This window comes from Eubalaena glacialis, chromosome 1 (genome assembly GCF_028564815.1).
Source record: "Eubalaena glacialis isolate mEubGla1 chromosome 1, mEubGla1.1.hap2.+ XY, whole genome shotgun sequence".
NCBI lineage: Eukaryota > Metazoa > Chordata > Mammalia > Artiodactyla > Balaenidae > Eubalaena > Eubalaena glacialis.
Genome location: NC_083716.1, coordinates 212,853,569 through 213,341,155, shown reverse-complemented (window position 1 = coordinate 213,341,155; position 487,587 = coordinate 212,853,569). Strand labels below are relative to the sequence as shown.

The 487,587-nt window shown below is 36.2% G+C and overlaps 3 protein-coding genes across 8 annotated transcripts; 1 reads left to right on the top strand and 2 right to left on the bottom strand.

Annotated features, from left to right (window-relative positions):
* Nucleotides 1-1,323: 1,323 nt before the first annotated feature.
* On the bottom strand, nucleotides 1,324-279,216 carry MAP2 (microtubule associated protein 2). Of its 6 annotated transcripts, XM_061186957.1 has the most exons (17): nucleotides 278,986-279,216; nucleotides 142,652-142,719; nucleotides 102,941-103,018; nucleotides 74,129-74,413; nucleotides 50,521-50,634; nucleotides 47,766-47,843; nucleotides 37,660-37,905; nucleotides 32,172-35,933; nucleotides 31,770-31,976; nucleotides 31,463-31,597; nucleotides 28,524-28,585; nucleotides 23,815-23,962; nucleotides 19,000-19,340; nucleotides 8,693-8,785; nucleotides 6,652-6,733; nucleotides 2,970-3,082; nucleotides 1,324-2,751 (listed from the first exon to the last, which is right to left on the bottom strand). In XM_061186957.1, the coding sequence occupies exons 4-17, from the start codon at nucleotides 74,388-74,390 to the stop codon at nucleotides 2,536-2,538; spliced, it is 5,859 nt and encodes a 1,952-aa protein (XP_061042940.1). In that variant the 5' UTR covers nucleotides 74,391-74,413; nucleotides 102,941-103,018; nucleotides 142,652-142,719; nucleotides 278,986-279,216; the 3' UTR covers nucleotides 1,324-2,535. The 6 variants fall into 6 exon arrangements, with proteins under 6 accessions (XP_061042940.1, XP_061042948.1, XP_061042957.1 ...); XM_061186965.1 differs by lacking the exons at nucleotides 8,693-8,785; nucleotides 31,463-31,597; nucleotides 31,770-31,976; nucleotides 32,172-35,933; nucleotides 37,660-37,905 and adding an exon at nucleotides 24,906-25,076; XM_061186974.1 differs by lacking the exons at nucleotides 8,693-8,785; nucleotides 31,463-31,597; nucleotides 31,770-31,976; nucleotides 32,172-35,933; nucleotides 37,660-37,905.
* On the top strand, nucleotides 238,881-240,275 carry LOC133100457 (glycoprotein-N-acetylgalactosamine 3-beta-galactosyltransferase 1). Its single transcript, XM_061204543.1, has one exon. The coding sequence runs from the start codon at nucleotides 239,011-239,013 to the stop codon at nucleotides 240,139-240,141; it is 1,131 nt and encodes a 376-aa protein (XP_061060526.1). The 5' UTR covers nucleotides 238,881-239,010; the 3' UTR covers nucleotides 240,142-240,275.
* Nucleotides 279,217-453,739: 174,523 nt separating the features above from the next.
* LOC133100450 (gamma-crystallin F-like) lies at nucleotides 453,740-456,132 on the bottom strand. The gene is made up of 3 exons (XM_061204529.1): nucleotides 456,124-456,132; nucleotides 455,801-456,043; nucleotides 453,740-454,012 (listed from the first exon to the last, which is right to left on the bottom strand). The coding sequence occupies exons 1-3, from the start codon at nucleotides 456,130-456,132 to the stop codon at nucleotides 453,740-453,742; spliced, it is 525 nt and encodes a 174-aa protein (XP_061060512.1).
* Between the last annotated feature and the right edge of the window lie 31,455 nt (nucleotides 456,133-487,587).

Genomic DNA, 487,587 nt, shown 5'->3' with positions numbered 1-487,587 from the left:
AGCCTGTGTTTCTTTCTTTTACTTGTACAAATTATCAGTTTCGTTTTGTTAACTTTTTATAAAGAATTGTATTTCCATATGAAGCAAGGGCATTTATTCATTATAATTTTGCTGTGATTTGAAGTAAACATTTGTTTTAATGCCAAATCTAATAACTTGGTACTTTATATAATCTTTATTTTAGACATGTATATGTAAGAAACAATTTTAATATGTAGATCGTGTTTACTTATTCTTAATGCTTATAAAAAATTTAAACCAGGTTGAAAAAAAATACTTGTTTCACAGGTTAAAACTGTTCTAACCAGCTGTTAACTTCAGCTTTAATCACTATCTAACACTACCAAACACATAAGAAAATACTGTTAAGTCTCTACGCTCCTATTCTTTCTTTTCCTATTTTCTGGTGCATTTCAAGGGAAGCTGATGAATAAAATGCCCAGATGGGACAAATCAAACCTCACAGCAATAATTAGGCAGAAAACAGACACATCCACAGTCCTATCAGTCATTTCTAAATCTTTGTCCTATAAAATAACTGATCTATAAATATTTTCAGAAATGTTTGCCTACGTAAAACCTCTTAGTTGAGAATGAATGGTGCACTTTTGCTCCTAGAGTTTCTTTTACGGAAGTCGCATTGGTTGTAATTTCCAACGGGTCACAAAACGGCACCCGCATCTCTGTCTTTGCATCCCTTGGCTTCTTTCTTAGATGCTACTATACTAGCTTGTTGCCTCAGTCCATGTTCATCATTTCCTCCTTTATATTCGAGAACTGATTTGGCTCAAAGGAATCAAACGCCTACTGGACCATTTGCCTTTAACTGTTCAGATCCAGCCTACCATCCCTGAGCAAGAAAAAGAACAGATAAAATACTAAAAAGCATCCATCTAGCCTGGTAACCCACTGCCTTATTCAGGCTATTGACTATTTCATTGCTTATTCATAAATCTAAGATGAATGATTTGTAAAGTGAATTAATTAATAGATTTGTGATTTCTAGACCGTATCTAAAGTCAGAATGGTATTATCTACTGATAAATAATAGTGTTCCTTTACAGAGTACAATGTTGGAGTTATGAAAAACCTGACTTAGATATCTGCATCTCCAATGTTTTATAGCTATAGCTTCTCAAAATACCGTATTTTCCCCTTCTGATCAAGGGATCTTTGGGTATGGAGGTCAAACATTTTCTATCAGAGAATTTAATAAACAGGTACTATTTGGAAGAATGGGATAACATGCCCCCAAATCCCACTGTTAGTTTCAACTTTAGCAAATGGAAAAAAAAAAAGAAAAAGAAATCTTAAGAAGTCTGTTTCATGAATGATTACAGGAATAAAACCCAAACTATCCTGTGATTCAAAATAAGATAAATCCATAATCTTACACCAACAATCTGTAAACCCTTTTATGTATAACTGGACCCACCCCCACAAACTCCTTGTTGGTGAAAGCAAAGAAAAACAAATTTTTTCTAGCATCACGGGAGAGACTTGGGAGAGACTTGTATCTGGCACTAAAACAGGGTTACAGCTTTGAGTTGTTACAGAAAGCAACTTCATGCTAAAACTTTTTGTCTTTTTAAACTTTTTTTTAATAGGGAAAGAACCCTGCTAACACCTACTTTCACATACCTAAAACTGCAACACCAAAGGGTGCAGGAGACACAGATGCTGTGAATAAGGAAGTATAATATTCAAGTATATGAGGAAGTATCACAAATGGCCACAGAGAAATATATATATATTTATATCTATAATACTGTATCAAACAGATGGAAAGGGGGTGTGAAACTGGTAGTGTGTACACAAATCTAGCTGATCAACCAACGTTCTAATCAGACACGAGTCCACCCTAATGAAAGTGCTTCATTCCTAAGAGATGCATTTTATACCACTTCCTCAACCACGGCTCAAATGCTTTGTAACTATTTTTTAATTAGTTAAATAATTTATTGGATTGACTTATACTCTGATATAATTATCCAGGTCCCAAATGTTAATAACTTAATTGAATCTTTCTTCCCATTTATACAAAATAACGCTTTAAAAAAAACTTATTTCTTACATGCTCTTCCCTTCCTGCAATCAGACTCCTTGATTTAATTTAACCTGTAATAAGTTACAATGGGCAGCTTTTTATCTTTTCACCCAGCAACAAAATAGTGAAATGAGCAGCTTGGATTTTAACAAGGGCTTTCAGGATGTAGTGGATAGCCTTCAGGCACATGAAAGGTAGAAATGCAATTTTTAAAATAATAATACTCCATGCAAAACAGAGCAGAGCAAAAATAATTGTCCAATTGTACTCATGTAAAGCCAGTATCTTCCTGTTACAAATGGAAATCAAGTCAATTTCTGCATATACTATTCTTTTTTTTAATATAAAATTGTAACAATTACTACAGTTTGGGAATGAGATTATTTCTTTTATGGTTTGTAAAGAATGAATATAACACCTGCTCAGAGCCCACTCCTGCCAAGAGCTCATGCCTAAATAGTATTACTTCAATGCTAAACGAGAAATATTCACAAGCCCTGCTTAGCGAGTGCGGCAGTGACATCCTCGGCCAGGGTGGCAAGCTGGGGGGATTCAAGCAGGTTGATGCTTCCAGAAGAGGAGACATTGCTGAGTCGTCGGGGGGATGCCACGCTGGATCTGCCTGGGGACTGCGTAATGATCTCAGCCCCGTGGTCCACACGGGCCTTAGCATGCTCTCTGAAGTTCAACTTTTGGCTGTCAATCTGTTTAAGACAAGCATCAGTCCTCGTTAACTCAAGCATCTTAACTGTCGCTTAGCTCTTTCTCTATATCCCAGAGCTGATGTTCATGTCACTTCTATTCAGCTCTACCATCCCTACTTCTAGATGTCCGGGCCTTCAATTTGGGACCCATTTTGATGAAGAGTATTTCAGAAGGATTTTTAAAAAAGGCAAGATCGGCTCACGATCTTGTTTCTTACCTTGACATTACCACCTCCAGGTACGTGGTGAGCATTGTCAAGTGAACCAACTTTAGCCTGGGCCTTTTCTTTGAAATCCAGTTTCACACTCTCAATTTTCACACGCCCACCACCTACGTAGGAGAGGAGAAAGGCTTTTAAATGCCTTGCTAAAATTAAATCTTATATTTGTGGTGACTAGTTCCCCAAAATGATTATAGTAGCTAGACCATGGCAAACGACAAACTTAATGAACTCTACTATCCCTCCGACCATGGATGTGAAAGGAATCTTTTAGAATTTCTAGTCTATACCATTTTCCCCACACCATCTACGGTAGTGACATCCTTTTTGTACCATTACGTGGATTGCTCTACATGTTAATTCCTTTCTCCTCTACTCATGTCTAACCTAAAATATCAGAGGGGTTTTTCTTATCTGTGTGATAAAAACTCTAAAAATGACACAATGAAAATATCATATGTATCCTTTCTCAAACTTGGCACATTTAGTCTCTTATTTCTAAGGGAGCAAACTAAATTGCAATGAAGCTCTTCTTTATTTTTCTTAATGGGAATAGGTCACATGTTCAAATAACTATTAGGCTAGCAATGGAGTGCATGTGGGTAGTATTACCATTTGTCAATTTTCAGCATTGATAGCTTGACTGATGAAACTGGAGTCAGGGGCTAAGTTGCTTAAGAGCTTCCATTTTAATTAGCAGATGGAGTGATAGGAAGAGACTCTTAGGAGATCCCATTCTTTTCCAGATGCCATAGGACGAATGTGACTCTGACTTTGATCTGATAATACTGAGACTGAGTTTTGACCATGCCATTTCCTTAAATGCTAATTAGTCTGAACCTCGAGGATCTGCTGATAGATGAGAGTGCCATGAGCCACCCTTCTGTGGCACTCCCCATTTCTGCACACCTTTCTCAGGCTTATGAATGCAAGGAGTTCTACATTGAGTAGGTATCTGTTGTCCTTTAGCCTGTTCTTGAGCCTGTCTGCGGATGTCTTTGACCTGGAAGGAAGCTGGATTAGACACCTTTACCTGTCTCCACCTAAGAGAATAGCTTTGACTTGCATTATTAACTTGGTTTTGGCTCTATGCATTTTTTTGGAAGGCCAGTGGTAAGCCATGTGACCCTCTACTATCATTGCATCTCTCTTGGGGATTTTGATTTGGGAAAAATACCTGAGGGACTCTATGGAAACATGGAAAAGATTTTTCAGTTTTGGACTCTTGATGCTTATTTATCTCTGTAGATGAGAGAAAGGTCTGTTAAAACTTTACAGGTCTCTTAGGCCTGTGGTGTTTTTCTCATGTGATACCTGGACATTTATATTAACACCCAATTACCTGGCCAGGGGCCTCTTGAAATTGTATGGTGTTACTGGATTAAATTTTGAAGATTCATTCATTCTCCTCCTGAAGGCTTAGGATGTGCATGATATTATTTAACTCATGCTTACAGAAGACATGTAGTTGTCCTTCCCTCAAAAGATGAATAACTGCAGGAGTGTTATCCTTCCAACATTTTACTTGGCCCCATGGGTCTCACTTGTTGGTTGTTACAGGATTAGTGTGATTCATAAAACATAATTATATTGGTTAGAGTCTAGAAGATGTTGAGCTTTCAGCTACATGAGATCAACTTTCTTAGGATCTTACTTTTCTATTTTTTGGTGGCCTCTGATAGAAATTGTCTTTTCAAGTTTTCTTTTATGGTTATATATTGTGTCTATATAACCTTGTTAAAACTTTTTTGAACTGTATTTTGAGAGAGAGAGAGAAAAAAAATAACAATGTAACATTGACCCAAAATATATTCAGAAAAGGAAGATTGAGAAGTCTATTTCTGTTGAAGTCCTACTAGGTATTTTTACATAACTCTTAGAGAAGACCATTTGAATTCAGACATCTCTGCCTTTGGTTCTGAAAAATTCTGGCCCCATCAGAAGCAGTAACTGCAGAAGACTATAATCCCCATCAAGCTTCATATGTCCTGAAGTGAAGTTGATAAGACCAGATATTTCAATTTGTGGCTCCAGGTATCAAATTGTTTCCTTTATTTTCTCCTTAGATATTCCACAATCCAAAGTAACTTTGTGAAAAGCTTGCTGTTGTCAAGGATCACTGTGCTAATACATCTTTATGAACTTAGTCATCTGGTTCATTTATTACGAAGTAAGAGCTAGATTTAGAAAAAGGTGGGAGTCCATGACAATAGCCTTTTATGACCAGTAAAACATACACAGAATATTTTCTTATCTATATAAGATTTTTCTGTGCATCAAGACCCCAGGTGAATTTAACTAAATGTATACTTACTGTCTGGAATGAAAGAATCCAATATTGTCTTTTGTATTCTGGAAGAAAGTAGGCAGTGTTGCCAAATACTTCCATCATACTGTTGACACAGTACAAAGTCAACTAAATGTCTGTAGACTTAAGTAATAGATGGGGGGTTGTGAAGATACCCACATGGGAACATATCCCTGCTGTTTCCTAAATGACAGAGAGCTAATTCCAGGGTAGCAATTCTGAAACCAGGAATGGAGATTCCTTACTCATAGTTTCTAACTCCTTGACTTGCCTTATGAACACCCTTTGCCAAAGCGAAGCCCGATTTCTAGATATGCTTCCAATTCATTTATCTATTTTGAAACATATCTTATCTACCTTTGTTTTTCAACTAATAAATTCTTCTTAATAATCTCCTGGTCAGAAATCTCACTGGGCTCAATTGTTCTTATACCTTGTTTTGATAACATTTGAGACAATGATTAATGGGAATAACCTATTACCTGGTTTAATTAAGATGCCAAGCATAGATGGTTAAAACCAATTGCTTCCTCTTGTCCGTCAATGGTATATATAAATTGTGTCAAAATATTCTCAAGAAAATTTACAAATTTGACAGTTGTCCATTATTTACATATGCATGGAGGTGGAATTTAGCAAAAACATAATACATGATACTCAGAAAAAATGACTCATAATACATTAGAGGGAATTAAAGAGGGAAAAACCCCCAGCAAGATGAGTAGAAATTCTACCTTAGAGCATCAGTCTTACGAGATGTTCTAGAAAAACAAGAAGTCCATGGTCAAGTAAGTTGGGGGAAACATTGCATTCTGGGGATTCACAATACTTATTGACGTGGATCTGAGAAATTCAGCAGAAAAGTTAATTTTTTCAGCTTTGCTTAAGCATAATCCTTTTTTCACATAATGTAGAAAAACAATTTCTTGAAAAATCTTTGGAAATGCTTCTTTCAGTGCATGTATTATGTATAAATACATGGCCCAATGTATTTTATAGACTGTATATTTCCAACGAGCTCCAACATGCATGTTGAGTACATAGAGATAAACGTATCTCATGTACCTTTTAATTTTTATTTATTTATTTATTTATTTAATTTTATTTTTTGACTTTTTCTCTTTTTTTTGTACCTTTTAATTTTTAACATGTCCTATGATACGTGGCCTGTTTGTGGTAACTAAGTTTACTTGTCCAAGTGAAGATGCCTTGAAATTTCTAATTTAAATTTCTATTAATAAAAGCATGAAGTATCAGGATTTGGAAAAGTCCTTCCAATTAGATATTTCATTCACAGCAACACAAATTTTGCTTGTCAATTTCTTGAATCCAATCTAATATCTCTCAGACTACTAAAAAGTACTGATTTACCTGGCCTGTGGCGGATGTTTTTCAGAGAGCCGCATTTGGATGTCACGTGGCTTAGGTCTATCTTCTTGGTGACAATCTGTACCTGTGTGAACCACATAAAATGTGCTTAAAATAGTTCAGACATAAACAACCCCAAGATCATACATCAAATCTAGAAACATATCCAAACTCACAACATACAACAACATATACACACAAATGGGAAAACACAATCTTCCATAGATCCTCCCATATGTTTGGCTGGAAAGAAAAACCAAAGTGAAGGAAAATCCTAGAATAGAAGATTTTACTAGCAGAAAACAGATCATGCCACAAGGGGATAGAAACACCTGGATTCATAAAGCAAGCTTCCACCCAGAGAACGAAGCCACATCGTGTCAAACCTTTCCATAAGCAAAGAGCCAAGTGAAGAGAGAAATCATTCTTTAAAAAGTGATTTTTACATAAAAGTGACCAACTTTGCTCATAGAAACAAGAAGCCCAACACTGCTTTAAGATAACAAGAAGAAAGCTCTAAACATGCTTTTCTAAAATACGATTGTCATGCCTTGGCTAAATGGAATTTTTATTGCACACCAAATTATCAATATAAAATGACAGCATTTTTTCTTCTTTGTGTCTTATTGAAATTATTTCATCTCCCAATATTTGAAACAGTGCTTTCCAAGTGTGGTTCCTGGTCCATTTGCATCAGAAATACATGGGAATTACTTAATTGAACACTGGAAATGGCGTCAGGGAATCTGCACATTTGAACAAGTGATTCTTCTCCAGGGGAAAGTTTCAGACTACTGTTTTGGAGGTTGGAAGCTCCCCTACTTACTTTAGAGATCATTAGTTATCTCAATTTATCCTTTTCCATGTAGGTGTTTTGACCGGCAGCACCCGTAGTAGAGGGCAGCTGGGTCTACCCTCTGATACCCTCAAATTATTTACTAGGACCAAGATTGCTTCTGTGAGAGTACCACGTGGTGTGCGCTTACAGTCAGGGCAACAGGAAGGAGGGCAACCTTGTCAGTGTAAATGCTGAGCCTGAGGCTTAGCCCTGCACCCTGGAAAGAGCCCAGAAAACCTTGCTGTGGTCCTCCCACATGGCATATTTTCACGCCCAGTGCAGCTACTTCGAACATCAGGTGACAGCTCCTGCTAGAAGGCACTTGCTTGTCTCTCCTTTCACTGCCTGACTCCATCTCTGCCCAGCTGAGGAGCAAGGAACCAAGAGTTATTAGACAGGTGAGAATTCCGGATTTGATAATCTATAAATTACTTGGGTCACAGATGGCCAGAATCTGAAGTTTAGATGACAGGATCTGTAGTATAGAGAGTCACCCAGTTCGCCTTTTTTGTTATTCTAATTTTACAAAGAACCATGCTTTCTTTAGCTTGAGTTTGCCTGTTTCAACTCTTCCTCAACTACATTTGAGAAACATGGATTCATCTTTCCCTGCCTCTCATAGGATATTATTTTCACTCAATTTAAGAGACAGGAAAAAATCCCATCAAGACAGAGTATACTGGGACTTGAATCTTTTCACTGAATTACAGATGAGCCATGCTTCACCAGTTTTGTATTATTCCAAATGATATCCCAACTCTTATGAATAATGAAGCACAAAATATTGACATTATACAGTTTGGGTACTTTCAAGTACATCAGTCTTTGCCTCAAGAGTAACTTAAATGGAGCTAGAAAAGTGTGTGCACAGCTGACTTTTGCAGGGGAGTAGAGACAGCATGAGAAAATACCTTGAAGCCAAAGGCCAGCAAACAAATTGGCAAGTGAAGTGGGTTTTCCATCTGCCCGAAAACCATGGTGTACCCCATTAAAAAAGCAAGAAATTCACCAGTGATCTTAGAGGGAAGGATGGGAAGCCCATCACCAAAACTGCAAGGCTGACAAGCTCCCAAACCAGGGGGACGTGTGGAGCAGCAACAAGAAGGGGGGAGTGTGTTGGGAGGGAGGCAGGAAAGGAGACGCAGTGCCTGCTGTGCAGATGGCTCCACACAATCAGGGCGGCTCCTAACAGAAGCTTCTACTTACATTTCCGCCCCCAGCAGAATGTTTGATGTTATCCTTGGAACCACATCTGGACTGAACCTTGCTAAAATCAATCTTCTTGTTTAAAATCCTAACCTAAAAGGAATTGGAAGTAACTTCCCTGTGCATTTTTCTTTCATTATGCTGGGTATAGGGAACCAGAAATGGGTAGCACCAAAGAGGCTCCAAACTCCCTTCCAGCTACGTAATCATTGAAGAGAAAACACTAACACTGAAACTGAAGAGCAGATCTATCATATGAATATGAGCCCCTTTTCTCCTGCACCCCGAAGGGCCAAATGTTTGAGAGCCTTAGATATCCCAGCTGTAGGCTGCTATAATCTGGAAACAATATAGGAAAAGAAAAATAAAACTTGAATTTTCTGTGAGGAGGAGGCTTCTGATATTGTGGGCGATGCTGGGACTCAGGTCCACTCTGTGGAAGGTCCAATAGTGTAGTTCAGCCCAGGATCCTGAAGGATACACCAGTGCCCCCTTCCCCCCCCCCTTAATCCCTACGGTGTTACCCATCACAATTGTGAATCACCTGGTACACTTGACTTGACTACGATTGGTCCACGTAGAACAGGTGAGGTTCACATTGGTCTGGCTGAATGCTACAGGTGAGGGTTCTCATTCATCCAGGGGAAGAAGCCCTGGTTTCCCAAGACGGTCAACAAGGAGGCTCTGGGCCTTCTCTGCTGAAAGGATTTATGATTCCCTTGCTGGTTTGGCTTGGTAGCCTTTTGAAAGGCCTCTCTCTGACAACTGCTCATAAATAGCCATTATTCTTGGATTTGGTGTGAAAGCATTATTTCCGTTTTTAGAGGGGAGAAAACCAAGGACCATTAGTTAGCTGACTTGTACTGAGTCGTGAACAGGTAGTCCAGGCTTTGGTTGGGCCCAACAGATTTGAGGTTAAGTGTTCTATTTCTATTTTCAGGAAGTCCAGTACTCACCTTGAAGGCAATAGCAAATCCAGATAATAGCAACTCCGGATCTGGAAAGATATTACTCTGGTGTAATGTAATGTGCAAAGTAATAACTCTTGTAGCTTCTTTCATGTGTTTTTGAATTGTGCATGTTTTGGAGGGCCAACAAGCAATGTAAGAATGGAAGGAAAGGTTTATTTTTGTTTGTCTTATTTTACTTTGGCTACAACTACCCCCCAATAGCTAAAGAGAAATCACGTATTTAGTGCTTTAGGGGACAATTTATCCTCATATATGAAAAAAAAAAGCTTAATAAAATTACCCTAGATATACAGCTGTCTCTAAGAATGGTATCACATCTCTTGGTATTCGCAAAAAAGAGTAAAAAATTCAAGAGCACGTTGAATCCTGACTATTTTTAACTAGACAAAGCTTAAACTGCAGCATCTGCCTAACATTGACAAGACAGCTTGTTCCTTACAGGGAAGTAGCATCGACAGCTCTCATCGGCAGCCCAAGGGAAGGGCCTCTCATCAAAATCTGAATTCAGAAGACATGATGATTGGGTCACTCTTTAGGGCATAATAAAAATTCCTTTTAAAAAAAGGGGGGCTATCACAGAGTCTATATCTAACCATGTGTGTAGTTGCACTGTAAGAGTTTCACATAAATTGTAGATGCAGATAATGAAGTCAGTAAGGGCCACTACATTTCAAACCTCACAGGTAAGTTATTTTTAGAAAGCAAATAATTTTGGTTTGTTATTTCTAATAATAATACTTTAAATTGTTCTCCATAAGGATCTATTTATTTTGGCAATGAAATAGAATTCATCTAAGCCATTTTTTCTAATCCTTGGGGATATACAGAGTCTCATATTTCATTTACAAATTTTAATTTAGAGATCATAAGAGTACCAATCAAGTGACTCATTACCAAGTGATCAAAAGCCAAATGTTAAATCTGACTCATTTGTTGCAAAAATGGAAATTCCAAATTCAGTTACATAAATTTGTTTGACTCTAGCTTTTAATTAATTGTTTGACAATTTTTATGATTTCCAAAACAAATGATTCAAACCCAAAGGGGACACATTGCCTGCATTATTTAGAGATGACTCAAATCTTAAATTCTAAAACTTCAAGGCCAACTTCAAAGTTGATTTTCCCGAGAATCATAGATTTTCTAGTGAAAAAACTAGCTGGCCTTTTTTGATGGTAGACTATTAACCCATGTTTGCTCAATTTGACATGCATTAATAGAATTCAAAATTCTACCAAACTCCCTATTTCCTATTAAATGCAACAAAACTTTTAGCCAGGCAACCAGGGTTTGTAGCAATTCTGACTTTTGAGTCCTCTCCTAATACTTTACATTTCATCCAGACTGTATTCTAGTCCATATTAAGGGCCTTGTTACATTTTCAGGTTCACCCCCATGCTTTCTTCATGTTATTATCTCTTGACAGAATGCCCTCTTTCCAAGTTTAGTCTGGAACAGATCATCCTTCAAGGCTCAGCCAAATGAGTCCCTCCAAGTGGGAGGCTGGCAAAAAAGGATTTTATTCTCATGGGCATACATTGATTACTTGTATGCACACACTACTGATTTTTCATTCATATAAGGATCTTATAAGCATGAAGAGTTATAAAGAATAGGTTAATGTAATTGAATAATTAATCAGAGTTATTTAATTTTAATTTAAATTAATTCTATGTATTCCTCCACAATGCTAGGAAAGAACAGAATAGTTACTTTCTGGATATTCTTGATGTGACTCTAGTTGAATCTTACCATAATGGTTCAATTGAAGCGATCTGCCACTGTACTCTCTCTGCATATAAGTTTAATTGCTCCTTTAGAGAAATGAGCTTTTTATTCCCCCCCGCCCCCAATATGGGGTTACTCTAAGAAAGGGCAGGAATACAAAATGCAGGCTATGCCTGTAGACAGGAAAAGATCTCTCTTACTAGAGATCAGTTGGAAATATGAAACATGAAAAATGAAAGAAAATACAATCCTAACATAGTTTTTAGTAAAACAGTTTATAAACCAGAGGCATTAATCACAGTGTCAACTTGGATTTCTTGAGCAACAGAAACTTGATTTTTTTGACACTCTCTGCTGCTGCTTATTTAAGTAAAAATATCCTCATGTCAGCTCAAGATAGCAAGATATGGAAAGTAATTGGGGGTCCAAAAGTTTGGATTCTGTTCTCAGCTCCTTTACAATCTGGTACTAGGTCCTTCAGGTATCTTCTCGGTATGAACCTCAATTACAAGAAATTTCTTTCTTTCTCCATCCAAGGTTGTCTTAGAAAGAAATTCTTTTTGAAAGGTAGTGGACAGTGACACTCAATTGACTTCCCTTCAACTTTATAGGGGATTAAGCTTTTCCTTTGGGTTTGCATCATTTCTCAGGAATGCTTAGGAAGCTTTTCTTTATACTTGCATTATAAAAACACTTTTCTGTCTTTCTCAAAAGTATTTCCTATTCCATAACATTCAATTTTAATGAAAACTATTTATCTAGCCTCTATAGAGTCCAGAGGTATCATATATTAAAACAAAAATATTATTATATCATATATTCCTGAAGATTGAAAGTTCTCTGGAACAGATGATGTTCTTCAAATATTCATCTGTTAACAACCCTGTGCTCTGGTCAAAATGCATACAGGTATACAAACATTATAGTCCATTCTGAATTTTAATTAACTCTACCAACACTGATCAATAACTTTTTCAAAACTAAGTATATAAATATAAACAATAAGTATATTTCAATACACATTTAAATAGAAATAATAGTTTGTCAAAACATACAATTCCACAGATCTCTAAGGAAAAGAATATCGAAGAGGGCCTATTCAGGCATCAGCTCAATTTTCCTGTGCAGACTGTCAAAAAGCACAGAAGGTAAAACCTTGTTGAGAAACCTTGGGGTGAATGCATAATGCTGAAAAATTTGGAAAGAACTTTTTGGTGAAACAGACATTGAGTTTAGTCATTAGAACCACTGTTAAATATTTTAAGTGGTCTGTCCATGGGCACTGGAAGGAAAGTTATGAATATAGCAGTCATTGTGACTCATGAAAATTAACAGATAATGAGCTTTATCAAGCTCATATGCCAAAATCTTGACATTACATTTTTTTCTTTAGTTTAAAATTTTAAGATATTTTAAGGAATACTGGACCAAGTTGGTAAGAAAGTAACTTTTTGAGAGTCTGTTCAGTTGTTTGAAAACAACCTGAGATTCAATGCTGTTCCCATGTCTTTCCTTGGTTTGTAAATGAACAGAAAACAAAAAGAGACTCTACAGGCTGCAACTTTGTAAACCCAAAGTAATAATTTTTCCATAGTTTTAATAATTAATATTTATGAAGCTTAGCTCAATAACTTTTCATTACTTTAGAAAAGACACTTGAATTACAGTTATAAAATTCTATTGCATAAAGACAGGGTCCCTGATCTCAAGGAGCTTTCATTTTGAGATAATGATGAATTTGATAGCAAAAAAATGCCTTGTAATGTATTTTGGTGAACAGTTTTTCTTCATGCTGGGTTGTATTTTTCAGTTAATGGGGTATTTTATTACACTTCTTATTTAGCATTTATTTGGAGGCCTAAGGAGATGGAAAGAATGGCTTGGAAAAAACTTAAAATTAAATAAAGGCAGGGCACTAGGGGAGGACAAGAAAAAACAAACAAACAAACACTTTTTTTCTGCCTAGATTGTAGAGGCCAGTGGATGTTATTGTCATGCATTCCCCTTTTATCGTATAGTGCCCAGCATAGTCTTTGTAAATGATGAAAGAATAAATATACAAATGAGAAAAAAGATCTAAATAAGCTTCAGTCTTTCTCTTTTTTATAAAATTTATAATTTGTAAATTTGCCTATATATTAATAGCACTCAGTAGACCTTCACAGTGGTGACTATCATAATTTTATATAATGAGAAAAAAATCCTGTTTTACTATAACTTATCAGTTGCCTCCAGAATTAATTCCATTTTTTCATTTGAATATAAAATTGAAAGCAACTCATTCAAGTTAGCATGTGAAAGGCGAAAAAAGTCTCAGGATAATGCCTAAAACTTTATAAGAAAATATATAAAAGATTCCACTCTACATTTCACACATTTCATTCTCTCCTTCCTCTTTCCCATTGCTCCCCCTTCCTCAATTACACTCCTATTTCAGAAACACTGCTTTTCCACTCAACTTCAGCTTGCCCTTTGTGGCACAAATATTTATGGAGTCTATTAGGGTACCTAAATGAATGTTTTTTGATGAGCTGCAATGCAAAAACACTGTAGAACCATGGATCTGAGAGCTTAAAGTATCCACATAGTCCATTTAAATGAGGTGGTGCTATATACAAAAACAAGTATGATTTTGTTGCTTCTATCCTACAAATAAGAAAGTCGAGGGCTTCCCTGGTGGCGCAGTGGTTAAGAATCCACCTGCCAATGCAGGGGACACGGGTTCGAGCCTTGGTCCGGGAAGATCCCACATGCCGCGGTGCAACTAAGCCCGTGCACCACAACTACTGAGCCTGCGTGTGCTCTAGAGTCCGCGAGCCACAACTACTGAAGCCCGCGCGCCTAGAGCCCGTGCTCCACGACAAGAGAAGCCACCACAATGAGAAGCCTGTGCACTGCAACTAGAGAAAGCCCTTGCACAGCAACGAAGACCCAATGCAGCCAAAAATAAATAAATAAATAATTTTAAAAAATAATAAACTATTAAAAAAAAAGTCGAGGACTAGAGAGGTCAGTATCTAAGGTCACACAATAATTTAGCAAAAAAGCTGGACCAAGAGCTCAGCTCTTACATTCTGATCCAATATTCTCTCAGCCAAAATTCACTGTGGTCCCAGCGTGGGGTGTTTCTTTGGGTAATAACTGTAACAGCTTTAGGCAGTCACACTCATTCAACAAGTCACTAGAAAGAATGCATCTCTCGATTCATATAGTATACTACATTCATTCAACTTTCACTCAACAAATATGCCAAATACCTACCATATACTGAACCTTGAGGACAAAATAGACCTCATCCCTGATTTTATGGAGCTTATGGTCTAGTAGGTGAGACAAGATAGACATTAAATAATCAATTATACAATGGAATGTATAAATATGGTGAGAAGCCCTGGCTACAGTATCGAGAGTATATCAGAGAAAAGAACAGAAATATTCTACTCAATATTCTGTAATAACCTATATGGGAAAAGAATCTGAAAAAAATGGATATATGTATATGTATAACTGAATCACTTTGCTGTACACCTGCTACTAAGACAACATTGTAAATCAACTATACTCCAATATAAAATAAAAATTTAAAAAAAAAAGAGAAAAGAACAGATGAAGGGAGACTAGTTAACAACTATTGCAGTGATATCAACAAGAGATAACGTATCCTGTGCTAGGGTGGTGGAGAGTGGACTGAAAGAAATGGGTAGAATAAGTGCTGTTTGGGGCACAAAATCATTAGCACTTAAAGATGGCCAGGATATGGAATGAAGGAACGGGAGATGAAAAGAAAACTCTTAGTTCTGATTTGTGAAACCATCTCATTAGTAACTTTCAACTATCACAAGGTGCTTTGTACACTGATGTTCATAAAGCTGACGGAGAAAAAACAAGAAACCTGTCAAAACATGTAGGAGTATTCCATATAAATCAAAGTGCGTATAAAAAAAATCTGATCCACAGATAGAAAAAGTACCATTCATTGAGTTGTTGCTTAAATTTTTTATGCCACACATTTAGAGAAATTGTTTATTTTCTTATCTTTGTTTAAATCAAGCAGCCAAGTCCTTAAAAAGCTAACACTATTTATTCTAAAATCTAGCTTTAGATTTAATGTAGATTAGGGAGCTAGGTATATTGAGATAGTTTTAAATTAATACACTTAATAAGATAGCTTTACCTATGCCTTGAGTTAAATCAACCAAGCTTACTATCTATAGTGAATCCGAGATTGCATATGTTTTTTACAGTAGAATGAATTTATATTTTAGCTGAAAAGATTAACTTTATTGCTTTCTGTAAAGCTCCTCATATCTTCAGCTAGCTTATCTATTCCATTAGGCATTGATTTTGCCTCACTGAACTGAGCCCTGAGCTGAGCATCTTTGCCAATAGAAAATTGGACTTCAACAGAAGAGATAATAGCCATAAGCACAAAACTTATACATATGGAAGAGCAATAAATGTTCAAACTGGGGCAAATAATAAAGCTTCCCAACTTGGAAAGTTGTTGAATTCCTACGACACTATATCTTTCATTATACATTTCCTCTCCCTAATATTAGTGATTGCACAAACTTTAGAACAACAATAATAAAGCTTTTAAAATTAAATTATTTACATACAATTAAACCACTCTGAATTTTATGACAATAGAGTCTGTGCAGATGGTTTGAATTAATTAAATTAAGGTTACATCTACCAATTTACTCCCATCTTCACCAATAAGAGTTGTGTGACTTTTTTTCTCAATAACTATAGATGACATATGTCTATTACAAAACTGGGCTCCTACAGAAGGTATCAATATTGTCTTGGTCCTCTTCAGTGATTCTGGGTTGGTCACTGTCCATTCAAATATCCTTGTATATACAATTACTACTGGGGACAACATGCCACTGGCTTCAATTTCCCCAACAGGGTGCATTTATGGATTCTCTGTCAGATAACGAGGGTCTTTAGCATATCATCTTGACAATTTCTAAGAAGCTTTAACATAAAAATTTCTCTTGGTCATTTTATAAAGTTTAACCTTTAAAATCCAATCAAAATCCCCAGTTTAACATGTACAGAAAAAGACCCTTTTCTCACTCCCTGTATTTGAGAAGATCATATACTATAAGGAGGCTTTTAGGGGGATAGTGTTAAAGTGTTGAGTGAAATACTTTTCCTACAAAAACAGGTCAACTGTAGTGCATCTCAATTTCCCAATTCATTTTCCTGTCCAATTTAAATGCTTTGATGCCATCTATCACAAAATAGAAGGCAAATATGTTCCCTCCATCTATTTCTTATCTTGGTGAGGAAATACCTCCTGCTTCTCCAACAAAAGTCACTTTATAACTCCACTGTTGTAGATTTTTTCCAAGTCATCTGAAGATGCAATAGGATAATTTTGCATCAGGTTACTACTTGCCTCATGGAACAAGAGATTTTCTTCAAATGACATGATGATTTGAGGCTATTTTTGTTCCTTCTGTAATTTTTTTGTGTCGTATATCTTTACTAACCCTTAATTACCATAATCTCTAGGGCAGCATTAGTTCAGCTCAAACGAGTGAGACATCTTTATATCAATTTTATCAATTAACAAATATAGTAGAAGTCAATTAAAATTAGACATAGAAATATTCACAGCCAGATATCATAATGAAGTAGAAAGAAAAAATAAATAAGTCTTCATATTTTGGGCTTCGTTTAACTTAATGATTCTAGCAAAGCTGAGGCCAAAACAACTTTTTGTCTGTCTTGAAAAGTCCTTTGAATAAAATCATTTATTGTCAAATTATATCAATAATTATTCCCTTTCTATTAGATTTTCTTTTTAGTTTCAATAAAATATCTTTGAGGTACTTAATATTCCCTTGTGATTCTAAGAAGAAACAGGTTCTTTTAAGTATCAATATTTTCCAGAAGATAAGCAAGTAAACCTCGCATTTAGTTAAGGAGAATACCAGGACACTGGGATATTTATAAAAAGAGAATTGATTTTAAATACACATGATAATTACTCTATTTTAGGGGGTAGCTCAAAAGAGCTAAAATAATAAACTTGCAAATTGGTACTAAATTTATTTTATTCAACTTACTCTTTTCAATTATTTATGTATAAATATAAAAATAATATGACATTTGGATATTTCCAAAAGGCTCAAAATATTTCCTTCTCTTGGATGTGCAAAACTATGATAAAGGCAAGAGTATGAGATTTTTCGAATTACAGGCTTAAACTTGGTAGAACTATTTTTGTTTTATGCTTAAAAAGGGTTTCTTGTAGCTCATATTTTAATAACATTTTTCTATGAAAAAGCATCTTTCTGTGACTATATTATTATAGAATGTTATAGTTGTTCTTAAAATGGCATACTGAGTCCTTCGTCCCTTCTTTGGTTGATTTTTGCTTAACTCTTTGGACCTTCTTGAACAGAATCACAATGAGAAAGCAAAGAAGTCTGTTGCTAAAGGAAGAAGCAATATTAAATTTTTGTTTCAACACTGAGTAGGAGTCTTCGACAGCCTCACGTTTTGGCAAGACATTTCTTCTAAACCTGCTGAAAATACATTTTCTTTGGCATGAGAGAGGGATACCAGAAATCAGTGGCAGGAAATATAAGAGATAAGAAAAAGAGTGGAAGAAAATAAAATTGAGGTTAAAAAGAAAAGCTTTTTTTGTATATTGAAAGGGCATTACAAGTTTGCTAATGTATAAAGGAAATTATTGCTTTCCCTCTTCTTTCACTAACGGATGGGTGTTTTATCTCTTCATTGACAATAAAAGTCAAACTATGGGTATATCAATATCACAAGGGAAATATTAAATGATATTTGTATTATCTCCTTCCAGGCTAATTGCTTTGTCCAAACACATAGTGTAAAAGCAAGGTTCAGGTTAAGGTAGAACTCAAAGCCCTCTGGTTGGAAAAAAATGTGAAATTTTGCTCTGAAGCTGAAGTTAAGAGTTAGTAGGTAGAATTTGACTAAGAACCCTATTCAGTACAATTAATCTGAAATAGATTTTCCAATAGAACCATATAGAACTGTCTATTAATTATCAACATGAATATTTGCCCTTTGCAATGTTTAGGCAATAGCAGCCAGAGGAGAAACTTGGGGAACCATGCTCTGATTTGGAAAGAACATGGGAAAATGGTAGAAGATGTCATAGGAAATCCCTGGGGAGAAGGAAGGAGATAAAAGTGGAATTGCTAAAAGATGGTCAAAGGAACTCACAGTCAGGATCTAAAATAGATCACTCAAATTCATATCAGAAATGTAACTTTAATCTCTTAAGTTAAAATCCACAAGGCAATAGAGATACATTTAGAAAAGATCTGTTAGGTAGTCAACTAAAAGATTCTCTTATATGGTTAAATCAATTTTTATCTAGTAATAACCACAAGGAATGGACATGCCATATGATTTCCATCATATTTCATAAGCTACCTTTCTCAGATAAGATCCATACTCTCAGCAATAAATCATAACCTGTAATGCTTTAAAACCTCCATCTCCCTTTTGTTTTAAGAACCATTAGCCTATAATATGAGGATGGCAACATAATAAGTAACGGGATTTTACTTTGGCAGCAAATACGTGTGTTCATGTGATTCTTACCTGCCCCCCTTTAGGCTGGTATTTGATGTTGTCTGTTGATCCAATTTTGGATTTGACATTCTTCAGGTCTGGCAGTGGTTGGTTGATAAGCCGAAGTTGCTTGGGAGTAGCAGGAGATTTTGGAGGCGTACGTATAATGGCAACTTTCTTCTCACTGGGCACCAAGATGGCAGACTTGGGGGTTCCTGGTGTGTGAGGGGTCCTGGGGTAGCTAGGGGTTCCAGGAGTGCCTGGTGTGCGTGAAGAATAGCTTGGTGGGGTGCCAGGAGTGATGGCGGTTGATCCGGGGGTAGTGGGTGTTGAAGTGCCACTTTTTCCTGCTCTGCGAATTGGCTCTGACCCTATATTAACAAACAAAACAGAACCCAAACCACAGTGTCAGAAAGTTCTCCTGCAGACACCCCTCTTCCCATCCATTGTTAGAACTCATAATTCATTAAATTTCTAAAGGGTTTAGAATATTTATGAATTACAACAATGCTCGAAAAGGTGAGAACCTCCTATTTTTAGGCCCATAAACTGGTGACATTCTTTTGATTCTATCAATGTGAAGATAATACTTGGGTTTTCCTGATTTATTCTTAATTCTCATTATGAATGTGTCAAAAGTATTTTCTTCTTGTGTGATCATTTAGGCATATGGATCTGCCTTTAGTTGGAAAAAGAGTCTGCACTTAACGTTCTTTGTGGGTTCATATTTACTGAAGAGTCCTTGAATGACACGCAGACCACTCGTTCTTTTGTGTAGTAAGTTTATTCCGAGATCCAGGTGGATACACAACATAAAATTGTATATTTAGATCACATGCTTTTGGCCTGCATAGAAAATTATTTAACTCTAAATAAAAAAAAAATCTAGTTCTCTCCTTAGAAAAGTGGGATGTTATAAAAATTTATTCACAGTGAATCTTGTACCTGATTGTGTTTGCAAATATTTCCTTTATAAGGAAATATATCTTAGCTCTTATTAGAAAAAACAAAACAAAACAATTCCTTTCCTTAGAAAAGTAGGGTGTTGTAGCAATATGTTCACAGTGAATCTTGTACCAGATTGTGTTTTCTCCCATACTTTCATTACTAGTTTGCAGTTTGGAGTCAAATCAGTAATCCTTCACTGTCTATTAATAATAAAGATATTGTGAGGTGTATTTCTTTGCCTCAACTTGATGTTAACCTCATTTTATCATTTAACTCATTTCCCCTCATTTTCCTATGCTATGTTTCTCACATTATTTTTTTAATGTGGGGTTAAATGCCATTTCAAATGCTTTTTTGAAAGAATAATGATATAAATGAGTATACACCTTAACAGATTTCAAAGCACTTTTGTGAATACCGAACACTTGATAACCAAACATACACACATGCAGTAGAGGCAGCTCTTATTATGTTTAATTTAACAGTAAGGACATTGAGGTTCATTTACCCAGATGATACTAAATGCTAAGCCAGATATGATATTTAGCTTCTTAATATTTGTTGAACTTTCTCTTAACTCTAAAAATCTTTTGTCTAAAATAATACATTGATTCCAATAATAGAACACTGATTTACATTGCTTACATTTATTATACAAATTCTTTCACTTTTTAAAATATTTTATAGAAGGGCATGATTTTTATTTTTTACTACTGAGTATGTAACTTTGTAAAATCAATGAATCTTCTGGAAATTTTGTAGAGGATAAAGATATAACTCATTAATTTTAAAATCAATGAAGTAAAAGGGATCGTAGAGTCATCTGATGTAATTCATCATCAGTGCAGAAAGTTCCTCCTGCGAAAGGAGACAATTAATCTTTGCTTAAATATTTACAAGGAGTGAGCTCAAGAGCGCTTCTGAGATAATTGCAGTCTGCAGACAAAGTAAATCTACCCATTGGTCTAGACTCTGTCTCCTGGATAACCAGAATAATTTTACTTCCTCTCTCAGTGAACAGTTTTCACGTATCAAGGCAAAGTTGCCCTGTGTCCTTTTGGTCTTTTAGTAGAAGGGCAAGACATGGGTAGACTATTCAACTGGCAATATGAAATGGGATCTGAGAAGAGTGAAGTGATAAATTAGTGATTTTTATTGCTTTCCATAAATATGACATTTCAAGACCAGGATAATACAACCACATTCAACTTGTCTTTTTGTAGATTCCTGGCTATAACATTTGTTTATGGCAAGGTTTTGATGTTGGTTTGAGTCAGTCACTATGTCCTGAAAAATCTCTTCAGAAACTTATTTCTTCCTCAAATGTATTCTCCATCACGTCATCACTTTTAAATAGCTCAGGTCTTTTGGGGAGAGGGATCATCTCTGTATTATTTGCCGCTCTACCTAACACTGGTGTCTTTTATGGGGCCTGAACACAGCAGGAGCTCAACATATATTTTTTTTAATGGTATGAATTTGATTCAGGATATATCCAAGCGTGCTGAGGTATTTTTCACTTCATGGAGGCTGAGTTAAAGCAATAATCTGGATGTGCATAACAATATTTACTAAAAGAAACATTTGTGTAAACGTAAGAGTTATTTCTATACCCCTAGAAAATGGCTTTAAGTTTTGAAAAAGTAAAGGAGGAAGGTTCTGTGTTATATCTGGAGAATGAGAAAAAAACACAAGTATTGAGAAGCTCTTAATGTTGCTGTTCAATAGATACGATCAATTTTTATTGTAATAAATTATGTTCTAGTCATCAAAAATGACAAATTTGAGTGTTTCTTATTAGTTCTGAAATAGAAAAGATTAAATCTAAATTACTAAAACGATTTAAAAAATATTTATGAGTTACTCTATGACACTATGTTCTTATTTATCTTGTCATCTCTTCAATGACAATGTCTTTCCCTCCTCTTGGGCTGAATGAACTTCCTGCATAGCACTTTCTTTCAAATCTTTTCAATAGCTGTACAAAATGCTAGAATATTCCTGTGTGCAGTTAAGGAGATGACAGGCAAATGGGAGGAGGCAAACTGCTTGTTCTGCTAATTGCTATGCCTTTTAGCTATTGCTATGTAGAGCTAAAATAGGCCCTATGTCCTAGATTATCAGAGTATCCGTTATGTTCATTACCAAATAATACAATGCTGTATGCTTATGAGCATAAGTAAAGGTAAAAAGTCAAAATAGAATTGGCTCAGAACATAAAAAGCAATTTGTATACAGATACATTTTAAAAGGCAGAGTACAGTGGCTCAGAGATGTGGATTTATGTAAGAAAATGTCATTTTGCTTCCATAGCAACACATACAAGCATAATTCAAGGTGTGCCTTTGGGAAGTACTCTGTGCCTTTGTGTTGGGTCAACATCCCTGGGGTAATTGCTGATGCCCAATTCCAACTCCAGGTATTTGGAGTTAAATTCTCTTCTCTGGAGATTACTCTTAAACGTCTTCTTTGCTAGTTCATTTGCATACTTTGCATGTGTTAAGGTGAAAAAGAGTTTTAGTGATTTCAAAGTGTGCCTAGCATGTATTTCAAAGGATGTTAATCCTTCATGAATCCAAACGGTGTGGGACACAACGGCTTTAATTATAATAAACACTTTCACTGTAGGCAAAAAAACACTGTTTAAGTGTCATACAAAATAGTCACATTTGAAGTGGGGCAATTATTATTAAATACTTAGAAAATAAGTGGTGAAATCAACTATAATGTGTTAGTAGTAGCAATTTCCAACACCTTTGTAATGGATTTTAAATGACAGAGATGCTATTCTCCAAATGTTTCCACCATTTTGTAATAGTTTTTAAATGACAGGGATACTATTCTCCAAGTGATTCTACAGAACAGTTCCCTAATATTATTTCTTCTAAATAAATACAGAGAAGACATTTAGAGGACAGGTTGTGAACTTATCAGTGGGCTGAAAACCAAATTCAACCATTTACTAGCTGTGTAGTATTGAACAAGTTACTGTCTTTAAAAGGTCAGTTTTCTCATCAGTAGATTTAATGAGGTTATTAATACCTAACCATCAGCATTGTTAATTAAACTGACTGAAAAATGTGTCTTAAGATTTTAGCACATATATGTGATTAATAAATGGTAGTATTTTTGTGGTAATAGAAACATGTTTATGAAAATAATTTAAATTACTAGATAGTCTTGGTAGCAACACAGCACATAAGTGGGTAATGATTGGAACTTTTTATATTCTTTACATAAACTGTGATAATTGCTGACCATTACATTATGAAATCAAAAGAAATTGAAGCTATTGAACAGAACATGCTATGTTTACAGCCTCATTGGAATGCAAATTCTTACCAAATTGAGCAGGATCCTTAATTTTGATTGTTGATTTTCTAGTTAGATTTTAGGACTTGGAATTCTAATAAAGGTTAAGCTTTTATATTTAAAAAGTCCCTGGACTTCCCTGGTGGTCCAGTGGTTAAGACTCCGAGCTTCCACTGCAGAGGGCGCGGGTTCCATCCCTGGTCGGGGAAGTTCGGTACGCCGTGCGGTGTGGCCAAAAAAAAAAAAAATCTCTGACTACTGGTTTTCTCTACTAATTAGTTCTTTCGAATTTTCTTTTTTACTTTAAACTTGAAGAGAGAAAATATATTCTGAAAATGACTTTATTTCAATCCTATTTAATGGATAATGAGGTAGTATGTACTCATTTCCTCCATCAGTTGTTTTGACTCAAATAATTGTTTTGGACCCATTGATAGTCTGGATCTCTGAGTCTCAGGACAAATATAATCTGATTTTAATGTATATTTTATTTGCAAATGTAAAATATAAGTACATTATAAGCTACTCCACTTAAGGGATTTTTAAAAAATGAATGAAAACGAAGCCAAAGCAAAATAAACCTACTAGTGGTCCGCCGTGCAGAAGAGGAGATAGAACTGTTGAGAGAGAAGGAGTTCTCATCTCTGTCTCCTGATACGCCTCGGCGAGGAGGGAGAATGGAGGACGGTCTCGGCAGAGAAGAGCGCTTTTCTGGGCTCTTGGTTACTCCATCCTGATTGGGGAAAATAAAACGACGTTGGGTTCCTGTGAATCTTCGTTTTAATTATACAAAGTAATTACATTGCTCTGGCTAATTTTCCTCCTGTGCTGATAGATGAATTTCTTTTAATCCACACTACTGACTTTTATATACTTATAAGCATTTCTACTTCAAAACTTAGAAAGAATTCAGATTTGCCTAGAGGTTTTATAAAAATATATTATTTTGGAGTTAGTGCTAAAAATCGATTGTGAAATTCAAATTCTAAATGATAACATGGATAAAAATAATGTGCTCAAGTAGTCTCCAGGTAATTAATAATTTTAACTGAGAAGTCTTCATCAGCATGATAATGTATTAATCAGAAAGGACCGGCAGAAGGGCACTGCATGCGCAGTATTTAGCAATGATCACCACCATATACTGTGCACTTACGTGACAGGAGTGCTAAGCACTTTACATCCATTTATGATTTAATTTTTACAAAAAATGTTATATGCATTTTAGAGCTGAGGAAACAGCTTTCATCAGTTTATGTAAGTTTTTCAAAAATCACTGAGTTGAGAGGTAGCAGAGTTAGTATTAAATCTTGATGTGTCTGATACTGAGCCCAAACTGTCTATTATATTATATATAATATAATTTGGTACAATGTTATATATAATATGCCATATGTAACATCATATATATATTTTGTATTTGAAATTTTATTAAATATCAAATAAATAATAAATAAATTATGCATTGCGTATCTTACAAAAAGACATCTATTTTTTAATGATTAGACTAGTTATAACTATTGAAACACTTAATTTGTACTTGTTTTTAATAAGGTCTATTGTTTATATGTCAAACACTTCAGAACTGAAAGTCTTTGCTTTCATACATTTACTGAATTGTGTCCTTCTCCCAAATTATGTTCCTTTCTGCACCTTTGATTGGCTTGCTGCCTTACCTTGTTCCCTGAGTCTGAGTATGGTAAACGGTCTGTGGAGCCCGCTGAGGTGGGCTGTATGAATAAACTGTCAGAAAATGTAGCCCTTTTAGTCGTACTAGGGCAGGCTGAGCTGCATCGTGGGGACTTTGTGCTACCCTGTAAGGCAGGAATCTTTGACAAGGTAGAATTCTAGCCATGAAAGAAAACAAACAAAAGCACAAAATAAACCAAACTATGAAGTAAAAGGAAAATTAAAAAAAAACATGTAAACATATAAGAAATTAAACGTCTGCTTTTAATAAGAACACATGATAAATGGTTACAATCAATGATAGAGATGTATATTATGTGAGAACAAGAGATTTTCATTGAACACATCTTTTTAACTGGAACTAACTTAAGAATACATATATAATGAGAATATAGATTAAAATATTATTTATAAATTCTATGTATAAGGTCTCTGATTAAGCCATAAACCTTATAATGATACCATATTTGGAAAATATCTTGAGAGTCTGTTGGAATTGTTCCTTTAATAAACACAGCCCTTAAATGGTATATATAATCAACATTTTGATCACATTTCAAGAACTTTAGAACAAAGTATATTTAAGGCCTAATAATGGAAAATAGTTCTTTTTTAAGTTGAGAAAATTCATTTTCAGATTATCTACACTGATTTCATCAGAAAATTGCAGATTTTATATATAATGAGTTCATTTTATGAGTCAAATGCATACCAGGGACCAAGTTATACCATAGAATTAATAACATTTTTATGCAGAGACCACAGTTTGTATGATGTGTTATAAATTCTAAAAATGAAAGTCAACACTGACTAGATTGCCCATAAAAATCACAAGACTTATGTCACAGGTGCTGATAATCCCTGGGAAGATTGTCGGCAAGAGCAAGTGTAAGTGGGTTGGACATATATATACAGCTTTTGGAGAAAGTTATGCTGGCATGCCACATGTCTCAGGGGAGACTGTTAAAAATACAGACAAGTATGACAAAGCCGAGGAGATTTTTATCTTTAAATAATTAATATGATTTAGCCGATACAAAAATAGCAGTTGAAACTAAGATTTTTATCTCAAGTTGTAACCTCCGTAGACACTTCAAAGAAGCATAAGTATTCACATATTGCACGAATCACTTCTTGTTTTACAGACCCAGCACCCTGAGTGGGAAGTATAACTGGGTCAGCACAAGTCATTCTTTTTTGACTGATGCTACCCACAAATTAGTGAATTTCAAAAGTGTGGAATAGGAAAGAAAAATGGAGTAATTGGATTGCCTCAAATTATGAAAGACATCTACTAATCTCCTGCTAAAAACAAAAACAAAATAAAATGAACAAACAAACAAACTCAAATGAAATGAAAGATTACAGGTTAGGTTCACAATAAAGATCAATTGAAAAATCGGAGAGAACTGTTCTGATGGATGTACTGAGTTAATCCTGAGGTTTTAGGGAACATAGGAAGAGGATGAGGTTACAAGGAAAAAGGAGGATTTTAAATGAGAAAATTAGAAAGAATGGTGGCCTAATCTCTCTTCTTCAGAAGGATGAGATGGGCATTTACAAGGAAAAAAAGTTAGTTTTTGTGTCAGATGTATATGGTCTCTGTCCAAGTGTAAGCATTGAATGCTAATTCTTGTTGAGTTACTTGAAGACCAACGGACTTGAAAATTTCTGAAACATTTTGCAAACAATGTAATCTTAAAAATTATTTTCCTACCAAGAGAAAGCTCAGACTTACTCTCTGTATCTGCTCAGAGAGAAAGCTCAGACTTACATTCTGTATCTGCTCCTAAAGACTTCCACTTTTAAAATAATAATAATAATAATAATAACTATTGCTGTTTATTGAATAAATACTATGTTCTAAGCACTATAGAATGTACTATTTCATAAAATTACTGTACTTAGTGTTTACAACTCACTTATGATATAGGAATTTTTACTCCTCCCCTTATTTTTGGAAAATTAAGACACAGGAAGAAAAAGACCATATAGTTAATAAACGTTCAAAACTTGGATCTGGCCTGTTTCATGGCCCTGCTCTTAACCAACACAACCCACTAGTTCCCCATCAGAAACAGAAGGTAAAGAGATACAAATCTTGAAATAGCAGTGTGGTCAAAATAAGGACTAAAATTACCAAAGCAATAAATGGATTCTATTGCTTGCCATAAGTTCAGGAATATGTCTGAAAACATTTATATAATAATCAAATATACATATATTTTTTAATCAACATAAAGTCCCTTGGCTTCAATATGATATAAAAGGTTTGGCTGTCATTGAAAATGAATTCCTATTTTTCACAATAAATAAAGAGAAGTCTAAAATTTTATTAGTTTTTAGAAAGCTAAACAAAGAATTGTGATTTACATATCATACATGATGGCTAAGACCCAGAACACTGTGATACATTACTAATTATCATCACTCAAATTATTTGTTGTAATTTTAGGATTCCATGAGAAGTCTTTTAACTTTTTTCTTTCAATGAGAAAGAAGTAAAATACTTTGTGTTGGTTTTGGTCTTTTTAAAGTTTAAAAAACATGATTAATAATATAAAAATAAAATTTGCAAAATAAGAAATATAAAAGATTTATAAACATAGAAGAAGCTAAACATCATTATTAATACAACCAAATTAAAACAACAAAATATTTCATCTCCATAGCTTGGTAAATATAGAAAAAGTATAGAGATATCTAGTAATAACGAATATAAGCATGTTCATATACAGCTGGAGGACATATAAGCTGTAGAACCTTTCTGGAGGACAATTTGACAATATGCAGCAAAAAGTTTAAATGCGGACTTTCTTTTTGAAACAATGATTTTGCTACTAGAAAATTATCCTAAGGAAATGCATATGGATACATTCATAGATGTAGCCAAAAAGATTTCTACAGTAATACTGCTAAAATAACAGAAAACTAGTTTGAATGTTAAGTAATGGGAAATTGATTAAGTACATCACTGTAAAAATATAAAATGCAATATTATGTAGTCATTAAAATGATGTACAAGCATGTTTAATGACATGGAAATTTGTTTATTGTTTAATTAAAAAACCGATATGTGGTGTTTCCATCTTTGTTATTAAACCTATAAATGTGTAAAAAAAATTAAGATTTTATGTCAAAATGGTAACTGCAGTTATCTTTAGATAAGGAGATAATATATTTTTACTTATTTTTCTCATCTACATTAATTTTCTCATATTCTGATTTTGCAAAACAACAATGAAAATGTGTTGTAAAATACAGTTTAGTGTTGATTATAATGGTTTATCTTGATTCTATGAAAAGTAAATAAATTGGGCTCCCCCTCTTTTGCCAGATCATTATGGTGTTTCACGTGTTTTTGTCTTACTAACAAAGAGGCAGCCTAAATCCCAGCTCTGCCCTCACCAGCTACCATCACATTCCAGAAGACATTCGGACATGCTTGAATGCCATCGAGAATCAATCTGGGTGAGTGAATGATCTAAAATGTTTTAAAAGAGTAAACATCTAAAGTCTAAATTTTATCTAAAATTACTAAAACATTGCCACTAATACCAAAGGGAATGTTGAATGAAGAACAAGGAAAAAGTTATTTTACTCACAGACACTTTGTCCTTTGCCTGTTTAAATACACTGGGAGCCTGAGCTGATTCAGCACCTGCTGCTGTTGAAAGAGGAGACAAAAACAACCCCACACTTAGTGGCTAAAGACCACATAAATGCATTTTTAATGCCTTTTGGATATTCAGTTGTGTCAACAGACTAATGCAAAGTGAATTTTGTTTATATTGAGACTCAAATTCACTAACTGAAGAAACCCGAATAATAAGAACATTATAGCATGTGGCTCCCACTATAGAGTGTGCTAATTACTATAACCCAGTGTTTACCAAAGCACAGGTAAGCACACCAAGTAATTTTCTGTTACCAATGTACCCTTAAATTACTATTGATCCTTCAGAATGGAAATCATAGGACAGTAATCCGAATGCTGCAGAATTTAAGGAAAAGGGGAGTGACTGGTTTCTAGGGTGGGCATCACATAAGAATATTCACGGAGATTCCCAAACCTTCTTTATGTAGCCACTGTTATATCTACAGATATTTCTGCATTTTATATTTTAAACTGTCATGGTCTGCCAACCCCTTTCCCTCTGCACCCCTTCATTTCACAATATGAATGACACACTTGTTTGACGTGAAACGGACCACATGAGAAGGGAAGGGAAGAAAAATGGCTTGTCAAGAAGAGAAAACACGAGAGGAATTTTAAGTTCAGTAAAATAGACCATGTTCTACACATGCACTTCCTGTATGAAATTATTACCACATCTGTTACTGTTGTTTCTCTTGCTGCTGTTTTATACTTCTGGTTTCAATTTTAAACTCCATCATCTCTAGCATAATTTCTGCTGCTGACTTACCTGACTTGACTTAAATATCTTTCATGATTGAACACAACCCTTTGTGTTTGGGGAAACTGTCCCTATTTAACAATTGGGCTAAGAAAATAAAAGGCATAAACTTGTGTGTTTACTTCCACCTTAATTTTCTTTCCAGGAGAGAAATCCTCTGGAAAAAAAATACTTATCCTTATAAGCGCTCCAAATGAGTTTCAAAAAGGTTTCTTATGCCATGTGCAGTTCTAACACAAAAAATAGTAATGGTCTACAATATGTTCTATGCTATTTAGGACTGGCTAGTAAGATTATTCGCAGACTCTGAAACTAATTTTTTTTTTAAAAGAAGCAGTGCAAATTATGCCTCTTTACTATTTCTACAATATAGCTCATTTTTCTGCGACATATATACTTTGTTTTAAGTCAATGAAACTCATGTCTGGTATATGCTTTCTGTTTGAGTATCTTAATATTTGAATAAAAAAGAAAGATCCTAATTAGTCCAAAGATCTTAAATTTCCTTTAATGAATGAAATAAAAAGGCAAGTTATTCTCAGTGTGGCATATTGAATACTACTGACATGCAGGTACTTCACCAAACCATTTGACATTTCCTCTGAAACTGTACAATCCTAATATATTTTTCATCTTTTTAGGTGGCATATAGGACTTTTATGCCCCAACCAAGAGATTCTGCCTGTGCAAGCATTTTTCTAACTAGAAGAAAAATTCCAAGTTTAATGAAAATGTACTAAGTAAGATGCACTATAAGATTTAGAGATGTCATGTTAATTCCTAACTCTTAACTTAGAGGAACCCCTCATTCTAAACTTTCATCGTCAAGGTGTGTGTATAATTGTCTTCTACTTTCAAATCCTGCCTTACGTACTAGCTCTTGAAGGATGCTCATGAGATATTTCCTATATGAAGAACACAAATTAAAAATACTTGAAATTTTTAGTGGCTATCATGAAACCATCAACCTTGATTTTTTTTCTTACAAGGGTTAATGCTGCTCCTAACCCTTTAAACCCATCCAAAGATTCATATAAAGGCACTTTTAATGTATAATGGATTGGGAAATATTCCTTTCTGACTTAAGAACTCTGATGCCTTCTTTTGTAGACTGCAAGTGTGCCATTTAATCAATGCTAAAATAAAACATATTCTAAATGAAGAGTATGCTAATATAATTATACATTTAAAATAAATACTTTGCACTGAAATTTAGGAATAGAATTTACATTATAGATATTATGTATGGTCTTTTATGATGATTTGTAACATGTTTCACTCCTTCATTCTACTACTTTTTAAACAGTAAAAAACACGTATATCTGAAGAAGACAGAACAATAAGAAGGTAGGAAAATAGAAATAAACCTAAATTCTAAGATATTGGGAGGGAAGGGGTTTATTAAATTTTAAATTTATTAAATTTTTGAATGCTACATTATGTAGGGGAATTTAGCAGTTTGGATCCAACACATTTAAGAAAACCCCAAGGACAAAATGTCAGCTAAGAGATGTAGTATCATCAGAAAGCCTGGCTAATTTTGGATATGAAAAATAAAATCTGATGGGATTACCAGACAATTTCCTTTTCCTTTTTTTCCTTTCATCCAAAAGCAAAGTAATTTTTCAACCACAATTTTACCCCAGATTTGCTTTTCATTTTCCATCTCAAAATCACTATGCATTCTTGGTGGTTCTCAGTAAATTCATCAACATCAGTAACAGATTTGGCAATAACAATATAGAAAATAGGACAAATACACATAGGTTTTTAAGCATGAGGGAGATAAATAAGCAAAATAATGAGAATGCATACCACGGTTATATTCATCGCCATCGTCTAACCAAACACACAGAATGAAAATAGGAATCCCCAGAACGTGACACTAGAGCACAATGCCAAGATACAATCACTGTTAAGTCTGAGCATGACAAAGAAACAGATGGTCATGACCTCTTCTGCAGGGAGGGAAAAAAAAAGAATAATGATACAAGACACTTAATAGCGAAATTGTTCATGATTGCTGAGATTCTTGGAAGAAAAGCAAAACGAAGCTGCTACGGTAATGACATAAAAAAAAATACATGTCTATGTTTGCCAGCCACATTGCAGAATTGAACAGTCACCTGTCGTTTTCCGCTTAACACAGGAGAGATGAGTTGGTCTAGTATATTTGATAGCAGGTTTTAAAATGAATTTCCTGGAGGGAGAGTGGGCCTGAACTTCTGTTTTTTTAGCAAGTTCAGCCTTCTTATAAACTGCTATGAATAAGAAAACACAAAAAGCATACCATCAGGAAAAAATAAACACTTGGAGCAAAACCGAATGAAATTTCATCAATAATTAGTTACCATGGTTAGGCAGTTTCTTCTACAAAAGAGTAATAATGAATTACTTCAAAAACATTTTTAAAGAAGTGATTGTTAAATGAACCTTTTTTCCTTCTCACTTCATCTCTGGAGACTGTGCTAGGTTCCTTTTTAGCTATTTTTCTTTCAGGAGTGGAAATTCTGCCTCTCCCGGTTTTAAAAGGCTTTTCTTTTCTATGTTTCTCAAGAGATGGTCTCCGAGCTTCCTTTTCAGCTTTCTCCTCTTTAGGAATAGTTTCTAACTGTTCTGTCATGATGCTCCTATCATCATCTGCGGATCAAAGCAAACCATGACAACAACAACAACGAAAACATTAGTAACAAATGTACAAAATCCTTCATCTATTTAAAAAAATGCAAAATCAAGAGATAAAGGGTCATTTTAAAATGTTTAAAATGAAAAAAAAATTCCACTAGGTTACTGGATTTTATTTGGGAGTAGAAAATTTAAAAAAATAATGCACACCTTGAGTGTCCACCCAGAGGCTGTCAGCATCCATGATGGAGTCATCAATGGTGGTCTCGTCTTTGTAATCGTCATAGGTTTCTGTCTTATATTCTGAGAGTCCAACCTCTTCTCGCTCAGGGGAAGCCGGAGCTTCTGGGGAGCCATCCTTGGGTTCAGCCTGGGCTTCAGCTGCCTCTTCTACTTCAAGCTCTTCTTCAGCACGGGGGGATGGTCTCCTTTCTACCTCAGGCTGCTCTAAGGCTGCAAAGCGCACACTGTGGGAACCCGACTCCCCTTCATCAGTTGTGGTTTGCACGACAGTGATGAAATCATCCTCGATGGTTACAACGGACTCAATCACTCCCTTGTGTTCACCAGGGCAGGTCTCCACAAATTCCTCCCTGACACCTGGGACACCCAGGTCAGTAATCTGAAGGGTGTCTGAGCGGAAGAGCAGCTTATCATATTCTCCCTGGGCTTCTATCTCTTCTTCCTCATTCTCAGCCTCTGCTGGTTCAGCTCCAGTGGCTTCAGGCAATGGTTCTGTAACATCAGAGGGTGTGATAGATATATCTGGGGTCTCCTTATTTTCTTCTTTTGGCAGCTGAATAAATTCCATCTGGACATCAGCTCTCTCATCTGCGGCTAAATCAGCCTCTGAAACAGCAGGTGCACAGGGTATTTCCACAGACAATTTGATGGCAATCTCGTCTTGAATTAGAGAAGATTCTGGGGAAATTTCCTTCTTGCCCTCATCAGCTTTCAAGGACTCCATGGTGAGGCTTTCATGCTCACCGCTGGACTCATAGGACTCCTCTTTGTCTACAGCCTCCTGGTGCACCAGGTCAGGCTTGGCCACCTTCTCCTTGACTTCTGTTTCACTAACTTTTGTGCCTTCTTTCACGTGGCCAGACTCAACACCCATAAATGCATCTGCCTCCTGAGGTGCTGTGGATGAGGGGGCGAGGTCTTGGGTAGCCTTGAGTTTAAGCTCTGTTGCCTTTCCAGCATCTATGTGTAGCCCTGAGGCCATCTGTCCAAAGTCACTGATTTTAACATCTAACTGACCCTGGTCAGCTTTCTTTGTGGCAAAATCCAGTTCTGGTTCAGCTTTTTGGGATGGTTCTACTTCAGCTACCTCTGGCACAGAACTAAGACCTTTCTCTGCTTTCTCAGCCATGAGAGGTGATGCATCTTTTGAGACTGTCAGTTCTTTGGCTGAAGCTTGCTCATGGGTTACTCCTAATCCAAAAGTTTCAACTTTATCACCAGCCTCTTCTGTTTCCTTGGCATGTTCTTTTGAATCGGCATGTTCTTCACTTTTTTCTAGTAAAGTATCCAGCTTATCATTCGCTTTCTTCTCGTGATCAAACTCCCTACTCAGTCCTGATTTGTCACCAGAGATAGGCGGGGATGCTTCTTTCTCAGCACTGAGTTCATCTTTGACTCTTCCAGCAGCTGCCAGTTTGACTTCAATCAATGAAAGATCCGTGACCAAATCTCTTCGTGCTTTATCATCAGTGCCTTCATAGAAGGAACCACTCTCCCCAGATAAATTCTCACTGTCTTGAACAGGTGATGGGAGTGGGACTGTGTATTTATTGAACACACAGTAGCCCAGGTCTTCGAGCTGACTGTCAGTTTTAACAATGACGTGGTTTTCATCAGTGACAGGGGGGAAGCCAGTACTACTCTCCTCCACCACAGTCTCTGATGGGACTGATTTTCTCCTGGCAACCTCAGCATCTGCACTCACGGAAGCTAATCTTGACCTTGTGCCTGCCAGGTCTAGCATCTCAGGCAGGTCAGGTGCCATGACAGTACCATTTTTGTAATAATCTTTGGCTAGGAAAGGTGACTCACACGATGTCTCGACTTGGGTGTTTTCCTCTCCAGTAGCTTTTTCCCCCTTTACCTGTTCTTCTTCTTCTTTGCTTTCTGTTGGGAAGCAAGGGGCTTTGTCCGCTGCAGGTGTTGTGGCTGGAAGGTAATCATCTCCTTCGTCCATACTTCCACTAGTGTTGGTTAGAATATCAGAAGCAAGGGGAGAAAGATCATGCCCCCGACCAAAGTTAAATCCAAGGGCTATGGAATCCAGGCAGGACATGGGCAAATTGATTGACATGCTTCTTTGCTCTATTGCAGACCTACCACCAAGTCCTAAACTCCTGCTTAGTGTCAAGTCATCCTTATTCTTACTGTGGAGATCCCTTTTCTCCCCATACACTTTTGGATCAATAGTGAACATTCTTTCTTGAGGAGAGCTGGGCTCTTCAGGTAAGTCAGATGGATAACTCTGTGTGAGAGTGCTATACCCTGCTTCTCGTGCTGGAGCACTGGGCTGGGAGTCTTCCTCTGCCAGAAGTGCCTTGTCGCCGTTTTTATACATGGAAGATACGGTATCAAAAGACTCTTGGGCACTTTCTCTTGTGTCACTCAGTTCATAGTAATCACTGCCTGGCTGGATACTTTCTGTCACTTCTTCTTTCAAGGCAGATGTTTCAAAGTACTTGGACATTCCTGACTTATCTTCATAAAATGGCATGTCAAGCTCAGCTGACGTGACAGCTCCAACTCCTTCAACCTTATTATCTTTGTCAGCAACTTTTTCTTCAAAAAGCTCCTGGGTGGCACTCTTTTCACTTAGTGCAGCTGGTTCAGTCATGACTTTTTCCGGTGTCTTAGAGGTCACGGCTGAATCGGTAACTGCTTGCTCCAAACTTACAGGGAATGCGTCCTGTTTTAATATATCTGTGGGAAGCTCCTGGCCTTTTGGTTCTTCTTTGGAGTAAGTGTGCTCTGTGGAGGGCTGAATTACACCTGTTTCTTCATCTGTCAATTTTGGGGCTTCGCTCTCTTTTGACACAGCTTCTTCGTCAGAAATGGTTGTTTGTTCTTCAAGCTTTAGGTGAGGTTCCTTTTCAGTAAGCACAGATTCCTGTTCACTAAAGGTGGGAGTCTCTTTTATCTGCACACTCTCTTGCTTTAGGGCCCCTTTCTCTTCTCCTAAACCTTTCTCCAGAACATAATCTTCCACAATCGAAATGTGAGCATCTTTGGGTGATGTAACTGCCTCTGAGGCTGGTGCTTCTGCCATTTTGTCAGGTTGATCCTTATGGGGCTCGTCAACTTTAGAACTATCTTTGGCAGTCGCTGGGCTACCAGTTTCTTCCAAAGATTTTTTGTCATCTGGCTGTAATAGGGCGGGGGCAAAGGGTGATGCTGCTGCAACAATGTCATTCTTTGTGACATCTAAAGGAAGAGTGAAGCTTCCACCCTGAAAGGGACTTGGCATGGGAGAATCAAATTGTTTCCCTTCCCATTTTGGGATGTCCTCAAGTACGTCTTTTTCCTTCATGGGTGTTAGGGGGCCAGGAGATACCGGAGCAACCAAACCCCACTCATCCTTTTTTGCTTCCATTGGCATTTGGATGAACCAGTCCTTTTGCTCTTTTGCAGCTGAGGGCTCTGCGGGAAGGCCAATATCAGGTACCACTAGGCTCGGTTCTGTCTTCTGTTTTGTGTCTTCTAGGCTGGCACCCAGAGTATGCCCAAACAGAGTGGGAGGTACTTTTTCTTCTTCTTCTGTGTCTTGCATGTCCTTTTTATCAGGGGAAGTTTTAGTTGTCTCAGGCTGAGAAACTAAGGCAGCATGTTTAAGGTCTTCACCAGGCTTACTTTCTTTCTCTGACTCCTTTTCCTTCTTGTCTAATGGCTCGGCTGGAGAGGGAGTCAATTCCTGTTGATCGTGAAGCTCCATCTTCGAGGCTGTAAGCAAACCTGAAGTAATTGGGTTGATTTTTAAACAAATAATAGGCAAGTGCTTTCAGGCAGTAAGCTTAAAATTATATTTTGAAATGGCAAATGAATGGCAGGGTATAAAGAAAAACTATGAAACATGCAAGCATGCTACTCATTTAAAAACCAATATGAAAATGTCAGGACTGAGATATATTTGTACGATTGCTAAAATGAACTCCCATTGTGAATTAATGTGTACAGAAATTGTAATAAGAGTATATCTTGAATACTCTTTTTTCCTTTGTTTGGTCTCTCTAAACAGTATGTGATGTGTACTGTAGTAGAAAAAAAATTTCATGCGCCTTCTACAGATAAAATTACAAATTAAAGAATATTGAATAAGTAACTAACATTAAGGTACAAAAGAATCTATATAGTAATCTAAATATGGAAAAGAATTGATTTCTACTGACCTTTTTCTTTTGTTTTCTAATTTGTAAGTGAATTGGCAGGCCATGGGCAGAAGGCCAATTAAGTTATAGTTATATGTGTTAAATAAATTCAGTTAACTGGATTGACAAGTTCTAGGATCAATTTTGGGGGCACTGAAAGGTTACTAGAATAAATTTTTAGAAGTCATCTGAGATTAAATTTTGGTAATACAAATAAATGATTACTACTGACTTTATATGATATGACCTAAATATTGACAAGTCAATTTCTACCACATATCAAAATTCTTAAGTCCTAATCATTACTTACTCTGTATGGTAGATGTAAGAAAATCTGAATTATACTGATAATACTGGGAAGTCATGTGACTAACAAAATTTTAAAGAGTCAACTATTAAAATTCTTTCTCTCCTTGGTCATGACCTCATTCCCTGGAATGTGACCAACTGGTGAAGCACTGACCAGTATTGGCTTTAGAGATGCTTCACAGAGATCAAATGACTCTTTTTAATTTTTATTTGTTCACCAATCCAAAAGGCTTCAGAGTCTCAATTGTATTTTAAGGTCAAAGTTATTTCACTGTGGTCAATAGGGCTAAATGTAATTATCTGGAAAATAAAACTCAGTCATGTCCTGAAGAGCAAGCGTAAGGATCATTATTACCTTATATACTTGTGTGTCTTGTTGTCACAATAGAAAAGAAATACTTTACGAACTTTCTAATAAAGGTTAGATGAATGAAAACTCAAGAGATATGGTGATTATCAAAGGGGTTGGCTGCCATGGAAAGGAAATGATATGAGAAGCATCAGCAGGCGCTTTTAAGGAAACCAAACCAGTATTCACTGAAGCGTAAAAAAATAAAGCACACTGCGGTTGCAAACAAAAACAATTCTACCGTTTAAGCCTGTATGTGCCAAAATCCATCTCTACAGTTTGAAAGAAAAGCACATGAATTGCTGTCCCCCAAAATAAAAATAAAAATATACATGTATTAGCAATGTGACTGGCAAACATTTGAGATGAAGGGGGGGGGGGCGGAAAAAAGCTCACATAGTGTCATCAGCCTGGCTGCAAAGCGTATTGTATCATGGCAAAGTAAAACCAGGAATCAGCTGCAGCAGTGGAAAATCAAGCTGCCACACAGCACCTGCACAAGCCACACTCTCTGCTCATTAAGTCTCAAACAGTGGTTTTGGGATCATGAGAAGACCCAGCGATGGAATAGCATTGGAAAGGCATCAGGTTGGTAAGCTGCTGGAGAGATTTATCTTTTGCAACAAGACACATGCAAATCCTAAGAAAGACACACCTTCCCCGGCAGAGGAAGGGGTTTTTACTTCTGGAGACACCTCCGCGACCTCTTTTATACTTTTCTCCTGTGGGGTCCCTGCTGGGGCGCTCTCTTCAGGAGCTATTTGGGCCTCCGCACTAGACTCCACTTGGACCTCACTGAGGCCCTTGGGCTGGTCTGAGGCCTTGGCAGCCTCACACTCTTTCCCAGGAAGAGTGGCAGGTTTCTCTTCCTCAGCCATTGGACTCGCTAGCGTTTCTTCTTCTTAGGGAGGAAAAAGATGTTGACATCATGACCACAGAAACATACATGAAACAACAGAAATATTATTCAAGGAACACTTTCAGCTCGCTTATATTGACCTCACAAGAACCTCTTTTACCATTTGGATGAGCAAATTAATATCCTAATGCAATGGACATTATGTATTGCTTGGAAAATTATTATGCATAATCTGCAAATCATGATGCCTTTTACAGTCTCATGAAAAGGCTCTTTATTTTAAAACTTGAGAGCTGAAAGGGTTTTATTGCTCTATTACCCTCAGTGGAAACGGCAGTAAGTTGCACACAATGTGGAAAGCTGGCTGGAAATAAGAGATGGTACTGCCAGATAACAGATGGTTGTGAAAAGATAGAAGCATTGATGTGCTGAAACAAACCTTTAAACTTGTTAGACATGTGCTGTTTTCTCCAATGCAGGAAGCCCCTACATACGAATTTCTGATTACTTAATTTAAAACATGCAAACTTCGCTAAAGAAATCTTTGGGAATAAAAAGCCTGGTCTCAAAATAATATCCAATCAACTACCTTATTATCAGCTTTATCATGAAATCCATCAAAACTCTTTAAAATATAATTTATTTAGTATTTTTAAGGCCAAAGACGACCAAAGTTAATTTTACCTTCATTGCATTATATGATTGGAGAATGTAAAAATTTTCAAGAAGTAAGTAAAATATTTTGAAAAACAAGGTCCAGGTAAGAGTTAATTTCACTACTTTTAGAAAAGTCTACCTCTGGGACACGACTGTTATCAGATTGTTCAAACCACTGAAATATCAGTAATATAGTTCTTGTACAGTTCTCTTTGACACTGAAGAAAGAAAATGTGCATATTATAAAGCCTCATTTCTGCAATTCAAAACAAAACCACCAAGGAAAGATAATTGAGTGGCAACAAAACTGCCAAAATATCCTCCCCAAAGATGTATATCACACAGAAAAATGTTAACAATTAAAACGTAAAAAACAAATTTATGAAGGCCATGAATTATCGTGTTCATTTGTTTCTCATTTACACTTCAAATGTCAGTAAAATAAATCCCATTTTATTGCTTAAGAAATTAGAGGGAGGGACTTCCCTTGTGGCGCAGTGGTTACGAATCCGCCTGCCAATGCAGGGGACACGGGTTCGAGCCCTGGTCCGGGAAGACCCCACATGCCGCAGAGCAACTAAGCCCATGCGCCATAACTACTGAGCCTGCTCTCTAGAACCCGCGAGCTACAACTACCAAGCCAAGGGGCTCTCTAGAGCCCGTGGGCCACAACTACTGAGCCCGTTTGCCACAACTACTGAAGGCTGCACGCCTAGAGCCCGTGCTTCACAACAAGAGAAGCCACCACAATGAGAAGCCCGTGCACCGCACAGAAGAGTAGCCCCCGCTCGCCACAACAAGAAAAAGCCTACACGCAGCAACGGAGACCCAATGCAGCCAAAAATAATAAATAAATAAATTTATATATACAAAAAAAAGAAATTAGAGGGAAATATATAAGCTGTTTTCTAGTTCTGCAAATGAATGACTCTTCTGAAATTCCTATGAAACAATCATACATTGTTTAAATGGACCTGTGAGAAAGACTATAGATGGAAAGGAAAGAAATTTTTTGAGAAATATTAAAATCCTTAAAGGGGGAAAAAAAGAGGACTACTTCTATTGTCTCACATTTACCACTCAGAAACTTTCATTGTTGTAATTTAATTATGTCAGTAACATTTTAAGCATTCAGATTCTAACTCATTATTAAGGCAATTTTTATAATGCCATAGAATTAGAGATTTTGATTAAAGCTAAGAGACTTTTAATATAGCTGCTTTAATATAACACCTTATTGGATGAAATCTTATCAATTTAATTTACATGTTTTCCAAATCCATGTAATTTTTTAGCTTTCCATTTTCTCATTTTGTCTAAATCATGTTTATTTCCACACCTGTTCTTTATTCAAAAATTCACATAGTTTTCTGAATTGTTTTAAGTTCACTTAGTTGTACTCAATATGGGTTATATTTCTCCATCAGAGTGTCTGAGCCACTGGTGCTCTTGCCTCGGAACTATCTGCCCTTACATTAAATATTGTGCCATACAAAGATAAACTCTTCATTTAAGCAAGCTATTTTTCCTCATTTGAAAATAACTTATTCACCTAAGCAAAAAAAAAAAAAATTGAGCTCTATTTTTTTTCTTATAAAACTACCTTGTTAGAATGAGACAAATTGCAGCCCACTGTCCACTTATTTTATCCTCACCAGAGCCAACGATACATAGGGTCTCCACCTTCATGAGACTGGAATGACAAAAGCTTTGGAGCATTTCCCTCATTTTAGCCCACTTCTACTTATTTGAAGCAAGATTTAGGTCGCCTGGGGAAGCCTCTGTAGTTTCTGTAGATGATTAAGTGATTTGGAGAAATAAATTCATTCCATAACATTTATTCTACCCTAAACAGACCTTTCTCTTTTAAAGAGCTATCACATTAACATAGCACTAAAAAGAAGCCTAACTCTATTTAAGTCTGGTCCTAGTAATATTACGTATCCAAGAGGATAAAATTATATTAAAGTTCATCTTCTTTGGTTTGGGTAAGAGAATATATTCTTCCCCCACTGATTTATTTGCAAGGGGCAGAAAGAAGTCATACTTTATTTGAACTTTTTTTGCTTCCTTCTCAGAAGCCGTGAAAAAAAAAAGGAAGTACTCACATGTCTCAAATAAGGCTTCTTAGACATAAATTGTTGAGGCATTTGGATGGACATGAGCTATATAGGGACTTTGCTTTCATATGGAAAAAACAGGCTCCTGTCCCTTCCACTCCACACATGAAGGCACACTTAGTATGACGCATGTGGCCAAAGCTGCAGGCAGGGGAGGAGGAGCAAAAGGGGACCATGCTGGGTTCACCTTTCTCCTGGTCTAAGTGGGCCTCAGCACTCTGCGCTGGGACACTGGGGAGCACACTAGAGGTAGTCCACTGTGAACTGAACAAAGGATGCTCATAGTACTCCTCATCGGAATTGGAAGGGTCATCATCAGGCACAGACACCGAGATGGAGGGGGCTACGAGTCTACGCCTCTCCCCACTGGTGGCAGGTTCGTGGCTGGGGAACCTGTGTAGAGGACCCACTTGATCCTCAGCCCCTTCATCTACAAACAGACACACAGGAAGAAACTGCAGGGAGAACTGGACAAGACAGACACAAGATCAGACAGACGAGACAGACACCTGCACGAGGACATGGGGCCATGGAAGCAGCAGAGCAGGATTGGAGAATGAGCAAGACCAAGCTGATGGAGGATGGGAGACAGTGAAGTCTCATGCTTCAGTAGCCACTGCATTTCAACTATCCCTTCAGTAATCTTGCCATTGATCTAAATGAATCAAATGCTCTGACACCCACACTGCATAATAGAAATTATCTTTACATTCCCCTCAAACAAGTTAAAACAACAACAGGACACTGGAATATAAACAAAGCACTCTCAAACAAATACATTTGTTAGAAGAAATTCTTTCAAGTACATAAATTTTTCTCATGCTTTTATCAATATATTTATAAGTTAAAAAAGAGGAAAGCTGTTAGGATCTGATGCCTGCACAATTGTGGGGGAAATCAGTCCTGTTGAAGTACAACCTTAATTATCTAGTATGCTCACATGGTTAGCATTTTGGTTGATTTAATTTTTAGTTAATGACTTCAACCAGAAAGTAATTTTTAATTTCAATCCTGTTAAGAAAAATCTACAATGCATTATCTTTCTTTCCTGTCTTGCTTAGGGGAGCACAGTTGGCACAGTTTTTTTTTGGATGCAAACTCCTAGGCATCTTTTTGAACCCTGGTTCTCATTTGCATGACTGTGAAAATATTAGAAAGTTTTAGAAAGTACCTAGCAATATACAGTTGTTTTCCTGTGTTCTGCTTCTCTTCTGAAAGCTTAATAGAGATTACAGTTAGCTGAGAATTTCTATTGAGTTGGCTTCATATTCATCAGTATTTTATTCTTTGCAGTTTCACTTGCACTACTGGCTTCTGACTGTTTTTATATCTCAAACACCTCATTGCATATTTCTCATTGAAATGCTAAAGGAACTGCTCTCATTTCTCTCCTTTCCTGTGTCTTGGCTTAGAAATCTGCATTATTTAAATATACTTCCTTAGTTACACGAGTGTAGATCAATCAGTTTGCTTAGCATTTGGATTCTTGCATATTTCAATGAGCCTTAAGGATGATGACAAAGAACAATATTTGGCTGCTGATGTAGTGCAGACACTACACCTCAGGCCTACATGGCAGGTTACTAAATTTGCTAATCACTGTTTATTTACTTATATAGATAAATAATTTTAAAATTTTGTACTATCTATATAATTTTTATTTCTATCAAAATTTAAGTTGACAAAATTACAGCAATAATTTGAAAATGCACTGTATTTTTAGGGCAATAACTTATTTTCAGCAAACTGAGTGCTGACAACTGGAAATGAACGTGAAATCATAAGGATGCTAAAACAACATTTTGAAAGGAGAATACTTTTAATCTTTTGAGCACATTATTCACTGATTGTTCCATGGAAGCTGTTTCTGGATGGGTGCTCAGAACTTTCTCAGCCAGGATGCTTATTATAACATGGGATAGAAGAAACCTAAAATTACATTTGATATTCTTAGTTCAACTCAGAATGATTTCTCAGCTGAGCAGACAACTGGCTGAGATGTGGCCTACAATGCTGGCTGAATCCTGAGTCCTGGGCTTGTCACAAGTCCCAGCCATTCATATTTCCTCTAGTGACTCCTGAGGCTGTAGACTCCCTATGGACACAAGTTCCTCCTAAAACTTCTAATACTTTCAACAGATTGCATGGACAATCAATTGGTGAAAATGACATATTTGCCTCTCTGCTTTTCAACATGTTCTGGGAAATAGAGCAGACTACAGTTCAAAACTAAAGAATTTAAAGCTGAGAGCTGATAGTTTAAAGGCAATACACCGTGGATGTTTTAACCTTTTGAAGATTTTGGCTTCCTCTTTCTTGTTGCTTGTTGCTCTTTTTTGCAAGTGCCAAAATGTGAAAACACCCCAGAGTCTTGCTTCTGATCTATAATATTTCAAAGAAACAGTACTTGCTATTCTGAAAACTTTGACTAATCAGAGAACAACAAAAACAACAAAAACTTTAAGTGCTTCAGTGGAAAAGTGGCTTCTCTGTAGTATTTGTCTGGCCCTTAGCCAGGCAATGCCAAAAAGAATGTCTGGCAAAGCCCAGTCCCGTCTGGGTACTGTGAGCTGTATGCACTCCAAGTCTCTGTTTAGGACCTATGAGCCTGCAGTCCATCTACATTACAAGTCCCAGAGATGTGCCAGGCAAGTGACACTTAGAGGATCATGGCTGGCTGGCTAAGTTCAGACAGTGTACCAGTGCATGGGCTTCCAATGATAATGTTAGAAGACAAGAGATCCTCATTTGCTACAGAACTGTGTATGGCAGGTGGTCTCAGTTCATACCCAAATAGAGGTGGGACACATAATAAAAAATTATAAATGAGTGAATTATAAATACATAATAATTATAAATAAATACGTTATAAATGAATGAATTATTTACATGGGAGTAGTTTGGATAAAAAGGAAATCAGTCCAGTGGCTTGTAACCAATAAACTCTCATTAGAAGATCACTTCACTTTCATTGTCCCAAAGTAAAAGCCTAGATAACATACAACTTTAGGGTTGCAGTGAGGCTGTGTTTGTAGGGAGTTAGATTTGGATTTAAATTCTGGATAAGCCACTTACTAGCCATGACATCCTGGACAAGAGCGGAAGTGAGTATCATCTGTGTGGGTTGCTTGGAGGATTAAATGGGAAGGTATTTGAGAAAGCACCAAGTATCATGCTCAATTCCATATACATTAGCATCTCTGTCTTCAGTATATCAGACAAGTTGTCATGTACCTTTGCTCTTTACTTTCATTTGATACATCAAAGCTAGACTTGAGAGATTTATGAAAAATGAATTCATAACAGTTTTGTTCTTTAAGGCCAGGATTGAATGTCTCCTTTTACTATAAGTACACTTGCTTATGGAGTCTCTGCTTCTGCCACAAAATAGTCTGTTTCATTTAATAATGTGATATTTTAAAGGACAGGGTAGCCTTATGAACCTTGGAGTTTTACATACATTTCTTTGCATAATGATAATCTTTAAAAATGAAGTTTACCTGGTTTCAGTGGAAGAATACATTTTCCCTAATTGGCTTTCATACAAACCTTTTTTTTTTTTTTTTTTTTAAAGCATTTGAAAATTTATATTGGGTAAAGTTTGCCACACAAAATTCAGTCTTGGTATGTCAGTCCCCTTTGGTACAAATGAGTAGTCACTTTTATGAGAGACTGAGTCTCTTGGGGTATCAGGGACTCAGTGATTTTGCCTGTCGTGGTATCACAGCCTCTGCCCCATGCCCTGGGGCAGCTGGCTCCACTTATATTGTTTCCTACCATCTCTAAGCCCTTTCCATTCTACAAGCTTTTGATGAGGACTCCTCAGTTGGCCCACTGTGTCTGCTGCCCCAGAATGCTATGCAGGGAAACTGCTTCAGATCAGCAGTTATAATGTGGCCAAATCATTGACACAGGAAATCATCACCCTAGGATGTGGAGCAAACCTAAGAGGGCAGAAGGTTTCCTGGTTCTGTTTTCAGATGTTTCCACTGTTCGTGCACGGGCTTCCAAATTCTAACAGTTCGGTCCAAATGACAACTATTATGGTTAGGCCAAAAAGAAAAAGGAGATTAATTTGAAAATATCATAAATAGTACAGTATTGGTTCACTGTACCTGGGTTTCCTTTCTAAGCGTGCTACTTATTTAATTTTTTCATTAAAATCCCTTTGTTTCCCAGAATAAGCACAAATTCTGGGAATTATGAATATTAAATCAGTTCTAATAAATGGATATTCATAAATGACAGTAATTAACATCTTCAATTATTTTTAGTGAGAGCTTTCATGCTTCCCCTTTGGGAAAGAACAGCTTTTAAAATGTTTGATAATAAAAAGTAAGTATATCCTCAAAATCATTGAATTACTCAATTTAAGAACTCTTTTACGTTTGTACAACAGGATTGAATTGTGACATTCACTGTGCCTTTAGATTAAAGTTGCTTTGAGAGTGTTTTGAGGAGGGTAAAAAATCTCCTAGATGAAAAAATCCACGTGCTTTCTTTCCACCCAGTGTACTATGAGCAGTATATCAATGGAATTTTGGCTTGGTCTTTACAAACCGACTGGTTTGAATAATTGAAAAGCTGAATCCTGTCTTGCGGTTTTTCACTAATTTTTTCTGATAAAACAAAACAAATAAGTTGTTATACGTACTCTAAGAGCGGTTTAAAATAAAAGAGAGGGACTAGTTTGATTGCCTAGATCACATATCTTTCATATATTTAAGGTGAGAATATCTGATCTTTTATATGAATGAGGTAGAGTTTGTAAAATACATACTTTTTTTCTATATAACTCAAAAATATGGTTATCCTTTTAAAAGCAAATCATTAGGCCTTCGTATAGGTTAATGCTTTCGTTTGAAAAAATAATAATAATTCAATAAAAATACAGGTTTGGTTTGAAAAATGTTAAAAATAAAATATCTTCCAATTACTTTCAGTAGGAAGTAAGTTGACATTTTCCCTAAATATACTGAAACGGCTCGAAGAAAACAATCCCGAAATGTGAAGGAACAGTTACTTGGGAAAGTGACACCTAAGTTACCAAAATGTGAAAGTGATTCTATATTTTATTTATATTTTCATTATATCCACTGTACCACCCTCCAGAAACAGACTGGGTGAACCTCAGATGGATGGGAGGACCCTGCTGCCCTTTCGGCTCCAACTCCCATAAAAGAGTAAGAAGAATAAATTACGTGACCTCTAGCTGACTTTGGAGTCAACATCATACCCTTCTCTGGGCTAAGAGGATTCTCTGACACTTGCAAGGTTTTAAGTATGGGTTCAGAAACATTTTCAGTGACCTGAAGGAAGCACAGCTGTCACGGAAGGCTTTCTACTGCATCCAGAGTAAAATCCAGGTCCCTGAACCAAGTCGGCTGCTGCTTACTCCCAAGCTCCTTCAATCCTCTACCGTTTCTCACACGTTAGTCATGGGACTCCTTCAGTTCCTAGAGCACTTCATGCGCTTGCCCACCTGAGAGCCCTTGCACATCCTGGTCCCTCTGCCCAAAATGCCCCTTTCCTCCTTCTTTGCTTGGCCAACACCTCCTCAGGCTTCTGAGATCAGCTCCCAAGTTGTCTTCTCCCCATCCAATAAACTAAGATAACTCTTCTATCTTAAAGCTCCCTGTTCTTTTCCTTCCTAGTGCTAAGCTTATTTATTGGATATCTGTTCTCCACCAGACTGCATGCTTCTTATAAGCAGGGATCACGTCTGTTTTGTTCACTACTGTATACCTAGAATTTGAAGAGTGCAAGGAACCTTGGGCTTCATAGGTATGTGCCGAATGAACAGAAGAACATAAGGCCAAGAAGGATCTTTCAAATCTATGAATTAAAAGATCAAGTCACATTTTCAGGGAGTTAACTAATAATCAGTGGCTATAATGACACTGATTATATGCACTGCTTATAGTCCTCAAATTTTCTTTTATTCCTTAGACTAATTTAGTTTAACATTATATCAGGCAGCAAAATTAGAAAAAGAGGCCTCAATTTAAGAAAAAAAGACCTTGCTAAAAAAAGGTTTAAGTTTATAAATCTGTGACAAAAATAAATTATGTTTATTGATAGTTTATAGTTCAGTAATTTAGAATAATCTCCATTTAGGAATTCAAAGAGTATTTTAAACAAACCTAATTACAGATTATAAAAAGACAGTGAGTCTTTTGTGACATTATTCCATTTTTAGCACAACAAAATGAGCTCTAAAAGGGACAACAAAAGGAAAAATAAGTGAAGAAATAAAGGAATAAAATGGAGAAGTATCAACATTCTGATTTTAGTATACAAAAACTAAATTATATTGAAACAAGTGAGCTTTCAATATATTTTAAAAGCTTTCTTCTGCCTTCTCCTGTAACTCTCAAACAATAGACAAAAGTTACCTGATCTAAGTCAGAGAACCAATAATAGTTTGCTTTTAAATAGTGCCTTTCATCTCAGATTCTAAATGAATATTCCTCAAAGGCTGCTTCATCACTGAGAACTGAAAAGCTGACATGGCATTCCATGTTGAGTAAATGCATTAAAAGATTCATGGACAATAAAAGGTCTCAGCAGGAAAGAAGCCATGATCTCAGTTTCCAGTTCACTACTCTCAATATCAGATTCATTCAGTGACTTCTTCATTTATTCATTAATATTTATTGAGAGTTTGCTACAGCCCATGCCCTGGGGAAGCCCTTGGCAATACAATAGCGAGCACAACAGAGACAGTTCCTGCCAACCCTGCCATAAAAATGTGTTGATTTCATCAATAAATGTATTTTGGTTCAGTCACTTATAAAATTAAATTGTATCTTCTCTGTCAAAACATTCTACATGAAGTAAACTGGTTCTCTGTAGTTATTCCAATTAGCAATTTAAACACAAAGTTATCTTTTCCTTTAGCGAGCAGATTTTTCCTTTTTTATTTTACCCTATTCATCTACTTTTGATTTTGTATAGAGAAATGATTATACATTTAATTAAAGTCTTTGTTTCTTCTTGACTATTTGAAACAGACAGCTCCCAAACTGGGTCACACACTAACCCATACAGAAGTCCAGCGCTTATGGGTTGAGGTTTATTTACCCTTATTAGAAGACAAACCTCAAAGAGTCCAGCAAGCCTTACCTTCCTCCACTGTGACAGTCTGTTCTGAGGCTGGTGATGGGGGTGGAGAAGGAGGCAGATTAGCTGTCTCTTCAGCTGCTGAAGAGCAAACAAACGAAAAAATGAGATACAACAATTAATCCTATTACGCCAGTAGATGTGTAGGCAGTTCTGCTATCTGTAAAAAGGACTCTTTATTAAATTCAGGGAAAGACTCAGTAGCAAGCTGCATTTGACTTATTTTTAGCCTTATTACCTGGTTCACATATTTTTGAAAACCTAAAAAAAAGAAGAGCATTTAATATTAAAAAAAAAAAATCATTTTGTCCTCTCCATAAAAATGGATTAGAGATGGCTGCTAAAATTCTATCATTAATCCCATTAATTTGTGTCTGCTTGTTCAATTAATAAAATATTTCATTCTGGTCCTAATTTACTATATTCAAACCTACCCAGGCAAGCATTTTAGTTTGGATTTGGCTTGACTGATTACAAAAACGTTAGAGCTCTCTATTGTTTATTTTGATCTGGAAACTAATCACAGTTATTTTAGGAGATGTATTTTTTAAACAACATTTTGTCCACTGATGATAATGTTGAAACCCATCCTCTGTATGTATTCTTAGAAAAGAAAAATGAAGCTGTCACAGCTTGAGGCAACCTTAGATAGAAACATGTACTAATGGGAGCTGAGAAATATTCTAGCCTTGGCACTACACATGAAGAAGGACCAAAGACAGAAAGGTTCTAAAAGATGGAATTCATTCACATTTAACTCCAAATTTTCCTCTTCAAGACCCTTACCTTCTTTATGACCATTCATACGAAGGTAAGGGATTTTAAAAGGAAATATTTATCAGTCAAGGCCAGTGGTAAAATTTATTTTAAATAAGCCCTGAGGGCTTCTAAGGCATATTTTAAAGTTTCAATTTAAAAAAAAAAATTATTTTATTTATTTATTTTTGTCTGCATTGGGTCTTCATTGCTGCGCGCAGGCTTTCTCTAGTTGAGGCAAGCAGGGGCTTCTCTTCGTTGCGGTGCGCGGGCTTCTCATTGCCGTGGCTTCTCTTGTTGTGGAGCATGGGCTCTAGGCACGCAGGCTTAGTAGTTGTGGCACGCGGGCTCAGTAGTTGTGGCTCGCGGGCTCTAGAGCACAGGCTCAGTAGTTGTGGCGCACCAGCTTAGTTGCTCCGCGGCATGTGGGATCTTCCCAGACCAGGGCTGGAACCCGTGTCCCCTGCATTGGCAGGTGGATTCTTAACCACTGCGCCACCAGGGAAGCCCTCAATCTTTTTTATAAAAGGGAGATTTTTCTTTTAAAAAAGAATGAAATTTTGTCATTTGTAGCACCATGGGTGGACTTGGAGGGCATTATGCTAAGTGAAAGAAGTCAGAGAAAGACAAATAGTGTATATCACTTACATGTGGGATCTAAAAAATATAGCAAACTAGTGAATGTAACAAAAAAGAAGCGACTCACAGATACAGAGAACAAACTGGTGGTTACCAGTGAGGAGGGGGAAGGGGCAACATAGGGGTGACGGTGTGGGAGCTATAAACTACTGGGTGTAAGATAGGCTCAAGGATGTATTGTACAGTTCGGGGAATATAGTCCATATTTTGTAATAACTGTAAATGGAAAGTAACCTTTAAATTGTATAAAAAATTAAAAATTAAAAAAAATTTTATAAGGGGGGTTTTGTTTTATTTGAAAGAATACAAGTAAACCACAGAAAGAAGGTTAATGTTTTAGATAAGTTTTTCCCTCTCTGTTTTAGAAGAAAATAATCCTTGATAATCAAAGAACATTTTATTGATTATAATGAGATTATTTTAAATTATTATTCTGGGAGAGGAGAAATTTTTATTGTTTAATTTTTAATAGACAGTGGAGTGCTAACCAGAAAATCAAATATTAAGGATACATTAGATTGAAAGACAGAAAAATAGATATGTACTATTTTTAGGCTTTAAAAACCATACCTTTCAATGGGTTAGTTATATGCACCTGTGAAATAAACATATATGTTGAACGTAAGAGAATTTCCTTTTTTATGCATCTCTGCATGTACATACATCTACATTTAGCATCTATCTATCTATCTATCTATCTATCCATCTATCTATCTGTCTATCCAGAGTAGGGACAGGGAGCCTTTGGCTGAGAGTGTTTTCCTTGGTGAGCACCATTATATTACCTGTTTGGCCCTGCAGGGCATTTGACTTGTGATGGAGTGAGAGGGCAAATGTTATCTCATTTTCCTTAAATGAACCAAGTGAAGACCAGTACCATACATGAAATACAATGTCACTGATGATTCTAACAATCTCTGGCTATAGGTTTTGTGTAGCCTGTTCAGGGAGACCAAAAAGAGACTGTAGTATAGACAATAATTAACAAAAACTCATAAAGGGAAAAAATCATCTCTAATTAAAGCATTAGAACATTTTCCTTATGAGTAGGGGCCATGACATCAAAATGCACTGGCTTTATTTTTATAATAACTATCTCCAGTGGTCTGGAAAAGGAAAATTAAGGGCAATTTAGGGGCGAAGTCTAATTATAAGTTGACTGTCCTAAAGACTACTGAAATACCACAATGCGTCTGTTGAGAAAGGTGAAAATAGATCCCAGTGCATCCCAACAGAGATGTTTGATGAATGCCACAGTTAGGGATGAAGTATGAGATATGGCCTATCTTTGAACGCAATGACTTGATCCTGTGCTCAGGGTGCAGCAGACACCGCCCCTGACCTGAGGCTCTTTCTCATTTACCTAAAGGCAGAGCTGCAGGCTGATCTTTATGCTGAGCTTCTTTCTCTTGTTCACCTTTCAGAACTGCTACAGCTTCCGCCGTGACTACTTGAACTATCCTTGCAGACACCTCCTCTGTAATAAATAGTAACAAAAGAAAATAAAATGATGAGCCATCCAAAACAGGTAGCAATGAGGAAAAATAATCAAACAATGTAGTCAATTAGGATTTTATTTTCACTGTCTTTCTCCCAAAGAAGTACAACAGAATTTATTAAATTGCAGATAAATACACACACACACACACACACACACACACACATAAACCAAAAAAAAAAAAAAAAAGTGAGAAAGAGAGAAAGTAAAAGGAGTTGCATTCTGGGAGCTAAGCAAAATGAACACAGAACTAAAGAAAAATAATTAACCTGTATGGCAGCTTAAATTTTAAAAACTGTTTATATAAACAGAAACAATGTAATATTTTATACCTAGTAAAACAAATTCTAAGAGGAGGATTCATTTTAGATTTAACTTAAAATACTGTTTTATAGTTTTCTTAGTTTTATAGAAAAGTATATTAAAATAATCTTCTATGCTAATTTGCAGAAATACCATGATTTAAAATCGAAAGATGCTTCAAAATGTGAATTTGTGATTAAACAGCACTATCTGGGATTAGTTTGAACACGAGAGATTAAGAAAAATCTGGGAAGATAAAATCTAAGTGAAATACATGGAAATGATATATCAGATGGTCTCTTTCTAAAGAGCTACTACTTTTCTAGATAGTGGATGGTTTAAAGATCTTTAAGGCCATATGATATATATTCAACCTAGTCAGTGCAATAGTTTCATTAAAAAAAAGCCAGGGTGGGAGGGAGGTTCATCATTAAAATGATCAGTCTGTGAGATGCCTGATAACTAGTTTTTGGCCTGAAATGGCATCCGCTGAACCATTAACAATGCTAACTTCATATAACCTAGTCAGAAAAAATTCAGGAAATGATGTTCCATATATCATCAACTAAAAAGGAAAGAAGCCTTTTGAGATTAAAAATATTTTCTAAATTAGAAATAAATTCTACAGAATTTAACTTTTCATCATCTTTATATAAAAACATCTACCATACTAGGAAATAAACCCACGTATAGCCTGAATAGAAACAAGTTGTCCTGGATAAGGGGATGGCTAGGGATTTGTTCTCATAATTTTAATCAAGATTTTAGAATAAATATTTCATTGAAATTATGGTTCCTGATTGGAATTTACACATTCACAAGCAGGTTGGGGGAGATCTGCCTGTTTTTACCTGGCTGGTTCATTTAGACACAGCCTCCTCTAGAAAGGCTTCGTCACCCCACCCAGGATGGCAGAGACCATAGTGCTTGAGAAGCAGGCTTTTGGGAAAGCAATCCACTTGGACAACATTTATCTGAATTTTAAAAGCTGGATTACCTGATTGAATACATTTGCCTCTATATGTTTAACTTCCTGCTTTTTTAAATAGCCACTTGACACTGTACCCTATGTATATAGTCTTAAGGGATGCACTGTAAACACCCTTATCTACAGCCAGTAGCAGTAATAGCAGGAGAAGCAGTATTTTAAAAATATTATAGTGCTCACTACGTGCCAAACACTTTGCTAAGGTGGTTGCTCTCATCATTCTAATGCATTATTTACTATTATTACTCCCATCTTTCAGATGAGGAAGCAGAGGACAATAGGATTAGATCATATAATCAGACATTCTTATAAATATCATAGTTAGAATACCAATTTTCAAGTAATTAGTATATTATAAAATGCCTTAAATACTAAAACTAAACTAAGTGTGATTTAATTTTTTTTTTAATTATTTATTTTGTTTATTTTTATTTTTGGCTGTGTTGAGTCTTCGCTGCTGAGCATGGGCTTTCTCTAGTTGCGGCGAGCAGGGGCTACTCTTCGTTGCGGTGTGCGGGCTTCTCATTGCGGTGGCTTCTCTTGTTGCAGAGCACGGGCTCTAGGTGCGCGGGCTTCAGCAGTTGCGGCTCGCGAGCTCAGTAGTTGTGGCTCGCGGGCTCTAGAGCGCAGGCTCAGTAGTTGTGGCACACGGGCTTAGTTGCTACGCAGCATGTGGGATCTTCCTGGACCGGGGCACAAACCCGTGTCCCCTGCATTGGCAGGCAGATTCTTAACCACTGCGCCACCAGGAAAGCCCTGATTTAATATTTTTTTATGTTTGAAGTATAATTTTAAGAAGCTGGAGTCCTAATTTAAATTTCAAGTATCCAAAGAGCAAGTATGGATAGGCTACTTAAAATTATTTCTGAAAAAGCTTTAATTTCTAAGCAAGGTTCCAGCAAATTCATTTCATACATTTATATACCAAGTATTTTTCATAAAGCAATTTTTTAGACAATACACTTTGCACTCAATTTAGTTTCAACAAGGAAGGATCTTTTTTCTTTACTATTGCAAAAATGTACAGAATAATTACAATATCAAATAGTAATGATACAATTCATCCTTATAAGGATGTTTTAAACTATACAATTTAATTCATAGCATCACACAATTTTAGAGCTAAAAGAGCTCTGAGAGAAGATTTTGTCTAAATCCTCTCATTTTGCAGATGAGGAAACAAAGGCTGGGTATACTGATGAGATTTGCTCAAGTTCAGACAGCTGATGGAGGCAAACAGACTAGAACCCAGGTTTCCTACTATGATGTTTTTTCTCTTAAATAGAAGAAGGACTAATGGAAAAACAACCAGAAAATTCTCTAGCAGTCGTGTGAATGGCTAATGGAAATATATGAACTTTAAAGGTATGAACCAAGGAAACATACTCTCAGACCTGCTTGTCTATTCATCTATCTAATGTACACTATTACCATTCCTGATTATATTTTGAGACTATGTAACAAGTGATTGACCATGATTGAGTAATTATCTATCTATCTATCTGTGAGTAATTATCTATTTATCTATCTAATCATCTACCTATCTATCTACCTATATATCTTGTAGACCATGTTAGATACTGTAATAGATAATTTAACTCAAGAAGATGAATATTTTATTTCTGAGACAGTACTATTTTATTAGAATTTTTGTTCTATTTTAGTGTTTGAGCAGAAATTTTCATAGTTGTTCCAGGTAAATAAATGACAATAACAATCATCAAAGCACTGTAAGGAATACTAACTGCTACGCTATTTGGTGGGGAGGGCAGAAGAGGAGGAAGTGCTGCGTGTTTTCATGAAGCCAGGCTGTTGGGGAGGGTTTCTCTGAAAAATCCCTGAAAAGCTAGTCTCCCAAAGCGACATTTTCAATGGGAAAGAACACTGCAAAAAGGGTTACAGAAAGTTAAATCCACTTTGAGACACCTCTTTGTTGTTTATACTGCTTAATAATATTGCAAAAAGAATTATTTTATGTTTTGCGAATTGTCACTTGCATATATTAATTTTCAATGCAATTCAGACCTTTAAAAATCAAGAGCGATTTTTAGCACTTCTAGCATCCAGGTGTTTTATGGAAAACTGGATATAATGGAGAGGTGGAGCAAGAATTGCAGAAAATGGGACATATATAGAACCCATGCGTCTTCTGGATCATTCCTGCATCTCCGTGTTGGCACGTATGAAAATTTAGTATCTCTCTATGGCATTTAGTAAATACATCTTGCATGGAATTGTGTCAGTACACAAGCCTTATCTCCACTACTATGTAAAGTTTCCCAAGTCAAGGACTTTCTCTCTGTCATTGCTGCAATTCTCGAAGCTTCTCTCATTGAACTTTACCCAGATTGGATGCTTAACACAAGTTTTTGAAAGGATGAAAAATTAACATGAAAGGCTTGTTTATGATGCTTACACAAATTCAGAAATAATCTGTGCTTGTTACTATATTTACTAACTTAACCCCCCCAATTTATATCATTTATTGTATTCTTGTTTAAGTTTTTGATGCATTTTAGAATACTACTTCTTAAATGGGGGTTCCAAATTCTTCTGTACCTGCTGAAGAATTTTCCAGGATCTGAGAGTAGCTAACATAAATTAAGTTTGTTTAAATTGGGAAAATAATCCAATAAAAATAAGTATCTACTAGTTTATGTGAACAAATTACAACTGAGCTATACTACATTATTCCAGTCTTTTTGTTTGAGATTGTATTTAGAATAATTTTGACACCGTGGAGAATTAGTTTATATGTTGTTGGCTAATGAGAACAGAGGTGAACTTAATAAAGAATGCATTCACATGAGGTGTAGGCCAAATGACATCATTAGGCACTGTACAGACTTTCAAAATATTCTAAACAGAGATAAGTAAAGGGAAAATTGAATCATTACTTATTTCCAGTCAGTATAGACATGTCCAACCTAAATAAAATGCACTGTATCAGCTGGTACCACATATCTTGTGAGTGATAATTTAGTCTTAGCAAAACAATATTATTTATTTAGATGGGAAGAGGCAGGACATTTGAATTTTACTGGTTTTGTTGTTTCAGAGGACATTAATTTATAAATGTGTTTCAGCTTCATAGTTGAATAAGCTGATTTTATATTTGTATGTATTTAATCAAAACTAGTAAGAAAATAATTTAGCCCATTCTTGGGATAACTGATCATTTTTTTTTCTTTAAAAGAATTTAACAGATTATAAGAAATGTTACTTTAGAATAATCAAACGGGCTGTATGGGAGTCAAGTTCATGACATGTTATCTTCCGTTTGGGGGAAAAATAATACTGTTAAAACTTTAAAAATAGAAAAATAAGTATTTTCTAATATTAATTTCATAGTGTATTTAGGAAAACATAAGTACAGGATTGCTCTGGGGGTTTCAATTGGTCCAGTCAATTCAAAAATCTTCCTCTAAGAAAGGGCTGTCATCAGTGCAGAGATGGTAGCTTCCCCCACGGAGGATGGCCTTTTCACAATGGAGGCCTAATCAGCAGATCTCCTGAGTGAGGCTCACCCTTATAGCCTGGCTCCTGGAACAGGAGCAAATTCACTCAGGGTTCAGGTAAAGTTCAGGGAAGATTAATGGTAAACGTGTCAAACATATACAAAAGATAAAGGAAGGCAGTCACAGAATCAGACCTATAAAAATGATAACATAAGAGTTACAATGTATGTGTGTGATTATATATGTATATATATATATAATTATATGTACTTAATTTTATAATTATGTATATAATTTCTTTATTCATTCTACAAGTATTTATTAAACGCCTCCATCCATCCATCCACCCATCTATCGTATCTTTCTATCTAGGGGATTACTGTCTTTTATTTTTATTTATTTATTTATTTATTATAAATTTATTTTATTTATTTATTTATTTTTGTCTGTGTTGGGTCTTCGTTGCTGTGCGCCGGCTTTCTCTAGTTGCGGCGAGCGGGGGCTACTCTTTGTTGCGGTGCGCGAGCTTCTCATTGCGGTGGCTTCTCTTGTTGCGGAGCACGGGCTCTAGGTGCGCAGGCCTCAGCATTTGTGGCTCACAGGCTCTAGAGCACAGGCTCAGTAGTTGTGGTGCACGGGCTTAGTTGCTCCGCGGCATGTGGGATCTTCCCAGACCAGGGCTCGAACCCATGTCCACTGCATTGGCAGGCGGATTCTTAACCACTGCACCACCAGGGAAGCCCTACTGTCTTTTATAGTGTGCATTAGACAAAGTCACATGGACTTTAATTCAGAGAAATGTGGGTATAAACTCCAGCATTGCTACTTTCTAGTTACTTCATCCTAGGAATTTTACTCAAACTCATTGAGTTTCAACTCTTCAATCAAAAAATGGAAATGATAATAGTACCCATCTCACAGGTTTTTGTGAGGAACTCAATTACAAAAATATATAACAGGCCTGGCACATCAAGGAACTCAAATAAAAAGAAGATCTCCCACTAGTTCTTTACCAAGATGTTTTTATTTTCTCTCAGCCATATATTGTTCTGAGTCTTCTACCTTTATATTTCTACTTTAAAGAAAGAGCAACAGTGATATGCCCTAAGGGTCCAGCCCAACTAGGCTATCATTATGATGAATATCAGATAATATGGTTAGTCTGCAATCATCTATGTTGATGGCTAAGGGCAGTTTTTTTTTTTTTCTAGACAAAGCTAGAGGGATGTTTTTATTTATCCTCTGGCTTTATATTCACTTCTTTGGCTGTGTAGGTTCTGGTCTACCATCTGCTTTAGATTCCAGCCAGTAAGTCCCAATTTAGGACTGTCTTCTAGACAGTGTTCCTAAAGGCATGATAACCCCTATCTACTGCTGAGGACAATTAGCAACATGAAACATTCTTTTTGTAATTAAGACATTAGACATTTTAATTTTTCATTGCTCACTTGTTCTACCTCCTTATTGCCTTTCCTACTTTCTAGTCTAATTCTTTGTTGTTATTTTTTCTTCTAAACATTATACGTATAAAATTTTGAATAGGACATAGCTGTTCAGAAGATTAAAGATGAATACAGATTATGCATAAATTGAAAAAGTACTATTCAATATACTTCATTGAAAGTTAGCATTGATCTTCACAGCTGAAAACATGACACATCTTACTGTAATCTGAAATTTTGAAAGGCTCAGTTATGTTGCTTTTGAACGTCTAAAATTTTCTGGAAGTGGACATTTTTAGTCTGTTAGAAATTGTCTTAGTTAAGGAGCTTGTATAATATGTGTTTTATTCTCTCTTTTGTTAATGTCAAGGATTTCGAATTTCAGTGAAAACCTTACAACCAGTATTTGAGTATTAACTTGGTGTTATTTTATTAGCAGTGTCATTATGGTAATGATACAGTTTTTATAAATAATACAAAAATGGCTCATGATGTGGCTGTAAAGTCCCGTCATGCCTAAGCAAATGAATAACTTGGAATTGATCTGATAAATGATCTCCCTGTAAATCAGCTGGAATAAAAACATTAAAAGCCTCATTTTTTTAAAACAAATTCATCCTGTAACCTCTAAATAATGTTATTGATTATCGGCTGATATAAAACAAGGGATTTAAAGACACAGCCCAGGGAATAGAGCAACAGGTGATATCATATCATCACTATATAGATAAACAGCTACAGGTAAAAAGTGAAGTCTGTCTTGTAAATGTATTTTGGATAACAGATATGGGGTCAGTATTCACAAGAGGATCAAAGCAGTCCTCAGTAGACTGAATTGAATTCTGGAAAGAAGAATGTTTTTTCTTGTTATTGGATAAATATATTGGTGGAAACATATACCACCAATAGGAGTAAATAGGTATAAGAAACTAATTGAGGGACTTCCCTGTTGACTCAGTGGTTAAGAATCCCCTGCATCGGGTTCGAGCCCTGGTCCGGGAAGATCCCACATGCTGCGGAGCAACTAAGCCCGTGCGCCACAATTACTGAGCCTGCGCTCTAGAGTCCGTGAGCCACAACTACTGAGCCTGCGCGCCTAGAGCCTGTGCTCCGCAACAACAGAAGCCACCGCAATGAGAAGCCTGCACACCGCAACGAAGAGTAGCCCCTGCTCGCTGCTACTAGAGAAAGTCCGCGCGCAGCAACGAAGACCCAATGCAGCCAAAAATAAATAAATAAATTTATAAAAAAAAAAAAAGAAGAAACTAATTGAGACATGCTTTCATCCACACAACCCTACTTGATAATACCTCAAAGACATGATGCTAAGATACTTACATTATCATAAATAATGAATAAGCATCATACTGCAATACAAGGTTATTAAACAAGTTGCTACACTAGGCACTTTTATTTCCTGTCAATATTATTTAATCCACACAGTAACACATTTTCCAGGTTGGAAAACTGGCAAAATAATGGATAAAGGCAATTTACTATCTCATTTGAATATCACTTTGATTTACGTCAGTGCAGTACAAATATTTTATATCATAGTAGATTCTGGTGTCAGAAAATCTGGAATAAAATTCTCTCTTTATCTCTTACTATCTGCAAGTAAGTGACAATCTCTCTAACCTTCAGTTTCCCCATCTGTGAAGGAGAATAGAAGTGATATTCATCTTTTGGTATGTTGTGACAATTAAATGAAATTTATATATCAAGTGCTTATTTAAATTACATATTACTGTTTTAATCACTTTTACAGTCTTGTTATCACCAAGTCTACTATCATCATTTGATTGCAAAATGTAGGTAAATACCTGAGAGTTTTTGTTATACATTAGGACAATTCTCTCATTTTTCCCAGTGAGTACCTTCTTGCCTGAATTTTAGGTCACTGTCTAACAGACTCTATCAGGCTCCTGCCACTTATTATTTAAACTAAAATGATAAAGTAAATTTTACTCTACCCTTGTACCATACTATTCAGTATTTACAGTTGGGTTGCAGCCCTCTGTTTTCTTCCATGATGCTGATTCATGCTACACCACTGCTATGCTCTGCTGGTCACATTATTTTATCACGTCAAATTTTGTTGCCGGTCTCTGAACCAGTTTTTAACACCTATTTTTAATTTAGTTATTTTGTTATATTAATCTATCAATATTGTTTCATTGATTTATAACAAAAACAATGGAGTTGAAACTTTCTCAGTGGTCCTGACAATTCCAACTTTGTCCTGAGCAACACAGGACATTGTTGGTATGCACAGAAGTCTGATTTTGAATGTGTACCTTTTGGGTTTTCATCAGAACCAGCTGTGATTACTTGAACATGTAAAGCCTCATCAATTAGACAGTGAACAAAAAATCCAAGCAAGTTGGCATATGCCTGAGAACATATTTTTGTTGATTTCTTTCAGGTTGTTTAAGAGAAAAGTATGAGACATCGACAATAAATTCAACCACATGGAATATAAAAGCCAGTAAGTGTTTCTGCTTTTAAGAATAATGAGCATAATAGCGCTGTGTTAAAAGAAATGACAAGTAAGCCTACCGTACACTTGCGAAAGAAGGAAAACAAAACAATTTTAGAATGCTCCTGTCAAGAAAAGGTTATTCTCAGTAGGGTACAGAATGGTTGCCTAGGAAACCGATGCTAATTGCTGCTGCAGATGGAAACTAGTCAACAAGGAAAGCACTGTGTTCCGAAGTGCTCTGCCAAACAAATACCTTAGATAAATTCATAAAAACAGGGAAAGAAGGAAAGTTCCTTGCTTCTACTCCTTGCTTAATTTGGAGAGTAAATATTCTCTCTGAAGCTATTTCCTGTAATCAACTGGTGATGAAGGAAATTAAAAGAGCAGATTGGATTTTTTTTGTTGTTGTTGTTTTGTTTGTTTCTCTGGCACCTTAGCACTTATTAAAGAGGCCAGTGTTGTCATACCCCTCGCTAGTCAGACTCCCATTGATTTCAAAGGGTCACCCTGGCCAACACTACAGCTGTAGATCTCTGCATACCAGCTTTTTCAAAGATTTCTTCCTAAGATTTACTGACTAAAACCAGGATAAATTTAATCTATGGGGGGAAATGCTTTTGCAGTAAAGTTAGTCTATGGAGATAAATGCATTTAAGATACACAATCATGATTGCATAATGTTCCTTCTGATGGGTACTTAAATTTAAGAGAATTTATATCGCATCCACTATAGATGATGGAACTATGCTTAGTCATTACGGGGGCTACAAACATGAGTAAGACATGGTGTTCCTACATTTAAATTGTGCTTGAAAGCAGGGCAATCTCATTGAAGGGCATGGTTTTGTTTTTTAAGATTTTTCTAGTAATGGCCACAGATTTTAGCTGATCTTACCATAGTCACTCATATGGTCCTCTTCTGAAATGCATTTGGGCTAGGATTAGGAGGACGGTGTATGATCATAGGAGAATTTTCCCTCTTTCACTCTCTCTTTTTCCTTATTTCAACCTGTGTGCTTAAATCCATAATCTTGTTTAGACTGACAATTTAATTTACTCAAATGAAATTTTTAGAACTTGGATAGAATCGGCCTAACATTTAAATTTAGTCAAAGGGAAAGGCTTAGTAAATTAAGATGGTTATCAGTGAAAGGATACTGCAGGTTAAGGATATTATAGTATGGAATCAAAAGTAATTAGAAAAGCAAAGCATGGATCAAAAATAGTACCTACTGGGGGCTTCCCTGGTGGCGCAGTGGTTAGGAATCCGCCTGCCAATGCAGGGGACACGGGTTCGTGCCCCGGTCCGGGAAGATCCCACATGCCGCGGAGCGGCTAGGCCCGTGAGCCACAACTACTGAGCCTGCGCGTCTGGAGCCCGTGCTCTGCAACGGGAGAGGCCGCGACAGTGAGAGGCCCGCGCACCGCGATGAAGAGTGGCCCCCGCTCGCTGCAACTGGAGAAAGCCCTCGCACAGAAACGAAGACCCAACACAGCCAAAAATAAATAAATAAATTTATTAAAAAAAAAAAAAAATGGGTGTAGGTTTCCTTAAAAAAAAAAAAAATAGTACCTACTGGAAAATTTTACTTGTAATTTTAAGGGTACGGCAGAAGAAATATAGTAAGCAAATATGGTCTAGCTTTATACTTACATATTCTAGTTAAAGATTTTTGCTGTTGTTGGTATTGGGGGATCCCAATATAGTAATGTGTGTATATTTATATTGTTGTTTGTACTTCATATATTAAACATTTACTAATTAAATCAGCTTGTAATATTTTATTGATCTTAATTAATTTGAGAAAGAAATGTCTTGGGGAATATGCCCCTCTGAAAATTTCAAATAGCTTAATATTAATAAATTGAATACAATAATTAAGGCACTGAGGGAATTGATAAAATGCGTTTAGAGCTTTGAAGCGCTCAGTTTTGCATTTTGTCAAAACCATTACAAATGTACTACTTCTTGTAGATTTTTTGTTTGTTTGTTTTACTTCTTGTAGACTTTGAGAATTTGGATTATCTTCTGCATTGTCTTGAACACATCACACTATTGAAGGAATGTAGCATGAGACATTATTAATAACATTAATGAAAAGGTGAAATATCAATAAAACTGAGAGCTTGAAAAAATTCATCCTTAGAGTAACCGTGGGATAAACAATACAAAATGTACTGCGCGAGCAGAACAGCACTTGCACACGTGCGTGCTTATGTGTGTGTGAATTTTGCGTATATGTGTGTGTGTGAATTTACGTATGTGCCATCATTCATGCACATAAGGGTCTCTCCATGTCTTCAAAGCTTCATCTGTGTTTGGGTACCTCAAAGGACTTGGGCACCAGGCGCAAGTCTAAGATTTCAAATGGGGAAATCATTGCTTCTACAGTTGCAAAACCTAGGAATGTCTGAGGCAGAGGATACAATGGAAAAATGGAAAAACATTCTAGATTCCAAAAAAAGTCACTGGAGTGAACTTTTAAAGTATAAGTGCTCCATACACCAGGAAGAGTCTTTACTAGTTACCTCTATTAATTTAAATATTTCATCTAGGGAAAAACTGTTACAATAAAATGGTAAAAATCACTGGCTTAGCTACCTTTTGTTTGCTCCTTCTAACTCATCCCCAGCATAATAACTTAAGTAAATCTTTGGAGGCCTTGTGACCTAGAGGCATACGGAATTCAGGAACTATGTGATGAGAAAATCACTTTGTTCACAATACATCATAGGGTGCATTCAATCAGCAAACAGATAAACCAACATGACTTCTGTGTAATTACAGTTTACTTAAGCCTCTAGTCCTAACATCGTTCTGAGAATGAACGTGCAAATAGCAACATAACAGCATCTACCTTATGTGCTTTCTTCTTAGCCAGTCTCTCGTGAACTGTAAATATTTTAAATAAGTGATTCTCCATCTTCTACAACTGCCTATTTTATTTTTGCCATTGGAGCTATATAAAATATTGTCCACAAATATTCTCTTTATATCAGTCCTAAAAGGACTTGGCAGACTTTAAGTCACTAAGTGCACATGGTAATTCTTTATAATTTTCAAATTATAACTGAATATATATAACCTGAGAACAATGTTTCAATTATACTGTGGGTAAAGGGACAATGGAATTAATTACACTGTGAAATTCTGAAAACTAAAATGCTATGGTGAAAAAGAAAACAAAAAAAATGAGAAGAAAGATAATTTTGAGTCATCCTTCTTTTATCCTTTACTAATGTTTGTTAAATTAAGCTCAGTCACAACCTGAGAGAAGGAGGACCGCTTCTCTGGAAAAATTCCAAACAAGCAAAACTGTTGATAGTTAAAGACTTTTTTCCACGGTCTCTGAGTAGCAAAATCAAAAGACTTTGCAAGTGAGAAAATAATTTTTTAAAGTAAGAAAATAAGTGTTAGGTCCAATGTTATATTTGTACTATTATGATAGTATTTAAAAAGCAAAGACTTTAATATAATTTTAAAATTTCTTTATGTCAAAAATTATTCTAGAATAAAATTTTCTTTTGTGTTCTGGATTAATACATCCCATGGAAAATACTATTAAATGAATTTCTCTCCAATCATGGGATACAAAAGTTCAATATGTTAAGACAAACGAGAATAATAATAGTAATTTCAAAGTTATCTTCAGAAATTTTAAAATAACATACAAATCCTACTTTAGAAAATGTCCCTTAGGGATCTGTTGAAATAAAATTTTACATTGATGATTCTGCTTCAATGCTGTTTACTTATTTCAGTCTATACCTCTTCTCAGTGTAGTGGGTCTCATTATTACCAATCACACCTCTAGAAATACTTGCCAATTGTGGGTGCCAAGGGTGATATATCACATTTAAAACTGTCAAAATATTCATTCTTTATTTGAAGACACAGACGCTTTATATCAGAAAGCAAATGATATCTAGGAAGCATAAAATTGTAACTCATTATGGCAATAGCTCTGGTTGTTCTACTGTAGGAATGCAGCAGAAAGAGAAAGGTAGATCAATTTTGATGGAGTGGCAGTGTTGAGAAAAATGCAAGAATGTAATGATAGCTAGGTAGGTAGCCTAACATGGGGCAAGGCAACTGTGCTTTGCAAATGGCATTGAGAGTGGGATCCTGGGCATATGTGGTATCTGCAGGTGACTGCTGACAACCTGAAGAAAATGAAGAAATAGGATTCAGGAAGCAAATGGAAAGGTGTTCAAGGCAAGTTCTATTTCCTTCATAATTTAGCTTCGGATTGGCAGATGCTACTGTAATCATACGCTATGCAAAGTCAAAAAACACAGAGCTTCATTTGGCATAAAAAACACAGTCCTAGGGAAGAGTTATAAGGGGCTTCCTGATGATCTGAAAATTCAAGTTTCCTAAAGAAGTCCTGAATTTTTCTTAGTAAAATATGGCAATGAAAATTCAATTTACTGTGAAAATATCTATTATTTTCTTCCGGACATATAAAAAAAATTTCTAAATCAGGACTTGTATTTTTTCAAAATGAAATTACAATTTCAATATTTCATATACAATAGCCCTGATTATGGAGAGGCTGACCAAGTTTTGGTTCTAAGAATATGACCAAAAATAGCTTGGTTTCTCTGATTCATTTTCATTCCCCTGCTACATTATCAGTCACTCCTTCCCAACTTTTACAGAGGTCCTCCACCCTTCAAAAATGTTTTATTTGAGCTTGTATTTGGGTCTGATTTCCTAAAGAGAAGTTTGTTATATAAGTAAGAACTCTTATGAAACCAGGGAACTTTGTGGTTTCTGCTCTTTTTTTTCTTGGATAATTCTGAAATGCAACATGAAATGCAGAAGCAGGGTTGACTTGGTCTGACAGTAACAAGGTGATCAAAAGCTATGGGAAGAGAAGTGCAGTTTTAATGCAATCATTATATTAATTGAAGCATTATAGTTAAAATTTTATAGAAAAAAATAAAAGAAACACCTTGACATTTTAATCAAATAGATATTAAAAATAATTTCTAACATTTTCCACAGACCTAACGAAGAAAGGCATGTTGTATTTATAGTTTTTTTCACACCCATTTGTATCAGAGAACATAAGGGAGAGTTGAAACACCATTATTTGAGCATAGGCGGCTCAAGCATTTCTAGTTAGAATTGAAGAAATGCTCATTATTTTAAAATTTACTTTAAAAAAGTTAAACATAATTTGGGAGGTTTTTATTCCTTTACTTAAAAAAAATAAATCAACCTTCTCTGGTGATTCCAGTCCTAAGATGCTAAATTATCAGCTAGGGTAGCTTCAATTCACTCATAAACAGTGAAATCCAACTAGAAAGGAAACACGTGTCACCAAAACAGCCAAGTCCTTGAGCAGTGTTTTCAATACAGCATTCAGATCATATGTGCAAGTTCACTGTGGTCCAAAAGCATTTCAAGTACTAAATTTTTCTTAGGTCGGAGAGCAGATATTTTCACGAGGTCAGAAATCACGGTTATCCTGATTGAATGAACTTCCTCTCCTAAAATGTGGCTTTTGAAAGTGGCATCTGTATTTGCTTCAAACCCATTTGTCTGTTTCTTTTTTTCCTATGATCAAGACGTAAGAATTGGGTGAGAACTGGCCTGGAGGAACTATCTTACATGCTGTGTGACTTAGGCCAAATTAGTGCAATTTTTTTTGAGAAAAGGCAATTCTGGTAAAGCTCTCAGGGGAGTAGGTTTATTCCAATCTTTTCAGTGCATTAGTCACAAACCTTGGTTTTTCAAGCTGATGAGAAAAACATCCAATAGATAATTTTTAAAGAAAGAGAAAAATATAATTTGGTTTTAAGATAAAGAATAGTAACATGCAAAATGCAACAAGGAGAAAAAGTATCCAATGAATTGATTCATTTCAAAAATTGCTTATAAAAGTAATAGTAGTTGTTTTTCTTGTCATTTTATTATCTTCCTCCTTGGAGAAAAAGAAAGTCCTTTAAATACTGAAAAAATTAATGATTAGAATTAGAAAATGTAAATGGGAGCATCTTTCATTTTAATATGTCAAAAAGAAAAGAAAATTATCGATTATGAACAGCTTTTATCATTTTTTAAAATAACGAAACTAGAGAAGTATATCTAATTGAAACATTTTCCCTAAAGTTAGTGAATAAATATCCCTGTTATTCAATAGGGAAATGCTGTTTATTAGCTAAGAACTTATCATTTTCAAATAATTTTATAGACTCACAGATGAAGTAGAGTAAAAAAGAACACTGGTGATATTTTATTCAGGTTAACCTTCAAAAGCAGGATACGTAACATCTCTCCAAGACGATACTAGTATATTCCTTTACAGAAGTATAATTAAGTCTATGATTTAGAACATCAATTTGCTTTAAGATTCAGTTTGTCCATTTGTCAGAAATGAAATTTATGTGACCTCCTGATCTATAGCAGTGAGGCAATCCTTACCTTACAGCCAGAGGATAGGATCAACAAAGACGTGCATTTTAGAGTTTTGTTTGCAGGATATTTCAGTATCATTTTCTATCGAGGCCAACTCTATTACATGAGGCTCAATTTTGCAGGAATGAACAAGAAAAACTGTTCAATATCGGTATACTTCTTAGCTGTTATTGATGTCTCTTAGAAAGGTCATTTATCCTGTTTTTTCATATTCTTCCCAGTTCAGCTGTTTTCATCATCAAGACAGTATTTCTAATCAAATGTCTTACTGCTATCTTAAGTCAAAGATATATTTTCTTTCTTTGCTTCAAACCTTCACTCCTATTTTCAGAACATATCAGAACATATCAAGTCTTCTGCTATATCCCTCCATGACATTCCCTTTATAACCATATTTCAGAGTTCCTACTTGATTGTCCTAATCAAGTTCTATAGTCTTTACTTTGAATCTAGCCTCCTCTCGTTGTTTCTCCATCTGCCTCTTTAGTTCCAGTATTCCTTTCTAACATCATCTTTCCCACAAAGGTATTGCTTACACTGTGGTGTAATTTTTGTAGCCCCATTTTGTTGATGTGATTTCCATTCTCAAAACCGAACATGGATACTAACGCTCTCTTTCTTTATCTCACTTCAAAAAATGTTTATTAGCACCTACTATGGAATGTAAGCATTGCATTATATACCAGAAGGAACATGAAGATGACTGAAGCACAGTTTCTACCTCAAAACACTTAGAACCTAGTGATGGGGGTTAAAACAAGTAACAAGTAACCTCAGTAAAATGTTTTGATATGATCAATGCTATTATTAGCAAGATATAAACAAGGTACATGGGGATGTTTGAAAGAAGAAGAGATTCATTTGAGAGAATAAAATGAATCAGCTCTGGATCTTTGATCATGGACTTCTGATAATCTCTTCTGTTGTATGTACCCTTTCAAAATATTTTTCCATCACTTGTTTCACGATGCTGCACACGAATGAAACCATAACAGATTGCTTGGGCAAGTTATCTTGTTTGCAAAAGAGAAGATTGTTAGTTCAATCAAAGGACTGACCATTCATGCTAGAGTCACTTATGCAAGAATCAGAGGTGCTCAGCTCCCAGCACCACTTTGACCTATGTTTCCAAACACAAAATCTGGACTGAAAATATTGAGTCTAATTTTCAGGCTGCTGAGGCTGAATCATCTCTATTATACATGATTTTTCTCTGAACCTTGATTCCTCCCTTGGTAGCCATTTTGCCTAATATCTTCTGAAGTTTGAGTTTTGCTGAAATCAACTGTAAAAGTGGATATTTAACTCTCATTTCTGTGTTCTAATAACCACCTACCATTTGCATATTTGTTAAAAGTTGCCATGAGAGCCTAGGACATATGCTTTCCTCTTTCTCTGCTTATCAGCTTGGCTGGTTTTAGAACTGTATTTTCTCTGAGTGTTGTTGAACGGTGACTCATTCTGTGAGGCGAGTAACACAGTGAGAGGGCAGCAAGCGGTTCAGTGTCCTTTTTCCCCGGGGACTCATGATGCCAAGTCAGATCATGCTTAAACTACCAGGTCTGCAATGCAGCACCAGTTGTTCCGTTCATCTGCTCCTGGTATGAATTTCCAGGCCCCGCAGACAGTCAAAGCAGTGTTTTACGTAACGTGCTAAGGTGCAGTGAAGTGTGAGGGAGCAAGAGGGCTTGATATACTGAAGCAGAAAGTCAGTTCATCTCAAGTAGCTTGGGGGGAAAAGAGGGAGGTGTGATGACTGTTAGGTACTCCCCGGCCTACTAACCTCCCAACAGCAATAAAATCAAACCTGAAGCCAACCCTCAAGGGGGTATTTGGTATACAGAGACAGATATTTTTCTCAGGTATATACAAGCAATATAATCAATTTATATATACATCATACTTTTCAAAAAACGCATTATTGATTGATGATGAATATATTGCCCAGATATTAGGGAAATTTATTTGTTCCAAAGTAGTATTAAAGTTTTTCTCATCTTTTTTTTTTTTTTGTCTTTTCTCTTTTGTGAGGAGAGAATGCTTAGAAATTGAACAAGGGACAGATAAAGGCTGTGCATAATCCTAACCAAAACACGGGCTTAGAGGGTTGAAAAATGAATCAAGGAAAACTTGTTTCCATGACTGATTACTGTCATCTACTCACTACAAATAAAAAAGATTTTATGAACTGCTTAGAGATCTTCTCTTAGTGGAGATTTTAAAAACCTCAAATAATTGGAATATATTAAAAGAAAAATATGATGACCCACCATGACAGCAAATTAGGAGAAAATTTGATAAGGCCTTGAAAAATACAGGATTAGGAGAAAGGCTCAAGTAAAAACTACAATGGTATTAAATTGTATTTACATCTAGAAACAAGCGAGACAATAATTTTTACAAGTAGTTCTGAATTTTTCTTAGCTCAAATCTGTTGCATTGATTAAGATTCAAATTCAACACAATTTTTCAAAGTATCAGTGGACCAAACAAAATGATAAAATAGGTTTTTTTTAAGTGTTTGTGACGTGGTTCTGACATTTAACACAAAACAAGACAATAAAGAAAAGAGAATGATTTCCACAAGTGCATGGGAGGAATTTTCTGGAGGACCACACATGGGAGTAAACGCGTATGCAAATTAATCTTAATTTTAAAATATCATATTATATTGTGTTACATCGAGCCTTGCTTTTCACAACTCGAAGTGTTTGTAGGCAATTAAAATTCCAAGGAATAAAATCATGCTTTATTTGTTGCGTCATTGGGTTTAGTTAAAAGGAGTCAGAGAAACCAAGTTTTCCTTAAATTTTGATTCATAATTACCGGCTTAAGACAATCACATTCTACTCTAAGACTTCGGCTGAAGAGCAAAGAAAGATATAAGGTAATTTTATATGGGAAGAACTACCCTCTAACTGCACATTTAAATAAACAACTCTATCTGGTACCTGTCTTTTCTTCTAATTTGTAAAACATTATAAGCTCTAGTTAGCAATATCTGATATAAAGAAGCTCATACCTTACCAAGATTAAGAGAGGCAGTTCTTTATTACAATGTCCACGCAAGCTAGCCCCCAGTTAGGTGCAGATCCTTCTATTTACCAACAAGACAAGTCATATATGATTGAAGCCAATTCTCCAAACCTGCCTTCAAACAGTATAGAGACCGCATAGGACAAAGCAAACGTGACAAATACAAACCTCATGCCTTTTCTATCAATCCTTGTCTTTCTCACTCTTTCTAGCCCCCGATGCCTAACCTTTCGAAGGAAAACACTGAAAAGATCCCCATTCTCTGTCCTCATCCATCGGCGCCGCCAGGCCCAGACACTTCGCAGCGAGGCCGTGTGCTTTTCTGCAGATCCGCCCTGAATGCTAAATAACTGCTCGGCACACTCCTCTCTGTGGAGCTCAGGGAAATGGCAGCCAGAGCAATGAGTGGTTGGCATGGCAACAAGGAAAGGAAAATCTGCAACCTCTTGTATTGTTAGGCCAGCTTGTTTATTTGCCTTAGGGGTCTTGCGGATGGCTTCAGTCGTTTCACAGGAGAAATGGTCCTGTACTATTTCGCTCTGCCTACATTAATATATGTTATATACCATATGCCACAGTTTGAATGGGATGGTGACTCCTACCAGTAACTCTCAAATCTGGGGATGGAGGAGGGGAGAATGGGGAGGTAAGAAAAGGCAGAATTTTCCAAGATCGAAAAGGGAAAGAGAGAAGTTTAAAGGTATATTCAGATTTTTGCTTGTGAGTGATGACAACATTTTTCTCCACTGTGCATTTTCAAGCTTAAATTTATAATTTCAGCAACAATAAACTTAGATATCCAAGTATGTCCATGACTTGGCTGCTTGAGTCATGCAGATGTGAAAGGGCAGGCCAGGCTTTAGAAGGCACATCTCCACTGGAAAGCTCTAGAAAAACTGACCATGGATAACCCAGAAGAGCCTTTACAGATCTCACTGCTTTGACAGGGAGTAGACCTGGAAAGAATCCCGGGAAATGTTGGGGAAACACAGCAGCCCTGGGAAATCAAGGGCCAGTTACTGAAGGAATGCCCTTTAATCTTTAAATTTACTCAAAGAGATACCTGATGCTGGCTTTTGATGATCACGAAGGCACTTTATACTGTGACTGGTGTTTTTACTAGTATTCAAAGCATTGTACCTTAAAACAGTCAAAAATCACGAAAGCATGATTTTAAATACTTCAAAGTTTTGGTATCTGTAAACTTCTCAGAATTGCCTCCTTTCTTTCTCCATTCACACTGAAAACTGGGAATAAAGGTCTCATTTTCTGTCATGCTTCAAGGTACATAGGTGTGACTGTTCTGCAATGGAAGAAGAATTCCCTTCTTTGGCTATGACTGGTAACAGCCGCAGCTGGGCATGCGGCTCTGTATCAGGCTGCGTGGGGCAGTGGAAAGAGCACTCGCCTATAAAACAGGAGACCTGCATGTTGGCTGTAGCCATGTGATCTTGGATGGGTCGCTAAACCCATAAAGAGGAGTGTGAAAGGTCATCTTACAAGCTAACATCCAGTTATCTTGATGTTATCATGATATAAATTCTCATATGAGTTTGGGCCCCACCCACAAATAAGAAGCTTAAAGATGAGTCTCCTAATTTTCACTCAGATCAAACTCTATAGGGACCAAAATGCATTCTGCTTGCTTTCTTCAATGAAGATAAGGTGGAAAAGAGAGGAAGGGTTTATTACAAGACTTTACTCCTATTATTCATGTAGGGAAAACAATTGAAAAATAACTGCTTTAGTCACATGTTTTATTCACTTATCAATAATAATAACTTTACTACATGGCCTGATTCTCAATGTTTTCTCACTTCTTTTGTTAGGCTTCTGTGGCATGGCTTCTAAAAAGGACACGTCAATAAGCAAATGTAAGAAAAATTCTTAAAGTAATAGGTGAGCATTTAATACTATCTACCTTTCTATGGATTAGCTTTAAATTGGAAGGAAAGAGACAAAAATCTAGAAGGGTAAGCTGTAAAGAAATATAATGTAAAGTATAATTTCCTTCCAGCTTTTCCTGTGCAATTCCTACCCTCCTGCTGCCTCCCCCACCACCTCAGGGCATAAGATCAAAGATAAGCTGACTATATGGCCTTGCACCTTTAAAAATTAAAAGTTATTATGGCCCAGAAGTGAAGGTGCACATTGAAAAGGGTGGATGAGAGACAATGACGTAGACCTTTGGGTGAAGTAAGTCCACTCTGAAAAAGGAAGGAAGAAGGAGGGGGAACTGACGATTACAATTCATTTGTTATGTGATCTTGTTTATAGAGATAAATAAAAATAAACAATGTTGAGGAAAAGATTTATTTCTAAGAATGAAGACAAGGCTACAGCAAAGAAGGAAAGCAGAAGAAAGATCTTCGGCTTCAACCAGGAATGGTCTGGACACTATAGCATATAGCTGAGGATGTCACCGGGAAATGTTTCATGTTCACAATGTCCTGAGAAATATCCATTATAGGGGAAATTGCAATATACCAATACATTATATGGAATGATAAAAGAGTGGGCTAATATATAGCTTGATCCTCTTTCAAATAATCACCTCAAAATATTGATATAATGCCAGCTCGTATCAATGGTCTCCATCATCAAAGGATAGCATTTTTAAAGAACATATCTAAGACTTGAGAACATTTCTTTTTACTGGGGATAATTTTTGTTTGTGATTTGTGAAACAGTTATATATAAACCATCAATAATATAATTTATTCTTTTATTAAGCTAAAGTTTGGAGAGAAATTTAATTGCACATTAACTTATCACTGGGAAATCCTCTGTAGGTATGAGAAGATAATATTTTACACTTTTCCCTCTCCTACTGCTTTCCACATGTGGATAATTGATGGATTCAATACTTGGCCTGTCCTTTCTGGAGGGACATTGATTTAAAATCACATCATAATTTGGATTGAAACATCACTCTGGTAACCTAGAGCAGGCTGTTTACACAACCTTTGTCACTTTGAATATACATATAAAACTTACATAATTAGTCTCCCAAAGGTAATGTAATATTCATTTGATATATATTAAGCTGAATTCAAAATTATCTCTGGATGGTCCTGAACCCACAATTTAAAGAAACATCTGTTAGTCTCTTTTTCATTTATATTATTTTCTCAAAGAAGCTGGCAAGGACACACTGACCTGGCAAATAGATTTTTCTGATGCTCTTAAATACTTAATTAAGACCATTGAAAAAATGAAATAGTGAATGATGTTGGTTCTCTACTGCTTGACCAAGCATGCTACAGTGATTTTTTACTTGAGTACGTAATAAGCCTCCATAATAGTCAGTGAGAGTCAACTAGGGAGAGTTCAAGAGACAAAATAAGACTTTCCAATAGTTTTCACCATTAATTTGAAAAGGACTTTCTTCTTTCTGCATCATTCATTCAACCACTCACTCAACACACATTTATTGAGTCCTCGAGGTATAATGTCAAGTGCTGCAGGGGAAGATGATGAGAAAAATCTTGGTCTCACGTTATCTCCTTCCTTCCCACAACCATTTTGTTCTAACATGTCCTCAACTCTTCATGCCTCAATCCCTTCAAAAGTTTCCCAGTTAGTGCTCCTGACACCCAAGTCCCACCCTCTTCAAGTTGAATTACACTCAGCTGTAGAAAAATATTCCTAGACCCAGAATGCCCTGTTGTCCATATAGATACAACTACCACCACTGATAATCATAATAATAATAATGGTAATTAATAGACTATTTCTTGAGTCATTCATTTTATATACTCTACTATCTCTTCCAATCCTCCTTGTAACCATGAAAAGTAAAAATAATATTTTTATTTAATTCTTAACCACAATTTCTTACTAATGGGACATTTGTGTCTATATAGGGCACTGCACAGCTTTTCAAATCTTTGAATTAGATTGGACACTGCCACCCTCTTTTTCCATTCCACATACATCTCTGCAGGGTATTTGTTTTTTATCACAGCAACTGCCAAAATCCAGCTTCACAAAGACAGGGCATCTTGAAAAGGAATGTGGTGTGATCTAATAGTGAAATGGAACTATCTTGAACTAATAGTTCATGTAGTATTTGAAAGCCATTGAGTATCACAGTGTTTCTTCTGAGTACTAAGAACACTCTGCCATACTCTTGTGCCTTTGCTGTGGCACCTCAAGACGCTTCTGTGCACAATTTGGGAATTTTGTTTGGAAACAATCCCTCTTTAGCTTTGTCTTCCTATACTGCTTATTTGGCACTTAACACACTGTGTTCTGCATCTGAGTTAATTGTACACACATGTCTGATGTCTGCTACTAGATCATCTGCTCTGTGAAGTTCAGAGTCCATTCCTTGCACACGTCCTGGCACAGCTTGTACGTAGAAAATGCCCAATAGTAGTTTGTTGAATGACTGGATTTAAAAAAAAAAATCATACTATATTTGAAATGCCTTTCATACTTGCCCATTAAAAGTTAAATATATTTTTTGAACTGAGTGTACAGTGCACGTGTTGCTAACTAATTGAGTGTAGAAAACTAATCTTTGAATAAGTAAGGGATGATTTTGAAGGGGGTATAGCCTTTCTTACTAGTAGTTTACTTACTCTCTTTGGAGTAGCATGTCAGCAAGTTGCTGTGTTCAAATGCATTAAATTCTGAATTACGGAAAAAAGGGAAATAATGGTGTAGAATATTATAGGGCAGGCTAGTGTTTCTCTAAGCCATTAACGACAATATCATCAATAGTAAAGAGGACTATTGGTAGAAATTACACTTTGAAAGGAAGTACTTAAGATTAAATTATATTATGTTCTCCTTTAAGCATCTGTATATTAGTTCTTAAAAAGCTATCTGAGGAAGTATTAAATGGTTCCTGTGTATGTATGTGTGTGTTTGTTTTCTTTGCTTTTTCTCTTTTATTTTTTAAAGGCTGGGAGATAGACTCTACATTCCTTTCTGCCCTAAAAAGTAAATATGCTTCTTATCAGTTAATCGATTTAAGTCCAGTATCATTCAAGAGCATCAGTAAGAAACTATTTGTGAAGTTTTCTTTCAGTAATTTACAATGCTGACAGTTACTAGCAAAACATGCATACATCAAGCCATTTGTCTACTAAAATTAAAGTGGTAAAAACTAAATAGGGAGATGAGATTGAGCATACAACTAATTTGGGGGAAATGTCAGGCTAGTTCCCATGATTTTTCTCTCCTTTTGGTGTCTATTTCCCCTGACTGACTGGAATTTCAGTCCTAGCACTAGTGAAAGAAGATCAGTGCTGTAAATTAATTTACTTTCAGCCTAAACAGACTTCAAAGCACAAAGCAAGCCCTGGTGACAGAAGAGCCGTTAGTTACCTGCTGTTTCTCTGTCAGCTGAGGTCAGCTCTCCATTGATCCCATTCTCTTTGGTATTTGAGTAGGTGCCCTGTGACCCATGTTCTCCAAAGGCGCCCTCTTCATCCTCCCTGTACGGGAATCCATTGGCGCTTCTGACAAGTCCTTCCCCTGCCCCACCTTGATCCTTGATCTCAGGTGGATGTGGGTGGGCGGATGCCTCTGTTAGTTGAGCTGAGGTCCAGTGAGGCGCCTTTGCTTCATCTTTCCGATCATCTGCCATTCTTCAACGTCCTGTGACTTCTCCTGTGATTGGAAGAGGAAAAATGGCAGCCATGACTTTGGAGAAAGCTTATCTGATATTAGTAGTACTAAGATAGGGAAAATTTATAGCAAACTCACTAGTTAGCTACGGTCAAAAAACATATTCGACAACCCACTTTTAATATCAAGAGGTAGCTATTGTTAACACCTTGGTTTTTACAGATCTTTTCTGGAATATCTATTCTTTTAATATAAGATCACCATCAGTTTACATATACTCTTTTTTTTTTTTTTTTTTTTAAACTAGTGCTTGGCATTTAAGGACATATCTGAGCTAACTTTCATTGACATGTGACATTGTACAGTAAAGGAATTCTTTAGTATAGGGAAAATCTGTAGGGTGACAAAACTGGATAGAAAACAGTGGGGAAAAGAATGGCTGAGGGGAAATGCTGGATTATGGAAAATTATCCCAAATACTCTTTTAAACCACAACTCTCTGTGAAACCTAGCAAAGACAATGGCCAATATATTAGCCCTTTCAGCTTCAAAGATGATCAATTCAAACCAGAGGTAGATATGTTTTTCTGGATACTGTGTATTAAGAGAAAGACAGTTTTGACAATTTTTCAGCAAACTTTTCTAAGCCCTATGTATAGATTAATAGAGAATGAAATTTTCTCAGTATAAATCTTACATAGAGAATAAAAATTATAATATCAGGCCTATGTCATAACTTACAGTTTTATTTCACAATTAAGTCAATTAAGTTAAATCACTAACATATATTAGGTGGCTGTAAATTATAGTAAAGTTTGAATAAGTCGTGGAGTAGGTGTTCTGTACGTGTTAAGCAAACGGCAGATACCGTACGGCCTTCACTTATATGCCGATGCCACTAAATTTAGAGATGTAGTTGATGAGAGGTGATAAATCACTCAGTTTTGAAAAGCTGTTGCCAGCAATGTAGCTTTGTTGATGGTCTATTGTCCCCACACTCATGATGACGTAGAAAATGAGAGTCTCTGATGGAAACTAAGAACACTTTCATTTCTTTCAAAAAGAGTAACTCAAGCAAAACCCTCCAAACAAGGAAACAAAGACTGTATTAAAACAAATCTACTTTTGGCTACCAAGCTCTGTTTAGAGACATCACAAATAAATTAAGCTGTAAAGAAAGTAAGCTTCCTATCAGATTCCTAGTAAGGATCTGTCTGTTTTTTACTGAATTTCAATCTATTCTCAGGTCCCTATTCTAATTTTCTGTTCATACCAGGAAGAACTAGATGAATCAACTCATTTAAACTAATTTGATGATAACACACCCCTAACCCCAGCAATTGCTTCCCATAAGGATTCTGTTTATTGTCTCTATGAGCATATTTAAATAGGAGGTAAGAAGTTTAACTTTTAAAACATTGATTGAAGGGCTTGTGAATAAACCAAAGAGCATCCCCACAGCACTGATGATGTACAAAGAACTGTATGCATGGAAGAGTTTCCTCATATGTCAAATGAGGACAAGGATGCCTAGTTTATTGGTTTGTTGCGAAGTTTGAACAGAATAAAATAAAGGGCTCAGCACAAGTCCCTGGCAAGCTCAATAAATAGTAGTTACTACCTTTGTTATTATTATTATAATTATACTAACAGTCATCATACCACCAGTCATTACATATAAAATATTTTCAGTAGTTTTTCTGGAATTGCTGGCATAGGAAGAAGAGCCTGAAAACTTGGTAAGTCCAATAATAAAGAGTTACTTGCAAATCTGCTCCCAGATATCACAGAGAACTGAATGAACGTTCCAAGACAGACATGGCAAGTGTCTGGGACATGAGTGCCTGATGGGAGGAATGTGTCCCAGAACTAACCACTCCATATGTACATCTGAAAACTTAGCTACATCTTTTATAAAGACAGGTCTGCAGTGTTCTAGACTCCACTCTGCCATGGTCTTCTAGTCAACTATCAAAGGACCTAAATTGGGAGTCTGAAGATTATGTTTCTTCTGAGAAACATAATCTTGTTTCGGCATCTTCATATATCTAATGGGCTGAATAAATTATTTACATTCAAAGCGTGATTTTGATCACAATATTTTATTGCTAGCGAGACTGTTGGCTCAGCATCCTTATCTTTACATGCCTTGATTTCTTTACTTTTCCTTTACCAGAACAGCTTAAATAAAATTTCCACATTCTTATACGGTCCAAAATATTTTTTGTGCAGAGTGAACACCTGTAAATAGAAAAAGTTTCCCACAAAAAAGTATATGCCTGGCTAATACTGTTTTTAAAAAAATTTATATTTTTAGAACAGTTTTAGATTTACAGAAAAATTGAGCAGATAGGACAGAGATTTCCTATGTATCCCCTGCACGCAATTTTCTGTTATTAATATCTTGCATTAGTATGATACATTTGTTATAACTAATGAAACAATACTGATGCATTATTTTTAACTAAAGTCCGTAGTTTATTTAGATTATCTTAGTTTTTTCCTAACGTCCTCTTTTGCTTCTAGAACCGCCATCCAGGATTTTACACTACATTTAGTTTTCCTGTCTCTTCAGGTTCTTCTTGGCTGTGAGAGGTTCTCAGACTTTCCTTGTTTTTGATGGCCTTGAGAAATACTGGTCAGGTAAATTATAGATGCCCCTCTATTGAAATTTGTCTGATATTTTTTCATGAATAGTCTTTGATTATGTGTTTTGGCAAGGAAGATCACCAGCGGTAAAGTGCTCAAATAAGCTTGAGAGATGCTGAGATACATGGGCATGTATAACACAAGCTTTCTGAGAGCTTTTGCTATTCTACTGCACATGGGAATCTCAGGGAAGGCCAGCGGTGTGCAAAGCATCTCAAGCAATTGACTATAGAACCTTCATCTGATGCCATGTTTATTAACATCTCCAAAAGGATTTGGAAAATACTTAGGTTTGCACTTTGGCCCATGTTTAACTCTGGGCGTTCTAGCCATAGATATTCAAAGGAAATAAAATAAAATGAGCACCCATAACTCCCAGCTAAATTTGGCAATTCTTCCCCTAGGGCTATCTGGAAAAGATTTTTCAGTGACTAAAAATCTTCATTTTGAACCTAAAAATCCAACATGGAAATGAGCAGTGTGTTACTTGGCAATCATCCATTTAAAAATGTTATAATTTGTTTTCAAGAGACCAGGCATTCAAAAAGTGAATTCCTTAGTGTTCAATACTTTAGAGTTTTTAATTCTTTCTTTTTAAGTAATCAATAAAAACTAATGTTGGAAGAAGAAAGGGCAGATTGGCTACACTGATTTCACTTACTATCAGAGGCACAAATAAAGTGAATTTATTATCTAAAATGCATCATCTGGTTTCCTGATAAGACTATTCAGATAATACTCCTTAAAATGTATACAGATCAGTCAGATATCACTTTCTAATTTGTTGGGCTTTTGAAATGTACATAGTCTAACTCTCTATTAAGTGACAATCATTTTAGGAGATTTCAAGCTAGAACTGGCATTGCTCTGACAAAACTACTTTGACAGAAAATATGATTTGGAAAGATTTCCTTAGGTTTTACTGAAAAGCAGCTGGAAACAGAGGAGACACTATTTAGCTTCCCTCACTTACAATCACAACATGGTATTATTAAAATACCACCCATTCATGGTAAATTTCACTTAAACTCCCAATCAATGTTTTGGAGTCACAGATTATCTCTACTCTTCAAAATGGTGTTAAAACATAGTTAAAAGTGATCACAGCTTCCTTTAATTTCTTCTTCCTGATGTATAATATTACTTTTACCTGAATCTCTCTGAAAATTGTGCTTGTGGAATTAAAGAAGATAAGAAAACTGAGATAAAGGCAAATTCTCTCCAAATCTATTAAAGAAAACTTGTGAGGTACCAGGAATTGTAACATTCCATTCCTACTGTGTAATGGAAAAGACTCCTCTCTCCATATTGCAAAAGATCACATATCCTCTTGCTCCTAACTGCTCAACAGCTGGGCATTCGCCATACAATCTTCTGGATGGATAAAGCAAGCTGAGAAGCTACCTACACTCTTCTCCTTCTCCTCCTCCCAAAAGCCTAGCTTGATAATGTGAGCAAGGAAATTCCTGAGTTTTAAAAAAAAGGTACTAAGTCCAAGACATTGACCTACAATTCATAATAAGTTGCAATGGAATCTTAGCTGTTAGGGCTAAACACAAATGCCAGTATGAATGAGGATACAGACACCTGTAATATGGATTTTTAAAAAGCAATCCAAGAAGTTCAAATTTCTATTTATTTGATTTGAGAATGAGATATTTCACTTGACTCTATCATATCATGGCTATTATGCTACATAAAACAGGGCCCCAGTCTTCTTCCCAATTAAGATATACAGTTGGAAAGAAAAGCTAAGAGAAGGTCTTGTGCCACCACAAATGTTAGTTATAGACTTGAGTGGTGAGCTTCAATCTTTGCCACCATTTGTTATTAAACAATTTCCTTTTGATATTTGAAAGTTCTCTAAGGACAGACATTTCTTCTTTCATCAAAATCCCAGCTTTTAAAATTCCAGTTCTTCCAGCCAGTTTTTCCCTTAATAAGCCTTAGACCTGGCTCTCTCGATCTAGTGCTCCTTGGCAAGAGCATGCAGGTTTTTCTTCATGCCAGCTGTTGAACCCACTAATCATGGCTATACTCTGATTCATATCACTGATGGATAATTATGAAAAAATATAAGGTTCCTTAGTGTTTGGCAACCTGTCATTATCCTTTGATTACAATGACATGAGCCAGACATTATGACATGGCATTGATCAGATTTCTAACTTGCTGAAGATTCAACCTGTATCCTCTTATATCATGATAATAAAACTGCTATAACCTGAATGAAAACAGTCTTTCTACAGAGTAATTTCTAAGTTGAAACGGTATACAAACTAATTTCTTGTCTATTTAATACATGTAAAATTCATCAGTTTTGTTTTTAGGTAGATTTAATGCATACATGTTTACTGTTGCAGAGTAAAAATAAGTACCTTCCCGCATGTTGATTAGAAGGTTTTTAATTCTATGGATCAGGAGCCTAACAATTAGCCAAGGCCCTTAGATAATTCTAATTAAGAAATACTGAGAGGGAGAGAAAAAGCAAATAAAAGAGTGGAAGGAACAACAACAAAGAGCAAAAGAAAGAACAGAAAAAAAAAAAAGGAAATATCCAGCTCAACATAAAACAAGGCTATGATAGCAAAGCTCAATTCATTGTTTGGGATAGACATATTCTAATTTTCAATTACTTAATAGAAAACGTTTATTTTATATGATAATTAATGTAGTTTCTTGGAGACCCATTTTGTAGCTTATGGGTAGGTCTGTCAGTCAGTACTGCTATTACTTAGATTTCTAGAATATTGACTACAACATCAATAATTAGATTTCTACTATATTGAGAGTCACTTGTATTTAAATGCATCTGCTTTAAAAATTTTCCAGGCCTAAGACTATAATGTTCTATGTTTCAAAACTCTGGGACTTTACTTGAGTACCTGTCCAGATACTTAAATAAATTCATATTTTTGTGTGTGTAAGAAAAAATTTGGATTTGCCCACAAGCAACCTAAAAGTCTGCTTCCAAATCACTCTTGAAAACAGTCTTTTGTGATATGATTGTTCCTTGAATAAGGATACATCCAATAAGTTAATTTATATTAGAATTTAGAAATAAGATGAGATAATGTGTATTTTGCTGATTTCTGATATTTCTTAGTCAGGTAATATATCTGTTCCCACATTTCCCCTTAATTACCAGGAACTCTTTTAATGCTTAACTGCAGTTTTACCTCATTCTAAGTCTTCGGTACTGTGTCGGTTTATAGAAATAAATTATATATAAATATAATTTATATATAATTTAATTGTAAAACTTATCAAATCTTTCTTCAAGTCAGGCAGGATATATATTATAAATAAATAATAACTGTATCTGTTGCCTTCTGACATTTTATTTTAGGGTATCATTCTTTTGAGCAAATTACATAATATTACTTAGCACACAATAGCTCTGATATTATCCTTCATGTATATAAAGTGAATAAAATACAAAACAGACATCGATCTTTTTCATACAACATGTTTTATAAAACTTCACTTAATATTCTAGATCTTTCAGACAGGTTATAAGTTAAATTCTAATAAAAATATAATTTCTTAGAAAAAATAACATTACTTGGCTTTTAAAAAAAGTTTCTCTCCTTTATCCATTTTCCCTAGAATACTCTTTTAATTACCATCCAAGCAAATGTTGCTAATAAGTGAATGATAACTTTAGAATGACAAAGTATTTATTACTTTGAAGGTGGCCAAATAATACAGTTTTGTTGGTTCTCCCTAAAGGTTACAAAACCATATGTGTACATTAAAACTTAATGTGTTTAAAGGCTAGTTTAAAAAGAGAAGAATTTTCATCTGGACCTTGATCTATCATTGAACTGCCTGCATATTGTACATTAAAAAAAATTTGATATGCTTTGATAGTTCCTGTAGTTTCTGTTCTTTAAAGCAAGTGGTGAATGTATTTATTTAAGTGAACCAAACAGTAGTTCCTGAGCATATATGTCCCAAGGGCTTGCAGATACAAAGAAATAAAATAAAATAAGGTACATCTGTCACATTTCCTCCACTATAAAGAGAAGAAATAAGAACTAAACAGAAACACTCAGAAGAAAATGTCCCTGACAGCTCTGCTGTCTGAGCTACCAATGAATTTCATTTCTCAGGGAAAATCCAGGACTAAGAATGCAAATCAGAGATACATTTTTACTAAAAAAGAAACCATTCTCCAATTTTCTGCCTACTTAGTTGGAGCTTTTCATATTTTTCCTTCAAAGTATGAAAAGGGTTATGTAAAAGTAAGATGCACACAAGCAAACCATGACAGTAATAGTCAAACCTACCAAAGGGCCATTTAGTCATAAGCTGGGCTTCAAACATTTGTTGAATATTGAACTAATTAATACATCCAGATAAACACAGGGAAAAAGGTTCTGTCAGCTATAGATATCTGGCCAACATTAGCTCAATCAGTGAGAGAAGAATGGTTTTGAAACCTAATTTTCAGGCATGGTAGAAGAAGTGAGACTCAAGTTCTAACTCCACTGAGAGCATATGAAAAATAATGCTAAGTAGAACAAACTTCTAGACCTGAATATGACCTAGCATACATAGTAGTGACCATGCAACATACAGGTTCAGAAATATCTTTAACATAAACCGTTTCATCCCTCTCAGAAAAAGGCTTTAAAACATGAAACTAAAACGCTCTTTGGGGATCATCCATTCCAATGTAACTTAAAGTGTTTTCAGCCAATCACCTCCAACATCCATCCAATAAATGAGAATTTCTGGGTATAGGGCTTGGAAATTGGTATTTTAACAGCTTTAACAGATGACTCTGAAACACTGAAGTTGAAAGACTGGTGCTTTCAGGCAAGCCTGCTGCACAGGACCTCAGGAAAGAATGGGGAGTGATAGAAATGCACACATGAAATACCCCTGTAGAATAACAGGAGCAAGGGGTTAAGGCAATTATCTTGATAGGTCAGGCAGTCATTCTCAAAAATAGAAGCTGAATCTTTCATTGCCTTAGTCCAGGACATTTATGATGATGGGATGGAGTCCAATCACTGCTTTCAGTCAGCTTCCTGGGAACACGCCAGTTCTTTGTTGTGTCTAATCCTACTTGAGGGAAGCAGAAATGTCTCAGAAGCATGTTTAAAGTTACCCATTTTCTGTGGTAAAAAACCTACTGCACACTGTGAAAACAGTGACTAGTCCTTGGTCAGTTTAACAACATCTTCAAGATGTCTTTAGAATATTTATTTCAGATACTTCTTGGCACTCATTAACGGTTTAGGACAAAAATACACTTAGCCTAAAATACCTCAGATCCAGTTATAATCTTCTTTATCTGTTAGATCACTTTGGAGATGGATGTGGGATAATAGGCATGGTGTGAATATGTGATATTCTGAACTAGCAAAGCCCTCAAAGGAGTTAACTGAAGGATTTAATATCTAGATAGTTGAGATGTGTGCCGAAAATGTCATTTAGTCAAGAAGAACTTTTTTCTCTTGGGATTCCCATAAAACCACAAACCTCACTGTTTTTCTTTAGATTACAACATTAGAAAGATCACAAAGCACAGAAAGAGTCCCTGATTATAGTTATTACCAGGCAACATTAAATACTCTCAAAAACTGGCAAAAGGAGAAACAATGAAAGCTTGGAAAATCTAAAGGAAAAATACACTGTGTGCTAGATAAGCATGTCTCCATTTTTATAATGCACTTGGCATTAGCAATTCTAGAATGTTTTCTGTGATATGTTCTGCCCTGTCATCATGTAATGTGCCAGTTCAATAAAAACACTGGGATTCTAATTTTGTACTGATACATATCCAAGGATGAACAAAAGAATACAACAACAAGTTATATAACACAATTAAGCATATGAATATTGTTTCCCTTTTCCATGTAGGCTCAATTATGCTTTATACTACTAACTATCCATATCAGTACTACAAAACAGAAACTTTTGTTTTGGTCCCTAACAATATAAGAAATTTATGCAGAATCTGTATCTTTCCTAACAAATGCTGAGGAGTTCTAAGCTTAAATAGCTGTTGACTAACAAATTACAACCCTACGTATTTTCTCTTTGTCTCTATACAAAACTGAGGAAAAGTTCTTGATGACATGAAAATTTGAAAATCCAGATATTTGTTTCATGTCTTTTCTGCTCTTTTCAGGTTGACTGTAAAATACCGATAAGGATGATTCATTCTTCACCACACACCATGACTAATAAACAATTCACATCAAGAGAGCTGTTGAGTGCATCATTATTTCTGATGATAATGGACACAGAGGATACAACAAGCCAGTGCTATGTTATTGATAGAATTAGATAAGGTAATACAAATAAAGCATAATTCCAGGCAAGTTGGAAGTGCTCAACAAATGTTACCTATTTGTTATTATTTTGTGGCTTTTATTTGAACATTTTTAGCAACAGGATTCAATGTATGGTTTGCCACATACTGAAAAACTGAGGCCAGAGAGAGTAAATTATTTGACAAAAAGTTAGACACTTCCAGGGAGATCTGGAATGAGAAGCCAAATCTACTAATATCCATTCCATTGCTTGCTCTTTCGCCAAGGAGTGAGTTGGTGGAATGGGGTAGGAACTAGGAGAATCCAGTCCAGATAAGGACACTAACTTCATACACCCATTCCACTGATAACAGTCTGTCACATTAAACTGGGTAAGGAGCTTTATGTGACCATGGCATACAACCTGTACTTCACAGTTGTATATTATTTCTGGCCCTTTTTCATATTATATAAGAGAACTAATAAATACAGTATACATATCAGAAATAAATAATATTTAAATGCTCTAAAGCTTTAGCCTCTACTGATGATATTTCACTAAGGACCTGGAGACATAGTGTAATAAGTAATAGATTTCTAACAAGAAAATTAGGGTTGAATACTCGTTCTCCCATTTACTAGGTGTACAAACTTAGACATGAACAAAACCTGAGTGTCAGTTTCATAAGCAAGGGAACTATTGAATGGATAAATTTTGACCCTTACATCAATACTTTTCTTTTACCATATAAAGAGAAATTCAGTCATAATAATTTTAAACGATTTTCTTTAAGCATAAATAAAAAGGATAAAAAGCATAGGAGGGAAATTGTAATTTGGATTTTGACAATTAATAATTTTGTTTTAAACTTTTTCCAGTTTGAAATCTGATTCCAGATTTGTCAGACTTTGCCCAGTGTCACATAATAAAGCACTGTAAAAATAAATCTCCTTTGGGTACAAAGCTAAGGCCTATTCTATAGAATTACAGGTTTTCCAAAAAAAAAAGTATGTCCTAAGTATTTACTGGCACCACCATCAAATGAAGATCCTTTAGTTCCAGACACCTGAGAACCACCTTATAGGGAACTGGTTGGGTGTTAAAGGGGCTACCACCTAAAAACAGCAATCAGTGCTTGAGGACAAGATGCTTCGGAGATTTCTTTACAGGAGGTGGGAGCAGGGTCATGACCCAGGTAAACTTGGAGGCTGTGCTATATATCACAAAATAAGATGCTAGAATTAAAGACAAACAAAAAAAACCAAAACGTGAAAAGTTGGAGAAGAAAATAAGAGTTATGAAAAGAAAAAAAAAAGGATGGAGAGTTGGAAGTGAAGGATTTATTTAAAAACTAAACATTATATGGTTTTCCATGAATAGGATCTGCTTTTAGCTATTTAAGACAAGAAAGGATGAAGTCCTGGGAAGTTATAAACAAGATGCCATTTGTGCTCTTTTCTGCCACTTTATCTGATCTGCTCAGTCCCTTTATCTTTTGATGAACAATTCCTCTTTCACAAACACAAGCCATGCGACTGAAGCTCTGCCTCTGAACATGTTCAGATTAAAATCTTGTTCTAAATATAGTAAGTGTATATGGACTTCTAGGATAATCAGTTGCCGCATTTGTTTTCTGCACTTCTTTGAACTTAATGCACTCCTTGTCAGTGGATGTGTTCAAGCACAAGTTGAATGCCCATCCTGTCATGAACGTTACAGAATCAAGGGGATGTTGGCCTATGTGACTTCTAAAATGCCTTCCAACTGAGGTTACAAATCTTAATTCATTAACCAATTATTAATTGTTTGAGAAATGTCTCCCAAACATTAATGGAAAGGCTCTATGTATCATAGGGAATGCACTGGGGATACAAGAAAAAATACATAGCACTTATGCTGAAGGAGCTCACAGACAAACCAACAACAAAAAGTCATGTGGTCCATGCTGTGACGCAGATAAGGACAGGAAATTGTGGAGGCACACAGGAAGTTCTTACCACACTGGGAAGTCAATACTTCCCGGAGGAGGTAACATCGAGTTGAGTTTAAAGGACAAGTAGGAGTTAGCCAAAGAAAGGAGGGGGAGCTTTCTAGGAAGAAAGAGTCTGGGTGACCACATCCTATGCTATTTTTGACTTGGGCAAGGCAACACCTTCCAGGAAGATACCATAATGAGCACTATTTTGGCATCCCTAACTCCAGTTTTCACTCTATGTTAGATGTTCCTCCCTATTCTGTCTGTCTTCCTCAAGAAGCTGTGGGCTCTTGGAGGGGGAGGGTTTCATATCTGCATCACCTGCATCTAGTACAGTGTGTCGCACAGAGTAAGCTCAACAACACGTGTTTACTAAACGAATGAATGAGGAACATGTGTAGAGCACAGGATTGTTCACTGTGGTCCAGAAGTGAAGTGGGACATGGGGAAAGGAGGCTGACAGGCAGGCAAGGGTGGAATCATAAAGGGGTATAGTAAGCCATACTTAGACTCTCCTGAAGGCCAGAGGGCACCCACAAAAGATGTGACATAATCAAGTTTATTTTTTAGAATGATTGATCCAGCAATGGTATTAAAAGTGAATTGGAAGGATGCATGATTACATATGGAAGCAACTCTTAGAGAAAGCTACTTTAGAAAAGGAGCACATAGACCTGGATTTGGTGATGAGATCAGGATTGAAAAGAGAGGCTAGATTCCATGTTCAAAAACTTAATTAATTAAAATAAAACCTGTCTTCTTTTACCAGACTGCTTATAAATTAAAGTTTCTCTATTTTACCTATCCATCTATCTACCTATCTATCATCTACGTATTTACAAACCTTACTACCGATCTGTTTGTTGTGAGAAGTATCATGTTTTATACTATTTTGACAGGCATTTACTTTATTATTTTCTTGAGGTCAGTTTGTAACTCAAGTTCAGATTTCTTAAGTTCAGTCACATACCATGTTGTGAAGAGTGCTCTTCCATTAAACTACACAGTGTTAGGGAATATTTTGCTTGATTTTTGATGAACACTGTAAGATGGAATTCTTTTTTTTTGGTTTGTTTTTGTTCAGTGTGAGTCTCATGAGGTTCTTCTAGACACCACTTTTTAAATTTTATTTATTTTGTTGTTATTTGAAATGTGATAGTGGCTTACAGAGACACACGAGCCCGGTCAGATCTGGATTCATCTGATGAGACACCGAGGCAAGAAAATGGAGAACGCTGAGAAAAAAGAGAGCCTGAACAGACTGAAGAACTGGACTTTCCCTTAAGAGGCACTATTTATAAATTGCTTTAACAAAGCATGTATTGAGCCTTCATTTAACTTTCAGATTGTCATCAATTATCGATTTATTTATTGTGCTTTCTAGAATCTCATTCAATAAACATTTATTAAATACCAGCTTCATACCAAGCTATTCGGCACTAGGAATACAATGATGATTAAATTATGGATTCTGGCCACAAACAGCTCACGCTATACTGAAGAGGTCAGATGTGTTTGAAATATATATGTTACAAGATAACACAGTTAATGCAATGATAGAGGCCATCACAGGTGCTACATGAATATAGACCTTCTAAGTCATATATATTTAGAAGGAAAAATGGATAGATGCAAAATATTTGTATAACATCCATTTTTAAATATACTAAACCACTGCATCCAGGGAGAGTCCAAAATCTAGTTAATTATAATAAATACTAATTTTCTTCTAGGGAAAGGTAAAATATGAGTCATATAAAAGTAAAGTATGAGTCATATAAAGCAGATCAACTTTTTTCTATTTTCTTTCTTTTCGGATTTGGGTCAGGCTGTGTGCCATGTTGCACACTGCATCTGCTGGCTGTAATTGTGACTCAGGAGAATTCTGAGTTAAGCTGAAAGTAGCCTTGTTCACTCCATCAGCTGAGTTGGGCCAAAAAAAAAAAAAAAAAAAAACACCTCACAGAAGCCTTATCATCTGGAATTCCCTCACAACTCATGTCTGATCCAAGTGGGTCAGTCAGTCCTCATATACTGTTTGAGATATTTCTTTGAGCTGACATATCTTTATGTACCCTGGAGTGAATTCTAGAAATCAGTTCAACTTTTATGGCTTGCGACTTGTATTCTGCTAACCTTCTGGAGTGATATGATGTGACATAAATTTGCTAAATCCTCCAGGCCTGAAATATATGTAATTAGACTATGTTTATGAGATGATTAAAAACTGAGCTGAAAAAAATATTCAAGTAAAGAAATATTCACTATAATTAATTTTTCTACGAAGACAAATATTCCAATCTTACATGTAGAAGTCTTAATGCATGTATAGGCATTGATGTGGCAAAATTATATGGTGAGCTCACAGACAAAAACATTCTGATATAAAAACAGACCCATCTTAGGCAATTAAGGCAACTGGGACCTGGCCAAGAGCAAATAAAAACATGGTTTGGAATGTAAAAAATGTTAAATTAATTTTTAAATGAAACACATTTCTATGAAAGTCACAAGAATTTTGAGGAAGCACGTTAATTTTTTAAATATATTCTTTGGGCCGTGCTTACTTTTTTTACTAAACCCAATACGTTTTTAACACTTAATTATAACCATTGCATTGTTAAAGGATAGGAACTTTATGCTTTTTTAATGGCAGTAGGAGAAGGGGAGAAAAGGGGACAGATAAGGCTGATGATAAACCTCTGGGCAGGTTAGAGGTGTTGCTGGTGATAACATCTCTGAAAAGGAAAGAGAAAAAGGGCTGCTGTGGACTGTGCCCCGTCTGCCTGGGATTGCAGATGACCTGAGGCAAGAGGAACACAGTAGCAGTAAACCTGCTTCATTCAGGTAGGTTGTGTCTGAGCTTTTGGTTGGCACTCTTTGATTTTTAGATTTCTAATCTATACATCCAAGAATTCACCTTAGTGTTCTTATAGAAGCAATAAATAGGCAAATCTGGAGAATCTTTCTGTCTCTGCCACTGTTAATCTCTAAAACGTTTTTTGAAATTCTTTTCAATTCCATGCTGAAGAACTTGGGTACCACAAGTAAATCTATAGATTAAGAATTGGCTTCTCAGCAAGAAGCAAGCATATGGATTATTTCTACATTGTCTTCTTTTTAAATGCTTAGAACCTATTGTATTAGAACCTATTGTTTCAATACAATAGGTTTTTTTTTCAAAACGAAGAAAAGTTCACAAAAGTTCTACTTAGTAAGGTTTCTCAAAACCCTTAGACATTGATCATTACAATCAGAAAATTTTTTTTATTATTTCTGGAAGCCTATAAAGAAAGTGATGTACTGTTATAAAAGAGAAATATCAGACTGTGGCATCAGATTAGAGGACATGGGTGATGGGACTTTCAGAGCATGGCTCATGGGTCTCCATTTGGTCAAACCAAGTACTAATAGACCACTCATTTCCACTTGGCAGTTCTCTTGACACTAGATGAGTCTATTGAAAAGTGTCGGACAGAAATAGATGGAAAAAGCACTACCCTCACCCACTGAAGTATGGGACCAAAAGAATTTGCTTCTTTTATTTTTTCAAAATCTTTTACTTTAACTAAACTAGGAGGTAAACCAAGGCGAGGAAATACTCCAAATTTAGGTTAGAAAGTCAGCGTTAAGCTATGTAAAAAATGTGAACTCAGGATGGGATCAAGAAATTCAGTGAAATAAGGTAACTGCATTACTCCAAGAAAATGGCCATAAACAATTGTCATTTAGCTTCACATGAGATCCATATTTCCAGTAGGCATTTTGGTGGAGAATTTCTAAGCAGCAAGATTTAATTTTATCTTTGTTACCTTGTTTTATCTTTTAAAAATTAGAATGAATAGTTTAGTTTTTAAAACTAAAACTATATTCCACGTCTGGCATTTTAATTGTAGAGGTCAAGGGAAACAGACATTTCAGTTAAACATAAATATTTTCTTGGTAAGGTCAGGATAATGCAAATTACGATGCACAGATATATCTCCTTTGAGGAACCACAGATCTCAAATGTAAAGGAAACCAAAATTTCTTAGGAAAAAATAAAAGTCTGTTCAGAAATAATTTTTAAATAAGAAAGAGACCGCCTCACTCATTCTTAACTAAATGAAAAAAAAGTGACACAAATGCCTTAATCATGAGCAGTAGAAGAGAGACATATGAGGTTAGAAAATGTTCTCTTCTGGTGAAATTTAACAATATTTATTAAACACCTATTATGTCACAGGCATGGTTCTAGATGCTCAGGACATGTAAGTACTAGCAAGACTCAGTTTTTGGTCTTAAGAAGCTACTGAGAGAAATCAACATGACATCATGCAGTTAAGTGACGATATGATAGTGTTTTAATAGACGTATACAGGGATTCTGTGCAAGTTCCTATGAAATCAAAAAATTTGTGGGAGACTTCATAATGGCAAAATGTGCTTTCAGTCTTCAAGGGCATTCATGGTGGACAAGGGCATAATTCTAACCACAATATCAGCAACACTAAGACATGGGGGTAGAAGAGAACTGGCAACATGCTAGAAAACATCAAGGATGTTTCATAATGCCAGAAATAGGAGAGTGGATGTGCTGCAGAGAAGCAAGTGTCCAGATGATGAAGCATCTTGTCAGCCTGTGTAGGATAAATTTAAGCATTATTAACGGTACATCACTGAGAAACTTTAAGCCAATGATGAATGAGAAAATGAGCCATAGAAAGGGTTATAGAAGGTTACGATCAGAAACAGGAAAAGTAGATAGATGGTCAATAATGTGATAATCAATGAGACTGCGTATAAGACTTTGAATTAAAGTAGTGCTGGTGGGATTGGAGATGGGGGAAGGATATAAGATATTTATTTTGAAACACAGGTAGGTCACTCAATGCCCCACAGGTCATGCAAAATTCCCATCCTCATGAAAGTTACATTTTAATGAGGTAATCATATAGTTACCAAACACCTAATTAAAATATTAAATTTCATATGATTAAATATTAATTTATATTAAATTATTAAATCTTGCATTTCATATATTTAATATAAAATTAAAAATGAGACGATAGCAAGGCAAAAGGAAGCCACTCTTTTCCATAGGGTGGGCAGAGAAACATCTCTGAGGAGGTGAGTTTGGATGAGGGATTCAAATGATATGGAGGATGCTAGCTATGTAAAGAACCAGGTAAGGATGCTCCAGGAAGGAGGTGGTGTTATAAGTACAGAGGTTTTGGGGTGGGAATGAGCTTCGTGTGTTTGAGGCTGACTTGGAGTAAGATGCAGGAAGAGTGCTGTGAGAGCTAAGCAGAGCCAGGTTGTGTAGAATCCTGTAGAACTTGGTCAAGAGTTTGGATTTATTTCTAAGTAATGTACGATGGGAAGGGGAGAAATGGGGAGATGTTGATCAAAGGGTATAAACTTCCAGTGATAAGACCAATAATGTCTGGGGATCCAAAGTATACCGTGGTGACTATAGTTAATAATACTGTATATTATATACTTTAAAGTTGCTAACAGAGTAGATCTTAAATGTTCTCACCACAAAAAAGAAAGGATAGTTATGTGGGGTGACAGAGGTGTTAGTTAATGCTATGATAGTAATCATTTTGCAATATGTAAATGTATCAAATCACATTGAACACCTTAAATTTACATGTTACATGCCAATTATATCTCAGTAAAGCTGGGGGTAAAAAGTATGATGCAAAGTCCTTGCAGGATTTTGAGGAGGGTGGTAATAACTGTTTAAAATGCCTTATGGCTGCTGTGTGGAAGGTAGAGCACAACAAGGCAAAAGGGGAAACAGAGAGGCAAGTAGGAGGCTACTGCTGTTGTCATCTGAGAGACGATGGCAGCTCTGATCACAGTGCACTAAGAGGATAAGAAGTCAGTAGATTCTGGATTCAAGAAACAATAGTTGCAAGATAGGCTTGTCATGATTTAAGCTCTTGAAAAATAAGAGAAGGGTTTTCAATGTATTACTTATGTATAAATATTTCAAATAGAAAGATACACCATGTTCTTGGGTTGCAAGAATCAATATTGTTAAAATGACCATACCACCCAAGGCAATCTACAGATTCAGTGAAATCCCTATCAAAATACCAATGGCATTTTTCACGGAACTAGAACAAATAATTTTAAAATTTGTTTGGAAACACAGAAGACCCCGAATAGCCAAAATAATCTTGAGAAAGAAGAACAGAGCTGGAGGACTCACACTCCCTGACTTCAGACTATACTACAAAGCTACAGTAATCAAAACAGTATAATACTGGCACAAAAACAGACACAGATCAGTGGAACAGAATAGAGAAGCCAGAAATAAACCCACACACTTACAGTCAATCAATCCATGACAAAGGACGCAAGAATATACAATGGAGAAAAGACAGTCTCTTCAATAAGTGGTGCTGGGAAAACTGGACAGCTACATGTAAAAAAATGAAATTAGAACATTCTCTAACACCAGATACAAAAATAAACCCAAAATGGATTAAAGACCAAAATGTAAGACCAGATACTATAAAACTCCTAGAGGAAAACAGGCAGAACACTCTGACATAAATTGCAGCAATATTTTTTTGGATCCATCTCCTAAAGTAAAGAAAACAAAAGCAAAAACAAACAAATGGGATCTATATTACATAATATAGTTACTCAGCTCTGTAATGAGAAAATTATATAAAAATTATACATCAGTATGTTACTTCCCTACAGAGCTTCATTGAAGAACTTCCCTGCCCTCGTGCTGCATTCAAATAACACTTTTGTAGTGTATATTTAAATGGTCCATAGATATATGTCTGTATATTATAGTTGAGTGTGCATGTTATATTATATTATCTTAAATTACTCTATTTTTCAATTCCTCTTCCTTTTAAAACAAAGTTTCCTTTAGAATTCTTAGGTTCCAAAAGCAAGACCTGCTCCAGTTGTAAACATATGCCAAAAAGGAATACACAAGCCTGAAACAAAGAGGCTTACACACTGCTTCCCAGTAGCAAGAACTTTCTAGTATCACAGCAGTCTGTCTTGGAAAAAGGTCTTTTTGATTGTTTTGGTCCTTTGCTCTTTATTCAAGATTGATTACTACCGGATCTTTCCTAGAGCGCTGTTCACAATGGTTTTAAATGACTCAAGCTTTGCCACCCCCTCACTAAAGTATTTGCTTTAGTGAATTCTAAATTTCTCTTACAGAGACTACAACTGTCTCGGAATCAGACTGCCTTCTGTAGTACTTACTGAGCACATGGTACAACGGGAGTCCTTGACATTCATTAAAAAAAGTGCAGGGGGTGGGTGAGGAAAAAAAAGAGTAAGAAAAATTAATCACAAGAAATTAGCATGTTTAAGTAAATCATTATAGTGCTCAGGAAGAAAGATCTGACAGAGACACTCAGAAGGAATCAGCCTCCAGGTTCAGCCAAGTTGGAGTTTTGCTTATCACTTATTCTTCTTACACAGGCTGACGCACTAAACCATTTTTCCTTATATACTTGCAGGAAGGGCCATTTTTATTAGGGTTCCTTCATTTTAAAATGCTCTCTGATGCCATGAGAACTTGATTAAATTGCTACCCATTCTTAAAGGGAAAAGGAGTTTTAATCTTCAAGGAAAAAACAGTGATCATACACTTACTGCAATGCAATATGCTCACAAAAACCCAAGCGTTCCACAGTCACAGGAACCTGAAGCGTTGTGGCAGAATTATTAGCAGGTAGGTTGATTTTGCAGAATGTTTACCTGATTGAATGGCTTTTAAACAACACTGTAACACAATATTCTGGTCACATAAAATTATATGCACAGCTACCCTCCATATAAACAGCAATATTTACTACTCTCCAAATAAATAGTACTGATAAAACAAATAAAAAATATAATACGGGGCCTATATTATTTGTGAGTTCATCCAAAAATCAAAATTCTTTAAAAATTTTTGCAAAAGTACAAACTGTAGGTTTTTTCCTCAATATTTTACCTTTACTTATTTTTCTTTAAAAGGGTACCTCTTTTTTCAGTTCATCCCAACTCATGTCTTTTTATAATGCATTTTAGAAACTCATCAGAGTACAAATATTGATTTTGTTCTACAATAATGCTTTCTACATTTATCAATTAATAATTTGATTCTTTTAGCAAGCAGTTATTGAAGAAAACCAAGAGTAGTACCAGGCACTATGCTTTTTGAGCCATTATCCTTTTGGATACAACATTTATTTCTATAAGGAGCGTTTTAAAAAATATCTTATTTGTGTACTACTGTATGAATTAACTTTGATAAACTGATGTATATATTTACTATTTTAACATGATACTGAGATTATGATTCATAGTTTTATCTCTATGGTATGCATGGCATCTATTCTTGTCAGGGCTTGAACTATTTGATCCATATGTTCAAATATATTAATTCCATAGACAGATTTTCTTTTGGTATGACAGAGACTGCTAGCAGTTTATCAAAATCTCTGTCTTCTTTTTCCTCAGCACACAGCAGGATTACATCTCCTAACCTCCCTTGCAGTTAGATGTGGTCACATGACCCAGCTCTAATGGAACGTGAGCAGACATCATATGTTCACTTCTAGGTTTCACTCATACACATTTCCATGTGCTCCTCCTCGGTCTTTGCCCTTCTACCAGCTGGATGGAGACAATAACAAAGCCACAAATAAAAGGAGTCTGGATACCTAGTTGACTATGAAGAGGGAAGACAGCTTCCCAACCCAAACACTCAGCTAGGACTGTTAAATGAGCAAGAAATAAAGTGATAACACACTTCTGAATCTACTTGTTTTAGCAATTAGCCAATCCTAACTAATATACTTGGAGAAAAGTTTGAAGAACTATATAATGAGATTAGGAAAAAAAAAAAAAAAAAAGCATGAGACTAATAGAAGCAACAGGGTTAAATGAAACAAATTTCAGTAACTATCCTCCATTTGTTGCCAACACAGCAAATCCCGACAGCACTAGGACAGTCCATGGGTGTTGGAGTGGGAGAAGGGAGAGAGTCAACTTGCAGCAAGAGCATTTCCTGCTGCTCTTCCTAAATTACCTTCTTCATGCCCCTCACTTTTTCTGGTATGGATGGTGCAAAGAGCCCAGCCTTCAGGTTGGTGCCTGCCTTGAGGCCAAGGTGGAGAGAGAATTTACAATCATTTTCAGAGAATCTTAGGACAGTTTGATGTTTGCCAAGGACAAAGTGAAAGCACTGCCTTTTCTGAGATGATAGAAGACTTCATACCTGGTCTATTTCCTGTCTCCACAGTCCTTCTTCATCCTCCCTTATTGTCTTCACCTTATCTTAGAACAGGTGGCCCTTGCTCTTGTTAATATTAATATCTCCACTTGTTCTTTAGCAGATCTTTTCCTGCCTCCTCCAAAGCTTTGTTTCCTTAAATATTCCCTTTTGGAATCACAGTGTCAGCTTCCTCCTTCCTTCTGACTATAAACATACTCTTTTTTCTTATCCACAACAAACAAACAACCACACACACAAGAGAAATGACAATTAAAAAACAACTACCACCATAAAACCTATTTTGTAAATCTGCTACCTTGGGCTACAGCTCATTTGTTTTTCACCTCTTTAACCCCTCATTTATATACCACCTAGTCACTCTTTCAATCATTATTTACTCATTATTTATCGTTGTTATTAGCTATTAACAACAATTTATTAAATATTAATTTGTTTCACATCGAATAACACGTTTCTGGAGGCACAAATATGATGAAGACAAAATTTTTGCCTCTGAGGACTTCACAGAGCTGGGGAGAAAGACAGATGAAAATAATTACACAGCAAGATGATTTTTCTGTAGTCTAGATACACTTAAAGGGCTATGAAAGTGCCTCCTCCCTCAAAAGGCACAATTAATACTACTTTTCAGGCTGGAGAAGAAAGCTTCATAGAAGGAATGACATTTGAATTGAAAAGACATAAGCTTTTGTAAGCCAGACAAGAGGAAAATGAGTATTTAGGCAGGACTTGCAGAAATAACAAAGGCAATAAGTAATATGGGAAAAACATGGTGTACAAAGAAATAATTAAGTTGAAGAAACAACAAGTAGTCTGCTGTGGTTAGAATGAAGGAAAGGCAATTGAGTAAGAGACAGGGATTGGAGATTGTCCAGAAGTGGCTACTTAGAGCCCTAGTTTGAAGGGTCTTTAGTGAGTTTGGACCTTTATATTATAGAAAAGTTTTAAATAGGGAAAAGAAGTGATATGATCTATATGAAAAAGTCACATGATGGAGAGTCAGGTTATACAAGAGTCAGGAAGAGGGAAACTCATCAAAGGCCATTGAAAGCTTCAGGGAAATGTACTGGAGGCCCGTACTGAGGGTTGAGTGTCCGGCACTTGCATTATGATGTACCTCAGTGACCATAAAATAATTTTCCCTCTTCTGCTTAAGCGAAAAGTAGACTTATTGACTTTGACTCCTTCCCCAAATTGACTGAGAAAAGGCTACTGCAACAGGTCTACAGAATTTTCTAAAGGCAAACATCCAACAAGATTTGGCTTTTAAGACCTCCCACAGTAAGCTTCCCTTATTAAGTGACTTGTAGTCATGGCCAAATAAAAAAACTAAATGCATAATAACTATTACTTATTCTAAGCATTAGAAAAAGTGCTCATCAGCACCCAATTTTTGTCTTTTCCTATCTCCATGTGGCCAAACTGTTAAAAGGCAAGACTTAATAACAGCACCCTCATGAACGAGAACTAGAGCCTTTTGCAGCAGGTGGTGCCCACCTCTGCCTACAGAATTGCAGCCCAAACAATCTGCTCTGCTCGGATTGCAGATAACTCAGTAGAATGTGCTTATGACTCAGCCTGTTAAGTAGGAGGACTGTTATTGTTATTTTAACTCCTGCCAGAGTATGTGGGCAACTCTCTCTCTTTCTGCCTTGAGTTAACCGAGAGACATCCCTCTTCAAAACCTCACCCCGGAATAGGTTCTTGCTCAGTTAGAGCCAGAACAGTTTGGGGTCTGGGTATGACTGCCAGCTGATAGTGCAGATTAGAAAAGGCTTTCATAAAGGGAACATCTGATATCCTAATTTACCAATAGAATTTTATTTTTAGAATGTTTAATCTGCCTTTAAAATTATTCACACAGAGTGCCATAGACCAGAGGTGAATGCTGATGAGACAGTAATCAGCACAAGTCAAGGTACTTATTTTCGGAAAGGATGGTGGAAATACCAGGGTTTCTTTCTCTTTCCCTTAACTCTGGGGGTATTGTGGTCCTACTGTTTGTCTTTCTCTTGCCAAATGTTCTCAACAGTGTAAACATTCATCAAGTGCTGCTCCTAAGGAATACTGTAAAAATGAAACAAAAATCAGCCTATTTTACAGAACATTGTCTTAAAGGATAAACTTCACCCATCGATGCATGATGAAAAGATGTAAATCTATTCTGAAGATAAAGCAAAATCTAAGCAATGTCAGGTTGTGGCAAGTCTTATTATTATGTAGACAAAAGACGGTGTGGAATAGGAAAATAAATATGTTCTGCATTCAAAATGGTTTTCTCGTTTCCGCTCAGCTAAGTTTTCTCTATGTTTCTGGTGCTATAAATTAAGATTCAAGATTACGTATCAGTAGAATAAAATTTTGTCATAATGCTATAAAATCATGTGTCAAAAAGATGCAGGAAAGCTCCTCAGCATTCCAGAAGCGAGGGACTCTATTAAGACAAACTGAAAGAATCCTGAAAAGGGCAACAACCGTCACTGGTGTGCGTGAAAGATAGCATGTGTATTCCAAAGTAACCTTTGCATGCCTCTCTCGTCCTTCAAAAAGTGAGGGTCCACCAAGATAGAGATACCATTCTAGACACAGCTCAGAACATCACATAGTCTCTGCCCTCAGTGGGGAAAGAGGATGTTGAGATGACATCAGGGAGGTAGAAGATGTCAGCTTACATAGCACCTTCCTGGCCACAGCAGGAGTGTGGGTTTTCTTCTGACATTAAGGGCAGTCATTGGTGGATTCTGAACAAAAGAGTCATATCAATTGATTTATAAAAGATCAGACTATGTGAACAGTACATTATACAAGAGCAATATTGAGCACAGGAGGCTACTGCATTCGCTAAAATGAGAGAGAGTAGATTCCAATGATACAGGTAAAGACAATGAGAAATGATTAGATTCTGGACAGAGGTGAGCTTGTCACTGTTATTATCTGCAATGAGGCTTAAGAAGGTTAAATAATCTGCCTCTAATAGGTAGCGGAGGCCAGAAATAAAGCAATCGTCAGGGTCGTTCACTACGCTTTAAATGTCTACATGGGACTTTTGTGTCAAAAAGATGCTGATATTATATGAAGTAGTCAGACTTAAATGTTAGAGAGATATAACAACCTTTATACTAAGAACTACACGTATTAGGTTTGAAAAATTCAATTCTAAATTTTACAGAATTAGTAATATTAGCACATGATTATAAAGATTTTGTCATTTACAAAGCATTTTCACTCCTGTTATCCCATTCAATGTTAGCATAGCAAAATAGAGATATCTAATAGTCACATTTATGATATCACTGAAGTGTCAACTACAAATTGGCACTTGCCATTGGCACTTGTTATCTACCTCTACAAGGATTAAATCAGGTGCTGCAGCTGATGATTTTCAACACCCCCTGAAAGGAGTTCAGGGTGGACAGCAGAAATGAGGTACTCTGTGCTCCAGGGAGGGGGGGTGGCGTAAACAGGCAGAACAGGTCTTCAGATAGTTAGATATTTTCAGGAGCCTATTTTATGAGCCCAATTCTTATATCTACTCAGATCTAAAAAAGCAGTAAAATCCTTCATGGTGACGTCTGCTTCCCGTGACTAGCATTAACCTGCACAAGACTAGCAGAAACCTTCTGTAAAAAAATATGTGCTTGATTGCATGTATTCCCCCTTCACCAAAATCACATATATACTGACCTTCCCCCCTGCTTCCTTGGAGCGGTTTCTCAGAGCTATCTGAAATGCTGTCTCCCGGGCTGCAGTCCTCATTTTGCCCCAAATAAAACTTAACTTGCAACTCTCATGTTGTGCATTTTTTAAGTCGACAGAAGGAATCTTTGCCATTCTCAATAGCTTGTTTTCTTTTTTTAACATCTTTATTGGAGTATAATTGCTATACAATGGTGTGTTAGTTTCTGGGGTATAACAAAGTGGATCAGTTGTACGTATACATATATCCCCATATCTCCTCCCTCTTGCGTCTCCCTCCCACCCTCCCTATCCCACCCTTCTAGTTGGACACAAAGCACCAAGCTGATCTCCCTGTGCTATGCGGCTGCTTCCCACTAGCTATCTGTCTTACATTTTGTAGTGTCTATATAAGTCCATGCCACTCTCTGACTTTGTCCCAGCTTACCCTTCCCCCTCCCCATGTCCTCAAGTCCATTCTTTATGTCTGCATCTTTATTCCTGTCCTGCCACTAGGTTCTTCAGAAGCTTTTTTTTTTTTTAGATTCCATAAATATGTGTTAGCATACGGTATTTGTTTTTCTCTTTCTGACTTACTTCACTCTGTTTGACAGTCTCTAGGTCCATCCACCTTGCTACAAATAACTCAATTTCATTTCTTTTTATGGATGAGTAATATTCCACTGTGTATATGTGCCACATCTTCTTTATCCATTCGTCTGTCGATGGACACTTAGGTTGCTTCCATGTCCTGGCTATTGTAAATAGAGCTGCAATGAACATTGTGGTACATGACTCTTTTTGAATTATGGTTTTCTCAGGGTATATGCCCAGTAGTGGGACTGCTGGGTCGTATGGTAGTTCTAATTTTAGTATTTTGAGGAACCTCCATACTGTTCTCCATAGTGGCTGTATCAATTTTCACTCCCACCAACAGTGCAAGAGGGTTCCCTTTTCTCCACACCGACTCCAGTATTTATTGTTTGTAGACTTTTTGATGATGGCCATTCCGACTGGTGTAAGGTGATACCTCATTGTAGTTTTGATTTGCATTTCTCTAATGATTAGTGATGTTGAGCATCCTTTTATGTGTTTGTTGGCAATCTGTATACCTTCTTTGGAGAAATGGCTATTTAGGTCTTCTGCCCATATTTGGATTGGGTTGTTTGTTTTTTTGATATTGAGCTGCATGAGCTGCTTGTATATTTTGGAGATTAATCCTTTGTCAGTTGCTTCATTTGCAAATATTTTCTCCCATTCTGAGGGTTGTCTTTTCGTCTTGTTTATGGTTTCCTTTGCTGTGCAAAAGATTTTAAGTTTCATTAGGTCCCATTTGTTTATTTGTGTTTTTGTTTCCATTTCTCTAGGAGGTGGGTCAAAAAGGATCTTGCTGTGATTTACATCATAGAGTGTTCTGCCTATGATTTCCTCTAAGAGTTTTATAAGGTCTGGCCTTACATTTAGGTCTTTAATCCATTTTGAGTTTACTTTTGTGTATGGTGTTAGGGAGTGTTCTAATTTCATTCTTTTACGTGTAGCTGTCCAGTTTTCCCAGCACCACTTATTGAAGATGCTATCTTTTCTCCATTGTATATTCTTGCCTCCTTTATCAAAGATAAGGTGACCATATGTGCGTGGGTTTATCTCTGGGCTTTCTGTCCTGTTCCATTGATCTATATTTCTGTTTTTGTGCCAGTACCATACTGTCTTGATTACTGTAGCTTTGTAGTATAGTCTGAAGTCAGGAAGCTTGATTCCTCCAGCTCCGTTTTTCTTTCTCAAGATTGCTTGGGCTGTTCAGGGTTTTTTGTGTTTCCATACAAATTGTGAATTTTTTTGTTCTAGTTCTGTGAAAAATGCCATTGGTAGTTTGATAGGGATTGCACTGAATCTGTAGATTGCTTTGGGTAGTATAGTCATTTTCACAATGTTGGTTCTTCCAATCCAAGAACATGGTATATCTCTCCATCACTTTGTATCATCTTTAATTTCTTTCATCAGTGTCTTATAGTTTTCTGCATACAGGTCTTTTTTCTCCTTAGGTAGGTTTATTCCTAAGTATTTTATTCTTTTTGTTGCAATAGTAAATGGGAGTGCTTCTTTAATTTCTCTTTCAGATTTTTCATCATTAGTATATAGGCATGCAAGAGATTTCTGTGCATTAATTTTGTATTCTGCTATTTTACCAAATTCATTGATTAGCTCTAGTAGTTTTCTGGTAGCATCTTTAGGATTCTCTATGTATAGTATCATGTCATCTGCAAACAGTGACAGCTTTACTTCTTCTTTTCCGATTTGGATTCCTTTTATTTCTTTTTCTTCTCTGATTGCTGTGGCTAAAAATTCCAAAACTATGTTGAATAATAGTGGTGAGAGTGGACAACCTTGTCTTGTTCCTGATCTTAGTGGAAATGGTTTCAGTTTTTCACCATTGAGAACGATGTTGAATAGCTTGTTTTCTCTCTCTGGGTAGATATTGTGCCTTCCTTACTTTTCTAACACCAGTCCCCTCAACTCTCATAAATGAATCCTAATAATATTGTTGGAATAAATGAAACTGCAATTTAGGTATCAAACAGATTAAGTTTTCCCCATTCTTTTTCTGGTAGGAGTATAGCTTTGAAGTCTGAGAGAGATGAATTTGAATCTGGGCTCTGGAATCACTATATGATCTTAGTAAGTTACCCAACATATGTTGGCCTTGGTTTCCCATCTGCAAAACTGCATTGCACTTGTGACCTGCAAGGCTTGCATCAAATCTTACATGTACTCATATTTGCCCAGCAAGGGTTAGTTAATCTCTTCTTTCTCTCCCAACTCCATCAGAGTAGTAATTTACCCCCTTCAGAAAATAAAATGGTTACGAAATATTCTATGTCTATAAATATTATTATATATTGATATTTCTTTTACCTTAAACGAATTGTAAAATTAAATGTAGTGATAGAGAAAATTAGAAAAAAATCCTTTTTAAAAAGTTTCTCTCATGATTTTTGAAGGGCATATGAACAGCTAACATGGGCCAAACAAGAGTATTTTTCTTTTATGTATCTTTCAAATTTCAAGGGTAGTATTTACATTGTGTTTGGGAATAGTCAGTATTTCACCTATGGGGAAATAAAACAAATTTCAATATTGTGTTATGGCAAAAGCAGTAAAAAGTATGAGTACCATTAATTAGCAAGATCCTTACAGCCAAAAAAACAAAACAACAACAAAAAAACTTTTATAATAGGAAAAAATGAAACAAACAGAATTGGCATGATATCACATATTAAGATATTTGGATCTCTTATATAGAAATCTGGGAGATGCTTTGAAAGCCATACTTAAACCATTTTAGCATTAAACCTTCAAAATGCTGAAAGTTATTTAGAAATAATAGTTAATAATACTGAGCACCAGATGACTGAAACATTACAATGAGTCAACTTTACCACAGAATGAGTCAACCAGATCTTTATGTATCAATATGGATGAATCTCTAAATATAATGTTGGGTGAAGGCAAGGTGCAAAAGAATATCTGCAGTATGATGCCATTTATACAAACTTTCAAAATGTAAATGATTATATGGGATATTGTTTCATATATATGTCATTAAATTTAGGACATCATTAAACATAGGAAGGGTATATCGTCCTCAGGATTACGACACATTTTAGGAAGAAGGGAAAGGTTTATTTCTTTAGAAAAGATTTCAACAAAGCTGAATGTTAGCATTTTTTTCAAATTCATGTGGCTTATACTCAGGTATTTCTTATAATATTTCCCATATTTCACTTTGGAAATTTTGTAAGTTTTCTTGATTAAAAATAAAATAATAAATAATGAAAAGAGAAAAGTACATATTGCTACAGCGGGTTTAAGACTGGATATTCATTACTTCCAGTAATAAGAGATTACATGAAAATGCAGCCTTCATTCCGTAGAATAAGAAATCATTCATCTGTACTCTTTCTGTAATATTATTCTGCTTTTATCAGAGGAATTTTGAGTTCAAAGACATAACATGAAAGAAAATATTCTTTCTGCTTGTAAACTGAGCTAAAGTGTACACACTCCTTTACTTACTCACGCAACAACTGTAAAGCAACAAGTACAAACCTAAAATAAACGTTTCCCTGCCATCTCTTTGGGTAAGTGCATTGTCTTTTTTTCTTCCTTAATCAGAGAGAACCAACTCAACACAAACAAGAATCTGATGACTAGGCATTTCTACCACAACTAGCCTCACAATAATAGCTGGGCTGACGTTCTTTCCAGTGCCTTGATCCCAGACCCCAGGATACAACCTTGGATGAACTTCTATACCTACCTGCCTCCTCTCTCTCGGCCTCATGCCCCTAATCTATAAAAGGAGCACCCTTATATCTACTCACAGGGTTATACAGAATAAATGGTTTAGTTTATGTGAAGTAAGTCATGTAGGACCACAAATGGCACATAGTAAGTGTTGAGAAGACACTATTGGTATTGTTAACCATAGCAGGAGAGACAGGCTTAGTTCAATCCTCATTTCAGAGAAAGATTTTTTTCATTCATTTACTATGAAATCATTCAAAACATTATGAAATGCTATTTTAATAATCCTAAATCTATTAGCTGTAGAATGCATGTATATTTTTCCCTTATCTAAATGAATTGATACTTATTTAATAAAGATTTTTTAAAAAATGTGGTTAACAAAGGTTTAGTTTCCACAATTGTGGGTAAACTCTTTTATTGTAGAGAGGATAGGGTCTTACCTATTCAAAGAAGTGGTAAAATGGTAAAGTTCGTTATATTGTGTTCTCAAAGGGTTGATAATATGTTCTGGTTTCTTTCTGTAAAAAAAAGAAGTTAGGAAATTAATAATTTAATCTCTGATCTATGTATATCAATTACATCATGTAGGTCAATACTAAATTCAACTCACGGCTTTATTCTTATATTGGGTAACTGAGACTATGAGATGAATTTCATGATGATTCCTTATAGTCATACACTGAGCATTTACAAACAGCTAGGTCCTTTTCTGAGTGTTTCACAAATAGAGAAGTGAAAATGCTAACTGTTGCAGACTTTTTCTTACTTTTTAGCTTCACTCCAGTGAAGCTTTTATAAAGAAAAAATAATATTTTAACTTAGTTTTAAAGGACTGGGCCTCTAGCCCAGTCTGCACTGATTCTCTACAGCACGGGATGGAAGGGAATTTTTTTACCAACTAATTACATTTTCTGTCTAGAGTACTAAACTTATTTTGACATTCAGAATCCTAAAAGTCATTCTGGATTAGTAGTTCTGCTTAGAAATTCCACTAGAACAATACAAAGTATTTCTTACTGAAATAAACACAATTACTAGAAGGCACTAGCTTTGTTTTGTACCTTATAAGCCATTCAGGTGTACTCGCCCTCAATACATGAGTGTCCTTAAATGCAAGGGGCAGAGCTGAGGCTCATTTTTAAGTCCTGCTCTCTTACAATAGATGTCTAAATCTACACATCACTATGTGTCTCCACCAAGGCCTGTGTGATTTTCACATCTGGTAAAACAGACCCCATCCTGTTCTCAAGGAAGATGTTGCTCTACAAGTAAGGAGCCCTAAGAGTTAAACTGAGAGCTATTAATTCTTCTTCAAGACCCAGAAGGAAAGGTAAACTTGGAAAGACATAAAGCAGGTGCCTCAGTTCTTCTCTGTGACCCTTCAAAGAAAAATGTGTATATGGATATGAGCAGACAAGGTTTTGATTCAAAAGTGACAAACACTGACTGGGCCAGGACCTGTATTAAGTGCTTTTACATGTATTAGCTCACTTAATTTGTGAGCATTCACATACAATGTACAGTAGCAAACAAATCTATTAACGCATATTAAAGATAGAAAGGCTTAACATTTAAAAAAAATAAAGAAAATTCTGCAGGCAAGAAGAAACACAGTGGAATTTTCCATTCCCTCAAATAACTTGATATTTTAGGAAAAAGAAATTTGACTACCCAGACCTCTGTACACAGCTATTTTTTCCTTTAGTCCAGCTCAGTGGTTCTCAACTTTGGAATATATATGTAACATTATTATACAGAGTGCTATACACAATAACAAGACTCTATAATACAGAGTTCTATGCACAATAACAAGACTAAAGAACTTTTTTTTTTGCAAATGCTCAATAACTTTTATTGAATTGTTAATGATTTCAATAATTGGAAACAACATCAATAAATTAGTTAAATAAATGACAATACATTTGAAGACTAGAATATTTTGCAGCTTTTAAACAGTATCAACTAGTGTTATGAGTACTGGTATGAAAAGATAACCAAAATATAAAACAAATGTTTAAACAGAATGTAAAGTGAAAATAGCAAGTTGAAGAATGCTATACATACAGTAAGACTAAAGAATTTTTAAGCGTAGTTTTGATCAAAAGCAAATTAAACCTCACAGGCTGATTTTAAAACAAAAAGAAAATGGTAAATCAGCTCTGGACCTTGTTCAGAAAGAGTTTTTGGGTAATTAATCAATGAATACTGAATAAAATATCATCCTTTATTTCTTCTTTAAGTTCCTTCTTTTCCTTAAATTCTTTAACGTGCATAGTTTTTTCACTTCAGCTTCATGATTTTCAAATTAACGTGCACACACATATATGTGTGCAAGTACACAATTATATATGTGTGCATGTATATTTTACTCTAGTAAAAATAAGAAAAATAGGAATTCTCTAAGAACAGGGGTCAGCTAACTATGGCCCATGGACCCAGTCCATCCTGAAGCTGCCTGTTTTTCCAAATATAGTGTTCTGGGCACCCAGCCACGTCCATTCATTTCCTTGTTGTCTATGGCTGCATTCATGCTCCACTGCCAGCGCGGAGTAGTTGTGACAGAGACCGTGTGGTCCTTTATGTATTTATGTATCACCTCAAATATTTACTATCTGGCCCTTTACAGAAAATGTTTGTTTACACCTGCTGTCAAGGAACATGTTCGTCATTTGAGTAACAATAAAAACAATATTGAAAAATAATCCCCTGTCTTTTAAAGTTTTTCCAAAAATTAACTCAATAGTTATATATGAATGAGAGAAATTCCAGCCTTAAACACTTAAAAACTAATTTCATTCCAACAGAACTGGAGAATTATTGGCCAAAGTATGAGATGGTTATTTGAAAGTTGACCGTGCCCAGTACCTATTAGCCATAAAAATAATGCCCCATTTACCCATCATCCAGGCTTTTGTGTGTTTTTTTTGTTTGTTATAAAATTAAAATGACTATCTTTTTTCTAGGCTTTATTTTATGAGAAAAAGATAAATGCCATCTGGGAATTATTATTATTATTTTTTTTTAGTTAATTTTTTATTTGTTTTATTTTGGGCTGTTTTGGGTCTTCGTTGCTGCGTGCAGGCTTTCTCTGGTTGTGTCGAGCAGGGGCCACTCCTCGTTGCAGTGTGCGGGCTTCTCATTGTGGTGGCTTCTCTTGTTGCGGAGCATGGGCTCTAGGTGTGCTGGCTTCAGTAGTTGTGGCACACGGGCTCAGTAGTTGTGGCTCACGGGCTCTGGAGCGCAGGCTCAGTAGTTGTGGCACACAGACTTAGTTGTTCCACAGCATGTGGGATCTTCCCGGACCAGGGCTCGAACCCGTGTCCCCTGCATTGGCAGGTGGATTCTTGACCACTGCACCACCAGGGAAGCCCCTGGGAATTATTTTTAAAAAGCAACTTATGGCCTATTCCATAAAGCACATAAAATCGAATAGTCATTTTAAATTAACACAGTGCAGTTAGAGGTGATCATTTTTATTCCATACCAAAAGGTTTAAATTAACACAGTTTTTGTTAAGAATATTATTTGGCACAGTTTTAGTATTTGATATGTTATATAGACTGGCTGCAACACCCCTAAAATAATATTAGCAAACACTTACACAGCACTTATTATGTGCCAGACAATGTTCCAAGCACTTCATATACATTAATTCACTTATTCCTCACAATCACCCTCTAAGGAGGCAACTGTTATTATCCCCATTTTACAGATGAGAAAACTGAGGTCAAGAGACTTTAAATGCCCTTCCCAGCATGACACAGCTAGAAAGTAGTCAAGCCTTTCAGCCTTTATAGACCCTGAGAGTTGGTTTTAGATCTTCAACTCTGGTTAATGACAAGTTCAGACATAAAGGCTTTGTGGCTTCTCTGAGAAGTGGTATTTCACCAATGGAAAATTGCAGTTTACTGGAAATACTTAGCACATCTATTATTCAGTATATTCAGCTTCTTGAACAAACTGAAATTTACTCAGCTGCTCCATTATTTCTATCAGGTTTGCTCATGCCACTTTCCAGAACTTCTTAGAGCTGGGTCTGAACATTGTCGAGAATCATGACTGACACCTGACAAAATCAACTGGTTGACAACGATATTTAAGGGCTGCCTACCCATGATAGAGAACAGGATGTGCACTGGCATCACAAAGTAAGATGTGTGAATCATTTAAGGAGGAACCCAAGACAAACACTTGTTCAGCTATAAACAAAATCAGCTTTTATCAGCTGGTTACTCAGATAAATAGGACGTGCAGTCAATGCACTTAGGCTGCATATAATACATGTTTGGCTGTGGTATATTTATATGCAAGTTATGTGACACCTATAGGGTTGACGTTAGAATGAGAAATTCATGCAGACTTTCAGAATCTCATGAAGAAAATATTGCCAAGGCGTGGTTTTCCCAACTGATATAAGAACCCAAGTTTCATTAAGCAACAAAGTAATGATGAAACCTTTCCTGGATTGCCAGACCAGGATATACTTTTCATTAACCTTTGAAATACATTCTAGCATTAAGTATCATTTGGTTATTTTTCACATTTTGACAGACTTTGTTAGGTAACCTAAACGCTGAGATGCTTGAAGTTGCTGGAATCCTGAATAGCATTTCTGCCGGCTAAGCTTAACCTCGTTGGCTAGCGTTAGCCTACTCGGTTAGCTCTCAAATAAACAATATTAACATCGTTCTCCACCTATATCAATCTGCTTTATGAGGTTTTGAACAGTTCATGTAATTCAGTGCACTTGTCCAGGATAACAAGATTGCAACTAAATTGCCAATACCGCTGGGAAAATATTCACAATCCAAGCAGTCTTTAAATAGGAGGGCAGCTACCAACATAAACCATTTAGTCGAACATACTACTAAACCACTTCTATTCCCTAAAGGTTCAGAAGCAGTTCATTAGCACTGGTTATTTGTGAGTAGCTGAAAGTCACAGTGAACCAAATTCACTGATAGTTGGACAGATCGGAGAAAAGATCTTCCTTTCTTAGCGCTTTTGCCAAAGTTCTTTTAGGAGAACATTATGTTTCTTGCAAAGGAAACATGCTTAAAAATATACACTGGAAAGAACTAAGGACAGTTAACACAAGCCCTATTCAGAACATATGGTCTCCAGTTGACCAGAGAATCTAGGTAAAATAGACAGTAAGAATTTCCCCTTTTAATCCCCAAACCTGCTACTCCAGGCTATTGCCAAGGACTAGCTGACTGCATGAAGGTGACCTAATAGAAATTATCTAGTCTTGTCCAAAGAATCTCAACATAATTCAGAGCAGTAAAAATAGGCTACAAATAGGTGAAGGGTAAAGGATTGGATTAGTCAGAAAAGTCAGTCAAGTTTCTGAGTCTTCACAAAATAAAGGTTTATATATTGTTCATACAAATCCTGATGTGAGTAGGGTAACTCTCCTGGTGAAGACCCAGTAATCTGGCTGCATTCTTCTCATTGCTCAACTAACTCATGGCCTCAAGATTGCTGCAGCAGGAGAGGAAGCCATCTGGAGGGCTGTGCATTGGGGTTCCTCCATGCTTAAACACAGAAGTGACACACCTCACTGGCTCTCACAGCCTCCTGGACTGAACCAACCACACGGCTCTCCCTCAGTGCAAGGGGCTGAGAAACAGGGAAGACACACGGAGGTTTGCGGAGCAGTACGAGTCCCCATTGCACGAGGGAAAAAGGCACGATGAGATGCCCAGTGGCTGTTTTAGGGCTCTGTTTAGATTCCTTCCTTGTTGAGAAGGGTTGAAAAGAAATAATGCTCAGTGATATCAGCTAAAAACTTGTTTTGTTAAATTAACACATGCTGACTCTGACTCTGTGTGTGTGTGTGTGTGTGTGTGTGTGTGTGTGTGTGTATAAATAAATAAATAAATACATAAATATTTTATTTTCTTAACATGAATTGGCACTGCAATATAGAGAACCTTGGGGAGCAAGAGGGCACCTGTGTCAGTGTTTCCACTTGCTGACGTATTGCACTGATGTTGTCTGCTCAGAATCAGATACAGCTGAAGAACTAACACTTCTTTGCTTGACAGAAAGCCATCTGTTCATTTGTTTCTAATTTTTATACACACACTAACCATTTTAAAAATGGTAGAATAAGTTAATGCAGATGCTCAGGTTCATGAGGTGTAAGGGAAGGGACTGGGTGGGGAGGGGCACAAAGGAAACAAGGCTGCCACAAAACGTATAGTGCCAGATGTCACATAATGATTTTACTCTCATGTTCAAAACTTTTCTGTCAAAGTGATAAAAACTAAGTTTCTTGGCCTGGCCTCAAGGGCTTCCATACTGTGACTATACTGTACTTTTTCAAGTCTATCCCCAACTTTCTACCATCACAAGCGCTCACAGCTTCTTAGACTAGTTATTTTGTAGACCTATTAATTGCCCTTTTCATTGCAGCTTCATACTTTTCTTCTTCCCTTCTGCAAAGTCCTCTTCTTTCTCTTTTCCATCTCTTCTTGCCTCCCTGCCTCCCCCTCTTCTCTCCCTTCCTTACGCCCTCTAGGTTTGGCAACACCTTGTGGAACTGAAGCCCTCTTCTCTAAGATCTCTCCCCCCCCCCCACCCCCGTCACCTCCAAGAATGCCCACTGCTGTCTGGTTCTTGTTTTTATCACTTATTTGCATTCATATGAACTACTTTGTGCTGTCACTTAAGCTTATTGAAATGGAAACAAGTTCACATCCCCACCCTTTCTTCTGCTTTACTTCAATTCTAGAAGTCACTGGTTTCTATCAAATATATGAATTCTTTTTTTCATAGTATTTTGAGTTCAAAACAAATACAAATGAAGGACAAAAAATATTAAGCCATATAAGAATATACAATGCACTTCAAGTAAGGCTGCCATATTATTAAATTGTCTCAAGAGGTATTAGCAATTTACACTTCTATTTCCTTACACCATCAGCAGCACTGTGTACTGTTAATTTGTTTAACGTCTGCCCCACCTCACCTCAACTAATCTGTAAGCTCTAGATGGCCAGGGGCCATTTTTTTTTTTGTATGTACTCTCTTTTGTATTACTGTACTCCCTGGCTGGGAGCAAGTACTTAATAACTATTCATCAAATGAATGAAAAATTGAAGTATGTACTCCAAAAATGGAAAAGTATGCTGATACTTTTATTGTGTGTATATGAACTCCTCTGTTTCAAGCAATGAAATCTCCTTATCGACCTGGCTTACTGTTTCCCTGATTTGAAAGTGGGTTCAATGAATGAAAGAATGATAGCAGTTTATTTCCCTAAACATTCTGGTTAGAACTTGGTTAAATTAGATCTTTGAAATAAAAATAACACAAACTTTAGATATGGAAGCTGTTTTGGAACCCTGGCCTATCACCTACTGGCTGTGGAATACTCGGCAGAACTTCTGACTTTTTGGATCCTCAGTTTTATCATCAGTAAAAAAGAGATTATCAATGCTATTTCCCTTACAGAGCTGCTGCAAGAATTAAATAAAATCATCTGTAGAAAAGTGCTCTGACAATTGTGGGAAATTGTGATGTGTCAATATCAGTCTTCAAATAGCATTTCTTCACCACTTGGCACACAACTACATACACTTGCGAAGAGATTATGTATTAACTTGAACATACTTCATGCCAATACAAGATTTCTTAGCTTCAACTCTTCTCTTTACTTTTGCTTAGCTGCCAAATCCCTTTTGTAAGTTCTTAGGACACAGGATGTCTTTGGGAAGGACTGTGTCAGATAAAGAAAGAATCTCATTCACTAACAGCCCCAAGCTCACCTGCTGGGAGCCATCTGTCAACCTGCAGCAGCGTATAGAGATTTCACCAGGAAGGCATTTGGCAGAACCCGGGTGACAGAGCACCAGGCTATTTTTGAGGTCACAGTGAGCACTCAAATTCCAGCTGTGGCCTAAAGAAATAAGAATTCAGCCCACTGATGATGTCCTTTGACTGAGCTTCTACACTCTCTGAGGATGACATTCTTGACTGCTGTTATCATTTTAAAAGGCATGCATTTAGAAAAGAAGACTCCACCAGAGAGAGGAAAATACATGCTGTGCTATAGTCATCTGACCAGAAAAATAAAATTCTGGCAAATCTACTTTTCATCCGAAGAGCTGAAAGCTCTGGAAGCAGAGGGATTTCATCAACTTACTGGAGTGCTGGGGAGGAGTTTACAATTAAGGGTGATCTCCAGCTGATTCAGGTCCTTCATCTTTTGCTGCATGTTGTTCAAGAGGCAACCCATGATAACTTAATTAGCACAGTGGGGACTAAGTTGCCACCCACCCCTCCCCCTTCTGTAATGCTAATTTGAAATATCTTCTTTTCCTCCTCAAGTTATTTTCTTAACAGTGGCAGCCAACATTTTATTACTAAAGAAATTGCCAGTAATGACCTATTTTAAAAAGTGAAGATTTCTTAATGGAGTGAGAATATTACTTGCTTGCTGAGAGAATGTATCAAAATAAAAGCTAGGCTTGAAAGGTATCTGAATCTGCTATATTAGCACTCCAAGGTGTTATGGAAATTCTATAACAATATTTATGCATGCATGATATGTCCCATCAATAATCTTAAAAATATTAAAACACACAAGGATAAATCATGAAGATTTCACCAAACAAAAGGGGAGGACTTGGCATGGAGATGCTATTAAAAAAAAAAAAAAAAAAAGAGTTTCGGGGCTTCCCTGGTGGCGCAGTGGTTAGGAATCCTCCTGCCAATGCAGGGGACATGGGTTCAAGCCCTGGTCCGGGAAGATCCCACATGCCGCGGAGCAACGAAGCCCGTGTGACCCAACTACTGAGCCTGTGCTCTAGAGCCCGCGAGCCACAACTACTGAGCCCGCGAGCCACAACTACCAAAGCCCACGTGCCTAGAGCTCGTGCTCCGCAACAAGAGAAGCCACCTCAATGAGAAGCCCGTGCACCGCAACGAAGAGTAGTCAGTCTCTGCTCGCTGCAGCTAGAGAAAGCCCGCACACAACAACGAAGACCCAATGCAGCCAAAAATAAATATATTAAAAAGAAAAAAAGAGTTTACCTCCCTATAAATAGGAGGCAAAGGAGGAGGCAGATCATCTGCTGGGGAGCTCTTTAGAGCGTTTTCTCCCCCTCTTCTATTATTCTGTCGGTAGCCATGTAATTTCCCTCCTTTCTACTCTTTTCAGGAGGGTGTTCTATTATTATGCTTTATTTAATTGGCTTAGATTTAAGTAAATAATAGACACCACTGAGGTGAAGGGCAGTCGGAATAGAGGGAAGAGGAGAGCAGAAATCAACAGAGGAGGAGGGGCACAGAGAGATAGGGACTGCAGGACTGGAGCCAGATACCAGAGAACCCAAGCACTGCATGTTAGTGAAAGGCTTTTATCTAAAGCTCCTAGTGGCCACTTAATATCTATAATCAAGCCATATGTGTCTGATTTATACAGAAACATATGAAAATAAGATTAAAGTCTAAGCATTAAAAAAAGCAGCAAGTGAGCCAATGAGATTGCAAATATTCCAGCTGCTCTAATTACTGTTGTTCCAAAGGAAATGTGAGGGCTGCTGATGCCTTGCTTAGGTTCCCCTGGGACCACATCAGCCACCTTTGGTATTTGCAGGCACAGAAGTTTGCTTCAGAGGTAAGGTTTTACCCTCACACTCTGAGAGTGGTTTTTAGAGCTACTCTAGGCCAATGAAGAGGCAACAGTCTTTAAACAAAATTATTGCAACTTTAAAGGTGTGTAACTGGATCACTTTGCTGTATACCTGAAACTAACACAACACTGTTAATCAACTATACTCCAATATAAAATAAAAATTTTTTTAAATTTATTATCTTTTTAAAATTGTGGCTTCCCATAAGTACACTAAAAAGTCTTGGAGTCTTAGGGTGGTCTAACTCCACATGACAGTCTACCCTCCCCCCAATCCCACTGACCACCCCCATCTCTCAGGATCTTCCTAACACAGTGAAGTCCAGCAGCCTGTCCTGTGAGTACCCCCTGCACCTAGTGACTGGCATTATGTCATCTTTAGCAGAGGCTTGACTTCAAAGACTTTAGAAGTACCTTCTTAGTGAAGGAGCCCAGATCCTACAGGACAGTGGTTTTGTTTGTTTAATTTATTAATGATTTTACTTTTCCCGTCTCACATCCATCCTATTTTTAATGTAATGCCAAGCTGAAAGTCATTCAGCTAAAAGAAAACTCATGCAGCTAAAGAAAAACAACAAAAACATAAAAACAGATAAAAAAGAGACTGGAAGCCATTTGTGACCTTCTCTTTGCCTCACGTTTTGGATGCTCTATCTGGTTAGCATGAACTTGAAATTTTCACCAGGCACAGCAAGTCTGCTCCAAGTTCTCCACTGGTTCTTTGGAGATCTCCTAGTGACCACAGAGGGGGATTAGGCCCTGATCTAATGGAAGGTAATCTTACCAACAGCCTCCAGAAATTCACTGAAAGCCATTATAGTAGAGCACAGACATGAAGGAGTGAGGACTCATTAGATCCAGATATAACTTTAAAATAATACTAAAATCTGGAATACAGATTTCTACTAAATTGTTTGTAAGAAAATACATATACTTCCACTGCAGGAACAAAAGATACAGAACTTTAAGTGTCAGAAGGAAGTTATAAGCTTCACTGTCCTCAAGATTCCCTTGGAAACTTGTTCCAATATGATTTTATGCCTTAAAGGAGCCCATGCACAATCACAAAAGGCCCTTCATTCCTCACCATGTTCTTGAATCTTATATTGACTGAGTGTAGCATCACCTAACAGTTTCTAAAGTTTCAGTGTAAATATAAATGTGTATTTAATAGTTCTCTCATTCATTTAACTACTTGCTATAGGTGGCTACTGAACAGCAAAGTTTCCAATGGGGACCATAAGGAATAGCATTTATGCCATTATATGGCTGGTGATAAGACCAGTCATAACAGACCCAGGTGAAATTTCTGGTTTCTAGTTTCCCAGAGAATTCGTTTTGAACATTACACAAACCAACAGTCATTTCTCTTAAATAATTAAAATTCTTTTCACCCCAAAGAAATAGTCTGTGAAGGTATCTTCAAATAAATCATTGTCATTGTAAGAAAACTTCCTTAAAAGTCAAATTAAATTTCTTAATCTGATGATTTCATAACTGAAATGCCAACATTTTAAAAATTACAACTGAAATAATAATTAGAAAATTTGTTTTTTGTCACTCTCAAAATTTCAAGAATTGATTAATTTATATTTATTATATTAGCAAAGAGATTTGAACTCTTCTCAAGTAAAAGCCTATAAAATAGATGATTGTGAGGATTTAAAAAATTTGAGTAACTTCATTATTAATGCCCAATGAAGGTGTTGAATGAAATGAAGCATAATTCAGGTGCTATAGCACACACATATCACAGATTGATCAACCTTAGGCAAAAATATGATAAAAGCTCATGTTTTAAAGAAGCCCCACAGACCTCTCTTCCAGCACCTTTATTGGGTTACACAGAGCTTTCTTCCTTTTTTTTTTTTTGTTCGATGGTGATACATGCTGGTAGATTTTAAGGTCACTTTACATGATGTAAGGCTTGGTTTTCCTGTATATTTTCTGCTTGTTAAATTGTTACAACTGGAAGCAATTTTCTTATATTCACACTATTCCTGACTATAAAGTGTTACCTCTGGAAGCTTCTTTTAGACATGTGTCAGCCAGTTGTACTTAGCAAAAGAGGCTCGTGTGTTCAACTTTGTTTATTACAAATCTGTAATTTTGTTGATGACCGTGGACTTCAGTGGATGTGGACTGGGGTTGTGAGACTCATATATAACTCCATTCATTTTCTTTTTTCTGGATACTCCTTGCAGTGGGTCACTAGTATAGCAGTTACAGCAAGAGCCTACTTGACAGAGTGGTACAAAAGGCTTTGGAGCCAGCAAGACCCCTATGTAGCAAGTTATTCAATTTCTTCATCTATATATTGTGGACAATAATATCTACTTTCCTGCAGAATGGTTTTAAGAACTAGGGGTAGGTTAGGGAAAGTTTCTGATACATATTCAGTGTTTGTTACATGGTAGTAGTATTGGGTACTAGTACCATTACTACTATACCTAATGAATTGGGTAAGGCTGGTTTATCAAAACACTGAACAGAGAAAGGGTATTGCTATTTACTATGTTTTTTAGCACTTTACAAACATGGGTAGACATCACAATCACCTGGGATCCTGGTTAAAAATTCAAACTCTTGGCTTCCATTCTAGGGATTCTGACTCCAGAGGTCTGGAGTGGGTCCAGGAATCCATACCCCCTCACAAGTGCTCAATACGATCCCTAAGAGGGTGACCTGGGGGTCACAATTTGAGAATAACTGCTATATAATAGAGAATTAATCCTATTGGTATAATCATGATCATTTTGACTGTCACTATATCAGTTTTAAAAAAATAAGAATATTGTTCTCAAGATATTAGCTTAGTTTAAATGTTGTTGTTATTGTTGTTTTTTAACTGTACAGGCTTTAACTTCTATAAGTGATACAAAATAAGCCCCAATATTTTTTCCTAATAACTTATGGATTGTTTCTCTTGTTAAAAAGCCTGATTTTTAGCTTTTTGTGCATGATAGACTCTAAAATTTAATGAAAGCTTTGGATTCACACCCATGTAGGCATGACCTTTATTTGTATAAAGGCTTCCTGGGTCCCATTCACATACTTCCTGGGAGGCAATGGACGCCAACTTAAAAGTATTTAGGCTAAAGAATTTGGTATTAGCCATTTGCTGTTTAGAGAACTATTTCTGTACTCTTTAGATTTTACAGGTCTAAAACATGGTTATTGTGCAATGGAAAAATAAATGTAACCTTTAAATGTCTATTTATTCCTTCTCAAGTAGCTTTGATTGCTTATCCTGTAGGAGGATTGGAAAGAATAGTTCTTTACAAAATTGAATTGGAAAATTCTAATAGGGAGGCTGTTCATTCTGTGAAAAGAACACAAGTTTCTACTTTGGATAACAAGGAATTCAGTAAAAGCAAACATTAAATGCTACCACATTAAATTCTACCACAAGTTTTGGCAAAGCAGACATGTATTACCCAGCAAGTTTGATATTTTGTAATGCAACTAAGCCCTAGGAAAGAAATGTAGGCAATGCCCAGTTCCTTTTTGCTTGCATTACCTGGGGGATTAAAATACTTCAATGGTCCAGTGCTCTTAGGAAAAAGACCAAAACCATTTCCTTGTCTTGGAATACCTGGCTTTATTTATCGCTCCAGCCTCATTTTATACCATGTTCCCCTTCCGCTCAGTTCTCCTGTTACACTGGCCTCCTGGCATCCCCCCCTTATATGCCATGCTCCTATAGCCACAGGGCCTTTGCATGTGCTTTTGCTCCACTTGGAATGCTCTTTTCTGCCCTCTTTGCCTACTTAATTATCACTTACTCAAAGATCACAGCTAAATTATCCTCCCTGACAAGGTCAATTCATGAATCTCTCTTCTACAGCCCTCATCATAGTTCTAATTTTGCATTTATTTATGACTATTTGATTATAAGCTTATTCCCCACTAGACTGTAAGCTTCATAAGGACAAGGACCATAACTGTTTTTGCTACCCAGACTGTAAGGACTTGGTGCTCTCAGACTATTAACTATATGGAAGAATGAATAAAAGAATGAATGAATGCTTGCATCATATTGTATCAACCCAGCATCTAAAATAATAAGAAACAATAAGTATCTAGATAAAGGTCTAGGAGTACCTCTTTGAGCTTTAGTTTCACGTGCATAAAAGGAGAGCATTTGAGTAAATAATCACTGGGTTCCTTTTCAGTTTTAAAAATCAGTGATTTAACAACCAAATGTTCATCAACTGATGAACTAATTAACAAAATGAGGCAGATTCATTTGGTGGAATATTATTCAGTCAGGAAAAGCAATAAGTACTGATACTTGCTGTATCATGAATGACCCCTGGAAATATTATGCTGAGTAAAAGAAGCCTCTCACAAAAGACTATATTGTATTACTTTATTTATATGAAATGTCCAGAAGAAGAGGTAAATCCACAGAGACAGAAACTAGATTAGCAATTGCCAAGAGTACATGGGAGGTAGAAATGGGGAGTGACTGCTAATAGGTACGGGGTTTCTATGGGGGTGATGAAAATGTTCTAAAATTAGATAGTAGAGATGATTACATAACTCTGAATATACTAAAATCACTGAATTGTGTATTTAAAAGGCTGGATTTTATATGTGAATTATGTCTCAATATAGCTATTATTAAAAAATCAATGACCCAGTGGCTACATTAATTCATAGCTTTAATATTAAAATCTAAAATAATTCAGTAAATATTAATTTTTTAAAACATTCGTTTTCAGAGAGTTAAGCCTATCTTCCCATAATAGAACAAAACATTCAGAATATCCATTCTGAATATTTCTTCATTTGTTACTATATATTAGACACTGAATTATACCCCATCTACTTAGACCTTATCAAAAAATGCATGAAACACCCTCACTGATTTCAAGGAGCTTATATAATCATATCTGGGATATGATTATAACTATAACACAAAACACTGGGTTGAGAGTTTTGTACAGAAGAAAAAGTACAAATCAGGGATTATGCTGAGCCAAAGGAGAGATTATACTGAATTCCAATTATTCAGGAGAGCCTGGTATTTCAGATGAGCTTTATAAAGTTACATATGATTTGGGCAAGCAGAGGATGAGGGATAGAAGAAGAAGAAACTGAGAAAATAGCAGAAGCAAAAGAATAGAAGCAGGAGAGAATGAGGAAAGTAGTTCTCATTAGAACTACAAGTGATTGGTGACACAAGGAATTTGGGGAGATAGAATGGGAAATATAGGCTGGGGCCATATGACAGGGAGCTTGGAATCCTAGTTGGAAGACTGTATATCCATTCTGTAGTAATAGGGTTTTAACTGGAGGTTTTAGGTAAAATATCATAAATTAGTTGTGTTTTAGGAAGATTAATCTTGAATTGAAATGGATGAGTTCATCAACTATGTGTGGAACGAGTGTCTTGGGATGGACCAACAGTCTTGGGATAGACCAATGGTAGGGTGGCAGGGTGAGGAAAGCTAGTAAAGACAATAATGAAGGAACAAGACAAATCAACATTGCAGAATCTACTGAAAAAAAGATTTCAAGGAGAAATGGATGACCATGAATAATATATTTTATGTACATGTACAGTATTTAATCTTTAACAGTCTTCTGATGTATTATAACCTGAGGTCTCACCGTCAGTTGTGGGTGGCACAGTCAAGACTGAAATCAAGTTTTCAGTATTCTTTTCACGGTATCATTGCTGTGACAAAGAGAAGTCATTCAGCATAAAGGCTAAGAGGCAACCGTTCAGTATTTTAATAAGATTCAGGGGATCTCTCAAAAAGTGTTTCACCAAGTAGTAGGGTGAGAAAAAGAACCATTTAGCAAAACGCTAAGAAGAGAATGGGACAGATAAACGAGGCAGTAAGTGGAGTGGCTATGTTACAGGAGTTTGGATAGCAAAGGGAATGAGAAGACGGTAGCTAGAAATATTAGCAGGTTTAAGCAGTACGCTTTTAGTCTGGGACTTTCAGAATAAGGATTCTGGAGGATTCTGGAGTAAAAAGGTACCAGACTGCTCAGGATCCAGCAATGGAGCACACTCACAGGAGTAAGGCAGCCATATGATATTACACTGAAGACCACTGAAAGGGAGGGAATAATTTACCTTATTTACAAAATCTGTTTGATACGGACTACTGGCCCTGATATCAAATTTTATATTTTCTCCTCATTAATTCATCTTAGTAAATGGTACATTTGTTTCTCCTTGTATTTAAGTATATCTCTTAGGACAGTGGAAGGAAAAAAATTAAATATTCAGACATCCCTCAACTTTTGAAAACATTTTAAATGTTAAATTGTATCCAATGTTTATACAGTTCCCAACTCTATTTGAAAGTGGAATGCCACCTACTGGAAATGTATCTTGAATATGTATACTATAACACAAAAAGTGTTGGAGATTAGATGAGTTCTGTTATCATTTCATTATACTAACTGGCAGATGCTATTAGTTTTTCTGATCATTAAAAATAGAACAACTTCAAAATACATTTAAGGTTAACACATATTTCTGCTGGAGTTTAACAGGAACACAACAGCAAACGATACATTTAATGTCATTAATGCTATAAGTTAACTGTGGAGTCCTCTTAAAATAAAAATATCAGTCCTGCTTTACCACATGTCATTTGAGTCTCTTGAGCATTTGACTACCTGCTGTGGTTATTGTTTCTTTAAATGACAATTTAATTATGGGGTTACTCAGCTTCAAAAAGGAGCCTCATAAATGCAAAAATAAATGACTCATAGACATGATCTCAACTATCAAATGTCAATTATTTATTAGATTCAAAATGATGTCATCAAAACAAAAGAATGATTTGTACAGATTTTTCTAAAGCTTCCCTATATGCCCAACTTAATAGAGATGGATGCTAATTAGTTTCTGATTACAGTGGGTCCACAAAGTGAATCTGCTATATTTTTAACACCTTTTCAATTTCCTTATTCTTTCTTCACATGTTACTAAAAGAGGAAACCTGCCCTTTAACTGTGCCTGAAAACAAAATATGTGTAGTCATGGCTGGCAACTCTATTTCTTTCTTTCTCTCTTTTTTTTTTCCTTTTTTGACCCTTGGACATATATTTAGAAACAGTTTTCAAGTAAGTTTTCTGAAAAAGCCAGAAATCAGAAAGACTGAATAACATTACTAATGGCCCTCTGTTGTGGTGTTAAGCAAATGGATACTTTCTCAACGAAAAGCCTTGATATATGATTTTAAGTGAGGAAGACTATTTTCCAAATTTGGAAAATTTCTTTTCAATTTGATTCTTTCATCATAGCATGAACATAGGTCACGGACTAATGAACTGACCATTTATAAAATGAGTATGCACATGAACAGCCATCTGTTCTCCGGTCAACACTAGCTTCCATCCCTTCTCAAAAGGTCAAGGTCTTGCTCTTTGGTTGATTCCCAGATGACTGTCTGAAGTTGTTAATATCTGACAATGCTACCTGAATTTGATACCATCAATTGCAAGCTGAAATTGCAACTCATGCAAAAGATGCAGGATTTCTTGAAGAGCATGAAGGCAACATTGGAGAAATGCTCAAGTAACAGACAAATCATGGAAAAATAAATATCTGGTATAGTTAGATCAGTTCCCCAGGGAAGAACAGAAAATCCATAAGGATGAGGACATAATATTCACTTTAGCAGATAATTATTTGTATGTCACAGTAATTATAAAGAAACTAGGGAATATTGATTAAGCTCTTGAAATTTTTATAAAAACAGCTTTTCTAAGGAGACACAAAAGGTCAAATGAGACATGAAGGATGTTGAACTGTACTATACTAAAATTTGTAGGGAAATGATTCTCAACAAAACCAAACAACACTTGATTCATTCCTTTTTCTTAGAATCAGCATATTGTTGTAATTATAATATAAATATTTCTATGAATAGTGATAACAAACTTATTTCATAACATCTAATTTTACTTTTTCAAATTAAAGGTTGCCTCACACTTTTTTCACTGCTTTTAGTGAAATTTGATCTGTGTTTGAAGAAGAGGTACTTCAAGTGTCCCCTATTCTGATACCAATTATTGTCAGTTAATGAGGGCCTCTTGTACATGTTTAACGCAAAAGATCTAATTTTGAATAAATCTATTTCCATAAGTGCTACCTGGAAGTCGTACAAAACTGTCTAAGATATTGAATTATCACCAAAATAGTTTAGTGGAGAAAACTACTAACGAATAGCAGCTAGAAGAAACCGCATTTAAAAAATTGTTTTCTAGAACAGTCCAGTTACTTCCATTTAAACATTTTTCTTTCAGAGCTTATTTATTCATGTTTGCAGTCTCTCTCTCAGAATATTTCTGCTGCACTAACTAAAATATAGTGGGAAATTCCTGATTATGTTTAAAATCTCCATCTCTTTGGTTGTGCATAATATACCGTTAACTCTATAGTCTTGTCAACAGCCCCTGAAGTTCTCAGCATTTCCGTGGGGAGGCCATTAGATGAGGGAGTTTATTTCAGTAGCAAAAGTATTCTGTTTTGGGATTTGCCGACACTAGCACTTTGTCTTTCCTGCCCCCTTCTACAACATGCCTGGCAAACTATAATTATCAGTATTTTCTTCTATAGCGGATAATTATTTGTTATTTTTGCTTAAGCAATAAAAGAACCTAACAGTGTTCTCCCCACAAACAAGACTCACGTGCAAAGCGTTATAGCCTTGTCTGCCTGCACAATATGGAAAGATCACAACTGCTCTCCATAAAACAGACAGCTGTTGTAAGTCACTCCAGTGAAATATCAGACAATTTTATGGAAATCCTTGACAAAAGGCTTCCAAGAGAAAGCAAGATAGTCACATTTAAGAAGATCTCCCTTTTCTTAGTTCCAATTATCTTTTAACTGCTGATGTTCATACCAGAGAATGTATCAACAAAATGAATGCTGGTAAGATTCTTAAGGCTAGGAGCAAAATTCTTTTTGCTAGAATTTATGATTATGTAGCTAGGGTACTGAACTCCCTGTGTGACAGTCATTTTAGTTAACTCAAGGGTCAAACTACCAAATTAGCTCATCTGGATTAGGGCAGATTAAGACAGGGATTTGTGCAGAATTCTCGTCTCAACGGCGTTGGGCACAGACTTAATGAATACCTCAGTATCTGCTAGGAATACTAAATTGAAGTTATGATTAAACAAATGCAATGATCCTAAGATTACAAGTCTGTTCATCCGTCTTAGTCCCTCCCCTGATCTATAGCCTCTTTTTTGTACCTCTCCTTAAGGCTGGAAAGATCCAGTGAATCTTGAGGTAAAGTAGTACAAACTGGTGCAAACTAGTGAATGCACATGGTATGCAAAACAAAATCCTCCAGCAGACCATGGGACCTGCCAAAGCTCAGCAAGGCAGAGCCCTTAGCTCACCGGAATGTGTAACATGTCCCCCCAGGCGACTGCACATTCCTCTCTCCAGCAAAAGCAGGACATCTGTGGTTTTACTGTGGCGTTATACAAGCTTTTCCAAATCTCTTTTTTTGCCACCTGAGCATACATAGCCCTAAGACTGTTAGATCAATTTTGAAACCAGTAGTAGTAATCGTGGGTTGTTCCACAGATGAAAAGACCGGGATGGTTACTAACAAGAAATGTTCTCTTATAGTATTATATTTACTTCAAAAATTGAGAGATTCTGTCAAAAATGCGCAAAACTGTGGCTTCTCTGTTATGTGGTCAAAAAAGGATGATACAAAGAGATGAGAAACAGCTATAGAGGGATTAAAGAGTGGGTAATTCCTCTCCCCAATTAGCTGTTAACATGGAGCAAAAGGACCTGCCCACCATCAAGCAGAAAAGCTTTGAATATGTGCCCTTAAATTACTCTGTGCCCTGTTTCCCTCTTCTACACATACAACAAGGTCAATCGTCTGTGCTAAGCCCCACTTTCTTTAAGTTTCTACATCAAATGAGACAATAACTATGAAGGCACACTGGAGGTGATAAAGTTCTTTCTGTTGATTATTGATTAGTACTTGGGCATCTGTCATGAGCAACATGCTAGGTAGAAAAGATAATAATAGCCATGCCATACTGTACTTTCTACATTGTACTTTAGCCTTAAATAAATGGAGGGGTTTATTTTTCCCAGAAACTTCTTATTTAGACCAGGTCTAAAGCCAAGGTCTGAACAGGCAATCCTATTCAACTAACTATTATTGTCCCCATGATTGAAGCCAGCTGGACTCCTGGTGGAGTTGAATGAAAGAATGACAGTGCACAGCCAGTAGTCCTCTTTGTTAAGGATGTCTTATCTTTCTTTGATATTTGAGGTTAAGCAGTTTCTTTTGTAAATGGTCTCAGTTCAAGCTACTGATTTTTGAACTTGAGATGTCTGCCTGAATCATTAGCCTCCCTCCTAGGGCTGCCAGTGAGGTGTGGTCGCCAAAGCATCTCTTGACACTTTGCTTCCTATTTCCAGAAAATGGGGCAAGTTGTGAAGCCATTTTAAGATTTGGTAGTAAATTTCCAATGTGTAATATTTACTTCAGCGAAGTGGCCCCAAGCACCATAGGTAGCTCTTCACTTTTATGAAAACCCCAATGGAGTGGAGATGAAAGCAGCTCTTTTGCCCCTTTCTTGTTTACCCATTTCTGTCCCCCTGTAACCTTATAACCCTAATTATAGGAATGAGATCACTAAGCAGTTGAAACTAACTCCTGATTTATGCTTTTCTGAATGCACACCATGCCCTGCCTAACCTGCCGATTCTTTTCCTAGATAAAAAGAAGTAAGAATGAAGAATTAAGTAGTTAAAGAATGATTAGTTATCTACCGGCAACAGCTCCCTAAGGAGTCCTGCAGGCAGATCACTCCAGCAAGATAACATCTGAAGAGAGAGTCAGCCAGTCTGCACGCAATGGAGAATGATGCAGAACCCAACCTCCTGCCTTGATGATTCACTTTCTTCCCCCCATCTTTTCCTTTAAAAACTGTCCTGGCTGAGCAGAATCTTCCAAGTTGGTCTCTGAACACGAGTCCACTTTCTCCCCAGATTGCCCGCTTTTCTGATTAAAGCACCTTTGCTTTCTACTGACACTTGCCTCTCAAATTATTGGCTTTTGAGCAGTGAGCAGCCGAAGCTGAGTTTGGTAACAGAGTTAGTCCAGTTTTGGCGTGCTCAGAATCCACTAAGGTTCTTACAGTAACCTGAGTCTTCCTGGTCTCTTTCAGTTGTCAGGAGAGCTGGTTCCTGTTCTGCGAGCTCATTAAAAGAGATCGCCAGTACAAACATGTACTTTTATCGGTAGTAGGTATTAACTATCAATACTAGTAAAAGAGGTTTAGGATTTATTTCCGTATTCATCTTCCTATTTACAGTAGCTCTTCAAAGTGCTGGGATTCTGATCCAGAGAGCTTACAAAAGGCTCAATCTTCTGACAGCTCAGGGAGGCCAAGGTGACTCCAAGCCAGCTGAAGAGGAGCATGTGAAATCAAATGCGGTGTTTTCATCAGCATTTAGTTTATCACCGAATGGGTAGCCTACTGCCTCTTGGCATATTTGCTAATTCTACCTAAATGAATTTGAAGATAAAAAATTTTAGTAGTGTTGTATTTGTTTTAAAAGCCAACGACATTTTTAACCTCCGTATTAAATGCGATCTGCCAACTTTTTCTTTTTAACTGAGAGTTGATTTGTTTCATTTTGGGGGAGAATATAAAAAGCAAATAAATGGTTGACCTTCATTTGAGCTGAAAACTGAAGCTTAGGCATATCAGGCAATTTCCTTTCAGATTAGATAAAATTTAAAACATGAACAGGTAATTTAGAAAAGCAACAATGACAACATTATATGCTTGAGTCAGATGTATAAATTAGTTTGGGAGATTTTTCACACAAAATGTCTGTGAAAAGAGGAATTTATAAAGATGAAACTTAAAGCTTGGAAGAGTTTATGCATGTCGCATAAGTAAACAAATGGCCTTTCTTTAAATGCCATTAAGTAGAAAGTCTGTTTTACAATTTAATTTTAGTTTGTAGATACAAGGTGTCTTTGAAAATTAAGATTTATCTTTAAAAATATAAGTAGTACTCCTTCAAAGGGGACTAAAATGCTGAATATCCCTTATCCTTTCTTATCTGCAGGTCCTAACAGAAAAATGTATTGCCAGTCAAATGTGACTTAACCTTCCAGAACTGATTCGCAGTAAACTTAAGAACCATTATTGATGGAACCCAGAATCAATCAGTATTTTTCTCATTTACATACTTGGTAAGTCATTAGCAACAAAAGGGGGAAAAGACACTAAAATAATTAAACTCCCAGGAACAGACCTCTATAGCATACTGATTTCCAAGCTCACTGTTATTTTGGCCATAATTCATTAAAGTTCTCTTTATAAATAATGAATAGCTATTTACCTCTTTTTAAAGTGATGTTTTACATGTCAAAGATTATTAAATATCTTATGAAAATCAATAGCATTTTCCCTCTAGATTCAAAAATTTATTTTCCTGAAGTATGAAACATGGTCAGAGTTAAGCCTAAAAAGAATAAGGAATAATTCTTCATGAAAATGTTCCAAAAATAAAATCCTACATTATTTTGACTAAAAAATAAAAGAAAGAAAAAAAGAGGGAGAACTGGAAAAGATTAATTGACGAACTAGAACTAGTGTATGTCACTAAATATAAATAAATACAAATAAAATAATTGGAATACCAGCCTCCATTTATTGACCATCTGTAAGTACATACTGATTTGTAGTAGAAACGTCGTTGCGAGTCTGTTTTATAACCTAATTTTAATTTATAGATACAAAGTCTAAGTCTTTAAAAATTAAAATTTGTAAAGTACTTCACAATCTTGCTAGGTACTTCACAATCAAAGTGACATTTATTCCTCACAACAACTCTGAAGCAAGTATGATTGAAATTTACTGGTGAGAAACCTATCCCCCCAGAGTCACTGGCCAAGAGCACACACCTGTCGATGGGAGACGCTTAAACCTGAACTGACATGAGCTATTAGCCTCTCAACAATATGCTTGCTAGTCATAAAAAACTGAGCATGAATCTTTGCATGCAAATTAAGCATAACCTGAACCTGCAGGAAGGGTTGCATAGTCACAATCCTGGCTTAACTGATGGAGTCCTGCAGAGAAGCAACAGCAGAGCATTTGAAATCAGTCGGCCCCAAGCAGCACTAACGCCTGGGGAAGGCTGCAAATTCTAGACAGTGGCCTCCGAGCTACCCATGGTGTCTCAGCTCCACCAGCCCTACAAAGAGATGTGTCACTTTTGATTCTGCAACAGGGGCTGACGGAGAGCTCCTGCAAAAGATCACATCTATGAGGCCAAAGGCAGAGAGTGGAAAATAATTACTCAATAATTCACCTTTCTTTGAGTCAGGCAATAATGGACCCTTGCAACTCCGGGGATTGGTAGGGATTTTGTTACAAATTCGGAGGGGACAAACATCTATCCAGAATAGGTTCTGGTGGTGGATGACCCAGGAAGCGTGTTGTAGAGAAGATAAATCCTATGACGCCAGCTGGGAGAAGTGAGAGCAGCTGGTCGGTCTAGAGGCTGAAATAGCTAGGAAAGGCTCAGAAAAATCTGCATTGCAGATAAGCCTCAAGGGAGACAGCTGAAACTCTTAACATCTCCCCAAGCCAGCTTCTCTCCAGGGAGCAGGGTGGCCTCAGGTGGTGTAATTTAGAATGTATATAATTTTCAGGCTTCTCTGGTGACCTTGGGTGATTTAACACAATTCTACCTTTTGTCTTGCTGCTTTTCACCTGTCATTGTCTTTTTTGTTTTGGTGGGGTGGGGTGGGCAGAAAGGAGAGGGGCACAGTAAACAGAACTGTGCAGTACCTTCCACACTTCTTTTATAAGTCTTATTTTTTATTTAGTGTTAGGTTTTACCTTTATCAAATTTACATCACTCAGCATCAAAACAACATAAAGAACTGAGCATCCACCTTGTCTGTTAAGAAGGGGGTGGAGAAATATAAACTTGGAAAGTCATAATAATCACTACCAAACATAGAGCTTCTGCTATGTAAATTATCTTCATTAATTCCTGCAATATCCTAATGAGGTTGTTATTATCATTCCTGTTTTATACAACCGAGTCTTGATAAGTTCCCAATTTCTCATAGCTGATGAGGGCCAGATCCTGGATTTGAACCCAAGGGTATCTAACTTCAAAGTCTGTACTTATTTCACTGCATTATAACCCAGCATTTGTTAAATGCCTTTTATGTGCCAGACATTCTGTTTGCAAAAGGCAATAATAGCCATAGCCTCCAGAAGTTTCTGCTCTGTTGGGATGAAGGCAATTATAATAAACAGCTTTTTAAATAGAGGCTGTTATTATGAAAAAATAAACTTTTTTTAAGACTTCATATTTTCTAGAATGTGTTCCCAAATAGTAATTCAAGTCTAGTATACGATCTCAAGAAAAGTAATTATTGGTAGGAGGGAGAGATGAATAGGTGGAGCACAGAGGATTTTTTAGGGCAGTGACAATACTCTGTATGATCCAATGATGCATATATATCATTATATATTTGTCAAACCCACTGAATGTACAACACCAAGAGTGAACCTTAAGGTAAAAACTATGGACTTTGGTGATTATGATGTGTCAATGTTCACCCTTGGTGAAAAATGTACCATTTTTTAATAAGTGATGCTGATAATGGGGGAGCTATGCATGTGTGGTGGCAGGAGGTATATGGGAAATCTCTGTACCTCCCTTTCAATTTTGTTGTAAACCTAAAACTGCCCTAAAAAAAATAAAGTCTTTAAAAAAATGGGTGGGGGCAGAAAAAATAAAATAAATATCTAATTAAAAGGTGAGAGCACATGCATGGTTTGGATGACCCAGAGAATGCATGGGATTTTGATAAGTGGAACTCTGGTTGAGATGTCAGTTAGCTATGCTTTTTAGGGAAAAAGAAGAAAATAAAGGATCAGTCTGTCAGTCAGTCAACATTGTTCTTTGAGCACCTACTCTGTCCCAGTTCTTTCAGCGGGTTCTGGGGTTATGGTCAGGAATGGGACAGACACTCAATGGACATTCTAGTCTTGTGGGACAGACTTGCATTAAATTGATAAATATAAGTGAGAGAAATGCAGAGTGCTATGAGAGCATGTGATACACAGGCCTATATTAGACTAGAGGCTGGGAGATGGCTTAAGGCTTAACCAAGAAATCTGAGACCTAACTAATGAGCAGGACTTAGTAAGTAGAGGGACAGAAGAAACAGGAGTGGAATGGGAGGTGAGGAGAGTAGAGAGAGTGCTCCAGGCAAAGAGAAAAATAAGTGCAATAACCCCAAGGCAGTAAACTCAGGATGGGCTGGAGAGTCAGGCAGAGGCCACATCATGGATGGCCTTGTAGCACAGTTTATAGATTCCTGACTTTATTATGAATACTATGGTTTTCAATACAGACATATCATGATTATATTGTATTTTTAAAAGATACATCCAGCTACTACGTGTATAATGGCTTGTATGGAGCAAGTGTCCATGCAGGAATCTGTCACAGTTGTTAAGATCAGAGATGACGGGAGACAGACTAACACAGTCTTTGGGGATAGAGAAATGGATGGATTTGAAAAATGTTTAGGAAGTGGAACTGATGGGACTTAGTAACTGACTGGACAGGTATATTTTAGGTAGCAATTTTAATATAAACATTATTTATATAGTCAACAATAATACTTGCTAAAATGACATTTCAGAGTTTTTGAAAGTAAATATAAGGTTGCAAAGTTGGTATACAAATGATGACTAGGGTAGGCTGTAAGTAATGGGAAAACTCCAAATAACAGTGGCTTAAATGAAATGGAAATTCATTACAAGATTATTTCATATTCAAAATGGTTGCTGATGCTCTAGCCATTACATATGAATTCCCACCAGCAGAAAGGAGGAAGGAGTGATGAATAGCACACTCCTTCTTTTTAAGCAGTTGAGCAAAGTTTCACACACAACTTTTGTTCATATCTTACTGGTCAGAAATTAGTCATATGGTTACACCTATATACAAGGGAGGCTGGGATTCTGGATCTTATTCTGAATGGCCACGTGATCATGAATCCTCCAAAAAGTTGGGGTCCTATTATTACTGAGGAAGAAAGAGATAATCGATATTGGGGGCAAAAGTCATCTGTACCACCTTAATTATGAGCTAAGGTCTTAGGCATGGATTAGAAAAAAAATAAAACTTATAAATTGTACCAGGCTTTTAAAACAACAGAAAATTAAACCACATCAAAATGAACTCACTTTGAATTAGCACTATGCATTTTGCCTAAGTTGCCAAGTATATTTTTAAACCTCAATTACAATATAGATGGGCTGGGTAAGTTAAACAGAGCTTCCCTATCAATAAATATGGTTTGGTACTGCCACAAAGCAGACTCAGCTATGCCAATATTTGAACATAGTTGTTTATGGTTTCATCTCCTTTACTTTTAATAGTGGCCATAAAAAGCCAAACAAATGCATTTTATTCACATTCCTTTGAATGAGGCCTTGAATTTAAATTATGTCACTGGATCCCCTAACATTTAACTATGGCTGGTGACTTATCCTCTACAGACATTCAACTTTGGAATAATAACTGCATGCAGATAATGAGGATTAATAGCAGTCAGATAGCACATCGTATATGCATCACTCAGCATACATTCACATTGATTTATTTCATGTTTTGTCTGTTTGATGTGTTCTCAGTTTGTTTCTAATAATAAAGGCTATCAATAAGATGCTGGGTTTTAAGAATTTAGGAAAAATAGTCCTTTTATCAATTATCCACAAATGGTTCCCAGTACGTTGACGTCAAAGACTGCTGTGACTCTTAACTTTCTTTCTACATTTATTTTTTTCTTAACATTTTTTCAGCTTTTACAATTAAGCCACTCTACTGTTATTGCCATTAAAAATTTTTTCCTTTTCCTGGGTGCTTCAAGTCCCAACTTCATTGAGAGAGAAGAAACTTTCAATGAACTGAAGCCATATGAAATAATATTTTTGATAGCTAATTAACAGCACGACATTATACTCATTATTACCTAAATATTCACATTCTTAATTTTGTCAAGCAAAAGGATCACACAAAATTAAGTTGTACATTCTATGCTAAACCTAAAATTCACATTTGTTTAATTTAACTGTAGTATTTCAACTACATTCTTGATCTGCTTTTATCTTCGTCTTTCCATTAGGTAAAAAAATACATCCATGAACAACTGCTTATTTTAGTATTGTTACTAATACATAATTTCTGGTTCTTTTGCATCACATATAGCATTTTAGTTCTAATATCAACTTGGCATCACCTTGCAATTTCTACTGGGTAGGGAAGGGGTTTTCCTGTAACTGTGGCTAATCTCCAGGTTTGGATTTACTGGTTACTCTGGATCCTTGACAAAGTCTTATATATAAAGATAGCTTATATTTGTTTTCTACTTTACAGCTTTCAACATGCATTCATAAGTTCCATCTCAACCCTCAAAATCAGATACCATCATTATTTTATAGGAAAAATAAGGCCCAGAAAAGGGAAATAATTTTTCCATTAGCTAGTAAATAGTAAAGGTAGAACAAGGTAACTAGCACAAAAAAGTGCAGTGTAAACATATATGGATGCTATGAAAATGATAAAAATGTTGAAAAATAATGTAACTCTAACAAAAATTTTGAAGATATTCTAGAAGTCAGAATGCAGATAGGCTGAGATACAGAAAAAACACCAGGGAAACTGCTGCTAGGAGTTTCAGCAGGTCCATCCCAAGGAAACCTGGAGAAACTCCAAGCTGAAAGTCTTCAAATACAGAGTCCGAGGGGGCTGTGAGACCAATATCATGGCAATTCACTAAGAAACGTATTCAGAACAATTGAGACCCTTTCTCTTCTTCTCCTTTGCTACTACATTTTTAGCTGAAGGAAGAAGCTTTTGCCCCCAACAGTAAAAATAAAAACTAGTCTTTAATGAAAGCGGGTAATCAGTTTTGGAAACAGTTCTGGTACGGATAAATCCATGCAGAAGTGAAACACATTGTGGAATTGTAGGGACCCTAACCTGCTCACTTGCTAGTTCCACCTCCATGCTCCTTCTGGGATGCCTGCTCCTGACGAAGTCAGCTCGCTTACCCAGAACTTGCGGTCAGCCTCAACGGTGAGGAAACTTACAATAGCTACCTATGATCCTCAGCCTAGTTCTTCATTCATTAAAACAAACAAACAAACAAAAACCCTTCAAATCAAGGCATTTGAGAAAAACCAGAGGCATGAATAGAAAAATACTTTTAAAAATGACTCCTGGAAATATTTTCTCCCATTCCGAGGGTTGTCTTTTCTGGGGCGAAGTGAGGGTAGCATCGACATATGTACACTACAGAATGTAAAATAGATAGCTAGTGGGAAGCAGCAGCATAGCACAGGGAGATCAGCTTGGTGCTTTGCGACGACCTAGAGGGGTGGGATAGGGAGGATGGGAGGGAGACTCAAGAGGGAGGGGATATGGGGACATACGTATGCATATGGCTGATTCACTTTGGTGTACAACAGACACTAACACAGTATTGTGAAGCAATTATACTCCAATAATGATCTATTAAAAAAAAAAAGACTCCTGGAGAAATAGAGATGATTCAGGAAACAAAAGAAAACTTACAGTTATGGGTGTCTTTCTCAGAGGCATGTGAAAGAATATTGCATACTTTAAAAATAAACTTCCTTCCAAAAATGAATTACAGAAAATTATCAGAGAATAAGAAAAAAATTCCTGTAAATTAACATATGATTTAAAATATATAATTAAAAAATAGAATTGGCAGGACTAAAGGCAAATAATAATTCAGCTGATTAGAAGAAGAAAAAAACTCTTTGAATGTAGAAAAAGTGAAAAAGGGATTTTAAAAATATGTGAAAAAGGAGATGAAACAGATCAATCCAGTAAGTCCAGCATTTATAAATAGGAATCCTCTAAATATGGGACAGAGGCAGAGATAACCAGAAAAAGAAGAGAGGAAAGTGTCTGTTAGTTTAAAAGATTTAAATAATTTAAACTAATAACTAATTTTAAATAATCTTATTGCCAAATTAGATAAATATTAAAAGACCTACATATAGACACATCCTTTTGAAATTGCACAAAACTCCTGAAACTTACTATAAAGAAAAAGAAAATCAAGGTTATTCACAGAAGAATGAGAACCTGACTGATATCAGAATTCTTATCAATAACACTAGATGCTAAAATAGAGCAAAACTGCAGATCTAGCCAAATTACCAATCAAGTATGAGTACTATATGAAGACATGGTTTGAGACATGTAAGGACTCAAATTTATCAATAACCTGCCATATATGAATAAATGCCTTTAGAAGAAGCTCCAATAAAACAGAAATGGAATATAATAAAAGATAACATGAGATAGAAAGTACAAGGAGAGAGGAATATAGCCTAGAAGAAGGGTTGGAAAATTATAGTCCATGGGCCAAATACAGCCACCACCTGTTTCTGTAAATTACGTTTTATTGGAACACAGCCATGCCTATTCATTTACTTACTATCCATGTTTCTTTTGGGCTACAATGGCAGAGCACACTGTAGCTGTATGATTAGCTGTAATGGAGACTGTATAGCCCTCATAAACTAAGAGTATTTACTATCTGCCCCTTTATAGAAAAAGTGTGCTGACCTCAGTCTACAAGAAAGAAATTTGGTTGCAAGAGATTAAAGTCACTGAATCAGAATCAGAAGAATTCTTAGAGTATAACAATTATTAAACTGGCTTTCACTGGGATATGAGGTTGAGGATGGGTTTAGGGAAGAAGACTCTAATTTTATTTTGGTCCCTTTGTTTGGCTTGATTGTTTTTTTACCATGTGCAGGTATTTGATTAATTCAAAAGTAATAAATTCAGCACTCATTCAAAAATATACATTGCATGCCTACTCTATGGTAAGTAGTTGTCAATGCACTGGAGAAATAGCAGTGGACAAAGCAAAGTCCCCATACTTTTAGAATTTAAATTCGTTTGTGGGGGGAGATAGAAAACATACAATCTTGGCATTATTATTGACATTTTGAGCCAGATAATTCTTGGTTGTAAGGAGTTCATCCATTGTAGGATACTTAGCAGCATCTCTGGCCTCTACCCTTTAGATATCAATAGCTCTTGTCCAGTTATGACAATCAAAAATGTCTCTGGACATTTCCAAATGAGCCCTGGCAGGGGGACAACTGTCTTTGGTTAAGAACCACTGGTACAGGGTAAAAGGTCTGGCTTTGGGGCCAGCAGACCTGGGTCTTACTTCATCCTCCACTAATTATTAGCTATTTATCCTTGGGAAATATACTGAACTTCATTAAACATCATCTTCCTCTTCTGTGAACTGGGGATAAAGAAACTACTGTGCGGGTGGCTTCTGCTGCTGCTTCTCCTTTTCCTTCTTCTTTTCCTTCTTCCTCCCCTTCCTCCTCTTCCTCTTCCTTTTCTTCTTCTTTTTCTTCTGAAAATGTATGTCCTTGGCACAAAATACACATTAAATAAATAAGGGCTATTATTATTTAATTATAATTGTAGCAATGAGGATGAGGAAGAGGAGGAGAGAAGTGTGTGGAGTGGAGTGTGTGCAAGGGTATTGAGGGATGCAGAGGAGTCACTGTAGGCCTTGGATATTTGGGTGAGGGTCCGGTTATGCTCTCGCCAAATAAGCACTGTGGTGATGGACTTGTACTATGATATGTAATGTTCTATAAAAATAACGTGGCTAGGGAGCACTTGAAATTGTGGTTAGTATGACTAAGGAAGTAAACCTCAATTATTTTTTGTTTTAATTAATTTGAATTTAAGTAGTTGCCTATGGCTAGCTGCTACCACATTGACCAGCACAGCTCAAGAGAGCAAACAAGAACCACTGGAAGGAAAAACACGGGAACACAAAGAAGAGCTTATATTACAGTTTGTCTGTCAGATGAATGGGGTGATGGTGTTCAGGGCAGGGAGAGCAGATAAAAACATTTCGGTACCTCTGGCACTGAGAGCCTGGATGAGGGTGGTGGACAGAAGAATCTGGGCAAGAGGTGGGCCACTGCAATGAGGATGTCCTCAGTGGATTCATTCCTATTGGTGCTGCCTTGAGACACTGACCTCAGCTCTGACCCTACTCAGTGGCCTCTGAGGTTATCGTTTTTCTTTACATGTGCTACCCTGAGGTCAGAACTGAGACCCACAGCTTCCAGCTCAAAATTCTTCATAAGCTCTTATAATTATCCTAATATTAGGCAAAATACAATGCCTGCTTTTTAAAATGTTTTTCCATAGATCTGATTTTCTGAAGCTTTAATCATTTTCTTTGTGATCCTGGGTTCTTGCTGAGCTGTCTACCACTTGACTAAAATTCTGTGAAACTTAGAACTAAATCACGAATTCTTATTAATCTATCCCTCCAGCAAATGCTTTTTAAATCAGTAAGATGACATGTTCTGTGATACATTTAGACTTAGCTCCTTTTCATACTGAAAAGTTTAAAACCATTTCAGTATAACTGATATTTTTTACTAGTATTTACTGAGCTCCACGCCATGCTCATCCAGGATTCTAAAGGGAGAGCAGGGAAATCCATTTAGTGGAGGTCACAGCTACCTTGGAATGGGTTATTTTAGCAGTCAAGTCAGTGCATTATTAAAATAGTCTAGACTTAGGACAATATACTCATTTATCTGTTTTGCCTGCATGGCAGTAGAAAGTAAAGGTTTCAGGGCCAGAACAAGTATACAAGCCCAGGTTAACTATCTTCTAGTGGAGTGACTTGGGTAAGTCACTGCATTCTTTACACTTCAGTTTTCTCATCTGTAATAAATATAACAAGATCTGCCGTTCCCATTCCAGAGATTGTTGTGAGCTTTGTGATGTCATGTATTAGAAAATGCTTTGTATCACTTAAAAAGAGGTACTGATTTTTTTTTTTCCTTAAAATCTAAATGCAACTTCTTAGCCGGTCACATTATTTTAACAATTTTGTATTCCAAAGTCTACATCCTGGGTCTTTTTGTGAGCATAACATACAGAGTAGAACTAAAAATGCATGCACATATTAAGCTATATATTACATTTATTATGTCCCTTTGATTTATTGGACTATCCACTGTCCTGTAGAGGAAAAGTGCAGCAGTGTGACCAGAATTATTTGAATTACTCAGGACCATGAGTGCTTGTATGATTTAAAATTTTTTTTCATTGTTAGATCTCATATTTCCTCAAGTACCAATAAAAATCTTGGAAAGTCAGTCATTTTAGGGATTTCTGTCCTCAACTATTTAAAGTATTGGCAGTGTACGTGTGCTTTTTAAGATTCTAGAATATCACAAATTCACCTGCAGCTATACCCAAAATTGTGCTAACCAGTTGCTCTTAGACACTATGTGAACAGAATCCTAAATGCCTACGTGTTACATCTTATTCTGTATACGTAACAACGAACTCTTAGCATGAGAAAATTCTACAATGAGCAAGAAAATATTTTTACAGAAAACTAAGTACAAATATTGTTCACCTTGGAAATAAAACATAAGATCTTCCCGAAACGAAACATCATTTCCTAAATTCCTACACAATGCAAAGAAATATATGTTCGTTGTAATCTGTTAAATGGAGTAGCTTTCTTTTAACATTTGCCAGATGTGGATCAATGTACTTCCGCTGCTTTAAATGGTCATAATCCAGAGTCATTAACACCAGAGAGAATCTGAAGAAAGGTTAATTCAAACCATCTGAGGCAGACCCAAGTGGAATTCACAAAAGATGACGATTGATTCAGACTTTTTTTTTTTTTTTTTTTGAGAGAGGGAGAGTTTGCGTCAGAAACACCAGAGATTATGCTGTCTACTCTGAGACTCTTAACAATTGAATGAATGATGAAAGGGCACAGACATGGTATTTAAACTCTGGCAGTTTTACCAATCCCAGTTTGACTGTGCAAAGAAGACCAGCACTGTCCATTACAGAAAAACTACAGTTTCACACACACTTATTTTCTTAGCTTCAACTTGGCATATGTATTAAGGGCATTTTCTGTATAGTCAGCAAGGAAGTACTAAGAAGTACTAAGATGCCTTAAGACATGGTCTCTCTCCTCAAGGATTTTCCCCAAGTTTTCTCCTTGAAGAAATGTGTTTTTCTATTTAAGTTGACTTCTGTTCATATGAAAACGAATTTGATATTTCCCTGGAAGTTTCAATTTAAAGTTTCTAATGACACTGCCCCTGCCTACTTGGCTGTTAAACACCAAATTACAAAATGACAGTGGCAAAGTCTAAAGATCAGGTCATGACATAGCTTAGAGATAGAACCAGCCTTTTAAGCAAAGGATAAATGCTGATAAGTGTGAGGATATCACAGGTGTTCAATATGCACTTAAGCTGTTTTTCCTTGATGACGAGTATGCCGTATTTCTTCGATCTGTTATTTTCTTAGATATTGCATAGCTGAAACATGTGCTGTGGAAGGAATCAACCAAGTATAGGCACCCATGTTCCTGCAGCTATAAGGGAAGATTGAGAGTTACAGCCTAGCAGTGAGGCAGAAAGATAACACTCCTCCAGATGGAGTCTGTCAAGGCTTCTTGTGAACACTTAGCCCCTCTGAACACTCTAATCGTCTACAAACACATGCATCCTTCCTTCAGAGGAATGCAGGTTGCTGTCACCAACCGAAACAGTCCTCCAAAGGGAAATGATTTTGTTGGAAAAAAAAAAAATGCATTCTTTAAATCAGAGACTATACTCAATAGCCTCCTGTGACTTTAAGGAGAGTCCTCCAAGGCTTGTACTAGGCTGTGTGTGGCAAGAAGACGGGATGTAAAAATTGGGAAGCTCTGCTACTAAGCACAGATGAACATAAGGGATGTGAAGAGTTAGCAGGCCAGAGAATTTAGCAGGCCAGGACTGTGCTGATCATCCAGGCAGAGAGGAGTCCAACGAAATTATGAAGCAGGGAACAGAACTGGAGTTAAGAAACTGGCCCAGGGTTATATGCACTCACATCCCCAAACCTGAACCACAAGAATTCATTATATGGCTTGATAAAGCATTGAGCGTGGGCGGAACGAATGACATGTCAGTAGCTCATTAGGACTGGTTCAATGGCTTTCATAAAATAACTGATTGGAATTGAAAAAGCTTAGAGCTAAAGAGGGACAAATCTCTCTCTCACCATCAAAGAGGCTTAAAAGTATGTAGTGCTACTGCAGGAAGAGAAGGACTCACATTTGACTTGCTCATAACAACAGCTCCTATCATATCGATTTTTTTTTTTTTTTTTTTTGGTCTGGAAATTTGCCTTCTAACTTCTTGCTAATCAAAGCATGGTCCACGGTCCAAAAGCAACAACCTCACCTGGGAGTTTGTTAAAATATAGACTCTCAGGCCCCTCCTCAGACCCACTGATTCCAAATCTGCATTTTAATAAGATCCCCAGTTGATTCATCTCTGCTGTAAAGTTTGAGATGCTTATCTCCCAGTATCTACCCTTATACCTTATCACCCATTCTCTGCATAGCTGACTCAGTAATCTTTTAATTTTGTTTACCCACTGATTATTTCCCCTCACTAGAAAGAAAGTTCCATTAGGGAAGGAAAAGGGCATGGAACTGGTGTTCAAGAAATATTCACTGAATGAATAAGTGAATTTTCCTCCAGTCTGAGATAAAGTCTGGATGATATGTTAAGGTCCCCGTATCTTTACCACTAGACAATCTCACTCTCTTTTCTTTCACTTTTATCTGTAGGGAAGATGAATTTTGCTTGCCAAGCCCAAATCCCTGCCTGTGCTCTTTATCTCCCTTCCATTAGGACCTTGCTCTTTAAGTGTGTCCTTCTTCTGCTTCCATACATAGCACACCCCCCGACCCCCCCAGCCCGTCTCTATCTGCCCCCTCCCCTTCAGTTTAGGACTCTACTTGTTAGTAAGAGAAGGGGAAGTCACCGCCCTCCCTGCCTTACATATTCTGTCTCTTTCCTGTGAACCCTGGCCTTCTTAAGAATGTTTCCTATTATTTTCATATCCTTATTTACTTATTTACTTCTCGAGGTCTTGCTTCTGTCCCCACAGTTTGATTGGTTTGAGTCAGACCCAGATTCAAAACTGGTCCTAAAACTTGTGCAATTCTCTCAGTCCCTGGTCCTTCATTTTTTAAGTGGAGATATAAGACTCTACATTGGAGTCACTGGGATAATTAAAGTGCCAGAGGCTGGCACATGGCAGGTGCTAAAGTAATTTTAGATTCTCTTTCTTGGAAGAAAGCTGAGGCTAATTTTGAAACCAGTAAATTATATCTGACCAGGAACTTGACAATATAGAATACTGTGATTCTGTTGTTAGGAAATATCTATTGGAAATCACTTGAAATATCATGTAAGAGTGACATAACGAAGTATCTCATTGCACTATTGTGATGACAGTGAAAAATTAGGAACAATGGGGAATAAACATATCCAACGTCTACATGACAGAACATTATGCAGGTGGCAAAATGCTGTAAGAGATGAGTGGGAAAAAAGGCAGAATTCAAATTGTATGGTTCTGATCCTGATTATGTAAATTTAAATGCAATAGAGGAAAAGAAACAAGCTAAAAGGTTTAGAAAATGTTAACCATAATCTCTGGATTGTGTAATTATGGATGGCTACTATTTCCTTCCTTACACTCTTCTAAATTTTATAAACTTTACAAAATGTTGATTTATTGTTTTTATAACAGAAAATATTACTGAAATAAATAATAAATCCAGCGGTCTCTTATTTATTCTCATTCTTCAATTTTTCTGGAGAATTTGCATTTTAGCCTTGTTTTCTGTTACTTCAACTGTCTTTTTTCTTTGCTTTAAAAAAAAAAAAAAAAATCTTCCTTGAACTTTGTCAGCCCTTCCCTCATTCTGCATCCTAAATGTGAATGCTGTCAAGAATTTCCTCTCTGGTCCTCTTCTCATCTTTCTTGATAATGTCATCCACCTCCTATTTCCCTAATTTCTCTTCTCAGCTTTGGATCTACATGTTCTGCAATCTACTAGACCAGTCCACCCACATCCAGCCAACATGGCCTAAACTGGCCTCTTCATTTTATTCACTCTCTCACTCATTCAGTCAGCATGTATTGGCTGTCTACTACGTACTAGGCTGTCTGCTAGAGACTAGGGATACGATAAAGATAAAAGGGGGGGCTCTTTCCTCAAGCAACTTTTACCTACCTTTCTCCCCTGATTTTTCCAGCTGTCAAATTCAAATGTTAGAGTCACCATTGAGTCCTTCTGCTTTTCATCCCTCCTACCAATCAAGAGGTTGCAATTCTCAGGATATAAATTTGAGTTTGGAAACAACTTTCACTTTCATGACCTCTTTTTTAATGCCCGCTGTCAACACCCTCTTTGAGCCTTTATTTTTTCCTGGATTATCCTATGACAGCTTCCAAAGTGATGCTTTCTTCAATATGCTCTCACACACAACACTGTCATATACAGAGCTATAAAATAAGTCCTGTGAAAACACAGTGTAGGTAATTGTGGTCTCCTATCCAGAATACAGTCAATAGCTTTTCAGTGAATACTGAAAAACATCTCCTCAACTTGGCATTTACAGTCCTCTTTCAATGTATTAGGTTGAACTGAATGAAATTTTCATTTTGTAGTTCAAAAAGGGTAGAATATTAGGCATTCCTAATATTAGGAATATTAGGCATGGTACAACCTAACAGTATTCACATATATTTCCATCCTTGTCTTCTAAGAATCCCCTTCTTTTGTCCTGCATTCCAGAATATAAATGGGATCAGTCTATGCTTTTCTTGCATGTTCACTTCCTTTGGATCCTTTGCTAATGTCATTTGTTCTTCCGAGCTCCTCCAGGCATTATCTCTCCCTTGAATATTTCTATTCATCCCTAAGTTCCACCTCAAAAGACTCATCCTCCACTGTTGAGTCTCTTCTCAATTGTTAGTAATCCTGCCCTGCAATGAGCCTGGGTGCTACTTCCAGGTTTTAATCCGCTGCACCCAGCTGAGCTCAGAAGGTGTTCTCTTGTATATACTCCCTTTCAAGTAGACCATCCTAATACATATTTGTGTAATTGTTAGTGCCCTCAGTTGTTTTTCTGGGTTAGTGAGTTGTACTTTAAGGGTGCATGCGCATTTTCACACTGTTTTCTGCTTCTTTATCTATTTTGGCCGTATGAAACTTCGGCCATGATTTCAATTAAAAAAAAAAAAAAAGCCTTTGCAAGATATGGCATCAGTTATACTATTTAGCACTTGAATTTTCTGGTTAATTTTCTTATATAGATGATGCAATTCAGTAATATGACTTCATTGTAATGACATAGGAGATATTTTATGAATCCACTTATTTCAAAACTAATTTATCTCTGACATTCTTCTTTCAAGAATAAAAATCCTCAGGTTAAATATAAAATATATATTTAAAATATAAAACATACCAGAGCTTGAACATTACAGTTAAGTATTTTAAGGTGTATTCGCTCCTACCTTATATACATAAAAACAAGAATCTACAAGCATACTGTTTTAACCTTATTTCAGTAACATATATTTCATGTGCATAATAAAACATTAAAATGATGATTATGAGCCAAAAAATCTACTAGAAAAAAATGTAGTATTCTGTGATTAATATGAAGGACTTTGGGCCAGACTTGCGTTGACTGTCCAATTGGAATCTCAGTTCATTCATAATATGGAGACCATATCCATCTCCCCGGATTGTAGAGAGAGTTAAAATGTAATAACATATGTTAAGGGCTTAGGATATTATCTAGCACATAGTTAATAACAAAAATTATAGTTTTATTAATAAAAATAAATGACAAGAATAGCATTCCCTAAAGCTATTATGATTCTAGAAGTTTCCTTACAGATTATATATATGTATATAAGCATATATATATAAAATGATGTCATACTTAGTAGTCCATAATAAGCAACCAAGCGTTTAAGAAGATTATGACATCATTCCTAGTATTACATTGAGAGAGAAAAGAACGGCCTCCCCGCCCCATCTGCTGCAGCAAAATTTTGGCTGAAGACATGAAGAGCAGTAAACAATGCCAAGCCTGGGAGTAGTATTTAGGAAGCATCCATAAAGCAAAACTCATACTGCAGTTTGGGGTCTTTCCCTTAGCTGGTGAACGTGAAAGGGGACATTTCAAAAATTCTTTCCATCTTAACCTAAGACCAGAAAAACCCTTTTGCATATAGCCTGAAGAAATTTTGGCACATGGTTTGCCTGATTTTCTACCTGATATTAATTATTTAATTAATTTTGATTAATTAGAAACATATAATGAATATTTGGGGTAACTGAAAAAAAATGTACCAAATGTCTGTTTTAGAGTCTGTAATCTCATGAAAAACAAGAACAAAAAAGTAATGGGGGGAAATATCGACAAAGTCATTTATCCTTCAAATAATTAAATAAATATTTATTGAACTCCTGCTGTTGTCCAGGGACTATTCTATATGCTGAAGATTTCAGTGAAAAAATCAGTAAAGGGATTAACTAATGTCAAGACGATATTGATTAGAAAAACCATGATACAGGTCCCTGACTCTCTGAGAGTCCAATAGCCAAATTCTATTTTGATTTGACAATGTAACAGACTATTTGAATAAACCCTGATTTATTACACAAAATCTATTAACATACCACAAGATGAATTTTAAAATGGTCCTAGAAAATTTAGGAATCAAGAAACTTTTGATGAGGTAATATGCCACTTCTCTAATACCCAGATAAATCATAACAGAGCTGATTACTGCCTATTGACAATATACTGAATACATCTTTTAGTGGTTAAATAACAACTTCATCTTTTTCCAATTCACGTAAATACCCCAAAGTTCAAAATTAATTTAGTGAGTTGCTAAATGAGTCTGAAGATCAGGAAACAGTTTCTCACCTGAAATATATCCTGTAGAAATTTAGTTAGATGGTAAAATACCAAATATATATATATATATATTTTTTACCAAATATGAAATGTTTTCACTTACTCTGAGTGAAACCTAAAAAGAGAGAATGGTCCTAAGGGTTTTACAGTATCCAAGAGGAATAGTAAGTCCTGTTTGGAAATTTCATACATGATTCCACTGAGAAATTTCTGAGGAAAAAAACACAATCTATTTCACATATCTCTGAGACTAGCCTATTAGATTTTGTTCAATGTCTGAAATAATGCAGTTTCCTTTTTTAGAACACACAGATTTATTTTAATGAATTCATTCTCCTGTGCAAAAATATTATGTGATGCTGCCTACACTCTGGAAGAGGGGGGGTGACAGTGGCATCTGCCCCTTCCTTCTCTCCCACAATAACTACCCACAGCAGCAAGGCTCTTAATAAGTGCTTGTGGAATGAATAAATTAAGGCTCTCATAATTACACATTGCGGAGAAAATTAAATAAGCACAATGCGTTCATCTCCTTCAACTGCTACAAATATTCACACTCACAGGTGTACACTTGCATACTTCTGGTATTTCAAGATCAGTCGTTAAACATTAGCCATTTTTAAAGTACATTTAAGAAAACAAACCTTACTGCATAAAATATTTTGGACTGATACTCGAGGTGAATGCTAAGGAAAGACTTAAAAGATGTATTGATCTTCTCAGCAAGGTGGAAAATGTCTTCCGGTTTTTAAAAGGTAAATTATAAATATTGGTTTTACTGACATGAGCATATGTTCAAGTCAAAGATCATCATAAAGAATTAACGATCCCATAATTGGCATCTCCGATCAATATATATCCTGATGTTGAATTTGAAGATTAATATTTTTCACATAAGGCATAAGGCCCAGGATCAATGATTCAACTGCTTTCACGGCAAGATGAAAGATTACTTTCTTATGCTGTCAATGCTAAATAAAGCATATGTAAAATCGGTTCTTTCAATAACAAACAACCTCAACCTTTAAATATATACAGTGCTGAAGACTAAAGCATCAGTGAAGAAGTTACAATATTTTATTCGCAAAACCCAACAATACTGAGTCATTCCTGGGCTTTCGTCTCTAGTGCTCATTCTACCTGGGAAGGGCAAGCCATTTTATTTAGCCATTTAAAAAATATCACTTACTAGCAGGATTCCCTCAGATAAAATCATTACTTAGCATATTTCTCTTAAATTCAAATTATTTAATTTTTCATTAAGAGAGAATTTTGGATATTTTTTAAAGCTGTTACAGTGATGAAAATCCCTAAAAAAGCCAGAAATATTGATATTTGCTAACAACTTGCAGCACAGACAAAAAACATAATTCTTTAGACATCTTAGAATCAAAATAGCCTTGGACAATGGCATTCTCGGCATAGCAAATCATACATGCTATAGACAATGATCAATGTAGGCTTAAGGATAAAAGACCAACCATAGAGAGATTAATTTAAATAAAACATTCCAAATCCTCCCTGATTTTCCCTCATTTAAACACCCAAACAAAACATGTGGTACCTTTTACTTTTCTGAATGAGTAGTTTCCAATCAATGTTTCCTCGGTTAGAGACAACAAGCTGAAGAACCTACCGAAACAAAACAAAAGAAAAGAATTCATATATAGATTTATTAGCTAAATATTGAAAACTGTAACTCACCAGCAAGCAAACGCATTCTTATATCCAGATAATAAATCTACGTCTTGAGATCTGTAGCACAAAAAATGCAGTACTTGAATTTTTAGGAAGCCCAGGAAGGAATTTAAAAGCATTTTACTGTGAGATCACATATAGCAGATGCTTTGAAAAATGGATTAAAAAGAAAACAAAATAAAATGTAAAAAAACCCAAACCATTACCAGAGCATATGCAGCGATACCACCCAAGTCTAGCCTTTGAGAATTGCTGCAGAATCCTTCTCCCCTAGCATTATCTCCGCGGGCTGGCTCAGGCTCTCTAGCTCCAGACAGACGCAGTCTGCAAGCCACCAGCTCCTGTCTGTGTGTGTTGGGGAAAGGGAAGCTGCAAATTAGAAAAAGTCCCCGCAGTGGCGAAAAGGAAAATAAGGCGAGTGGGAGAGGGTGAGAGAGCTCACTAGCCTCAGAATTTTCGAGAATGATGACAAGCCACCCAGTTCCGCCATCATTCACTGACAATAAGATGTAGCCCTGGCGTATGATTTAGAGGTTTGCATAGGGGCTTCTGGTATCAAATGCCTGACAGGCATCTTAATTGCCTCCATCCAAGTGTGTCCCCAGGAGTCGAGTCTATAAGCCTATGAATGTCATCATCTGTTCTCCTTTGTGTTAATGCCAGACACATACACACACACACACACACACACACACACACACACACACACACCCCGTGCTTAAATAGAGAAACCGTTTTCCGGCATATAGGATTACAAAGAAGTTGGGCTACATAAACTGGACATGACAAAACAATAGTTTATGGGAATTTTTATTATCTGCATTCATGGCATCAGAGATTTTTGAGGTTTTGTCATTAGCAGAAAATTACAATATTTTTTAAAACTGAGTATCACATATTGCTTATTTATATTCCAAATAAATAACTGTGTTCATTAGAGAAATGTTTATATTTATGTATATTTTTTAATGGAAAATTCAATCCCCTTGTAACTGTGATAATTACGCACTTGGCAATGGTTTCCTTACAAGGGAGAATGCAGCAAAAAACAAAGAGGATTAGGAAACCAGGGTTTATGTGTGATTTCTGGGGGCAATCTATTTTATTCCCTTCACATAAACAAGCAAAAGAGGTAGCAACCAGCTTGAGTATCGAGACTTTACAGTCCCTGAGGACCAAGACAGGGAATTGAATCTCTGACATAATCAGTATCCCCTTTATGTTAGCAACTGAAAGTAACAGTTGAATATCCCAGTTTTACAGTGCCCCTTATGTAGGGAGGTTAAGTATGGAATAATTCCCTGCATTTATTTCCTGGACAAAAGGGATGGGGAAAATGTTAATAAATAAATTAATTTTTACAGCATTCTTAGCTCCCTGCATCAGTGAATGTAGCAAAATTCCATGTGTACCAAAAGGGCCCGCTGTGAAGAAGATTGCTGGGAGGGAGCATCACCATGGTTACCGGAAACAGAAAGCAGGAAAAAAAATAAGGTGATGATAGAGAAGATGGAAGGAGACTACAGTGGAGGAAATTCAGAGACAGAATGATATGCTTCATTTTCTTCTTTCTGGAAAGAACTGTCTATCAGTTTTATATCAGATTTCAAATGCATTAGGATGAATCTGCATTCTCTATCAGCCACCTTTCTTCTCTACTTTTTGATCACTAGGTAATTTTGCTTTCGTAAGTTTGGTTCTTTTGTATGACATGGATCCTGACACTCCTTGCCTCTGACCCTATCCTGGACTCATGGACACCTCTCAGCCTAGTCCACACCCTTTGCCTCACAGTTGTGAAAGCTGAGGCCCAGGGAATCTGACCAAGGTCACAAAACTGACAGGAGATCCAATAGAGACACCATCCCAGTTTCCTGGTTCGGGTCCCCTGTTTTTCTTCTCTCACCAAGTGACTTTATGTGCTCTCTTCCATTCTGTTTGCAAGCATAACAAATTCCAGAAACATCCTTTGTCTTTGATTTTGTAAGCCTTCTTCTATTTGTTAAAGCAGAGATCTTCCTCTTTAAAATTATGCATTGCAATCAATCCGAGGACTAGCTTTGTTTAATAGCTGTGCTGTACTGTACTGGACGTCTGGAGAATCTGGGGTAATTATGTCACTGCTTTTCTTTCATTTCCAGTCTGGCAGTCAGATTGGCATGATCGCCCTTTTGTGAACCTATCTTGTACAGCCTGAACTTAATCAGCATATACTAGGCACTCCATCCTCCCTGGCATCATTCTTTCTGCAAGCATGAAATTGGGCAATCGAATTGAATCAGCCTCCCAAGGTTCTTCCTAGTTATAGACAATGTGAACCTTCCTGGGGTTACCCAAATAATGAAGCTGCAAAATTGGGAGCTCATGTAAAATTAAAAAAAAAAAAAAAAAAATCACTCAAAGCAACCACTGGGGGGCGTATTTCTGTTCTACTCAGTAAAAAATGTGAGTAGGATTTTGACCTTGATGTTTTACTGCTTTTATTTCCTTTATAAAATGTTCTTTCAATATTCGGTTCTTATGACTCATTGCTTTTAGGTTAACTCATTGATAAGTAGAGCCATATTGCCTTTTTTGATGTCTAAAATACAGTTGCTGCCACCACTATTACCCTCTGTCGCCAGTTGTCATCTATAAAATAAATTAGTGACAGTAAAAAAAAAAAAATATGATTACCCTAGGTAATAATTACAAGAGATTTCAGGTTTCAGTGAATCCTACATAGTGGTTAGGATTCTTTTCCCCCCAAAAGTATCCTTTTAAATATGATCTTTCTATTAAACGTCTATTTTTTTCTTCAGTGATTTTGGACATGAAGGTTACTTTTCAAAGCAAATGTTTTGTTTTAATATGCTGTCCTCTATTGTTCACTTCTGAGCATAAAAAATGATGCACAAGACTGTCATTTCTTGAAACATGAATCATATTTTATCAGGACCTCATAAAGCACACATAGTGGTCTTGGTCAGTTTAGAAATTAGCTCAGCTTCCAAACATATTTGATACTCCTCGGGAGTCATTTAATATGTGGGGATACCTGGTTCAATCATTGAGAATGAGTAGGCATATTCTTTTTCTTTCCTTTTGTTAGTAGAACTATTACTTTAACTTATCTGTTGTAGAATAAGCACCATATGTAAAACATAATTCTTGCCTTTAAGTATGTTATATTCTGAGAACTCAAGATAACAGATATTTGAGAGACTTTCATGATTTTTTATATTTATGCTTATGAGCCTCAACTGTAGTCTAGCACCTTTTGTCGGCTCATTTAACCAATTTTAATGGCACACACACATAGATTTCAGACACTTGATAGGTTCTAGGTATGGGAAAAAAGAGAACAACATTCCTCCTCAAGGAACTTCAATTATACTGAGTGGAACACAGAAGTAAACAGAAATCTAAGTTCACAGTTCTTTTTCTCACTTTGATGAGACACGATGTCTCTGCCACTCTGGTATATCTGCTTTATCTCAGGTCCTGATCTTTATGATCCCCTGATCCCAAATTCAGTTAGCTCACCCCTGTGGCTCTTCTGGAAGACTCTTGGTTTTGTTCCTTAAGTATACTAGTCTGTGTATTTCTTAAGCACTTTAGGAGAGGATAATGGAGGTACTTCTTCCTTATGTCCTTGAAGCCTTTGGTCATATCAGTTTCCCAGATAGGGCTTTCATACTTTGCCCATTAGTGCCCACCATAACCACTAGTTTATTTCAGCAATAGTCTACTGTTTTTTCTCCAACCCCAATCTTACGCTTCCTTTTTAGTCCATTTAAAGTTCTGTCCTCTTTTATAATGGCTTCCAGAACTCTCCCAGGACACAGTGCCACAAAGCTCTTTCCTTCCTCTGAATCACCATGATATCAAAAAAAAAAAAAAAAAAATCACTGTGATACTATAATGCCTGATATTATATATGACCTCTGGCTGGTCTTCAGTTGTGTATACTCAGTTATTCTGGTATTGACCAATTAAAAAGGCATAAGATATGCTTCTCATGTAAATTATTAAGTTCCTATAATGTGCCAACCTCTTTGAACACATTATTTTATTCAACAACTCTGAGAGTTAGGAACCTCCCTCTCACAGTTGAGGAAACAGGTCCAATTAGGTTTAGTTAAATGCTAAGGACACACAGCTGGTAAGTGGTGGAGTAGAAATTCAGTCCCTGGACTTCTGAGCTAATAAGGTTGTAATTCAGCTTAACACTTCTAAGGTATCAGAATAGGAGAGATAAATTAAAGATAGAATTAAGACTTTTCCATTTTTCTAGGACAGGTACTTAAGACAGACTACGTATTGCTCTAGGTGTGCATGAAAGAGATAGTAGCAGAAACAAGAATTTTTACTTTCAGGATTATTTCAAATTCCATCAGTTCATATTTAAATGATGTATAGTTTGAACACAAACATTCCTATAGCTGAGGAAGACATGGTAATTTTATTTACTACTATCTGGTCTATTCTTGGCAGAGTATACAGAGTCACATGCATGGGATACATGCTCATGTGTTTTAAAAAAACTTCATTGTTTGACAATTTGAGTTTATGGTGTATGTTTTTAAACATCTTGTTGCAATTAACCTATGTCTAAGAAGCATAGATTATAATAATAAAATACCTGTCTCACCTAGTCAATCACTACCCTCATTTCATTATATCAAGTTAGAAATAATCAAATACCATGGTGAATCTTAAAGGTTACATCAGAGAACATTATATCAACACCATATTATATAATGCCTGTCTTATTTAAATTGAATTTATTTAGTCAGATTTTGGCTGTGGACACTTTTCTTCCAAATAACTCCATTCCCTCCCTCAAGCCTTTCCTCAAACATTATCTTCTCAAGGATGCTTAACCTAACCATCCTATTTAATACTGCAGTCTGCAATTCCCATTCTTTTTATTTTTATAATTTAAAAAAATTTTCAAACATCTTTATTGGAGTATAATTGCTTTACAATGGTGTGTTAGTTTCTGCTGTATAACAAAGTGAATCAGCTATATGTGTACATATATCCCCATATCTCCTCCCTCTTGCATCTCCCTCCCACCCTCCCTATGCAATTCCCATTCTTAATCTCCTTTATCCTATTTTGTATAATACTTATCATTGTCTAATACACTATATAATTTACTTATGTTTATTCTTTATTGTCTTCTCTCCTCATTCACTTGTAAGCTCCATGAAGGCAAACTCTTTGCCTGTTCTGTTCACTAAAGTATCCCAGGTACCTAGAACTGGGCCTGGTACATAACTGGTACACAATAAATATTCATTCAGCTCATGCCTGTATGAATAAATAATTAAAATTATAACACTAAAACTCATATAAAAAGCATGAATTACCTCCTAAAATTTCTGAATTCTGAGCTCATCAGTTGAGTACAGTTTCAGAAATCACTAGACAAAACTCATGGTTTAAGTATTTCATTTAGTTTATGTCTTGGTTAACAAATACACACGTTTTAGGCTTTTCACCTTTGGCACATTTATAGCCATTTTCAGTACATCTCTCCTTTTACTTCAGATGTTTAAAAATATTTATTATCTATGTGTTTATTATTTATTTGTACAAAAATTCTTCTAGCAATTTTTTTACTTGCTTGTGAATCCTTAGTTATAACTTGCATATTTATCTTCATCTTTCCAATCACCTAAAAGTTGATTGCTTCCTTTCACTACTGGAGATACAACCAGCCTGTGGGGAAACCATATTTACCGGAGAAATGGGCAAGCCATGAAAGAAAATTATAAGAATTAGTGTTGAGGAATTCTCACTTAATAAAATTTTAATTTAACAGTCAGTCAAGCAGAATCATCTTCAGCAGTTATGAATTGCTTGGCGGATCTTCCTGGAAGCAGGAAATGAACCTTCATTTTATCTAATGTCTCCCCAAGTGGGAACATTACAGTTTAATGGAAGACTGGATAAGGACACAAAATCAGATGCTGCAAAATCAAATGCTGCGTTGCATGACATTAGATCTAAAATCCTGATTTCTTTTTGAAAACTGCTAAAAGGAGTTATTTTGTTTACTGCTCTCCAAGCTTTGAAGACTGTTAACTCAATATTCTAAATCTTTGTCATTCCTTCAATACTCAGCAACCTCAGAGAATTGGAGAACTAGCAGTAATTGAGAGGTAAGCTAGAGCCAATCCATTTGAGTTAGGCAGTCTTTAACCTGAACATCACTAGATTATTCTGAAAAGGTTTAAATTCTGCAAGCTCCTACAGCATTTTTTTTTTGCAGTGTTTAGTATTTCCAGTTCAAATCATAAAACGTCTGCTGTGATGGTTTAATAAATGCAATGCCATATGCGAAATGACTTCTGAAAATGTATATATTACAGGACTTTATTTCGTGAATAGCCAAAATCCACATTCTGAAAATTCATGAAATCCATACTTATTCTCTCTGCTGTTTAGGAGAGAGTAGACGTTAAGGTGATCACCAGCAAGAAATACATATGAAATTTCTTAGTCCCTGTCACTCCTCTTCCTCTAGTCCTTGTACCAGGGGTACATGAGAGATGGGAGGAGAGAATTAAGGGATATGGGTATGTAGTTACACATAGTTTAAATAAAACAGCTTGTCAGAACTACATACACTTTGACTGTTTAGAATACGTTCAATGGTATATCTATCTAAAAGTGCACTAAGGTCCTAAATCCTATTGATTGGAACCAAAAAATATAATGATGGATACCAAATCTCTGTGTGAAAAGAAAGGAGAACTGTAATGTAGAGTGGGGGCACTTTTATGTTTTATCCTATCATCAGATTTCTAAGCTACGAAAGACATACTGACTTTTAATTTAAAAGGAAATATTATACATGATCAAGGTCTATAAATGAATATTCTTTCTCAACTGTACCATCAAGCTGGCTAGAAAGAGTTCATGTGGGAAGGATTCTATATGGCAATGTTTGAAATTACATTATATTTATACTATGATTTTTCCGAAGTTTTGTGGCTTTTTTTCCCTCTTTTGCTTCTAATAGCAAACCTATAATTGAAGAAATAAGAGTGTTTTATTTAATACTCCGGAAAAAATAACTCAAGATTTTTTTTCTAGACATTTTCCATCTACTGTGACTTATTTTTCAAGTGGATTGTGACAATATGCTGTTTGCAAAGGTAGCCATTGTAAATATCTGGGCCAACAAATGTGTCTGGGAGAGAAATTTCCACATCCCTAAGACCCCTAACTTTTTTTTCTTAAACTGCCACATTCTTATTGGTTTTTTTCCTTCCTTTCTAATTCTTTATGTTTTGCCTACCCCTTTCCAACTCTTCCTTCTCCTTTTACTCCAAAGTCAGGGGGAGCATGGTCAAGGAAACAGGAAAATATTTAAGGAATTATTTAAACAAACTTTCTACCAAGGTCCTGCGGTTTCAAGTTAGTTGAGGGCAGACTCCATGCGTTTTACACCATTTTCTTTCTATAGTATCTAGTGACTCTTTCTGCATTGGTGCACAATAAATAATATTAATTCATTTTGTGGATGTTGACTTAGAAAAAAATGGAATTGGAGATGGGGAGAAAAACATGTGGTTATTGTGATCACTGTACAGAGTACTACAGCATGGTATCTATTTATTTTGAACCCAGTAGAACTAAAGAAATAAAGAAAAGGGAATAGAGTACCCAGCTTATAGACATCTTCTGCTGAAACACCTGTGGGCACATAGATGCCATACAAGAAAAAAGCAGAAGGTGCCTAAATGACATGTTTTTCTAGATAGCAAAGGCTGATTATAATTTTCTTATTACTTCATATGTTAATTTGGAGCTGCTCAATAAAATGTATGATTGATTGATTGGCTGATGAGAGAAGGGGATGTGAAAGCTGTGTTAAATGAACAAAGACTGCACAAAGGGAAACCTTGAGAAACTGGCAGTCAGGACATTCCATTAAAAGCCCAGTGCAATGAAAGAGAAACTTATTTTACAATTGGGGAAAAGTGAAAATGATAAAATAGCATAGAAATTCTAAGATGGACCCAGTGCTATATGTATCACCGGAAGAAAAAAAGTAAATGAAAAATTATGGTGTGTGTTAGGAAAGTTAAGACGCTCAGATCAAAAGGTGAAAAGTAAGAATATGTGAGAAGGGTAGAGAAGGGTTAGAGGATCAAGAGCTTTGGAAGCAAACAGGGTTTCAATTATAAACCAGTGAGCCAGTCTGACAGGTGAGGCGGGCTGAGGCACTTGAAAGATCTCATTCAATGCCTGGCATTACTGAATGCCCAGCTGAGTCTGAACAAGAGTAGTTTTAAACAGACACATTGTTCTAAAGAAATCTTAAGTTTCATGGGCCCTCCAATGCAGCCTTATAAATCTTGAACAGCATCTATATTCACCAACCACCTGCAATTAGCTTTACTCCAGAATTTGCTAGACACAGCAAGTCCTTAACAGGGAATATTTTAATTTGGATGGCTGGCCCTCTACTCAGGATTTACACGTATTGATGATATGCAAATCAGTTCAGTTCAGTCTCATCAACAGCATAAATTAAGTGCATCCTATCATGAGGATTATCTTGGAAAGAGAGAATGTCACCTTCAATATGCCTATGGCCTGGAGGTGAATAGTCTGTCTCTGAGTGAGGGAGAGTAAAAAACAAACAAAGAGCATTTCCTCACTATTGATGGGCTGCCCGCATGCTTCTTTAGGTTAAATGCTTGATTACTTACAGAAAATATCTTTGCTCGGAATAATTTTCTTTTTAACACCTGTTCATAGAGACAAGCGATCCAAAGATAGCATTTTGATTTAGAATCCCTGATACTGCACATAGGCAAATAATAGGAGAAAACAGTCTTCAATTCTGACCTTTGTTTAAAGAGTGCATATTTCATTAATAAATGATACCCTTTAGCATAGGACACATGTTTTGTACTAGTGAGGATGGATTTACATCTTCCTGTTACACATTCTAAGTAACTTAGTAAACAAAGAGCTAAAGGCTCTAAAGAGGAAGGTCACAAAATTATATGACAAATATAAGAAAAAAACCCTATGGTTTAGGAAGTACTACCAGTGACTGATATTTTTAAGAATTTATAAATCATGCCTGGAAATAGCTGATGAAAGGAAAACCACGTACAGCTCATTCTACAGAGTAATTTAAAGACATTTTCCATGGAGTTTGCAATTCCCCCCAATATACGTTATCCAGCCAGCTTATTAGGACACCATCAATGTAAAATAATTTTTAAAGTCTGGATTTAATAACAGACAAAAGAAAATGGTGAAAGTACTCTTGAGGCCCAATTACAAGTGGACTGGTCAAGTGGTGAACCTGTGTGAGGTACCTGGACTCGGTGTTTCTGATGCCGGGCGTTGAAGACACTGCGGTGCTTACAGTGAGGGGTGAGAACACTGTCAAAGGTGGTGGTAGAAGGAGGCCTGGAGTCCTGCACAGCTGTTGGAAGCTTTGAACTAGGTGAATGTATGACAGTATTGAATGGCAAAGGCATAAGCAGAATGGCATCTCTACCAAGGATAGATGTACACCAAGCATGTTGCAATGAGGGTATATGGGGAGAGGGAAAAAGAAGTGGAGGTCAGAGATAAAAGGGAAAAATTTTAATAATGTGAAGCAAGAATAGGCACTGTCATGTTCTGATGATCAGGTGCCCCCAAGATGAAGACTATGAAGAACTCAATTCTTTGCCCCTGGGGTTCACATTACCACCACTGCCACCAGCAACAACAAACAACAAAAGGTTATGAAAAAAACACCACGACAGAGGATTGAAAAAAAATAGGATAATTTCCACCAAATGTAAAGGTATTTTGTCTCTTATGCCAATGAAGCCAACAGGAGTTCCATGAAAAGAGGGGTGAGGGGTCAAATTATGTGTGAATATGAATTTGTGCCAAGAACAAGCACATATCTTCTATAACTAAAGATTATATTAAAATTAGAAAATTCATTTTTTAAAAAAATGACATTTTATTGTTTCCTTTTATTTTTTTATTCATGTTTCCTTTCCTATTATTCCTTCTTTACTAGCTACAATCAGTAATGCCAGGTAGCATCCAGAAAAAAAAAAAATTGCTCTAATCAAGGACATTTTAAGATGAACTAACTTTCATTTCACACTGACTATTAAGAGTCAAATGAGGATACAAAGAGGATTCCAAGATTGGATTTATGACATACACTTTAAATAAAATCTGCAAATATTGCTCATAAAATTATAACGTTGTCTTCACCATTCTTGCTGTATTTCTATCACCTACTACAAGTTTTGCTCCTGATGCTTGTAAACTGACAGCCACAGAAGAAAGCTTACTCTTTCAAGTACAAAGTAACTATAAGATGAATAAAAAACCTGCTTATGTCAGATGAGTGCAACGTTACTTTAGCTTTCACAGTTTTATCTTGATTAAAGACCAAAACGTCTATCCGGGATTTGGGGACAGCACAGCTCATACGCATGTTAATATTAACTTGGTCTGTAGAGCTTGGGACTGATTTCAGAGCTTGGGAGTTCCACTGTTGATTTAGTTTGAAAGAGGCCAAGAGATTCCACTATGAGCTAGAGAACTATTCTGGGTTTGGATGGGGAGGCTGGCATGGGGGGATGGCAGGGGATGGGGGTGTCCTTAATCCTAAACTTGATTCAGATGGCCTTTGAAGGAGGATTGTTTGAAGATTATTTGATTCATTTGTTGACTGGATTGTTTTAAAATTTTCTAATGTTGATGAGAAGTGATATTATTTTCTTAATATTTCTATTTAGGCAAATGTAAATAATAACAGTAAGAGCTAATGTTTGTTGGGTGCTTAGTATTTGCCTACACTATAGTAAGCACTTCACACATATTAATAGGGCTTCACAAAGAAAATCTTTTATTACTTCCATTTTATAAGGGAGCAAGTGGAGACACAGAGGGGTTAGATAACTTCCTCAAGGACAAACTGCTAGTAAACTGAAGAGCCTTCACGAACCAGATGATCTAGCATGAGTTTCACCATGAGCCTAAATTTTTCTGCCTATGTTTTGAATTCTTAAAAGGAGTAGCCCATTCTGTTCACTATTGGGTAATGGGGAATTCTTGAAACAGTTCAAACAGAGCACTACCAAACCCAATCACTTTCCTCACTTAGCTCAGCCTGCCCAACAAACACACAGGCATTCAACATCCCTTCATCTGAATTTTATGCAAAACCAAAAAAATAGAAGTAAAGGACATTCCAACATAGAGCATACAATCACATCTCCTTTGTTCTTCGCCATCTTTAGCCTGGCTTCCTCTGAGAAGAGAACTTGTAAAACCATTGGGTCTCTGTGTATGTCTTCCTTACTCCATCCTCACCCTCCCTTTACCACCACTGTCAAAAGAAATAGTCCTGGCAAAGTTAAAAAGAAAAGAATTGCTGTTTCCTGGACATCTGGGCTATTTTGCATTCCTTCCCTGAAATTAATGAGATGCTAAGTGTCACCTGTTTACCGATCTCTGTCCTCTGTCCAATTTATCATAATGTATGATCTCACAGGAGATTGTCATAAAAAAGTTTTAATTTGAGAGTATAAAGAGATGTAGCACAAGCAGGAAAGCCTGGAAATTGAACCAAATGGTATTTCTGGTATGAATCATAAAAATGAAATTATAGACAAGTAGGCATGCTCTTTATTTGTAATAAAGTCACAAAAAGCAAAACCCTCACCAATCTATTTGCCCACAACAAAACTCAAAGATGCCACCACACTAACTCAAACATGACATAGGTACTACATCCACTGGGGAAAAAGAAGTTATATATTTGCAAATTTTTAAAAATCTCAGAATTCTTTAAACTACACTGTTCTTTCGGAACCTACTAAATAAATGCAAGAAAGGTAAAAGCAGAAGAAATCACACATTTATGTCTCATCATTTTTCAGATGAATGTTTCAGTTTTCAAAAAGATTACAATTGATCCACAAAATAAAATGCTTTATACTTTTCTATCTGAAGAATTAAATAACAAAGCAACCTCAGGAAAAGGTGAGAATACAGTCAACAGTCTTTTCTTCTGTTCTATTTACTATCCTAAAGCTGTAAGACAAGGATTCACTTTGCATCTGACAAAGCTAGCTTATTTCTCCCCCTGCTTCCCATGTGTCCTGTGTCTCCTAATTATCCTCTAAACACAGAAAGACTCACTATTTAGCATTGCTCCAAATAACTGAATGCTTGTTTGATGACATGAGTAACAATCATGATAGTGTGGTATTTTACATTTTTTTACTACGTACTCTCACATCAATTACTTCATTTTACCCCCAAAGCAATGACATCCCAGTCTTAATTTCTAAATACCATTTATCACTAAAAGGAACCAGAACTTCTTAGAAAAAAGTGGGTGACCCCAGGTCTGGGGCAGGGAAAGTACAAAGAGTCCCTGGACATCTTGTTGCCCCACAAAACAGGGAAGTGCTGAAGGATTAATGGGGCTTGTCAGAAGGACACCACTGCTGTCTTGGAAGGGCTCCCAGTGGCCAAATTTGAGATAATTTAGGCATCAAATATAATAATGATGGCGCTAGATTATAAGGCATTGAATAAAATAAAATCCTTGAGTCTATAGCGGTACTCTGTCAGAGGTGGAGGAGGGGACAGACAGGTGGTGAGAGGGAGGGAAGAAAGAGAGAGAGAGAGAATCCTAGAGAACGGGAGTGGTGCAAAAGTCTTCTTTAAAGAAGAATGCTAGTTAACAGGAGTAGAATGATACATATATATATACATATATATGTATTTTTTTTCAAATCACCATTGCATCCCTCAATATAACAATGAACACAGGCAAGAATCATGAATGTATGCTGAAACTACTGGGTGAAAGGTTGTTAGGAAAAGATATTCCCATGGCCTCAAAGTATCACCCACAGATTCCTTCTTCGTTACAGAGGGAGAAAGGTGCTTTAAACAATTAAGTGCCAGAAAGTTCCAAGATTGCCAATTTCCCCCACAAAATATATACTCTGAAACTAATCATGAGGAAGCTAACAAAAAGTTCCATCATGTGGAATATTCTACAAGACACCTGGCCTGGAATTTCCAAAAACATTAATGTCATGAATGAAAAAATAAAAGGTAGGAGCTCTCCACTGTATTAAATGAGACTAAAGAAACATGGCAATCCTGACTGACTCTTGGATTTAAAAAAAAAAGAAGCAATATGGGATGTTTTTGAGACAATTCAGGAAATCTAAATATGAGTTGTACACTAGAAGATATTACTGAATATATGTTAAATTTCTTGTTTCTGGTTAAGGTATTGTGGATCTGAGGATGTCTGGGTCTTTAAAGAAAAAAAATGAATATTTAAAGGTGAAGTATCATAATGTCTGCAACTTACTTTCAAATGGTTGAGAAGAAAATTGAGTATATAGATAATATGTAGTAAGAGAGGGATAACATTAACATGGCAACATGTTAACAATTAGTAAATCTAGTGAAAAATACATAGACATTGTACTATTCTTTCAACTTTTCTATAGCTGTAAAATTACTCAATATTAAAAGTTGGGAGGATAAAGATATTGTTTATGTTGCAAAAGGCTCACAATAAAGTGGTGGAGAAAGGTAGGTTAAATTGTTCAGAGTTCAATGTCATCAGCCCTTCAATAGAGTTTCTCATAGGAAGCCAGGAAAGCACAGAGCAGGATGAGCTGGATTCTAACTCCAGGCTCCTGAGACCATATCCTGAGCTTCTTCTACTCTTCTGCACTGCTCCTCACCTCTATCCTCACCTCTACATCACTTCAACCTCTTATCTTTACCTGCTTAATAAAAGGAGACCTAACCTAAGCTGAAGACCACCTGATTCTTCCTCAGTCCCCAGGTCCCTTTGGATCCAGGACTTCTGAAGATTCCAGGACAAGGAACTCATCTTACAGACTAATTCTGGTATTTGTAAGCCCACTTGGAAGAAGACTAGGTGAGGCTCCCAGCGATGTTTGAGACTAGAGTTGGATAGTAGCTGTGCTGGACAAGAGCCTTCACACCAGATTCACTCTTGGGTATGATTATATTCTGTGACTGAGTTGGAATGTGGCTGTTTAAATAGAAAGAAAATAATTTTCCTGCTATTTACCTTTATACTATCTATGAAGAACTGGACAATAGTCTTCTCTTCTGACCAGATATGTAACACAGACATCATTTTGCCATCAGAGTAGCATTCTAGACTAAGTTTTAGTCTTTTAATGCTTCCAACACGGTCACATTTCGTGGGTGAGCAAGAAGATGCCATAAGTTGTCTGATCTCATTATTAGAATTAAATTCATAGAATTCAAGAATTTAGATGAACCTCAATGGTAATTCACTGAATGTATTTTGAATTAATAGTGAATGTGAGATTGCAGATTTTTCAAAGCCTACTGGATGTTATTAATGTCTTAACTATGTTAATTTTTTTAATTAAGATTTTTTTTTTTAGAGCAGTTTTAGGTTTACAGCAAATTGAGGGGAAGGTACTGAGCTTTCCAGTATACTTCCTGCCTCCACACATGCATAGCCTTTCCCTTTATCCATATTCCTCATTTCCCACTAGAGTGGTACATTTGTTACAACTGATGAACTATACTGACCCATCATAATTACCCAAAGTCCACAGTTCACATTACGGTTTGACTATTTCTGTTGTACATGCTATGGGTTTTGGACAAATATATAATGACATGTATCCATCAATACAGTGGCATACAGAGTATTTTCACTGCCCTAAAAATCCTCTGTGCTCTACCTATTCATCCCTCCCTCATGCCTCTGCCTCCGCCACCAACCCCTGGCTACCACTGATCTTTTTTACTGTCTCCATATTTTTTGCCTTTTCCAGAATGTCATATAGTTGGAATCATACAAAGTGTGTAGCCTTTTCAGATTGGCTTCACTCACTTAGTAATATGCATTTAAGATGAAGTTTCCTCTATGTCCTTTCATGGCTAGATAGCTCACTTCTTTTTAGCACTGAATAAGATTCCATTGACTGGGTAAACCATAGTTTATTTATTCATTCACCTCCTGAAGGACATCTTGTTTCCTTCCAACTTTTGGTAACTATGAATAAAGCTACTATAAATATCCATATGTAAGTTTTTGTGTGAACATAAGTTTTCAAATTCTTAGGGTAAATACCAAGGAGTGTGATTACTGGATCATTTAGTAAGAGTATGTTTAGTTATGTAAGAAACCTCCAAACTGCCTTCCAAAATGGCTGTACCATTTTGCATTCACACCAGCAATGAATGAGAGTTCCTGTTCCTCCATATCCTGACAAGCATTTGGTGTTGTCAGTGTTCCAGAGTTTGGCCATTCTAACAGGTGTGTAGTGAAATCTCATTGATGTTTAAATTTGTATTTCTCTAATGACATATAACATAGAGCATCTTTCCAAATGCTTATTTACCATCTGTATATCATTTTTGGTGAGGTGTCTCTTAAGGTTCTTGGTGCATTTTTTAATTGGGTTGTTTGTTTTCATATTGTTGAGTTTTAAGTGTTCTTTATATATGTTGTATACTAGTCCTCTATCAGATACGTCTTTTGCAAATATTTTCTCCATGTCTGTGACTTATCTTCTCATTCTCTTGACATTCTCCTTTTTAGAACAGAAGTTTTTAATTTTAATGAAGTCCAGCTTATCGATTATTTCTTTTATGATTCATGTCTTTGGTGTTGTATCTAAAAAGGGTCACCATACCTAAGATCATCTAGATTTTCTCCTATGTCATATAATAGGAGTTTTAAATCCTTGTTTATCAAATATTTTCTATCAAACGAACCTCCCTGGGGTTCTAGGCAGTAACATAGAATCAAACAAAAAAACAGACATAAGATCATAAAATTAAGGATAATCATGATTTCGGTGGGCAGTGAGCACCCTTTTGCCGTCTTCCTGTACAAATCATCTGCTATTTTCTAGTTCTTTAGTTAGGAGTCCTGTGAACCAAGACTGTATAATTGTTTGGCCATTCAATGGCTAACCTTAAATTCTTTCTGACACTTTAAATCCTTTCTGAAACAAGGCAGAAAATAAGTAAGTAAATAAATTAATAAATGTGTGTGTGTGTGTGTGTGTACACAGATTGGCTCCCCTTTGTAGTTCAGTGCCTCCATAAGATTTACTAGGGGCATCCAAAGCAAACAGTCCTGATCTTCTACATAAGATGTGCCAAGCAAACATTAAATATATTTCTGGATTGTGTGTGTGTGTGTGTGTGTGTGTGTGTGTGTATAACAAACAGTAACTGTTTAACTCCTGAGGTCTCAGTTTACCTGTTATTAAAATGAATCTAAAATTTTAGCCCCAGAATAACCTTTTAGACGTTCATTCTTCTCCACTCTAATACTCAGCAGCCTAGTGTGGCAGCATTTAATATTAACTCACAATGGACCGGACCATGGTTATACTTGTCTGAATCTTGTACCCTTGGGGAGAGGGACAGTGGAGAGTAACCACATAGCTAGAATGTAGGACACTTGTGGCCAGAACGGGGGGCTGCATTTGGAGGGGACAGAATAAGAGCAGAGGATTCCTCCTGGAGACAACTGGCTGCCATAGGCTATGAGGCTGGGCCAAGCCAGGGTCTCCTGGGGAGAGTTTAGAATTAATACCCAAAAGAATGAATTTAAATGCTCCATTAGAGACCATAAATAGGTATTGTGGTGACAGTCAAAGACCCAAAAGATCATCAACTGAAGTAGAACTGTATATTTCTGTCCATGCCTTTGTTCTCAGTAGGTTCCTCTGTGAACAGGTATCTTGAAGCCGTCACCTTGAACACACCCATCTGATCCAGGACCACGGTGTGTGTGTGCTGGACTTGGCTCCCTCCTCCTTGCAAGAGCCAGGTATGGGAGTCTCTTCCTAACTCTGTGGTCAGTGACATTACGATGGCAGCTTGAAACTGGCCCCAGGGGTAGTATTTACACACAGAAATTGGCTAACTCTACAAATCAGAGTTTGTTTTCATCCTACTCAACCTCCTTCCCCTTGAGAGCTAGGTTAACAGCACACTGCTAACTCTCAAAAGTTTGAGATTCTTCCTCCTTTTGGCATAACTTTTACACTTCTTTAGGCAGTGGTAACATTTCCAAATACCTCAGTTTGGGATGAGGACCAACTAGCTAAATGTAGTAGGGACAGTCCAAAAATAAGAGGTAAAAAAACAGGAAAAAAAAATTACTTGAAATGACCTGTTGGTCCTGCCATCACTAGTTTAGGCGATGGTATTCATAAGAGCAACAGTTATTGACACCTGGACATCAATGTACTGTTTACCAAGCATTTTCTATGTGTTGTCTCTTATATTCTCCATGAGAATCCTGTAAAGGTGCTGGGCCCAGGGATTGTTTTATTCCCATACATACATTCATAAACTCAAGCATCTGATTTCTGGAGAAGGCAATACCAGGACCTGTGTTTCATGATTCCCAGTACAGGGCTCTTCTCACTATACCACTCTACCTCTTAAAAATAAATGTGTATGTGTTTTATTAATATTTTTAACTCTGTTTTGTGATGACCCAGTTCTCTCAAATAGTGTTTGTTAGATTCTCAAAAATCCACCAAGTGTAATTAACCTTAATTTTAGTTAATGTTAAAAGTAGGTATTTTGAAAGCAAGTATAGGACTTTTAAAAGAAGAGATTATATAGGAAAAGGAAATGACAGTGACACACAACTGCAAAAAGGGTTAGAGACATAGGACTGCGTACTTTAAACTCCGACGTTATTAAGAGCATAAATTCAACTTTATTTAAATATATTATATTCCTGGCACTGTGCTAAGTCTGTCTCTAAACCCCAATGTTAAAAATAGAAGTAGATGGAATGAATGCAGGAAGTCGTTTTAAGCAAAGTTTCCAAATGGTTGGAAAGACGGTTTTGCTCATAACAGGCGAGGGATTGACAATTTTACAGTGAGTTAGGAACAGTGAAAAGAACTAAGAGTCTATAATTAAACCTTATTTTATTATAGGTATTTTTATTTATAAAAGTTCCTATCTACACTTTTCACAGTAGAGAAAAAAATTAGAATACATGCTCTCAATAAACACTTACGCAACCTTTCTGCTCGGCAGAAACTTCACGTGCCATCATTCCATAACAGAAATAATTAATTAAATCAAAAAGTGTATTTATTCACTTTGAGTCATTTAATCTTCCTGGCAGTATGGTGTACTGAGTGGTGCATGGCTTTGGGAGGAGTCTCAAGTTTAAAATTGAGTTCTGTTATTTGCTAGCTGTAAAGCCTTGAGGAAATTAAGTAGCCTAGACTCAATAAAGACTTCACAAGATCATCATGTGAAATAAATAATTGGATGTGTACAAAGTAACAGCACATCATACCCTCCGAATAAAGGTAGCCCCCTTTCTTTCTTAATAGGCCACACCATACTCTGGTTTCCCTAAAAAGAAATCAATTTTGACTTCCACAGAGAGAGCCTTTCAGTGCCTGTAAGTTGCTCAAAACGTAAGTGCTTTCTCTACCAGACTGCCAGTCTTGAAAACGGAAATTCTTACTTAAATCAGAAAGCAAAATCTTGAAAATTAATATCATTACGCATTTCACCTACATTAACTCTGAATACAACGAAATTATCAAAATGTTTTCTAAAACAGAACAGGTACTTTAGAGCTCTCTGGGCTCTATGCAAGGACACGATAAGCACATTTAAAACTAAACTCTTGAATGATTATGAAATTTACCTTAGTAAGTAAATACAGTCAGCTTGCCAGAATTAATAATGCAATATAAAAGAATATTTTTAAAAAGACAGTATTTTACGTATGCTACTTCTGAAAGGAACAAAATGAAAATTGATAGATAAAACTAGTAAGAGTAATTGATCCAAAATAAAAGACTGAGGAAGAGATGGACCCCCAGGACAACACATTCTGTAACAGATACCCACATACAATCTATTTCTATCTAATAATAAGCGAGCCTTTCTTTTTTGTAGGCCTCAATTTTCCATTAATAAAAAAGCGTGGATTGTATTTATTTCTATCTAGCCCTTTAACTTTGTACCCAGTCAAACCTTTATTCCCTATGCTAATAGAGAGTTAGTGGCACGATAACATGAAATCCTTTATAAGATGTCCTTTATGGTGTTTGAAATTGGACAGCATCAGCATCACATATCTTCTGATTGTTTTGTTTAGAACAAAACTGAAATGAGGATGCGACAAGAAGAAATATGAGAAGGGATCAGGGTGACCTCCTCAATGTGACTAGGAGATCCTACCTACATTAAAATCCCTGATGCAAGTTATATATACAATTTAGCATTCATTTTGAGGGAACTGAGATGACTAAACTTTGTGAGGTTTTATTACTTAATTAATTATATTAAATCAAGCAAAAGTACATTATGAGAACTGTGACAAGTAGATAGTGTTTCCAGAAATATTTTATCCATGACAAAACCAGTTCTATTCTTGGGTCTTCTGAATGTTGCAACTGTTACACCCTTTAGTTAACTGCAATAACTAATCTTGATTATTTATTAATCATCTAAAAATTGTATCCTTGCAACATTTCCCAAAGGTTCTAGCTATGTCTGGTAAACTCTGGCTTAGAAATTAAGAAATACTAGCCAGGAGTCTGTTTCATATTCATCACCAGTGTTTCAGGAGTACTGCTTCAGGTTCAGAGAAAATATCAAGTATAGGAGTTAGTACCAGAGAGATCAAATATTTTTTTGAAAGAATATGCAACAAACTTCTTATTTCTTTGAATCTTTCAGTTAACTTTTCTAACTAGATCTAATAATACATTTTTAATACAGCACTCATGACAGCCTACTGCTGAAATTTAGAATAAACATTACTTTATAAAGCAGGATGTATTTTATTGCTATAAACATAAACACATGGACTCCCTGCACATTTCTTTTTCCATCAAATAGATGTTGTGAACAGCTTTAATGTTTTGAGTACAGTTTGATAGTCTCAGAGGAGGAGAGGGAGACAGGGGCTGTTGTTTTAAATCTGGCATTTTATTAAGTATCTTATTCCAACAGCAATCATACTTTTAGTGTTTCTGATGTAAAATACAAAGCTGACTAATTAACAGCTATAGCTTCCACCAGGATTGATAATAATGAAATTAACCAAATGTTTGCTTCCTTTCTCTAAACAGTCAAAAATCCCTTTTCAAAATATTCTGGGAAGATTTACAAACAGATTATGTTGGAACTTTGTGTTATAAAGAATCAGCATTTTTTCCAGCATTTGAAGCAGCACAGAATCGAACGTTACTAAAAAGTGTCCAGGTAGCCTTCTCTACATAACGTCAATGGGCAAAACATGCAATTAAGATTAGCTTGGCTTTGTTCACTACCAGTTGCTAAGATGCATAAAACCTGTAGTTCCCAGAGGGTTAGAAAGAGAAGCTAAGTAAACTGAAGCTGCTTTTAAAGTGTTTAACAAGGCAGAAACTGGAACGGATGTGCCACAAACCAATATCCATTACCACAAAGTGATTGCCAAATTTTCTTGTAAAATAGCTCTCAGCTGGCCTATTCAGCATCGTCCTGTTATAGCTAAAAAGAGCATCCAACTTGTGATTGTTACCATGAAAATAAGCAGGCAGCAGAATATACAGTAGCTGCAGAGAAGAAAACAATATGCTTCAAGAATTTTTCTGACAGATTTAAATCTACATCACTTTCTTTAAAGGTCTAAGAAATAGAAATATCTCTTTACCAAGGATTTTTTCCAGACATTCAGTATGGTGATATACTATAATATATATTATATGTTTCCAATTATTGCTTAAAGGTAATTAAAATTGGCTTTCAAGAATAATAACATAGTTCTAGAGAGAATTTCAATGAAGTCTTGATTGATTAATGGAGGGGTACACAGCTTGTAAGGTAGAAGCCACCAGAGTTAACTAACACTTCTCTGCAGCTAACTGTGAGACGTGTGTAAGTCTGTTCTAGGGAATAGACTGGTTTCCTCACTAATCAAAGAGAGGTGCAGCAGACACTCTCCACTGTCTACTCAGTAGACAATTCCCTTGGCCAGTGATTGGTTGGGTTAGAGGAATGGTCCAGTTCTGACTAATAATATACAAGGGAGAAACACTTAGAGAAAGCCTTTCATCCTAAGTTAAAACACAAATTTTGGGAAAGAGAATGCCTTTTTATCATTCTTTTTTGCCTGCCTGGAATACAAATATGATGCTTAAAGGTGTAGCAGCCATCTTGTGACCATGAGGCAAAAAGTAGGATTGAAAAAAAGTCAACATTCTAAAAGTATAGAAAGATGTAAGAAAGATATAAGGACACTAGATGGCTAATGGTATCATTGAACAATTGATTTCATTTTTGACTCACATATTTCTGACATTTTGTACTTGTGTCATAGTTTCTATGACATCTGAAAAAGCTTCTCCATCCAGATTTGCCAAAATCATTCATAAATTCATGTGTGGATCCAGCCAAGAGCATAAGTTCTGCTATTTGTTTAGCAAAGAAAAAATACAGCAAAGAGATAGAAGGTCTGGTGAATAGGAGGAAGAGGACAAATTAAAAAATGCAATTAATTTGTGGCTGGTCATCATCTTAATTGTCCCTCTGAGCACAAGTTAAATGTACCTAGATAAAAATACAAGGTTTGTGGAACTCACATTCCCCACCAAAGCTGAGTACATTGTTCCTTGTAGGACTGCCTTAGGAGTTTTTATTACAATAATGTACATTTGGTTAATCGACTCAGGAAATATTTTCCTACTGATGCTTGGATCCTAAAGCCTAATTTAGTGTGCAATAATTTACATGCCTAGATGAACTGAAGCAATCAGGACACTTTGTGTCCAGATAATGAACAGCAGTCAATTTATTTCTGGTGCTTTATTGAGAAAAACACTATATAAAGCTTCACTGTTTGAGAGGAAAAAAATGGAAAAAGGAGAAGCCTTGTGTTCTTATTTCTTTTCTTTCTTCCATTTAAAGACTGTTGCACAATGAATATCATTTTTGGTAAAAAGACTATGTTCTAGTATTAAAAATGTAAAAGAATTCTAGCATTCAAGCACAATCTTTGCTTCTATGCAATATGACAAATATTTAATAATAGCAATAATGGAAATTATGGCAACAACTAATCTTTATTTTAACATCACTGCACTAAGTAACATGGATTTCTTTTTTTTATTATTGAGATATAATAGAATTTCTCATGTAATTCTTATAACATTTATACAACCACTATGAGCTCAGTGGTTTTATTTTTCCTACTTGATAGTGGGAACTCAGGCACAGAGAGGTTAGGTAACATGTTCAAAGACACACAGCAAATAAATGGTATAGCAGGAATATGAACCCCGGTGATGTGATTCTAGAACCCTTGATATTAATATGAAATACAACTATTTTTATCACCAACGTCATTTTTCTTCTTTAGATCTTTCAAGCTCTAAAATCTGCGGGTATTTTAAGCATTGCTGTCACTGAATGCCTGATTATTTGGAGCTCACTTACCATGAAAGTATTGATGACTACAAAATCATAGGAACTTAAGGACTGAGTAGAAGAAGGTGGTTTGGGGACTTTTACATTGGCCAAGCAAACATACTGCTTTTAATTCAAATGTATATTTTGTTGGTTTTCTGTTTTTGGGGAGTGGCTTTCTGAGAGGATCGGGTGGGGAGCAGCAGAATGCTGAAGCCTTCCAAGTGGTCACTCCAAAGCCACCGCTGCTCAAGGGTCATGATTCTGGCAGCAGATCTCTCCACACAACCTCTGCACCAGCCAACATGGGTATCTTAGAAAGAGAGGATGCGTTTTTGCCAGTTTATAATATCTAAAATAAAAACAAAATTTAGGATATGTATAATTGGAGTAATTGTTTTCCAGTTGAACAGGTAATGTGAGTGCTTCAATTATTTTGTTTCTTAATATGTATCAAGTTAAAAAAATTGTTCTCCTATTTATTTATTCACTGGAAAGATATAACATGTGCTCCATGCTTGAAGCGTTTTCTTGGCCACTGGACTATTTAAATCCATAATTTCATATTTTCATCAATATTCCTATTTGACTCAAAGACAAAACTAGTAAAAAATGAAAAGAGAATTTTAGTTATTTAATTCTTCTAAAATCTGGATTATTTGGAGAATTGTTACATAACAGAACTACATGATTTTGGAAGCCATAGCATATTATATTCTTCATCTCATTTTTAACAAAGAATGGCTTTTTGAGGAAGGTCAGCTAACTCTGAAAGCCTTGTTCTGTGTCTGACACATTTCATATTGTCTCATTTACTTTACACTGATATTCTTTTTCATATGCATTAAACTTACAGGTGAGGCAATTGAGGATCAAAGAGATGAAAAAATTATGTAAGAAGTAAAGGGCAGACTCAGTTGAATTCAGCTTTATCTGACTCCACAGACCAAGCTTTTTTCTCTATAACAATATTGATAATACATAACTACATAATCATTTGACTTTTTAGATGTAGCATTAAAGATACTCCCAACACACACATATAGATACACATGCATATATAAAGACACACACATTTAGTTATATAATTGAATATATATGTATATACACAGTGTGTACCTACATGCATATACATATATACAAGTACGTATGTATATATGCAAACACCCTTACACATGTGAAACGAACAGGACCATAAATTATAAAAAGCTGCATTTCTTAAATTAGGGTTTTTAAATATCATCAAGTGTTATATGTGGATTTAATTTAATACCATTCACTTTCTCACAGTCAACCCACAATTTATAGAACATAACTATGCAGTTTTGATGTCACAAAAAAAAATCCGGAACTTCACCTAACTTCTTTTTTTTTTAAATTAGGAGTTTAAATTGTAACAAAAATAAAATACAAATGCACTAATTTTTGTGCCATAAACAAGCAATAAGGTAAGTTTTAATTTGATTTTTTTCATCATCTCTGTAGGAGAAAAAAGCCATGATTAATTTATATAGAAAACAAACTCTCAGGTTAATAGGATACTAGCCATGTGACTTGACTAATAATGTTACAATACTCTCAGCTGCACTGTTAGCATAATACTGTTGTCACTAGGACAACTGATTAATATTTATTCAATGCCCTACACTCTGAAAATAAGAAAAAAACAAAGTGGCATTAAAAGTAATCATTACTTGCCTCTTGTATTTTACTAGGACTTGTGTCTCTAATTTAGAGACCCAATATTACAGCTTTGGTAATTTACAAAAGTGGATGCCTTTCCAAAGGTGGATTACATCTGCAATAGGATTCTATTGGGCAGAATCTATTAAATCCTTAAGACATAGACAAATGGTAAAGTGTAAACTAAGGTGCAGCAAATTGCAAGAAATTCACAACTACCTTTAGTAATTGGTAGAGTTTAAATAACCTAACTAAAATGTGTAAAATAATGCAATCACTGCCAGATTCCCCCCACCCACCCAAAAAAGAAAAGTCTTACAAGTATCCCATAGCTGAAATCCTCCTTAAAAAATTAACAGCAGTGTTTTTCTTTAAAAAGTGACAAAAATAGTTTGGATTTTATTTTATCTACTTTCCTTTCCATTGCTCATGTTCTAATAGATAGTTTAATGAGCAGTGAAATGGCCAGAAGAAGAATATTCCTGTTTAAAAAAGGCTGATGCAATCTAGATACTATTCCAGTCCTATTCCAGTCCTGAAAAATCAAGTACTTGCTGCACTTGTACTTTAATGTACATATAATATCTGTTTCAATCTCTATACAAATATTGGTGGTTTGCAGTGCTGACTATACACAGAATTAAATCATATGATTGGGTTAGCATATTTTTTGAAAATGGATGAGCAATCTAGGGTGAGCAGTCCACAATTGTGATTTCATTTTTCTGCCTTTACCCAGTAATTCAACAGTTTCTAAGCAAATAATAGCTAATATATATTAGTGTTTACTGAGCGCTAGTACTTTACATAAGTTATCTCTTTTAATTCTCAGAAAAGAAAATATCTATGGTGAGGGTATTACTCTTTTATAGAAGAAGAGCTGTAGCTTCAGAGGTAAATGACTTGCTCAAGGTTCCATCCCCCTATGCTGACCTAAGTAGTGACATGGGAAGACAGAGGACATCAACGGAAGACAGAAGAAGGAAACAGCTTCAAAAGATATACATAAAATAATAATTATGTTAAAGTCTTTAGGCTCCTATAAATAAAATCATCCCATATATAGCCCTCTCCTCTATAGTAAAGGTGAAAAAGTGTTGCTTTTCCTTCCCCACTGCCATAATGACTCCTCTCATTGCCATTTTGTTATTCTTGTCATTTTCAAGATTGTCTTGATACTGTTGGGGTGGAGGACAGGAAGGAAGGAAGGAAGGAAGGAAAAGAGGGGAAAAAAGAAAAAGAAAGAAAAAAGAAAAGGAAGGTTAAAAAATGATTCAAATATAATGAAACCTCTTAGAGAAGGAGAACTTATATATTTATGACACAATTATTATTTTTAAATAATTATAAAATAAAACCTGATACCACATTTTCATGCAGCTTTAAAGCCAAGATTTCAATGATCTGTTTTCTACAGGGAGATGTATTGAGAGAAAAAAAAAGTATCATTCTAAACTGCCCTTAAAATCTTTAAAACATGTATGACATCTAAGGAAACTTGAAACAATCCTAAAATAGAGAAACAGATGCAAAATAGTTTTAAATGTTTTCCAAATGTTATTTTACCCACAATGTTAGTTAAGGTAGCATTGATTATGTACAGAGAAGCGTTGTATTCTAAGGACATTTGTGAACACTATATCCCATTATATAATTAATATGTACAGGATGTTTATATCTACCACTAAATAGGACTTGTTACAGTTTTATTTCATTAAGTGATGATAAATATATTACATTGTATCTTTATTTTTACTGAATATATTTTGTTGTATCTATGATTTATAGACATTGAGATTTTAGTCGAAAATACATGGTGAAAATACCAAATTATTCCCTTGCAAAACAATCCATCTAAACCAATCTATCATATGTTGTCAGTTTCAGGTTCACTTATAAGTAAAAGATACAGTAAATAAAGTGAATTATATTAAAGAAGGGTGAAGTGAAAATACCTCAGGAATTGGAATCACACAAATCTGGATAGGAATCCTGGCCGTGACATAAACTGTATGTTCTTGGGCAAGTTGTTTAATCTCTCTGACCTTCAAGTGTCTCATAGGGGAACTATAACACCTACTTTGAAGAATTATAGGGAAGAAGAAATGAGAGTCTCTCTATAAAAGTACAACAGAATTTCTGCCCAGAGATTTCAGTCAATAAATGGTAGTTACGAGGAATAATTAAGACTTCATTTCTTTTGTAAAGTATAGATTTCTGCCTACTGTATGCCTTACCCTAAGTTTCTTAAATTACAGAAAATCTTTATTCAAAAATTCCCTAATATATTCTGAATTAAAATGATGATCAAGTGGAACAACTCTTTTTCAAGATAAACTCATATCCTCCATGCCAAATTTTAAACTGAACACTAATGCAGATCCAAGTTTAACTAAAAAGTGAGTCACTAAAAGGAATGAAACAATAAAATTTTCAACATAATTTGAATTAATTTATACCTGAGAAGGCTCATGTGTAAATTAACAAGGCAACCAGAAGCATACAGAAGCATAATGAAGAAAAATAAATTCTGGTTATTTCTACACTGTGACTAGATTTAGATAAAATGCTTAAATGAACCAAAAACTCTCATCCAATCTTCATAAAAGACAAATTGTATGATTTTGTAGATAATGCACTTTAGAAACTAATCACAGGTTTGTGTATGTGTGTGTAGTGTATGATTTCTGTATGTATATTAGCTTTGTCTCCTTGAATTGCAAGGGCTTTGAGGGCAATGACATTGTTTATGGGCCGGTACTATGGTCCTCATCACTATCTAGCACAGTATTGAAAAATCAGTAGTCATTCTATTAGTATTTGTTGATCAATTTGTAATTAAGCTAAGTCCTTTTAAAGGTCTGAAATAACTCTGGGCTCACAGCGAACACTCTCTAGTTGATATTCTTGAATATATTACTTATTTCCTTCACTTGCCTCTGATTCAGCCTTCAATGCATTTTATCAGGAAGGTGCATGACCAATATGAGCTTAAATTCCTTTCCCTTCGGCTGCTCATAGCGGCATCAATGAGCACTGAAATGATAATAGAGACCAAATTTAGTGTTTGGCACCTGTGCCGAACACACTGCATATGACTTTATCTCTCATCTTCAGGTGGAAAACAGGATCTGGCTCACCAAGACTAAGTAACTCGCTCAAGGTCACAGTCTGTTGGATTCAACTGATCCACTTCACTTGAGCATTAGTGTAGAATATTTTGATCATGAACACAGATCATCTCTGGCTGAGTCTCACACACAAACCTCTTGGTTAATTTTTGCTGAGGGGACTTTGACTTTTTGGATTTGTGCCTGTGAATATCGTCTCTGTGGGATAATTTACAGGTGGTTAATACAATTTAAGATACGATGAGATAAATTAATTGCATGTTGAAAGTAACGTTTGGAGGAGGAAGGGAAGAAGGCAGTGGAGTAGGTTGATATTTTGGATTCATGACCTTTGTGGTGACAGACGTTAAGACAAAGAGTTAGTGAATTTCCTACCACGACTTTGACATTTTTGCTATTTTATATCATTGACTCACATGCCAAGTTCGTCAAATCCTTTTCAACAAAATAATACTGTAATGAAGTGTACTTAATGTTTGCTATTTTTTATCCAAAAAAATTGATGACTCAGTGAGTCAGAGCAAAAGGGCAGAAGAGTACCCTTTTGTCTTTTTCTCTGCCCCTGACTTTGGGGACAAATGGAACTGGTCATGAATTGGTTGTGGAAAAATGCAGTACACATTGGAAAACATGGATGCAAAAGGCAGGTATACTTTGGATTAAAATATATACTAAATTTCCATATTATTCTCCTCTGCCTTTGCCGTTGATAAAAACACATTGTGTAACTGGGAGCCTGATAAAACAAGCAGGTATTTCTTTCCCAGAACAGATCACATTGATTTAATCAAATTATTGTTGACTACCCTAATGTTTGCTCATTGAGAAGGAAGTTAACCAACTCCTAAATAGGTATGTGTTAGAATAGCTAACAAAGAACATCACTGTTGTTAATAAGTTAGTTGTGGAAAAATAATCAGTGGTTTCCTTCTGTAAGAATCAAGTACATTTTAATAGCTTAATTAACTTTTAATTCAAGACTATACCTGTACAACTGGTTTTCAACAAAATATTAAAATGATATCTTTTCTATGTGATCCTAATGTTTAAGAGAGAAAGCAATATCATTTTGGTAACTGATGGTATTCTAGACCAAAAACTTAAATTTTTATTTAAATCTTATGTTCATTTAACCTGCCCATCCTATGATTGTCCAGGGTCATTATCCTTTGGGGGTTACCTTAAAATTTATGGATTTTTTTCTGTTCCTACAGAAAGAGCGCCAAGTATAAAGACCAGAGTAAATAACTTTAGTATTAACTGAACAATGTTTCTGTAATATATTTGAATCTACTCTGTATATAATAAACTGTTGAGCATAATTAATTCTGTATTCATCTCCACTCCTTCATGATTCAGCCACTTGTGACCTAATTTATGACACGAATCAGAATATATGGACTAGACATTTAAAATAGCTAATATTTTCTGCAGGAAAAAATATTCTCAATTCTGAGTACCTAAGGAAAACAATGTATTGGCCTTTATGCTGAGATGCTCATTTGAGTATTAAATACAGAAGCAATTTCGTGATCTTACTATTCCTAAAGGACTCTTTTCCCTAAAGAATACCCCCAAATGGGGACTTAATTTTAGGACTAAAGATTTCATTGGTTTTCTTTTTCTACGGTTTTGTGATCCTCATCATTGTTGTCGACTGTTCTGAAAAGAATTCACTTATCATCAATATTATTTAAATGAATATTGTAGTCTAATTATATTTACATTTAACAATAATGTCAAAAATTTAAATATGAATTTTAAAAACAATCTGCTTTCTTATGCCTGTAATGAGAGAACAGTGCAAATTTGTTCTTGACAAACTCAAGGAAGACATATTTGTTTACTTGCCCAAACCACACAAAAGCCATGTTGGTTTTTGAATAGTAGATTTGGCCCCAAATCTGTCACTGACAGTGAGCTCAGAGGACACCAGAAATATGCAGTAACCACTTTCCGTGATTACTGGCTTGAAGAAAAGTTAAAGAAAATTTTAAGGAGAGTAAAAAAGATATATTTTGAAGTTTAGCATTTATATAATACATTCTTGGGTATTTTCTCCATTAAAAATTTAATAAAAAGCTATGGCACTTTATAAGGTCATGATCATTAACTAAGCCCTTTTAATTCACAAGTCAGTGAAGTATATCTTTTTTCATGTAATTGATGAAACTGATGTCTAGGGCTGATAAACCTCATTCTAGGTTTACATATGTATTACTAAATAGTTGTATAATTATTTGCTAAGTTACAATGAATGGAGCAAAGATCTAAACATTTAATCCCAGTTCAGTTACTGTTATGTAGAAGGTCAGTTTATGGACAAGACAGTGAAGAACAAAGAATAAGTAAAATTTGAAATTATACTAGCTTCCACATTAATCAAACATTATATTTAATTTGGTATAGCTGAGAATACCTAAAAAGCAATACACACAACATATTAATACATACAACATAATAATACATACAGAACACAAACAGCATAGTACAACTGAGAAAACCTAAAAAGTAATACAAAAGTAATACATTATTTATCAGCAGTTTTACTCTGGCTTTGCAATTTTATTAATGGAGGTTAAAACTATAAACCTCCTCCAAATGTATTGACCCTTCTGCATTTTCATTATTTGCTTCATAGCTTTCTTTTTACTGCAATTCAAACCCTTTGATTAGTTTTCCTCTGCAGTAAAAGATACTTCACAAGATTATAAAGAAAGACTGCACTGAACCAAACATGCATGGCTGAAAAACACATTTATGATGGATGAAAAGGTACTGAGGAGGACATGACCATCTCTGAAGTAGTACAGAGTGTTCTTGGAGCTCTGCAAGAACCAGACCTGCCTACAACACTGCAAAATTTAGGATTCTAAGTGCTCCCAAAACTGAGTCCCCATAAAACAGAGTTCCCCTACCGAGTTTATGATTAACCTCTCTATCTAAAACGTTATTCCCTTTTTTGTCCAACACCTGTTCCCCCTCAAGATTGAGGAATATCAAAGAAAAGGGGGGACTGAAACTGAGCAGGACCCTGTGGGGCCCTCCCAGATACAAAAGTCTTTCCGTGCCCCCTCTTTCATGTTTGTAGGAAAAAGGCTTCAGGCTCCTAGACCTTCCCTGTGTTCCAAAGGGCAGATTCAAACAGTTACTAATTAGGGAAGGAAGGGAATGCAGAAACAAAGGAGGAGCAGACCAGAAACTATAGTGCAGAGATAAAGCAGGGTCGTGGTTCTTCCTCAAGAGATACACATTTAAGAGTATATCTCTGAGCTCTTCTACAGGAACTAAGGCCCCCACCCAGGTGGAAGAGGTAACTTCAGGCTGAGCAAAAGCACTGGTTGGAACCGGGAAGCTGATGATTGAGATTCCCACAGTTACCTCACCACCAACCAATCAGAGGAGGGTTACACACCCTGCAGACCTCCCCGTAAATTTTGCCTATAAAAACTCTTCCCTGAAAGCTATCAAGCACGAGCCGCCTGTTCTCCTTGCTCGGCCCTGCAATAAAACTTTATTTGCTCTAGACTCTGATGTATCCATTTGTTTGGCCTCATTGTGCATTGGGCACATGAACTTGCATTTGGCAACACTCCTTGGAAATGTTATGGATATCCAGTGTTGTTTTCAAGCATAAATAGGGACTCACATTTTAGTGCCATCAAGGGTGAGTACCCTTAGATAAAAATATAATACAAAGAGCAACTGAGTGGATGTTACAAACTGGACCAACTTAGAAAATAGTATGTAAACTGGAAGAAGTCAGTCACAAAAACCCACAAATTACATGATTCTATTCATATGAAAATTTAGAATAGGGAAATCTCTATAGAGGCAGAAAGTAGATTAATGGTTGGTTAGGACGGATTGGGGGTGCAATTTGAGGAGGTAACAGCTAAAAGGTTCAAGATTTCTTTTTTGACATGACAAAAATGTTCTAAAGTTGTCTGTGGTAATAGTTGCACATACCTGTGAATAAACTAAAAGCCACTAAATTGTATACTTTAAATGAGTGAAATGTATGGTAGGTGAATTTTATCCCCCCAAAACTATTTTTAAAAAGTAAAATGCAAATATTCCATTTAATAGAATATGCAAGTATTCTATTCAATAAAATGTAAGCCAGGGTACATGACCTTGTGATCTCATGGACATTTTTTAATGTCACTACAGATTACCTTTGGAACTACTGCTATGTCAGAGCAGTAATTCACTTAAATACTGAATTATAACTCTTGTGGTATTTGTGGCAATTGAGAACAGTATCCTTGTTAAATAATTCTATGTTCTATCTGAATAAAATTGAGGTTCAGCTCAAAAAAAAAAGTTGTTGACAGAATCAAGAGCCCAGGAAACATCAAAGTCAGGAGATAGTTTGAATACCTGATGTATTTATAGATGAGGTTTTCATAAAGTAACTTAGAAGGGCTAAGCAACGTTACCTTTGTGTATTAATTTGAGGACCTCCACAAAATCCACCCCCCCAACAACACACAGACACACACAGACACACACACATATACACACACACAGCAATTTCTTCTAGCAGATTAGAATCCCACCATAAGCCCTAGACAAAAGACTAAATCATAGACCATGCGACAGTTTACATACAGTAAGAGCTCTGGAGTGAGACAATCCCTGGATTGCAACACTTATTCCTCTATTTATCCTAGTGGCCTTGGGCAAAGCCATCAATTCTCAAGGCCTCTGACTCCTTATCTGTAAAATGGAGATCCTAACAGTAACTGACTTCTTTTAAGAGCTAAATGAGATAACACCAGGAAATAGATTAGCCAGTGCTGGACACATACTCAAGAAATGTTAGCTATTATTAATGGCAAACTAACAAAAGTTACTTACGGGGCTCAGAAATAATCAAGCTGGCCTATGTTTTAAGGTGGAGGTTCCACCCATTTTGGCAGGTTATCTTGGTATTTGCATAGACCCTTGGGGCAGCCAGGCAGCTGGCTGGCCCTTTGGAGCTCTGGTCTTTTGAGATCCCCTGGTTTTTTCTGCCAATGCTCAGCTCCCATTCCCTCCAGCTGGGTCAGGTCCCTGCTTCCACCCTCCTTGTGTTAGAAGAATTCCTAGAAACACCTCTCTTAGCTGAACCAGCTACCCTCACCCTGTCTCACCCCAGTTCTCTCAGAAACGGTCTTGACCTGTGATCAACTCTCCTGTCCTCCCCTGGAGGGCAGGCATTACATCAATTTCTCTAACACAAACCAATTCAGTTCCTAACTGAACCCCCAGAACCACCAGAAACTTGTGTCTAATCTGAACTGGAAGTAAGCCCTAACAATCAAGTCTTTGTTTTAAAGGGCTGTATCCTATTAAAATAATTCCTTATGGCTCAGAAATTTTTCATACAGCCAAAGAAGGCTAGAAGGAAATTTGCCAAAATGCGTACTGTAGCAGAATCTGGGTGGTAGAGTCAGGGGCTCTATGTTTCTTTCTGCTTCTTTATACTGTTCTGTCTGTACTTTCTAAAATTTCCACAGTGAAAACAGAACTATTCAGAAACCAGAAATAAAAAACAATATTTTAAAACATATCTTGACTAGGGAAGAATAGTGTGTCAGTAAAGTCTTATTTTACGAGACTTGGATCGAAGTGGTGAAAGGGGGCATTGAGCACAGAATGCAGTGCAGAATCCTTGAGAGAAAAAAGAAAGGGAAAGTGGTGTGTGGGGAAGTGTGAGAGGTGGGCAAACTGAAGCTATTTCATGAGTTCACCAAAGAGCAGGGCAAGCCTAGTTTTTAAGGTACATTAAAAATCACCACTCAATTCATTGGTGAAAAATTCATCAAGTTTGTTAGTCAACTAAAACGATCAACCATTTGAGTCAAAATGGCAAATGCAAAAAGCCTGTAGATGTAGGGTGTAGGGTCTAGGGTGTCATTTTGTGACCCTGAATTCCAGGGGGCCAGCTAAAAATGGAGGTAGAAGATTTAGTGAGAAAGCACTAAAACAGGGTCATGTAAACGTGGACAATTCCAGACTTAAGAATCTGTGAGTTAGTGTATACGGGTGCCATGTGGGCCGGCTCTGGATTTCAGACTGTCTCCACTTAAATCCAGGCCCAGCTAGTTATAAGCTGTGAGACCACGGAAAAATTGTTAAACATCATCTTTAAAATGGGATAATGATATGACCTAGTTCTTAGAATCGTTAGAAAGATTTAATGAAATAACACATGGGATGGTGGTGTGCTGAATTGGGCGATTGGGATTGACATGTATAAAGTAATGTGTATAAAAAAAAAAAATAACACATGGTCAGGGTTTAGCACTTATTAAAAATTAGGCATGATGATGAAAAAAATGATTATGATGATGAAGAGCTTATATGAAATAAGTAAAACCTAGATCATATGAGAGTTGAAATCATATCAAGGGCTCCTATTCTCCAATTAGTCAAAGGAAGGAAATGATCACATGTATATTTTAAAAAGGAATGACATTGTTTAAAGACACGTTTTCTCAATAAGACTCTTCCCTGAGGAACCTAAGATTGGTTGCGTAAGAGTACCCTATTTTGTTTAATGACCAAAACTGTTTGTTCCTGGCTAATTAAACTCACTTAAATTTAGCATTATAAACAGAAAGAATAAATATCTGCAAAAATAGTTTAAACCAGTGATCCATATATTGTAAATTTCATTATTCAAATTTCAGCATTTATTTCAAATAAATTTTAAAAGCCATTTAAACCCTACTGAAAAATGAGTCATATTAGCCAACCAATAAACATCTCAAGAGTATTGAAGGCAAATTTTATTCAACTTCTGTTTCAGTATTCTCAAGGCTAATATGCATAAATGTGGCAAATGCACATGTAATTATTTTATAACTTATTTCATGAAGTCTGTTTTAGGCTCATAGAAGTACTGTTTGCATTTTCTTTACTGTGGCACTCAAATGTAATAAGCACTCAATGGCACTGATATGCTTTCTTAAATTAAATAGCTTTAAAAGCTATGCTATGAAATGAGGAAAACGTTTTGAAAGAGGAAGAGCAGATGTTTCGGGATACAGAACATGGACAAAGTGAGCTGACAACATGAGGAGACTCAGGTGCAAGAAAAACTGAGAAACAAAGAGAAGGAAATTGTCTTTTCTTTCCTACTAATCTGGTTTTTTCTTTCCTCTGTTTTTTTATGAAGAAAAAACTGGAGTTTCCTACTTATCATGTCAGCTAATTTGCTCAATAAGATTTTAGCCATTATCTGGATTTGGTCAGAAATTAACATACCAAAGGTACTATATGGCTTTGGATAGTCTATAAGTTAATGAAATATATATTTCATAGCATCAGCAAAATTAGTAGATTCAGTGTGTCATTTATTCAGTCAGTAGCTACAGGTACTATCCTTAACAAGTAGGATCTAAAGATGGATGAAATAAATCAAATGCAGTGCCAGTGACACTGAGAAGCTTCTAGGAAACAGAAAAATATGGGGGGGAGCACATTTTGTAATCATACAGACATGGGTTAAAATTCAACTGCATTTCTTATCTATGTGACCTTGAGCAAGTTAATTCTTCTAATGCCCAGATTCTTCAACTATAAAAAAATGTAAAAACCTGTATTATTAGATAGTTATAAAGAAAAAGATGTTTGTATATATCAGGAACCTAGCATGCTGCCTGTAACTTCATAAATGTTTGACCTCTTATCAACACAAATTACTAGGATTTATGATTTAATTCAAGCTGGGAAAAATACTCAGCCTCATAAATAACAGGCAACTTTAAGATCTCAAATTACACAATTTGCAGGAGATATTTAATTTCCTGTCTATATTTGTCCTATAATCATGTAACTGAACAGTGAACATTCACTGCAGGCCTAATAATCTGCACTTCCTCCTCTGATTAACAGAGTAAATAGAGCTAATTCTAGTGAGGCAGAGCTACAAACTGTCTTCTGTTATCCATTCTCCTCTTCTTCTTCATCAAAAGAATCTTCAAATGTTAGTTGGGCACATGTTTACTCTGAACAAAGGCCCATTTCACCTTGATAGCAAAGTATGACCAAATAACTAAGTTCTGGTCAACAGGATTGAGAATAAGAGGTGTGTCTGGTCAAAGGGTAGGATCATGCCTTTTCCCTGCTCTTTCCTCTTCCTGCTCTCCAGGATGTATGTGTGATGAGACAGTGGAAGCTGAAGCAGCCATCTTGGACGTGCATGTTGAGGGTGGCAGGGCAAAAATATAGAGGGCATCTGGGTCCTTGGTGATGATGGAGCACTATCCCAAACTAGGATTGGCTTAAATTTACTGTTATTTCAGGTTTTTTTCATCATTCTCCCACGGATCTAGTCAAAATTAGTATACCTAAGAAAAACTCTGCTCTCAGCACTCACAGAATTATTGGATTTGTTTTCCTTCCACAGTTACTAATGGAAAAGAAAAATCCTAACAAATTACTTCAGCTGCTCAGAAGTGAGTGACTGATCTAAAATAGACAGGAGTATAATTAAAGTTGATAGTCAAAATGAGAAATAAATAGCTTATAGGTACCTACTGACATATGGATTTGCTCGAAGTATTTATTGCTTCTCTCTGAAGCATTTTTCATCTTGCTAATATCCTTTAGGGATTGATGAATCGGCTTACCTTTTACTTATTTTAAATGGAATTCTACTTTCAAAATGATTAAAAAGGAATTTTAGAGGACAATTTGTAATTATAAAACTGGATACAATACTAACATTTCTGATTATCAGACCCATATTTTCTTCCTGAGGAGCTATTTTAATGGACTTAACAGTAATGTCCATGATTTTCAAAGGAAATGTATGATTTTTTTTCCCTCACACCAGGCAATGTCCCTCATCCCATGAGTTCAATTACTATCACATTATCAGAGCACACACACAATTGTTTGCTGAGTAGTTTACTTACTCAGTTTAGTCAACATGCAATGCATTGACTACATGTTGATTTGGACTGAATGCTCTACTAATTAAATATAATCTTGAAAACAATAGAATTCCAGCCAGACCTTCAAGATGGTGGAGGAGTAAGACGTGGAGATCACCTTCCTCCCCACAAATACAACAGAAATACATCTACATGTGGAACAACTCCTACAGAACACCTACTGAATGCTGGTAGAAGACCTCAGACTTCCTAAAAGGCAAGAAACTCCCCACCTACCTGGGTAGGGCAGAAGAAAAAAGAAAAAAAGAGCCAAAAAAAATAGGGATGGGACCTGCCCCTCTGGGAGGGAGCTGTGAAGGAGGAAAAGTTTCCAAACACTAGGAAGCCCCTTCATTGGCGGACACAGGGGGTGGCGTGGGGGATGCTTTGGAGCCACGGAGGAGGGCACAGCAACAGGGGTGCAGAGGGCAAAGTGGAGAGATTCCTGCACAGAGGATCTGTGCCGACCAGCACTCACCAGCCTGAGAGGCTTGTCTGATCACTCGCCGGGGCGGGTGGGGGCTGGGGGCTGAGGCTTGGGCTTCGGAGGTCAGACCCCAGGGAGAGGACTGGGGTTGGCTGCGTGAACACAGCCTGAAGGGGGCTAGGGCGCCACAGCTGGCCAGGACGGAGTCTGGGAAAAAGTCTGGACCTGCCTAAGAGGCAAGAGACCATTGTTTTGGGGTGCATGAAGAGAGGGGATTCAGAGCACTGCCTAAACGAGCTCCAGAGATGAGTGCGAGCTGTGGCTATCAGCGCGGACCCCAGAGACAGGCATGAAAGGCTAAGGCTGATGCTGCAGTCACCAAGAATCCTGTGTGCAAGCACAGGTCACTATCCACACCTCCTCTCCTGGGAACCTGTGCAGCCCTCCACTGCCAAGGTCCTGTGATCCATGAACACCTTCCCCGGGAAAACACACGGCACGCCTCAGACTGTTGCAACATCATTCCGACCACAACGTTATGAGACTAGATATAAATTACAGGAAAAAATCTGTAAAAAAATACAAACACATGGAGGCTAAACAATACATTACTAAATAACCAAGAGATCACTGAAGAAATCAAAGAGGAAATCAAAAAATACCTAGAAAAAAATGACAATGAAAACATGATGACCCAAAACCTATGGGATGCAGCAAAAGCAGTTCTAAGAGGGAAGTTTACAGCAATACAATCCTACCTCAAGAAACAAGAAACATTTCAAATAAACAACCTAACCTTATACCTAAAGCAATTAGAGAAAGAAGAACAAAGAAACCCCAAAGTTAGCAGAAGGAAAGAAATCATAAAGGTCAGATCAGAAATAAATGAAAAAAAAATGAAGGAAACAAGAGCTAAGATCAATAAAACTAAAAGCTGGTTCTTTGAGAACATAAACAAAACTGATAAACCACTAGCCAGACTCATCAAGAAAAAAAGAGAGAAGACTCAAATCAACAGAATTAGAAATGAAAAAGGAGAAGTAACAACTGACACTGCAGAAATACAAACGATCATGAGAAATTAACTACAAGCAACTATATGCCAATAAAGTGGACAACCTGGAAGAAATGGACAAATTCTTAGAAAAGCACAACCTTCCGACACTGAACCAGGAGAAATAGAAAATATAAACATTCACTGAAATTGAAACTGGATTAAAAATCTTCCATCAAACAAAAGCCCAGGACCAGATGGCTTCACAGGCAAATTCTATCAAACATTTGGAGAAGAGTTAACACCTATCCTTCTCAAACTCTTCCGAAATATAGCAGAGGGAGGAACACTCCCAAATGAGGCCACCATCACCCTGATACCAAAAGCAGACAAATATGTCACAAAAAAAGAAAACTACAGGCCAATATCACTGATGAACATAGATGCAAAAATCCTCAACAAAATACTAGCAAACAGAATCCAACAGCACATTAAAAGGATCATACACCATGATCAAGTGAGGTTTATCCCAGGAATGCAAGGATTCTTCAATGTACGCAAATCAAGCAATGTGATACACCATGTTATCAAACTGAAGGATAAAAACCATATGATAATCTCGATAGATGCAGAAAAAGCTATCGACAAAATTCAGCACCCATTTATAATAAAAACCCACAGAAAGTAAACATAGCGGGAACTTACCTCAACATAATAAAGGCCATATATGACAAACCCACAGCTGACATCATTCTCAATGGTGAAAAACTGAAACCATTTCCATTAAGATCAGGACTATGAAACTAACAATGGCATTTTTCACAGAACTAGAACAAAAATTTTCACAATTTGTATGGAAACACAAAAGACCCTGAATAGCCACTGCAATCTTGAGAAAGAAAAATGGAGTTGGAAGAATCAGTCTCCCTGACTTCAGACTATACTACAAAGCTACAGTAATCAAGACAGTATGGTATTGGCATAAAAACAGAAATAGAGATTAACGGAACAGGATAAAAAGCCCAGAGATAAACCCACACACATATGGTCACCTTATCTCTGATAAAGGAGGCAAGAATATACAATGGAGAAAAGACACCCTCTTCAATAAACGGTGCTGGGAAAACTGGACAGCTACATGTAAAAGAATGAAATTAGAACACTCCCTAACACCATACACAAAAATAAACTCAAAATGGATTAAAGACCTAAATGTAAGGCCAGACACTGTAAAACTCTTAGAGGAAAACATAGGCAGAATACTCTATGACATAAATCATAGCAAGATCCTTTTTGACCCACCTCCTAGAAAAATGGAAATAAAACCAAAAATAAACAAATGGGACCTAATGAAACATAAAAGCTTTTGCACAGCAAAGGAAACCATATGAAAGGCGAAAAGTCAACCCTCAGAATGGGAGGAAATATTTGCAAATGAAGCATCTGACAAAGGATTAATCTCCAAAATTTACAATCAGCTCATGCAGCTCAATATCAAAAAAACAAACAACACAATCCAAAAATGGGCAGAAGACCTAAATAGACATTTCTCCAAAGAAGATATACAAATTTCCAAAAAACACATGAAAGGATGCTCAACATCACTATCATTAGAGAAATGCAAATCAAAACTACAATGAGGTATCACCTCACACCGATCAGAATGGCCATCATCAAAAAATCTACAAACAATAAATGCTGTAGAGGGTGTGGAGAAAAGGGAACACTCTTGCACTGTTGGTGGGAATGTAAATTGATACTGCCACTATGGAGAACAGTATGGAGGTTCCTTAAAAAACTAAAAATAGAATTACCATACGACCTAGTAATCCCACTACTGGGCATATACCCTGAGAAAACCATAATTCAAAAAGAGTCATTTACCACGATGTTCATTGCAGCACTATTTACAAGAGCCAGGACACGGAAGCAACTTAAGTGTCCATCAACAGATGAATGGATAAAGAAGATGTGGCACATATATACAATGGAATATTACTCAAACATAAAAAGAAATGAAATTGAGTTGTTTGTAGTGAGGTGGATGGACCTAGAGACTGTCATACAGAGCGAAGTAAGTCAGAAAGAGAAAAACAAATACCATATGCTAATACATATATATGGAATCTAAAAAAAAAAAAAAAAAAAAAAAAATCTGAGAACCTAGGGGCAGGACAGAAATAAAGACACAGACGCAGAGAATGGACTTGAGGACTCGGGGAGGGGGAAGGGTAAGCTGGGATGAAGTGAGAGAGTGGCATGGACATATACACACTACCAAATGTAAAACAGCTAGTGGGAAGCAGCCGCATAGCACAGGGAGATCAGATCCATGCTTTGTGTCCACCTAAAGGGGTTGGATAGGGAGGGTGGGAGAGAGACGCAAGAGGGAGGAGATATGGGGATATATGTATACATATAGCTGATTCACTTTGTTATACAGCAGGAATTAACAAAACATGTAAAGGAATTATACTCCAATAAAGATGTTAAAAAATAAAACAAAAGAAAAAAAACAACAGAATTCCAGTCTTCCCAAATGTGCTTATTTCCCTTCAATATTCAATGCCCTTGTTGCTCTAATGTTGCGCGTTTGACACATGCTGCTGCTTTATCCACAACCCCATTTTCTTAGCTACAACCCCCATCAATTTTCATCTAAACCAGGCAAATTCCATTCTGAAGGACAAATAAATAGCACCTCCTTACTCTTAGTTCAGATACAAAGATTCTTAAGAAACCATAATTTATTGGTCTTCTCCAGAAAGAGAGGCTAGAGATGTGATTCTGCTTTTAAAAGTGTAAAAAAAAAAGACTGAGGAAAAATATGTGTATGTATTTCTGCAGGTCCTAAGATAACATGGGTTCCACTACGCTTCCAGCTGCTTTTACGAAGGAGAGCCCTAACCCTGGTGCTCTTTTAAGCCACAGTGAAAGGTCTGGGGGCTGGAAGCCACGTCTGCAAAGACTGAACTGTCAATATGTTAACCAAATTATAATCAAGTTAAGAGTGAAATGTGGCGTCTGAAAGATCGTCTCAGAAATGATAGAAATGGTTTCAATTAAAAAAGAAATGCAATATTGTATTATTATTTTGTAAATCAAAGCAGATTTAGTACACAAAAATTAAAAGATGGACATTCATTCCTGTCTCTAAAACAGAATTATATAGAATTTCCAGGGGGAAAAATAATATCTGTGTAATACTTTGTTCTAAAATATTTTATTTTTTAGCCTTAGATCCAATTAATTATTTTGAATGTTTTCCCTGAAGGACTATGGCTCACATCTAGCAGGTTCTGGGGTTGAAGTTACATGTGCCATGAGGATGAAGGAGGCAGGCATATAACAAGGAGTCGTGGACTATAGTTGAGTCTTCCAGAAGCTTGACTTTAGATGTTTTCAGGAAAAAAAAATAACGACTACAGTGCAAAATTCTACAGAAGCACATAATTTAATAGGTTCTGTCCAGCATGCCCACAATTTACTAAATAAATTTTAAGCCCCTGTATTAACCCACATAGAGAACTTAGCATAATAAGTCCTATTGGATCCCTTGAAAAAATGAACTCCGAGAAATTACAGGGTTTTTGAAAGTTAAAAACAAAGTCAGGGATGCAGCCTGTGTCTTATCACTGATTCTCAAATTTTAGCATCAGAATCACTTGGAGGGCATGATAAAACGGGTTGTTGTACTGCAATCCACACATTTCTGATTCACTAGGTCTGGAGCAGGGCCCAAGAATTCACATTGCTAATAAGTTCCCAGGTGATGCTGATGTTGCTGGTCTGTGGACCACACCTCGAGAGCCACTGTCCAACCTGAGGAAGAACATAAGGAAGCCAAAGAGGGAGCTCAACCTTCACCTCTAGGAGGGCACAGCCACATGTGGCATCACACTAAGCACCTGAGAAAAATCTAGAAGACATGGCTCCTTAATCAATTGTGTAAACTCACTGTAGTGAAGAAAGCCACTACCGAGGACAGGAATTGTGGGAAGTGGAGAGAAAGAGAAGAGAGGTAGAGTGATGTGTTTGAGGGGGAAGACCAAAGACCAGTGGACATCAGTGAATGCATGAAGATAGCGACTAGATTTATTCTTTCAACAAATATTGATTGAGCACGTACTCTGTGCCCCAAAACTGAGCTGGGGGCTAGGGACTCATCAGTGTCCCATCAAAACAGAAAATGCCCCTGCTTTCTTGAACATTGTGGCTAGGAGAAATAAACAATAAATAGTTACACAAATAAATATAAAACACATAAGATATATCTACAATATATAATAGCTATGGAGAAGAAGAACAGGGCAGGGTAAGTTGAATTTAAGTGTTCATTTTTCACACAGGTGATGTGGTGATGTGGGAAGGACGCCCACCAGATTTCAGACATAAGAGCTGCCACAAGAAACTGAGACAATTCCAATTGGTAACTTTATTAATTACTTATCCTCCAGATGCCAAGATTAGTATAAAGAACTCCATATAGTGAGGGTGTAGACTTCATGAGAGCCCTCCAGCTCAGAGGTCTATTATATTCATATATTCACAGATCTCATTTAAGTCGGTCTGGGAGAGAAGAGAAAGTATGTACTGGTTTTGTGGAGGTCAGCTTTACAGATTCAGAACTATATCCCATCCACAGATGTGCTGTGGAGGATCAGGCTTAGAAAAGAGGTTTGCATATTTCATATTTCAGGTCTCAAATGAAATTTTTCCAACACACAATGATCATGATCAGAAAACAGTAATTCTGTTTGACTTAGTTTTAATTCTAATTATAGCAACAGTTCCTTCTTTCACTTTCAGGATGGCAAAAAATAGTCAGGACTTAGGTCAGCCAATACTTCTGAAAGGATCTAGCACAGATGGTTCAATGAGGAGAAAAATTATATGAATTCTAAGGTAACTTCTTGGTTATTTTTCATCCTATAGTACAAAGGCAGAAGGACAGAGGATTCCCTCCCAGGCAGAGTCCTAGCCTTTTTAAATTTATAAATGCTTACGTCATGAAATGCAAATGCTCATGTATCTTATCCAAATAAGTCTAGTATGCTCTAAACATACCAAAAAAAGGGGGAAAAAAAGGAAAGAAAAAAAAAAAACCAAAAACAAAGACTGAAAAAACTCTCAAACACTTACTGCAGTACCTCTTTCCATGTACTCCTTTGTGGACACTCGTTTGCATATTTGAATTGCGTTTCCCTCCACTTTGAGAATTCTCCTACACTCAGACAGTGAAATACGCTGTTTGAATATTATTATTATTTAAGTTCTTAGTTTTCTGCGTTCTTATGAGGTCACTTCCTAGACTCCTTTCTAGTTTCCTCTTTTAAACCACAGCTACATCAAGCTGACTGCTACTCTCAAAAGCATAGGACTTATGAAAAAAGTGGTTGGACATTTCCAATCCACTGATGGTTTAAAATACTTTCTGAATTATCAGATCTTTTTTAAAAGCCCATAGTATGTTTAATTATGTAGACATATCTCCTCTGCGTTGCTTTTTAAGCTTTGAAAATATCAAAATCATGACAAGACATGAGAAGAATTCTATTTTGACAAAATGAAAAACACAAAAATTCTTCTACTCAGAAAAGAAGGAATGTAACGGAGAAAATAAACGCAAAAATAGAATTGGCTGAAAACCAGCAACCACAAGAAAAGAAGTACTGCAGGAAATGGAACTAATCAGTTATTATAGTGAAGATTTTTTTCCCAGACATTCTTGGGGTAAAAAAAAAATTTAAATTAATGTAGAAACTAGGAGTTTGGACAAAGCTACATATGTAATCAAAGAATTCCATGTGAATATTTATTTTTTGAAAGGACAATAGAGTTTTTATTGAGGGAACTTCCAAATTTAATCTCCTTGAGATTCTTCTGATATCTTAGTGAAACTTAAATTAGAAGCGTTGGAGCTTTTGAGGAGTAAGGTCTGTATAATTATGCCATGATAGCCTTTCTAAAGATATAACTGTTTATGTCCCTAATTCAAGTCACTTCAAGGGTCAGTCCATTCAGGAAGAGACTTGCTTTGGCTGAATCCCCCCTCAGCTCAGCAATAATCATTGCCTATAGATTAGGCTTCCTTGAATTAACAGTCATTCCCACACTGGCAAATTTTGTAATATGAAAGTTGCTTCTTCCAGTTATCCTCTCATCATAGCTTACCCATATCATTTGGTTATTTTGGTATAAAATATACCAATCGTTTTTTAACTGTTTTATGCCTAAGAAATGCCATTTCTAAATATGGATATGGAAAATTGACCTCTGTATATGTTAAAATAGATTTAGAAATAATTCTCATTTATTTGTTAGGGGTTTTTGGAAAACCAGTATCATCAAACTTGCCAAATAGTCTGTGATTCTAAGTTTTTTTTAAAAAAATTATTAGCTAATTTACTTAACAAAGGCATTTACAAAAGTGTGACAGCCTCTGGGCATATCTGCAGAGATGGCAGATTCAGGACTGTAAAGGGTGGAAAATAATGTATACATAATCCCCAATATCATAATTGAATTTAGTGTGTGGTGTCAAGAAAAAATGGTGCCCAGAAACTCAGACCTTGTCCTGATATCTTGGGCTGTTACAATCAACATATTTAAAAACTATATACATTAGAAACCATGTGACTTATCTCCACTTGATTTATACACAAGAAAACACAGGTCTCAAGAGTTGAAATTCATTATTCAAGGTCACACAGCTACTTACTGGCAAGAATGGACCCAGGTCTCCGTATGTCAAGGGACATTAATGGTCACTAATAATCATGGGGTAAGAGAGCTCCAGTCAGTTACAGAATAACACAACAGGTAATGAGTTGAAAAAAATTAATATGGACCTTTTTTCACACCCTTGTTTTAACTCACAGAAGCTTATTCATATATAAATTAGTGAAGGTTTGAGACATTTTAGTCACCATTTCACAATATTCAGGCAAAACACATTAAGGAATGAAAAGAGTTTGGCTGATGAAGAGGATTCTGAGTCAAAGTATTTTGTGGAATATTTTTTTTAACTCATTCTCTTTGTATTTCCTAAATATAAGAATGAAAGTTGATGAATGTGCACTTTCTGCAAGACACTCTGCTAAAGAGCATTATATATATTACATCATTTATTTCCTTTGATTACTATTAAATCAATTTTTAATCTCAATTTTTTGAGACTATTAACATAGCAATTGTCATATTGCCAGTAAGTGCTGGAACCAGCATTTGAACCCATATGATTCCACAGTCTTTATTTGTATCCAACAAATTAAATTGCTTAATTCTTAGAAGTTATCCCCTGACCCTGCCTACCTCCTTATTATTTTCTAATAAAATTTATTTCATTTAAACAATTAGACTAAAGAAGCTGCTTCTGCCCAAGGAAAAATTTATATTCCTAAAATAAGATAGAAACAAACATTAAAATTGATTCTAAATAGGAATAAATAAGATAACCAGGATGTTCAATTGAAAATCTTTATGTATCGAGCATCTAAGATGCCTTCTCTGGGTTTCCATGCCAACCTTTCTAGAATGCTAAAACAAGCTGTGCAACAACATTTACTCACACTGCATTATGTAGGCTTTTGATACATTAAAAATTATTTTTAATAAGCCCAATTAAATTTTGAATATTTAGCACATGGGAGAAGTAGCATTGGCACAAGTCACTGGTGAGGCAAGCAATGTAGCTTTTGTTTTTCTAAATGAGAGGAGCCTTAAAAAACAGATTTGAAGGAGATTTTTTATTTCCGTTAACTTTCTTTTTATGTATATCCATAGTTAGTCATAGCTTTTCAAAATAGAGTTTTATAAAAGTTATGCTTAAAATATAAACAGCTCTAAGTGTTTAACACTGAATCTGTAGAAGACAAATCTGGAAATCTAGGGCACTTCCATCCTCGATTCAGACCACCTGATAAAAGAAAAATAAATAAATAAATAACCACATGGAGCTGAATAGGTCTCTGACCCTCTCATCAGTTTGAAGAGATTTCTTTTTATTTACCAAGCTCATTAAGGACAAATATAGTGTGGCTTGATTGACCGTTAAGTATGATAGGGGCCTCTAATGGAGAAGAAGGGACTACTGCAGGTCAAGAGAGGAGAGAAGGGGGACCTGGCAGGTAGGTTCAGCCTTCAACATGCAGAAGGCCCAGGCTGATGGCAGTACAGACAGGGTGGTTAGAAAGGGGATGCTCAGATAGGACATTCCATCCAAAAACAGCAGATTACACTTTATTCTCAAGTGCACACGGAACATTCCCCAAGATAGATCACATCTTGGGTCACAAATCAAGCCTCAGTAAATTTAAGAAAATTGAAATCATATCAAGTATCTTTTCCAACGACAACGGTATGAGATTAGAAATCAATTACAGGAAAAAAACTGTAAAAAACACAAACACATGGAGGTTAAACAATATGCTACTAAATAACCAACAGATCACTGAAGAAATCAAAGAAGTAATAAAAAATACCTAGAGACAAATGACAACGAAAACACGATGACCCAAAACCTATGAGATGCAGCAAAAGCAGTTATAAGAGGGAAGTTTATAGCAATACAATCCTACCTCAAGAAACAAGAAAAATCTCAAATAAACAATCGAATCTTACACCTAAAGGAACTAGAAAAAGAACAAACAAAACCCAAAGTTTGTAGAAGGAAAGAAATCATAAAGATCAGAGCAGAAATAAATGAAATAGAAACAAAGAAAACAATAGCAAAGATCAATAAAACTAAAAGCTGGTTCTTTGAGAAGATAAACAAAATTGATAAACCTTTAGCCAGACTCATCAAGAAAAAGAGGGAGAGGACTCAAATCAATAAAACTAGAAATGAAAAAGGAGAAGTTACAATGGACACTTCTGAAATACAAAGCATCATAAGAAACTACTGCAAGCAACTATATGCCAATAAAATGGACAACCTGGAAAAAATGGACGAATTCTTAGAAAGGCATAACCTTCCAAGACTGAACCAGGAAGAAACAGAAAATACAAACAGACCAATTACAAGTAATGAAATTGAAACTGTGATTAAAAATCTTCCAACAAACAAAAGTCCAGGACCAGATGGCTGCACAGGTGAATTCTATCAAGCATTTAGAGAAGAGCTAACACCTATCCTTCTCAAACTCTTCCAAAAAATTGCAAAGGAAAGAACACTCCCAAACTCATTCTATGAGGCCACCATCACCCTGATACCAAAACCAGACAAGGATATTACAAAAAAAGAAAATTACACAGACCAATATCACTGATGAATATAGATGCAAAAATCCTCAACAAACTACTAGCAAACAGAATCCAACAACACATTAAAAGGATCATACACCATTATCAAGTGGGATTTATCCCAGGTATGCAAGGATTTTTCAGTGTATGCTAGTCAATCAATGTGATACACCATATTGACAAACTGAAGAAAAAAATCCATATGATCTTCTCAACAGATGCAGAAAAAGCTTTTGACAAACTTCAACACCGATTTATGACAAAAACTCTTGAGAAAGTGGGCATAGAGGGAACCTACCTCAACAAAATAAAGGCCATATACAGCAAACCCACAGCAAACATCATTCTCAATGGTGAAAAATTGAAAGCATTTCCTCTAAGATCAGGAACAAGACAAGGATGTCCACTCATACCACTATTATTCAACATAGTTTTGAAAGTCGTAGCCATGGTAATCAGAGAAGAAAAAGAAATAAAAGGAATACAAATTGGAAAAGAAGAAGTAAAACTGTCACTGCTTGCAGATGACATGATACTATACATAGAAAATCCTAAAGATGTCACCAGAAAACTATTAGTGCTAATTAATGAAGTTGGTAAAGTTGCAGGATACAAAATTAACACACAGAAATCTCTTGCATTCCTATACACTAACAACAAAAGATCAGAAAGAGAAATTAAGGAAACACTCCCATTCACCATTGCAACAAAAAGGTTTACCTCCTTAAACCTACCTAAGGGGGTAAAAAACCTGTACTCAGAAAACTAAAAGACACTGATGAAGGAAATCAAAGATGACACATACAGATGGAAAGATATACCATGTTCTTGGATTGGAAGAATCAACAATTGAAAATGACTATACTACCCAAAGCAATCCACAGGTTCAATGCAACCCCTATCAAATTACCAATGGCATTTTTCACAGAACTAGAACAAAAAATCTTAAAATTTGTATGGAGACACAAAAGACCCTGAATAGCCAACACAATCTTGAGAAAAAAAAAAAACAACAAAAAAACGGAGCTGGAGGAATCAGACCCCCTGACTTCAGACTATACTACAAAGCTACAGTAATCAAGACAGTATGGTACTGGCACAGAAACAGAAACATAGATCAGTGGAACAAGATAGAAAGCCCAGAGATAAACCCATGCACCTATGGTCAACTAATCTATGACAAAGGAGGCAAAGATATACAATGGAGAAAAGACAGTCTCTTCAGTAAGTGGTGCTGGGACAACTGGACATCTACATGTAAAAGAATGAAATTAGAACACTCCCTAACACCATACACAAAAATAAACTCAAAATGGATTTGAGACCTAAATGTAAGACTGGACACTACAAAACTCTTAGAGGAAAACATAGGCAGAACACTCTGTGACATAAATCACAGCAAGATCTTTTTTGACCCACCTCCTAGAGTAATGGAAATAAAAACAAAAATAAACAAATGGGACCTAATGAAACTTCAAAGCTTTTGCACAGCAAAAGAGAACATAAGATGAAAAGACAACCCTCAGAATGGGAGAAAATATTTGCAAATGAATCAATGGACAAAGGATTAATGTCCAAAATATATACACTGCTCATGCAGCTCAATATCAAAAAAACAAACAACCCAATCCAAAAATGGGCAGAAGATCAAATAGACATTTCTCCAAAGAAGATATACAGATGGTCAAGAGGCACATGAAAAGCTGCTCAACATTACTAATTATTAGAGAAATACAAATCAAAACTACAATGAGGTATCACCTCACACCAGTCAGAATGGCCATCACCAGAAAATCTACAAACAATAAATGCTGGAGAGGATGTGGAGATAAGGGAACCCTCTTGCACTGGTGGTGGGAATGTAAATTGATACAGCCACTATGGAGAACAGTATGGAGGTTCCTTAAAAAACTAAAAATAGAACTACCATACGACCCAGCAATCCCACTACTGGGCATATACCCAGAGAAAACCATAATTCAAAAGGACACATGCACCCAATGTTCATTGCAGCACTATTTACAATAGCCGGGTCATGGAAGCAACCTGCATGTCCATCGACAGACGAATGTATAAAGAAGATGTGGTACATATATACAATGGAATATTACTCAGCCATAAAAAGGAATAAAATTGGATCATTTGTAGAGATGTGGATGGACCTAGAGACTGTCATAGAGAGTGAAGTAAGTCAGAAAGAGAAAAACAAATATCGTATATTAACACATATATGTGGAATCTAGAAAAATGGTACAGATGGACCAGTTTGCAAGCCAGAAATAGAGACATAAATGTAGAGAACAAATGTATGGACACCAAGGGGAGAAGGGGGGGATGGGATAAATTGGGAGACTGGGATTGAGATATATACACTAATGTGTATAAAATAGATAACTAATGAGAACCCGCTGTATAGCACAGGGAACTCTACTTCACTTTGCTGTACAGTAGAAACTAACACAACATTGTAAAACAACTATACCCCAATAAAAAATAAATAAAATTTAAAAAAAGAAAGAAAGGGGATGCTCAGGACAGCAATAGAGAGGGGCACACAAAGCACTGGGAATAATAACAATCCAACAATAGCAATGAGAATGACAGTGAAAGTAATCAACACTTAATGACTACGAAAATTGTTTTGGGCAGGGTGTAAGTTTCCAGAAAGATAGAAATGACAAGGCATATATGGTCTCTGCCTCAAAGAACTTAGAATCTAATTAAAAAGAAAAATAAACATTGATTAAGGAATGGGAATAAAGTGAAATGCCATGACATATCAGATTTGGAGTGTTATCGGAGTGCAGAGCCAAGACATACAGCCCAGTGGAGCAAAGGCTGCCCTGAGAAACTGATGACTAAGCATGCATCTCAACAGGAAAAATGGAGAATAAAGGGGAGGAGGTGACAAGAGATGAGGCTGAGAATTACTTACAGGTGCTAACTAATTTAAGGTGAATACAAATATCAGAATTTAATTTGTGCCTTACCAGGCTATGTAGAAGCACTTAATATGTCATATCTAAAGACCAGATTTAGGCAACCACAGATAAACAGGAAAAGACAACTGTAAATTCGTTAGAGTCATGACTACTCTTATTTCATCACCAATAATTGTGGACTGCACTGAGCTGACGCCTCATTGATCTACTGGTCTGTGTTTCCTGTCCATAAGTTTAATATGTTTGAATGGAATATTTTTATTTCTGAGAAGGTAGCATCAACTATTACTTTCTCCAAATGAGGAAGATTTAAAATCTGACCGAAGGTAAATAGACAAAAATTTCCACATAAGAACTTTTTAAAAGACCCTAATTAATGACTCTTCGAATGACAATTTCATGGTTTGAAGTCACAGGCCATACCCCTCTCCATGGGACAGACCTACAGCTGCAAGCCTCTTATACATATTAATAATTTTGAAAATTATTTTATGTATTGATTTGAACCCTGAATCAGTGACTCCAAATCATAAAATACTTTTGATAGTCATAGCACTTTCAAGTTATTTTGAAAAGTATCTGTCACAAACAGTTCCTGAAATATCATATAGGATGGAGGCAATATTTTCCTCAATCTGAGATTTAAGATTCATCAACCCACTTCGGTGACATGATTTAGTATCATTTATAGTCATCTGTAACACTTCTTGCAGCTCACTTTTCTTCCTCTGCTTTTAGAATTCAAAATACTGTCTTATGGAAATGTCCATCATTTTTGCCCTGGCCATATTTATAATGCTGTGACGTCTGCCTCGATTCAGATGTGCATGGCCATGCCTTTCTGCTCTGATTAGTTTTTTTTTTTTTTTAAAACATCTTTATTGGAGTATAATTGCTTTACAATGGTGTGTTAGTTTCTGCTTTATAACAAAGTGAATCAGTTATACATATACATATGTTCGCATATCTCTTCCCTCTTGCATCTCCCTCCCTCTCACCCTCCCTATCCCACCCCTCTAGGTGGTCACAAAGCACCGAGCTGATCTCCCTGTGCTATGCGGCTGCTTCTCACTAGCTATCTATTTTACATTTGGTAGTGTATATATGTCCATGACACTCTCTCACCCTGTCACATCTCACCCCTCCCCCTCCCCATATCCTCAAGTCCATTCTCTAGTAGGTCTGTGTCTTTATTCCCGTCTTGCCACTAGGTTATTCATGACCTTTTTTCTTTTTCCTTAGATTCCATATATATGTGTTAGCATACTGTATTTGTTTTTCTCTTTCTGACTTACTTCACTCTGTATGACAGACTCTAACTCCATCCACCTCATTACAAATACCTCCATTTCATTTCTTTTTATGGCTGAGTAATATTCCACTGTATATACGTGCCACATCTTCTTTATCCATTCATCCGATGATGGACACTTAGGTTGCTTCCATGTCCTGGCTATTGTAAATAGAGCTGCAATGAACATTTTGGTACATGACTCTTTTTGAATTATGGTTTTCTCAGGGTATATGCCCAGTAGTGGGATTGCTGGGTCGTATGGTAGTTCTATTTTTAGTTTTTTAAGGAACCTCCATACTGTTCTCCATAGTGGCTGTATCAATTTACATTCCCACCAACAGTGCAAGAGGATTCCCTTTTCTCCACACCCTCTCCAGCATTTATTGTTTGTAGATTTTTTGATGATGGCCATTCTGACCGGTGTGAGGTGATACCTCATTGTAGTTTTGATTTGCATTTCTCTAATGATTAATGATGTTGAGCATTCTTTCATGTGTCTGTTGGCAATCTGTATATCTTCTTTGGAGAAATGTCTGTTTAGGTCTTCTGCCCATTTTTGGATTGGGTTGTTTGTTTTTTTGTTATTGAGCTGCATGAGCTGCTTGTAAATCTTGGAGATTAATCCTTTGTCAGTTGCTTCATTTGCAAATATTTTCTCCCATTCTGAGGGTTGTCTTTTGGTCTTGTTTATGGTTTCCTTTGCTGTGCAAAAGCTTTTAAGTTTCATTAGGTCCCATTTGTTTATTTGTGTTTTTATTTCCATTTCTCTAGGAGGTGGGTCAAAAAGGATCTTGCTGTGATTTATGTCATAGAGTGTTCTGCCTATGTTTTCCTCTAAGACTTTGATAGTGTCTGGCCTTACACTTAGGTCTTTAATCCATTTTGAGTTTATTTTTGTGTATGGTGTCAGGGAGTGTTCTAATTTCATACTTTTACATGTACCTGTCCAATTTTCCCAGCACCACTTATTGAAGAGGCTGTCTTTTCTCCACTGTATATGCTTGCCTCCTTTATCAAAGATAAGGTGACCATATGTGCGTGGGCTTATCTCTGGGCTTTCTATCCTGTTCCATTGATCTATATTTCTGTTTTTGTGCCAGTACCAAACTGTCTTGATTATTGTAGCTTTGTAATATAGTCTGAAGTCAGGGAGCCTGATTCCTCCAACTCCGTTTTTCTTTCTCAAGATTGCTTTGGCTATTCGGGGTCTTTTGTGTTTCCATACAAATCGTGAAATTTTTTGTTCTAGTTCTGTGAAAAATGCCAGTGGTAGTTTGATAGGGATTGCATTGAATCTGTAGATTGCTTTGGGTAGTAGAGTCATTTTCACAATGTTGATTCTTCCAATCCAAGAACATGGTATATCTCTCCATCTATTTGTATCATCTTTAATTTCTTTCATCAGTGTCCTATAATTTTCTGCATACAGGTCTTGTGTCTCCTTAGGTAGGTTTATTCCTAGATATTTTATTCTTTTTGTTGCAATGGTAAACGGGAGTGTTTTCTTAATTTCACTTTCAGATTTTTCATCATTAGTGTATAGGAATGCAAGAGATTTCTGTGCATTAATTTTGTATCCTGCTACTTTACCAAATTCATTGATTAGCTCTAGTAGTTTTCTGGTAGCATCTTTAGGATTCTCTATGTATAGTATCATGTCATCTGCAAACAGTGACAGCTTTACTTCTTCTTTTCCGATTTGGATTCCTTTTATCTCTTTTTCTTCTCTGATTGCTGTGGCTAACACTTCCAAAACTATGTTGAATAATAGTGGTGAGAGTGGGCAACCTTGTCTTGTTCCTGATCTTAGTGGAAATGGTTTCAGTTTTTCACCATTGAGGACAATGTTGGCTGTGGGTTTGTCATATATGGCCTTTATTATGTTGAGGAAAGTTCCCTCTATGCCTACTTTCTGCAGGGCTTTTATCATAAATGGGTGTTGAATTTTGTCGAAAGCTTTCTCTGCGTCTATTGAGATGATCATATGGTTTTTCTCCTTCAATTTGTTAATATGATGTATCACGTTGATTGATTTGCGTATATTGAAGAATCCTTGCATTCCTGGAATAAACCCCACTTGATCATGGTGTATGATCCTTTTAATGTGCTGTTGGATTCTGTTTGCTAGTATTTTGTTGAGGATTTTTGCATCTATGTTCATCAGTGATATTGGCCTGTAGTTTTCTTTCTTTGTGACATCTTTGTCTGGTTTTGGTATCGGGGTGATGGTGGCCTCTTAGAATGAGTTGGGGAGTGTTCCTCCCTCTGCTATATTTTGGAAGAGTTTGAGAAGGATAGGTGTTAGCTCTTCTCTAAATGTTTGATAGAATTCGCCTGTGAAGCCATCTGGTCCTGGGCTTTTGTTTGTTGGAAGATTTTTAATCCAGTTTCAATTTCAGTGCTTGTGATTGGTCTGTTCATATTTTCTATTTCTTCCTGGTTCAGTCTCGGCAGGTTGTGCATTTCTAAGAATCTGTCCATTTCTTCCAGGTTGTCCATTTTATTGGCATAGAGTTGCTTGTAGTAATCTCTCATGATCGTTTGTATTTCTGCAGTGTCAGTGGTTACTTCTCCTTTTTCATTTCTAATTCTATTGATTTGAGTCTTCTCCCTTTTTCTCTTGATGAGTCTGGCTTCTGATTAGTTCTTGATGTCTAAGTTTCTCTCTTTTCCTAATATATTCTGTCCTATCACAGATGAGATCCAGTTGGTGAAACAAAAGGGGCCCCACCCTTTGTACCAGAGCACTGGTAGAAATGATGCTGCAGTGAGCTGTCTGGTTTTATACTCAGTGTGAGGAGTAGCTCGCCACCGTTTTGCTGCTTCTCTAAAGGTGAGCAGACAAACTCTCCTCGTTTGAATTATGTTTATGAAGACAACATTTTTTTTTTTTAAACATCTTTACTGGAGTATAATTGCTTTACAATGGTGTGTTAGTTTCTGCTTTATAACAAAGTGAATCAGTTATACATATGTTCCCATATCTCTTCCCTCTTGCATCTCCCTCCCTCCCACCCTCCCTATCCCACCCTTATAGGTGGTCACAGAGCACAGAGATGATCTCCCTGTGCTATGCGGCTGCTTCCCACTAGCTATCTATTTTACATTTGGTAGTGTATATATGTCCATGCCACTCTCTCACTTTGTCACATCTTACCCTTCCCCCTCCCCGTTAGCGTCTGTCATACAGAGTGAAGTAAGTCAGAAAGAGAAAAACAAATACAGTATGCTAACACATATATATGGAATCTAAGGAAAAAATAAAAGGTCATGAAGAACCTAGTGGCAAGACGGGAATAAAGACACAGACCTACTAGAGAATGGACTTGAAGACAACATTTTCTGAACTCCAACTCTAAACATATGGTCTGGCAAAAGATTTTTCTGTGTGATTTATGATTTTATTTATATGAAGTCTCATAAAGCTGAACAACTGAACTACATTATCAAATATTTAATCTATCATTTATTGAAAATAATAATATCAGGGGGCTGCTGGTACTTATGAAAACAATAATTATTGAATTTAGCATGTGAAGCTTCTCCTTAAAAATATGCTATAGAATGGAATATGTGAAGCTTAAACTATTGATCTCAAAATCCCAATTTCTTGGCTTAAAGGGTCAGATGGATCATAAATGTGCTTCTAATGTTATCTTTACAAAAGGCACAGAGTCACAGCTGACAGAGTTCTAATATGGCAAACTCTCTTTCCTGTTTTTTTCCTGAGAAGTCAGAAGGGAGAGATATCCATCCTTACAGCTGAAGCAGCTTTTTTTAATTTTTATTTTTTAAAAGAAGATTAAAGAGTTTACAAGAAGAAAGGAGGAAGCATAAAGGCAGACAGATGAAGGTGGGAGGAAAAGGTTATGATCCAATCAGACATCATTTATTCCTGAAGAATAAATTGTGTGGTTTCCTAGTAATGACAAAAAAGGAAGGGGGGGAACTTGACAGGTGCTGCCACAAAAATGTTTTTCAAAGCCATCGGTTGCTGCATTTTAAAATTCTTAATAGATGAGGACAAACCATTTAGCAAACTGCACATTTTATTTAGGTGCATCACATAAACGTGCTGTACAGCACATGGACGCACTTCGAAGGCTGTTCGAGTTACCGCCTCAAAAAGAAAGGGCAAGACTGTGCCTGCCATGTTCCCTTCTAGCACACTTCCTGGCACACTGTGGTGTTCACAACAGCATTTCTTTAATGAATAAATAATTTACTAGGTGTCCATTTACACAGCCTAGAAATAAGGTTAGCCTGACCCAATACTAAAATAGGAAATTATAAAAAGCTCTAAACTTGACTTTGGAGGCAGATTGGCATAATGAGTGATTTTCAAAAGAAGGTGCCATGCGTTATCTTTCATCGCACTGACATTAATCAACATAATTGCAACCAGACAGTATTGACAAGATACTGTCACATAACCCAACGTGCAGTCAGCATGAGCAGTTTTGTTCAAAGGTTTCTGTGTGATATGGGCCAGGTTCAAAATAAACCCAATGACACTCAATGAAATTTAAAACTGTGAGTCTGAAAAGTGTAATAGGGAGCAAGGTAAACAATACTGCTAAAAACTAGCCTATGAAATTATAATTTCTCGAGAAGTAAATGGCCTTATGAAAGGGAAAATATTTTGCCTTGTTAAAGAATGACTCTCAGAAGGCCTTAGGTTGTCTGAAGAATTTTCCCTTAAATACACACCCTTATAATTAGAAGTTAGGTCTTCTTGCACTTCCTTAATCCCCAAATTAAGAAATCAAAGCAAAATAAAATAATATGAAATAATACTTCTGCTGGAAAAATTGAGCCCTGGCGACATTCTTTTCTCTTTGCACAGAGAAATAAAATTTGTGTAGGTGAAGGCTGATGCTTCATTATTAGTCATTATTAGAGTTTTCTCCATGTCCTTCCTTAGAATACTAATTATATTCACACACCCAAAAATATGCATTTTAAACTGTTTCTGCTAAATTTAAAGAGAAATTGAAAGAAAAAAGTAACCCATATGGAAAAAGTATGCTCTTATTAGAGCATATGGGTTTTAGCTCTGTATAAGTATACATATTAAGAAACGAATCATTGAATGTCTTACAGGGAAGCCTGGACTTAGTAATCTCCTGATCTATTTATCATCAGCAGATGCTTACTCTGGTTGCAAGCTGAATGATTGATTATTCCCAGAAAGCTCATAATTGCTGTAATTAGGGTCACATGACCTCCAGCTTGTCTTGCTTAGAAAAAAAAGCAGATGGCCAAATATTAACATTTGAATGAGCACCAGAGATCCTTTAGTTAAGGAGAGTTTAAGTTAAATGCACCAGAAAGCTGTGAATGTCTGATCTCAAACACACTTAGAGGAGTAGTTTAAATTCTTTTTATATTGTCCATTCTGCTCTCTGCAGAGGCCCGCCTTCCCTTACAAAGGCCAAATCTGAGCAGTCCTACCCCACTAATCTACCCAGCAACGAGGCTACTATAGAGTGAGGAAGGAGTGATGACTCTACTTAAAATCTTTCCATTTTAAATTCTACTTTTTCTTTGTTTTAGAGTATACTAGAACATTTGAAAAACTGAAATCATTCATTGACTTTTCTTAGTAAATAATGATATTACTCATTGTAAGGGCAAATACAAATTAAAAATAAGGGGCTTAATTCTCCCTGTTGAAAATTAGGGTAGAGACTTTCCCCTTTCTTTTTTCTTTTAGAATTTCTTGCACCTTCCTTTTCAAATGCATGTAAATCTTTATAATAGCTAATTAAGTCTCCAGCCACCCTCACATTCAGAAATGTTTTTTTCAAAGACCTGGGAGCCATCTTTTTGAAATGCAAACATTGAGGGGGAATAGCTCCTCTATCTCCCAATTCTTGCTGGAGAGTATTAGAGCCTAATTTAGGTTGGTTTCTTGCTCCAAGTTGTAAAACTACTTCCTGTTGGAAATGTACCAGAAGTCTCTCCCTCCGCTAAAGAAAGCCAATTAGCTAACACAGATGGTCACCCCAGTTGCCAAGTAAATTCAGTCCTCTTACTTGAGAACTAGTTATTGTTTCCCTTGAAAGCATGTATGTAATGGGTTGTATCTGCTTGGCTATTTAGAAGGCTGAAATTTCTTTTGGTCTTTGCAATCTCTTAGTGGATTGCCTCTGATGCCCATCACATTCTAATTTAGCGCTTATTCATTAACAGAAGTGTTTTCTTTCTCTACTAACTTTGTGGAAAGGATTTTTGGGTTGGGAGAAGTTTTTGTTTTTAATTATATTTCCCCAACAATTTCAATTACAATTAACCCTTCTCCCTGGAGTGGAGGCCTTTTAGAAAGTTTAACAAATAATTCAGATGGTGAAATTCCAAATTTCCCATGTGAAATTTATTAAAGAGATATTTAATTTTACTATTTCATTTACCTTTAATTATGAACAAGCTTGGTAATATTAATACCAAAATAAAACAAATCCAGATAGCATGAATGTCAGTTAGAACATTTGGCTCCCATGTGTCAAGATATTGATGTTTATTTTTTCTTCTAAAAAAACCTAACATAAAACATAATTTTATTAATGGAAGCTCTTAGAACAGACCTTCAGATTAATATTTCTCTATGTAACTATTCTTTGTGCACAAAAAGAGCAGGAGAAGTCTCATGATGGATTGGATTCCTGCTCATAGTTTAAAAAAATAGATACACATAAAAGTTCAACGAATAATTGCTGAAAGAGAAAAAATGGAAGGTTGAGACAGAAGGGGAGATGGAAGAGGCAAAATCCAGGTCCAAAGTACACTTGTCCTACATTCTCTGTTCCAGGTCTCCTAACTTCCCAGTCCTTTCTCTGTGCCTAGGCTTCTGTAGACCCCTTTTAAGAAATGCCCTTCTTTTTCTAGCTCTCACATTCTATGTCTATTTAAATTCTATTCACTTTTAAACCCAGCTGAAATTCCTTTTTTTTTTTTAATGCGGTCCTTGTAAATCACGATGAATTATACCTTTTCTGGATCTCTCTAGAAAGTTATATCTGTACGTAGTATTTGATTGTATTGCCATGTATTAGTTGCTATTTATATGCATTCATTTTCCTTTCCCTTAACTTGACTACAAGCTACTGGAGACCAAAGGAACCATTTTTAATACTTCTAAAGCATCCATAGAACCTAGGACTCAAATGAACCACAAGTGTATTCTCAAAACTTGATTTAGTAATAACTGCTCTGTTTCATTAGAACTATATCTTCTTGTGTAGGCTTACTTCATATATGCAGAGATTTTACTATGAAAGTACTGGTAGCAACCCATGATTTAGAAATACCATCATTTATGAATTTCCATGGAAGTATGAAACTGAAAGAAGCAATCTGATTCCCCAAAGTCTAGATCAGAAAAAAAAAAAAAAAGGTTATCATCTGGGCTGTTTTACTTTTTATTTTTTCTTTCCTTTTAAAAATCTGTTTGGCTATCAGGCATTTATCTGTGACTAGGATTTTTTTATACAAACTCTTCTCTTCCTTGGGCACACTTCTTCCTTTCCCCACTCCTCATCATCCTCCCACCCTGAAGTGGTAGACTTCCACATGGGGCACCTTCCACATGGAGCTAATGACGTCTACATCCAAGAAAGCAGTACACTGTTTGACTAGCTGAGTGGGACACCATTTACGATAGTGTCAAAATGGTGAAATAAAGAGCTAAGTATCAAGAACAGTATCAGTGTGGTCTTTATGATAAAAAATGAACTGGTAAAAATATCTTTGATCAAACCATGACACAGAAGATACGATGTTTAATCCAAAGAGAAACCATTTACCTGAGAAAACTTTCTGAAAGCAAAACCAAATCAAATCACGTTTCAAACACTTTTAATGTCTCCCACTGGCATTTTGCCATATGTTGCGGTGACAAAACATATTCCATTTCTGAAAGTTTCCTATGTTGCCTTGTTGAATGATGACGTAATTGACTTTTGCATCTTCTTTATATTTATGTAAAGGTAAAGAGCTTCTATATTTTCTAAACTCAAAGTTAAAACAACTTTTGCCACTTGGTCTCATTCTTCTTCTGCAACTGAGCACCTGAGTAGTAACCAAGAAAGTTTATGAAAACTGCCCAGATATGGGAAAATCAGAAAATTAACAAATATTTATTCAGCCCCTATAATATAAAAGAAAAACAGCAATTTCAGGTATGGTAGAGGAGAAGAATCATGTTTGATAGAGAGGAATAACAACTATTTAGGTAACTCCTTGGTGGTGGTGGGGTTTCCATTTATACTTGATACATGATTATTCAAGTACCATAAGATATTTTAAAGTAACTTAAGTAATTATTAAGTATCATGGATTTTCTATGTTGTGCAATACTTGTATGAAATAGAAGGAAAGCTGATTACATTCCACTGAAACACCTATATAGTATCCTAGCTTGAATATATACGTATAATTTCTCAAATTAATTTCACCTAGCCTACATGGCTGCTTGTACATGCCTCAAACATACTACTAATAGGAAAAGATTTACATCTTCATTTCCAAATAGTTAAAAGAGGTAGAAAACCCCAAAAGGTAATTATTATTATTATTATTATGTGATATTAATGCCAGACGGCCTATTAGATCTCTGAGTCCCTAAAAGAAATGGAAAGTCAAAGTGAAATTTGAAAGTGTTTGGATCTATAAAGTTGCCTATCAAATCAAACATCCTACTCACTGACCTACTTTTTCCATATTTCCAAACTTACCTAAAATTCTTAAACAATGAAAAAAACTTGGAAATAAAAATAAAAATCACAATTAGAGAAGGGAATTCTTGTAATTTTACTTTGCCTAATGGTTTCAGAAATGAAGCCCTCCTTTCCTCCATGGACACGTGTATGTTTTCTACCCCTTTTGTCTAGTTTAGTCTCATTTATGGGGCTGATATTCTTTAAGATGGTCTTAAGACCCCTTAAAGATGCCAGCATAGGTGTTTTTTAAAAGTGGACTAACTCATTCTTGTACCTTCATCTTGTACCTAGAGAGCTGCTTCTGGCAAGGCACTACTATGTGATAACAGATTTAGGGACAAGACTGAAAAAGTATTTCCACTCTATAAGCAAAACATCTTCAGTCAAACGATATCAAGTTCACTCTCATTTATCATTCTGAAGATTAATATCTTATAAATGAAGCCACTATTGAATGGCATATACACATATACTATAAGCAAGTAATTACATTTGGGTAAATATGTATTTTTCTACTTATTTTTATCCTCCAAAAGACTGTTCTGTATTTTAAGAACTATTACATTTCACAGAGGAATAGTTTATTATAAAAATTGTGTCTGATTTAGTGACTAGGTATCTCTATTCATAAAATGAAGATAATATTTAAAGTTCCAAATATGTATTTATATTCTAAAAATCAGCTAATAGACTTCTTCTATATTTGAACTATAAGCTTTATTTGACAGACATACAACTTTTACTGGAAGATAGAAAGGAGAGAGAGGGAGGAGAAGAGAAAGAACAAGAGAGAGACATGGGTAGATACACAAATATAGATGTATGTGTATAATGTATTTTTTCTTTTTTATTCAGCTCTTCCCTAAATAGATTTAAAATAGGGGAAAGAAAAGTAAACAAAGACTCTAAAGTAACATAAGTTGATGGTCATAAGACACTGAATAATATGGAGTGAAACCAAATCCACTTTGGTTTATTAGCACAAAATGGTTTTTTAACTAACATTTTTATATTGCTAAATAACTAGAAGGAATGATTTCAGAAAAGGCAGATAATTTTAGCTGCTTTAACAGGAATGGCCCATCAAGTATGCCCCAAAGTGAAGCCCTTGTATTGTTCACTGGCAAAACTGTCCAACATCAGCATGCATATCTATGTATCTATCTAATGTATACGTATTATACGCTGTATTCCTTTTTCTACCATGCAACTGATGATTTTCTATCCTTGGATGAATAACTGATGAAACTTAGTAAGTCTCATGTAGATTTATAGAAGCTGAGGAACAAGAAAGCAGATCCCATTTTAATAATATAAAGTTCTTACTTTGCAATACGTAGGCCATAAAAGCAATAAAGGATTTCTAAATGAACAGACTCCTTCCTACACAAGAAGAAAATGTACTTCTTATGTTTTAAATTCTCCAAACTGCCTTAATATGATATAGGCCCAAATTAAAGTCATGGTATTCTTTAATGATATAAATGATATAAAAAGATCAGCTGTGCTATTCTTTGGAATGGCATTCTTTCTTTCAGATGAATTCAGGAAAAGAATAAAAATTAGCTGGTCAGTGAATTAAATCCATAGGATTGATTTCATAAGCATGGGGTTTGCATGAAAATATATCCAAGGGGTTGTCTCTTGTAGCCATTTGACACTACAAACATTTAGTTAAGACAAAAAGAATCAGCTAGAATATTTTTTTCTCATGTGGGAAAAACATATCTGTTACTTGTTATTTAAGATATTTCCAATGGGTTGTATTTTCCTATTTGTCCTCTGGGGCATCAACAAGCCTATTTCCTCAGTATGTTAAGACTCTGTCAAAATAAAGGAGCAATTCTGGAAACATACATTCCTGGGGTATTTCACTGGTTCATATGAGGAGATTGAGAGGTGATAACAAGTTTGCCTCTCACCCCCACTCCAACCGCCTCCCCACCAATCCCATTCCAAATCATGTCATGAGGCTTACTTCTTGATTGGCATGTTTGTAATGGGAAAGGATTACTTTTTATAAAAAGGAGAAAGTAAGTATGTATGATGCTTCAGATTTCAGAAAGCTGCACAAAAGAAAACAAATTCTCCAAGGACTAGCTGGCCTTTCCAGTTTGAAGTGTGATTCTAGCAGCTTTGCATCTCTCCTTAAAGTGGTAAAGAAATAATAATTTGTAGTCTACAAATCTTTCCAGAATCTCAAAGTCACTTTATCACATGTCAATCCAATAATTAGAATTCTGAATATGTTTTCATCCATAAGTATATCATCATTATATTATGCTCAATGTAGGAATAAAGTAGAATGACAAAGCAATCACCCTTCTCATACCTTTACTTTTTTAAATTCCCCAAATTAAACCAAGTAATTATTACTACCTCAAATGTCTTTTGGGTGATCTGGTCCCTATTTTTTTGCTCAACTTTGTTCTATCACCAAGGGAAAGAATACAGTGATTAAAAATTATTATAACATATATACACATATGTGTATATATATATACACACACACATATATATTTAGCTATATATTTAGTTTACAAATATATAATAAAATTGTTCATTGTTGCTTCTAATCTTTACAATTCATTCAATAAGCATTTTCGGGGTGTCCACTCCTATGAGGCCCTACCAGGGCAGGAAGCAGAAGAGTGAAGACCCCGGTTGCTGAGTTGCTAGCGAAGATAAGACATATCTGGAAATAATCATAACATATAACATAAAGAAGCATGAATGAATGCTATGAGAGATGTGTGAAGCAACACGAAGCAAGTTAGAGGGGAAATAGAACTTCTTCTTGAGGCGGTAACTGAAGGTTGACTATGTAGCTGATCAAAGACTTGTTTATCTTGACTCTGGAAAGCAACCCACTGCAGCTTACTAGTAAGACTTAAGGGTATCCTCAAAGTATTAGCATTTTATACACTGTTTTTTCTTTTTTCTAAGTGAAAATCTGCTTAATTGTGCAATACGCTGCTTAGTTTGCTAAGAGTATCTTTAATAAAAGATATAATACCACTCAGCAGAGCACAGAGAAATTACTTCCTGATCAGTTTAAAACAAAATATTTATATTCCAGCTTTTTCATTTATGTATTTTATTTTATGACAATAATTTAAAGATCTTCATTGGTTTTATTCCCTGTCTGGGGAGAAACACCAGAATGTATTACTCATGTAAAAACTATGAAAAGAAAAGGCCTTTGACAGAGAATTTAAAAATGAATTGAAATCTTCCCTATTTAAGATCCATAAATATGCATTATCTCATTTAATCCTTAAATGAAGTATAAGTTATTTTTATTCCCATTTTATAGATAAAATAATAAAGTTAGACAATGTGACTACAAGCAGCTGAATTCAAGGCAGAGGGATAAACTAGAATTAGGAGAGAAATCCAGGTCCAGGTAGAAATAATGAGATATTGGAAATAGTCTGAATGCCCAACAGTGGGTAAATGGTGAAAAGAATTATGGAATAGGATGAAATATTACACAGTTGTTAAAATCACATTTTCAAGAAACCAGGAGCCACAGGATACAAAGTGTAACTTCACTTTTGTGAAAACAAAGCAAGACAAAAACTGGAGGGAAGTATGCCAAAATACTGGTAGCAGTATTAATAATAAAAAAGAAAAATATCAGAAAAATCAATACATGTTTTTTAAAAGGCAAAAATTGTGGTATAAAGTGTTTTTAAGAATCAATATCAAGCTTGACTTTCTAGTTTCTGGACTTCACTCTGATTTCCTTTTGTAATAACTTGAGGAAATTTAAATTGTTTTCCAATCTGAATTCAGTAATACTATATTTCATAGAATCTAAGATAGAATCCATTGTAGGGCACACTTTGCCACCAAGAAAGAAAAGAAAATTGCCAATTTAACTATGGCATTTTTTGATTTTACATAGTTTAATGTAAAAAAAATGTATATCTTAGAGTTGATGAAATATTGCAAGGACACTTAAAAAATTTTTATTGAGGTACAATTGACATACACCATTATATTAGTTTCAGGTGTACAACATGATTCGATATTTGTATATATTGTGAAATGATCACCACAGTAAGTCTAGTTAATATTCATCACCATTTATAGCTACACAATCTTTTTTTGTGATGAGAACTTCTAAGATCTAGTCTCTCAGTAACTTTCAAATGTGCAACATAGTATTATTAACAGTAGTCTCCATGTTGTACATTACAACCCACAATTTATTTTATAACTGGAAGACTGTAAATTTTGCCTCCCTTCACCCATTTCACATTTATATGATATCTTCTTTATCCATTCATCCATTGATGGACATTTAGGTTGTTTCCATATCTTGGCTCTTGTAAATAATGCTGCAGTGTACATGGGGGTGCATATATCTTTTCAAATTAGTGTTTTCACTTTCTTCAGAAAAATATTCAGAAGTGGAATTGCTGGCTCATATGGTAGCTCTATTTTTAAATTTTTGAGGAAGCACCATACTGTTTTCTGTAGTGGCTGGGCCAATTTACACTCCCACCAACAGTGCACAAGGATTCCCTTTTCTCCACATCCTCTCCAACAGTTATTTCTTGTCTCTTTGATAGTAACCATTTTAACAGGTATGAGGTGACATCTCATTGCGGTTTTGATTTGCATTTCCCTGATGATTAATGATGTTGAGCATCTTTTCATGTATCTGTTGGCCGTCTGTACGTCTTCTTTGGAAAAATATCTATCGTATCTTCTTCCCATTTTTTAATTGGATTGTTTGTTTTTTGCTCTTCAGTTATATATGTTTTATATATATTGTGGATATTAGCCCCTTATAAGATATATGATTTGCAAATGTCTTCTCCTATCCAGGAGGTTGCCTTCTCATTTTGTTGATGGTTTCCTTTACTGTGCAGAAGTGCAAGCACATTTCTGATATCCCATTTTATATATCCCTATCTATAACTTGCTTTTATCTAGCAACACTAGTTATTTTGCTCAGCTAATATTATAGAAAAAGAATGAGGGAAACCCTTTTTTTTTCCTGAAGCAAAATAACCTGGCTCTAGTTGAGAAAAGAATAGCAATTCTATTATATATCATATTTTGTGTTGAGAATCTGGCTATTTCTGGTGAATTAATGTATCTTTAAAAAGTCTTGTTGTATCTAGCTGCTTTTCCAAAATGTAATTTAGATAACTGATTACCAAATTTAATTTAAATATCTTATCATTCTCAGCTGGAAAGAGAAATAATACAAATTGTACTGAACCATACATATCCAAGTGAAAAGACTTGGTAATATGAGACGTTTAAACATGCTTCCATTTTTATGCACACTTTATATTTTTTAATAGATATATTTATTTTGGAGTATGTAAGTCATCCTGACTTTTCACAATCAGACCAAACACACTTAAATTATGTTCACACTCTCACAAAAGAAACTCTCCATATGGAAGATGAGTAGAGGATTACATTAAGAAAAGTTTTTGTGTGTTACTCTTATAGTTATTTACGCTTCTATTTAACAAAATCTTTTATTTCTTTTCTTTTTACATGTTTCTTTTTAGCTTTTTGTTTCTGAAAAGTAGCCAAAATGAAATGAAATTTCAAGTTGTCATGTTGACCATACCAACCATAAAACAAAAATCCAAAAGGAAGAGGACAAAATACAATTTACTTTTTTTTTTTTTAATTTTATTTATTTATTTTTGGCTGTGTTGCGTCTTCGCTGCTGCGCACAGGCTTTCTCTAGTTGCGGCGAGTGGGGGCTACTCTTCATTGCAGTGCGTGGGCTTCTCACTGCAGAGCACGGGCTCTAGGCGCGCAGGCTTCAGTAGTTGTGGCATGCAGGCTCAGTAGTTGTGGCTCGCAGGCTCTAGAGCGCAGGCTCAGTAGTTGCGGCACACGGACTTAGTTGCTCCGCGGCATGCGGGATCTTCCCAGACCAGGGATCGAACCGGTGTCCCCTGCATTGGCAGGTGGATTCTTAACCACTGCACCACCAGGGAAGCCCCAATTTACTTTTAATTAAAATTTTAAAATAACAGTTCAAACTTAACCCTGTGCATTGAAAATATTCCTGATTCAAAGATTTTTACTTTGCCAAAAACCTCATTCTACTTGTAATTTTTGGCAGATGGGTAGAAGCTGGTAGGGAAAGAAGAGTAGGAAAAAGTCCAAAATAGTCTTACAAGAAATTCCATGTTTAAATGTGTGCAAGTTTACATAGAATATACTGAGGAGTGAATATAAAAGGGAGTCAACCTAAGTGTCTTCAATAAATTCAACTCTAAACTATATGAACACATAATGAAACAATGCAAGATACAAATAGAGACTTTTAACTATCACTATGATAGACATGTTCCTTTTTTTCCTTATTAAGTTGCCAATTATCTGTAGTCATGATTCCAGTATATCCTATTTGCTTCAATCCATCCAGATTTCAAGGATAAGAAAGCACAGTTTGTACATGAAAAGGAGAAATAATAGTAGTCGTGTGTGTGTGTGTGTGTGTGTGTGTGTGTGTGTGATATATTGGGGGTGGAACAGTGAGGTCAGAATTGAGGCCAGAAAAGGTACATATTTACTGTGTGCCTGCTATGTGTTAGACACTGCAATCTGAAGGGTAAATATGGGCTTTTGAAGGCTAAATGCCTGATTAATGTACGCATAAAGGAAAAGCCAATGTTTTTCTTTATGTTAATTATTAATCAAAAGCCTATACAAAAAGTTTAGCAGAACCTGGCATTTTGCTCTTTTATAAGCAACAAAAGCCCTTATTTTATTCAGGGTTTAGTTTTTTTATTTTGTTTTAAAATATAAATACATGTTCTAGAGAAGAAAAGAGAAGAGATAAATGAAATAAATTCTAAGCCAACTGACGTGAGTGCCCTCTAAGGCTGTGTTATTACTCTAAACTCAGTTAAGCTGTTTTTGAGTCTCCCTTAAAACCAATTAACAAGAAAATAGAACAAAAGGAATGGCATCTTAAAACTCTGCTAATTAACTGAAATTTGCAATTGATGAGCAATTTTTCAACTCCCATTCTTAGGAAATGGGGCTACCCAATTGTGGGCTTCAAAAGTATTTTTCTGCATATTCAGAAAGCTGACCATTCTTTAAAATGCTAGTCAGCTTTACAAAGAAATCATTCTTTTGATATGTTTATTAAATGAATGAATTAGAATTGGATCTTTTTACTTAATCAAACTTTAAGAAGTAAGGCAGGTAAAATAAATGAAACTCGATAATCAAAGAAATACTAACTACGAAAACAAACACTGTTCAGGAAAACATGTCTGTAAGTGCCCCAAGTCTGAAATGTATCCAGTTCTCAACAAGTTTCAGCTTTCTACCACAACCTGCAAAAGTACGCTGACCCAACTGCCCAAAGGCCCATGATGCCTCTATTTTATTTCACAGTTAATTCATAATCAATATATAAACACACCACCAAACTTAATTCCAGCCAGCAGTCACAAGACACCTGGGATCAGATCAATAAAATCTGAAAGATAAACAGAAAACATCCCATAAATTAAATCAATGGAATGATTTAGTCTTTTATTTTACTAAAGAGGAAGATGATGTTAAGTTACTTGGATCCCTGCACATAAAATTTACTGGCTGACCATATATCCAATCCATTTACAACAAGGGGGTTATGTAGTTATAAAACTTTAAACTTAAAATTATCTTCTGGATTTCATTTAAAAGCATATATTAGATGTCCAAATTAGATACTATTTTTATTTTCAGCAGTTTCTATTTATTTAAAGTAGAACAATTCTTATATTTATATTCTAAAACATCAACCAAAAGTATTTTTTAACAAATTCTGTACTGAATATACTACCATTTAACTTGAAAGATGTTTAATTAAAAATAATAAAACTGAGGGATTTCCCTGGTGGCACAGTGGTTAAGAATCTACCTGCCAATGCAGGGGACAGGGGTTCCATCCCTGGTCCAGGAAGATCCCACATGCCACAGAGCAACTAAGCGTGTGCACCACAACTACTGAGCCTGCGCTCTAGAGCCCACGAGCCACAGCTACTGAGCCCACGCACTGCAACTACTGAAGTCCGCACACCTAGAGCCCATGCTCAGCAACAAAAAAAGCCATCGCAATGAGAAGCCCATGCACCATAAGGAAGAGTAGCCCCCGCTTGCTGCAAGTAGAGAAAGCCCGCGAGTAGCAACGAAGACCCAAGGTAGTCAAAAAAAAAAAAGAAAAGAAAGAAATGGTCCACTTAAAAAAATCTTTAAAAAAGAAATAATAATAAAACTGATGTATTTGGATCCTTAATCTGATTTAACATCCACAGACAGTCTGCAGATTCAAAGTGCGCATCAACAATCTGTTTAAAGGCAACAAAAGTCAAGTATGACAATTCCAATGGCAACCTAGCAATCTTCCCATCATTTTCTTACACCTAAGTCTTAACCACCAAATCATGCTGAGAAGTGCATTGTCAAGTGGAAGTAACAAGAAAGTAAACCAAGTACAAAAGCAAACCCCAAGCTTCTGTGCCAAAAGTCAGCCTGTCTTTTGGACAGTTAGTAAAGAAAATAACTTTAAAATGACAGAGTGAGATTCTTGGCTTGCTGCAGGGAGCATCCATGGCTAAATCTCCAATTTAAAAAAATCAAGGTAGGTTCTAGAAGTGTGTTTGTGACTAACTGGTTGGAAATTGGAATATGTTCCACATGATATTGTTAGAAATGGTTCATTATTAGACTCCTAGGTTAAGTCCAAAAGCTAATTAACCTAAAAATCATAATTATTTAATGAAAAGAACCATCTAAAATAATATTAATATATTTTGAGATAATATGTTAATTAGCTTGATTGTAGTAATCATTTCACTATGCATCTGTATATCAAATTATGTTGTACACCTTAAATATACACAATTTTATTAAAAAATAATATAAAGGGAATACTAGTAAAAATATGATTGAAAATGAAATTCTTGATTTTTAGTCTTAAGAGCAGGTGCTTAAGACAAGTGAATTTTATCACACAAGGATGAAATTGTATCCATACAACTTGAATAAAATTGTGGAAATTAAAAAATAAGGCTTTGCAGGCATTTTGAGGGACTTCAAGACTAATGGTGTTGATATGCCTACTTCCACTTCAAATATCTGACTTTATTTTATTTTAATACAAATATTCTTTTAGTATAAAACCATCAGTTCCCAAACCATGTGCCATCGTACCCCAGGATGCCACAGTAAATTCAGAGAAGGATGAAATATTTTCAATATGTGAAAAAATACAGCAACATCCATCAGGCACCACACAAACTACTAGCCTGGAGTAATTCACAGTTTCAATATTGGATTATACTACATTCCTTTCAATGATACCACAGCTTTGCAAAGTTTGGGTTTTGATGGTGTTTGTGATATAAAAGCAAATACTAACACTGCATGAAAACCAATGTGGAGTAAGAAATGGGCATGACGATATCCGATCTGGCTCTTAGGTTTGAGGGCTGGGCAGTAGCCAACAGGCACACATATCCCGTTAGTAAATAATTGTGAGTTTCTAAGTATAAAATAAAAAGATTCTTTTCAATTTATGTGGAATATTTTTTTTCAAAAGGTGACTAAGTTAAGACCTAAATACTTCTTATGTAATTAAATAAAACTGTGAGGTACTACTTTTAGCCTAGGGGTGCCATGAAAAAAATTACTGAGATACTCAGAATGCCATAAACTGAAAAAGTCTGGGACATTCTCTATTAAGCATAGTTGTTTTGTTTTGTTTCAATTTTGCTCCACAAATTTAAAGAAAAGATAAAGTAGGAGAGATTATTAAAAAAAAAAAAAAAAGACTGGTAAAGAGAGAGAGATGTAAAAGGAGAGGAAGAAAAATATTTTCCTAAAATCAGAGAAAAAATACTAGGAGAGTGGGAAGGACAGTGGTTCAACACACTGGGCATGTGGACTGTGTGTGCATGTACATGTATGTGTGCATGTTCATGTGTGCTACTGCGTGTGCAAGAGGTGGCTAAAATAGTACACATGAACATTAGGGGATGAAAGACAAAGAACAAGGAGTGGGTATGCTGTATATGCATACATGTTAACCTTGTTGATCATCAGTCATCATTCCCTAACAAAAAGTTCCCTAGTTGCCTGGAGACAAGGGAAAACCACATAGAACCACATGTTAATTTGTGTGCAGTTTTAAGTCAATTTACTGTTTGATCACAATCTCTTCTTGCTAAGAGCTCTTTGGCTTGCTAGATTGATGTCTTGATATCTTTAGATTCTTTTAAATAGATTGGATTTTATCTGTTCTGCAGGCACTTTCAAATATACACTGTCATAGTAAAAACAAAATGAGATTTGTGGAATTTTTCAAAAGTCAGGCTTTATGATACATGAACCTGGCTGCTTTATATGTTCCATAATGTGACTGGGGGGGACATTCCGACCTGCCCCCATCACTGTTCCCCCAACCCATCCCCTTCTCCAAAAAATTTTATTTATTTTCTTTTCAATACAGCATGCGTCAAATACAAACTCTAAGATATTAACACTATTTCAGTCATGTGAACCTTGTATTTGAACCCACAGGTTTAGCAAGGTGTTCAGTGAAGGTGCTTAGTGTTGTACTTTTCTGATGCTGTTGTCAAATTTAAAGAAAGAGTTGAAAATTCCCCTTTTGGCAGAAATAAGGAAAAAAATTCCGTCCTTAACCCACCTGATCTGCATTGAAAATATGTAATGGAAACAGTTCTGAAGGAGAAGAGTTCATTTTTGACCCGGTGAACTCACACTGTCTAAGGGTTTTTGTTTGCTTGTTTGCTTTTCTTATCTTAAGGGGAGCACATCCATTTGCAGTGCCTAGAGCAGCTGCTTTGTAAAAAACTCTCTGAACCTTTTTTTTTTCCCCCCACTCAACCCATTTAGTGAACAAATAGGCACAGAACAGTGAAGATTTATGTTTCCCTAAGGCTCAATCCTCACTGTGAACATCTGCCATTTCAAACACAGAGGTCAAGACTCTTTTTGTGTAGTATTTTGCTGAACAATGCTCTCCGCATAACTCAAATGAAATTCTTTTCAATAGGATTCAGCATCTGCTTCTAGGCAGCTTAACTTATCAGCGTATTAAGAGCACCACTTCTTCATTCTCCAAGTCTCTTTTTCCACACCAAAAAGGTAGGGAACATGTCAGCAATCTTGAGAGTCAACTGCTAAAGCTTTTTTCCCCCTCTTTTTCCAATGAGAAATAATCTTATACCTGTTTATTACAATCATGTTGTGTTGGTCAGATCAAATTATAAATCCTATATCAGGCAGAAGTATTTCTGTCTACATCTCACAAGGCATAAAAACTGAAAATAACAGACATATTTTCAATATTAGTTTATCCAGGTCAATTGAAAAGCCACTTTTCACACTTCCTGTGCTTCTCCCTCCTTAAAGTTACACAGGAGTCTCAATTTACAGAAACTATGACTGCTTGAGTCATAGAAAAGTTAGTGCTTGAGCTTCAATTTACAGATACACAAGTAGGAAATACTATAGTTGCAAATTAAAAATTGATTCTATTTAAAAATACATATTTAAGTGCTTTTTATTTGTTAATAATAAATATAATCCTTACGTTTTTAAAATACAGAACAGTTTTTTAAAAATAGTATTGTTTACTATTTCAAGGACCCCAAGTTCCTTGCCATCAAAGAGCTTACTTAGAATCTAGTGGGATAGAGGTGGTCATGAAAAGTCAAAAGACAAAAGGCCAAAAGCAGAACATGCCTGCTGTCACAAAGAAATACCAACAAAGAGCTATGGGAGACAGGAGACCAAAGAAGGAAAAAAACCAAAATCCTGTTATACATTGATCGATAAGGATTCACAGAGGACGTGTAATTGAGCTGGGCCTTGAAGGAGCCAAAGGATTTTTTTTATTTATTTTTTTATTGTGGTAAAAGTCACATAATATAAAACATACTATTTTAACCATATTTAACTGTACAGTTCAGTGGCACTAAATACATTCACATTGTTGTGCAACTCTCACCATCATCCATCTCCCGAATTTTTCACCTTCCTAAACTGAAACTCTGTCCCCTTTAAACACTAACTCCCCATTCCCCACACTCCCCCCACCCCCAGCCCCCTGGCATCTACCAATGTACTTTCTGACTCTATGAATTTGACTATTCTAGGTACCTCGTATAAGTGGAATCAAACAGTATTTGCCTGCACCTAATGTATATTGGAATGCATTTTTAAGGTTAACTTAATATATGTGCTGCAAACAGAGTATACCTTTTTTTTTTTCTCCTTGTACAGTAAGCCCTCACCAGCCATCTACTTCATACACTGTAGTGTACATACGTCAATCCCAATCTCCCAGTCCATCCCACCACACCCCCTTGGTGTCCATACCTTCGTTCTCTACGTCAGGATTTTGATAGGTGGAGACAGAATGGGAATGAGACCAACTCAGACAATGGACTCAGCAGAAAAAAGTAATGAAAGGAGCAAATCCCAAGGCGTATTTGGAAAAACACCTGCAGTCCCACCTGGCTGGAGTATAATACACAAGAAAAGCAATAACTGGGTGAAAGGCTAGGTTGGGTCTGTATAGGCAGTAATGATCTTGAATGACAATCTGAGGAGGATACAAAATTTAATACATTTAATTTTGTATGCTAAAGGGAACCACTGAAGGTTTTCTATTCAAGAATGACATAATTAGGACATTTAAATGGCAAAGCTGTGTAGACTGGATCAGAGATGAGGAGAGATTAAAGAATAGACCACCTAGGTGACTCCTTCAGAAGTCCAAGTGATGGGTAATGAAGAGTCAGCTCGGGGAGAGGCAGTATCAGTGTCAATGCAAAGAAGGAAGAGTGCTCCAACTACTGCAGAGGCGAATGTCTTAGACCGTTCAGGCTATATGACAAAATACCATAGGCTGAGTGACTTAAACAATAGAAATGTATTTCTCACAGTTTGGGATGCTGGAAGTCTGAGATCAGGATGCCAGCTTGATCAGATTTTGGTAAGGGCCCTCTTATTGGCTTGTAGATAGCTATCCTCTCGCTATGTCCTCCCATGGTCACTGTCAAATTAGGGTCACCTTTGTCACCTTGTTTAATATTAACATCTTGAAAACCTTATCTCTAAATTCAGTCACGTTGATGGGTTAGGGCTTCAACACATGGAGTTTGAAGGGACAAAGTTCTGTCCATGGTAGTGTCTATAACCTGTGGGACTTAGGGATTGGTTGGATATGAAAGGCACGTGACAGAGAAAAGGAGCAAAGAGAATCCTGAGGGTTGAAGACACAGACTCCCAGAAAGATGGTATCGTTCTTAGAAACAGGGAAGGCTGAAGGAAGAACAGGCTGCTGAGCAAGAGGAGAGGGTGACAGGCTTTTTTAGACACATTAAGTTTGAGTTTCTGGCAGGATAATCAAGTGAAGATATGCATCAGACAACTAACTTATTCATGAAAGGTATGATTTTATGTGATATACAAAAGAGTGAAAATTTACTTAACGTTAAAACAAAAATGAAGGAACATTGTGGTAATATAATTAGAACCAGCCCACATTACTGTATATTTAATCACACTTTGACTTGACAGACAGGTATAACATTAATAGAGCACTGGCTGTGTGGAAGCCCATATTGTTCGTAGTGAATGCCACATCCTGCTGCCCAGACTGTGGGCTGCTCTGCGTCAGCGGTCCAGCAAATCCATGTTTGTATCTCAAGCACTTAGAGTGGTGTATGGCACAAAGTCCGGGATCTATAAATGCAGAATGAGTCACTCCCTAGGAAAAGAGGCTGAGTCATGGGCACTTCAACTAATTTCACCTCTAGACTTGGTATTATTCACATAAAACAACATCATAGGAAGCGAGGCACTAGGTATAGAGCCTAATGGAATGTTCTGAACACGTACGCTGACATGTTCACTGTAGCTGCTGTGACAGTGTTTAGAAACAGAGATTAAGGCTAAAGAGGAGCAGTTCCGTGCTGGGATTTTGTATCTCTGTCACCCATCTACTGTCACAACAGAGTAAAAAAAAAATAACCAGGTGATGCAACAACTAAAAATAATAATAACTACCCATTTGAATTGAAGAAGTTTTAAATGCCTCAGTTATGGAATTTGTTTTATGAAAACTACAGTACTATCTCTAATACAAAAACAACAATATAGGAAATAATCTTTAATATAACCCAGGCATTGTATAAACTATGTTGCAACCATTATTAATTTAATCCTCACAAGAACAAGTAAAGCAGATACCATTATTATTCCCAAGAGGAAACTAAGCTTATAAAGATTAACTATCTAGTACCTATGGATTAAGATTGGTAGTTAATTGATTTTACAAAAATGCCATTTAATAAGGCAAAAAATGACAACTGTAGTCAGAGATAAGGTGAAATATATACATATATTTGGTATATGGCCTGTGTATATTTATATATGTTTTTTTCATTTTTTGTTTTTAAGTTAAGACACTAATGGTTTTTCCTAACTGTGCAATTCCTTAAGGAATTCTGGCATATTCAAATTCAGGCAGAAACAATAAGGGTAAGCATGCTTTGGAAACACTATATGAAAACAAATGACAAAATTTTGAAGCAGAAAGCACCCAGACTCCTGTAGTTCTAAGCATTTTTAGTGGGACAAAAATTTTGGAAGAGGCAGCATTTTTATTTTTTAAGAAATGTTTGCTGTATATGTATAACTGAATCAGTTTGCTGTACACCTGAAAGTAACACAACATTGTAAATTAACTATACCTTAATATAACATAAAAATTAAATTAAAAAAAGAAAGAATTCCAAACTCAGAAAAAAAAAACTTTTTGCTGACACTACCTCAAAGGTCTATGGCAAAAAGGCCTAATATATTCTTATCCCAGATCCTTTCATTTTTCCTTCTTTGTAATTTTTGTATTATGGATGTTAGGCACATAAATTAAGAAGTTGATCTATTCAAGGCTTATGATGAAAAACCGCAGTAAGAAGTATGTTTTATTTGAGAGCTAAAATGCATCTGACTAATGCTATATTTATTTTGATAATACAGTTTATTTTGATAGTACAGTTGAGTGAAGATGGAATCTGCAAAAGCCAATAAGCTTATTTTTTTTTTTAATATGAATTCTTTTTTTTTAAGTATTATTTATTTATTTATTTATGGGTGTGTTGGGTCTTCGTTTCTGTGCGAGAACTTTCTCTAGCTGCGGCAAGCTGGGGCCACTCTTCATCGCGGCGCGCAGGCCTCTCACTAACGCAGCCTCTCTTGTTGCGGAGCACAGGCTCCAGACGCGCAGGCTCAGTAGCTTATTTTTTGCAGTATGAAAACCTATCTGCTCGCTCAGATCATTAGTCTTTAAAGTCTAAAGTTTCCTTTGAAATGGTTTTGTAGTAAAGTGAGTGCATTATCAACTACTTGTTCAAAATCTTTAATGGAGCACCTTCTCATCAATACTTGGATTTACAACTGAGATTTGAAAAGATGTGGGATATATGTGAGGCATTCACTGAGCAGGCAGTATGTACCTTGGGTCTAACATCAGGATTTTTTTTAAGATTAATGCTACAACCTAGATTTTTTTTCTAATTCAGAAAGTACACATTCTCCTAAGATTATCAAAAGGCCATTTTGTCATCTCAGTTAAACTTGAATTTCAAAGGAATATAGGCAGTTATAAGCAATCCTTAAATAATAAAGTGAATCTCTTCCCCAAAGCTCTAATTTCCTGAAAACTCTAGTAAGGCACTAAGAAGCCAAACTGGAGCATTCCACACATTTCTGGACCCACTTCTCTGAGTCAGAGGCTTTCTCCAGGGTGAATCCAGGGGTATTTAACTCCTACATATGTTGTTATTATAACTAATTTCCAGCATAATTTAATTAATTTAATAAAAAAATTTCAAGCCCCCCCAAGGAGTATAAAAGGATTGACTTCAGAACTATTTATTGAATATTATAAAGAACATTTTCATCAATTTTAATATTCTTGTTACATTGCATGTTATATACAAGGGACCAAAAATGAGGTCAGAATTTATACATTACAATCAAAAATCCTACGTCTGGAACAAATACAGCTACAACAAAATTTAGGATTTCCTGTAAGTCTAAAAGCATTCATGTAGAAAACATATGCTGTTACCACATGTTAAATATTAAGTAGTTTCTCAGACTCTGTCATCCCTCAACTGTATTAATCAAGGGTTAGAGTTTCAAATTTTCCCTGAAGTAACAGTGGACCAAAAAGCATTACAGTAGAATAAAAATAGCTTAAATTAACTGAACATCTTTTCCCTATTATTTACATACAGGTAGTCCTATACTTATAATCTGTTAACCATTTATTTAAAACTATAAGGAAAATATTACAAATGGTTAAATTCCTAATCTGGTCTATTTAATCCTTAGTATAACTGAAGTACTACTGCATAGCTAAATTAAATGTTGATGGCCTGATTGTGATGCAAGACACAGCTTCATCATGATTTTACTGTAAGAATGTTTTCCCAAGCAAATGGAGTACACTGGGGAATTAGTTATTCACCCTTTTGACTAATGATTTTTGAATAACTGCTTCATGGCAGGCACTTTTCTAAGGACTGGGATATAATGGTGGGCAATAAGTTATCAAAAGTTTCCTGTCCTTTTGGAGCTTGATTTCCTTGTGAACATAAATACATAAGAGAATGATGACCTCTATAAGGAAAATAAAGCAGGGTAGGGGGTGAGCTCTGAATGGTGGTGGGAGCTTTCTCCATGCCCAATTTCAGCAGCAAGAAAGAGGGAGAAGCTGAAATGACATTTATCACAGCAAGAAAGCTAGACCCTCACCTGCTGCTTTTTCAGACGAAAAAATTTCAACGGGCAGATCCCTGACCTACAACTGTCCTTAAGTTGGAAAGTTTAAATATAGCAAATACATGTGAATTCTGAAAGTGCACAAAAAGTGCAATTTGGGAACTAGTGTGGGTTTTACTAGTAGTGTTGGTGCCAACACTAAAACTAATGTCTTACATGTGTAGGACGTTAAGTTTTTCCACATATATAGTCTTGCTTAATCCTGTAAATTAAGGTACCTTTATTGACCTAGATTTAGTTGGCTCTAACTCATTATCAGACATGACACCTGCTTTCCAATGAAAGGTAATCTCTAGTACGGGTTATCTTCAATTGTTAGCTTGCCAAAGTGTCAAGCGTCATGCAGGAAAGAAAATACTCGAGAGACAAAAGGAAACAAATGACCTAATGTTTGATATCCTTATGAAATGAAATGTTTCCAAATAATAGCATGTGCTTCATTTCCAAACCTTTGACATAATCAAAAAAAAAAAAAAGGTTACAGAAGGTGGGATCTGTAATCCATCCATAATGAATTGATTAACTCTTCTTGCTTGGGCCAGGGACAAAATCATTTACAATATACCACTGACTGATAAAATTTCTCTTGGTACACACATCTTCAGCCAGTTAGCAGAGAAGGAAATAAGCTTTGACAGCAGTCAAGCAACACCAAAATGCTGTCCCCTGTGACTCATATGAGCACAGCCAGCACTAGCCTGTACAGCAGGTCACCTTGTCACTTCTCAGAGCACTCGGTGTTTGATGGCCCTAGTGCCACAGCAGAGTAACTGTATACACTCTTTAGCACTAGAGAAAGTCAACAGGCCCTTCCCTGTCTGTAATGAGGAACTCTATTACCAACTTCTGTTGTGTGTGTGTCAGGGTTGCAGTCATGCTGCACAATTGCTATTGTGTTTCCATCTGCCAGTTTCAGTGAGCTTTGGAAACAGAGCTAGAAGACTTAAGTTCTTTCACACACAATTTTTTTTTTAACTATTCCTAATAGTTGACAAGGGACATTTAAATAACTGAGGAGAGGGTGGGAGGCAGATGCAAGAGGGAGGAGATATGAGGATATATGTATACGTATAGCTGATTCACTTTGTTATACAGCAGAAACTAAAACACCATTGTAAAGCAATTATACTCCAATAAAAGATGTTAAAAAGAAAAAAAAAAAAAAAAAAAAAAGCGAAAATAAATAAATAAATAAATAACTGGGGAGGCATTATTTTCTAGCCAATCCCAAATCAAGAAGGCCAAGTTGCTAAAGGAAGAGTGAAAACACAAAATAAGTATGTCCTGACTTGCAATAATTCATTCCCAAGCAAATGCATTGAGAAAGATAAGATTCAGTGTAATGATGCATCAAAGAAACTACCTTGACTTCCTGGTACAGAAATGAAAAATATCAACCACATATCAGTAAACGTTCACTGCTGTAAGAAGGCAGCCTGTGCTTCCTACTGCATTCAGGGCAAGTTAGTTTACTGTTTTAACAGTCAATACAAATGGTACCCATAAGAGTTAAAATATTTTTTTTCCAAACACAAATGAATTTTTCTTTATAACATCCTTAGATGGATTAGAGGGTCTAAGGGTCTTTACTCTTATTTTTGAAAAAGAGAATCAAGCTTGAGAAGATTAAAGGAATGTCCTAAGGTCATCTAAATTGTCAGACACATGATAAGCACCAAGTTTCCTGATGGGATGATAACCTGGGTAAAGCTAAAGGAACTGGCAGAAAATGCTGCATAATCAATCTTCTGGAAGGGCTCTGTGGAAGGGCTCTGAGGCCTCTAAGAAAATCTCTCCCAGCTGTCACCCACCTTTCCAGGCTCCATGCATTCTGTTTAATCTTCCCCATGACGAAAGGATGGTTAAAAGTAAATGGTGTCTGCTCTCTGAAGGCAAAGCACACTGATGTGACTTGGAAATTTTTCAAATGATTACTACAAAGTCTGGTATTGCCGTAAGGCAAATTGAGCAGTGAATTATGACATTTTGACTTCAACTTTCAAAACACATTTTTTCCTATATATATACAGGAACCATCATAGGTAGGATGTACCAACAGAACATAGAAAGTAATTTCAAGAACAACTTTTTTTTCAACAAAGGGTAAATGTGCCATTGAATCTTGGTACTAGTACTAGTTAAAAAAATCAACATTAAAACACTGTACATTTTTCAATGCTGGGATTTTTTTCTTTTAGATTTATCTCACTTTTCTGTATTTGTAAGTTTTTTTTAAAAATGAACATGCATTATATCTAGCAATAAAAATATAAGCAAAAATATTTGTTATAAAATATTTTTCCTCTGTTGTTACAGTACAAAAGTCCTGCATTAAGAAAATATTCTAAAAACAGAATTTCAGATCATGTTGACAGTCATTAGTGTGATATCAATAATTTAGATTTTAAAAAGTCTTAAGGGCACCTTCATGACTTTATTTCTAAATGCATTGCTTTGTTAACATGCAACTTTGTGCTTCTGTTTCTAAGTTCTAAAAGAAGGATACTAAAATCCACTCCTACTTAATTGCTAGGGCAAGTGTAGCAATAACAAGATAACAATCACAGGAATAATAAGACAATTACAACCTGTTCCAGGTGGTAATATTTCCTTAAAAACCGGCTATGATTCTGAAAAAGTGGATAGTTCATTTTAATCAGAATACTATCATGTGGTTTGTTAGTATTCAAATGTTATTACTACAAATATTTTTTAATCTTCCAGAAGCGAACAAAATTCAAGGCAGCTGGTGAGATGGAAAGAGCCCAGGCTATGTGTTTGAATCCCACAATTTTCTTAGAAGTTAGTGTTTAAGTACGTCTGAGCCTCGGTCTCCTCATTTTTAGAATGGGGATAACAATACCTACTTCCCAGAGTACTTTGAGGATTAAATGAGATAATATGTTCACAGCCATTCAGAAGGTTTGGCATATAATAGGGGCTCCATAAATAAATTTTCTTCATTCTATAACATGCTTGTGCAAGTCTGCTTACATTTTGTGACTGATACTTATCCTCACTAATAACATATTGCCCCATATGTCAAATGACAAAGGGTTGACCTAGTTTTTCCTAAGGCCGACTCTGATAGGCTAAATGTACTAACACTGAAGTCAATGAAGATGATATTGGATTTCTGATGGTGACATTAATGATTTTACTTAATATAAGGCTTAACTATCCATGATTACTCTCTTTGTTTTCCATCAGCATAAACTTACACACTATGCAAATATTCTATATATCTACACTGTGCAGGGTTGGATGTTATGTGATCTAAGAGATACAAGGCATGCAAAGCACTCCATCTTCAAAGAGTTACAATTTAGTAAGAGCTAAAACACATGATCAATCTTTACAACGGAACTACAAATATTATTATGAATAGATGGGGTTATTCTACTACTGTCTTTGAGATTCTGGTCAAATCACTTAACCTCAACTTTTCCTACGTGCGTTCCCTTGTAAGATTTATTCATATACATAAGAATACATTATTTTGGGGGAAAAATGAATAGGATTTTTATATACTTTAACTCAGAAAAAAACTGTAAATCATAAACTTTATATGAACAAGAAGTTCATGCAAGCCAACTGTCCTTTTACTTATATTGTGAGTTAATAAATGCTTTATAACAAAGGAGAGGATAGGTTTAGAACTAAAACATATCCAAATTCTATCTTCTGAATAAAAATCTATCATCATATTTCCCTTTATTTTAGAAACCTAAAGACAACCTGGCTTCATAATTAAGGGACCTAAGTCAGGGATCTTCATGTATATGTGGGTACAACACCTCCTCTTCCTTCTTCTGGAGTTGAATTCACCTTTTTTTTGTGGGAACCAATTTTACATGCTTTAGATGGGGTTGACAGCACACCATCCGATCCCACCCCAGCCATAGGAAAATACAGGTCAATTCATGGACTCCATTCTTTGGACACACCGATTGGTTAAGTGCTGGGAATTCAGAACAAAGTAAGCTAGGGTGGCCACTGTGATGCACTGCCAAAAGACATGTCTCAGCTGTGGGAAGTGCTGTCAGTAGTAGAAGCTCAGTGTTGGGCCCCTTCAGATTGCCTCTCTTTCCCTGGGTGACCCACATCCAATGATGGATCCACTCAGGGATGTAAAGACCCAGCCACCTTCACCCAATGGGAGGCAACTCTGAAAAGCATTCCCTCATTGGGGGAGTCCGTCACTGGGCCAGCACAGCAGCTCAACTTCTCCCTCTGCCCGCTCCAGTTTCTCTCTGTCTTCCATTAGCATTGATCCCAACAAATATCCTGTCAGCTAAACTCTGTCTCAGAGTCGGCCTCATAGAAACCCAATTTGTGACACAAGCCAAAGGGAGTCTTCCCCTACAGAGAATGCTGCAGGGAGACAGTTTCTTTACCACTCGGTTAACTATGTTACAATCATGGCAGCTTGAAGCTGCTGTTATCTATCTTTTCACCACAGAAAGGTTCATCCTGAGGTTCATTGTCTCAGGATGAACCCAGTACTTCAAGATAAAACAGAGCAGAGGGGACTGGAGAGAGAATGAGAGGGGGAGGCAGAGAGGGAGGAAAGGCGAGAGGAAGGGAGAGAGGGAGAGACACGGACACGGGGAGGGAGAAAGAGAACACAAGTAAGTGACAGCAAGAGTAAGAACAAGACTGATGTAATGATTTCATTGGAAAACCTGGATCCTGCCGTCCCTGTACCAGTAGCACTTCTGGATATTTTTATTTTAGTTTAAACTTATTTAAGTTTTTTCCTATTTATACATGAAAGATAATGATTACTAGGGGTAAATACTGATATCAAATCTTATAATTAACTTCAAATAATACGTTTTGACTGACACATAAAGCAGGGTCATGTTTGTCCAATGCTTGCCAATGGACTATATAACAAAAGTAGGTATAAGGAAAAGAAAGTTTTAGATCACCTCGATTGCAAGTTACTTTTTAAAGCAAAAAATATGTGATTCCAACAACAAATAAAGCAACACTAGCTTATAATCATACTTGAATATTTTGCCACGTATCCATAGACTCAGCCAGCAATTCAACACTATTCAAAAGTAAATGTAAAACAACAAAAAGTATACAATAGCCTTCTTGCTGCTTGTGTAAACTAGAATCTAGTAATTTACCTCCAAATGGAATAAAAGATTCTAGTTAATAAATCCAATTAGTTATAGTACCAAATGGAGTCTACCAATCTAGAAGACTAAATTATTATATTCTCAAGTTCCTTCTCCTAAGGAAGTATCTCATCTTTGGCTGAACATCATCATGCTTTCCCTTTGATACACTGATTGTGTACTTATTTTAAGTTTTAATTAACTACTCTTAGTCAATGTGCAAACTTCACTAAAAGCCTATCAGCTATTTCAGTATGTACATTACTAAGTAAGGAATGGTGAGGAAAATTGTGAAAATTGTCAAATGCAGCTTCAACTGTCACACCATAATTAAATTTATATGACTTATTCAAGTAAAACAGAGGAAACAGCAGCAGTAATAAAAAAGTTCATGAGTTCAATAGTACAAAAATCATTTGGGCTTCCTACTAGTAACTCAATTTTATTTTGATGTATACTTTGAAAAAGGTTGTAATGTTCAACTATTACACCTGCTGAGGCTGAGAGGTTATGATTGACAGCCTTTCTTAAAGATTTAATTAACAAACTAAAAATTTATTTGGCTGCATTTTTTTCTTCCTTTTTTTTTGGTGATGGAACACTGAGTACTAACATATTTTTTTAATCTTTTTTTTAATTGGAATATAATTGCTTTACAATGTTGCTAGTTTCTGCTGTACAACAAAGTGAATCAGCTATATGTATACATATATCTCCTCCCTGGTGGACCTCCTTCCCACCCACCCCCCCATCCCACCCATCTAGGTCATCACAGAACATCGAGCTAAGCTCCCTGTGCTAAAATATCTACAAACAACAAATGCTGGAGAGGGTGTGGAGAAAAGGGAACCCTCCTGCAATGCTGATGGGAATGTAAATTGATACACTATGGAGAACTATGGAGAACAGTATGGAGGTTCCTTAAAAACCTAACATATTGTTTCATATAGTACAAAGTTATGTTTTCCATCTCAAGCTAGAAACAGATCTACTGCATTTAAATACCAAAATCTCTGAATATTTCTGTAATGTTTTGTCTCAAACCTCTTATTACTCATTCATGTACCATGCCCTTGGCTCAGAGAACTCTCTGAAGTCAGCACTGTCACTTTAAGAGAGAGGAACCAGCCCAGCAACTCTAACTACCTTATCATTTGAGCATGAGCTTTTTAAGCTCTTTCTTTATTGAGTGTCTAGTCCTATACAAATGATCAAATAATATCTTTATTAGTGTAAAGATAAATAAATAAAATACAAATAGTGTAGTTCAATAAAGTTGAACCACACTAATCAAATCGTAACATGACTTAAAATATAATTACATTGACCATTGATGGAGTAGTGTAAATGTCAGTGTAGTTGCTGTAATGAAGTTTTATATAAATTATCTATAGTATTAATATTATTTCAGCAGATTCCTATGACAATTTCAATGAAAACCCACAGAATTCCTTCTTTGGTTAATTCTAATTAAATAAAGAGCCTTATAAAAATGAGAGATGTGCGTCCTTTGCAAAACTACAAGGGGAATAATCACTTGCTTTTGTAACTTGAAAATAAATCAGTATATGTTAGGACATCAGAAATTAATATTCATCTTATTCATTATCCAGAACACTTTGCTAACTGTTTCTCAATAAAGAAAACGCTTAAGTGAAGGCAAGTCAATAAAACTGTGTGACTGGGTAAATGCTAGATACTTCTTTACAAAGTTGTCTTGGAAAAGTCTATTCACCTTATTGAATTTCATCTCTAGTTACAGTGAAGAAGTCCAGTAAAATATAGGCAACTCCTTCAAATTTAAGACAAATATCCCAGGATATCAATTAAAAAAATGTATATTCAGATAATTAATACTGGAGAAGAAATGGGAAACGTACCAGCAAAGTAAAAATGTAGAACCTTATAGTGATTTGAAGATAGCAGTTGTCAAGTTACCAATTTGAAGATACCTACTGCAAGTTGGCATTTTAATAATGTATGATAAACACCAGCAGAAACTGGTGCCTGCCTGACATACATTTGGAAAGTGGATTGTGCAACGAGAGTCAAAGTAGCTGTGATGTGCTGGGTGTCAACGACACAACAGTCTTTTACTGTTCGTATTTCAGGATCTTCTCAAGTGAGGTTTTATAAGCTGTATTTCAAATATCCAGAAACACTTTGAAGACTTGGCAGTACTAAATATTTGCCTTTAGTTAGCTAAATACGTTAATACACACTGAATATTCTATGTTGGGCACTCTTCTAAGTACTTTAAATATATTAATTCACATGGTCCTTTCAATAAGCTTAAGAGGTAGATAATATTATGGTCACCCCCGTTTTAAAGATGAGATATTAAGCACTAAAGGTCACATATGAGAGCCATGATGAGGATTTGAATCTGAGCCGTTTGATTTCAGAAGCTGGGCTCCTAACCACTGTAACTGGTGTCCTTCCTTTACAGGTAACTTTGACAATAATGACATGTTTATTACGATTTTGTGTTTTTCCTTTTCTTCTCCCCATACCTAACTGATCTAAACCAGGCTCTACAAAACTTTGGCCTGAGTGGCACTTTCCTAATGCAACCGAATTAGAGTAATCTAGCAGTATTTTTAATGTTAGAACTGTCAGAGTAGAGGGAGAGAAGGAGAAAAGAGAGGTGGGGGAAAAGATGGAGACAGAGACAGAGACAGACTTAAATATCCATTTAAAATCCACTTTGCTTTGGTTAAAGAATAACCTAATGCTCTTTTTTTCCCCACTAAGTGTAATTATAAAGGATTTAAGGCATAGTAAGTAAGCCTCATATGTATGTAGCTAAACCAATAGAAAGAAAAAAAAAAAAACTTGTTTTATTTTTATTCTGTTCTTATATTTTTAATTGATTTTTTAAAGATAGAGCCATACTTAGGTATTACAGTTTGGTTTCTTCACATTTAGTTGTTCTGGTTATCCTTTTTTTTTTTTTTTTTTTTTTTTTTTTTTTTACATGACTCTTTATTTTGAAATTGTTTAAGCCTCACAAGAGGCTGCAAAATTGGCCCCCGGTTATTGCGTACTTTTCACCCAGCATCCTGGAATTCCTTCATTCATTTTTTGCATGAGAGAAAGTGAATGGATCTCTTTCTTTGTTTCCAAATCTACCATCTGAAAAGCAGAGACAATAATACTTGTGCAGGAGGCATGCCCCTGGCCTGCAAGGTGGCTTCACTGCAGACTCTTGAAGAAGCCAAACAGATGCAGTCAAACACTGGCCTTGAACGTGAAATCTGCTGGCAACCCGCCCTCGCACAGGATGGTCCTCGTCACGGGTGCCAACAAGACTTGGCCTCATTTAAAAAGAAAAATAGTTCAGCCAATCTTTGTGGTGAAGTTTCTGAACGCGTAACTGAATTCAATTAAGACAGGAAAAAGGATTTGCCTTAATACACACAGAATGAAAAAAATCTTTTGTATTTTTTCCTCCCAAGAGCTCACTTTTCTCGCATGAAAAAGGATGTTTCGTTTGGTATATAAGGAAGATGAATTGTAAAAAAGAAAACTTAAAAGGCTTTGTATCAAGACAGGTCACATTCAAGAGCAATATTTAGGTGCTGGGTTAAGAGAACAGCTGACACAATTAAGGCCTGGATGTGCAGCCTATGGTTGAAAAGAAACTGAAGAGCATTTAATCATATGGACATTGTATATTTTTCAAGAAATAAAACCTCCAATGCTGCTTTTCCCAGACGAAGGTTAGTGGAAAAGCTCTGAGACTGTTTTTATTACATCCGCTTCTCTGTCCAGTTTTAATCTCCATTAGGGAAATGGGGCTTTGACCAGAATAGTACGTTTCATTTTCAAGACAGCTAGTGGTAAGCAGTGATGTATTTCCTAAACGACGGCCTGCATTGGAAGTACAGCAGAATGAAAAAAAAAAAAAAAACAATTGTGGGGAGACTGCTTCAGGTTTGGGTATTTTACCTCCTTCTGTGGATGAACCTCTTTCTTCAGCATCTGTTTACCGAGATGCTTCATTCCAAAGTAAGGGAGACAATCTCATGTTAGAAGTCAATGGATCTTATTTCTAACTCACTGCTATCTCTTTTACATGGACATGACTCTTATTTCCAAAATTAGGATCTACAATCATGTCCTCGGAGAAGGCCCTAGCTTAAAATTCATAACAATTTTTCTTTTTACTTTTTTAGGGGGGGGGCTGCGTCGGGTCTTAGCTGCGGCATGCAGGATCTTCATTGAGGCATTCGGGATCTTTCGTTGCAAGCACCAGCTTCTCTCTAATTGTGGTGTGCAGGCTTCTATCTAGTTGTGGCGTGCGGGTTTTCTCTCTCTAGTTGTGGCACGCGGGCTCCAGGGAGCATGGGCTCTGTAGTTTGCAGCACGCAGGCTCTCTCGTTGAAGCATGTGAGCTCAGTAGTTGTGACGCATGGGCTTAGTTGCCCCCATGGCATATGGGATCTTAGTTCCCTGACCAGGGATCAAACCCACGTCCCCTGCATTGGAAGGCAGATTCTTTACCACTGGACCACGAGGGAAGTCCCTAAACTTCATAGCAATTTTTAAAGGATTTTTTAAATGTTTGTTTATTCTAAAGGCTTTCCTCTATCTTGGAAGATAAAGAATTTGTTTCTTAAGACAAGAAGTTCTCACTATAATAAAATACATTCAACATAAAAGGATAAAATTATTTCACTATTGAAAGTGTCTTCTCTGAGGGAGAAGAAACAGAAGTTTTGCTAAAAACACAGCATGTACTAACTGACTGCATATTAGTTCTCTCTTACAGTGCTCCTAGAGACTCTTCATAGAAGGCTCTAGAATACTACATCATGACCTACCCTATTCATGTCTCTTGTTGTAATTAGCATATATATATGTCAACAAAGTTGAGATAATTGTATAACATTAAAGTACAAAATGTGTGAAAAAACAGAAGAATGCATAGACACAAACACTGATACTCATTTAGAATTGATACATAAATAGAAGCTAAGAACTATAGTTCAAAAAAAATTTTTAATGTATATGCATAAAACGAGAAAAGTAGTTGTTCCCATTTGAACATAGGAATATTGATTTGACCTCTAAGTTGTACTTCACTATTTGACATAATTTCTGGTTATAAGTTTTGTAAGGCTTTTCCTATTATATATATCCTTAGTTAAAATAAAAATATATCTATTAAACATTTATTACTAAATAAATTTTTTTTTTTGCCTTAATGTTATAAAAGATTGTGCTCTCAGGACAATTGCATTGGGGTAGGAATGAAAGGGAGCACTTTACTTGGCTTTTCAGTTGAGCTGAATACAGTGGTTTAAATAAAAAGAGTAAGAATAAAATTCCATCCATAATTTATATTTTTTGCAATAAATAAAAGACAAAATCTTACAAATATGTATTTTTAAGAACTGATTAGAAGGTTATTTTACATTCACTAACTTGTGATTTATCTATGATATGTATATGTGTATAATTACATAGTAGGATGTTACGTCCTTAACGAAAACTTCATTACATAAGCAAATTGCTTCACTATAATACATTGCATTTAAGGATATATAACTATAAATCAATCTTTCAGTCTGCTGGACCAATATAAGGAATAGAGCTAAAACTCATTCCTCTCCATACACATAGAGAATTATTAGGTAGAGAAAATATGCTTTCAACTCAAGGAAGGGTAACATAGCGAAAAGCCATCACTTGCAAAAGTCTCTCTTTTAAAATATATTTGAAATTATACCGGTTAGGAGGGAAAGGATAAATCATAGCTAAATTGTATTCAGAAATGCTGTTGTTTGAATTAAGAAAATGATCTGCGCTTTCTTTGTGCCTATTTATAGGTTTAAAGTGTATGTATATATGTAAGCTTGAAGTAACAATTTCCATGCATTTTACTCACTGTGTAGTAAAATATAACTTAATTTTATTTATCTGAAAATTACCTGTTTCAAACTGCAAGCAGCATCCCTTTGTCCTATTATTTTGCGACTTAGTGAAGTTGCTATTTGTTATTTATATGCACATTTAATTTTTGTAGTAATGTTTATTTTTGTAATAACACATAAAATTTGTAATATATATAACATACAAAATTTGCAGTATCTTTGTAAAAATATATACAAAAAACAGCTTCCCCCTCTCTCTTTCTCATAACAATACTGATCTCCAAATGTGGGAGTAACGAATATAATGGGTAACCATTTGTCAGAAACCGATACTGATAATTTTCCTATAGATTATGTATTGTTCCTGGGCTAATGGAATAATCAATCATTAACTCTTTTAAAAGCTATATGATTGCCTTTCTACTATCAAATAAATTATATGAAGAACTCATAATTTTCCTTCTGGCTAAGAAAAAATATCCAGCTGATAAAACATATGCACTAAAGTCACTATCTTCAGGCACTTACCACATTTGGCTCCCCTGAATTGCAATGACTTCCTAAAAGTTAGATCAAAGTGAAGTACATCTTCAAAGATCAAACCACAAATCAGCTGTAACCAAAATTGCTTTGGTTCACCTCCTGGCAGAATGCCCGTATCTCAAGCTCTTCTTGGGTTAACCACTATACGGTGCATCTAAGGTAATGAATGCTCATTTCTAAATTTGACCCCAGATTGGTTCAATGTCAGAAAACACCACGAATCAGGTTTGTGAACTGTAAGTAAAGCACCGGGAGGTAGACCCTCCACTGGTGAAACCAAAGAAAATAGTAATGCAAGGATTGCATGGGGTAAATAAATACAGTAAGCTGGAAATATTAATAGTTTCCCCCAGTGAAATCTTTTTTTTTTTTTAAATATTCCCTCTTCCTCACTGCTGCAGCAAAGCAGAGGTTCTTCTTCTTTTTTTTTTTTTTAAATTAATTAATTAATTAATTTATTTTTGGCTGTGTTGGGTCTTCGTTTCTGTGCGAGGGCTTTCTCTAGTTGTGGCAAGCAGAGGCCACTCCTCATCGCGGTGCGCGGGCCTCTCACTATCGTGGCCTCTTTTGTTGCGGAGCACAGGCTCCAGACGCGCAGGCTCAGTAGTTGTGGCTCACGGGCCTAGTTGCTCCGCGGCATGTGGGATCTTCCCAGACCAGGGCTCGAACCCGTGTCCCCTGAATTAGCAGGCAGATTCTTAACCACTGCGCCACCAGGGAAGACCCCCCCCCCCCCCAGTGAAATCTTAAGAGGAAATACACGATACTATTTTTAAAGAATACATGCTATGAATCTCCAGGGTATAAATATGTGTTCAGTCATTGACAAAGTGCTATTAAGAGAGTAGTTTATAATTTTAGTTTTATTCTCCAATATGCTCTAATTTATTATTAGTTGCTTCATATATAAGTTCTGTATTAAATATGTCATAAACTAGTCTCATACACACTTCAGAGGGCTCTATTAAGAATTTTTGTAACTTTTTACTTAATAGGCCAAAACTATCTTATAAGGGTAGACAACTGTACATCTCTATTGTATCTCATATCTATTTCTCTTCCCAAGCACAAAATTTTAAGTTAAAATTCAGACATTTCAGAATGATAAATCATACTATAAAGTTGTACAGATCCCCTGATGAAAACATTTTTGATTAATGTAAAACCCTCAAATATATATGCTCCTTCTTCCCCCTAGGCTCTGCTCTAGCCTCTTCACTCTCAAGTCCCTAACTCTGTAACAAATGGATTTTCATCAACTAATTAATCTCCATAAAAATACTCAGAAAAATGAAGGAAAAAAATCATTTCTACTTGTAGATAAATCTTCTAAATGTAACTGAATAGAAAGCTATAATTCAGTTTTTGATCACTTATTTTCACAGCAAAGAATAATTATTGCACACCACAGCTTGCCAATCACTGTATAAAACATGTGGGATTCACAGAAGAACAAAACACAGTTCCAGTGATGATATTAGGTGGTGGAGACAGACCAGACCAAACACACCACTGTACTAGGTAGAAAGTCCAATAGTGGTTGAGGTGGGGACAGTGTGACCTTGAGAAGGGTCTGACCCAAGGTAGGCCAGAGAGCAGTACCCTGGTCCTGGAACTCAGATCGCAATCCTAGCCATCAAAACTCTCAGTCTGATATTGGGAGAATCAGAAGAATGCAAAACAATAAATATATATCCAAACCACCTGGAATCCCTTCATATTGGCTTGACAATTGCCAATCCATTAATTTTCTTTTCTATAAAACAAGACTAGACTTGAAGATCTCGAAACTCCCTTCTAACTCAATGCTAGGATTTTATCAAATAGTGTAACTATTTTATACAAATTTACAGTTGTCTGTTCTTATATGCAAAACAATGACAAAGCAATTTCAGTATTGGCAATAACTTTCTTTTGAGTGGTCCGAACCATTCATTTCTGTGTTACACAAACCTCTGCTTTTATTCCTCCTCCCTCAAACCCGTTTCAGGGGGCAAATAGTCAATAGTAATTAGTGTTTAACTTCTCTTTCAGTACGAAGAGACATTTCAAGGTTGATGCGTCTGTCAGGAATTTGATGGATTTTTCTTTCAGTCTTTTGGAAATGAAAAGTGTGGATTGAAAGCTTTCGCTTTTCCTGAAAGTCACCTAGCCCTGAGCTTTAGGAGGGTCACTTTACAAGTCCAACAAAACTCAGGGCTGGCTCCCTGAGTTAGAACTCTGGACAAAACGAAGCAGAAGGCCTGACTCTACTTTTCAGCTTGCTGCTATATACCTGCAGTAATCCTAAGGGACCCATTTTCTCCTTAAAAAACCTAGTTGCCGACTTAAATCCCTGGCTAATGGCCCAGACACACATATGCTCTGAGAGCATCAATAGTAATATCCCAGAGGGGCTCCAAATGAAAATTAAAAATCAGTTGCTCTATAATATGTATTTGCCTGCTTTTCATAACGTATCTAGTATATTAACCCTAGTGGAAAATCTTTACAATGAAGAGGAAGGGAGTAAACAGCAGCTCAATTGACTTTGAAACCCTTTTAACTGTAAAATTTGACTTATCCCTGAGAATGAAGTGTCTCATTTACATGAGCTTCTGTTAGGACTTTTTAAAGCCAGAAAATGCTAGAGACCAGGTTTATGTGTTTTCAAGGTTATCATTAAAATGTTTCCTTATTTGGCATTTTGAAAAGTAACAACCCCTTATTCTCAAAGAATGGTAAACACTTTCGAGGTAATAACATATATCCAATGAAGGAAAGTGGACTTCCTTGTAGAATACGTTTCTTTTCCCTCTTTATTCTGTTATTAAATGGGGGGAGGGGGCAGGAGCATGATACAAATTATTGAAGTATTTGGATACAATGCTCCTACTGCTTTAAAAAACTTTTAGTAAGTAATCTTAAGATACTAACCTCCTTTACTAAATTTACCTACAATTTTAGAACAATTGATGAACAACTAATTACTATCTCTCCCCTCCCACAGAAGCTCCTACCTTTATTTATTAATTCTCTGTAACTATTATTTAACTATTATTAATCCTCTGTAACTATTGATATTAATATGTATATAATGTATGAATATGTTAAGTATATGCCAGACCATGCTAGGTACCGGGCAGATCATGGTGACCAAAAAAAGACTCAGTTTCCACTTTCAAAAGGCTTATAATCTCATAAGGGACACAGGTATTAATAAAATAATCAAATAATCAATATTTAAAATAGTTCTAAAGTAATTAAGAACTGAAAGAGGTGTTCTGAGGAAAAAGAACATGAAATGGTTCGGGTAAGGATTCCCTGAATATGTAGGATGAATCAGAGTTAACCAGAAAAAGGGAAAGTGGGTGAAAGCATGAACTAGAAGAAACTGCATAGAGCCAAAGAAAGGAGAAAGGAGGCAAATTTGAGTAAATTGTGGCAAAGTGAAGACTGGTGTGAGACTAAGGAAGCAGACAAGAGTCAGACCATCTGGAACCTTGTAACCCAGGGGAAGATCTGTATTTATACCAGAAGACAAATGGGAAGCCACTAAAGACCTTTATTCAGGGACATGGAAACTGATAGATTTGTGTTTTTACAAAATTAGTCTACTCCAATATGGTGGACACGTAGGAGGGCAGGTAGAGTGGATGCAGGGAAATTGGTTAGTAAGAGGTTATTAAAGCAAGACTTTGTGTTCCTCAGATAGAATAAAGGGACAAAGATCTCATGCAAGTGGTTTTGACCCTCAGGAAGGTGTTCACTTTTGGAATCCAGGTGTCTTAGTCTGGGGAGAAGATGGACCAGAGAGGTAGTGTGGCCACACTCAGTCCCCCTAGCTAACCTTGGAGTTGAAAGCATAATGTGAATCGGAGCCAAGATGGAGACAGGACAGTCAAGGGTGTTGATGGGGTTGAAGTTGAAAAACTGTTGGTGAGAAAGATGAGGCCTCTTACTGATTAGGTTTTGCTATTGCCCACTGTGGTTCAGTGACATTATCTTTTTCAAACACAAGAAGGCGAAAGGGAATTATTGAAGAAAAAAAATGTTTAATGAATTTTTTTCTAAATAGGGCAGAAGAGAAGTCTGCAAGAGGGAAGAAAAAAAGTATGTATAATTACAGTATAGCACAAGCTCAAGCTGCTAAAGAAGACACATTAATAATATGCCCAGCTGGATAAATATACATAAGCGCTTTGCCATATGTAAAATCTATTTTTTTTTTTTTTGCTTTTAAAACAGTGCCAAGGGGCATTGCTCATCTATATGACAAGCTGTTTCCAATGATCATCTCCTCCTGCAGAGCATTTGCCTCACCCAAAGCATTGTTTGGATTTTCACTTCTTTCAATTACAAGTGTTTAAATTCAAACATGCTCTACTAATTTTGAACACTGAAGATTTGCTGTATTAAAAAAATATGGGATGACTAAGTTCTGAAAGCAAACATATGTGTTTGATGCAGCAAACCATAATAAAACTGGTAGGTGGGCTCTTGAGAATGTAGACCCACATTAGAATGGAAACTCATAGTTCTTGAGCACTTATTATTATAAGCCAGGCACTCTCACATTTACTATTTCATTTAATAGTCACCACTTGCCAGTGTGAAAAGAATTCAATTTTCCATTTTGCAGATGAAGAAATAGAAGTGCACTGAGTTAGCTAGTAAGTGGCAATGCTGGAATTCAAATCTTCCTGTGTGCAGCTGAAAGCCAAATTATTTTTATAATACTAGTCTGCAGGCATGAGCTACAATTGCTTAGGCAGTTCTTAGTCTGAGCAGGAACCAAGGCACTGAAGTTTGTGTGTGTGCGTGTGTGTTTGTGTAAGAGACGGAGATAGAGAAATAGAGAAAGAAAGAGATGGAGAGACAAACAGGTTGATTGAGTGTGAAGGGACGAAGCAGCATATCACTGCTTTTTCCCTTCCTAAGAAAATGGAGAAGAAAAGAAAGTAGGGCTCATTAGTCACCACCATAAACAGTATACTGTGCATACACTTACTTGAGTATGATCAAAAAAGGAGGTTTTTAAAAATGAAATATAAAAATTTGTGCCACATTAAAAACATTTGAGAGAACTAAGGACATTTAGCCTAAGGAAGAGGACTCAGAGAAGGGGTATGGTATTTATCTTCTCATCCTGGAACAACCATCCTATGGAGGAATATGAGACATATTGTGGGTAGTTTAAGAGAAGAGCTTGCACAAATGAATGAAAACTGAAAGAACACGAGCTATGGCATGACTCTAAGAAGCTCTTTCTAGCAATGAGGAGAATGTGGTAAGCTGACTTAAGAGATAATGAGTTCCCTAACACTGGAGGAATTCAAATAAGGACTGAATGAACTCAGATCATAAATTTGTTTAAAAAGGATTCATGCATAAGTAATTGAACAGGATGATATCCAAGATCTTTTCTAACGCTCTGATTCTTATTAATCAAATTCCATGATCTGGTTCAGTCTGGGGCTCACAGTGTGGTCCTGATAGTAACATCCCCAGATGTTATCCTGGAACCTTCAGAAGCAACATATCCTGGAAATTCAGCACAACAGAGAAATGCTCCCACATGGCAGCCCCAGGTACTGGAGTAGTCAGAATGGCTCCAAGTCCCATCCACATCGCTTGGCTGCCCTGTGTCTCTGCTTCCTGTTTCCTCACCTAATAAGTAAGAGTAATGTGTACTCAGATTAAAGACATCTACATGGGATAATTGGATACAATCCATAAAACGCTTGGGCAAGGATACCGTATCATTATCTGTATAGTTTGCGCAAAGACACAAGAACCATAAAACCTGTGAGGTTGAGAGTTGAAGGGATAAACTCCCAATCAGTTGAATCCAAGGTTTTGTGTGCTTAAAAAACACTGTACTGAAAAAAATCCTCTTTTTAGTTTTCTTAAACATTCAATGACCTTGCTTGGAGAGATATGACACAATGAATAACCAGATAAGGCTGGCCCAAATCTTAGAGCAATTCTATTGAGAATGGACTATTCTCAAGGTAGAAGTTCACTCTTTCAAGAACCAAGTACCGAACCCCATTATGTGCAAATACAAGCATGACAAAATAGACAGGGTTGGGAGGAGGTGATGAGTTCTGGTTGGGATATATTAAGTTTGAAGTACCAGTGGAACATTCAGGGGAAAATGTGAACCGTCGGCTGGAAATGTTAGGGATAGGGATAGGGATCGGGATGGGGGGGATGGGGGGGATGGGGGGATGGGGGGGATGTGGGGGGATAGGGGGAGAGGGAACTAATACTAGAGATTCCATTTCATTGGTGGCAAAGGCAGGCACTAATAGCTGATAGAATCTAATTTTCTTCTCAAATTTTACTCTACCAGTACTTTAGACAAAATCTGTGATAGTATTCTTTGGACTAAAAACTGTTTCTGCAGAAGTGTTACAGGATTTTTATAGGCACCAGCCTGTTCAAAGTTTGATGATATTTAAATTTACACATTAAAGGATAGCTTTAAGTAATTTGGCAAGGAAATGTTCTCCACAGCCTAGAATAACTGCCAGCATTTCTGATTCTTTTGACTCTTTGTCCGGTTGTCTTAACTGGGTCTAGACATTAGAAGACCTAGGCCTTCATCAGTGAAGAGGCTTGGTTTCACCATCACACTGCTCTTGGAAAATAAAGCATAGCTCATTGATGTACCTACTTAAAAAAAAAATCACACCTCTGGATACCATTAGAACAGAAACGGCAAAACTCTCAAGAACTGACATGTGCCTTAAACCTCAGGGCATTTTCCAACTAAACTGTCGTTTAGAATGACGAAGAAGCCATAAATTAGTGTTCACAACACTATATAAGGAAATGAAATATAAGTTAAATGCCAAGTAGTTACATCCTAGAGTGAAAAAAGTATTATTGTTCTTACAATAACTTAATTATTAGAATGGAAAGAATTTTAAAAGCCAAGTTTACTTTTCAACGTGTGCTTACTTTATAGCCATGCAATTAACTTACCTTGAAGAAAATAGACTGGAAATTCATTTTCTGATTTTCATACAATGCCATATTTTGTGTGCCCCTCTCTTACAGTGATAGAGACTATAAAAGTTGTTATATGAATGCATTTTGCCTTTAAAATGGGAAGAAAATATTTACAGCGAATGATATATTAGTCACCGCAATGAGATTACTCAGCCACATTTTTTATTCTATTTTGAATGTGCCTTGACAATTAAGTTTATTTTTCTTTCACTTCTATTTTTTTAAAGAAAAAAAGTATTTCTGGAATTACATAACTCGTATTTATTTTCTAAAGAAAAAAAAAAAATCTCTAAGTCAATTAACCTTTCTAGACCTTAGTCCTAACTATAAAATCTAATTATATAAGGAAAGGGACTGGATTAAATCTTCTCTAAGCCCCCTTCCAACTCTATGATTATATTAATCCATGACCTTTGGAAATAACTAAAGTGCCCAATAGCAAGAGAATGGTTACAGCCCATTCTTATGATAAAATGCATGTAGCATTTTATGACATGACATGAACAGGGTGGGGTACAGAACAGTGTACAGTTATTCACACACAACTATAATCATCTGTGGGTGTTAGTGTACAAACACACACACATAGACACAGCCACATACACTAATTTTAAAAAGAACACTTTTTAAAGAAAATGTTACAAAACTATTTCAGTTGTTAGGGGAATAATACAGGCAATTTTAATTTATGTCTTTGTATTTTTTAAATTTTATTAGTTGTCCGTAACAACTTTATGTTACGATATTAGCAGATAAAGTTGTTTTTAAAAATTCATGTTGGCTGCCGCCGCCGCAGCAGCCACCGCTGCCGGGGAATAATCTGGGCGGCAGCGGGTGGCCCCGGCTAGCAGCCACGAGCCACTTCTGCGGCTGCCGAGAAGAGTGAGGGTCGCCAGTCTCGTGTCGTCCCCCTCTCTGCCCCCCCGGAGGGGCAAGAGGGAGCCGAGGCTGATGTCAGAAATACATTTTCGGGAAATGGCCTCTAAATCTTGGCTGAATTTTTTAACCTTCCTTTGTGGATCAGCAATTGGATTTGTTTTATGTTCTCAGCTACTTAGTATTTTGTTGGGAGAACAGAGGGACCTCCAGCCTAATATTCTTCATAATGATCCTCATGCTAGGCATTCAGATGATAATGAACAGAATCATCTAGAAGGACAGATGAACTTTGATGCAGATGCTAGCCAACATAAAGATGAGAACACTGACATCGCCGAAAACCTCTATCAGAAGGTTAAAATTCTTTGCTGGGTAATGACAGGGCCTCAAAATCTAGAGAAAAAGGCTAAACACGTCAAAGCTACATGGGCCCAGCGTTGTAATAAAGTGTTATTTATGAGTTCAGAAGAAAATAAAGACTTCCCTGCTGTGGGATTAAAAACCAGAGAAGGCAGAGACCAACTATACTGGAAAACAATTAAAGCTTTTCAGTATGTTCATGATCATTATTTAGAAGATGCTGATTGGTTTATGAAAGCAGATGATGATACATATGTTATATTAGATAACTTGAGATGGCTTCTCTCAAAATACAACCCTGAAGAACCCATTTACTTTGGGAGAAGATTTAAGCCCTATGTAAAGCAGGGCTACATGAGTGGAGGAGCAGGATATGTACTGAGCAAAGAAGCCTTGAAGAGATTTGTTGATGCATTTAAAACAGACAAATGTACGCATAGTTCCTCCATCGAAGATTTAGCACTGGGGAGATGCATGGAAATTATAAATGTAGAAGCAGGAGATTCCAGAGATACCATTGGAAAAGAAACTTTTCATCCCTTTGTACCAGAACACCATTTAATTAAGGGTTATCTGCCTAGAACCTTTTGGTACTGGAATTATAACTATTATCCTCCTGTAGAGGGTCCTGGTTGCTGTTCTGATCTTGCAGTTTCTTTTCACTATGTTGATCCTACAACTATGTATGAGTTAGAATACCTCGTTTATCATCTTCGTCCATATGGTTATTTATACAGATATCAACCTGCCTTCCCTGAGAAGATGCTAAAGGAAATAAGTCAAACATACAAAAATGAAGATACAAAAGTAAATCAGGAGCCCTTGAAAGAAAAACATAAATGAACAGAGGTAAAATGTCTAACATTGCACTGAAGAAGAACTTCTCCATTTCTGATATAGAACACTGGAATCCCAGTGAGGAATTCTTTCTAAGTGAACATTCCATATTAGAAATTTTTCATATGAATGACTGTAAACTGAAGCTTTAAGTGAGCTGTGAAGTCTGTTGAAATGTGTTTTGATACAGTAATATATATACGTATATGAAAAACTTGTGTTTTTAAAATGGTGGCCAGGCAGAGGAACTAGAAGAGATTTTGTTGCCTGTTCCTGACCACATGTATTATTTTCACTGAGAAACTAAAACAGTTAAAATTTGCTAAAACTACACTGCACCGTTGTTAGTAACCCACACACGATGCTACACAGATCTGCCTTAAAGAAAATTTAGAAGGAAATATTGTTGCTCAGTGTTCTTTGTAAACTCAAAACCTGAGTTTATATTTGCAGTATGATATAAATGAACCAACCCCCCCCCACGCACACACACATGCAACTTTTGTCTAATGAAAATTTTGCTGTGACTATAATTGGCAGTATTTCTTCCAGAATAAGGTAGACTAAGAATGGCACTTGACCTGAAGTGCATTAATAAAACCACATTTTGAAATTAAAAAAAAAAAAAAAAAATTCATGTTATTTTAACTTTTAATATAAGCTGATTTTTTAATCTGGGCATTTTTATTATTAAAATATTTGTGATAAATACGGTATATGTAACTGAATATAGGACAGTCAGTTGAATGCTGGATTAGAAAAAATCAATCGCTACTGAAATCAACCAATAGTGTAAAATTCAATGTCTATAGAGTTATATCTCTGTTTACCAGTTCATTCTTTTAGGAAAACAGAAATAAGGTCTCCTCCTTCAAGCTTTCTCAAACTCTCCCCAAACAACAAATATTGCCTGATAATATTACAAAAAAAGAGTCTGTCCACAATCATTTTTCTTCCTTAAACAGCATAGTTTAAATAAATCTAAGTCATTTCATTGAAATTACTGTAAGTAATCACATGTAGGGATTTTTAACACATTAATTCAAGGGTAGGGAATAGATGGCTATGAACATCTAATGAAATCTATATTATTTTCATTCGAAGTACCTATGCCATTTACTCCTCAGAAATCAGATTAAAATTAAAGCCACGTCAACAAGAAGAAAGCTAGTCCTATCTTGGTACTGAGATGCAATGATTAATGTATTTTAGTAGGCCATTTCAATCACTCATGAAATTTGGAATGGCAAAGAGTACATTCTCAAATTCCAGACTTGATATTGTAGACAGATCTGTTCATGATAAAGAATAATATAGTCCATCTGCCCTGGTCATTCATTGAACATTCCCAAACACTGTGATTTGAGCACCTGTAACATTCATCGTGCTGAGAACTGGACGTTCCAGAATGAGGGAGACGTTTTCCTGCCTGAAACCTTGTAAACCACCCAAATCTAGGGACCAAGAGATAGTTCAGAAGTAAGTGATCCCTATATCGACAATTTTATTTACTTCAGTAAATCTACACTCTCTAATTTGACTTACGCAAATAACAGTGTTTTACAAATTTTTGAACCTTCAGTAAAGAGGTGCCTACAGAGATAAGGATGGAAAAGGGACTAGACAACTATCATAGATTATTTCAATTATTTGTTTTAGTAACAGTTTAAAAAAATGGTGTTGTAGTAGGTGACCTGTGGGGTAACTGGAGGCTAAATCTATTCCTGATTTTTCCTACAGTTTCTTTGATATAACCCCGGTTTTCTCTCTGATCCTGTGCAATTGAGTTTGTCTTTCTGGATTCCAGTTTCCTGATATGTGAAATATGGGCATTGGTCTTTCGGTACATACATTTTTATGATTTTTTTACTTTAAATGTGTCATTATTGTACCTCATTGATATACATTATGTATGTTATAATGATGATTACTAATTAACTAGCATGTCTTTTAATTTTTAAAAATCCAAAAGAAAAGAATAAGTTAAAAGCTGTTTTCTCCTCAGAGACAAATCAGAAAAAGAAGAAAAACATTCTCAGGTATCCACTGGCTGGGGAAGTCAGACCTTACTTAGGACCCTAAAGTGCTAAAGGGATGCATTGCTAAAAGGACACGTTTTGTGAGACAATAAAAGTTAAGAAATGGTAGGAAGTTGGGTTTTATTAGTTTCTATAAAGTAAAACAAATTAGACATAGCATGACTTATCAGAACAAAATTTAAAAGGCCATACTACTAAGTGAAGAATAAGTTTGAGGTGATGAGAACCAAGTTATAGAAAGACTATATAATGATTCAGTATAAAAAGTTTTCTTCACCCTTTCTTCCTTCTCTCCCTGCCTTTCTCCTCTTTTCATCATCTATCAAATAACCATTATGAGATAGATACTGAGAACACAGAACATAGAACTTGTCTTCAAGTTGCTCATGAGCGTGCGTGTGGGTTTGTCTGTGCTCACGCATGTGTGTCATTGTGCTGGGGGTTGACAGAGGAGCAGGCAAGTAAACAGATAATCACAGGTTCCTCCTCATTTAAAGGCGTTGGACTCCTGAAAGCCACCATGGTAAGCTGATCTACAACTGAAGATTTTAAAACTAAGTTGAGAGGAACAGTGCCAGAAAAAATTTAAGTAATCTCTTTAAAATATATTTATGTTTACTAAAACCAAGAACTTTCTGAGCTGACTAATATGGTAGCCACTAGCCATATGGAACCTTCAAAGGATGCAATTGAGGAACTAAATTTTAAGTTTCCTTTAATTTTAATTAATTCAAATTTAAGTAGCCTCTTGAGGTTAATTTTGGAAGCACAGACTTTCGAACAAAAGCTTTACTTTTACTTTGAATTATTATGAATTATTTTCTAGTAATAATTACATTTATTTAATTATTAGGTTTTATGCAGTATTATAATAAGTTCTTTGTTTTTACTTTCTAGTAGAACTAGTTTATATCTTTAAATTTTTCATTTTTTAATGACCCATTTAAACAATCCTACTTACCACAACCAATGAAATTTGTTTAAAATTATTTAAAAGATGAAAAAAGAGAGTAAGAAAGGAAGAAAAGAAATCATTTCTTCCCAGTTTACCCAGATCATAGCTACTAAGAAAATTTTTTCTCCTTGAGATCTAAGGCACCTGAGTCAATTTATTGCACTGCAATGATTTTCTGGGGCAAACCAATGTCTCCATTATGAAACCAGAATCCATACCCAAAAGAACCAGTTTGTTCTTTATCAAACCACCTATGTTGTTTTCCCATGGATAGGTATAACATTACTTAGACTGTCTCTGAGAACAAAATTAGTCATATATTAGTAATCTCCATACATTACGATGGCCAATTTCTCTCATCTATTCTATGTATCTCTCCCTTCATTAAAGATATAATTCCAAAATTTATTGAGGAAACTATGCACATCCAAGTGCACACACACACACACCAATGAAATACCACACTTGTACTCACAAGTAAAAATATGTCACTTCATAAACACTGAGATATAATTTCTAACAAGGAGAATTTGATGCTGAGTTGAGAAAATCTGGTCTACTTATTTGTATCTCCAAGTATTTGTTTTTATAAGGGAAGTTGGAATCATGGAATATGAATTAATGTAGCAATAGGTCTTGCTTGTTCATTGAGGCTGTAATTAGTGAGTAGGGCAGACAATAAGGGGCTGAGACCTGGATAGACTTTTCATGGAGATGGGAAGATTTCAAGTACTAACAGAGGCTCCTTTGAATAGTCAGACATAACAGGCTCAAGACCTGTGGCACATACAGCACAATCCTGTAGGCACAAGGACTAGGGCCTGGAAGTCCTCAGTTGCTACCACTCAAAAATGCACGGTGGCCTGGCAGGTTGTGAATAGCAGAGAGGTTTGCCAATGAATCTCAGCTATGTGCCTGTCCTGCAGGGCAGAAATAAAGGACCCCAGGGGCAAGAGAGTCCAAGGAGTATCAGCAGAGTGCTAGAGTAGAAATCAGGACACTTGAACCATAATAGAAAGTCACATATGAAAGCCAGACAAGATCATGATTTGTCTGGAGGACAAGATGATGTAATCCTGAGGCATAGAGTGATGACTTAAAGATTACCTGTATCTTTCAATTTAGACCAGGTTGGTCTTGAATATTAGGGAAAGGGTAGATACTAGGGGAGTATTTAGTGGTCCCAGTTACAGAGAGGAAGAAAGTTGCAGAGGAAAATAATGATAACAATAGTTAACACTGAATGAGCAGCTAGCGTGTGCCAGACACTGTTCTACAGCTTTCCATGTCTTATCTCACTTACTCATTACTTAACCTCAGAAAAACTTTCTGATTTTTATCATCCCTGTTTCACAGATGAAGAAATAGAGGTATAAGAGATTAAGTAATTTACCCAAGATTACAGCTAATAAAGAGTGGAGCCACAATCTCAACACAAGCAATCTGACTTCATAACTCATGCTTTTAATCACTACATCCTACAGATTGGACATGAAAGGGCCCAAATACTGGAAGAGAAATAAGTCTTATGGAGGTAAAATTAATTTCATAATAGCAATAGATTGATTTAAATTTGCTTGTCATTCAAACTTGTTCAATAATTATTCATCAGGTAATGTTACCCTTAATTATTCTAAGGGTTTTACATATGTGAAATCATCTAATCTTCCCACAGCCCTATGTGATAGATGTAATTATTACCCCTGCTTGACACATGAGGAAACTAAGATATAGAAAGGTTCAGTAACTAAACCAAAGACACTCCAGATGCTACACTCTTGGTCAGTGCCCTCTACTGCTTCTCAGGAAGGTAGAGGATGCATTGTATTTATCATATACCTTTATAAGACTTCCAACATGCAAAAGGTAGTCTGTGTGATTTGGGGCCTAAAGTTTCCAGGTTTGGGACTATAGAGCTCTACTCATATGAATTATTATTGTGATTGGTAGCAAACAAGACTGACTTGGGGGGAAATCTGTGATTCAGAATATCTTTCAGCTTTTCCAAACTCCCACTTGCTTTATTATTCCAATTCAGACACCCATCCCCTGAGCCAATCCCAACCATTTCTCAATGGGCAGTCTGACCCCTTAGTGTGAGTGAGTTCTAGTTACTGAATGATTTTGTATGGACCATATTTTGGTTGGTATTAATCTCTATATCTGTCTCCCTGTTTCCTTTGCTTCCAATATTACTTCTACCCTTTTAAAAAAAAGTTTGAATCAACAGAGGGTATAGTTGGAATATATCCTATCATCTAATAGAGGTATAACTCTAAAGTCTTTGAATTGTGTCGGGGAAGTAATTTCCCTCCAGATCTTCTGTGTTGCTTTCTCTGGATAATGTAGATTCTTCCATGACTCCAAACAGTGAGATGAAGACTTTGCTAACAAGTGGACTCTCACTGGGGAACCTCCTGTTCTGGGAGTCAAGCTAAGCCCTTTATAACAATTCTACTTTATTAAATGGGATTCCTGGCATCTTAACAACAGGGACTTCTGTCAGAGAGAAAAATTTTACCTGTTTATTTGTATTATTATCTTGATTCTTAAGACACACTAATAACCATTAGTGGTTACACTGTATGACATTTTTTAAGTTAATAAAAAGACAAGTTTGCCAGTCATAGCAAAATCAAGGAAAAAACATGCCCTGAAGATGTCTTCCTTTGCAGGTGCAAGTCATTTGAATGGTTGAGATGGATGGTGGCATATTGTGGCCCATGGTTCTTAACTCACTTTGGACCATCCTAACTCAAGAAGGAAGGGCAAAGGTGGTGAGGAAACTCAGGTCCCTACATCTTTAGGACACATCCTGGCCTAAACTCTCCCCCACCTCCATCCCTCACCCCCAGAACACTTCTCAAGTATCCTTCAGTTTTAAAAGAACCTTCATATGTTGCATTGAATTTGGTATTCTCAAGGATCCTATGAAGTTTACAGAGTGGATATTCCCATCCTATTTAATGGATGAGAAATTGATGCTTGGGGAGAAGAAGTTAAATGTTCAAGTCACAGGAAAACTGGAGTTGAAACCTTCCTATTTTGGCCATGAATTCAGCACTCTTTCCATTACACTAAGTAGCCCACTCATTCAAAAAAATTTAAACTGAAAGAATTTCTGTAGGCCACATTAGTTTGTTGTGTTTTGACATTCTTGCTTCCAAAAATGGGTGATGACATAGGGTTCTCTTGTGCATGTATGCAGTAATTTCCTGCTGGCTGGCTCACTGCTCTCTAGTTGAGATAATTCAGTCAACAGGTACCTCTCCAAAATGGGTAATTTAATATTTTACAAGACCCAGCGAAGTGCAGAACAGATATGCCAATACCCACGTAAAAGCTATTCTGGGCAGCTGCCATAAACAAACCATTCATGCTCTTCAAGATTCATTCTCTTTAAGACTCAAGGTCCTCATCTGTAAAGCCAAGAAAATAATAACTACCGCTTCAAAAGAGGTTGTAATGATTAAATGAAATAATGTACGTAAAGTACACTTTTACACAATGAAGCACTAAATAAATATTGTGATTAAGACTGTCACTTATTCGTGGAGATAGGGTTCTTATTAAAATGATCCATCTGCTTTCTTTTTTTTTTTTAATTTATTTTTTTATTTATTTATGGCTGTGTTGGGTCTTCGTTTCTGTGCGAGGGCTTTCTCTAGTTGTGGCAAGCGGGGGCCACTCTTCATCGCGGTGCGCGGGCCTCTCACTGTCGCGGCCTCTCTTGTTGCGGAGCACAGGCTCCAGACGCGCAGGCTCAGTAATTGTGGCTCACGGGCCCAGTTGCTCCGCGGCATGTGGGATCTTCCCAGACCAGGGCTCGAACCCGTGTCCCCTGCATTGGCAGGCAGATTCTCAACCACTGCGCCACCAGGGAAGCCCATCTGCTTTCTTTGATCCGTGTGCGTTTGCGTGTGTGTGTGTCTGTGTGTGTGTGCACGCACGCACGTATGTATGTGTTGGGACAAGGGAAACTACTAATTTTCTTCTCCTAAAATTCCTGCAATGTGACCATTTTTCTATTCCAAAGATTAATTTCCTTTAGTAAAATAAAGTCCTTCCCAGCCCTGCCATTCTTTAATTCAATGAGCAGGGAACCAATTCTCCCAGCCTGAGACTATAATTCCTAGGCTACACTGGAAGGTTTTATAAACCATTTCAACTCACTCTGTCAAAATGGGAAGATTCACCATTTAGCATCTCAAACGTGCCTCACGACATGAAAGAGGCCATTCAAAGAGTACTCAGAGGCATGAGAGGGACAAGATGTCCAGGAACTTAAGTGACAGTTGCTTCTTTTTATTGCTGCTTTAGGTTAAAGATGCTGAGGTTTGACAATAAAACTAGGGTAAACTAACCTAACAAAACCACTATGACAATGAAGTGAAATGTAGATCTAGTGCTTAGTAGTATGCCTGGTACTTACAACATCTAAGTAACTTCACAGTAATACTTATAGTAGTGGTGGTGGTGGCAGTAGTAGTGGTAGTAATAGTAGCAGCAGCAGCAGTAGACTGGCAGTACTCACAAGGACGATGTCAGTCAAGTTCAGAGCCAGGTGAATGACTGACAGGTAAGAATCAGAATCCAGTTATTCTCCACGAATCACCATGACCATTCTTCAGGCCTAGGATTTTTAAGCAGATTTTCTAAACATTACTGGAAGTTTTCTTTAAAATATTTATATGGCAGGGTCATCTAGTTCTAAATATATTAGAAATCTGAAGCAGCAATTTTTACTAATGCACTACGTATTACAGGAGTATTTAACACTAATAATTTTTGCACTCTGTCAGGAAATCGTTCTAAAGATGCTTCTATATTTCAAGCATTTGGGGATCATTACAAGGAATGGTAAATATGGAATAAAGGTAAACAAAATTTGCTCTTCACTTTGGTTATCATGAGTACAGACCTGCATTCACATAACTGCGAACAGAGCTTGAGCAATTTCAAAGATAAGACAACGTGTTAATCCATTATACTTTAACGTACCTTTAAAATATGATAGTTGAGAAAGACTAAATACCAGACATAATGTAGAATAATTTCATAAAAGGAAAAACATTACCTAGGTAACCTAATCTAAATATTTCTTTGAAACACAAAAAAATAGAAATCCATTGACACAATTATATCAAGAAATCAAGGATGAGCAAATGGACATCCTGACCTCAAACCCACATGAAAGAGAACAGACATGATTTGATTTTAGAGAAGAAAGTTAGTTCTAGTTAAGATTATGAAATAGAATTATAACCTTACTACTAACTACCAGTGTGATCTTGGACAAAGTACTTAACATCTCCTTCTCCTCAACTTCATTTGTATAATAAGGTTAATAATAGTACCCACGTAACAAGGTTCTTGTAAGGAGTAAATGATTACACACACACTGGAAAAAGTGCAAGGCACATGCTTAAACCTTATACAGTATGTAAACATTAGCTATTATCACATATTTACATATTATATGCTACTAGATATTATTATATATTGCATATTTCAAAACAGATGGCTTTATTTGAAATTTAAACAAATTTTAAGATATTTAGCACACAGTGAGTATACTGATGATTTTCTAACACATTAGTTTTATTTTTTTATAACTTTATTTATTTATTTTTGGCTGTGTTGGGTCTTCGTTGCTGCACACGGGCTTTCTCTAGTTGCGGCGAGCGGGGGCTACTCTTCGTTGTGGTGCGCAGGCTTCTCATTGCGGTGGCTTCTCTTTGCTGCAAAGCATGGGCTCTAGGTGCACGGGCTTCAGTAGTTGTGGCTCACGGGCTCTAGAGCACAGGCTCAGTAGTTTTGGCGCACGGGTTTAATCACTCCTCGGCATGTGGGATCTTCCCAGACCAGGGCTTGAACCCATGTCCCCTGCATCGGCAGGCAGATTCTTAACCACTGTGCCACCAGGGAAGTCCTAACACATTAGTTTTAGATGAACAAAATTCTGCCTCACACCATGAAGAACATAGAATTCCTTTTCTCTGATTTTAGGATTGAGCTTTTTCACTCACTGCTGGGCTGAACTAACGGCATTAAAATTTGCTATTTTTAAAAAAAATTCCAGTATAAGGGTGACTCTATCTAGTCCCATCTGTGTATGCTACTAATGCCCACAACAAGACAATTACTCATGTGAGAAACACTGCTCTTCAGGACATGACACTCCATCTGAGTAAATACAGAACCAGGGAGCCCTTGGTTCGAAAAATAATTTATTTATATAAAATAATTCTAAATAAGAATTTTGGTTACTACGAGAATGTATGGACTCTCTCTCTGGAAGACTTTCAGTGTAAGATGAACACAAAAATGTTTGGGATGATTTAGGTTTTACTCTTTTGGAAAACAAATATAATCAGTAACAGTCATAGGTATTTATATGTAATCCCAACCTTCTTCCAGCCCATCTTAAATTATGTTGCATTGTTGTTTATTAAAACTGTACATTTCAATTTTAAAATATTTTTATATTAAATGATCCCTCTGATATTTTATTTCTTAGAGGGAAAAAAACCTTGCTTTTTGACATATGAAATCCGACTAATTTAGGACTGAATGTGCCAAGAAAAGTGCCAAATTATTATTATCATTGCCAGTCTGTCATTAATTTCTTAAACAAAAGCATAAACACAAGATGGATAATGGCTAATTATGCATCATTAAAGCCGAGAAATATCCAGGGGTTTGGATAGTTTACAAAAGAAACAATAACATCTCTGTAATTATATTGTCATTCTGAGATGTAATAACAGAGTATACAACACAAAATCCATAAGGCACACTTCCACTCTGTCTAAAATGTGTCTTTATGTAAGCTCAGAATTCATTTTTTGGCTATTCTATCTTCAAAATATAGATGAGTAGGAGAAAACAGGAACAAAGAAAACAACTGTAGGACTGGAACATAAGAATTATGAGGGAAAAAATAAAGGTTAAGGCTAAATATTCTCAATTTCTTTTATAGTTAAGAGGAAAAAGATGGATAGATGTAAATTATTATTTATATACACGAAAGATCAACAGTGTTTGTAGAGAGGATGGTGACCAACTAAGTGCATCCCCTTTGATTATTAAACAAAATAATGCTATAACGTTGCAGCAAAGGTGTTTATGTAAGATATTAAAAACATACCTTTCTGCATCCCTCCATGATTCAACTTACATTGACAACTGTCAGCTGGTACAGAGGTGTGTCTACAGCCAAGGAACTGAAGGGATGGCGGTACATCATGACAGATGGGGCTGTGTGCTGCTGGTACCAAACGTACTGCTATTGAGGATGCAAAAATTTGGGTCAATCCTTTAATATGCTTTTATTCTAATCCAACTGACAGTTTCCTTCTGAAGATGTACTTCGTCAGAAATGTCATTATCAAAGATAGAAAGAAAATAGGATGCCTAGGGATACGCCCCAGGGTACCATAAAAGGATACTAAAATACCACTTTTTTTTTCCTTAGGTGTGTGAGAGAATACAAAATGTATAAGGAGGTCCTTAAATTAAAGAAACTGATCTGTGCTCAAAAAGGGAGAGGAGAATTCCAGATAGAATGCCTTTCTAGGGAGAACGACCTGCCAGGAGACTAGATGAAAGTGGGTTTTATCTCCTTGAAGAAGCTGGGGAAACCAAATAGCTCCTAGAAATAGGTCTTTAGCATTTGCATATAGGTCAACCCCCCCCCCCCCCACACTCTGTCAGCTTCCAGAGATCACAGGTACATCCCTAGAGGAGAAAAATACCTAGACTGTCACTTCATACCCTTCCTACTCTTACCCTCAAAGACACTATCAGGTTTACTCTGAAGGCTAGGCTTCAGAAAAGACCTATTTTGAGTTCAAGATTTTCTTTTGGGGCCTTAATAAGTTCCACATCAACTTAGTGCTGCCTAAAATTTCATTAACAGTCAATACAGTCTTTCTATATAAAATTAGAAAGAGAAAGTTGTAAAGGTAAATGCAAGGCTGCGGTATGCTTCTTTAAAATTCATCAATTCCAAAATACTGTGTAGTCAAGTAACATGGGTAACTTCTAATATCAGGCTCTTTTGAGAGTAGAGAGAGGATCAGATTGCAAGAGAAAAGCTGGAAGTGAAAGATAGAGTCCTTACTAAGCCCCCCAAAAGGAGTTTAGAATTGCAAAAGATTCTGAGGAAAAAAAGGATGCTTTGGACAGAGCTATTCTTAGCTTCCTGCAGCTGTGCCTACATATACCCGATAGCAAATTATCTGCAGATCTGTATTAAATGCTCCAACCTTGTTCAGCATGTGTATCTGTCATAGTCCAACTAGAAAAGTAGGGTGTTGATGAGGGGATTCCTTACAGAGGTGTGGATAAAGTTAAGGAAACCAGCAAGGGATGTTGCCCGACCAGGAACTAGAAAAGTAGTAAGCAAGGGGAAAGAACAATGTAACCAGACTCCACAAAAGCTATAGCCAGGGATAGGGGCCTGCCCTATCTACCAGAGAGACACAGGTATCCTTAGCAGCAAGAGGGAAGTGGGGGAGGGTGGATAAATACCTGATTATCCATTCTTGCTTCCTATTAGCTGAACCCACAAGAAGCCAGAGAGAACAGGAACCTGGATGAGGCAGATCCTGAGGGTTATACTCACCACCCCCACCACCCCCAACCAGGTAGACAGAGTCACTAGAGGTGAGGAGTAAATGATGAATCTTTTTTTTTTAATAAATTCATTTTTATGTATTTATTTTTGGCTGCATTGGGTCTTCGTTGTCGCACGTGGGCTTCCTCTAGTTGCAGTGAGCAGGGTCTATTCTTCGTTGTGGTGCGCGGGCTTCTCATTGCCATGGCTTCTCTTTGTCGCGTAGCATGGGCTCTAGGTGCGCAGGCTTCAGTAGTTGTGGCACGCGGGCTTCAGTAGTTGTGGCTCACGGGCTCTAGAGCTCAGGCTCAGCAGTTGTGGCGCACGGGCTTAGTTGCTCCGCGGCATGTGGGATCTTCCCGGACCAGGGCTTGAACCCATGTCCCCTGCATTGGCAGGCGGATTCTTAACCACTGCGCCACCAGGGAAGCCCCAGTGATGAATCTTTTATAAATTTCTTTCCCCCTTAACATGGCCCAACTTCATTTTAACAAACCCTCAGTACCAAAAGGTATAATATGGCAGTATCAGTGAATAAGTAACTCAGTTGTTCAGATTCAAATTATGTGGATTTGGATTATATCTCTCAGGTTACCAGTCCAAGGGATACTGTCTTACTCAGCAGAGGAAATAAAAGGTAAAACTCAAACTTGCTAATAGCTTTGAAAAAAAGAAAACTCTTTCAAAAAAGAACTTAGAAATTCTAATAATTATAGCTGACTACTGTATAGTAGCCTATAGTTTGCAAGACAATTCAAATATTTTTTCATACCATCTACTATACTGCCTATTTTAATAAGCTACATCAAGATGATTCCTATTAGATTCTGATTTTTAAAATTATTACAATGAATCAAAAAAAATCATAGAGAAATTGGGTTTTCCAATTAGCTATAGACCTTAATCAAATACTGTTTTTGAACATTATTTACAGGTGCTTTCAGATGATATGTAGGTACTGATGTGTAAGATATGACCTTCCTGTTCTTTACAGATATTCTGAGGAGTACGTATATAAACATACTTGAGCAAAGGCAAATAATAAAAAGGTTTAGATATTCAAGTACTAAGTGATATAGTAAAAATATGTGGGCTGTACTGCAGTGTAGGAAGTGTTAGAAATTCCATTTATAAGTTTTTTCTTAAGAAGGAATAACGAAATGAAATGTTACTAATATTTAATATGTAAGTTAATATTGACCCCTTCACTTGGTCTATATGTCAAATGCCACATATTACCAAGACTACGTTACCTATCTAGCAGATAACTGCATGGTCCCTAATAAAGGGAGTGAGAGCAGTTTCCACTTGTTCAGGGCTCTTGGCTTATAAAATGTGTAACAGTTTACATGTGCCCAGGTCAGTGGATATGAGGTTTCTATTTAAACACTCTGATGCAAGACGGATAAGTGAATTTAAAATGTCTCTATTCAGAACCAGAAAATGGAAGATAATACTGGAATCAAAGTACATGAAAAAAACCAATAAAAACAGAATGCCTCTAGCCTTTAATCTAAAATCTCTTCAGATAAAGACAATGAAAGCCTATACACATCTGACAAGAAGTCAGACAAAGAAATCAGAAATCATCAAGATGGTTATTTACAATATAGATTTATATCCAAATTCATTAATAATGAAACTCATATTTTCCTTTGAGATGTCAATAAAGCCATTGTGATTTTCAAGAAAAAAATCATTCTTTATTTCACACTTAATTCACTTTTTAACTTCTATTTTTATATTTATAATTATATAACAGTTCAATCTACAGAACTTTTTAAAATATAGTAAAATTAATATGCATTAGGTAGTATGTTCACTGCTGTTTTAGTAATAGGGTATGCTATCAAAATAGTTTGAGGTCACTGATATAGACTATGAAGGTGGGAAGGCTTGATGGAGGAGGTGGGACTTGAGATGAAAACATAGGGTTTGGTTACAGAGAGGAGAGGGAAAACCTTCTCTGAACATCTGGTTTTCTTAATCTGTCCTTCTCAAAAGCATTTCTGTAGTTCTGGGATAAGGAGCACGACAGCTTGTTCCTTGCTAAACATTTGCATCTGTTGGGCCTGAAACAGCTTTCTGACCCTATTGTTCCTTCCTTCATTTCAGAAAATGTATTCTCTGCATCTACTATGATCCAGCCAATGTGCTAGGTGATATACTGGTAAATAAGACTCAAGGAATTTATAGTCTAAGAGTTATATCTTCAGTTGCCTCTTCAGGCCAAGGTGCTGAACTTGGGTAGTTCCATTTCTCGCCCCTAGAAATTCAGGCATTAAATCAAAGTGGACTGAATGGAAGTAGGTTCAAGACATATCAGAGTTAGTTGTGGGACTCTAATAATGACATTATGAAGGTGGGCTTTAGGTACGGTGTCTTCATATCTCTCTAGTCCAAAAACCACAGGCATAAGCACCAGTGGTATGCAGTGGCTACCACATTTTCCCGAAAGACCAGAGTAATGGGCTGAATGATGATCCCTCAGAAGATAAGTCCACACCATAATCACCAGAACCTGTGAATGTTACCTTATTTGGAAAAAGAATCTTTGAAGATGTAATTAAGTTAAAGATTGAGATGAAGAGATCATGCTATATTATCAGGATGGACCCTAAATCCAATGGCAAGTGTCCTTATAAGAGACACAAAGGGGAGATTTTAGAGACAGAAGAGAAGGCCATGTGATAATGGAGGCAGAGTGATGTACCCACAAGCTTCAGCTGAAGGAGGCAAGGAACGGAATCTCCCCTAGAACCTCTACATCTTAATTTCAGAATTCTGGCCTCCAGAACTGTGAGTGAATAAATTTCTATCGTTTTCAGGCACCAAATTAGTGGTAATTTGTTACAGCAGCCACAAGAAATTAATACAACCAGTGAAGACTCTGGAGTCCAAGTATGTGGTCCAGGGATGTTGTTCTAGTCATCCTTGGCATTATTAAGAATTCTAGTTTGGCAGGCATGCAAGAGAATGGCCTGTATCTCTCTGAGCTAGGGCATGGAATATCTGAGTTATCAGGACATAACTGGCACTCTGTTTCTCATTTGGAAGCACTGATAGTACAGGTCTCTCAAATTTAGAGGGTCAGAAACAACCTGACATTGGCTTAAATAATCATCTGCTACATGACTCTTGGGAGTTAGCAAAATCACTACAGAGAGTATCAAAACATACATGGCTGCCCTTTCCAACACCAAGTGTGTCCCTTGAGACTTTCTAGACTAAACGATATTGCTTCTTTCACTAGCCACTTGGATTTTTAGCAAAACTTTCTCCATATGAATGAGGAAGTTTTACCAAAGTGCAAGGGAGATTTCTGTAGCTTGGCATTATGTATCATGTTATATTTTAGCCCCAGCCAAGTGGAAAAGGTCCTCAAGGAACCACAACAGCTAGTTTAAGGAGACATGGCTACCAAAACCTCAGTGGTTCAAGGTATATTGGTGGGGTAGAATTTGGTAGTTCCATGAAGGTGGTCTCCTGCATATGATCAAACTTGAAGGCTTGTGAGCCACTAAAAAGCCACATTTTTACCAAATAGAAAGTTCATGATCAATTGAGTGGAATATCACTTAGAGCTGAACACAAAGGGTGTCTTAGTCTAGACATTAGGAAGGCCACAGTCTCAGGTCCATGTAGAACTCAGGTCTGGGAAAAGAAGTCAGGCAGCTACTTTGGTGTCTCACTGCATTCCTCCAGTTCTTTAGCTAGATATTAGCTCCAGAAAGGGTAAGCAAGATGTAGGCAGTGGCAAACTGCAGCTTTGCCAGAAGAAAAGAATCGTTGGCATTAAAGGACCTATGTAGTCTTAAACTACCTACAGTACCTAGATAGGTAAGATCCAGGAAAATATCTGCTATCCAACTGACACTGTCAAAGCTTTGAAGTCTTGGAAAATGAATACAGCTTTCTGTCCTTGAACTTGGCATGGACTAATTAAATTTCCATAGGAGGCCAAAGATTTTAAATTCTGCAGAATTTACTTAAATGGAATAGTAGGATGGTGTGAGGGAACAGGCTCTTTGACTCTCTCTGCTGTTAGTTTCACAAAGGAAACAATTACCAGGATCTGAAAAAAACAAGGTGTATTTATTCACACTTGGGTGGAGAGATAGGACAGCTAGACCCTCCTCTCCCTCCCACTCATTTTAATAACGTAATTTTAGATGTTTTTGTTGTTACTATAAAATTGTTTTCCTTGGCTCATTCATGTCCAGGTAATTCTAGGTTGACTATCAACACAAAAAAATTTCCACCATTGTAAATTTAAAGTGTGTTTCATTTTTATTCATTAAATATCCAACATTTTCAAAACAATTTAGTGTAGCAGCTTTTTTTTTCTTTTTAAACTGAAATTGGTGATGGTGGCAGGGAGGGTAAATATATCCAAGCTATCCTTGGGATTTTTCTTTTTCAATAAAAAGGATAAAATATACACTGTAACATTAAAGCTAAGTAAGTCAAAGGAGGAAAAAAATCCAAGGCAGACCCTTGGATGTAACTACAATCAAACTGTTGACTAACGGTTGCCATGAATCTAAAGAAAACCAGGTATGGTCTGCCAGGACCACATTCAGCAGTCTACTAAAGTTTCCTTTACTTCTGTTTGTTAGTCAATGAATAGAACTGCGAGAAAGTATATGAAAAGTGACACTTTTCTAAAATAATTTCACTTTTTCTAAAAACATGTCAAGCTTATAACCATAGTATGGCATTAAACTGAGCAATTGTAAACAATTACCAACTCCCCAAATCCAAACATTTTCTAGCATTTGGTTGTTTGGCATCTTGCAGATGCATCCTGTGAGGGAAAACTAATTTTTTTATGGCATTTTATAACAGGCAGGAAGCAGAGTTACTCAGGTTATGACCATCAAAAAAAAATGTGGCTTTTTGTTCATTTAGTTTATGGTATGTTCCATGGTCTATAGACAAAAAGAAAAGAACTGCTTTGTTTTCTGGTTGAGTTTAAACCCACATATTATTAAAACATGCTGCTTAATACCTCAATGCAAAATTGCTATTATGAGTAATTTTCTTGGAAGATGTGGGTGTCTGAATGGTTTGCCAATGCTTCTGATTATTATTCCCAAGTTCAGTCCTGTTGGTAGAACATGATTTTCTCCATCATATATTATAGGCCATCATAGTTAAGATGTCACATAAAAATGACATCTTGGGGCTTCCCTGGTGGCGCAGTGGTTGAGAGTCTGCCTGCTAGTGCAGGGGACACGGGTTCGAGCCCTGGTCTGGGAGGATCCCACATGCCGCGGAGCGGCTAGGCCCGTGAGCCACAACTACTGAGCCTGCGCGTCTGGAGCCCGTGCTCCGCAACGGGAGAGGCCGCGACAGTGAGAGGCCTGCGCACCGCGATGAAGAGTGGCCCCCGTTTGCCGCAACTGGAGAGAGCCCTCGCACAGAGGCGAGGACCCAGCACAGCCAAAAATAAATAAATAAATAAATAAATTAATTAATTAAAGTTAATGGGTTATTTAAAAAAAAATGTAAAATTATAAAAAAAAAAAAAAAAATGACATCTTACTCTCTCAGTGCAGACTATGTGCCCAGCAGAATCTTATGTTCTGAGTGATTTTGCTTTTCCATAAGAAACAAGAGTACCAACTCTTCTCTTGCTCCATCCATATTTTTGGCTACATGTTTTAAATGTGTTGCAATTTCTCTGCAGAAAAACCAGTGCCACATAGCTTTAGGGTTTTAAGAAACCACAAACACTGAAACCACACTCTTGTCAATCTATCCTGAACAATGATTATGATGTAGGTTTTACTTTCATATATATTCACTATCTCCCTTGCCAAATCAGAAATTTACATTGTTCATCCCACAGTCAGTTTGGTTGGTTTTTTTTTTTTTAAAGTGTAAACATAAACCCCTCTCTAGAGAGCAAAAAGACAATAATGATATTAGTGTCCTTATTGCCCATTAGATATGCTAGAATAGGACAGTGCTTTATTAGTGATTTTTAAAATTTCTTAAAGAGGGAGCCATTTTTAAGTGGAGCTAACTAGATACTATGTGACTAGGTATCACAATCTGAATATTCTCATAGATCATAAATCCAAATCTGAATGATCCAGAAATATTATGCTTTAATTCCAAAGGCTTTAAAACCATATAATTCTTGGAAATTTACTAATTATAGAATCAGACAAAAGGTTGTATACAAACTAAAATGATGAACCATGTCTTCTTCAGAGTAATGCTGATAATCCATCCATCTTCACAGCTCCTTGATTTATGCTTTTTTAAATGTAACAACCAAATATTTTTGAAAGTGTGGCATTTCATAAAATTTTTTAAATTTTAAAATGCACTATTTAAAACTTGCTCCCAATTAAAAAATTTTAATGAAGAATCCAAGTGTTTTCCACATTTCTTCCAAGGATATTTGAATAGCAAACTAAGTCTCAATGATGGCTCTGTTTGAAAAATATTCATTATAATTAAATTCCAGGTTAAATAAATAACTTACATACCCCTGTAGAAGTTACTGTGATGGGATCTAAATTATACTGTAATTTTCATTTTCCCTCTAACAAACTATTTTAAAGTAATTTTATTAAGCTGCAACCAAAAACTTACTAAAGATCTCGATTCAAATTATCAACCCAGTTCAAGTTCAAATTTTAGACAGATAGCTCTGCCTCCTCATACATAATACTGACTGGCTCGATTTAATTGGAATGTACATTTATACTTGACCTGAGAGTGCCACATAGATGTAATTCAAGTCTTTTAATTACAAGATACTAATTAGTATTCCAAATATGTTCACTATATATTATTTAGGCATAAATTATTAATTTTCTTATTCACTGAGACTGAACATTATAATGAATCCTAGAGCAAAGACAAATATTGAATGCAAAAGTCATACAAATTTCATATTTTATTCCCCAAGAAAGACTTAAAGTTTAAAGACTTAAAGGTCCTAGTTCCCTTCACTGATTTGAAACAAATACCCTAAACTTCTGATAATTTTGCTGGTTTTAATGGTTAATCTTCTTGGTAAATCATTTATTGCCATTAAATTAAGTTAACCTAAGCAAAACAATATAGATTTCAAGCATACTAGCATCCTTGTTGACCTTATGAAATGCTAATATCATTGCCATTTAAGTTCTCCATCACAGCGAACTCTCACAAGAACCCACTGAGAAAGCAATTATCTAAGGTAAAGAAGCCTTTAGTTTACCCAGGGTTGGGTGTAAAAATGAAGTAACTGCTCTTTGAGAGTGGATGGAGAAGAGACTGGGAGCATAAGTCAAGAAGCATGAGGAAATTACTTGGTATACTTAAGTATTTGACCAAAGTTAACTCCCAGGATGGAAACTCAATGTAGTAGACAAGCACCCATTTAATCAATCAGTAGCAAAAGGTACACAGAACCATAAACCAGCATTGTTCAGTTCAACAAATAATTACTGAGTGTGTAGTGTGTGCCAGGTCCTCTGCTAGGTACTGGCTTTACAATAATGAATATGATAGTTCCTTCCCTCAAGAAGCATAAATATCCAGTAGGAGAGAAATACAAAAGCTGACCTGGTTTTGAAAGATGAAAAGCAATTAGTCATAGGGAAAAAATCTATAATGGGAAGGATAGAGCAAGTAATGTGTGGGGAGAACTATAATAGTTTGGTAGTTCTGAGGGAGGCCAAAAAGATAGGCAAGGAGTGGCTGAAAATAAGATGGAAGAGATAGCATGCTTATACATTTGCATGGCTTTCCTGGTCATGTTAAAAAGACACTGAAGGGAGGATTTTAAACAGAAGAGTGATCTGGTTAGACATACAGTTTAGAAAGATCACTTTGGTTCATCTAAAGACTGAATATAATGTGGAAAGATTGGAGGTAGGAAAATCAATAAGCTAATTGGAGAATCAATTCAGTAAGAGTAGAGTGGAAAAGAAGAAAAATTTGAAAGAAATTTATATTTTGGAAATACATTAGGAGTCTAGGATAACTTTTGGTTTCTGACTTGGAATAGGTCCATTACCTAAAACAGGGACTGTAAAAGGAATGTAGGGTGGATGTTGAAATAAGTTTTGTTATGAACATGATGAGTTTCAGGTGCCTACAGAACACTGAGTAGAGCCACTTGGCAGGCAGTGGAGTATATGAGTCTGACTCTCAGAAAGAAGCCCAAACTGGAGATACCGATTAGAGAGTTCTCAGAATACAGGTGATTGTAAAGCTTTGAAAACAGAATAAATCAACCAGTAAGAGTGATGGATCCAAACCAAACCAAACACTGTGTGTATGTGTGTGTGTGTATATGTGTGTGTGTATGTGTGTGTAGGTGATGATGGGGGGAGAGGGGAGATGCCAAAATTTAAGCTGGTAATTAAACATTTATTTGCTAATCAAACCCCTTACTATTTCAAGCATTAACTGAGACCTGGTCTTTAGCTGTTTCAACACTAAAGAAATTATTCATTAGCTCATATAAACTTTATGGTCATATGAAAGGCAAAGTCATGGATGAATGTTTCATAAAACTGTGTATAAAACCCCCCAGACCCCAAAATTTGAAAGTTCTATTATTCCTTCACTTCCGTAGTTTGTGTAAAACCCAATTATAAATCAATATATTTATAGTTTTCTTTCCTCATTGATATTTGATTTCTTCATTACAGAACCATGATGTCTGATTGACACCAAATACTAGGATTAGATCAGTTCAAATAAGCATATACCTATATGAGTTATGTGTAGCCCTTTGGACTTTTTCTGAAGTACTTAAATTTGTATAAAAATACAAATAAAAACTAATTTATTTGTGAAAATCCTTGGATTTGAAAGCTTTTATAGATTTTTGTTCTATGGTGAACATAAAAAATTTTGACCAAGCTCTTGCATAATCTTCCTATTTTGTTCCCATGTGGCACTGCCTATTGTATTCAAAGACCACTGTTTTGATTCATAAAACCACATGAATTGAAATGCAACTCATGCCAGCACTATAGTTCAATTTACAATCCTGCTATGGTACTAATGCAGTGACTTCCTCAGTTCTGTGCACGGTTATCTTGTCATTTGGATTCAGTCTCAGCAGAATACGAAGTACCGTTCCTTTATTAATTCAACTGCCCAGAGTATTAGACAATCTGTAGGTTGTGTCCACTTAGTTCCTTGTAAATCACTTCCCTCCTAGCCTTTCAATTCATTTGTGACTTGTGCATAGTAGAAAATCTCCCTGAACCTTTTTCTCACTGTGATTGCATTGGGCATTGTCTGAAAAGAATGGCTCTCATTATTCCCCTTTGATCGTTTACATTTTAATTCTAGTTCCCAAACAGCTGGCCTCTGCTTTGAAAAATAGTACAACAAATCCTTTGGGCACACTGCCCTCTTCTTCCCTTCTTTTCCAAAGCACCATGCCTTCCAAAGGACTTACATTTGAAGTGGAAGACATTCTCAGAGAATTTAAGGGATATATGAAGATCATCTACAGCTAACAAGAAATTTAAAGGATTTATGAGAAATGTTTTCTCCATAAGTCTGATGGATTTTTTTAAGACTTACTACACAAGAAATAAAACATGGCATCATATATATTAGTGAATAAAACATTTTTGCCTGTCTATTGCAAAATAAGTTTTTTCAAAAGCAATCCTTTTCTTTTTAAAATCCACACTTGCTATGAGAAGGGCAAATATCTGTCATGCGTGTAGAGTTGCATCCATCTTTTCCTAAAGCCTTGTCCTAGTCTCATCTTTCCAACAGCTCTGATTATTTGTATCACCCATTTTCGCACATAACCATATTATAACTTGGCTCTTATTTAAGGCTATCACATATATGTTTCCTCCCCTAAGTGCTTTAACAGGTAAATTAGTGATGTGATGTGGTAAGTGTTCATGTATACCCTGTTTAGTTATCCAAAGGATGTGAAAGTGCTGTCTTCCTCAACTCCAGAACAAGTTCCTGGAGGGTACGGATGCAGTCTTGTGTTTTTCTTCCTTCTGCTAACATGGCTCATCACAGTCAGGGGCTCATAACATTCTTAATAAACATTTGCTGAATATAAAGTAGATGCTCATAATGGATACCTGTGTTCCTCTAAAAGAAACATAATTCCAACCTTCCTTTGTGACATTCAGTTTTCCTTAATAAAAAAACTTATCTGTCAGCATTCTAATCACTGAAACCTTTACTGGACAAATAGCTATTTAACATGACAAACTGATTTGTGCAAAAGTATGAAATTAATGCAATGTCCTTTCAATTAACCATAGAATGTGAAGCAGTCTTGGAGACAATTAGATTTATCCCCTCATTTTGTAGATTAGACAACTGAGGCCCAGAGAGTCAAATGACTTTCCCAAGGACTCAATAAGAGGGGAGAGTGCTAATGTTTAATATGTCTTAAAGAAAGGTAAAAATTGGGTGTTTTAGACATATGGAATTGGTTGGTTTTTTTTTTTTCTTTTAAGAGAAAGAGACAGTGTTGATTCCTTCAAACCTTACCACCCCAAAAAAGAGTGATTATTTCCTTTTTGGTATAGTACTAAACAGGTTGTGTTAAACTTTTTGGGGTTCTAAACTAATTTCTCTAAAACCATTCATTGATTCAAAAATATTTATTGATCATTCCCTTAATCCACATAATTTTCTGGACAGTAGGGACACCTTGCACAGTGCAAGCAAGCAAATAAAATTATATAGTGACTAAGGTCTCATATTCTCTACCTTAAAAATGAGATTATTGAAGTTTTCAAAGATATTTAAAAAGTGGCCTACTCTGAAAATGTACACAGCCTACATACAATGATCTAGACGGATAAATCTAAACACAATATAAAAAATAGTGTTTAATTCATCATGATAAAATCACTGTGTATACTATAACATACAATAAAATAAATAAGGGTCTGTTAAGATATTATTTTCATTTACATCTTCTTCCAAATAAATTCAGTGCATTGCCCATGTCTATTCATGTTGTTTATCCCAGTATCAACTAGTGGAATGACTTAACATTGATTTAAAATTTCATGAATGCTTAGCTTTATGCCCCTTAGTTCAAGAATGGCTGATACGACCCATAGGTGTTAGACATCTCTTATGTATGGTAAATCTGTCCACATTGCCTTTTTCATTGGAGGTACAATTGTGGCATGGAGAGCATTTTGTTCATTTTGTTACTTCCTGAGGAACAATACATCCTGGTCCTAAAAGATAGCCTTAATTTGACTTCGAGGTTCTTAGATCCAAAACCACCAAAACAGAACAAAACACAAAAAACTTGAGAGATGTTTGGGAACTATCCTCATTTTAAAGATAATGAAACAAGGGCCAACGAGGTTGTAGTTTGGTTTGGACTTAACATTTTTTTTTTGGTACTTCTTTTAGGAGTCCATGCAAAGACAGTTGCCCTTTATAAATCTCATACACACACACACACCATCTTGTTCAAAGGATTATAAGTATTAATAAATGTGGACCTTAGGAATCACGAGTAGTTGTAGAACTAAGTAATTAAGTATGTGTAGTCTCATAAACGACAAATAAAACAGAGCATCAATGTGGACACACAGAAATAACAAAGCAAAGCAAAGCAAAGCTGGAGTTACACAAAGTATTGCCATATGCTTGCCCTCTCTGTTCTCTATTTTATCCTCTCTATCCTCAGAAATGGAGAAGAAACTTTTATAGACGTTTGGTGATGAGTCATCATAATGTTTGTGTACAATTTCAAATGTTTAACTTTCCAATTTTATTAACTTAAGTGATGACAGAATAAAAGTCAGTAAATTATATTTAAGTATAAAATAAAATGAAATGAAATTTTTATTACAGTTGCATAGATTTTTCCAATATGGGGTCCATTTTTATTCTATTTTTAGGTTATATTATAACTAACTATATAACACAGTTATCCCAAATTTGAAGTACTGTTTGTATGTTAACTATATCTTGTGCTGTGGATACATGTACCCCTAGATTTTATGAAGATGGTATGTAATAGTAAATCTGACCACCAAAGAGCTGTGTCATTTTAAGGTTAGTTTTCACTCCATCTGGAGGACTCCAACCTGAGTTCAGAAATGGCCTGAATAAGTGCCACTCTAAGTCAACAGCACTTTTCTGAGCAGGAACATTTTTCACACATGTCTTGGCCTAAACCAGGGCTCCTCGGCTCACTGGTGGGAGCAGATTCTCCACATACATAACCTTCTCTACAGATCTAAGAACCTCTGAGGGGCATAATAATTTGGGGAAGGCAACTGCAGTTGTTCACTATCTTTTCCTCATTCTCTCTCCAGAAAAAGGATTCTGAATAAATTCAGTAGAATTATTCAAACAATAAACTATTGATATATTTTATCACAAAGATATAAAGTCACAGTTATTTCCTTTGTTACAAAAATCTCCAGTGGTTGCTCTCACGTTTTTGATATGTTTTGTGATGTGAAAAATAACCCCACACAATACAGAAGCCTTAAGCAATTTTCACCTTGAAATAGTTATTTTAAAATAATAAAATGGATGTTCTCAAGGTTAAATATGCATACTCCATTTACAGCCTTCTTTACAGACTGTCTCCATTTACATCTGATATATACAATAAAATGTAATTTTTTTTTAGCATGAGAAATTCAAATTGAATTTGCTTTAGGAAAATATGATGCCACTTTTTCATTACGACTAACTTAATACTATTTAACCTAACCCTCTTGCTAATGTTTGAGATACTTTGTATATTTCACTAACAATGAAATTAGAACAGGATCACGCCTATTATGATCCCTATAAATGTGCCTAGGCCACGATATTTTTTAAACCTGGCTCTAACTATATCCATGGCCCATCACTCACCATTCTATGTTCCAGTCTAACTGAAATGCAACTTGTTATAATTTCTAACTCTCTGTGATGCTAAACCACAGAAAACTATTACAGTGAAACAATCTAAACACAAGTATACTGATAAAGTGGAATCAACCTCTAACTAATACCAGGGGTTTTCTAATTTATCTTTTTCTTATATGGTATTCTTCTCTCCCTTTTTCTTAACTTTTAAAGAAGAATATTGTCATTTTCCATGACACTTCCCTGATTATGTCTAAGAATCATTTTTAAGTCACATCTAATTGATAATATATTTTTCAGGTGAATGGTCACATGAAGAGCTCTCTTGACCAGTATAACATTTCCAGAAGAGTCAAACAAATACATTTCACTATTAATTGAACAGGGCAGTCAAAATTAGACCAATTATTTAATTCCAATGTATTAAAAAGACCTATTATTAAAAACAAAAGGCAACAGTATCATTTCACATGATGAGTATTTAAAACAAAACAAAAAAAATTCAAAACTCATTCCTTATACCATGAGTCCAAGATTTCACTTTGAAGTGAGAAATCTCATGTAGCATTCTGTAGAGAAAGAAGAGTATTTAAAGATCTCATTTCTAATCCCTAGAATATTTCCACGTTCATGCATTCATAAAAGAGAGAATATATTTGGATCTTAGTAGCTTCCTACCAGGACTACTGAGGTCCTGGGGGTTGAAAAATGGTTTGAAAAGCATTTGTGGTAAAACAAACACAGCAAAAGGTTTAGCAGCAACAATCCCATTTTTTTATAGTATGAGGGTAACAGATTTAATAGTTGCTCTGCAATAGCATATTCACACAAAAGTCACAGTTTATTTTTGAGAAAATGATTTCAGTTGTGGAAACTGAATAACAAGAGCAATGCAATCTGTCCTAATTGAAGAGCAAACATGATTGAAATGCCATGTCACCTTTACTCCTGGAAAGGAAGAACTCTGGTCAAAGACTTTAATTGTAAGTGGATCTCTGATGAAAGTACAGAATGTAGCTTTATTTATACCTTACCTTGTTCTAAAAAGGATTTAAAAAAATTACAAATGGAAATCTAAGAAAGTAAAGCATGAAATAGTTAGCATGTGAAATGTATACTTTAGGTTCTGCCCAGTTACTTGAAGTAGGACACAACTTTATTCTGAGGTTATTAGAGGCCAAGGAAAAAATAGAAACACAATTAGTGTCCATATGATAAAACCAACCCAGTGGTTTAAGACAAAGTCAAGTAGTTTTTAACACGCTCTGACTTGAAAGAAATCTAAAGATTCCATGGGTCTTCATAAAGAGAAATATATAACTATTGTCCTTACATAGTCTTTATGTATTTGTGACCTCTTAAAAGTATGGTTATTATAATTTTAAAGACATTTTCTAGATTCATGTTCAACCAAGACAGTATATATCAGGTGGTGCCAAACTACAATCCACTGGTCAATGGACCTGTCATGTGTTTTTATAAATAAAGCTTTATTGGAACACTGCAATACCCATTTGTTTACATATTGTTTATGGCTGCTTTCTTGCTACAACAGCAGAGCTAAGCAATTTCAACAGAGACTATATATGGCCCACAAAGCCCAAAAATTTTTCTGTCTGACCCTTTACAGAATAGCTTGCTAACCCTGACATTTGATATTATTTATAAAAACATTGTTAGAATGCAACTATTTAAAATCAGAAATAAATATCTAACAAAAATGTTTGTAATCTTTTGCAAGAAAATCTGTTTACTTAATTTTAGACACTCATACCATTGATTTTCAATAATTGTTTACTAAAGTAATTTGTATAGTCACATAGTTCATTTCCAATATGGCCTAGAAATCAGAGGAGTTGAATTGAAATTTGTCCTTATTTCTTTGCTTTGTTTTCCAAGGCCAATGTCCTTTTAAAAATACATATTTTGCATGCACATGACATAACCCCAATAGGAGGGCATATTACTCACTGACTATAGTTCTACATGGTTTCTAACTCTTTGGGGCTATTTCAAGCCTGTATTTCTGAACTTTTTGACACTGGCATTCCTCACCCCATCTTTATCAGTGTCACCACCTCCATTCTTTGGTATTGATATTTTCTTAGCTGTTTGTGAAAATGTCTGCAACCATAGCTCCCAAACAAGTCCCTTAGTCTCTGCCTCTAAATAGGTTGATGTCTCTATGCCACACCATATGTAGAAATTCTAGACCTGCCACTACATCCTCTCAAATTTTTCTTGCTAATCTTAAAACATCACACTCCTTACCCTCCTCCCCAAGTCAAAATCCTTCACTGACTCCAATGGCCTTATGATAAAACCAAAACCCCAAGTAAGCCCAGTATTTAAGGACCTCTACAAATCCAAGACCACCTACCCATCTTACTCTTCTCCAAAAGGAATCCCCCACTGCAGGCAATATGGTTTACCTTGCTCTTTGTCACCTCAGTGTCTTTGCTTTTGTTATTATCCTACCTGGGTGCTTTCCAAACCAAGCCACTTATGCAGCCCCACTCCACATCCTGCTTCCCACATGAAATCTTTAGCTGCTTCTGCACATGGTGATATACTTCCCTCCTCCAGATTTGTATAGCACTTACAAGACATGCTATTCTTTACCATTTACCTTATTGTGCATTATATTCTTTTTAATATTAGTTTTATGTCTTGTGTCTCTAGTGAGTGGCAACTAGAGGAGAACAACATGCTGTATATTTTACATCCCATAGCATAAGCATGGTTGTACATATAGAAGAAAATCAATCACTTTCTTGTTTTTCTTAAAGCCTTTCATCAGTTCTTTGAAATAACAGTTTATATTCGATATTTAGTGATATCTCAATATTAAAAGGCCTACATTTAAATAAAATTTCAAGAATGCTATTTAGAGTTTAATATATATTTGAATTATTTGTTGGTTTGTTATTCATATATTTAATAAACTTGAGTAATTGCAAGTCTGGGAGATAGATATATCATTCTACCTAACTGTTCCACATTAAAGCAATTTACATCATATAATTAATTAATCCTAAAAACAAAACAAAGTGGAAGTCAAGAAAAGAAGCTTGAAGAAAAATCAACAGTAATTCAATTCCTCATTATAAAATAAAAATACTACTTTCTCCTAAATTATGTGATATTTTGAAAATGCCCTATAAATAATATTACATGAAAGTAAAAAAATTAATAGTTTTGTTTTCTATTGAGGAAATGCCTAGGAAAAAAGTAAACAGCCTTGAATTATGCCAAAAGTACAATCAATCAAAAGTCTGGCAAACTGTGTTTAATGCTAAGTTCAGTAGAGCATTATACTAGGTCTACAAATATTTGAAAAGTACATTTAAATATTTTAGCATAAGCAATACACATGAAGAGGTAAACTAACCATTAATCTCAAAGGTGATTCAAGATCATCATGAAATTGGATCAGCTCACTTACTAAATTTCAGGACATTTAGGCCATTACCTGTGAAAAGCAAAATATGTGTAACTCCGTTACTTAATTCATTTATAAATTTCAGTACCATATTGGTTGTTGCTTGGCACCTGGCCTTGTTTATAACTAAAGCTGCTGTGGGGAAATAGCCAAAGAACACATTCATATTGACACTGGAGTGATTTTTGTGACTACTTTCCTCAAACATGGATTTATAATTTTCTGTTTAGATTTTTTTAAAAACTTAGTTTCAGGTACAAAAAAGCTGCAGGGGTTTAAATCACTTATATATGTAATTCTCCAATATCTCAAGAAAATGACACAATTTGGGTTACCCATGTTTAGAGCATTTTATATCAACAAAAATCTAATCTTATCTCTATCATTGATTTCTAATTTTCTAAATGATTTCTCTCTTGTGATTTAATGCATTAGTGATGTTAACAAATATATCTACAGAGATTTAGAAGACATAATTAATCTTTGAAAGCTCTTATGAGATTCTCAAAAAAAATTTTGCTTCTACTACCTTAAAAATTAGAACGTACTGCCAATTAAATAAAAGTCAACCCCCTTATCATGGTCAAGAGAACCTTGTGGCCTGCTATCTGCCTTCTACCCTGATTTCCTGTCCCATCACCCTCTACCACGTTCATCAGACTCCAGGGCCACTGGCTTTGTATTTGTTTCTCAAATATTCCAGGCTTCTTCCTGCTTTAAGGCTATTGTTTTCTCTGTTCCCTCTGCTTGAAAACTTTTCCCCCAGATATTCATATGCCTGGCTACTTCTCATTACTCATGTCTCCAAGAACAGCCTATGCCATCCCAGACTAGCTCTATTATGTGTTCCTGTTTTCTATTTCTTGCAGCATTTTTTTTGTGTCTGAAATTTGGTTTACATGTTAATTTCTGTCTCCCACTACTAGAATATTATCTCCATGAGGGCAGGAATTTGTGTGGTTTGTCCCAATATCCTATATATTCAAAAAAGTTCCCGCTGTATATTCGGGATCTAATAACCATTTGGTAAATAAATAAATGATTTATGGACCATGATATTAGAAGTACTTAGGGCACACCAGCGTGATATTTAAGTGGAAGAAAAACAAAGAGTATCTATTTGTCCTGTAGTGTTTACGTTTAAATGTTAAAATTTTGTGACCATGAATTTTTGTCTTTTATAAATTTTCTCCTATTTAAAAATTTAAAAATCTGCAAGACAAAAACTATGTTTCTTTGTTTTTTTAACTTTCTGTTTCATCCAAAAGAATACCTGTGCAACATTTTTCACATTTCAGAGAGTTTGGCAGTTTAAGAAAGATAATAGGGTATCATTTTTCAAGTATGGAGATTAATAATATCCCTGTTGCACACACTAACTTTTCATGAGCAATTATACAAATATGTATTGTCTGTAAAATACCACGTATAGATTATTCATAATACAAAAGTTAAAATTAAAAAACTAATTATTCCCAAGAACATCATTTAGTAAAAAATATTATTATTATTTTTAACATCTTTATTGGGGTATAATTGCTTTACAATGGTGTATTAGTTTCTGCTCTATAACAAAGTGAATCAGCTGTACATATACATATATCCCCATATCTCCTCCCTCTTGTGTCTCCCTCCCATCCTCCCTATCCCACCCCTCTAGGTGGTCACAAAGCACCAAGCTGATCTCCCTGTGCTATGCAGCTGCTTCCCACTAGCTATCTATTTTACATTTGGTAGTGTATATATGCCCATGCCACTCTCTCACTTCATCCCAGCTTACCCTTCCTCCTCCCTGTGTCCTCAAGTCCATTCTCTACGGCTGCGTCTTTATTCCTGTCCTGCCCCTAGGTTCTTCAGAACCATTTTTTTTTTTTTTTTTTAGATTCCATATATATGTGTTAGCATATGGTATTTGTTTTTCTCTTTCTGACTTACTTCACTCTGTATGACAGACTCTAGGTCCATCCACCTCACTACAAATAACTCAATTTTTACTCTTTATGGATCATTTAGATTTTCAGACTATCAAATTCAATAAACCACATCTAAGAAGAAAAGCATAAAATATCTTATTTTAAAAGATTTGCCTTCATAGGTATACATTCGTGATGTGCAATTAAGATGGCTTTTTCCTATATTTATGGCTCAAAATAAAGATACTTCAGGAGAAGCCAAGATGTATAGCCCATCCTTTCTCAAATGTTCATGGTAAATATTTTAAGGAATTGTTCCAGCTACTCAGTGATAAAACGGTAACTCCAATTCTGATTAATGACTAAATACATTCATTTAGAGAATTAGGACATACTATATGACATTCTTTAACAGAAGGATGACATTAGAATTCCTTCACTCCCTAGATAGTGGTATACAGTTTCAGTTTTCAGTGACTAGGAGTATACTTCTCTTTAAATATTTAAGCATGCTTTCTGCTTAATTTCTTTCCTCCAAGATGCTCTTCATGCCTTTCATATATTTGTCAGCTTAAGACTCTATAATGCCTAAGCAGTGTGGGTACGGGTGAAGCTCTACTGAACACAGTAACCATGGAAACAACTAATTCTTATTTAATTTGCTGTCTCCTTGGATGAAGCAAAGAAACAAGAGGACTGGAACACTGGAGGCAGAGAAACAGGAAGACATACGAGAGTAGAAAAGTTAAGAGGGAAACAGACACAGACACAGAGGCCACAGCCTTTCTAGCTCACTTCCTTTTAGCTAAAAATGTTAAAGTTGCAGAGACACAAAAGGAAAGCTATTTTTGAGAAAATTTCATAGTGTTATAGGTCATAAAAAAGTTTCAACCTGGCTATTTTTGTTGGATTCCCCTTGAACACAGAGCCAAGTTTAAACACAAACTCAATCAATCTGGAGGCATCAGTATGGATAGTTCAAGTTCAGAGGAAAGCTCCTTGGCTTTTTAAGTACCTTGAGTCTGGGCACACAACCCCAGAGAGTTTAAACTTCTGTCCTAAGAGATCCAAACCACAAGAATGAACCTGGTGCAGCAGCCTTGTCAGTGTTTCCTGGACCGGGTTTAGTCTCACCACGTTCAGCAGTGGAGCTGGCATGGAGCTGGTTGGAATGGCCTGAGTCTCTCCCTCTTTTATATTCATGTGAAAGTCACAGTTGAGTCACAAAGTGGGGCAGGTATGACTGCCAGATCACCCCACCCTTAGGTCAGAGAACAAAAATATAACCAGAATTGGAAGCAGAGAGTCCTAGTGAGATGGTTCTTTACTGGCATCCCCTTACCAGGCTGAGTTTGACCTGAATAACTAAATCTTAGGCCCGGTTCCACTACTCAGAACCTCAGGAAAGTCACTTAACCACTCCCTGTCCCAGTTTACTTATATGTACATCAGAGGTTCACACCATTTGCTCCTAAGGGTCCCTCTTCCTCTCCAAACATCTAAGTCATATATAATTAGCAAGTCTTAAGAACTGATGTCCCTTCTGTCACAGGGCAGAGGCACAGAAGAATAGACTTTGTTTCCAGATGTATAAGCACACAGTCCTTCTAGGCCACCAATTATTAGGGTTACAAAAAGCTACTGTTACACGGACTATAAATATATTAGGAAGGAAAAGGAAAAGATTTCATTAATAAGTTTACTCATTTCAATATCAGTTTTTTTATGGAAAACTTTGGATACTTATCATAAAACTTGATGGTAGTCTTTGGGAAGAGGCTGAAATAGGGCAGTGAGACTGTCCAAGATTGTACCAAGTTGTCATAATTTACAATCTTGATATGGACCACCCTCACTTAATGTGGTATTTTTCAAAATAAAACAAAAAACCCCCAAATCATGGAACTAGTGATTGGTCTGAAAGTGATAAGAACTTAAAAAAAACCCCACTAAACCTCAATTTCACCAAAGACCACTTAATGGTCTATAATAATTTTCATCATGTAATCTATGAATGAGGCAAGCTTTAGTTTGAGGCACAATGGCCAAACCCATTAAAATAAACCCTAGATCATACTCACTTGGTTGTTTTATAAGAGATTTAGCTTCCAATAGGATGCTCAGTGCTTTCTTAATGCTTTCTTAGCAGCAAAATTTCTAAAGTTCCATCAATCCTGGCTTCTGCTGTTTAAATGAAGATAAACTGCATTTTCCATGCAATAGCAGTGCCACCTGCACTTCTTAAAAGATAAATTTAAGGGACCAGTATTTCAATTCAGGACATTTGATCAACATGGAGATGCTCTGATTTTGAGCACAAGACTTAGCTGTATCATTTGATTTTAATAATGGGCAGTGAAATTTGGACTATATCTCTCCAAACAGAAAAATATAGTAATTGTTTGAAATTCATCTGATTTGATTTCGTTAATGAATAATTATGTCATTGTTTTTCCTATAAAATTGTATTTAATACAAAATATTCTCATCAAAGTATAATTTTAAATTTTCTATAAATCAACTGATTATATAACAATTTATCTCAACTATAGAAAATGGCATAAACATAAGGCTAACTCTGTGATTATTACACACATACACACCCACACACACACACATACACACACACACACACAAATACCACCATGCTAGCCCTTTGTGAAACACAAGGTAGACACATTTGGTGGACTAATAAGTTGTTACAGGCGTTATGACTCCATATTCTTGTCCACTGAGCAAAGAAATTGTATGCTACAGATTGCAGATTTTTGTTTGAACAATATAAGTATGTGTAGTAAATTACAGAATCAGATCTTTTCCTCGCTATATTAGATGACATTAACATAAAAAGAATGCATAACTGAATCCTAAAAACTTTTTTTTTGCTTGTTTGTTTTCAAAGTGGGCCAAAGGAATGTGGTCTCATAAACACCAGAAAAACAGGCAGCATATTGTTTAAAATATTGTTCTGCTCAAAAATGTATACTCTAAAGGAAAGACTAAATTACAATTTTGAGAGGCACAATACCCAAATAAAATAATACAGTTTCAAAGCTGAGCATTATTTAATTGTGCTGCTTTCTAGCCAATAAAATTAGAAAACATTTTCTCATACCAATTTATTATATAATTTCACTGCTGTCCATTAACAACATAATACAGTATGTTGCAATTTTTACAATACAACATGGCCAACTATAAATCCATTAATACCTAAAGTAATGTGATATAAAGGGTTCATATTGGCATGATTATTCTATCTCAAACTAAAAGAGCTTGTTTGTATATTTACTTATAAGTTAGCTTTAAATATAAGGGAGCTAGATATTTAAGCAATGAAATATACTCATGGATATTCAAGTACTGTGTTTTATGATCATTTTGAGATGGATTCAAGATGGCTAATGCTGATGCTGTACAAAGCAATGTAAGTAGGAATATTTCATTTAAAATTAAATTAATGTAGTTCAACTTAGGTGAACATCAGTGTAGTTAGCTAGCATAAAACGAAGACAGTGGACTGCCTGACACATAATGACTTTACCAATCAATTCAATTTTAAAAAACAGTCAAACCATTTTATTTGATGTCAGGTGAATAAAATAACAAAATACAGTTGGCTAATCAAATTTTTCATTTTGAAAGCAGTAAGTTGTACAGGTGTACCATATTTTTCTTTTTTTAACTAATTTGAAGAAGGCTGGAAAGGACACAATTGGGATAAGCAATTGTCTGTAAGATAAGGGAGTCTGAGTCAACTTGGGTACAAATAATGGGAAGAAACAAGGTAGTAACTTTTCTTCCTGGTTCAGAAAGGCCTTCTAGAGGAAGGAAGCACGATCAAAGACTGGTATACAAGGAAAAGATTGTTCAATGCTAGAAAATATAAAAGTCAAGATCAAAGAAGGGGCCAAGATAGGGATGGAGCCCTGAGAAGGAGGAGAAATTGGCATAAAACTGCATGTTAAATGAGAAATATAGATATGATAGAAAATAAACTGCAAGAAAAATAGCAGGCTATATTTGCATTTTCTAATGATCAGTGACTTTTTTTTTGCCAATACAAATTGAAAGGAAGGAGCAAAGGAAGAAAAGGAGAAAGGAAGGAAGGGAAAGACAGTGAGGGAGAAGAAAGGAAGAAAAGAAGAAAGCAGGAGGAAAGTCAAGCTGTGTGATCTTAGTTAAATTATTTTCTCTAAAAGGCCTATTAACATAACAAAAAGCAAAACATAAGAGTTGTCCCCTCTGGTGTATATTAATGAAAAACAAATTGTTTAAAACTTTCTTTAAAATCCACAATATAAATTTAACAACTGACTGAAAAAGGAAATCCTGAGCTCTGTCTTAACTTCCACAGAATTTCACTAAAACGTCTATGCAAAACGTATCACAGTTAAAAAGTATCACCACTCAAAGAGTTTACCTCTCTTGAACAGGAAAGACTAAGTTCAAAGATTACATTCACAGTGTTTCTCATAAAAAGTCAACTAATTGTGTTCATATTGTTTTAAAATTTTTAATTCACTATAGAATTGCTTCCAATAAGCACCCTGTATAAATTTTACAAGAAAACACCTATGGCCTTAGTTCAAAGTAATGACAGGGGAGGGATTCAAAGAAAATATTATGTTGAGGTAGAAAAACAAAACAGATTTTTTCCCTCTTCACCCACTTAGACAAAGGCTCATCTCCAGCCTAAAGGGAATGTAGCTGAGAATTTGCTTTCGCTCCTCATCTCCCTCTACCCGCACCTACTCACCCAAACTTTCTCACAGACCCTCTCCCATGATTTTGGCCCTTCGTGTGCCACTTCTTACTTTGTAGTTCTTTAACTACTTTGGTGCCTGGAATCAATTCCTGGGACTGATAATTTCTTGAGACACCAAAAGTTGCTTAGAATAATCTGAATTGAGATTTTCATGTGCTGTCCAGCATTTAATGATCTGACCTTCTACAGCTGATTCAGCTGACTGGCTGAAGCCTTTGGGATACTTAGTACTTCCACTGTGTGTCAGAGATGTTATATTTACAATTCCCTAGTTTATATATACAAATATTTATATAATTATATAGAGAGAATACATATATGGAAAAAGAAGGATATACAGGGTGTACATTAGGACATTTACATAACTGATACATAAAAGCTTGTCTTTGAGGTGTTGGGACATTACCCTGCCCAAGTGCAGTCCCTCGCACTTATGTATCATATCTGAAACACAATAGCTGCTCATTTAAATGTTACTTCTTAGTTATTCCCCATTACAAAAGAAACAAATCCCTCTAACTTTATTTGTAAGTTTCTTTTTTTTTTTTTATATATCTTTATTGGAGTATAATTGCTTTACATTGTTGTATAAGTTTCTTAAAGCCAGGAGCCCTGTAGTATTTTTTGTGTCTCTATACATAGTCCCCAGTACAATATTCTGCATCCAGTAAGAAACTTAAGAGATACCTAATAAATTAAATAAATAAATAAATCAGAATAAATACTCTCCTAAATGAAAAGTAAAGGCTAAATTTGTATTGAGAGTAACAGTATTGAAGACAAAATGCCTCGAGAAGACTAACATTCAAATATGAGATTTAAAAGAATGGAATGAATAGAGAGGGAAAAAAATCAGTGAAATGATCAAAATACTGCTCACACATAAGAAGGTCTAGATTGAGCAGATCATCAAGGCAATGGCATTAAGAAAGGCATAGGGAGAACTAAAGTAGAAAAAGAACAGACATATCTGAGAGAATCAGATATGACTCAAAGAGCGTAACAGCATCTTTACCTGATGTTTCAGAGACATAAGAGTTTATGACTGTTCCAGAATGTTATCTTTGGATAACTTTTACTAATGCATTACTAATAACTTACCTAAATGACTACTTTTAGCATTAAGGGATATGGTATTGACCTGGGGGTGGTGTTATCATCCACTGTAACCGTTATTTCAGATTCTTTATCTTAATCTGTCAAGAGGAAATTACGCATTGAAAGGAATTCATTAACCAAAGTGATCAACTTGAATACTAAAATCTCCAAGTTGGTTTCATATGGTCAGTCTTATGGGGACATCAATGAATATTTTAAGTATCCACATATTGTCATGTATACATCTAAGCAAACATTGTAACTATTTCATTTTAAAGTCCAACAGTGCAACTCCATTTTTCAAAAGCATAACAATCCAGTCTGTTATCTAGTTGCTAGTAAAATTCCACAAAAAAATGGGTGTCATAAGAAAACATGCAAAAATACACCAACAAGCATTTTTCTTCCTTCTCCCTTCTGATGTTTAGAAAATTTGCAAATCGATTTAAGCCAAAAGTGGTAAAGGAATGAAATTATTCCTTCGGGTATGCTGTGCCAAGTTTCATTTCTGGTTGCATACTTATGACCAAGTTCAAGATCCTTGAAAAGAAATCCATAAAAGAGAAAATATCCCTTTAATCTCAGCAGAGCAACACAGTAGAGGCTGCTATGGGAGGAGAAAGGCTTCTGCCTTGAGATGGGTGTGCTCCTGGTGTTTGGTTTCCACTGAGAGGATGCCTGCTCTCTCAATGAATCTGAAGTAGCTAGTAGGATGAGGTAATGGCTGTGCCGGTTTCACTGGGTCATGCTCTCTCAGCACATTTTTTCTCCTTTTCCTCCCTGAGAAGGTGCTGTAAACAAGTCATCCTGGGAGAGTTGCTACAGAGAATTAACAAATCCTAAATTTGAAATTCCTGAGAACACTGGCTCTACTTTTGATAGTCTAGACATAACTAGAAGCTGAAAGCAGCATTGACAGAGTCACAAAGAAACAGGTTACTTGATGGGGGCGAGGGAAATGAAAAGAGGAGGGAAGCAAAGAAAATGAAAATTCATGTATTTAAAATTTTTTTTTTTTTTAAAAAGGAAGCTCAATTTTTAAATTGCTTAGATCTCCAGATGTATGTTAAGCAAATTTCTGCTTATGGGTAAAATAAAAACAACAACAAAAAGAATTTTGGAAATTAAATAACATTATAGCATATTGTGAAATACTAAAATTAAATAAAGCACGGACAGATAAACTGCATGTACCACTGATCCTAAAGGCACAATAGCTCTATCACATGCAAATCGTGATTCCAGATGTAAACCTACGATAACCAGATAAAATTACCAGGAAAGCAACGTAAAATCAGACACACAGGCATGCACAGGCATATGGTGGTACACACCACATACATACACACGCAAATATAACACTTTTTAGTGAAAGACAAAAACGCCTTTCACTTTTCCTTGAGAAGGAAATGCTTTTGTGCATGAAGAGGGGGTGACTGAAATGCCCATGATTTTTTACAGATTCATAAAGATTTCTACCAAAATATGTAGACACCAATTGCCCAGTTAAATGGGTGTTTTGAGTCACATTCAAGTGAAAGGCTATAATCTTCCTCCTGGGCATTCTCAAGAGCTTTTATTTATTTAATCTATTTTCATTGCCAAAAAAATTATAATTGCCCACAGTGAAATGACAGGGTTACAGAGCTATGCTTTATACTAGGCTGGTACCTGCAGCTCAAGCATGGGACATTTTGCATAATGTGGCTCACATAAAAGGCTTTGTTCTCCATCGCCTCACTGAGGCTGCAAACCTCAATTTCAGTTAGCAGTCGTCTCCTCTCCCAGACCGATCATTTTAAAATAACTTATATTTTTAACATTTAAGTTAGCACCTTACCGATATTCTTTAATCCTTTCGCCTCACATCCAAAATTATATACCACCCAACAACATATATTTATTTGTTTTGCTCTACAAATTTCATTCACACCATAATCCCAAACCTTCAAGGATAAATATTTAAAGATTCGTCTTTAAGTATCCACTCCCTTTTGCAACATTAGGTATATAGTGTATTATATATGCAAATGTGTTTATGTGTGTGTGTGTATGTGGTGTGTACCACCATACCTCTGTGCATGCTTGTGCGTGTGAGCGCATTTAAACAAAAACCCTTCACATCGAGTCAGTTTTAAAGGGTCTATGTGCTGGAAGCATTATGCTAAGGGCTTACAGCTGATGGCACACAGCAATTGTTACAAACGGGCTTGTTGCTAATAAAGCTTTTTTTATTTTCTGACAAAATCCTGAAACCCTGATGCTAGGCAGTAATAACATCCATTTCCAGTTTTCGAGGATTTTTTTTTCTGAACCCATCCGTTTTACTACCCCCTCCCCCCTACACACACCCAAACACACACAGGAGCCCCACTCCTGGCTCCTCTCACACACTCCTTTAAATTTCCATCCTTAAACAAAAGACGAGGTTGGGGAAGGAAGGCATCCAGCACTGCAGCCCCCAAAGCACCTTTTAAGAAGAAAGAGAAAATAGATGCACTGTATATGCTGCTTCCCACCCCCATCGTTTAAAAAGAGACTACGTGGACGCTCAGGCTCACCCAGACTCATTTTTTCGTGTCCCGCCCTCCAACAAGACCAGACATTAATTTTTCATTTTCCTAAAATTATAAATATTCATCAATCTTGCTCTTCCAAGCTGTTTCTGGGAGAATTACAGGGAAAATGATGTCAAATTGACAAGGCTTCTCTAACTTACTCATTCGTCAGTGTGCAGTTCTCTGCAGTTAGATGGACAAAACAAACAAACAAAAAACAAACAAACAAAAAACCCAGAAAACAAAAAACCTCTATCTCGAAATTCTTTTACAAGGATATCTCTCAAGACAGATATCCTAACCCGACGTAAATTCCCGGGCGTTTCAAAGTGGTACTTACCGAGGTCACACACCCTTCTACAAATCTAGAGCCCAGGTAGCAGCCCTGGTCCCCTGCTGCGTAGTAGTGACACCTAGAGAGGCCGGGCCTGAAGCTTCCGCCAGCTGGAAGACTGGACAGCTCGGCCAACCTGTGCCTGCTTCCAAGGCACAGAGGACGAGACAACCCCTCCCCATTCCCATTCCTTTCCTGGGCTCCTTCTCCTCCCTCTACGCGGTGCGCGAGGCAGGAGAAAGAGAAGCACCCTATACAGAGGTGGGGACGGCTCTCTTACCTGGGCGCAGAAACTGGATGCACCCGCGGTCGTCGCTGCCACCGTTCAGGGACCTGAGGACCTAATGTCCTCCGGAGAAGGAGCAGAGCGGGGGACGGGGCAGGGGAAGAAGGAGAAAGAAAAGAAAGAAGCGGAGGGGAAGAAAAGAAAGAGAGGAGGAGGAGGAGGAGGATGCTGTCGCCGCGGCGCCCGAGAGCCCGCGCAGCCGGAGCGCCCGGCCCAGTCTGAGCGTCGCCCTGGCCGCCGGCTTCCCGCGCGGCCGCCCCGCCCTCTGCAGGCCCCGCCTCCCTCCCCCCACAAGCCCCGCCCGATCGGCGGCCGGGGCGGCGGCGGGGGAGGGGTGGGGGAGGGGCGGGGGCGGGCACAGCCGCAGTGTCCCGGAGGGGAGCGCGACCGCCCCGCCTTTCGCCGCTGCCAGGCAGCCGCCAGGCGGGAACCGCGCGGGTGGCAGCCTCAGCGCGCTGGCCAAACCCGGGCCACTTTGGGCCTGGGACCATGGGGCCCTCTTTAGAGAATCCCTCCACCCTCACCTCCCACCTCCGCCACCAGAAGCCGTGTGAGACCAGCATCCTCGGGACAGAGGGACCCAGCGAACCTTCTTTTCTGACGTCCTTGGTAAACTCAGGGGAGTGTCAGCTTTAGTCTCTCAAGGAGGAGTTCCCCCATAGACGCCCCTCCTGTCCCTGCTCCATCTCTGTGAGATGGGGGTTCCGGTTACCCCTCAGTGGCGAGGGCTCACTGGCCTTGCCTCCGCAAACCTCCGGACAGTTGCTTCCAGAAAAGACAGGAAAATTGGGACGAGCATGAGGACAGAGCACAACGCTTGTCAATACTAAAGGAACAATGGTTGAGGGTTTAGAGAATTATTGGACCTCTTCCGTCACTAATCAGATTTGTTCATTCATTTATTCGTTCAACAAATGTGTATTAAATCTGCTATATGTCAGGCACTGTTCTAGGCACTAGGGAAACATCAGTGAATAAAACAGGACGCCCCTCCCCCAAAAAAATCCCTGCCTTCTTGGATATTACATTCTAGATACCCAGGTGTATGATCCAGAGTCAATTCATTTCATCTAAATCTCATGTATGATTGTGTCAAATGAGGATTAAAAAATGTCATCCCTACCCCTATGGCATATTTAATATGAAGATATAATTAGATAATGAATAAGAAGAGTCTGTGAAGAATATGAAGCACAGAAAACGTTGACCTTGAAATGTCACCATTTAAAAGAATTACCTCTTAAATACTTTTGAAAGAGATGTGCCCAACTGAGAAAACAGATGATTGTTTACCATGGAATCTTCATAATCATAGAACATCACTTCATTGTAAGTAAGACAGGTAAGATGCAACTTAGAATTGTTTCAAGCTCTATATGGAGTACTAACAAGGTGTTTTTAAGGTTACCAAGATAATGGGGTATGGTCTGTGCAGTTTCAACAGTAGCTATAATTTGGTTTTGTCACTTAAATTATCCATAGAATCATAAAACCATAGAACATTAGAGTTGATTTCTCAGACATTTGGTCCAATTCCCTCAATTTTCAGATTGAAAAAGAGACCTAATGATGGGACACTGTAAAGATTAGAAACCATAACAGAACAAAGTCTGAAACCCTGGTCTCCAAAATCATACCCCACGCTCTGAGTATTGTTTCCCTCTGTCCAGTTTCATCCCACATCCCAGTGCTCGAAGTGAGATTGGAAGTATCAGGGCATACCAAGTAACAGAGAGGTTGGAGGATTTAGGGCTCCTCCTCAGAAAGTGACCCGATTGAGAAGAAGGAGGTCTTAGGGGACTATGAAATGATATGGTTGGAAAGAAGGAGTAAGAATCCTGCTAGAGTGTTAGCAGTTGACATTCTTGACCTGGCACACAGCTACAGATGCTCATCGAGAGTATATCTTCAATCCTGTATAGTCCTATTATTGAGTATTTCTCAGTTCCTATTAGTTCTGTGCTATTTGACACAACAATAAAGTTCTAAGGTGGTGTTGCTCTTTCTGCCTTCCTTCACTTCAGGTAGAACTCCCCTGGGTCTGCATCAACTCTGAGTTTAAAGTAAAAAGATACTGTGTTCCAGCATTGAACACAATCCTGCCCAACCTCATTGTCTGCAAACCAAAATATTTCTTTGATTACTTTAGTTTTACTGTTAGTCTTGAAGTCAGGTATTGTCAGGTCCTACAGTCTTACTCTTCTTTTTCAAAATTCTTTTGAATCATCTAGTACTTTGCATTTTTACATAAGTTTTGGGGCCTTGTCAATTTCTATTAAAATAATACTGTTTTTAATTGGAATTGTGGTGAACTTATAGGTCAATTTTGGCAGAATTGCCATCTTAATAATATTGTCTTCTAATCCATGAGCATGGTATAGATCTTGATTTATTTAAGTCTTCTTGAGGTTGTTGGTTTTTTTAAAATTATTATTAACAGGTTTTATTTCTCAGAGCAGTTTTACATTTCAAAAAAAAAAAAAAATTGAACAGCAAGTACAGAGTTCCCATTACAGGGATCCCCTGCTTTCTAAAAGTTCGCTTTATGCCACTTCTCTTTTACAGAAGACCTACATTAGTACGTGTTTTCACTAACTAAAAGAAATCAAAAAGGATTTTTGCTTTTACAAAAAAAAAAAAAAAAAGCGCGAAAATAGCATTCAATGTTTGTTTTGCAGCCAGCCGTTATAGAGGCAGACACACCAGAGAAGTGAGAGTGACACCGCCCAACTCCATCAAGCCCCCATAGCTTTGAACTGTGTCTATGAGCATCTGTGCATCCATTAGCAAGCCGTGTCCTAAGGTAATTTCTTCTTCACTTTATGCCGTTCAGCTTACAAAAGGTCTTATAGAAACATTGTACTTTCGGTTAGCAGGGGAACATGTGTCTTTCACAGAGCAAAAATTTTTAATTTTAATGAAGTCCAACTTATCAATTTTTCTTTCATGAATCATGCTTTTAGTGTCATATTTAAAAACTCATTGTCAAACCCAAGATTTCTAGGATTTTCTCCTACATTATCTTACAAAGTTTAAGAACTTGTGTTTTACATTTAGCTCTTAGTCCATTCAGTCCGCTATAATAAAAATACTATAAACTGGGTGGCTTATAAACAACACTTATTTCTCAGTTCTGGAGGCTGGGAAGTCCAAGAGCATGGTGCCAGCAGATTCAGTGTCTGGTGAGGGCCCATATCCTCATGAACAGAACCTTCTTTGGTGTCCTCACATGGTTAAAGGGGCAAGGGAGCTTTCTAGGGCCTCTTTTATAAAAGCACCAATCCCATTCATGAGGACTCCACCCTCATGACCTAAGCACCTCCCCAAACCCCACCTCCCAGTACCATCACATTGGGCATTAGGTTTCAGTGTATGAATTTTGGGGGGGATACAAATATTCAGCTTATAGCAAGGTCTATGATTCATTTTGAGTTAATTATTGTAAGGGGTGCAAGGTCTGTGTCTAGATTCATTTTTTGCATGTGGATGTCCAGTTGTTCTAGCAACCTTTGTTGAAAAGATTATATTTTCTCCATTGATTTGCCTTTACTTCTTCATCAAAGATCAGTTGAATATATTTGTGTGAGTCTATTTTTGGGCTCTCTGTTGTGTTGCATTGGTCTATTTGCTCCTTCACCAATACTATCCTGTCTTGATTACTGTAGCTTTATAATAAGCCTTGATGTCAGGTAATATCAGCCCTCCAACTTTGTTCTTCAAACTTATATTGGCTGTTCTGGGTCTCTTTCCTTTTCATATAAACTTTTGGATAACCTGTCCATATGCACAAAGTAACTTGCTAGGATTTTGCTTGTGATTGCATTGAATCTATAGATCAAGTTGGTAAGAACTGATATCTTGACAATATTGAATCTTCCTACTCATTTATTTATATCTTCTTTGATTTTCTTAATGAGAGTTTTTTTAGTTTTTCTTATACAGATCTTACACATAATTTGCTAGATTTATACCTAAGTATTTTATTTTCTTGGTACTAATGTGAATGATACTATGTTTTTAATTTCAAATGTAAATTGGTCATTGCTGTATATAAGAAAGAAATTGACTTTTGTATGTTAACCATGTATCCTGCAACCTAGTTATAAACTCTTATTAGTTCCAGGCAAATTTTTTTAGTCCATCCTTTGGAATTTTCTACATATACAAAGAGTTTTACACCTGCAAACAAAGAGTTTTATTTCTGCTGTCCTAATCTGTATACCTTTTATTTGCTTTTATTGTCTTATTGCATGAACTAGGCCTTCCAGTATGATGTTGAACAGGAGAGGTGAGAGGGGACAATTTTACCTTGTTCCCAGTCTTAGGGGGAAAGCATCCAATTTCTCACCATTAAATATGATGTTAGCTGTAGGTTGTTTGTAGATGTTCATTATAAAGTTGAGGAAGTTCCCCTCTATTCTTAGTTTGCTGAGAGTTTTACTCATGAATGGGAGTTTGATTTTATCAAATGATTTTCCTACAACTATTGATAAGATCATATGACCTTTCTTTTTTATCCTCTTGATGTGAGACGTAAAATCGATTGATCTTTTAATGTTAAAACAGTATTGCATACCTGGAATAAATTCCACTTGGTCATGGTGTATAATTATTTTTATACATTGTGGGTTTAATTTGCTAATATTTTGTTGAAGAGTTTTGCATCTATGTTCATGAAAGATATTAGCTGTAGTTCTCCAGTTCTTGTAATTTCTTTGTCTGTTTTTGGTATTTAAAGTTATGCTGACCTTGTAGAATGAGTTAGGAAGTGCTCCCTCTGCTTCTACTTTGTGGAATAGATTGAATAAAAATGGTGTCATTTGTTTAAATATTTGATAGAATTCACCAGTGAAACCTTTTAAGCCTGTTGCTGTATGTTTTGGAAGATTATTAATTATTTATTCAATGTATTTAATAGATTTAAGCCTATTCAGATTGTTTCTCTTTGTGTGGGTTTTGATAGATTGTGTCTTTCGAAGAACTGGTCCATTTCATCTTTGTTATCAATATGTGAGCATAGAGTTGTTGGTAATATTCCTTTATTTCCTTCTAATGTCTGTGGGATCAGTAGTGATGGCACTCTTTCATTTCTTATAATAATTATAATAATTTATAATTTATATCTTCTCTCTTTTTCTTGATTGTAGGGCTAGGGGTTTATCAATTTTATCGAACTTTTCAAAAACCAAATTTGATTTTATTGATTTTCTGAATTATTTTCCTGTTTTCATTGATTTCTGCACTGGTTTTTATGATTAATAATAATTTTATTATTAATATATGCATTTAATGCTATAAATTTTCCTCTAAGCACTGCTTCGACTGTTTCCCACAAATTTTGATAGGTTGTATTTTCGTTTTCATTTACTTCAAAATATTTTTAAATTTCTCCCAAGGCTTTTCTTTGACCCATGAGTTATTTTGGTCTGTTGTTTAATCTACAAATATTTGGAAATTTTCCAAATGTTTTTGGAGTGATCTGTTATAAATTTCTAGTTTAATTCCATTGTAGTCTGATAGCATAATTCTTATAGTGTCTACTCTTCCAAATTTGTTAAGCTGTCTTATTGAATATTTATCTGCAGTGTTTTGTTGTGTTTGTGGACAAGTTTCACATATATGTCTTTAAAATTATCTCTAAATTACTCATGTTTCCTGAAGCTATTGTAAATGGTACTGGTTTTTTATTTTAATTTCTAAGTATACATTGCTTGTACATAGAAATACACTTAATTTTTTAGAGGAATCTTGCATTCTATGAATTTTCTAAACTTGCTTGTAAGTTCAAGAAGCTGTTTGGTACGTTTAGTAGGGTTTTCTATGTACATGATGATGTCTACAAAGAACTTTTTTTCTAAACTGTATGCCTATTTTTTTTTCTTCTTTTCTTGCTGCAATGTCTAGCTCCTCCAGTACAGTGTTAAACAGAACTGATGAGAGAGGATGTCTTTGCATTTTTTTCTGATCTTAGAGGGATAATTCACATTTTAAACTTTGCCTATCATGTTAGCTATAAATTTTTTTACTTGCGTTTTATAAGATTGAGGAAGTTCCCTTCTATTACTACTTTGCTGAGAGTTTTTATCATAAATTTGTATTTGAATATTGTTAAATGTTTTATCTCTATTGAAATAAAAAATTTTTTTTCCATTATTATCCATTATTCTAAATGTATGATGAATTACATAAATTTTTGTATGCTAAACCAATGTAGAATACTGTCATAAATCTTGATTTGTCATTATATACATATATGTTATATATATGTTAGAATAGTTTTGCAAATATATCTCACAGAAATTTTGCATCTGTGTTCAAGAGGGATATTGGTCAGTAGTTTTCTTTTTTGTAAAATCTTTGCTTATTTTAATCGGGTATTGCTGGACTTCTAAAATAATTGGTGAGGTATTTTTTTCTTTTCTCTTCATATATATTTGGAAAAATATATATATATATAATTAGTGTTATTTCTTCCTTAAATGTTTGATAAAATTTACCACTGAAGTGATATGAGTCTGAAGTTTTCTTTGTGGGAAAGTTTTTTATAACAAATTCAATTTTCTTAATAGATATAGTACTATTCAACTTTCCTGTTCTTTTTTTTTTTTTTAATAAATTTATTTATTTATTTATTTTTGGCTGCATCGGGTCTTCGTTGCTGCGTGCGGGCTTTCTCTAGCTGTGGCAAGCGGGGGCTATTCGTTGCGCTGCACAGGCTTCTCATTGCAGTGGCTTTTCTTGTTGTGGAGCATGGGCTCTAGGTGCACCGGCTTCAGTAGTTGTGACACACAGGCTGAGTAGTTGTGGCTCACGGGCTCTAGAGCACAAGCTCAGTAGTTGTAGCACAAGGGCTTCGTTGCTCTGCAGCATGTGAGATCTTCCCAGACCAGGGCTCGAACCCGTGTCCCCTGCATTGGCAGGCAGATTCTTAACCACTGCGCCACCAGGGAAACCCCTCCTGTTTCTTCTTGATTCAGGGATAATTTGTGTCCTTTGAAGAATTTTCTCATTTTATGTAAATTATTGTCAAATTTTATTCGAGTTATTTATTATCCTTTTTTATCTTTAGGATCATTTTGTATCATTTAGTGTTGCCCCTGCTTTTATTCTTGTTATTGATAACATGTCTTCTATTTTTTATCTTTATAAGTCTACATAGAGCCTTATAAATTTTAATGATTTTCAGAGAGCTATCTTTTAGTTTCATTGCTTTTCTCAATCAGTTTTCTCTTTTCCGTTTCATTTATTTCTGCACTTATCTTGATAATTTTCTTTCTTCTTCTTTCACTGTATTTAATTTGCTACTTTTTGTTAGCTTCCTAGGATAGAAGTTTATATCAATGAGTCTAGGCTTTCTTGTCTCCAAAAATAAGCATTAGAACTATAAACTTCTCTCTAGACACAGCATTACCTGCATTCCACAAATTTTGACATGTTATGTTTTCATTATCATTTAGTTCAAAATACATTGTGACTGTCTAATTTGCATATAGAAATGGATTTGAAAGATACGAATTGATAATCAATTTCTAATTTAATTCCATTGTGGTAGAAAACATACCTTGTATGATTTTAATTCTCTTAAATGTTTTGAGGCTTGTTTTATGGCCAAGCATAGAGTCTATCTTGGTTAATATTCTATGTGACCCTAAAAAAGTGTATCAGAAGTTGACTCAAAATGGATCAGAAATGTAAATATAAGAGATAAAATTGCAAAACTAGAATAAAACAAGAGAAAGGTCTTTGTGACTTCAGATTAGGTAAAGAATTCTTGGGTAGGTCACCAAAACTGTGATACTAAATGAAAAAAAAATGATATAACCAAAATTAAAAGCTTTTACTCTTGAAAAGACTCCATTAAGAAAAAAAAAAAAAATACAAACCAAGGACTGGGAGGAAATACTTCTAAATTGTTGTTGGAGGTGATCATCAAGAGGGCCTGATGACCAATTGCCCATTGAGCTGGACCCAGGCAATCAGAGGCTCCTCACCCCCACCCCTATCCTTGGGATGTACTTTCTGCCCACCGTTTGCACCATGGGATCCATTTTCAAGTATGAAGCCTTGAGAGAGCAATGTGTTGTTGAGACCATCTGGTTGGTATATGTGACTGAACCCAGTTAAGGCCTCTATATAAACTTTTAAGATTCTGGCAGGCAGGTGCCCAAGACAAGTCTTGCAGGTAAATTCCCTTGCTTATTAATCCTGCAACCTAACAATCGGCAGTAGTGTGCCTCTTTTTTTAGTCTCTCCCTCCATGTACAAGGGCCAATTTCAGATTTTGCCTGGGAAACTCCGAAGTTTACAAAACGACAATTATGTATCCTGTAAATGTTCTTGTGTATAAAAATTATAAAGAACTCTTCAGAACTCAATAATAAGAAGATAAACAACCTATCTTACTCCCTCTAAAGAGTAAAAATTTGAATAGATACTTTACCACAAAATATATGGTAATGGCTACTAAGACATAAAAAGATGCTTAATATCATTAACCATTAGGAAAATGCAAATTCAAAACATGAAATACCAGTACATACACACTGGAAGGGATATAATCACAAAGACTGGAAATATGAGGTGTTGGTGTGGATGTGAAGAAACTGGAACTCTCATACAGTGCTGGTAGAAGTATAAAATTGTATACCCGCTTTGGAAAAGAGTTTGTCAGGTTTTAAAAAATTTAATGTGCACTTATATATAACCTCTGTATTCTACTCTCAGCTATCTCCCCAAGAAAAATGAAAACGTGTCCACACAAAGATGTTTATCTTCATGTTCATAGCAGCATTATTCATAATAGCTGAAAATTGGAAACCATCCGTATGTTCCTAAACTAGTGAATGCATAGACAAATTGTGATATAGTTCTCCACTAGAATGCTACTACAGAATTAATGGGACAGAATACTGATACCTGCAATAATCAAGATAAACCTCAAGGACATTTTGCTAAGTTAAAGCAGCCAGACACATTTAGGTGTTTGCTTCATTTTGAGTTAATTTTTTACACGGTGTGTGGTGCAGGTCCGACCAGTTGTCCCAGTACCATTTCCTGAAAACCATTTCTTTGCCATTGAATTGTTTTTGGCATATCCTTTGAAAATCAATTGACCAAAAATATGAGGGTTTATTTCTGGAATCTCACTTCTGTTCCATTGATCTATATGTCCATCCTTATGCAAACACTACACATTGTAATAGCTTTTGAAATTGGGAAATATGAGTCTCAATGATAGGGATTACGTTAAATCTATAGATTAGTTTGGGAATATTGCTGTTATAACAATACTGTCTTCCAGTCCATGAACCCAGGATGTGTTTACATTTATTTAGGTTTTTATTAATTTTTCTGTGTTATTTTTAGTGTACAAGTCTTACACTTCTTTTTTTTTTTTGCCACGACAATTCGGAGCAGGGTGGGAAGAGTAGCCTTTTTTTTTTTTTTTTCACACACACACACTGTATTTTATTTTTACAAGAGATAAATAAACTGACACCAAGCATTGTAAATGGATGACCACAACAAAAGCAACAATGATTGCAATTACCAAACACGAAACACACTCATACTATGTCATAATATTGACATTCAGTCCAGTAATCCTCCACTGTAACATCTCCCTTACTTTGCAGTGAAAATTGATTTGTATATTTTTTGCCTCTGAGTCCTTGTAGGATTTTTTTTTTTTATTCAAACAGAAAGTCACAAAAATTATAATCATCCTCATCAGTTCACTCAGTCCCATGTAATTAATTTTTTTTTCATCTTGATCTTTTGTTAGCACTTTTATGAATTCATCAGTTTTCCATTAGAGTTCTGAAAATGCTTATTCATTCTGTTCAGCAGTATAGTCAGTTACCAGAAACCTGTACTTGTCAGAGTCTTTTCCATGAATTCCTTGAAGATGAAACCCTTTTATAGGAACATTTTTGCAAAAGTATCAGAGTACACCCAGAACTGTCTGTAAATGACAAAAGACTTAAAAATGACCACGGTTAAAGATTTGATGAAAGTTCATGATAATGCAATTCACAAGGAAATTTAGTTATTTCTGAGATATACATTTTAAAGTAATAACTAGAATTATGACTTATAACATTGTACCAGAACATATAAGATTTTTAGAAATTTCATGTAATGTCTGAAACATTTATATTAACATATTTCCATACAAATAACCCAAAGAAAGTTTAGTGTTACTGGTTTTTTATTTGTTTGTTTTCTTATACTGCAGGTTCTTACTAGTCATCAATATTATACACATCAGTGTGTACATGTCAATCCCAATAGCCCAATTCAGCACACCAACATCCCCACCCCACCGCGGTTTTCCCCCCTTGGTGTCCATACGTTTGTTCTCTACATCCGTGTCTCAACTTCTGCCCTGCAGACCGGTTCATCTGTACCATTTTTCTAGGTTCCACATACATGTGTTAATATACGATATTTGTTTTTCTCTTTCTGACTTACTTCACTCCGTATGACAGTCTCTAGGTCCATCCACATCTCAACAAATGACTCAGTTTCATTCCTTTTTATGGCTGAGTAGTATTCCATTGTATATATGTACCACATCTTCTTTATCCATTCGTCTGTTGATGGGCATTTAGGTTGCTTCCATGACCTGGCTATTGTAAATAGTGCTGCAATGAACATTGGGGTGCATGTGTCTTTTTGAATTATGGTTTTCTCTGGGTATATGCCCAGTAGTGGGATTGCTGGACCATATGGTAATTCTAGTTTTAGATTTTAAGGAACCTCCATACTGTTCTCCATAGTGGCTGTATCAATTTACATTCCCACCAACAGTGCAAGAGGATTCCCTTTTCTCCACACCCTCTCCAGCATTTGTTGTTTGTAGATTTTCTGATGATGGCCATTCTAACTGGTGTGAGGTGATACCTCATTGTAGTTTTGATTTGCATTTCTCTAATAATTAGTGATGTTGAGCAGCTTTTCATGTGCTTCTTGGCCATCTGTATGTCTTCTTCGGAGAAATGTCTATTTAGGTCTTCTGCCCATTTTTGGATTAGGTTGTTTGTTTCTTTAATATTGAGCTGCTTGAGCTGTTTATATATTTTGGAGATTAATCCTTTGTCCGTTGATTCGTTTGCAAATATTTTCTCCCATTCAGAGGGTTGTCTTTTCATCTTGTTTATGGTTTCCTTTGCTGTGCAAAAGCTTTGAAGTTTCATTAGGTCCCATTTGATTATTTTTGTTTTTATTTCCATTACTCTAGGAGGTGGATCAAAAAAGATCTTGCTGTGATTTATGTCAAAGAGTGTTCTTCCTATGTTTTCCTCTAAGAGTTTTGTAGTGTCCAGTCTTACATTTAGGTCTCAAATCCATTTTGAGTTTATTTTTGTGTATGGTGTTAGGGAGTGTTCTAATTTCATTCTTTTACATGTAGATGTCCAGTTGTCCCAGCACCACTTACTGAAGAGACTGTCTTTTCTCCATTGTATATCTTTGCCTCCTTTGTCATAGATTAGTTGACCATAGGTGCATGGGTTTATCTCTGGGCTTTCTATCTTGTTCCACTGATCTATGTTTCTGTTTCTGTGCCAGTACCATATTGTCTTGATTACTGTAGCTTTGTAGTATAGTGTGAAGTCAGGGAGTCTGATTCCTCCAGCTCCGTTTTTTTCCCTCAAGACTGCTTTGGCTATTCGGGGTCTATTGTGTCTTCATACAAATTTTAAGATGATTTGTTCTAGTTCCGTAAAAAATGCCATTGGTAATTTTATAGGGATTGCATTGAATCTGTAGATTGCTTTGGGTAGTATAGTCATTTTCACAATGTCGATTCTTCCAATCCAAGAACATGGTATATCTCTCCATCTGTTGCTATCATCTTTAATTTCTTTTGTCAGTGTCTTATAGTTTTCTGCATACAGGTCTTTTGTCTCCCTAGGTAGGTTTATTCCAAGGTATTTTATTCTTTTTGTTGCAATGGTAAATGGGAGTGTTTCCATAATTTCTCTTTCAGGTTTTTCATCATTAGTGTATAGGAATGCAAGAGATTTCTGTGCATTAATTTTGTATCCTACAACTTTACCAAATTCATTGATTAGCTCTAGTAGTTTTCTGGTGGCATTTTTAGGATTCTCTATGTATAGTATCATGTCATCTGCAAACAGTGACAGTTTTACTTCTTCTTTTCCAATTTGTATTATTTCTTTTTATTTCTTTTTCTTCTCTAATTGCTGTGGCTAGGACTTCCAAAACTATGTTGAATAATAACACTGAGAGTGGACATCCTTGTCTCGTTCCTGATCTTAGAGGAAATGCTTTCAGTGTTTCACCATTGAGAACGATGTTTGCTGTGGGTTTGTCATATATGACCTTTATTACGTTGAAGTAGGTTCCCTCTATGCCCACTTTCTGGAGAGTTTTTATCATAAATGGGTGTTGAATTTTGTCAAAAGCTTTTTCTGCATCTATTGAGATGATCATATGGTTTTTCTTCTTCAATTTGTTAATATGGTGTGTCACATTGATTGATTTGCATATATTGAAGACTCCTTGCATCCCTGGGATAAATCCCACTTGATCATGGTGTATGATCCTTTTAATGTGTTGTTGGATTCTGTTTGCTAGTAGTTTGTTGAGGATTTTTTCATCTATATTCATCAGTGATATTGGTCTGTAATTTTCTTTTTTTGTACTATCTTTGTCTGGTTTTGTATGAGGGTGATGGTGGCCTCATAGAATGAGTTTGGGAGTGTTCCTTCCTCTGCAATTTTTTGGAAGAGTTTGAGAAGGATGCGTGTTAGCTCTTCTCTAAATATTTGATAGAATTCACCTGTAAAGCCATCTGGTCCTGGACTTTTGTTTGTTGGACGTTTTTTAATCGCAGTTTCAATTTCATTACTTGTGTTTGGTCTGTTCATATTTTCTGTTTCTTCCTGGTTCAGTCTTGGAAGGTTATACCTTTCTAAGAATTTGTCCATTTCTTCCAGGTTTTCCATTTTATTGGCATAGAGTTGCTTGTAGTAGTCTCTTAGGATGCTTTGTATTTCTGCAGTGTCTGTTGTAACTTCTCCTTTTTCATTTCTAATTTTATTGATTTGAGTCCTCTCCCTCTTTTTCTTGATGAGTCTGGCTAATGGCTTATCAATTTTGTTTATCTTCTCAAAGAACCAGCTTTTAGCTTTATTGATCTTTGCTATTGTTTTCTTTGTTTGTATTTCATTTATTTCTGCTCTGATCTTTATGATTTCTTTCCTTCTGCTAACTTTGGGTTTTGTTTGTTTTTCTTTCTCTAGTTCCTTTAGGTGTAAGGTTAGATTGTTTATTTGAGATGTTTGTTATTTCTTGAGGTAGGATGGTATTGCTATAAACTTCCCTCTTAGAACTGCTTTTGCTGCATCCCATAGGTTTTGGATCATCGTGTTTTCATTGTCATCTGTCTCTAGGTATTTCCTGATTTCCTCTTTGATTTCTTCAGTGATCTCTTGGTTGTTTAGTAACGTATTGTTTAGCCTCCATGTGTTTGTGCTTTTTACGTTTTTTTCCCTGTAATTCATTTCTAATCTCATAGCGTTGTGGTCAGAAAAGATGCTTGATATGATTTCAGTTTTCTTAAGTTCACTGAGGCTTGATTTGTGGCCCAAGATGTGATCTATCCTGGAGAATGTTCAGTGCACACCTGAGAAGAAAGTGTAGTCTGCTGTTTTTGGATGGAATGTGCTATAAATATCGATTAAATCTATCTGGTCTATTGTGTCATTTAAAGCTTCTGTTTCCTTATTTATTTTCACTTTGGATGATCTGTCCATTGGTGTAAGTGAGGTGTTAAAGTCCCCCACTATTATTGTGTTACTGTCGATTTCCTCTTTTATAGCTGTTAGCAGTTGCCTTATGTATTGAGGTGCTCCTATGTTGGGTGCATATATATTTATAATTGTTATAGCTTCTTCTTGGATTGATCCCTTGATCATCATTTAGTGTCCTTCCTTGTCTCTTTTAACATTCTTTATTTTAAAGTCTATTTTATCTGATATGAGTATAGCTACTCCAGCTTTCTTTTGATTTCCATTTGCATGGAATATCTTTTTCCATCTCCTCACTTTCAGTCTGTATGTGTCCCTAGGTCTGAAGTGGGTCTCTTTTAGACAGCGTATATATGGGTCTTGTTTTTGGATCCATTCAGCAAGCCTGTGTCTTTTGGTTGGGGCATTTAATCCATTCACGTTTAAGGTAATTATCGATATGTATGTTCCTATGACCATTTTCTTAATTGTTTTGGGTTTGTTTTTGTAGGTCCTTTTCTTCTCTTGTGTTTCCCACTTAGAGAAGTTCCTTTAGCATTTGTTGTAGAGCTGGTTTGGTGCTACTGAATTCTCTTAGCTTTTGCTTGTCTGTAAAACTTTTGATTTCTCCATTGAATCTGAATGAGATCCTTGCCGGGTAGAGTAATCTTGGTTGTAAGTTCTTCCCTTTCATCACTTTAAGTATATCATGCCACTCCCTTCTGGCTTGTAGAGTTTCTGCTGAGAAATCAGCTGTTAACCTTATGGGAGTTCCCTTGTATGTTATTTGTTGTTTTTCCCTTGCTGCTTTCAATAATTTTTCTTTGTCTTTAATTTTTCCCAATTTGATTACTATGTGTCTTGGCATGTTTCTCCTTGGGTTTGTCCTGTATGGGACTCACTTTGCTTCCTGGACTTGGGTGGTTATTTCCTTTCCCATGTTAGGGAAATTTTCGACTATAATCTCTTCAAGTATTCTCCCTGGTCCTTTCTCTCTCTGTTCTCCTCCTGGGACCCCTATAATGTGAATGTTGTTGTGTTTAATGTTGTCCCAGAGGTTTCTTAGGCTGTCTTCATTTCTTTTCATCCTTTTTTCTTTATTCTGTTCCGCAGCAGTGAATTCCACTATCTTGTCTTCCAGGTCACTTTTCCGTTCTTCTGCCTCAGTTATTCTGCTATTGATACCTTCTAGTGTATTTTTCATTTCAGTTATTGTATTGTTCATCTCTGTTTGTTTGTTCTTTAATTCTTCTAGGTCTTTCTTAAACATTTCTTGCATCTTCTCGATCTTTGCCTCCATTCTTTTTCTGAGATCCTGGATCATCTTCACTCTCATTATTCTGAATTCTTTTTCTGGAAGGTTGCCTATCTCCACTTCATGTAGTTGTTTTTCTGGGGTTTTATCTTGTTCCTTCATCTGGTGCATAGCCCTCTGCTTTTTCATCTTGTCTATCTTTCTGTGAATGTGGTTTTTGTTCCACAGGCTGCAGGATTGTAGTTCTTCTTGCTTCTCTTTACACTTCTTTTGTTAAATTTATTTCTAAGTATCTTATTCTTTTTGATATTATTACAAATGGAAGTGTTTTCTTAATTATATTTTTGGATTGTTGATAATTTATAGAAATATAATGGATCTTGTTTTCTGCAGACTTGCTGAACTCATTTATTAGCTCTGATAGTTTTTTAAAAATTCCTATGATTTTCTATAATTAAAACCATGTTATCTGCAGATAGATATAGTTTTGCTTCTTCCTTTTTAATATACATGCCATTATTTTTTCTTTCTGATTTCCCTGACTAGAAACTTCAGTACAATGTTGAATATCAGTGAAAGCATATATCCTTTTCATGTTCCTAATTTTAGAAGTAAATATTTCAGTCTTTCACTAGTAAGTGTGATGTTAGCTGTGGGTTTTTCATGGATATCCTTTATCAGGTTCAGAAAATTCACATCTGTTCTTGGTTTGTTGAGTATTTTTTTTTTAATTTTATTTATTTATTTATTTATTTATTATTATTTTTGGCTGTGTTGGGTCTTTGTTTCTGTGTGAGGGCTTTCTACAGTTGCGGCGAGCGGGGGCCACTCTTCATCGTGGTGCACGGGCCTCTCACTATCGTGGCCTCTCTTGTTGCGGAGCACAAGCTCCAGATGCGCAGGCTCAGTAGTTGTGGCTCACGGGCCCAGTTGCTCCGCGGCATGTGGGATCTTCGCAGACCAGGGCTCAAACCCGTGTCCCCTGCATTGGCAGGCAGATTCTCAACCACTGCGCCACCAGGGAAGCCCTGTTGAATATTTTTATCATGAAAGAGTATTGGGTTTTGTCAAATGCTTTTTCTACATCAATTGAGATGATCATGTGGTTGTTGTCCTTTACCATATTAAAATGGTTTATTATATTGTTTGATTTTTATATGTTGAACCAATCTTGAATTTTCTGAGATTAATCACATGATCCTAGTGTATAATCCTTTTTATATGTTTTTGGACTTGAATTGTTAGAAGTTTGTAGAGGATTTTATTTACATATTCATATTTCAGACTTTTTGTATCTGACGATAAAATGTTTCTCATATAGACAGCATATATCTGAAACAATTTTTAAAATTAATTTTGCCAATATCTGCATTGTAAAAATTCATTATATTTAATATCATTACTGATAATTATAATTTACATTTACATTACTGATAATTTACATTTGTGATGCATCTAGAAGTTCCATTGTTTTTGACTCTTCCATTTTTCTCTTCACTGTGTTCATGTTTTCATTTAAATATTTGAACATTAACATTTTTGCCTTTTTAAGACCCATTCATTCCTAGTTTCATCATCTCTCTTATTTCTGCTTTCCTTTAGTTTTGAGTGATATTTCTCTTGGTTATAAGTCCTATTTTCTTGCTTCTTATCCTATCTGGTAATTTTTTTTTTTTTGGCTGCACCATGCAGCATGCGGGATCTTAGTTCCCTAACCAGGGATCAAACTCATGCCCCCTGCATTGGGAGTGTGGAGTCTTAGCCACTCTGGACATTTATTTCTAATATAACCAATTAAATTGAAATCCTCTCTAAATATTACTTTAGTTGCATCTCACCATTTTTTATGTTGCATTTTTATTATCTTTAGGTTTAAAGTATTTTCTAATTTCTTTTGTGATTATAATTGTCATTTAAATTCAAAATACTGTGTTGTTTAGTATCCTAGATATCTTAGTTTATTGATTTCTAATTTATTTACACTGTAGTCAGAGAGCATATTCTGAAGGACATTCTTCAGCCTGGCTGTCCCCAACATAAGGTTGTAAGGCATTTTTCCATGTTAATTTCCAGAAGTCTTTTGATTAAGTTTTATATGTAGATGTACAGTACACCTAAAATTAATGTTGATGGCATGATATAAAATTCCTTTTTTAAACCATGTATTTCCTATTCACTAAGCACCATTTATTGAAAACACTTTCCCTTTTCAAATGATCTGAGTATCACTTTCACCATATTTCAAGGATCTAATATCTGTGATTCTGTTCCTGTATTCTCTATTTTATTCGGTTGGTCTGTTTATCTAGTCTTGTGACAAGAGTACACTATCTTAATTACTATAGCTTTATTTTAAGTTTTGATAATTCATAGGGTATACACTCAAAATGGTTCTTCTTTAAAATTGTATGTTTTACCCTTGAACCTATACATATTCATATACAATTTGGAATTAGTAAACTAAATTATATATTACATTGAATTTATAGATCATTTTAGGAAAAATCAACAACTTCAACTAGGTCTTATTTGATACATTTCAATAATTTTGTATAGTTTTATGTGAAGAGATATTGCATATCTTGCATGAGGTAATTTGTAGGCATTGATGTTTTCCTCATGTAAATGGTATAATTTTTTTAAATTTTGTTTTCTAATATTTTGTTGCTGATATATAAAAATATAGTTAATTTTTATATAACCTTGCATCCAGTGAAATGGATAATATAAAAATACTTCAATTTTTAATTCCAGTAATTTCCCTTAGATTCTTTTAGAATTTTGTGTTCGCAATCATTTTATCTGTTTTATTCTTCATTTCCAATCCTTATAAATTTTACTTCTTTTGCTCAGCTTTGTTACTGGCTAGGACCTCCAGAACACTGTTGGATATGAGTCATGATATTGTACAGCTTTGTCTCATTTCTCATCCCAGGGAGAATACTTTCAATATTTTACTACTAAGTATGATGTTTATATAAATATACGTGTTTTTTTGTAGACATCCATCATCAGATTAAAATGACTACTTATATTTTTATTTTGCAAATAATATTAAAAATTATGAATGGGTATTGAAATCTATCAAAAGCTTTTTTATCTTTGTATTCATTTTCTATTGCTGCCATAACAAATTGCCACAAATTTAGTAGCTTAAAACAAAACAAATTTATTATTTTACACTTTTGTAGGTCAGAAGCCTGGCATGAGTCTTTCAGGGTTAAAATCAGAGTGTCCACAGACCTGCCTTCATTACTAGAGGTTGTAGGGGAGAATCAGTTTCCTTGCTCATTCCAGGTATTGGCAGAATTCAGTTCCTTGTGGTTGTATAACTAAGGTCCCCATATATTTATTTGTTTATTTTTTGCTGGTTGTAAGCTGAGGGCTATTTCCAGCTTCCAGATGCTGCTGCATTTTTTGGCCTCCTTCCTCAGTCTTTAAAGCCAGTATGGGTGGAGGCAGGTGGGGGTGGGGGTTCAGTCTTTCTCACATTGCATCTCTCTGACCACAGCGGGGAGAGGTTCTTCACTCTTAAGGACTCATGTTATTAGAATGGACCCACCTGGTATTCCAGGTTGATCACCCCATCTCAAGGTCCTTAACCTAATCACATCTGCAAAGTTGTCTTGCCATGTAAAGTAACACATTCACAGGTTTTGAAGATTGGGTGTGGACAGCCTCAGGGGAGGGGAAGATTATTCTATCTGCCACAACATCTAATGAGATAATCATATAATTTTTCTTTTTTATGATGTTAATATGGTAAGGAGATTTGTTTATTTTTGAATGTTATACCAATCCTGAGTTCCTGGAATAAATTCAACTGCGTTATGATGTGTATCACCTTTGTTCTATGTGGTTAGACTTAGTATAATACTTTATATTCATGTTTCATATTCATTGTCCAACATCTATGTTTATGAGAGGAATTGATCTATAACTTTTCTTTACTGTAATATTCGTATCAAGCTTTGGTATCAAGTTTATTTGGCCCTATAAAGTCTGTTTGGAAATTTTCCTTCTTTTCTATCTCTGGATGAATTTGCATAGGTTTGGTGTTCTTTCAAAAATGACTGGAAGAATTTGCCAGTGATGCCACCTAGGCCTGGTGTTTTCTTTGTGGCAAGTTGTTCAATTAGAAATTCAATTTATTTATTAAATGTACTTAGATTTTTATTTCTACTTAGATGTGTTTTTAATATGTTGTGTTTTTCCAGATTGTTGTCTTGCTCTTCTAAATTTCCAGATTTATTGGTATTAAGTTGTTTATGATATCTTAATTATTTTACATGTAATTTTCTTTCATACTATTGGTAATTTGTACCTTTTATATTTCTTTTTCATCAACTTTCCAAGGCTCTATCATTTAAAAAAAGTTTTTCTGGTAAAAACTATTGCACAACTTTATTTTCTTTAATTTAACAGCAGATCTAAGTAAAATCTCATCACACTTCTGGGCTGGCAGGAATTAAAACTAATTATTTATTAGTGCTTTCCTGTCCCGAGCATTGTGCAAAGGTTCAGTATCTTAAATGGTGCCAGAGCAGAGTGAAGATCATAGCTCTGGTCATTGATCATTGGATCTCACTGGATAATATGGAGAAAGCCATTATCCAGCTACCTTGGTCCTTTCAGACTTTGCTTCTCCACTGCTTCTAATCCATGCTTGGTGTTCAGGAACCTCTGAAAGTACTGGGGGCAAAGCATCCAACCTCTCTGGGTGTACCACACTGACACTCCTTGTCTTACCAGATTCTGTATCTCACTGGACCTTCTAAATCCTGACCTCTTTCCAATATTGAGAAAACTTTTCCTCTTCCCTTATGTTGCCCTAGAAGGTACTCCAGCTATCCCATCTGCTTCCAGGCCACATGGACATACCTCTTCAGTGAGTGTAGGCATTGACAAGAGTCAGGAAGAGCTGCAGAATCCAAGCGGCTTCCACTCTGTGCCCTTTAAGATATTAAGAGTTTGGCCACCTTCTTGGAACTACTGAGGTGTGCATAGAGCAAAACACGAACCCAAATTATTCTACTCCAGTGGCATAACAAAGGCCTTCTCTTGGCTTCAGCAAGGCAGAGTTTTGGTGAGTATACTACAGATCATGGGTGTCCTTTTTTCTGGGTAAACAGAGCACACAACATTCTCTTCTTGATTTCTTGACTGTACATAGACTAAAGAACTGTTTTTCTTTTTTCATCTAGCTGCTATAATCTCAGTACAAGAGAAAAAGGAAAACACTTCTTTATTAACTCTAAATAGCAATAATTATAATAGTTTATAATTTATACTTGTTGATAAATACCTCCTATAACATTAGTGAACATCGCTTCTCTGGGCTGGTTATTATTTTATCTTATTTTTTTATTGAAGTATAGTTGATGTGCAATATATAAGTTACAGGTACACAGTATAGTGATTCACAATTTTTTAAGGTTATACTCCATTTATAGTTATTATAAAATATTGGCTATAGAGTCTGTCATACAGAGTGAAGTAAGTCAGAAAGAGAAAAACAAATACCGTATGCTAACACATATATATGGAATCTAAGAAAAAACAAATGGTTCTGAAGAACCTAGGGGCAGGACAAGAATAAAGACGCAGATGCAGAGAATGGACTTGAGGACACGGGGAGGGGGAAGGGTAAGCTGGGATGAAGTGAGAGAGTGGCATGGACATATATACACTACCAAATGTAAAATAGATAGCTAGTAGGAAGCAGCCGCATAGCACAGGGAGATCAGCTCAGTGCTTTGTGTCCACCTAGAGGGGTGGGATAGGGAGGGTGGGAGGGAGATGCAAGAGGGCGGAAGTATGGGGATATATGTATATGTATAGCTGATTCACTTTGTTATAAAGCAGAAACTAACACACCATTGTAAAACAGTTATACTCCATCAAAGATGTTAAAAAAAATATTGGCTATATTCCTTGTGTTGTACAATATATCCTTGTAGCTTATTCTGTACATAATAGTTTGTACCTCTTAAACCTCAAGTTCTATATTGCCCCTCCTCCCTTCCCTCTCCCCAATGGTAGCCACTAGTTTGTTCTCTATATCTGTTAGTCTCCTTCTTTTTTGTTATATTCGCTAGTTTGTTGTATTTTTTTAGATTCCATATATAAGTGATGTCATACATATTTGTCTTTCTCTGTCTGACTTATTTTACTTAGCATAATGCCCTCCCAAGTCCTTCCATGTTGCTGCAAGTGGCAAAATTCCATTCTTTTTAATGGCTGAGCGTTATTCCATTGTGTGTATATATATATACCACATCTTCTTTATCCATTCATCTGTTGGTAGACACTTAGGTTGCTTCCATAGCTTGGTAATTGTAAATAATGCTGCTATGACTATTGGGTGCATGTATCTTTTCAGATTAATGTTTTTGTTTTGGGGGGATATATAACAAGGAGCAAGGCTCTATCATTTTTAAAGTCACTTTGAAAAACCAACTTTTGCCTTTGTTGAAATAGAAAACAATTCTTTCCTATCATTGATTTTTTTCTATTATTTTTCTTATTACTTTGTACTATTTTCTTTGAGTTTTATTTGGCATTCTTTTCCTATCTTCCTGATATAGAAGGTGAGATTCTTTTCTAATATATGCATTTAAGGCAATAACTGTCTAAACATGGCTGTAGCTCTATCTCATAAATATAATATGTCATATTTGAATTCTCAGTCTTTATTTCTATTTTCCATTGTGATTTCCTTCTTGAACCATAGGTTATTTAGTAGAGTATTATTTCATTTCTAAACATTTTAGTATTTTTTACATTATAGTTTTGTTATTGACTTCTAACTTTTAAAAAAAAAAAATTCTCTACTCTGATCAGAAACTATACTCTTTTATTTTACCAAATATCCCATTTACACTTAAAAATAATGTGTAGTCTGCAGTTGTTCAAGTCATTATTTTTTGTATATATCTACTAGATCAACTTTTAATTTGTGCTTTTAAATCGTTTCTTTCCTACTGATTTTTTTGTTAGCTTGTTCTATTAATTTCTGAGGGCTGTGTGTTGAAGTCTCCCATTGTGATTATCTAAGTCTTCTTTTAATTTCACCAATTTTTGCCTTACATATTCGAGGTTATGCCAGACATTCAGAATGATCATCATTCTTGGTTGATTTGGCTATTTTATAATTATGAAATATTCCTCTTTTTGTGGTAATGTCTTAAAACCTCCTTTGTCTTATAATAGAACACTAACATCAACTTTCTTTCGGCTGGTGTTCACATGGCGTATCCTTTTTCCATTCTCTTTTCTTTTGGTCTTTTTATGTTAAGTCATGAGCAATTTGTATGCAACATTGAATTGAGTTTTGTTCTTTTTCCAGTCTGACAGTTTTGATCTGTTTTGTCTGTTTCCATTTACTATAATTCATTTACTTTGAGGTTTTAATCTATCATCTTATTATTTGTTTTATATTTGTCCAAACTGCTTTATGTTCCTTTTTCTTTTCTTTCTTTCCTTTACCTGGATTAATCAACTATTTTTTAATTTCATATTACCTCTATTAGATTGTTAGTTGTACATTTTTTATTGGCCTTTTTGCGGTTATGCTAGTGATTACAACCTGCATACATCCTTTTACAATTTCCTGGAAATGCAAGAAACTTAGAACACTTCAGTTCCACTTATATCCCCTCCTGACTCATGTGCAACTGTCATACATTTTATTTCTCTGGATATTTTAAACTCTAAAATACCTTATTATTGTTTCATATCATCAGTATTCATTTGGAACTATGTTCACACAGATATATGTTTGTATTTAGTCCAACTCTTCTCATTCTTCTTGGAGGGAGAATCAGTCTACAATAAACTATTCTATAATTAAAGAAGCTGAAATCCCTAGCAGTCCCTTTCATTATCCAATCTTGAACTTTCCTATGGAAAACAAGAATAATTCTGTCCGGATTACCTTGCAGTAAACAAAAACCACTCAAAATACTTTAGGCAGAAAGGGATTTAATACAGTAATTAAAATATGCATTTTTGGAACAGGTAGAATAAGGGGGCTCAGGCCTGGCCTTCAAATAAGAATGAGAAGATCATTTCTAGATTGGTCCATCAGCAGAGCTCTTACCTCTATCACAACCAGAAAACTGAAAATCATGCTGCTGCTATTGTAACTTATAAGTTTAAGAACAGTGCCCTAAATGAGGTTGTGTTATCAGGGAACCACTACTGCTCACACCACAACTGTGTCTTGACAATCGTGCAGCTAGTGACAGATGCGGAAAAGTCCAACATCTCCTCACATACACTTGTCAGCAGCAATAGCCAAATCACCAGCCTTACTTCTTTCTAAATGGCAGAAAGTAGTTAACCTGATTGCTAGAACCCTGTCTACAAGAGCATGGGGCACGTGTAGGTTTTGGTGTTCTAGCATCTGCAGTGTGCAATAGCAGGATGAGGTTGAAATAAATGCTGTGCCAATTTATCATATTCAAATTGATTAAATTCTAATATGTAAGCAAGTTGTTCTCCAAATATGAGTCATTATGATTTAGTTCTTCTCAATGCTCTGTACAACTCAGCATTTCAGAAGAAGCCATTTGATAATGTGACATTGCTACAGAGAATTAATGAACCTCCTCTTGTGCAAAATAGCACATTTTTCCTGTTCTACCTAAATGATACTCTCTCACTGATCAAGGTTATTTTGGCTGCACCTCCAGCTTTGCAGGGCAATGTTCTAGTCAACATAAAATGAGAATATTTATTCTTGTGAAGTGACAGTGCTATGAAGATGTATGTGATGAATATTATAGCACAAGATACCATAAACTCTAGCTGCCGAGAGAAGCCAGGTTGCCCCTCAAGGTCTTGTCAGGTGCCTAGAGGCCAACTAATAATCCTAATCAGCAGCACCTCGGAGCTGTTCTTACCGTTGAAAAGGAAGTCAGAAATCTGAGTACAGTTGTGCTGGAAAAGGCACAGGGTTGAACTGCTCTTGACACACAAGTCAGTTTACCTCAAGGACGATGGGGATAATTCAGAGGTTTTGTATTTTTCCATCAACAAGCAACAGTAGTTTTGCGCTGCATTTAAGCGGCCCTGAGTTATGATGATTGCTACTGAGCATGCTCAGACCTTGGACGTTGTGAAATTTCAACCCATCTCCAATTCTGCAGAAAAAGACTCCAGCACTGCAGCAGCTGCCTATTCATTTTACTTATACAAAAGTAATATCGGCAATACTTGAGAGTAAAAGAAATGATAAATAAAAGTACAATTTTTCTAACGCATGATAGAGTATTTATACTCTCTTCCTGGCTTCTCAGATTCTCATCCTTGCAAGCCCACCTAACCATACACACACACTCTGCACTCAAAACACCAACACATATTTAAATGATGACCTCATACTGAAAGTAGCCAATATAATTAAGAAAAGCATTTCCGATTTGAGTGCCATTTTTCAAAAATCATTATATTTGACAAGGTCACAAGACAAGGTCTTCAAATATCTAGAGGCCAAATAATTTTCCAGTGATTGCTGTGGCACTCTGAATAAGTCTTTGTGTTTTTAATTAATAGGACTGAAAAATGCAGAGATAAATGTAGTTTGACATAAATTGAAGAGACTCAGAAGCCTCCTAGTCACATATGCTGCCCCCAATCAGTCTATTGCCATTTTATTGTGAAATTACTAGGGAAAAAGGGAAAAAACAACTGGTTAACTAAGCTATAACCTAAAATATATCGTACATTTAAAGATATTTCTCAAATTACAGCAGTGAGGTATAAAACAAGACTAGTCCCTTGAATAGTGAATCAAAATATTTGAATGTCATTTGTTTTAATTTAGCTCTTTTCACATGAAGAATCCAGAACACCTGCCAAATTAAAAACTCAAGGAATTCATTTTTATTTTAAATAAAATAGAAATATACTCATTTTACCATGGAGTAATTTTTATTATTTAGATCAAACTAAAATTCAGGCCAACATTTGAAATCTTGACTAAAGCTGCATTTAAAAATTTATTGTATGCTTTATATCATTATTTATTGCACAGTTCTTTAAACTTTATCCTTAAAGAAAGGTATTCATAGAAAGTCAAAATAATATTTCTGATATTGCTCTAAACTGAGCTAATGAAATAGGTGAATGATGCCTTTTAATGATCAGTTTCATTGAAATATGCTTTTTTAAGGTGAAGCTGGTTGATTCCATGAATGAGGAGAAATTTGAAAATTAATCTCCAAAACAAGGCCACAAAGAGGGAGGAATGCATTACATGCAACAGCAGCTTCTGTTAATAGCTTGATCTGATAAAGATCAGTTACTAAAGTTTATCTTAATTGACATGTAATTTAATCCAAGTTTGTCATATTAAGAAACAAAGTGAATATTGTATCTGCTACTTAAGAATAAAGATTGAGGAAAAAAGGAAACATCATCATTATGATAATGAATTAAATGTGGTTATTTTTGCAAGGAATGCTTTTTGCTTGTGAAGATCTTAAAGACAGAAGGGCTTGCACTTTTCATGAGGCATTTCGAGCACCAAATTTAACAAAGAATACCATAGCAGTTCCTAAAGATGGAAATAAACCAGCTGCAATACTACTTTCAGTGTAAGAATATACGTAACAATGGTGTTTGGGGAAAAACTGTGAAAGTTTGCTATTGTTAAAGTATAAATTAGATATCATTCTCAATAAATTTCTTTCCCTTTAAACATAGTGATATATTTACTAAGTATAATTTTCTTTTTTAATCAATTGAATTTCCATGTATTCCTTTAAATTTTGGTTTATTTTTTATGATTCCTTCTGAGAAGTACAGGATACTCTACTGGAGCACCCACTCCCTTGTATGTAAGCATGTACACATTCTTCTCACATTTACCAAGTAATAGAGTCATATTAAGCAAAGAGCAATTCTTTCTTATGTTGAAACAAGTTGGTGAGAATTTATTTGTGTGTAGAAGATGATACCATCAAAAATATTCTCAAACTGTACCAAGTAAAGTTTCATCATTTTTTCAAAAACATTTTGAGCTATGTAAAGGCCTAAAGCTTATTATTTGAATAATAAGAGAGAAGAATGGTTAAAATTTGCTCCATTAAAAATTGAGTTTTATCAACCAATTTAATTAAAAAATTGAGAAAATATAAATGATGTCAAATAGTTTGTACATATATATAAATCCCAACCGTTCCCCAAATTTGTATTTCTTTAGATCTTGCTCTAAAAGTACCCCCACTTTACCACTGATAATGAGTAGTGAGTAGTTAGTATTAATGCTTTGTTCAATGGAATTCATAAGCAAGTAGTATATACAAGGCATTGTGCTGGGTGCCATGTAATAAGTAAACATAAACCAAATGAACAGTTAGGTTTTTATAGAAAAATGCATTTCTTTGTACTATGTGCTTTGCTCATACCTTCTCTTAACTATAGTGACGGTAATCCTAGTGATTGGATGTTGCTTTATAAATGCAACATCAGCAGTCACCTGGTGGCTGACAATGCAGAATGTATTGAACGATAAGTATAAATAAATTGATTCTGTAAATCTGGTCTTGCGAATCAGAAAGTTAAGTTACTCGGGACTTAGAGTAATTTTCTTATAGGCAAGTTAACACCAAGGTTGTTTTTCTGGTTAATGATGCTCAGTGACACCAGCAAAGTCACTCTGTATTCTCTGCTGGATAATTATCCTCCACTGCCCTTTACTGAAAATGCATTTATTGTTCTCTGGTATATCTTCCTTTACACAGACAGTTCTCCACCCTTGGCATTCTTAAATCTATTGCTATTTTTTTCCAACATTTCTTTGTTACCAGGCATTCAAAAACCAAATGTTTGTCTTATTTCCCCATATGCTGCTTTAGGATGTGATTGTCTTTATATCTCTCTCAAAACCATTTTCTCTGTTATGAATATTTCTCCTAGCTAGGTCATCCACAGCATGATTTGGTGTCTCCTTGGCAACCACATGGTCTTAACATTTCTCAGTATCCTATTTTACTCCCACTCATCACATTTCACTTTTTCTTTCTAATCATTAATCCTTGAAATGTCTTCACCTAGTCCTTATCGTTGCTTTTATATCCTCCATTTTAATTGTCCACATTCTCATGTGTATTCTACATCCCAGTCTTTTAATGGCATTGATTAATTAATTAATTAACTGATGTTTAAAATGAGACAGAGATCAGGTCATTTAAGCTATAGATAGATAAATCTCTCCTACAATTCCCTTTGCTGCGTTATTAGGCTTTACAATTTCCAGTTGAAGTGGAAGTTTGGTAAATGAGGGTGATGCCTGATGTTCCTATATCAAGGTTATATAACCTGTTTTGATCCAAGATACAAATCTGAAATTTAAACAGGCAGCCAGTGTTTATGAGTCTGGTCTACCCTGGAATTGAGCTGCTGTCTCTAACCAAAAGTTAGATAGTAGAGTGTTTTAAATAACAGGCTTTGAAATCACAGAAAATTGCTAAGTTTGAATCCTGGTTCTGCCTCTTACCAGATGTGTGATGTTGGACAAGATACACAAACTCTCTTAACTAAAGTAGGAAAATAATATTCTCCTCACTGAGTGGTTGGAAAGATTCATCGAAATAATGTTATATATAGCAAGTAGTTAGAGCTTAATAGGTAGTAGCCTTTAATGAACAAGGCTTCCTAGCCACATAGGATAATTTGAGGCCTCTATTTTGAGTATATTTAGTCCACATCCACTTACAGTTGATTTTCTAACTCCACATTAGAGCACCTTATAGAAAACCAAGGTAGTATTTTTACCCATTTTCTTCTCCTGCTTCGTTGGTTCAATAAACCCTAAAATGTATATGCTTTTCTTTACCTTTCATGTAGCTCTAGAAACTAGCTTTACTAAGTACTTTATATTTCAGTATCTTTTACCAGAAGAGAGAGGAAAAGAAACTATATACAGCATCTGAAAGTAAGCATATAGAAATACATCTTTTGTTGCAGTGGTTTTTCATTAGTTTATTTTTAGTTTCTCTTGTGTTAAAAATTTTGCAATTTTCACCCAGACCTAGAAGAAAGAGAATCATGCATTATGTTACCTATGTTTGCATAGGTGATTTCATGTACTGTTATGCTTTCTGCAGTCATGAGTTTTCTACAGTATAATTCTTACCTTCACTGGGCCTTGGAACTTTCCCTGGTAACATTACTTCACAGTTATGGGGTAGATACATCATAACATGGAAGAGTGTGTGTGAATGGAGAGGACATATCCCCAGTCCCCTGACTCTTGTCTGGCTACTGACTGCCCACACTTCTTCACTAACTCTCCAACTCTTCTCTTTCTTCTCTTGCTGAGCTTACACATAGCTGAAATAATATTAGATTTAATTTTATTTTAGATTTATATGATTATCTTCAGAAACTGATTGATCCATTGTTTTGAAGTATCAGTCCTCTAAAAGAATATGTCATAATCTGTGTTATTTTTTTTTCCAGTTACAAGTGAATATGTAACTTTGTGCTCTGTGTGTAGACTTAACAGGATTTCAGCACACCCATTCCTTTGGTATTAACGTGTTTTATATTTCTGTTTTCTTCTCTCTTCATTGGATAATGCCTGTCAATGTTTTCTTGAAAGAATTGGTACCAGGGTTAATTTTTTCAGGCTGCTTCCCCAAACCTGGAATGTTCTGAAACGCTTAGCCTTTAACCTATTATGCATGGCTTTTGTAAGTCTTATTCCAATCACCTACATGCATTCTACATTGTTTGTCTTAACTGAAATTGCATCACTTAAGGGGCTAATGTTGTGACTTTAATTTTTTCTGCCCTTATTCTACTTTCAGTATGGAGCTAAAAAAAGATGTTTTTTAACATCTTTACTGGAGTATAATTGCTTTACAATGTTGCATTAGTTTCTGCTGTATAACAAAGTGAATCAGTTATATGTATACATATGTCCCCATATCCCTTACCTCTTGCACCTTCCTCCCACCCTCCCTACCCCACGGCTCTAGGTGGTCACAGAGCACCGAGCTGATCTCCCTGTGCTATGCAGCTGCTTCCCACTAGCTATCTATTTTACATTTGGTAGTGTATATAGGTCAATGCTACTCTTTCACTTCGTCCCGTCCCAGCTTACACTTCCCCCTCCCCGTGTCCTCAAGTCCATTCTCTATGTCTGCGTCTTTATTCTTGTCCTGCTCCTAGGTTCATCAGAACCTTTTTTTTTTTTTTTTAGATTCCATATATATGTGTTAGCATACGGTATTTGTTTTTCTCTTTCTGACTTACTTCACTCTGTATGACAGACTCTGGGTCCATCCACCTCACTACAAATAACTCAATTTCGTTTCTTTTTATGGCTGAGTAATATTCCATTGTATATATGTGCCACATCTTCTTTATCCATTCATCTGTCAATGGACACTTAGGTTGCTTCCATGTCCTGGCTATTGTAAATAGTGCTGCAATGAACATTGTGGTACATGACTCTTTTTGAATTATGGTTTTCTCAGGGTATATGCCCAGTAGTGGGATTGCTGGGTCATATGGTAGTTCTATTTTTAGTTTTTTAAGGAACCTCCATACTGTTCTCCAGAGTGGCTGTATCACTTTACATTCCCACCAACAGTGCAAGAGGGTTCCCTTTTCCCCACACCCTCTCCAGCATTTTTTCTCTGTAGATCTTTTTATAATGGCCATTCTGACTGGTGGGAGGTGATACCTTATTGTAGTTTTGATTTGCATTTCTCTAATGATTAGTGATGTTGAGCATCCTTTCATGTGTTTGGTGGCAATCTGTATATCTTCTTTGGAGAAATGTCTATTTAGGTCTTTTGCCCATTTCTGGATTGGGTTGTTTGTTTTCTGATATTGAGCTGCATGAGCTGCTTGTATATTTGGAGATTAATCCTTTGTCAGTTGCTTCATTTGCAAATTTTTTCTCCCATTCTGAGGGTTGTCTTTTGGTCTTGTTTATGGTTTCCTTTGCTGTGCAAAAGCTTTTAAGTTTCATTAGGTCCCATTTGTTTGTTTTTGGTTTTATTTCCATTTCTCTAGGAGGTGGGTCAAAAAGGATCTTGCTGTGATTTATGTCATAGTGTGTTCTGCCTGTGTTTTCCTCTAAGACTTTTATAGTGTCTGGCCTTACATTTAGGTCTTTAATCCATTTTGAGTTTATTTTTGCGTATAGTATTAGGGAGTGTTCTAATTTCATTCTTTTACATGTAGCTGTCCAGTTTTCCCAGCACCACTTATTAAAGAGGCTGTCTTTGCTCCATTGTATATTCTTGATTCCTTTATCAAAGATAAGGTGACAATATGTGTGTTGATTTATCTCTGGGCTTTTTGCCTCCTTTATCAAAGATAAGGTGCGTGGGTTTATTTCTGGGCTTTCTATCTGGTTCCATTGATCTCTATTTCTGTTTTTGTGCCAGTACCGTACTGTCTTTATTAATGTAGCTTTGTAGTATAGTCTGAAGTCCAGGAGCCTGATTCCTCCAGCTCCGTTTTTCTTTCTCAAGATTGCTTTGGCTATTTGGGGTCTTTTGTGTTTCCATATAAATTGTAAAATTTTTTTTTTCTACTTCTGTGAAAAATGCCACTGGTAGCTTGATAGGGATTGCATTGAGTCTGTAGATTGCTTTGGGTAGTGTAGTCATTTTCACAATGTTGATTCTTCCAATATAAGAACATGGCATATCTCTCCATCTGTTTGTACCATCTTAAATTTCTTTCATCAGTGTCTTATAGTTTTCTGCATACAGTTCTTTTGTCTCCTTAGGATGGTATATTCCTAGGTATTTTATTCTTTTTCTTGCAATGGTAAATGGGAGTGTTTCCTTAATTTCTCTTTCAGATTTTTCATCACTAGTGTATAGGAATGCAAGAGATTTGTGTGCATTAATTTTGTATCCTGCTACTTTACCAGGTTCATTGATTAGCTCTAGTAGTTTTCTCTTAGCTTTTGCCTGTCTCTAAAGGTTTTAATTTCTCTGTCGAATCTGAATGAGATCCTTGCTGGGTAGAGCAATCTTGGTTGTAGGTTTTTCCCTTTCATCACTTTAAATATGACCTGCCATTCCCTTCTGGCTTGCAGAGTTTCTGCTGAAAGATCAGCTGTTAACCTTATGGGGTTTCCCTTGTATGTTATTTGTTGCTTTTCCCTTGCTGCTTTTAGTATTTTTTCTTTGAATTTAATTTTTGATAGTTTGATTAATATGTGTCTTGGCGTGTTTCTCCTTGGATTTATCCTGTATGACACTCTCTGTGCTTCCTGGACTTGACTGACTAGTTCCTTTCCCATTAGGGAAAGTTTTCAACTATAATCTCTTCAAATATTTTCTCAGTCCCTTTCTTTTTCTCTTCTTCTTCCGGGACCCCTATAATTTGAATGTTGGTGCATTTAGTGTTGTCCGAGAGGTCTATGAGACTATCCTCAATTCTTTTCATTCTTTTTTCTTTTTTCTGCTCTGCGACAGTTATTTCCACTATTTTATCTTCCAGGTCACTTATCCGTTCTTCTGCCTCAGTTATTCTGCTGATTCCTTCTAGAGAATTTTTAATTTCATTTATTGTGTTGTTTATCATTGTTTGTTTGCTCTTTGTTCTTTTAGGTGCTTGTTAAACATTTGTAGTATTTTCTCCATTTTCCGAGATTTTGGATCATCTTTACTATCATTACTCTGATTTTTTTTCAGGTAGACTGCCTATTTTCTCTTCATTTTTTTGGTCTGGTGGGTTTTTACCTTGCTCCTTCATCTGCTGCACATTTCTCTGTTTTCTCATTTTGTTTAACTTACTGTGTTTGGGGTCTCCTTTTTGCAGGCTGCAGGTTCGTAGTTCCCAATATTTTTGGTGTCTGCCCCTTATGGGTGAGTTTGGTTCAGTGGCTTGTGTAGGCTTCCTGGTGAGGGAACTGGTGTCTGTGTTCTGGTGGGTGGGCCTGTATCTTGTCCTTCTGGTGGGCAGGGCCACATCCGGTGATGTGTTTTGGGATGTCTGTGAACTTAGTATGACTTTAGGCAGCCTCTCTGCTAATGGGTGGGGTTGTGTTCCTGTCTTGCTAGTTGTTTGGCATAGGGCTTCCAGCACTGGAGCTTGCTGGCTGTTAGATGGAGCTGGGTCTTAGTATTGAGATGAAAATCTCTGGGAGAGCTCTCGCCGGTATATATTACGTGGGGCCAGGAGGTTTCTGGTGGTTCAGTGTCCTGTTCTCGGCCCTCCCACCTCGGAGGCTCCGGCCCAATACCTGGCCAGTGCACCAAGACCCTGCCAGCCACATGGCTCAGAAGAAAAGGAAGAAAGATTAAAAAAAAAAAAAGAAACTGACAGACATAACCCTAGGACAAATGGTGAAAGGAAACCTGTACAGACAAAATCACACAAAGAAGCATACACATACAGACTCGGAAAAAGAGAAAAAGGAAGAAAAAAATATATATATATATATTAAAAAAAAAAAGCAACAAGGAAGAGAGCATCCAAACCACTAAAGAAATCCATCAATGATAATAAGCTTTAAATACTAAACTAAGATAAACATAAATCCAGAAACAAATTGGATGCAGAAAGCAAGTCTACAGGTGCTCCCAAAGTCCACCACCTCTAATTCGGGAACATTCGTTGTCTGTTCAGGTATTTTTCAGATGCAGGGTACATCAAGTTGATTGTGGGGATTTAATCTGCTGCTCTTGAGGCTGCACGGAGAAATTTCCCTTTCTCTTCTTTGTTTGCACAGCTCCTGGCGTTCAGCTTTGGTTTTGGCCCCGCCTCTGTGTGTGGGCTGCCCTCAGTAGTCTGTTCCCCACGCAGACAGGAGGGGGTTAAAGCAGCAGCTGATTAGGACTCTCTTGCTAACTCAGGCCGGGGGGGAGGGGGTGTACGGTAGTCATAATTGGAATGTGGAGTGAGCCTGAGGTGGCAGAGGCTGGCTTGACATTGCAACAGCCTGAAGCGTGCCATGTGTTCTCCCAGGGAAGTTGTCCCTAGATCACAGGACCCTGCGGTAGTGGGCTGCACAGGCTCCCTGAGGGAGTGTGGAGAGTGACGTGTGCTTGCACACAGGCTTCTTTGTGGCAACGTCCACAGCTTTAGTGGTTCACGTCTGTCTCCGGCATCCGAGCTGATAGCCACAGCTCGAACCCATCTCTGGAGCTCCCTTAGGCAGTGCTCTGCCTTCTGTGGGCACACTGGGAAGGAATCCCCTCTCCTCACGTACCCAGAAACAAAGGTCTCTTGCCTCTCCGGCAGGTCCAGACTTTTTTGCGCACTCTCTCCTGGCTAGCTGTAGCACACTAGCCCCCTTCAGGCTGTCTTCACACATCCAATCCCAGTCCTCTCCCTGGGGTCTGACCTCCGAAGCTGAGCCTCAGCTCCCAGCGCCCACCCATCCTGGCAGGTGAGCAGACAAGCCTCTCAGGCTGGTGAGTGCTGGTCAGCACTGATCCTTTGTGCAGGGATCTCTCCACTTTGCCCTCTGCACCCCTGTTGCTGGACTCTCCTTCATGGCTCTGCAGCATTGCCCCCGCCTACCCGCCATCCCAACCAGTGAAAGGGCTTCCTAGTGTGTGGAAACTTTTCCTCCTTCACAGCTGCCTCCCAGAGGTGAGGTTCCCATCCCTATTCTTTTGTCTCTGTTTCTTCTTTTTCCTTTTGCCCTACCCAGGTACGTGCGCAGTTTCTTGCCTTTTGGGAAGTCTGAGGTCTTCTGCCAGCGTTCAGTAGGTGTTCTGTAGGAGTTGTTCCACATGTAGATGTATTTTTGATGTATTTATGGGGAGGAAGGTGATCTCCATGTCTTATTCCTCCTCCATCTTGAAGGTCTCTGGAGTTAAAATTTTATCAGGCATATATCTTTCTACAACTGAGGGACCTTTTTTTTTTTTTTGTCTTGTTTGTTCTTTCCTGAACCAAATATAAATGACTAAAAACTCTACACATGTACATTCCTTTTGACCAGCAATTCCATCTACACGTAGGAGTACATACAAAATAAAAATGATAAATATTTTGCAGTAAGAGTGTTCATTGTAGCTTTGGTAATAATGACAAAATGTGGAAGCAACCTAAGTGACAATGCAGGTGGACTGATTAAATTCGAGTATAACAATATAATGAGATAATATGTAGCCATTAAAATGATAAAAATAATGAGCATTAGTATATACTAGGCACAGTGCTAAGTATTGTATGCATAATCCCATTAGTTTGTACATCAGTCCTATCAGGCAGGTACTTTGATTATCTCACTATATTTATAAGGCAGTTAAATCTTAGAGAAGTTGAGTAAGCAAGAGCATACAAGTAGTAAGTAGCAGAATTTAATTCCAGAATTTCTGACTTCAGAGCTCAGGGTCTTGACCTGTAGTCTGTCTTGAATTTGTAATAGAGGGAAAAATATTCATGATATATAAGATTTATTTCATGCAATAAAAAGGGTCTTTATTTTTATTTTAATTATTTATATTTTCTATGCCCACATATTACATAAATTACTGTATAATAAGATAGTACACACTGAATTAAAAGTATGAAAAAAAACACAAAATATTGTTTAATAGAAATTTATATGTAAATATAAAATACTTAGCCTAACTATTTTCTTTAAAGTCATGATGTTTTTAAATTGTTTTCAAAACAGATATTCTTTTTAATATGGTCAAAGGGCTCAGTGCCATGAATGTAGTTTTCCATTCCCATTTCTGTTCAACACTATAAATATTTATCATTCTTATTGACTATGTCCCCCATTTTATAACAATCAGTTTGACACCTCTTTGGACATACATCAAGTACACTTTCTGCTTTAAAGCAAACAAAGTAAAATGTATCCTCCAGTGTTATTTTCTCTTGACCATAACTGGACTCAGTAACCACTCTTTCTTTTCAAAGTTCACTGTAATTATCCTTCAGGTACATTTTATAGGTACACCCTAACCAATTAAGTGATGATGATATTTTTATTGAGCATTCCTATATGTATTTGTTTAATTGAGATCTTTCTTACAAAAGTGAATAGAAATAACCTAGAACTGATATAGAGGACCTTCAAGATGGCAGAGGAGTAAGACGTGGAGATCACCTTCCTCCCCACAAATACATCAACAGTATATCTACATGTGGAACAACTCCTACAGAACACCTACTGAACGCTGGCAGAAGACCTCAGACTTCCCAAAAGGCAAGGAACTTCCCATGTACCTGGGAAGGGCAAAAGAAAAAAGCAAAAACAGAGACAAAAGAATAAGGATGGGACCTGCACTTCTGGGAGGGAGCTGTGGAGGAGGAAAAGTTTCCACACACTAGGAAGCCCTTTTGCTGGTGGAAACCGGGGATGGGCGGGGGGGAAGCTTCAGAGCCACCGAGGAGAATGCAGCAACAGGAGTGCCGAGAGCAAAGCAGAGAGATTCCTGCACAGACGATCGGTGCCGACCAGCACTCACCAGCCTGAGAGGCTTGTCTACTCACCTGCTGGGGCAAGTGGGGGCTGGGAGCTGAGGCTCGGGCTTCGGAGGTCAGATCCCAGGGAGAGGACTGGGGTTGGCTGTGTGAACACAGCCTGAAGGGGACTAGTACGCCACAGCTAGCCGGGAAAAAGTCTGAAACTGCCTAAGGGTCAAGAGACCATTGTTTTGGGGTGTGTGAGGAGAGGAGATTCAGAACACCACATAAACGAGCTTCAGAGACAGGCGCGAGCCACTGAGATCAGCGCGGACACCAGAGAAGGGCATGAAATGCTAAGGCTGCTGCTGCAGCCACCTAGGATCCTGTGTGAAAGCACAGGTCAGTATCCACACCTCCCCTCCTGGGTGCCTGTGGCAGCCCGCCACTGCCAGGGTCCCATGATCCAGGGACAAGTTCCCTGGGAGAACACACGGCATGCCTCAGGCTTTTGCAACGTCATGCTGGCCTCTGCTGCTGCAGGCTTGCCCTGTATTCCATACCCCTCCCTCCCCCTGACCTGAGTGAGCCAGAGCCCCCTAATCAGCCGCTCCTTTAATCCCCTCCTGTCTGGATGAAGAACAGATGCCAGAGGGCAACCTACATGCAAAGGCAAGGCCAAATCCAAAGCTGAACCCCAGGAGCTGTGCGAACAAACAAGAGAAAGGGAAATTTCTCTGTGCAGCCTCAGGAGCAGCGGATTAAATCCCCACAATCACCTTGAGATACCCTGCATCTGTGGAATACCTGAATAGACAACGAATCATCCCAAAATTGAGGGGGTGGACTTTGGGAACAACAGTAGACTTGGGGTTTACTGTATGTGACTGACTAGTTTCTGATTTTTATGTTCATCTTAGTATAGTTTTTAGTGCTTGTTATTATTGGTGGATCTGTTTACTGGTTTGGTTGCTCACTTCTTTATTTTTTTTAATTACTTTTTTATTTTAATAATTTTTTTATTTTTTATTTTAATAAGTTTATTTATTTTATTTTTTTTCTTTCATTTTTTTCTCCCTTGTCTTCTGAGCCGTGCAGCTGACAGGGTCTTGGTGCTCCAGCCAGGTGTCAGGCCTGAGGCTCTGAAGTGGGACAGCCGAGTTCAGGACATTGGATCACCAAACACCTCCTGGCCCCACATAATATCAATCAGTGAGAGCTCTAAGAGAGATCTCCTTCTCAACGCTAAGACCCACAGCCACTCAACGACCAGCAAGCTACAGTGCTGGACACCCCATGCCAAACAACTAGCAAGACAGGAACACAACACCACCAATTAGCAGAGAGGCTGCCTAAAGTCATACTAAGTTCACAGACACCCCAAAACACACCACCGGACACAGTCCTGCCCACCAGAAAGACAAGATCCACCCTCATCCACCAGAACACAGGCACTAGTCCTCTCCACCAGGAAGCCTTCACAACCCACTGAATCAACCTTACCCACTGGGAGCAGACACCAAAAACAATGGGAGTTATGAACCTGCAGCCTGTGAAAAGGAGACCCCAAACACAGTAAGTTAAGTAAAATGAGAAGACAGAGAAACACACAGCAGATGAAGGAGCAAGGTAAAAACCCACCAGGCCAAACAAATGAAGAGGAAATAAGCAGTCTACCTGAAAAAGAATTCAGAGTAATGATAGTAAAGATGATCCAAAATCGTGGAACTAGAATGGAGAAAATACAAGAAACGTTTAACAAGGACCTAGAAGAACTAAAGAGCAAACAAACAATGATGAACAACACAATAAATGTTATCAAAAATTCTCTAGAAGGAATCAATAGCAGAATAACTGAAGCAGAAGAACGGATGAGAGAGCTGGAAGATAAAATAGTAGAAATAACTACCACAGAGCAGAAAAAAGAATGAAAAGAACTGAGGACAGTCTCAGAGACCTCTGGGACAACATTAAACACACCAACATTCGAATGATAGGGTTCCCAGAAGAAGAAGAGGAAAAGAAAGGGACTGAGAAAATATTTGAAGAGATTATAGTTGAAAACTTCCCTAACATGGGGAAGGAAATAGTCAGTCAAGTCCAGGAAGCACAGAGAGTGCCATACAGGATAAATCCAAGGAGAAACACGCCAAGACACATATTAATCAAACTATCAAAAATTAAATTCAAAGAAAAAATATTAAAAGCAGCAAGGGAATAACAACAAATAACATACAAGGGATTCCCCATAAGGTTAAGAGCTGATCTTTCAGCAGAAACTCTGCAAGCCAGAAGGGAGTGGCGGGTCATACTTAAAGTGATGAAAGGGAAAAACCTACAACCAAGATGACTCTACCCAGCAAGGATCTCATTCAGATCTGACAGAGAAATTAAAACCTTTACAGACAAGCAAAAGTTAAGAGAATTCAGCACCACCAAACCAGCTTTACAACAAATGCTAAAGGAACTTCTCTATGCAGAAAACACAAGAGAAGGAAAAGACCTTCAATAACAAACCCAAAACAGTTAAAAAAATGGTAATAGGAACTTACATAAGGATAACATCCTTAAATGTAAATGGATTAAATGCTCCAACCAAAACACATAGATTGGCTGAATGGATACAAAGACAAGATCCGTATATATGCTGTCAACAAGCGACCCACTTCAGACCTAGGGACACATAAAGACTGAAACTGAGATGAAGGAAAAAGATACTCCATGCAAATGGAAATCAAAAGAAAGCTGGAGTAACAATTCTCATATCAGACAAAATAGACTTTAAAATAAAGATTATTACAAGAGACAAAGAAGGACACTACATAATGATCAAGGGATCAATCCAAGAAAAAATATAACAATTGTAAATATTTATGCACCCAACATAGGAGCACCTCAATACATAAGGTAAATGCTAACAGCCTTAAAATGGGAAATCGACAGTAACACAATAATAGTAGGGGACTTTAATACCCCACTTTCACCAATGGACAGATCATCCAAAATGAAAATAAACAAGGAAACACAAGCTTTAAATTATACATTAAACAAGATGGACTTGATATTTATAGGACATTCCAACCAAAAACAACAGAATACACTTTCTTCTCAAATGCAGATGGAACATTCTCCAGGAGAGATTGTATCTTGGGTCACAAATCAAGCCTTGGTAAATTTAAGAAAATTGAAATCGTATCAAGTATCTTTTCCAATCAAACGCTATGAGACTAGATATCAATTACCGGAAAAAACCTGTAAAAAATACAAATGCATGGATGCTAAACAATATGCTACTAAATAACCAAGAGACCACTGAAGAAATCAAAGAGGAAATCAAAAAATACCTAGAAACAAATGACAATGAAAACAGGACGACCCAAAACCTATGGGATGCAGCAAAAGCAGTTCTAAGAGGGAAGTTTATAGCAATACAATCCTACCTCAAGAAACAAGAAAAATCTCAAATAAACAACCTAACCTTACACCTAAAACAATTAGAGAAAGAAGAACAAAAAAACCCCAATGTTAGCAGAAGGAAAGAAATCATAAAGATCAGATCAAAGATAAATGGAAAAGAAATGAAGGAAACAATAACAAAGATCAATAAAACTGAAAGCTGGTTCTTTGAGAAGATAAACAAAATTGGTAAACCATTAGCCAGACTCATCAAGAAAAAAAGGGAAAAGACTCAAATCCACAGCATTAGAAATGAAAAAGTAGAAGTAACAACTGACAGTGCAGAAATACAAAGGCTCACGAGAGACTACTACAAGCAACTATATGCCAATAAAATGGACAACGTGGAAGAAATGGACACATTCTTAGAAAAGCACAACCTTCTGAGACTGAACCAGGAAGAAACACAAAATATAAACAGACCAGTCACAAGCACTGAAAATGAAACAGTGATTAAAAATTTTCCAACAAACAAAAACCCAGGACCAGATGGCTTCTCAGGAGAATTCTGTCAAACATTTAGAGAAGAGCTAACACCTATCCATCTCAAACTCTTCCAAAATACAGCAGAAGGAGGAACACTCCCAAACTCATTCTACCCTGATACAAAAACCAGAAAAAAATGTCACAAAAAAAGAAAACTACAGGCCAATATCACTGATGAGCATAAATGCAAAAATCCTCAAAAAAATACTAGCAAACAGAATCCAACAGCACATGAAAAGGATTATACACCATAATCAAGTGGGGTTTATCCCAGGAATGCAAGGATTCTTCAATATACACAAATCAATCAGTGTGATGCACCATATTAACAAACTGAAGGATAAAAACCATATGATCATCTCATTAGATGCAGAAAAAGCTTTCAACAAAATTCAACACCGATTTATTATAAAAACCTTCCAGAAAGTAGGAATACAGGGAACTTATCTTAGCATAATAAAGGCCATATATGACAAGGCAACAGTCAACATCTTTCTCAGTGGTGAAAAACTGAAACTATTTCCACTAAGATCAGGAGCAAGACAAGGTTGCCCACTCTTGCCACTATTATTCAAATAGTTTTGGAAGTTTTAGCCACAGCAATCAGAGAAGAAAAAGAAATAAAATAAAATCGGAAAAGAAGAAGTAAAACTGTAACTGTTTGCAGATGACATGATACTATACCTAGAGAATCCTAAAGATTCTACCAGAAAACTACTAGAGCTTACCAATGAATTTGGTAAAGTAGCAGGGTACAAAATGAATGCACAGAAATCTCTTGCATTCCTTTACACTAATGATGAAAAATCTGAAAGAGAAATTAAGACACACTCCATTTACCATTGCAACAAAAAGAATAAAATACCTAGGGATAAACTTACCTAAGGAGACAAAAGACCTGTATGCAGAAAACTATAAGACACTGATGAAAGAAATTAAAGATGATACAAACAGACGGAGAGATGTACCATATTCTTGGATTGGAAGAATCAACACTGTAAAAATGACTATACTACCCGTAGCAATCTATAGATTCAATGCAATCCCTATCAAACTACCAATCGCATTTTTCACAGGCCTAGAACAAAATATTTCACAATTTGTATGGAAACACAAAAGACCCCGAATAGCCATAGCAATCTTGAGAAAGAAAAATGGAGATGGAGGAATCAGGCTCCCTGACTTCAGACTATACTACAAAGCTACAGTAATCAAGACAGTATGGTACTGGCACAAAAACAGAAATAGAGATCAATGGAACCAGATACAAAGCCCAGAGATAAACCCATGCACATATTGTCACCTTATCTTTGATAAAGGAGTCAAGAATATACAATGGAGAAAAGACAGCCTCTTTAATAAGTGGTGCTGGGGAAACTAGACAGCTACATGTTAAAGAATGAAATTAGAACACTCCCTAACACCATACACAAAAATAAACTCAAAATGGATTAAAGACCTAAATGTAAGGCCAGACACTATCAAACTCTTAAAGGAAATCATAGGCAGAACACTCTATGACATAAATCACAGAAAGATCTTTTTTGACCCACCTCCTAGTGAAATGGACTCAAAAACAAAAATAAACAAATGGGGCCTAATGAAACTTAAAAGCTTTTGCACTGCAAAGGAAACCATAAACAATACGAAAAGACAACCTTCAGAATGGGAGAAAAAATTTGCAAATGAAGCAACTGACAAAGGATTAACCTCCAAAATTTACAAGCAGCTCATGCAACTCAATATCAAAAAACCAAACAACCCAATCCAAAAATGGGCAGAAGACCTAAATAGACATTTCTCCAAAGAAGACATACAGATGGCCAACAAACACATGAAAGAATGCTCAACATCACTAATCATTAGAGAAATGCAAATCAAAACTACAAGGAGGTATCACCTCACACCGATCAGAATGGCCATCTTCAAAAAATGTACAAGCAATAAATGCTGGAGAGGGTGTGGAGAAAAGGGAACCCTCTTGCACTGTTGGTGGAAATGTAAATTGATACTGCCACTATGGAGAACAGTATGGAGGTTCCTTAAAAAACTAAAAATAGAACTACCATATGACCCAGCAATCCCATTCCTGTGCACATACCCTGAGAACATCATAATTTGAAAAGAGTCATGTACGACAATGTTCATTGCAGCTCTATTTACAATAGCCAGGACATGGAAGCAACCTAAGTGTCCATCGACAGTTGAATGGATAAAGATGATGTGGCACATATATACAGTGGAATATTACTCAGCCATAAAAAGAAATGGAATTGAGTTATTGTGTAGTGAGGTGCATGGACCTAGAGACTGTCATACAGAGTGAAGTAAGTCAGAAAGAGCAAAACAAATACCATATGCTAACACATATATATGGAATCTAAAAAAAAATAAAAGGTTCTGAAGAACCTAGGGGCAGGACAGGAATAAAGACGCAGACATAGAGAATGGACTTGAGGACTTGGGGAGGGGGAAGGTTAAGCTGGGACGAAGTGAGAGAGTGGCATTGACATATATACACTGTCAAATGTAAAATAGGTAGCTAGTGGGAAGCAGCCGCGTAGAACAGGAAGGTCAGCTCCGTGCTCTGTGACCACCTTGAGGGGTGGGATAGGGAGGGTCGGAGGGAGACCCAAGAGCAATGGGATATGGGGATACATGTATACGTATAGTTGATTCACTTTGTTATACAGCAGAAACTAACACAACATCGTAAAGAAATTTTACTCCAATAAAGATGTTAAAAAAAAAAGAGAATTAACCTAGAACTGTATTATATTTCTTCCCTCAATATAGTTAAATGTTTTATTCACTCAAATAACTTTAGTGGTCCTCCTTTCTCTTAATTCTTGCCACTTAGTGTTTTTGTCTGTCTGTCTGTCTGCCTCTCCTCTCTCTTTCCATATATAAATATCTGTATATACCTGTAGCTATATCCAAAGAAATTAACAGACTGATTTCTTACAAGGAAGGTGGTTGAGAAAATTAATGAATCAACCTCTTATTAACAGATCTCCTGCTAAAGATAGTCATAAATTAACCCAAAGCTTTCTTGTGTGTAGGAAGAACACTTAGGAGTCTGTTGTGAGAGCCCATGCAAGAGATATTGATGAATAGGAGCCTTGTGGTCATGAGGAAAATATAGATAAATGCATGGATTCCAGTGTAGTTGGAAGCTAGCGCATGATAAGTTTGTAATAAGTAATTATTAAATTAATAAATGAGTAAATGAATGTAGAAATTACTAAAATAAAATCTTTTCCCTCCAGTAGCACATAATCTAATGTTGGCGACACATCTGCAGAATTATAATCAGAATTATTTTTAAAAATCATTTTTGTTGAGTGACTCGAACAGAATAAGCAAAGGGTTTCACTCAATCCATTAATCCCCATATTCTTTTGGAAATATTAATAAATAAATCTTTTTTAATGTTAAAGAAAATCAAGATTAATATGAAGATTCTACAACGGAGTTGCAATAGATAGGATCTAAGAGTAAAACAGATAGTAAGCATGTCTTAATACTGCAATATTACTTTATATGTATTTTAACTTCAGTTGTTTTACTATTGCAAAGTGTCTTTTCAAAAAATGGTAATGGATCAAATTACCATGAGCACAGAAATATAAAAGTTAACAAAATAAAGAGTACATAGGATTATGCTCTTTAGACTTACAAAAATAATGATAACTTTTATTTTACTATTACTCTGTGTCAGACCCTGGGCAAAGCACTTACTATACATGACATAAGTTAGTAATGATATTTAATAAATAAATAACACATCATTTAATAAACATTGACTACTAATTTGAACTATTTTAAAAGTGTAATTTAAATTCTAAGCAAAACTGTTTACTTTAACAAATGCTAAATTTTTTATCAGTGAATTTGTCCAAGTGTATATTGATACATAATGTTAAAGAGTTTCATTCCAGAATAATAGTTTTTGAATCATCAGGCAAACACACAAGCATGATTCAAAGGCTGATGAAACTTCACTCCAGTCATTTCCTTTTTTTTTTTTTCAGTCATTTCCTTTTGTAACATTAAAGTATTTATATTTCTTTACAAGTGCTAGCAAAGATGCTGAGGCAGAAATTTCAAAGTAATTATAAAGTCTAAGTAGAATAGTATGACTCTTCCTTTCCTGATATTTCTTAATATTTGTGGAGTAAGTGAGTGATGAGATTTAAGGAATGATCTATTTTGGTCGTGAGCAAAATGGCAGGGGTTGGGGGGGAGAGTAACTTACTGAAGTAAGAATAGCTGCTGTTTTTCTACAAGATTCAGACTGCCATGCAAGTGAACCACCTAGCACAAAGGCCATTGCAGTAGTCCTCCCTTTTCCATGGATTCACTTTCCATGATTTCAGTTACCCCCGGTCAACCATAGTCTGAAAATGTTGAATGGAAAATTCTAGAAATGAACAATTCATTAATTTTAAATTGCACATCGTTATGAGTAGCTTGATGAAATCTGGTGCTGTCCTGTATGGTATGTGAATCATCCCTTTGTCCAGCACATGCCCCCGTTAGTCACTTAGCAGATCTCAGATCAACTGCCGTGCTTGTGTTCAGCTAACCTTTATTCTACTTAATAATGGCCTCAAAGCACAAGAATAGTGATGCTGGCAATTCACATACGCCCAAGAGGAGCCGCAAAGTGCTTCCTTTAAGTGAAAAGGTGAAAGTTCTCTACTTAATAAGAAAAGAAAAAAATTAGATGCTGAGGTTGCTAAGATCTACAGAAAGAATGAATCTTCTAGTTGTGAAATTGTGAAGAAGGAAAAAAGAAATTCTTACTAGTTTTGCTGTTGACCTCAAACTGCAAAAATTACAGTGATGGTGCATGATGAATGATTAATTAAGACAGAAAAGACATTAAATTTGTACAATAAGATATTTTGAGACAGAGAGACCACATTCACATAACTTTTATTGCAGTATATTGCTATAATTGTTCTATTTCATTATTAGTTATTATTGTTAATCTCTTACTGGCCTAATTTTTAAATTAAATTATCATAGGTATATATGTATAGGAAAAAGCATAGTACAGTTGACCCTTCAACAACATGGGTTTGAACTGTGCACATCCGCTTATACGTGGTTTTTTTTTCCGATAAATATATACTGCAGTACTACATGGTTAGCGGAATCCTTGCTTGGTTGAATCCACGGATGCAGAACCATGGATACGGAGGGTCAACTGTAAGTTTATAGATGGATTTTCAACTGTGCAGAGGTTGGCGCCCCAGATCCCTGAGTTCAAGGGTCAACTGTATAAATAGGGTTCAGTACAATCTGCAGTTTCAGGCATCCACTGGGGGTCTTGGAAAGTATCCCCCATGGATTAGGGGAGACTACTATATTTCAGAGAAATCTGAAATCCTGGCCTCAGACACGGTCAGAGGAGTGCTGGGAAAAGTTTTTCCTATCCCCCAACTCTAAAACAATTTCCCTGCCTTTCTCTGCAGTAGTGTCTGTAAAATCCCAATTGGCCATCTTTTGTGGTTAATTTATGGGAGTTATTGGACAATATAGAAAAGCTTTGTTAGCAAGAGGAACAGATTTGCAGTCAGCTGGTTTGCCTTGAATAAGCTGGTTTATTCCCCTGTTGCAAAATGGGAAGAATATCTTCCTCAAAGGTTGTTTTGTGAGAATTCAGTGTAATTATATAAGTATTTGTGTACTAGAGAAGACTATGTAGGGTGATGCTAATTCACTTAAAGTTTCCCATAGTGGATGGCTCACAGGCTTTGGGAGATGAGAGCACCAGTTGCCTGGTAAAGATTCAGGTAATACTATGAGTAACACTGCACTGCAGAGAAAGGCAAGCAAGTAACATGTTGATGATTTCAGTGTTTTGTATGAGGCTGGCCATCAGTGAATACACTGAAAGTTTGATAAGCATGTGGTGAGATAGAACTATATTAAATGATCTGGAAATTCAGGCCTGTCCTTCAGATTTCAAGATGGCATTGTTCCCAGACAAGTTACTCATTCAGTTCCTAAAAACTTCAGAGAAAGAGCTTTCTGCCTTAGTAAATCACCCCAGGGTTTGCCAGCCACAACAAGGTAGAAATCCTTCCAAATATCTCACCGCATTCCTGCTGCAGTTGGCCTGATTGTGCCCTTATTGGAGATGGAAAAATACAGACGGGATGCTCTTAAAAGAAATCCATTATGTATATATATATCCCCCCAAAAAAGATGATGCTGATGATTCGCTTTGCAAAAACTTAAAAAAAAGGTTTTACATAGAAAATTTATTGTTAAACAAAATACTACCTTTGAACTATTTATAAAATAATCAAGTACCAAAATTAAACAGATAATAAAAATGATTAAATAAACATACAAATATTGCTGTGGTTGATGGTTTTATGGAATATAGTTCTCCTTTGGGTTCCTAACACTTGCAGTTACCAAAGGCCTAGATTGCTGAAGTCACTTTTGAACCATTTTAATTAGTCTTAGTGAATGGAGACTTTAGAAGTGGGGGACAATAAGGAGGGAATGAGGGAGAGGAAGAAAAGAAGGGGACCAGAAGGTCTAGTAAAATTGAAATTCACTTGTGAACTGAAATGTAAAAATCTTGTGGCTGAATTACAGTGAGATATACAGAAAAATTGACTCTGGATAGACTGAAAAATAAGTTTGTTTAAAGAAAACATGAAAAGGGCTTATTTTTACCGCTTCTTAAATATTAAGCAACATAAATGTTAACAGTGGTTTGCCAGTATTTCCAAAGAATGAAATTTAATAAACTTTCTACATTCATTATATGCATTAGTTTCTCCTAGTAATTTCTAACATGATAATAATAATGCTTCGTAATAGACTTTTTTTTAAAACATCTTTATTGGTGTATAATTGCTTTACAATATCCTCTAGGATATTATCTTTAAAAATATTTTTTATTTTTATTTTATTTTTTCTGAAGATTTATTTTTTATTTATTTTTTTAAAAATTTATTTATTTTTACATCTTTATTGGAGTATAATTGCTTTACAATGGTGTGTTAGTTTCTGCTTTATAACAAAGTGAATCAACCAGACATATACATATATCCCCATATCTCCTCTCTCTTGCGTCTCCCTCCCACCATCCATATCCCACCCCTCTAGCTGGTCACAAAGCACCGAGCTGATCTCCCTGTGCTATGTGGCTGCTTCCCACTAGCTATCTATTTTACGTTTGGTAGTATATATAAGTTCGTGTCACTCTCTCACTATGTCCCAGCTTACCCTTCCCCCTCCCCGTATCCTCAGGTCCATTCTCTACATCTGCGTCTTTATTCCTGTCCTGCCCCTAGGTTCTTCAGAACGAGTTTTTCTTGTTTTTTAATTTTTTTTAGATTCTATATATATGTGTTAGCATATGGTATTTGTTTTTCTCTTTCTGACTTACTTCACTCGGTATGACAGACTCTAACTCCATCCACCTCACTACAAATAACTCAATTTTGTTTCTTTTTATGGCTGAGTAATATTCCATTGTATATATGTGCCACATCTTCTTTATCCATTCATCTGTCGATGGACACATACGTTGCTTCCGTGTCCTGGCTATTGTAAATAGAGCTGCAATGAACATTGTGGTACATGACTCTTTTTGAATTATGCTTTTCTCAGGGTGTATGCCCAGTAGTGGGATTGCTGGGTTGTATGGTAGTTCTAATTTTAGTTTTTTGAAGAACCTCCATACTGTTCTCCATAATGGCTGTATCAATTTACATTCCCACCAACAGTGCAAGAGGGTTCCCTTTTCTCCACACCCTCTCCAGCATTTATTGCTTGTACATTTTTTGATGATGGCCATTCTGATCGGTGTGAGGTGATACCTCATTGTAGTTTTAATTTGCATTTCTCTAATGATTAGTGATGTTGAGCATCCTTTCATGTGTTTGTTGGCAATCTGTATATCTTCTTTGGAGAAATGTCTATTTAGGTCTTCTGCCCATTTTTGGATTGGGTTGTTTGGTTTTTTGATATTGAGTTGCATGAGCTGCTTGTAAATTTTGGAGGTTAATCCTTTGTCCGTTGCTTCATTTGCAAATATTTTCTTCCATTCTGAGGGTTGTCTTTTGGTCTTGTTTACGGTTTCCTTTGCTGTGCAAAAGCTTTTAAATTTCATTAGGTCCCATTTGTTTATTTTTGGTTTTATTTCCATTTCTCTAGGAGGTGGGTCCAAAAGGATCTTGCTGTGATTTATGTCATACAGTGTTCTGCCTATGATATCCTCTAAGAGTTTGATAGTGTCTGGCCTTACATTTAGGTCTTTAATACATTTTGAGTTTATTTTTGCATATGGTGTTAGAGAGTGTTCTAATTTCATTCTTTTACATGTATACCTCCAGTTTTCCCAGCACCACTTATTAAAGAGGCTGTCTTTTCTCCACTGTATATTCTTGCCTGCTTTATCAAAGATAAGGTGACCACATGTGCATGGGTTTATCTCTGGGCATCCTCTCCTGTTCCATTGATCTCTATTTCTGTTTTTGTGCCAGTATCATACTGTCTTGATTACTGTAGCTTTTTAGTATAGTCTGAAGTCAGGGAGCCTGATTCCTCCAGCTCCATTTTTCTTTCTCAAAATTGCTTTGGCTATTCGGGATCTTTTGTGTTTCCATACAAATTGTGAAATGTTTTGTTCTAGTTCTGTGAAAAATGCCATTGGTAGTTTGATAGGGATTGCACTGAATCTGTAGATTGCTTTGGGTAGTATAGTCATTTTCACAATGCTGATTCTTCCAATCCAAGAACGTGGTATATCTCTCCGTCTGTTTGTATCATCTTTAATTTTTTTCATCAGTGTGTTATAGTTTTCTGCATACAGGTCTTTTGTCTCCTTAGGTAGGTTTATCCCTAGGTATTTTATTCTTTTGTTGCAGTGGTCAATGGGAGTGTTTCCTTAATTTCTCTTTCAGATTTTTCATCATTAGTATATAGGGATGCAAGAGACTTCTGTGCATTAATTTTCTATCCTGCTACTTTACCAAATTCATTGATTATTTCTGGTAGTTTTCTGGTAGCATCTTTAGGGTTCTCTATGTATACTATCATGTTATCTACAAACAGTGACAGCTTTACTTCTTCTTTTCCTATTTGGATTCCTTTCATTTCTTTTTCTTCTCTGATTGCTGTGGCTAAAACTTCCAAAACTATGTTGAATAATAGTGGTGAGAGTGGGCAACCTTGTCTTGTTCCTGATCTTAGTGGAAATGGTTTCAGTTTTTTACCACTGAGAACGTTGGTGGCTGTGGGTTTGTCATATATGGCCTTTATTATGTTGAGGAAAGCTCCCTCTATGCCTACTTTCTGGAGGGTTTTTGTCATAAATAGGTGTTGAATTTTGTTGAAAGCTTTTTCTGCATGTATTGAGATGATCATATGGTTTTTATCCTTCAGTTTGTTAATATGGTGCTTCACATTGATTGATTTGTGTATATTGAAGAATCCTTGCATTCCTGGGATAAACCCCACTTGATTACGGTGTATGATCCTTCATGTGTGCTGTTGGATTCTGTTTGCTAGTATTTTGTTGAGCATTTTTGCATCTATGTTTTTCAGTGATATTGGCCTGTAGTTTTCTTTTTTGTGACATCTTTGTCTGGTTTTGGTATCAGGGTGACGGTGGCCTCGTAGAATGAGTTTGGGAGTGTTTCTCCCTCTGCTATATTTTGGAAGAGTTTGAAAAGGATAGGTGTTAGCTCTTCTCTAAATGTTTTATAGAATTCACCTGTGAAGCCATCCGGTCCTGGGCTTTTGCTTGTTGAAAGATTTTTAATCAGAGTTTCAATTTCAGTGCTTGTGATTGTTGTTTTTATATTTTCTATTTCTTCCTGGTTCAGTCTCAGAAGGTTGTGCTTTTCTAAGAATGTGTCCATTTCTTCCAGGTTGTCCATTTTAGTGGCATAGAGTTGCCTGTAGTAATCTCTCATGATCCTTTGTTTTTATGCAGTGTCAGTTGTTACTTCTCCTTTTTCATTTCTAATTCTATTGATTTGAGTCTTCTCCCTTTTTTCTTGCTGAGTCTGGCTAATGGTTTATCAATTTTGTTTATCTTCTCAAAGAACCAGCTTTTAGTTTTATTGATCTTTGCTATTGTTTCCTTCATTTCTTTTTCATTTATTTCTGACCTGATCTTTATGATTTCTTTCCTTCTGCTAGCTTTGGGGTTTTTTTGTTCTTCTTTCTCTAATTGCTTTAGGTGCAAGGTTAGGTTGTTTCTTAGAGATGTTTCTTGTTTCTTGAGGTAGGATTGTATTGCTATAAACTTCCTTCTTAGAACTGCTTTTGCTGCATCCCATAGGTTTTGGGTGATCATGTTTTCTTTGTCATTTGCTTCTAGGTGTTTTTTGATTTCCTCTTTGATTTCTTCAGTGATCTCTTGGTTATTTAGTAGTGTATTTAGTATTTAGTAGTAGTCTTCATGTGTTTATGTTTTTTTCAGATTTTTTCCTGTAATTGATATCTAGTCTCATAGTGGTGTGGGTGGAAACGATACTTGATACAATTTCAATGTCTTAAATTTACCAGTGCTTGATTTGTGACCCAAGATATGATCTCTCCTGGAGAATGTTCCATGAGCACTTGAGAAGAAAGTGTATTCTGTTGTTTTTGGATGGAATGTCCTATAAATATCAATTAAGTCCCTCTTGTTTAATGTATCATTTAAAGCTTGTGTTTCCTTATTTATTTTCATTTTGGATGATCTGTCCATTGGTGAAAGTGGGGTGTTAAAGTCCCCTACTATGATTGTGTTACTGTTGATTTCCCCTTTTATGGCTGTTAGCATTTACCTTATGTATTGAGGTGCTCCTTTGTTGGGTGCATAAATATTTACAGTTGTTATATCTTCTTCTTGGATTGTTCCCTTGATCATTATGTAGTATCCTTCTTTGTCTCTTCTAATAGTCTTTATTTTAAAGTCTATTTTGTCTGATATGAGAATTGCTACTCCAGCTTTCTTTTGATTTCCATTTGCATGGAATATCATCTTCCACCCCCTCACTTTCAGTCTGTATGTGTCCCTAGGTCTGAAGTGGGTCTCTTGTAGACAGCATATATATGGGTCTTGTTTTTGCATCCATTCTTCTAGTCTATGTCTTTTGGTTGGAGCATTTAATCCATTTGCATTTAATGTAATTATCGATATGTATGTTCCTATTTCCATTTTTTAACTTGTTTTGGGTTTATTATTGTAGGTCTTTTCCTTCTCTTGTTTCCTGACTGGAGAACTTCCTCTAGCATTTGTTGTAAAGCTGGCTTGGTGGTGCTGAATTCTCTTAGCTTTTGCTTTTCTGTAAAGGTTTTAATTTCTCTGTGAAATCTGAATGAGATCCTTGCTGGGTAAAGAAATCTTGGTTGTAGGTTTTTCCCTTTGTCACTTTAAATATGACCTGCCACTCCCTTCTGGCTTGCAGAGTTTCTGCTGAAGATCAACTGTTAACCTATGGGGATTCCCTTGCATGTTATTTGTTGTTTTTTCCCTTGCTGCTTTTAATATTTTTCTTTGTGTTTAATTTTTGATAGTTTGATTAATATGTGTCTTGGCGTGTTTCTCCTTGGATTTATCCTGTATGGGACTCTGTGCTTCCTGGACTTGATGACTATTTCCTTTCTCATATTAGGGAAGTTTTCAACTATAATCTCTTCAAATATTTTCTCAGTCCCTTTCTTTTTCTCTTCTTCTTCTGGAACCCCTATAATTTGAATGTTGGTGTGTTTAATTTTGTCCCAGAGGTCTCTGAGACTGTCCTCAGTTCTTTTCATTCTTTTTTCTTTATTCTGCTCTGCAGTAGTTATTTCCACTATTTTATCTTTCAGGTCACTTATCCGTTCTTCTGCCTCAGTTATTCTGCTATTGATTCCTTCTAGAGAATTTTTAATTTCATTTATTGTGCTGTTCATCATTGTTTTTTTGCTCTTTAGTTCTTCTGTGTCCTTGTTAAACGTTTCTTGTATTTTCTCCATTCTATTTCCAAGATTTTGGATCATCTTTCCTATCATTACTCTGAATTCTTTTTCAGTTAGACTACTTATTTCCTCTTCATTTGTTTGGCCTGGTGGGTTTTTACCTTGCTCCTTCATCTGCTGTGTGTTTCTCTTTCTTCTCATTTTACTTAACTTACTGTGTTTGGGGTCTCCTTTTCGCAGGCTGCAAGTTCATAGTTCCCGTTGTTTTTGGTGTCTGTTGTCAGTGGGTAAGGTTGGTTTAGTGGGTTGTGTAGGCTTCCTGGTGTAGGGGACTAGTGCCTGTGTTCTGGTGGATGAGGGTGGATCTTGTCTTTCTGGTGGGCAGGACTGCATCCAGTGGTGTGTTTTGGGGTGTCTGTGACCTTATTATGATTTTAGGCAGCCTCTCTGCTAATGGATGGGGTTGTGTTCCTGTCTTGCTAGTTGTTTGGCATAGGGTGTCCAGCACTGTCGCTTGCTGGTCTTGAGTGGAACTGGGTCTTAGCGTTGAGATGAAGATCTCTGGGAGAGCTTTCCCGTTTGATATTACTTGGGGCGGGAGGTCTCTGATGGACCAATGTCCTGAACTCGGCTCTCCCATCTCAGAGGCACAGGCCTGACACACAGCCAGAGCACCAAGACCCTGTCAGTCACACGGCGTTTGGGAAGTCTGAGGTCTTCTGCCAGCGTTCAGTAGGTGCTCTGTAGGAGTTGTTCTACGTGTAGATGTATTTCTGATGTATTTGTGGGGAGGAAGGTGATCTCCACGTCTTACTCCTCTGCTATCTTGAAGGTCTCTGGAAACATTCTTGAGCAACTGTGTGTTTAGGTCAGTCACATGCCGTCTTACAGGACAGCCATAGAGACTTCTGAGTTCACCCCACCCTGACCAGAAGAGAAACTATAAGCTTCATTCAGAGTCCTTCGGGTAGGAAGCTCCTTCCTGTGCTCCTTCCTGCACCAGGAGAAAAGCATGCCCCTGTGCCGATGCTCTTCCACCTGGGCCCAGAGGTAGAAGTCCAAGTCAAACGGAAAAGAACAGCCTCACTGAGCAACCAGGAGTGTCACCTGTACCCAAGGTGATCTCAGCAGCAGCAGCAAGTACCTGTGGTGGATTTTCTGGCAGAACTCCATAATAGACTTTTGTTATTATTAAGCTAGAGTGTGTTAGGCAATTAAGCAATGAAATGCTTACTTTGGAGGCAAATAAACATGTGGGCAACTACACTACTATCAATTAAATGAGCACTTTAGTGCACTGAATGGTACCCTAACGAATGGTTCTGAAATGATAAAGTAATAATAGCTAATATTTATTGAGTGCTTATGATATGTCAGGCACTGTTAAGTGCTTTACAAGTATTGGCTTATTTATTTCTCACAACTCTGTGATAGAAGTACCATTTTTATTCCTATTTTATGTATGTGGAAACTGAGGTTGAAGAGGGTATGGAAGTTGCCTGCAATCACAGAGCCAGGAAGGGACTGATCCAGCAATGGAAGCCAGATTGTCCGCTCCCAAAGGCCTATCCTCACTGGGCAACACCTTCTCAAATGGTGAGCGAAGTCAGTGATGTGAGCAAATGAGCACAGAAGTTCATAGTTAATGTCATTCCTGCTACATAAAGTTAGAAGATACACCAGGGCACTCTAACCTTCTAACATTTGTCAAAGGAGATTATGAATATGCAGTGATTAGCACTGAAAAGAGCTACATTTTGTAACATGATGAATTACAAAAGCTGATCCTCCTAAATCCCAACAGAGAGGTCTGTACAGGATAAAAGCATATCTTTTAGCTTGTTTCAAAATGGAAATATTATACAATGCACAAAAAAATTGTGGTGCGGTACTGACCAGTTTCTTAGGACTTCACCTTTGCTCTTATTTGTTCATTTTCTGAGGGAGGAATAAGTTTATATAGAAGCCTTATATGACAAATAGCACATGGCATCACATTTTTCAGTTGATAACTTGATACTTTGAAGTAATCCAGTTCAATCCTGTCATTTTAAAGAAGAAGAACCCAAGACTCAAATATTAATATCAAGCCGTAAGCAGGAGTGATTAAAAACTAGGCCTTTTGAATCCTTGTGTTGAATATTTCCAGACAGCTTGCATAAATAGAACCACTGGAGGCAGAATGAATCCATTCCCCAACCCCCATTTCCACCTGCTTTGTACCCTGAATACTCAATTAGCTCTAAGAAAGCAAAATGAAGAGAAAAGCTTTTGGATGGGATTTTATTCCTCTCAAGACGTGTCAGAAAGTCATGAAATCTGGAAAAGAATTATCCCCTTCTGCTGGGCAAGGGATAATCTTTGCTATTGTGGATATGGTGGTCTGACATGACTAGTGGTTCCCTGGGGCTATTTGATATTTCTTAAATAAAGAGTCTTTGGAATGCCTTGCCGAGGATAGGTTGCCATGGAAACAGTGAAGTCAGCGGTTGCAGTCCTTAGTAAAAGATTTCATCTATTTGCGTACCTAGCTGGTGCAAAACATAGCTGGTGCAGATTTTCAAAACAGCAGCCTTGCTTCTAGAGCATGTGACATTGACCATTAACTCTGATTCAGGATGTCATATGTTAAATGTCATTCTGCAAACAATGATGCTAAAGCAGTCTGGAGAAAAATACCATAAGGATTGCCAGGCTGACAGTAGTCTCGCAATAGAACCTGAAGTAGCAAAGCCTGGGTTAAAAAGCCTGCAAAGCATCGTTAGCTCCCTGTCCCTTGCCCCCACTCTCCACCCTAGAAAAATCAGCCATGAGTATCTCTTTTCCATGTCAGTGATGGAGGGTAAAGAAGAAACTACATGAGGGAGGAAGGGAGAGTGGGGAGGAAAGAAGGAAGGAGAGACAGAAAGAAGAGATGGGTCCAGGATGACTTGCAAAATTGAAATGCACAATAACAAATGTGAACAAGGAAGGAACCAGTGTGAATTCTTAGGCACTGCTGGTGGTAACCTTTTTGGAAAAAAATTAACACTCTTAGTGGATTTGAAAATGTACATAGTTGATGACCCTGCAGTTGCATTCCTTGGAACAGAGTCTCAAGGCATCCTTGCACATGTGCAGCAGAACAGTGAAAAATGTTCCTGGCATCCCTGGGTGTAATAGCAAAAATGCTGGAGACTTTACAGAATTCTCTACACACATCAGCATGGATGATTCTCACAACCTAATGTTGAGTGAAGAAGCAAGCCATACAAGGATAAACGCAGTAAGGAAGTAAAATATTCACCAACTAAACAGTAGGTCATTTAAGGAAGCATACACAAAGGACACAGTTATAAAGAAGAATGAGAGAATTATTAACACAAAATCCAGCATTGCGTTCATGTTTGGAGAGGAGAGAGGAACATTTTGGTTGGGAGAATAACATGAGTACTATGAATATTCTCTTGCTTTTAAAAAATTTTTTTAAAACTATATCTCTATAGACAGTTAAAATTACTTTTAAAATACTAAAAATTGAAAAATAGAAATTCACATACCATCTTATATCATTTTAGTTATTATTTTTATCTTTCTCAACAAAGAACATTATAGATGGACATTGTTATTATCAAACATAATAATAGCTTTTACATAGAATTCTGTAATTTACGAAGACTGTTCCCAACACTTTAAGGTGGATTTGATTATTTCTGAATCACAACCAAATAACAGAGGCTCATATGTGATATATACAAGGAAACAGAGTTAGAAAAGGAATAAAGTGAAACTCTGGTCTTGTGACTCAGTAACCTGATAATCATTCTACTGTAATCGTACCAAAACCTCACACCCATTCTTGCTGTCCTCCTTACGCGGTACACTCTTTGATTAGAATCATTTGACTGTTGTTCTGTACCTCAAACTCTGTGATCCTATCGCTCACAATTCCTTTAAAATCTTGTATTCTCTCACATGCCCAAGTCTTTGCACATCTTTGTACATTTCCTCGGCTTGTGGTGCTCTGTCAAATCACAACTCCCCTCCAGCCCTCTTAGCTTGCTCATTCTTATTCATCCTTCAGTTCTGAGCTTAGATGTCATTCAGTCCAGGGCACCTGAGTCCCCAGAATCAAGTTAGATGTCTCATAGTATCCTTGACAGCAATTTTTTTCTAATTACTAATTTGTTTCATCTACTACGTTGTAAAGCCTTGAAAACAAGGGTTGTGTCTTGTTTACTGTCTTATACCCAGCACCTGGATCAATGTATCTGTTGGCTGTTGCCACAATGAGACTACAAAACAAAGCACTTCAAAACTCAGTGGCTTAAAGAGACAATTGTTTATTCTTTCTTGTGCATTTGCAGGTCTGCAGGGGTTTGGCTAGTCTGGGTTTGGCTCCAAGATGTGGATTGAATCCACCTCTGCTTCACATGGCTCTTTAATCTTCCCTGGACCTGTGCACTAGCTCGATTACGCTCTACTCATAGCTATTGCAGAAAGGCAATAGAATGTGCAAGCATATTGGAGTCCTGTCTGCTAGTATTCTTTGGGATAATCACATGATGAAGCCCAAAGTCAATGGCACGAAAGGACACTCTGCCATTAGTAAAGGGAACTTCAATGACATGTGGAAAAGAGGGTGGATATAAGGAAGTGTGAAAAATCAGGTCTAATCATTCAAGATACCACACCCAGTGCATGGCATACACAGGAGGGCTTCTAGATGTCAGAGTATGGCTTTGTTGCTCGCTTGCTTTCTCTTTCATGGGCCCCTTCCCCAATCACAGAGTCCTTTCTGTCTCACTCTGCCTCTTCAACCAGTATCTAACTGCACCTTTATTTACTTCTCCCCAAAACTATTTCCTACAAAAGCATGTCCTCTTGTTCAGCTTTGTGCACTTTAATGGAAGACTAGGTCATCAAAATGTCTCAGAATCCAGGATAATGGATTTTAATAGCTTAGGTAGGTGATGGGGAAGATTTGGAGGATCCAGTAACCTTGCCTGAAACTCCTTAAATTCTTCATCGGGTCCCAGGAATATGCTTTATGGATAGTAGAGCTGAGCCACCAACATTCCCTTACCTCTGTCTCTTAGGGCAACTGTTATTTTATCACTATTGTGAATGTCACTCATTTACTCCTTAATAGTAAAGAATCTTCTACCCTTCTTTCTATACATCCTTTCTTGTTCAAATGGGTAAAGAGGAAGTGGGAGAGGAAGGAATAAGTAATGAGTATTTTTAAAGCGCAATCTATATTTAGTCTCTGCCTCAAATATATTTTATTTGGGAAAAGAAAATGTTTTATAGGTTTTTTAGGAGCCAGCATAAATATATAAAAATCATTTTATAGCATTCATAAAACCTTTTACTATCTTCTATATGAATAGCATAGTGTATATGTAGAATTGAAACAAAGTTTAATTATGGAATTTTAGTGAAAAACTTGAAAGTAAAGGTAGTAGCAATAATTTTACCCTATATTCATCATCATTCATTCAGTAATGCTTTTGTTAGGAAAACTTTTTACGTTACTGGAAAATAATTACAAGTCTGTAAACTGTTTTCTTGACATCATATTATTGGGATGTAATCAAGTTTTATTTGTTTCTGTTCAACAGTTAATAGAAAGCAAAAAAAAAAAAAAAAAAAAAGATTTAATTTATAAATCTTACCTTGGCATCACATACTGAGAAATGTATGAATGTAATGTGAATGTGAGCCTAAGTGTTTTGATTATTTGATTTGTAGTGTTCTCTGAGATTTTAAACAAGCCTGCAAGTTCTTTGGTCCTTTCCCCATTGAGATCTGTTTATGGAGACTGCAGACTTATTACAAGAGGTCCCTGAACTTCTGAAGTGTGATCAGCACTAGTGTAATGATTTTAGCTTAGATATTTGCCACTTAAGAAAGGGTAACTAATTTTTCTGTTTAATATGTATTTTAATTTGATTGTGAACCCTAAACTACGTGGAAGTATCAATATCATATTCAACTCTTGAGAGATGGCCTCTTCTAAAGACGAAAGCCAGCTCACCTTGTTCTGTGGGTTCCAATTAATTTGGAACTTCTGGGTCCTAACTGTGTGTGAATTTGTCATAAATAGGCCACCATTTCTAACAAATCAGCAGATTCTTTGTCATTTTTGAACATCTAAGGATTAAAGCAAAGAATAATATGGCTCTGTGACTAATATTTTACTTTTGCAATATTGAGGTCTCTAACATTAGTCTCATGGCATTTAGCTATGTGTTTATTTTAATCCTAAAAAAGCTTAATTAAGCTATTCATGTCACATCTCTTACTTTCTTCCATAATTATGTTTATTAGAAAAAAATAATCCGAGCTTTAAGCTTCTAGTTCCCAGGTAGTTGAGCTCAGAGTTGTGTTTGACTTGTGAGACAATAATAAGACCTTGAAGAAAAAACAAACAAATAATACAACCCCTTAAAAATGGGAAACATTAAAAAATAGATATTTTCTACCTATTCAGGATCATTTGCTAGGGAACTCTGCTGCTTTCCTTATCCCAAAGCAAGGAGGTTGTCTAATCTTAGAAAAGTTCTCTTACAGCATGAAACTCTCTGACTCAGTGGTTATGACTCAGCATGCTTGACAGCCAGGTCTAGCCTTGAAACATCAGATGCAATTTCCTGGAAGCTGTTGTCAAATCTATTTACAAAGCCAAGCAGAAAAAGTTTCATCAGGAACTCAATTGTGCTGTCTTGGGTATCTATAGAAGCTCCTTTATCTGCAGCAAGGCAATAGAAATTACATGGAAGAGGGTGAACGGTGAAGTGCTTACCTGTGGCAGTACACTGAAAAAGGGAACAATAAGTTTTATTGCTTTTCTCATTCCTCCACTCCCGACACATGAACATTAAAAAAAATTACAAAACGCGTGCATGCGTGCACCCATGGAAGAAGGGGGAGTATGGGAAGGGAGGAAAGACAGAAGGTTGCCGTTTCAATGAAGACCTTTCAATGAAGGCAAGGTGTCAGAATAAAGCCTCTGGGGAAGGGATTATAAGAGCTAGAAGAACTGGTTTGTTTCTCCACTGGTGAGGTGAAGAAAGAGTGTGAGAGTGAGAAGAGCATCAGAGAGAAGGGATTTGGAGAAAGGTACAGGAGAGGTGTGCTGTACTTCTCCAGTCCACCCTCCTCATTATGGGGGTTGGTGGTACTTGACTCCTCTTCTCATGCAGTTGGATGCCCCTAAGTTATTTGCCTGTGAAATTTGGGGGTGAGTCTTTAATTAGGGAACTGGTGACTATTTTTTGACTGGAGTTTGTGGAGTAACAGAATTTGGGGGCAAAGAAAGAAGAGGGCTAGAATGGTATTTCTAAGAGAGAAAGGGCAGAGCCCATCCCCATGTCCCATTTGGGAGTGACAGTCATTTCTAAGTTTCTCATATAGGCTGAGAGAAGGCCAGAGAACTTAGTTTGAATCAGGAGCCAGGTCACTAGTTCCCCAAGAAATTGCTCAGTCATGTAAGAATACTCTTCAACAGTTTGTGAGGCAGATGGTTGTCGTTAGGCACACAAAGATCAAGTGGTAGACAGACTGGGACTTCAGACTCCCATGGGTCTTTACATCTGTCAACAGCTGGTCGTCCTGGACACCTGGCTGAGAAGCAGACAGGGTGGAGAGAAGGTGGTGGTACACTGACTCAATCCTCACAACCCTAACTTCTGCCAGCTCACTGGGTGGCTTAAACAATAAAAAATCATTCTGTTACAGTTCTGGAGGCTAGAAGTCCCAGATCAGGGCACCAGTATGGTCAAGTTCTGGTGAGGGTCACTTCCTGGCTTGCCACCTTCTTGCTGTGTGCTCACATGGCCTTTCCTTGATATGTGTGCTTGGAAAGAGAAAGACCTCTGTTTCTTTCTCCTCTTATAAACTGGTTTTATAAGATTTTATCAGATTAGGACTCCACCCTCATGACCTCATTTAACCTGAATTACCTCCTAAAAGCCCCATCTCCAGATACAGTCACATTGGGGGTTCGGGCTTCAACATATGAGTGTGGAGTAGAGTACATAATTCCATTCCCAGCAATACTCTTCTCCATCCAATTACAATATCATTTAGGTTTTAAGAGGTGCCTGCTGAACTTTTCATAATTAATCAATCTGAGGTCATGGGGCAGGTGTTCTAAGCATCCAACTTTTAGTTACCTCAAATGATTTTTAGGATTAAAAGAGATGAGTATCATCAGAAACTGTTGAAGAATTAAAATAATGAAAAGTATTGGTAGAACCAAAGAGGGAAGGCCATAATCCTAACATGCCCCTTCTGGATACACATCCTCGAAATCTGAGCTTAGAATGAGAGGTCAGCAGCAGAGGACACTCAGTTTTATGTGATGCGTCTTGTTTTCATTCATTCTACTTTCTCCTTTTAAGAACTCAAAGTTGTAAATCTTTTATTTTATTATTATTATTATTATTATTATTATTATTATTATTATCAGCCACACCACACGGCTTGTGGGATCTTAGTTCCCTGACCAGGGATTGAACCTGCGACCCCTGCACTGGAATCACAGAGTCCTAAACACTGGACTGCCAGGGAATTCCCAAAGTTGTAAATCTTATATGTCTCATTTCAGCAAGAAGGCCTCATTTATTTTGGCATAAGGAACTTGACAAAGAGAAGTGATTCTTAAAAGGAAGCAAGAGAAGCTCCAGGTACCACACAGAGATCAGATTACAGATTGAATTGGCCTTTTATAAATATTAGGAGCCACAGTAACTGCTCTAGTACGGCTCCTAGGTTTTGTTTTGCAATGTCCTGCCTCAATGTTCCACTGCATAAGCTCCCATTACAGAGCTACAGACCTTATTGACTTATTACTGGGGTCAGTCAGGTGTGGAATGGGTTAGGAATTGCTATAATATCCCATTATGTTGCTGTTGTACCCCATTATTCGAGCTGACGCAGGGCAGTGCACTGGATATAATGCTGTTCTTCAGTACAGAAAGAGACAGCTTAATTCAGAGAGTAACAGCTCTAACAGACCTTTTTAAACAGACTTTTAACAGGGAGAATATTCTAAAAATCAAGGCACCTATACAAACAAATGAAGAAGTCTCAGCTCCTCCACACTTGCTATCTACAAATGCTAAGCCAATTCCAGTATTCAAGTTCAAATGCTGAGAGAGTGGTAAGGAGACTCCTGTGGTCATAGTGACCATTTTGAAGAACAGCGCCGTTGAGATCAACCTGCAGATTTCATTTCACCTACAGGTTCAGGAGAAGAAGTCCCTTTGTTCTTGGTCAGGGTTGTCCAGGACCTGACACCAGACCTCTTAATTCCCTGGGGGATTGAGCCAGGCCACATGGCAGGGTCCACAGTTCTCTTATTCCTGACTCAACCTCTCAGGCTACTTTCCTGACATCTGGTTTACTATTCCCTTATGGTAACACTACCCACAATTCTATCTCCCTTCAATGCAGAGTCTTAAAGTGCACTGGAAGCCCTTAGAACTGTAAAACTCCAGGGCAAAGGCAGCAGGCAATCCCATTTGGGTATAAGGGTATAGAACATTAATTGAAATTAGATTTTTTTTACATTAAAAATAATACAGCTATTTTGGAAAAATTAGCAGCTGTTTTGTACATATTGGGTATTATGGTAACTAAATATTTACATTCATTTTAGTACTACTCACACTTGAAATTAAATGTTTGTTTGGGAACTTATTTGTTTCATGACTGTCTTCCTCAGAGATGGTTAAGTCCTTGAAGGAAAGGATCTAGTCTCTCTTGACTGTCATGTCATCCCTAGACTTAGTAGGGATGATACATAATAGATTATCCATAAATTATGGTTGTAAAAATGGGCAAGCCCATGGTTTCCCTAACCATGGTGATTTGGTGACAAAGACTATTTTAGCCTCTTTTCTCATCTTTCTGCTACTGCTGTTCAGTGTCATTCAAGTTGGCTACTACTTTTACTTCTTTGCAAGTGGAGCTTGAGTGTATCTAAGTGTATTCTTGTGACCTAGGGCAGGGTCCATCAGGAAGTGGCATACTCATGTTTCATAGAGCCTCTTTCGATACTTAAATAATGATGACATCAGAGGAAGCCACAGGGTATAAATGGGGGATCACTAGATTGGAAGCCAAAGGCATCTTAGTTTGCTAAACTATTTTAGGATGCTATTTAATTTCTCTGCATCTCAGTTTCCTCCTTGAAAAGAGATGGAATGAAACACCTATTATATTTGTTTTTATTTGTTTGTTTTGTTTTTTTAATCTGAAATGGGAAAACAGCCTGGCATATAGTACACATTCATCTCACATTAAGTCTGATTTCCACAAATCTAAGCAGTTGTCAGTTACAGTTTAGATGCACAAGATAACAAGTGGTCTTCTCCAATCCTGACCTCAAGAGCAAGTTCCCCAGCCTTTCAGTTGGACCACTTATTGCTTAACAACCTCCCTGCTCCCACAACTACAGTGCACTGCCATGACGTATTTGCCCTTAGACTATCGTAGCAGCTTATAACCTTGGGAATGCTTAAGTCGTCTTGCAGAAGTCTTAGTAGAAAGAGCAAAATGTGAAGTAAATAATCTGCAAGGTGTGGGTGCTAGGAAGTCTGTAATCTAAGGATGGAAAGGACTTTAGAATTCCCTAACTTTCTGCTCAGACTATCTTGATCCAGAAAACTTACAGAAACCACCCTACAAGATTTCCAGGTCATGGTATGCAAGATTTTTCAGAGAGAACTGAGTACCTGTCAGCCTCAAGCTTCCGCAGGGGTAACTAGATAGCGAACCATGGGCAGAAGCCTGAAGGATACAATTACAGAAATCACAAGAAAATAACCATGATATTTTTAAAAATATCAGTCTTTCAAATATCATTAAGACAAAATATCTTTCTCAAATATAAAATAGCAGATAAGGGAGATTCTGGAATTCTCTAATTGGACCATTGTCCCTTCCGCAATCCCTAAGGATTTATTAGTTTTCACATCTTGAACTACGAAACAGAATAAAAGGATGGTGACAGGTGGACTCACATGGTGCCTTTTAAGTGAATTAGTCACTTTGATTATACAGAGTATAGCAATATCCCTCAAAATTTGTTCATACCACTAGGATTCACGTGTTGTTCAAAGCATTTTCTCTTTGGTGAACTATTGCCATAGGCCAGCGGGCCCCAACCGTTTTGGCACCAGGGACTGGTTTCGTGGAAGACAGTTTTTCCGCGGAAGGTGGGGTGGGGATGGTTCAGGCGGTAATGGGAGGGATGGGGAGCGGCAGATGAAGCTTCAGCTCGCCTGCCGCGCACCGCCTGCTGTGCGGCCCGGTTCCTAACAGGCCGCTGACTGCTAGCGGTCCGCGGCTGGTGGAGGGGGCTTATGGGCCCCTGCCATAGGCCGTTAAAAGTTCCAGTGATTTTCAGTTGCGGAATACGCACCCCACATTCATTTTCACTAGATGCCTGGTTGCTTGAGGTCTGCTATATAATGCCTTCATTTTAGGTCCTTTGTTAATTGTTTTATTTTTCTTCACTATTTTTCCTACTAACTGCTATTTGGCCTTCATTAAGGAGATTGAAAACCTGCCCACCGCCTTCTTCTACCGCAGCTGGCCTTATCGCTGTCCTTTGAATAATAGTCATTAACATCTGTGCAAAGTGATTTTTATTCACAGAGTTCTGAGGCATTAATTAGTGTCATAACAACCCTAAGAGGTAAGTAATTATAATTCTCACACTTTTTACACAGGAGAAACTGAGACACAGCTGGGTTAAGTCATTGCCCAAGCTCATGCATAAGAAGGTGAAGAACAGACCAGGACCTGAGGTACACAAGAGCTTCCCTATGCCTGACACCGGTGAGCAATCTAGACAGATTGCATACAGCATCACACTGCAGAGTCTCCTGGATGGGTAAAAAATCTTGTGTTGATTCTTATAATGGGGACCTTGAGTAGAATCTCATAAGGACGGAAAGTTTCTGAGACATCAAACTAGAAAATAAGCATAGGTTTTCCCCATGGGGAACTCTAGGGGAAATGTGAAGTCCGCTTATGAAGACATGTGACATGCATTGAAGGTACATATGATGCTAGTCAGCCATCCCTCTTTCTGTTATCATCATTGCATCTAATGGCTTCATGAACATTACTCTTCCCCAAGACTTCTACCTCAGACTCTAATGTAGCACTAAGGAGAAAAAAAATCACTGTCATAAATTTCTATATCAAACCTCAAACCATAATGGATTTTAATACAAGAGTATTAAAAATAGACTATTTCAAAATTATTTGGCTAATCTGTGAGTTAATAGCTTCCCATATGATGCATAAGGTTTGGGCATGATCCCATTAATAACAGTGGGTATCTCTTTGGCCAAGCCTAATTTTGAAGCTAACATTTATTGATAAGACTTAGGGGGGTTGCCATTTTGTGTGCACATGCTTGAATATTTGCTCAATGATCAGAGACATAATTTCTTAAAAGCATTCCATTTTTCATTATTTTGTAGCTTATTTTTTAACATTCTGCTATTTTATATAAGGTAAAATGAAAATTATGTATTAGTCTTCTCCAAATTTTTGCCCCGAGAGCAACAATTGTTCGTTTAAAACAAAAATGGAAAGGGTTTTGGAAAATTATGGAGTGATGAACTGGCGTCTCTAGATGCTTTTATGGAACCACAAAGTTAGGAGCAATTAATATCCTTCCTGACTCCTCACACTCTTCCCTTCCGTCTGAAGTAAGGCAGAAATGAGAACCCATAGGCTGCACCTGACTAGTTCCCTCTACAGATCCATTGGTCAGTCAGTCTTGGTCTGAGTTTAATTTAGGAGAGAAGTAAATATGATTGTGTAAATTTGACTTAACCCTAGACTCCAAGTTAAGAGGTAGGCACTACTGCCACTTTAGATAAGAGTATCTTCAGATAAAACACTGAGTTGTGTGATTTCTAAATCTATACTTAGTCCATTTGGTAATGCAGCAATCCAGTGAGCTGGGTTTTATACTATTCTATACTACCTTGTCCCCCAAATAATCTATGAATGACTTGGGGACGAAAAGCTTGGCACACTTTGGGAAGCCACTAAGAAGGAAAGCCATTCAATTACATTTAAAGGCACCGAGTGTTGTTAATTCCGCTCTAAAATAAGAATGAAACTGCCACCATCTCTTCATTCTCAGTGCAACAACTTAATCCTGGTCTTCCTTCCCTTCAGTTTATTCTCTTTATTGTTCAAATTAATGAATTTAACCAGTACTTACTGACAGAGAAAATCTAAAATGCAATAGATCATGTCATTCACTCCCCTATGTAAACTTACGTAGCTTTAAATTTTAGATTTAAAATTCCATAGGTGGGATAAAGACTATTCATCATGTGGTTTCTATATGTTCTGCAATTTTCTACTGAAACCTTGGGGTTAATTCAGACCTACTGCACTGCTATGATTTTATTTGTCTGAAAGAGGCATTATGTACCTTGATATGTAATGGTTTCTCTTATAAGACTGTCCTTCTCCTGTTTGTCTGCTAAGTGAGATCTTACTCTTTGAGAGACTCCATTTAAGTTATTTTAGGAATAAATTTCCACCAACTCCTACCCACCCACAAACAACAGTCAGTGTTCCTACTCCTGTGCTTCAACTGTGCTTTGAACAAATCTCTCTTCACACACACCACCCTGTACTGTAATCACATTAAGTGCAGAAATGATTTTTCTCCTTCACTTGTAATGCACATAATAAGGGCTCAATAACTGTTTACTGAACTATCATTTCATCTGTCCTATGTCATTCTCCCTCTGTAAATAATAGTGTTGTATTGTTTCATGAATGTCCTGTTTTATTAGATACTTTATTTAAGCAAGTCTCAGTTGTGTCATGGAAAAAAACCTGTGAAAATTATAACTATTCACTTTGCAAGGATATTATGTAGATTAATTAGTAGATTCAAAGTGCTCAGAAAATGTAGGACTTATTGTTTAGGTGTTAAGTTCTATTATCTAAGATCAGCAGTGAGGCTTTCTAAATGTCAGGAGTAAAGTTTGAGAAACCGCTGCCACAGAAAATCTGTAAGAAGGTGCAAGCTAGGTGTGAAGTTTCTTTTTAAGTAATTTTGGTTCTGAAACGTCACATTGTTGGCTGGTAATTGAGTTTATAAGAATAAGATTAAGGGGGAAGTGGAGTGTTCGGTGTTCTGTAGACGGATGTGTGACTGTGTATTTATAGACATATATATACCACGGGTACACAAATATATATGCTATAGGTGTACAAAATCATGATGCACATATCATATATCTAAATATTCTATACACACACATACGCAGAGAGTGAGGGGAGAGAGAGTAAGAGAAGAGTTAGTTAGCTAGTTAGCTAGTTATTCCTGGGAAAGCCACTGCGGTTGAGGTTAAGGAAGGCTCCCTGGGTTACACTTCCAATTTATGAGCATTGGAATTTGTGTCCTTTCAAGTCACAGTATGTATCCTCATGGCTTCAGAACCAACTATACACCAGTCAGCTCATGGGTGCTCAGGGAAATCTTTATTACTGACTTTGTGAATTATTGGTAAAAACAGACGTGGGTACACTTAACTAAAATTTCTATAAAGCTTGAAGACCTGTAAAGTTCTTTCATATATATTTGAGATAAAGCCCTGTTTTCTGACATTATCAGTTTCAATGATTGGTTGGTTAGTTGAAAAAAAATTATTTCATTGAGGAAGCTTAAAAATAATACATGCTTTATTTAAGTGGTTCTAAAATTAATATCAATTTGTCAATATTTTTATATTGTGCCAGGTCTTTTCCTTTATTCTGGATTCCCTGCTTTGAATTTCATCTTCTTGCCTAATCCACATCTAAAATTCATCATATACAATTTTCAGATTTGGTTTCCTTAAAGAGGAGGGAGAATTTAAAGATATTTGTGAAGACAGTAGAGTACAAATTTCTTTGACATATTTTATGATTTTCCCTTTAAATTTTTAGTTTTCTTGATATACCTGAATTGATAAAGATTTTTGATAGATTTACATTTATGGAGTCTTTCCAGAGCATTCAACTTAGTTTTTATAGAAATGACTCTCCTTTTACATGTATATTTACATTAATTTATATAATGATTGAAATATGTAGTTACCATACATACCTGAGTTGTAAATACCTAAGTCCATATTCCATGAATTCTTGTCCAGAACTTTTCATTCACTGAATACATATATTTTTCTTAAATGCTTACTAGTGCCAGACACTGTGCACTATTTATGTTTCCATAAGAATGTGTGCTTCTCATTCTGCATGTGGCATTTGCTATAAAAATTAATTCAATATTGGTGTTATTGTCATAGCTGTCAGGGCCGATGGAGAACCCCAAGACTCTCTCACACCTTGTGGCTTATGGACTTATGAGTCTGCCAAAGTATACAAAGGGGCAGATTCAAGTGAGTAGAATTGCATGGGTAGATGCTAAATGTAAGGATGCTAATTCATGTATGTGTAAACATGAGAGGTCCAAATCAGTGAGCACCTGTGAAAGTACTTCAACCTTTGAACCATCTGCCTGGACTCAGGTAGCTCTCATTCTTCTAAATGAAGAGCATCTCCACCCATTCCACTCTTTAGCACCCTCCATCTTGACATACTACTGCAAAAATTTTGAGAAAGACCATAAATGCTTCCATAGTAATGCAGTATGCCAGATGACTGCTTTTTGTCCATAATTTATACTGTACTTGTCATTATTGTACAACATTTTATTACCAGTCAGATCAATTAAAAAGTAATTTGTTTCAGATAGTAATACATTTTCTACCATCTTCATGATATATAAAGAAAAATGGAATACAAAGTAGTAATGTGTCCTGCCAAGACTTTCAAACAAACAAGCAAACAAAAAAGAGGTGGTGTTAGATTGTTTATGGCTGCACTTGTTAAATGGCTATGTCTTGAGGTGGGAGAAGGATTAGCAGTCTTCTCTGCCAAAGGCCTGTATTTCTTTGTAGCAGGACTGTTTTCCTTCTTAATAAGGGCAACAGTTAGGTCCATAGATTTTGTTTTACTCTAAGTTGCTTTGTCTTCACAATAGACTAAGATAATTGATGTTTCACTTTTAAAAAGCACACCCTATAGTAGTTGCAACATTTGTCTGGAATACCCAGCTCTAATGTTTTTAATATAATGTTATACTCATAGATGAGGCTAGAGGAAGTTCAGAAATACATGTTTTAAATGTGGTTTTTGCTCTGATTCAAGAAAGAAGTGTCTCAGAAAATTAATTGCTAGGAAAATGTTCTAGCCATGACTTGTTGTCAGCATGAAGCCATAGCTCTGGTTCATGAGTCTACAATGCCATTGTTATCAATAAAACTTCTAGTTTCAGTACCAATTGTTGGTTTCATTCCAGCGCCATGAGTCAATGAGCTGAGGTGTCTTTGCCTCAGCCAACAGGTGTAAGAGGTGAGAATTCATGACAAAGCTCCAATCAGATAAGAAGCGATCTAACCAGCTAGTGATGCCAAGTCACCCTGAGAATGCTGCTGTTGTCTGGAATTAGAACTACTTTATTATGATTAACATATAAAACCGTTTGAAGATTTGAATTTTACTCTAGGCAACAAGAAGAACAAAAATTTTCTTGTTAAATGCTTGAAATGCAGTTTCAAATACATAAGCTGGTCTCATCTTGAGAGCTGGTATTTTACATGACAGATTGAGATATTCTTTTCTCTTATGTATGCAAGATCCAGGGGTTGCATGAAGCTTTATTGAATATTGAAAGCCACAGACTACCTAGGCATGCACTAGCCTTCAGCAAAACTGCAAAGGGATGAAGCTAGTGTTTGGGCTTTACTATCTCTCTTTTTCTGTGATCCTTTTATTGCACCCCTCTCTTGGTTTCTAATAAGTCAGTGGTGGGGTGGAAAGATCACTGAGCTCGGCGTTAGAGGAGTTAAGTTCACCTCTCACCACTCAAAATAACAATTAGACTTACCCTAGTAGAGCATATGTAACAAAAATAACAAACCCTTATATAGTCAGTCAAATACTGTTTTAAGTGAATTCAAGCATTAACTCATGTAATCCTTAAAACCACGCATGATGTAGGTACTATTCTTACCCCCATTTTATAGATGGGGGAACTGAGACAGAGTGGATAAATAACTTGCCCATGTTCACATAGCTAGTGGCAGCTGGAGCTAGGTATGGATTCAGGGAGTCTTGCTCATTGTTTTCATTTTGTGAGTTGGCCTCTGCAAACCTCTCCTCTCCCCATCCACTTGTTCTAATAAAAAATGAACTACTTGTAGTTCAACAACATGCCGTGCTGTTCTTACAAATGTATGCCTTTAAACATACTGTGACTTCTCTCTGGAATGTCCTTGTCCCCCTGTCTACCAAGTAAACACCTTTGTCTTTCAATTCCCAGTTCAGATATCACTCTTTTCTCCAACTCAGATAAAGTTAACCTATCCCTTGTGTGTGTGTATAATATGTGTATTTAATTGAAAATATATTAAATTTTTTAAAATTTTGAAGTTTTTTAAGAAATGTATACAATATGGTACCAATGAATTTATGGGAAGAAGCATTCAAAAGATAAGTAAGAAATTAGAATAAAAATAAAGCACAGCTAAATGCAGGAATACAAGTTATCTTATTTTAAAATATTTAATAGCATAGCTAAAGTTGGCTGCAAATACAGTTCTAAGCTTCTAAGTAGCCAGAGAGAGAAAGAGATTTTTGAGGTTCAGAATATCCATGGGATACATTTTTTAAAAGCCAGATGCTTAAGAACTATATAACTTTATATCATTCTGAAAGAAATTTATGCCAACAGTCTTCATAAATAAGCTATTGGCTGATATACTAATAAATATTTTCAACTGCATTCAGGATTGCTATTCAGTGAGTACGCATTAGTATGGCCATCCTGGTTATTAAAATGCTGACGTACTTCCTTACTGATTGGTAAATAGACATTGCCTTGAATGCCTTTTCTCCATCCCTCAGTATTCTCTGCTCATCCGCATCATCCAGCAACCAGAGATGAAATCTGGCAAAGCAGGATGCTTTAAGAACTGCTCCAGCACTCTGGAGGTGTTCCTCCTGGTGGACCAGTGTCCATGCCTCACAGGTTGTTAAATATGTTGGCTATCATCTCTCAATTAAAACAATACACCTTCTGAGACTTAGAAACTCCATTCCCTACATTACATAGCCACTTGGATTTCTTACGGACTCCTCAGTGTTAACACGTCATAAATCAAGTTTTAAGAAGTTGAATAAATGAGTAGATACAATATTGAGTTTTATGTTTTCCCTAATAGTTTTCTCAACTCAATGATCTAATGCCAAAGTACAATTTAGTAAAAGAAAATCTAAGAGGACCAAAGAATTTATACTTCTGGATGAACAGAATAACTACTCATACTAGCAATACTCCAAATAAAATTATTTATCACAGTCACACTTTTAATGAGAGTTAGCAACAGGGTGCTCCAGGGTTTCATTTTTGGTGAGAGCTGAAAGGCAGCTATTTTGTGTTGCTAACTAAGGACAGATCCACAGGCTTCGATACTGTGCCAGACTGTGGAGCAGAATCAAAATTTTCAGTGAAACTAAAGAAGCCAATCAGGACAGTTGTCTGGAGAGATGGCCCCTCCATCTCAGCACAGAGGTGGCAGAGGATTTTTCCACAGAAAATAGTACTGGGGCCATGCCAAATATGACAAAATGGGCACCAGAGCCCATTTATACACCAAAATCATGGCCAGGTTATGCAGCCATGAGAAATTAACAAAGCATGTAAATTAAATCTTCTGATGATCATTTTTTCTTAATTTTCAATTAACTTCATTGAGATATAATTGACATACAATAAAATGAACCCATTTTAAGTGTATGATTTGATAAGTTTTGAAAAATGTAATTACCCATGGAAGCCACCCCAGATCAAGTTATGAAATATTTTCATCATCCTACAAAGTTCCCTTCTCTCTCCTTTCAGTCAATATGTTACTCCCACCACCAGCCCCAGGCAATCACTTATGTGCTTTCTGCTATCATAGCTTAGTTTTTCTTATTCTAAAATTTCATAGTAATAGAATTACTTGATAGTTACTTTTTGACGACTGTCACATTTGCTCAGCATAAAGTTTGTGACAATGATCCTTGCTGTAGCTGTTTTCAATGGTGAATAATATTCCATTGTATAAATGTCACAACATGTTTATTCACTCAACTGTTCATGGATGTTAGGGTTGTTTCTAGTTTTTTGGTTTTTTTTTTTTTAAATACAATTAAGAGCAATGCTGCTGTGGACATTTGTTTCTAAACCTTTCTGTGAGCATATTTTGTATTTGCTTTTGGATTTCATTTTAACTTTTTTGGGAAAAAAATTAGACTTACAGAATAATTGCAATAGTTTGAAGAATTTTCATTTACTCTTCACTCTAATCCCCTAATGTTAACATCTTAAATAACAGTGGTAAAATTATCAAAACTAACAATTAAATATTGGCACAAAACTAGAGACTTTGTTCAAAGTTCCCCAGTTTTTCTACTAATGTCCTTCTTGTGTTCCAGAACTCAATCCAGGGCACTGCGCTGCATTTAGTTGTCACGTCTCCTTAGTTTCCTCCAACCTAAGACAGTTTCTCAGTCTTTCCTTGACTTTCCAGTCAGGTGTAGAATGTACCTCAGTTGGATTCATTTGATGTTTTCTAATGATTAGAATGAGAATATGAATTTTGAGGAAGAAAATCACAGAGGAGATGTGCCCTTTTTAGTGTATTGTATCAGAGCTAAGTGATATCAATATGTCTTACGACTGGTGATGTTAATCTTGGTCGTCAGTTCAGGTGGTCCCTGTCAGATTTCTCCACAATAAATCCACTGTCCTTCTCTTCCTATACTCTGTGTTATTTATTCATCTATTTATCTATATGTATAGATTTAAATATATGTATTAAAATATATACCTTAAAATAAGATGAACTGTTATATATATTCCAGTTCCAAGCCACCCTCACAGGATTCATTCTAACATGCCCCTTGTGCATATTTGTAACCATACATTGCTGAGTAGAATTCTCTGACAGTGAGGAACTCTCATCATTTACAGTATACTTACTTATTTCTTTAGTTCCAGTACACATATAAAATAATTTCAGATTGCTAACATGTACCTCTGTAAGAAACAGACTTACCATTTAGAGTACAGTGTTTTGTACAATTCTTTTTTTGTCTCTATAACTAGAGTATCAAGTCAAAACACTATTACTAAGTTACTTTAGTCAGCTTCTTTCTTTCCATAGCACCACTGCCAGTCACAGCTCTGCTATGTACTAGCTCTGGGGCAATGGAAAAATTACCTGACCTCTTTGCCTTAAGTTTGTCATCTATAAAATGGAGAATGTAATGGTAAGGATGTTCTTTATTGTGAGTAGATGCCTGGCACATAATATTTGCTAGATAAGTATTTGCTATTATTATTGCCTATTAGTCATTATCAAGGCAATAAATTGACTTGCAATTATGACACACATAACTGCATTATAATCTAGTTTTGTCTTTTTCCTCTTTAGGTTGTGAGCTTTTTGAGAATAGGAATTAGGTCTTTATTTCTTTACACAAGTGTCTTGCATGATAAGTTCTCAAAAGATATTTGTTGATGTTATTGAGTATTAGGTACATGCTATATATTAATAAAACCAAACAGTATGATATGGTAAGTGCATATTAATGTGCTAATAAATAACTGTTTTGTATCTTTTCCTAGTCACAAGTTTGTGTTTTTGACATAATCTTTCCTGAAAAAGGACCTATTCACATATGCACATATTTCTCTTTTAGAAACTTATAGAATGGTGTCTAAAATTCCCTCTATTTGATCTATCCTTTGGGTTAACAGTTTATTTAAACTATTTTGGAGGGAAGATCCAACATAATCTGTCATAAGAGCTAATGAGATCTCTTTCATCTTTCTATTTCAAAAGAAAAGATTTGACCAAGATGGCACAAAAGGAAGAGGAGTCAGGGGATGTGAAGGTAAGAACAAGAATATTGCCATTACTCTGAAACAAGGATGAATATTTAGCAAGGATTAAAATGTAAACATTAAATCATGATTTCTCTCTAGGGGGAAGCTATAACATTCGCTTTCATAATGACAAATTTTATTCTTCTGGTAGTAATCTGTTCTGATTGTTGTGTTCCCTTTAATTCCCACAAGTATTTTGCATGGAAGAGCATTACAGAGATATAGGAGAAATTTTTATCTGTCTTTATTTAAATTTATAATTAGGAACTCTTTTGCTAGATAAATGTCAGATATAAATGAAATAAGTAACATGTTTCATATTCTTTTATTAAACACCTGGGGAATGTGGAGAAATCATGTTTTAGAGAATCAGGAAGTAAATATTACCCTGAATATAATAATTTGGAATCATACAAAATTAATATAAAGCAAATAAAAATACCTTTGAAATGGTTAACTTTGTGCTTTAGCAATAATAGCACTTGACAATGTTTAAATAGCTAACAAAGAGGGAATTTAATTTGCCTAAAAAATATTATTTAACCAAAATGATTAATATAATTTCTGGTATCTGGGAAATTTTCATAATGTAATATCAGAAAAGAAAAGATAATATTATTAGATAATAAGACACTGATTTCCCCTAAATTTCTGTAAAAACTTTATGAGGTCATCTTGTATGCATTAGCACAACTTTGTAGACTCTCAAAAAGTACAAATTTTTTTTATCAGGTATAGGAGCCTACAACTCTGAATTTAGACAAAATTTACTGCCTTCCTAGAGAAAGAGATATAATACTTTTATTGTCACTAACATGTCACAGTAACCAAAAGCTTAGGTTTCTATGGAAGCAGGAACATTCAATTGCTAGGTACTGAAAAATAAAAACTGCATTATTGTGTTATAGCCAAGATGATGAAATATCTTCAGTAAACCTACACACTAGTTTTAATAAATGTCAAGCATTTATTCATAAAACATTTATTGATGAGGCATTCTGGTCAATGTACTAGTCTATGCATTTGGGGAATATAAAGATCAATAAGACATCCTATTTATATACACACAGAATTATAATACACGGTTGAAATTGGAAGGAACCTGATTAACACTTTTGGAAGTATATAAATGGAAGCCAATATTAAAATTATGTTAAGTTTCAGTAAAATCAGCAACAAAGAAGGGCTTAGTGACATGCAAGGAAAAGGACTTAGCCCTGCCTAAGATGTCATTGTTGCATCAAATCATAATCATTTTAATATCAGCATATTCTAGGGGAGATTTTGCTAGAAAACATTATGGTAAACAGACACAAACATTTTATTTTCTAAATAGTAACTACTTGATTTTTTCATATTATTTTCTATCGTTTTCTTGTTTAGCATCACAAAGTTTGTTTTCTTCACATTTAAGGTATAAAGATTCAGTTAACTTACTTCAGGTCATCGGCAAATACGCAGATTTAGTATCACCGGTGCATATTGCTTTTCATAACATGATTTTAACCACTTAAGCATCATTAAGATTGTTAATATAATTTCAAAGCAAAATTGCATTTCTTATTTAGCTGAATATATAGATTTATTTTTCCTTTAATTGACTTTTGCATTGTTGGAATTTAAACAGCTTTTCTTAAGAGTCAGCCAGAAGCTTTAGACAGATACGTTTTAACAACTTCGAATAAATTGGAGGTCAGATCAACCTCCTTGTCTCAAAAATTCTCTGATCTGTTCTGCAATGACTGTCAGGTATAACTGTCAGATTCCTCAGTGTCAAAACAAACTTCAGCTTTATCTGCTTGTAGGTCTACTTTTCTTGGGTTGGTTCTGTAATGCAGTTGACTATTGCTTTACAAGAAGATATCTAAATATGGTAATGCTTCTAGCGATGACTATTTACCTCATTTACAGCTAATATATATTTCATAGATCTAGGCCCATTTCTTCTGCTGTTACCAAATCTTTTTGTTTCATAAATGCCAGATGTGGGTTAAAATGGAGTTTAGAAAAATGAAACAAGAAAGAGGAAAATGTTTTGCTTCCCATTGTTTATATGTACAAATCCACTACACACACGTATATTTTTAAGGAATGATGTGGCTTAACCTATGAAAACACAGGTAAGTTTGTTGCTCCAGCCCAATGGGTGTGTGAGTCCAGATGGAGACTCTATTTAAGCAGACTTGGCAACAGTGCTCTGAACAATAGCTACCTGAACTGGACTGGTGTGTTCATTCTCCCAGAAAAAAAGTCCCGTAGAATCTTAATCACTTCCAGTGAATCTATAGCTAAGAGTCTCAGGAGAAAGAATTGCTCTGCTTCAAGAGAAGCAGAAAAAATATTTATACTGCTTTGCAAGAAGCTGTTTCTATTTTTCAAACTTTATTGCTTTTCAAATTATGAAAGCAATAATGTTCATTGTAATAAATCCCAACAATATAGAATAAAATGTTACCAAGCTTCATCCCCTTCCTACCGGTCTCCCCCTCTTCAGGGATGATCATTGTTGGGTATCTTTTAAGATTTTAGTGCATGCAAACATTCTCAACACGTGTACATTCCTACGTACGTTAAATGGACTATATCATGTATAACCATCAAGCCTATCACATAGAGATCTGCCCATTCTTCAGCAATGCTGCAGAATATCTCATTATGGGACATACCATTGTTTACTCCACAGCTCCCTTATTGTCAGTTCCATAGGTTGATTCATTTTCTGTTTTCTTTAACAAATCATGCGGTCATAAATACTTCTATGTAGAAATCTTTCTAAATTTGTACTTTATTTTTGTAGGATTTTTAGAAGTAAAATCATTGCTACAAAGAGTTGTGTGTAGTATCTTGATAGATAATAAAAAATTGTTTACAAAAATGAAATTGTGTTCTTTGATATCCCCACCAAATTAGGCATGATTCTCTATACTTTCACAAATGCTGGTTATTATTATATTTTTTAAAAATTTTATTTTGTACATTTAAATTTTTCATTACTTGGAATTTATTTCATGTATAGTGTGAGGTAGGACTCAAATATAGCTTTTTCCCAGATGAATATCAAGACCCAGAATCATTTATGCACTGAGTATCCTTTCTCCGGCACTTTTATTATGAACTATATTCTCAGGTGTAATCCGTATATTGGTTAAAGTTCTTAGTTGCCCAGGAACCCATCACCAGAATTTGAAAATTGTCGTGGGGTCTGCTGAGCTTGACAGCTAATGGTGTGCTGAGAATTGTCCCTCCAAAGAGGCCTTTCCATTCCTTTGGGAGACTCTGGGCAAACAGCAAATCTACTTGGGCTTGTCTCTGCATAAAAGAAATTTGTTTCAGGATGTTATATAGCTCAGAGAATAATCAAGTTGCTGAAAAAACAAATTAGAATCAAGTTTCTGCAATGCTTCTTGAACCACTGTCTGGCACAGTCAGCCCAGAAAGCAGCCGCATCAGCTACCACTCAAGCTACCAAAAATGGAAGCCTGTTTATTCACATAGGTCAGATCTCACATAGGTGTGTTTTATTGCAGGAAGCTGGTCCACATGCCTGCCCTCTAGGTCCAAAGAAGGCTTGAAATACCAGATTCATTAAATCTAAGATGCTATCAATTGTAAGATACATGATTATTTTATGTACCACTAATAAAAACAAAACACTGACCACTAAACTCTGACATAATGTTTTCACTTAGAATATTTATTTTATGATTATTGAAAAGGAGAATATTTTAAATTTATTTAGACAGATTTTTATTGCATGTTCTTATGCATACATTAAAAAGGAAATTATAGGCAGAATGATTTGGTTAAGCAATTCTAAAACTTCAATGAAGGAGTCATCCTCCAAATATTCCTAATTTCAAACAAGGAAATTAATTAATTAATTTTCTGAGAATATAAATAGCAGCCTCAAGGGAGATTAGGAGGCACACCACTCTATCCAGAGTCACAACTGAAAATAGGATTCCACCCAAGTGGGGAAAGGGGCAAAAGGTTCCCTCTTCTTTGCACCCATGTTTCCAATCATTCTATTAGAAAAGACTTACATTGTGGCAATATTCCATTAAGTGGCATTAACAAAAATCGTTCTGTTCCGAATACAGAAAGAGTGTTTACCGTCCTTTGGAGACACAGCCATGAGTCCAATTTAGGATCACCATCCCTAAGAAGGCTGCCCTCTCTGTCTCTTCTGACATTCTAAAACAGAAAGTACAGAACTTCACATTTATAATCTCTTTGTGAAATAATACTATTAGAAAAAAAAAAAAAGCTTGTCATAGATATGAAGAAAAGTTTGCAGAATATAGGTATGCTAATGAAAAGAAAATGCTCCAGAAAGAAATCCATCAAATACGTAGCAGTGAATGAATACCTCTGAGGATGATACCGAGAGGAGGGAAAGATGGTGAAGGTTTGACTAGAGACTTTCACTTTTTACTTTTCAGTTTCTGTTTAGGTTTTTTTAACAATGAAAAAGAATGCATGCAATCCTTTATGTAGCTAAAATATTGATTAACCCTTCTATAAGGATATAGATTAATATTATCAAGATATTAGCTGGGTCATTCCTGCCCAATGAAATCTAGGTAGGATTGCCATAAAACTCCAGCTCCATGGTTTAAGGAATCCCTAATCTCCAGATTCCAGGAATTTACTCTTTCATGGGCCTTTGTGCTTCTTCCTCCATCCTTATGTGCTGTATGTATTGTAGTAGGTGGGCTGAGTCATATAGCTTGACAATCCCTAGGTTCCCTCTTAAATATCCATATGAAAGCTCTGAAGGCAATGCAGACCTTTATGAAGACTTTACATGGGGGGTGAGGGAGGACTAGACACCACACAATCTAAACATGCTTATTTACACTTCTGTTTTCCAAAGTTGCTTTTCACTGCTCTCCTGCTCCAGTTTACCCTTTCTCCTTTCTCCTTCCACACAGCTCCGAGGCTCCTTGGATTTTCTGTCTCCCTTCCAAATTTTCAATTCCTATCCTTCTATTTGCCTTAGTTATTTAGCTCCTACTGCCAATTTTCACACATAAACATTTCAAGGTGCTCTACAGAACAGAGCAATGACTTTATTGTTGTGGGTGCCAATTATTATTTTCTGTCATTGTTATACCTTCCTCCCTTGAAAGAAAAAAAAAATATTTGTAATTCTTAAACTGTTTCCAATTCAAGGCTTGTTGCCTTTCCTTGTGCTTGGAGTTTTCTTGCCTGGTGCTTTCTACCTAACACAGGGAGTATCTTTCACCTTCTTCTCCAAGGTGAAAGATACTTCTCCAGTCACCACCTATTCACCACTCTGGCCTCTACTCCAGCCGGTTCAGGAAAGGGCTTTGCTTCTCATTATTTCTGCATCTGGGCTGGGTCGTACTTGCATGAACTCAAGTTGTCCAGTTGCTTCCAGTCCTAAGAAGATGGTTCAATTTTGTTCTGTGGGGGATGCTGAAGTCATTTTCCTGTCTTCCTCATCCCAAATTTTCTCCATGTACTATGATAATTTATGGAGACACTCAGCGCTCTCAGACACAGTGTGCTTCCCTAAAATATTCTGCACCAAATTGCCTCTGCAGTGACTTACCACAACCAAACCAGATTTTTCAAACCGAGTTCAATAGCACCTGCTTTTATAGCTCATTGGAATCATCTTTGATTTGAAAGTATATGCAGAGGACTCTTCAGATAAACATCACCTACAATTGTGAAAAAGAATCCTGGACTAAAACCAAATGTTAATCAATACTGGAATAAATATGTGCGTGTTTCATTGCAGTGCACATTGGGATATGCAGTGGGATGAAGTGATGAAGAATCAATGATTGAGAGGTGTCTGCGGCCACCTGAATGAATCTCATGATAAAAATACTGAGTGGAAAACAACTTATATATGAATGCTGGTAGTATAATTCCATTTTTATGAAATGCAAAGGCACATAGGTTCAAACAAAAAACACAAAGCATAAATATAGGTGGTAAGCCTATAAATAAAAGTAGGAGGATGATAACCCCCAAATTCAGGATACTGTTTATTTCTGAAAGGAGGTACAGGATTGGAGAGGCACACTCATGGCACTTCAAAGACATTTGTAATAATATACTTCTTAAACTTGATGGTAGTCATGAAGAGGTTTTTGCATCATTATTTTTTATGCCTTATATAAAGTTATACATATTTTGTATATGTTTACAAGCCCAATATATAAAATAATAACTAAAAACTCTTGTGCTCTATTAGTCTAATTTTGAGATTGGTTTTAGTTTTTGAAACATGTTGTTTGGAATATGTTTGGGAACTAAGGTTCACTACGTCTCAGAGGTAACTAAAGCAACAGGGTTGAGAGAAGTGCTAGATACTGGAGCAAGAAACTAAGTTTCCTGCCATTTCTGGTGAAATAATCTGTTTTTCTGTAATTTTAGAAAGAGAAACTATTTTGTTAGCTAAATATGCTAGTTGCAGACTGGTACAACAGATTAATGAGGTACCTTGACCTTGAGAAATCCCTAAGAGATTAGGCACACGTAGATGAGAACATTGAATGAAAACACCCAGGAGACTGAACCGCAAGAAGAATTGGATGAATGGCATGAGATAACGTCAGGTAGAATTTCATCCTGGAGATTTCTGTGAAGTGGGAAGTAGATTTTTACAATGTCTTCCTCAGTTTTCTAGGGCAATCTAGCCTGATAATTAAGAACAAGTGTTTGAGGAGAAACTGGCAACTAATGAAAGAAGCTGAGAACAAAGAAGCTGAGAACAAAGAAGAACAGAAGCTGAGAACAAAGCTATGCAGCCTTAAAACAAGTTCCCACATCTTCTCTCTCAGGAGAGGCACCTTTATACTAACACGTGCTCCTGCGATTGCCCGAGAAGCATCAACCACTAGCAACTAAGTGCTGCTCCCCAGAAATGGCATGTCCCTTTTACTCCCACTCCATTCGCCAAAGCAAGTCCAGTGGTAATACCTAACTGTAAGAGGGTGGGGAGATGCAATTCTCCAGAAGTAAAGAAGTATTTGCACGTGCACACGCAGTAATAACATCTATTACCCAGACCAGGCACCAAAAGCGTTTCATTTTGCATTTTAAGTTATCGATGTGTAAATGTTTCTATAAGAAAAATGAAAACATTATATGATCCAAAAACTAATCAGTTTTCAGCAAAAACACTAACTGTAAACCTAGAAACTATTAAGAAATCTCTTGTCAAATCTGTCTGCCTTCATCTACTCATTAGAAGAGATGAAATTAATGTAAAACTGACAGGTAAAGGGAAGATGCTCATTCATTATATGAGCATTTATCACACAGCTTCCAGGGAGGACCCTGCACAGCATATAGAAAAACAGAGTTTTTGCCCTTTCAAGAGCTTCCTCTTGGAGCAAAAGATAAACTCCCATACATCATTTCAACAGACTCTACATAGATCACAGGCTGCTTGGGTTAAAAAAAATAAGGAAAATATGTTAGAAAAGAGAAAAATGTGTGAGAAATGGCAGAATATTATTTAAAACAGAACAAGAGATTAATTTTGAACAATTTTGCCTAACTACTTCTCCATCTTTTCTGTAGTTAGGCATGTTAATCAGTTTTTCAAAATTAAAGTTTTCAATTTCGTAAATGAAAATTGTGACCCTCATACTGCTGTGACAAAAATTAGGGGAACATTTAGCTGGAAGGGATATTAGATTCTGTTTTACACTTCTCTCTGCTTTTGAGAAATCCACCTTGAAACAAAGTCAGATGTATTCTAAAGTCACATTTTGTATGTTTATCTTTACTAGCCAATTTTTTTTCCTTCAGCCCTTAAATGCCCTTGGGTATAAAGAAGGTGAAATGTCCTTCCTCTAAATCAGTGATTCTCAAAGGTCTGTATGCTTAAGATCCAAGTAGAGTGGTTGTTTTAAAAAAATCCTTATTCCTGGATGATATTGCTAAAGGTACTGATTCAGAAAATCTCAGACAGGGTTCAGCAGTCTCCGTTTTAAAGCAGAGCTCCTGTTGGTTCTGATATCAGAATCTGAATACCACCCTTTGAGAACCACTGTTATGAAGTGATCAACACAGATCAATCCATTCAAGTATTTTTTCAAAACCTGCTATGAGTAACCAGGAGACTGGCTGGGTACCATCCATGGCGGCACTCCAAGGAAGTTGTGTGTGTTTTATAGCACTGATTCTCTATGGAATCGTTGACATTTTCTATCCTCTGACCTCCATCAAACTACTAGTGAGTTCCATTATGAACAAGACACTAATTTAGTCCCTGTGGAGAGGCAAGATAAATAGACATTGGCAAGGACCTCAGGGAGCTTACAGGTTTTTAAGGGAGTAAAGCCAGGAAGACCAGGTACAAAGCAGAAATAGATGGAGGTGCCATTTGGTGGAAGGAGGTGACATTTGGCTGGGTCTTGAAGGAGGAGTAGCATTTTAACAGGAGTCTAAGTGGATCAAATACATTCTTGTTAGTGGGAACACTATGGACCCAGGCTTAGGCAGAGAGATGTGCAATTGTATGTTATATGAGGAGGTGGCTAGTGATCCAGGTTAACTAGAATGCAGTGATGTGACGATTTTCTCAATGATTTATTTGCAGTCTAAAAATTTTTAAGGGAATAATTTTGTGCGTGCGGGGGAGGAGGGCAGGGTAAAGGAGAGAGGGAAAAACAGCTGACATTATTCCTCCTGATAGTAACCATAATAAACTCTGTAAAATTTAATCATATTTAATTCTCAGGTTAATCCTTTAGTGAAAGGACAAGGAAGTAAAATTATGTAAAAGCAGACAGCAGGAGGGAGGGAGGAGAAGGGAGAGAAGCAGAATGGAATGAGAGCTAGATGGCTGCAGTGTGCTGTGAAAGAACATTACCCCATCTCTGGGGTTGCTGTGATTCTGTCTGATTAAGGTTGGCATAAAAAAAGCTACTTAGGAGCTGGCAGCCACACAGAGGAAGGCAAAAGAGATAGACCTGATTTTAAAACACAGTCGGCTCAAAAAGCTCCCAAGAAATGACTCAATATACTCAAGCAAGTGTAATATGTGATTTGCGTAAGAATAGTATACATAAACATCATTTCTATTTGTGATAATAGGTCAAGTTCAAGAACAATACTTTGCTCCTAATTAGAATGACTCTTAGAGAAATAAAAATCAGTTTGCCTGAGGAATTTATTCCATCCTATACATGTTTATTCCATTGTATGCCCCATCTCTAATAAGAAATGTAATTATGATGCATCACTCTTATTTTTAATTTATTTTTGACACTATTTTTTTAAAGGATTTCTGAAATCAGAAAATGAATTACTTTTCCTTTTGCCAAGAATAGGCTGCATTGCAGTAGGTCCTAGAGAAATCCACTTACAATGCTTTGATCAGAAGGAAGGTTTCCCAAATTGCAATAATGAGCTCTGAGAAATAGAAAATAAATTTGAATTGCTATTTTTTGTGAAGACAGTATCTCTGAATGGAGATAACATAATTTTACATATAAAAATTATTAATATAATTAATAATTAATGGATCTGTGCCATGTCATCAAATTGGAGTCTAGAAGAAGTTAAGTTTGCTTTTAAGTTCCATTAATTATCTAGAGTTCTTCCAATTTAAGATATCATGGTAAACAAAGTTCCAACTTTTGAGGTTTTCTAAAAATTTCTTCCTATTTGATAGAACACATTATTCTCTACCCAAAAAAACAAAAAAGAACGAGATTTTTCAAAGCATTTAAATTGCAATTTAACCAAAAAATCAATTTCCACATAATTTCTAGGAATCTATCTACTTCATAAAGCAAGGCAATCTTTAACATGGTAGCAGATATAAAGGGAGAAGATGGGAATGTCAGATGTATGTATATATAATAGCATGAGGTTGCAGGGATGCAGGAGCAGCATTTATCCTGAACAGATAATGTGGGTAGACTGAAATGCTCTAGCAATGGGGATGTGCCCGTTTTGAACAACTTGTGTAGGAAAGTGGAAAAAGTACCAGAGCAATCTGTCTGCATTGAACAAATTGCTTGGCTTTGAACCAGTCACCTAACTTCTCGACCTCACTTTATTCATCTGCATTATTAATGGAGTTGGACCAGATGCTTGTTATTGGAAGCTTTAAAAATGCAGAATACTGGGTTCCACCCAAATCTATTGAAACAGAATTAGTATTTAACATGAGCTATGGGGCTTCCTGTGTACGTCAAGTTTGAAAAGCACTGTCCTAGATGGTCTTTATGTTACCCTAAGTTGTACTTTTATTTGAGGCTCTCTGTCTTCTCTACAAGTTCTCCCTTCTGCAAGGAAGGCAACAGGCTTTGGAAAAAGGTCAATGTTTTCCTGAGTTTGGGAGTCAGACAAACCTGGGTTGGAATCCTGGCTCAGCAGTTAGTTCCTTTGTGACTCTGGATAACTGACTTCACTTTACTTAATCACAGTTTTCTTATCTTCAATATTGCATAGTAATGCGTTCATCACATGTTTTATGTTTATTAATGTTTGTCAAGTCTCTGACACATATTTGAGGCTTAATAACTGGTAGCTGTAATTACTGCTACTATTCTTATCATTTTTACAACCCTGAATTCCCCTCCTTAACTCTTGTTAACTAAGGGATAAATGTAGCTAATAATGCCTTAAGGATTAATCTCTCCATCTCTTTCTGTGCTTCCTTTCAAAAGATTCTAAGAGGCTATTGGTCATGGAAGGACATTGTCAAAAGGGCCTTCAGCTCACCTCTCTTCTCAGTTGCCTCTGGGCTGTGACTAGATTCTAGATAAGCATCCACACCCTATCATCTACACTAGAATCATAGGGAAGAGTGATGAATCAATCCTATGATCAAATGCTTGTCTCTGTGGCAGGCCCTAGCCCCACTTCCTCTACTGCTCGTGAGGAAGTAAAAAGTTTCCTGTCCTAGAAAGACTGCTGAACTCTGAGTTAAAGCTTGAAAAATATCTACCATCAGGTATTGTTATGTTCTAGATGAGCTGAAAGAAGAGTCCAAATATCCTCAGTGCTTGCCACATACACAGCCATTTTTGGAAGAAACTGGCCTAGCCGGGTCTCTCCCCATTTTGGTAGCCGTTGCTACCAAGGGGAAGTAACCAGCCACTGACCTGGCCATAGCCAGTTTTTTTTCTTTTTTTCATAGCCAGTTTTATCTTGACTGTTGCCTGACCCCAGAGCAGGCTGGTTCCTAACATTTGGCATCGTGTGTCAAGAAAACAAATGGAAGACCACATACCATTATCTCCAAAGTATTTGAAGTTATAAATTGAAACTTAGCATTATTTTGATGTCTAGAATTTTTAAGTTAAATTTAAAATTTTAAGTACATTTAAAATTTTCTTTTATAAAGAAAATAATTTTCTAGAGTTCTAGTGTTCAGTATCTTACGAGTTACCAATGAAAAGACTAGTATTACACTTCATCTCTCTCTCTTTCTCATTATTTAATATATATATTAAGTTATTTAATGTCACAAAATATTCTTCAGTAGCCTTTTGCAACTGTTGAAAATACCCCACTAATTTGTGAATTTCTACAAACTGAGATATAAAAGGAAGCAATAAAATGGACCATCATTATTCCTGGGAAACAATATTTAACAACTTAAGAATCAGAAACATGGTATCTGAGAAGAATGTTGCCACATTACTTAATTAGTTTTTTCAGTTACTTAAGGGCTTAAACTGCTCAAATTTCTCCCACATTCTGAAGCATTATATTTTTCCAACATAGCCAGCATAGTAAAACCCATAAACTTTCATGACATTTGTGTGCATGTTTTTCTTTTGATAGCATAGAGCAAAAGATGTTGAGAAGCTTTTTTCTGGAGCTTGAAGGGTGTTCATCACAAGAGAGGATGCTCAGGTTACAGGTCATCTGCCTCAAGAAGACATCCTTGTGCTCTTCAACACACTCATTATTTTGCAAAAGCATGATATGCGGAGCCCTCTAAATAGAGTGTGGAAGTCCCTTTTGCTTTGGTTTAAGGACAGTAGGTTTCTGATCACACCAAGATAGTTGGCTAAAACTGCCTAATAGAACTGCAGCACACCAAATGATATCCAAGCCATCCCAAGCAAACTCTTCCGTTTGGAAAATGGGTGGTTTGTGTGGCCAGAATTTCTGTCTTGAGAATTGTCAGGCAAATTTTCTGTGTGCTTATGACTCCTCTATAGCATGGAATAAGACTCCTCTATATCATGGAATCTGGATAATTGAACCTGAGTTAATGTGTTGCATAAACTGATTTCTGCTCCTACCTCATGCACCATCATCTTTGCAATAAATATACATAATAATGGATAAGCTGGGATTTTTATTTCTTGAGATCCTGGGTGGCCTAAATAGCAGGTCTAATACACATTCTTTATAAATAACTTCACTTTAATGCCATGTTATCTTGTACAAGCCATTAATATCCCAGAGCTTCAATGATCTATTAATATAAAATGAGGAAAATTATATCTGTCACTCAGGGATGCTTCAAGGACTAAATATGTTCATATGCTTAGAAGGTGCTCAGTTAATTAAATATGAATATAAGGCAGACATGAAAGCAACCTAAACGTCCATCAACAGAGGAATGGATAAAGAAGATGTGGTACATATATACAATGGAATATTACTCAGCCATAAAAAGGAACGAAATTGGGTCGTTTGTAGAGACGTGGATGGACATAGAGACTGTCACACAGAGTGAAGTAAGTCAGAAAGAGAAAAACAAATATTGTATATTAACGCATGTATGTGGAACCTAGAAAAATGGTACAGATGAACCGGTTTGCAGGGCAGAAGTTGAGACACAGATGTAGAGAACAAACATATGGATACCAAGGAGGGGAGTGGGGGGTGGGATGGATTGGAAGACTGGGATTGACATATATACGCTACTATGTATAAAACAGATAACTAATGAGAACAGACTGTATAACACAGGGAACTCTACTCAATTGTGTGTGGTGACCTAAATGGGAAGGAAATCCAAGGAAGAGGGGATGTATGTATAAGTGTGGCTGATTCACTTTGCTGTACAACAGAAACTAACACAACATTGTAAAGCAACTATACCCCAATTAAAAAATAAATAAATAAATAAATAAATAAATAAATAAATATATATATATATATATATATATATATATATATATATATAAGGCAAAAAAAGACGAGACCAAAACCCAGAAATGCTTTTGCCAGTAATACATTTACATTTCATGGTAAGGCTGTTGAGGTATTATTTCCTTTTTGCCACAGTGTTGTTGTTGTTGTTGTCAAGTACCTCTGAGAGTCACTTCAATGCAGGTAGTTAGTGCACTTAACTGGAGAGCCACTGGTTCCCTACCTGGACAAAGGTTAAGGAAAGAGACAACAGGGAGCTGCAGCTGGTTGTTGAGTCAGGCTTCTACCTGAGGACTGCTGAGTTCCGATAAGCCTGCAGATCTTCCAGGCTCAGACAGAGGAAATGAGCTTTTAGTCAGCAGGAGCCTGAGGGCATGAGTAAAATGTCATTTGCTACATTTCTGAGATGTACTGCATAGAAAACAACTGAAACATTGATTGTCTCCAGCTGCTGCTTACTCCAGTTTTGTTTGTACTTTACTAGTCTAATCATTGGTGGATGCTATTGCTCCTACCCAAACTCTCATGCTTAGATTTCCTTAAAGCTACTCTTGTGTTGTGACTTTTGAGGTTTCCTAGAAACATTTTGTGGTATATGTATGGTTCAGAGTTACTTTGCAGAGTTGATATACAATATCTAACATTGGATAACAATGGGAAATACAGCATAAGAAGCATTCAAATGCATGTATTTAAATATGATTTTCTAATTGTTTAAATGTTTTGTGTTTTGTAGTTCGTCTGTTTTCTAAAAGGATTTGGCATAACTAGTGGTGCTGATATGCATCCAAAACAAACACTTGAAATAAAAATTTTAAATTCAGGCCAAGATCCATGGGAAAAGAGAGTGAATGCTGAATCAGAAAGGATTTGGTAGCTACTCTTACTGCATTCAAAATTTAAATCTGTGTCCCAAAATCTAAGAGGAGAAAGTGTTCACATTGAATGAAATAGCTATCACACTCCTCACGTGAGAATAAAATGTCCAAATTTACCTGTAGACACAAAACTACTAAATATGTATCCTGTCCTCCAGTAGACTGCATGCTCCTTGTATCATTTGTCTTTCTAAGCCTAACACTCAGCACAAAGCCTGGCTCATAGTAGACCCTCACAGGTGTTTGTAAAATAAATTAATTTACTGCATGGATTCTTGTATCATCGTAAATATGAAATATAAAAATGCAGTCAACGTTTTGCAAGAGATTCTAAATGTAAAATTGGAGCCTAGTTCTTGTAGAAATTTTTCTGTGCAAGGTTATTCTTAGTTTAATTTTGTTTTCAACTTTGTTCCTTTCCCTAGTCCTGCCATAGTATTTGTTGATTTATCCTAGATATATAGATATCCTTATACAATATGCAATTTTTTTGCATTTGTGTATTTTCAATATATATAAATGGTATATTGCTATAGAGCTTATTATTCTCAATATTTTTCATTTGACACCAGGCAAATTGCTGTATTTGTGTTAATTGGATTTAATTGCAGAGTATTTCATGGTGCTTAATCATCCCATTTTGTCTGTACATTTGCTTATCGGACACCAAGATTGTCTCTGACCCCTGTTGCCTCAAAAACAAACCCAGGTCAGCCTGAACAGTTTTTTCTCTGGGGTACATTCCTAAAGCTGGATCACTGAGTCATAGTCTGCCTGGGTTTGGCGTCATCAATATGCCAGATTCTTCTTTAAATAACTGTTTTACTTCTACCTGCTGGGCAGGATGGTTTCCATTTCCCTACATACTTTCCAACATTTGATCTATTCTGATTTCAAACTTATGCTGATTTGATGTATTTAGAGTATTATCTTATTTTAATATGCCTTTCTCTAATTACTGATGAAGCTGAGTATTACTTTACATACTTGTTCGCAATCAAATTTCCCATTTTGTCTTTCTAAATGCCCTTTGATCATTTTTTCTATCAATTCATTTCTTGTTGATTTTTAGGAATTCCTTGTATATTCTATGTATTAATCCTCATTGAGTTTTAGATGTTACAAATGTCTTTTCCCAGTCTGTCATTAGTTAACTTTGTTTATGGTTTAATTCACTGATCAGACATTCTTAATATTGATGTGGAGGACTTCCCTGGTGGCGCAGTGGTTGAGAGTCTGCCTGCCAATGTAGGGAACACGGGTTCTATCCCTGGTCCAGGAAGATCCCACATGCCATGGAGCAGCTGGGCCCATGGGCCACAGCTCCTGAGCCCGTGTGCCACAACTGCTGAGGCCCACGCGCCTGGTGCCCGTGCTCCGCAGTGGGAGAGGCCACTGCAGTGAGAAGCCCACGCACCGCAGCAAAGAGTAGCCCCCGCTCGCCACAGCTGGAGAGAGCCCGCACGCAGCAGCGAAGACCCAAAGCAGCCAAAAATATATTAAAAAAACATAAATATTGATGTGTTAAAATCCATTTATTTTGACCTTATGGTTTGTATTTTGGGGGTAGTAAGAAGTCCTGTTTCACCTCAAAGTTCCCAAAATAACGATCTATACTTTCTTCTGTAAGCATTTTACTTTTATTTTCATGTATGTTTAAAACTCCTATCAGTTTCTATCACACCTTTGTATTTTATTTTATTTTATTTTATTTTATATTATTTATAGGACACACCAACATCAGAAATATTGTCATATATTCCTTTCCTTATTTTTGGTCTATCTTTGTGTACTGGAAAGTAGGCTCCGTGAAAAAGAACTTTGTCGGTTTTGTTCTCCACTTTATTTCCAATGCCCAGAACATGCCTGGCACAGTTTCTACATAAATTCATTATTAAAATGTTCCACTTCAACATTAAAAAATGCCCCCCAGATAACACAACTTTTAGCTCTATAATAGTTTAATCAAATATGACATTTTTAGAAACATTTAATCAGCAGGTTAAGTTTCTTAAGGCTTCTTAATTTGTGGATACTAAACAAAGACATCACCATAGAGAAGAATGTTTATTTTTATATATGTGGAACTCATTAATTTAATGAATTTACCAAGTTGTTTAAATATATTCAAAATGGAGGTATGAAGATAGCTTCTTTTATGTTACTTAGGATTGGAATTTTATCTGGTGAATTACCCTTGTGAATTCTGGCTATCATGTAAGGTATGACAACAACTGGAAAAAACGTAATTAATAGCCTCGGATCTATACACAGATTATACATAAATGCATTCTGAATCTGGGATTCAGAGTTGTTGGATAATTGCGTCAGGTAATGTTGGCACCCCATTCCCAGCCCCTAATGCCTTGGTACACTTCTGTACCTTCCTTCCCTGCCTGCTTCCCCAGACACCTTTTCATTCCTTGGTTTTCAGTATGTTTTCAATAGCCAGACCTAAGGCTCTCCTTCAGCCCACTGCCTTAGGCCTAGTTTATGTGGCCCAGCACTCCATGTGGGAATATTATATTTCAGTTCCCTCATCCCTGCTGGGGACAACTCTGAGGAGCACATCATACTCCAGGGTTCCTCTGCAGGATCAGTGGGAACTACCCTCGATGAGACTTTTGCTAGAGACCCCGCCTTCGTCTCTAGCATGACTCACTCTTGGGGAACACTTCCTGAATAAATTACTTGCACACAGATCCTCTTTGTAAGATCAGCTTCTGGGAAACCCAATCTAGCACAATAATTGATGAACTCTAAAAGAATCTTAAGCCTTCTCTCTTGGAGCTGATACAGAACAATAAAGTTTAGGTATACCTCAACTCGATTTGTTTTTCAGAGTTGAGGAACCCAATCTTCCAGTGTTAAAAGAAAGTATGTTTAGAAATTTTAAGAAATATAGCAAACTCGTTTGTAATTTTTTTTTTTTAATTCTGAAGATAGGATAGGTTTCTCTTTTACTTCATCCCAGGAGAAACATGACCAAAGAGCAAAGAGCTAATTAGGAGAAATGGATATGATAATAGCAATTCTGCAGTGAAAGAGACTCCCTCTTAGAACTTTTAACATTCTAGATAATTAATGGAATGTTTTAAAATAGATCCTGATCCTGGATTCTACCTAGGAAAACAATTAAATCTATAAACTGTAGGCAAATCATCCTAAAGATGTGAATTCTTCTGAACTGACCCAGCAGGCATATGGTTTCTCTTACCAAAACTTTGCCAGAGGCAAAAGGATTTCCAAATCTGCTTTTTTATTGACCTCAGAAGCTGTCGTCAAGCTTCATTATATCCAATTTAAATTTCTCTGGTACACTGTTATAATTAAAATATTTTTGAACAGGTATATTTATATGGTTCAAAACAAGTCCCACATTTCTGTTATACTTGGCCTGTTCCCCACCTTCATTCCCACAGATAATCACTATTATCAGTATATTATGTATTCTTCTAGAGTTTCTTTTTGTAAATATAAGTATGATTTCTTATCCTTTCCAGTGCCCTGGTGCCCAGGTATAGAGCAGTTCGACTGGGTTGCAGCCTAGATTGCAACCTAGGTTGCAACAATAGATGTTGCTATGAGGTTGTAGAGATGGCTCTTCCAAGAGTGCTGATCAGCATGCTGAGAGTTCTTTAGACCTCAACCTCATCTTCCTGATCAATTTCTCTTGCGATAGTAACAACAGGGGAGTATTTGTATGGGCATCTTTTGAATTTTCTAGGGGACAAATATTGAATATTAGCTTCCCATTTAACTTTCGATGGCAATGAATTCAGATGGACCCTGTGAATGGGCATGTCTAATTTTCATTTGCTGACATATGACACTGACCTATTCAATACCACATGTCTATTTTCACTGTGTATTTTGTGGCATCAGTTATTAAGACCTGAGTGTACTATGTACATTAGTCAAACTTTTTTTTCCTAAACAAAAAGGAGACAGGCAAATTAATATAATGGGAAGACAGAAGTCTCTCATGCACAGCCCCTTAGGCTTTGTCTTTGAAGCCTACATAGAATAGAGAATTAAACATTAACTTTTAAAGAAAGCAAATATTCTTTTTAATCTCCTTCAAAAGTAATTTTTATTTTTTAACTAGGAAGTGTTAAGTTATAAAAGTAATGTGTAAGTATATTCTCATTGTTAAAAAAATCAGCGATACATATAAAGCTAAGTTACGATGTGGTGACTTTTCCAGCCCCCACAAATGTTATCCCCAGAGAGAACCACTGCAATCAGTTTTGTCTTTACCCTTCCAGACACTCTTCCTGTACATTTATACATTCGTGCCTCTATAGACATCATAGCTTTGATATGCTCATTTTCATGAATGGAGTCATACTCTGCAAAATGCTCTCCCTACCTTTCCCACATAGAGATAAAATTTGAATTTTTTAATGTCGTAATTTATACATCTGACCTAGTAATACATACATACATCTGACAAACTGCTTAACCTCTCTTCATCTTAGATTTATTTTTCGTCGATATAGTGACAATCATAAGGAGACATACCACACTGGGTTATCATGAGGATTGCCTGAGGTAATGCTTGTAAAATGCCAGTAGCCCCTCCACCTCTTCAAATGTTTATTGGACATCTTTACTTCTCTTCTTGTAAATTACCTATTCATGTCCTGATTTTATTTTTCTACATGATTATTTTTCTTATTGACCTGTGTGTTTTTTATTGACCTATACATTTTTTATTTTGTTAATTAGCCTTATGTGTATACATATATGCAAACATTTTTTTTTCACAGCTTGTCTATTTTCTTTTTTTTTTTTAACATCTTTACTGGAGTATAATTGCTTTACATTGTTGGGTTAGTTTCTGCTGTATAACAAAGTGAATCAGCTATATGTATTATTTTCTTTTGACTTTGTTTAATGGCATTTGAATTTTTGCCTATGGGCAAAAGTGTTATTTCATTTAAGACATATATGTGTGGCATAGCTATATAAAACATTCCTCACATTTGCATTCTAGTGAGGAGATAGGAAATTTACAAATAGACATACTGTATCATGTCAGTTAAGTCTAGGAAATGCCAAGTACTTTAAGGACAAAGTAGGGAAAGAGAGGAGTGAAAGCTGCTCTAAAATGGTGATAGTTGAATGAATATCATAACCAAGTGAGAGAACGCTCCATGGAAACGCCTGTGTTAATAGAGTTTCAGGCAGAGGGAACAGCAAATGCAAAGTCCTCACTCAGGCACAGGTTTGATATGTTCTGGAACCAGAAAAGGCCAGTGTGGCTTGTACAGAGTGGGTAAATGGGAAGAAGAAGCAAACTGAATTGCATAGGTAGCCACCGATCAGATTGTGTATGGTCTGAAAGGCTGGAGAAAAGTTTGTACATTTTGTCTATATAGTAAGGGAAGTTATTGGAAGATTTTTAGCAGGGAAGTGACATGGTGTGACTTTAAGAGTTACTACTCTTACTGCTGTGGTGGAAAAACCAGATAGGAGGCTACTGCAGTAATTTGAGTGTGAGATATAGAGACCTGGACTAATGAGGTAGTAGGTAGGAAGTTGGTTAAGAAGTACTTGTGTTTGGTTACTTTGAAAGTAGAAGTTTGTTAGAATTTACTAAGAAAATTATGAGGTAGAGAGAAAAGGGAGACTTGCAGATGATGTCAAAGGTTTTGGCTTGAGAAACTGGGTGAATGGCAAGATTATTTACTAAGATAGAGAAGAAATAGTGAAGAATAGATTTATGGAAGGGGATCAAGTTGTGTTTGACTTACTATATGTGAAATGACTATGAGGTAGCCAAGTAGAAATGTCAAGTAGACAATTGAGTATGGAAATTAGAATGAGCAGAGCAGAGCAGGGCATAGAAATATGAGAATCACTAGTGTATGGATGGTATTTAAAGTCATGTTACTGGATGAGATCACTCAGGGTTTAATGATAGTGAGGTGATGAAGACCTAGGGAACTCCAACATTTAGAGATCAGGAAGAAGAGGTAAATTCAACAAAGAAAGATGAGCAAAATCATCTTACAAAGTAGGAGGAAAACCAGGATCATATCGTGTTCTGCAAACCAAGTATGGAAAATATTTCTATTATGTATAATGCTCCTGAGAAGTTGAGTGATAGGAGGATTGAAATGGAACAGTGGATTTAGCACTATGGAGGTTACTAGAATCATGAAAAGAGAAGCCCTAGGAATAATAGCCAGATTAAAGTGGGAAGAAGAAATAACACATCATTATTTCTCTTTAAAGCATCTTCATTTCGAATCAAATGGCAAAGGGCTCCTCTATGCAAAGATTCTATAAATTCATGATAAAAGACATTATAATGGAACTATTTTAGACTCAATTTTGGCTGAGGCACTATAATGACAGATGCACAACCCACAGTGAGATATGAGATGTAAAAAAGTTTGTAACAGAATATTGGTTTCCATCATTGGTTGATTACTTACCTCTACCAGGTCTTGGATAGTCTAAGAAAATAGATGATTGGAAATTCAAAGAGAATTGTTGGTGTTTTCTATGGTTGTTCTAAACTGTAAAAGATGGGGTGCTTTCCCTTTTTTTCAGACAAAAAAGAAGGGGAGTTGCAAGGAAAGAACATGGAGAGCCTAACACATTCCCTTCACTATGGCCATGTTCAACTCATGCCTGAGAAAACGCAAAGGATAAGTCCTGGGCTGGCTTTCTGGTCGCTGGAAGGGGGTTGCTGTTGCTTCAGAAGCATCCTACACTCTCAGGTTCAGCAAGGCAAAGCTGTATGTTTCTTCTATGCCCGATAGAGGCCATGTCAGAAGAAACACAGTGTGAGCTTGTCTTTGTTCTTGCCTAAGTCTTGTATCAGACTCTGCTGTATAGGAAACCAACCTAAAATTCAGTGGCTTAACATAGCCAATGTTTGTTATTTTCATGCGTCAGCCACATGATTATTCTGTGGTCATCTGGCAATTTGGCTGGATTGCCTAGAATAGCTTCATTCATATGTCTGGTCATTGGTTACATGTTAGCTGGAGTGATGGTGAGGACATCTCTCATCTTTAGTAGGCTAGCCAGCACTGTTCACATGGTAGTGGTCACAGGGAGGACCGAAAATTTCGAAGAGTTAGTTTCCCTCATGCCCCTCAATTACTTTACATTTTTTTCTTTGTATGAGTGTTGTATGTTAATTGCAAATTTTATTCCTCAGTTATTTATATTTTTGTTAATGTTACTATCAACAATAACATAATAATGACATTAACATCTACTTTTTCATATTTACTAGCAATTTATTGTGGAATTAATAGTCAATATTTAGAAATTTCATGGATGATTATAAAAAATAAAATGCATCAATCAATTTTCAATTTATTGAATATGATATATATCTGTAAGACCTGCTTAGTTATTTTTTATTTGGATTCTCTGTTTTGGATCTACTTTTTTGCCCATAGAGATGAGAGTGTCACCGACTATTGTGTTTTTATATAGTACCATTTACATTTCTTGCAGTTTTATTTTAATGATCCGTAATTTGATGTATAAATATTATTGACAGGTAGTTAATGTGATTTGCTCTCATTTATGATTATAAAATATCTTTATTTTTCTCAGTTCAGGATTGTTGCCTTGAACTCAAGCTTATAAGTCCCTACTTACATTCTTATTTTAATAATAGTTTTTCCAAACTTGGTGAAAGTTTGGTAATTCATACTTTGTCACAATTCAGACAAAAATTGAGCTAAATTTATATTTAGTTAATGAATTATTTTTTCATAGACCATTTAAATTATTTACCAAATTACAAATTTATTAAATTATTGATCAAATTCATCAAATTATTTATCAAATTACAAGGATTAATCTTCCAAAATTTTAAGAGAATAAATTTTTTTAGTATTTTGGAAGTTATATTTTATTTGCGAATGGATGTTTAAACAGCTACGCTCTGCACTTGCCCTAAGAATATTTTCTTCTTTGAAAGTGAATCTTGGGGCCACAGATTTTGCTAGAAACCATATGAAATAGTTCAAATATTAGAGTAGTGACACATATTAAAGATTTTTGTCCTCCCTGCAACAAGCACCACACACAAACTGCTAATATACTACTTACAAATCAATAATATCTATTCAGTTATATAACCATTATTTTCTCAGCCCTTATTCTGTGCACTTAACATTGTGCTAAGCATTTCTGCACATTATCTAGTTTAATTCTCACAGTGATATGTGAAGCAAGTATTTTTATTTTTATTTACAAATGAGAGAATTGAGGCTCAGAGATGTAAAGTGACTTCTCATGGTCACGCAACTAATAAGTGGCAGAAATAGGATTTGGAGCCAGGTCAGTTTGATGCCAAAGAACATGCACTTCATCAGCTTTGCTCCTACATTTAATAAACCCTTCCTAGGAAACAACCTGAGTGCATAAAAGGATGTTAGCTTAATAAGTAAGAAATGTATTTACAGAAAACAATATAACAGTATTTAAGTATATGATTTGGGGTTTTTGCTAGGTCAGGTAGACAGGTCTTTTGGCTAGGGTGAACTAATGAGGTTTCACTATTAGCATTTTTGTATTATGACATTACTGGAGACTGAATGATTTTAGAGCTTGAAGTGCATCCCGATCTTCTAAAAATGTTGATTTTCTCTAAAAATAAAAAGTGATCTAAACAGTTTGCAAAGTTTTCAATATAACTACATTATGCAAATATATGATTTGGGGGCCAAACTGAAAACTCTGCCGTGAAAGTCTTAGAAGATACTCAAATCTCTAGGAGAGGAAGTGGTAGCGCTGGCTTTCAGTGACCCCCACAATCCACAGGCAGTGCACAGGGCAAGGGGGGGTTTTCCTTCCAAGGCTGTCGTATGAGAAGCACTAAATTCTGCGGTCTGGGCCACTGGTGCCCTCTGCAGGACAGATGGATGCTCTACAGCCCTAAAACGTTCTCTTAGCAATGGAAGCGTTGAGTCAAATTGCCTTCTACAGTGGCATTCTTTGGCTGTTCATTGACTAGATATTAGCTGGGGTGATGGCGATGACATGTCTCTAATCCTTCAGCAGGCTAGCCTGGGCTGTTCACATGGTAGTGGTCATAGGGAGAATTGAAAATTTCAAAGAATATGTTTTCCTAATGCCCCTCAATTGCTTTTTAATTTTTTTCTGCATACAGGTGTTATGTAACTATAATGCAACACTCATATAACAACTTTTTAAGTTGTTCGGTTAAGTCAGGATGGTGATTTTTTAAAAAAGGGAGTGGAGACACAGAGGTGGAGATGGCAAGAGTAGACTTTTCTTTAAAATGTAAATTAAAGACTTTGCGAGGCTGTGTGGCATATTGCAAAGAACACTCTCTGAAATGAGAGAACAGTGAGCAGAGCCTGGCTTTCTCATCCAGTCACTGGCTCATGACTTTGAATGTGTTATTGAACATCTCTGAGCTTTACTCTTCTTATATGTGAGTATCTTCCTTATTGGTTTATTGTAAGAATTAAATAAGTTCTGTAAAGTACATGGCATTCAGGACCTCGGAAAGCATTTATTATTACTTGATCTATTAAGTTTTAAAATTTTATGTGAGAAGCAAGCTAGGGTGAGGATGGAAGGGTTGGGGGTTGTGGAAGTAGGCAACATTGAGGAAGGCTCTATATAGTTGTCACTGAAAATATATCTCAGTAAATACATCATATATAAAAAATAGAAGAAAGGACACAAAATATAAACACATGTTTCAAGTATAATAAAAGAAAAGCCATGTAAGGTCAATATTATGCACTTTTTTTCCTAAATTAGAAGCCTAACTTGCAGTCTTGGCTCAGGGTCAGACTTTAACTATTGATTAGGTTTATTTACAACCTTTTTCTTGACGATTTTCTGACAAAGACTAATTTGGAACTCCCTGACTTTGGTAAAGAGACAATCTCTAGCTTTGTCCTCTTATCTGTTGTATGGAGAATAACAGCATCCTAACTCCACTAAGGCTTTTGTTTTGTTTTTTAGGCTAAATATGAAATTCATATAAAAACACCTAAGACTTATTATCCTGGGCTTAGTTATGAGTTCTTCACATATAATAACTTATTTGACTCTCACAACAATCTTCCAATGAAGGGACTGTTACTTTCCTCATTTTTCAAAAGAGGAAACCAAAGTAGAAAGAATTTTAGTAAATTGCCAAAGTTGACACAATTTATATGTTGGACCCAAATCCATCTTAGACAATCTGGTTCCGGTTATCTATGTGCTTTCCTGTATATTCAACCTTGAAAGATTTTTATAAAATGCTGTCTAAGTTAAGGCATCGTTATTAGGATTAATATTAATCAGGTCATTATTTCTCACACTCAGCTAAACTGCTTCATGTTGCCAAACTTTCTAAAATTACGTAATTGTTAGTATCAGTCTAGAATGAGTGGCAATTCTAGCTGAGGCGATTTTTTTCTTCTTACCTGATGACAGCTGATTTTAAGGGTACCTAATGACTGTCTTTGCTTAGAACTTCGTGTACTTGGCACCTTTAGCTAACTCAAGTCAATAAAGGCTTAATAAGGTATTTTATTTTTATTGGCCTGACTCTTGCCCTGTGCTTGCTATACTTTAAGCTTTTCATACTCTTCAGAGACAGAGCAGGGAGGAGCTGGAGGCTTTTTACTGAGCAAATTTCAAGATATTAGACCAAGCTTATAGCTAATTCAGTTTTTCTTTTCCAACCAGAGATTCTTATCAAAAAAAAAAATAGTTCTCTTTTAAACTCTCTTTAATGAATAATTTATTTAGCAATATTTTATTTCATCATACTGCAGTTAAATTTTTGCCAGAGCTAATGGTAACTCTAAGTTGTCATTTTTATTTTTCAAAACTTAAAATATAAGTTTGAACTAATTTACCCAAGAGAAAATATAAAATAACTTGCACATATAAAATCATAATTTTCTATTCATGACAATAAGTAACAAGGGCACAGTGAAATATTTCTGTGTGTTTGGACACTTTTTTTCATCTGTAGAATTACAAAGGACATTATACAATGTGTTACTTCACTAATGTACCTGAGGTTATATGACAATGAGGGTTTTGTTAGTCTGCCAACACTATGGGCTTTAAATTTTGAGAAGTAAAAACTGCAAGCCTAGGGCTTCCCTGGTGGCGCAGTGGTTGAGAATCTGCCTGCCAATGCAGGGGACACGGGTTCGAGCCCTGGTCTGGGAAGATCCCACATGCCGCGGAGCAAATGGACCCGTGAGCCACAACTACTGAGCCTGCGCGTCTGGAGCCTGTGCTCCGCAACAAGAGAGGCCGCGATAGTGAGAGGTCCGTGCACCGCGATGAAGAGTGGCCCCCGCTTGCCACAACTAGAGAGAGCCCTCGCACAGAAACGAAGATCCAACACAGCCAAAATAAATAAATAAATAAATAAAATTCAAAAAAAAAAACAAAACTGCAAGCCTAGACTAAAACTCCTTTTCAATTGATGCTTCATAAGGAAATTAAAATTCTAAATCTGTTATAATTTTTCTCTAATATTATTACCTATAAAGTCTTACTGAGGTTGCATTTTCAGATTTAATGCTTTTTCACATTATAAATTGATAAAAACTCAAAGCGGGAGGAGACCCAAACTCAACCAACAAACTACAATCAGGTAAATGAAGGCACTGAGAGTTTAAATGCCTTCCTCAAATAGGTGCACAACTAATTACTGGCAGCCTTGGTGATATTTAACAAATTTTTATTATGTTGTAGTTTCATTTTCATTCGGGTCAAAATATTTAAATTTTTTCATATAACTTCTTTGACATGTGGTTATTTAGAAATATTATTTAATTTGTAAACATTTGGGAATTTTGCAGATATCTTTCCTTTGTTGGTTTGTGATTTAATTCCACTTTGGTCAGAGAAAATACTTTGCATGATTTCATTTCCTTCCAATATACTGAGAGTTTATTTATGGCACAGAATATAATCTATTTTAGAAAGAGTTCTTTGTACACTTTAAGAGAGCACATTTTTTGCTCTTGTTGGAAGTCACCCACTGAGGGTGTTGCTGAACTTGCTGAGAAGCTGCTGTGCAGCCTGCAGAACTTTCTGGGAAGATGTCCATGGGTGTGTCATGGAAACTCACTGGGAGTGAGCTCATCTGGGTGTCCCACTCGCCAGCTGAACACTGTAGAAGCAAGAAGGAAAAAAAATAAGGCACACCAGAACCAGAAAGAGAAGGCCCTTCCTCCTTCTGCTGTGTCCATGAGGGTCCGTCTACTGGCAAAGCTTACCATCTTGCCAGCTGGAAAGAGAGAAATATTTATAAGATTCAGCTCCAGTATCACAAACAAGACAGTCAAGAATGGATTTGGAGCTGAGAGGCAATAACTTGATAACTGGCACACTTAAAACATAACTCTCGCTAACTTGTATTAAAATAGATCTTATTTTCTCTATTGCATTGTATCAATAACAACAATCAATAACAAATAGATTAGGAATTAAAATCTTTGGAATAGCCACAAAATAAATAGAATCATAGTTCTTGTAATTTTCATTTTAATTTTCAATGAAATAAAATTAAGCTGTCTTATAAATAAATGGATTTCTCAGTAGATGGTGCTATTTGCCTTATATTTTAATTTTTTCCAGACAGCTTAGCAATATTTTTATTTCCCTTTATTTAACTGATATATACCTTTAAAAAGTTACAGAATACAACTTATATTTAAGCAGTTTACAAAAATACGTAAAATTTAAGTCACATTTGATAAACTAGGCACACTTTCGCAGAGCAATAAAAAAATGCAAAACAGTGAAGTTTTCAGACAAGTACACATTCTGACAGCCGTCGTTAGTTCTTAATTCTAAGTTCCTCAGTATAAAAAAAAAAAGTAAAATTGATGGGTAGTACTAAAAATCACTCACAATACCTTTGTTGAATTGATTTTCAGGTGAGTGATGTCAGGAAAGTGGACGGAGCACTGAAAACAACTTTCTCCAATATACTTACCTAATGGAACATGTGAGTTTTAGTATAATAGAAGCAATTCAATTGTAGAAATAGAAAACAGTGTTGCCTAGAGTTTTGACGAAGGGTAAGTAGTCAACTGACTGCTAAAGATGAGAATCGGACATATGCTAATGATGGGAATTGAACATGTTTTACCACTGAAAGGAAATAAGAATGGGATTGAGAAGTAAGTCATATGTAAACTTTCATCAGCTTAAAAACTTCAAAGATAAATACTTTATTGAATACAATTTTTATATTTTACTCAAAATACATAGTTTCTCATATTAGGAAAAGGTATAACATTTTGCTTTGGAGAGTGCATACCATTTATATGCTAAAAGTTGATTTTAAGATTTGACTGATAAGGTTTTGCAGAAACCTGTGGACTCAGAATACTGTGATACATTATTCTTTCTGACAGCATTGTCCTAGTTATTTTGGGAGGGTTTTCAGTGGAACATATTTGATTGTCCTCCAGTTTGCAAATACTCAATTTGTATATAAGTAACCTTTACATATAAACATGTGCCTCTACAACACTTCACTTCCACCTGAGTCTTCCACTTGAGTCTCTGTTATTGTTGCTGTGAGAATTGTGGAAACAAACCAATTGTGTGCTTTCTTTTCTTCTTCCATTTCCTTCCATTCCTAAATATTTTTCCAGAGCAATTTAGTCCTAAAGCTTTAGGTAGGGCAGAGAAATGTAGGGAGGGGGGAAGGAAAGAGAGAGACAGAGACAGAGAGAGAGGGGGAGAGAGAGAGACTGAAGAATATGAGGCTGCCTGCCTTGAAGGGCAGCTTGGTGCAGAGCCTGATCAAAAACAGAAGGAAGCTGACCTGAGAGGACACTCAGCTAGTGGTATCAGAGGAGGGTGAGGAGGGCATCCGGGCAGGGAACAGATCTGATGTGGGAGTCAGAGCCCACTCAGGGTTAGGAAGAAATACATGTGGTGGGAAGGAGGCACAGTATGGAAGTATGAATGGGCTGAGCATGCACACCCAGTGTGGAGTGTCTGAACCTGAGGACTGTGGTGAATGGCATCTCCACAGTGGAGTAGCACAACCTTGAGTGTCCAAGCCCAAGTAGGGTGAGGAGGGCATGCACGTGGCAGTGGCGATGGCCTGGTGTGCAGAATCGCAGTCTGAAAAGCATATATCTGAGCATCTGAAGTAGTCCTGTGAGGGATATTGGACATCAAAATGGGCATCAGCACACTTGGATTTAAAACAGTAGACTGAATGCACTAAAAAATCAAATTTGCATATTAGGATGAAATACTTGCCCTTATTATGATACAAAGTCGCCCTATGATGTTAATAATTGTCTTCAGTCACCGGATTTTATGAAGCTCCACATTTTACAGTATCTCAACTCAGGATGTGTCAATGAGAAAGCAAGGGATGTTCTTGGAATAGGTGCCCTGATCTCCTTGGTTTCTTAGACAAACACTGACCAGCATTTTCCACCAGGGGAGTCTAGGACATCCTCATCAGGTCTTAGCATGTTGAAAAATTATGGAACGTCCCACAGACTTCTTCCTGTTTGCCCTTACTGGTAAGTGAGACAGAGGGTGCATTTGTCTACCTAACAAGATACATTGGAATGCACTTAACCCTTAAATGAGCACCCTTAGCTGTTCGTGGTTTGGGAATCACCTACATCCCACTCACATTTCTACACCTCAAATATAAAAATTCAAATATATAATAGTGGTTTCAGGACCAACTTTACTCTCTTATCGTACTATTGAACAGCATCCTCTGCCCTACCAAACTCCCAAGGAGAGTCTGATTTTTCTGAATGGATATCCCTTATGACAGAAAACTCATTACTCATCAGATTGCCCATTCTGTTTTCAGTTAGAATGATGTGTTTTGCCTTGAAACAAAACTGTCTCCCTGTATCTTTGGCCCATCAGAACTTATTCTGACCTTACAGCCACACAAAATGAAGTCTAACTCATGTTTCCCAGGACAGCCATTCAGACACTTAAAGCCGCACTCCCTGCCCTAATACCATATCTTCTTCACAATAACCAGCCCCGGTTCCTTCTGCAGCTCATTGGATGGAATGGTTTTCTGATCTCATATACCTATTTGAAATTTATTCTTCTTAACACGTTCCCATTTTTCCTATTCCTCCTGACCTACATGTGCAGAACTGAACATGATACCCCAAATAATTTCATCCCCACAATTTTGGTATTGATGTAAGTAATTTCGTATTTATGTCTATGAAAATTAGCTCTGCTTACTATCTTTGCAATTTTTCTGTAAATCTAAAACTGTTCTAAATAAAAAGTTCAACTAAAATTTCCTGAATTGATTTTTAAATAAAAATATTACTACTTAAATATTTAATTCAATATATTAAACATGTACACACTCATATACCTAAATGCACCTTCATTTTTTTATAGAAAAATTCTAAAATCCCACTATTAAACTTAATGTGGAAGTTTAGTAAGTCGTTTAATTTTAGAAGACCAGTTTCCTTATCCAGAAAATAAAAATTTGAATTAGATATTCTCTAACTTTTATAAATTTTTAAATTCAAAGCATGGGACTTCTTTTACACATTATTTTCAGTAGAATTTAGAAGTTAGATCAAAGCATTCCAGATTCTCAGCAACGGTACTTCAATAAACTTTTCTGACAGTTTCTGTAGTATTCCACGAGATGGTGCAACGTTACTATAAGAAAATATTCAAATTTCCAATTTCACAAAGCTTGTTGCTAATCATCCCTATATTTCATCTGTTAGGTTGCATCTATTTTTTCAAAAACTGTTGGAGAAAATAAACATAACTAAACAATCTAATTAACAAAGAACTTAACTTATGCTAAAATCCACTATTTAAATCAGAGATGGGCAAACTTTCAGAAAGGGCCAGATAATAAATATATTAGGATGGGTTATATTGTAGCCTCTATTGCAATTACTCAAATATGCCAATGTAGCACAAAAGCAGCCATAGACAATTCATGAATAAACGTGTGCGGTTTTGTGCCAATAAAACTTTATTTACAAAAGCAAGTGGCTGGCTCATGGGCCAGGAGTTTGATAGCTCCAGATATAAATCACAGATGAAATTGAGCCACCCTTTTTGTTGCTTAGCAAACTGGCCCCCATATGTGGAAGGCAAGGAGACTGAAAAAAGAGGCAGACCACTCCAGATTGGTAGGTGGCAGGTTTAATAAGCAAAGGAACTTACATAGGCTTGTCTTGGGTGGCTGCAAGATGAATAGATCTCCTCACCTGCCTACCAGAATCTTATAAGTTTATGGAGAGAGCATAGCTGGGTTCAGTCATGCATTCAGTCCATATGGTCTCAACAGCACCTTACTTTCTCAAGACTATGTCCATGGAATAGTTCCCACTGTGGGAATGGTGGGCAGAATATACATCCCAAAGACAGGGGAAAGGGTGAGGAGCCTCTGATTGCCCAGGTCCAGCTCTCAGGTGAACCAGCAGTCATGTCCTCTAGATGAGCTTCCCAACAATTTATTAGTGACCATGTTTACTGAGCCAAAATTGGTACTTCTAGAGGTAGACAGACTCCAGGGTGGCTCTTCCCTGATCCTTCTGGTGTTTATGCTTTTTGATGATTCCCTCCCCTTGAGTGTGGGCAGAAGATGAGACTTCCTTTTAACCCATAGAATATTGCAAAGGTGATGCGATGTCACTCCTGTAATTATGTTTTATTACATAAGACTCCATCTTGCTAGTAGACTTGCTCTGGAGACTCTCCTTGCTGGTGTGATAAATAAATGGCCGTATTGGGGAAGTCTACTTAGAGAGAAGCTGAGGGTCACCTCCAGCAGATAGTCAGTAAGAAACTGGATCCCTTAGTCCTGCAGCCACAGAAAATGAGTTCTGGGGACTTCCCTGGTGGCGCAGTGGTTAAGAATCCGCCTGCCAATGCAGGAGACACGGGTTCGAGCCCTGGTCTGGGAAGATTCCCACATGCCACGGAGCAACTAAGCCCGTGCGCCACAATTACTGAGCCTGCGCTCTAGAGCCCGCGAGCCACAACTACTGAGCCCACGTGCCACAACTACTGAGGCCCGCGCGCCTAGAGCCCGTGCTCCGCAATAAGAGAAGCCACCGCAATGAGAAGCCCGCGCACTGCAACCAAGAGTAGCCCCCGCTCGCCGCAACTAGAGAAAGCCCGCACACAGCAATGAAGACCCAACACAGCCAAAAATAAAATAATTAATTAATAAAAAAAAAAAAGAAAGAAAAAGAAAATGAGTTCTGCTGACAAATGAGCTTGAAGTTGAACCCTTCCCCAGTCAGACCTCTAGGGGAGAATTGAGCCATGGCTGACACTTTAATTGCAGTCTTACAGAGGACTCATTTAGGCTGTGCCTAGACTCCAGACCCACAAAACTATGAGATAAATAATATGTGTTGTTGTAAATTGCTATTAGTTATGCAGCTATAGAAAACTAATCTACCATAGTTTTCAAAACTATGGATGGCTAGACCTCTATACATACTTATTTATCTACATGTATTATATTTATATTTAAGCATTTCTTTACATCTCTGCCCTACTTGCAAAATTCATTTGGTTTGACTGTGGTTTTTGCATTGCTTTAAAGAAGTTATAAGACAAAAGAACAAAACCAGGGAGTACAGGATTTTTAAAAACGGAATTATAGTTTTAAAAGTCTATACTCTTAGGAGAACAGAAAAGACCCATGGAAAAAACCAGTGGTCAATATTTGGTAGGTCATAGCCCAAATCTGGTTCCTGTCATTTTACTTTGGTGAAATGTTCTCAAATAATTTGAATGATATCCAACTGGCATCTTTGCATTGTTATTACATGCCTGAAAGCCTTTGAGTTTGAATACCATGACTCAAACAAAAAAGGAAAACAAAAACAAACAAACACAAAACAAAAAAAAAGGAATGAAGAAAGGAAGGAAGGAAGCATTGTCAGTAAAATATCACATCTAGCTCAAAATGAGTTGCCTTCTTTGAGAGACAGAAGAGGTCTCAGGGAAAGCAGTGCAAGTATAAATGTTGACGCATCTTAAGGTAAAGGATTCTGTTCTCTAATCCTCATGCTGCACTTAGGGAAGTAAAAAAACAAACAAACAAAAAAACAAGATTTGAAAACTGAAGGGATCCCACAGCTGATTTGCTTCCCTGAGACATCAATGTCCATTTAACCTCTTCTCTCATGACCACACAAGTACAGAGTGTCATTTTCTGGGACTCTGAAGGCTGTGCTTTAGAGTCATGAGCTTTCTGCTATGTTGTTGCCATGCAGGTAGTGTTGATGTCTTTTCTATAACCATTTTTAAAGGTTAATGAAATTGGTGCTAGGTGAAGCCCACTGTGTCACAGGAGTTTTATTTTTGACGTAATTCCAAGAGTACTGCTGCTGGTTGAGCAAACTGGGAATTATAGTGACTGTTCGGAAATGAAAAATAAGAGAACAGAGGAGTCTGGACTTCAGTGTCATGTAAAACCAATGAATACAAAACTTCCAAAACAAGGAAATAGATAAAAAGGAGTCAAGTATATATCTCCCTCCTAATGTTTCCTTTAAAAATGAGAGTATTTCATGGTGCTCTGAGGCCACAGATGCTGCTTACTTTAAGTAGTGACTACACACCCCCCATAGAAAGTATGAACAGAATGGAAATTCTCTCATCTTCACAAAATTTTTTCTCACATCTTTGGCATGATCATTTGAGAATGTTTCCTAATTTATACTGTAATGTTCTATCTAGCAAAACAATGTGGATGCTTTTTACTTGAAGAATTTCAAAAAAGAATTATCTTTGTCTTTAAAAATAAGCTACACATATTATAGTTCTTTGTGGTTTCCAAAACTCCATCATATATTTTTATCAGTATTTGAGCAACCATAATTCTTTTGCTGTTAGAAGCAAAAATGTTTCATACTCCCTGATTTATAGCGAATACTAACTACTCTGATGCATTATTGTAAAAGTCACATCCACACTTACGGGTATCATTCAAATGCTGATTTTTATCTCTAAGCTGCTATTACTCACAGAGAGTCAGTGAGAAATGTGTTTTCTTTGGATTTTGCAGAAGTTATGAAAGATTTATACTAGGCATTTGAGTTTTTGACCAATGTCATCCATTTAAAGAAAATACTTATTCTTTTGCGCTGTGGAGTCAAGACATTATCAATATTGTACAATTACTCTTTGCATATATTTTTTGCTTTTTGCTTTTGGTTTTCATTTTCTTCTTTGGTAAACTTGAAGTAGGGTAAAAGGTAGCTGTTTTAGAAAATGCCAAATTCTAGACAAGGACATTTAAGAGAGATGAGATTTATTTTCCTCCCTGTAGATCTGGTAGGCTCTTTATACTTCCATGTGACAGAGTGGATGGCCGTCAATGGATCATTGTAGAGCAATGGCTGTCTTCACATTGTAGTACCTTGGCCCAAGCTTTGTACATTGACAAATTTCCTTTTCCTCAGAAAACAGCGTTATAATAACCTCCTGTCTAAGGGAAATGGAGATGGATGATGAAACGCTACATCTCCATTAAATTGTGGGTAATAATAGCATCTGAAACTTTGTCGCTCATTGCCTAGGTAGACTAACTAGCAAAAATGAGGTATGCATACATATACGTATTTTTTCTTATTCTGGATTTTTATTTTTTTCTGTTCATAGACAGATGGAAATTTAGAAAGTCACTGGAATTATCTGCATCAGGCAATGTAATTTGATATGCTGTTACTATCTGTAAAAGATGACTGCACATAATTGGATAATTGGAATGTGGAGATTTTTTTCAAAAGCAGTAGCATCTATTCACATTGAATCACTAAGCTGGATTGTTTCAAGGAATATAGAAGTGCAAAGAACAATCAGTTTCAGAATTTGTTTGCATTAAATATGAGTCAAGTGATTCAGTTTATCTCACAAGTGATGGGACTTATGCAAAATAATGAGAGGTTCAATAATTCAGTCAGAGTTTACGCTCAAATTAACCCTCATCAGTCCTAAAATTGTTACAACTATCCATAATGCATTTCCTGTGTGATCGTGACTCCTAAGGTCCTAAAGTAACACAAATTAATACTACAGACACTGTGAGGCCATAGAATCTCAGAAGATGTGCCATCCTTCAAGTTGTGAGTATGACTTTTCGGTCAATACTGACTTAGAGAAGGAGGCAGGCTTTCACAGAGATCTCATCAATTTCAAAGTTGCCACAGGTTTACTATCATCTTCTAGCTGCTCTTTATTCTTCCTAATGCTATTGGTCAACCGGTCAACCATCTCTTTTTCTGTAACCACAGGGAGGGAAAGAAAGAAACCATTACCCAAAGAGCTTGCAACCTGTGGGACTTAGGGAGTGAGGTGTGATGTTCTGGAGACTCCTACAAAATCTATTCCAAGAATATAGTAGTAGTGGTAAAGTGATCCAAATACATACATAGTTATTTAAAGCATGGGAGGAATGTACCTACATTTTATTAAGTTATCCCCTTTTGAAGAGTTTCTTGCCAAGGCCATAGAGTAAGTAGGAAATTGGGATTTGAACCTAGCCAGAGTCAGAGTGTGTGCTCTTAACCACCAGGGTGAAGTGTGTCTTCTGACACACTACAGAGTTAAACCCATTGACCATCAGCCCACAATAGCTTCTCAAGATCCCTTGTAGATGAAACACTCCAGAATCTCTTTCCAAACCCAGAGGTGTGTGATACAAAGGATGCAGATTTTTGCACTAATTTCCAAGTCCAGAACTAGGTCATAGTAAACGGTTGATCCAGAGAGTAATGTATCCCTCACTGAGTAGAATGTTAAACATTGATTGGTGATACTCTTTGAATGCAACTTAGTTCAAATAATTGCAGGGTAAGAATAGAAATAGTAATGAAGGAATTCTCTCCTTGAAGTCAGTGGAAAATTGAAAGATTCAATTTACTTCAATTTTTATTCCATTTTTTCCTCTTAATAAATAATAGTGAGAGTAACATCAGGAAGTATTTGAGGAAGGAGCATACTATGTTATGTATATTTAATTGGAAATAGAATTTTCAACTTATTATGCACACTGTATGTGATATACATAGAGAAGATAAAAATGTAAGTTCCTCCCATAGGTGGTAAAATTGCAGGCTTTATATATCACATGCTGAGTGCTATATGAATACCAATAATACTTCCTTGTCTTCTGTCCCCATATATGAAATCAACAAGGGGCCCAAATATGTTGGGACTGTGTCACTTAATACTAGTTGGGATTTCAAGTTCTTAGCTGAGAAGTATTAATGAAATCAACTTCCATCATTTTCCAGGAAACTCAGCATTGTACACTCCACAGAGCAGCTTATCCATATGTGAGGAAATGATTTTTGCTGTTATACTTTGAAGGAGCTGTTACCGCCTAAGAAGGGCCTTATAAAGGGACTAGAACAAGTGCTTAAATGCTGACAGATGGGTTAAACACAGACTATGTCATCTAAAACAAACATTTATTATTCTTATGAATAATCAAGGAACAATGTATAGGCATGTGTGTGGGTAGGGGGTTGCATATGAAAATCTAGACGCACTGACTGAGATAGCATTTTATGTGAAAAAACACTAAATGGCCTATAAACACAATAAATCATGATAAATCTTTCTCCTTTTTAACTTTGAATTTTCTGTAACCTTATATGTAAGGTGTGTCTCTTTTATGCAGTGTCTTTGTTTGCTTTTCAATCCAGCCTGAAATATTTCTTCTCAATTGAAATGTTTAGTCTATCTACAGCTAGTATAATGAGCTTATATCTACATCTTATTGTTTGTTTTCTATCTGTTACCCCCACTCTATGTACATTTCTTTCTCCCTTCTTCCACCTCTTTTTGATTAGCTTTTTTTGTTGTTGTTATTTCCACTCCATGAACTTCTTAGTTTTACATCCTGATTCTTCTTTTAGTGATTACCTTGGATATTATAATATGCATTCTATCCTTGTTAAAATTTAATATAAATTAAATTAACCATTTACCACTTCCCTCAAAATTAAAGAACTTTAAAATAGTTTAACTTAATTTGCCTCTCTCTTGCCTTTTGAAAACCATTTTGACATTTTTACATATATTTCAAACCGTCAAAATATTATTGTTGCTTTGTACAGGCAATATTTTTTTTTTTCCACACACACTGTATTTTATTTTTACAAGAGATAAATAGACTGACACCAAGCATTGTACATGGATGACCACAACAAAAGCAACAATGATTGCAATTACCAAACATGAAACACACTCATACTATGTCATAATATTGACATTCAGTCCAGTAATCCTCCACTGCAACAGCTCCTTTACTTTGCAGTGAAAATTGATTTGTATATTCTTTGCCTCTGAGTTCTTGTGGGATTTTTTCTTTTTTTAAATTCAACCAGAAAGTCACAAAAATTATACTCATCCTCATCAGTTCACTCAGTCCCATGTAATTAATTTTTTTTTTTCATCTTGATCTTTTGTTAGCACTTTTATGAGCTCATCAGTTTTTCATTAGAGTTCTGAAAATGCTTATTCATTCAGTTCAGCAGTACAGTCAGGTACCAGAAACCTTGTACAGGCAATATTTGCTTTATATTTATTATACATTTACTCTTTTTGGCTCTTCATTTTTTCCTGAATCCCTATGCTTCCATCTGAGCATCTAAATTCGTTTTCTTTATGGCTGAAGAACTCTTGTTAGTAAAACCTGCTGCTTCTGATTTCTATTATCTTGTTTTTCTGACAGTATCTTTATTTCGTGTTGAAGAATATTTTTTCCTCTGCATCTAATTCTAAACTGAATGTTATTTTATTTTAGTTGCATTTTAAAGATATCATTTTATTTCACTTATTTACTTTTTTGGCTTCCATTGATTCTAGTGAGATATTATCTTTTGGTCTCATTGTTGCATCTTTGGAAGTAATGTGAAAGATTTTCTTTTGTATTTGGTTTACAGTAGTTTTACTTATTTTTACTATGATATTCTTAGATGTGACTTGCTTTGCATTTGTCATGCTTGGAGTTCAGCGTGCTTCTTGAATCTGTGACTTTCATCCTTGGAAATATGAAATATTGCTTTTACCTCATTTTTTCCTCTTCCCTATTAGTCCTATTCACCATTTCCTACAATGCTCTTATGATCTTTGGTGTGTTTTCCATACCTTTTACTTTCTATACTTCACTCTGTATATTTTCTCTCTTCCAGTTCAAGTAATGTACTGTTAAATATATGTATTAAGTTCCTAATTTTAATTAGTTGTAGCTTTTAGCTCTAGACATTTCACTTAATTTTTTTAATTAGTGATTTTATTGTATGTAAATTATACCTCTGTAAAGGTGATTTTGTTTTGTTTTGTCTTGTTGTTTTTCTTATTTTTTATTTTTAATTAATTTTTTAAAAATTTAATAAATTTTTAAATGTTATACTCCATTTATAGTTATTACAAAATATTGGCTATATCCCCCATGTTGTACAATACATCCTTGTAGCCTAGTTTGTACCTCCCACTCCCTCACCCCTATATTGCCCCTCCCCACCCCCCCACGGGAAATCACTAGTTTGTTCTCTGTATCTGAGTCTGCTTCTTTTTTTGATATATTCACCAGTTTGTTGTATTTTTTAGATTCCACATATAAGTGATATCATACAGTATTTGTCCTTCTCTGACTTATTTCACTTAGCATGATGCCTTCCAAGTCCATCCATGTTGCTACAAATGGCAAAATTTTGTTCTTTTTTATGGCTGAGTAGTATCCCATTATACATATATCCACATCTTCTTTTTCCATTCATCTGTTGATGAACACTTAGGTTGCTTCCATATCTTGGCTATTGTAAATAATGCTGCTGTGAACATTGGGGTGCATGTATCTTTTTGAATAGTGTTTTTGTTACTTTCAGGTATATACCCAGGAGTGGAATTGCTGGGTCATATGGTAGTTCTATTTTTAGTTTTTTGAAAACCTCCATGCTGTTTTCCACAGTGGCTGCACCAATTTACATCCCCACCAACAGTGTAGGAGGGTTCCCTTTTCTCCACATCCTCGCCAACATTTGTTATTTGTGTTCTTTTTGATGATAGCCATTCTGACAGGTGTGAGGTGATATCTCATTGTAGTTTTGATTTGTGGTTTATAATTTGATTTTATAGTTTCTGGCTCTGTGCTCAAATTCGCCATTTTGTCATTTAAATTCTTGAAAATACTAGTCAAAGTTAGTATGGGGTCCATGTGTAATAACCCCAATATCTAGATGTCACATGGGTCTGTTTTGGTTGTCTGTTTTTATCTCAGGTTTTGTTCAATTTAAATTCTTGCCTGGAGATTTTTGATTGAATTATTGGTATTATGTGTGAAAATTTTACAGGTAATTTGAGGCTGGTGATGATGTTATCTCTTTATGGAGAAGGAAGGTTTATAATTATTTCTGGCAATTAACTATGGTAGACCCAGGGATGCCACCAGAACCTGAGGTGTTTCCAGAGATCCTCCTCCTCCAGGGGTCCTAAACATACCCCGGAGGTTTCTAAAGGATCTGCTTGCCTTCTCAACTCATGCTTTTGAAACAGCAAATGTTTTGAATATAAAGATAGTGGTGTCATATAATTTTATAAAGAATGTTTTGTTCATATTTTCTAATTTTTTTTTCTGTGATGGCAGAACTTAAATAAGCTATTCTGTCATTATCTGAAATAAATACCTATTTTTAAAATATTGAGACATGCTTCAATTTCCTCAAGGTCAGTATTATCCTTTTTTATTTTTGCTGTATTAAATCTATAAATGTGAGCTTGGCTTTAATTTTAATATTGGTGCCATTTTTGGTCAGTTTTTTTCCCGTAATAAAGCAGTATTCTACTTATACTGATTAAAAATGAAATAGATTGCATCCCATTTTGTAATTAGGCCAGTTTAAAATATGCAATAATTATTTATAAAATATCTTTATGAAGTTGTGAAACATATTTTTTATCCTTCAACCCAGGAAAATATTTCAATTAGCTTTAATTATTGCCTCTTTTTATTTTTCTCTGAGCTTTCATATGTTTCAGTCATAAGTATTTGTTTTTATTATCTAAACTTCATTTCTAGCACCTGGCATTTTAGAAATATTTGCCCCTTTTCTTGACATTCTACTCCATTTTGTGCTCCAAAGATTTGATTTTTTGCACTACCTATGTTAATTTTATTGGTGTTAGTTTTTAATAATCCTCACTTATCTCAATTTTGTCCTATTTCATCTCATCCCTTTTTCCTGTTTTAAGCATTATAATATTTTTCAATTCTGCATTTTGTCAACTCATCTATGATGACATATTGTTTTCTCCTTTTTTCTGTAGATGACAAATTGTACACGCCTTTGACAATAACAATACCATATGGATGTATGTATGTATTACCAAGCATTTCTGTTTTTAATTTTGGATATTTTATTGCTATCCACATATATTAATTCTTAGGAACATTGTTTTCAAAATCCAGACTCTTAGCAATATATATAAACTTTTCCTTCTCAGAGATAAGAGAAAGTTAAGGTAGTGGCAGGTTTAGTTATTTGTCTTCATTCTTTATTTCTCAATAGCCATATATGGCATCTTCACCTTTGCCATAGCCTCATGGCAAACATGAGGTAGACCTTTCCCATCCCATTAATGTAGATCTTGGTCACATGACTTCTTTTTGGCCAGTGGGATGTCAGGGGTTAGGATACAAGCAGAGCATTGAAAAGTGCTTGGTCTCTTGCATTTCTGTCATTGCCAAGAGAAAAACATATTGTGCGTAGCTCGTGGGTCTCTGAAGAACGAAAGGTACATGGAGTAGACATCTGCAGTCTGAATGCAAGCCCTCTTGATCTTCTCTGAAAGCAGCTAAGCTCTCAGAACTTGTGAATGAAAAATAAATACTTCCTGTCATACACGGCTGAGTTTTGGGGTTGTTTGATATGCACAATTTTGTGGAAACAGCTTACTGATACACATCTATAAATAATTTGTTAGTATTTACTGGTTTTAAAATAACTGATAATAGGGCTTCCCTGGTGGCGCAGTGGTTGAGAATCTGCCTGCCAATGCAGGGGACACGGGTTCAAGCCCTAGCCTGGGAAGATCCCACATGCCGCGGAGCAAGTAGGCCCGTGAGCCACAACTACTGAGCCTGCGCGTCTGGAGCCTGTGCTCCGCAGCAAGAGAGGCCGCGATAGTGAGAGGCCCGCGCACCACGATGAAGAGTGGCCCCCGCTCGCCACAACTAGAGAAAGCCCTCGCACAGAAACGAAGAGCCAACACAGCCAAAAATAAATAAATTAATAAAGAAAAAAAAAACTGATAATAAAGTAACTTCCTTCATTCTTTATTCTTTATTACTATTCACAACTTCAGGACAGAGACTTAGGGCAAATATAATTCTAAGTAAATTCCAAATCAATTCTTATTGGTTCTAAATTGGTTCAGTTGTCTGTATTTCTTAGATTTTTTTCTCTCTTCTGTTGATTTGGACTTATCTATATCATGTTTTTCTTAGAAAAACTCTGCAAAGTAATTTTCAATGTAATGTCTTTGAACCTGACAAGTAATATATTCAGCAGAATACAAGGGAAAGGTATTTTATCATACTGAATGACTCATTTGGCAGTTTCTTATCCTACCATTGATTATTTTCCAAAATAAGTCCTTATATTTTTTTAAAAGAATAATTTCCAGTTCCACCGAGTAATCACACTAATTAGAATTTTCCAAGCAAGTATATTCTTAGAATTTATTTTATAACAGTACAATAATCTGAAACTCATGGCACACACTATTGCACCTTAAGTATTTTTGATCCTTAAAATGAACAGTTCAGTGCATTATCTGCTGAGAAATAGTATTATAATAACCACAAGAATCATTAGAACATAACTAATTTGCTACCATGGGGTGGTTTCAGTACACACAAAAAATTGAATTCTAAATAATAAGAGCAAGACCACAATGTTAAAGTGTTGGCTAGGTAATTTTTTGAATCTTAGAATTTGAGACCTAATTCTTTTTCAAGACACATGCAGATTCCCATTTATAAGCTCATCACATTGAAATGTTATTTTCTCAGATCTTTAGGATACCTCAGTGTCCCTCAGTCTCTACACACAGTCTGACTTTGATAATCCTTTGGTTGTCCTAAAGCAACTCAATATTTACTCATAGGGCTAATAAAGCAAGTAATCCTAAGTGGGACTGAATGAGAGAAAGAGAAAAAAACCACTCTAAATTGGTTTGCTCTAAACTGAAAACAGTGAGATGACTTGTGAATGCTTTATTCTCCTCTACTTAACCCAGGCTCGGGTTGTTCTCTTTGGAGGAACACACTCTGAACCACACCTCAAGATCTTCATCAGGTAAATCTTCTCATAAGAAGTAGCATAATAATTTTTGTGAAACCTCTAACAGTCCCACACAGACGTAAATGCTTTGCCACTCTGCTTCCCTTCCTGTTAGCTACTCTACTGTTTATTAATTGGCTCTGTGTTACTCTTTCCCTTAGATAGTGAACTCTTTGAGAGCAGAGAGCATGACTCATGCTAATATAATGTTGGGAACTTCGTTGATACCCAAAATATATCTGTAGAATTAAAGGATAATCTCAGACAGAGAACTAAGAACAGAATCTAGTTTTTCCCTTCTTTTACTCTTAACATTGGGAAACTAAATTACACATCTTAATTGAAAATCTTTTCTTAACCACATATATTAGTGTTAAAACAGTTAATATTTTTTCTAGTTTATTTGATATTAAGTTTACATAGAAAACAAAAATTTGGCTTTGTTGTTTGGGCACATGAATGTCTCATGTACACTTAACAATTTTTAGAATTATCTGGAGGACCTGCAGATACAGGTTTTCCCCATTTACTGAGCTATCTAATTGAATCAAAATACTGTTTTTCAGTGAACTAAAATTAGGTTGTCTTTTAAAACATTTTCAAAACCACAGTATGCAGTATCATTTTCCCACTTTCCTATCTCTTTATAAACTTTTCTAAACTTTTTTCTTAGGAATTTCTAATTCCCACTTGCTCCCACGTGGTTTTCATGCTTTGTCAAAAATCATCCTAATTTCTGTCCCTCTCAGCAGTTTGAGTTATTCTGGTTGACATAAACTATTACTTACTCCTTTCTATGGAAAATTTAAGTGTTGTTTTGTTACTGAATAGCAGTAAACTGAAGGTGGCAAAAGACAGTAGCTTTTCTGCAACAATCCTTTTTTATGACAGATATCCTTCAACTAGTTCCACATTAAATAATTACAATATGCAACAGTGAGAATTGCAAAGAGTTAAAAATATTACACGGAAACTGTGTCCCTGCACAGGTAACCGGAGATGGACTGTTGAGGCCATCAGCTGACAGGAGATGGAGTGATGCAAGGCCTCATGCTAATACTTTAGGAAGCCTCAGAATTAAGCTAATCGATATACTTAAAATTTTATTTTTGGCAACTGTGAAAGTTGAAGAAGTCTAGTAGTTCTATGTCAGACTTTTCTTAAGGAAAACTAATATTTGTGAACTTACTCATTAGAAAGAACTGTCCATTCTCTTACAAGTCAGTAAGCTGCTAACAGATTCTTATAAGGGATTGATGTGCTGCTGATGGTGAGAGCGAGTGTTTCTGGAGGTTCTGTTTACCGTTATGGCTGCAACTCAGTATGTATTTATATGGCATCATGGTCCTTTACAAAGCGAACTGTGGGTTTGGGTGATATTAGGAGACAGATGGTTAATACAATACATAATGGAAAGAAACTTCACTGAAGAAATATATTTCCATATTTTTAGACATTGATATATGTCCCAGTGACCTGTGAATAAATCACTGGGACAAGTATGGAACAAATGGCACCGACATTCCAGTGCTCATGAGGTGCTATGTCTGGACATGTTTGCTGTAACTCCACATGAGTCATCACACACTTCTGAACCACTTCATGTCATAAGCAGAGTATGCTACTTTCTCTCTCTAATCACACTGAAATTTGCCCTTTTAAATCTTTTAATGCATTAGTGATTTGGGAGTACATGATAAAATCCAGGTGATTTAGTCTTTTCAGAGAAAAAGAAGAACTTGATAGTTCTTCTCTTAAGAAATGTATTCAAGTGAAAAAAGTCTCATTTAAAGAAAAGGATTTAACTGACTTTTTAAAAATATAATTGCTTGTTTCTTTAGTTTTGTGTTCAGGTAATGATGGGAATCATTTAACAGCCAAAACTGCAAAGAAAAGAAAGGTGCTGATTTTTGAATTTTGAGGTGTATTCTTTTGTTCAATCAAGTAATTTTACCATATGAGAAGAAATGAGCTATAGATTCTGAAGACACAAACTGAGGATTTAACATCAGAGGACAATGCAAAGTTAATTTACCTGACTGCCCTTCAAAAGAAAATTTTAAACTAGTCTTAGCAGATTGAGTAGCATTATATCACAACAATTTATCTTACTGTAAATAAGTATTAAATTTACCCAGGTACTGGGAACTTTAAAAAAGGCTCCATTTTTAGATAACCATTTAATTATTTTCATCATTATTTAACTACAATTTTTGAGAAAACATAAGATGTTATTTTGGGTATTCAGTTCACTGAAAGGATGTATGAAATATGTGAGCTTATTTTTTCAATGTTATATTGAACTGATATATGCTAAGGCTTACAAAATGCTAACCTATTAGATATAACTTCTTAAACCAAATCATTTTTTTACTTATTCTTGTTTAAAACTTGGTGACATCATGAACTCATTGGGGGAGCTGGCCATCTGTCATTATCACTCTTATGAAACTGACTTGAGACACTTAGCAACAATGAGACATTTCTCTAAGAGAATTCTAGATCCTGTAACCAGTTACAATTACTCTTTCCTTTTTCATATTTGCCTTAAAAATTTGCAGATAGAAGTTGAAAATTTACAGGGAATTTGTACTCCTGTTTATGATCCTTCTAAATTCTTCTGTCATTCTCCTGCATTTATGAAGCGCATGGTAGTTGGCTTCTAGAGGATGGTAATTTTGGACACAGACATAATTCTTTTTTTAAAAAATTTTATATTGGAGTACAGCTGATGAACAATGTTGTGTTAGTTTCAGGTGTACAGCAAAGTGAATCAGTTATACATATACATGTATCTTTTCTTTTTCAAATTCTTTTCCCATTTAGGTTATTACAGAATATTGAGCAGAGTTCCCTGGGCTATACAGAGTTCCCTGTGCTATATCTATTTTGGTTATCTATTTTAAATATAGCAGTATGTACATGTCAATCCCAAACTCCCAATCTATCCCTACCCCAATCCTTCACCCCTGGTAACCATAAGTTTGTTCTCTAAGTCTGTGATTCTGTTTCTGTTTTGAAAATGAGTTCATTTGTATCATTTTTTTTTTAGATTCCACATATAAGTGATATCATATGACATTTGTTTTTCTCTGTCTGATTTACTTCACTTAGTATGATCATCTCCAGGTCCATCCATGTCGCTGCAAGTGGCATTATTTCATTCTTTTTAATGGCTAATATTCCATTGTATATATGTACCACATCTTCTTTATCCATTCATCTGTCAATGGATATTTAGGTTGTTTTCACGTCTTGGCTATTTTAAACAGCACTGCAGTGAACATTGGGGTGCATGTATCCTTTCAAACCATGCTTTTCTCCAGTTATATGCCCAGGAGTGGGATTGCTGGATCATATGGTAGCTCTATTCTTAGTTTTTTAAGGAACCTCCATACTGTTCTTCATAGTGGCTGTACCAATTTACATTCCCACCAACAGTGTAGTAGGGTTCCCTTTTCTCCACACCCTCTCCAGCATTTATCGTTTGTAGACTTTTTAATGATGGCCATTATGACTGGTGTGAGGTGATATCTCATTGTAGTTTTGATTTCTATAATAATTATATTTCTATAATTATTAGCAATGTTGAGCATCTTTTCATGTGCCTCTTGGCCATCTGTATGTCTTCTTTGGAGAAATGTCTACTTAGGTCTTCTGCCCATTTTTTGACTGGGTTAGTTGTTTTTTATGATATTCAGTTGCATGAGCAGTTTGTAAATTTTGGAGACTAATCCCTTGTCTGTTGCATTGTTTGCAAATTTTTTCTCCCATTCTATGGGTTGTCTTTTCATTTTGTTTATGGTTTCCTTTGCTGTGCAAAAGCTTTTGAGTTTAATTAGGTCCCATTTGTTTATTTTTGTTTTTATTTTCATTACTCTAGGAGATGGCTTGAAAAAGATATTGCTGCAATTTATGTCAGAGTGTTCTGCATATGTTTTCCTCTAAGAGTTTTATAGTATCTGGTCTTACATTTAGGTCTTTAATCCATTTGAGTTTATTTTTGTGTATGGTGTTAAAGAATGTTACAATTTCATTTTTTTACATGTAGCTGTCCAGTTTTCCCAGCACCATTTATTGAAGAGACTTTTTCTCCATTGTAGAGTCTTCCCTCCTTTGTTACAGATTAATTGACCATAGGTGCATGGGTTTATTTCTGGGCTTCCTATCCTGTTCCATTGACCTATATTTCTGTTTTTGTGCCAGTACCATACAGTTTTGATGACTGTAGCTTTGTAGTAGAGTCTGAAGTCAGGGAGTCTGATTCCTCCAGCTCTGTTTTTTTTCCTCAACATTGCTTTGGCTATTTGGAGATTGATCACATGCTAGGCTACAAAGTGAGCTTCTGTATATTTAAGAAAATTGAAATCATATCAAGCATTTTTTCTGACCACAACACTATGAGACTAGAAATAAGCTACAAGAAAAAAACTATAAAAAACACAAACACGTGGACGCTAAACAATATGCTACTAAACAACTAATGGATCGCTGAAGAAATCAAATAGGAAATCAAAAAAATACCTAGAGACAAATGAAAATGAAAGCACGACAATTCAAAACCTATGGGACATGGCAAAAGCAGTTCTAAGAGGGAAGTTTATAGTAATACAATCTTACCTCAGGAAACAATAAAAGCACAAATAAACAACCTTACACCTAAATCAACTAGAGAAAGAAGAACAAACAAAACCCAAAGTTAGGAGAAGGAAAGAAATCATAAAGATCAGAGCAGAAATAAATGAAATAGAAACCAAAAAAAAATAGAAAAGACCAATGAAACTAAAAGCTGATTCTTTGAAAAGATAAACAAAATTGATAAACCTTTAACCAGACTCATCAAGAAAAAAAAGGGAGAGGGTTCAAATCAATAAAATTATAAATGAAAAAGTTGAAGTTACAACAGACACCACAGAAATACAAAGGATCATAAGAGACTACTGCAAGCAACTATATGCCAATTAAATGGACAACCCAGAAGAAATGGACAAATTCTTAGAAAGGAACAATCTCCCAAGACTGAACCAGGCAGAAATAGAAAATATGAACAGACCAATCACAATACTCAAATTGAAACTGTGATTTAAAAACTCCCAACAAACAAAAGTCCAGGACCTGACGACTTCAAAGGCAAATTCTATCAAACATTTAGAGAAGAGCTAACACCTATCCTTCTGAAACTATTCCAAAAAATTGCAGGGGAAGGAATACTCCCACACTCATTCATGAGGCCACCATCACCCTGATAACCAAACCAGACAAAGATACCACACAAAAAAAAGAAAATTAAAGGCCAATATCACCAATGAACATAGATGCAAAAATCCTCAACAAAATATTAGCAATCCGAATCCAACAATACATTAAAAGGATCATACACCATGATCAAATGGGATTTACCCTAGGGATGCAAGGATTTTTCAATATCCACAAATCAATCAGTGTGATACACCACATCAACAAACTGAAGAATAAAAACCAAATGATCATCTCAATAGATGCAGAAAAAGCTTTTGACAAAATTCAACACCTATTTATGATAAAAAACTCTCCAGAAAGTGGGCATAGAGGGAACATACATCCACAGACATTACTCTTTGCTCACCTAACTAGTTAATCCCAGCTTCTCAGCCCTCTCTTGCCTTTAGAAGGCTGTTGTAGTCTTGGAGGCATCACCATCAGCCAGCTGCCATTTACCCTCCCAGGAAAATAGCTAAAGCACATTTAGCTGTCTTCTTCCCTGAAATTGAAACTCATGGGCCAGTTGCACATATGCTGAATCTTGAGATGCATGTCCCAAGTATTAAAGGATGAGGCCAGAGTGTGGTTCAAACTACATTCATATTTTTTACACATATCATTAGCTTAAACCATGTACTTAGACCTTAGCTTCCTTGGACCCCTCCTGATTGGCCCAGGAAATTGAATGCATAAGGCTACTACTGCATGTCCTTTCTTTTGCTTCCCTGGTGTAGTCTGAACTTGCCTATGTCTTTACATTTGTCTGACATCTGGATCTTAACTTTGACTTTGTGTAATGGTGACATATTCTATTTCTAAAAGAATTATCCCTTTTATCATAATCAGTAGCTTTCACGTTGGCCTGGATGTTTTACTTTCCTCTTGCCCTCACCTATTTGTAATCTTCATGACCCTGTCTAAACCATGACTGAAATAACCACATGGCACAGACTTTCCAGAATCATTTGATTTACACAGTATGTCCTATTATCAGTCCAGGTGGCAGAGAATGTTTGCCCACTTTTGATTTAGAAAACAGTGTCTAAGTTTGGTCATATCCTACTGCTAGATACCTCATAGGAAGTGAAAGGAATGTCATATTAGCCCCAGTCTGAATGATCATGTATTCCAAATTAGAGTGTCTTAAGGAAATGTTAAATATTTGTGTACTAAAGACTCTCATATTTGAATATCTGTAGATATAAAACAGCTTTCAAAGACAAGATTAAGTAGTTTTTATCTTCTGTAGCGTTTTGTAGGCGATAATATATTTAATATTACATTTTAAAATAGGGTTCTTAGATGTGTAAGAGATGATTCAAGAAATATACTGTTCTTTTTAGGTTCTTCATATGATAAATATGACTTGAAAGATCTAGGTACTTGTTTTTCTTATTTTCTCATTTCCTATTAGTTCTTCCTCTCAGTCAAATTTGTTTTCTGCTTCCATCACTTTACCAAAGCTACTTTTACCAATGTATTAACTTGCTAAGACTGCCATAACAATAGGTACCACAGACCAACTGGCTTAAACAGTAGAAGTTTATTTTCTCACAGTCCTGGAGGCTAAATGTCTGAGTTCAAGGTGTCGGCAGGGTTGGTTCCTTCTGAAGCCTCTCTCTTTAGTTTGAAGATGGTCATCTTCTCCCTGTGTCTTCACATTTTCTCTCCTTAATGTATGTTTGTGTCCAAATTTCCTCTTTTTATAAGGACAGCAGTCATATGGAATTAGATTAAGGCTCACCTAATGATCTCATTTTAACTAAATTACCTATTTAAAAATTCTATCTCCAGATATAGTCCGTGGCTAAACATATGGCCATCTACAAACCAAAGAGATTATGGTGTTTATTAGCTATTCACCATTTTATGAAATAGTTTAATTTAAAAAAAAAAACTTACAAGATTGACCCTCTCTTCCTTTCCACAAAAAGAAAATGGCAGGAATTTTCAGATAACATTTTGCAGAATGTAGGAAATCTAGTTAATCCTGAGTGCAGTATGTTTCCAAATTCATTAGTTCTGAAGATGTATCTCACAGAACATCTCTTAAAGTTCTACGTGTGATCATCTCCACCAGCAAAAGGATGACAAGTTGCTGAAGGCTCAGATGATGGTGAGCCTTTTTTAGCAATGAAGTATTTTTAAATTAAGGTATGTATTTTCTTAGACATGATGCTATTGCACATTTAATAGACTAATGTATAGTGTAATGTGTATAATGTATAGTGTAAACATAGTTTTTATATGCACTGGGAAACTAAAATATTTGTGTGACTTGCTTTATTGTTATATATGCTTTATTGTGATATGTGCTTTATTGTGGTGGTCCAGAACCGAACCTGCAATACCTCCAGGGCATGATTTTACCAAATATGTTCAGAGTTAGGTGTTGAGTGTGTTTTGTTTTAAATAAGAAGGCCAGGCTAAGGAACATGATTTCCCATGTTAGGTAAGTGATTGGGTCATTAGTCCTTTTCTGACTGGATATTAAGAGAAAAGGAGGTTTCAAAGGCAAGCTCCCACTTTCGCTGTAACAGTGGGAGTAGGAGCATTCAGAGGCATGTTTCTGACAGACAGGACTGTGGTGGGAAGGGCAAGAGAGCAGAGTGAACACTCAACCCTGACCTGGGAATGGAGGCTGCTGTGGTGCAAATCCTGCTTATGCAAATTATAATTTGAGACTAAACAAGACCCCTATGTGATTCTCTAAAACAACTGTTCCATAATTCAGGAAGGGTCAGAAATATCACAAATGTCAGCAGCCATATTCATCTTGAGTGAGATCTCTGAGCCAGGCAAGTGCCCTCAGCTGGGGGTGAAAAAAGGGGAAAGCGCATCTGGTGCCACTCGTATGATTTCCTTGTCCACAAAATCTCACCCAGTTCCTCACTGTTTTCTTTTTTCTCTTTTTAAAATGCTGGATGGTACGATTTAAGCCAAGCTGAGCGTAAGAATGATTTGAATGAGGTACTCCAGAAACTGTCCAGTGTGACTCTGGTTGGTTCATCCAAGTCCGTGAATCTGAACCAGGAATGTTGAGTCCTGTGGTCAAAGCTGGGAGATGAGTAAATAAACTCTTGTCCTTCGTTAGGAATAAAAGATGTTTTATTCAACAAAGCAGCATTCATATTCTCTCAACTTTCTGAGCTTTCAATGAGACAATAGCTCCAAAGGGCATAAGAAAACTTGAAACATAAAATACAAAGCAAAGAAAACACCCTTGCCCACATTTATTGAGTACAAACCTTACTCTTTCAAGGTTGTCATTCCGTTACCTTTTATAAACCTCTCCTTATTATAATAATTTGACAAGGATGAAGTATTTTGACTGAGATCAATTTATTATCCTCCATTCCTGTTGAGAAGAAAAAAAAAAACCTAAAACTGAAATACAACTTCAAAGTCACTGAAGTCTGTCTTAACCACAGTAGAAAGATTACATTAAAGCCAGAAGCATTTTTTCATGTGTGTCAAAGATGTGATTATTGGATTGTTTGAGCAAGATATTAAACCAAATGAAATTCTGCTCAAGTGTCAAAGCACAAGCTCTACAGGTTTTTTGTTTTTTGCTTTTTTGGACAATGGAGACACATTGCAGGTTGACAGCAAATAGAAAAGATAGCTTTTGAAATCGTGTTAGTTTGGTGGGGTCTCCCCTACCATTCCTCCATCAAAATGTGCTATCCCATTATTAAAAACTTCCACTCTGCTTTTATGGACTTCATATTCATTGTATTCCTGTCCTAGATGATATGACTTCTGTTCAAATAAGGATTCTTATCTTTACTCCATTATCTAGACTATCTCAAAAGGATCAAGGTATTTTTGCAGCCTATTTTTATGAGACCATTGAAGCCAGTTCTTCAACCTGCCTCTCCATACAATCCCTCTAGCAATTTAACATTTTCATAACAATTTTGAACGATTATTTTCAAATGTTAACATATTTTATTGGGTTAACTTCATTCATTTTCTAATTAGTAGAAAATCTTTAGTATTGGCATGTAAATTTATAAGGATCCATTAGGTCATTCATATTTAATGGACTTTTTCCAAAAATCACATCTACTTTCTTTCCACTTAAGGTTCTGTTAATCAATCTGTTATCTCACCTACTTATCCCCTAAAAAGCCACAAAAATCTTTTGACATGTTCAACTACAAGGAGCTATTTTGAAAAAGCTCTAGGTATGTTGATAGTTTTAACTTATGTTTTTGCCTGAAGTGAATAAAAATAAATACAGATAAATTAAAATATTCATATAAAATAGTTTATCTTATAGTCATAAAAATTCTTGAGAAGTTCACTTGGTCTTTTTCTTCTGTCTTCACTGTAGCCATTTATTAAGCCATTTTAACGTATTTATTAGATTCATCCATGTAGTCCATGTGATTTATACCTTAAAAGAAGTATTTTTCCCCAAAACTTAGCAAACTAGAAATGGAAGAAAAACTTCCTTAAATTAATAAAGGGCATCTGTTCCTATAATCAACTTATGTGTAAACAAACCACCTCAAAACTAGTGGCTTTAAAAACAATTTATTATTATCTCTCATGTTACTTTGGGTTGACTGGGACCAGTTGGAGAGTTATCACTTGGAGTTTTGTGGCTGAAGGACTGAACTGCACAATCATGCAAGATGGCTCACTCACAAGCTGGCAGTTGATGCTGATGTTGGCTGAGAGGTACCCGGGCCTTTTACCCAGAGAGCCTACACATGGCCTCTTCATCTTGCTTGAGTTTCTCACAGTATGGCCGTCTCCGGGTAGTTGCAATTCTTACATGGCTGCTCAGTGGTCTAAGAGTGAAAGTTCCAAGAGACAAGAGGTAGAAGCTGCTAATCTATAAGGGTCCAGGCCAAGGAACCTGATGTTTTTTACCATTCAAAGTTTCACAAAGCCCATCCAAATTAAACAGGAGGGGATTTAGAACCCATCTCTTAATGGGAAGAGAATGTAGGAATGTGAGGCAGTCTTTAATCTACCATAGCATTTAAGAAAAATCTATGACAAAAAAAAAATGAACATTTAGAAGTAGTTTAGTTAAATTCAAAAATAAGTCAAAAATTCTATCAACAATATTATTGCTAATAATTAGTTAGGAGGTCCTACCTAATGCAATAAGCAAAGGGAATTAAATATTGAAAAGAAAAATACTGTCATATTTTACAGGCCAAAAAATCATTTCCCTAGAAAATAAAAAACTTAAAAATTCAAACCAATGTTAAAATTCATCAAGATGATAAAATAGAATATTGACATATAAAATAGTCTGCTTTTATAACATTTGCAAAATCCGGTTTAGAAATTTAAGGGGAAGAGACACACGATAACAAAAAAAAAGAAAAGAAAAACCAAAAAAATCCCAAGGCTACAAAATACTTAGTAAAATGCATAACAAGAAATTTCTAAGAACTTTATTCAAAGGCATGAAAGAAAATGAATGAATGGAGATTTATGATATTACTGTAGTACAGTACTGGAGTACTGTTTTTCCTCAAACTAGTCTATAATATAATGCAATCCTAATGAGTAACTTAACAGCATTTTTATTAAATTTATGATGTTTAGATAATTTTTGTAAAATTTGATGTTTATTTTAAAATGCATCAAATGAAAAAGGCAATAATAGCCATAAAAGTTTTTTTAAGTTTACGGATGCTTACTTATATCTAAATATTCCGTAGGTCTACATAAGTACAACATTGTTTTATGAATGCAGAAAAAAGGGAAAACAATGAAGAATTAAAAAATAAAAGAACAAAAAAGCTGACTTATGCACATATGGAAATGTAATACATAGCAATCAGTGGTAATAGGTTAGACTATTCAATAAACAAATCTCAGACAGATTTAAGCATTAAATGTGAAAAAGCTGATTAGAAATGAGTGTGGAAAAATATATTTGTTAAACGAACAAAAAAAGTAGGAACTCATATGGACATAGATGTCAAGTAATTAAAATCTTGGTTCACATAGAATCAAAGGTCAAAGTTAAAAGACAATTATTAGAGTAAATGAAATTAGTTACACAGTGTGTAATAGACAAATGATTAATTTTCTGAATACATAGTAATTTTAATATAAACACAAAATCTCAAACTCTTCATTTATCCCTCCCCACCCTTCCCCCTTTGGTAATAGTGCTTGTTTTCTGTCTGTGAGTCTTTTTCTGTTTTGTAAATAAACAGAAATTGTATCATTTTTTAAGATTCCACATATAAGTGATATCATATGATATTTGTCTTTTTCTGTCTGATTTACAGACAGAGAAATTAGGAGTTTGGGATTAACATGTATACACTACTATATATAAAATAAATAAACAACAAGGACCAACTGTAAAGCACAGGGAACTACATTCAATATCTTTTAATGACCTATAATGGAAAAGAATCTGAAAAAGAATACATATGTATGTGTGTATATGTATAACTGAATCACTTTGCTGTATACCTGAAGCTAATGCAACATTGTAAATCAACTATACTATAAAAAATATCAACACAAAATCACATTTGAATGTAGGGTCTTCTAAATAGAAGAAGCATAAATAACCAATAAGCTTATAAAGATTTTCGCTGCCATTTAGACATATGTATTAAATCAATAATACAAATAAATACAAAACATTCTATTTTCCTTAGAGACTAAATATTTTCAAATGCTGATAAATATCTTATTATGACATCATGAGGAAAGTTACTCTCATACACTGTCAGTGGGATTAGAAATCAACCCAAGTCTTTTTTTGATAATGACTATTACTTATTTTTGGCCATGCCAAGCAGCATGCGGGATCTTAGTTCCCTTACCAAGGATAGAACCCGTGCCCCCTGCAGTGGAAGTGCAGAATCTTAACCACTGGACCACCAGGGAAGTCCCGATAATGACTACTGAAATTAAAAATCTACATATTGTTTGAGTCAGCAAGTGGATTTTTTGTGTCTTTCCTAGAAAAATAAGTTGGAGAGTCAATATCCTTAGAAGTATAGAAAATTTCAGAAAAAAATGCTATTGGTAGGGAAATTGGTGAATAAATTATAGTCCACTCACACTATGAAATACTATGAAGCAGTTAAAAATGCTTAGCTAAATTCTTATAATATGATGTGAAACATGAAAGATGTAGACTGATACATAAAATTGGTCTCTTTTGGTTTTAAAGGTAACACTTTCAATTTAATAAAAAGAAAAGAAAGAAAGGGAGGAAGGAGGCGAGGAAGGGAGGGAAGGAAGTAGGGAGGGAGATGTGGAAGAAGGAAGAGGTGAATGAGAGAGAAAGAGAGAGATTAGATGAGAGAACTGGAAATTCAAAAAGCATAATTGAATTTCCCAAAATTACAGTGAAATGAAAGAACTGAACCTTCAAGCACAACTTCCTTCATATACAGTATCTTTGCACCATATACCAATGATTCAATTGAAAGGAAATAAGAACGGACATAGCCTACATCAGTAGCATCTGGGAAAGGGCATGATACATCCAGTTGAACTACAGGGTTAGTCCTGGCTTTGGATCCCAACTCTGCCTCTCACTGTGTGTTCTCATAAATGTCACTTGCAATTCTCTGCATTGTGCCTTAACCTACCCCAATTTAGTCATGCTCAATATTTAGTTTGTTTGTCTGTTGTTTGTTTGTATTTAATCATTTTCCCCTATTGTATTAGAAAAATAACCTGCCAAAAAGTTTAAACTGAGTGGTACTTAGTTAACCTCCCTCCCCAACACTGCCAACTCTCCAAGAAGTAATAATGAAAGTTCAGTCTAAATTTTGCTATACTTACAAGGATTAATTCAGTAAATATTTATTAGCAATCAGGTATACCATGTGTATGATTTATTCTGCAAGCCAATGAAACACATATCATACTATCTATCCTGAAATATATAAATTATGAACACTTTTGCACTGTGTCTCTGTTTCCTCATGTTTAAAAGGGTAATATTAATATGTGCCTCAGAATATTAAAATGAATTAACACTAAATAAGATGCACTTTGTGAATTGGAAAACACCATTCAAATATTATTGGTATTATACTACATGAACTTTACCTCATGTCTTGCTATTCTAAAATCAAAATCAGAAAATATTTCTCATTTTTATTACTCCACAGTCATATTTTTGTCTTCCCAAACCTTCTAAGGCTACCCTACACCTTTTATTTTATTTTTTCCATTTAAAATATTGCAACAATCCCTTCAACAAATGTGTGGGAACAAAATCAATCTCACCTTAGTTCAAATGTTAATTCAACCCTAAGACCTTATTTGATACCATCCAACATGATGTTTTCTTATATTTAATGAAACTACAGCCTTTGCCAAAGAGATTATTTGGACTTTGCTCTAAGGGCAAGTTTTCTTTGCTTTTAGTGATTTCTGCCTTTCTCAAGACTGCAAGGCAAACAAAACATAAAATAACTCATCTAAAGTCCTTCCTTCTTTAATCTTCTCATTTTATTTTTATTTAAAACAAAAAATTGGATATGCTGAATTTTATAAATGTAACCTTTAGGTTATCCTACACAATTCTTTTTGAATTTTATAATTCCCTACTGATACTGCTTAAACACAATCCTTTTGCTATTCCTTCATATCCAGTTATCTATTATTAAAGAAATAACTCCCTTATTCTTCCATCTACTAAAAATATTGTCATTTTGTAAAGACCTTACAAAAAAAATCCAACCAATAGGAAGATTAAACCCAGCCTCATCAAGGTAAATAGACAAGCATCAAAGGGACTAAAATTGTTAAATTTGTCTTATTTCTCATCCCCTTGTCATGGAATTGCTTGTATTTGTTTTCTCTTATATATCAACTGATAGCTGAAGTATTTCCTATTTTTCTTCACTAGCTTTTCCCCCATTCTTCAGCATAAATGCTTAAAATAAGCACCTTCTTCCTACATTATACTTGTTGTATGAAGGAAGTCAACCTGAGATGGGATTTTTATTTTTATTTGAAGTAAGTTTGATCACAGTTCATATTCTCTGGGGGGAAAAAGTCTCAGAAAGGACTAGCTTCTTTTAAAACAATCTCACTCAGTTGTATGGCAGTAAATCTAATAACTGTCAAACTGTCAGGATAAAATGTCTTACTACATAAACTTCAACATTTCATATTAAGCACTTTTCCTTATGAAATATTTTGCTCGTAATTTTTCTATAACATTGGTTTATTAAGGTTTAAAAAGTTATCTAAAATTTCTATTATATTTAAAAATCTAAGAAAAAATTATTTCATCTGGATTTTACAACAGTCCTATAAGATATATTATTATATTATATATTATATAATTTTTATTTTTTCTATCACTTTAGGGATCTCAAGCCTAGCAAGAATTAATAAGTTGTTCAGCATTTTGATCAAGTTAGCAACATGGCAGGATTTAAGGTAAAGTTAAACCTTAAACTATGGTATTTGTCTTTCACAACTATAGCAAGCACTATAGCAATTTATAAGTGTGTGTGTGTATATATATATACATATACAAAGTTATAAACTGATATATATATGTATGCATATGTTTATGATTAACAAAAAAAATAGAGTTAGAGCTCCCAAATGCCAAATTTAGAAAAACTGGGGTAACAAAGTAGACTCTTTTAGATTTTTAAAAACACACACACTATTTTTTCTATCTAATTGTTCTATATATTCTTATGAACATAGAATTCTACTTTCTCATGATATGGATATATCTAACCTCATGATCAGAAGTCACTCTGTGTTATTATGAACACACATGAGAAGGTCCTGATTATTTTATGGAGAAAAAAGATTCCTTTTTTCCTCACAGCTGTATCAATTGGAAGATTATCTTCTGCATATGAAATAAATTTCATTCATTTATTTGATTCTCATATTTACTCAAAATGTGTTTTTTTACTTCTAAGTTTGGAAAGAAAGTAGATGTGATTTCAATTAGGTATCAAAGCCACTATGTGACATAATGTTAGGTTGCATGATAGTCTTTCCATATTTTTGAAAACGTTGAACAAATAAGTTTTTCTGTGTCTGTAGAAGACAGTGAGATTTCCCTTGGGTCCACATTGTGTCCTGCTTGGATATCATTTATGACATTATTTAGGACTTGTGTGAAAAATTTTATATTAACAACACAAAAATTTCTGTTTCTCAGTATTCCTTATATAACATTGCGCAGCATCCTGCTGTTGAATTGCCATTATCATCGTCTTCATCAATATCATCAAATAAAAATGATTGAAATAAATTTAAATGTATAACAATACTAAGTGAAAGAAGTCAATCTGAAAAGACTATATACTGTATGATTCCAACTATATGACATTTTGGAAAAAGCAAAAGTATGGAGACAGTAAAAAAAAAAATTAGGGGAGGGTAGAAAGGAGGGATAAATAGAGCACAGAGGATCTTTAGGGCAGTGAAAATACTCTGTGTGAGGCTATAATGGTGGATATTTGTCATTATACATTTGTTCAAACCCATATACTGTACAACACCAGTAGTGAACCCTAATGTAAATTATGGATTATGGATGATAGTGATGTTTCAATGTAGGTTCATCAGTTATAAAAAAATTTACCTCTCCATTGGGCGATACGGATAATGGAGGAAACTATGATGTGAGGGAGCAGGTATATATGGGAAATCTCTACTTTCTGCTCAATTTTGCCGTGAACCTAAAACTGCTCTAAAAAATAAATTCTATTAAGAAATGAATGGAATACTAGTAAATAAGAGTTTCAAATTTAGTTGTAATTTCACTCTTTTCCACTGTGGTAACAAATGATATCTATCTTTGTGAAAATAAGCAAGCCCTTTGACCGAATAAAGAAATATATTTTTCCAAACAGTAGCAAAACACAATGAATTAATTTGCTGTTCTGTTTATAGAGAAAATAAAGTCAAACCAAAGATATCAGTTAGAGGATTAGAGTTGTAACTAGGTTAAGCATTTATGATGATTTTTGAAACAAGTTTTCCCTATGGAAATAAAAAGTAGTTCTTCATCTATTATTACTTCAAATGATTTTGAAAAATCCCACCACAACTTTCTCCTTAAAACTGAAGTTATCAATCCTTGAATTGCTACAAATCAGAAGAGATACTATAATTAGGATAGACCTTCTAGCCATGTTAGTTAATTCAGCCTGCAAGAATAGGCTATAAGCATCCATGTTCTGTAAGGCCACCAGCTGTAGTGACACATATACTCAGATGCAGCACCATCTTCAGGAAAGACCACGTTCCTGGGAGCAAGCTACCCTGAACCACACTCCTGGAGTTGCCACCATCTTTGCCTACCAGACTCTCAACTTAATGAATGTGCTCATGAGTATATGCTTGTAACCTCCAACTTGTTCAACAATGAATGACTCTTTGATTAATAGCTGCATGGCTGGATGTACCACAGCCCTGCAACCTAGGAGATGACTCTTATCCAGTAAGAATGCTCTGTGTTGCATAGTGATTAAAGAATCTATTTCGATCCTGTTTCTTGGGACATTTTGAGTTATCGAGAGGGCCGTAGAAGTGAGAACTGTAAGTATAAGCGCAGCATATTGAGGGAGAAGCTGACAAGGAACTGGTTTGTAAGTAGGGTAGAGTCACTAGAGTGGGGAGCAAGGGAGAGCTAGCTTCTGAGGGGATGATGAGAGGCCCATAACTCCAGCACTTCTTTTGGTTCATCTAACATGCGATTGTATCTTGAATAGTTACAGTCTTCCAATTTTCGAAGGTTCAGAACAGTTCCTGGGTTTCCTTACTTTCTGGCATTCAGGTAACAAATCTCTATCAGGTGACCCTGGTATACCCTGCTCCTGGTTAGACGAAAAATCTTAAAGTTTATGCAATGACAAAAATGAAATAAATAAATTAATGTTACTACTATAGCACACACTCTAACAGCAAGCCAATCTCACACCATACTATTAACATTTAACTTTATGCTGTTTCTAATGGTGTGCAGTCATCAATGATTGTATGTTTTTGCCAAAATCATATGAGTAGTGTTGAATGGTATTGATTGAAATATCAGGTTTCTTTATGACAGCAGACCTTTTTAAAAAAATTATTACAAAGAAAACCAACTAGGAAATCTCAAGAAGGGATTTTAGGATCTCAATTATATTAGAATAGTTATTATTTGAATCAAAGTATAATTTTAAAAAATTCTTTTTTGGAAATTTGAATAAACTTAAGGCAGACAAATATGTCATTTTTTCCATGGACTCTGCCTAATTTAAGATTAAATACTTTTGCAAACCTTCAGCCTATTTGCAGTTAAAACTTCATGTCACCACAAAAATTGCTGAGCAGAAACACATATAGAATATGCAAGGTGGTTTTGAAAGTGCCTCTGAGTTTTAGTTGTTTTAGGACTGACATTCCAACGCATCCAGGCAATTAAGTAATAGAAGTAATAAAAGACAATCCCCATCTGAACCATCTGTATATATTGTGGCTATTCTCAGTGATCCAGTGTGCAGTTTCTGTAGCTCTCATTAGTTAGCAGAATGCCTCAACTGTATTCAAGTTTAATAAATATGGGTTCTCTTGTCTGCATTTTATTCCCTTTCCCATCTTCCCTACACCATATACTCCTATTCTCATCCCCTTTCCTGGAAAATGCCTTTAATGTATTGAATGTAGAATATGATCACTTACTGTTTTTAGTGCCCTGAGGGCACGCCAGGGGCTTGAGAAAAGTACTATCTCTGTGCACATAGAAACAAAAATTCAAAATAAAACAGATGAACCCATTCAATTATGCAGATGCATTTTGTCTCCTAGACAAAACTGATACCTTTCTTCAGTAACTAAGATTAACTTGAGCTCTAGAAGAATCTGGATCTATTTTTTATAAAAGATGCCAGAAAGATGTTTTAATTTGATTTAGTTTGTATATAAATTCAACTTAGGGGATATAGAACCCTATTGTTTTTAGACAGAACTGGTTAATACAGGGATTATGACAATATGTATACTTTCCCTACCTTCTACCAGTCTGTGGATTTCAAAGCATTTTGCAAATATGACTTTAATTCACACACCCAGGTCTGTTACACATATGTTTTATTGGGCAAAAACAAACAATAAAAACACTACAAATATATAAAGGTTAGAAATATGCTGGCATTTTCACTATAGAATGGGGAGTACTCTAAATGCAAGAATTTCATAAAAACAATGAGAAAATTTTAAAATGCAGGGAAGTGAGAAGACAGTCAATAAAGTATTACTGCCAAAAAATGTTTAAGCTCATCCTTCTTTCTTTTAACTCCTGAATATATGGACTAGTATATTTAACTAGGTTAAAATCATGGAAATACTATGCATAACCATAATCCTGACTGCTTCACTGTTTGTAGATTTCTTTTTATTGACTCAAGTAGTTTTCAAATATTTACTCTGTAAAAAATAATGTCTCATATATAAAGAACATTTACCAGGGGAAATTTTTATTTGCTCCAATAATATTAAAAATGTTTCTACTTCCTTTTAAATATTTGCAAAGGCTGCAATGTATTCTTGAGATGTATGTCCTCAGCTATGCTCTTTTGGATTCTGTCCAGTGGTTATTGAAAGTTGGAACTTGACATCAAACAGAAAATATTGCCTTATTGCACTGACAGATTTCTATTTTGTCTACTGAAATTCTACAAGTATAAGATTTTTTAAAAATCCTTTAGAACATTCAAGGTATTTATTCTGAAGTGCTGTCAGCTCTCAAGATGTGAAGTATATTCCATCTTCAATCAGAGATAAAAATACTGGCCTTCTATCGCTATCAAATCGTCTACTTTTTCTGGATATTTATGATATCCAGATTATGATTAGAGAGAAAAAGATCTTCATAAACTGGAGATATGGTTAAGGGTATGTTTGCTGGAGCATCCAGAAAGTTATGCTACCTAATTAAGTGAAAAATCAACTTTCATAAACATTTTCCAAAGTAAACATCATGTTTAATGTATTGCATGTGCAATAGTGGCTATGTATTCATTTTTGCTCTTATGACATGTACTTATTAGTTTAAACTGTAGATCATTTGACTTTGAGTAAAGTGCTTATCCTTGGGTGCTAAGCCAGAGTTCAATTCTTACTTACTACCATCAGATAAGCTACCTCAGTTCATTTTTAAAATAAGTAAAGTATAAATAATCATGTCATTGCCTTACATCATCGTTGAGATGTTCACATTGGAGCAGAACAAGAGGAAGCCTAAGAGCCTTCAGCATCCTGAGATGACAAAGTTGTGGAATGACAAGAGATTTACTCTCTAGAGCAAGTTCATGAGAATTCAGAAGCACTATAAGCGTAATATAAGTAGTTTTTTCAAAGTATCTCAAGTGTTATTATATATTTTTGCTGAAATATTGAATAAATGTAAAGAAAAAGTGGCCTATCATTCTTGTAAAGATTCCATTCCTCATTGTTTTTACGTCAAAGAAAAATCACTAGGTAAATAAAAATAAGAAAAATATTTAAGTTTTATTGAAATGGTATCATGTCCCAGGATTGACGTCCACAATTCCTTTTTCTCCTTGGTATTTATCTTTTCCTTCTTAAGATAAGCACTTTTATATCTAGGTATGTTTGAATCCATAACAGTGATCAATAAGAAAATCCATCATAAGAAATTGGCCAAAGGATTACACAGAATAAAATTTTACCCTTTGAAGTAGTTTTGTTGATGCATAAATTGTTTACATCTCTTTGAACTTGAAATATGTTTGACTTTGTGGCCGTTTTTCTGTGATACTTATATATTCTTCCATGAAGTAATTGCCTTGAATATTTAATGAGATGTGATGATGGAACTAATAATTCTGCTAAAGGAATAAAAATGCTTTCTCAGTGACCAGAAAAATAAAATTGCTTTCAGTAGTGAATCAATGTATTTTCACTCTACAAGATAAACAGCAGACTGCAGTTCTGAAGTACCACACTTTCAATGAAGAGGAACTTACCTGAAAAGAGGTCACATGCTATTTTCTGTATTACCCATACAAATCTAAAATTGGGTTCATTTTATTTATCATAAATAAATTGCATGTCAAACAAATGCTGAGAATTTTTGATTGATAATCTCCTAGGCAAAATAAATCTTGGTAGTACCTATGAGGACATAGTGGAAACCTTAAATTCCTTTTCTGAGGGGGGCATTGTTCCTTATATTCAAATAATATTTTGACAGTCTGTAATTCAGAATTAACCAATAACTGGAAGGTATAACTTTTTGAAGATCAAAACACATAGATTCATGGGAAACTGATTCCAGTTTATAATATCTGACTCTTCCATGTAGACCATGTCTGTCATATGTCTGTCATAGCCTTTACCTTCTAATTCATTCTTCTTAAATCACTGTCCCAATGTGCTGCCCTGACTTCTTCTATAAACCTGCATAAATTAAATAGAACTCCAGTTAAAGGGTTGTGAGAAGTCTGCATCATCCATCAATCTCTAAATGTATAAATGTACATTATGTATTTGGACTTTAGTAATGGAAAATTGGATTCACCCATTAAACCTTTATTTTTAGTGACATTTGAAAAACAGTTGTCTTTTCCTATAGCAATATTTAAAAAAATATTTTCTCTAAGGAGAATAAATATATTTCTCAAAAGAAAATAAATCAACAGGTACACCAATCCTAGGGTCTTTGATATGTGTTACTCTTGATGAAATATCTTTTTAAAATAGACTTTATTTTTTAGAGAATTTTTAGGTTCAGAGTAAAATTGAGCAAAATGTACAGAAGTTTCCCTCTACCCCAAACATGCACAGCCTCTGCCATTATCACCATCCCCCACCAGAGTGGTACATTTTTTACAGTTGATGAAACTACACTGACACATAATTATCACCCCAAATCCAAAGCTTACATTATGGTTCACTCTTGATGTTTTATATTCTATGGGTTTGGACAAATTTATAATGACATATATCCACCATTATAGTATCATACAGAGGAGTTTCTCTGCCCTAAAAAATCCTCTGTACTCCACTTATTTATCCACACACCCACTCCCTGACCCCTGGCAATCACTGATATTTTTAGTGTCTTCACAGTTTTACCTTTTCCAACATGTTATATGTTTGAATCATACAATATGTAACATTTTCAGATTGGCTTCTTTCATTTAGTAATATGCATGTTTGTTTCCTCCTTGTCTTTTCATGGCTTGATAGCTCATTTCTTTTTAGCACTGAATAATATTCCATTATTTGAATGTACGACAGTTTGTCCGTTCACCTACTGAAGGACATCTTTGTTGCTTCCAAGTTTCAGCATTATCAATAAAGTTGCTATAAACACTTGTGTGCAAGATTTTGTGTGGACATAAATTTTCAGCTCATTTGGGTAAATGCTAAGGAGTGTGACTGATGGAGCACATGATAAAAGTATGTTTAGTTTTGTAAGAAACTGCTTACTTGTCTTCCAAAGTGGCTATACTATTTTGCACTCCCACTAGCAATGAATGAGAATTTCTGTTGCTCTGTCATCACCACTTTTTGGTGTTGTCAGTGTTTTGGATTTTGGCCACTCTATTAGGTGTGTATTGGTATCTCATTGTTGTTTTAATTTGTATTTCCTTGATGACATATGAAGCGAAGTATCTTCTTATATGCTTATTTGCCCATCTGTATATCTTCTTTGGTGGGGATATGTTAAGTTCTTTGGCTCATTTTCTTAGTTGGGTTGTTTGTTTTCTTATTGTTGAGTTTTAAGAGGTTTTGTATATTTTGGATAACAGTACTCTATCAGGTGTGTCTGTATCTATTACAAAAGTTTTCTCCAAGTCAGTGACTTGTCTTTTCATTCTCTTGACTTTGTCTTCCACAGAACAAAAATTTTTAATTTTAATGAAGTCCAATTTATCAATTCTTTCTTTCACAGATTGTATCTTTGATGTTACACCTACAAAGTCATTGCCAAAGCCAACATCATCTAGATTTTCTCCAGTGTTATCTTCTATGAGTTTTACAGTGTTGGGCTTTACATTTAAGTTAGTGATCCACTTTGAATAAATTTTTATGAGGCGTGTAAAGTCAGTATCTAGATTCATTTTTCTTTTTTTGCATGTGGATGTCGTTATTCCAGCACTATTTGTTGAAAAGACTATCTTTGCTCCATTGTATTACCTTTGCTCCTTTTTCAAAAATCAGTTGACTAAATATATGAGGGTCTATTTCTGGGCTTTCTATTCTATTCTACTGATATATTTGTCTATACTTTCTCCAATACCATCTTGTACACTGTCTTGATTACTATAGCTTTATAGTATGCCTTGAGGTCAGGTAATATCGGTCCTCCAACTTTGTTCTTCTCCTTCAATACTGTGTTGGCTATTCTGGGTCTTTTGCCTCTCCATATAAACTCTAGAATCAGTTTGTCAATATCCACAAAATAAGTTGCTGAAATTTTTTATTGTGATTGCATTGAATCTAGAGATTAAGTTGAAAAGAACTGACATCGTGACAATATTGAGTCTTCCTATCCACGAGCATGAAATATCTCTCCATTTATTTACTTCTTTGATTTCTTCATCAGTGTTTTGTAGTTTTCCTCATATAGATCTTATAAAGTTTTTGATAGATTTATACCTAAGCATTTCATTTTTTAGATGCTAATGTAGATGATATTGTGTTTTTAATTTCAAATTCCACATGTTCATTGGAAACATGTTATATAGAAAAGCAATTGACTTTTGTGTATTAACCTTATATTCTGGAACCCTGCTATAATTACTTATTAGTTCCAGGAAGGTTTTTTTCCCTTCTGATTTTCTATGTAGACAATCATGACATGCAAACAAAGCAGGCACTTAGTTTTTTCTTCCCAATCTGTGTACTTATTATTTCCTTTTTTGGTCTTATTGCATTAGCTGGGACTTCCAGTACAAAACAGAAAAGGAGTGGTGAGAAGGGACATCCTTTGGGGAAGGTGTGGGATAACTTAAGTTTTACTATAGAACAGTTCTATCCAAAAGAAATATAATATGACCCTTATATATAATTTAAAAAGTAAAAATAGTAGGTAATGTTAATTTTAAGAGTATATTTAATTTAACCCAATGTATCCAAATAATAATGATATAAAATATATTAATGAGATAGTATATATTCTTTTTACTATCATACTGTCTTTGAAAGTCAGTAATTTATTTTTACAGTATATCTCAATGTAGATATTACATTTGTATCAGAAATGCATTTTCATCTGTGCAAATTAAGTCAATCTCCTAACTCTTGTGTCAATGTGGTATTATTAATATTGAATTCAAAGCAGTATTGCATAAATTGAAAAGCAACTCTAAATTTATATATGTATAACAAAGCAGTCCTCAAATTTGTCTTGTAGATTTTGCAGCAAATTTTCATAATGCTGTTCATTAAAATTAAAACCTTCTGCATATTCATGTTAGAAAATGTTTAAAATTATTTTTACTGATTTGTATTGTCCAAAGTTTTAATGTCAACATAAATACCTGTACCTATCTCCCAAGTCAGAAATAAGCTTTTCCTTTCCTTGGAGCTTTGAATTTAGCTTGTTCATAGGCAGTGTGGTAGCAGTGAGAGAACATAAATTACATCACCACGTTTTTTGTACTTTGAATATTGAATATCTGCCAAGCATTTCTTTTGTTTCAAACAATTTTGTAAAACTATCCTAATACTTAACCAATGAGCATTGGCAAAAAATAGATCATTAAATAATCTTCTATTTCTTTTAGTAGTTTCATAAGCTGGGGATAATTCATACGATTTGCATATATACACTATACAATTTTAATAACTGTTGCTAACATATTTTGCACAGCTTGCTTCAGAAAAGAAGAATAAATAAAATTTGAGTATGGCTCACAGTGAAATGTTACAATAAGGGAAACATCAGCGTCTTGTTCTTAAATTTCATTAAATATCTGGAGCATGAACCATCATAATAAAAACTTTTCATATCTAGCTAAAGTACTTCTTTAATAGATATGAGATTAAAAATTATCTGCACCCAAGTTCGGTATTTTAGGCCTCAAATTGACAACATTCTCTGTAAATACTGAAGTCCTGATCTGCTTTGAGAAGGAGGCACTCATAAAACTTTAGCGCTGTAGAGACTGCTGAGCCCAGAGCCCTGGATGGAGAATGCGCCTGGCCTCGGAAACCTTTAACCACACTGTCCAGATCTCGGTGGCTAGTGGTCAGTGTGCGTCTGGACAGGAGGGAACTTTCGGACACTCCCCGAAGACCCAGGGCGCCCCTAGAGACACGGCGTTGGAACCTCGGACAGAGTGGAGGGAGACACACACTGTGAGAGCTGGAGTTGGCGTCAATAGTGCCCTGAAAGCGCCGTTCTTGGGTCCCCTGAGCTACAGGACGACGACTCGGAGGAGGAATGCGAGCGTGTCCCAGCCGCTCCTGCAGCCGCGCGGGGCGCGAGTCAGGGCCGGGACGCCAGCAGCTCTCCCCGGAAGTACGGACCAAGCCGCGAGCGGCGGCACAGCAGGACGGAGACCGAAGACGCGCGGGGCGCCGGCAGCCCGGCCCCGGGCATCCCCGGCCGACGGTCCCAAACCCGACAGCCCAGCTGCACCGCGCTCCCGTTCACAAACTTGCTTGGCATTGGCCAAGTTACGAGTATGGAGCTTCCCTGGGGCTCCGTGAAAGCGTCCCTGCCCCTCCCTCGGGCTGGTCCAGGCTTAGCTGGAATCCAGGTACTAGCCCATGGCCCACAGTTTCTCTGAGTCTCCGGCCGGGACTCGGCGCCAGGCGCGCTCACGCTAACATATCCACGCACTACCACACCCAGAGGGAGGGAGGGAGGGAGAGAGGGAGAATTGTTAGTGATGGTAGCGGAGAGTGTTGGTTTCGTAAAGTAAGAAAAAAAAAAAGGTATATATATTATGCATATATCAGTTTAGACAATGTGTGGGATTATTTCACAACGGTACCTCTCCGATATGAAAATAACCATTCATCTGCAGATCTATTGAACCAAATAAAATTTAAGATTTGCACTCAGTTTTTTCAATGAGTGAAAAGAAAGAGTGTGTAGTAAGGGACGCTAAAGAAAGTTAGCTCAGTGTATTTCATTTTAGTTACTTTTTATTTTAACCTCTCTGTATGGTAGGGGGCGCGCTGAGACCGTCCAATGAAAGTCTTAGACGCATGTTTCATTATTGATTCATATACTGGTATGATATGAAATAATACAGTACACTTGGCTTTCAAATGACTAGATAAAAGTTCAGTTAGTCCCACATCTGATTCCCCTTTAAACTACCTGTCAGTCATAATAAGTTACTCCTACTAAAGAAAAGCATCTCTAAGTTCTTTGGCCTTAACCATTGTGGTCAGAGGTATAAAATAGACTTATTCTAAAGCCAAGCCACTTGTGTTGCATGCATTAGCTAACTATATGAGCAACAGACTGTTGAATGTAATCTCATAATTTATCTTGAATTTTGCCACTGAGTTAGTAGGAGGAATACTAGTGCAGAGGAATCTATCTATCTTTAAAGACTTTGGTACTAAATTTACATGACACGTACAAAACAAGTGGTCCTTAAACCCTTTCTTTCTATCTCATGGGATATGTGGATAAAATGCTTGAAAACACTTCTTGCTTATAAATGGTACAAATGAACTATAACAATGTATGTTCTCCTTCAGAAGTGTTCCAACTTCCTTTTTACAAGGTAATGGAGAGTTGCTGTTTTGTTGAGCAAAGAGAAAAATCACTACAGGATTATATATACAATATTTTGTATTTATAATCACAATTAGCTTCTAGTTTTAAATAACAAAACTGTAGTGGAAAATTATTATTTTTCCAAAAATAACTTCAAACTGGGACTTCCCTGGTGGTCCAGTGTTTAAGACTTTGCCTTCCAACGCAAGGGGTGCAGGTTCGACCCCTGGTTGGGGTGTTAAGATCCCACATGCCTCGCAGCCAAAAAACCAAAACATAAAACAAAAACAATATTGTAACAAATTCAATAAAGACATTAAAAATGTTCCACATCAAAAAAAAATCTTTAAAAAAAATAACTTCAAACTGATGAGTATTTATGGCTGTAGCTTGTGAATCATATAAAATGATAATTTATGATGATATGTGAAAGGTGACCAAGTGTTTGGTGCTTCAAAAAAATCTAAATGCTAAATGAAATTGATGTTTACATATAACACTTTTTCTGACCTTCAGTTTCTTCATTTTAAAACATTGCCATTAGGCCAATCTTTCCTCAACTCCACAATTCTCAGGCTACAATTTTGAGTTATGGTTATTATATTTCATTTATTTATCTGAAGATATTATGCTATCTGAATAATACAAGGGTATTCAAATGTTTAATGTACATTAAATAGTGATATTAACACAAGATAGATATAGCAGTTTAGGAAAGAGTGAGGTGAGGATGGATGAAGAGGAGGAAAATATGTTCAATTTTAGATTAGGTGTTTGAGTAGCCTCATTGAAGAAGTGTAAGCAGGTTGGATACATTGATACAGAGTTTTGGAAAGAGGACTGGATTTGAGGTATGGATTTAAGGTTTAAATTCAATGAGAGTAGCTGAAACTCCATATGTAAATAAAATTATTTAAGAAGAGCTTAGTGGGAGAAGAAAAGGCTGATTAACCAAATTCGTTCTTTTGGAGAAACATGCAGACTAAAATTTTATTAGATTCATGGTAGATTAGAAACAGTTTTGTATCATCTGTGATAGATGCTCAATACATTTTTAAAGGAGAATGTTTGTACTTAGTCTTTTAAAAAAACATTATCCTCTTAATCCCATTTGAAATTTAAGTTTCTAATCGTTTTTAGTCTTGTCTTTAAACAGGTAATTGTGTTCCAAGGAAAAGGGATGTCTAAAGCCAAGTACAGATGATAGAGCTCACATGGATAAAGACACATGAGAGCAATAGTTGTGTGTTTCTGGTAAAGCATTTTCTCACAACATTCAAAAATGCCACTCTTTTAACTGATATTCAGAGCAGGCTAAGTGTTGTGCTTAACGATTGTATTATTGGCTGATGGGGTGTAAGAGACCCATATAAAGAAAATTATCTTTCAGGGGAAGAAATACAGCAAACACAATGGCCAAGGTTATGGCCTATAATTTTAGACAATTGAATTTGAGTCTGGTCAAGATACAGGCCAGTGGTGAATTAGTATAGCAGTATGTTGTTCAACATCTCAAAAACTCAATTCTTATTCTGTAAAGTGATGATGGCAAGAGGAAACTTTATTGGAATGTTGTGAGGATTACATGAAACAACCCAAGAAAAGCATTTACCCTAGTCAGTGCTTGATATATAGTAATTCCCCAGAAGTATAGGAAGTGTTAGTCATCATTAATCACCACCATTTCATTTCTGTTTTATGTACTAATTGTTTATAACCATAGTAGAAGAATTTTCTTGTTCTCAGTATTGATGAGGCATCCAGTATTTGTGTGTTTAAAAAAAAAAAAGGAAAGAAATCTCTTTCAATAGGTATATTCCTTATTTCCTTTTTCCCCCTAATCTTACTGCATTGGTAGGATTCCAGTACAATGTTGAGAGGTAGTGGTTACCACAAGTGTTAAGTCTTATTTTAGTGGTAAGATTCCTAAAGTTGTATTATTATATATATTTTGAGTAAGTTTTTGGTAGGTATAATACCATTTATAAGCTTGATAACTTGACTACGTGTCAGAGAAGGTTTGAATTATTACAAGGGATATAAATTTGAATTTAAAATTTACAAAATTTAAAGTTACAAAAAATGTAATTTATTTTGAACATATGTAAATAAGTTATATTGAGATCCTACTCCAGATTCTGGGCTGAAGGCAAGAACTGATTCTTCACAACTTGCTCACTGTGACTGGCACCTAGTAGATGCTCATCAGATGTTAGATGATGTCTGTATGACTATAGCTATAAAAGCCATTATACATTTCAACTTGACAGTTCTCAGCCAACAAGTCAGACATTTTTGATAAAGATAAGATGATACAGATTGGTCACTTGCATTACTAATATGGTTGGATTGGTTCTGCTTCCTATAAAAGAGAGTTTTTAAGTTACTTGTATTTACCATGTATTTGGACCAATTGAGTGGGCGTGAGATGTATATGAGCTTGCCTATTTTTCTGCCTATCCTAAAAGAGAATGTGGTTTCTACAGTTTCAGAAAGATATTCACACATACTATGAGTTTCAAACTGTAACTTCTGGTCTCATCACATATTCTGACAGTTCATTTCCTGGATGAGTAAAATCTGCAAGACACAAAAGTCCTTAATAGCCTTTGGTTGTCATGTACACAAAACTTCAGTGCGTTTGTGTGTGTGTGTGTGTGTGTGTGTGTGTGACTAATTGTACTTTTTTTTTAACATCTTTATTGGAGTATAATTGCTTGACAATGGTGTGTTAGTTTCTGCTTTATAACAAAATGAATCAGTTATACATATACATTTGTTCCCATATCTCTTCCCTCTTGCATCTCCCTCCCTCCCACCCTCCCTATCCCACCCCTCTAGGTGGTCACAAAGCACCGAGCTGATCTCCCTGTGCTATGCAGTTGCTTCCCACTAGCTATCTATTTTACGTTTGGTAGTGTATATATGTCCATGCCACTCTCTCACTTTGTCACAGCTTACCCTTCCCCCTCCCCATATCCTCAAGTCCATTCTCTAGTAGGTCTGTGTCTTTATTCCCATCTTACCACTAGGTTCTTCATGACCTTTTTTTTTTTTTTTCCTTAGATTCCATATATATGTGTTAGCATATGGTATTTGTTTTTCTCTTTCTGACTTACTTCACTCTGTATGACAGACTCTAAGTCCATCCACCTCACTACAAATAACTCAATTTCGTTTCTTTTTATGGCTGAGTAATATTCCATTGTATATATGTGCCACATCTTCTTTATCCATTCATCCAATGATGGACACTTAGGTTGCTTCCATGTCCTGGCTATTGTAAATAGTGCTGCAGTGAACATTTTGGTACATGACTCTTTTTGAATTATGGTTTTCTCAGGGTATATGCCCAGTAGTGGGATTGCTGGGTCGTATGGTAGTTCTGTTTTTAGTTTTTTAAGGAACCTCCATCCTGTTCTCCATAGTGGCTGTATCAATTTACATTCCCACCAACAGTGCAAGAGTGTTCCCTTTTCTCCACACTCTCTCCAGCATTTATTGTTTGCAGAATTTTTGATGATGGCCATTCTGATCAGTGTGAGGTGATACCTCAATGTAGTTTTTTTTTTTTTTTTACATTGAATAACATGACCTAGAGCTATCTGAAAGCCTAAAGAAATCTCAAGTGAAAACAATGCTTGCAAAATTCTCTGGTTCTTTTTCTGCAGGCTAAAACATGTCTACTAAATCAGTTCCAAGTACATCGGATCACACCATTACGCAGCAGATTGGTAATATTAGTCATGGCATTCTGTTTGTAGGCCTGTTGCCTTTGGGAGCACACATGGAAGTCGTTATATAGTTACTTGTATCAAAAATGCTTGAGACTGTATTATTCCTCCTAAGTTACCTGGTGGCCATAACCTTGCCTTGACCATCTACCTTCTGCCATGGTGCCCATGGAGAGCATTTTGCCACATATTTGTTGAAAGAGTGAACTCAATAGTCCTTGCTGATGTACAGTAGAATTGGGTCTGGAATTTTGGTAAACACGGATAAAGATTTCTCTCACTTAAAATTCTTTTTTCTTAGGTCTTCTCATTTTCAAAATAGCATGTTTTACTGAGATGCCAAGCAGTATATAGATTGTAAATGTCCAATGATTAAGATGCGGCCTTTACCCCAAAGGTGCTTAGGGGAGGACACAGGTGAATTGACAATAATGCAACGATGTGCCCTTTGCCACCAACCTTGACTTCAGTGTTTCCCTGTACTATCTATGTCTTTTGGGGGTTTTGCCCTGCCTCTGTAACTAAGCCACCATTTAATTGAGTAAATAGTTGAAAGCATTTCAGTAATGAAAAAGAAAACTGTATCATCCATGATAAGATGCATAATCTCTTTTTTTCTATGCAGTTTTTTAAAAAAAATTATTTTGGATTCCTCTTACCAAAATTCCTTAAGACATAAAATGATCAATAATATTATAGCTGTTTTGCAGAAATCTTTGAGTAATTCATAATGAATCTAGTTTCAAAATTTCTTCCAATGATGTGATTTATTGGTTTTACTAGAGAAGTTGTTTGAACGTCTTTTCTTCATTTGTTACACACATGGACCAAAACAATTAAAATTTTAAGCTTTATCTAGCTAGATAAATTCTCAGAATTATGTTACACTGTGTTGATATGTGAAGCTATTTTACTTACTTTGATTTTATTGAACTTAATAAATTTGGATGGAAAATAAGTTACACTCTAGCAAAATAAAAATGTTTATCTTACCTGAGTTGTCTGCTAAATTAAAGGCAAATATTGAAAAATGAATGCTTTTACATTTCTCTTTATTATTAAACATGATGAATGTAAAAGTAAAGGTGAATACTAAAGATACGTATTTTCTTTTTATTCAACCAGTTGCATTCTTATTTTTCCCTGCCCCAGGCTCATTATCCTTGTAAATAAGGAAATTTGACTCTTGATCCTCTTTTCTCTTGAATCTTTATAATTTTCTTTATATAAAAACATTTGGTCTTCTTTCTCCATTTTTATTGAAAGTGGTATCTTACCACTATCATAATAACCAACCCAATTTCCCTGCTGTTAGAAGAGACACCAATGTGCATGCCATCACATGAAAGTATTCATCCTGAGGATATCATGCAGTCACTACTTTATTGCCAAGCATCAAACTAGAATATTAAACTAGAATATTTTCATATGCATATTTTGTCAGAAACCAGAAGGCCCAAGGATTCCAGTTTATTACCTATTAAAAAAAACCCAATTTCTATCTTAAGTAAATAAATATTATGGGAAGTATAAGTATTTATGTTGGGGACCCTGCCCTCAAAAAGACAAGCAGTTTCATTTTTTCCTTGATCTTGTGTTTTCCTTCCTGATGATTTGTGTCATAACAGCAATTTTGAATTTGTAAGGTCTATTGTTTACAAAACACTTAATAGCTAAAATTATACTTAACTTTTTGATGCAATAAAATCGTAAAATTATAAATCTGCTAAATGAACTAAAGATTCCTTCCACCTGTGCTTTTTATGTGCTGCTATTTATTCCTAGTGTTTACTGTCAATGTCTTTTAGCCTAATTGCAATGAGATAGACTACAAACCATAGAGAGCCATGGGGCATCTCAGAAAGAGAATGTCAGAAAAGACTTACAGGGTTTGAGGTTTGGTTAGGTAATTTTGTTTTGAATTTAGTACTATTTTATTCAAGTTGTTATAATGTATTACTAACATTTGATGATCAAACTGTCCCCAATTTGGCCAGTGGGGATCCTTTCAAGCCGACTTCTCTGTCCTTTTAATGTGTTGTCATCTTTCTTTGAGCACATTCTTGCTTTCTGGCGAAAAAAAAAATTCTGGGCTCATTTTGTAGTTTTTCTGGTAAAGATGTAGAATCATCTGTTTTTTCAAGGATCCATGTTTGTGTGTTTTTAAATACATAATGGTGTTTTTAAACCAAGAACTGGGCATTCTGCCTACTCATTGCTGTTGAGCTGTCCTTTAGAAGTTGCAAGCCTTCAAAATAGTTCCAAAATAGTTATATCAGACAGATTCTGACAGTGCAATCATCTAGGTAGAAAATTTATAATATCACTGACTTTGTAATAGCACTGACAGACCGTCACCTTTTAGCTATTTTAACACATTCAGGGATCAGAAATGCACATCTATATTATTCCCATTGTACATTGGAGAGTTTTTCTTATGTTAATTGGAAGTCTCCTCATTACCACTTCTATCCTTTTGATCTCTACTACTTGGTCCTCATTCATTTTCTAAAGTAAAAAATACTTCATTTCCCATGATGCCTTCTTTAACAATTCGTATTTTTGTTAAGACGTGAGTTTATGTTTGTGCGTCTATTATACATATGGAATTATCTGCTAGCAAAATTTTTCCTTGTTCATGAGATAAAATTACATGTGAAATATCTGAATTTTGTGGTGTTCAGAAAGGAAAACTGACTTTTAAGTGCTCTAGCATCTAAAATATATCTGAAATCTAATATTCTAGTATAATCTTTTTTCCTATTAAATTACTTCAACATTAAATCTCTATATTGTATCATCCAATTTTTGTGTATAAAATCTGTCTCTTCTGAATCATTGAGTGTGAAAACATCTTGTCAACAAAACCAGGAGTTCCATGTGGGCAGTAGTAAAATGTGTGTTTCAATGGAAAACTTTTTGTGTCAAAAACACTATGTTCAATAGTAATAGGCTCTGAAATGTTTATTGATTGATTCATAGTGATCGGTTTGGCTATAGTTTTAGATTGATACTGTTTATTGATCAGTTTTAAACTGCAAGTTAATACAAGCTGAGAATGATTAGGAGACCTGGTTTCTCTTCCATTTATTAGCTGTGGTACCTTCTCAGGCTGAGTTCGAGTATAATGAGGATAATGTCCTTATCTTGTAACTAAGGTTGTGAGTCTGCATGTTGCCAGGTAACACTCCATCTCTGAAAGCATTTTGTAAACTTCAGGTTCTAGATAAATATTAGGAGTTGGTCAGGGAATCACTAATTGGTAAGATCTGGTTGTTCTATATAAATGGAAAAGAAAACCTTGATAGCATGTCTCCGGCTATTCGTGGCTAACAGCTGTGAGCTGTTAGCCATCAGTACTCCCAAAAGTTAGGGGAATGAGTCTTCTCTCCTAAAAGGGATATTTCTATAAATTCTTGGGACAATAATTGTTGTGGTTTTAGGCTGAAAGTGTGGAAATTATTTATTATAAATTCCACCTTTTATCTAGGTAAGTCACAAGTGAGTCACAGGTAAGTCCTGAGTGTGAGAGGGCTTTCTCTTTCACCAAAATTTGGCTGCTGTACTTCATTTTAATGACAACAAAGGTAACTTTTTGTTTGCATTATGCTTAGAGAAGTCTTATAATTTGCTCTGTTGCTCTAGGATTAAAATTCTGACTATTTTGAAAAATAAAATTATTTTATAAATAATTACAGCAATTCAGAAATAGTTTACCCCAGTTTGGAGGAATTTAAAAAGCTGGAAAGCAAAGATTATAAGGAACCTGACCATGAAACACCTGGGATGATGATCAGGCATATAGGTACAGATTGATGACGGTGATTGGTTTTCTGTCTCTTCTGCTAGATTGTGAGTTCTTTCAGAGCGTGGGACATGCCTTATTCATCTTTCACCCATCAGAGCATTAGAGTAAATGAGGTAAGTGCCAGGAGAGATGCATGTACAAAGTGCTATGGGAATATGGAAGTAAAATTTGATTCAGCCTCATGAGAAGTCAAAGAGGTTTTATAGGAGTGATGATTCCCGAGCAAAATTGACTGTTGAAATTTCCCAGGTGGAAAAATCTCAGCAGAACAACGAGAGATTCACAGTATTACTGGTCAAACAGGTGTTAATTTGGAAAGACACAATGTCAGGAGACTATGTCATATGTTTGGGGAATAGTTAGTACTGAGGTACCACTTTTCTTAACAAGACCTGGGCATAAAATTTTTTGAGTCCTTTGCTTTCTTGGCTTTGTCCTTGAACACAGAGCCACCTGCCAGCTGAAGCCAGAAGGCTGTTTTCAGTCAGTACACTCCTGAGTTATTTCGGCAGGCAGCCGTGCCTTTTCAGAGAACTAGGTTGCCAAGATGTGGGTGGGTGTGCAAACAGTGTGGAGGGGGGACCAGATGTATGCCAACCAAGTCAGTTCCCCAGAGCTGGTTGGTGATGTCAGCAGAAAGGTCTGTCTCAATGAATGAGTAGACAGGCGATGACCAATGCATATATTTAAAGCCTGACACAACAAGTTACTATATTCACTATTCCCTACATTGATCCAAACTGGCTCTACACTTGTACATCTGTGAGCCTTTCACACCATATGTCCCGATGTTCCATTTTAACCTAGTTTTTAGGTACTAGTATCAGGCAGTAGGAACAAGCAAAGTCAAGTTTTATTTGGAGAAGAGCCTCCAGAGGTATTTAGAAATTCATAAAAGAGGAGAGTATACAGTTTTCTATTTAGGATAATGTTGAGCAGGACTTGAAGTTTTTTGCAAGTACAGTTAATGCTGTTTTCCTTTGACTGAATTGAATTGAATTTTAATGCGGTGAGTATCCTCCTGGTGCCCAGCCCAGCCCAGGTGGTGTTACAGGAGGCACCCAAGTAGTTATGATTCAGGAGGAAAATGAACTTATCCCAGGGAATAATGGCAAATGAATTGGGAGCATATTACAATTAAAGCTAAGGTTATGTCCATTGGGAACATCCAGTGCCTTTCACTGCATGGGTACTTATTCATGGATGCTGCCACGAATGAAATGAACTGATCAGGACTGCCTTAAAATTCCCCTCAGCTTGACCAAAGTTTAGATAGACTTCTTCCTGCCTGTAGGTCCTGACCTTCCTTTCCTTAGAGCATTTACTTTAAGAAACTCATAATTCTTTCTTTGCCCTTTTGAGATATAAATCTTTTTTAAAAAAACCTCTTGCCAGTTTTACAACCCAGGACTTCCTTTCTCAAAGACCTGGAAGCCTTCTCTTTGAAACGTGATCATCAAGGCCAATAGCGCCCCTATCTCCCAGTTTCTGTGGGAAGGTAGGAGCCTCACTTCAGTGGCCAAGAAGAAAGAGGTGGGTCCAAACTGGACCCTTGCCAGCGATTCTGTGCTCCTCTTGAGTTTCTGTAGGATTAGAAGATAGTGATGTGATCAGGAAAATGGAGGATATGTTCCTAATAGAAATTATTGTGGAAGTGTAATTCTTATAGACTTGGTTTTTTTTTGCACGCAATTTTCATATGCAGGGATAAATAAACCAAGTCAAGAGGTGTTCTCTAGACTTGCCAGACAGATAATGTAAAATGGGAAGCTGAATCCATTTCTTATTCTCAATCCAATGTGTTTTCTTCTCACTCACATTTCTTGTTTTGAAAAGGAAGAAAATAAGACACTGTTGGAGAAAAGGCTAGAGAGAAGGATATTGAAATCATCCCAGTTGAGAAACCCAGGTTATCAGGACTTCAGTGATTCGAAGAGGAAGGGAGATATTTGAGAAATGGAGTAAGAAAGAGGAATCCGGATTTAGCAGTGTATTAGATAAAAAGTAAAACTGACAAAATAGCCAGCACTTGTTGGGTTTAGGAGGTGAGAAAGATAATAAGCATCCTCCAAAACACAAGAATATATATAGAATATATGTGATGTATAAGTTGTCTGCCTTGGGGATTTATTACAAATTGTTGGTGTTGGTTAAAAAATGGACAAAAGTGATCTATAGGCAATTTGAGATACAATGCTTGCTGCTTAGAGAATATGTGGAGAAGGAAAAAGAAAAAAAAAAAAGCAAAAAACCAACAACAACAACCAAAACAAAACAAAGAAAATGTAGGATTGACAAATTAAATGTCCTAGAGAATAAATACTCATCAAAAATAATTGGAGAACCAAGAAAAGAAACAATGGAATTTGTACCCAAGAAAACCAAACAAAAAAGCCAAAAAGCTGCCTATGAATACATAGGTAGTTAATGTGTACTGACCAGAAGCCAATCTGAGATAATAGTGCTCATCTCTTGCAGGCAGCCAAGAGGATCACCAGAGCGACTGAAGGTCTCTAAGATTGCCAGCATGAACTAATGCATTACATTATTTTGCCATTTCTCTGGAAGGGAAAAATGGCTACAGAAAGAGTCACATTTGTGTTGACGAGAAGGGGCAGAGAAAATGTAGACCATGGCAATGATGCTCAGAGAGGAAAAGTTTTAAAAGTCCATTACCTTACAGGGCCCTGGGGTAACAGAAGGACACAGAGTATCTGCAGGATGAGTAATGCAGAATCAGAACAAATGAAAGGGAAAGTCACAGAAGACAGTATATTTTCAGAGGCAGTCTATGGTAATAATTAAAAGATTATTAATCAGGCATATGTATAGTCAAGCACATGTATAATCAAAAAATACATAGCATTTGGACATTGGATACTGGAAGAGACTCAGTTCTGGTGGAAATGTGAACTGTGCAGCCCACCTGCAGAGCTGCGTGGCAGCATTAGTCACATTAAGAATAATTATATCTTAAAACAAATGTCTTATTCCTAGCTACTTAAGGTAGGTGGGTAGAGTTGGATAGGATTGAGAAACAGAAATAGAAGTGAACAAGTAAGTAAAATAAGGGGACTTTGCAGACTGATGACACTAGTGGGCCATGAACTGAGCACTGCGATAAACTTTCCAATGAGAGAGAATTTGAGAGCAATGTAAAACACAGTCAGTTCCGTGACATACAGTGCAGTAACTTTCCAGGCAAACAAACTACACTGACTCCAGACCACTCCAATATATGTGGATATTTTCCATTCCCTGGGATTCAATAGGTCTCTTCTTAGCCCACTAACCTCTAGGGCTTCTCCAAGTATATAAGTGAGAACATCGTTTAGATGGTCTTTGGTAGTATTGTAAGGCAGTATCTGCCTGTCTCCATAGTTACACTCCAAACAGATTAATCTTTATAGATCTGATGTCAAGACAGTGAAATTACTGGAACTTTTTGGCAGCACTTAATGGCAGAGCTCAGTAAGTAGGTTTTCGCTATTTCATGGGAGAGAAAAGAATAAAGGCAAAACTAATATCATATAACATGCATAAGAAAAATGATGATCTTTTTGTGCCTCCCGGCCAAGAACTGACAGGATTAAAGAGAAAAGCATAAACATAACACATGTTTTAGATTAATTATAAAGGTAAAAATCAGAGCATGTCTCATGACTTTCTGGTTTGAATAATGGATGATATTTCCAGAATTATTTTCTTTAAAGATTGTCTAACCAATAGTCTCCTGTTATTCTAATTCAAGACTTCTTCAGCGCTGATATTTGAGGTGCCTAGTATGAATGAAGAGAACTTGATAATGTTTCTGGGTCAGTAATTTACTTTTTCTACAATGAATACTCCTTAAAATTATCCAAAGACATTTTTGACATAGTTCCAGATAAATCAGATGGATGAATTATAATGTGGTTGGAAAAAGTCTCCTAATATAATGGTGAACTTAAAAAGGAAATTTCAGATCAATGTGCATTATTTAGGTCCGTTTTTGTAAAAATCTGTGTTTATGGGTTCTTAAAATTTTAGGAAGTATATAAAACAAAATGCAAAGAGTGGTTATATCTGGATAGTTTTTTGATTGTATATAATTTGTAATTTTTTCTTTAGTAAAATCTGGGTTATTTATATAAATTTTTTAAATTTAAAAATGTTAAAGTTTCCTTTTCATAAAATAAAAGGCAAGACATTTTATCCTATTTGTTTTGTGAGTGATGCTGTCTTACTATGATTTTATTTTCCTGGTTAGTAATGAGTACAAGCGTATCGCTTCCTTTATGGCCATTTGTTTCTTATTTTAATTTTAATTTTTGGCTGCGTTGGGTCTTCGTTGCGGTGCACAGGCTTCTCATTGCGGTGGCTTCTCATTTTGTGGAGCTCGGGCTCTAGAGCACAGGCTCAGTAGTTGTGGCGCACGGGCTTAGTTGCTCCATGGCATATGGGATCTTCCTGCACCAGGGCTCGAACCCGTGTCCCCTGCATTGGCAGGTGGATTCTTAACCACTGCGCCACCAGGGAAGTCCTTGTTTCTTTGTTTTTAATTTTGTGATGAACCTCTTCAAATATAACCCATTTCTCTATTGAGATTTCCCCTCCTTATTTGTAAGCTTATTTATATCTTCTCGATTTTAGATAGGCTCTTATACTATCTTTTGTACAATTTCCTTATACTGTCTTTTCAATTTATTTATTTTTAATTTTTAAAAAATTTGTTGTCAACAGAATTCACTTTTTTAGGCATACAGTTCTATGAGTTTTAAATATGTGTAGATTTTCATAACTACCACCACAATACAGAACAATTCTAACAACCCAATGAATTCCCATTTGCTGCCCTTTTGTATTCAGACTCTTCTCCCATCTCTGACCCTTGATAACAACTCATCTGTTTTCTGTACTTATATTTTTAGCTTTTCCAGAATGTCATATAAATGGAATCATCCTGTATGCCACTTTTTTGAGACTGTTTTTTTATTTGGCATAGTACATTTAAGACTTATCAGTGTTGTGTATATCAATAGTTCATTCTTTTTTTTTATTGCTGAGTAGTATTCCATTGTATGGACATATCACAGTGTGTTGACCTAGTCACTAGTTGAAGGACATTTAGGTTGTTTCTGATTACTGGCGATTGCAAACAACGATCCTGTATTCATGCACAGGTTGTGTGAACATGTATTCAATTCTCTAGGATAAACAGAATTAGAATTGCTGGGTCATATAGTGAATGTGTGTTTAACTGTTAAATAAACTCTTAAGTCTTTTGATTAAAAGAAGTTTATAAATATGAATTTTAGACTCTTTACAATTGTTTTTTTTTTCTGTGTCTTGTTTAATAAATTCTTTCCTTCCCTCAAGAGAAGAGGGATATCATGGAGAATTTTCATCTACGTTATTATCTAAAAGCTTTACAGCTTTCCCCTTCTCATTTAGATCTTTAAACCACCTGGAATTGAGGCACAAATATTCAGGGTTTTCATCTGTTTAAATACTCTGGCATAATAGTAGGCTAACGTTTTGGTTTTATTTTTCAACTATTTCCCCTGTAACTGTAATGTTTATTTCTAATGTTAAAACTATTTTAATGGGAAAACAAAGTCAAAACAAATTGGAATGAATTTCACAATATTATTGTCATCGAATTGAATTGAATGCAGAAATTCTTACACGTGGCTTTTTTTTTTCTTTGCTTTTAGCATGAATGAAATGATAATAAATACAGATCTCAAAATATGCAGCAAAAGCATGATGTTTTCTATTTGCATTTTTCCCAGGAAAAAATAGCATTAATAAAACATTAGACAAATAAGAAAATCATCAGGAATAGAAAAGTATGACTTGATTGAGATTTAAACCAAAACCATGCAATATCAAGTTGCTTTATCATTGCTCTTCAAAGAATTACCCTATATGAGCTTGGTTCAGTGTAATGGAATCTTTCCTAATATATGCTATAGATTTTTTTCACAAAACATTTTTCTGGCCTTATTCAGTGTATAAATAGGAAAATATTAATCTGAGGCTCTTTCCAGGAAACATTTTGAGAGCCATTTCTGATATCTTCCTATCTAAATCAAATAAAAGCCGTATTACCTTGAGCTTGCTTTTAGGATCTGTACTACTTCTCGAATATATCCTTCATAGACTGAGCCTTTTGACCCTCAATAATGACTTTATTCTGTGGATGACAGCTGCCAGAAACAAACAAACAATCAATCAAACAAAACCTCATAGACAGAAAGATCTGCTATCCCTGTAGGGATAGGTAGCAAAAATGACCTCCTCACCAAGAAATGCTGTGTGAGTTTAAATTGCCTTGGAGGGTATTAGGACACAAGTTGGTAAAAAATGGTTTAGTTAGTGTTCACTGGAAATGGATGCTCCCCCTTGGCCCCGCTGCTCTCTTTTCTGATTTTTCCTCTTTTCCCTTCCTGCAGTCAAGTTAACCTAACAATGTTTAACTTTTTATTTTGAAATGTTAGTTTAAAATTTTAAGTCCAATTTATCAGTGTTTTTCCTTTTATGGACCCTGCTTTTGGTGCTGCATCTAAGAAATCTTGGTCTAACCCAAGGCCTCAAATATTTTTCTTTTTGTAGACTATGGTTTATTTTTTGACTCTCTAATCTGTTCTATTGAGCTACCTTCATGCCAATACCATACTGTCTTGATTACAGTAGCTTTTGAAATTAGGTGTTTTAGTCCTCCAACTTAGTTCTTTTTCAAAGTTATTTTGGCTCGTTTAGGTTCTTTGAGTTTGCATATGAATTTTAGAATCAGTTTGTCAATTTCCACATAAAAGCTTCCTGGGATTGTGATCCAGATTGCATTGAATCTACAGATCGATTTAAGTAAAGTAGACATCTTGAAAATGTTTAATGGCACAATCCTGAACAAGGTATATCTCTCCATTTATTTAGGTCTTCTTTAATTTCTCTCAGCAATGGTTTCCAATTTTAAGTGTTCAGACATAATACAGGCCTTGAACATATTCTTTCAGATTTATCTCCAGGCATTTTATGTTTTTGGTGTTCCTATGAGTGATTTTGCTTTTTCAAAATTTCAATTTCTGATTGTCCATTTCTAGTTGATAGGGTCACAATAGATCTTCATATACATTGATCTTTATGTTTCATATTGATTTGGGGAGTTTTAAGGTGTTTGTTAACACACTTTCTTCTTTAATAGCAGTAACACTCAAATGCCAAAAAGAGTATTTCCTACTTTTGCCTAACTATTAAGGATTTTCTTTTTGTCTTTTGTTTTCAGCAACTTGAATGTGACATACCCGTGTGTGTGTGTGTGTGTGTGTGTGTGTATGTGTGTGTTTGCATTTACTCTACTTTTTGTTCTCTGAGTTTCTTACATGTGTGGCTCAATGACTGTTGTTATTTCCAGACAACTCACACCTATTATTTCTTCAAATATTTCATATGTCCTGTACTATCTCTCATCTCCTGAGAATTCAATTATATGTATGTTAAAACATTTGATATTTTCCTACAGCTCTTGATTGTTTCATTCTGTTTTGGTCAGTCTTTTTTAATCTTTGTATCTGAGTACGAGCTATTTCTTTTGACCTGTCTTCAGGTTCACTCTTTCCCTGGCTTTGCTGATTCTACTGATGAGTCCATTTCAGGCATCTTTCATCTCTCTTACTGTTTTAAGTTTTTGTTTTATTGATAGCATCTTCACTTGATTCATTCTTTTTTTTCCTTTTTATTGAAGTATAGTTGATTTATAATGTTGTGTTAGTTTTTGGTGTACAGCAAAGTGATTCAATTATATATATATATATATATATATATATATATATATATATATATATATATATATATATATGTTTTTTCAGATTCCTTTCCATTATAGGTTATTACAGGTATTGACTATAGTTCCCTTATTGTTTATCTATTTTATATATAGTAGTGTGTATCTGTTAATCCCAAACTCCTAATTTATTCCTCCTCCCCTTTCCTCTTTGGTGACCATAAATTTGTTTTCTATGTCTGTGAACCTGTTTCTATTTTGTAAATAAGTTCATTTGTATCATTTTTTTACATTCCACAAAGAAGTGATATTGTATGGTACTTATCTTTGTCTGTCTTACTTCGCTTAGTATGATAATCTCTAGGTCCATTTGTTGCTGCAGATGGCACTATTTCTTTCTTTTTATGGCTGAGTAATATTCCATTGTATATATATATATACCACATCTTCTTTATCCATTCATCTGTCAATGGACTTTCAGGTTGCTTCCATGTCTTAACTATTGTAAGTAGTGCCACTGTGAACATTGGGGTGCATATATCTTTTCTAATTAGAGTTTCTTCCAGATATATGCCCAGGAGTGGGATTGTTGGGTTATATGGTAACTCTATTTTTAGTTTTTTAAGAACCTCGCGTGATTCATTCTTTTTGTTCCATCTCTTTGCTGAAATTACCCATCTGATCTGGCATGTTATCTACCCTTTCTGTTAGAACCTTTACCATATACGTAATAATTATTTAAATTCTTCAGATAATTCCAACATCTGTGCCTTATCTGAGTCTGGTCTGCTGATTAATTTTCTCTTGGCACAGAACTAGTTTTCTTGCATTTTTCCTATGTCATGTAGAATAGTGGAGTAAGGTAAATGTTTTGCTTGGAAATGGGCATATCTTTCTTTCTGCTAGGCATTTAGTGTGAGATTACATTAATCTAGTTGCACTGTGATTGACATTTCTTTTCACTACTCTTATTCTCAGTGCAGGGGACATTTGGCAGTATCTGGAGACATTTTTGTTGATCACAGCTGGGCAGTGCTCCTGGTATCTAGTGAGCAGAGGTCAGAGATGCTGTTAACTATCCTTTGGTACTGAGTACAGCCACCACAACAAAGGTTAATCTACCTCAAAATATCACTAATGTCAAAACTGAGAAACTGCCCTGGGGGTAGAGGGATTTTTATGTTTGTTTATTTCTGCTCCTTTCCCCCAACAGCAATGGGTTTTCACCAGTTCCTTAAGGGCTATAGTTTTATTATTGTGGTTTGTTTGTTTTTTCTTCTAATCTTGCCCCCCACCTTAGATTAATGCTTTTGGTCCATAAAAGCAACTAAGGTGAGGATTCTGAGTGTAGCTATCGTTCTGTAGCACCTGCTCCTCCAGAACTGTGCCACTGCAGATGAAGAGTGCAGAAGACAAAGCTGGCAATAGTGATGGAACCCCTCCCCCTATCTAGAGCCTCCAGGGCTTCACATTTTCTTGCCAGCCTGCATTCAGCCCCCACTAATTCATCAACAGTTCTATCTGAATGTTTACCATGTTTCGTTGCTGTGCGCGGGCCTCACGTGAGCAAGTGGTCCCAGCCTGTCCAGGGTTCCCCTGCAGGCCCCTGTCTCTGGCTAGTCAGGTGTTATGCTTCCTCAGCTCACTGCTGGGTTTAAGTACACTCGTGAACTTGTAATTCGTCTGAATTTATCTTTGTTGTGAGGATAAGGAGCAATATTCTTTCTAGTTCTCTAAATTCCCAAGCAAAACATGGAAATTATACCATACATTTTTGCAATAAAATTAACCATCAAGAAATATGTGTTTCTGAAACAGATAACCGACCTCAAATTTTTAAGCTTGTTTTGACATAAAAACATTTCATATGACAACCTATCTCCTGCATTTTTTTTCATCATTTGTTTGAGTAAATAAGTAAATTAATCCAAGCTTAATTTAAAATAATATTTTCTATGTATAGAACAGATTTGTGGTTGCCAGGGGGGAGGGGGATGGGGGAGGGATGGACTAGGAGTTTGGGGTTAGTAGATGCAAAAGATTACATTTAGAATGGATAAACAACAAAGTCCTACTGCATAGCACAGGGAACTATATTCAATATCCTAGGATAAACCATAATGGAAAAGAATATAAAAAAGAATGTATATATGTGTATAACTGAGTCACTTTGCTGTACAGCAGAAATTAACATTGTAAATCAACTATACTTCAATAAAAAATAAATTTAAAAAATTAAAAATAAAATAATGTCCTCTATGTTAAAATTTCACTCAATACTTATATCTACTTAAGAGAAATAAAAAAATAAAAATATAGTTATGCCTTTGTTGTTGCTTTGACTTGTTTTTAAATTTTACAATATGAAAATTGATCTATTAATATCTACCAAATCTGCCCTTTTATGCATTTCATTTATCACTTTTGAGACTGCACATATCACCATGCCTATAACTTAGGAGTAGCTTAAAACCTGATGGCTAGGGAAATGGCTCTTTTAGAAATGTGCAGAGTATCAGAAATTTCCCTATTTCTGTGGTTGAAAAAGAGGAGTAGCGTGGAAGTGGGGTACCCCATAACAGAGATGCCTATAAAAGTCATGAAACATTCTCTGGATAAGTTTCTTCTTTTTTCCTCTTCTCCCCTCTCCTTCTTCCCCCACGTCTTTTCTCCTTGTTTTCCCGAAGACTTGACTGAAATATTTTGATCTTTTCTTCTTCATAATGAAAAGTAATTTCTTTCCACTTCTTTCATTATTTCAAAGTCATTAGTAATTCTTTTAAATGTATTTAAACATGAAATTGAAGGCTGTGTGGTATTAATTATATTTGTTCAACTGAGGTCCCTTAAACCTGAGTTTCTCTGTGTGGGAAGAACTCACTGACAGAAGGGGAGAATGACGAATCACTGTGGGAAGGCTGAAACTTGTCTAAATCTATCAAAATGTCATGACCAAATTAAGGTTTAATTAAAAGCTAAAAAAAAAATCACCTGATGTTGAATCCCAATTGTTTCAGAAAATAACTCTTTGCAATATTAGAATTTAGTATTCGAGTCTCTTTCTAATCCTTGTGTCACAAATTTGATTTTCAACTATAATGGATGCTTGCCTTTTTCAAAACTAGAATGCTGGAAGTATCTGACATTTCATCCCTAGAACTTTACTGTGTTATTGAGCTCTAATGGAATTCTCTTGAGTCAACTGGTCAATAATAATTCACTGAATGTTCTCTGGGTAAGATTAGAGCACTTACAGCATGGTAGCCCTGCCATGAATGCTGTTTTCTCTCCTTCTGCCTCACTCTGTTCTCACACAAATTACAAAGTAGTAGGATGGAGAAACTAAAAGACCGTAAGATGTTCATCAGACCGCAGATCTCAGCAGGGACCATGAATCATTATATTTGTATCAATACAGTACTAAATAAAATGCTTTTAAAAATCCAAGAAGTACAAGAAGTGCTAAAAAAGGCAAACAAGTATAATATTTAGCAATGTTCTTCATTTTTCCAAAGGGATTGGGTTTTGTTTTTTTTAATATAAATTTATTTATTTATTTACTTTTGGCTGCATTGGGTCTTCGTTGCTGTGCGCGGGCTTTCTCTAGTTGCGGCGAGCGGGGGCTACTCTTCGTTGTGGTGCGCGGCTTCTCATTGCGGTGGCTTCTCTTGTTGTGGAGCACGGGATCTAGGCACGCGGGCTTCAGTAGTTGCGGCACTCGGGCTCAATAGTTGTGGCGCACGGGCTTAGTTGCTCCACGGCATGTGGGACCTTCCCGGACCAGGGCTCGAACCCGTGTCCCCTGCATTGGCAGGTGGATTCTTAACCACTGCGCCACCAGGGAAGTCCCGGGATTGGGTTTTAATAGGGTCCACGGTATTTTCATATGATTTGGGCATATCCAACATAACAATAATATTTGACACAGTCTTGAAATGCTTCCTTCATTTGGCTTTCAAGACAACACCCCCAGCTGGTTTTCTTCCGTCTTTTTCCCCCACCCTTCTCTCCACTCTTCCCCAGTGTCCTTTGCCAGCTTCCTCTCATCTCCTTTCCTCTATGCCTTGGAGAAGACAAGGAGGTAGTCCAGGATATCTTTTCTTTCATATTCACATGAACTTCCCTCCTGAGCTCTAGATGCTTAGAAGGAACTGACTGTTTAACATCTCCACTTAGATGGTTAATACACATCTTGAATCTAACATCTCCCAAACCGAGCAGTCTTCTCCTATCATTTAATGACAACATTATTCTTCTCATACAGTGTAGGCTCACCGGAGCCCCAGCCTTGCTCTGGTGAAGGCAGGGATTTTTTCCCATTTGTTGGCTGATGCATCCAAAATGCCCACGAGAGTGCCTGGCATATAGTAAATGTAAAATAAATATTTGCTGGCTGGATGTATCTCTGAAACCTAACGATATCAGAAAACCCAATAAGTCCCAATTAGTATCTGCTGATCAGTATTGGAGCTTAATAACAAGTTCATCTCCAATGACCTACGTTAATTTCATTAAGTTTTTTTATAGGAACAAGGTGTAAAATGCTTTTAATGTAGAATTAAAAGTTACCTAGGCATAGGCATAGGCATATTTTACATCTAATCCAGAGATGGGGTTAGTGAGAAATAGTTTCTTACCCTTGGGCCGATATTTAAAATCCTCTCCCACATTCCAGAGCTTATACTATGCACACCTGTATTTGCATATGGTATTTGCCTTAATATAATATATAAAATAAAACCCACTGATCTTAAAATATTTTGTATTTTAAACAACTAAAGCTATTCTTGTCTGTGATTAGTTAAACATTGAAAAGAGACAAAAATTTGTCAATTAATGACACATTATTTATTAAATTTTGTGCATTTATTATGTGCCAGACACTGTTTTAGACACTGTAGAATACCAGTAAGCAAGACCGGCAAAATTCAAGGTGTTTACATTCTGTTGAGGTAAATAATACTAGAATTTTTAAAAAGAGATAATTTTAGATAGTGTAATGAAAAGATTAGGGGTGTGATTTGACTAGAGGAGTGAGCAATGTTCTTTGAGAAACATCTATATTGTAGAAAATGTGGATTTGAAGGGGAAACTATGCTGACCCACAGTATTTAATGCATCCTACTTAGATAACTGGCTGAGGGAGAAGTTGGCAGGGTAAATCTGGTGGAGAAGAGGGGAGGTGATGATCAACTGATGGACCCTCTGAGGCCTCAGGGTTTTCTCTGTGACCCATTTAAATCCCTGAGCACTGAAAACTGAGAGAAAGCATGCTCCTCAGATGAAAGAAAGTGTTTCAAAAATTAGGACCCAAACCCACACTGTCAACTGCCCAAGCTCACACCTCACAAATAAATCTTCCCATTCAAAGAAAAGAAATAGTCAAAAGAAATATGTGGAATCTCTAAGAACATCTTTGAAGAAACTGAAGCAAAGGCTAGTGAGGACAAAGTATCACAAGAATTACTGGAGATAAAGGGGAAGGCATCGGACAAATAATTCTCCGTAGTCCCAAATGAAATATTGACCATATCAACCATCTAGAAAAATCTCACTAAAAGTGTACAACATAATGATTTGATATTTATATGCATTGTGAAATGATCACTACAGTAAGTCTAGTAAACATCAGTCAGCTTACGTAGTTATAAAATTTTTTCTTGGGATGAGAACTTTTAAGATCTATTCTCTTAGTAACTTTCAAATATGCAATATAGTATAATTAACTACATTCACCATGCTGTACATTACATCTCCATGACCTATTTATTTTATAACTGGAAGTTTGTACCTTTGACCCCTTTCACCCATTTTTCCCACCTCCCCATCTCCCTCCTCTGGAAACTACCAGTTTGTTCTCTGTATCTATGAGATTGGTTTTTTTGTTTTGCTTTTGTTTTTCTTCTGTTTTGTTTACATTCCATATAAAAGTGAAATCATACAATATTCGTGTTTCTCTCTCTGACTTACTTCACTTAGCATAATGTTCTCAAGGTCCACCCATGTTGTCACAAATGACAAAATTTCATTCTTTGTTGTGGCTGAATAATATTCCATTGTATATCTATATATCACAATTTCTATATCCATTCATCCATTGATGGACAGTTAGGTTGTTTCCATATCTTGGCTATTATAAATAATGCTGCAATGAACATAGGAGTGTCTATATTATTTCGAGTTAGTGTTTTTGTTTTCTTCAGATACATATGCAGAAGTGGAATTGCTGGATCATATGTTAGTTCTATTTTTAGTTTTTTGAGGAACCTCTGTAGTGTTTTACACAGTGGCTTCACCAATTCACATTCCCACCAACAGTGCACAAAATTTCCTTTTTTTCCACATCCAAAATTCAAGAACATTTTCTTTCATTTTTTTTTTTTTACCAAAAATAGAATGAAAAAAATGACTACAAATAGAAAACATTTCTATTAATCTACCCTATTTTCAGAGTAAAGATACTCGTTTGAAAACAGTACAAATGATTTAAAAAATGATTACTCATAATTGAAGGATTTCAGACTTTTTCTTCTGCTCTTTTCTATATCGTTTGATGTTATACAGTCTTATATAATGTGTATCATATATTTTAAAAAGTTTAAACTCAAAAACCTTAAACAACTCTAGTTAAAACTATAATTTTATTTTTTGAAAAAATTAAGGAGGAAATAACTAACACATTTTTAAAGACACAGATATGTAAGCAGTGATTATCTCTAACAAAATATAAGCAGTGATTAACTCTTGGTGGGATTTTGTAATTTTGATTTCTTATTTATGCTTCCCTTTGTTTCCCCCAATTTCCATAACAGACATATGATATTTGAAATTAAAATGCATATGTATTAAAATGAAATGTTACCTTCAAACACACACACACATATATATACACATACATAAAACCAACGCATAAGTTCTAGTCCAAATATCAAAGATCCCTAGGTTGTAGATATGTACAAAAAAGAATGGTGTGAAAAAAAGTATTTCATATAAAATTCAAACCACAGCATTAAGAGCTTTTGTTTTGTTTTGATTTGATTTGTTTTATTTATATCTTCATTTTACTTGCAATGTCTTTATCATTTTTATTGAAGTTGGATTATAGGAAAAAAGAAGGGAGAGAAATGGGGAAACTATAAAAAGTGAAATGACTCAGGGAATAGAAAGTGAAAGAAAGGTATTAGCAGATAAGGAAAAAATAAATGAATCATGATGCTTACCCATCCATGTCTCTCATTTTGCATCAGGATTTGATAAAGCAAATGACAAACAGTTGTCATGAGTTAGGTATTTTTATTTAAAAACCCATTGGTCCATAAATGAACCTCTATTAGACATTCTAGTTAAGTTAAGATAATGAGGATGGTAAATATATGTGTCAACACCCAACATCCTGCTATCCATACAGTACCATGAAGGACCCATATTCTAACAAAACTGACTCTACCAAACTAGTACAACTCAAGTCTCCATTTCAGTGACTGAGTATCTTAACATAAATAGACTCATTGATTCATTTTTCATGTACCAGGCACTGTTCAACAGAAAAGGGAATCATCAATGAACAAAATGAGGTTTATGTCCTTACGGAGCTTAATTTTAGTGGGTGAAGACAGGCTATAATAAATAAACAGTTTAGAATATGTTAGAGGGAGGCAATTTCTACGGGTTAAAAAAAAGAAGTAATGGTGACCAGTCATGCTGGGGCAGGAGGTGAGTTGGAGTATGAAATGCAGATTGCAGTATCAAATGGGATGTTCAGAAAGTGATATTTGAGTAGATTTGAAGGTTACAAAATTGCTAGTCAAGAAATCTGGAGAAGAACTTACCAGAGTTACAGCTAAAGAAAAAGCTCTAAAGTAAGAGCGTGCTGGCTTCCTCCATGTAACTGTTTCAGAGTAAAATAAGGGGAGAATAGTAGACAAGGAGGCTAGAGAGGTAACAGAGAGTCAGGTTATGTAGGGACTTGTAAGCCATATTAAGGACTTAAGCTTTTACTTTGATTGAATGGAAATACTTTGCCAGAGTTTTAGCAGAAAAGTAACATCATATGACTTATGTTAAAAAGGATCACGCTGGCTGCTGTGTAGAAAATAGACTGTAGAAGGAAGGTAGAAGCGGAGAACCTTATTATGAAACTATTGCAGTGATCCAGACAAGAAGCAACGGTAGGCTCAGTCCTGTGTGCAAGTATCAGAGCTAAGGAGAAATGATGTGATTATTTGATATACATTGAAAAAAAAGCTGAAAGGCAAATTACATATAGAATAGTAAAAGAAGAATAGTCAAACATAACCCAAGAGTTGTTGGTTTTGATTTTTTTTTCATTTTGAGTAACAGGAAGGCTGAGGGATATAAATTGAGAACCAGGTTTTGAAGGAGAGAGTAGCATGATTTGGCAGCCTAAAAGGGGAAAGATATTTCAGGTAGTTAACAACAAGTGAAATAGCTCAAATCATTGATCAGAGCATTAGGTGAGGCTTAAGTGGACACAGCAGTTTTTTTAAAGGACCAATTTGTCACTGCATGGCAACTCACACTATACCTGGTTTTAAATTTGTTTATACTCTACTTCTAAAATTGAAGTAAAACTGTGAATACCAAAAAAGCAGACACTATGAAAACAACGAAAAAGACAGGAATCAAGTTTTTTAAAAGAATAGTCAATAATGGAGGTAATGACCAAATTTTCTGCCACAAATACTTAAATTGTCCCAAGACTGCTGCCGTGAGCAGTTTTGCCACGTGCTTTCTCTAGCTCAATTATTGGCCCCTCCTTTGTTTTGCCTGCTTGCTAATAAACCTTTATGTTTAGCCAAATTTTATGTCCTTTCCACATGGTAGACATGGGGTTAGGAAGAGGCTGGACATGGCTTCCTTTTAATTCCAGTCACCACCAGAGGCCAGCAGTACTTCCCTGAACATTGTTAATCAGCCCAATTGTAAAGTGAGTGCCCAAAAAAGACACAGCCATTGAAACAACGTATAGAGAAATAGAGTTGAAAGTTTGGCATTTTCTTCTGAAGCCTTAGTGATTGCCCTTTCTGTTGGTTACCCAGCTGATCTCTTTGTTCCTTCCTCTCAGCATGTGAGGTCAACAGCTACAAAGCAACCTCTACACTTTTCAAATTGATTTTAAGAAAAACCAAACCATGGTCTCAAAGTAGACATAGGTCCTCATTCCTAGAAATGTAATTGATTTTGTGAAGAGATAGGAGGAAGACAAAAGTGTAGGTCTCAGAAAGTTGGGATGTTTAGGTGCTGACAGTGTAAAAGTGGGGGAATAAAACCCACTACCCACTGAAACAAAGACCAACACTCTCAGCGACATTTTTTTTTTAAGTTTTACTCACTGTCTTTTTTTTTTTTATTTCTGAGATATACATTTTAAAGTAATAACTAGAATTATGACTTATAACATTATACCAGAACATATAAGATTTTTAGAAATTTCATGTAATGTCTGAAACATTTATATTAACATAAATGTTAATGTCTCAGCGACATTTTTGAGCCCCTACTCTGTAAGAGGGAACTCATTTAGATACCAGAGAGACCAAACGTCTGAAACATAGCTCAGAGCCTTTAAGGAAGATAACAGAAATGTTAACAGGAACACAAAAAATGAGAAGTTAAAGGTTTGAAAGACCAAACAGAGAAACCTTTTAGGATTGTATTTGCCTTTCTTTGTCCCTTTCAACTAGAGAGCATTGTATTTCCTCTGGGAAACAGAGATGACAGTAAAGACTTCATTTGATTTGAGCTATTAAAAAGGACAGAGCTGATTGAAATGAGGGTTTGAGTTGCCAAAAAGCTCTCTTCAACCTTCAACTCCTCCTAGCCTGTTTTAGAGCGCTCTGTTCCTTCTGTCCTATTTTCCATCCGTGTTTCTTCATACCAGTAATATGCTGAGCTCTAAATATAATTTTAAAATAAATGAGTGAGAGGTCAGGGGAAAAAAGACTGATTGTCAACCAACAGATTGTGTCTTTTCCCTGAGAAATCACTCTTGCAAGGAAGAACAACAACAAAAAAATAGGCCCTTTTAAAAATCACACTTTGAGGTAAGAAATGTTTCCATTTAACTTTGGCTTGAATGAGCTCTGACTTGTTTGTACTGTCTGGGGTCAAATTCCATACATTTTTATTTTAATAGCACATCCCTGTGACTACATTACCTTGCTTTTTAATACAATTTTATTTTCTGGACTTGAGTATTTGGAATCAGAAACTTGAAGGGTTGTGTTGCTAAGAGACTGAGTCTTAGGTTGAAAATCAGACAACCAGGATTCTCTTTGCACATCTGTTGCTGACTGTGTAGGACATTGTGGAAACCACTTATACCTTATGCACATCCACTTGTTCAAAAACATTATCTTTTTATCAACTTTGCTGCTAAAGGATCAAATATAAAATCCTACTGTAGAGCAGGGAATTAAAGAAAGTTATTAGTAAGAAGAAATAAATTGGTTTTAAAAATTCTAAGATTATTTTATCTGTGGCATTGTGAGCCACATACCCTGAAGCCTTCCTCTGTGTTTTAGTTTAACAGCTTTATTAAGATATAATTCACATACTACCCAATAACTCACTGACCCCTAGGCAACCACCAATACACTTTCTGTCTTTATAGATTTGTCTATTCTGGAAATTTCCTATTAATTGAATCATACAATATATGATCCTTAGTGACTAGCTTCTTTTGCTTAGCAAAAGGTTCATCCATGTTGTCACATGTACTTCATTTATTTTTATTGTTGAACAATATTCCATTGTATGAATATATCATATTTTTTCTATCCATTCATCACCCAAATATTGGGTCATTTCCATCTTAGGTTAGTATGAATAATGCTGCTATGGACATTTGTTTGCAAGTTTTTATGTGGACATATCTTTTCATTTCTCATGGGTAAATATCTAGCATTGGAATTACCGGATAACATGGTAAATCTAAGTTTACCTATTAGAGGAACTGCCGGACTGTTTTCCAAAGCCACTGTACTACTTACATTCCTACAGGCCTTGTATGAGAGTTCCAATTTCTCCACATCCTGTCCAACACTTGTTATTATCTGTTTTTTTATTTTATTTTATTATAGCCACCCCAGTGGATGTGAAGTGTTATCTCATGGGGGTTTTGGTTTGTATTTCCCTGATGGCTAATAATGTTGAACATCTTTTCATATTTTCTTTGGAGAAATTCTATTCAGATCCTTTCACTCATTTTAAATTCAGTTCTGTGTCTTTTTAGTATTGAGTTGCAATAGTTACTCTGTGTTTTTACAAGTGTCCAAGTCCTGTTACTCCTGATACAGTTGATTTTACCTGATGAAAGTACCCACTTGCTCCCAGAAAGCCACCTTCTCTTGCCTATGCATTTTCCAGCAAAAGTTCCTCCATTTGTAAACCAGGGTTTTCACTGTAAATTTAAGCTGGGATTTCAGTCTAAGCAAAAATGTATATCTAGAGATGAATGAACTCACTTTACATTGTCAGAAAATAAAAGCTGTTTAGCCCGTTACACTTCCCTTAATTGCAACAGATGCTGCAGAGCTTGGAGACCATTACTTCACTGCCCCAAAGCGCTTTTGAGCACTTTAGTTGAGATCTGCTCAAATAAAGTGCATTTTGTTTATTTGAAATGGGATTTGGTTTGTTTTAGACTTAAATGCCTCTTTCCCTGTATATTTTAATCTCTAAATCATCTCAATCCCTTTCAGAAACAGACATGACAAATCTTTGATATAAAAATGCTGGGAGATGTGGAAAATGTACTTAAAGTTCTTATCTTTTAAAGAAAAAAGTCACTTTTTGTTCCCTTTGTGCCATAGAAAATGAGCCGTATCCTTGAGACTGAAGTCTAAAACTACCTGTGGTGTATTAAATCATAAAGGTCTAAGTGTCTTCACCCACAAAAAGGAAGCCGTAAAGTCTTTCTGAATGTGAGAAGGTTGAGAGTAGAGGGAGATTTTGAATTGATGAAAGTGAGATACAGTAAATTCTGTCATGTATAGTGACCTGGGACTGCCTTTCTTCCCATTACCTGCTTTTGTTATGTGGAGGTATCACATAGTATCCATTCTTTTCCTGCCCCATAGGTAAGGCCTAGGCAAGATTTCAGATTAGATACAGATTTTTTTTTTCAGGTAGACACCCCTCCTTTCCTTTCAACAATCATGTATTTAATACTATCTCTTCCAGTTCCCACTTTCCTCACCAAGTTATTTTTGATTATTAGTTTATTCTGCAATTCTACAACTCAGGAATATTTTCATTTTTAAAGAATCTTCTTAAAGAGGAAAGAGCTTTCATAACCATAAGAATGCATTTCTCCCAGTGGTCTAGTATTCTTCCAGGAAAATGTTTGTTGATTTATTAAACATTTTTATATTTTTCTGAAGATGGTAGTGCAGACTTAAAAAAATATGCACAACATGAGAGTTGTGACTTAAGTTTTATCTGGGGCAAAATGAGGACTATAGCCCTGGAGACAGCATCTCAGATAGCTCTGAGAAACTGCTCCAAAGAGGTAGGGGGGAAGGTCAGTATATATATGATTCTGGTGAAGGGGGAATACATGAAATCAAGCACATATTTTTTGCAGACGGTTTCTGCTAGTCACAAGGAGCAGATGTCACAATGAAGGAATTTAGTGCTTTTCTAGATATGAGGAAATACAAGAACTGGGCTCATAAAATGGGCTTCTGAAAACTTCTAACTATCTGAAGACCTGTTCTGCCAGTTTTTCGCAGAGCACAGAGTGCCTCATCTCTGTTCTCCACCCTGAACTCCTTTCAGGGGGTGTTGAAAGTCAGCAGCTGCAGAAGCATGTGATTTAATCCTTGTAGAGGTAGATGGCAAGCGCCAATGGCAAGTGCCAATTTGTAGTTGACAATAGCAAGTATTTTTCGTGGTCCCACTCAAATCAGAGGGAAAATATTCTGCAATTGTTTGCATACATAAGTTTTTCTTAACCTCAATTTTTTTATCAAAAACTGTATTGCCCAATTTAATCACTCACCTAATTTGTCCCCCTTAGTCATCAGTACTGATGAATAAGTCAGTTCTACATTCAACAGGAAATTTGTTATCTTGGACAATTATCAAAAAAGAAATGTCAAATGTTATAGCAGAGTTTCAAAAAAAAAAAAATTCCAAAAATACTTCTGAACCGTAGAAATGTAAATAACTTCCCAGAAGGACTATTTGAAAAAATCCAGCATTAATATCAGTGTTTAACTATTTAAAAAAATATGTCATGTTATTATACAAATAAAAGTTTTTACAGGTATCAACTTTTGTTATTTTCCTAACGTAGAACATGGACTATTTGTGCTTGGCCTGAGACAAGTGAAAACACAGCGCAGTGGTTATGACCAAGATGATGTCTTACTTTCTCCAGATTGTCTCATGGCCTCTTGGAAAACAAAGTGCCTCTTGGAAACCAATCTGCTATGCTCTCTGCTTGAATTGAGTAAAGGAAGGAACTCTAGGAGAGGTTCTCCACTGGCTGTAAATTTTAAAAATGAAAAGATATGTTGCCCATTTCTTCACATTGGTTTACTTTCCTGATTTATTTATTTTTTTATTTTATAAATAAAAATTTATTTATTTTTAAGGAATGAGCTTCTGGCCTTTTCAAATCCTGCAAACTTTTTGAAAAATGACTGCCATCATTAGACTGTTGATCACAGGCTCAAAAAGTGAAAACTCAACCAGAAATATATCAAAACTAATATGTTTTAGAGGCTTAACTTTCATGTAAGATGCTTTCAGTTGCAAGGAACAGAAAATTCAATCTAAAATGGCATAAGAAAAAAAGGGAAATCATTGGTTTAGTGTAGACACCAGAGCTTGGTTCATTCTCATTCATATCCAGTGAGGAATCGAAAGAAAGTTCAGTTCCCCAAAATTTTCAGTTTGCAGACTGAAGCTCTTTGACCATAATGGGCTGGACTTGATTACGTGCCCAAATCCATTCCACCTAGTGTCTGGGATTTGGAAAAATATAATTGGATTAAACTCATGAGGGCCTTCTCAGGAGCTTAAGATAGAAGCAGTTTTTCCCTTTCTCAGATACAACGCTTTGGGCTCCATGTAATAGAAACTCCACCTCAAATTAGCTTAAACTACATTTAGTATCTCCCATAGTAGGAAGTTCAGAGAGGGGAGTCTCCAACTATGGTTAAAATAGGACTCCAGCTTCTCTGCAGTTTCCTTGGCTCTGCCTGTCTCCATGAATTGGCTTTCTTAAGATGGGATCGTTTCTGGACTTTTCAAGTACTATAAACCTACCCACGAAGTTTCAAGATGGCTAAAATAGCCACTCGGATGACCCAGCAGGACAAAGAAAAAGGTTTTACTCCAAAAATAGAATAACATTAACTCAAGATTTAGTATGTTTGCACCAGTTCGGGTCATATGTCAACTCTCATCTGGTATCAGTCACCAGGAGAATGCCATGATCTGTCTGGCTAAAAGTTGACTTCTGTCATTGGATAGGCAGGCAGGATTATCACAATTGGTCTAGGACTAGTAATCACTTTTGAGCTGGAGGTGGGATCACCTTCCCTGAGAATCACAGAGCACGTGGAGAAGGCTGAACACTTGAACAGGATTCACATTTTGTAAGGAGGAGGAAGGAGATAATAGAGAAGGATATTCAGCCATCAGTGGTCAGGACACACCCACATTCAGAAAGGAAGAGACAGTAGTTGATGAGGAATACAGAGATAAATTATTCTTGTGACAATGCTGTTTTCTTCTTCTAACATTTGACTGATAATATGCATAAAACTTGCCTGAATAAAATATGGTAACTCAGGAGTACCACTCTGGAAACAATCAGATTTCAATTGCAAAAAATATTCAGAGGGACCACCACTTACCTGGTTTCAATTCTGGATAGAATTTGAGGACCCTGATGATGTTCAGTGATATTTTTTGTTTAGAGTTCCAAAAACTCCTGAATAAATTTCCAGGTTCTCTGCATTCAGTCAACACTGATGCCCAGAGAGAGACCATCTCCTTTCACTGGATGAGCATTCTTTTATTCGTAACTTATTTCCTGGTTCCTAAAAGAGAAATTTCCATTTCACACTAGCCCTTGTGCATCACAATGCGTTGACTGGCAATAATAGCATCTGCAGCAAAGGAGACAAAACAACTCAGAAGTTTGTTTCTCAGATCAGAGCAGATTTCAGTTCAGAGGTCACCACCCTCTTCCTGGGTCCCTCCCTTTCTCCATTGATCAGCTTCCTTTCTGAACAAAGGAAGAACAGGACCAGGATAAGTGAAACTTTATAAATGGATGACAAACCCTGATTGTACTTTGAGAATACTTTACAGGCTGAAATAACTTACTAATGGAGTTAAATTAGGAAGACATTGTGCATAATCTTATCAATATGTAATAGAGACATACTGGAATTCAGAGAACCAACATTTTCTGTTCTAAGTTTTTTTTTATTATTATTTTGTTATTTAGTGATGGCAACTCATTAGGTAAAACCAATCCAATAGTGGAAAGATTAGATTGTTATATTTCTTAAATCTAATATAGTCAGCTATTAATCTCAAATACAGTTCTTTTAAATTAAGAAAAGAATGAAAATCAAACTAGCATTTATTACATGCTAGCTACTTGTCTAGATGGTTTGCCTCACTTTTCTCAATACCCTCACTTGACTGATGAGTAAATGGAAGGCTCTGAAATCCACGATTTACCTAATGCCTTCAACATAGCAAATGTCCCACTGTGAACCACCAGGTAGACAGAGCAATCGATTTCAATGAGGAAAGGAAAAGACACATACTGTTACTAAACACCCAGTCTGGCTCTGTGCAAGGCAAATCCATACAATATCTCACTCCCTCCATTTAGCAGACAAAAAAATCATGATTCTGAAAAGTTTGATGATATTTCCAAAGCCACAGGTCTGTGCATGGAGGAGCAAGGAGCTCAAGTCAAGGGCTTCTGACCCCAAGGTCATTCTCACTTCATTATATCATATGACAACTTGTGCTAAAGCACAGCAGACTAATATTGAGGTATTCTTCCAAGAGCTGAGCTGTTAGTAGTTGGGAATACCAGTTTTAACAGATATAAAGCACATAGGCACAATTAAAGACAAAGACATGGGAAAGGCGTAGCTTTTCACATCAGTTGAAGGATGTGTCACGTCCTCTCCTCCAATAATGGCTGTTCTGAGGACAGCATGTCTGTAGTCTGAGAGTTTCTGAAAAGGTAGTTTTGAAAATGCTTCACTGCCTTCCTTTTTCACAAAGTTGAAATATAAACTACAAAATAGTAAATAAACTCTGAATCCTGCTGACGAATCTACTCGTTCTGCATGCTCCTTTTTCCCTCTCTAATTTGATATTATAATCGATTTGGCTAACGTCTGACATAAACATGTGAGTGAACATAATCCGTACATATGTATCACAAGTGAGCCTCTTGTGTGAAATGCACACTGCTTGTCACGTTGAGCTATTATTAATGTATATTTTTTAGGAATCAAATATTTCAGTTTTTCTTTTTCCACTTAATTATTAAGTATGACATTCAGCTCCTCTATTGTCTAGGGTAAAGGGTTTTTCATGAAATCAATCAGTACACATAACTCTTGCAAAAGTAACTCTTTACCTCTGAAGTGCCATAAACGAGTTATCACCTCATTATTTAGTCTTTTATCAAAATTCTAGTTTCCTTGACTGTGGAGAACTCCTTCAGTCAGTCAGCCTGACAGCATCTTTCTCTATGGCTACAAATGTGGCAGGGTAAAAATAATTGCATGTCAGAACAAACATCCTGGAAACTTTCCATTGGCCTCATCTTGTTAAAAAAAAAAGTACTTGAACTGAGTGTTGAAAACCAGCACCTGATTTAAAACAGAAAAAAAGTTTCCCTTTTTGATATGTCTTTTTCTTTGCCTTTAATCTATTAGTATTTTGTTCACAAAGAGCAGCATACAATATTCAGGTATTCTGCTGCACATGTGAATAAATAGTTCATGGATTATCCAAATTCTTTAGGTTTTATTTTTCAAATTCCACAAAACGCTACTCTCATCCAGCTATTTGACAAATATTTTCAAGTGTTTCTGCAAAATGTCAAGGCTTGCATCCTGAAGGGAAAATCTCTCCCTTTGAATTACTCTATAACTGAAATTCGGGACTTTACTGTCATCCCATATTTGGAGCAAGAATTTATTCTTTGTACCTAGCAAAAGCCCATGGATGTGTCAGGACCATTAATAAGGCAGGAAGCATCCCTCTTATTTTATTATCCTTTCTCCAGGACCATATATACATCCTTTAAATTTCAGGGATTATCAAATTGAACTCCATCTTATCTGATTTTTTTCAATAGTTGAAAAAGTAAACACATAGATGGAAAAGAAAACCCCTGTGTATGAATGAGACCTGGTGTCCTCTTGTTGAACATTTGCAATCTGAACTCTATGCACAATACCCTACATAACCTTTTTTAAAAAGAATTGTACAGCCTGTATTCAGCTGTAATTCCTCTTGACATTCCAGCATTGGATGACAGTGGCTTCCAGAACATTCAACTATTCTTTCTCACTTTCCATTGTACTTATCATTTTTTATCTCTTCAGCAGTTTCCTGTCTTTTTCTCATCATTACATCTCTTAAAAAATCTGGTTGTTCTAAATACTAGCATGTGATGTTGCTCAACAATGGTTAATGTATTGATTTGGCCAGAGTAGTTAAAGAGTCAAAGATGAATATTTTTAGCCAGTTATTTTTCAAGCTCTTTATAAAATCTATAACAATGACAACATTGTTTGAAACGTTAGGGGAGGGAAACATGGCAGCTTCCAGGATGAAAATGCTATAAATGAAGGGCCATCCCTGGACAGGGAGAGGGAGAGGAGGGGAAATTAGCTGAGGAAAGAAGGGACTTGTGTCTGTAGAAGGGAGGGTAACTCACATGTGTTGTTGAAACTTCAAATTCAGTGTAGTTAATGGAACACCCATATGATGAGACAAGATGGGGACCCACTCCCCCACTGCCTCGGTCAGTGATAAGTGAAAATTATAATTTCACTGCGTATCTCCTCATAAGGCAATGAATGTTCAATGACTATGTAACACTTAAACATGTTCTCTGCCATCTCCTAATTTTTAGGATTTCATATAAGTGAAGTTTCAGACTGAGCTGTATCTGCATACAAATTACAACTCACCTTTTTAGTCTGGGGGTCCGATCAATAGAATTATAAAAAGAGGCATAAATGTAATCTTAATTTTTCTAGTAACCAAATTAAAATAGTTAAAAGAAACAAGCAAAATCAACTTTAATAACAGATTTTATTAAACCTAATATATCCAATATATTATCAGTTCAACATTAAATTAATTTGAAAAATATTCAGATATTTTGCTTTCTACTTTTCATACTAAGTCTTTGAAATCTGGTGTGTATTTTACACTTATGACACATCTTCATTTGGACTTAGCCAAATGAAGTCTCGCCAAATAGAGTCATGTGATAGTCACTACTGTATTAGCATTTAGATCTCTAAATGTCCTTAGAGCTTCTTCAAATATTTTGTAATGTGCATGTGTGTTAGGGAAGTAAAATGTTAAATAATTTGACTACTTTATTCCTTTAATATTTAGGATTTAGGGAACAACTTATTTCTTAGCTGCTAGATATGTATATATTTTCAAGTAGAAAATAATTTGCAGTGGTTCTTTCCTAATCATGGCCATTCAGTTCACCAAGAACTTATTTCAACAAGAGGTTGCCATTTTCACAATTAAGTCAAACCCCTAAGCTGGGAAGTAATTTGTTTTTTCTCAACTATGTGTAAACATCTGAAATCGAGAAGTCTAGTATTTTCAATTAAAGAAAATCCAGTAGGGTAATAGAATACCTACTTAGATTTCATTTGATAAACTTCATCTTCCTGCAAAGAAATTTTGAATTCAATTAAATGATTAGTTCCCACGTTACCTTTTTCTTTCTTGGTGCTATGATTACTATCAAATGTTGATTCATGAGCTAGAGGTAATAAAAATTGATCCAAGTCTGGTGATAGTATCAGCATAGCCAATAGTAGATTTAAGAACTTTGCATGATTGTATGTTATTTTCCTGATCACGTACCTTATGTCTTTACTTCTGTCCCACTGTGCTCATTTTTATCAGTGCACGCTACCTGAATGCTTTGTACCTCCCTTAAGTAGAAAAATGTTTGGAAGAGTCCTTTGGGCTGTTCATTAAGGTGGCACTTGATTCTTATACTTGTGCTCTGGATGTGCATATATTAGTAAATCTATTCAGGCAGTCACATGTATTTACACCGAAGATGTGTCAGACACATCTGTCTCTATCTAACTCTGTCTCCCTCTGCAATTTCACTTAGCCATCTTACTGAATGCAAACTCCAAAAGGGAATTCTCCTAAGAAAAGGGTACTAAAAAGGTGACCAGCTGTTTCACCAGCAAGCTTACAGAACAGTTTCCTAGAAACTATTATACGATATGCAAAGCTAAAATGTGTAAGTGATTTTAAAATAATAACTCATTTAATCCACACCACAAACTTACGAAATGAAGAGTATTACTACACCGAGTTTTACAAATTAGGAAACTGAGACACAGAAATGCTAAGTAACTTGCCGACCACCTAAAGCTAGTAAGTGGATGTGGACCCAGGCATTCTGGATCCAGAGCCTGTCCTCTCAACTGCTGCCCCACACCACCCTTTCCACTGACACTTGTAAGAAAATCCACATTATTCCTAGTTTTATTTTTGCTGAGCCCTTCCAAGGAGTCTGAAAGGAAAAGAGGACCACATTACTGCATCAAACACACAGGAAATATTTTATTAGCTTTCAGATGGAAAAAAGGATAGAGTAAAAATATTTCAATAGAAATCCATGGCCCTCCTCAAGGAGCCCACTCTGGCATCCAGGGCCCCCCAGTCGTGGTAGTGCCTGTAGTCTCCCGGCCTCAGTAGGTACTGCCACCCCCGGTAGTTGGGCATCTCGTAGAGGACCCACCAGCCCTCCAGCACGTGAAGGGAGTGGATCTCACTGAAGTGGAAGCGGTCGCGGAGCGAGGAGCAGTCTTCCGTGAGCTCCACCATCTGGCCTCGGTAGTCCTCCCGCTCGTAGATCCTCAGCCGGTGGGAGCTGGTCTGGGTTCAGCAATCAGCAGATGGGAAGAGTCGGAAAACCTAGCCTTTAGCAACCAGTCACTCACACCGCTGGGGGAATGGGCATTTTTTTTTAATCTTTTCTATATCAAAGATGAAAAATTAAAAAGACAACCAACACCAGGGCCACTGGGTATAGTTGGGTAGATTGCACACTGCAAAACTGAAGAGGGGGCCATTCACATAGATCAAGATATGCATGGTGCTCCATAGTTTTCTAGGGCCACAACCTACATGAATCATATTTAGTACCTACTTAGTACCATTCTTAAGTGACAATTTTTATATATAATTTGTGCTCTCTCCTTTATAGACTTAAACGGTGGTCTGGAGCTCTCCTTGGAGGATATAAAAATAATTAGATATTAAAATAAAAAGACAAATATATCCCTGGCAAAAGGCATTATTTTCAATCTCAATAGCATTAGAAGAGGCTGGGGAGAGAGGAAGTGGAATTGCTTTCCCCAAAGTGAAGCACAGATGGTGGCAGTCCAGCCCAGGCAACTCCTTAATCCCTTCCTTTCTGCTTTCAGTCCTGCTATTCTAAAATCCTGAAAAGCAAGAGCTATCGTAACGATTAGGTTTCAGTTCTCAACTCTAATATATGGTCTGGCAAAACACTTTTAGGTAATTAATAAAAATAGAAGCTCAAGATCATGAAGGAGGCCTGTCCAGATCAATAGATTATAAAACCTTTAGAAAAATGGAAGGGCAGGCTGTCAGTCCTGGGCAAATCCTGTCTGTCTCTTCCAGAGCACTTGTTCTTTTATCTGCTTGTTCCTTCCCAGCAGGTACCCACTCAATTCCTTCTTCCTTCTTCCACCATTAAATCCTCGTTAGGAAAGGTTCTCATAAGCAATTCATTCTGAGGTATAAAAAACTGCTAATAAGGTATCTTGCATGGTTTGCAGAGGACTCACATGTGCGTTATCTAATTTGATCTTCACAACAGCCTGACACACGTAGAGCAACCATTCTAAGTCTTTTCTTCTTTTATGAGAAACTAATGACTAGAGCTTTCCGGCTGTAATCAAAGAGTCAGGGCTGGAAAGTGGAAGCCCAGATTTCCAGGCTCCTAATGCCAGTCTGGGTCCTATCAAGGCTTTCAACCCTCTAAGGGGGTTTCAAACTTCCCCAGAGTGGTACATTTTCCACAGGACTCTGTCATAGGCAAATTAAAGCATCCCTAACTGTGGAATTCCAGGCTACTCGGGCTTTACTTGGGTAGCAGTGGGCTTTGCAGGTGCTACTGGAATCACATTGTTGGTTATTTGTTTTGCCTAATCAAAAAGCAGAACTTGAGGGACCCTTGATGTTCATAATGGTTAATATTTGGAGGAGGGCATAGTTTGCCAGGTGCTGGGCAACCTCCTTTTGACCTCATCACAGCTCGATGAACCAACTGCCCTTATTAACCCCGCTTTACAGATGAGGAAGGAGAGAAGTAGCCCAGTAAGTAGCCTAAGGCCACCTGAGTGTGAGGAGTTCACCTGTTGCTTATTCCTCAGCGGTGGCACAGACACTCTAATACCGTGCACCACTTTTGCCCAGTAGAGGTGAGTTTAATTTTAGCAAAGGAGAATGCAATTTCAATTAAGAGCATTGCATCACTCAATTTTTCAGTGGAAGGAAACCTTAAAGATATTAATAAAGGGAAAGAGAACCCGGTTAGAGCCAGCAAAAGAAGGCCACCGTCCTGCAGCCTGACCACTGCGTCTGGAGCACTGGTGTGACCCGAGGGCACGGCAGGCCCAGGGGAACCGGACTCACGTGGGGGATGAGGCGGCAGGAGCGGACGGAGTCGTTGAGGCCCATCCAGTGCTGGTAGTCGGGGTAGTCGCCGCGCCGCAGGAAGTACTGGCAGCCCGAGTAGTTGGGGCGCTCGTAGAGCATCCAGCAGCCGCTGTCCACCCGGATGGAGTTGCAGCGGCTGAAGCAGGGCTGCAGGTTGGAGTGGTCGCCGCTGCACTCGTAGTGGCGGCCCTGGAAGCCCCGGTCCTCGTAGAAGGTGATCTGCAGGGAAGGGAAGGACAGGGCTCAGAGGCCTGGCCTCCAGCCCGGCTGCGGGCCCCTCCCGCCGGCGCGGGGCTCACCTTCCCCATGGCTGCTGGATGCGGCGATGCGAGTTCAGTGCGGAGGGGCGGGCGCGCGGGTCTATATAGCAGGAGGGCTGCTGCGTTGGCAGGAACGACACAAAAGGGGCCCCCCGGTGAGGAGGATTTCCTCTCTCTCTCTTCTATATAATGACGGCGGGGGTGGGCGGGGGACTTATTGTATGTTTTCTCTTAGACTCTCCAGAGCTTTCGAACTGATGACCCGCGTAAAACTGTCACTTGGTGCCTCTGGGGCCTTTAACTGAAGCCTATTCAGGAGATTGGAAGCGAGCAAAAGCGCCTAACCGGGTTAATACTTGCAATGAAATATTTTTTAACCTTTTTGAATTTCGAAATGATCTCTTTTTGAGGAACAGCACCGGGTAGTGACCGGGTCAGAGGTCAGGATGGGCTCCAGCGGGAGGCGTTTAGATGAGAGAGCATTTCCCTGGTGTGAGGATGTGGGACGTGGGATGCACCTGCCTTCTCCGCAGGACGTCTGAAGAAGGATGGGATTCTCCTCTAAGAGGACCTCCTACCAGCCTCCCCGCTGATGAGCGAGTGCAGCAGACAACACACCCGAGGAAAGGCGATGGGGGTTGGACCCCAGGAATCCCTGTTTAAGCACCTGGCTCGGCTCTGCTCCCTGGAGACTGGACCAGGGCCACCTCCCGACTCAGCCTCTGCCTCTAGCCCACCGGCAGGAAGCCCTCAACTCTGGAGTTCATGAGGGGACTAACGGGTGGTTGTTAGTCACAAGTAAATTTCTATTTAATATTTTTGCTCAGTGCTAAGCTTATTTGTTTGGATCTAGCTACTGACAAATGCAAGTTAACCTGCAGATGTAACAAACTTTTAAATGCCACCACTTTGCAAAGCTTCTGCCTTCTCTACCTTCCCCAGCCCTGGGCAAGCCCTGGGCACTCGCTAGTTAAGGCTCTGACTCCAGGGGCTGCAGGCTTCCTCTCTCCCCTCAAAGTCCCCCTTTCCTCCCCTCACCCCCAGCAGCTCCTGGTGCCCTCCTCTCTTTAGAGCAGGCTTTCTCAACCTCAGTTCTACTGTGACATTTCAGGCTGAAAAACTCTCTCTTTTGGGGGGCTGTTCTGTACATTGTAGGATATTTAACAACATCCTGTCCACTACCCACTAGATGCCAGCAGCACCCGCTTCCTTCCTCCCCAAGTTATGACAACCAAAAGTGTGTTCAGATATTTCCAAAAGCCTCCACGGGGGACAAAATCAATCCCTGTTGAAAACCACTGATCTAAAAGTGCTGGCCGTATACCTGGCATTCTCACCAGCAGTTACCCCACTGTATTAATGAGACCATTTGCAGGCTGTGTTTGTGGAACTGCAGAAATTCCTCAGAGATGCTCTGGGGCCACTCAAAGAGCAAGGAGGAGGGGAAAAAGGGAATGTGCCTATCTTATCCCCTACTTTAACCAGAGCGTTTTCACTTGTACCTGTTTTATATAAAACCTTGTTTGAAAACAGGGTTTTATCACTAGATGATGATAATTAAAAAAAAATAAATTTGAAGACCATTGGTTTAAGGTATTGTGATTCTCATAATGCCCTTCAAAATACAAATATTTTACCTACTAACCACAGGACATAATGAAATTGTTTTCCCTTTACAGATCAGTGTAGATGAGTTTCCCAGGACAGCTTGCTAATTTCTTGTGAAAAGATCTTGAGAGAACAAAACACAGCCCTGATAAATCCTGATGTGATAGAGTCTGGAAACACTGGATCATGGCACTGGGCCAAAGAGAAAAAGAATGAGATGGATATCACATGGAAAGTTCTGGATGACCAGAGATTAGCCTGTGAACAGTGCACTGGGGAAGCGGGGCTGTGAAGAGCTGGCAAAGAGAATGCACTAAAACTGGGCTTTGACAAATTCACAAATTCACAATCTGGTCTAGAAGCTGCAGTTTGGGGCTCTAATCTTCATCTGAAGATTAACTTGGGGTTTTATTGGTTTGTTTGTTTTTTAGATCATTGAGGATTAGTACAGTTATTCATGATCCTTTTTTAATTTCACCATTACCCTCCATCTTCTAACCTGCTGAGTTTAGTGCTGAGTAGATTTCTTCTTAAGTAACACTTTGCAGGAGACTGAAAATGGATAGCATCAATTTATATTAGTTAGGAAATCATGGGGAAAGATTTTAGTACTGTATGAACAGAAAAAGACAAGTAGTATAGAGACACTGGGCACAGAGGTTAGCTAGAATATAGTCTGTTCTTATCCTGTGTACTCCAAATGTGCTACTAAGGCATTTAAGGTTTTCGTCGAAGCTCTTGGGGAAAAACAACAACAACAGTCTTTTAGAAAATAATGCAGGGTAAAGTGGGGGAATTGAAGGACTGTCAAATAAAGCATGTAATACTAAGTATGTTGGCAAGAAAATGTGAAAAAACTTGAATCACCAGAGTCTGTCTTCTAAAGGTTTTCCCAAAATGATGTGGCAAACTTTCTTCCAGCTGACTTATTATTTGAACCTTTTGATCAATGTTTATTTTCCCAAGATATGTGTATCAAATAATGAATTTCCTAGTAATTGTATTCTTTCTTGAAGTATTTTTAAGGCATCCTGAGAATAAAATATTATTACTTAAAGCCAACAAATTATATTTTTACTCTAAATCATATACTATACCATGAAGTTCTGCAATTGAGTTTGTTTCAATCAAAAGCAGCTGCAATTCCCTAACACTGGTCACAGAAAGGTACCAAGGTTCTCAAGGGAGCTAAGTATATACATACAAAGCATTATTAGCCAGAGATATTAATCAGCTGAGGCAAAGGAAACTCCATCACAGTTGTCTTCTATCAAGGCCTTACAAACCAGCTGCATATTTAGTATGAGAATATTTGCTTTTTAAAAAAATATCTTTATTGGAGTATAATTGCTTTACAATGGTGTGTTAGTTTCTGCTTTATAACAAAGTGAATCAGCTATACATATATCCCAATATCTCCTCCCTCTTGCCTCTCCCCCCTACCCTCCCTATCCCACCCCTCTAGGTGGTCACAAAGCACCTGATCTCCCTGTGCTATGCGGCTGCTTCCCACTAGCTATCTATTTTACATTTGGTAGTGTTAATAAGTCCATGCCACTCTCTCACTTCGTCCCAGCTTACCCTTCCCCCTCCCTGTGTCCTCAAGTCCATTCTCTACGTCTGTGTCTTTATTCCTGTCCTGCCCCTAGGTTCTTCAGAACCTTTTTTTTTTTTTGATTCCATATATATGTGTTAGCATACAGTATTTGTTTTTCTGTTTCTGACATACTTCACTCTGTATGACAGACTATAGGTCCATCTACCTCACTACAAATAACTCAATTCCGTTTCTTTTTATGGCTGAGTTATATTCCATTGTATATATGTGCCACATCTTCTTTATCCTTTCATCTGTCAATGGACACTTAGGTTGCTTCCATGTCCTGGCTATTGTAAATAGAGCTGCAATGAACATTGTGGTACATGACTCTTTTTGAATTATGGTTTTCTCAGGGTATATGCCCAGTAGTGGGATTGCTGGGTCATATGGTAGTTCTATTTTTAGTTTTTTAAGGAACCTCCATACTGTTCTCCATAGTGGCTGTATCAATTTACATTCCCACGAGCAGTGCAGGAGGGTTCCCTTTTCTCCACACCCTCTCCAGCATTTAGAATATTTGCTTTGAATAAATTTGTAGTATTCATGCTAAGAGCAGAAAATAATTTGAAAGCAATTCATGCTTGATTAATTTGTGAGAGCAGTTGTGAAATGCAGACTGTAAAAAACGTGTATAAAATATCTGCCCTTTATGTCAGCATGCTAAGATAGATGCTAAAAATGAAATAAAGTTTCCAATTTCAAGGCAATAAGAAGAGGAAAGAAGAAGTACATTGCATCATATGGATTTTAAGTTATTCAAATTCTACATACATCTGTGATAAAAAATATATTTACTAGAGCAACTTCCCCCATGGTCCAGTGGTTAAGACTCCACCTTCCAATGCAGGGGGCACAGGTTCAATCCCTGATCAGGGAACTAAGACCCCACGTGCTGCATGGTACTGGCCAAAAATTTAAAAATATATATATATAAAATATATTATTATTAAGTTTAACAGATAAATTTACTCTTCCCTCATATGAGATATATATATATGTATATATATATATATATATATATATATATATATATATATATATATATATACATATATATATATATATACTAGAAAAGAATTCTACCCCAAAATGGCAGAGGAGAAAATAAAGTTAAATTTAAAGTGTAAGATTAAGAGAAGAAAAAAAAATAAAAGGAATCCAAATCGGAAAAGAAGAAGTAAAGCTGTCACTGTTTGCAGATGACATGATACTATACATAGAGAATCCTAAAGATGCTACCAGAAAACTACTAGAGCTAATCAAGGAATTTGGTAAAGTAGCAGGATACAAAATTAATGCACAGAAATCTCTTGCATTCCTATACACTAATGATGAAAAATCTGAAAGTGAAATTAAGGAAACACTCCCATTTACCATTGCAACAAAAAGAATAAAATACTTAGGAATAAACCTACCTAGGGAGACAAAAGACCTGTATGCAGAGAACTATAAGACACTGATGAAAGAAATCAAAGATGATACAAACAGATGGAGAAGTATACCAAGCTCTTGGATTGGAAGAATCAACATTGTGAAAATGACTATACTACCCAAAGCAATCTACAGGTTCAATGCAATCCCTATCAAACTACCACTGGCATTTTTCACAGAACTAGAACAAAAAATTTCATAGTTTGTATGGAAACACAGAAGACCCCGAATAGCCAAAGCAATCTTGAGAAAGAAAAACAGAGCTGGAGGAATCAGGTGCCCTGACTTCAGACTATACTACAAAGCTACAGTAATCAAGACAGTATGGTACTGGCACAAAAACAGAAATGTACATTAATGGAACAGGATAGAAAGCCCAGAGATAAACCCAAGCACATATGGTCACCTTATTTTTGATAAAGGAGACAAGAATATACAATGGAGAAAAGACAGCCTCTTCAATAAGTGGTGCTGGGAAAACTGGACAGCTACATGTAAAAGAATGAAATTAGAACACTCCTTAACACCATACACAAAAATAAACTCAAAATGGATTAAAGACCTAAACGTTAGGCCAGACACTATCAAACTCTTAGAGGAAAACATAGGCAGAACACTCTACGCCATAAATCACAGCAAGATCCTTTTTGACCCACCTCCTAGAGAAATGGAAATAAAAACAAAAATAAACAAATGGGACCTAATGAAACTTAAAAGCTTTTGCACAGCAAAGGAGACCATAAACAAAATGAAAAGGCAACCCTCAGAATGGGAGAAGGTATTTGCAAATTAAGCAACTGACAAAGGATTAATCTCCAAAATTTACAAGCAGCTCATGCAACTCAGTATCAAAAAAACAAACAACCCAATTCAAAAATGGTCAGAAGACCTAAATAGACATTTCTCCAAAGAAGATATACAGATTGCCAACAAACACATGAAAGAATGCTCAACATCATTCATCATTAGAGAAATGCAAATCAAAACTACAATGAGATATCATCTCACACCTGTCAGAATGGCCATCATCAAAAAATCTAGGTCACCTCTAGGTGACCACCTAGAGGGGTGGGATAGGGAGAGTGGGAGGGAGGGAGACTCAAGAGGGAAGAGATATGGGTGTATGTATATGTATAGCTGATTCACTTTGTTATAAAGCAGAAACTAACACACCATTGTAAAGCAACATAACTCCAATAAAGATGTTAAAAAAAATAAAATAAAAAAAAAGATCATTCATCTGACCTTAAAAAAACAAAATAAATAAAATAAAGTGTAAGATTATTTTTTCTATGTTAAATTGCTAAATTATTTTTTTCCAAAAGGCTTAAAGCATAATATATTTTAAATATCCTATGTCAAATAATTTAATAAAACCAAGAAAAAAGATATTAAAAATAGGGAGTGAAATTGGTGAATTTTTTTATTGGAAAATTTTAGGCATTATCTTTCTTTACCAAATAGTCACAAGCAGTTAAACCAGGAATTATAGAAGACTTCTGAAAAAGGAGTCATCTTAAAATATTAAGGCCTAAGCAAAATAAAAACATAAGCCAAGAAACACTGCAAAGAAATCAGGATTCATATTTCACCTTTCATTTCTTTGTGCTCTTGTCACTCATGTCCTAAAAAGCATCATCCTTTTGACAAAATATAAATAAGAATGTCTAATCCTATTATAGCCTAGAGAAAAATTTTGTCAATTGTTTATTCTTTTTTTCTTTAAGAGCTTTTTTGTATGTCATTATTAAATAAATAGTTATGTAAATCCACCTCGACAAAATGAAATCTACATTTTTTCTGAGAAAGAAAATGAAAAAATACTAATATAATTGGCCTAGATATCAAAAAATAGCAGAAGTTTTTCATTTATAATAGGAAAATTTTTTAAAAATTGGCTGCCACAACAGAAAAAAATACTGAATTCTAACATTAAACAATATTGCTTACTAAAACACTGCAACAGAATATATGATAATATATTTTAAAACATTTGAGTTGTGATATATAATAATATGATGTATGATGAAAATACATTTAGTATTATAATTAGCTCCACATTAGTAAATAACTCACAAAACCTCTCTGGTTTACTTTTTCTACAAAATGAGGGTGTTCAGTTTAGAGATATCAGAAGCTTTAAAGGTTGTCTTTATCACATAAAATTCTATTCATCACCAAAAAAAGAGAAACAAGTGTCAACTAGTACAAAAATAGCCAGACAGATTTTATGATCCTTTTTTTTAAACTGAAAATTAGGATACGAAAAAATTGTACTTTTTGTTGTTCTGTCAGATTATTATTTAGTTTAACAGATGAGTTAACTCTTCCCTCATATGCAAATTACCTTAACAGAGAACTACTGCATCTTAGAGAAATTTATTTCAGACTCCTATCATCTTAGTGCTGAGACAATCAAATTACCTTATCTTAGAGAACAAGAGCATAAAGCAGCAGCTAAAATAATTGACTGATTCTTCTGACAGTCCCACCCTAGTTAATATCTAATTTCGAAAATTCTTCTCAGTCTTCTCCCTATTAAATTGTTTCCATCAGAACAAAGTATACCTCATCTATCCAAACTTGAATTAAATCACCATGATTATAAAACCCGCCTCAAAAGAGGAGCTAAACTTTATCCTTTTACTATTATGATTTGGAAAGAAAAGTTTATTCTTACTGAACGTTTGTACTACTGTCCTAGGTGTTTGGAATAATTATTGTGCAAAATAGGTGGAGATCCCCACCCTCTTGAATTTTATTCTGGCCAGTGAAGATGGATGTTAAAATAGACAAAATAACTAAATTATAATTTTAATGTAATAAGTCATGTGAAAACTAGAAAAAGAAGGTTTTCCCACACTGGATGGTGAGATCATGAACTAATATTGGCCCTATGGGAGCTCCTAGAATCATTTAACCTGCTTCTTTCTGGTATTTATTTCTCTACGTTTGATTCAGCATTATGAAATAGTCTTACTTTTTCCTTTTCAAATAACTATTTACCAGTGTAACAATCAATCCTCCTTCGTTACTAACCTTATCCAATGAAGAAGAATGTCATGGCTGTGTTCGTTCAATATATGTCCATTCACAAAATGGATCTTTTGAAACTTCCTTTACCAAATTCTAAATTAATATTGTTTATTGACAGGACTTATCATGAAAATGAAAAAATAAGCAATAAGAGTTAATATACAAAAAAAAAAGTTAATATACAATAACTATTCTAGACTTTCTTATAGTATCCAATTCTTTATGAAAAGCATATTTTGTTTAATTTGGCCAAACATGTGTCACTCTACAAAGCATGTTAATGTGTTAAATAGTAAGGCTAAACATATACACTGATAGCTAGTATGATTTTGAAGTAGTTCATGACTTTGGAATGCTAAGGAATCAATGAGCTTTTTATTTCTAACTCTGTTGACTCTTTAAAAAGTAAATAACAAATTCATGAATTTAAAAAGTTACTTTAAGAGCTACAGGAAATTCTTTAGTAAATCAAAAGCTAAATATGCTGGTTAATTAAAATGTTTGTAAAACTGGAAGACAAATCCATGGAAAGCTTATTATTTCCTTTGTAAGTGCACAAAATATCACAAAATAACAGTGGGAGCAATCAGTTTAAAACGTTTCTGATGATGAGATTGAGAAGAACCAGAACAGTCAACAGATGGCACCAGATAAGCTCAAATAAACACTTGCCAAAACCCTCCATGAAATATCTCCATTGGCTGGGCTATCAAACACTAAAAGTTTTCTAGGAAAAAAGAGAATATGGCAATCCATTCTGCATTTCTAACTTACATAATTTTGGAAGAACTTTAACTGTGTTTGGTAATAGAATGATGTCCTATTGTAGAATTTGAGCATCTCCAAATAGATTTTATGCAATTGTCTCCTTCTGTGGGTTATCAAATCAATATATACTTGTCATCCTATGTTTATTTTCTGGGTGGATATCTAAACTCCATTGCTGATATGTTAAGAGAGAGCAAGATTGAATAGTTGCTGGTTTATGTCTAAGTGTGGTTATGCCCATTACAAGGAAAGAGAGTTAATAACATTCGTGGATATTTTAGAAAACATTGATAAATTTAATTTGACTCTTCCTCGAGCTGTTCCTTGGCAGTAGTTCAATTAACATATTAAAGAAATATTATCCTTTCAAAAATATAATTTTACACTTAAATCTTTTAAATGTCAACCTCCCACACAATGACAGTTACTTATTGTTCCATTGTCTTTTCGCCCAGTATTAATTAATTATTTTTAAAATTTATTTGTTCTGGGTGAAAACGTTGTAGAGATCATAACCTATAATTTTTAAATTGAAAATATAAAAGTAGAATTCATGATTTTTGTTTTTTGCCAAAGTTGCTTCTCCTTGTCAAGCTTAATTGAAAATCTAATAAGAATAAGGGAAAATAAAGTTAACTAAAAGACAGGGACAAAATACTATGCAGGTAAACCTTCAGATTAGCTGCAGTTATGCACATAATTTCTGATTAGGGTAGGGTACTGCTGAAACCGATTAGAAAACATTATGCTCATTCTTGATTTAGTTGTTTTCCTTGAAAAACTGTCAAAAATATTATTCATGTAAGTTTGGAAAATATGTTTGCTGCCTATGAAAAGCACATATTGAATAGCTGAAGAAGTTAATTCTGTTTTGCGTCTCTTGACTTGTGCAAAATAGGTCAGACGTCTCAGTTATCCTGACCCCCCTAAAAAGGTGATCTTCCTGGGCACATGCATGGCCTCGTAGCACAGTGGCTGGGAGGAGGGAGGTCTTCGTGGGCAGCCCAGTACTTCAAGGTTGTATGGATCCCCCAGGATAGGGTCAAATTCAGACCTGCTTTTGTAAATAAAGTTTTGTAAAGACGTTTTTGTGACTAAACTTTTACAGGTACTTTCATTTGTTTCCATATTGCCTTTGGCTGCTCTCATCCCACTATGGCGTAGTTGCATAGTTGCAACAGAGATCATGTGGCCACAAAGCCTAAAATATTGGGTTGGCCCTTTAGAGAAAAAGTTTGAAGACTCCTGATCTGGGGTGAGAAATTTCACTGAGTGTTTTGTTGGTTTGTTTGTTTGTTTTTGTTTTCCCTTGGGGCATGCCATAATGCTTCATTTTTCATTATATAAAGGACATGTTCTTAGAAAAACAGGATTCATGGTAATTTAGTGCAATTTAAAAGAAAAGCATAGCTTTCCAGGTAGGTGGAACATCACCCCATGAGAGCACCATTCTTAATAACCTTAGTAGCTGTAATATTCTGAGTAATTTTTTTAGTCTCTCTGAACTTCAGTTACCTGATCTATAAAATGAGACTAACAATAACTGCTTTGCAGGTCTTTTGTGAAGATGAAATGAGATAATCTGTGAACAGGCTAGAAGGAGCCTTGTGGGGAGTGAACATATGTTAATCCTCCCTCATCTGTTCCAGATGCACCAAAGGCCCCCAGAATCCAAATCTGACAAATTCTCATTTTTTGATGGCACAGGATTTTGTGTGTGTGTTTGTGTGTGTGTGTGTGTGAATTTCTAAATTTTTGCAATTTCTAAGGCAACATTGGTGACACAGAGATGAAGATCCTTTCCCACAGCATGACTGGCAGACCCTAATGAGCTGGTGGGGGAAGGGGAGTACTAGCATTTCTGGAAATGTTTGGGGGGGTGGAAATGGGGGCAGGGCGGGGGAGGGGGAAAAAGTCATTTCTTCAGGGCCTAACCTGATTAATAAGGTGATGAGTTCGAGATCATATGGGGGTGGATTTCTCTGCTTTCTCTTTGCTTCCTGAGGATTCTGGGTTTCCTGGGTTATTATTTTTTTTTATTAAGGAATATATTTTGTATATACTATTGGCAAATGATCACCACACTGTCTAGTTAACATCTGTTACCATACATAGTTACAATTGTTTTTTTCTTGTGAGTGGTGTGAACCTGCAGAGCATGAACTCTCCCACGTCTCCTTGGTGCAGCCCACCCTGCACTCCACCAGCTTCACACTTATGGTTGTGACTGAAACCTGGCTGTGGGCATGAACCAGAAGACTTTGCTCTGAACAAGAGCCCACGTTAGCCTAGAAAAACCTAGTCAGCTGTCTCTGCATACAACTGCTGTGGGCTAGTCTGGGAGGATGGGATTAAAATGAGCAGAAAATGGAGATGACTTTCATATAAAATACTAGAATAGAATAGATGATGATAATCAGAACATTTCTGCAGATATAAATATCTGCAACAACACACACACAAAGAAAACTGAATATTTTACTCAAATCTAAATTAAATATTGACAAAGAAATTGCAGATATAAAAAATTGAAAAAAAAATTTTAACCTGGGACATAGATGAACCAAATTTTCATTTTCTTTTTGTTAATAGTTATGTTCAGTTTTTAAGAGTTGCGAAAGAGATATAAATCTCAGGTAAGTTTCTCCAGGAAGGAAACTTTTAGCAGCTGTGTCCTGCTTCATTAATCCCCCCAATGAAGCCAACTTTTCTGTTTCACAGAACAGTTAAGGATGGGTCATTGCCCAGAAAGCTGATTTAGATACTAGTACATCCAGGACTGGGCTGGAATTTCTGCCCAGGAACTAAAGAAGCTGTAGAAAGTCTTCTGTTCTGAGCTGGGCATTACCCTTCAGCAAAAATTGATCAGACCAAATTTACTAAAGAACCATCAGACTGGTAAAGCAATGGTTGAAGAGCTTAGAAACTTCTAGGATGCAGAAAAAGACAGCAATGCAGGGACATCATAGTTGTGTTGAAATGTGTTAAGAAATGTCACTGTTAGGCACGTTCCGAAGTGTAGAACTGACAACATGAGTAGAAAACAAAGAGAGTGATGTTAGCTCATAGTAGAACTTTTAACAAGGCTGCCCAGAGCTGGTGTGGCATACTTTATGAGGGAGTGAGTTATTTTTCAGTAGAGATAAATCAACATGCTATATTTTAACAATCAGCATGGGAGGATAGATGGGATTTAAGTGTCTGAAGAATGGTTAGACTACATGACCTTTAAGAACTCTTTCTACTCTGAGATGCTAGGATTCCAAAAATAGTTAATTAACCCAAGGAAACCTTTGAACTGCTCTGTAATGGTTCCTCAGGAAGGAGGGAATTAACCCCTAAAGATATCTAAATCTAGAAATCTGCACAGATACAAGCTTATAATGAACAACTGGAATCAAGTAAAGGAACTAAGGCAGTTCTATTGTGTACAGAATTTGGAGTAATTCAATTCATAGAATAAGATTCTCTGTGAGCAGGATACTCTGAGAATTATGAAGTGGGAGTGAAGGTTGGAAATTAGGGAGAAACAATTAAAAGGGCCATGACTACACGTCTGCTCAGCGAAGAGCGTAATGTCACGATTCCAGGCCAGAAGGTGACTTTGGTGACTCTGAAGCTTCAGAAAGATTTTGTTCTCCCCCAATTAACAGTCTCCGTCCCATGCTCCCCATCTTTGCACGTAAAGGTAAAATACGATTTTGTTCATCAAAAGAACAAAAACGTACATATGTGTTAAAAATTGAGATTCTTTTTCAGATTTTTCTAATTGTAAAACTCTATAACTTCATCAAAGTTGAATTATTCTTGCGTGTGTGTGTGTCTCTGTGTGTGTGTGTGTCCCTTCTTAGTGGCTTCCCTAAGCACTTATGATTCCTTGAGGTTTTGTGGGAGAAAGGAAAAATACTAATTATTTAAAAATAATTTAAAAAAATATTCTGTGCATCAGTCTACTTTACCTGACTTCTGTAAAAGCAAAGCTTATCTCACTGCAAGGGATGAAAACTCAGGTCTACCGTGGTCAAGCATGAAACATCAAGTGGGCAGCTGCCTGCACTACAAAGCACCTGCCTAGTGACATTGCCTTTCAATCAGTGTGCAGGTCTGTAGGACCAAACAAAACACCTCAGAAGGCTGGTTGACCTAAGAGTCATTGGTTTGCAACAAAAAGGTTTCTAATGTTTAGTTCTTCTTAGAAATAAAACGAGGAACTGCCTAGCAAGAAAAATTGGCTAAGGCTCACAAAGGTGGATGAGTAGCAAAAACTCCTCAACAAAAATGGCGAGAATTAAAAGGCTAAATGAGCTAGTGTTGCTTTCCCAGTTAGCTGTTCCACCAGTTCATGGTCATATACTCTAGACTGTATGGTGATGGTCTTGAAGTGTTGCAGCTGAAGGGATAGGGTGATCGGTAGAAGGGAGAGCTCCACACATGAGGTTCTCACTTTTACAGACGCTGCTGGAACCCAAAGAGCTTAAGTGACATGTGCCAGGAGAACCAGGTCTAGAACCCAGTTACCATGTGTCTCAGAGTAGCTTATTATTTGATACTAGAGACTGGAATAGAAATTTGCTCTTCCTTTTGTTTCTATGAAGAAGAATCTCACTTTAGGTGAGTGTCTATGATAATCAGTCATTGGCTTGGGTCTTCTCCTTTTTGGTCACCTTCTTCCTTACTGCCCAGTTGCTTGGAATTAGAACTTTATTAGGTCTATCAATAACAGGACCAGGACAGATAAGAACCAGGTGACAATTTTGGCGAATGTCGAAAAACAGGTAGATGTCCTTTTGTTTTGTTTTAACTTTTTCTTAATTGCTTTGGATTCATTAGAGAAATATCATACCACTGACATTTCAGCCAGTTACAGGAGACCTCTGGCAATGCCTTCAGACCCTTCTGTGGTCTTTTAGTCAAATTCTATTCAATCTAATTCCTGTTAAGATTTTCAGCAGTATTAAATTTATCTCAGGCATGTTCCCCATTATCTTTGTTGCCTTAATGAATAATGTTTTATCACAGAAACTGACTTAACTAAATGTTATTCTTTATTTTCTTTATTATTTGAAGAATTGCAAGATACATCAAAAATACTTTATGACTTACTGTCCCCATTTAATTGAGCTAATTCTTCCTCTAATTCATAATGAAGGTATGTTTTAGTGTCATTATGAATATTGACTAGATTTCCCATACCATATATCAGTAAGTTATATTATGAGATTTGTGCCTAAAACTTTTAGGTACTATGATCTCAGAGCATGTAAATCTTCTAAGAATAAAGCTTTAGCCATTATTTAGGTCTGTTATTTCTGGTTGCCACCGTTCATGCGTTAGTTCTCCTCTGAAGAATTTAATTCTCTGAGAATTTACATTATGCTTATTTCTAACATGTAAAACCAGAATTGTAAATGTGTTTTGATTTAATTAAGGCCTACAGTATTTTGATCAAATTTGTTGAATTAAAATAGCTATAGACCTTCAAATGTGGATTCAGGATGATTTTATAAAAATTACTTTACCCAAAAAAACTTCTTGGCACCTGAAATTCTTCTATCCCCAGCCAGTTAATCCATGGAAGAAGCCAGAATAGCCTCAGAACCAACTACCCATATTAGACTCAAAATGTATCAGGCAAAAATCCTCAAATGTGGGGGATATTTTTTAAATTTCTTCCATTAAAAACAACAAAACACTGTTTCTATTAGTGATGTGGTCAATGGTCATGCTTCTTGTGCTGAGAAAGATAATTTTTAGGAATAAAACTAGCAAATCAGAGATCGAAGGCCACAGTGTGGCCTGCACACATTCAGCAAGATGCTCAGCAGCTGGGAATTTGTGGTTCCTTGCTGTGTGGCTCAGGGCTGGGACAACCTTAACTCAGTGGAATATATTTGAGCTATTTGCGGTAATCTCTATGTCTGCTTTCCTCTCCAGACCCTACGCAATCATGTGGGTTTCATGGATCATCAAAGCAACATGCTTAATTTCCTCCACATATTTTAACAAAATGTTTGGTGCCTCTCCAAATTATAAGTAAAATTAATCCGTATGTTACTTTGTTGAGCTATTGTTTGATATTCAAATGGAGAGCATTCAAAATTCAACATTTTTGAGCTGAAAGATATCTCAAAGATAATCTAATCCAGCCCCAGCATTTCATTAAGGAGAAACCCAAAGCCCAGGTGATGTAACTTTTCCATTATCTCACTGCTAGTGTGTGACAGAACCAGGAACACTGATCAACATTTTTTCATTCTCTCTTTGGTTGGTCTGTGACAAATCACGCAGACTCAGGCATGAACCCTGCCCTTTTGGATATCACTATTTAAGAAAAGAAAAACAAGAGTAGCCACTCTGCATATATATTATTTAGTATTTAGTCACATGCCCTACACAATTTTTTATTAGTATAGTTTCTTCAGTGCAGTATTGCCAGGGACTTATTCCTCTTTTCCTTCCCTCCTGAAAAACATCAGAAATGCAGGAAATATGTTGTTGCCATAAAGTATATGAGGCATAATTCTCAAAAAAATACATATCTTAAATATCAAATGTGTAAACTTCATAGGAATCCTATGGCTGTCATGAGAATATGCCTTGCAGACCACCAACTACTGAAACAGTCATTGACCATGCTCCCAGTTGCTACACTGAAATTCATCACTACCTTCTGATGACTGACAGCAGCAGAGGTACTCAGGCAGGCCCATTGATAGAGACATGGGACTCGTCTGATGACTGAATTTGGCTCATGGACTCCCCGATGGCCTTGTTGAACCTTCCTTAGATTTCACCACTGTGTAGAGGGCTGCATGCTAGTGTGGGGTACTTCCTCCCATCCTGCCCTCTTCATTTCCTTCACTCAGGTTCACACTTGCTCACAGTCTGACAGCTCTCCCAGTCCTTTCTCAGCACCTTCTCTATCTTCCTTCCCATTGGAATTTCCTCCAGTAAAATCTTTACACATATAACTCTCTGGGCTGGAGAGTTTAAGCATCCTCTCCAGGGTTGCCAGAAAAAGGCTATTCAACCCCATTGCTGTTGTTCAACCTCTTAGTTCTTCTTCTTCTTTCTACATTTTTACCTCTGTTGACCAGATAGCAACTTCTGTCCCATTGGCTTACAGTCCAATAGCCATCCTGCCCACATCGAACGTACCTCTGAAATACATACATCATTAAATTTCAATTTTACTACACAAATCTGTTTACCTAGTGGGGCTCCATAGGCTATCCATCTGCCTCCAGGATAGGATTAGAAGGCTTTTAATGGCAGCAGAAGGAAATACTTTTAGTCTGTTCTAAAGTAGCAGTTATCTTTAGCCATAATTTAGAAAAGCAACAATATTTGATAAATAGGAGCTTTAAACAGATCCATCTCCATAGACCTTTTGGATTTGAAATTATAATAAAAATCTTTAAAGTCAAATAATACACAAGCAGAGTACAGTGCACAGAGCTCAGAAGCATTAAAAATATTGTATGAATACAAAGGTCTATTATTTACTGAATAACAGGAATAAGAATGAGTCTCTAAGAGTAGGAAATGTATTACAATTAGGGCCCGCTGGGTGGCTACCCTGAGATGGCCACTAGAGAAACCACCGGGAAAATAACATCACTGGGGTCCAGCAAAAAGATAGAAGTGAGAAGTAATGAGCAGACTGTGCAATATCAGAACCACAGTGGGAAAATAATAGCACTCACATCTAATGCCCTAAGTTATTACCTGGAAAAAGGGAAAATGAAAGGCTCGTCTGTGAGATTAAGGGAGGTGCATAATGTTAACAGCCTGCTATCAAAGCATGGGGGAAATCACCTCTGTAATTCCAGCTTTCTGTCTGATACTGAAAACATTAATGGCATCAGGTCCCTTTGCACTGCCATTCGTGTGAGATGCTCTGTATTTTAAAGATCATTAAAGCCATAGGATAATTACTGAATCTGAATTAAAAGAAGCAAAGTAGTTATGAGAGGAAGGAAATGATTCCATGCAGTCATCAATTCCAAAATCTATTCAACTTTACAGTGAAGGGAAGGACATTCTTCCCTTTTCACAGGCACTTGGATTTTCCACTGGCCTGGCTTCGACTCTCATTTACTCATTAACCAGATTCAATTTTGGGGAGCTCCAGCTACACCAGTTTTCTTTTCAGAAAAATCTTAGAAATAGTGTGGATATTTTTTAGGTGTGATTTTCTATGGAGGTAAAAGCTAGTATGGGTCAAAGATATAAGTAATAATAACAATAAACTGATACAGCTGCACACTGCTTTAAAGTATTTATTTGTATTTACACTTTTATTCTTCACAATGACCCTTTAAGATATTATTCTTATGCCCATTTTATAGACGCAAAATTGACACATAGGGAGGTGAAGGAATTTAATCATAATCACACACTTTGATCACAGAAAATCACATCCTATGTGGCATTCACAAAATGTAGTCAAACTGAGCAATCTGATTCTGAATCTTGCACTCTTTCCTCTGGGGCCCTAAAGTTCATGCTTTCTCAGCACTGTCACTTCTCAAAATAGCCCTTTGCTCTACATTATTTCTCAAGCTCTCTTTCCAAGGGCTGCTTCCCACCTGCTCTCAAACACGCTGTTCTCTTCACTTCTAAAAAAATATTCATTTGAATCCACCACCTATATGTGAGCTGGCCTGTACTACCCTCTTTCCTTCAAGTGTATAACTCGCTGAAGATGTTCTCTTTACCTGATATGTCTACCCTCCCCCTATGCCATCTCTTTCTTAACAGACCCTGCCTATGCCATCCCTGAATCTCCCCATCCACACCTACATAGCTTCTTCCGTCTGAAACCACCTGTGACCTTCTGCTAACCAAATCCAGGGGATTTGTCCTTGAGTTAACTCCCAACAGCATCTGACACTATGTCCTTCTCATTACTTTTGATTCTTCATCTGGAAGTTATATCATAAGCTATCCTCTCCTAGATTTGTTTCTTTCTTTTCTAATTTTAGTTTTTCTGTTTCCTTTTCTGTTTTCTCACTGTGGGTATTTTCAAATGCTCTCTCCTTTGTTCTGGGTATTTCTCTCTATAGTTTTGCTTTCTCTTCATGTTCTGACTTGGTCTTCCCAAAATCTACATCTCTGTAAGGTGTGACTAAATCAGTTATAAAGCAACTAAATGAGGAACTTTGAGTAAGGACTGAGCATCATATATTTTAAAATCTACCCAAGCGATTGGAATGTACGGGCAGAGTTGAGAAACACTGACAGAGGTCTACCTCTTGAGATTTTAAATCAATTTTATTTATTTTTTAAAATAAATTTATTTAGTTATTTATGACTGTGTTGGGTCTTCATTGCTGCACACAGGCTTTCTCTCGTTGCGGTGGGCAGGGGCTACTCTTCGTTGCAGTGTGCAGGCTTCTCATTGCAGTGGCTTCTCATGTTGCAGAGCACAGGCTCTAGGCGCGCAGGCTTCAGTAGTTGTGGCACGCGTGCTTAGTAGCTGTGGCGTGTGGGTTCTAGAGCACAGGCTCAGTAGTTGTGGCGCATGGGCTTAGTTGCTCCGTGGCATGTGGGATCTTCCCGGACCAGGGCACAAACCTGTGTCCCCTGCATTGGCAGGCGGATTCTTAACCACTGCACCACTAGGGAGCTCCCATAAATTTTATTGTTAAGGGAAAAAGTCATTAGATAATTTACAGTGTAATCACCTATTATAACAAGCAGTAGGGCATAGGGAGAAAGAGCTTCTAGGGGAGGCAATGGTTCCTGTTGTTAAAGGTTCTTCCCATGTACAAGCCACAGCATTCATTATTTTAGTTCAGTAAATGGATTAGATCATCATCCAATGAACAGGGTCCCTCTTGTATGCCATGTTACCAGAGATAGGAAAAATCATCTCTTTACTTGATTTCCATGGACATATACTCCAGAATATATGCTCTGCTGAAAATTAGGGGAGATGGGTGTGTTTGGCAATGCCCAATAGAAACAATTGTAAAGAGAATGTTAGATAAAATATATCATTATATATCTTTTGGCCCATCCTATAATCATGTTTCATTGCTTTCTAAAGACTTTTCACTTATCTCTTTTGAGAGCCTCCTTCCTTTAGCTTCATCCAAATACCATCTTTCCCACTTTATTTTACTGGGCTATTTAGCTCTGAAATCTCTTCTCAGCTACAAGCCCAACATTGCATACTAAAAGATTCTGCTATGCCCTGCCACAGGAAAACAGCAACAGCAAAAATAAATAAACTGGAAGATGCTTTGAAATTTTCATATTGTCACACCAGTGCCTGTAAGAAACAGACTTACATTATCCATTAATACAAATCATGGGATAGCCTTTAGAATATAAAAGGAGTCACAATCAAGTTTGGTTTAAAAAACTAATTTTTCTCTGACTTACAAAGATTTGTTTTTAATTATAGATATAGAAAATGTTAATAATCTTTATCTCTAGATAAGGCAGTAGGGATTTTTATGCTTCATTACATTTTCATGTATTTTTTGAATATTTTACAATAAATGTATGTAAATTTTATAACCAGAAAAACCATGACTGTGAAAAACACTCTAGTCCTATTTTTTCAACTGTGCTTCAGTTCTCTATTTCCAAATTACTGCAGGATATTTCCACAAGAGTGATCAGAATTAACGAATCCCCCTGAACTTTCAGATCAGCCCCCTTTCCTAGTACTTCATTGTAGTCTCCTTTAAATTTTAATTTTTCTCCCTTTCGTCTTTCATTCATGCCCCCGTCCATTCACCCATTCAATAGGGATTTATTGAACTTCATTACAAAAAACACTGGGCTCAGTGTTGTCTAGGCAGTCTATAAAAATCTTAATTATGGAGCGACCTTCAAGATGGCAGAGAAGTAAGACGTGGAGATCACCTTCCTCCCCACAAATACAACAAAAATACATCGACATGTGGAAAAACTCCTACAGAACACCTACTGAACGCTGGCAGAAGACCTCAGACTTCCCAAAAGGCAAGAAACTCCCCACGTACCTGGGTAGGGTAAAAGAAAAAAGAAAAAACAGAGACAAAAGAATAGGAACGGGACCTGCACCTCGGGGAGGGAGCTGTGAAGGAGGAAAGGTTTCCACACACTAGGAAGGCCCTTCGCGGGTGGAGACTGCGGGTGGCGGAGGGGGGAGCTTCGGAGCCACGGAGGAGAGCGCAGCCACAGGGGTGCGGAGGGCAAAGCAGAGAGGTTCCTGCACAGAGGATCGGTGCTGACCAGCGCTCACCAGCCCGAGAGGCTTGTCTGCTCAGCCGCCGGGGCGGGCGGGGGCTGGGAGCTGAGGCTCGGGCTTCGGTCGGATCCCAGGGAGAGGACTGGGGTTGGCGGCGTGAACACAGCCTGAAGGGGCTAGTGCGCCACAGCTAGCCGGGAGGGAGTACAGGAAAAAGTCTGGAGCTGCCGAACAGGCAAGAGACCATTGTTTCGGGGTGCGTGAGGAGAGGGGATTAAGAGCGCCTCTTAAAGGAGCTCCAGAGACGGGCGCGAGCTGCGGCTATCAGCGCGGACCCCAGAGACGGGCATGAGATGTTAAGGCTGCTGCTGCAGCCACCAAGAAGCCTGTGTGCAAGCACAGGTCACTATCCACACCGCCCCTCCCGGGAGCCTGTGCAGCCCGCCACTGCCAGGGTCCCGTGATCCAGGGACAACTTCCCCGGGAGAACACATGGTGTGCCTCAGGCTGGTGCAACGTCACGCCAGCCTCTGCTGCCACAGGCTCGCCCCGCATCCATACCCCGCCCTCCCCCTGGCCTGAGTGAGCCAGAGCCCCGTAGTCAGCCGCTTCTTTAACCCCCTCCTGTCTGGGCGAAGAACAGACACCAGAGGGTGACCTACATGCAGAGGCGGGGCCAAATCCAAAGCTGAACCCCAGGAGCGGTGCGAACAAAGAAGAGAAAGGGAAATTTCTCCCAGCAGCCTCAGGAGCAGCAGATTAAATTTCCACAATCAACTTGATGTACCCTGCGTCTGTGGAATACCTGCAGAGACAACAAATCATCCCAAATTTGAGGCCGTGGACGTTGGGAGCAACTGTAGACTTGGGGTTTGCTGTCTGCAACTGACTAGTTTCTGATTTTTATGTTTATCTTACTATAGTTTTTAGCACTTGTTATCATTGGTGGATTTGTTTATTGATTTGGTTGCTCTCTCCTTTTTTTTCATGAGTTTTTAATTTTTTTATTTTACTAATTATTTTTATTTTAATAACTTTATTTTATTTTATATTATTTATTATTTTTTCTTTCTTTCTTTTTTTTCTCTTTTCTTCTGAGCTGTGTGGCTGACAGGGTCTTGATGCTGGGTGGCTGAGTGTCAGGCCGGAGCCTCTGAGGTGGGAGAGCCGAGTTCAGTACATTGGACCACCAGAGGCCTCCCGCCCCAAGTAATATCAATCAGCGAGAGCTCTCGCAGAGATCTCCGTCTCAACACTAAGACCCAGCTCCACTCAACGACCAGCAAGCTCCAGTGCTGGACACCCCATGCCAAACAACTAGCAAGACAGGAACACAACACCACCCATTAGCAGAGAAGCTGCTTAAAATCATGATAAGTTCACAAACCTAAAAAAACCACTGGATGCGGTCCTGCCCACCAGAAAGACAAGATCCAGCCTCATCCACCAGAACACAGGCTCCAGTCCCCTCCACTAGGAAGCCTACACAACCCACTGAACCAACCTTACCCACTGCGGGCAGACACCAAAAACAATGGGAACTACAAACCTGCAGCTTGCAAAAAGGAGACCCCAAACACAGTAACTTAAGCAAAATGAGAAGACAGAGAAATACGCAGCAGATGAAGGAGCAAAGTAAAAACCCACCAGAACAAACAATTGAAGAGGAAATAGGCAATCTACCTGAAAAAGAATTCAGAGTAATGATAGTAAGGATGATCCAAAATCTTGGAACTAGAATGGAGAAAATACAAGAAACGTTTAACAAGAACCTAGAAGAACTAAAGAGCAAACAAACAATGATAAACAACACAATAAATGAAATTAAAAATTCTCTAGAGGAATCAATAGCAGAATACCTGAGGCAGAAGAACGGATGAGTGACCTAGAAGATAAAATAGTGGAAATAACTATTGCAGAGAAGAATAAAGAAAAAAGAATGAAAAGAATTCGGGACAGTCTCAGAGACCTCTGGGGCAACATTAAACACACCAACATTCGAATTACAGGGGTCCCAGAAGAAGAGAAAAAAAAAGGGACTGAGGAAATATTTGATGAGATTATAGTTGAAAACTTACCTAATATGGGAAAGGAAGTAGTTGATCAAGTCCAGGAAGCACACAGAGTCCCACACAGGAAAAATCCAGGGAGAAACATGCCAAGACACATATTAATCAAACTATCAAAAGTTAAATACAAAGAAAAAAATATTAAAAGCACCAAGGGAAAAGCAACAAATAACATACAAGGGAATCCCCAAAAAGTTAACAGCTGATCTTTCAGCAGAAACTCTGCAAGCCAGAAGGGAGTAGCAAGACATATTTAGTGATGAAAGGGAAAATACTACAGCCAAGATTACTCTACCCAGCAAGGATCTCATTTAGATTCGATGGAAAAATTAAAAACTGTACAGACAAGCAAAAGCTAAGAGAATTCAGCACCACCAAACCAGCTTTACAACAAATGCTAAAGGAACTTCTCTAGGCAAGAAACACAAGAGAAGGAAAAGACCTACAAAAACAAACCCAAAACAATTAAGAAAATGGTAATAGGAACATACATATTGATAACTACCTTAAATGTAAATGGATTAAATGCTCCCACCAAAAGACATAGACTGGCTGAATGGATACAAAAACAAGACCCGTACATATGCTGTCTACAAGAGACCCAGTTCAGACCTAGGGACACAAACAGACTGAAATTGAGGGTATGGAAAAAGATATTCCATGCAAATGGAAATCAAAAGAAAGCTGGAGTAGCAATTCTCATATCAGACAAAATAGACTTTAAAATAAAGACTATTACAAGTGACAAAGAAGGACACTACATAATGATCAAGGGATCAATCCAAGAAGAAGATATAACAATTGTTAATATTTATGCTCCCAACGTAGGAGCACCTTAATACATAAGGCAAATGCTAACAGCCATAAAAGGGGAGATTGACAGTAACACAATAATAGTAGGGGTGTTTAACATCCCACTTTCACCAATGGACAGATCATCAAAAATGAAAATAAATAACGAAAAACAAGCTTTAAATGACACATTAAACAAGATGGACTTAATTGACATTCATAGGACAGTCCATCCGAAAACCACAGAATACACTTTCTTCTCAAGTGCTCATGGAACATTTTCCAGGATAGATCATATTTGGGTCACAAATCAAGCCTTGGTAAATTTAAGAAAATTGAAATCATATCAAGTATCTTTTCTGACCACAATGCTATGAGACTAGACATCAATTATAGGAAAAAAATGTAAAAAATACAAACACATTGAGGCTAAACAATACACTACTAAATAACCAAGAGATCACAGAAGTAATCAAAGAGGAAATCAAAAAATACCTAGAAACAAATGACAATGAAAACACGATAACCCAAAACCTATGGGATACAGCAAAAGCAGTTCTAAGAGGGAAGTTTATAGCAACACAATCCTACCTCAAATACAAGAAATATTTCAAATAAACAACCTAACCTTACACCTAAAGCAATTAGTGAAAGAAGAACAAAAAATACCCCAAAGTTAGCAGAAGGAAAGAAATCATAAAGATCAGATCAGAAATAAATGGAAAAGAAATGAAGGAAACAATAACAAAGATCAATAAAACTAAAAGCAGGTTCTTTGAGAAGATAAACAAAATTGATAAACCATTAGCTAGACTCATCAAGAAAAAAAAGGAGAAGACTCAAATGAACAGAATTAGAAATGAAAAAGGAGAAGCAAAAACTGACACTGCAGAAATAAAAAGGATCATGAGAGATTACTACAAGCCACTCTATGCCTATAAAATGGACAACCTGGAAGAAATGGACAAATTCTTAGAAAAGTACAACCTTCCGAGACTGAACCAGGAAGAAATAGAAAATATAAACAGACCAATCACAAGCACTGAAATTGAAACTGTGATTAAAAATCTTCCAACAAACAAAAGCCTAGGACCAGATGTCTTCACAGGCGAATTCTATCAAACATTTAGAGAAGAGCTAACACTTATCCTTCTCAAACTCTTCCAAAATATAGCAGAGGGAGGAACACTCCCAAACTCATTCTACGAGGCCACCATCACCCTGCTACCAAAACCAGACAAAGATGTCACAAAGAAAGAAAACTACAGGCCAATATCACTGATGAATATAGATGCAAAAATCCTCAACAAAATACTAGCAAACAGAATCCAACAGCACATTAAAAGGATCATACACCATGATCTAGTGGGGTTTATCCCAGGAATGCAAGGCTTCTTCAATATATGCAAATCAATCAATGTGATACACCATATTAACAAATTGAAGGATAAAAACCATGTAATCATCTTAATAGATGCAGAAAAAGCTTTTGACAAAATTTAAAACCCATTTATGATAAAAACCCGCCAGAATGTAGGCATACAGGGAACTTACCTCAACATAATAAAAGCCGTATATGACAAACCCACAACCAACATCATTCTCAATGGTGAAAAACTGAAACCATTTCCATTAATATCAGGAAGAAGACAAGGTTGCCCACTCTCACCGCTATTATTCAACATAGTTTTGGAAGTTTTAGCCACAGCAATCAGAGAATAAAATAAATAAAAGGAATACAAATCAGAAAAGAAAAACTAAAACTGTCACTGTTTGCAGATATGATACTATGCATAGAGGATCCTAAAGTTGCTACCAGAAAACTACTAGAGCTAATCAATAAATTTGGCAAAGTAGCAGGTTACAAAATTAATGCACAGAAATCTCTTGCATTCCTATACACTAAAGATGAAAAATCTGAAAGAGAAATTAAGGAGACACTCCCATTTACCACTGCAAAAAAAAGAATAAATACCTCGGAATAAACCTACCTAAGGAGACAAAAGACCTATATGCAGAAAACTATAAGACACTGATGAAAGAAATCGAAGATGATACAAACAGATGGAGAGATATACCATGTTCTTGGATTGGAAGAATCAACATTGTGAAAATGACTATACTTACCAAAGCAATCTACAGATTCAATGCAATCCCTATCAAACTACCAATGGCATTTTTCACAGAACTAGAACAAAAAAGTTCACAATTTGTATGGAAACACAAAAGACCCTGTATAGCCAAAGCAATGTTGAGAAATAAAAATGGAGTTGGAGGACTCAGGCTCCCTGACTTCAGACTATACTACAAAGCTACAGTAATCAAGACAGTATGGTACTTGCACAAAAACAGAAATATAGATCAATGAAACAGGATAGAAAGCCCAGAGATAAACCCACACTCATTTGGTCACCTTCTTTGATAAAGAAGGTAGGAATATACAATGGAGAAAAGATAGCCTCTTCAATAAGTGGCGCTGGGAAAACTGGACAGCTACATGTAAAAGAATGAAATTAGAGCACTCCCTAACACCATACACAAAAATAAACTCAAAATGGATTAAAAACCTAAATGTAAGGCCAGACACTGTAAAACTCTTACAGGAAAACATAGGCAGAACACTCTATGACATAAATCACAGCAAGATCCTTTTTGACCCACCTCCTAGAGAAATGGAAATAAAAACAAAAAAAACCCAATGGGACTTAATGAAGCTTAAAAGCTTTTGCACAGCAAAGGAAACCATAAACAAGACAAAATGACAACCCTCAGAATGGGAGAAAATATTTACAAGTGAAGCAACTGACAAAGGATTAATATCCAAAATTTACAAGCAGCTCATGCAGCTCAATATCAAAAAAACAAGCAACCCAATCAAAAAATGGGCCAAAGACCTAAAGAGACATTTCTCCAAAGAAGATATACAGAGTGCTAACAAACCCATGAAAGGATGCTCAACATCATTAATCATTAGAGAAATGCAAATTAAAACTACAATGAGGTATCACCTCACACAGAATGGCCATTATCAAAAAATCTACAAACAATAAATGCTGGAGAGGGTGTGGAGAAAAGTGAACCCTCTTGCACTGTTGGTGGGAATGTAAATTGATATAGCCACTATGGAGAACAGTATGGAGGTTCCTTAAAAAACTAAAAATAGAACTACCATACGACCCAGCAATCCCACTACTGGGCATATATCCCGAGAAAACCATAATTCTAAGAGTCATGTACCACAATTTTTATTGCAGAACTATTTACAATAGCCAGGACATGGAAGCAACCTAAGTGTCCATCAACAGATGAATGGATAAAGAAGATGTGGCACATATACACAATGGAATGTTACTTAGCCATAAAAAGAAACAAAACTGAGTTATTTGTAGTGAGGTGGATGGACCTAGAGTATGTCATACAGAGTGAAATACGTGAGAAATAGAAAAACAAATACTGTTTGCTAACATATATATATGGAACCTAAAAAAAAAATGGTTCTGAAGAACCTTGGGGCAGGACAGGAATAAAGACGCAGACGTAGAAAATGGACTTTAGGACACGGGGAGGGGAAAGGGTAAGCTTGCACGAAGTGAGAGAGTGGCATTGACATATATACACTACCAAATGTAAAATAGATAGCTAATGGGAAGCAGCTGCATAGCACAGGGAGATCAGCTCTGTGCTTTGTGACCACCTAGAGCCATGGGATAGGGAGGGTGGGAGGGAGACGCAAGGGGGGTGGATATGGGGATATATGTATACTTATATCTGATTCACTTTGTTATACAGCAGAAACTAACACAACATTGTAAAGCAATTATACTCCAATAAAGATGTTAAAAAAGTAAAATAAAATAAAAATAAAAATCTTAATTATTTCCTTCTTTTTAAGTGTCTACCTCCAAGAAAAAACAAGAGTCTCTATGTTCAAATCTCAGCTCCTCCACAAACTCTAAAGACTGAGTAAGGAACAAGTGGGAAAGTTTTAAATTTTGCTGATCACCCACATTTTCTAAAGTGTAGACAAAACGTGAGCTACTGGAGAGGTAAAATCCTAAGGAAGGTTTCTTGCTAGAGGAAAGTAAGGAAATCCAGTTTCAACTCTCAGGTAGATGTCAAAAGAAACGTGGCGTCTTTAGAAAATATATCCATGCTTCTAACGCAGAGGGTGCGGGTTCTATCCCTGGTTGGGAAGCTAGGATCCCAGGATCCCACATGCCTAGCAGCCAAAAAAAATGTCCTCATGCCCATTCCCACCCCCAGACCCAGGCAACCACTAATCTACTTTAAAAAAAAAAAAAAAAAAAAAAAAGGGTTTTTTTGGTTTGCTATTTTTTTCTCCAATTTTATGGTTCTCTTCCTAAAGAAAAATAAAAACAGAGACTTGAGGATGGATTTTTTTTTTCTAAAAATTCAGCTTCAGCAAATGAGTCTTTAAAAATAAAGATGGCTAACAGACTCAATCATTTTTCCATACATAGGGGTTCCTGTGTTCTATTCAACACCTCGGGTCACATGATGGGCCCTTTACCTGGGCTGAGGCTTGAGATTTCTAGAGTTCGCAATCCTCATCACAGAGAAACACATATGCCCCTCAATATCCAAATGCTGAGGACATTTTCTAACATAAAATCTTCTTATCTCTAGGGTGCTTTCACAGACCGTCTGAAGGTCTGCTCTGAGATAGTGGTCTTTTAATCCAGCTAACAAATTGCTTAGTTCTTAGAGGGAATGCTTCAATATCAATATGCAAATGATACTTTTTGTGCAAATTAAATATCATTTCAAACCCCTTTTCATACTTTCACTTTATTAAACCCATTCAAATGATCTCCTCACTGGATATTTTTATTTGGCACTATCAGTGTAAACAAAATGTGTTACAGTAAATATTTGTTAACCAAATTTGGTATCACTCCACAATGGAAGAAAGAATTGCTCTTAGAGTATTTTGATTTGTGAATCTGGCTTGTTTTCATATGAGGCCATTTGCTGCCTTTAGTGGTCACTGATGATTCACTGATTCATGATTCTACACCAGATAGAACTTATTTATCGCCACACGTAGACAGACCCAATCATTCCTGTTATGTCTTCATGTGTACAATGACATTTGAAAAATAATTTAACAAAAGCTTAGCATCAAAATGTTAATTCAAAAAACATTTTTTATTGTTTGTTCAATTCATGTTCAATAAACAGAAAGGAGTAAGATAAAAAGAGAAAGGAGGAAAGAGCCCATCATGTGAAAATGTGAAGGAGCTTTCCATCACATTACCCACCAAAATCTCTCTCTCACACACATACACATACACACAGCACACACACACACACACACACACACACACACTCTCAAGCTCACACTTCTTAGGGGCTCCATCACTCTTTTGTTCTCTCACACTCTTTAAGAATGATGATTAAAGACACAGTCATAGTAAAAAAAAAAAAGAGCCACATCACAGTTTTCTCTAATAAAAATCTAATTAATAAAAAACCAAGTTTCCAAACAATTTTGAAGGGCTGTAACACTCCATAGTTACTCTATACACCCTTAAATCAGGATACCTTATATGCAGGTATGACCACATCAGGATATGGGGAGCAAAGAGAAAAAATAAACCTACTTTTCCTTGACCATATTTCCTGTTCAGAAGCCCTCTTAGAAATTCTTAAAAATATATTGATATAAAATATTTACCAAAGAATAGTTTTTTTTTTCTTATCAAATTAATTCCCACTTCATCACTGATGGGTAAGGAAGAAGATGAGGCAAAGGGCATGACAAAATCATTGCCGGAGCACATGTGCCTGATACACAGGGGCAGAGCTGGTTTGAGGTTATCGAAGGCCTACACAGTCTTCTGGAATAACAGTATGATTATGAAATCCCAGTCTTTCTACCATGCCTAAACCGGGATGAATACGACAAGTTTTCTGAAATGTATGGATTACCTGAAAAGATATTTTATTGATTCTACTTTGCTTCCAAATAAAGTATAACAAGGATAAAATAGAGTCATTCAGAGAGAAAAGCATTGGTCACTGTTTATTTCCAGGGTTGTTCCCCAAACTGTGATTTCAAGAGCTCTGACCTGGACATCACGTTGTCTCAAGGCCTTTTTTTCAGCTTTCTGTCCAGCCTGCCCTCTCTCTCCTCACTGACCTCACAGGTTGATAACAGCAGCCCTTGCCTATGGTTCTGTGACTTTCAGGAAGTGAGTTCTCTTTTGCCTTTTCAGCCTGTAGCTATTCTCCGCTGGCACAACATTCAACCACTCATTTAGGAGGTCATTTATTTTTACTTTTGCATTGTCTTCCTGATCAGTGAAAAAGAAGCTTTCTTGGTGGTAAGACAAATATGATGCAGTAAATGTTTTAAAGTATATTTTGCTTATTTCAGGAAACTATGGATCGACAACAATGTTAAGGACCTCTGCCCTGATGGTAACCCCAAATGACCACACCATCCCCGAGTGCAGCAACTGTCATCATATCTTCTGTGCTGTTTAGAAAGAAAAGGAGAGGCCAACATTCACCCCAATGGGAATGTGGGCAAGGAGCTCTCCAAGGTCATGCCCATTATTAACTCGCAGCAGCATAGGTCATGGCTTGTCTATTAAAGTGTTAATATTAAATAAGTATTTTGCCAAGTCAGTGATTTTTTTTCCCAATCCTCTGGCCACTATGCAATAAGCATGACATTAATATTTTTTAAGCAATCCAAATCATAATAAATCTCTTTAAAAAAAGAGAGACAAATCACAAACCCTTAACACATAGGCAGCTATTTCTTTGATTCATGTATCTGATAATCTATTCTAAAAATGGGTCTGAAGTTGCCAATAATTTTGCTTTATGCTCACGGAAGAGAATATGGATTGAGAATTGTGGCTTCTTCCCTTGAATGGAGGAACAAAGGTCAACAATTTAATTATAGTGCCATTGCCTAGGCTAGGGTATTATGGTGTGGTTGAAAAAGCAGTTTTAAAGAACTAACTGTATGTATCTCGACTCTATTTCAGTTATAGTCAAATATCTCTGCTATGATAATAAAATGAAGGTTTACAAGTTCCCTTAAGGACAAGCAATGGTTTTGCTTATTAAAATTACCGTTGTTGGGGATTTTCGCAACAGGAAGCACTGGGTAGCTGCTCACAGCCAAGTTCACACTCCTCTTAGACATCACCTTGTACATTACTTCTTGGCATATTTATTTCTCCTGAAATAGAAAAAAAGTGAACACAGTTTGTGAGTCAGCTGAGAAATTCAATGAAACAAACAAGCCAACAGCCAACAGCAGCCACAACCACAAAGGCTCATGCTGCAAGGCTAGGTGATGTCAAGCCCAAGTGATTGCAGAGGTCTCCTAGCACTCCGTCATCCTCTTTGGCTCCCTCAGAGCTGTTCCCAGCATGGCCACTAGGAGGAGATAGCTGTTCCCAGCTTTGTCTAACTTAAAGCTCTTCAGTAGCTAGCTTCTCGTCTCCTTTAGGACAAAGACCAAGTTCTTTCAGAGAGCCGCTAGCTTTCTGCAGGTCAGGTGCTCTCTCTCTCTCTCTCTCTCTCTTCTTGGCTTATTGCAGCCTTCTGAACTCTTTGCTTTGTGGGTTCTAGTCACATGCCTTCTCTCAGCATCTTGATCTCATGGCCCTCCTGCTGCGGGGCTATTGCACACACATCTGTACAACCCCTGTGCACCCCCATATAGAACATTCTCCAATCAATCCTGTTCCCCATCCTCCTCTGTTTATTCTTTTGATCTCAACTGACATTGTTTCTCAGGGAAGCCCTCTGTGACATCCCATTCCAGATCAGTCTTTTGTATTAAACTGTCAGAGAATGACCAGACTCTCCTTTATAACACTCATTTCAGGTATGATAAACTTATTCTTTTCATTATTTGATAAATTCTCTGCCCCCCAATAAATATATGAGTTCCATGAATCCCCATTATATAAGAGAGTGACTGACACATTAGTGGCACTAAATAAATATTGGATGAAAGAACATGGAAAATAATAATTGGCAAATATCATAGCAAGACATTTTCTCTAGATTTATACTATAGTCTGAATTAACCAGCCTTCCTTCTTGGCACAAAATGCCTCTTGGCAAAGGTAAGATTTTCCTCAGGAAGTTTCCAGCAAGACTTCAGCTGGAAGAATGACGGAGTTAACAGGTTAATGCCATGCAGTTCATTAAATTCTTAGCACAGGACACAGCCACAAATTTCAGAGAAACTAGAAGAAAGATATTTTGTTTTTATTCATTACATGCATAATGTAAATTCAGAAATTTTCCACCTTCTCTTCCCACAGAAGCTAATATCACATTTTAGATTACCTAGTTTTAGAGATTATAAAATTCCACACTTTCAGTGACCCCAGAGGCAAAGAAACTGTCCATTGACAAAGAGTCATTTTTGTGCCACAAGGGAGGAAAATAGGGGAGAAGATTCTTGGCCAAATTTTAGGACACTTTCGCAGGAGCTCTTGTTCCCCTCTCCTAAGTCTGCACCCTGATTGAGGGATGTTTTTCAGGGTTCCAGCTAATCAGGGACCACTTGCACACTCCCATTATAGTTTCAGTCACCATAGGATCCGTTGTCTCCCACCGTCACACACCAGGCCTCCAGCTTAACTATTCTAACTGAATTCTTCTTGCCCTGCCTAGCTTCACCTGGGATTGCCCTCTTAATCTGCCTGCAGGCTTCTGCCTCTCCTTTGATTTTGGTCTGGTTGGTTGCCCTACAACCTCAGATCTCAGATGAGTTCAAGAAAAATCACAGCCTCTCAGGGTGTTCAGATTTTTGTTGTTGTTTTTTTAAGGATGGGAATGACATTCTTTCTTGTTCCCTACTTTCCCATGTGGACACTGGAATTCAATAATTGATGTTTGAATGCAAAGTCAAACTAATTCCAGGAAAATCCCTAATGTTACATTATTATTTTTATATATTACCCTATTTGATTTGCTTATATCTTGTTGAGCATTTTGTATGTCAATATTCC

Bases quoted from the DNA above. Each gene is read 5' to 3' on its own strand.
- LOC133100457 (XM_061204543.1), top strand. From the start codon at position 239,011: ATGTCAGAAATACATTTTCGGGAAATGGCCTCTAAATCTTGGCTGAAT.
- LOC133100450 (XM_061204529.1), bottom strand. The intron at 454,013-455,800 runs GTGAGTCCGGTT...TGCTGAACCCAG, and splicing joins CCTGCCGCCTCATCCCCCAC to ACCAGCTCCCACCGGCTGAG.
- MAP2 (XM_061186957.1), bottom strand. From the start codon at position 74,390: ATGGCAGATGATCGGAAAGATGAAGCAAAGGCGCCTCACTGGACCTCA. The intron at 47,844-50,520 runs GTAAATGAGAAA...TTTGCTCTTCAG, and splicing joins GCCTGCAGCTCTGCCTTTAG to CAGCTGAAGAGACAGCTAAT. The intron at 31,598-31,769 runs GTTCATTTAACA...TCTTATTCATAG, and splicing joins TGAAGTGAGAAGGAAAAAAG to CAGTTTATAAGAAGGCTGAA.